This window comes from Dermochelys coriacea, chromosome 8, assembly GCF_009764565.3.
Source record: "Dermochelys coriacea isolate rDerCor1 chromosome 8, rDerCor1.pri.v4, whole genome shotgun sequence".
Taxonomy (NCBI): Eukaryota; Metazoa; Chordata; order Testudines; family Dermochelyidae; genus Dermochelys; species Dermochelys coriacea.
The window spans coordinates 70,272,772-70,849,487 of NC_050075.1; the positions used below are offsets into that span (position 1 = coordinate 70,272,772).

At 41.0% G+C, this 576,716-nt stretch overlaps 8 protein-coding genes and 3 long non-coding RNA genes across 26 annotated transcripts; 8 read left to right on the plus strand and 3 right to left on the minus strand.

The window, feature by feature from the left end:
* Positions 1-128,913: 128,913 nt before the first annotated feature.
* Positions 128,914-134,626, minus strand: S1PR1 (sphingosine-1-phosphate receptor 1). 2 transcript variants are annotated; one of them, XM_038414898.2, is made up of 2 exons: positions 133,439-134,626; positions 128,914-131,737 (listed from the first exon to the last, which is right to left on the minus strand). In XM_038414898.2, exon 2 carries the CDS (start codon positions 131,591-131,593, stop codon positions 130,451-130,453), a length of 1,143 nt encoding a protein of 380 aa, XP_038270826.1. In that variant the 5' UTR covers positions 131,594-131,737; positions 133,439-134,626; the 3' UTR covers positions 128,914-130,450. The 2 variants fall into 2 exon arrangements, with proteins under 2 accessions (XP_038270826.1, XP_043346607.1); XM_043490672.1 differs by having other exon boundaries at positions 128,914-131,801; positions 133,439-133,691.
* Positions 134,627-142,260: 7,634 nt separating this feature from the next.
* On the minus strand, positions 142,261-200,429 carry LOC119860414 (uncharacterized oxidoreductase YtbE-like). Its single transcript, XM_043490764.1, has 7 exons — positions 200,425-200,429; positions 197,626-197,874; positions 184,124-184,225; positions 166,965-167,056; positions 161,587-161,769; positions 160,729-160,788; positions 142,261-143,319 (listed from the first exon to the last, which is right to left on the minus strand). The coding sequence occupies exons 3-7, from the start codon at positions 184,143-184,145 to the stop codon at positions 143,179-143,181; spliced, it is 498 nt and encodes a 165-aa protein (XP_043346699.1). The 5' UTR covers positions 184,146-184,225; positions 197,626-197,874; positions 200,425-200,429; the 3' UTR covers positions 142,261-143,178.
* A 21,151-nt stretch (positions 200,430-221,580) lies between these two features.
* DPH5 (diphthamide biosynthesis 5) lies at positions 221,581-251,170 on the plus strand. 3 transcript variants are annotated; one of them, XM_038414104.2, is made up of 8 exons: positions 221,581-221,867; positions 222,250-222,427; positions 227,961-228,085; positions 232,409-232,517; positions 245,777-245,897; positions 248,292-248,331; positions 249,354-249,457; positions 250,927-251,170. In XM_038414104.2, exons 1-8 carry the CDS (start codon positions 221,596-221,598, stop codon positions 251,148-251,150), a joined length of 1,173 nt encoding a protein of 390 aa, XP_038270032.1. In that variant the 5' UTR covers positions 221,581-221,595; the 3' UTR covers positions 251,151-251,170. The 3 variants fall into 3 exon arrangements, with proteins under 3 accessions (XP_038270032.1, XP_038270031.2, XP_043346692.1); XM_038414103.2 differs by having other exon boundaries at positions 221,745-221,867; positions 232,409-232,526; XM_043490757.1 differs by having other exon boundaries at positions 221,858-221,965; positions 232,409-232,526.
* Positions 251,171-254,107: 2,937 nt separating this feature from the next.
* On the minus strand, positions 254,108-309,907 carry SLC30A7 (solute carrier family 30 member 7). Of its 3 annotated transcripts, none has more exons than XM_043490755.1 (11): positions 309,661-309,907; positions 309,301-309,402; positions 297,620-297,728; positions 291,241-291,328; positions 287,293-287,419; positions 286,196-286,351; positions 284,795-284,845; positions 282,100-282,235; positions 263,421-263,511; positions 262,116-262,265; positions 254,108-258,134 (listed from the first exon to the last, which is right to left on the minus strand). In XM_043490755.1, the coding sequence occupies exons 1-11, from the start codon at positions 309,890-309,892 to the stop codon at positions 258,087-258,089; spliced, it is 1,290 nt and encodes a 429-aa protein (XP_043346690.1). In that variant the 5' UTR covers positions 309,893-309,907; the 3' UTR covers positions 254,108-258,086. The 3 variants fall into 3 exon arrangements, with proteins under 3 accessions (XP_043346690.1, XP_038270029.1, XP_043346691.1); XM_038414101.2 differs by having other exon boundaries at positions 297,620-297,733; positions 309,661-309,875; XM_043490756.1 differs by lacking the exon at positions 309,661-309,907 and adding an exon at positions 301,380-301,467 and having other exon boundaries at positions 297,620-297,733.
* A 117-nt stretch (positions 309,908-310,024) lies between these two features.
* Positions 310,025-323,087, plus strand: EXTL2 (exostosin like glycosyltransferase 2). 7 transcript variants are annotated; one of them, XM_043490758.1, is made up of 6 exons: positions 311,244-311,516; positions 313,885-313,924; positions 314,280-314,363; positions 319,043-319,470; positions 321,584-321,654; positions 322,350-323,087. In XM_043490758.1, exons 3-6 carry the CDS (start codon positions 314,359-314,361, stop codon positions 322,839-322,841), a joined length of 996 nt encoding a protein of 331 aa, XP_043346693.1. In that variant the 5' UTR covers positions 311,244-311,516; positions 313,885-313,924; positions 314,280-314,358; the 3' UTR covers positions 322,842-323,087. The 7 variants fall into 7 exon arrangements, with proteins under 7 accessions (XP_043346694.1, XP_043346693.1, XP_043346697.1 ...); XM_043490762.1 differs by having other exon boundaries at positions 319,166-319,470; XM_043490760.1 differs by having other exon boundaries at positions 311,245-311,516; positions 319,138-319,470.
* A 5,396-nt stretch (positions 323,088-328,483) lies between these two features.
* CDC14A (cell division cycle 14A) lies at positions 328,484-449,693 on the plus strand. 3 transcript variants are annotated; one of them, XM_038412213.2, is made up of 16 exons: positions 328,484-328,618; positions 329,866-329,956; positions 345,739-345,814; positions 358,779-358,871; positions 374,028-374,107; positions 397,465-397,531; positions 400,572-400,634; positions 406,225-406,312; positions 413,076-413,306; positions 416,064-416,202; positions 428,051-428,210; positions 432,059-432,174; positions 434,462-434,509; positions 436,033-436,161; positions 436,834-437,164; positions 448,486-449,693. In XM_038412213.2, exons 3-16 carry the CDS (start codon positions 345,773-345,775, stop codon positions 448,513-448,515), a joined length of 1,617 nt encoding a protein of 538 aa, XP_038268141.1. In that variant the 5' UTR covers positions 328,484-328,618; positions 329,866-329,956; positions 345,739-345,772; the 3' UTR covers positions 448,516-449,693. The 3 variants fall into 3 exon arrangements, with proteins under 3 accessions (XP_038268141.1, XP_038268139.1, XP_038268142.1); XM_038412211.2 differs by lacking the exon at positions 328,484-328,618 and adding an exon at positions 328,974-329,272; XM_038412214.2 differs by lacking the exons at positions 328,484-328,618; positions 436,834-437,164 and adding an exon at positions 328,974-329,272.
* Positions 449,694-456,909: 7,216 nt separating this feature from the next.
* GPR88 (G protein-coupled receptor 88) lies at positions 456,910-460,299 on the plus strand. Its single transcript, XM_038412215.2, has one exon. The coding sequence runs from the start codon at positions 457,505-457,507 to the stop codon at positions 458,600-458,602; it is 1,098 nt and encodes a 365-aa protein (XP_038268143.1). The 5' UTR covers positions 456,910-457,504; the 3' UTR covers positions 458,603-460,299.
* A 15,885-nt stretch (positions 460,300-476,184) lies between these two features.
* On the plus strand, positions 476,185-486,450 carry LOC122455543. Its single transcript, XR_006273788.1, has 3 exons — positions 476,185-476,311; positions 485,532-485,535; positions 486,412-486,450. It is a non-coding gene; the product is annotated as an uncharacterized LOC122455543 (long non-coding RNA).
* Positions 486,451-506,643: 20,193 nt separating this feature from the next.
* LOC122461297 lies at positions 506,644-511,960 on the plus strand. Its single transcript, XR_006283198.1, has 3 exons — positions 506,644-506,860; positions 508,626-508,864; positions 511,896-511,960. It is a non-coding gene; the product is annotated as an uncharacterized LOC122461297 (long non-coding RNA).
* Positions 511,961-514,745: 2,785 nt separating this feature from the next.
* Positions 514,746-527,890, plus strand: VCAM1 (vascular cell adhesion molecule 1). Its single transcript, XM_038412210.2, is given in 10 exon segments — positions 514,746-514,945; positions 515,648-515,923; positions 517,114-517,434; positions 518,153-518,425; positions 520,344-520,610; positions 521,363-521,495; positions 521,497-521,627; positions 522,816-523,082; positions 523,816-524,079; positions 525,407-527,890. Coding segments are annotated over 10 exon segments (2,145 nt in total). The 5' UTR covers positions 514,746-514,893; the 3' UTR covers positions 525,568-527,890.
* Positions 527,891-549,700: 21,810 nt separating this feature from the next.
* On the plus strand, positions 549,701-574,751 carry LOC119860812. Of its 3 annotated transcripts, XR_005294638.2 has the most exons (3): positions 549,701-549,899; positions 574,139-574,250; positions 574,670-574,751. It is a non-coding gene; the product is annotated as an uncharacterized LOC119860812 (long non-coding RNA). The 3 variants fall into 3 exon arrangements; XR_006273693.1 differs by lacking the exon at positions 574,670-574,751 and having other exon boundaries at positions 574,139-574,589; XR_006273694.1 differs by lacking the exons at positions 549,701-549,899; positions 574,670-574,751 and adding an exon at positions 573,244-573,365 and having other exon boundaries at positions 574,139-574,589.
* The last annotated feature ends 1,965 nt before the right edge of the window (positions 574,752-576,716 follow it).

Below are 576,716 nucleotides of genomic sequence, written 5' to 3' on the forward strand. Positions count from 1 at the left end.
ATCATTCACAACTAGCAACAGTGGCTCTGCAGAATCAATAGCTCCCCTCCTTAGCACAAACTTATGGAAGAAATACATATACTGTTATTTTGGTTTTGAAATGCAGTCAGATTGGGCATGTATTTCATTTTCTTTGCACTACAGCTTCACCAGCTGCATTAATAGCATCAAGGCATATTTCCTACCCAAAACAGAGAAGAATTCTAATTGCATTGTCATTGTTTGAGCGTTCTACAATGTTTAGAGATAATGGTCACTGGATTAATTTCACTGGCTTTTAACCGCCTACCTCAAGTCCTATCTTTAACATACAATTAAATTCCAACTAAGTGAGTTAGAGGAGCAGGCTATCAGCACTGCTGGTGCTGTTCTGGCTAATGTCCCTTGGGGTATTAACCTGTTAGAGAATGACTTCTGAGAATGAAAGTGCTAAGAAAATCATCCCATAAAATTAAACATCACCAAAGGTCACACTGCCTGCCCATTTCTCTTTCTCCTCCACTAAAATAACTGTTAAAAGATGAAGGACACCTGCTGCAGGCATTGCCAGGTATTTGGAATGTGCAGTGCAATGTGTAAGTGTGAAAAATAGGGCTGGGGTGGAGAGTCATAGGTACCTATATAAGACAAAGCCCCAAATATCAGGGGCTGTCCCTATAAAATTGGAATATCTGGGCACCCTAAGTGTGTGCAATAATCTCACAAATACATGAGCCTGGTAGAGAGCTTGAGGAATGGGGGAGCAGAAACTAGAAGTAGAAATTATCTTGGGATCCTCTGAGGGGATTTAAGAAAATGTCTGAGAAGCACATAAAACCTTTGAGTTTGCACAGAGGGTGACTGTCAACCAGCCACGGAAATATTCCTTCTAGTATTGAGGAAGTGATGTGTAGACACAGTGCCTCCTTTAAGTCACCTTCCAGGTTCCCGGTAAAGCAGAGACAATCCGTGCCTGCCAATAGTGGTGGGGCACAGTGAGGGCAGTGGCTTCAGTAGATGTCACTGAACATGCTGAGTACAAAGCAAGCAGCAAATTAGTGGGGGCTCATGCCCCCGCATGCCCCCCATGCCTCGCCTCTGGCAGAGACATTAAATTAGGCCCTATGCATGGGTAGGAGGTGGTTTCATAGACTTTAAGGTCAGAAGAGACCATCAAGATTATTCAGTCTGCAGACTTCCATGACACAGAATCTGACTGAGCCACATAGCTCTGTCCTGCTTCAATCAGGCTTTGGTTCTCAGGATTTTCAATATCCATAGCATATGTTTTTCCTTTAGTTTCTGATTGCTTTTCTGTAATTTTGGACATTAAAACCAGCATACTGAAAATACACTAGAAGAGATAGAGGCACCATGTTTCTGCCACCTTCAAATGGTCTACCAAAGAATTTTAAGCTAGGGTTTATGGGCCTGATCCTAGAGTTGTTAGTCTAGACTCCCTCTGACGCCCCAAAGGAAACTTTGCCTGAATGACTACACAATCATACCCAGGGTGATTATTCTTCTCTAGCTCCTCCTCTTTCTCCTCCCCCCTTGCTCAATGGGAAAACATATTTCCTGCTTACACTCTCATTTTAAGTCCCCCCCCCTCTGTATTTCCTTCACCCATTTTTCAAGAAGTTCTTCATGTATCAGCTGAACTATCTGACCCATACATTTTTGGGTACCATTCAGGTCAGACTACCTGATCACTCCATGAGTGTTTTGCTGGCTATAGAAGAGCCCAGATATCTGGATATTTCAGTACAGAACGGCCATGAATCGCAAAAGTGAGCCCAAGTACTCCCACTGAAGCAGTGAGACCTTGAAAGGAAGTGCTCGCAAAAATCTAGCCCTTACCAGTCTCCATATATACGTGCATATTTCAACCAGCTAAGAAAGGCAAAACATATTTTAAAGATTATCTTCTACATCTTTGAAATATATGTATGGATCTTGGCAGCTAGCAGTAATGTATGAGTTTTTTTCTTAAACGTGAGCCCACAAATGATTTCACTCACACATCACTTATAAAAAGTTATGGGGCCTTTCATGCTTTTAAGAGCAACTTCTGCTATCTATGAAGAGTCTTCAGACTTTGTGGTCTTTCAAAAGCAAAAAAAGAACAGGGTGCTGCTATCAGAGTCAGTGGAAGTCATAGCTGCTCACTTGCAGAGCACGGAACGGTAGCCAGTTTCCGTTTTCCATTCTGTTCAGTAACGGTTGGCTAACAACAGAAATGTTGTCTTTCCAGTCACCCTTCTGCCACAGAATGCTAGTTTAAATAGAGAGTTTCACATGAGAGATGTTTGGAGGAAATATTAGTCATACAGCTCCACTGCAAATTTAGTCTGTATGTGTTTCCACAAAAATGATAAAGTCCTCTTGCAGCTTTGAATTCTATTCCCGAGTAACATTAAACGATTTATGAAGGCACTGCATAATTCAAAAGAAAAAAGTGAGTGTGCTAGAGAAGGAAAATTGTATACTGTTGTGGTTTAATGTATTAGAAGTCAGCATTATCTGGAACTTTCTAATCATAATTTCCGCCGTTAAAGCACCAGGGACTCCATCAGTATAGACACTATATTCTGATTCAATTACATTATGTATTAAAAAGTGGTGGTTTACAGCAGCTATTAGACTTGTTATTACCCTTGTGCCATACTCAATTGACCAAAGGGGGAAAAAAAAGCAGCTCTCTCTTAGGGGAGGGAAAACAAAAAAGCAAATTCAGTGAAATGCATTAATAGGTGCTCCCTGAGAGAAGACTGTAGGTTTCAGTTCATTTCTTCCCAAGATGAGTATTCCTACGAAATTCATCAAAGTAAACATCATGCCTCATTACCCCCTTTCTATTGTTCATATCACACATAGATAGATATAACACTGATTAATGGAAATAAATTACTACCTACTATGACTGAGAATAAGCAACTCCATAAGCTTAGCTGGACTAACTGCATGAAAAGAATCTCTAATAAAAAAAGCTTGGCAGGAAAATAGTCCAAGCCCTGTCCATACCAAGTGGAAAAATGTGGACTAGAATACCTGGAGCCTGAAAGGCCTGTTCAATACCTTGCATCTATAAGAAAACAGAAATGACAAAATGTATGGCTCAGATCTGGCTGAAAAGGTACAGTCTGTAGCCATTTCTCCCCATTGTGGGCAGCAAGCCACAAGCATTGCAGCTGTGCCAATTTGGCTAGTTATCCTAACTCCATCCATCCAGTGACGTGTTGGAAAATAACCACAAATCCCCTGCTCCCAACAATAATGCAGGATTTTATTGATTAGATGTTTCATGCACCCAGGATTCTCTAGTACAACCACCACTGACAAAGTAGGCTATACGTAAAGACTCCAAAACAGGTCCCATTACGAGAATAAGCAAGGCAATGACGCATTTCATGCAATCATTGTTCATAGAGTGGTCTCTATGTTGCATTCCTAAAGACATTTTGGCTAAATGTGTGGGAAGGAATAATCCAAATGCCACATGCCCCTGTCACGGGGGCTCTACTCACAACTGGAGTGCCTCCTTGTGGCCACAGCTGGGGATTAGCTCTGCCAGCTTGATGCCCCCTCCTGCAGGTGCATGTTCCTTGTGCATCTTTCTCTTGGCACTCAACTGCTCCCTCTTCGTGGCTTGGTCCTCCAGCCAGGTGACTGTTGTTTTCCCCTTCCAGAGGTGTGCATGTGTCAAAGTCTCCCAGGACCCACTGGCCCAAGCAAACTTCCCTTTCACTGCTCCTGAACAGTGCCACTTCCCCAGTGGCTGGTAGGGGAACCCAGGCTGCCCTCCACACTGGGTGCCAGCCCAGGGACCCTACAGCAAGCAGTCAAGGGTTGCACAGTCCTGATCCTTACTGCTATATTCCTGGGCTGTTTCCTACCTACTTCTCTCACCCTAAGAGTGACTGTAGTCTCTCTGTCTGTAGCCCACTTCTAATATCAGCTACTGGACTATATACAGGCCACTCCTGTTCCTGTCCAGCTGAGCTTCATCTTTAATTAGTCCTCATTGCTCCCTGACCCCTCCTCCAGGTGCAGCCTCAGTGCTTAATTGGCCCACCTCGCCACCTTAAACCCATCAGGCCTTGTGTGGGTTGGCCACCCCACGGCTTAAATATATAATAAAAGGAAATGGAAGTCAAGCAAAATGACTTTTCTGTTGTTTTTTTTATGAACAAGAAGGCTGATACTAACATGAATTAAAATCTGTACACCACATAAAGGAGCAATTCATGATACTTTCACTGTTTTCATCAAGTACTCATAGAACTTCCAAATACATTTTAAGAAAACAAACCATGAAACAAGTGGATGTGTCTTCTCATACAGCCTTTTGCAGTACTTTCCTAGACCTAGAGCACCTAATTTCTCATTGTCAGTCTCCCCATGTCGTGCTTAATCCTAAAAGCAATAACTGGATGTTAAAAAGAAGAAATCTAAATGATCATCCGCAGTTATCAACTGCTGCCATTTTGAAGTCCACATCACTTAACATTCAAAGAGCAACTGGACGCCAACTAGACTGCAGAGTCTTGAAATATTTTCAGAGTAAATCAGAGGCTAGGCTGAGTTTTAGTTCATGGCATCACTCAGTGAAAAGGTGGCATAAAGCATATTAGTATACTTTATAAATTGATGACTTATTTCACTAGGGCATAAAGTGGTATTCTATCCTTGCTTCTATCTTCTAAAGTTCACTGGCTGGTATTCTAACCATGACTACCACTTTAGAATACTCATCTACTGGAAATCCATGATAACCACATAGCACCATTCTGCCATTTCATGAAAGCTTGGTGAATAAATTCTGTTATCCACATTATGCCTATGTGTATGAGGCACTGTTTAATCCCTAGAAGTCCTGTAATATGTGAAAAATGTTATTCAGAAGAAAAGACAGTCTGGAATGGGCTCTCATTTAAAATACAGCCAAAGTTCCAAAATGCACAGACTGATTCTCAATGTAGGTTTTACCAGGTTTCTGCATGCACCACTGCACTTCTCACTGGAGTGTTTTTTTCCTTTCTGTTACACTGGCATAGACCACATTTTCATAGTATTGCTCACCTACCAGGTTCTGACCATCTGTTCCTCTGCTGTAATGTGTCCCTTTTGGAAGTGTATTATACATGATATAGGATTTCTTCCACCAGCTTGTTTCAGGGAAAAAAATGTTTGATAAATGCTCCCTGCCTCACAGTGAACACCATTTACAAACTGCAACTACCTCTAAAAGGCAGAAGTTTTATAATATATTGAGTTAATGTGAAAAGAAAAGGAGTACTTGTGGCACCTTAGAGACTAACAAATTTATTTGAGCATAAGCTATTTCGTGAGCTAAAATATTTTCCACCAAATGCATCCGATGAAGTGAGCTGTAGCTCACAAAAGCTTATGTTCAAATAAATTTGTTAGTCTCTAAGGTGCCACAAGTACTCCTTTTTCTTTTTGCGAATACAGACTAACACGGCTGCTACTCTGAAACCTGAGTTAATGTGAATACTGATCCATCAACACTCTTCTCCCTGGTTTTAATGCCAAATCTTGCTCCAGTTGAAATCGATGACAACATCCCCTCTGGCATTGGTGGATGCAAATACAGGCCTTTAGAATGTGTCTTCCCTGTAACGTTAGCCCTGGTGATCAGGACCTGAGTTTGGGCAGCCAGGTTACCCTAGCCCAGGTGTGAGCAGTCATGCTGCAAAACCATACCCTCATTACTATGTCCTCACTGTTTCTGCACTCATCCATATGTCTGGGGGCATTTCCCATAGTCCTTTCTGCTGAGATTGAGTGATTTAGCCTTTTTCTTCACTACAATGTGGACAGGTGCTAGCCCAAATTAAAGCAGAGCCTAGTCTCTAACCTACACCCACAGCTGAGTAAACTAACCCAGGCTTAACGCACCTCCAAACCCAGATAAAAGGCTTTTGTGAGTGGACGGTAGGTGAGTTTGGGCTAATACCCAGGAAAGAGCCCAGGATAACTCTGCCATGAAGACATGTGTAGGTTCAAATCCAACAATGAGCTCCACAGAGGTGGAGTCTGTGCCTACTAGAATTAATACGGCTTAACTCAGGCATTGGGATTCATCTGCATGGAGCTCATTGCACCATCCGAACCTTATTGAGCAATTCCTAAATATTGACATACACACATCCCATTCCCTGCCTGTCCCTCCTCTCAAGTCCTTGTCTCCCCAAAACACACACACACATTCCATGGACTAAATCCTCAACTGGTATAAATTGGCATAGCTCCACTGAAATTAATGGAGCTATACTGATTTACATAAGTTTCATTGTTGTGATATTCACCTTTTGTCATTTCCTGCCCTGCAACTCTGGATGCCTTAAATGCTATGCTGCTGTGGCCCACACAAACATGCAAGTCACATCCTAGGTTCCACCACCCGTTTTTTTTTTGCAGGGTAACACCAACATACCCTAATCCCAAATTTCCTCAAAACTTTCTCCCAGTAGTGGCCAGCCCTCTCCTGGAACACTCATAGAAGTTATTAAGTTTATTGCTCCTTTATATAGACAGTAAACAGCAGCTCATTAATTTAACTGGGGTTTTGCAAACCGCAGTACTGTGTTGGTTGTTACTGAAAGAAAAGCAAGTTTATTCATCAAAAAGGCACAGATTTAAGTGATATCAAGTATAGGGGAAAAAAGACAGAAAGCCTTGGTACAAGCAAACAATAGTAAAAATATGCTTCTAAAACAAACAATTTCAGCAAGTTACAACCTTTGCCTAAGCAGGTTTCTCACCTATATTTAATTCCCAGAGACTTCAACCCATTTGACTAAAGGATCCATCATTCTGTGATTTCAAGGGCTTTGGCCCCTCAAGTGATAGATGCCAAAATGGTTTTCTATCCTTGCTTCTATCTTCTAAAGTTCACTGATCTTGCTCCAGGAGGCAAGGAGCCTTCTTCCGGGAGGCTCAGCTTTCTGTGTCCACCAGGGAGCTGACATCACGTTAATTTTTGTAGTCTCCTTCCTGCCCGCAACCCATCATGATAGCCTCTTCACTATCTCCTCATTCACTAGGTTGATGGCTTTGTTTACTTTTTATGAAAATGTACCTTCATTGTCTCTGCCTGATGACCTAGGGCAGACTGGGCTGAGGCACTGCTTGCCAAACAAATTTTAAGAACATAATTCTAGCACATATTTATAACTTCTTGTCCACACCCCCAACATACACCACATAATGATTTTTGGAACCTTACATGACAACTTTTACATACAGATTATGACAACAGCGTATGAGGTGTAGTGAGTATGTCAGGCCTGACAAGAGTTGCTGACAGACTAGAGAACAACCAATGGGCCTCTGTGTCCCAACTGTGTAACTCCTCTATGAGGTGGGATGGGAAAGCACATTGTGCAGATGTTTATTTCAAAAAGGACATATGCATCTTTCCATCTATATTTTTTTATTTAAATTGTATATTTATCTATTTACTTTGCTTTGGCAAGGGCACATAGCCCAAAATGTTCAAAGTTCTGAAGTTAGGAAACTCAATACATATTTAGACATCTAAATAAATAGCCCTATTTTTTAGAGGTCCTGGGCAACCATAACCCCCACTGCAATTTCTTTGAAGCCAATGAGAACTACAAGTGCTCAGCATCTTTGAAAACCAGGCCATTTAGAAAGGTGCTAAATATGGATTCCAGTGTCTCACATCCAGCACCTGCATTTGAAAATTGTTCAATTTTCTCTGATTGTTTGGCATACACAAGCATTCCTGAGAACAACCAGGCCTGAAGAGTTTTACTGACTGGTATATACTGACGCAAGCTGGAGATAAAAAAGCAAAGTGAGAGAGGAAACAAAGTCCTGATCAGATTGCCATGTGGAAACCCAGACCTTACCAGAATATTACTATGCCTCTATTGGTAGTGGTGTGACCCTGAAATCTCAGGCTAATGATGCATGATGGAACTGTCTCTTTGCAGCCTTATGGAGAGAGGTAGAGTAATCCTTGAGATAGCAATTAGCACCATCATCTTCATTAAACACTTAATTGTGCTTTGAATAATATTTTGGAAGCACCTTAGGTACTTTGGGATAGTTTTGTTTATTTCTTTTAAAAAAATGTTGCCATCAACTCTGCCAATGCACTGCAGTCCTGAACTGAAAAAATCCTGCAATTTCAGCATCAGGCCTACTTTAAGCAGAGATTGATAATTGTGCTGTGGGAAAAGGCTAAAATTGACTGTGATGAAAGTGGGACTTAAACCCAAACATTCAGAGGTGATATAGCAGTGTATTAACTAGTTATGTAGCCCAAACTATGCATATTGTTATTGAAAACTAAGTAATTTATACAATAGCTTTGATGCACACATATATATTTTGACAGAGCCATGTTTGGGTATAACTTTGTAACCCTGGATCAGTCCTCTCCCTTCCAGTCACTGCTGCAGGCAGTGACTGTATTCATTCGGAATATTCTAGGAATAGCTAAAGACAAAACAGCTGATTTTTTTCCTTGATATTTAACAAGTTGTCTGTAATATAACAACACAATGATGCTAGGGGACACAAAGACTCAGTGGGCCTCATTCTGATCTTGCATGCACCAATTTTACACCCATGTAATTCTATGGACTTTGAATGAATTACTTCTGAACTATCCCTGTGTAAGTGAAAGCAGAGTCAGTATTTATAACGCAGTCCTCTAATAGATTTGCTGCCTAGTTTAAGTATTTCATTGTGCTTGTGTATACTGGCAACCTTGTTGAGATCATCAACAAATGTCAATGCCAGACGCCCACTAAACACTCTTCTGTATAAGTAGCTTGTCAGTAGAAGAAAAGTCTGCAACAAAATTAGAGGGAAAATGTGGCTTCCTTGTCAAAAGGAAAGCTCATGGTGAAAAATAAAACTGCATTTCATTTCATGCCTTCAGACACACCGATGCTATAACCTTTTAGGAATAAAGAAAGATTATTATTATTTATGGACCAGAAGGTGGCATTTAGGCAATGGCTCAAGTAAAGGGCAGTACAGAGCAGCACCACAGCATGACGAGCTGAGCCAGAAGCACAGTCCCTCCCTGAGTGGCTCAGTGCACAGGGTAACTGGCAGCTCTAGTTTGTCCTGCAGCACCAGCGATTTTCAAACACTACTGAGTGAATTGGTCCCTTCTGGCTTTAAAACTTATTCATCTGTTAAATCAAATGATGGCATGATAACCTGTTTTAGAAAACCAAAACCAACACAGTCTTACAGATACTAATGACGTTCCAGAACTCTGATGGACAAAACCATCCTATTGAACTAAAATATACAAACATGTAATACTTGAACTAACTCGCCTACACAAGTTCTGTCTTATGTCTTCTCAGAACTACATAAGCAGAAAAACACCAAAATAAAAAGGGGTACTCAATAGGAAAGTGCAGAAATATAACAGAGGCCAAAAGCACAACATTAGCTATGATACTACAGAGCAAAGCCAAAAAAAAGGCCCTGAAGTTAAGAAGAAATCAATTGCAATATCCAATACCTTTAAAATAACACAATGGGAACAGTGGTGCTCTGTTTTTTGCGGGGGTTTGACATTTTCTTGGATACTTTTACCTGGAAACACAACATTCTGGACAATTGTAGACATTGGCAGTTTGACAATGACTATACTGTACATTAAGTTGCTGTGGGGGAGTGTCCATTGTCGGGCTTGTTGGAGGAAGGTGTGTACCTCTTTAAGGGGTTAGAAAGGCAGGGGGTGACTTTTACTGCAGCTGCAAGGCAGGGCACAGTTGGAATGCTGACCATCCCCCCCAGGTGACCAGAAGAGAAGAGGTACTATATAGGTCCATACCAGGCAGGAAAAGCCCTCTTTTTACCTAGATCAGGTAGAGCAGCATGCACCCTCCCAGCCATGGAAGTGGTGAAATGGCCTCCCCAAATCTCATTCAAGGGGGTGATGGTGAGGTACCAGCAGCGGCTTGGCTGTGGTCCAGGATGGGTAATGGGGAGAGCTAATATGGAAGCCCCCTGGGTATATATGAAAATGTTCATGAAACTACCTGGACTGTACACTTTTATCTGCTCCCAGACAGTTAAGAATAAAGTTGTGGCCTAATTAAACCACATCCAGTGCCTCCCGTCCTCCTTCCGACGTAGCCAGACAATGTGAGGTGTATGAAGTGAGATAGGATCACTGGAGTGGAGAACATAAAAAGGTTACAATGCTTTTGCAAACAACATTCATATCTGTTTTCAACTGGCAAGCTGTAAATTAAACTTGGGTAATTTATATTTTATCGCACACTGGGGTTCTGATATGGCCATCAATTTATTTGTTATATACAGCTTCAGCTGTGCATTAGTGTTTTACAAGCAAAGAAGAAGACAAGAGGCCTGATTCTCCATGGACTGGCATTTTGTGTATTCACATACACCTGTGCGAAGGGGGTGAACAGCACTACCTGCTCTGAGGGAATAGCGTTGGGCACTCACTTTTGCAGTCATTTTTCTCACCTTTATTTATGTGACTGTGTCAAGGTTCCTTCTCCACTCTGAACTCTAGGATGCAGATGTGGGGACTTGCATGAAAACCTCTGAAGCTTACTTTTACCAGCTTAGGTTAAAACTTCCCCAAGGTACAAACTATTTTACCTTTTGCCCTTGGACTTTCGCTGCCACCACCTAACGTCTAACGGGTATTATTATTATTATTAGGAAAGAGTCTGTTTGGAAACGTCTTCACCTTCCCCCCCCCCATCCTCCCAAATGTTACCCCCCCCTTTCTGGGGAAGGTTTAATAAAAATCCTCACCAATTTGCATAGGTGACCACAGACCCAAACCCTTGGATTGTAAGAACAATGAAAAAGCATTCAGTTTCTTAAAAAGAATTTTAATAGAAGAAAAAGTAAAAAGAATCACCTCTGTAAAAATCAGGATGGTAAATACCTTACAGGGTAATTAGATTCAAAACATAGAGAATTCCTCTAGGCAAAACCTTAAGATACAAAAAAGACACAAAAACAGGAATATCCATTCCCTCCAGCACAGCTTATTCTCTCAGCCATTTAAAGAAATCAGAATCTAATGCATATCTAGCTAGATGATTTACTAAGTTCTAAGACTCCATTCCTGTTCTGTCCCCGGCAAAAGCATCACACAGACCGAGAGAGAGGCTTTGTTTCTCCCTCCCCCCAGCTTTTGAAAGAATCTTGTCTCCTCATTGGTCATTTTGGTCAGGTGCCAGCGAGGTTATTCTAGCTTCTTAACCCTTTTGAGGTGAAAGGGTTTTTCCTCTGGCCAGGAGGGATTTTAAAGGTGTTTACCCTTCCCTTTATATTTATGACAGACTGCATGAGGCACATGACAATGGGGAAGCAATTCCAAGGGAAGCACTTCCAAGCTCCCTGACCTGAGGAGCTTACAATCTAAGATGAGCATGTTCTCATACATGACCAAGGGGGACACACAGTGTGGCTGTGAATTAGAAGCCCTAAACAAATGAGGGGAGATGATAGAGTTAGGGAGATCACAGAAAAGTCCAGGGGAAGGGGAAAACCCAGCATTTTTTAAGACTTCTGGAATGCTGCTTATCTTTCACTTTCATTGTAGAGTTTGGTTTGTTAGGGAGAGACCAGCTAATGTCAATGTGGAGATTAGTAATGGAACTGCAGTGAAAGAGCTGAGTGTATGGAGAGAGTGGATTTTTAGAAGTATTTTCAGAGAAAAATGTCCTTATAACCAGTGGGCCTGATCCAAAGCCTATTGAAATCAATTGGAATTTTTCCTCTGACTTCACTGGCCTTTGGATCAGGACCAGTATGAACATGAAGGGGCTTAAATGATCAGACACTCCTCATCTCTTTTCTTCTGTTAATAGCATCTGTAAGAAATTATAGGCTATATAAATTTAATTCCAAAGGTTATTTTAAGAGCAAAAGATAAACATAAACAACTAAAGAGTAACACAGGTTGTGGTGCTGCTGTTCAGTGTATATGAAATGCTAGTCATCTCACATTGCTTGGTCTGCACAGTTTGACTTACGGAGGCTGATATGACTGTTCTTATAGAGGATGAGAAATCCTTAGCCTTGTCAAAATCAGTGAAATTGCATTAGACACATTAATTTCAACATGCTATGATATTTTGAAGTCCAGCAGAGCAGGGCAACCTTGACTTTTTGACTTAAGGTTTTAAAAATGAATGCATCCAATGAAGTGAGCTGCAGCTCATGAAAGCTTACGCTCAAATAAATTTGTTAGTCTCCAAGGTGCCACAAGTACTCCTTTTCTTTAATCTCTCTTGGTAATTTCTATTAGACTTGCTTCCCAAATCAGGCACCTGGATATTTTAATAATACACAAACTGTTCTCTCCAGTTCAACAACAAAGAGCATAATAATAGAAATGATACCACCTATTCGTTCTGCTCTGAGGGAATTATATTGATTTTAGTGCATTTATGAGTTAACATTCTCTCATGTAGAAAAAGAGAGCCCAGGCACACTTTCTGTTGTGAAAGTGATACTTCACAAAGGGAAAGCAAACACCACTTTGGAAGGAAGAACATCTTGTCAAACAGAGGTCTCCACATCAAACTAAATGTCAGATTATACCATGTGATTGTACTGAGCATGCTAATGTATGGAGCCAAGATTTGGCCAATGACAGTGGCTAACAAAGAGAGTGGAGGCCATCACAGATGACTGAGGAAGATATTACACTTTTCATGGAAAAACAAAATAACAAATGTGAGAATAAAGGAATCTGACAGACCAGGACATGTTAGAAAATATTATCAATATAATCCCACATGTTTCTGTGAACGAGGAGACCCTTCCCACTGCCTTCATTTCTGACATTTTATAACCAAATCTGTGAACTGCTCAGCACTTCCACTTCTGCAACAGAATTAGACTGAAAGTCTGATTGTTATTGAAGTGAAAAGCATGAATTGGCTCATGGAGAAACTGAGGAGGGGTTCAGGTGAAGGAAGGAAGAAAAAAGAGAGAGAACTTTGGAATCATTCTCATTATTCTTTCTCTTCTTATTTTCCCTTAGGAAAGAAGTGTTGCATAAAATCCTTTCCCACCTCCCGCGCCAAGTGCTTTCAATTATTTTTTTACATCTAATTTAAAATTGACAACCTATAGTAGCAATAAGCCCTATCAAGGTGCTCATTCCTACACCACGGATGCACTGCTTGGCCTTTGGCTTTGTGCCTCACAATGTATTTAAGGCATGCACCAATGGCCCAGGAATACAAGCCCTATTGTAGCTTATCACTTAATTGGCAATTATAATCCTATAATTAACTATAGAAAGAAGCCTCTTGCAAAAATGTGAGATATAAAATTGCTCCTAAAACCTGTCGACACAGACAGCTCATCTGAAAATAAATAAGCAAATCCTAGCAGAGAGTTAATGTTGTCAATTACAGCACCCACTCAGGTCTCTCAGATCAAGTGGTCCATATCAGTTCAAAAGTGACAGAGCAACCATCAAACTGATACTGGACCAAACAGGTCATTCGTGGTATCCTCAGAAATGAGAGAAAAGACTGAAAGTCACCTTGTCTCTGTAAACACCCTCATATAATCTCATAGTTGACAATCTCTTACAGGAGCAGTGGTCCAATAAATGAGCTCTTGACAATGTCACTTGCAACAACACATCAGTGGGCCAAAAGCCAACACTGATTGGCAACCATCCTGCTGAACTTGACTGAATCCTTCACTCCAAACTGCAATACTAATTATATGAAAACATACAGCTGCAACCCACTTATTCTTTTTAACTGAGTGGCAGACAGACCAAGACTGTGAACAACAGAAAATATATTCTAATAGGATTCACCTAATCTTTTGTTTTGGGATATTTATAACTTTTCCCTATTTTCTCGCACATAAAATGAACAATGAATCCTTATCAATCCATAGGTCTTCTCAGCCTATTTATTAATTACTATTCTAGCTAGATGATAACATACTGTATCTGACCATGTGTTACAAATTCCTTGTCACACAGCCTAACTGAGCCCAGGCAGAATGTATTAGTCCCTTTCCAAAAGCAGTTAATCTCAGGTTGCCTATAAAAATTAGATTATTTTCTTTTTTCAGTTTATACACACTCATCTACATTACCTCAATGTGTCAGGCATTCCAGTACCCACAGAAGACTGAATAAGAATGAAAGGTGTTGAAATACTGGGTTCCTATCTACTCAAAGACAAATAGATAGTCATCTCTCAGCCTCACAACCCCAAAACCTCTCTGATTCTGGGTCAGATCCAAAACCCAATGGAATCAATGAGGGCAGGTTTTTAAAAGTGTTTAGGCATCTAAACATTCAGATTTTCAAAATCCCACTTTTGAGAATCCCATTAGGCATCGATCCACATCTTTAGGCATCTAAATCTCTTTAAAATCTACCCCGAGCGTATTTTTGTTCACATTAATGTGTTTGGATCAGGCTCTTGGGGAAAAAAACCAAAATGATATAGACACAGTGAAGCCCACTTAGCATCAGTTTGTTTAATGGAAAATCCTGCTGAATAGGGAAAAAAGGTCCCTCACATCAAACCATTTTGGAATAATCCAGTACAATTTCCCATTTACAGATCATTGGCAGTGTACAAGATACAACTGCTGGAAGTGGAAACAAATGCAGACTATTAATAGGGCACACATTTTTTAACAGTGAGGGTAATTAATTATTGGAACAACTTAACAAAGGTTGTGGTGGATTCTCCATCACTGGAAAATGTTTAATCAAGATAGGATGTTTTTTCTAAAAGATATGCTCTAGTTCAAACAGGAATTAATTCAGGGAAGTCCTAATGCCTGTGTTATACAGGACTTCAGACTAGATGATCACAATGGTTCCTTCTGGCCTTAGAATCTATAAATCAATAACCTCTGGTTTCCTTCTACAAATAGCATTTAATGCCAATTATTATCTATGATAACAACTAGTGTGTTTTTTAATTTATTCAGTTTATGACCATATATAATGCTTTGTTTCCAGTTTTGTTGAATGGTTTGTGTGTACAGCTGTGAAACAGCTACAAGGACAACTAGAACAAAGATTTTGCTTGTTAGCGCTATAAGATATGGGAAAAACACTTCTGCTTTGATTTCAAAACCACCTTGAAGAGGGTCAGGACATTTTCTTGTCAGTACCTTGACAGCACATGCCTTCTAGGTACTGATTTATGCATTTTTACAATATGGGATTTTTTGTTCTAATGACTTGTGCATGTTGAAAATGCATATTTTAAAATACTGAGTAATACTCAACTGGTGCTGCTGCAATACACGTTTTTTAATTATTATTCCAGTGCCTTTACATACCTAACTGACCTAACTAAAAGGACGAGTCCCTCATTTCTGCCCAACTTCAATGGAGTTGGAAAGACAAATTGAAAATGGGGCTTTTGGTTTCTTTCTCCCTTCAAAGCAACAGGAGACAGAAGAACACACAAGCCAGTATTTTTCCAGGCAGACTGCTAAATCTCACGTTTGGAACACCACCACTATTTAGCTTATGTTTTATGGCAAGCAATTTGAATCTATCTCACAGATTGAAAATAGGCCCTATGTGGTTTCACAGAATATATGAAACTTTTATTTTTTAAAAAAAATATATTCATTTGTCCACTCTGTAGATAAAACACATTATTTTAAAACGTTTTATTTTAGGATATTCATGGTTAGTTGGGGGTATTTTTATTTCTCAAATTTGAGATTTTGCACCACATTGAAACTGTTTCATAATGTCAACGGCTATTTGAAAAAGTATTATCCATGTTAACATTAGACTAAATGACATGCTGGTACACCCTATTTAGTTATTCATTTTACTTTAGGAAATTAGAGTAGCATATCTCCTACAGTGAGGTGTGGATTATTGTTTGGTTTTCCATCCTGGTTATTTTCTCTTGGCTTCTACTTTTTCCAGTAGCAATCATCACCTTGCCAAAATGCAGAGCTTTTTCTCATGCCAACCCATCAATCAGCTCATGGGGTCTTCTAAAAGCAGTGGAGTCAGCAACTTTCTCAGAAATCCCACATCTCACCTGTAAAATCAACCCAACTTCCAAGAGGCCACAAAAATGGCAAACATGGGGCCTGAACCTCCTCCCAAAGAAATCAAGGGCAATATTCCTGCTGACTGCAGTGGGAGCAGAGACAGGCACCAATCCAACTCTCATATACCCTTTAAACATTGAAGAATTCAGATACTGGTTTTAATCTAAAGCACAGTATATAAGCCATGAAATGTTGAATTTTATATCTTCATCTTACAATTCAGTGATAAAGCTTGTCATCTCTCCTACTCACATCAAAAGACCTGGACCTCTTAACAAATTTCAACCCCCCCTGAGAATATCACAGCGAGATATTTGAAGTTTGAATTTCACATAAATCATTGTCCCTTATCTACGTAATGCGGGCCAAATTCTGCTCTCAGTTGCACTAATGTAAACATGGAGTAACTCCATTCACTTAACTGGTGTGTTTCCAGATTCACACTGGTGTAACTGAAAGGTAATTTGGCCCTGAGTGATTAAATTTTCTCTTTGTCCTTTGTATGCTATTCCAGTTTACTGAGAGAATATCAACACACTGAGAAGCCTAGTGCCATAAATCATCTGCTATCATTCAATTTCCCCTTTATATGCAGAATTTCCACTGTATTTTAAGACTCAAACTGATTTTCTTCATTTTGACAGAGGCAAGGTGGATGAGGTAACATCTTTTATTGGACCAGCTTCTGTTGGTGAAAGAAACAAGGTTTCAAGATACAAAGAGTTCTTCTTCAGATCTGGAAAAGGTACTCACAGTGTCACAGTTAAATTCAAGGTGGAACAGATTGTTTAAAATAAGGTAAACATTTTGCAGGAGACCATTTAAGATGAAGCAGATAATTAACACCTCTGGAGTCATTGGACCAAGAAGGGTTAGTGGGTTATAGATTGTAGTAATGAGTCATAAAACCAGTATCTTTGTTGATTTTTTTAAAAGTCTAGCAGCGTTATGAATTTAAGATCCGAAGCTCATCTTTTGAAGGTTATGCAGGTTTCCTTTGAGGACAAGGACTGAGCGGTCAAATACGGAGTGATCGCTTTGTGAAAAGTGTTCCCCCACAAGCGATAGGGTGTTTTTGTCTTTTATGATTTTCCTATGTGAGGTCATTGGAGAGTGTAGTGATTGTCTTGTTTCACCCACATAGTTGTTGTTGAGGCATTTAATGCACCGATTAAGGTACACCACATGTTGTGATCAGCATGTATAGGACCCATGGATCTTGAAAAGTTTGTTGTGGGGGGTACTGATCACCGTAGCAGAGACTATGTCTGCATGTTTTGCATCTGTTGTTCTGTCAGGGTCTGGTGCCGTTTTAAGTTGGTGTGTCCTGGTCTGTGGGGAGCTTGCCTCTAATGATGAGCTAGGTGAGGTTGCGGGGTTGTTTTGATATGTGAAGATGCAGCATGCACCTTTCAATCCATCACCCAGGAGTATGCCAACAGGAGACCTTGTTGAGATGACTGCTTTTCTGACAACAGAAGTGGCAGCATCTGGAGCATCTGATGAACAAACTAAGAAACTGTAGTTTTCCCATACTGTAAAATGAAACCAGATTCTATCAATTTACTGTTCCAATAGGTACATTTTCTATATTTCTAAATACTCGGTAAGATAATAATACATTTCTCAACAGTAAGTAAAGCAATAGATCCATGAGAAGACTTAGGTACTTACCCTATAAATAAGTGGCGTTTTTCTCTATCTACATTTGGTATACCCAATAAAGTACAATCAGACAAATCCCATCAAGATGGCAACATGCAGCTGCAAACCTCTTAATAGTTTGTCTGTTTGTTTTCATTAATGAACAACATAAAGTCGGTGCTTTCTTCTTGTACCACAGAGGGTAGAGAACCATAGTAATCTGAACCAGGAAAGGTATTTCTAGAGTAGTGAAAGTTATGTATGGCATGAAAGATGAGAATAGACCAGACCAAATTCAGAGATGATTTCTAAGGTAATGTAAATTAGACTAGCTTAGATTTCTTTACATTAATTAGACTTTCTTATATTGTTAGACTCCTTTAAAACTTCTTATACTCACTTACCAATGTTGAGAGCAAGGTCGTCTGAGTGGGTATAATCTAAATACTGAGGAGTCAGAAGAAGATGTATACTAAACTAAGACATGTTTCAGAGTAGCAGCCTTGTTGTCTGTATTCACAAAAAGAAAAGGAAGACTTGTGGCACCTTAGAGACTAACAAATTTATTTGAGTTTATTTATTATTAGCTTTCGTGAGCTACAGCTTACTTCATCGGATGCCACTGAATGCATCTGATGAAGTGAGCTGTAGCTCACGAAAGCTTATCCTCATACAAATTTGTTAATCTCTAAGGTGCCACAAGTACTCCTTTTCTTTTTACTCAACTAACAGGGGCAGATCCTCAATTTGTGTGAGCTGACCTAGCTGCACTGACTTTAATAGAATCATGCCAATTTACATCAGATGAGGATCAGGCCCACTTTAATGACCTACTTTAATTACACTTTGTTACAAGCCTCCTTTTAGTTACTTTTCTTGATGCACTTTCTCTTCTAACCCCCATCATGTGAATTAAACTAATGTAGACTCCCTAGACTACGTGGATCATATTCAGAGATGACACTGAGAAGAGTAATGTAAATTACATATTAGTAGGTGGGTGAGTTTAAATAAATCTGAGGGAGTCTAGGCTGATATAATTTACAAACTGAGTGGGATGGAAGAAGCTGTAAGTCATTCTAATTTAGATTCCCTCCACTTAGACTGGCTTAAACCCATCACTGAATTTTACAGTAATTTTCACATACAGCAAAACCAGAATCCCTATAAGTGCAAAATGTTCTAGTGGCTATGGAGTGTAATATTTAAGAGATGTTCAAATCAGCAAATTAATACCCTTGTCTTTTTCAAACCTTTGCCTCTATTCAGATCCTGACAAGACAGCAGGACAATTTCTTCTCTGGTATCAAGAAACAAATTTCCATTTCTTGACTTTTAGCACTTTGTGCTAAAGAAAAAGCAAATAGTAGGTTTTTGTGTGTTTGCTTTGTTCTGTTCTTTATTTTTTATACCATGAAGATTCTGTTTTACCATTTCCATCTGATAACTGAATGCAGCAGCTGAGTGCTCTGGACTTAATCCCCTTTTCCCAAAACAATACGCATCACTCTATTTTTAGAAAATTACAACCCTCAGTATCAGGGGACAAAGGAAGAATTCCACAACTTTGGTGTAAAAAAGTATTGTATCTATAGCATATATCTGTTCAGTTTTACATTAGTTAACTTCAGAGAAATACTTACTGGGAATGTCTGCTTCTCCTGAATTCATTCGTATCCCATTTATGAAACAAGGATGACCTTATGGTTAAGTCACTGGACTTGGGCTCAGGAGTTTGGTGTTCAGTTTCTGGCTCTGCTACAGACTTTCTGTGTGACCTTGATCAAGCCTTTTTCTACGTATAATAATAATAATAATAATAATAATAAATTCTTTTCCCCACCCTTTGCCTATCTTGTTTATTTAGATTGTAAACTCTTATGGGTTTACAGAAACTTTCTCTCCTTATGTGTTTCTGCTGCACTTCGCACAATGGGACGCATATCTCATTTGCAACCCCTAGGTCCAACTGTAATGAAGCTTATTGTGAAAATTGTTATTGGGTGTAATGTCATCACAGAATAAAGATTTGTATAAGTATTACACTTGATGCACACTTATTATGTGGTGTATGTTTTAGACATATTTAATTTAAACCATGTGTTCTGAAATGATTTTGCAATAAATTTTCACTGCTGTAAAATTTTCAGATTCCCAGAGAAGTTAGGGTTGGTTGCTGCCTCCAGGAACACACGGATACTGCTCCATGAAAGAAGCTCACCATGCCTGGATAAGAAAACAAATGTAAACTACAGTATTGGATGAAGGACTCAATCAATTGCCTTACCATAAAAAAAAAGGGCATGTGTGAAAAAATAACAAAGTTGTAAAAAAATAATCACCCTGCTTCTAACATATCTTGGAACTAACAAGTTGTCACAACTTATATAACCCAGCAGGCTAAACAAAGGAATAACAGTCCACACAGGGAAATAGCACAATAAATAAAAGTTTATTAGGCTTGACAGTGTTAGATGTCCATGAAAAACGTACATGATGACATCCCTAATGTAACCAATAGGTTAAATGTACAGCATGTGATCTGTTTGATCTGCATTCCAAATCCAAATACAAAATAGGTTTTGTTGTTACTTTAATGATTGTGCTGTCCATTCACTCTGATTCACTTTCATTGTTTCTCAATGAAGGATGTGCTCTAATCAAGTAAGCAATGTACCAGCTGTGTCCATTTCTACCCACATAAACACTACAATAAAATCATATTATAAAAAACAGTGCAAGGAAAATAGCAACATAGGATTAGCCATACCTGATCAGATCATCAGTCTGTATAGTTTGTTATTCTGTCTCCAGAACTGGCAATACCTGATGCTTCAGAAAAATATACCTGATCAGTTTTGCACAGCTGTACACAGAGAGCAAAAGGTCCTTCCTGACCTCTGGGGTAATCAGTTTATGCCCCGAAGCTTAAGATTTGTTTACCTTTATTTTAGTATAAAGCACATCAATAGCATATGCAAAGCTGTCCTATACCTACTCCTTCCTTGTGGCTAGTTAGCTACTATAGATCTTGGTTATGTGAAAAAGAAACATTAGTACACTATTAAGCAGATGAACATAATCTTACTTTAATAGAGTAGGTGAGGCTGTTTGGTTGCATATACCTTACTTTGTATAGGCCATTTATTCCCTTTCCCTGTTTTTTGGACTTTACATTCTTACTACAAAACCCTTTTTGTAATAAGATGTTGTATTCTAGTATCCTCCAACAGATGCAGGACTTTTCTGGTGATTCAGAGTAATGCCAGGATCTAGGATGCCACCTACGTTGTTTATGCCACATACTCAACACAAATGGCAGGATAAAGTCACCAATACAGAGGTTCTTCAAAGGGCAAATTTACCAAGTGTGACAGCCTTGCTCAAGCAAAGACAAATGAGCTGGCTGGGCCATCTGAGTAAGCTGGAAGATGAACGCATAACCAAGGACATGCTACGCAGGGAGATATCAAAGGGAACAAGAACAACAGGACATCCCAGGCTTTGCTGTAAAATCACATGGAAGCAAGATATGAAGGAATTTGGAATTGATCCTGACCAATGGGAAATCTTGGCAAGTGATCGTAACAAGTGGCACCATTGTCTGCATCAGGGTATCGAAGTCCATGACAGAAGCTGGCTCCTACAGTTTGAAGAGAAAAGAGCCTGCAGGAAGCAAGCAGCTCCCAACCAAGATACATACATTTGCAGTAACTGCCAAAGATCATGCAAACCTCGGATCTGATTATGCAGTCACATGAGACTTGCAAACCGTCTACAGCATAGGCTGCAATTCCCACCGTCTCTCGCAGACGAAAGGATGCCAACAAAAATCTGATGTCTGACAAGGTGGGTCTTATTAAGCACCAAACTACATGGATGCTTTAGATGGAGGGATGGATTTTACACAATATTTTATTAATGAATTGGCTCAGACTATTCAGTATAATTACTCAAAAAGCAGTTCACTTCTACTTTCATAGCAAAGACATACTGTACTGAGATGACAGTGAATGCATTCAGATTTGGATTTTACTGCTGATGTACTCTAATTAGACAAAGGAGTCAACCTTTGCATCAGTGCACTAGGGACTAGCTAGTATATAACTTTGCTCTTTCTTCCATCATATTATTCACATTATAGAAAACTAGCTCCTCTCCCACTCTACCCTGTAACCTTTCCTTTTATATGTTTTCAACACCTGGGTAGTTCACAAAATGAAGTGTAATGACTAGCACCTCCACACCAACCTGCAAGAGGCACAGAAACAAATAAAATGCAGTACTGCTTTCCGTTTGACAGCAGTAATGAATTAAAATTGCATACCCCACTTCAATTCATTACGTCCTCCAGGAAAGAAGAGTTATATGTAAAATGACCAATTTAAAAACACATTCTGCATTTTATTAATCTAACACAGTGAATTGTTTTCTATATTGTAACGCTAATAATCTGTGTTCTCACACCACTGCATCATGACATAAAGCTGTGGTGCCTGTCCAATGAAAAGATGCAAAGAGGCAATATAGGGATCAAGAAAATGTCACCTTCTAAGGCTGACTTTGAAGCCACCAGCCTGTGAAAAATGTGTTTCATTTGTTTAGATGCCTTCATGTACCTGCCACATCTGTGCCATTTAGTTCCTAAATGAATCCAGTATCCTTTTAGTTTCAGTGATAGAAATTATCTTTACTATGCAGCATTCAAATTTCTCGCTGTTACTTACTGCCATCTACTGCAATTTTAGAAACTTTCAAGCAAAAAATGTGTGGATTGTTTGGTTATTTCAGCACATGTTCTTCCTAGTGTGATCCTCTGCCACTGCGTTCTACTGCTCTTAAAAAGGTTTAACCGTTCTTTTTCATTTCTAGTTTTCTTTGCCGTGAGAGTTAAATTCTGCCCTCAGTTACCCTGTGACAGTGCCCATCGAAGCCACATGGGGTAACTGAGGGCAGAATTTGCCCAATTATTGTTTTGTCATATAGTTGTGACTATAGTTAATGTTTTAACAAACCCCTGTACATTCAGTTCCTTCAGAGGAAAGGTTATCCTTTAATATAAAGGCAATAATTATAATAATAAAATAATAATAATAATATAGGCTCCTTATTCTTCAGAAAGGGAGAAACTCTCACTTTGCTTTTAATGTTATCTTATATTTTTTACATTCGAAAACTGAAGGGAAATTGTGTTTTGTAATGGGGTTCATGTATGTACTCTAGGGTATGTTGTGCACTCAGCACTCCCTTCCATGAATGCTTGTCCCAGGCTTTGATTTACAGAGACCATATGTGATGATACTAAACAGCCCGGGCAGCGGTTAGAGCTAGACAGCCAGGGAAGTTACAAGATCTGTTTGTATCCAGCAGTTTGGTGTTAGTTGTTAAGGCATCAAACTGGGAGTTGTGAGATCTGGGTCCTACTCCTGACAGTACCAGAAACTTCTCATGTGACACTAGGCAAATCTGTGCCTCTGTTCCCCCATCTGTAAAATGGCATATATTATACTTTGTCCTACTTTACAAAGGTTTTGTGTGGCTAAATTTGCTAATGTTTGTACATCATTTTGAGATCCTTGAAGAAAAGATGCTATAGAATTCAAAAGTGGCGATGGTGGTATTATTTTCTTATTCCTAGAAATATAGGGCTGGAAGGGATCTTGAGAGGTAAACAAGTCCAGTTGCCTGTGCTAAGTCAGGATCAAGTAAACCTAGACCATCCCTGACAGGTGTTTGTCTAACCTGTCCTTAAAAACCTTCAGTGAGAAGGATTCCACAACCTCCCGTGGAAGCTTCTTTCAGAACTTAACCACCTTTGTAGTTAGAAAGCTTTTCCTAATATCTAACCTAAATCTCCCTTGTTGCAGATTAAGCCCATTACATTGATCACTGTCCTCTTTATAATAGCTCTAAACATATTTGAAGACTATTTTCAGGTCTCTCCCTCAATCTTCTTTTCTCAAGACAAAACATTCCCTTTTTTAACCTTTCCTTTTGGTAGGTTTTCTAAACCTTCTCTCATTTTTGTTGCTCTCATCTGGACTGTCTCCAATTTATCCACATCTTTGCTAACGTGTGGCACTAGAACTGGACACAGTACTCTAGCTGAGGCCTCACCAGTGCTGAGTAGAGTGGGTCAATTGCCTCTCATGCCTTATGTATGACATCCTGCTAATACATCCTAGAATGATATTAGACTTTTCACAACTGCATTACATTGTTGACTTGTATTCAATTTGTGATCCACTATGACCCCCAGATATTTTTCAGGGTACTACCACCTACCTGTTTATTCATCAATTTTGTAGTTGTGCATTTGACTTTTCCTTCCCAAGTGTAGTACTTTGCGCTTATCCTTGGTGAATTTCATCTTGCTGATTTCAGACCAGTTCTCTAATTTGTCAAGGTAGTCTAATTTGTCAAGAGCTCATGATGGAACCATATTGGCCTCTTACTATTCTTCCAATCTTTTCTTCTAACTGGCTAGTTGCAGTTGTGCTTTCAACATGGTCTTTGAGAAACTGCCAGCCCTCCTGAATTCCTTTGCCCTGCGATTTTCTTCCAATGGGACTTTACCTACCAGTTCTCTGAGTTTGTCTGCTTTTTTTTTTAAGTTCATTATCCTACTTTTGCTACTCTCCCTCATTCCTTTCCTTAGAATCATGAAATGTATCATTTTATGATCATTTTCACCCAAATTGCCTTCCACCTTCAAATTTGAAACCAATTCCTTCCCGTGGTCAAAATCAAGTCTACAATGGCTGTACCCCTGGTTACTTCTTTCACTTGCTGAAATAAAAAGTTCTTCCCAGTACATTCCAAGAAGTTATTGAACATTTTGGGTTTTGTCATATCACTTTTACAACAGATGTCTGAGTAATTAAAGTCCCCCATTACTATCAGGTCTTGTATATTGGATATTTCTGTTATTTGTTCTTGAAATGCATCATCCACCTCTTCTTCCTCATTAGGTGGTCTATAACAGATCCCTATCATGATATCACCCCTTTTTTCTCCTTTTATCTTTACACAATGACTTGCAACTGGTCTGCTGCTCACATCCTTCTGGATCTCAGAACAAGTGTATATATACTTGATGTATAATGCAATACCTCCTCATTTTTCCCTGTTTGTCCTTCCTGAACAAGATATACCCCTCTATACCAGTAAACAGGTCATGAGATTTATCCCACCAAGACTCTGATGCCACTTAAATAATAATTTAGCTTACGTACTAATACTTTCAATTCTTATTTATTTCCCATACTTCTTGCATTTATGTATAAAGATCTAAGATGTTGAGCAGATTCCCTCATTGATTTCCCTCTTGTTGCTCCAATGACTCCTTTGTAATTTTCCATGTTTCCGCCTGCCCTCCCACACATGTACACCCAACATCTAGCCCTCTCTTAAGGTTGCCTTTTTTGTGTGTTTACCTGTGGGCTTTTTTCATCTCTCCCCTTTAAACCTAATTTAAAGCCCTTCTTCCTAAATTGGCAAGTTAGTGCACAAAGACACTCTTTCTCTTCATGGTCAGATGGACCCTATCTTTTCTTGGCTGTCCTTCTTCCCAGAACATCATCCCAGGGTTGAGGAAGCTGAAGTCCACAGATTGACACCATCTGTACAGCCATGCATTCATCTCCAGGATGTGTGTGTCCCTGCCTGGGCCCTTACCCTCAATCAGGAGGATGAACAAGAACACAGACATAGTGAATGACAAGTGAATGGTGAGCACAACAGAATAGATGCAGAAATGAAGTGGGAGCATTTGCATTACCTGCGACGTCATGTTTGACTCAGCAGAAGTATGCTTACTGACACACAGGAAGCTTGAAAAAGACAAAGAGATGAAACTGGCACATGGGTAAGAACTGACTCAGACACTGGTGGACACTGAACACTGGTTTGCAAGCAAGGCCAATGCCTTGGCACTTCAAAGGGATCTGGGTGCATATGTGTGTTTATTTATTTATTTTGCAGACTTATCACAACATCAGGATGAAACAAATCCAATGAAAGACCGAAAGGGAGGATTACAAACTGGCAATCTGTCAAAAACCGAGCCAGAGCAGAATGTGTACAAATAAGATCAACTATTCAGTTCAAAATAATTTTAGTAGCGTAGCAGTAAACTGAATATTTATTTTTTAAAAACACCACAATGTAGCATTTGTTACCTATGGTGGTTGGGAGTCTATGCAAACAGCATTATTGGAGGCCATGCCTTTCTCTTCTCCATCTCTCTCATTTCCCTTCTTCTTTCCTCATCTTACTGCACAGCTGTCAACAGATGACTGATTTCTTATCTGGATGCTTGCCAAAACCAACAGCATCATAGGTGCAGCACTTGGCTTTCTGATGTTGTTGCTTTGTGTTTTTACTTCGAGTACCATGAACACAATTTCCCATTGCACAGAATGCACACTGAGTGTGAGAGCATGATGTCTGGGTGTTTCTACTGACTTAATAATACAAAGCTCTTACACATTTTCTCCTCTGTAGGCCTCAAAGGAAGGAAATATTTCTATTACAGATGGGGGACACAGGCACAGAAAGATGAAGTGACTCTTGCTTAAGGTGACACACAGCAGGACAGTAGCAGAACTGGGACTAGAATGCATTCCTTCCAACTCCCTCTCTAGTTCCTTATACATTGGAGAACACTGCCTCCCACAATGGTAATATTTATATTGAATAATATTTGTATTGCAGCAGTGCCCAGTAGCCCTGATCAGGATCAGGGCCCCGTTGTGATAAATGCTGTATGAACACAGAGAAAGATATGGTACCTGTCTCAGAGAGGTCAGTTTACCTTATCACACTTCCATTCATCAGCCCTAGACAATCTTACAACCTTTAAGGTGGCAGATAAATAAAAGTTTTTTACTCTTAAAAATCTACAGAGAATACAGAATATTCTCTCCCCAGGAGAGAGAGGTTCTGGCAGGGAGAAGGCAACAAGGGGAGGCTTTGCCAGCTCTCCCTTCCGGAGCCTTTCCCTGCTCCAGGGAAAGAGTCTGGCAGGGGGGAAAGGCTCGACCAGCTCCCTGCAGCTGGAGCATTGCCCCACCATGGGGAAAGGCTCTAGCAGGGGTGAAGTGTCAGGGAAAGGCTGTGGCAGCTCCCAGCTCCTGGAGCCATTCCCCACAGCAGGGAAAGATTCCGGAAGCAGGGAACTGCTGAAGCCTTTCCCTGCTGCTTCCCCTCTGCCAGAGCCTTTCACTGACGCATGTAGCTTGTGACAAAGTGGGTTTTTCCTCCTTATTATGCGAGTCTTACTGTTTTGCATGAACACTGTGTATACCTCAGTTTCCCTGTGTATTGCACCAATGCCTAGGTTGTGGGAATAAGGGTGTGTGATTTTTATTGAGGCCCTTAGGGGCAGGTGAGGCGGCTCCAATTGCCTGCACTTACACGATGGACAGTGCCCTTCGTAACCTGAGAACCAGGAGGGGGATGTCTACACTTTGCCCAGGAAGCAAAATAAAGAACAGGAGAAGGGGCAACAGGCATGTTGGAGGTCAGCTAGCTGTAAGCTGGACAGTCTGCTGTTGGGAACTCAAAGAGGGGAGAGTCCAGGATGTCTGGCCTAGGGTCCCCCCCCCAGGATGAACTTTGCTGAAAGTCACTGATTTCTGTGCTAACAAGCTCTGTTCTATGCTCTGTTCCTGTAGACTAGTAAATCTTCTGCATTACACACTGGCTGAGAGTCATGGCTAACTGCGGAGTTGCAGTGCAGGGCCCCTATGGGTTCCCCAGGGGACCCACTGCGGGAAGTGTACGGTGTGAACAGGGATGCTGAATGCTGAGGTCAGATCCAGGAAGGCCATAGCTGAAGAGACGCCTTGCCCTGGACAGCGTGCCCTGAGGGGAATCACGCTACCCAGAGTCCTGTCTGGCTTCATACAGAGCAGTTCCAGAGCATCGGACCTGTGACTCTGTCACATAGCTACACACTGCAGTGTGGACACAACCTGCTTTGCACTGCGGCAAATAAGTACATGTACACTATACGCTGCCGCTAGTGGTGTGCAGTATAGATGTAGCCATAGAGGGTTCAAATGAGTTACATAAAATGAGGACAGAAAACCCATTTCTGTTGACTGAATTTTATTTTTACCCATCACTGTTGCTTTCCTATTCAATTAATATTGTTGGCTTCAGGAGATGTTTTGGGTTTTTTCCCTCCCAAGTAAATAGTGATTCTAATTTATTCCATTTTAAGACGTAAATCAGGCATATTGTTGGTCATTTTAACATAGTCTTGTATCTTCAGTATCTATTCCCCCTCTTGATGCATAAGCATACTTCCATTAACACTAATGGAAGTTACACGTGCATCTCAAGCAGGGCATATACCCCTAAGTCTTTAAGGGATAAATGTTCTAGGCACTCTTTTGAAGCAGTGGTATTAGGCAGAATTTGTGTGACAGTTTAATGAATATAATGATGCAATGAGTGGTTTGTTTTCCATGTTATTCTTGCAGAGCATGTTATATTTATGAATGGTTACCGCATGCAATTCACCAAGACATTGTTTTCACGCAGTGCATGACTATTATACATTTGTATGGGTAAAAAGTTAATCAATACTGGGAACAGGTATTTAAATGTATGAAACCTGACACCTACTTCAATTTTAGTGAACTCTTATTGTCTACTTATTTTCTTTATTATAGATTTATTTTCTCATCCTGGAAACAACATCTCACTTTATTTTGAATGGTATCTTGTATTTTTTAGATAGGGAGACAGAAGGAAATTGTGTCTTGCTTGTCTGTGGCTAAAAGCCTCTCTCTCTCTTTCTCAGTTGCTTCGTCTCTTCGTTTTACGCAAACTGAAGCAAAGCTTTCTCAAGGCTCTAAGTCCTGTTCTCCTCAGAGTAGCAGCCGTGTTAGTCTGTATTCGCAAAAAGAAAAGCAGTACTTTGGCACCTTAGAGACTAACAAATTTATTAGAGCATAAGGTTTCGTGAGCTACAGCTCACTTCATCGGATGCATTCGATGAAGTGAGCTGTAGCTCACGAAACCTTATGCTCTAATAAATTTGTTAGTCTCTAAGGTGCCACAAGTACTGCTTTTCTTTTTCTGTTCTCCTCTGTAATACTCCAGGGCCAAACACCTCAACAGCCTGCAGCTTTTTCTCCTACAGTGTCCCAAGCCAGGCTTATAGCCTGCCATCAGTGCTGCTTTCTCTGCAGCATCCCAAGCCAGATTGGAGTTATTGACTATAGGTATTGATTGGAATACAAATGTCATGGTGCTAATACCACTGTAAATATATTGCAAGATGCACCCACTTTGGATACAGGTGACATTAACATTTAATGAAACCTTGAAACTAATCCTAAAATATAATACAGGATTTCTATTTTAGTTTATGACCAAGTAACAAAGGTCTGGTATACTCTCAAAGTACTGATTTATGAAAAATCCAGTGATCACAGCCTGTCAATAGTGTGCTTCAGTTGTTACCCACACTAAAATTAATGTAATATCATTTCAGATATTAGTATATCCGATTGTGTATGGGAATGTAAATACATGTTTAAAAGGCTAGCACCGCTTTCAGATTGAACATATTAATATAGGTGTAGCTATAAATGAATGTAGGGAGGGATAGAGAGAAAGAGACCTCTTGCACACAGACTAAAAGTACATGTAAATGAGTGCTTAAAATCGTTTACCAGGTCTTATTTATCTTTTTACAGCTCTTAGAATTGTAAAAAGCAGTCACTCATTCTTTACTGCTTGCAGTCTGAGCATTTGTGGTCTTGCCAAGGAGAATAGATTGGGTAGTGACTATGAGCATATGTCTAGTAAATGCCATCAAAAACCTACATTAAAGTAACATTAAGGTTTTGACTCTAAGTGACAAAAGTGCAAAAACTCAGACCTTGTCTTCACTGCTAAAAAAAAAAAAAAGTATTGTTTTTTACCTCAGGGTAACTAACATGCATGAGTTATGAGGTAAAAACACAGTGAACAGCAGGCACTTTGCTTTTACCATCTGTTTCTTTTACCAGGTAAACAGAACTATACTCCCTCCTGGATCTCACCCTGGCAAGTTTACCTTATGATAAACTAAAGTGACTGGTCTTACTGTGTTTTTACCTCAGGATAGCTCACATACATTAGTTACCTGGTGGTGAAAAAAATGAACCTTTTTAGCAGTGAAAACAAGACCTCAACTTTAACTCCCAAGACTTCAGCCATCTTTAAATGAAAGTAACTCTTAATAGTCCTGACCTTATAACCTTGGCTTACACTAATACTCCCTTCTCAGGCAAGCAGTCTCCCTAGGCCTAATCCTGAAGTCTTTACTAAGTCAAAATTCACATTGAAGCTGACAGAAATAAGGGCTGAATAAGGAATTTAGGATTTGACCAGGATTCATGGGATTTCTCATAAGGGTAAGGATTACTCATATGAGTGAGAAGTGTAGCAATTGAATTAACATTTGTTGCACTACTTAGGCAAGATGGTCTGAGTTAAGCATGGGATGGAAGAAACTACTTAGAATTCCTTTGTTTTGTATAGATCAGAGGTCACTAAACAGTGGGGCATGCCGAGGGATGTTCAGAGGGGGGTCTGGCTGGGGCCCCGGCCAGCCCCTCGGGGGCTGGGGAGGGAATGCCACCTAGGGTCCACTCCTGGCCCTGGCTGCTGGACCTGGGTACCACACCCAGTGCCCCTGCTGCTGGCCCTATGCCCAGGGCCCTGGCTGCTGGGGGATCCGAGGCTCCGTTCCTGCTCCTGGCCCCACCCCCAGCTGGGGCCCCAGCCTCTGCCCCCTTACCATGTCTGCATCCCCTGCTCTCAGAACCATGGTCCTGCTCCCAGCCCAGCTCCGCGGTCGGCACAGACAGGGGCAAGGAGAGGAGAAAGATAAAAAGTTTGGGGACCTCTGGCATAGATTATGCTCTATCCTTAATGTTTTAAAGTTGTTTGTTGTTATTATTAATTATTAGTATTAAATATGTGCCTACAGGCCCCATTTGAGATCAGGGCCTACTATGCTAGACACTGTACAAATAAATAGTAAGTAAAAGGGCCCACCCCAAAGAGCTTTCAATATAAATCAATGTGATAGGCAATATTATCTTTGTTTTACAGAAGAGGAAACACCCTAAGTTACACAGAGACTCTGTGCCAGAGCTGCGAACTACATAGATTTCCTGAGTGCCAGTTTTAACAAAGCCATCTGTGATGGGCGGGGAAGAGGGGGTCTTACACCATACAGAGCTGAACAAACAGGAATCCGCAAGCTCAGTTAGCCCACCTAGAGGGTGGAACAAACCTAATCAATGTGAAACCTGGCTGGGGAAGGGGTGTGGGCTAGGTGATGTTATAAACAGAAGAAGTTTGGAATGGGAGGTGGGTGACAGACAGACATTCTTTCTGCAGTCACTCTTCTGATAGTAGGAACAGAGGGACCTGTGAGAAACAGGAAACGTCTTACCGGATGAGGAGAAAGGCTTAGTAGGAAGAAGTCCAGGGAGGAGGCAGAAAAAAGTCTGGTGGAGTGAACTTTGACTGCCTGTCCCAAGGTCACTGGTCTTGAACCCATTGTAGAGGGTGGGCCTGACTTCCCCTACCAACCAGCAAGGTGGCATGAAGTCTCCCTGACATAAGGGGGATAAGGACAATTCAGAGCCTGGAGAGAGAGAGGGAGAGATGTAAGGACTACTGGGCCCAGACTCAGGGGCTGGAGACCTGACCGGATACCAGGTCTTGGAATTATTTATTGGACTTCTGTTTGTTGGATTGTCTGTTGACCCAGAAGGGGTGGGAGTAAAATATGACCTGCCTGAAAGACTGAGTCAAGAAATGAGGCAAAAGTAATATTGGTACCTAAGTGGCTGTCAGCAGGAGGTGCGACACGGGAAAGAACTACCACACCCAGCCATGAGAGGGCGGACTAGAGGTGAGTCCACTCCTACCTCCCTTCCTCTTTCCTTTGTTTTTGCTTTCTAAATTGTTTTACTAAATTATTGTAAAACTTGGTGAGTTTTGTGCTCAGGAAAGTGAAACTCTCACACCAGTGGTGTGAACCAGGCATTGGGTAGACAAGCTTTGCTAAGCCTTCCCATACAACTCTGTAACTGCATCTCAGTCCCACCCTATAACTCTCCCATGATGCTATTCCTAGGCATCTCTTCACAAGAGGCTTTAGCCAGGCTGACTTGTGATATGGAAAAAATGGGTGAGACTCTTCAAACTCATGTTTATTTCTAACCTAAACAGAATTTCAAACTAACTTTCAGGTTGTGAAAGAATATCAGTATACAGTGGTTGGTTGGGTTTTTTGTTTTTTGGCTTTGACTGTTTTGATTCTGGCTAATTTGTTTTTGTGTTTCATGGTATGAAATTCTATAAAATAAAAAAATTCTATTGGTACTGAAATGACATTACTACTGTGTTTTATACAGTTATTTTTTTTTGGAGGAGATGTAGGTTTTTAAACTATCAAATAAACCTGGTGTATAGGATAACTGCTTCTCTAGTTGTGTGTACATAAGCAAAAATAGTTATTATAATAGCTCAGAAGTTTATAGCACGAACAGAATATATGTTGGAACTTGAGTGCAGAATAGATAAGAAGTGGGTGGAGCAGGAGATATTACTGTGGGAGAAATCTGATGAGAGGGAAAGGAACAGGCAAAGATCCAGAAGATGAGTAATGGAAGACGGGTGGGGGAAGGTGGAGACAACAAGGCATTAAATAGTAAATATCTTATTGCAAAGGCAATGATACAATCAGTTACAGTAAGTGTTGGAAACTCTTGCAGTATTGAGTATTTTTCTAATAGCCTCAGCTCTTCAAACCAGATGGATATATGAGAATCTTGGCATTCAATTTTTTCTTTAAATTTCTTGTCCTCCTACTTATTGACAAATACTGGAAAACACGAAACTCTAAGGGCTCAAACTCAAAATCAAACAGTCCAGTATTCAGGAAAAATAAATTTCATTTGGGGTTTGACAAAGCCAATGATCTAAATGGTATCTAATGATTTTTAATCCTATTATATATCTTTTCAGTGATTTAAACTTTGCTGAGTTCTGGGATAATAAAGTTTCAGATTATAAAGACAAAAGAATGACTTCACGGTTTGGGGAGATGAACCCTCTAACTGACTCTAGGAGAGGATTATAATCCACATAGTGACATTAGGAACATATCCCAGTGCCATCTAGGTAACTTCCAAAGTGGGGAGACTGATTAGATAACCCAATAGGGTTTTTCTATATCTAAGTAATGAGCACTCCGAGCAAACAAAAGTTAGGCCTAAATGTATATGAATTCTGTTTTCAGTTTTTAACAACCTTTTTTCAAAATCCTTTTGGTACTTCAGGTTACTGTTATAAAATATTCGTATTTATTAAAGTAAATATGCAGACTCGTGCTTCTTCAAATCACTCCTTAAAATTTTCCTTTGCTGCAATTCCTACAAAAGACTTTCAGTGGTTAGCCAGCTGTAGTGCTGGAACAGCATCTTATTTTGATGACCAGTATTGTCTCATTGTTTTGTGTTGTGCTGGCTGCCGCTTCCCACAGCCCCCATTGGCCTGGAACGATGAACCATGGCCAGTGGGAGCTGCAATCGGCCGAACCTGTGGACCCGGCAGGTAAACAAACCAGCCCAGTCCATCGGGGGCTTACCCTGGTGGGCCGCCTGCCAAAGGTTGCCAATTCCTGATCTAGATTATAAGATCTTTGGGGGCAGGGACCATCTTTATGTGTGTATTGTATAGAGACTAGCATATAACTGGCTACAAATGGAATCACTCCTATTACAATTAAGACAAAGGCATAGAAACCAGAGCTTTGAATACAATTGGCAAGACCTGTGTATGGTTCTGTCCATCTTGAGAAGAGAAACACTTATTATGTTTTGTGACTGCATCAATGGTGCCCCAGCCATAAATGATCTCAAAAAAAATGTATGCCATTCAAGAATACATAAAAGACACTAGAACTGGTAAAACTGAGGCTCATTTTCCTATTTTTCCCCTCTTCCACAGCCAGAAGCACACTCTACAAACTACTTTTCAAACAGACTCAATAATTAATTGCTTCCCCCCTTGTAACAGGGTGGCTTGCCCATGGGCTGGAGAGCCTGGGGCTAAGCCAGTCCTAATTACAAGATGAGCTACACCTGGTGGGTTGAGCCAGGTAATCCCAAAGTAAAAGACTGTAGGGAGGGGGCTCCTGCATTAAGACAGCTGTAGTGGGAGAGAGGGTCTCTCTCAGTGTTCCAAGAGGAAAAAAGACAGTTCCTCAGGGACGAGACACTATACACAGCTTAAACCAGCTTAAACCAGGGTGGAAGAATGTTCTTTTTGTTTTCTTTGAGAACTTTGTTAATTTAATAATATTATAATAAAGACCTTAAGGAGGGCTCTCATTGAAAGAGACTGGAGTGTTTGTTGAAGGAGCCCTGGTGAAAGGTAAAAGAGGATCAGGGCATGCAGAAGCACCTTTGGCCACAAGGGGGTGCTCATGTGGCAAAAGGCCCTTGTACATACACACAACACCCTACCTAGGGAAACAGAAAAATATGATCTAATGTTGTTACTACACTCTCTAATTCTTAAAACTCAAAGGACTGCTTGTGCTAAAAATTATACCAGAGAATGTTATGTATTATTTAAGATTCCTACAGAAATAGTAGATGAATAGAAATGCATAATTTATCACAATACACAATACAAGAAAAAGGTAGAAAAGCCGATCTCTGCACAAAGCACTTTCTGAATATAAGGCACTTTTGAGAATCTTGGCCTTTGACTTATTCTCTTGTCCATGTTTACAGTGACGGATGGACAGAGCTATTTTTATTGACAGTGAATAATATCGCATACTATCTTATTTGAATAAGTGCCATCCAGAGACAGTGGGCCAAATCTGAAATCCTCGCTCAAAGTAGTTGAAAGCAATGCGTGTCTGCCTGTGCAAGGACTTCATTGATTTACAGATTCTGCTCTTCTGGCACTCTGTTCTTACTGGCACTGACAGGTTTTCCAAGGTATGTCATTAATTGGGTGATGAGGATAAAGAAACACAGGAAATGTCTATTTGTGTGTTTGAACATAAGAAGGGCCATACTGGGTCAGACCAATGGTCCATCTAACACAGAATCCAGTTACTTCTGAGAGTGGCAGCTGCCAAATGCTTCAGAGAGAATGAACCAAAGAAGGCACTTAGAGTGATCCAGGCCCAGCTTCTGGCAGTCAGAGGCTTACGGACACCCATAGCATGGGGTTGTGCACATGTGTATAATATCCCTTATGTATTTACTGTTAGAATGTTAGAATATGTGATGCACTCTGATACCAGGGTGACAAGTGCAATATAGTTGAGTAGCTCAAAGAATTTTATCCTACCTAATTCAACCTTTGGGCTGCACATCTTATATGAAAAAATCTACTTGATATGTATATTCTTATTGAAGAGTCTGCTGTTCTGGTTTAGCACCTTGGACATAACACTGACTGATGCTAGACAACTCTCCAATCTACCACTTTTCTACTCTGCTCGGCACTTCATAATCCTGTTGAGAATGTAGTCAATGAAGGACTGAGAACAACTCAGCAGCAGGGACATAAGACCATGAGGAGCCCTCTCACCCCCAAAATAGGTCTACTTCCCAGTGCTCCCCGCCCCACCCTTGTATAGTGCAGCTCCTCCTCCTCCTCTTGAGTGCTGAACTACTTCCTTGCCACTTTCCCCACTCCCCAGTCCTCTGGAGACAATACTTGGCATATCATTTGTGTTGACCGAGCAGATGGTTTTTCTGACAGCAAAGCAAGGGGCCTTTGGGCTGAGGAAGCATAGGAGGTGGAGGGTGCAGTTGTGGTTAACAACAGGGATAAGTTACAGCAGCATGCAGTGAGCAGAAACTGACTTGAGAATCATAGTGGCTTTCATCTAGTCATTACACTTGCTTTGTGTGGCATAGCTTCAGCTCTTTTACTTCACTTTCACATGCATCTAGGTTCTGGCCAGATTCTTTTCATCACCTCCTATGCAGCCTCCACACACACATTCAAAAACTGAACCTGAACATCAACCGATTCAACTATTGGCCACTCAGGGGTAGAGAACGTATTTCAAAAGAAAAAGACCATTGCAGATAATGCCCTGTGTCATAAAAATAAAGGGAAGGGTAAACACCTTTAAAATCCCTCCTGGCCAGAGGAAAAACCCTTTCACCTGTAAAAAGGTTAAGAAGCTAGGATAACCTCACTGACACCTCACCGAAATGACCAATGAGGAGACAAGATACTTTAAAAAGCTGGAGGGAGGGAGAAACAAAGGGTCTGTATCTGTCTGTGTGATGCTTTTGCCGAGGACAGAACAGGAATGGAGTCTTAGAATTTAGTAAGTAATCTAGCTAGATATGCGTTAGGTTATGATTTCTTTAAATGGCTGAGAAAATAGGCTGCACTGAATAGAATGGATATTCCTGTCTTTGTGTCTTTTTGTAACTTAAACTTTTGTAACTTTTGCCTAGAGGGATTCTCTGTGTTTTGAATCTAATTACCCTGTATGGTATTTACCATCCTGATTTTACAGAGGTGATTCTTTTTACCTTTTCTTCTATTAAAATTCTTCTTGTAAGAAACTGAATACTTTTTTTCATTGTTCTTAAGATCCAAGGGTTTGGGTCTGTGATCACCTATGCAAATTGATGAGGATTTTTATCAAGCCTTCCCCAGGCAGGGGGGTGCAAGGTTTTGGTGAGGATTTTGGGGGGGAAAGACGTTTCCAAACAAATCTTTCTCAAAAAATAAAGCCGGACGTTTGGTGGTGGCAGTGAAAGTCCAAGGGCAAAAGGTAAAATAGTTTGTACCTTGGGGAAGTTTTAACCTAAACTGGTAAAAGTAAGCTTCGGAGGTTTTCATGCAGGTCCCCACATCTGTGCCCTTGAATTCAGAGTGGGGAAGGAACCTTGACATGGTGGCAGAGCAGTGGGATGAACTTGAAATCATTTTGAGATCAATTTGAGATTTTTTGAACCAGAAACAGATTTTAAAAGGGAATTTTTTTTTCCTTTGGGCTTCTGGAAAGCAGGTTTCCAACTGGAAGTAGTTGGAGTCATTCTCTCTGCTTTGGGGCCAGAGCAGAGACAAAAGGGAATTGTCTTTTGTGAGCTCGAGTTTTCTCTACCTAAAGGCCGGATAGTTAACCTCCTGCAGGGCAATTCACCAGTCTTCACAGACGTGAAGGTATTTTTTTTTTTTTTTTTACTAAGAGCAACTGGAGGGGTTTTCTGCCTATTTGCCTGGAGCCAAAGGTGTTAAGTTTTTTTTTTTTATTATTATTTTTCTGTAGGCTGACAATCACTATCAGAGAATATAGGTATCATATTCAGTACAGCAAAATTTTACAAGCCAAGTTGTTGGGTTTTTTTGTTTGTTTTCTGTCTAACTCTCAGGTGTAAAGTTAATTAAAAACAGAGAGGTTAGGATGACAGACTCCAAGGTTCAACAAAAGCTGGAATTAGCCAGATTTGAGGCTGAGGAAAAACAAAAGGAACGTGAAAGACAGATAGAACTCATGCGGATGGGAATGGAGGCAAGGGCCAAAGAACTGGAGAAGAAGGAAAAAGAGAGGAAGCATGTGGAGGAGGAGAAGAAAAAGAGAGGAAGCAGGCACTGGAGATGGAGAAGGCAAAAGCTCAGCAGAATATACCAACAAACCCTAGCAATCCTTCTCGAGGTATCACTTCCCACCCCAGAAAGTTCCCCACCTACAAGGCAGGTGATGATACTGAGGCCTTCTTAGAAAACTTCGAAAGGGCCTACCTTGGGTTCAGCATCTCTACAGACCAATACATGGTAGAACTGAGGCCGCAGTTCAGTGGACCCTTAGCTGAGGAGGTGGCTGAAATGCCTAAGGAACACATGAACCAGTATGAACTGTTTAAAACCAAGGTGAGAGTCAGAATGGGGCTAACTCCCGAGCATTCCCGTCGGTGGTTCAGAGCCCTAAGGTGGAAACCAGACATGTCATTTACCCAACATGCCTACCACATTGTGAAACATTGGGATGCCTGGATATCAGGAGCAAGTGTTAAATCTCCAGCAGATTTGCCCTTCCTAATGCAAATGGAACAGTTCTTAGAGGGTGTTCCTGAGGAAATAGAAAGATACATCCTAGATGGGAAGCCCAAAACTGTAATCGAGGCGGGGGAGATTGGAGCCAAATGGGTGGAGGTGGCAGAGAAGAAAAAAAAACTGGTCGCAGTTGGAGTGGACACCAGAAGGAACAACCTCACACCCCACCCTACTACAAGGGGGGCCACCCAAGGCCCCACCTACCCCCCAAGGAATCCTCCAGCCACCTTATCATCCCACCACGCCGTTCTCCAGCAACCCACCTCACCCTAGTAACCCATCAGCTGGACGATTTTTAAATGTAACGAGCCGGGGCATGTAAAGGCCAACTGCCCCAAGAACCCCAACAGATTACAGTTCATTGCACCGGAATCACCCCAGAGGTCCTCAGGCCCAGATACCTCCCAGATACCCTTGGAGAGAAGGGAAACTGTGAGTGTGGGCGGGAAGAAGGTCACCGCATGGAGGGACACCGAAGCAAAAGTGTCAGCTATCCATGCTACCTTTAAGTAGACCCCAATTTAATCAACTCAGAGATCCAAGTGACGATTCAATCTTTCAAGTCCAACTCTTTCAATTTGCCAGAGCCAAATTGCCTGTTCAGTACAAGGACTGGTCAGGAACATGGACTTTTGTAGTCTATGATGATTATCTCATCCCCATGCTGTTGGGGGAAGACTTGGCTGACTTCACATGATTGGCCAAGAATCATAGAATATCAGGGTTGGAAGGGACCCCAGAAGGTCATCTAGTCCAACCCCCCAAGAGGGTGGGAATGGTCACCCGCAGCCAGACTAAACCAGCCGTCACGCCTAGCTTTGTTCTGGAAACTTCTACCAGGACACGGACAGAGGTGATGGACCTGGACCCCAGGCCAATGTCATAGATTAATAGATACTAAGGTCAGAAGGGACCATTCTGATCATCTAGTCCGACCTCCTGCACAGCGCAGGCCACAGAATGTCACCCACCCACTCCTATGAAAAACCTCACCCATGTCTGAGCTATTGAAGTCCTTGAATCATGGTTCAAAACTTCAAGGAGCAGAGAAGCCTCCCTCCAGTCAACCATGCCCCATGCTACAGAGGAAGGCAAAAAAACCTCCAGGGCCTCTCCAATCTGCCCTGGAGGAAAATTCCTTCCCGACCCCAAATATGGCAATCAGCTAAACCCTGAGCACATGGGCAAGATTCACCAGCCAGATACCCAGGAAAGAATTTTCTATAGTAAATCAGATCCCACCCATCTAATATCCCATCTCAGGGGATTTGGCCTATTTACCCTGAATATTTAAAGATCAATTACTTACCAAAATCCCATTATCCCATCATACCATCTCCTCCATAAACTTATCGAGTAGAATCTTAAAACCAGATAGATCTTTTGCCCCCACTGCTTCCCTTGGAAGGTTATTCCAAAACTTCACTCCTCTGATGGTTAAAAACCTTCGTCTGATTTCAAGTCTAAACTTCCTGGTGGCCAGTTTATACCCATTTGTTCTTGTGTCCACATTGGTGCTGAGCTGAAATAATTCCTCTCCCTCTCCTATATTTATCCCTCTGATATATTTATAGAGAGCAATCATATCTCCCCTCAACCTTCTTTTAGTTAGGCTAAACAAGCCAAGCTCCTTAAGTCTCCTTTCATAAGACAAGTTTTCCATTCCTCGGATCATCCTAGTAGCCCTTCTCTGTACCTGCTCCAGTTTGAATTCATCCTTTTTAAACATGGGAGACCAGAACTGCACACAGTATTCTAGGTGAGGTCTCACCAGTGCCTTGTATAACGGTACTAAAACCTCCTTATCCCTACTGGAAATGCCTCTCCTGATGCATCCCAAAACCGCATTAGCTTTTTTCACAGCCATATCACATTGGCAGCTCATAGTCATCCTATGATCAACCAATACTCCAAGGTCCTTCTCCTCTTCTGTTACTTCTAATTGATGCGTCCCCAATTTATAACTAAAATTCTTGTTATTAATCCCTAAATGCATAACCTTACACTTCTCACTATTAAATTTCATCCTATTACTATTACTCCAGTTTACAAGGTCATCCAGATCCTCCTGTATAAAATCCCGATCCTTCTCTGAATTGGCAATAACTCCCAGCTTGGTATCATCTGCAAACTTTATTAGCACACTCCCACTTTTTGTGCCAAGGTCAGTAATAAAAAGATTAAATAAGATTGGTCCCAAAACCGATCCCTGAGGAACTCCACTGGTAACCTCCCTCCAACCTGACAGTTCGCCTTTCAGTAGGACCCGTTGCAGTCTCCCCTTTAACCAATTCCTTATCCACCTTTTGATGTTCATATTGATCCCCATCTTCTCCAATTTAACTAATAATTCCCCATGTGGCACGGTATCAAATGCCTTACTGAAATCTAGGTAAAATTAGATCCACTGCATTTCCTTTATCTAAAAAATCTGTTACTTTTTCAAAAAAGGAGATTAGGTTGGTTTGGCACAATCTACCTTTTGTAAAACCATGTTGTATTTTGTCCCATTTACCATTGACTTCAATGTCCTTAACTAATTTCTCCTTCAAAATTTTTTCCAGGACCTTGCATACTACAGATGTCAAACTAACTGGCCTGTAGTTACCCGGATCACTTTTTTTTCCTTTCTTAAAAATAGGAACTATATTAGCAATTCTCCAATCATTCGGTACTATTCCTGAGTTTACAGATTCATTAAAAATTCTTGCTAATGGGCTTGCAATTTCAGGTGCCAATTCCTTTAATATTCTTGGATGAAGATTATCTGGGCCCCCCGATTTAGTCCCATTAAGCTGTTTCAGTTTCGCTTCTACCTCTGATATGGTAATATCTACCTCTATATCCTCCTTCCCATTTGTCTGCTACAGCAGTACTGGATCCAGTCCCAGAGACCCAGACAGAGCCAGTCCCAGAACCGGAACCGGCAGAACAACCAGCACCAGATCCATTGCCAGCACTGAATCCAGTACTTGCAACCCCAACACCAGAGGGCCCCACCGAACCTGAACCGGCAGCAGCCAATAATCCTACACAAGAGGCTCAGCCGAAGCCTGAAACCCACTATAGTGCACCAGCGGAGAACAGTTCACAATCAACGGAAACACTCCCATCCCCTACATCGCTTCCAGAGGGACCAAGTATAGGTCTACAATCCAATGAGGAACTGATGTCTCCAGGGAACAGTTCCAGACCTAACAGGAAGCAGATGAAAGCCTGCAGAGAGCTTGGACGGCAGCACGGAGCAACCCACCGCCTCTCAGCTCTTCTAATCGATCCAGATTTGTTGTAGAAAGAAGACTTTTATACAAGGAAACTCTTTCTGGTGGACACCAGGAAGACTGGCATCCTCAGAGAGAGTTGGTAGTTCCAACTAAGTACCGGGCCAAGCTCTTGAGCTTAGCCCATGATCATCCTAGTGGCCATGCTGGGGTGAACAGGACCCAAGACCGTTTGGGAGGGGTCATTCCACTGGGAGGGTATGGGCAAGGATGTTTCTACCTATGTCCAGTCTTGTGAAGTATGCCAAAGAGTGGGAAAACCCCAAGACCAGGTCAAAGCCCCTCTCCAGCCACTCCCCATTATTGAAGTTCCATTTCAGCGAGTAGCTGTGGATATTCTGGGTCCTTTTCCGAAAAAGACACCCAGAGAAAAGCAGTACATACTGACTTTCATGGATTTTGCCACCGGATAGCCAGAAGCAGTAGCTCTAAGCTACATCAGGGCTAGAAGAGTGTTCCAGACACTAGCAGACATTTTTGCCAGGGTAGGTTGGCCCTCCGACACCCTCACAGATGCAGGAACTAATTTTCTGGCAGGAACTATGGAAAGCCTTTGGGAAGCTCATGGGGTAAATTACTTGGTTGCCATTCCTTACCACCATCAAACAAATGGCATGGTGGAGAAGTTTAATGGAACTTTGGGGGCCATGATACATAAATTCATAAATGAGCACTCCAATGATTGAGACCTAGTGTTGCAGCAGTTGCTCTTTGTCTACAGAGCTGTACCACATCCCAGTTTAGGGTTTTCACCATTTGAACTTGTATATGGCCGTGAGGTTAAGGGGCCATTTCAGTTGGTGAAGCAGCAATGGGAGGGCTTAACACCTTCTCCAGGAACTAACATTCTGGAATTTGTAACCAACCTACAAAACACCCTCCGAACCTCTCTAGCCTTGCTAAAGAAAACCTACAGGATGCTCAAAAAGAACAAAAAGCCTGGTATGATAAACATGCCAGAGAGCGTTCCTTCAAAGTAGGAGACCAGGTCATGGTCTTAAAGGCGCTCCAGGCCCATAAAATGGAAGCATCATGGGAAGGGCCATTCACGGTCCAGGAGCGCCTGGGAGCTGTTAATTATCTCATAGCATTCCCCACCTCCAACCGAAAGCCTAAGGTATACCATATTAATTCTCTAAAGCCCTTGTATTCCAGAGAATTAAAAGTTTGTCAGTTTACAGCCAGGGAGGAGATGATGCTGAGTGGCCTGAAGGTGTCTACTACGAAGGGAAAGGTGAACCTCTCCATGACCCTCGGGCGTATGCAGTGTCAGCAGATCCAGGAGCTGTGCACTAGCTATGCGCCGACATTCTCAGCAACCCCAGGACTGACTGAATGGGCTTACCACTCCATTGACACAGGTAATGCTCACCCAATTAAAGTCCAACCTTATCTCAAGCTAAAACTGCTATAGAACAGGAGATCCAGGATATGTTACAGATGGGTGTAATCTGCCCCTCTGGCAGTGCATAGGTATCTCCAGTGATTCTAGTTCCCAAACCAGATAGGGAGATACGTTTTTGCATGGACTACCATAAGCTAAATGCTGTAACTCACCCAGACAACTATCCAATGCCACGCACAGATGAACTCTTAGAGAAACTGGGATGGGCCCAGTTCATCTCTACCTTGGACTTAACCAAGGGGTACTGGCAGGTACCACTAGATGAATCTGCCAAGGAAAGGTCAGCCTTCACCACATGTCGGGCTGTATGAATTTAATGTACTTCCTTTCAGGTTGCAGAATGCACCTGCCCACTTCCAAAGACTTGTAGATGGTCTCCTAGTGGGATTAGGAGAATATGCAGTCGCCTACCTTGACGATGTGGCCGTATTTTCGGATTCCTGGGCAGAACACCTGGAACATCTACAAACAGTCTTCAAGCGCATAAGGGAGGCAGAATTAACTGTTAAGGCTAAGAAGTGTCAAATAGGCCTAAACAGAGTGACTTACCTTGGACACCAGGTGGGTCAAGGAACTATCAACCCCCTACAGGCCAAAGTGGATGCTATCCAAAAGTGGGCTGTCCCAAAGTCAAAGAAACAGGTTCAATCCTTCTTAGGCTTGGCCGGTTATTACAGACGATTTGTACTGCAATACAGCCAAATCGCCACCCCACTGACAGACCTAACCAAAAAGAAACAGCCATATGCCGTTCAGTGGACCCAAGAGTGTCAGAAGGCCTTTAACCAGCTTAAAGCGACACTCATACTGACCCTGTACAAAGGGCCCCAAACTTTGACAAACCGTTCCTAGTAACCACAGATGCGTCCGAGCGTGGTGTGGGAGCAGTTTTAATGCAGGAAGGACCAGATCAAGAATTCCGCTCTGTTGTGTTTCTCAGCAAAAAACTGTCTGAGAGGGAAAGCAACTGGTCAGTCAGTGAGAAAGAATGTTACGCCATTGTCTATGCTCTGGAAAAGCTACGCCCATATGTTTGGGGACGGCGTTTCCACCTGCAAGCCAACCATGCTGCACTACGGTGGCTTCATACCACCATGTGAAATAACAAAAAAAAAACGTATTCGGTGAAGTTCAGCTCTCCAAGATTTTGAATTCGATATCCAACACATCTCAGGAGCTTCTAACAAAGTGGCTGATGCACTCTCCCATGAAAGTTTCCCCGAATCAACTGGTTAAAATCATCCTTCAGAAGTGGAAAATATTGTTAGTCTTTATATACTTGGTAGTATATTTAGAGATGCATGTGTCTTATTAACTCTGTTTTTTCCTAGAGCTCCAGGAGGAAATCCCAGCCAGTGTTTCACCCTAGCTGTGATCTGGGGGCATGTCATAAAAATAAAGGGAAGGGTAAACACCTTTAAAATCCCTCCTGGCCAGAGGAAAAACCCTTTCACCTGTAAAGGGTTAAGAAGCTAGGATAACCTCGCTGGCACCTTACTAAAATGACCAATGAGGAGACAAGATACTTTAAAAAGCTGGAGGGAGGGAGGGAGAAACAAAGGATCTGTCTGTCTGTGTGATGCTTTTGCCGAGGACAGAACAGGAATGGAGTCTTAGAATTTAGTAAGTAATCTAGCTAGATATGCATTAGGTTATGATTTCTTTAAATGGCTGAGAAAATAGGCTGCACTGAATAGAATGGATATTCCTGTCTTTGTGTCTTTTTGTAACTTAAGGTTTTGCCTAGAGGGATTCTCTATGTTTTGAATCTAATTACCCTGTATGGTATTTACCATCCTGATTTTACAGAGGTGATTCTTTTTACCTTTTCTTATATTAAAATTCTTCTTGTAAGAAATTGAATGCTTTTTTTCATTGTTCTTAAGATCCAAGGGTTTGGGTCTGTGATCACCAATGCAAATTGATGAGGATTTTTTATCAAGCCTTCCCCAGGCAGGGGGGTGCAAGGTTTTGGTGAGGATTTTGGGGGGGGGAACGACGTTTCCAAACAACTCTTTCTCAAAAAATAAAGCCGGATGTTTGGTGGTGGCAGGGGAAGTCCAAGGGCAAAAGGTAAAATAGTTTGTACCTTGGGGAAGTTTTAACCTAAACTGGTAAAAGTAAGCTTCGGAGGTTTTCATGCAGGTCCCCACATCTGTACCCTAGAGTTCAGAGTGGGGAAGGAACCTTGACATCCTGCCAATCACTCCCTCTCCTCTGTAATGAAGGGGGTCCAGCTCAAGCAAATCTGTTGATCTCAGCTGTGATAGTATGCCATAGGGAAAGTCTCCTGGTTAGGAAGGCTCTAAGCCATTTAGACTTTAGGGGCCACGGTTTAATAATGGGGCGGCTTTCACTATTATTGGTGATGTGATACTTTCTTTTAAGAAAAAAGAAAAGGAGTACTTGTGGCACCTTAGAGACGAACAAATTTATTAGAGCATAAGCTTTCGTGAGCTACAGCTCACTTCATCGGAGGCATCCGATGAAGTGAGCTGTAGCTCACGAAAGCTTATGCTCTAATAAATTTGTTAGTCTCTAAGGTGCCACAAGTACTCCTTTTCTTTTTGCGAATACAGACTAACACGGCTGCTACTCTGAAACCTTTCTTTTAAGGTAACTTTAAAAAGTAGCATGGATAAAAAGTGATCAGAACTAAACTGTGTTTTAACTAATCAAATTCTATTAGCTAATAACAAATCTTGCTTCTGTTGTGGGATGGAGGGAGGAGGGAAACAATGTTAAAAATGAAGTCTGATGGAATTCCCCCATTTTTGGATACTGCTAAACCAGCCCTGCCAAAAATGTCTTCTATCCCTGGCTCATAAGGATGCTTCTGAATAGCCAATATAATGCCTTTGGAATGCATGAGAATCATCAAACAGATAGAATTTTCCCAGAAAAGGACTCCCCACCCCCCAGCATCCTCCTGCACCGACTGGAGGAAAGCCCTCTATTTCTCTAGATAGGGATTTTTACTACCTGTCTATGGGGACACCTTTCTAACAAAAGACACTTATAAGCTAGTTCAAATTTCTTGTTGGAATAGAGACAAGTTCTAATGAGTTCCCTGGCCAGTGCAAATAGGGCAATATAGTATCATGAAGTGTGTTTTCTTGATTTGTTTTGTGTCCAAACTCATCTGAACACTGTAGTTAGATCCTGGCTGTGAAAGATTCTAGTATTTACCATCATGCAAGTTTGCCATGACCCTCCCCCAAAAAATAAAAATAAAAAATATTACCATTCCTCTAAAGGTTCAATGACAAGAAAATTTTCTGGAATATAATGGACAGCCTGGCAGCAGGTCTAATAATATAGTGGTAGGCTTTAAAATTCTGCAGTGATCAGTCAGTCACACAACAGAGCAGGTCATGCATAATAAACAGCTGCTTTATTAGCTTGATGGAGTATGTAGCAAATATGAAATGATAGAATGCTGCTACAAAGCAAAAGCCAAGGAGTTGTTGCAAAATATGCTGTTATGGACCAGATAATGTGTGCCATTTACAATAATGCTGGAGATCCATTCTGACCTGTGCATGTTAGTTATCTGTAAACACCTGAAAAATGACAGTGAAGAAGCTATCTGGACTGTACACAAGAGAGGATCCAAATCAAACTGGACTTCTTTTAGTAGTTCATTTTTTTTTCTGGGAGCTGCAAGGCATAATAAACAAACATGTAACATGAATAAAGATGAGCTTTTCAGCGGCAATTTTTCATGATAAAGTTAGTGAGGATAATTGGTGATTTGTTACCATGCTGCTCTCTTTCCTTGTCCTTTTCTAAAACAGATTGAAGTACTTCTTCTGACTTTACCAGCCAAGCAACAGTCATTTATATTGTCCATAGAAGATGTAAAACAGTTTTCAGGAAAATGAAAGGAATGAAGCCTATTTAATCATGTAATACAGACTGAGGAGAAGCAAGGGCTCTCTTCCTTTTCTGACAAGCAGTATGTCTGCAATTTTGCCATTGCTTGGTTTCTTTTAGTGAATCAGATAACTTATCAAACATGTTATTTATCAGTGAGATTTCCCTGACACAGTTTAGGAAGGCAGCAAGGCAGCACCTGGTAGCAAAAAGCTTGAGAAAAACTGTTATATCTGCCTCTGCAGGCAGCCAAAGAAGTGATGGTGTCTTCTTTTCCACACACATTCTGATTTAATGTTCTCATAAAAACTACAAAGGGGAACCTGAATGACTTGTCCTAGTGCTCTCTAGTTGGTCTCAATATGATCAAGACCAGCCTTTATGGGAACATGGAAGCACAAGAATTGAGCTCAAACCACCTAATCCAGTAGTCTCTCTGATAGTGACCAATGCTAGTTGATTTGAAAGATACAAGAACCCCTGAGATAGGCAATATTGGAATAATCAGTCCATAGGGGAACTCTACAAGTTGATTTTTGCACTAAAGCATATGTTGTTGGTTCTCTTTTAATCCTATTTAATCTATCTGTGGATGTTCACATTATCCATATAAATGCACGGAATCTTCAGTAAACTGAGTTAGTTATTGACTTGGAAATTCCTTTAAAAGCTTGAGGATCACGGCCACTTTGTGTAGACATTAGAGTTCAAGGACATTCACAGAATCAAATATTTAGGCAATATAGAAATTAGGATATTGGACCAGAGTGGTGCAGCTAGTCCAGTATTCTGTCTGCAACCACGGCTAATAGCCACTGCTTCAGAGGAAGATGCATGAAATGCTGCAGTGGACATCATTGGGTAATTACCTCCATGGAAAGTTTTCCTCCTGGACGCTTACATTTCATTTTAGTATGCCAGTATTCATGGTGATATATTGGGGTGGGAGGTGCGAACATATATACATAGACACACGTGTATGTATGTAAAGGTTTTTTTAAAAAGTACTTTTTTGTAAAACTAGAGATTGATCTATGTTCTCCTGTCCCAACCACTGTGCTGTGAAACCTTGGTGAATACCATCCACCCCAGAGGTCGCTGCATGTCATAGTACTCTGACTATGGTGATAATTGCAATATAAATGCAAAGATAAGAGCATTTATACAGCTGGATTCTCTTTTCACATGCATGCACAGGTGTAAAGCAGAGAACTCTGAAGTCAATGAAGTTATACTTGTGTTTGTGATGGGTTCAAATCCATATAGCTATAGTCCTGCAAGATCTGTGCAAGTGGACCTGCACCATGTGTGTAGCCCACTGATGTTAATGGGGTTCCACATGTGCAACGTTCTGCTTGTGTGGATTAGTTCCCAAGAGACGGGCAAGAGTTTGAAGTATGTGGGGATCCTTTAGGCTCCAGTGCTTTATCTGTTATGAAATATTCTTACATGCAGTGTTGTAGCTGTGTTGGTCCCAGGATACTAGAGAGACAAGGTGGGTGAGGTAATATCTCTTATTGGACCAACTTCTATTGTTGAGAGAGACAAGTTTTTGAGCTTACACAGACCTCTTCATATCCTGTGTGGTCAAAAGCTTGTCTCACCAACAGAAGATATTACCTCAGCCACTTGTCTCTTGAAATATTATTGATATTACTATTGAACAGGAATGTATTCAGGGCTTTTCAGTGGAGCGGGGCAGAGGTGCTCTGGAAAAAATTGGGGTATTTCCAAATAGATTCTTGGAAATTCATGCGTGTTGCAGGCCATACACACTATGTCAGGTAGTAATCTTAGTAGCATCTCCGCCCCTTCATAAAAATGTGCTATGGATTAGAATGGTCTAAAGTGCCTACATAAATCAGGAGCACATTTCCCATTAAAAAAAAATCAATGTGACTTGTGCACCTAACTAACTTGGGATGCTTTTAAAAATGCTATCCCTAAAGTCTACAGGAAGAGTTCAAAATGCCACAATAAGATGACTAAGCTGTAGTGGTATGGGATGTTACATACAGTGTATTTTCTCTATAACCTTAGCTATTTCTTTAACTATAAAAATGTCCATGAAAGAGGTATGCTAAATCCATACATGCAAGGACTAGGTGGTAGCAAAAATAGGGCTTTTCGGGGAAGATCTTAGCAGGCACATAACTCCCTTTGACTTTCAATGAATGAAAGTCAATGGCAGTTTGGCACCTAGTTGCCATTTGTGACCTTGAAAATTGAATAATAGTAGAACATAACACTTGAAGGAAACATGTAGAGACTCACAATGTTGCAACACTGAACTTTATTTTCGAGGAGGGTAATAAAACCTACACTGACAATGCATGAGAAGACACTCAAATAGATAATTCATTCACATTTCTCTCGCATATATAGGTATTTAATTACAAATTTTCATCTTTTTCTTTCCAATGGAGTTTTTTAAAAAAAAAGAGAAAAATAGATCATGCCAGTCGTGTCTTCTGCTGTAATACATGCACTGCCGGTCCTCTGCTCCCATCAGCACCTTGCTCACTTGAAACCCACACCCCTAGATTTTCTACCCCTAAGCCCCATCAGTCATGTTTGAGCAGCTCCTAAGTAGTTAAAAATAGAAATAATAACAACCTTTTTTCCCTCTCAAACGTGAAGGACAAATTACTTTAGTTTAAAGTTTGGGGATGAAGAGGAGTGCATATGAAGTTATTGAAGAAAAAGCTTTGCGTTTAGGAATGACCAGGGACTAACCACTTTCAGTACTGCCTACTGTTGGAGTGGTTTCCATAGCATAGACCCAGCTACTGTAGAAGTCTGCCTGTCTCCAGCATAGCAAGCCTTCCCCTACTAGTGGACAGATTAATTGTTTCTACCTTCCTAACCCAAACAGATTTATTGCTGATAAAGCACGGTACTAGTATCCCACAGACTCTACCAAACCATTAATAATGTATGCCTGTAACAATAGACCAGCTCCGTGAATGGCGGTTCCGTTCCTCCCTAGGCTAGACAAAGATACTCTCTCTGAGATGCATCTTTATACCTTGATACAAACAAATTAGTACTGCCCCTCTGATATATTTAGTTACTGCCCCCTGATATGGCTAGTTACTTATCACCTTGTACATGCTGGTCCAATCAAAATATCCGTATTATATACTGTCATCCTGACCTTATCTTTTAGGAGGGACCAGTATGTTCCTGTTATCCTTCGGGAATGTTTTTGTATCATCCTGGATATTGGAATGTTGTGGTACCACTTGATATCAGGATGTTTATGCGTGAGTATTCTGTGACTAGCACTTCTTAGGAATGTGTATTTCTGCAATATCAACCATGTTCTTGCCAAATTCTATTAGCAGGTCCTGCCCTATACCGGGCCTCTAATGCACGGGCTTATGTTTCAAGCTTTCTTCCTACTATAACCCAGAGCTCCCATATCTTCCACTGGCACCAATCTCCCAGATAACTAGGGCCAGTCCTTTTAAACATCAGGGTAGATCTCAAATATTCAAATCATGGCAATTATCTGTCTTGAAGATACTGTTTTTAAGCTTAAAGGTGTTGGTGTTAAGTCCATTTTTCCCTTTGTTATTAACAGAGTGTGATTTCAAGTTTTGATGTAGAATCATAGAAATGTAGGACTGGAAGGGACCTTGAGAGGGCAAGGCCAGTCCCCTCTGCTGAGGCAGAACCAAGTACAGTAAATCTAGATCAACTTTGTCAGGTGTCTGTCCAACCTATTCTTAAAAGCCTCCCAAAACTGGAATCCACAACCTCCTGTGGAAGCCTATTCCAGAACTTAACTGCCCTTTATAATCAGCTTTTTTCTAATATCTAACTTAAGGGTTTATCTACACTTCAGAGGTATAGCTGTGCCACAATAGTACTTCAGTGTAGACAATATCTATATTAACAGGAGGGGTTCTCCCATCAGCATAGGTAATCTATCCTGCTGAGAGGTGGTAGCTAGGTCGACAGAAGCTTCCATCAACTAGCACAGTCTACACCAGAAGTTAAGTCAGTTTACCTATGTTGCTTAGTGCTGTGGATTTTTCACATCTGTGAGCAATGTAACTGGGTCAACATGACTCATTAGTGTATACCTAAACTAAAGCTCCCTTGCTGTTGCTTAAGCCCATTACTACTTACCCTACCTACAGTGGACATGAGGAACAATTGAACATCACCCTCTTTATTACAGCTCTTAACATATTTGAAGACTGTTTTATCTGGAACTTTCTTCTTGTAGTATTGTTATGGACTATTTATTGTATTCTTCCCTTCTATACACCACCCCCTCTTTAGTCAACAGCTTCAGAATAGAAATGCAGATTGGCAGTACAGATATAGTGAGCAATTTCTAAACCAAACCTTGGTTCATAACAGAAGTGATGTTTACCAGTAGTTAGGAAATGCATCACCACTAAATAATAGGGCGACCTGATGTCCCAATTTTTTGGGACAGTCCCGATATTTTGGGCATTTTCTTATATAGGCTCCTATTACCCCTCCCCCCATCCCGATTTTTCACACTTGCTATCTGGTCATTCTACTAAATTCAGAACCATAGAACATTATCCACAGCATCTGATGGAACTTTTTTCTTCTCTAGGCAGACAAAATTAATTGAAATAATAGGTCTGATGCACTGTGGTTCTCTGTGCTTTATCAATTTATTTGGAGGAAAGGTACCACTTTTAATTGAGGAACTGCACAGGAACTACAATTTTCAATCCCTAAGTGCACCTCTGTAGATATAGCCAACATTATCCTGTGATGTTACTTCAAGGAATCAAACTAAAAGCGGATGTAAAAGAAATAGTTTTGAGTCACAACAACTTTGATGCCAAGAATGATACAAACGACTAGTGACAAATTGAAATTCTGATATTTCCCCCTGCAGATAAAGAACTGAAATTAGCTCTTGTAGTGTCTTAGCTGAGGATGTTTAAGTAACACATTGAGTTATATAAAGATATTAAGGGATGAGACAATGTATTAATCATAAAGTAGCTGTTCAGTAGTTCTCTATTCTTATTAAATTAAGATTATTTCACTTGATTAAAGGATTACATATATTCATGCAGGCCATTTTCTTTTTAATTTGATAATATTGTGGCAACATGTTATGTTTTTAAAACACACAGTTGCAAAGGCTAATGGTAAAGTAAATATCAGGGTTTGTAGAGGCACTTTAATTACTTCCAAGCAGTGTGTCGTTCAGCATGATAACCCATTGCCTTAAGTGCTCCTTTGACACTTTCGTTTGTTGGGTGACGGAGTGTTAACAGCACACAAATTTAATGTTGCTATGCAGTCAAACTTTGGAGTACAAATAATGTCAATATAATTTGTAAATGTGGAATTCAAAGGGATTTAGCTATACGAGTTGGCTACAAGCAGTGATGCTACTGAGTTGGGAGCCAAGTTTCCAAGCTTATTTTTTTCCAAAGTTATCTTTACAGCTTTTTTGTTTTCTTATATTTTTGTGAACTTGTCACTTGCTGTCAAGGCTGAATCCCCACTCTGAGTGCAGAAGGTGGGGGCCCGCAAGGATTCTAAAAATTAATACTTGCCATTCTAGGCTTGTATTACACTCCCAAGGTTACAGCTGTTCTCTGACCTTGGCTTGGTACATGCTGCCACCACCCAAATGCAAAAAAACCCTCTGAACCCAGGAAGGAGCACTTTGGAATTCCTCTCTGTGGGGTACCCTCAAGCCCTTCACCCCCCCCCCACTTCTGGGGAAGAGCTGAGAAAGAAAAGAAAGGAAATTAGCTGTGGCTACCAGCTAATCAAACAACATGCACAAACCTCTTAGGACACCAAAAATCCAATCCTGTTCTTAAAGATAAAAACAAAAAGAAAAAAAAATACATCTGGAACTTAGGCTTTTTGCTAGATCTTAAAAGAAACAATTACAAAAATTAAGCACCCAAAATAGCTTTCTTGGGGGGTTCAGCTTAAAGGTTACAAGCAAACAAAATTTGGGGTTAACATAGAGGTGAACCACAATCCAAAACAAAGAATAAACCTGATCACGTCTAGCTAAACATTCTTAATTTACTTACATATTTAGAAGGTTTCAAATAAGTAATTCTAGGTATGATCTGATGAATTGTCATACCTGGTTCAAGCCTTACAGCGCATTGCTGCTCCGTGTCTTCTCCTTCTGAGAACAACAGACAAAGGGAAAGTTTCTTTCCCATTTTAAAAAGTTTTAGCCTTCCTATTGGCTCTTGTGGTCAGGTGCCCACTGCTTTTATTTTATCTGTGGGCTTGTTAACCCTTTACAGGTAAAGCAAGCAGAGAATAGCTACCAAGAGGGATTTTACAGCTAACTGGCTGGCTGGGTGTCCATCAGAGGGAGCTACCCTACCACATTATTTATCACACTTGTTATCAAATCCTTGTGAAAAAACAATGTACAAAGAATGAGCCTGAGCCTGCTCCGCTGTAACCATTGGTAGCTTTGACTGCCATTGACTTCAGTGGGAACAGGACCAAACCCTGTATCTCGCCACTAGTAAAAGTGCACCATGGTTTGATAGGCAGGTGTTTAATTTCTTATGAATAGAGAAGTGATGGCTACTATTGAGTGAGGTGCGTCCAGACAGATAACTCTACTTGTTTTCTTCTTTGCCTTCAGATTTTAACTAGCGCTCAAAATAGCTCCAGTTTAACAGCTTCCTAACCCTTCATCCCCTCCCTGAGGCTTCATTAGCTTTCTTCACCTTCCCCTCAGCTCTCGTTATTGTTCCCTGGACTTTGTATCTGAATGGTTTCCTCACTCCACTGCCCTTCTCTCAATCTCCAGCTACAGACACTTGCTTCTGTAAACCCAGTTCAACTAGCCTTAATACTTTGCTCTTATATATTGCTTTTCATCCATAGCCCTCAAAGCACTTTACAGAGGAGGTCAGTGTCATAGGTTGGTATCACTAACCCCATTTTACAATTTAGGAAACTGAGGCACAAAGCGGTGATGTGATTTGCCCAGTCAACCATCAAGCCAATGGCTGAGCAGGAAATAGAGCACATGTCTCCTGAGTCACAGTTTTGTGCTCCATCCATTAGGCCATACAACCTCCCCTATTACCATTAAGTAATGTTCAAGAAGCCCCAGTTTAATCAGTAGGACTCTTCAAGGAGTAGTGTACTGCTCAGGAGGATTATAAATAACATCTGGAACTATCAATGAAGCCAGAAGTAAACAAACATACCTGAACTTGACTATTTAATGCCAGGTTCTAATACTTACTCTGATATAATAGCACCTCACTGAACATGTACTTCCATTGGCCTTGGTGGATCTGCTTGTGCAGTAAGGTCTGACTGAATGCAACTAAAGGCATAGTGATTGTTGTCGGGTGAATAGGAGTAGTTTTGTAGGCAATAATGGGTTGTTGGGGTTTTTGTTGCTGTTGTTGCTTTAATTAATTTACATTTCTTTATTCCACCTTTGCACCTCCCTGGTTCTGAGGTTTTTATTTAAAAAAAAAATCAGGTGCAAGACTTTGACTTTTTCCCCTTTACAAATTGTGAGCAACTAGAGCTAGATGTAATCCAGACAAGCACTGTACAAACTGCTTCATAGAGCTCTGGCAATGTACTTTTATCTTAACCCACTAAACTTATACTGATCTAATCCAGTGTCTGTCTTGAATGGAATCAGACATCTGTGAGGAGCTTCTGAGATACTTAAGAGACCACCAAATAGGATAGGCCACCAGATGTGCTTTCCTTTGTGCCCAGATTCATGCTATGATTGTTTATTTGTATTGAGATAGCACATAGGAGCCCTCCTGAACCAGGATCATGTACTAGGCATTGAACAAACAACAAGGGGAAAAAAAGACTTACACCAAATAGCTTACAATCAAAGATTCGAACTGATCTTTCTAGATGCCAAAGTCTAGTGGCTCCAACCCATAACCCTAGATAACCTCCATAGTCTAACTAAGATGCTATATTTGAAAAATATTGTCATGCTCTTTTGAAATCAATGTACTCTTTTATGGTGCATGTTATAGATAGGTCCATGTATTGGAAAGTATTTTAGCCAACCAGCTGAGGACTTCTCAGCATATGGGTATCCACAGGTGGCACAGAGTGCCATCCCCCATTGACCACTGGTGTTGCTGGATAGAGCCAGTGCTAGGCATAACTAAGTAATTGCTTAGGGCCCCAGGCAGCTCAAAGGACCCCTCTATTCATGAATTATTTTCATAACAAAATGCCTGGTTTAGTATTTTATTCATTTTTAAAACGGTTTTCAAAGAGATCTGAAAACAGCACTCCAGGCTCAGCTTAGTTTATTAGCATGTGTTATGGAGGGGAGGCAAAAAATATTCCTGTTTACCCCCTGTAACGGGTTGCCAACTCACCACTGCAGTGTCTCCTCCTGGTTGCTCCAGGAATTAGCTCTGTCCTAGCCCTGAAACACCCTCTGCAGGTGGTGTCCCACCCGTTGCCTGCTCTGCTGTGCTGTCTGGGACCCATGTTGGCTTGTGGCATCTCTTCTGTACACAGCCCTCCAGCTGTGCCCCTGCTCTATTACACACACACACACACACACACACACGGCCTTCCGGGGGTATCAGCAGTCCTCAGTCTGCACCTGCCTTCGGACCACCTGCCGCCCAAAGTCTAGTCCCTTGCCTCAGGGACAAGGCACAGTCTGTTTCGGCCACACTCCTCCACAGCCACATGCAATGCAAGGGGAAAGGGGGGGACCCAGGCCCACCCACTAGTTTGGGTCCGGACCCAGGGACCCTCTAGCAGCAGCCTCTCTCGGCTCTCCTTCTCTCCCCTTGTCCACCTATCTTCCCTGGGCCACTTCCCCTTTTGCCCCTTGCACCTTCTCGTCAGGGGCCACAGTCTGACAAGTCACAGGCGGGACCCCTCTCTCTGCTCCCCTGAGCCTGCCCAGCTCTGTTCTGTCCAAGGTGTTACCTCCCTACCTCAGGAGCCAGTCAGGAAGAGACTGCTCTCTCCTCTCTGCTGCAGCCTTTATATACGGCTCCCCACAGGCCCTTGCCAATTTGCTGCCTCTCTGGCCTGTTCCAGCCCTTTTTCTCATGGGGTGGAGCAGCTGCCCCATTATACACACACACACACATACACACACCCGCAAGGGCTAGCACTGCCACATGGCAGAACAGTACAGTATAATACTACCTGCAGTGACTCAAGAGTGAGAGTACCAACCGCAGGTCAGACTGTTAGGAAGCAGGCCACAAATCCCAAACTGGTTGCGAATTTTATATCTAGATTTCACCAATCAATCAAATGTAAACTCCTCGGACACTGTGACCCATGATTAGGTGGTTATAGACAATCCTCTGGGCTACTCAGATCTATCTAGCCATCCAGGTTATCATGCCTTTGTGATAGATAGTCCCTTACATGAAGAATCACAGTAATATTTGTTACTCCCAGTCACTTACCCAGGTCAATTGCACCTTAGGTCTCACACCAAAGATAACATTTGTAGGCAATCCTATAATAAAGATTTATTTAATAGGAAAAGGAAATTAGAACGTTATTTACAGGGTTACAGTTGATAAATATACACACACAAATGAGTTGCAACAGACTAATGGCTGAGCAGGGAATAGAATCCAATTCTCCTGGGCCCCAGTCAGTGTTCTAGCCACAAGACTGTTCCCTAAGTAGATAGCATCACTAAAAGGATATTTCCTCCTACAAAGCTGTTCTAGCTGACAGAGGTATTCTTCATTCAAATTCCTCCTACCTTCTGTCTGCACAAATTGATCATATACTAAGGCCCAGATCTACAAAGGTCTAACTCTCACTAATTTCAATAGAAGTTAAGCATCTAAATATCTCAGAGGATCTGGGGCTAACCCACACTGAGCCTGTTGATAGTGTGACTTGTAGATCACTGAGTCCTTTGGTGCTTACTAGAAATAAAAATCTAAGGCAACACACTCTCATTAACTTCAGTGGCATTGGGACTGCTTGTGATAGGGCAAGATTTGGCCCTCTGGTGAACCTGGAGGCAGGAATAGTAAGTACTCGGTTTTACATGAGAATAGTGACCACACCAAAACACATTATGTATTTATCAGAAGCAAGAAAATGGCCATTTTATGCTAAAATGACGGCACATCGTTGTGACAGATAAATTTATTAGGTGTCTGCTGCTTCCAAGTTTATTTCTCAGTGCTACTGGACTGTCTAATGATAGTGATATGGGTCTTCTCAAAAGGGGCAGTGAATAGACTTCTAGAATTCCTGAGTCAGTTCAATCCTTCATGGCTATACACAGTAATGCTGGCTGAGGCAGAACTCAGAATTCTTATTTTACCAGTCAAATATCCTACAAATGTGGAGCCAGAATGTATTGATGAATTTGTTTAGTGCTTGTTTGGAAAAAGAATGTTCACCTTTATAGCTTGTGACAGGATTCAAAAAGCTAATCAAAAATAAACTGAGATCAGCCACGGGGCAGGCCAAATTGAAAAAGCTGTCACTGTTGACTGAGATCTTGTCCCTGCAAGAGCACATCATGGAGCATGTCTGCTGTGCTCCAGTAGGGCTGCAAGTGAGGTTAAGCACTATACATACTACCCTTTAGCATTGGGGACTAAATCTGAAGCCCCTAGCATGTCTGCTTCTTGACTCTCAACAGCACAGGGTATGGGTGGCATAGCCATGTCTGGGGAAAAGGGGTTTAAGTAAATTTGATAATCTCCTTACAAATGAGGTTCCTGCTTTCAGTATGGCACGTGCTTCCTTCTTCGATCTCATTGCTGCATACCAAACAGCTACCCTGAGCCACATTTCTGAGAGTTAGCAGGCTTTTTCAACAGTGCTATCTTATCCCACATTTGCAGCAGAAGAACCAGACTAGATGCAATAGGCCAGTGGTCCCCAAACTGTGGGTGCACCCTCTTAGGGAAGTGCGGAAGAACGTTTGGAAAGATGTGGTGGGGCCCAGGCCAGACCCCACAGGAGGTGGGGAGAGAGCGCCACCCAGTCTCGCTTGGCCCCCGGCCACAGCTCCCGGAGGGCACAGACAGGGTAAGGGGAGGCGCCACCTAAAACTTTTGGCCCACTGCAATAGGCCCAGGGAATGAATCCCATTCCTCAGAATGTAATTATGTCTTAGTGCTAGTAGAACAATCTGATCTTGGCAGTAGCTAAAGATAATTGATATATTCTGCAAGTTGAATCCACAACTGCTAGCAAATTAAAAGCTGAATAATTGCTGAAACAGTGCTGCACAGGTACATTGTAATCCACCATGTGGTTTTTCGTATGTTCTGAAATTCAAACTATGTAGGGTGAGAGGATTTTTTTGTGCATACAGAAAGGGTCAAAGTCAGTTTCTTCTTGCTTTCAACATGTATTGTAAACTTAATGCGTTAATCTTTTAAGGACTTGCTATTTCATGTCAACATGTACTTGCTTAACAAACAATGCTTTCTACTGCAAATGAACCAGTATTCTCCAAAATAAAATCCTATCCAGCTGTTTACTGCCTTCCTTCTATATGCCCTTAAGGTGCCAAAATCACTCCATGCTTCCGTTCAAAAAATACAGATAAAGCTTCTCTTCATCTAAGACCTTCAGAACTGCCAATCCACTTGAATTCTGTATGGAAACTGCCAGGTTGTCATGCTGAGCAAGCATTAGTATTCAAAATAGCATTGTGCTGGATGGATGGTGTTAGTGGCTGCCAAGAAATATGTGTCTAATCTAGATTCATAGATACTAAGGTCAGAAGGAACCATTCTGATCATCTAGTCCGACCTCCTGCACAGCGCAGGCCACAGAATCTCACCCACCCACTCCTACGAAAAACCTCACCTATGTCTGAGCTATTGAAGTCCTTAAATCATGGTTTAAAGACTTCAAGGAGCAGAGAAGCCTCCCTCAAGTCAACCATGCCCCATGCTACAGAGGAAGGCGAAAAACCTCCAGGGCCTCTCCAATCTGCCCTGGAGGAAAATTCCTTCCTGACCCCAAATATGGCAATCAGCTAAACCCTGAGCATATGGGCAAGATTCACCAGCCAGATACTACAGAAAATTCTTTCCTGGGTAACTCAGATCCCATCCATCTAATATCCCATCTCAGGGGATTTGGCCTATTTACCCTGAATATTTAAAGATCAATTACTTACCAAAATCCCATTATCCCATCATACCATCTCCTCCATAAACTTATCGAGTAAAATCTTAAAGCCAGAAGATCTGTGCCCCACTGCTTCCCTTGGAAGGCTATTCCAAAACTTCACTCCTCTGATGGTTAGAATCCTTTGTCTAATTTCAAGTCTAAACTTCCTGGTGGCCAGTTTATACCCATTTGTTCTTGTGTCCACATTGGTGCTGAGCTGAAATAATTCCTCTCCCTCTCCTGTATTTATCCCTCTGATATATTTATAGAGAGCAATCATATCTCCCCTCAACCTTCTTTTAGTTAGGCTAAACAAGCCAAGCTCCTTAAGTCTCCTTTCATAAGACAAGTTTTCCATTCCTCGGATCATCCTAATAGCCCTTTTCTGTACCTGCTCCAGTTTGAATTCATCCTTTTTAAACATGGGAGACCAGAACTGCACACAGTATTCTAGGTGAGGTCTCACCAGTGCCTTGTATAATGGTACTAAAACCTCCTTATCCCTACTGGAAATGCCTCTCCTGATGCATCCCAAAACCGCATTAGCTTTTTTCACAGCCACATCACATTGGCAGCTCATAGTCATCCTATGATCAACCAATACTCCAAGGTCCTTCTCCTCTTCTGTTACTTCTAATTGATGCGTCCCCAATTTATAACTAAAATTCTTGTTATTAATCCCTAAATGCATAACCTTACACTTCTCACTATTAAATTTCATCCTATTACTATTACTCCAGTTTACAAGGTCATCCAGATCCTCCTGTATAAAATCCCGATCCTTCTCTGAATTGGCAATAACTCCCAGCTTGGTATCATCTGCAAACTTTATTAGCACACTCCCACTTTTTGTGCCAAGGTCAGTAATAAAAAGATTAAATAAGATTGGTCCCAAAACCGATCCCTGAGGAACTCCACTGGTAACCTCCCTCCAACCTGACAGTTCGCCTTTCAGTAGGACCCGTTGCAGTCTCCCCTTTAACCAATTCCTTATCCACCTTTTGATGTTCATATTGATCCCCATCTTCTCCAATTTAACTAATAATTCCCCATGTGGCACGGTATCAAATGCCTTACTGAAATCTAGGTAAATTAGATCCACTGCATTTCCTTTATCTAAAAAATCTGTTACTTTTTCAAAAAAGGAGATCAGGTTGGTTTGGCACGATCTACCTTTTGTAAAACCATGTTGTATTTTGTCCCATTTACCATTGACTTCAATGTCCTTAACTAATTTCTCCTTCAAAATTTTTTCCAGGACCTTGCATACTACAGATGTCAAACTAACTGGCCTGTAGTTACCCGGATCACTTTTTTTTCCTTTCTTAAAAATAGGAACTATATTAGCAATTCTCCAATCATTCGGTACTACTCCTGAGTTTACAGATTCATTAAAAAGTCTTGTTAATGGGCTTGCAATTTCAGGTGCCAATTCCTTTAATATTCTTGGATGAAGATTATCTGGGCCCCCCGATTTAGTCCCATTAAGCTGTTTGAGTTTCTCTTCTACCTCCGATATGGTAATATCTACCTCCATATCCTCATTCCCATTTGTCATGCTACCATTATCCCTAAGATCCTCTTTAGCCTTATGAAAGACTGAGGCAAAGTATTTGTTTAGATATTGGGCCATGCCTAGATTATCTTTAACCTCCACTCCATCCTCAGTGTTTAGCGGCCCCACTTCTTCTTTCTTAGTTTTCTTCTTATTTATATGGCTATAGAACCTTTTACTATTGGTTTTAATTCCCTTTGCAAGGTCCAACTCGACTCGACTTTTAGCCTGTCTCACTTTATCCCTACATGTTCTGACCTCAATTAGGTAGCTTTCCTTGCTGATCCTCCCATCTTCCACTCCCTGTATGCTTTCTGCTTCTTCTTAATCTCCTCTCTAAGATGCTTGCTCATCCAGATTGGTCTACAACTCCGTCCTATGAATTTTTTCCCCTTTCTTGGGATACAGGCTTCCGATAGCTTCTGCAGCTTTGATTTAAAGTAATCCCAGGCCTCCTCTACCTTTAGATCCATAAGTTCTTCAATCCAATCCACTTCCCTAACTAATTTCCTTAATTTTTGAAAGTCAGCCCTTTTGAAATCAAAAACCCTAGTTGCAGATTTATTTTTGTTAATCCTTCCATTTAGTTTGAACTGAATTAGCTCATGATCACTTGAGCCAAGATTGTCCCCTACAACCATTTCTTCTATGAGGGCCTCGCTACTCACCAAAATTAAATCTAAAATGGCATCCCCTCTAGTCGGTTCAGCAACTACTTGATGAAGGAATCCATCAGCTATCGCATCTAGGAAAATCTGAGCCCTATTATTATTACTAGCACTGGTCCTCCAGTCTATATCTGGGAAGTTAAAGTCATAGCTGCATCAGTGCAGCTGCACCACTGTAAACTCTCTCGTGTAGCTGTAGCCTTGGACTGATCTAGAGTGATTGTGAAAAGTGTTCATCCACAGGTGATGTGGTGGAGGGGGAGGTTTGTTTTTTCCTGTTAGGGTTCATTCAAGAGGATATTGATTGTCTGGCTTCACCCAAATGTTGTTGAGGCATTTAGTGCACTGGATGAGGTACCCCATGCGTTGTGATAGGTATGTGTGGGACCCATGGATCTCGAAAGGTGTGTTTTGTGGGGGCTGTTGATCTTTGAAGCAGTGGAGATATCTGCAGGTTTTGCATCTGTTAGTCTGGTGCTGCTTTGAGTTGGTGAGTTCTGGTCTGTGGTGAGCTTGCTTCTGATTATGAGGGAAGGGGGATATTGGAGGCCAGAAGAGGGGATTCAGTAAAGACTTTTACTTGATGGGGACCCCCATCATAAAGGGTTGTAGTTTTTTGATACCCCATATGGAGTATCATTTGAGACATGGCGACCTTGCCATGAGCTGGCCCCTGGTCTGCCAGTGTCAGAGTCAATGCAATGTTTTCCCATTGACTTCAATAGAGCCAGGATTTTGCCCAGTGAGTCAAGAAGCATGGTATAAGTGTGCATAATGTCCTCAATCATACATTGAGAATGGTTTGAAGTTTTATTTCAGGGTGGGGTTTTTTTAGATGCACAAGGTGTGCCTTTATTTTGTGGTGATGACAAACACTTACCCTTGGGATCATGAGACTTGTTTGCTGTAAGTCTTTAGAAGTTTGATTTTAACATGGATGGCAGCTTGTGAAGAATCCTGCAGTATATTAGTTTGCTACACATGATTGTATCACAGCTCCCTAGCATTGCCAACCCTCCAGGATTTTCCTGGAGTCTCCCGGAATTAAAGATTAATCTTTAATTAAAGATTGTCATGCAATGAAACCTCCAGCAATACATTCAACCAAAACTGGCAACCCTATCTCCATCCCTTGCAATCTTCATGCTCTTCCCTTTCATTGATTTTACCTAGGACCCAGTTCAGGAAGTTATTTGAGCAAGCAAGCATCTCACTTAAGCACATAAATGGTCTCATTGACTTTGGCGCTATCATTGGGCCTTGCTGAATATGGGCCTTAATCATGAAGATTTTTGTTGTTTTTTTTAAAAGTAGTGAAAGATATTTTATCCTAAAGATGGGGGGGGGGTTAGTTTGACCACCGATGATACTATCCCTCTTTGTCACCTTTTTCATTCCACAGATTCATGATCTGTTTTGATAGCAGTAACTTAAAAATACAGACAAAAAGTCAAGCTTCTCTAGCCTTACAGCAAGAGGGACCATAGTATGGAAAATACTTCACTTGTATTGTTGCTATGGCAAAGCTTAATAGAAGCTTACAGGCCTGGCATGTAGCTGGGGAGAGGGGTGAAAGGAAGGGTTGACACTTAGCATTCCTTTGTTTGCATTTCTTCTTTTCTTCCTTTAATAGTAGGTTTCTGCATTCTCTACTCAAGAACATAAATGCTGCAATTATCTCCTAAGGAGTTTTATTACTATACAAAAGTGACAGCAGCATCTATTGTGCCATAGATTTTTTTTTTTTAAATCTCAGGGCAATAAAGTGATCACAAACTTCTACAAAGACTTATCATGTGTGCTATTAGTTTCTGGTATATCAAAAGAAGTCAGATAGGAAGTTCAGGAACACAAAACCAATGGTTTTCTTTTAACTTTAGTTTCTCTTTGTAGAGGAAAAAAAAACACTTTCTGAAAAGTGGCTGAAGTTTTTTGTAAACAGTGGATTTCCATCCTGGACCTGAGACACCTTTCCTGACAAGTTTCCATCAAACCTGATATGTTCTCCCAAAATTTCAGTTTCAACTAATCAGCATTTTCTGATGAAAAACCATTTTGTCAAATTCCTAATCAGTGTCCCATCATCTTCAGCAAGTATTTGACAGTAGTTGTATTCTATAATTGCATCCAATTAACCCTGGAATTAACCTCCTCTGCTGCTGCCAAGTGGTGAGCCTCTTGCTAGTGGCAGAAATTCTTATTAGACCCTAAGTGCTCGACCTTGCACTTTGTACAATTGAATTTCATCCCATTTCTGTCATTCCAGTCTTCAAGGTCATCCCTTTCTGCCTGTATAATATTCTGATCCTCCTCTGCATTGATGATGCCTCCCAGATTTGTATCAGCATCAAATCATTAGCACATGCCTACTGCTTGTGCTGAGGTCAGTAATAAAAATATTAAATAAGATTGGTCCTAAAATCAATCTTTGAGGAATTGCACTACTAACCTCATCCCAGTCTGATAATTCACCTTTCAGCACAACCTCTTGCCTTCTCCTTTTTAGCCAGTTCCTTATTCACCTTACAAGTCTAGTACTGATCCCCATCTTCCCATGAGTTTCCAAATCTAACTAATTTCCCATGTGGTGTCATATGTGACCAAACGAACACCTGTAGTCACACCTGACACACTATTGTAATAATCTTTGTACAAAATATGCCTTGTGAGGTATCATTTGAAAACCTAACTCACTAGTCAATATCGTGGTGAAATGTATGTAAGCAACATTATATGTAAAGTTGTGAAATCCCCCTATATGATATTGGTAGCACATGTTCAAACCCATGTAGCCCTAATAAGGCAGGAGTGGTTAAGCAGGTCTATCTTAAAGGAATGTTTACTGTAATTTACATATAAGTGTTAAACAAGGTCCTTGAGACAGCAAGAGGGAGACAAGGCAAATCTGAATTTCAGCATACATAAGGGAGAAGAAAAAGAATGGGGGCACCTTCACCCCCAGACTCAACATTGCCTTCTTTACTGTTTGCATGAACTTTGCTATGAGGGGTAATCCGGTCTGTCTCTCTCTTGCTCTTTCAGTTAAGAAAAGAAAGGAACCAGTCCTTTGGACTTTGACGGCAGATCCTGACTTAAGAATTTGGTCAGCCCTGTTGCTGGAAACACATGGTAAGGATTTTACCTTGAACCAAGTCTAGTTTAAATCTTAGCTGCTAGGAAGCATTTTATCTTTATTTCTCTTGTAACCATTTCTGACTTTAATTCCTTGTACTCACTTAAAATCCTTGTAGTTTTATTCTTTAATCAAAACTAACTCAGCGTTGTAATTAAACTGAATTATTAGTTTAACTGGAGTTACCCAAACAAATTGTTGGAAAATGACTCCTTATGGGGCAATGGATCTATAATATCTGAACTGTTCAGAACAGGACTAGACAGTGAAAAACACACATTTCAGGAAAAAACTCAGGACTGAGAGTGTGTTGGGGTCATCCTGAAAGAGTAACCAAGGCTGGTGGAAGCCAGTGTGTGCTGGTGTGTTGCTGACTGGCTGCTGGAGTCAGAGTTCCTGGACTAAGACTGCAGCTATACACAGATACTCCAGGTGCATGCTGTTTGACTGTTCTGAGGGGCCCAGATTGGGAGCCATAGCAGCAAAGCACTGTGAGGAACCCATGCTCACAGGGCAGATGGTGACACCCCCTCACTGGTCTGGATTGCACCCGAGAAAGTGATGTTGTCTCAACTGCTTTACTGAAGTCCAAGTATCAAATTTACTGCATTTCCCTTATCTTAAAAAAAAATTCTCAAAGAAGAAAATTTAGATCGTGCCATATTATCTTTGGTAAATCCACGTTGCCTTACATTTCCTTTACCATTTACCTCCAGGAATTGAATAGTTCTGTCCGCCATAATATTTCTAATATCTAGCATACTACTGTGGTCAGACTGACGGGTCTGTGATAGCCCAGATCACTTTTGTCCCTTTCTTAAATATGTCTGACATTAGCTAAACGATCCTACCCCTATTGACGTTTTTATTAAAAATCCTTGTTACTGGACTAGCAATGTCATATGCCAATTCTTTCAGTATTTGGGGATGGAAAAGATTCAATCCCCACCCACCCCCAAGCCCGAGTTGAGCACATTAAGCTCTTATGTTTTTCTTCTTCCATTTCTAGACACATTTCCATCAGTGGCACTGCCTTCATGCACATGTTCCATATCATCCTTACTGAAAACTAAGACAAAGTATTAATCTCTTTTTTCAGGCCATACCTAGATTATCTTTAGTTTCTTTGGGCCTCTATGCAGTATGGATGGAAACCTCATCCATCTTTATTCTTTTTATTTATATAACTTAAAACTTTAATTTCCTTGGCAAGAGCTAATTCAGCGTGACTTTTTAGCAATTCTCTCTTTATTCCTACATTTTTCTAATCCCCCATTATATGGCTTTCTTTGCTGATCAACCCCTCCTGCCATTCCCTATAGGCTCTCTGCTTACACCTTTGAAGTGGTTATTCTTCCAGATAAGTATAAAGCCTATCCCTACAAGTTCTGCGCACCATTGCTTGGGATGCAAATTTCAGCTAGTTGACATGAAGAAATTCCAAACACACAATCCAAGATTTTCCTATGACTAGCTCTTGTGTGATGTCCTCACTACTTACCAAAAGCAAGTATAAAATTGCATCACCTCTTGTTGGTTTGGTGATAATTTGATGAAGAAAATTATCTATCACATCCAGGAATAACTGGGCCCTACCAGTATTAGTAGCATTTATTCTCTAATTTAGATCCAGGAAATTAGTTTCCCATTATGACTTAACTCCCCAAAGTATTTTTCTCTTCAATAATATTAAAGACCTCTACCCATATCTAAGTCTGACCCATGCGATCTATAGTAGAAACTCTGCACTATCCCAGTAGAATCTCTTGAAACACCTTCCCCAAAGTGATTTTGTCCCAAACAGATTTTGTCCATAATATTATTATGTTTAGTTGATTGTATATCAAGGCACAGTTACTCCACCAACTTTACCTTTATTAATTCTCTGTCTCCTAAACAGCGCATAGCACTCATAATTGGAATACAGTTATTGAAGGCTATTCCACAATGCTTTTGTACGCCCTATAGTATCCAGTTTGACCTCCCTGCACAGTATTTCCAATTCCTCCATTTTATTGCCCTGACTCCTTACATTCATGTACAAGAATTTCACTGCTTCCTTCAGACCTCACCCAGTTTTTAGCCAGATTAGATAGTCCTTTCACTAACTAACATCTACCTGCTTCTACTCCAATCAATATTTTCACTTTCTCCTGCTGTCCATACTCTTACCTTGTGGAGTTCCATTATCCCTTACGATATCGTCATTTGACTGATTGTTCTTCTCCTGTGTATTGGAGCCAGGCATGGAGACTTCATGAGTCTTTCTCCCCTCATTGACTAATTTAAAGCCCTTCTTATCAATCATGCCAGTCTCAATCTCAGAAGGTTAATGCCCCAGATACTTACTTAAGTGGAGTCCATCAGTCAAAGAATTATCTTTTTTGTGAATGTCACACCTTCATCCTTCTCTAGGGACCAGAATTATTGCCCTGAATCACCTGAGTTTCCATTTCTTTAAGCATCTTACCCAGAATAGTTGTCCTTGTTCCATTCCAGTGGGAATCTAGCAGCAGCATTTTCTCCTGACACGCAGCACAATTTGGACTCCCCCTCCCTACCCCCCATGAGAATCCTTTTCAGCCTCACATCCACATCTTGTATCTTTACTCCTGGCAAATAACATGTTCTTCTGTTCTCTGGTATGGTCACAGGTCTGGCGACTCTTCTGAGTATGGAGTCCCCAATCACACAGACCTGTCTCTCTTGCTGGTGCTGGTATGAACCTTTGTTTCTTCTTTTGCAGGCCTCTGTACATTGTCATTTTTCCTTAGACAGAAGCTCTGGTACATCTCTTCCTCTCTTTTGCAGGGACTTGCTTCCCTTCCCTTCTCTTCTCCCTTGTCATCCCATCTTTTTTCTCCTCCTCATTCCCCAATGCAGTAAACCTGTTACTCAACTCAACTCCACCACCATTAGCTGGTCTGTTCTTCTGCCTTGTCCTCAGTTGCATTCTTCCATGGATTACTGTCCTCTTCTGGCACTCCTTTTGTTCAGCAGGTGTCTGCAAATCTTGAGGTTTTTCTGTACCACCTTCTTTCTCCCTTCCTGCATTACACCTTCAGATCCCTGTTCAAATTCCATCTTCATATCCAGCTGCATCTCTAGTCCTTGGATCTTCTTTGCCATGAGCTTGCAGGCAACATTTCCATGAGGTACCCACTCAAGGCTGATTTCTATTCCATGGCTTCTGCATCTAACTACCTTCTCTCCTCTTGTCAGGTCACTTCTAGTTCTGCCTCAGTAGTCGCCATTGTTTTCTCTTCCTAGACCTTATTTTGAAGGGAGGACGGAGGGCAGCACCCCCCCTCAAAAAAGACACTCCCACAAACTCTACTGTGAGCTTCTAGCTGTTTGCTGCTCCCATGCTCACTAGTGACTAGCTTTTAAACCTAGCCAAACTAGGTAGGTGCTTCCCACTCATCAAGAGATATCCACAAATACTGAAACAAGCCACATACCTGGAAAAAATCACTGAATTCAGAACACAAAATTACCACTTTCCTCTCAGGCCAAACTCCCACAGAAATTTCACTGTTAGCTTTGTTGTTAGCATTAAAAATCATTCCCCAATATGTTTAAAACTGAACTTAATGGCCCAGGTCCTCCAGTCCAACTGAACTGTACTTTGTATAGAACAGGGGTTCTCAAACTGGGGGTCGGGTCCCCTCAGGGATTGCGAGGTTATTACATGGGGGGTCGTGAGCTGTCAGCATCCACCCCAAACCCCACTTTGCCCCCAGCATTTATAATGGTATTACATATATAAAAAAGTATTTTTAATTTATTAGGGGGGTCTCCCTCAGAGGCTTGCTATGTGATAGGGGTCACCAGTACAAAAATTTGAGAACCACTGGTATAGAACTAGAGATAGGCTTTAAATCACCATTGTAATGCCTTGATACTGGGCTGACTGAGAACCCTTTCAACTCCCAGCACAACTCAGAGCAGCCTTAGGGCTGCTCTAGGTTTTTGCCTGGCTACTTTGACATATGTGGGCTTGGTGGAAGTTGCACCAGCTTCAACACCAGAATCTGCTAGCAGCTGCATTGCATTGTTAGAAATTAAGTATCATTTAACAATATTCAGTAAATTAAATGCTCAAAAGCTGACTCATCTGCATTTCTTCTGTGTAAAAATATCTGAATTAGTAAGATATGCACAGTCCAAAACGGCAAGAGAAAGGAGGAAGAGGAATTCATTGTTACAGTAGCCATTGGATTCAGTGGCTATTGGCACCTCCATTAGGCTGTACGGACCTCTTGGAACCCTAACCATGTTAGGTTAGGGTTATGGAAATAAAGGCCAGCCTTTATTGTGTACCATGCTGTTATTACACAGCACCTGTTTGTGTGTGTCACACCAAGGCAGATTGTGCCCTTTGGACACATGCACATATTGAACCTTCAAGGCATGGATCTCCATACTCGGTTCAGAAGGAGGGAGAAGTCAACCACATAGCATCATAGGGGGTTTAGGGACTATGTGGAGGTAATGTTTCTTTATTGATAGGCCCATGTCCTCCAAGGATTTTCATGGATTTTGAGTTGAATCCCAATGTTCCTTGCCTCCAAAATGACTACAATTCCTGACTGGGTCAGGAGGTGGAGTGTGACCTTAAATTAAAGAGATTCTCTGTTTAAGGTGAATCCCAGAACTGGCCAAACATTTTCCATCAGAAAACCAAAACATTCCAAGGGTTTCATCTAAGCTTTCTACCAAAATCAGCCCAGCTGGCTGGTCAGCCTGGCTTCCTACCAGCCCACCTGGCTCCCTGGAATCCCCAGCATCCCACTCAGAGGGGATCCCTGAGCTATCCACTTCCCCAGCAGCCCACCTGGCAGGCTGCCAAGGAAGTGCAGCCCCCTGGGTTTCCAGGGTCTCTAAGCTTCCAGGGTCTCCAGGGTCACTGGCTGCCTGTGAGACTGCCTGGCTCCACAGCTTCCTGGGTGGCCAGCTCCCTAGACAACTGGCTCAGTTTCCTACCAGGCAGATTGCTGTAGAACCAGATATTTTGGTGAGCCATGCAGGCTGCTGGAGAGAGAGGTGGATTCTGACAGTGGTTCATTTTGGAAACATGAGCACCAGGAGTTTTTCCACTGCCTGGGCATTGGGAGCACTCTGTTTCTGAAACACAATATTTTGGAAATTCACTCCTATTAACAATGTAAATTCTTTGCTCTTTCATCTGGATTTGGAATGAGAATTATTTTCAAAACTCTAAACTTTTTTTTTTTACAGGCACAAACTCTCTCTCCTGGCCTGCTATAATGAACACATTACAAATAAAATGGCTGCACTGCCATAAGAAAATACCAAAGATATGCTGTCAACTGCCTTTTCACAGCAATAGGCTCTAAGCCTAGACTGCAAAACCCTTCCATTAAAAAAAAAAAGAATTATCTGAGGTCCATAGGAATAGCCCCACCTTGGACAGAGCCCTTAAAGAGCAGTGTTTCAATGGAAGGAGCAATAGGAAAACTATTTCCTACCATTATTTTGTGTAAGGAAAAAAATACCATCTTGGTTTTGCTGCATTTCAACATGCCTGATGGTGCAAAACAAGAAAAATACTTTTCAAATGCTCTAAAACTTTGATAAACTTTAAATGAACTCTGCTCCTGAACAAAATGTGATCAATAACAAGAACCAGCTACAGTTGAAAAGGGATCAATAGCCTAGTGCATGGTAAATCAGAAGAAACCTTCAAGCATGTCAGGTGAACACTTCCTAGGGAGAAAAGATTTATAGGCTATATTAATTTGGGGGAATGTGAAATGGAGACTTGAGCTACTGCTTATGAACTTTAGCTTGCACACAGACTACCATCCCTCACAAGCCTTAGTTATAACCAGAGCCATTTTGCTCTGTCACATGAAAATAACTAGCAGCTGGATGGCAAGAGGATCTGTAAGGATGCAATAAAGCAGGAGTGATTGACACATGAGAGAAGGACACTTTCTGATCAGATCAGTAACATGTCAGAATTTAATAATATTGTCATGGAAAGCTGTATTCGGTTTTGCTGAACTGGCTGAATGTGTATTGTTTTGAAAATAGCCCATATAATGTGATGGCTTGATGAATCTAATGAGAACACTATATAACAGTACTGAAAGGTTTGTGATTGCTGCAATCTGTGTAGCCATCTGAACAGCAAAAGGTCAACAAAATTAACAGTTTAGAGACGGGATGAAAAAGCAGAGACTGGAGTGTATAAGAAAAGCTATAAAACAGGCAAGTGAATGGTCGATGTCAGAGATAGTACTACTAAGATCTGCCTCCGAAGAGAAAATTTCTGTAATAGGGTTGTAACAGAAAAATTGTGTGATGACCCCTGATTTCATCCCAGAGGTCACAGCAAAACCTAAAAGCACTGAGGGTACAATATTTTTTTTAAGATATGGTTGCAAGGCATTAGTAAACATTAAGTTTTACAGTCAGGTTAAAGAAAAATAAACGTTATGTGATCAGCTACTAAAACCAGGTCAGGAAGTTAATCCTCCAAAGTAACTCCTTCTGATCCAAGATATTTTCCTGAGATGGCTATCTTAAAAATATGAATTGTGACTTAACTGTATTAATTGTAAAAAGATGTGTCTAAATTAGGGCTGTCAAGTGATTAAAAAGATTAATCATGCTATTCAAAAAATGTATCACGATTAATTGCACTGTTAAACAATAAAAGAATACCATTTTTTAAATGTTTTTGGATGTTTTCTACATTTTCAAATATATAGATTTCAATTACAACACAATATATATGGAAAATGTAGAAAATCATCCAAAATATTTAATAAATTTCAATTGGTATTCTATTGTTTAACAGTGATATTAAAACGGTGATTAATCACAATTAATTTTTTAGTTAATTGTGTGCGTTAACAGCGATTAATCGACAGCCCTAATCTAAATTCTATAGAGTTAGGTAAACACTGAAAGGGGATCACAGGAAATGTTGAAAAACACAAAATGGAAAAGGACTAGTTATGAATGAATGAGTAGGGTTCAAGAAAAGTGATATGGGTTTAGATTCTTATATGTAAACTGCAAGCTGCTATCATGCTCTAGTGTACAGGTTCCCAACAGTGGTCTGTGGGCCACTTGGTGGTGGTCTGTGGCAACCTGGCTGGCTTCTCTTTATTTCACCTTGCTAAACTGCATTAAAGACAGCTTTAAATGCACTGATGGCTGTTTTTCTTGGGAGCAGGAATCAGTCTGTGTTAAAATGAGGTCCACATTGTATAAGAATTGGGAATACCTAGCCTTGTGTTCAGTATTGCCAGGTATGCTTGCCAACTTTCTAATCGCACAAAACTGAACACCCCTGCCCCGCCCCTTCCCCAAAGCCTCACCCCCACTCGTTCCATCCCCCTTCCCTCCATTGCTCATGCTCCCCCCACCCTCACTCACTTTCATCAGGTTGGGTCAGGGATTTGGGGTGCAGGGTGTGGGAGAGGGCTCCAGGCTGGGGCAGAGGGTTAGGCTGCAATGGGGGGGCTGAGAGCTCAAGTTGGATGGGACCGGGGGAATGAGGGGTTTGGATACAGGAGGGGGTTGTGGAGTTGGGGGGGCAGTCTCTGGGAGGGAGTTTGGGTGCAGGAGAGGACTCCGGGCTGGAGCAGGGGGTTCGGGTGCAGTGTCCCAGTGGCACTTTCCGCAGCTCCCGGGAAGCAGCCACCAAGTCCCTGCAGCCCTTGGACATATGGGCAGCCAGGGAGGCTGTGTACGCTGCCCTCATGTCCACAAGTGCCTCCCCCCACAACTCCCATTGGTCATGGTTCCCAGCCAATGGGAGCTGCGGAGCCAGCCCTCAGGGCTGGGGGCAGCACGTGGAGCCTCCCTAGCTGCCCATGCGTCTAGAAGCTGTGGGGACCTGGCAGCTGCTTGTGGGAGCCGCAAGGAGCCTGCCTTAACCCCAGGCCCCCACTACGCTGCCGACTGGACCAGTCAGGGTCCCTTTTTGACTGGGCGTTCCTGTCAAAAACTAGACGGGTGGCAACCCTATTGCCAGGTGTCATTCAGTTTGATTTCAAATGCTAGCCTCTCATTTTGCTGGAATGTGCATAGTCTCTGGGTTGAAGAACACTTCTGATACAGGGCGTTTCTATCAAGCCAAGTAAGGAGTGACAATGAAGAGTGTTAAAGAGAACTCAGCCACCAACCTTCCAGAAGAGGAGTGGCTAATCATACAAGTATTTGAGTGGCAGTTAGAATGGGAATAATTGTGAGGTTTCAGATAAGCATGTTAGACTAAGTACTGCCCAGGATACAAAATGACAAACTACTGAATGAATATATGACCTAATATGTTAGCTTGCAGTAAGACTGCTTAAAGTCAAAAGATCATAATGTAAAAAAGAACAAATAGCCAAATTACGCCTGTTTAATGGCAAAGGAAAAGTCTCTTGCTTCCTAGGGGTGAGGAAAAAGGGTAATTGAGCCAGACTCTCAGCTGGTGAAAATCAGCATAGCTTCACTGAGGACAAAAGGAGCTATGCAGACTTGCACTAGCAGAGGATCTGGCCCGGTAACTTCAGCTTGAATCCCTAAGGATGAGTCCTGAAAATATATTAAGGAATTTAAACTAGTAGTGTTCTATGGACATGTAATGGGTTTCTATGGCAATTCATCTAAAAATCTATAGAATTTGATAGTGAAGAGATCCTTTATAGAAGCTTTTGATCCAGCCTCTGGCAGGAATATAACTTTCTTAAAAGTATAGAAGCTATGCATAAAAAGAATAAAAGGTTGCAAAGTGAGGGTCACTTCAACCCGTAAGTACCAGCATTACCAAGAGGGAATAGAGAATCAATAAATTCTATACAGGAAAGATCTATGTGAATATTAAACATAAATATATATTAGTGCCACCTACTCAGAGAAACAATATAGAGATGTAGTTAAATACAATAGGGTTGCTTTCACAAAATGTGCACTTGAACGCAACGGATGTGTGTACTTACTCTATGTGGTGACTGATTTAATGCTTTGTCTGAGTGTGGATCAGTATCCTGTCCATAGCCCTCAAAATTTTAATCAAAGTGTCAGAAAACTGCTATAAGCTTGTTCCAATAATAGCAGTTAGTAATACCATCATCTGATTCAGCTTCACCTCATTATTAATACATAAAGGCTTGAGGGCACAATCAAACACTTCACTTTCATTTGTAATGGAAAAATTCCCATTGACTTCAATGCCGGTGTATATCAAAAGTACCATTTTCAGACTAGCTTTTCTGCAAAGCATTGTGAAAAGCATCTGTGTGTCTGGATGTGTGGGCTGTTTATTAGAGGACATAGATAATGTGTTCAGGAACAAGCACAATTTCTAATACAGCTTAGGAAGGCTGGAGAAATCAATAAAGACTGCTTGGCTGCAAATTATGGAATCTAAAGATGGGACACATTTTCCAAGGTTTGTTGTTTTTCTTACTATAGCAACAGAACCTGGATAACATAGTAAATGCAGCCAGGCCCACCAGTGATATAGTTCTGAGAACTTTCTTACTTGTGTTTCTAGATTGACACCTAGTTTATTTACAGGTCCTAGTTCTACAATCCCCTCTCAGCTGGTAATCCTTACATGAGTTGTTTCACTGACTTTGTCAATTTTGCACAGGAGCTCCACACCCAAAGATTGGGCTCTGAGCTAAGCTCTAGGGCCCAATAAACTAAATTAATGCTCCTTCTCTGTGTCTCTTGGTATAAAGATGCAAATAGATGAGAACTTAAATTCTAGTGAAAACCTCCATAATTGGGGTGTGTCATACTTTAGGAATCACCTATAGCATTTTTCTATAAACTGTGAATTGTATCTCAGCCCCCGATTTAACCTGCCATTTCCATGGCTTTTTGGCTGACTTTAGAGATAGAGAAGATAAAATTGAGCTCATAATATACATAACAGCAACTCAGTTGCGACCTTAACAATGGAATTTCTGCCATCAGTCCATAATTGAGTAACATTACTCTGAGTTAATACAGTAAAATGACTGGCTATTAAAAACATTAATCTTGGGTTGACATCTCTGCAATTGATTTAAATGATATATCAATTTGAAAGCTAACCCTAAAATCATAACTGTCTCATTTGCGGGGATCTTCTGTTTAATATGCAGTCATTTTCTCATTAAATCACAAGCACTAAATATATGGTACTAGAACAAATAATTGCTGTGTTTAAACTATAATTGATCATTCCTTTGCTGATGCATTGTGCTGGTACTACCTAGAGAAAGTGGTGACATTCTTTTAAGTGACCTGCACCTTAAATTAACTTTAACCTAGAAACTTAGAAATTGATCCAGCAGCTGCAACAGCTGTAGAATATAGCTACCTTCTTATTCCTTGGGTAAAGGACTGGCAATGCCAGTTGTCTTGCAACTTAGATTACATATGAAATATCAAAGGACTTTGCAGTAATTCAGTTGTGTCTTTGGCTCAATATTTGAACCATCTCTTGTACGTCTCACCCAGGAAACTAGTCATCAAGAATACCTACCTTGGAATTAGTTAAAAATTTAACCAAGTTTCATCATAGGTTTGGTATGTTTTTACTCTTCATTTCCCAATTGTAGTGCTTCTGTGAAGGAGCAACCAACTCCGTCAGGCACATCCCTGGATAGCAGATAGGAGTACTGCTGCAGATGCAGGACAGCTGCAAACATCCAAGAACCAGTCATGGACTAACTGGTGGTATCTCAGGGGTGTAGTGGGGTGGCTACCTCTATAAAATGTCACAGACCCTATGATGAGAACACCAAGGTGAATACAGACACCTTAAAATGTCTTACTGGGGCAGGTAGGGTTCCAGAGTGTTGATAGACAGCTCATATAAGAGGAGGAAAACCCCAATTTCAAACCAAAAGGCGTCAGCCCTGGACAGTTGCCATCCCATAGATATGCTCATGTGAACTGTTGATGGTATAGCAGAGACTTTACAGTGAATGTTGGTGTGACCAGGTGCCTGGATGGGCCATGCTGAGAATGCCAACTCAGGGCAAACTGCAAGAATTAGGACAAACAATTCCCAGAGACAAGGAATTTATTCTATAATTAGATTCACCAAGCCAATAACAAAACAACTTCTGTAATACCATAGTGGTTAACCAGAAGTCAAATACAGTCCCCTTTAGGCAATCAAGCCTTTGGTTTACATCTAGACAGTCAAGTCTAATATAATGGGGGATGACTGAAAACCTTATTCACTATGCTTAAACTTCTACCAATCCCAAAAGACCTGACACATTGCCCTCCAGGTCAGGGAATATTTCAGATCTCCCCCAAATATATGCTTATCCTTATTAACTAAATCTAAGATTTATTAATAAAAGAAAAAAGAGATCAATATACATACAAATGTGTGAGACATTCTATACCTTGGGAGAGCACCCTCTTACCCCCTTATTCCTCATTTATATAGAATACCTTACATGGCATGCTTTATATGTATCAGGGGAAAGGTTATGTGATCTGGTGAAAGTCACTGTTCTAGCTAAATATGTATATCATTAATGCATATGAAGTTATGGGAATGTGCTGTATGGTTGTCACTAAAATATGCTGCAGGTTGGGAGGTGCCCAGATACCCGCTCTCCAATGACAAGGGAGGTAACCAACACCCAGGCGGATGCTGAACAGACATCACCAGCCATTGTCCAGCAGAGGAGTTACAATTCAATGACTCACTCACAGAAAACACACCAGGGTATTGCTTCACCTTGTGAGTCAGCAATGCCCACCATACATGCCTGGACTTGTGTTCTCCAAGCACATGGACTGAGGGTATAAAATAGAACACTGGGGCCCACTGCTTAGCCTTTCTCCTGCCCCCACCTATGCTGCAAGCAACGAAGACGCTCAGAAGACTGAAGACTCCAACAGAGGAGACTGTCCCTTAAACCTGAGCCAAACCTGTATATTAAAGACTGTGATATCCAGTGAAGTGAGAGAAACTGCTTAGTCTAGATGTTGCCAGTCTAATGAGGTTGTGAGTTTAGACTGCGTACTTATGTTTTATTTTATTTTGATAACTAACTCTGACTTTTTGCGTATCACTTAAAATCCCTTAAACTATCTTTTGTAGTCAAACTTCTTTTACTGTTTATCTTTACCAGTGAGTTTGCCTGAAGTGTGTGGCAAATCTTCTCAGGTTTGCAATGGCTGGTGCATCTACTTTCCACTGATGAAGTGGTGAACCAATTGATAAATTTCCACTGCTCATATTGAGCAGTGGAAGACGGTATATTCCTGAGGTACAAGGCTGGGAGCGGGGGGGGGGGGGGTGGAATTTGGCTGGTGCCTTTCTCTGTGCGATTCATGAGTGGCTCTGGGAGCATTCATGCAATCTAGCTGGGTGTGGGGCTCCACATGCAGTTGTGCTGAGTGATAACAGTGCCTGGAGGGGCTTGCTTCTTGTCACTGGCAAGACATTGAGAGAGACAGCCCAGGCTGGAGAAAGCTAAGGGGGCAGAGCAGTCCCATGGTCCGAGACGGAATCCCCAGGGATCCCGTCACAATGTGTATAAAGTCCTGAGGTCAGTTTCATAGCAGAAACAGTGAGGCTGCTGATTTGTGAAAGTCTTTCTGGAATTTAAAAGGTTATAGTCCAATAGACAGTCCAGGTGCAGAATATGTTCAAATTCTTACATGAGAATTCCAGAGTAAACCTGGAGACCTCAGTCTTGTGGCTTAGGCCTTCCCTGTCAAAGTTTAAACAGATCTGAAATAAAAGGATCAGGCTTGAACCTTCCTTTATAGCTGAAGCAAGTGGGGTGCTGACAGGTAATTCCACCACATGGGCTTTGATTAGGGTTGCCAACTTTCTAATTGAACAAAATCAATCACCCTTGCCCCACTCCTTCTCCGAGGCCCCACCCCACCACTAACTCCAGCCCTCCTCCCTCAGTCACTTGCTCTCTCCCACCCTCATTCACTTTCACTGGGCTGGAGATGGGGGTTGGCAGGTGGGAGGAGGTGAGGGCTCCAGCTGGGGATGCGGGTTCTGGGGTGGAGCCAGAAATGAGGGGTTAAGGATGCAGGAGGGGGCTCTGGGCTGAGGCAGAGAGTTGGGGTGCAGGAGGGGGTGAGGGCTCTGGCTCAGGGTGCAGACTCTAAGGTGGGGCTGGGGATGAGAAGTTTGGGATGAAGGAGGGGGCGCCAGGTAGGGGCCAAGGGGTTTGGAATGTAGGAGCAGGTTCAGTGTTGGGGCAGGGGGTTGGGGTGCAGGAGGGGGTGCAGACTGTGGCTGGGGGGTGCGGGCTCAGGGGTGGGTCCAGGGATGAGGGGTTTTTGGTACAGGAGGGGGCTCTGAGCTGGGGTTTGGAGAGCGGGAGGGGTGCCCAGGGCTTGGCCAGCAGATTGGGGTGTGGGAGGAGGTTTGGGGTGCCAGCTCCAGGAGGGAGTTTAAGAGCAGGAGAGGGCTCAGGGCAGGGGAAGGAGGTGTGGGCTCCAGGAGGGGGTTCAGGGCTGGGACAAGGAGTGTGCGGTGCAGGATGGGATGCATGCTCTGGGAGGGGGCCCAGGGTGCAGACAGAGGGGTGGGGTGCAGGGTCTGGGAGGGAATTAGGGTGCCAAAAGGGGTTCCAACCTAGGGCAGAGGGTTGGGGTACAGGAGGGGGTTTGGGGTGCAGGCTCCGGCCAGGTGGCACTTAGCCCCACTGCCCTGCTGACCGGGAGCCACCTGAGGTAAGACAGGCTCCCAACCTACCCTAGTTCCGCACGGATCCTGGAAGCAGCCAGCATGCCTGGCCCCTAGGTGGAGGTGCAGCCAGGCGGCTCTGCGCAGTGCAAGCTGCCCGTGCCCACAGGTGCCACCCCTGCAGCTCCCATTGGCCACGGTTCCCAGATAATGGAAGCTACAGAGCCGGTGCTGGGGGCGGGGGCAGCACACAGAGCTTCCCTGAGTGCCCCTGTGCCTAGGGGCCACTGGGACATGCTAACTACTTCCAGGAACTGCGTGGAGCCAGGGCAAGCAGGCAGCCTGACTTGTCCTGCCACTAGAAAAGAAATCTGTGTACTCGACCACAAAAATGAAGATGCTGAGATGGTCAAATGATTGGATGCTTTGTAATAGAAAAAGAAATGAGGTCATACAGGGGCTAATGTGGGTTGCCCCAGTTGAAGATAAATTGAGGGTGTCTAGGCTATATTGATAAGGATATATCCAGCAGACACCTGAGAGTTACATTGGTAGGATAGCACTTGCAATAATTGTGAATGGAAGATAACCAAAAAGGAGATTAAAGACTTGTACATGGACCTGGTATCAGTGGACCTTAGACCAATTTGCACAACTGCCAGGCATACAATCATGCTCTTTTGAAGAAGGCTATAAAAGTCACCAATCCCAAATAGAGAAGTGGCAAGTGAGGAGGAGGGGAAGAATGTCCCAGTAGAGATGGGAAACAAACTCAGACATGAGCACCCCTGAGCTTTTCATATGAAATCTGAAATTTGCAGACCCATCTCTAGTTGCATGGGAACCAAGTTTTGAGATGTCAGCTGTTTTAAGGAAAAACAAACAATCTTTGATCCCTTATCTATCAAATCAAAGTAAACAATGGCATGCTAAGAAAAAGACTATCTAGCAGTAGTTTAGTTCTTCATATTTCAGAAGGAGGTTTTGGCTGACTTGCTGCACTAAGACTCTTAATAAAATTCATAACATGAGACAGGTGTTAGTTGTTTAATCCGTTCTAATAGACAAAGTACTTTTGTAAGGAAAAGTAGTGAGTTTGTTTCATGACTTGTGATGCCATAAAATTACTCATATTTGTGAAAATATTCATAAATCTCAAAGTTTAATATTTAATCCAGTTCAGTAAATGCCCAGCTTTTGGGTACTCACGTTTTCATACCTTAAAGACCTGAGCATTTGTCCTCTGAAAATCAGGCCCCTCTAAGATATCGTGAGCTGAGCAACCAAAATTAGTAATCATGTTTGAAAACTTAAGTCTATGTTTCTGAGCTGACCCAATCTCATAAAAGTTGTTAATATTCAAACTGAACAGTTCATGGACCGCCAGCAGGATTTAAATTATTTGAAACTATTCAGCTGTGATTTGTGAGAAACAAAGGCATTTACAGAACTCAGGACTGGTTTGCAAATGACATGCTAACCAAAAAGACTTAATATCTAATTAATCCATAAAATAGTTCAAACAGCTCTATTTTCTACTAGCAATAATCCTTACAATGCAAGTTTTGTCTTCACTATTCACAGCATAATCAAAATGAGATATTGCAACACAGCTCCCAACATGCAAAAGTAGTCTTGTATTGAACAGAGTATACATTCTTTACATTTGGAGTCAGGTCCTCAGCTGATATAAATTGGCATAGCCCTATTGATTACAATAGGTCAATTTACACCAATTTAGGATCTGGCCACAGATTATTTTTGAACTAAGATGCGTTTCTAAGATTATAAACTGTTCCGTAAGAGTTTCCAAACTGTTCAGGATTGTAGAATTCTATTCTACTTGGAAAAAAAGAAAAGGAGTACTTGTGGCACCTTAGAGACTAACAAATTTATTTGAGCATAAGCTTTCGTGAGCTACAGCTCACTTCAGCTGTAGCTCACGAAAGCTTTTGCTCAAATAAATTTGTTAGTCTCTAAGGTGTCACAAGTATTCCTTTTCTTTTTTGCGAATACAGACTAACACAGATGTTATTCTACTTGGATTCCTGTGTCTTCTCTTAATGGTATGGCTTTGTAGAGCATGTAGAGTTTAGCTGGGGAAAAACGACTTATCTGGGGAACATGCTTGTTGGTTATGGAAGATGTCAGCACAAATTTCTGAGTGAGCATCATGAACAATATGTGATGGACTCTGTAAAAAGGAAAATGTTGTCAAATTATTTTAGTGACAATCTTTGAAAATGAACAGCTAAGAAGTCAATAGCTGTCTTGTAGTAGCAGAAATCCTCGGGCTTATATATTATACCATTGGAAATGGCTAACCCATGGTTGAGAAACTACCCACTTTGCAATAAATAAAAGGATAAGCTACTTGTTGTTTATCTGAAGTGGCCTGAGGCAGTGTTAATTTTTCTAGTTATAAAAACAGAAGGACTTGCTATATGAGTGAGTTGATGTTCACTCTATATAATTCTCCATGGAAACAGGCCTCCTACATTTTTAAGCTATTTTGCAGAGATGGACTGTCCCTAAAAACTGCCTCCAGCCCCCCTGTGTGTAATGCGGGGGGTGGAGAGAATGACATGCATCATGTCCTCCCTGTGTGAGAGAGAGAAATCATATTTGCCACTGTGCAGCTCTGCCTTTACAACAAATGCAAGTGCTAGTGTGCTCTCTTGAGGCAACTTCTATAATGCCACCCAATATCAGAGCTATGTCAAAAAGACAATGCATCAGAGCTTGGAGTTTACATAATGTGCACGTTCTTCTTGGTGTACAAGTGCACAAAAGAGCACCAGCATCACTTCACATCATCCTACAGTGGAATATTTCTAACCTAACACAGCATCACATCTAACAGGTTTCAGAGTAGCAGCCATGAAAGTCTGTATCCGCAAAAAGAACAGGAGTACTTGTGGCACCTTAGAGACTAACAAATTTATTTGAGCATAAGCTTTCATGGGTGTGCCACAAGTATGCCTGTTCTTTCATCAGATCTAAATGTTAACAGTGTCTTTTTAAAAAGCACATTTCTCTAAAACACTATGAATGTTACTTGTATACACATGTGTTATGTTCCCCCTTTTTGGAGCCCAGCAGCTAGTCAAAATTTTGGGCTTTGGGTAGGGTTTACCACCTCACTGATATTTGACCAGCCTGGCTGAGTTTTTTATGAATTTGCCAGTTGCCAGAAAAATAATTTAATCTGCTGGGGTTTTTTTACATGGGTCTAAACATTTGCATTATTATCTCAATACACTGGGATATCTAATATTAAAAGTTTCCATGTCCAGATAAAGATGCTTCAGTGTTCCCACTTAAGCAATAACTGATCAAAATTGCTGATTTTGCCCAGCTGTCTGTCCACCAACACACAAGCAAACTGAGCATGTGAGAGAGAGAGTTTGAGTCATGCAAGAGTGAAGAGGCATGCCATGTTATAGAACTTATCAGTGCATTACTATAAAATACTATAAGTGGTTGTTGAAGGGAGGGTGCTGCAAAATTGCCTTGTGATTGCGGTTGTGGCAGTCTTGCCTTGTGGGTGGGGCCAGGGGAGAGAAGTGCCAGGTTTTTGCATTTCAAATGTGGTAACCATAGCTCAGGGAGGGAGGGGGAATTGCAACTGGGAGTAAAAAGTGATGGAGTCTGGTATTTTCTTTATACAGCCGTCGTAAACAAGACTGCATCAAAGTCCTGCTTCTCTCAACAAAGGAGGAACCAAAAAAGCAGTTACTTTTCTTAAAGGCCCAAGTTTCTTTCAGCCAGCATCCCCATCCCAGAACCTCTTTGGGCTTCTCCCAGGGTCACACCTGGCTTACAGGCTGTTGCTTGGCTTTCTTGGTCTGAAAATATTTTTGGCTGATACTGTACTTCTGGGTTCTCTTTGTCACCCTCAGATGCTGCTGGCATCTCCAAGCCTGGATGCTAGCTGGATTTCACTGGCACCACTGCAGTAACTCATGGAGGGAGTGGCATGGAAAAGTGTCCTATCACAGTGGAAGAATCAAGGCTTCCATCTCTAGAAATGTTTGGGAGATAATTGCAGAATATCTCCGTGAGTTTCATCAAGATCTCTCAAGAGGATAAAAGGGACATCCCTGTTCAGATCAAGTGCTCCCCATATCCACCACACCTAGCCCGAGCCAAAGAAATGAAATAAGGACTCTGCCTCTGCCTATGGTTGTTCTGCCTCTGGCTGAGCACAGGACAGTGATCTGATGTGGACTGTGTAAGTGGACTGACATTAATTTTCTTGAATTTATTCCCTAACACTTTATTTTGTAACACTGCTTTCTTCTAGTCAGTGCCAGTGTTCTACAAACATACAGGTGGGAGGGACCCCATTTTTAAATTAAGGATGGCAGGGAGAGGGAGATGAGGTTTCAGGCAAGAAAAGCAAAACAAAATAAATGCATGAATACAGTTATGCAAGCTCCCTTCCCCTTCCTCAGCAGGCTCATTTGCACTCCTTGGCAGGACTGGCTTGACTTTGGCTCAAGGTGTGGCTTTAGTCCCCTGCCATGTCTTGCTCCTCCCCCTCCCCCATCCCCACCCTGTTCATGGAAAGGGTCTCCACCATGGGGTCCTGCAAAGTATCCATAGTTGTCTGCAGGCTGCTGGTGAGGCCATTAACCAGTACAGCATGTGGTTCATTGTGAAAGTAGCAGACCTGTGGGATAACTTTTCTTGTTGTCCGCCCTCACCTTCTAGAATCTTTGGCAAAGTTACATTGCTTCCAAGCAGCACTGCTGCTTATCCCTGTCATGCGCCTATTTCAGCATCCCCTGGGCACTCTGCACAAGATATCAATATTTCTATAGCTGTTCCTTCTTTGTGCTTGCACAGCCTCTTCTCCCTTCTGGTCAACTGGATCCAAGGTTTCTTGCCTGCTTCAGGTAGGATCACAGCTAGTAGCTCTGTGTGCATGGAGCCAGCATGGTCAGATGCATGCAACAAAGGTAAGCTGGTAGCCATGCTCACCAAGGTGGCAATCAGGAAAAGGTATTTAAAAAACATGTGCTGGGGAAGGAATAAGGTGGGTGAAAATGAGGTAGGATCAGAGTCTAAAATAGAGAAAGAACAAGTTAAAAATTACTCAGACAAGTTAGATGTCTTCAAATTACCAGAGCCTGAAGAAAGGCATCCTAGTATACTCAAGGAGCTGACTGAGGAGATATCTGAGTCATTACCAATTATCTTTGAAAAAAGTCATGGAAGTTGGAGACATTCCAGAAGACTGGAAAAGGGCAAATATAGTACCCATCTCTAAAAAGGGAAATAAGGACAACCCGGGGAATTATAGACCAGTCAGCTTAACTTCTGTACCCAGAAAGATAATGGAGCAAATAATTAAGCAATCAATTTGCAAACACCTAGAAGATAAGGAGATAAACAACAGTCAGCAAGGATTTGTGAAGAACAAATTGTGTCAAACCAACCTGATAGCTTTCTTTGACAGAGTAAGAAGCCTTGTGGATGGGGGGCGGGGAAGAGGTAGATGTGTTATATCTTGACTTTAGTAAGGTTTTTGATACGGTCTCACATGACCTCAAACAAATTTGGGAAATGCAACCTAGATAGAGCTACTATAAGGTGGCTGCATAACTGGTTGGAAAATTGTTCCCAGAGGGTAGTTATCAGTAGTTCACAGTCATGCTGGAAGAGTGGGGTCCTGCAGGGATCAGTTCTGGATCTGGGTCTGGTTCTGTTCAATATCTTCATCAATGAATTAGATAATGGCATAGAGAGTACACTTATGAAGTTTGTGGACGATACCAAGCTGGGAGGGGTTGCAAGTGCTTTGGAGGATAGGATTAAAACTCAAAATGATCTGGACAAACTGGAGAAATGGTCTGAAGTAAATAGGATGAAATTCCTATTTCCCAAGGACAAATGCCAAGTATTCCACTTAGGAAGGAACAATCAGTTGCACACATACAAAATGGGAAATGACTGTGTAGGAAGGTGTACTGCGGAAAGGGATCTGGGGGTCATAGTGGATCACAAGCTAAATATGAGTCAGTGTAATGCTGTTGCAAAAAAAAGCAAAACATAATTCTGGGATGTATGAGAAGGAGTGTTGTAAGCAAGACATGAGAAGTAATTCTTTCACTTTACTCTGTGCTGATTAGGCCTCAGCTGGAGTATCGTGTCCAGTTCTGGATGCCACATTTCAGGAAAGATGTGGACAAACTGGAGAAAGTCCAGAGAAGAGCAACAAAAATGATTAAACGTCTAGAAAACATGACCTATGAGGAAGATTGAAAAAATTGGGTTTGTTTAGTCTGGAAAAAAGAAGACTGAAAGGGGACATGATAACAGTTTTCAAGTACATAAAAGGTTGTTACAAGGAGGAGGGAGAAAAATTGTTCTTAACTTCTGAGAATAGGACAAGAAGCAATGGGCTTAAATTGCAGCAAGGGCGGTTTAGGTTGGACAGTAGGAAAAACTTCTTAACCGTCAGCGTGGTTAAGCACTGGAATAAATTGCCTAGGGAGGTTGTAGAATCTCCATCATTGGGGATTTTTAAGGGGAGGTTGGACAAACATCTGTCGGGGATGGTCTAGAATAGATAATACTTAGTCCTGCCTTGAGTGCGGGGGACTGGACTAGATGAAATCTTGAGGTCCCTTCCAGTTCTGTGATTCATGTTACCAAAACCCCAAACCACATGCAGTCTGTCTGGTTTCAGGCTCCTTTACAAATTCCAAACCCAGGAGTTTACTGAGATTTTCTAAGGAACACAAACTTTTCAAGGGAAAAGCAGCATGATTTCAATGGACTTCTTCCCCCACCCTTCCCTATGATGTTTGTGGTTTTGCATGTGACCTGAGTTAAGCACACCTTTTTTTTCCTCCCTTAATATTTGGATTGGGCTGTGAAAGAGGATGCTGTTAGAAGGTAACATCACTTCTGATCAAAGCCACTAAAAATGCTTGATGAAGACATTATGTTGTGTACCTTCCTATAGACTTACCAAAACCCAAAGTCTTCACATTATAGAAAAAAAGTACCTGTAGACAAATTTTCACATCGAAAACAGTGGCTAAAAATGTGCATGGAGCCAGCATATATCCAAAGTGACTATTTAATGGACAATCCAGATTATTCCAGTGTACAATGAAATGAAATGCAATGAAAATCTGGCCTACTGCACATAAGGATGGAGCATTGGGAATTTCAGGAGTTTACTATTCGCTGTCCATATTTCTAGAGTCAGTATACATTTGTAAAACTCCTTAGTACATCCATGCATAATTGCACATTTCTTAGGCCACATAGTAATGTGCAATGAGGCCCTACTTCCTTGCACGTTGTCTGGTGTGATTCCATCTTAAAAGACTTCATGTAACCATGAAAGCAAAAGCTTGTTATGCAGAAGATCTCACCTTACGAATGATGCATGCGGAAAGCTTTGTGCCTAATCAGAGAAACTGCAAAAGCCATGATGAGCTTTGAGTATATGAAGCTGTGGAGTTTTGAAAAAACACTTACCATATGCTGCAAAAGAATTAAGGAAACTGTAGTGTCAAGAGTAAAAGTTCAAAATATAAGAGAAGAGTTTTAAAATTCAGCCAATCATTTTTGTTTCTGAATGTGGGAGTAACATAATAGGAGTGAAATTCACCAAGAGGCACAAGGGCCTATAGAGAACCCCACCACAGTGGAATCATGGCACTTCTACTTGGCAGTGCGTGGTTGAAGATTAGGTATACAAGTGTCTAAAACCCTGGCCTGCAGTGGGCTGGGCTCTGCATAGGCTAAGGCAGAGGGGCTATTGGTGTGGACCAGGGCATGTTTATGTGGTCTGGATTTTGTGTTTATCCAATCACTACAAACTTGAGTCATAGCACCTGATCCAGCACAGGGGCTGGAATGGAGGAGGCCACAAAGATTGAGCAATGTAGTTCCCCTGGGCAAAGCCTGTTGACTTGTGGTGTGTGGAGTGTGCAAGAATCAATATACTGCAAAGGTACAGCTCAATGGTTCTCCATCTGACCCTGGCTCCGGCCTAGGGACTGCTTTAATCTGCCCCATCTTGCAATAGTCTCCAATGAACTGTCTGAACATAGCGAGACCACACCACCAAGCTTGAGCCACGGGTCTCACTGCCAGTTTTGATAGAAAATTTTCAACCCACCCATAGTAGTATCTTTTTAATACTCAATTTCATTTTCAGGTTCTTTCTGCTGTAAAGGTTGAATTTGAGTCATCCCAGAGGAAAATGTACCTGTTTTAAACAATTGCTTTGGAATTTTTTAATTGTGGAAATATTTTCTCTCTTATTTACAATTGTTTACAAAAATTTACATTTGGATTACATTTAATTTGACAGCCTCCTTATAATGTAGCAAAAAGTAAAGTAATATAACATTGCCAGCATAAGTCCTTTATTATGCTAGTTCCAGACCGTTGTTTTTATCAAGACCTAAACATGTCCTTCTGAACTTGGCAATTGACTTGAGTTGCTTAGTGAAAACTACAAAGAATGGATATTATGAGAAATAGCAAAAGTGGCTCTTTGCACCGAGTGTGACTTAAACCCTTCTGTGAAAAACTGCTCTGAGCACTTCATGTATACTGTGTCCCGGTACTTAGCCCATTCTCGTCGTATAAGAACTGTACTTCAGTAGGAATCCTACTTGGACCCTTCATCTTCCCCCTACCAGTTCCCCAACTTATCCATATAGCACAGAGTTCCCTCCCTCTTTCACTTTCTGATCTTCCTTTCCTTTTAAATCCTGGTATGACATTGCACTCCATATGATTTTATGAAAATATGCTAATGAGTGTGAATATAATGTAACTGGAATATGCCTCATGCAAAAGGTCTCTTGTAAGGTATCATTACAAATCTTATAATCTACTGAGTGTGGTCATCCAATTTGTATAAATGTATCATTCTTGGAACTGAAACTAGAAATATGAAATATAACTGAGGTCCTATTGTAATTATGCAAAGTGTGGACCATTAATGGTGGCTTGGAATCTTAATGGCTCCCATTAACCAGGACAATTGGCTGTAAATGGCTCTGTTTACTTGTAAGTCTTCCAGTATACATACGTACTGGCAATTGGGTAATGAAGACTTACAGTGGCATGTGATCATGTCACCTGAACTGGAATCCATCTTTAACCTTGTGCTTTTCCATTTATAAGGAGGGGTGGGAACCTAGAGAGGGACAAAGGATTCCCGCCTTGTGCAAAAGATATATAAGGGTGTCGAACAGATCAAAGGGGGTGCAGTCATGAGAAATCCCATATCTGCCACCTGAGCTGGAACAAGGACTATACCAGGGGAAAGGATTAGTTTCAGACTAGAAAGGAGTCTAGTCTGTGAAAGAAGCTTATTAGAACATCTCTGAGGGTGAGATTTTATCTGTAATCAGTTTCTTACTGTATTAGGCTTAGACTTGCATGTTTTTGTTTTATTTTGCTTGGTAACTTACTTTGTTCTGTCTGTTTATTACTTAAATCCTACTTTTTATATGCAATAAAAATCACTTTTTGCTTATTAATTAACCCAGAGCAAGTAATTCCTGGGGAGCAAACAGTTGTGCATCTCTCTCTCTATCAGTGTTATAGAGGGTGGATAATTTATAAGTTTGCCCTGTATAAGCTTTATACAGAGTAAAATGGATTTATTTGGGGTTTGGACCCCATTGAGAACTGAGTATCTGGGCGCTGGAGACAGAAGCACTTCTTAAGCGGTTTTCAATTTAGCCTGCAGCATTTGGGGGGACGTGGTTCAGACCTGGGTCTGTGTTTGTAGCAGGCTAGTGTGTCTGGCTCAACAAGACCGGGCACTGAAGTCCCAAGCTGCCAGGGAAAATGGGCTCAGAGGTAATCTCGGCAATCAGGTGGCAGTTCACAAGGGGGTTTCTGTGACCCAACTCATCATACTTGGGTCCAATCCAGTACTGCCCAAACACAAGTTAAAGTAGCTTGATGACTGTGCTAATAGGACCAACAATGACACACAGGCCACTCAGGCTTTCCCCAGGCCACTCAGCACTTGCACATAATCTATGCTGTGGGTGAGAGGAGGTGGCGGCATTGAGCTAGTTATAGTGGCTTTATGCTGCTCCAAAATAACCAGATAGGCATCCCTATCGTCCATGGACTTCACTGTGCATTGGATCACACGCTAAGTCACCAGTTCAAATCTGACCTTTGTCATTATTGTTTTAGAGCCATTTGATAACATGGATTATGTAAAATGTGTTAGTGGACATAATGCCGTAGATAATGTCTGCATAAAAAAAAACAGCCATAACACTTGGTGGTGGTGGTGTCAACAGAGGCACTGCCGGGAGTCTGGAACATCAGCTAAGTCATAGGTAGTCCCTGCTAATGAGACCTGAAACTAACTGATCTGCTTTGGTGATGCTTACCCTGCCAGTAAGCATGCCATATCTGACTTGTGGCTAAATTGAAGATTTCAGTGTCCAGGGCCATCAGTCTTTCACAAGCAGAAAATAAATAAAAGACAAGGGGAACTTGAGTTACTTTAGTATATGGGGAAGGGAGACAGTTTGTTGTTTAGTCCCTAATGATTTTGATTAGAAAAAGCCAACCTATGATTTTAGGGCTTGCCTTAATTACAGAATTAATGTAGTTGCTCTTCCTGTGGTTTAACTTGTTGTTTGTGGCTTTACTTTGTAACTCATTAAATTTTATGGCATTAGCAGGGATTTGAAGCACCAGCTTTAATCAATATTTCTTACATCAGCACTTTGGTTCACTTCACTGTATAGTAAGTAGCATTTTTAGTATGTTATGTGACCTTTCCTTCCTGAGCCTGCACTTCCTAATTATAACTTTCATTGTTTTTATAGGATCTATAAGCAAGGTCAAGTATTGTCACAGCACTTGTAAATTTTCTCAAGGGGGATCACAGAGATGGCTTTTCTACTTGCACAAAACATAATTGCAAATACATTTGGATTATTTGCATATTTTTGTATGCATGAGGTTTACAGTTCAAAGATGCAGTCAGGATTTCTTTGATTTCTTTTTTTGTTTGTTTCTTTTAAATCTATGTGCTTACTATCACACACTCTTTTTTTTAACTCTAACTACATTTTGCCTGACAATTCCCTTTCCATCAATCCCTCTGTCTGAGGATATCTTTTTGAAATTTGCTGACATGACAGCAAAAGATGTTTTCTGGGTGACATCTTTGAAGTTTTAATTGGATTAAAAGGTATTTTCCCTATTTAATGTCTTGAAATAATTTTCATTCCTGTGTCAGAGAAAGACAAATTAAATGAATTGATCTTTACCTTCAACACATTATTTTGAAACAGTGGACAGGTTTAACTCTACTGTGTAGAAGTGTGCCCTTGAAGCTCAAATCCTGGCTCAAGTAGTGACTAGCTCCCAAGTCTAATCAGAGGGGCAGTGGAACAGAAAGTACAAATAATTCCAAGCTAGAGAGAGTCTCTACTGGAACTTCTGGCTCAAAGCCTTTATAGAGCCAGCTGGACCCTGATTGGGGCATGGCCCCCAGCTGCTGCCACTTCCCCCAATCAGCCGGGATTTTACTTCCTTCCCCAGCCCTCTGCAGGGTTTTTCCAACCCCTTCAGGGCTGGAGCGGGTGCTCATCCCGCTGCACTAAGTATATGAATGGTGTAAGCACCAAGAAAGTAGTAGAATTATTTAGGATGATAAAAGGACCAAACAAGATTTCATGAAGTGAAATGCTAAAGGCAAACTTTAGGCTAAATATCAGGGGACAATTTTCATAACAAAGCGGTTCTAGGGTGGAATAAGCCCTGTCATTTGGGACCATTAAGTGTATATTTGACAAAGTGTGAAAATAACACATTTTCTAATACTAAGTTCTCTAAGTATGATTATATGAAATGGTTAATGATTCTTCAGATGAAGCCAATTTGTTATAGACTGTGACTGTTTTGACTTCTGGTGCCTGTATGGAAGTCATGAAAACTAGACAGCTGAAAAATTATTTTCACCTTCTTGGGAACTAGCAAAAATTGGCAACAATGGGGCAACTCTATTGAAATTCAATAATTGCCATAAGTATCAGGGGATAGACAGACTCTTGATCTGAAGAAGTAGGGTTTTTACCTATGAAAGCTTATGCTCAAATAAATCTGTTAGTCTTTAAGGTGCCACCAGACTCCTCGTTGTTAATAATTGCCATAATGGCTGAAATGAGAGTTTTAGAGTGGGATGTTCAAAACAGCTGCTGGGTTAGGCACCCAGCTGCCACTGAAAGTCAGTGATAGCCTCTGGCTGCAGGAGGATAATACTGTTTATATATATTTTTCTTAAATCTGATTTGAAATGTGGGAAATGTAGGCCATGCCTACAGTGGCCTGAAGCAAAGTCTGAACCTGAATGGTTGTTCAGAGCCTCAAGCTACCTAGAGGTTTTTAGTGAATGAGGAATGTTAAGCATTTTACCACAAAAGCACTGTTCCTACTAAGGGTGCCACTGTCAAGCCTAAGGGAGTTAGGTGCTCAAATCCTCTTGGAGCTGTGGAAGAATGTTGAGTGGGAAAGTATAAAAACTAAGCCTCTCTCTTTCCCTTCCTCTATCTCTGATTTCATCTTCAAATACCTGATCTAAATTTTAGTGACTGGCCAGAAGTGCCTTTTTGGCTCCCTTATGGGCAAGTGGGTATTTCAACTCTGTATCCCTATGCCTATGGAATACTAATTGGTTAGTTCTGTAAATTCTAGACCAATAACAATCCAGTTTTGTATTACACAAAGTACAGTACATAATGTAATACATTTAGCACATTTGTGATTAAGAATATACTCAAAAAGAAAAGGAGTACTTGTGGCACCTTAGAGACTAACACATTTATTAGAGCATAAGCTTTCGTGAGCTACAGCTCACTTCATCGGATGCATTTGGTGGAAAAAACAGAGGAGAGATTTATATACACACACACAGAGAACATGAAACAATGGGTTTATCATACACACTGTAAGGAGAGTGATCACTTAAGATAAGCCATCACCAACAGCAGGGGGGGGAAGGAGGAAAACCTTTCATGGTGACAAGCAGGTAGGCTAATTCCAGCAGTTAACAAGAATATCAGAGGAACAGTGGGGGGTGGGGTGGGAGGGAGAAATACCATGGGGAAATAGTTTTACTTTGTGTAATGACTCATCCATTCCCAGTCTCTATTCAAGCCTAAGTTAATTGTATCCAGTTTGCAAATTAATTCCAATTCAGCAGTCTCTCGTTGGAGTCTGTTTTTGAAGCTTTTTTGTTGAAGTATAGCCACTCTTAGGTCTGTGATCGAGTGACCAGAGAGATTGAAGTGTTCTCCAACTGGTTTTTGAATGTTATAATTCTTGACGTCTGATTTGTGTCCATTCATTCTTTTACGTAGAGACTGTTCAGTTTGGCCAATGTACATGGCAGAGGGGCATTGCTGGCACATGATGGCATATATCACATTGGTAGATGCACAGGTGAACGAGCCTCTGATAGTGTGGCTGATGTGATTAGGCCCTATGATGGTATCCCCTGAATAGATATGTGGACAGAGTTGGCAACGGGCTTTGTTGCAAGGATAGGTTCCTGGGTTAGTGGTTCTGTTGTGTGGTGTGTGGTTGCTGGTGAGTATTTGCTTCAGATTGGGGGGCTGTCTGTAAGCAAGGACTGGTCTGTCTCCCAAGATCTGAGAGAGCGATGGCTCGTCCTTCAGGATAGGTTGTAGATCCTTGATGATGCGTTGGAGGGGTTTTAGTTGGGGGCTGAAGGTGATGGCTAGTGGCGTTCTGTTGTTTTCTTTGTTGGGCCTGTCCTGTAGTAGGTGACTTCTGGGTACTCTTCTGGCTCTGTCAATCTGTTTCTTCACTTCAGCAGGTGGGTACTGTAGTTGTAGGAATGCATGATAGAGATCTTGTAGGTGTTTGTCTCTGTCTGAGGGGTTGGAGCAAATGCGGTTATATCGTAGCGCTTGGCTGTAGACAATGGATCGAGTGGTATGATCTGGATGAAAGCTAGAGGCATGTAGGTAGGAATAGCGGTCAGTAGGTTTCCGATATAGGGTGGTGTTTATGTGACCATCGCTTATTAGCACCGTAGTGTCCAGGAAGTGGATCTCTTGTGTGGACTGGTCCAGGCTGAGGTTGATGGTGGGATGGAAATTGTTGAAATCATGGTGGAATTCCTCAAGAGCTTCTTTTCCATGGGTCCAGATGATGAAGATGTCATCAATGTAGCGCAAGTAGAGTAGGGGCATTAGGGAACGAGAGCTGAGGAAGCGTTGTTCTAAGTCAGCCATAAAAATGTTGGCATACTGTGGGGCCATGCGGGTACCCATCGCAGTGCCGCTGATTTGAAGGTATACATTGTCAACAAATGTGAAATAGTTATGGGTCAGGACAAAGTCACAAAGTTCTGCCACCAGGTTAGCCGTGACAGTATCGGGGATACTGTTCCTGACGGCTTGTAGTCCATCTTTGTGTGGAATGTTGGTGTAGAGGGCTTCTACATCCATAGTGGCTAGGATGGTGTTTTTAGGAAGATCACCAATGGACTGTAGTTTCCTCAGGAAATCGGTGGTGTCTCGAAGATAGCTGGGAGTGCTGGTAACGAAGGGCCTGAGGAGGGAGTCTACATAGCCAGACAATCCTGCTGTCAGGGTGCCAATGCCTGAGATGATGGGGCGTCCAGGATTTCCAGGTTTATGGATCTTGGGTAGCAGATAGAATACCCCAGGTCCTGGCTCCAGGGGTGTGTCTGTGCGGATTTGTTCTTGTGCTTTTTCAGGGAGTTTCTTGAGCAAATGCTGTAGTTTCTTTTGGTAACTCTCAGTGGGAACAGAGGGTAATGGCTTGTAGAAAGTGGTGTTGGAGAGCTGCCTAGTAGCCTCTTGTTCATACTCTGACCTATTCATGATGACGACAGCACCTCCTTTGTCAGCCTTTTTGATTATGATGTCAGAGTTGTTTCTGAGGCTGTGGATGGCACTGTGTTCTGCATGGCTGAGGTTATGGGGTAAGCGATGCTGCTTTTCCACAATTTCAGCTCGTGCACGTCGGCGGAAGCAGTCTATGTAGAAATCCAGGCTGCTGTTTCGACCTTCAGGAGGAGTCCACCTAGAATCCTTCTTTTTGTAGTGTTGGCAGGAAGGTCTCTGTGGGTTAATATGTTGGTCAGAGGTGTGTTGGAAATATTCCTTGAGTCTGAGACGTCGAAAATAGGATTCTAGGTCACCACAGAACTGTATCATGTTCGTGGGGGTGGAGGGGCAAAAGGAGAGGCCCCGAGATAGGACAGATTCTTCCGCTGGGCTAAGAGTATAGTTGGATAGATTAACAATATTGCTGGGTGGGTTACGGGAACCATTGTTGTGGCCCCTTGTGGCATATAGTAGTTTAGATAGCTTAGTGTCCTTTTTCTTTTGTAGAGAATCAAAGTGTGTTTTGTAAATGGCTTGTCTAGTTTTTGTAAAGTCCAGCCACGAGGAAGTTTGTGTGGAAGGTTGGTTCTTTATGAGAGTATCCAGTTTTGAGAGCTCATTCTTAATCTTTCCCTGTTTGCTGTAGAGGATGTTGATCAGGTGGTTCCGCAGTTTCCTTGAGAGTGTGTGGCACAAGCTGTCAGCATAGTCTGTGTGGTATGTAGATTGTAATGGATTTTTTACCTTCAGTCCTTTCGGTATGATGTCCATCTGTTTGCATTTGGAGAGGAAGATGATGTCTGTCTGTATCTGTGCGAGTTTTTTCATGAAGTTGACAGATTTCCACTCTATACGGCTAAATTCAGTGCCTTGCATAATCACAGGTTTCAGAGTAGCAGCCGTGTTAGTCTGTATTCGCAAAAAGAAAAGGAGTACTTGTGGCACCTTAGAGACTAACAAATTTATTAGAGCATAAGCTTTCGTGAGCTACAGCTCACTTCATCGGATGCATTTGGTGGAAAAAACAGAGGAGAGATTTATATACACACACACAGAGAACATGAAACAATGGGTTTATCATACACACTGTAAGGAGAGTGATCACTTAAGATAAGCCATCACCAACAGCAGGGGGGGGAAGGAGGAAAACCTTTCATGGTGACAAGCAGGTAGGCTAATTCCAGCAGTTAACAAGAATATCAGAGGAACAGTGGGGGGTGGGGTGGGAGGGAGAAATACCATGGGGAAATAGTTTTACTTTGTGTAATGACTCATCCATTCCCAGTCTCTATTCAAGCCTAAGTTAATTGTATCCAGTTTGCAAATTAATTCCAATTCAGCAGTCTCTCGTTGGAGTCTGTTTTTGAAGCTTTTTTGTTGAAGTATAGCCACTCTTAGGTCTGTGATCGAGTGACCAGAGAGATTGAAGTGTTCTCCAACTGGTTTTTGAATGTTATAATTCTTGACGTCTGATTTGTGTCCATTCATTCTTTTACGTAGAGACTGTCCAGTTTGGCCAATGTACATGGCAGAGGGGCATTGCTGGCACATGATGGCATATATCACATTGGTAGATGCACAGGTGAACGAGCCTCTGAAAAACAGACTCCAACGAGAGACTGCTGAATTGGAATTAATTTGCAAATGAGCTGTAGCTCACGAAAGCTTATGCTCTAATAAATTTGTTAGTCTCTAAGGTGCCACAAGTACTCCTTTTCTTTCTCCTTACAGTGTGTATGATAAACCCATTGTTTCATGTTCTCTCTGTGTGTGTGTGTATATAAATCTCTCCTCTGTTTTTTCCACCAAATGCATCCGATGAAGTGAGCTGTAGCTCACGAAAGCTTATGCTCTAATAAATTTGTTAGTCTCTAAGGTGCCACAAGTACTCCTTTTCTTTTTGCGAATACAGACTAACACGGCTGCTACTCTGAAACCTAAGAATATACTATATATGTTTGGTCAAATTCAATCCTTACTATAATTCTGACTACATTTCCATGTACACTGATTTCAGAGCAGTTACACCAGATATGAATTTGAGCCTCTCACTTATGTTTGCACTATAACCATGTTTTAATAAAAGAAAGTACTTGCTTAAAGAAATCAAGGGAAAGCGGCTTTGATTTTAGTTTTCTATCTGGAAGACCTGCAATAAGTACAAGACACAGAGTGCTGAAGCTAAAAGGTAAAAAGGCTGCTTTCCGAAAAGCACAGGATTAAGTTCATAGCTGTGTACTAACAGCATGAGATGATGATTTGTTAAGGACAAATACTGTGTTCGGCACTGTAGCAGACACAGTCCTTGCCGCAACAGTTTAAAAGTGAAACTAACAATATGGAACACAAAAGGAGAGCTACAAATCAGTACTGCTCACTACATATTATTATTTGTTAATGGCTGGGGGGACAATATCTTTTATTATTTGGATTAGCATTTGTGGGGTCCACAGAAGTTAATTTAAAGAAGGGATTTGAAAAAGCAAAAAACTCAGAGCCTAATACTCTCAAATAGGGTGGGAGTTCCATGTATAGGGGGAAGCATGGAAGAAGGCAAAAAAATTTAGAGTAAGATAATATGAAGGAAGTGATAAGGTGAGCTCCAGGAGTGGAGAAAAATGGGTCAGGAAAATTGGATCAGGATGGAATTGTGCAGAGCCTTGAAGGTGAGGTGAGAATCCTAAACCTAACATGGTTTAGGTGAGTGAGCCAATGGAGGGATTCAAAGATGAAAGTAACATGTTCGGAATGATGGGCAAGGAAGACAAATGTAGCCAATGAATTTTGAAATGACTGGAGGTGAGCGGGATAGGAATTAGAAAGGAGGAGGATAACTAAGATATAGAGAAGTATACTAGCAGTAGGAACAGAGAGGAAGGAGTTTGATTTTTGAGACATTTGTTAGGAAACATTTCAGTAAATAACATATGGACAGAAAACAGACTGAGAAATTTGAAGTGTTTTAGTAGAGTGTAAACTTTCAAAAGCCCAAGGATTGCTATTGCTCCACTAATAATAAAGTGTGGTTTTAGGAAATGAAAAAGCTATCTGTTGTCATAGAAACAATGTCAATTGGTCCCAGTGTGTAAACTGATATTGGAGAGTATCACTGGCTGGCCATTTTCCAAGCATCCAAACTGAGAAATGCTGAATGGCTTAAAAATAGCCATTTAATTTCTGTCAAATAAGTCAATCTACCACTTCCTTCCCCATGCACTTTCAAATATTGCCAATTGTTGTGGGTCAATTTCAAAAGCCCTGGATGTGGGAATGGTCTGAAAAAATATTTTCTTGGCCCAAAAAATCTAAACATTCTATTAGGTAAGTGTTTCAGATAGCCTTACAGTCTATATTCTGTTGCAGAAAGGTTATTAAACCTAAGCACATTGTTTCCAGTGTTCATCAGTGAGGAGAAGCAATCGTTTTAAGGGGCCTATAATTAACCCTGTGATTAGCTTTTGAAAAGATGTCCCAAGGGTGAAGAAGCAATGGCAAGGACCACCACTATCTAAGTAAAAGGCAATGTGTTCATGACTTCTCCCTTGATTTATGACCATTTTGATGTCTCTAAATGGCTTCACCTGTAAATCATTAAGACAACATGTAATACTGGATCGAACCATATGAAGATAGATCTAAATAGCTACATTCTCCTGATGGCTTTAGGGATGCAGAAGGCTTATGCTGGGAATGTGTTGTGTAGGACACAGAAATTAAAGAACATCAGGAGACAAGATAAGTGAGGTAATATCTTCTATTGGATCAACTTTTGTTGGTGTAAACAAGTTTTTGAGCTTCACGGAGCTCTTCCTCAGTTTCTGAGCTAAATACACTGTGGAACAGATTAAGCCTAAAGGTTTCACACATGCTGTAGAAGACCATTTTAAAATGATGTAGGCTATTAAGGGTTAGCAGACAGTAGGGTGTATTGCAAATTGTTGTAATGAGCCACAAAAGCAGTGTCTGAGTCTATGGTTTTTAGTGTCCAGCAGCATTATAAATTTAAGTTCCCAGGCTTGTTTTGTGAAGGTGTTATCTATGAAATATGTGAGTGCTTTGAAAGGTCTTATTTTCTCCTTATTTGAAAGGAGAAGGACCTTGGAGTATTGGTTGATCATAAGATGATTATGAGCTGCCAATGTGATATGGCTGTGAAAAAAGCTAATGCGGTTTTGGGATGCATCAGGAGAGGTATTTCCAGTAGGGATAAGGAGGTTTTAGTATCATTATACAAGGCACTGGTGAGACCTCACCTGGAATACTTTGTGCAGTTCTGGTCTTCCATGTTTAAGAAGGATGAATTCAAACTGGAGCAGGTACAGAGAAGGGCTACTAGGATGATCCGAGGAATGGAAAACTTGTCTTATGAAAGGAGACTCAAGGAGCTTGGCTTGTTCAGCCTAACTAAAAGAAGGTTGCGGGGACATATGATTGCCCTCTATAAATATATCAGAGGGATAAATACTGGAGAGGGAGAGGAATTATTTAAGCTCAGCACCAATGTGAACACAAGAACAAATGGGTATAAACTGGCCACCAGGAAGTATAGACTTGAAATTAGACAAAGGATTCTAACCATCAGAGGAGTGACATTTTGGAATAGCCTTCCAAGGGAAGCAGTGGGGCACAGATCTTCTGGCTTTAAGATTTTACTCGATAAGTTTATGGAGGAGATGGTATGATGGGATAATGGGATTTTGGTAAGTAATTGATCTTTAAATATTCAGGGTAAATAGGCCTAATCCCCTGAGATGGAATATTAGATGGGTGGGATCCGAGTTACCCAGGAAAGAATTTTCTGTAGTATCTGGCTGGTGAATCTTGCCCATATGCTCAGGGTTTAGCTGATCGCCATATTTGGGGTCGGGAAGGAATTTTCCTGCAGGGCAGATTGGAAGAGGCCCTGGAGGTTTTTCGCCTTCCTCTGTAGCATGGGACACGGGTCACTTGAGGGAGGATTCTCTGCTCCTTGAAGTCTTTAAACCATGATTTGAGGACTTCAATAGCTCAGACATAGGTGAGGTTTTTCGTAGGAGTGGGTGGGTGAGATTCTGTGGCCTGCATTGTGCAGGAGGTCGGACTAGATGATCAGAATGGTCCCTTCTGATCTACTATCTATGAATCTATGAATCTATTTTCATTGAATAAATAGGAAGATCTCTTGTGCTGGAGTTTAAATATACTTTTGGTGTCTCTTTCCAACTCTTGGGTTCTTTCACCCCCACTTCCCAAGCAATGCCTCTTGCAGATGGTAAAGTGAAATATTTCTGCAGGTGTTACACAATACAACACTTTTTTTTAACATACTTTTCAGACAAATGTCTATGACTAGAATAGATTATACACAAGCAGCAATATCTTGGCTTCATGCAGGCTATGAAAATTAAAACTGATATTGATTAACAGGTTAGGGTTAGGGTTAGGAATAGGGTATGTGGAACTCTTCTTGGAGGAGAAACCAGCTCCCTCTTTGGAAGTGATCTTCTACTGGGATGGTGCTCTCCCCAACTCAGATATCATGGTATAAAACCATACCATGAAATATAGCCTAGACGAACCAACTATAAGATGGGTGCACTCCTCATTGGAAAGCCATTTCAGTAGTTATCAATGGTTAGCAGTCAAGCTGGACCAAAGGCTGAATGCAGGAGGATGCCAGAACTTCTTGTGTGTAGAATCTGCTGGGAGCTTGAAAGAATAGTTCTAGTAAGCTCTGGATAACTAAAACCAAAGCTCTAAAATCCTGAGGATCATCATTAATGATCACACATTCTTCTCTTACTAGAAGAAACCCAGTGGATGGTAGTGAAGAAAGAACATTTCTGTGCCTGAGTCACATGGTGAGTGCTGCAGTCACAGCTGGAGAATGACATCAGGCAAGTATATCATGGGTAACCCCACTGATGCTTCTGAGGGAAGGAGGTGAAATATCCAGCAGAATTGCTCTGCTTTCTCAATGTAAGATGTGCTTGTGAGAACATTGAGGCCTGGAGTTAACTTGTGATAATGCATCATTTATAAATGTTAAAGCATTATGAAACTAACCAAAAAGGAGCAACTGGAAAGAGAACAGTTGATGTCATGGCTTTCATATATCAAGAGTAATGGGCTACAGGGTTATTCTACATGCCAAGTGAATGGCTGATGCTGTGAGTTTTGGCTCCTCTTTAGCTATGCTTTTATACTAGAAGCTTTTTTACGGTTTTATAATTTATTGCAGCAGTACTTAAAACTTGCTACTACTGATGTTTTTATGGTGGAGTTTTGTTTTGCAACTACTTACAGAAGTTGTGAAAGACAAATAGATTTTCACCCTCTGCTGGCAATATGTATCACGGCAGAAGCTCTGCCAGATACTGTAGGTCTTTCTCAGCACAGAAACAGGTAGAAATCTGGTGAGGATGATAACTTTCCTGTTAGAACAGATTGGGGCAATTTAATCTCTAGAATAGTTACACCAGGAATGGATTTTCTCTGATATATTGAATGATGACAGATATATGTCAAAAATGTCCAGTATCATATTTATCTGATATGTAAATATTTAGTGTAATACTTAATTTAACATCCAATTTTTTTCTCACTTAAACCAAAGCAAATCAAGAGTAACTCATGGAAGTCAGTCAAATTACACTGCTATAAAGCTGGTTAAGTGAGAGCAGAATCAGACCTCTAGTGTTCTATAGGTATGTGTCCTATCAGATATATTTCTATGCCCTGAGTTATAATGCTTCTAAAAGGTTTATCTCCATGTGCATAGTAACAAAGTACTGATCAAAGTGCTTATAATACTTAATCACTGAAAATAAAAACTAAACTGAAATGTATGAACATGCTTTGGATATTCAACAGCCCAATCAGCATGCTCACAAAGGCTTCCCACAAACATGTGGATTGAGGATCATTAAGAATGGCTGATTGACATTGAGAAGTGGTGTTGGGAGATGCTGGTTCCAGGATATGAGAGACAAAATGGGTGAGGTAATGAAGATGGTCCAATAAAAAATATTATCTCACCCACCTTGTCTCTCTCATTAAAGAGAAGAGCATAGGAAAAAAATGTGACTCTGCCATAACTAGCATTTGGAAAGGAATTTATCCTCTTGGTCTGATATGGGGGCTGATGTAATGGGAATGCTGGTGGCAGTGGGGAAGCTCTGCCACAGCTGGTCTTCATCTTCTGTACATGTTCAACACTAATCATCTTCCTTTACACTACATTTTGTGTGGATGCCCCACTCCTGAGTCAATGTTATCAGAAGATGGTACATTTGCCTATGTATTTTTAAGTACGTGCTCCTAGATTTTACTTGCTTCTCTGTCACTATCCACAACTCTATGTTTATTTAGCGATCTGGGTGACTGAGTGCATGCACCTTATTTCCCAACAGACTTACAATATGACAGAATAACAGCATTGGTGGCAGAGATGAGACAGTACACTATCTCCAAATTTCTTTCAGGCCTGCTTTTTTCTTATCCCACTTTACCCCCTGACATCTGAGGGGGTTCCATTCTACCTTCATAAGTCTAGCCAAGACCTTTGGCTGAGCAGATTTTACTGAAACCACGAACTATCAATCCACTAATTAACATTTAGGATTTGTTCTACATTTACGGTGAGTCTTTAACCTACTCTGCATTCATCTTGTTTACCCCAGGCCAGGCAAGCCCCAGGGAGTCCTGATATTTTTTCTAAAAATGACCTTAGCTGTGGCAATGTTGCTTTAAGCTTTGCTTTCAGGAGTGTTAGAACAATGTGTATAATGGTAGTGCTGAGAGCCATTGAGCCAACCTGTAAACCCTGTATATGATGGAAACCACTTCAAGCCAGGGGGTATAGCAGCACCCCTAGTTCTAGCACCTATGTTTGGTGTGTACCCATGGTCCATTTGTTGTGAGTAATGGCACATCTTTGATTTGATTATTCTGAGTATATGCTATCATTAGGGCCTTACCAAATTCACAGCTGTGAAAAACGGTTCACGGACCATGAAATCTGGTCTCCTCATGAAATCTGGTCACTTATTTGCTTTCACTCTACAATATGGGGTAAAAGTATTCAAAAGTACAGTTTCTCAAGGGGGGTTCTGACCCAAAAGGAGGTCATAAAGCTATTGTGGGGCAGGGGTCACAGTATTGCCACCCTTACTTCTTTGCTGCTGCTGACGGCAGCGCTGTCTTCAGAGCGGGGCACCCAGCCAGCTGCTGCTGCTCTCCGGTCACACAGTTTTGAAGGCAGTGCAGAAGGAAGGGCAGCAATACCATGAACCCCCTACAATAGCCTTGTGACCCTCTTTTGGATCAGGACCCTTAGTTTGAGAAATGCTGAGTCTTAAGGGCTTTACATGTTTATATTTTGCTGTTTTTAAATACATATTAATGTTTTGTTACAACACCATGAAATTTAACATTTAAATATCTGAAACCATGACATTAAAGATTTTTAAAATGCTATGACCATGAAATTTACTAAAATGGACCATAAATTTGGTTACAGCCCTAGCTATCATCATCATAAATGCAAAAGTATTGTATTTGTCATCATGCCAACACATCGTTTCTGGGCTTGGTTTCATCCATTCCCAGCTTTCATGTTCTATTTTATTTACAGTTTAATTCTTCTCGTACTTCAGGAGAAAAAATAATTTAAAGGAGTAAAGTTTGTTTACTGATTGTTACTTCTATTTAAAGTTTTGATCATGCCATGTTTAAGACTGAAAAGGAAAATAGAGTTGCTTTCCTCAGGAAAACTTTGCTTGCTGCCATGAGAGTTCACACACTCTGATTGAATTGCATCTGGCAGCTTTCACTTTCACAACTAAACCCATATTACAGAAACACAGGACAGTGAATCCATTTTAAATAAAACATCAGTCTTCCTTGACCTCTCCTACCTTTCCTCCTCACCTTGATTACATTAATATTTAATCAAGCTCCTTCCTGAAGCTCAAACCCCAGATGCATTTTCTGCCTTAAATACACCCTTCTCCATGTACTCTGGGGTTTTCTAAAAGGGCAATTTAAACACAACGTTGTTTCTCAGATGTTTTCTCCTTCATATTTGTCTCTAGTCTCGGTTGCTAACCACCCTGCTCTTCCCTTTTACAGGCGTAGGGGTGTGCACTGGGTTACAATTCATTTCTGCTTCCTGGGCTGACTAACAAGGATTTGTGTGTTAAGCAGGAGATTTTTCAGAAGTACAAAGTCCAGTTAGGGGGGTCCAACTCCCATTTCTGCTTTAGAACATCTTCCCCTAACTTCTTATGTTTTAAAGACATACAAGTCTAACAAAGCAGACGACTATCTTTTGATATCCTGCTCCATATGACACAATTCCCTTTGACTTCAACTAGAAGATGATTGGGCCCATGCTGTACTGTATATAACTGTTAATCTCTTCTGAAAGCTGTATTATGGGCAGCGTAGGTAGGAAAACTTATAGTTAAGAATGCCTAATGCTTTCTATTATGAATCCCTATTTTCAGTTGTTTGTAACTTGGCCAAACTTTTACCATTTGGGCTTAAGTTTTCCATGCTGGGTATATGTCTCAAGCTAAACATTTTGGAAACGTTCAGCAACAACGTTCAAATATTTTTCAGAATGAGGCTTGAGGAAGATACAATTTCCCATAATTAAACATTTTTACAATTATTTCATTGAGACTGTCTAGTGCCTCTGTTCTAGAGTGTAGTCTTGGAAGCTGGTAGAGGGGTCAACCGTTGTCATGGATGTGCCTCTTGTCATCCCCATCACAGGCACCCAGATTTAGCAAAGCATTACATATATGCAAAATATAAACAAAGGTTGAAATAACAAGTGACTAGTTGATTATAACATTCTAACTCCTAGCCTTGGAATCCATTTTCAATATACTATACCATTAATTTATACTAAATCTCTGCACCGCATTAGGTCTACGTACACCCACTTCAACATGTAAGCTTATACCATCACAGAATTCAGAGTAGCAGCCGTGTTAGTCTGTATTCGCAAAAAGAAAAGGAGTACTTGTGGCACCTTAGAGACTAACAAATTTATTAGAGCATAAGCTTTCGTGAGCTACAGCTCACTTCATCGGATGCATTTGGTGGAAAAAACAGAGGAGAGATTTATATACACACACACAGAGAACATGAAACAATGGGTTTATCATACACACTGTAAGGAGAGTGATCACTTAAGATAAGCCATCACCAACAGCGGGGGGGGGAAGGAGGAAAACCTTTCATGGTGACAAGCAGGTAGGCTAATTCCAGCAGTTAACAAGAATATCAGAGGAACAGTGGGGGGTGGGGTGGGAGGGAGAAATACCATGGGGAAATAGTTTTACTTTGTGTAATGACTCATCCATTCCCAGTCTCTATTCAAGCCTAAGTTAATTGTATCCAGTTTGCAAATTAATTCCAATTCAGCAGTCTCTCGTTGGAGTCTGTTTTTGAAGCTTTTTTGTTGAAGTATAGCCACTCTTAGGTCTGTGATCGAGTGACCAGAGAGATTGAAGTGTTCTCCAACTGGTTTTTGAATGTTATAATTCTTGACGTCTGATTTGTGTCCATTCATTCTTTTACGTAGAGACTGTCCAGTTTGGCCAATGTACATGGCAGAGGGGCATTGCTGGCACATGATGGCATATATCACATTGGTAGATGCGCAGGTGAACGAGCCTCTGATAGTGTGGCTGATGTGATTAGGCCCTATGATGGTATCCCCTGAATAGATATGTGGACAGAGTTGGCAACGGGCTTTGTTGCAAGTATAGGTTCCTGGGTTAGTGGTTCTGTTGTGTGGTGTGTGGTTGCTGGTGAGTATTTGCTTCAGACTGGGGGGCTGTCTGTAAGCAAGGACTGGTCTGTCTCCCAAGATCTGTGAGAGTCAAAAACCAGTTGGAGAACACTTCAATCTCTCTGGTCACTCGATCACAGACCTAAGAGTGGCTATACTTCAACAAAAAAGCTTCAAAAACAGACTCCAACGAGAGACTGCTGAATTGGAATTAATTTGCAAACTGGATACAATTAACTTAGGCTTGAATAGAGACTGGGAATGGATGAGTCATTACACAAAGTAAAACTATTTCCCCATGGTATTTCTCCCTCCCATCCCACCCCCCACTGTTCCTCTGATATTCTTGTTAACTGCTGGAATCTTCCTTCACCTTCCGATGAAGTGAGCTGTAGCTCACGAAAGCTTATGCTCTAATAAATTTGTTAGTCTCTAAGGTGCCACAAGTACTCCTTTTCTTTTTGCGAATACAGACTAACACGGCTGCTACTCTGAAACCTACCTTCCTTGTCACCATGAAAGGTTTTCCTCCTTTTCCCCCCCCCTGCTGCTGGTGATGGCTTATCTTAAGTGATCACTCTCCTTACAGTGTGTATGATAAACCCATTGTTTCATGTTCTCTGTGTGTGTGTATATAAATCTCTCCTCTGTTTTTTCCACCAAATGCATCCGATGAAGTGAGCTGTAGCTCACGAAAGCTTATGCTCTAATAAATTTGTTAGTCTCTAAGGTGCCACAAGTACTCCTTTTCTTTTTGCGAATACAGACTAACACGGCTGCTACTCTGAAACCTGTGATTATGCAAGGCACTGAATTTAGCCGTATAGAGTGGAAATCTGTCAACTTCATGAAAAAACTCGCACAGATACAGACAGACATCATCTTCCTCTCCAAATGCAAACAGATGGACATCATACCGAAAGGACTGAAGGTAAAAAATCCATTACAATCTACATACCACACAGACTATGCTGACAGCTTGTGCCACACACTCTCAAGGAAACTGCGGAACCACCTGATCAACATCCTCTACAGCATACAGGGAAAGATTAAGAATGAGCTCTCAAAACTGGATACTCTCATAAAGAACCAACCTTCCACACAAACTTCCTCGTGGCTGGACTTTACAAAAACTAGACAAGCCATTTACAAAACACACTTTGATTCTCTACAAAAGAAAAAGGACACTAAGCTATCTAAACTACTATATGCCACAAGGGGCCACAACAATGGTTCCCGTAACCCACCCAGCAATATTGTTAATCTATCCAACTATACTCTTAGCCCAGCGGAAGAATCTGTCCTATCTCGGGGCCTCTCCTTTTGCCCCTCCACCCCCACGAACATGATACAGTTCTGTGGTGACCTAGAATCCTATTTTCGACGTCTCAGACTCAAGGAATATTTCCAACACACCTCTGACCAACATATTAACCCACAGAGACCTTCCTGCCAACACTACAAAAAGAAGGATTCTAGGTGGACTCCTCCTGAAGGTCGAAACAGCAGCCTGGATTTCTACATAGACTGCTTCCGCCGACGTGCACGAGCTGAAATTGTGGAAAAGCAGCATCGCTTACCCCATAACCTCAGCCATGCAGAACACAGTGCCATCCACAGCCTCAGAAACAACTCTGACATCATAATCAAAAAGGCTGACAAAGGAGGTGCTGTCGTCATCATGAATAGGTCAGAGTATGAACAAGAGGCTACTAGGCAGCTCTCCAACACCACTTTCTACAAGCCATTACCCTCTGTTCCCACTGAGAGTTACCAAAAGAAACTACAGCATTTGCTCAAGAAACTCCCTGAAAAAGCACAAGAACAAATCCGCACAGACACACCCCTGGAGCCAGGACCTGGGGTATTCTATCTGCTACCCAAGATCCATAAACCTGGAAATCCTGGACGCCCCATCATCTCAGGCATTGGCACCCTGACAGCAGGATTGTCTGGCTATGTAGACTCCCTCCTCAGGCCCTTCGTTACCAGCACTCCCAGCTATCTTCGAGACACCACCGATTTCCTGAGGAAACTACAGTCCATTGGTGATCTTCCTAAAAACACCATCCTAGCCACTATGGATGTAGAAGCCCTCTACACCAACATTCCACACAAAGATGGACTACAAGCCGTCAGGAACAGTATCCCCGATACTGTCACGGCTAACCTGGTGGCAGAACTTTGTGACTTTGTCCTGACCCATAACTATTTCACATTTGTTGACAATGTATACCTTCAAATCAGCGGCACTGCGATGGGTACCCGCATGGCCCCACAGTATGCCAACATTTTTATGGCTGACTTAGAACAACGCTTCCTCAGCTCTCGTTCCCTAATGCCCCTACTCTACTTGCGCTACATTGATGACATCTTCATCATCTGGACCCATGGAAAAGAAGCTCTTGAGGAATTCCACCATGATTTCAACAATTTCCATCCCACCATCAACCTCAGCCTGGACCAGTCCACACAAGAGATCCACTTCCTGGACACTACGGTGCTAATAAGCGATGGTCACATAAACACCACCCTATATCGGAAACCTACTGACCGCTATTCCTACCTACATGCCTCTAGCTTTCATCCAGATCATACCACTCGATCCATTGTCTACAGCCAAGCGCTACGATATAACCGCATTTGCTCCAACCCCTCAGACAGAGACAAACACCTACAAGATCTCTATCATGCATTCCTACAACTACAGTACCCACCTGCTGAAGTGAAGAAACAGATTGACAGAGCCAGAAGAGTACCCAGAAGTCACCTACTACAGGACAGGCCCAACAAAGAAAACAACAGAACGCCACTAGCCATCACCTTCAGCCCCCAACTAAAACCCCTCCAACGCATCATCAAGGATCTACAACCTATCCTGAAGGACGAGCCATCGCTCTCTCAGATCTTGGGAGACAGACCGGTCCTTGCTTACAGACAGCCCCCCAGTCTGAAGCAAATACTCACCAGCAACCACACACCACACAACAGAACCACTAACCCAGGAACCTATCCTTGCAACAAAGCCCATTGCCAACTCTGTCCACATATCTATTCAGGGGATACCATCATAGGGCCTAATCACATCAGCCACACTATCAGAGGCTCGTTCACCTGCGCATCTACCAATGTGATATATGCCATCATGTGCCAGCAATGCCCCTCTGCCATGTACATTGGCCAAACTGGACAGTCTCTACGTAAAAGAATGAATGGACACAAATCAGACGTCAAGAATTATAACATTCAAAAACCAGTTGGAGAACACTTCAATCTCTCTGGTCACTCGATCACAGACCTAAGAGTGGCTATACTTCAACAAAAAGCTTCAAAAACAGACTCCAACGAGAGACTGCTGAATTGGAATTAATTTGCAAACTGGATACAATTAACTTAGGCTTGAATAGAGACTGGGAATGGATGAGTCATTACACAAAGTAAAACTATTTCCCCATGGTATTTCTCCCTCCCACCCCACCCCCCACTGTTCCTCTGATATTCTTGTTAACTGCTGGAATTAGCCTACCTGCTTGTCACCATGAAAGGTTTTCCTCCTTCCCCCCCCTGCTGTTGGTGATGGCTTATCTTAAGTGATCACTCTCCTTACAGTGTGTATGATAAACCCATTGTTTCATGTTCTCTGTGTGTGTGTGTATATAAATCTCTCCTCTGTTTTTTCCACCAAATGCATCCGATGAAGTGAGCTGTAGCTCACGAAAGCTTATGCTCTAATAAATTTGTTAGTCTCTAAGGTGCCACAAGTACTCCTTTTCTTTTCACCACAGAATTGACATTCTTCGCACCAAATAGGTCAATGACTCATAAAATATCCTCTTGCTTCATCAGCACATTATTACTAAGACTATAATTTTGGTATGGCTCATCACGGAATTGAGGGGGAGTCAAAGAAAAAGGTGGGGAGTCTGAGATTGAGTCCATCTTGCATTCACCCTATCGTGGCAGCTCCTGTCTTATAGGGTTGGGCCTGGCTCCCCACTCCAGGCATTGCAGCCTAGAGCATGGGGTTGCAATGTCACTCAGATTTGGCCCATGTGTCCCTCTCCCTCCATGTAAAGAGGGAGGGATGGGCCAAATCTGCATGGCCTTGTGACCCCCATGCACTAGATTGCAACACCTGGAGTGAGGAGCTAGGCCCAGCCCCATGGGACAGGATCCTCCGCTGCAGGGTGAGGGTGCAGTGGGCTTCTCATGGACTTTATTGAAGTTCACGGTTACAATGAACACAGTCACCTCTTGCCAAAATCATAACCTTTAATTATCACACCACCGGAAATCATACAGACTTTGGCATACCTTCTTTTTATCCAGGAACTACATTTCTTTTGAAATCTTTACTACATGTTTAGTAAACAATATGCAGTACATCCAGCAGCTTATTTCCCCTATAGAAAAATGAAATGAGGGAAATTTAGGCTGGATTGGTGATGTAAATCAGTGGGAGATAGTGAATGATGGAGTATGTGGTAATGGGAGCTGTTAATTTCCAGACATTCCAATGGTTGGAAGATGCAAAATTTTTGCAAGCTGAACCTTAGAATATGAGATGGAAAATTCCTTTTCAACTTCCTAAGTTAAATTTAAAACACCTGGATCAGAGGTATAGTTGAAGCGTCATGACAAGTGCTGTACTCCAGCTAGTGTCACACACCTAGACATCTTACAATGTCCAACCACAAGAGAGTAAGAAGTTGAACTTATTAAGCCGTTCCTTCAGGTGGCAGTGGAAGAAAGGTTCAATGGGATTGTTGAATCACTTACATGAGTATCTTTCTACAGTAAAGTTCTTCCTGGAATTACTGGATTCTCTTAATATTATGTCTGTGTTTACCAGTCCCATTTTCTATAACACGCTGTGTCTGAAACTCAAACCATAGGGCCTCTTTCTCTTTCTACGCTTCTTGCTCTTCAAGACTTTCCATCATGAGAAATTCAAAAATTTTTCCTGTGACCATCCATTATTATTTAATTTCTGACTAGTTTCGTTGATCGTTTACCCAGGTTCTTTCTTTTGACTACTTCAGATTCTCTTTATATGCTGTTGACCTTTTATATACTAGCGGTCACATTCTTATGCTGCAAGATACAAGAAATGTTTACTGATCTCAGTGGGAGTTTTCCCTAGCCTGTCACAGAAGAATAGGGCTTTTGGGGTCATAGGCATTGTATGGCTTGACTGCTATTAGCTGCCAAATAAATGGATTCCTAGGTATTTGACTTGCTAAGGCTAGTACATAAAGCCTTGGTATCAGCTGTTTTTGTCTGATATGTAAGAATACTGGGCAATGCCATGATGAATTGCATATGTTGTAAGGCTTTTTAAAACTTTCTGCCTGTGCTCTTTATTGGTAATTAATCCAGACGGGGAGGACAGATACCTGGGAGTAGTTAACCAGTTCAATAACATACCAAAATGGAGACAGAAAGGGCAGTTCAATAAATAAATAAGGGCACATCCAATAAATAAATAAATAAATACATAAATAAGGTCACGTCCAATAAAACTGTTCAATAAAACTGTTCAATAAATAACTAAGGGCACATCCAATAAAACTGTTCTCATAATTCTGATGTACTTTGTTAAATATTCTCTGCAGCCATAAATATCTGCATTTCTGCAAAAAAAAATGAATTTAACTGGTCCCAGAAAAAAAATACAAGGGAACTTTAAAAAGCTGTTACTGATTTTTTTAATTTAAAAAAATCCTTTTTTCACTGAAATAATAACAATTGTAAGTTTTTTCTCCATAAAGAGATTACAGTGCTGTAACCATTTTTTCTTTTCTGGATTATTTTACATCTTGTGTAAGTAAATTACAACAAACCATAGATGTAAAGCTAAGAAGGCTTCCTAGTTTCAGGCTTTCCTCTCGTTTTAGCTACTTTGATATATAGTACCACATTTTTATTTCTATGAGAGAGAGGGGAGAGTGTGTGTATGATGGTAGGGTTCCCCAGGTACCACTGTTGCACATAGTCTTCCATGTCTCTTTCTTAATGTGTGAGCACATGTTGGGTCTTGGGAAGATTAATTAATTTTGATTATGCAAGATAGAGGGCACTATATAAGTATCAGAGTTTTCACTCTGCCGTCATCTCTAATTAGTCAATTCGGGGCAGAATTGCTTTCTGGGAACCAGACATTGGTGTTGAGCTGAGATTCCTGAAAGAAAAGATCGCCTGTATACAGTTTTACCACCTGTGTTCCAAGACTGCTACATATATATAAATAAAATGTTATAATTACAGTATACCAGATTCTGTGTCACTGGCATCTCCTCCACTGGGAAGACTTACCAGGCTCCAAATTTCTACTGCCCTTTTACCAGTTGTTCCCCATAAAAGAGCTTTTCAGATGTAGGGAAAGAAAGTAACGAGAATCCATTTGTTGTCTCAAACTTAATGCTGACTATAATAATAAATATGATACAACAGTAGAGTTCAGTATTGGCTCAAAACAATAGTACTCACCCTTATTTTACTACTAGGTCCTGTATATAATTTATATAGGAGCTATCAGCAGTGTTCTGGGTGACGACTATAAGACACTATCCTGTTTTCAAGAGAAGCCTAGAAATCTGCACTATCGCATTAATCTGCACAGTTCCAGGCATTTGGCACAAGAACTTGGGTTTGGACCTCAAAGTGGGTGTATAAACTCTTCCTAGCTGTTGGGAGAGAAGGAATAGAGTTTGGCAAGAAAGACCACAGCTGTGTGCCTGTCCTGAAGGCAGAGGAGCTGACCAACTATGGAAAATTAAAGAGGGATGTGCTGTGTGGAGTGGTGGCAGCAGAGTCTGACTGTGAGAGTCAGGGAGGAAGGATCTGTAGATAAAAAGCAAATGTTATAAGGAGAGCAAGGGAAAGCCTCTGGAACTAGACTGAAGGGGGTCCTGCCTTATACCTGTGCTTTGAGCTTTGGCGATGAGAAGCCCTAATGTAGTGACTGACCCTCAAAAGTGCAGGACATGTTTCAATGTACCATTCTGTTCTACCACCAAGGTGTGTATGCTCCAGCAAGGCCTAGCAGTATTGCCAACCACAAATGTTCAAAAATCATGAGTCAGGCTCACCAAAAATCAGGAGATTATGTAAATATAATAGATTTGGTGTTTTTTTCTTTGCCTTCTGCTTTTTGAGCCTTTAGGGTACACTGGGGTCACATTTTGAAGCTTTCTCCACAGCTATGAGAGCTAGAAACTTACCTTTGCTTTAAGCATGAAGGTTGAAATCATCTCATATCCACTTCACTCCAGGACTTGGGGCTTTAAAGAAATCAATAATGATCATGAGACTCATGGCAAAATCATGAGCGTTGGCAACACTGGGTAGCCTGTCTCTGTCTCACCCATTAGAGAAAGAGAAGCCCAAGATGTGTAATGTGCCTCTAGATCCAAGCTCTTCCATGGTTCAGTGAAGTTTGGATCTTGGATTCTGGTTTGGACCTACTTTCAATCATTAGTTATTGTGAAAAAGAGAAGGGGTTGAATGTATTTTCCATTTTGTAATACACTCCTCACTAACCTGGAAAAAAAAAGGAGTACTTGTGGCACCTTAGAGACTAACAAATTTATTTGAGCATAAGCTTTTGTGAGCTACAGCTCACTTCATCAAATGCATCCGATGAAGTGAGCTGTAGCTCACGAAAGCTTATGCTCAAATAAATTTGTTAGTCTCTAAGGTGCCACAAATACTCCTTTTCTTTTTGTGAATACAGACTAACATGGCTGCTACTCTGTACCCTGGAAAGTAATTCTCAAGAGTTAAAGACCAATTACACATTTTCTTAGAGTGGCACAGAATATAAAATGAAAGAGGGGAAGGAAAAGTGAGGATAATAGAAAAGACTGTGAAAATACTACTGTTCACTTTGTACTTCAGAGGGGCTGATAGAGAGGTTTTAGGGTAGCCTCCTATCACCATATGAACTAAAGTTACAGAGTTTGCTTAGATATGACATAGAAAAAGTCAGTAGGGTTAGCTACAGCCAGTTTTTAATCCTACAGTCCACACTGCCAGCTCCATCTTCAGAGATGAATGTTCTCCTGTGGGGTGGGTGGGTGTCATTGACTTTATACATAAGTTACTGTTGCCTTTGATTTGCTTAATGAAGGAGATAACTTGGGAAAATAAGGAGAATAAAAGGAAAAATGAGATCAAATAACATATGCAAATTTAGCTGCTTAAATGTGAATTTTTGTGAGTATCACATTAGTTTATACCTGAATGAATCAGGTGGTATTGTGGCCCCAACCCCCTCTTAAATAATTTCCTGTAGAATTTGCAGGCCAAGTAAAGGAGAAAGCACACAAGTCCTTTTTCACAGACTCTAAAAGGATTGATGCGTCTGATCTTCTCTGATGCAATGTCCTGGAAATATCCACTCTTCACAAGTAAAACGGAGACAGATCCAAAGAAAATCTCTCAAATTTAGCACATGCTGGGACAGAACACTCAGGATACGTCTATAAGCACTATAAGCAGTACAGCAGCACAGTTGCAGCACCATAGTGTAGACACTTGCTACAGCACCGGGAAGGGTTTTTCTCACTGTTGTAAATCCACCCCCTCAAGAGGTGGTAGTTAGGTCAATGGTAAAAGTCTTCCATAGACATAGTGAAAAGAAAAGGAGTACTTGTGGCACCTTAGAGACTAACAAATTTATTAGAGCATAAGCTTTCGTGAGCTACAGCTCACTTCATTGGATGCATTTGGTGGAAAAAACAGAGGAGAGATTTATATACACACACACAGAGAACATGAAACAATGGGTTTATCATCCACACTGTAAGGAGAGTGATCACTTAAAATAAGCCATCACCAGCAGCGGGGGGCGGGGGGGAAAGGAGGAAAACCTTTCATGGTGACAAGCAAGGTAGGCTAATTCCAGCAGTTAACAAGAATATCAGAGGAACAGTGGGGGGTGGGGTGGGAGGGAGAAATACCATGGGGAAATAGTTTTACTTTGTGTAATGACTCATCCATTCCCAGTCTCTATTCAAGCCTAAGTTAATTGTATCCAGTTTGCAAATTAATTCCAATTCAGCAGTCTCTCGTTGGAGTCTGTTTTTGAAGCTTATCACAGACCTAAGAGTGGCTATACTTCAACAAAAAAGCTTCAAAAACAGACTCCAACGAGAGACTGCTGAATTGGAATTAATTTGCAAACTGGATACAATTAACTTAGGCTTGAATAGAGACTGGGAATGGATGAGTCATTACACAAAGTAAAACTATTTCCCCATGGTATTTCTCCCTCCCACCCCACCCCCCACTGTTCCTCTGATATTCTTGTTAACTGCTGGAATTAGCCTACCTTGCTTGTCACCATGAAAGGTTTTCCTCCTTTCCCCCCCTGCTGCTGGTGATGGCTTATCTTAAGTGATCACTCTCCTTACAGTGTGGATGATAAACCCATTGTTTCATGTTCTCTGTGTGTGTGTATATAAATCTCTCCTCTGTTTTTTCCACCAAATGCATCCGATGAAGTGAGCTGTAGCTCACGAAAGCTTATGCTCTAATAAATTTTTTAGTCTCTAAGGTGCCACAAGTACTCCTTTTCTTTTTGCAAATACAGACTAACACGGCTGCTACTCTGAAACCTATAGACATAGTGGTGTGTATACCAGGGTTTAGATCAGCTTAATTACGCCTCCCAGGGATGTGAAAAATTCATATCCCTGAGCAATGTAGCTAAATTGACCTAAGCTCTAGGTATAGACCTGCCCTTAGGGTCTGAACCAAAACCCAGTGAAGTTAAGGGGAGTCATACCAAGGAGTTCAATGAGCATTAGATCAGGACCATAGGGAGTTCATTAGCCATGAACTAATTCTCTAACAGAGCTGCATGTAGTTCTTATAGCTGTTTCTTATTTTCTTTAATTCTGAATCTTCAGCAGGTTAAAGAGTACTAGTTACATGGAAAGCAGCAGCATTTTTCCCTTTTATATCCTATATTACACACACAACTACATTTAAAGAACATTATTAAGGTTGCAAAGTCAAGTACTCAAAAACTGGGAAATACCAGAATTAAGTTTGCCTGTGCAATATTACTTCAGTGCATGTGTATTATGTTACTTTTACTCAGTTGGAATTTGGTTGTCTAACTTACTTTCAAACCTAGGTAAACTTTCTTTACTAGGAAAGGTGCCTCGATAGCAAAACCTTTGAAAGTTGTTTTCCCATTGTAAGAATGTAAACTGGACTTCTTTTTTTTTTTTTTTTTTGATAAAATGCTTTTTTGAGGAAAAAGCCTACCTATAGTTTTAATTAAGATACATTTTAGCTCAAAGATATCTCACCATGGAATAGAGATTATAAATTCTAATTCTATAGTATGAGACAATATATTCATGTAATATTTAAGAAAAGTGTTGTAAATGAGTTCCAATAGTTCATAGGTTAGGGACCAATCTTATGGGCTTCCACAGGCTTCTGTCTAGATTATTTAGGTTAATCTTTTTCTACCTACCCAAAGGGACTCAGGGCTCAGTCTGGAAGATACCATCAGAGATGCTTAGTTTTGTAGTTCTCAAACTGTGGATTTGTGTCTCCAGAGGTAACATGCTTGTTAACAGCAAAAATGTTTTAAAATAAATAAATAATATATAGAGGTGAGAAATAACAGACCCTCAACTCTATTGTCCCTCTGCAAATTTGTGTACACAAAGTCAATCCCTTACCTCTCTTTAAAGGTGCAAAGTTTCAAAATGTCCAATAAATAGAATATTATTGGGGGCGGAATAGATCTGGACAAGGAGAAGAAGTCTGGAGATAAATGTGAGAAGTGAGAAACATACACTTGTTTTGTTAAAATATTATATGTTTTCTGTTGAAGAAAAAATGCAGAATACTTAACATTGTCGTCTTAGTTAAATTAAACAATTCAAATGTCTGTCTAGTGATGTTCTCCTCCTAATACAGGATGGCAATGCTCTGGCTTAGGGGGCTCTGAACAGGTTTAAAGCAAACAGCCACTAGGTGGCCACCACGTCTCATTAACAGTGAAATTTCCTGGTCCTGGAAACCTGATTAGGAATCACCCAGACACTTTGCAACAAGACCCAAATACCAATTACTTAATTATGCTAGGTTTCAGAGTAGCAGCCGTGTTAGTCCGATGAAGTGAGCTGTAGCTCACGAAAGCTTATGCTCTAATAAATTTGTTAGTCTCTAAGGTGCCACAAGTACTCCTTTTCTTTTTAATTATGCTAGAAGGCAGTTAAAAAGCAATACGTGTTTCTTATGTTATTGCTAGTCTGCCACCAATGTTCTGAGGTATTAAAGCTAATCTGCCTATCCATTTACTGGCTGAGGCCATGTGGAATATTTCTAGACACACTAATTCTAAAACACTGACTAGTTTCTCATGAAAGCTGTATTTCTTCAGCTGCATAAATTCCCCCATCAGGGTGCAGCATTCATAATAGGCTAGGGGGCGTAGGAATGGCTTTCTCCTTCTGAAGCAGGGTTGAGTTTGGGGAAGGGGCAGGAGAGGTGATGATACTAGTAGTAGTATTCTTCTCCTAAACTCTGTCCACAAACCATGCTTCACTTAAAATGCCAAAAGTACATTGTTTAGCTCCCCATAAAATTATTACCCCTCTACTTTCTTGTGTGCAGATCAGTTAACAGTAGAGACATGCAAACTATATCACTGGGATTCAAAGTTAACACACATTTGAATGATGAGACACAAGCACACAAATGTAAGTATCTATTGTATCAGACTGTGTGAAGACTAAGGCAGGCATCAGTGAATCAATTTAGACTCTGGTTCAAACTCTGAAGGTTGCATTCACAAAGAAAAGCTCTAGAGATTTCATAGTATTTTATTTTGGTTTTATTTTTTAAAAAATTATATTTAAATTCTGAAGCACCAGATAACAGCCCCCCAGAAAAAGTTCTCCAATTTGCCAAGCTGTCATAGGCTGGCCCAATGCAAACTTTTCTCTGAAGTCTCTGTAGGTGAGAGCCAGGGACAAACTGCCAAACTAGAGTGATCATTAGTGCTATTGTTACAGTTCTTAAGTCTCCATGCCTCTACTAGACAGGCAACCTCCTGACCCAAGAGATGACCCTAAAGCAACTCCCAATGTATTGAATAAAATTGGATTCTAACTTTATTAGAAGACAATCTCTATTGACTAATCATTTCTTGTCCATTCCTCCACATGGATAGTTATAACAGATTTCATTATGTATATGTAGAAGTCTGTGAAATTTGGAAAAATGTCCTGGCTTGCCATGCACTAAGTCTCTCTCTCTCTCTCGTGTCCACACACACATTCCACCTATCAAAACCCCAGCATTTAAAAACCCTTCAGTTATGTGTGATTCAGTTTCTACTGCGTGTTTCCATGTGTCTATGTTTTTGGGTACTAATGCCATTGTTTCAGCCACCCAATATTAATGGCTTCTTTACATTTATTGTGAATAGAAGGTGGTAGCCATGCCTGACCCATAACAGTGCTTACCTGAACCTCGCTGACCATCAGTTTCTTCTCATTACAACACTTTGTGAATTCAGGTATCCCTGATATTACAAACTTTGATTTTATGAAACTCCTGATATTTCAGATCCCACTTTGAGTTTACAGGGCTGACAGGAAGAAAAATCTCTATTTGTAAACTGATCACCTTTTGTATGGAAATCATTGGGGACAAAAAAGATGGAACCCCATAATACCATTTTTACAGAATAATTTGAGAAACTGGTTAGAGTTGAGAGAGAGCCATGAGAATGATTAAAAGATTGGAAAACATTCCTTACAATGATAGATTCAAGGAGCTTAATCTATTCAGCTATCAGATTGAGAAAGTCAGGACCAAACCGTGCCATGCTCTGGAAACCCCCAGTTCATGTACAATCTCTTGGGAACTGTTACAATCTGGGAGGAATTTAGAACAGTCCTCAGACTACTGACTTCCCTTGACCCACTCACTTTGCTCTCGGTGAAGGACACTATTTCACCCAAAGTCTGCAGACAACTTAAAGCACATCAGACTTTCACTGAACAAAGCAGTGGTTGCTTTTAGCTACAAATCCAGGTTTTCTCCTTAGTAGATCTAGGCAAATACTACAAACAATTTTCTCCAAACAGTTGGGAGAATATTAAAATCACTTCACTTTGGCCATGTTCATGCCCATTTTGTGTTCGTTTCTAAAACATTTGAAAGATCACTTTACTGGCACAATGGCCATGAGGAATGAATTTTTAAAAATGTGTGAGTGTGGGAGGAGGGATAGCTCAATGGTTTGAGCATTGGCCTGCTAAACCCAGGGTTGCAAATTCAGTCCTTAAGAGGGCTGTTTAGGGATCTGGGGCAAAAATTGGGGATTGGTCCTGCTTTGAGCAGGGGATTGGATTAGATGACTTCCTGAGGTCCCTTCCAACCCTGATATTCTATGATTTACAGAAACCCAATTTTAATATGCATAGGAAGTCTGGGTTCACTACCCAATCAAAAAAAAAGGAACAGTGCCATGTGACCTCTGACCAATCACAGGAAACAAAAGTAGCATTAAGTGCAAATACTGAATAATTGTAAAGAACTGTTCATGATCAATCTACTGAATTAAAAGCAGCCACACACAAAATGAATAATTCTGAATAATTCAGGGAAATCATGATCTGAAAGTGGCAGGAAAGGGCTTAATTATAGGTTAAAATTATTTATTCATTTCCAGTCCCTAACATACATGAAAGTGTTATTATGAGCAGGAAAAATCCATGTTTGATTTCTAGTTGATATTGGAAAACTAGGAAACAGATCTGAGATGCCTAGTAGACCTATGTTTGTCGTCTTAAGCATAAATACCCTGTGTCTAGGCTAAGAGTTTCTTTTGCTAAACAGGATACTGCTGAACAAATTAGCTGGAGCTATTCAACAATCTCTAATACCCGTTCATGTGCACATGTAACACCTAAAGTTGAATAATGCTAAGGAGTTACATAAATTGATGGAAGAAATGGGAATGGAATGCATGATTAAGGAGGAAACATGACACATATCCTTCAGCAATAAGGAGCACAATGAGAACTGAATTTGGCACATCATTGTGATTTACAATATGCTAGAAGAGAGACTCCGAGGAACAATTCAATATTGCCAGAGGGTTAGCAAATAGGAGCGGACCTAACAGAGCTTTTCCATTTCTAACCCATACAGGGAATATTTTCCAAGAAGAGCACATGACTCAGGAGCATGAGATATGGACTCTGTTCCTAGCTCAGTTTTCCCTTTTTGGGTGACTTAGGGTAGGTCACTTAGGGCCTGAGGCTGTGAGATGTTGAGTGCCTCGGCAAGGTTCTGAGCTCCTTCAAATCCTATGGATTTCAGGGGAAATAAGCATGCTCAGAACATTGCAGGATCAGGCCCTAGGACCTGACTTTTCAAAAGTGCCCACCAGTTTTGAGCACTTAACTTAGGACACTTGAGCATTGACTTCAGCTGGAGCTGTGGATGCTCGCTACCTCTGAAAATCAGACTCTAGATGTTTCAAATGTAGGCACCCTAAATTAGCAGAGCTGGGGGAGGCTTCAAGGAGTATGCTTTTCACTGGTGACATGATGTTGTGTCTTGAAGATAAAAATGAACCAAAAGGGCCTTAGAACTATGGAGAGCTGTATTAGAAAAAAATGGCTTATGAATCAGCTGACAAACAACTGAATACCTGTAATGATTTGTTAAAAGGGACAACTAGAAGCCAGTAAAACTAGATGGTAAAACCCAAAACACCTTCGTTCAGTGTTGAACCATGATGGGAAGGTGGGTGTGGATGTTAGAAGCCACATGAAGAACACTTTGTGTAATGAAGAGAGTTGACAGGAATTCTCTGTGATAAGAATATGCCAAGTAAACTAAAAAGCAAAGTACGATCATGATAGGGCCATCTTATGTATATGTAAGTGGGGAAATGGCCCTGCTATTGTGGGGAACTTTCCTGGCTTATATACTACCCCGGTGAAATGGGCTAGCGAAAGGATCTGAGTCCTTGCTCCCACTTCCTTTACCCGGAGGCCTACCTGACATCAACGGCTCCCCTTCCACTATGCTGCGTGCCAGAGTCCTCGTAACCCCACAAGGCTGGGCCCAGGATTCCTGGGGGGCTCAAACCCCAACCTTGTTGTGGTCATTTAGGGTGGGGCTTGGGTGTCCCCACTCCCGGGTGCTCTCTTTGCACTGGATGCTTCCCAGACCCACTGATCATTATATACAGTTCAAAGCAAATACAACTTAATGAACAGCAATCAATTTAAAAAAAATAAGGAAAAAATGGGAAAGGTTAAAGGAAAACACGTAACCCCACTCTATGGCACAGGGACACCACAACCAGCATCTCTGGAATGTAAGGGAAATTCAGTCTGTTCCTCACACGTCCCAGGTCCCTTCTCATGCCCTGGCTGTGCTGCAGGGATGCTGAGGGTCGGACACTTGCTCTGGTGGTGGCCATACATCCTCAGGCTCTAGGTGGCAGGACCCTTCTTCCAAGCATCACCCCCGTCCCATCGGGGTTACGATCCCCCTCCAAGTCTGGCCTGCAAAGCCTATTGGCTGGGGGTGTCTCCCTGCCCTGGGCCTGCTGCCCTGGGTCCCCCTTGCTCTTCCCAGCTGCTCGCCACACCCAGCTCCGGACTGCTCCAGCTCCACTCTGCCTCAGCACTGGGGCTGCTCTACCTCCAGTTCCCTGGGCTGATTCTCTGGCCCCTCTGGCTCTGGTTGCTGCAGCTCCCCTCCCACCACAGGTCTGCTCTGTGGGCTGCTTTTGTGACTCTGCTCCCAGCACTGACCTGCTTCCTAGGCTGCTTTTCCTGGATCTGGCCTGGCTCTGCTCCCCAGTTCAGCTTGGGCCCCTGCTTTCTCCTTAGCTCGGGCCCACTCTGTCTGACTCAGGCAATTCCAGCTCACATGGAGATGGGACCCCCTGGTCTCCTGACTCCCTGATTAGACCGCCTGCCCTGTCAATCAGGCTGACCTGGAGCATTGGCCTCTTCCCATTGCCCCGAGGACTGCAGGTCTCAGGGTCCTGATTTCCCATCGACCCTTCCCCTTTCTTTTGGTACTGGGAGCTAGCCAGCCAAAACACCCCCAGTGAGTTTAGTAAGGGGACAACAGTCCCCTTACGTATAGGTTAGATGGTGGAGAATGAGAATGCAAGGTGGAGGCTGGGTAAAATGAGAGCTGATAGGCTACTCAACGAAACAGTATGAGCCATGATGCAGGTAGGCCCCATCATGGAATAGCTGAGGGAGTATCAACTGAGATGGCTAGGTCACATGAGATGATATGGGGCATATGGTGGTCGGGGAGTACAAAAGCTAGTAGTCACTGGGAAAAGACCACAAGGAAGATCTAGAAAAAGGTGGTTTGTGATGCTGAAGCACGACACAAAGAAGGTTGGTGTCTGTTTACAAGATGCACTTGACAAGGGAGTTTGGAGGTGAAGAATAAGAGTTGCTGAACCTGATTGACAGGGCAAACCAAAGGTGATGAAGATATAAGCAGGAACTATAGAGAATACGGGCCTTAACCTTTGCATATCAGTTCCCTATCTGTGAATTGAGGGTGATAACCCTTCCCTGCCTCACCAGGGTGTTGTTAAACTTAACACACTAATGCCTATAAAGCAGCTTGAGATCCTCAAATAGAAGGCACTAGAGAAATTCCAACTATTATATTCTTGATTTATTACTTGGGGGGGGCGTTTCCTGTGTGCTAGAAACAAGAAATAGTTGCAACACTCCGATACTGAAGATATTGCTTTCTCTGACACAAGTGTCATTCATAATACATTTCAATATAACATGCAAGGGGATGCCCACTTCAGCTGTTAGTCTACCAGTCAGACAGCAGGCTAATCACTGCATTCTAGCTATATTCGTATGGCAGACAGAACCTTAAGAGAGTGGTTGTCAGCCAGGGGTCCAAGGCCTCTTGGGGAGCCATGAGCAAGTTTCAGGGAGTCCGCCAAAATAAACTAGAGAGCAGGGCTGCCGTTAGTCACTGTGGCCCAAGTTCAAGCCCCACTGCCCAGGGTGGAAGCTGAAGCCCGAACCTGCCATGTGGAGATGAAGCCAACTTAGCTTTGTGGAGCCCGCTGTGGCATGGGGCCTCCAGCAATTGCCCTGCTTGCTACCCCTTAACGATGGCCCTGGCTGCTAATCTACTGGCTATACAGAAAAATGGTTTTTTTTGTGGCACAGGTGTGCTACAGATCTTTTATAGCATGTTGTGCAGGGCCTCAGAAAGAAAAAGGTTAGGATAGTGCTGGAGCCAAGAACAGTACAAACCTTCTTGTACTTCTGTCACATGGTGGATCATTCAATAATTGCCCTGGTCTGTTCATTTCCTCTGGCGCACTTGGCATTGGCCACTGCTGGAAGACAGGATACTGGGCTAAGATAGACCATTGGTCTGACCCAGGATGGCTGTTCTTATGGAACCATATCACAATAGATTAGAAAATGCTGCATTTTTAAAACATTTAAATGTGAATACAGCTCTGAATACCGCTACTCTGTCTTGGTGGATGAAATAAGCTTTGTGGGCAGGGGGTCTTTGCTGTATAAATAAACTTTGAAGAGAGGAGTTTTTACTGAAAAGCAACTCATTTGAGTCTATTTTATTTTCTATTCTGCTTTCAGGAGAGCTTGCAGGACCACAACTATATTCTAATGAATTTTTTTAACCAGGTGACCTTTGAGGTAGCTATTACACTGGGAATACATCTGGGGTGGTTACCAAACTCAGGCTCCTTTTTTGCTGCTTTGTATTTCCACCACAACACCCCTTTTAGTGCTGATGTCATTACTGTATAAGATATCATTTGTAACTGATGCGTGGCTTCTTTCTCTGATCAGGGTAATTTGAGGACAGCACTTTTGGAAGAAATCCTTTTAAGCTATCACAGAGATGTTACTCAAATCTGTCCCATGAAGAGTTAAAAGCACTTTTATATTTCTCACTGGAGATTCCTCTAAACTTAAGATAAAGTTTGCAGTGCCCCTGTTTCCTGCCAAAGCACTTTTTTCTCAATAGTTAACTAACAGAGTGGAAGGGAGAGGAGCACAAAGATTATTTCCTTCTCCGTACAAATGAAATAATAAGGTAATATGGCATCTCTAGTTGGAAAGCAAACTAATCTGTCAGCAAAAGCAGGTCTCATTCAGATTCAATAATAATACAGTGCAGAGTTTTTTACTTTTCACTAAACTTGCTGCAAAATGCTGAGGCCTAGAAGAGGGTCCAAGGAAGACTAACAAAGCATAAGAGCTTTAATAGGATGAGATAACATAAAAGGCTTGCTGAGCACAGCCTTTTCCCACCAAAGACAAGGAAAGCATGATATTCAGGCCTACTGATACAATAGTTACAGTGGAATGGATAATACAGAGAGAAATAAAATTATTCAGATGAAATACACTCAAAATACAGACCAACGTCTCAGACTTGGGAAACCAGAGACCGTTACATCAAGAGTTTTTCAAATTAGACTTATCTGAACTTTTGAGGTATTTTTTTTAAATGACAATGTCTTTAAAATACTGTATTTAAATACCAAAGATTTTTTTTTTAAGTGTGAGTCTAGTTTTTCAACATGGGTCTCTCTATATTTGGGAACTCAAGCCAGCATTTGGATATATATAATAGGTATATACAAACCTAAGTGCTTAATTTGAGTTCCTAAATGGGGGTACGGGGTAGTATTGGAACATTTTAGTCTCACATGTGGATTTAGTGCTTGTTATAGGAGATGGATTGACAGCTATTCAGTCCTCCATCTCTGTCATGAGGCAGCCAGCAAGGTACAAATCATTGCCATTGTAAAGTATTCCTTGTTCACTAGGAACAGGATTTAAACCACTAAACAGCCTTCAGATGATAATAACTTTCAGCCATTACAAAGACATGGACTGGATTAGACCAGTGACTTGGAGATGAATGGCAGTCCTTCTGAGCACTCCAGTCCATTTTCAAGACTATTTAAGTAATTGCTTTCCCCTTCATCTCCTGCCCACTGCTATCCTTTTGTTCCCCTCTAATTTCTTTTATGATCCTCTCTATGCTGTTTTTGGCATCACCTGTATTTTGCTGCCTGTCTCCCTGCCCTCAACCTTTCTCTTCTGCATTTTCCTTTCCTTTCCCCTCCCTTCCTGTGTTGTTTTCTCCCAACTCTGCTCTATTCTGTGTTGGCAGAAATAAAACTTGCTAGAATCCTGATCCCTGAATCACTGAGCTACAAAGAGCAGGCTCCTTTGAAGTTTTGCTTTGCTGTGTTCACTGTAACCCAGTGGTATTCACTGATTTTACAATTGTGCCCTTGTACCATTTGGAGGTAGGAGGTGGGAATGCTGGTGTATCTCTTACATTGTGAGGCTTTTCATGGAGATAATGAGTCAGGAATTTACAAAACAGAAAGAGACTTTCACGGAAATGCATTTGTGCTTCTTTGGGGTGGGGAAGAGCGTTTTATGATGGGAAGATCAAGCTTACTTGAAGAATTTAAAGATCTTTAAAACAAAAAAACACTAAACTTGCTGATCATTTTAAATACTGATTTTTCCACGTCCATCTGAAATAGCAAAATCAGATCTTTTGTGTCATTTTAAATGGTGATCCTGAACTGCACAATTATTTTTGCCTCTTGATGTCAAATGAGGTGTACGTAGGAGAAAAGTTTTCTAAATGACTGACACATGCTAAAAAATTGTGCTAATTCAAATTTAGTCTGATGGCTGAACTCTGCAATGCAGTACAATATTGTTCAATTCCACCATAGTATGTCAAATAGTGCAGAATCTAAGCTTTTGGGTTTTTAAAAAATAGTTTCTAACTGGTTCTGAAGAAAACTAAAAAATGTGACAGGCACTTGCATCTGCAGAGAATTTAAAACACTCACTCAGAGAGACATGAATGGCCTCTTAAATTCAATGGGGTGTTAACTCTGAAACCTAAAGGTGACTGTGTAAGTGCAGTACTTTCAAGTATTTTACTGCTGATCATTTTAACAAAAACATCAGGCTAATGATCTGATATCTGAAAGATATTGACTATTTGGAGCAGTGTAAAATGGAAAATATCCATGTAAATATTGCAATGGATGCTTTAGTGGTCGGGTTATTTATAATCAGATTTAATTAATTTAGAACCTCTATTTTTGCATTTAGCTGAATCAACCACACAATTTCCAGTTTCTCATACCATGGAAACCTGACCACAGACATTAGTTCAGTTTGCTGCACAGCACAAATAGCTCAGCAGGTCTGTAACAGTAGAGGGGCTACTTGGGGAGTATGGAGAAACCAAAGAAAGCCCCATTCCTGTGCTCTGAAAGAGATCAACATGGAAAACTGTAAGGCTCAGCTCAACAAAGGTATTTAGGTTCCTAATTTCCATTGAATTCAGTGGAAGTTAGGAGCCTAAATACTTCTGTGGTTTTGGGCCTATATGTCCTTTAAGGTGGTATCAGTTAGTAATGGACAGAGATACAGGCAGTGAGTGGGACAGGGTTAAGTAGGACAGAGCTGCGTAAATCCAAGGTCCCTGTGATATCACTTAGGTTCATGTACCATACAGGAACCATTGCCTTGAATATGGCCTAATTTCTCCATTCAAGTAGCACTGAAAAAGGCTCTGCATATTGTGCCTTGTGCGTGCAGCAGCCTTCTCTGTTTTGTTTGTTCAGAGATGGTATCACTGTTCAGAATATGGTATGAAAAGTGCCAGAGGACCTAAAAATAAACTCTGTTTAAACACTTCAGAATGTTTATTCAGAATGTGCAACACCTTTACAGTAGAACCTCAGAGTTATGAACACCTCAGGAATGGAGGTTGTCTGTAGCTCTGAAATGTTCATAACTCTGAACAAAATGTTACTGTTGTTCTTTCAGCGTTTACAACTGAACATTTACTTAATACAGCTTTGAAACTTTACTGTGCAGAAGAAAAATATTGCTTTCCCTTTATTTTTTTAGCAGTTTACATTTAACACAGTACTGTACTGTATTTGCTTCTTTTTGTTTATTTGTTTTGTCTCTGGTGCTGCCTGATTGTGTACTTCTGGTTCCAAATGAGATGTGTGAGTGACTGATCAGTTCATAGCTCTGGTGTTTGTAACTTTGAGGTTCTGCTGTATTTCAAAATCACTACTAGCAAAAAAATAAATGTAATTGCCATAATACAGCTGTCAAAAGGGAAATAACATTAATCACAAAATAACATCATTCTAACTCCCAGCCTGAGTTTTACTAGGGTAAATAAGAAATTCTTTCACCTAACAATCATCTGCAATACCATTAATCCATGTTGCTTCTTTCCAGGCTCATATTGCAATGAAGCAGGAAGCAGAGGCATTGCCATTGAATCAGAGGTATGATTTTCAATGATATAGTTGCATGCACAAGTTCTTACATTCCAAATCAGGGAACTGAGAGGGAAATTTCGTTAGTTATTGTAATTCCTTACTTATATCAAGTAGCTTGAAGTCTGCCTGAGATCTAGGGGTTTAGTAAGTGGTATAGTATTGCTTTTTTAATGTATTCAAGGGTTTGATAAATCACTGTAGTAAGCCTATATTCTGTGTTTGACTATAACATAGCATCCCCAAATGTGAAGATCAGATGAATGATCTCCATAGATTTTTGTCTCTCAGAATAGCTTTATGGCTGTGACTGTAATATGAAAATGCTTGCCAGTCCTTGCTGCTGATTCATTTTGATCTACTCCAGACACTCAACCATAAGCAAACAAAACATTTTTTTATTTTTGCTGATAAAGACTTTTTGTTTCTAATAACAGTTAATTTTGGTGTGACAGTGAAGGGTGGAGCTGTGGTTCAAAACGCCAGAGTCTCATTCTGAAACTCACAGGCACAATCAACTTTGCTCCCAGCATGTCAAGGAAATCTTGTAGTGACTGACAGGAGTGCAAGCAGAAGTAAGAATTATTTTTTAAAAAGAGAGTGATATTCAAGCAACCCAATGGGTCTTTGTTTTTCACTATGGGCCTGATACTGTTCCCACTGAAGCCCATGCTAAAACTCCCATTAACTTCAATGGTGCAAGATCAAGATCTTTAAAGCCTCAACTAACATCAGTATGTCAGTGGTTAAACACTGAATATTTAGGGTATGTCTACACTGCAATTGAAAATCCATGGCTGGCTCGTGCCAGCTGACTTGGGCTTGGGGCTGTTTAATTGCGGTGTAGGAGTTTGGTTTCAGCCAGACAACCAGGCTCTAGGGTCCTGTGAGGCAGCCCCAGCAGGAATTGAAATTTACACACTTAAACAGCCCCTTAGACCAAGCCCTGTGAGCCAGAGGTAGCTGGCATGGGCCAGGTGCAGATGTCTAATTGCAGTGTACATTTAAAGATTCAGACTTCGCTCTGGTAAGTGTCATTCACAAGCTACAGCTTTCACTAGCTCTTCATCCATAGCCACATGGCTGTCAACTTTCACTTTTCATGTGTAAAAAGGCTAATTGAAGTGTGTTCTGTAGGGGTTTGTGGACAGGACCTTGTGGTAGAGTGCTTAATGAGAGTTAATATTAGTGGAGTTCCTAAGTGATTTACCTGCAGTGCAAAGAACTTTGGTGGGGGTGAAAAGGAAAAGTCTGATTACCAGATTCCTGCAGTGTTAATTTAATTTTCATGGCTGACAGGTAATTGCAGAACAACCAAATTTTGGGGAAACTGAAATTATACTTATAATAGCCACTCTGTTGACATAACCACAAGTAAAAACCACAGCTGGAACTGCAGTAAGACATCTGCAATGAAAAAAACTATATGAGAAGAAGAAAATTAGATCCATGCACCAGAACCTCATGTGAAACTATGGAGGAAATGTACAATGCATCCTGTTCTTGCCTTTCTTTCATCACATTTATTCCTTACGACACTTTAATTCTGTTACCTCTAAAATATATGCAAGAGTAACATATTGCGTACACAAAAGTGGCTAAACCACTAAGCATAGTCTCTTTCCTTGAGTTCATTTTGCACAATGGCTGCCTGTGGGACAGCTCATCCTGTTGTGAATTCTGGCACTGGGAAGAGAGCAGGTTCCATGGATAGCAATTCCAACTTCAGTAGAGGTGACTTTTAATGTGAACTACACTTGGACTGTCTGGACACTGGTTGGCAGACAAAATTAAATGCTGGAAAGACCTCGTGCTGTGAGATTCCAAAGACAACATATTTCTCTCTACATACTTGGAGAACTGTGAGCTCTGTAGTTAGTTACAGTGAGGGATGCCTTAGAGTGGATTGGAGCTGGTTTGGGGAAGATGGCTTGTCAAGGGGGTTGGATGATGTCAAGACCACAGCTACCTTTGTGCCTCCTCAATTTTGGCCCCCCATTCTCAGCATAATTTACAGCAGCTGCAGGGGTTGTTTTTCCTTAGAATAACTTTGAACATCCCACATCCCATTGACTGCTCTGTGGGCCCCAAACATCTGGAGTACAGAGCACTCTGACCACAACTCCTCCATTACAAAATATTCCCACTACCTTCCCCTTCAAACATTGGTCACTACTGGAGGATGGCACAGCAACTTTGTTCACCCTACCTCACCCAGGGAACTCTGCACCAGGAGAATACCCAGGTGCCAAGATGCAGCTGTTTTCAACCCCTTTATGGCCCAGAAACAAAATGTAAAGGGGCCAGATCACAGCCCTTGGTGACTCCTCTAAAACCCATTGGTTTTGCAGAGGTAACTAATTGGAATGGAATGTAAAATTCTGTTGATGTTGCACAAGGAGGAATACAATCCAGCTCCCTCTCTTGTTGCTGTGTTGGCTCAGCCGGGCTAACAGGAGTAAAAAGCAGTGAAAACGTATTTTTGCCATGAAAGTGAAAAGGATCTGACTCCCCGTGTACAGGGAGCAGCTCTGTGGAGTAGGAAGGTGCATGTTCTGCAGCATAGAATGCTCAGTAGCTGGCATAAACCTGTTGATTTATTGCAATAGATGTCAGTGGCCTAGAATAACTTTGAATAACTTAGTGGCCTAGAGAATCCACATAGAAAAGAGAGAAGGGGGTTAAGTAGGTCTGTACGTCTCACTTCCTGACATGAACCCCTAGTTTTTATTATATACGACATTACCTGTATTCCCAAAGTATGAATCTCTTTGAGAATGAGCTGGTATGTCCTAACTAGCCAGGAAGTGAGTTATCAGTCATCTGTATCCGGAGAGTTCCTTCATAAAGGCTGATATACGCCCATGTGCAGAGGGGGTTAGTATGAGGCTAACGCATCACTTTCTATTTATTGCATGAAATGTAGTATTGCCTAGAAGACCACAACCAAAACTGAGTCCCCACTGTACAAACACATCATGAGAGGCAGTCCCTGCCCCAAAGAGCTTACAGCTTAAATAAACAAGACAGACAAAGGCAGACAAAGGGTGGGAAGGGGGAACAAAGGGACAGTGAGAGGAAATTGGCATACAGCAGCTGGAAATAGAACCCAAATTTCCATAATTGCCCTGTCTATTGGACTACATCAGTTCTCATTCTGAGTGCTTAAGTGTAATTTAAGTAGTGCATAATCATCATTCCAGCCCTCTGCATGATGGGGAGGGGAATAAATCATACACAGAGCATTTAGCTTATGTTCCCTATTGCCTATCAGTGCCCTAAATCACTGCCAGAATGAAGGCCTAAGCCAAGAAAAGTTTTATCTTTTGCACAAATACAGATTTGACGTTTTTTCCAGCTTTGCTCAGGACAGTAATTAAAAAGCCTAGGAAGTGAGCATACATGAAATCATTCCTTCCGTACAGGCAGACAGATGGAGAGAAATTCCAGTCTGTTTCCACTCTTTTGTCTTCAGGGCATTTTTGGAATTTCCTTCAGGAAGTGAGAGGTTCTGACCTAAAGCCTTCCTCAGTTAGTAGGCTCCAGTTTCCCACAGTAAACCTTACACAGAAATGACGTAGTGCATAAGAAGGTGAGGTTTATCTTTACGCCCCAACTGTATCCTGTATAAGCTGAATGAAACTTTTAAAGTATTACCTAGAGAGAATGGCAGCAATAGGGGAAATGGAAGAGTCAAATCTTGGAAGAAATACAGTAGCTACTGAAAAACATTGGCCAGATCCTCAGTTGACGAAGTCAGTAGAGTGACATTGATTTATGCCAGTTGAGGCTCTGGCTTTATATTTTAAATATAAACCACCTTGATGTTTGTAATAAGCTAACACCAAAATTCACAACTATTTTTAAAGATTGTTCCCCCTATTTCCATATATAAATACAACAAAAATGGGACTGATTAATATATGACTTAATTTCTAATGCATGATCTCCTGAATTATATGGTATTTCACTTATTCCAGTCTGGACAGTAACTGCAGTAATCTCCATTATTTGCCATAGTGAAATTTCTTGCTCTGGAGCATAGATATATCCAAGTTCTTTTACTGTCACCCATCACCTTTCTATTGGAGCACCTAAACAATCATGTTCTTGTACCCTTTTATATTGCCTTGTAAATAAAGGTGTCATTATGGATCTATGTCCTTAATTGAACAGAAATGTCATGCAGAATCAGCTTAATCCAATGTCTATTGAAATCAATGAGAGTCTTTCCATTGACTTCTATGATCAATTAATCATGCTCCAGATCTTGATGATAGTACAAAAAAATTGTGATAGTAGCATCTTAAAAAAATCAGTTTATTAATGTTTAGAAATCAATAAAGCTATGTGCAAATTGAACAATAAAAGTCAAACATTTTAAATACTATTTTTTAAAAACAAAGAAAAAAATCAGTTTAATTGCACTGGAAATCATACTATAAAGACAATATTTTTATAGAAAAATCACTTCTAGGTTTCGACAATAACTGTACATTAATCAATTTTTCAGCTACCCTGATACACTTTTTTGTTATAGTAATGCTCTAGGTGTTTGAAGACTTCTGCATCTCGTTAATTATATCTATTGTATACATTCAACCCCCTTAATGCAGGTTAGAAAAATACCGAAATAGAAATGATGCCATAAAACAAATACATTCAATTTAAATTAAAGGTATTTCTTACGTGAATTGATAAAATACAGATATCTTTGCTGAAATTATGAACATTCTAATCAAAGAACACAAAGTAAGTGTCAAAAAATGTCTTGCATTTTGTTATGGAAGTACATTTATATGTCGTCAATAGCCATTTCACTTGGACAAAGGTTCTTTTTTGTTTCTCTGAATCTCATGGTATTCTATACAGATTTTCTAATCAATCTTTACCATGGAAACACTATGGGCCAAATCCTGAAGTTCTTTTTCAGTTTTTACTCTGTCCTTACTCAGGCAAAAACACTGATGCCAATAGTACTTGATACTATTATATTTATCTTGCCAAATATCACATGTTAATTTTCTCTTTAACTGTAGTTTTATCCTGTAACTATTATGGTCATGTAGTTTATTTCATACTCAATATAACAAATCAATAGATCTATCGGGCCAAATGCTATTCTGAGCTCCTCCCGTGCAATCCTGTTGACTTCTTTGGGGTTATATGAATGTAATTGAATGCAGAGTCTGGCTCATGATCATAAAAGTAATATGAATTTTCAGCACAACTTCACAGAACTGATCTTGCTAAAGAAAAGCTTTGGACTCCGCAGATGAAATCTTATTACATCTAAAAACTCAGGAAAGAGATGCCAGCCTATGGTTGTCAGTGATCTAGATTACATTGGTGTGATCTCTTTCCTGCTACGTGCCAAATGACAAACACTTGTGACCCAGGATAGTAGAGCCATCCCTAAACTTGGTACAGAAAGGTCTTTTGTATCAGGGCATTTTCTGCAAGTAAAGAAATAAAAACTTCACATTCTTCGTTCTCCCACCCTCCTTCTTCTGCCTCTCAGGCCTGCACATACTCGCACACACATACAGCACCGTTTCCCCAAGGCATCAGTCTTTCTGAGTTATGAATACTCCTGGCAATCCTGAGTCTGCCTCAGTGCAAAGACAAAACATGCTCCATAGGGAAATGTTTTCAAGCTAGAATAGTCTGTCCCATTTCCTGAACTCCACCCTTGCAAGTGCCCTGTTTGCCTCTTCAGAACTAATGCTACCTTGCTCACTTAGGCCATCTCTCTGGAGTTGCTACGGTGAGCAGGTAGCTTCTTGTCTGTCAGGTTTCAGAGGGAAGGCTTTTAAATATGCCCCGATGGATCCTTCTAAGAAGATGAGGGGACATTGCCTGAAGACATGATTGTCTCCGGGCAGTCACCCTCCTCCTTCTGTGGGTGGGAGGAATTGTCAGATTTGCTTCGGCTGAACTCCATCCCTCCTATGATTGGCCTCTTGGATTTGGCCCCAGAATCTGCAGAGGGGCATTTGCAGCAGCACAGGATCTTGATGAAGGCCCTCCGCATCTCTTTGTTGGTTAAGGTATAGATGATAGGGTTCGTGGCTGAATTGAGCACAGCCAGTACTAAGAAATATTCAGCTTTGAAGAGGATTGAACAGGCCTTCACTTTGCACCCCACATCCAGCAAGAGTAGGATGAACAAGGGACTCCAGCAGGCAATAAATGCGCTCAGGACAATGATGACTGTCTTGAGTAAGGCTAGAGATTTCTCTGAGCTCCTTGTGGCTTTGGTAGTGTTTTTTCGAAATGTCAGCCTGCGGCTCCTAGTCCTGACCATGGAATAGATCCTGCAGTAGAGGACAACGATGGATAATAAAAGACCCGTGAAAACTGTGGTGCAAAAGAGAATATAGTGCTTATGGTAGAGAGGCAGCACAGTGGAGCAACTCTGCAGGTGGTCGAGGCAGTTCCAGCCCATAATAGGGAGCCCCCCTAGGATCATGGATATTACCCAGCAGGCGCTGATCAGTAGGAAGGAGCGAAAGCTGTTGCTCCCATTGTGGAGTTTCATCTTCAGCATGGTGATATATCTCTCAATGGCAATGGCCAGCAGGCTGAACACAGAGGCTGACAGAGCTACAAACATACTGCCTTCCCTGACAAACCACTGGGCAGGGGTGAGACTATAGGTTTTGTGTCCAGATAACAAAAGATTGGCAGTATAAGCCACCCCAGCCAGCAAGTCTGAGAGAGCCAAATTCCCAATGAAATAGTACATGGGTCGATGAAACTTCTTGGTTTTCCAGATGGTCAGCAGGACAAAAATGTTCTCTAAGATGATAAAGCAGCAAATGATGATAAAAACCACTGAGGTCACTTTTATTCCACTGTCTGCCTTCTCGTTTAACTTCCCTGTGAAGTTGTAATGTTTCTTAATGATTTCAGAGTTGACATAATCGCTGACTGAGTCATTGAAAACTTTCTTCTGGCGGCTGGTGGTAGAGCCCATGGTTCCAGGCTGAGCGGCACTTTTCCAGCCACCCAGCAGAGGGTGAAGTCAAGTAGAAACCTCACCGGCCACCCTTGTGGCAGTATCTTCAAGGTGGAGGCTCCAGTGTCCGGTATTCCCTGGGTAATCTCAGACACCACAGCTCTTAAAGCAGGGGCATAAACAAAGCAAAGAGTCAGCGGAAGAGATGCAAACAATGTAAAACAATCTGTTCATTTCATTGTGTGTCAGATTTAGATATTAGATCACAAACGAATCACTAAGGTCCATTCACCCTCTCCCCCCACCCTGGGGGAAAAAATGGCTCAGCAAAGTAAATAGATAAAGCTCATCCAATAAAAAATTTTTCTTAATGCAGATTTGCACAAATAAGTAGGAGCAATGGGGCTTGCACTGAGTGTCTGAATCTCAACCAATGTGAGGGATCCCAAGGTAAGCCGGTGGAAAACACATGTTCCATCTCTCTCTCTCAATTTCTCAAACTTTTGACATAGGAAACACCTTTTAAAAGTTCAGGTTTAGAAAGAGAAAAGGCTTGATTTGTTTTAAATGCAACTGAAAATGCACAAAATAAGCCCGGCACTCACAAAATAAGTGAAAATCATTTGACTAGAGCAACCTCACTGTTTTTCCACTATTAACATTCTAAATGTGTTGTGAGGTAGGGCAGTTCTGCAATTTACTGATGCTATCTTGAGAAGTGGTAAAGGGGTTGGTGCTCACTGATGTGTGTAAAGAGACCCATCTTAAAGCTGTAAACAGAAAAGCTGCCCCTACTCACTTCTATTTGGCAAGATCATCCTTTGCAAAAGTTGTGCCAGTGTAAAATTCAGAAAAGCAAATAAAATAAGCTATCAAACACATTTTGTAAGTCTGTCTGAAACAAAGGAATGAGCAAATGTCAGTTTGGAATTTAGTTATTGCAAATACAAATATAACATGTATAAACACACAAAAAAGAAAATGTATAAGGCTTGTAAAATTATAGGTGCCACTTAAGGGTGGAAGTAAAACAAAAGCAAATTAATTAGCTGTGTTAAATAATGCAAGGAAAACAGAAAAGAAAAGATTATAGAACTAGAGAAACAGAAAGTGGAGTCCCAGGTGCCTAGCATGTTAAGGTGTGATATACAAGAGTGATCTATTGAGTGATCAGATCATTACTTCCCTATCAAATTCTCCCAGAGATCTCACTAACAAATTTGTGTAGTTTTACTGTGAAATATTCTTTTGCCTACTCCTGGCCAAACACAGTTGCTGATGCTGAGTAGTTGACAGCTGCTAAGGACACTGGCTATTCTACTTCACTTATCAAAATGAGAATCACAAAGCAGAAACTCTGGTTTTGTGTAATGACAGGTTTCAGAGTAGCAGCCGTGTTAGTCTGTATTCGCAAAAAGAAAAGGAGTACTTGTGGCACCTTAGAGACTAACAAATTTATTAGAGCATAAGCTTTCCTGAGCTACAGCTCAAATGCATCCTATGAAGTGAGCTGTAGCTCACGAAAGCTTATGCTCTAATAAATTTGTTAGTCTCTAAGGTGCCACAAGTACTCCTTTTCTTTCTGGTTTTGTATGGTGCTTTGGCACAATGGGTCTCCATTCCTGGATGTTTCTCAGGTACACTACTATAATAAACAGGAGTAATAATAATTAAAGCTAAACCCACATCTACTCCAGCGGAAAGTAAGGGGAGGCTCAGCTGCCGATGAAGGAAGCTCTTGAGTCAGTAATCCATCATTTATTCTGGGGAAGACTCACTCAGAGCATGGATTTTTAAATGGGGATTTATACCAAAAATCTGTTTTCTAGTGCCAGCGTCCCAAACTGTGCTCCCAATGCTTACCTTGCTCAGAAAGGGTTCAGTCTCTGAAGCCACTGCATTGCCTGCACTCCGCATCTCGGCTGCCCCAGAAGGAACTCCAACTTGGCTTTGTTATGCAAGTGGCTTTAAACGTTTCCTTTAGCTAGTGGTCTCCACCCCTTGGGTTTCCTATTTTTCTAAAGCGAAGATTTAAGCAGCTTTTTAACTCTTCAGTAACCACAGGCTGCTTTCGTTGCATCTGCCTTGCTGGGTTCCTTGACACACAAGCTGAATTAAAGATCTGAACCCTAGACAGGGTGCGGTGCCCTAACTGAAATCATTCAACCAGAGGCCAGGCTCAGCTCTCCTCCCACCCTTTTCTCTTGTGTCTGAGCTAGCGCTCCGCTGCCAGCTGGGAAGGGTTAATCCCATCTCCCTGCTGCTGCAGTGGCTGTAGCAGATCGGGGGCTGGTGTTTCACACAAAACACACAGGGAAAGAGGCGCTAAGGAACCAGCCTCAACGTTGGTGGAAGCCCCTCGAGGAGTCACTCTGCAGCTAGCTTGGTACAAAGCAGGGCTAGCCTCTTCCTCTCCCTTCTACCCCCAGATTTCATAGTCAAGTCAGCGACAGGATTCAGAGCTGGGGAGACCCGAGATTTCAGCCAGAGGAGGTGGGGGGAGACCTAGACGAAATGACTTCATTCTTTTAACCCTTGAGTGCCTGGAAGACATCCCAGCCTCCCACCTCCCAGAGACCTCCTGCTTCAGGCACTAAGCAAAGTCACCCTCTGTGGGATCTTTGCTCCCCCCGGGGCATCAGTGCCCCACAGGGGGAAAGGCTGTGTTTGAATCGCGTTGGCTCCCTCTAGTTGGCTTAGCATGCTTGAAATGCCTGTGGAGATGCCCGCTTTGCTAAGCAAACTGGATTGAGCTAACAGACCCTTCTGCCCAGCAAGGCGGGGCCAATGTGAGGTGAGTGGAAGCCTGTTCATCAGCTCCCCTGGGAAAGCAGCAGTTTGGCCAGGGGAACACCCTCCTTCAGTCCTTGGAGGCAAGTGATGGCATCGCAGGTCTTCTTCCTTTTCACTGCTGCCCCAGGAATACCACGCCAGCAGCCGGGCCCCCATCCGCCCTTCTGCCACCAACACTAGGATAGTGACGACTGAGGCCTGGGCTCCCCTCTTCCACCAGCAGACATTGGCAGGCTCCTGCAGCTCCAAATGTTAATGCCAGGCTCTGCCTGTCTCCTGAGAGCAGATGGCCTATGCTGTGCGCAGTGTGCTCCACTTGCACTCCTTGACCATGTGTGATGACAGCATATTCAGGGGTGGCAGGTTTGTATAATTTTTGGTGGTGCCCAGAATGGGTCAAAGTCCCACCCCCACCTGCATATTGGTGCACATAAAATTAATGGGGTGGGGCCGAGGGGTTTCGGGTGTGGGAGGGACTCAGGGCTGGGGCAGAGGGTTGGGGTGCAGGGGGTGAGGGCTCTGGCTGGGGCTGAGGGGTTTGGGGTGTGGGAGGGGCTCAGGGTTAGGGCAGAGGGTTGAGGTGCAGAGGGTGAGGGCTTTGGCTGGGGATGCGGGCTCTGGGGTGGGACGGGGCTGGGAATGAGGAGTTTGGGGTGCAGGCAGGCTGCCCCAGGGCTGGGGCCAGAAAGAAGGACTCCACAGTCCCCGCAGCCCTCTCCCTGCTGGCAACAGAAAGCTCTGAGGGAGGGCCTCCTCTACCCCCTGACAGCACACTCACCAGGCACTGGCACTGCATGTGCTCCTAGGGGCCTGGCCCCTCTCAGGTTCAGAAGCCTCCTCACCTCCCCTGTGGTCGGTGCCGGGGATGGGGTGGGGGCTGCCATCACACATGCGCCTTCTCCCTCCTCAGCTTGCTGCCCCCTTTTGTAGCCGGCAGTGGCCAGCGAGGGAGCGTAGTGCAGAGCAGCAGGGCAGCTGCCCAGCGCAGGCAGAGACGCTCCAGGGGAGGCGCACAAAGGCAGCAGGAGGGGCTGGGGGATGCTCCAGGGGAGGCGGCTGGCGGGACTTGGGGAAGAGACCTTGCTCCAAACATCGGTGGAGCCGGGTCCCCGGACTCTGAATTTTCTGGAGCACGGGCACCATGGGCCCATATAACTTGCCACCCCTGAGCATATTAACCCTAGAGCCAAGGGTCACAGGCATGGGCCTTTTATGTCAAATAACTAATCTGTCCCTGATTCTTCCCCCTCCTGCTCATTAATTCCAACATCTACCTTTCCTATGCCAGCCAACAATAGAGGACCACGGGTTCCAAACTAGGATTTGTCACAGATGAGAAGAAAACTCCAACATCTCTTCTGTTCTTTCCCCCCAAGAGATACTCTAGATGGGGTTAAGAGGTAAAGAAATCAGGATGACAATGATGGAGACCATACCAAAAAATTGTGTCACAGTGTGCCTTTGTATGTCATTGCATGTGCTTCTGTTCCAGCTGTGGATTTTAAAAATAACACTTGTGGAATGAGTTGAATAAAAGGTTTGTTGTTATTGCCTCTAAAAATGGACCATTTCTCATTGTTTTAATGCCACAATTTCTCATTGTTTTATGTTATACTTGATTCCTTTTTGTGGTAACGTTCTTACCTACAAAAGGCAGAGTGGGCTAGTGGAATGACCATATTTTGGGTAGCTAATAGCACTTGAGATCTGACACTAACTCCTTGTATAGCCATGAGTAATTCACCTAATTCACTGTGTAGAGGATTTCCCATCTGTATAAAGGAAAAAAAACCACTTTCCTTTTGAACTTCCCTCACTGGGTGTGTGTGTGTGTGTGTTGGGGGTGCGGGGGCATCCTGAGGATTGATTAATATTTGTAAATATCTGAAGATGTGAAGCACTTTCATTTTGAAAAATGCCAAATATTTTAAATTCATTATTTATTATTAGAACAAAAAAGGCAGTGACAGTGACTGGTGCTGAGTTGGCAGATACTCCATGGATAGAGAATTTTGTGTGTGTGAGTGAGTGAGTGAGTGAGAGAGAGTGTTACATGAGGTTTATTCACTCTCCTTTTAAACTTTTGAAATAAGTACTATTCTGTAGTGTTTGGAATATTAACCCTTACTTGGGTTGTCAATGTGGCTAACCGCGCAGAAACCTTCTTCCCCTCCCTTGCACTGTTCTCTTTACCCTCATCCAAGATCTCAATACAAAGGAACATCACAATACACAATAAGATTTTAATAAATTAGGTCTTTTATTTCATAATATTACATGCAATTCAGTTGGCAATAACATTGCCACACAGACCAGAGCATCTCATTTTATTTATGTTGATAGTCATGTTTCAGTTGCTCCACACCTCTCCCTGAATGACTCAGCTAAAATTGTACTTGAAAACAGACATTTACTCATCTACCACAAAACTAGAATCATGAAAGTTCTTGAGACTGGAGGAAAATAACAGCAGTTAAATTGCAACTGTCAGAAAAGTCATTCAAAAATAAATCATGCTTGAGGTTGACATATGCATCCCCTTGTAACTGCCTCACATACACAAGTTGCATATTTTAATAACACCCCTTGTTTAGCTTATTTATGAAGACAGCTACATGGAATTGAGTTAATAGATATCTTTTTAAATGTGTTTCTTTTCAGGAAATACATTCTCATGTAACCTTACTCTAAGGTAGTAGTACATGAAAGTAGTGTGCTGTACTTGGGGACTGGATGACTCAGGGTATCTCTGTATTGAATTTTAGGTGTCTGGTTAAAATCCAGCCTAAAATGGTACTGACTGAAAGTTGTTCTCATCTGACTATTCAGTGGCCTGTGTAAAATGGCTTGATAATCTCAATCCAGTTCTCAGGAATCAGGTGCCCACATCACAAAATCCAGCATCAATGTTGGTTGACCACCCCTACTTGACATCCATGTTGGCAGCTCGGCAAACAACAAATGGTACATGGAGGCTGAATTATCCTCTTACCCTTTCAGATATTCTCCCTAGAACAGGCATGAGGCATGTTATTTGTCACTATCTTTCCTCTACTTCTTTTGTGATCTTTTTGTCCTCCAGGTGCATCTCCTTTTCTTCTCTCCCAGCCTTTTCCTCTGCTTCTTCACTTTTTCCAAGGCTGATTTCTAATGAGTCCTTCTGGTGCATTTCACTGGGTTACAAACTACAGGAGCACAGGCAAAACTAAACTTTTCTGTTTCTGGCTATTGAACAGGCTGAATAACTCCGGTTCTTATCCTGATATCTGAGAATAAGCACTTTGTATCATGCAAGTGTTATTTCTCAGTCACAACAGCTGATACAGTACTGGAAAAGAAGCAAACTCCAGGGCTGCTTTTGGTTTGATTTTGCTACAGGCTGTCTACCTAGCCTGAATTGACTGTGAAAAGACAAGTGGAGCTTCAAAGAAGCCAGAGCTAGGCAAGAGGCAAAGACTTGTTAATTCTGCTGTGCACCCATTTGTCCAAGGATAGGTTCTCTCCATAATGAATCCATATGGAGAAGGAGAATTCCCCACCCTTCCTTCAGAGGTTCTACCCCATTCTACTCCCTTTAAACTGTACACTTTCCTCTCTTGAGACAATAAGGGTGCATAAAGAGCTAATGAGTGCCCATCTCCAAGGGGCACTGTTACTGCTCCAGGAATTGGCCCACAGGAAGTGACTTCATATCTAGTGGGTTCCCCATCTACTGAGTTTATTACCTTTGTGATATGAACAAGATATCCCAAACTGGTTCTCCACCTGGGTACTCCACATCACAACATGAAATGTTACTGTCCTGTCACTTTTTCAGTATAAATAGTTTTGTTTTGCGTGTATACCAAAATCACCCCGGGTAAAGCCAGGCACAATTGCACTGACTTGCTTGCTATTCCATTGCAAGTCACAGGAGAAGCACCCATGTACACCAGGGCTGAGTTAGGCCAACGTCTTTCTTTTAGCTGTGCTGTGACCTTCTTCTTTTCTTTCACTCTTATTGTACCAATCCAAAATGTAAATGATTTTAAATGAACATTTTGTGTCAAAGTAAAGCTGCAGGCCAATTAAGATGATTAAGTTCTTGTATAATTGATATCAGGTAAATTTCAGAAGATCTACTGAGACAACAGTTGCCCCAAATTTTTTTAAGAAATGAGACTGTGAAAACGATGACCCAAAGCTTATGTATTACTTAAGGAATGCCATCTCAAAAACAGTGTGAACAGAGATATTGTGAGTTTGTATATTGGAAAGGAAATGGCCAGAAATTTCTCTCCAGCTACTGATGAGTAGCTGGCTCTCAGAGGGATACAGTAGGTCACCTGAATATATATTTGCACTATTTACCATTGTTGTTGTCTATTAATGAACTAGTTTACACTAGCATTTCATTCCATCCTGGTTAATGACAGAAAAGGAACTTTTCTGTTAGATCTCTTAAGTTTCCTAAATTTAAAATGACTGCTGGCTGCACTGTGAAGGAATGCTGTATTGAATACATGCTAAATTATCCTGCTATAAAATCTAACATCTTTGAAATTCCATATATATGGCTTATTTGAACTTTCTGCTCTGGAATTACCTGTGTTCAAAATCAGGAGAAAGGTAATCTTTAGCCCAGAATTAGAGAACAAAGAGACACTGTCCTGAATCTCAAATATATCAGAAAGCAAATTTCAGTGGGATGGATGTAGTGTAGTTAAATGTCTAGCAGTGGACTGTTATAGAGCAGCCACTTCACCCGTATGTTTTCTAAAAAAGTTGTCAGGAAACCATGCGACTGGGAAAGTTTAACTACTGCTTCCAGTAGTTAGAGCAGTGGTTCTCAAATTTTTGCATCAGTGACTCCTTTCACATAGGAAGCCACAGCAACTCCCCCACTATCCACTCTGTACATTTTTTGTAGACTGCCCACAATTTTTTGCACACAACATTTGCAGTCAAACCTTTGAGACTTTGAATGCAAAAAGTGTGTGTTTCTTTAATAAGACAAAATGAAGACTGGAGATCAGGCACCATGAGAGCTATCAGGGCTGTTCCTTCAAGTCAGGACTGGATGGTCCTTGTAAGAGTGCCAACAACATAGCTTTGCCCAACTGAGGAAGAGTTCAGATAACGGTCTGCAGTGTCCTGGGAGAATTTACAAAATTAAATGAAAAGGGGAGAAATGTAAACTACAGAATGGAGACTCCAAGTCAGATTTTGATCTCTGTTGCACCACTGTAAACCAGGTGTAACTACACCCAACTTCAGTAGTTTCTCTGGATTTGTACTAATGTGACGAAGATCAGAATTTAGCACTCTGTTCACAGTCCAATTGCGGAATCCCAGATTGCAAATCAGAATATACTGGTTCTATTCCCAGCTCTGTGATTGACTTGCTATATGAGCTTGCACAAGTCACTTAACCTCTTAGTTTCCTCATCTGTAAAATAGACTAGGGCTACTTACTCCCTTATGAAAAGGAGTACTTGTGGCACCTTAGAGACTAACAAATTTATTAGAGCATAAGCTTTCGTGAGCTACAGCTCACTTCATCGGATGCATTTGGTGGAAAAAACAGAGGAGAGATTTATATACACACACACAGAGAACATGAAACAATGGGTTTATCATACACACTGTAAGGAGAGTGATCACTTAAGATAAGCCATCACCCACAGCAGGGGGGGGAAAGGAGGAAAACCTTCCATGGTGACAAGCAGGTAGGCTAATTCCAGCAGTTAACAAGAATATCAGAGGAACAGTGGGGGGTGGGGTGGGGGGGAGAAATACCATGGGGAAATAGGTTTCAGAGTAGCAGCCGTGTTAGTCTGTATTCTCAAAAAGAAAAGGAGTACTTGTGGCACCTTAGAGACTAACAAATTTATTAGAGCATAAGCTTTCGTGAGCTACAGCTCACTTCGTGAAGTGAGCTGTAGCTCACGAAAGCTTATGCTCTAATAAATTTGTTAGTCTCTAAGGTGCCACAAGTACTCCTTTTCTTCATGGGGAAATAGTTTTACTTTGTGTAATGACTCATCCATTACCAGTCTCTATTCAAGACTAAGTTAATTGTATCCAGTTTGCAAATTAATTCCAATTCAGCAGTCTCTCATTGGAGTCTGTTTTTGAAGCTTTTTTGTTGAAGTATAGCCACTCTTAGGTCTGTGATCGAGTGACCAGAGAGATAGGAACCGCATTTGCTCCAACCCCTCAGACAGAGACAAACACCTACAAGATCTCTATCATGCATTCCTACAACTACAATACCCACCTGCTGAAGTGAAGAAACAGATTGACAGAGCCAGAAGAGTACCCAGAAGTCACCTACTACAGGACAGGCCCAACAAAGAAAACAACAGAACGCCACTAGCCATCACCTTCAGCCCCCAACTAAAACCTCTCCAACGCATCATCAAGGATCTACAACCTATCCTGAAGGACGAGCCATCGCTCTCTCAGATCTTGGGAGATAGACCAGTCCTTGCTTACAGACAGCCCCCCAATCTGAAGCAAATACTCACCAGCAACCACACACCACACAACAGAACCACTAACCCAGGAACCTATCCTTGCAACAAAGCCCGTTGCCAACTCTGTCCACATATCTATTCAGGGGATACCATCATAGGGCCTAATCACATCAGCCACACTATCAGAGGCTCGTTCACCTGCGCATCTACCAATGTGATATATGCCATCATGTGCCAGCAATGCCCCTCTGCCATGTACATTGGCCAAACTGGACAGTCTCTACGTAAAAGAATGAATGGACACAAATCAGACGTCAAGAATTATAACATTCAAAAACCAGTTGGAGAACACTTCAATCTCTCTGGTCACTCGATCACAGACCTAAGAGTGGCTATACTTCAACAAAAAAGCTTCAAAAACAGACTCCAACGAGAGACTGCTGAATTGGAATTAATTTGCAAACTGGATACAATTAACTTAGGCTTGAATAGAGACTGGGAATGGATGAGTCATTACACAAAGTAAAACTATTTCCCCATGGTATTTCTCCCCCCCACCCCACCCCCCACTGTTCCTCTGATATTCTTGTTAACTGCTAGAATTAGCCTACCTGCTTGTCACCATGGAAGGTTTTCCTCCTTTCCCCCCCCTGCTGTGGGTGATGGCTTATCTTAAGTGATCACTCTCCTTACAGTGTGTATGATAAACCCATTGTTTCATGTTCTCTGTGTGTGTGTATATAAATCTCTCCTCTGTTTTTTCCACCAAATGCATCCGATGAAGTGAGCTGTAGCTCACGAAAGCTTATGCTCTAATAAATTTGTTAGTCTCTAAGGTGCCACAAGTACTCCTTTTCTTTTTGCGAATACAGACTAACACGGCTGCTACTCTGAAACCTGTCATTACTCCCTTATGGAAAGCACACATGGATGTACTAAGTACTGTTTTATTTTTTTATTAAGAAACTCACTTTGAACACGTTATAACATGCTGAAGTGAAAAGGAGTTTTGCCCATAACTGAAAGCTGGATTGAGGAGACAATCCTGCTTCCACTGAAATTAAAGTCAGATTCCTAAAGGTATTTAGATTTTTAAAATGCAGCTTTCGAAAGCACGTAGGTGCTTAACTTATTGATTTCAACTAGAGTTAGGCACCTTAAATGCTTCTGAAAATCTCACCATCTTTTAGGTGCCCAAATACTTTGAAAATCTGGGCCAGAGTGCCAGAACTCCAATAGGTATAAATTGGTCCATGTCTTGACTGAAGCAGGGTCCCAAACAGTAGCAGCTGAATTCAAATATGGTGAGGTTGAGCTAAATAACTCAAACTATCAGAAGAAAATATTATAGAAAGACCTGGACATCAAAGAAACAGATTATTAAAAAACGTGTGTGTGTGTGTGTGAGAGAGAGAGAGAGAGAGAGAGAAGAAAGAAACTAAGCCACATTTAATTCACTTTGTGCATACAATAGTCAACATCATAAGCTACTGCCAGGAGCTTTAAAGGTAACAGAACAATGTAGATTTGAAACAGTTGTGTGCAGTTCAAAATGTATTAGTGTTTCAGTTGTTGCAGGTTAGAACAATCTGGTTTGAAGTTATCCTTTCCATAATGGATAGGTTAGGTTAATCAGTTTTTTGTTGATGTTCAAAGAATCTAAAAATTCCAGATCTTCTTTCTTCAGACTAAAATCAAAAACCTAGGTTTAAAGGAAATAATACAATGATTAGAGTAAAGCAGGTAAAGATTGTTTACTATAAATATGCTATCAAATAATAAAATCAGGTTTCATTCTATTGTTAAATAACATAATAATATGAATCATGGTTAACTTATTTAATGTGTATATGAGTGTCATAAGAGCCCTGGGGGTTTAGACTGTAATTTAGCATTAATTAAACTGACTTCTATTTCAAAGTGATATTGAAAAACATATTTCACTTATTTGTTGCAAAGCCTAAATTAGTGTTTTGTGTTTCCATATAATACAACTTATTTTTGTGAACTAGACCAGTAAAAAATGGGTGAAATCAGGAGCAGCTTAGTTCCAAAACAGTAAGAATTAATAAGCGTTAGCACATTAGTGTCTGAATTACAAGTACAGCACTGAGTTTATTAATGTCACTGCAATAGACAGAGAAAGGGGAAAAAAAAAAAAGAGAAAGTCAGCAGCAGGAAATGAAAATAGGATTGAAAGGAGTTCAGTAAGTGACTTGAAATACTTTTACCAGAAGTCATTGCATCCAAAGTCCTAAGAAACTTGACTATATCCCATCACTACGTACCTTTTTTTGCACTTATTAAAATAATAACAGAAGTGCCCTAGTGGTGCAACTGGATAACATAATACTAACAAAAATGTAGTGGAAAGATATGCTCAAACTCACTTTTACTCCAATGATGCAAATCAGTCCAGCAAAATTCTACTGTTAGCTTTCTCTGTCTCACCAGCAAACTTGCCATTACTGGACAGAGCATCAGAGCTAAACACTGAAGTCTAAGGAGCAAGAATATAGTCTTAATTGAAATATCTGCCACTAACTGGAACCTCGTTTATGTGTAATTCTGAAAGAAACTGAGCAAGAAGACAATTCCCTTGACAGAATGGATTGTGATAATCATCTTCCAGATAAATCAAAGGTGTGTATAGCTGTACACCAGTATTTTATGATAATCGTGCTACACTGGACATATCATATGATTAAACAAAAACATCTTCTGTGCCATTAATATAAGGCCTCTATTAAAATAGCCTACTCTTTCTATGCCAAGAAAGTCAATTTAAGCCACAGTACAGGACTTCCATCTCTATACTCCAGAGAGTGATCGTTTACCAACCTTGCCATGCACCCAGTTGAATGATTTACCACAAATTCCTCCAGCAGTGGTAGACTTAATTTATTTTTATGGGATGGGTCTATGCTGTGGAGAGCCATTGGGGAATAAAGAGCTCACAGAAAAGAACTCTCCCTTCTCTCTCACGATGAAACTGTAAAAAGTCAGATGAAAAAGGGAAAAAACTGTATTTCATGGCTAAGTTATGGATTTATTTAAGGTCGGTGCATCCTCGGTGGAATTTTGAAGCCTTAGCTATAAAAACCTAGAACTCCCTTTTATAAAAATTGGGTGGGAGAAGAGCTAACCATTTATGGAACTGTCATACAGCTGATATAAAGTCTTCTTTAGTAGTTCTGCATCTGAATTTCTCTCAGCCAGCCTTGACAAGTCCACTCTCAAAAAGTACATCAAAGATGCCCCTGCAGAGGGCTGGCTGTGCAGGCTGAGCAAGAGGGCCACTGATGGCAACATGTTAAAAGCAGCAAAATTTTGTGAAGTTCTTTGCATGGGTGACTGAGATCTGGTACAAGTGGCTTAGGGCAGTAGGTCTCCTAATGCTGGCTCTGTTCTGTCCACACTTAGCAGAGATCATTTGATGTTATCACTAGTGAATATGTTAAACAACCACTGGGTGGGGGATGCAGTAATATTAAAACTGAGCCAAATTAATCTGAGATTCTATGTTGGCTTTTATTTCAGTGGGTTCTGAAGGTACTCAGAATCCTGGAGGTTTGAGCTCTTAACCCTTAAGCCCTGGTCTCCTTGCAAGTCATGAGAGTTGTTCTTTAATCGTTTGGCAGTAGTTGTAATTATTCCTGTTTAGTGCTGAGGATGGATAAGTGGGTATTGAATAAAGATGGCGAGTAAAGTCATGTTTATGTCATAAATATCACATGAGCTCATTATAGGGAATACAGTTCAAATATCCCTTCAGAAGTATTGCATTCTCAAGGGAGGTTGAGAAATGTGTGCAAGGATTAAATTCAAGTCTACCAAACAGTATCATGAAGTCGCAAAAAGAAAAGGAGTACCGGTGGCACCTTAGAGACTAACAAATTTGTTAGTCTCTAAGGTGCCACTGGTACTCCTTTTCTTTTTGAGTATCATGAAGTATTACCACTAGGTTGACCCATCTTTAACTTCTAATGTGTACATTGAAGTCAGGGACCTATTTCTCAGATCTTCAAAGCACTAGGAGGAGATTTAACCATTTCGTCTCCAATTAACGTCAGCAAGAGCAGCGTCCTTCTAGTACAGTGCTTTGAAATAATGGTGTTAATGTTATCAGAAAGCAACTACCTTCAAAAGGAAAGGAGATGGTGTTTACCACAGTGCACAAGGGTGGCAATACATATTTCTAACTTCTTGACACTGAGGGCTTTTGAACTTATAATGATGACAGCCTGTTTATTACATGTTGTTCAGAAAAGCAATACAGCTACCTTTAAGTTTAGAGTGTGGGGAGAGATGTTATAGAAGCTCTGATTTTATGCAATCACTTCTGCAGCGTGGTCAGAAATGCTTTGTGTCTGTACTTTACATAATGATCACCGGTATTTCTCAACTAAAAGGTCTGAGATGCCTTTAAGCCACATAGTATAAAAGCTGCCAAGAAAACAGACAAGCATAAACAGAAAAGGTTAAAAAAAAACCACTCAAAAGATCAGACAGGAAGCTACTTGACTGGGCAGCTACCTCGCCCTTCCCCTTCAATTTTTGTTTATTTTTCTCTTTTCCTTATTTATTGTTTCAAATTAGTTTCCATTCCCTGAGTGATCAGCTTGTTCAAGCAAAGATGGTTGATTAGACTTACATATGCAGTACTTGATTCATCAGTATTTCAAATCAGGTGCTACTTAACCCCAATTAAAGGGGCTGCTCTAATAGCTTAGTGTGTTAATAATATACTGTGACAGGGTCAGGCCGGATGGCTACAGGAGAGTAATCTTATTGGGATCTGGGAAGTGGGCGGGCGAAGCCTAAAAAGGGGGATCCACAGGACCTAGATACCAAAAAATTCCAGGGAACAATTAATGAAATAACAGGGACAGGAGTGTGGTCAAAGGGTCAAATGAAGGGAACTGGATGGGGACACCGAGCAGAGAACCCTGGACAGTGCCCACTGCTCCTCAAAGGCGTCAAGGGAATCAGAGAACGCCGCCCAGAGGAACTCTGCCTGGATACGTGAACGGACCGAAGATCGGAAATAGGCCCCACAGTCACAGGAGACTCCATCAGCCAACCTCCTCACTCTGGTTTTAGATGGCCATTTTAGCTAGGGCCAGGAGGAGATTGACCAGGAGAGCCTGTGACTTTGTGGGGCCATGGATAGATAAGAAGGTGAGGGGGAAAGTGCAACCAAAAGCGTAATAAAATATTGGTGAGGAGCCGGAATAGGGGCTGCAGCCTGGCACACTCCAGGCATATATGTGCCAGGGTTTCCCTCACGCCGCAAAAGGGGCAGGTGTCTGGGATTGAGGTGAACTACGCCAAGTAAACGCCCGTGCTCACGGCTCCGTGAAGGAGCCGCCAGCTGACATCCCCGGCAGGTCTCAGGACTAAGGTGGAATATAGGCTGGCCCACCGGGACTCCTCACCCTCCAAAGGTGGCAGGAGGTCCCGCCATTTTGTATCCGGGCAGGACATGAGGGTGAGGGCGTGAAGGGTATGGAGCACGAGCGTGTATAGATGTTTTCTTGGCGCGGTTTGAAAGCAGACCTGCTGCATCTCGTGCAGCCAGCTTACAGTGGAGGGGTGAGGGGGTCCGTTGGGTCCACGGGGCAGGGGTCCAATTAAAAGGTCCGGCGGGCCTGGGGTAAGGGGTGGGCAGGGCGTGCCCTTGTTCAGGACCTGGTCGAGATAAACCCGAGCAGCGGGCAGCAAGGCGGCCTTCACTTCCTGAAGTATGCGCCAGGGAGTACAAGATCTGGAGAGCCCCATGCGCTGAGCGAGCATCAGGGGATCCAGCCAGTCTCCCCGGTTATAGTCCAGGAGGTCTCCGACTCTTGTGACTTCTGCCAGGACCAACCTCTGGTGCACCGAGTAGGACTCTGCCACCCGCACACGGAGCTGGGGGTTGAGTAGCAGGGGCTCCGCGAGGAGATCTGCCCCCTTGGTGGCCGCCACAGACCTGGTCGTTGAAAAGAGTTTCCAGGTCCGGAGAAGGTCCTGGTAGAAGACCGGCAGCCCGGAGAGGTCTTGCGGAAGACCCCTCGGACGGAGATAAAGGAGCTGCCGGTCGTATCGGAGCCCTCGGAAGCGGCGCAGGAAGGCATGCAGCAGTAAGCTCCACGCCGGACTACCTGCACCATAAAGGACCCTCTGCAGGGCCTGGAGGCAGAAGACAGACCTGAGAGTGTGTAGACACTTCAGACCCTGCCCTCCTCCTCCCGGGGTAGATGGAGAACCCCTGCAGGGACCCAGCGCAGTCCTGACCAAAAGAACTCCAGAATCGATGTCCGGAGGTTGGCCAAGAAACCCAGGGCCGGAACCAGGTGTTGAGCCAGTACCAGAGCATGGACAGGACTAGTTGATTAAGCACCAGCGCTCTCCCTCAAAGGGAGAGGCACTGGAGTAGTCCTGTCCATTTCCGGAGCCACTCTGTCACCCCGCCCTCTAAATTCTCCCAGTTCTCTGGTGGAGAGGGATGCATGGCAGAAAGGTAAACGCCGAGATAAAGCAGCGGACCCGTGCTCCACCGGATGGCCTGAAGCGCGGGTGGGAGGGAGCTCGCCTGCCGCCAGTCCCCTACCACCAAGCCAGAGCTCTTGACCCAGTTGACCCACGTGGAGGAGGCTGCCGAATAGATGGCCTGGCAAGCCTCCACCCGCGCAAAGTCGACCGGGTCCTGGACCACGAGGAGCACGTCATCAGAGTACGCCGACAGGACCAGCCGCAGCTCCAGCTCCCGCAGCACCAACCCTGTCAACCTCCTTCGGAGGAGACAGAGGAAGGGCTCGATCGCCAGAGCGTACAGCTGGCCCGAGAGGGGGCACCCCTGCTGTACTCCTCGCCCGAAGCTGACCGGTTCGGTCAGGATCCAGTTGAGCCTGACCAAACACTCTGTGGAGGCGTACAGCGCCAGGAGAAAACCCACAAACTGGGGTCTGAAGCCAAACGCTTGCAGAGTGCTCAGGAGATACCCGTGATCCACCCTGTCAAACGCCTTCTCCTGATCTAAGGACAGCAGGGCGAACGACAGACCATCCCTACACCCGAGTTCCAAAAGGTCCTGGACCAGATATAGGTTGTTGAAGATGCTGCGGCCCGGGACGGTGTAGGTCTGGTCTGGGTGGACCACGTCCGCCAGCACGGACCCTAGCCGCAGCGAGATTGCTTTTGCCACGACTTAGTAGTCCGTGCTGAGCAGTGAGGCGGGACGCCAATTTTGTAAATCGCGGAGGTCCCCCTTTTTCGGCAATAAGGCAAGCATGGCTTGCCTGCACGAAAGAGGGAGGACCCCGCTCTGCAAAGACTCGGCCCAGACAGTGACTAGGTGACTACCCAGAACACGCGGTAGAACTCCACGGTCAGCCCATCCATGCCTGGAGATTTATTGGTGGGCATGCGACGGAGGGCTTCCGAGAACTCGGCCAGAGTGAGAGGCAGCTCTAGCCGGTTTCGGTTGCCCGTGCTGACCGTCGGGAGCTCCTCCCAGAACACTCTGCAAGCGTTAGGATCGGTCGGATCCAGGGAGAAAAGGCTTGTGTAGAAGGCTCTCGCCCTCCCGCACATCTCCACCGGATCCGTGAGGGGGGCGCCATCTTCTGCCAGATGACGTGTTTCTTAGCCCCCCTCTTTTTCTCCAGGGTGTAGAAGAAGCAAGAGTCGCAATCCATCTCCCGAAGGAGATGGATGCGGGATCGAATAAAGGCTCCCCAAGCCCAATGGTCCTCAAGGGCCGGGAGCTCCTCCCACTTCTCCCGGCACACTCCGCAGAGGGGTAGATCCTCGGGGCTGGTGGCCAGACGCCTCTCCAGCTCTAAGACCTCCCCTTCCAACTGCTCTATCGCCGCATCCCTCCGTCGGCTGGCGCCCCGGGTGTAGTCACAGCAGAAGAGCTGGGTGCACGCCTTCCCTAGGTCCCACCACCGCCGTGCCGAGGGAAAGGCACGCCGCTGCCCTCGCCAGGCCAGCCAGAACTCCCAGAAGGACGCTGCGAAGCCCGCATCCTCCAGCAAGCTGTTGTTGAAATACCAATAGGCCGGCCCCGGCCTCTCCACGCAGAAGGAGGCCGTCACGGTGGCTAAATGGTCAGAAAATGGGGCCGGCCAGATGCTGGAGGAGTGGGCTTGTGAAAGATGAAAGCGTGATAAATAAATGCGGTCCAATCGGGAGTGGCTCGACTGATGGGCCTCCACCTGGACAAAGGTGAACGTGGAAATGTCATCCAGGTGGTGGTCGCGCCAGACATCCACCAGGGAGTGGTGTTCATCTATCTCCTGGAGGATGGCGGTGGCGGCCGGGCTCTGCTCGGTCCCCGAGTGGTCCCGCTCCTCGAGGGTGATGTTAAAGTCCCCTCCCAGGACCAGGCACTCATGAGGCTCCAAGGTGCCGAGGAAGGCAGATGCCTGCTGATAGAATTGCAACCGCTTTGGGCTCGCTGCCGGGGCATAGATGTTAACAAGGTTGACTACAAGCCCTTCCACGCGGACCCGGAGGTGCAGCAGGTGGCCCAGCACAGCCTCAGCAACCCCCAGCACCTCGGGCCGTAGGTCGGGAGAGAACATGGTCGCCACTCCAGCCGTACAAACTATGAGATGGCTAAAGTAGACCCTGTCCCCCCAGTCCAGCCGCCAGCTGTCTTCGGCGGTCGGATCCGTATGGGTCTCCTGCAGGAAAACCACAGAGTACCCCCCGCAAAGGAAGGAGAGCACCTGGGACCTGCGGAGACCCATCCTACAGCCGCGGGTGTTCAGTGTTGTGACGGTAAGAGGTGCCATGAGGAGGGCTGGGGGGGATCCTCGCCAGCAGGGACGCTCGCGGCTCCCGATGGGCCGCGCAGCAGTCCGTGACCTACCCCGTATGTGAGTAAGAAATCATGGAAGAGGCGGACCCGCTGGTAGGCTGCAGTGCCCTGCCTCCCGGTCCTTTTACCCTCCCCTATGAGGGCCCTTGCGGCCCGGAGTATTTGATGAAAGTCCCCCCATAGCTGGAGAGCAAACTGTACTTGTTGCGGGAGCCACGGATGTCTTCGAAAAACTCCTGCAACTCCTCTTGCAGCACATGGGGGACTGGGGTTATGGTCTCCTGGTTACTCCCTGACGGGGCCCTTGGTGCAGCCCCATGGCCCACCAAGACGGGCAGACAGGGTGCAGACCCCCGACGGGGCTCCTGATGGGTTGGCCTGAACGCTGGGGTGATAGGGGGTGGCGGAGGGAGGATAACAGCCCCTGGTGGGTCGGGACGGGTAAACACAAAGGCTGCTCCCTGGGATTCATTGACTGGAAAAGGGAAGGAGACAGCCCCAGGGGCGGCAATAACATCTCGGGAGGTGGACGGGATAGGCACAGGGGCGGGGCAGGGTTAGAGGCGAGATTCTGGGCGGGGAGAGGGCTCTCAGTGATGCCGAGTTCAGGCTCTATGGTGGATTTGGCAGCCAGGGCATCAGGAGGTGGACTCTCTTCTGTAGGGCCCTCTCCCGGGAAGGAGGTCGAATGCTCTTCACCAACGAGGGGTGCCCCTGGTGGCTCAGGTACCGGCCGCGTGGCACTGGCTGTCGCCTCAACAGGCTCGGCGGACCTCAGCGGGGTGCCATCTGCAGCTGGGTTGATGGAAGAGTCTAGGGGCTCCTCGGAGGTGGGAGCAGAAGCAACCATTAGGGGGAGGGAATGGGGAAAGGGGGGCTGGAGTGAAGTCGCCCAGATCGAGGCCCACTGGCATAGGATCGTCCTCCCCCTGGGTGACCGGGGTCAGAGCCAGGGCCTCGATCTCCTCATATATGGACGGGAGATCATTTTCCGCCACCCCGCGATTCCCTCCGCCGGCACCTGATGTGGTGGTTGCCTCAGGGCACACTGAGGTTTCAGATGGTGCCTCGGGGGCCTTGGAGGGGAGGGACTCCCGTGGAGGGGAGATACTGCCTTCCAGTGCTGCCACGTCTTCCCCAGCCGGCTCCGGTGGATTGAACACACCCGTGGGTAGAGTGGAAGGCTCGGCATCGGTGCCCCCCTTCCTGGTCTTCCAGGGGGCCTCCACATCAGATGGAAGGAGCGGAGCTCGAACCTTCTGCTTGCCCCGCTTCCCTTGGACTAGGACCCAGCCCTCCATGGCATCATCCGGGGGCTGGTTAGCAGGGGTCATGTCAGGGGGCAGAGGTGATGGCTCAGGGACTCGAGGGGATAACAGTGGGGCAGCACAGGGAGGGAAGATTCCCCTTGGGGCGGTCCCTCTCCCATGCCCGGCAGTGTCCCTGCTGCACCCTCCTTCACAGGCCTCGCCAGATTGCAAGCAGCAGGGGCGGGGCTCTCCCGCTCATCTGGGCATAGTTGGGGAGGTGCCCCTTGGGCCCAAGTGGGAGCAATGGTGGACTGGGAAGGAGGAGGAGGGGCGGGTAACAGGGCGGCACTGGGAAGAAAGGGAGGGATGGAGGTCAGGACCAGGCGGACACCCAGGTCCTCTAGCGACTCCAAGGGGACGAACACGCCCCCTACTGCCAGGCCCTTCTCCACCGCCTCCTGGGCAGCGGCCTCTGATGCTAAGAAGATGAGCTTGCCATACATTTTGGAGGCTGCCACAATGGCCGTGGGCCCCACCACCCTCGCCAACGCCCATACATAGATCTCCACGTGGGGCGAGGCGGGCACCAGGAGGCAACGGATGCTGTGCTTCCTGGTCATGGTTGGAAAAGGGCCCCGGCCGCTATAGATGGTAGCGGAGGCGGTGGGCGGGAGAGATGACGTAGCGGCAGGCGGGGGGGGTGCCGTCACCTGGGCGTACGCCCTGGGGGCCGAGGAGGGACACCTGCAGAGCTGGTGGAGGGAACAGTGGGGAGGGACGCCCCAGCTGGTGGTGGGGCCGGGGCATTGGGGGCAGCCCCTGCCATGGAGGGCCTGGTCTTTTTAGTGGGGCCCTTCCCTTTCTTCTTACCCTGGCCCTTCCCGCCGGCTGGGGGGGCTCCCCCAGAATCTGGGGCGGGGAAGGACGTGGCAACAGCGGAGGTCATCCTGGTGCCCGTCGCTGCTGGCGCCCCAGCGGGGGTGGTGGCAGATGGTTCGGCAGCGAGAAAGAGGCTTGGGGGGGTGACAGAGGGGCAGGTGGGGGAGGGGTAGCTGGGACTGCTGGAGGGGCTTGTCCCCCGCCATCGTGAGCGGGGAGGGAAGGGGAGATACCAGAAGGAGGAGTGGAAAGGGGAAGCAGGTCGACCACTCCTCCCTGCTAGGCTGTAGGCAGGGGAGGAGGGCGCCAAAAGGGGTGGGCTGGACGTGGGGGCAATCAAGGGTTAGGGGTCAGTCACCAACACGGGGTGGGATTTCGGCTCCTCTAGCTGCACTAGGGAAGGGGGGGGGATACAACAACATTGGGGGTGCAGTGAAGAGGGCTGAAACTAAAAAGGGGAGTGGCACAAGCACATGGGAGGGGGCATGGGCGCACGGAGCAAGGGGCTAAGCGGGCTGGAGTTCAGGCAGGGAAACCAAGGGGCTAGCTTCAGAGGCTGGGGTGGGGCAAAAAAACCCCAAAGACTTCAGAAGGAAATGGGCGGGGCAGGCAAACAAACTGAAGCTAGTAAGGGGGGGGCTGTGGCATGGGGGAGGCAAAAGCTGTAAAGGGCAAATGGGGCAGTTTGCAAGGGCAAAGCTGTGAGGTAGGCAGTCCGGGGTGGCGGGGGAACGTGCGCCCACGTGCGCTTGCACAAAGTTAATTTGGGCTGGCTGCTGCTTCTGGCCCAAAGGATGGAAATAGGGCATGGCAAGCCAAGCAAGCAGCTGAGTCCGGAGGCAGGAGCTGAGGCAGATGGTATACAGCCAGTGGGGGTGATGGAGGGGGCAGCGGTGGTGGTAGTAGTGGTGGGGGCTGGGGGACACACAGATGGATCAGGGGCAGCTCCACATCACACCCCCTGTGTCCCTGGAAACACGGTCAAGACCCCCCACCACAAGAGCACAGTTCGAAAATTACTCAGTCTTAGGGCCCCCTCCACAGTGGTCTGCAAAGTCTCTAGGTTCTCCCCCACTGGTAGATGGTCCTCTTCTTCTCCTCCTCCTCCTCAAGGCTTCAGCAGCTCCAGGCAGCAAGCTCCGCAGCAGCAGCTCCAGGAACTCCAGGCAGTGGTCCAGGCAGGCGGAAAAGACCCCTCTCAGGTGGTGGTGTCCACAGCAACAAAGGCTGGGGTCCCTCACTCCCCCCCCAGGGGGTAGGCCAGCAGGCCCCCCACAAGGGGCTGCAGTTGGAGCAATAGCAGCACCCAAGGGTGGGGAGTCCAGCAGCCATGTAGCAGAGAACAGGGAGGGTGGCGTCTGGCCTAGCCGGGGAGGGGCAGCAGCAGCAGCAGCAGCAGCGGCGGCGGCGGCAGCAGCAGCAGCAGCAGCAGCAGCAGGGAGAGCCCAGGGTCTAGCAGCAGCCCTCTCCCTCCAGACCAGATGACTACAGGAGAGTAATAGAAGGCAGATATATTAGCCCCAGGTTAAGTATGTCCCTTTTCCTGGGTAAGGTAACAGGGAAGGTTCTAGAACAATCAGGAACCTTCTGCAGACAATTAAGACAGACAGGCTGATTAGAACACCTGCAGCCAATCAAGAAGCTGCTAGAATCAATTAAGGCAGACTAATCAGGCCATCTGGGTTTAAAAAGGAGCTCACTTCAGTTTGTGGTGCGTGTGTGAGGAGCTGGGAGCAAGGGGCACTAGGAGCTGAGAGTGAGAAAGCGGACTGTTGGAGGACTGAGGAGTACAAGCATTATCAGATACTAGGAGGAAGGTTTTATGGGGAGGATAAAGAATGTGTTGGGAGGAGGCCATGGGGAAGTAGCCCAGGGAGTTGCAGCTGTTGCACAGCTGTTCCAGGAGGTACTCTAGACAGCTGCATTCCACAGGGTCCTGGGCTGGAACCCGGAGTAGAGGGCAGGCCTGGGTTCCTCCCAACTCCTGGTCAGACACAGGAGGAGTTGACCTGGAATGTGGGTTCATGAAAATGGCCAAACTAAGGGCTGCTGTGAAGCTCCAAGGTGAGTAAATCTGCCAATAAGTGCAAGACCCACCAAGGTAGAGGAGGAACTTTGTCACAATACATAATATTGGATAACAAGTGCTGCCCTCATCTTTATTTCAGGTCCTATTGCCACTACAGTGATCATGTGCAACAATTTTCTAAGCCTTAATGTATGTCTGTATGAAGGTAAAAGCGTTTACTCTTTGGAGACAGTTGGTCTTACTGCATCCCATCCATTCTTTTTGTGTATTTCAGCCATTTTATCAAAGAGGTACACCATAATTCTGCATGTGTGTGTGCATATACATGAATTTTGAGAAAATCTGCAAAAGCATCCTCTGCCACTGCCCTCTTGGGCATTGTAATAAGAGGAAACAAGAAGTGGAGTTGGCTTTCAGTTTTCATACCTTTAGTGCTGCTTGTTTTCTTGGTTGGAATTGAGTCGGAGTACCTCTGCTTCTAGCACAAAACACAGTTACTCATATCTTGAAAGCAATGCCAAGTGATGCCTTTAAACTAACAGATAGCTCATTTTTCCTCTTTTCTTTCCCCACCATTTCTGATTAGTTGGACAATACTTTTAAAGAAATAAGAACACTGTAAGAATATTAGGATATTGGTGTAAATACATCTATATGGAGTTCTGATTCAAGAAAGACTAAAAGAAGCACAGAAAATGACAAGAGTTCCCTTTTTAAACAGCATAGTTAGTTGTAAAGTCAAAAATGTAAAATATGAAACCAATAAGCCCAATTCTTTCATGGTCCAACATGACTGAAGCCAAAAGAGACAAAGAGAATTTGCCCCAATGCTCTTAAATTAAACTAAATATTTTAGTGTTAAGCTTGAGAAAACAATTCACAAGGGAAAGAAAGCTACAGTGGTAACATGCATTATATTCCCAGCAGCTAGGAGATAACAGGATTCCATTCTTATGATACTGGGGGAATTAGTGCTTCCGAAAGGAAACAATGGGTGGTGATTAGTGATGGCACAATGTGCAAAACTACATATCACATCATGCCTGCAAGGAAGATAACATGTCAACTTTGTAACGGCATTATGAAACCTACATTAGCTCAAAGTACTGTGCACTTGACTTTAAAATAATCAGGCAAAAACTAAAAAAATCCTTACACCCAGGACAACCAGGTGTAAGGGTAGTTAGAGAAATAAGAATTACGAAGTCAAATAGTTACTTTCAGTAACTATTCCTTAAAAGGAAGCGAGCTAGCAATGAGCCTTTCCCATACATACTATTTCTATCTGATAATTGACACCCAAGACTTGTGAACATGTTCCTTGCTAGCAAAAAGAGATTTCATTTTGTACATAAACCAGCCTTTAAATTTAGAAGTCATGATTTTATCATTAGTATTAGCTGATATTAAATACTATTCAAGCCACTCAGTAGAAATAAAATGTCTAGTGACTAGTTCAGCTGATTAAATGGGCATACCCTTGATATCTAGTTCATTTAAAAAAATCAATTAAAAGCAGTTTCAAGTACTACACCTGAGATCAACCCTCCTCACCCTCTTCAATGTTTGGGGGTGTAAAAAACCTTTCTGTTCCTTTCAGCTGTGATAAAACCCACTCAACTAGAAGTAAACTGACTATTTGTATCCCTACAGGGAAAACAGTGAGACTGTCACAAAATGTATTTAGATTCACAAAGAAATCCCCCCCTCTAACTCTTTCAGGGATAGTAATCTTAATTTTAACTGTTACTTGCCTTGTCCTATGATGTGTCCCCATGTCCTGGGGAACTTCTTTCCACTATCCATCTAACCATTTGGGTATCGCTATTGGAGGCAGGGAGAGAGCTGATGGTGGACTCTCTTGCTTGACCCCAGATTTGAGCAGAAGTAGATGCTATGTCAGGTGTACAGTAGCCTCAGAAGAGTGAATAGTGAGCTACAGCAAGGAAGCAAGAAGAAAGCTTGTCTCTGAAGTGATCACTGCAGCTTGTAATGGGCCTGGAGGGGACACTACAATGAAATCGTGGCTTAGTTCTAGCTGCTCAGAACAGTGAGACAAACCACTGGGAATGAGAGCAAAAAATCGGTCCTGTTCTGGCCTAACTAGAACTGTTGACCAGTAAGTTCCCTCAGTCCTTACTCTGACAAACTCCATCAATGGGAGTTTTGCTCAAGTAATATAACTAAGCAAAGACTTCTATATCTGGCACATTTTTTTTTCCTATGCATCACTATGCTTGAAAAAAGAGGCAATATTTTGGCATGATGGTTGTTTTTTCAAAGTAACTACTAGTAAAACTCCAAACTATTTCCTGTAGTTTCTGAAATATTCCCCAGTGACGATAAGCAAAGCCTTGCAATAGGAGGTATTGGTTCACTTGGGTGGTTCTCTTATGTCTCTCAATGCATATGAGGCCCAATAAATGCATTAACAGCTTATTAGGGCACAATATGTTTTGTTTTATTGCTTAATTTGAATACTGTTTAATGAATTCCATTATATTAACTTATTGATCTATAAAATGACTTTTCAGAGGTGCATTAGCACCTCACTGGCAGAAATATTTATTTGTGCTTTCTTTCAGAGAACTCTCCCATGCTTACTTTGCCATTCCTGTCCTCCTTAGAAGATGACTAATAGGCCCAAATTAAAAAAAAATGGCTTCTCATTTTGGATGTCTAAATTTTATGTGCATAGAGCCTACTTTACAGATCTCAGTAACTCTGAAAATCAGGCTCTTAGGCATCTAAAGTTGGGCATCTAGTAACTGAGGCAGCCAAAATTCGAGGCTACTTTTGAAAAGTTGGCCTTTAATCGTTGTTAGGAAGGTTCAAAATCTTTCTTAGAACACAAAGCTGTACGGGTGTAAGTGAGGGCAGCATTTGGCCCAGTAAGTCTTTACTTTAAAATTTTGGCAAATGATATTGTACTTTAGGAGATAAGCCTAGGTATATTTTTCTCTTGAATGTTTGCAAAAGTAGCCAATAGTTCTGAAGGAGCTATAACCAAGAAGAAAACTGTGTCTGTATTTTAATTAGCTGTGTAGAAACTAAACTTTAAGGACAAACAACAATGCATGGCCAGAACACATGCTTTGCTATAAATTGGTTCTTGATAAAAACCAAGGAGCTTTGTTTCATGATATAACTAAAACTGAATGGGAGTGGGAAAACTACCTCAGGAAGTCTAAACACAATGTAAATCATAGTCAGATTTTCCATACCTTTCTAGACACAGGAACTCCTAAAATATCAGACCAACATGATTATATGCTGAATGCTCTGTTTATAAGAGCTTGCAAATATATTTCCCAAAATATATCTGTAAACGGTATGTACACATTTTTAGCAAAAAAATCAAAAACTGTATGTGCTGTGAATGAGATTTCCTGAATGACTGCACCAAAGAGAAAATTAAACTAATTCTTGCTGCACAAAACACTCATGACTGCAATATGAATAAGAAAAGAGAAATTAGGCAGATATTAGATCTGTCCTGTTTCTGCTAAGTGGATTAGCTGGTTACAAACAAACAAAACAAACTCCTGTGTCAAATTTCAGTTACTAAAAAAAGCAAAGGAAAGAAAAAGACATAAGCATTTTTGCTGTTCATTGATAATGATTGGGACCGTGCTTTAAATATTATGGGCCAAATCTGGACCCTGTGTTATGAGGTATCCTGATCTCTTGATCCCACACATATAGCTGTGCACCAACCTGATTGATCCTAAGGATGTTCAAGCCAGTGTAGAAGTGAGCCATAGAGAATTGGCTCAAGGGGTGTGAAAATAAGGTGATGTGATGAACCTTTTGTGTAATGGCTGGAGAGTGTATATGTACGTTTTTTATTTAATTTCATTATGAGTTGAATCTTTCTTGCTATATGCACACAGATAAAACTACTGAATGGACACTCACATGAATGAGGACAGCAGGATCAAACTCTATAATTGTAATGGTGTCAATATGTATATGCCTATTTCCTATAGAAGTCTATGCTTGGCATTGGTGATTCCTTCATTGCTCTCCCTCACACGACTAAGATTCCCACAGTAGATCTGCCTCAGGAGAAGTTTAACTTGTACAACTTGTTTAACTTTTTGTTCTGTTTTCTAATTCTGTTTCCACATTACTTCTTAGATTGTAAATTCTCCGGGGCTGGGACTGTCTCTTTTATTCGTGTTAGCACAGTGAGGCCCTGGTCCATGACTGGAGCTCCTAGGAACTACTGTAATAATAAATAATAATACAGCTTGTTTTTTTAACTCTCACCCAGCATTCTCTCCTTCACACTTCTAACCATCTGCCTAACAAGTCACCTGACAAGTCATTTTGCACTGAATCATGTGTTTCTATTAATGCCACTTTCCTTTCATTTCTAAAGAAGAGGTGTAACCTAATATTTTCTGTATAAATGGTCCAGCTCAAAGCCTAATGAAATCAGTGGGAGACTTTCCATGAACTTCAGATCAGGCCCAAAGAACACAAAACACTCAGTACAATATAAATCATATGCAATTTACCAATAGAGCAATATTTTAGACTGAAATTTTTCACATCTGTTTGAGAAAATTATCATAAGAAAATGTTCCTTTTGTATGTTACAGATTTTAAATCAGTTATAACTACTGATAGCCATCAAGCTAACAATTACGTTCTACTATGAGACTACAAATTTAAATTGAAGTGTGTGGATGGCTGATCACTGACAAGAAAAAAAGCTCAAACCTTGCAATTTACACAATAGAGTTTGGGTCCCAGGAAACATGCCGCCCATCATGCATTCCATTTATAATTGCAACATCATCTTCTGCTAGTATAAAATCAAACACCTATGGGAATGCATATGTGGTTAATGTAATGGATACAGACACAAAGCTGGACATTATTTAAACCCAGATTTAATTTTGTAGCAGGCTTTTATATTTCCTCTGCCCTCAAAATGACTCCTTTTCTGTTTCACAGGAATAGAACTCTAGTAAAGCGTGGCTGAGAAGCTTTATTAGGCCCTTTCTTGTAACTGCTATTTACATTTAAACTTAGCTACGCTATTCCCCAGAAGGGGCAGGAAGATAACAAAAAGGTAACATGAAAGCTGCTTGTGACAGCACTCCATATGGCCATCAGGAAAGATATGTGAATAACCTGATTGCTATCCCTCTGCAAGCCTAAGCTCATCACTTCTCTGTCACATACAGACACTAGGTCCAGGGACTCGCAGCACCTCACCACAGAGAGTCCCTAAAAAGTATTGGTGCTTTAGTCCAGCCAGCAAACCAAAAGCTTTACATGGATTCCAAAGTACGTATATCCTGTCAGTACTCTTGGGGAGGAGGACATACATTGTGATCTACTAGCAAAGTGTGTCATCGCTTCAGAGCTGGACTTCCCCTATGGCCCACTCAGTGCTCACCAGAGCTCCGTCTCACTCCACACAAAGACAGAGTGGAATGAACTACTGCCAGACAAACTCCTCCCTCATCCTGCAATCTCTGGCTGCTGGAATGATCCCTTGTAGCCATAAACTCAATCCTCAGCCTACTTAAACTTAAATAGGGGACCCACCCTAGGACTGAAAATATGTACTGCTGGCTTAAGGCTGTCTTTGCTTCTTTCTCATTCCACTGTGCAGAACGTGGATCAGTCATGGTTAGTGGGGCCTAGGCCAAAATGTGGAGTGAATGAAGAGACAAAAAAATAAGAAAAACAAAAGCAAGACAGTTGTAGTAAATTACATTTAAAAATTACTTAATAGAAAGTTAAATGTCAAAATGTGACAAAGTGGTGCATGTGACTAATTTATATGTAACATACCTAGTGTTCGCAAAAAGAAAAGGAGTACTTGTGGCACCTTAGAGACTAACAAATTTATTAGAGCATAAGCTTTCGTGAGCTACAGCTCACTTCATCGGATGCTGTAGCTCACGAAAGCTTATGCTCTAATAAATTTGTTAGTCTCTAAGGTGCCACAAGTACTCCTTTTCTTTTTGCGAATACAGACTAACACGGCTGCTACTCTGAAACATACCTAGTGTTGTGACTGAAGGGCAATTGATTCCCTTGCTCTGGTAAAGTTCATCCTCTTTTCTGCTAACCAGTCTCTGCCAGAGAGATCTTTAGGAGCAAGGCTAAAATTTATTTCTGAAAACTTCTAGCTTTTGTAAAGCACCAGCTGACACACATTATTAAAAATGGTTCCTGGGAGAGGACAGATGGAAGGACTTCAGCCCACAATTTATGTGCTGAAACACTGACATGAAGAAAAAGGAAGAATCAATTACAAGACATAATTCTGTATAAAACAAACACTGGATGTCACAAGCTGAGATGATGTCAGTCCCCCTTTGGTTCCAACACCACCTGCTCTGTGCTGGGACCTCCTGCAGAGAGATTGGGAGGGCGGGTGTGGGAGGGAGGCAGCTATGCCAGCTCTGCAGCTTCCACACACACGGTTTCCTGAACCTGGGATATCCCTAAGACAGCCTTTGCAGCCCCCTTTGCACTGGTCAAAGGTGGGTCTCAGTACTACAGTAAAATCCTCCCACTGTCTTCCTATGTGCCTAGCACAATGGGGCACTGATCCTGGTTGGAGCCTTTGGGTGCTACCATAAACCTAATAATAAATACAAATAAATAATAATGAAAACAAAACTCAAAACTTTGTTAATCCTTGATCAAATTGTTTAGATGCAGTGGGTCATCAGACTGTGTTTTATACATAATTATGACTTCCAATTGATTTCTTACATTTGTGCACATCAGAGAGCTGATTTTTCCACTGTCTTACAACAATTTTATGTTGCAGTAGTTGAACTGATTTTAATGGAATTGCACTAGTATAAGATTGGTATAGCACAGTAGAGAGTCAGACCCAAAACATTTTATCTAAAATAATTTGGACATTAGTCATATGAAGCCAGTAAACCAGAACTTACCTCACAGTTTTCCCGTATCCTTTCTATTTTTGTAGATTTTGGAATAGTGACAATCCCATTCTGAAAAATGTAATCATTTTCATAATTAAGAATAAAAGTTATTTAAAACACAAACAGAATCAATTTTCAAAACATCTCTTGGAGCAATAGTTGAACCTAAATTTCCTTCTCAGGTTTTGATTCTACTATTCAACTTCACTGGAATTTCTGTGCAGCACTATTTATAATCACAGTTACATACACTATATACAATTCTAACACACTTCACACCGTTTTCTGTTCAGTATCAAACATTTATTCATATTCACTGGTTAGTGCTATATGTTGAGAGAAAGGAAGAGAATGATTAAACTCACTGACTGTTGCATTTATATTGGAAAAATAACTCTTTTCATTTGTATTTCCTTTTACTTTGCTGAAACCAAAGATTATTTCCATGGTAAAGATACTGTCATGGACAGCCTAGTGTATTCCCACTACCCAGTATAAGCATTTCGTTCATGGGATGACAGCAGCAGAAGATCAGAGGTAAAAATCACAATTTTCTGTATATTTTTTGGTTTGATGCACAACAAATATATTATCTGAACAGAACTATTCCTTTACAAAAAGAAAAGGAGCACTTGTGGCATCTTAGAAACTAACAAATGTAATGAAGTTGATAGATTTCCACTCCATACGGCTAAATTCAGTGCCTTGCATAATGACAGGTTTCAGAGTAGCAGCCGTGTTAGTCTGTATTCGCAAAAAGAAAAGTACTCCTTTTCTTTTTGCAAATACAGACTAACATGGCTGCTACTCTATTCCTTTACAGTTACCTCTCTAAGTAGGCACCATTATCTTGCTGCCCTCTCTTACCTGTATGCTCCAACGTATACAGATCTGTGCAGGGGTTTTGCCATATTTCTTTGCCAGCTGAATTATATTAGGATGAGTAAGAGCTTCGCCTTTGGCTAATGGGCAGTAGCCTTCAAAAACAATGTTTCTACTTCTACAATAATCCACCAGCTCTTGGGGCCTTTGGAAAGGGTGATATTCAACCTTTGATAAGTAAGCAGAAAATAAAAACTTTGATTAGAATGTATTTAAAAGACAGTTTTCTCTTTGATAGTAAAAATATGATTGACCTTTCTTTTTTTTTTAAAATATAATAGAATGACCATAAGTGGAACCACAGTACTGCTGTAAGATGTATATATAGCCTTCCATCATCTTTAGAAGACAGTAAGAGGGCATTAATGCACAAACCCACTACATTAACTTACACAGCAATTTTCTTGAATATATTAAGACCCTTTCTCTGGTGACCATGCCATGTAAAGCAGCTGCTTCCCCATGCTGCAACTGGAGTTGCACTCCTGTTCACATGGAACTGATATTGCACAGTATTCCTGTGGAGGCGTACAAATGGTAACACAGAAGGGAAGAGCCCCAGATCTAGGCATATGTAGTGGTGACTTAAAGCCCCTTTTGCTTTCCCCCATTCCACCTCCTTGCCTCATTTCCACACTTTTAATCCTCTTTTTAATGACACACAACTGAGGGGAGCATAAAAGTCTCTGACCAAAAGTGAATACCTAGTACCATGGCTTGGAATGTCAGAGTAAATGCAATGAGCAATGAAATTGCTGGTGCATAGGAAAACCCTATATTATACGTTAATGGGGTGTCAGAGAGAGAAGGTGGTGGATAACAAGGAGAAGTGCTGAGACTAGGTTTTCAGGGTGCCCAGCCCGGGGATAAAGATTGCCAATAACCCGTAAGTGGCTGGTGAAGAGAGGAAGTAGCTGAGAGACAGTGGTATAAAGGAAGGGGAGGATGAAGGGTTAAGGAAAGAGAAGAAACACTTGGATAAACAATCAAACATTTTGCTGCCCACCTAGCCAAACTGAACGTTTGAAGGTTCATCCCTATAAAGTTCATCTTTGAAAAGTCATGGAAGACAGGAGAGATTCCAGAGGACTGGAAAAGGGCAATATAGTGCCCATCTCTAAAAAGGGAAATAAGGACAAACCAAGGAATTACAGACCAATCAGCTTAACTTCACTACCTGGAAAGATAATGGAGCAAATAATTAAGCAATCAATTTGCAAACCTTCTATTACCTATTACCTAGAAGGTAATAAGGTGATAAATAACAGTCAGCATGGATTTGTCAAGAACAAATCGTGTCAAACCAACCTAATAGCTTTCTTTGACAAGGTAACAAGTCTTGTGGATAGGGGGCACCACTAGATGTGGTATATCTTGACTTTAGTAAGGCTTTTGATACTGTCTTGCTTGACCTTCTCATAAACAAACTAGGGAAATATATCCTAGATGAGATGGAGCTACTGAAAGGTGGGTGGGTAACTGGTTGGAAAACCGTTCCCACAGAGTAGTTATCAGTGGTTCACAATCAAGCTGAAAGGGCATATTGAGTGGGGTCCTGTAGCAATTGGTCCTGGGTTCAGTTCTGATCAATATCTTCATAAATGATTTGGATAATGGCATACAGAATACACTTATAAACCTTGCAGATGATACCAAGGTATGTGGGGTTGCAAGTGCTTTGGAGGATAGGATTAAAATTCAAAATGATCTGGAAAACTGGAGAAATGGTCTAAAGTAAATAGGATGAAATTCAATAAGGACAAATGCCAAGTATTCCACTTAGGAAGGAACAATCAGCTGCACACATACAAAATGGGAAATGATTCACTGGGAAGGAGGACTGCAGAAAGGAATCTGGGGGTTCTGGTGGATCGCAAGCTTAATATGAGTCAACATTGTAACACTGTTGCAAAAAAAGCAAACATCATTCTGGGATGCATTAGCAGGACTGTTGTAATCAAGACAAAATGTAATTCTTCCGCTCTACTCTGTGGTGATTAGGCCTCAAATGGAGTATTGTGTCCAGTTCAGGGTGCCATATTTCAGGAAAGATGTGGACAATTCTGGAGAAAATCCAAAGAGCAAGAAAAATGATTAAAGGTCTAGAAATCATGATCTATGAGGGAAGATTTTTAAAAAATGGGTTTATTTAGTCTGGAGAAGGGAAGACTGTATGTTTCAAATACATAAAAGATTGTTACAAAGAGGAGGGAGAAAAATTGTTGTCCTTAACGTCTGAGGATAACATCATAAGAAGCAATGGGCTTAAATTGCAGCAAGGGTGGTTTAGGTTTGACATTAGGAAAAACTTCCTAACTGTCAGGGTGGTTAAGCACTGGAATAAATTGCCATAGGAGGTAGTGAAATCTCCATTGTTGGCGATTTTTAAGAGTAGGGTTAAACAAATGCATGTCAGGGATGGTCTAGATAATACTTAGTCCTGCCATGAGTACAGGGGAACAAGATGACTTCTCGAGGTCCCTTCCAGTCCTATGATTCTATAACAAATGTTATTTTGAAAAACAATTCACAACTAATGAATTGTAAAAAAAATCAAACCAAACTAAAAATACCTCCCTGTGCATTCATATCAAATTGAGTATAGTTTTCCCTTACACAGCCACTATATAATCATGTGTCATGACTTCAAATCAAACAGCCGTCACTGTTGTTCCAATGATCTAGCTCTTCCGTATTTTGAGAAAAAATATTGTTTAGAACAATTACATCAACATGTGGAATCTGGAAAAATTCTTCCACCATAAGAAGGACAAATTAACATTTCCTGTTTCTCATCTTTAGTACATATTGTCTTTTCAGACAACAATAGGCTGGCATTTGTTCAATACATGCTAAGAAAAACCCTGCCCCTTGAAGGCTGGGCTGAGACAGCCTAAAAATGCTATGATCTAAATTACAGTGCGGACTGTGGACAAGGTTCAAACAACAGACACATCCATTTCTTCAATCTTTGATGTTTCTTAACCTTTGAGTGGCTTTTGTATTTAATGTTTATATTTATATGGCCAGTGTTTTATACGTTGGCTTACACCTGAACAGACTAGAAAAATATTTCCATTGTTTGTTACACAGAATGTGACAAGAAAAAGAATGAGCCAGCAGTTCCTTGCAAAATACTGTTTAACACAATCCACAGCAAATCTACCATTTTTGTTATTTATCAGACAGCACTACACTAAAAACATTTAGAGAGGCAATAAATGCTCACTTGAGGGGTAGGAATGATTTTATACTAATTATTAAACACTTATTAACTCTACTGCAGTGTCTCACAAAAAGTACTCCTAGTCGGTGAAATGATAAAACCTTCAGATGCAGTATTCTAAGGATGCATTATTTAATTACAGGAAAGAATTTTCTGTAGTATCTGGTTGGTGAATCTTGCCCATATGCTCAGAGTTTAGCTGATCGCCATATTTGGGGTCGGGAAGGAATTTTCCTGCAGGGCAGATTGGAAGAGGCCCTGGAGGTTTTTCGCCTTCCTCTGTAGCATGGGGCACGGGTCACTTGAGGGAGGATTCTCTGCTCCTTGAAGTCTTTAAACTATGATTTGAGGACTTCAATAGCTTAGACATAGGTGAGGTTTTTCGTAGGAGTGGGTGGGTGAGATTCTGTGGCCTGCGTTGTGCAGGAGGTCGGACTAGATGATCAGAATGGTCCCTTCTGACCTTGGTATCTATGAATCTATGAATTAATAACACTGTAGTAAAATTAAATGAAAGTAGGAATTGGATATTTAAGTTAGATTCCTACTCGGTAAGTGTAATCAATATAATATGTTACAAGAAATTAAATAAAAAAGTGACTAATTTTCTAATTCAGGACCAAATTCTACTCCCAGTTACACTAGAATAAATCTGGAATAACTCTTGGCTTCAGATGATGTAGTCCATATTTAAATCAATAAAATTGCAAGCAGAATCAGTCCCTTAGTCTTTTAAGGCTTCAGAGTTACACAGTTCAAGGTTATTTCACAATTATTTAGAACAAGTATGGCATGCTGATATGTCACCCACCAACTTGAAGAACTGGATACAGAGCTAATGTTGCCTTTCTTCTGGAGACAATGAACACCGTATCATCCATTGATTAGAGAATCCCAGACGTCATGAGCTGAGTTCTGGGAATTTGTGATATTCAGCTGCATGGCTGGCTAGAGCAGGTAATTTCTTTACAATTTTTTTTTAATATTCAGCCCTAAGCATTTTTTTCTTTTCAAACATTTATGGATGATTTTTTTGGTGCTACTGACACCAAAAAAAGTGAGGGACAAATAAGCTTTGGCTAGAGGAGGCACAGGGAGAGTGACCACTGTGTAAGCTTCTCCTCTACTAATAACTCCTATTTCCTGACCTGCAATACCCCTGCTACTCTAGTCCTAGAGCTTTCTCAGGCGAAGAGTACCAATCATATGTTGATGGAGCCAGTCCTGCTGTTCTTTGGCACTGCTCTTTACTGAGACCTTGGATTTGTGTGTGGCAGGGATTTAATAAAGGAGCTTGCAACTGAATGAAATCCTCCACCGTTGCTATTAGTTAAATCACCAGGGAACCCAAAGTCAGCATGGTTTTTGTATAAGCCATACTGTCACGGGGAGGGGATCCTGGAGCTTCATAGATAGCTCCTGTCTCTATGGATCCAGAGAGTCGATTCCCCATATATATCTCAGACTGCAAGATGCAGAGAGGCTTTGCCTCCTTCTCAACTCTATTCTACCTGTGTGGGGCAGCTGCCCCACCACAACTGGTTTTACATATTTCTTAGTTGTCAAGGACCAAATTCTGCCACCCTTATTCACCTTTGTAGTCCATTGAAATGAATGCGAGTACAACTTGCACAACATGAGGAAGGATAGCAGAATCTAGCCCATCCTGGGGAATACCAGTGGAAAGAGTAAAGAGTTTCAAACCAAAAGAATCTTTAAAATGTGACAACTGTATACTGTCGTCAGGATTTTCAGTGTTGCCTAAGGGAGTTAGGTCTCTATTTTTTAAAAAGCAGTACATAAATGTGCCAGTACATCCTCAAGTATCTTGTTGCTATGATGGTGATTTGATACTCAGTATCTAGTTGAAGGTTGTTTATTTGCAAACTATCATCATCTAAAATCGAGCCATTGGCCACAACATCAGTCACAAACAGGTCTGGTAAGAAGACAACTGACCATGTGGGGAAATTATTTTAAAGTTGTGTTTTTTTCTTTTTAGTTTGTTTTGTTTTTTTCTGGTATAACATTAATTTTGACATTTGGATTTGTTGAAAGGGACTGGAGAAATCATGTTTTTTGGGTGATGGGGTTTACTCTAAAACAGATGTCTTAAATATATTGCATACACACTCACCTGATTAACATGTGGGGTTATCTTACAATCTTCCTCAAGTTGCTCCAAATGATTAATGAGAAAATTGCTGACACCAATAGACCGACATATACCTAACAAAAGGAAAACGAAATAAAGTAAGGCATTGTACAGTACTCTAGAAGAGGAAAAAGTGCTCTAAGTTTGGGGAGGTGGGGAACAACTTGAGAATATAGCTTCTGAGGGGACAAAATGATTATATACTAACATCTGCATAACAGAATACTGCAGAGAGTGACGGACAAACCAATATTGAAATCCAGTTTGACAGCATTATCTGAAAGCATGGTACTATCATAGTTCTATTACAAAAGTGTTTTATAATCTAAACACACAGGAGGCTCCCCAGTGTATAAAAACTCCAGGCTAAATTCTGGGAAACGCTAATGTAGTATAAGCAAACAACAATTGGACTTCACCAGAATGAAAGGAAGGAAATGGTGTTCTTAGCAGCTTGCCAAAACTAAAGAAAAGCGGAACATTTGTAGAAGACTAAAAGGTAATGAGTAATAAAACACAAGGACACACAGTCTAAACGAACTGCCCACTACTTATATTTAAGGTAGGTTGATACTGTGACAAACGTTTATATGAAATTCTGTATAAAAAAACTACACTTAAAAATGAAATGTATGAAAAAGTGAGGAAACTCAGAGGATCGAGAGAGTATCTGCATTAACACTGGATTTCTTGGCTTCTGTTAGTGTACATTTAAAATATATTAACAGAATTTAAAACGAGTGTGTGTGTGTGCAAATTCAGTGCTGACTTACAACCCTGGGGAGTCAAATGTCCTCTTTTACCAAGGAAATGGCATAGCACACTTCCTAACACTACCATGCAACAACCCTGACCAGTCTTGGGGGGGCCTGACCGGTCCTGGGGAGGAAGGGGTCAGTCCTTGGTGTCTCTGTTGAGACTGTTAATATAGGATGTCAATTGCGGTGATGGTTTTTGTGATGTAGACTGGGCTAAAACCACCAGACGCCTTTCAAACAGGTCACTGATTAGCATGGTGGATTTAATTTAAATCAAATTGACTTAAATAATTCTTTAAATCACTAGTCAGAAAGACAATTTAATCATGGATTTCTACATAAAAGTGCATTCTTGTTGGTTGTTATAACATTAATACATATTCTTCAAAATTCAGAGATAGATGTAGGTTTCATTTTTAGAAGGTACACACTATACATTTTTAAAGTGATTTATTTTGAAAACTTGTCAGATTAGTTTTACAACTATATCAGAAAATGAATGATTGTTTGGTTATTTCATTTACCAAAGGTAATTGAAGCAGATATTTATGAATTTATAATCCCTATTCCATGATGAGATATCTTTGAGTTATAATGTATCTTAATTAAACTATCTTTAGATAAAATTATTTTTGAGGAAAAACCCTATAAAAATATGATTTAAATAAAAAAATCCAATTTTCATAAAAAAGTCCAATTTTTAAAAAATTAAAAAAAAACATTGATTTTTATCCACCCTGCTGGTTCGCCATCAGGTGTTAACACTTTCACTCTTTACTGACCCTAGCGGATTAGAGTTGGCAACCTTAGAGCTGAAAGTTTCTATGAACCTGTTACCAATCTCCTGAGCCTTCCAGTTCTTCTAATGTTTGCCTTTCTCTTTTCACATTCGTGTGAATTTGGAATTTATGAAATGAACTTCTTTAACCCTTTAGGGCTAGGTCAGTAATGACTAAAAGTAATTACTATCTGTCAGCTCTTTAATGGGGTTGCTGAAGTGAACTGCATTCAGTTCTTTATAGACTGGGATTTATATAACAAAATACATCACCACAACTAGCTTCTTCACTGGTAGTTGGAGAGACCAAGTACTGAATGTGTGGAGAGTGTTTTCCTTTCACCTCCAAGTTTGTGTGATGGCTGTTGAAATCTCCGACGTAGATAGCTGGGTGTGGCAGGCTTGGTAGAACCTTTTGGTTCCAGCTGACTCTTAGAGGCTTGTAAACATTTGCTAGCCAGAAACAACCAAACTGGATGGTGTCACAGAATTCAGCAGACATCAGCTGAATGGCATCTGCAATATCGGATTGAATGTAGGTGGCTCGGCTGTACTTCTGATACTGTAACGTCTGGCTTCGGCAGTTGCTAGGTGTGTCTCTCACAAGCAAATGGTGTTGATAATATGTTGATGAGCAAGAATGCCAAGTAAATCACGCTTGGCAACCAACAAACCCTCCACATTAAGTTGTAACACACGTAGAGCTGGACCAACGACACAGAAGTCACCGGGCTGCACGTTGGATTTCTCGGTGACGATAGTGCTGGGATTCGTTGAGCTGGTGCTCGCAGAATTCGGCTCACTGGTTGGATCATTAACTTCCCCGACTGCTGTCAGGTACTGGTGGGTGGTGTGACGAGGACGCTGATCCACTGCCTGTTCGTGAAAGTATCACGGGTCCTGCTACCTTGGGTCACAGGCATTGTTGAACTGTTCCTCCACGATAGGCAGTTCAGAATCCATATGGGGGAGAAGACAAGTGCTTGGAGATGACAGAGCAATGGGTTACCCCAGGGCTTTGTGCTTTCTCCAGCCCTGTTCAACTTTTACATCAATGACTGGCCAACAACGGAGTCACGAAAGTTCATTTATGCAGATGGCATCTGTTGCAGTACCCTGATCCAGATATTTCACAAGCTTGATGTCACCTTAAACCGAGACAAGACAAAGTTAGCTGACTACTGTAAGACTTGGCACCTCTAGCCAAGCATCATAAAAACAGTCTCCAGTTTGTTCCATCTTCATCGCACCAGTACAGCCCGAGAACTGTTTATCTGAATGGTCAGAAGGTGAAGCATAAAGTAGAACTGGTCTATCTAGGTGTGACCTTAGACCGCACACTGAGTTACCATGCTCACCTGAAGAAGACAGCAGCTAAAGTTAAGACATGTAATAATCTTCTTAGCAAACTGGCTGGTTTGTCATGGTGTGTTCGTGCTCCAACTTTGCAGACCTCAGCTCTTGCCACCTCATATTTGGTTACGTAGTACTGTGCACCAGTTTGGAGTCAATCGTCACACACCAAACTGGTGGATACGCAGTTACATGTTGCCATGCATATCATCTCTGGCACCCTGCGTCCGACTCCACTCCCATGGCTTCCAGTTCTGAGCAATACTGTTCCTCCTCATACCAGACGAGAGTTACTGGAGAAAATATGTGCCAGCTCAAGCCTGCTGCTGCACAGTGACCCTTTTAAACCACCAGCAGCATGTTTGCTGTCACGTTGCCCATTATGGTCTCATCTGCCACGCCAGGATGTTAGGGTGGAAACACTCTGGTGAGAGGAATGGATATCTGCTATAATCCCCAACCAGTCCCTAATTGCCGACCCCACAATTTGTCCGCCTAGTTTTGACCTGCCCCATCATCAGTGGTCCCTGTTGAACAGGTTCTGGACCGGGCATGGTCTCTGTGCAGCCAACCAGTACCGCTGGAGCCTTCATGACAGCCCTTTGTGCAGCTGCAGCACAACACCGACTATGACGCACATTGTTGATGAATGCCTACTAGGTTCAGTGGTGGCCTAGAAGAACTGCATCATGCCACTGAAGATGCCATCGCTTGAGTAGACGACTATGCACACACTAAATAAATAATCTCCGAGTCAGGCACATTACTGGGATCACACTGCCATTACCCGGATGGGCCTGCCCTGTGAATAAACAAAGGACTCCAATCACTACTTCTGTTAAACCAGCATCTCTTCTGAGCACTATCTTCATTTCAAAAGAAGAAAGAAAAGAAAACAAAAGCTATTCTGGTCTCTCCAGAAAATACTTCATCAGGCAATTTCACACAACTGAAATTAAGGTAATTACTGACGAATGGCCTGATTTTCAGCCACTCCTTGCTTGGAGCTGCCATTGTCTTGACTTCAGTGGGAGTTGTGCATGTGGAACAGCCATGGAATTGAGCCCCACAGAGGTATACTTGCCACTCAGTACACATATATAGCTGTCATTAATACTAATGGGATTCAGGAATACATTAAGGGAAGAATTTACCTTGATTTAGAATTTAAAATAAAGTTAATGGAAATGTGTGAGGAAATTTTGCTACGTAGCTATCTCATTTTACACACACACACACACACACACACACACACACACACACACACACACACACACACACACACACACACACACACACACACACACACACACACACACACACCATTTTAAATACCAAAAAATCATAATCCACTAGCAGAGTAAAAGTCTGACTGATTTTGAATTACATGACTACAATAAATTATCCAGAATTAGTATATCCATTACTTAATTATGTTAAAGCAAATCCAATTACATACTACTATGCTGAAATTTTGTAAATCAAGTTACATTATGATGCTAATTTGTATATCCCTGTAAACCCCTGTAAAATGGGCTATGTAGTGGAAATGCTGATCCTTCTTTAACCATACACAAACTCTGCCATTATGTAGCTTTTACATATTCAAGTAGGACAAGTGGATACACTGTAAAGCAGTAAAACCTTGTACCATCATTTTTTCTAACATGGCTTTTGTTTTCAACTAGACTGCTAGATAGCTCTCATTTAGAGAAATGATCATCTTCTCAAGATGTGTAACATTAATTAGGTTATGACCCACACCACAGCAGTTTGCATAATTTGTATTTAATCTGCCAGAAGGGGTCAATCCCTAGCTTTAGTCCTCTGGTGACAAACAATCCTGCAGCATCAATACCAATAAATCATTATGCCAAAGAAGTCTGAAAAATTTTTTCAGTTTAAACACAAAGGGAACACCAAAATATTATACGCTATTGTTGTCTGTGAAGGATTTAAAAACCTTTCTTTTGTGGTTTCTCTTTTGCAAATGAAAGCATTTATTTGAAGCTATAGTACAATGAAACTTAGTATCATAGAAACCAAATATGAAAAAGACTTGTGAGATCCTCTAGTCCACCCCAAGAACAAGCTCCCAGGATGTCCTGGTGTATATTTCCAAGTGTTTTGTCCACTCTGGTTTCAAATATCTCAAGCAATAAGAATTCTACAACTTCCCTTGGAAGGTTGTCCCAGTCTCATCAACTTCACTGCTAGAGAGATTTTTCTAGATCTTCTCAGTTTGATTAAGCTTTGCCCTTAGTTACACTTGACTAGCCCCACTGAAGTCAACAGGGTTGCACAAGTATATTTAAGAGGCAGAATTTAACCTTTTCAGTGAAATGTCTCAAGGTGGGCAACAGAGCTGGTCAAAACGTTTCTGATGGAAACCTCTGATTAAATCAAAAAGCTTGGTGGAAACATATCACTTTCATGAGAATTGTTGACAGGAAATTATTGAAATGCTTCATTTCAATAAGAGCAAAATGTATTGTTTCACTATACTCAGAATGTTTTGTTTTAACTTTTATGTTTTATATATATAATGAAAGTCAAAATATTTACATTATTATATTATAAATCATAACAAAAATCAAAACAATGAGGTGAAAAACAATCTGATATCAAACAAAGTTCTATTATAAAAATTAAACATCTGAAAAAGGTATTTCAATGTTTCTGAAACAAAATATTTCAGAATTTGTGCTTAGTGGTTAATTTCTAAATGGTGACTTTTTGTTCCGATTCAAAATGAAAAAAAATCTCAAAATATTGGAATTTCCCATGGAATAGAAATTCCAAGTTTTGACTAGCTTGAGTAGGCAATCAGCATGGGAATCTGGCTCAGAGAAGACAGCAGTTGTACCAGCCCATCAATGGCTCAAATCCTGCAAAGACTTACGCAATATCTTATATAAAGTTACTCACATGCTTTAGTCTTTGTAGGATCAGGTCCTAACCATGAAGGATCAGGTGGAAAATGATGGACTGAAAATCAAGGGGTGGTCAATTCATGGTCTGAGAGATCACTGGTTGGGGCTACGTGTACCCGGAAGAGATGGGAAGGTACCACCTCAATGCAAGAAACACAAAAGAAACTAGTGAGAAGCTAAGGTGTTTGACGTACATTAATTCTTTCAGTTCCTCAAAATGTACAGAGCCAGATCATAGGCCTTTCTTCCAGCTGGTATACATTGCTAGGGGATGTCCTGCAGGTGGAGCTGGGGATTCTGTTGGAATAGAGGAATATCCAGATAATTTTGCTGGCTCTATAGCACCTGTCCCTATATTGGCATAATGGAAACGTCACAGTAGAGTATGCGGAAGAGGAGTAGGGGAATGGGCAGAGCCAGAGTCCATTTGGTTCCAGCCACCCTTTGCTAGTAGAGACAGGAAGGTGGCTTAGGACTTGTCTATGCTTAACAAACTACAACAGCACAGCTGCACCGCTGCTGCAGAGCTTAAGTGTAGACACTACCCATGCCAATGGGAGGGATTCTCCCATTGGTCAAGTAATCCAGGTCCCCAAGTGGTGGTAACTAAGTTGATGGAAATATTCTTTGGTCGACCTAGCACTGTCTATACAGGGACTTAAGTCTGCTTAACCATACTGCTCAGGATTGTGGACTTTTTCACACCCCTGAGTGATGTAGTTCTAGTGTTGACCAGGCCTTCGATAAATGTAGCTGAGAACGGAGGCCATATTAAAAAAACAGACAAAATCCCACTTCAAATAAATGTATTTTCCAATAATTATACATCACTAAGGTTCAAACATTATGTATCTATGTTTAATCTCAACCCATTTAAAAGTGCATGGTAAAGCTTTTCATTGTTTAAAATGAACATATGCTTCCATCTCTACAAAACAGAATCAATGTCAGCAGTCCAGCATTCATGAACAACACCTACAGTAAAAGAGCAATCTGTGCATGCAGTGGAGAGGGGGAAATATTGTCAAGGACACAGCTTGTAGCTGCAAGTTTCCAAAGGGCTGCTCTACAATAACAGTGAATTACACAGGAAAAGAGGCTTTTCATATAATGGGGCCAAATCCTATGGTCTTTACTCAGGCAAAATGCCCACTGATTTCAAAGGGAGTTTTGTGTGAGTAAGGACCAAGGAAAAAACTAAGTAAAAAATGTGTGTAAATCATGTTCCTACATGAATATATCTGCACTGGGACCAGTGATCTACTCTCAGGCCTTATTTAGATTGGGGAAAAGATGCTTTTTTCAGTCTAGTTACCATCTTAACTTGATTGAAAATCCCACTTGAAACCAATTTAGCACCATGTTAGTAGTTGGAGTTAAAACCTAGGTTTCCCTGTAGCCTTCAGCTTTACCAGTTTAGCATGTCCTAAAGTACAATTGCTTTGTTCTGAGTAGAGTTTTAGAAAATGCTACGTAGGTCCAGTTATATAGCACAATCTAAACACAAACCTTTACACTGTGTTGACAAAGCCACAGAATTTACGCTCCAGTAGGGGAAGGACTAGCTCACATGTTAAGCAGATTTTGGGAATCCACCAGGGACCCTGGTTCATCTGCATAGAAGCTCTATGATTCCCCATTAGTTTTGGGCTCACCGGAGTCGTTCCCCCTTCTTTGGCAACATGGCTTCAATGGCCTAAAGGAAAATGTAACAGTAATGCCTCTTGTACACATATTTAAAAGTGACTAATAAATGTACAATGGAGAAATGAAAATATTTATCCCGCCTTGAAAAGTGGTCAAGAAATGTTATAAAAGCAGTTACAAAACATACTGGCCTTCATAATGATGACTGATGATAATGAAAAATTAATGCTAATGAATACTTTACTCACCCATCAGGAAAAAAATTCCTTACCCCAAGCAAATGTGCGGAGTAATCTTGCTGGATTGTATTAGTCCCATCTGCCATGAGGTAATACATCAAGCTAACAGACTGGCTACATAATGTTAATATTAAGCTTAACACACTTTACCTGACAGCCTAAAAAGCTGATAAAGTGTTTTCCTTTACTTAGCAGAAAACCGTTTGAGGAAAAACGTCTTACAAGATCAAAACTTTACAGAGCAAGATGGACACTGTTAATCTTACCACAATAATCTATAAATACGCTGTTTTGGCACAATAGCATTGTTTTAGTACAATAGAGTGCCTTATCTTTCTTAAACACTGCTATAGGTTTTTATCAGACTCTTGAAACCTTTTGTTATATTAACTGTACAAGGTTTGATCAAAATGTTTTTGAAAGCACATATTCAATATATTGTGACAGAACTAGATGCTACTTTTGTGGTGCCAAGTCCCCTATGTGCTTTAGCCTGTCAGAAAAGGTCAGGAGTCCACTCCATGTGGAATGGTACCCATTCCATTATGTTGCCTCTGGCTAATGCCACAGAATAAAAACACAAATGGATTCACTTTTCACATGAGACCAACTGCAGTAAGTGTGCTTTTATTAAAGAAGGATACACAGGCTGGAAGGCTCAAATTCTGTGTTCCTTACTCACATGAAGAGCCTATTGAAGTCAATGAGACTACTCACAGAAAGCATTCTGAGTTTGGACCAAAGGGGCAACAAAACTCTAGGGTATGTTTAGGGGAAGCCTCTGTTGAGTAACTCTCCCCACAGAGACAACTTCCCTTCTGCTCCTACTTGTAGTTGTCATTCCCTCCTCCATGAAATACACTGATCACCCTATGAAAGAGAAACAGACATAAACACACCGCCATGAGAGACATGTTCCCTCCACATGCTTCCCTGAATCTGTGAAACACCCAACAGCTCATGTGAAATGCCCAGGCCCCCAACTCAGACTCAATGAGACAACTTCTCATGAATAAAGTTCCTTGTCTTACACCCATCTTCTCATGCATGCTCCTCTCCCTGTGAATCATAAGGAAAAACCCTTTTAACCTGAGACCCCAGTGAAGAAATAGAAACTGAGGAGAAACTCCCATGTCCTGACTTTTCCTTGACACCAGTGAAATGGGACATCTCCCAGTCTGATCAAGTTCCACCCAATCCTCATGGAAAAGCAGAAGTTATGGGGAGGTGGGGTGGAGCCTCTTCCAGTATGATCCTGCTTGTCCTCTGATAAGTAGCAACAAATCCTTTTGCAGCTATTAGATCAGGGCTACACAAAACAGACATTAAAGCTACCAGATCTCATCTCATATCCATGTGGCTTCCCCAGCCCCACTTAGACAAGGATATTACTGATTCTTGGGGTATTTGGTAAAGAGCTTGAACTGGATAGTGCACATCTTGATGGGGTCATCCAGCTGCTGCTCAGCCACCAGAAGGTCACAGAGTTCCTTCTCCAGCACCTGGTACTTACTGGTGTTCCCCAAACCCTGACTGGCTGCCCAGCCACTGGAGAAATCTAGGGGATTAGGGGTGAGATCTGTACAAAAGCAGATTTAAGTGGTTCCAAGTAATAAAAGACAAAACCAAGTAAGTCACAAAACAAAATAAAGCAAAAACACTCAAGTCTAAGCCTAATACATTAAGGAATTGATTACAATAAAATATCACCATCAGAGATGTTTCAATAAGCTTCTTTCACAGACTTGACTCCTTCCTAGTCTGGGCCCAATTCTTTCCCCCGGTACAGTCCTTGTTAGTTCCAGCAGACATTTTAGTGGAAACTAGGGGTCTTCTCATGACTGGCAGCCCCCTTTGTTCTGTTCCACCCCTTTTTATAGCTTTGGCACAAGGCGGGAATCTTTTGTCTCTCTGGGTCCCCATCCCTCCTTCTAAATGGAAAAGTACCAGCTTTAAGATGGATTCCAGTGTCCGGTGACATGTTCATATGTCCTGTGAGACCCTAGCCTCCATTCTTCCAGAGCTGGCCCGCACCTACCCAGGAAGGTTTGCAAGTAAACAGAGCCATTTACAGGTCATTGATTCTGAAGCATCCTTAATGGCTTCCACTTAATATGGTTTACATTAGTAATACAAGTTTAAATCTTATTCTCCTAACTCCAGACATAGAAATAATACATGCAAACAAATGGGATGAACACACTCAGTAGATCTTAAGCTTTGCAATGAGATCTTACAAGAGATCTTTTGCATGAAGCATATTCCAGTTACATCATATTCACACTCATAAGCATATTTCCATAAAACATTATGGAGTGCAACGTCACAGAGAGGAAGGATAATCTTTTGGTTAAAGTACAGTAACTTCTTGCTTAATGTTGTAGTTATGTTCCTGAAAAATGCTACTTTAAGCAAAATGATGTTAAGCGAATCCAACTTCCCCATAAGAATTAATGAAAATGGGTGGGGGGGTTGGGTTACAGGGAATTTTTTTTTTTACCCGACAAAAGACTATTTATATATATACATACATACACAGTGTAAGTTTTAAACAAATAATTTAATACTGTATGCAGCAATGATAATGATTGTGAAGCTTGGTTGAGGTGGTAAAGTTAGAGGGTGGAAGAGGGTGGTATATTTGCCAGGGAATGCCTTACTGCTAAATGATGAACTAGCACTCGGCTGAGCCCTCAAGGGTTATCACACTGTTGTTAATGTAGCCTCACACTCTGCAAGGCAGCACAAATGGAGGGAGGGGAGATAGCATGGAAGAGGGAGACAGAGTGTGGTGTGAGAGAGAGAGAGATGTGCATTGCCCCTTTAAGTATGCTGACCCCGCTCTAAGTACACTGCCTTTTTAAGTAGATCAGCAAGTTGAGACAGCAGCTGCTGCCAGCATGCTCCTTTCGTCCTGAGCCCTGTCCTGTCTCCCCCCGCACTGCTCTGTGGAAATGGGGTAAAAGAGTGGGGGGGGCAGGAACAAGGAGACACCCTGACATTAGCACCCCTCTTCCCCTCCCCTTCCACATCATGCAGGAGGCGCCTGGTAGCAGCTCCAAGGCAGAGGGCAGGAGCAGCACATGGCAGTGGGGGGAGGGACACCTGAACTGCCCTGCACTTGATAGCCTGCTGGGCGGCTGCCGCACAGGGAACTTAGGGGAGCTGATGGGGGGCTGCCGGTCCACCCTGGTTCCAATCCCCCACCAGCTCGCTCCAACGGGCTGCTCTTTCTGCAAGCAGTGGACAAAGCAGGTGGCTGCCAAAGAACATTATAAGAGAGCATTGCGCAACTTTAAATGAGCATGTTCTCTAATTGATCAGCAACATAACAACGAAACAACATTAACTGGGACAATGTTAAGTGAGCAGTTACTGTACTGTGTTGGCACTCAGATTCAAGGTAAACTCTTGGCTCTGCCATATACTTCCTAGGATGACCTAGGCACGTTACTTCATCTCTCTGGGTCAGCACCTCAGCTGGTATAAGTTGGTGTAACTCAAGCGATGTGAATGGAACTGTACTGAGTTACATCAACTGAGGATTTGGCCCTCTGTGCCCCATCTGTAAAATGCAGATGATAATACTTCCTTTCTCGCAACTTTTGTTTGTTTTGTTTAGTTAGATAAAGTTCTTCAGAGCAGGGACTTTCTCTTTCAATGTGTTTGTTCGGTGATTAGAACTATGGGGCTCCAATCTTGGGTGGGAACGTCTAGATACTACTATAATACAAATGATAAATTAAAATAATCCTTCATGTAGGTTTACTGTAAGTGAGCTCAATAAAAAAAATCATTCAATATTTGTCAGAAAGGGGATTCACATGAAGTTGTACACGAACAGGATGTTGCAATAAATCATTAAACAGAGAGGGCTGAGGGCTCATTTTTGCATTAAGAATTCACTGTAAAACACTTTACAAAAAACAATTGCTGCAAAACATGGCATAAGAGGGTTGATATTTCTGTTGGTTTAGATTAGTTCTCTGAACCATACCACAGTTCTAGATTCATAGATTCATACCACAATGAACCATACGTTATGTCAGTTGCTTATTTTGAAAATAATGCCTAGGGTTTTGTTCATATTGCAGTTTAATAAAGGCTAATTTCCAATAATTAACTGTAAAAAAAATGTAGTTGTTATATTTTTTTTCCTGCATATCACCATCCTGTTGTCTTATCTGATCAACAGGGTGTGGTGCAGTCGACATCCTCCCAAACCACATACCTTTGAAGGCCATGTGAAAATCTGTTTGATCGTGTTTGACTGGGTTGGTGTTACAAAAAAAGGAGGACCATATTCTTTATCTGCCTGTGCAAAGAAAGCACTGCTAATCTTAATGTGAAAGAGCCCCTGTGCTGTCACCAGTTAGTCATTTGCTTTTAATGACTAAAGCTGCAAGGTGAACGCACATACACACTTTATACACACACACACACATGTTATATGGGGGTGTATGCATGTATATCAACATCCATCCATTTTTAGGACAGAAATCATTTAGCATTTGGGAATGGTCAGAGTTCTTTAGGCTCTGGCAATAAAAATGTAGATATAGGATTAGAGGAGATGCACTATCCTCACTAACTACATTTTGTGTTGCCTACACTACACAAAACAGCTGTAATATATTTACTCAGCTTGTTGCTGTACTTTTGAAAACTGATAGACATAGGAAGGAAAGGTGCCGGCTGTACTGATCTACGCACACAGAAATAAAAGGCAAGTTATTCAGTAAGGGTTAAAGACTTCCACCCTCAATTAGGCAAAACATTATCATTGTCTCCAAAGATACAGAGACCCTGACCTCCACTATAGGCAGCGAGGTCTAAATAACCTCTGCTAGTCTATGAGGTTGTCTTAGAGATAAAGTATGGGGAGAAGATAAGAATTTAAAAAATAAAATTCCAAGGTCCTACTCCTTTTTAAAAAAGCACTTCTCTTTTGTTCATATTGCAGTTTACTAAAGGCTAATTTCAAATCATTGTAATAAACATACCTATGAAGCTGAAATTGACCAAAATGGACCGTGAATTTGGTAGGGCCCTACACATGAGCTATTCATGAAGTAAGAGTAGTTAGATACAACATCCCCATCTGCCACCAAACAGATCCTCCAATAGCAACTCTGCCAACACTCAAGGGAATGTTTGACTCAATAAATGTTTCTTTGAGTGTGCTCTAAAGTCAGCCAAACCAACATTCTGTTGAATCAGAGAAGATAATTCCACAACTCAGAATGCTCAGACACCAGCCCACAAAAATTCAAATCATAGGACTGACGCTAAGAGAACTCTAGTTTAAATCAGCTGTTGCAACAGGGAACTGGGAAATCCAGTCTCTCTAAACAGAGGCCTCACTGTTGAATAATTATGATTTTTTTAAAATGCTGTTCTTTTGGAATGCAGTGTCACTGATCCCTTGAATAAGCAGAGAGTCTGCACCAGACTGGGGGTCAGAAGATCTGGGATCTATTCCCAACTCTTCCATGTATTTCTTATGTGACCACTGGCAAGTCACTTAATATTTTGTGCCTCAGTTTTCCCATATATAAAATGGGGATAATACTACTGTCACCTCAGAATGAAAAGTGCTACATAAAATCCTAAGTATTATGATAATTACCATTTAGCTTAAAATTTTACTTCAAAGTGTAAGGCCATATTTTCAAATGCAATACCTGAGATACACTCCCAAATTTTGTGCCTGGAGCCACTTTTTCCTAACAAATTATCTGATTGCACAAATTTCAGGAATTTACAGATGCAATTTAGCCATCTGCCTTTAGGACTGTTACCTCAATATAATGCTCTATTCAAATTAAGAATAGTGTATCAAAAAGTACTCTCCCTGCATCTCTGAAATAGCTGCAAACAACTTAAAATGCTATGTTCTCAGTTCTCAGAATACCACATAAAGAAATTACTTTTTTAAAAAGATGTCTTGAATTAAAAATATTGGACCAGATTCTCCTTTAGTGTAAATCTGCATAGCAACATGACCTGTTGTGATGGCATGTATGAACCCCACACTGGAACTGAAGGAGTTAAGGGGCAGTTCTGGGCCCAGGAGAGCTTTATCTTGGGAGATCCTGAGTAAGGATATAGAGTCTTGGCTGTAGAGGAAAAGGTTCTGCAAGCAGCAGCTACCCTAGGCACTAGAAAAGGAACTATCCTTTTTCTAGGACTAGGGAACCCTTCACTCTAATTTCTGGTGGATCATCTGAGAGGTTTTTGACTTCACCCTGGTTTGGGAAAGTAAGTGGGAGGAAGTGGCTGAGGGAGGAACCCCTAAAGCAATATGGGCTGTTTGCTACCGCTGCGTCTCGTGGTGCCCTGGGTCAGAGCCCAATAGAGAGGGAGGGCTTGGGCTCTCCTACCAACCACCATCTCATGAAGGGGGAACAAACCCCTTCTTCCACCCTCCCGGAAGAGAAGGTGGTGATAGAGACATTGTAAGTCCTAAGGCAAGAGCATGCAATCCACAGGAACCTGGAGGTGGGCTGAAGATGCTTTATTTTGTTGGACTCTGTTACCCCGGTAAGGGGGCAGACTTGACTGGTGATCTGGCCAGAGGGCCGAGTTGCTACCTACCAAATGCCACAGAGAAGGAGTGATTGCTGGTAGGGGACACTGAAGATGGGGGAGAGCTGGGAGCCAGTGACTAACCATTAGGTGGCATCACCGATAAGCCCAGCCTCCTCACACCTGTTCTATTATGAATTAACTAGCGATCAGTTTAGTTCTATAGAATTAGCTTATTATCAGATACTATCTCACATTTTAAAACAGTAAATATAGTTATAAGGCAGGGAGGATGGGGTTAGGTTGCATTTACCTGATATTGTTGGAGACTTCAGATATAAAAAGCTGGGGTACAAAATCCATAGAGGAACTATAATGGGGCACTCAAGCCTCCACGCAAGGCAGGAAAAGATTAATCAGTTACTGAAAGCCCAATTAGTCTAAATTGAGAAACCTGGAGCAGGAGCTATGCTTCCATGGAGGAGTGAAACAAAAAAACAAAACAAAAAAGGAGGGCCCAGCTCAGGAACAGGCTGAGAGAGAGAGAGAGTGTGCGCACGCACGCAGATATGGGACTCTCATGATGGGAGAGAAGGCTAGCTACGGCCAGGGACTCTGGGAGACTGGTGCTTAGCAAATCTCCAGGAGGAATGGGAAGAACTGAAGACACAAAGCTAGCAGGGGGTTGCCAATACTTGGGAGGACAGAGCTAAAATTCAGAGGGATCTTGACAAATTAGAGAACTGGGCTAAACAATGAAATTAAATTCAACAAAGACAAAAGTAATGTGCTACACTTAGTGAAGAAAAATCAAATGCACAAATAAAGAATGGGGGAAAGTGGCTTAGCAGCAGTACAGCTGAGAAGGATCTGGGAATTATGAGGTAGCAACATGAGTTAGCAGCACGATACTGTTGCAAAAAAAGCAAATGCATTTTTGGGTTGCATTAACAGAGATATAGCATGCAAGTCTATAGGAGGAGATAGTACCGCTCTACTCGGTACTGGTTACGCCTCAGCTGGAGTACTGTCTCCAATTTTGGTCACTGCCGTATAGAAAGGATGTAGAGAAACTGGAAAGGATCCAGAGGCAAGCGACAAAGATGATCAAAGGGATGGAATGCAAGCCATATGAGCAAAGGCTGAAGGAACTGGGTATGCTTTAGTTTGGAAAAGAGGAGATTAAGGGGGAATATGATAGCAGTCTTCAGATGCTTGAAAGGCTGCCATAAAAAAGATGGAGAAAAGTTGTTCTCTTTTGCCACAGAGGGCAGGACAAGAGGCAATGGGTTCAAACTACAGTATAGCAGCTTTAGATTAAATCTCAGGAAAAAAGTCCTAACTGTAAGAACAGTAGGACAATGGAACAAACTGAGTAGGGAAGTCATAGAATCTCATTCACTGGAGGTTTTTTGGAAAGAGGCTGGATGGCCATCTGTCTTGGATGGTTTAGACACAACAAATCCTGTATCTTGGGAGAGGGTTAGACTAGTTGAACCTTTCCGTCCCTTCTAATCCTATGGACTATAGTTTTATGATTCTATGAAGTCAAAGCACCTCTGCACAGGCTCAGTCAGGGGTCTGCCTGCATGGATCCAAATGCAGGACTGGGGTCTAATGAACTAGATACAAACATAAATAATCAAAAGTGTCAAATGTGTGATTACATTTAAATTTAGCATATGTCTTCAGCACAAATCTGCATTCCAACAACATTCCACCCACGTAGAGTTCTTTAAGAATATGTTAGGACAGTATTATCAACCTTTGCAGGCTGGCAACCCCTTTTTCACAATCTCCTTACATTTGCTATAAAAGTAAAAGAATGTATCAGTGGTAATAATGATAAGCCTGCAAAATTATGTGTCTGTATTTCAAGAGGCTGACAGAAAATACTTGACACTGAAAGACATGATTGTATGAGGAATGGGTGAGCGAGAATTTCTTTGTTTTACATTGTAATACATTTTTCAATGCTTCAAAATCCCGGATTGCCTTTCGCAGCCCATCTGGGGGTCGTGACCCATTGGTTGAGAAACACTGGGTTAGGAGTTGGAGGTCTTTTTCAGCCCTGTTATCCAGCTTTGATACTTAGGAACTTTCCATGGAATTGTAAATGAGGTCTACTACTATTGCTTGAAAATATCATTACTGGAGAACCTCATAATAATACTGCATACATTAGGGGCAAAATCCTCCTCTTAAATTCATGACAAATCTTGATGCAAATCTTCCTGAATCTGGAAAAACTCCCATTAAATGTCAATGGGGGATTGGTGCATGCAGAATAATACAGTTGAGAGTCATAAGGATCTGAGAGAAGAATTTTCTCCTTAGCTTTGTAACTCCTTCAAGGGGATGCTTTCAAGGTTAATTAACAAAAAACCCGCAGCTCAATTTCTGTTCCTCATTTAATCAGCTTGCTTGAGTTGACCTTTTCTAAACCACAGACAACAAAGATCCACTAACTACTGCTCTATGTAAAGGCGAAATGGCACCTTACAGTTAAAAAAACAAACAAAGGGAAGTTAAATTAGATGGCATGGCTTTGAATTTATACCATTTGCAGCCCAGCATAAAATGTACTGTAATCTACAGAATATAGACAATTTCAAAAAAATCATACATAACAGCATTTACTTCTTCAGGACCACAACATGGCAATATGTTATTTACCAGCAGAAGCTAACTCTTTTTGGATAATATTGAGTAAGGCTGGGATTTTTAAGGGTGCACAAGTGATTTGCATACCCAAGTGGCATAGAAAGACAATGGGATTTGGGCACCTAACTCTCTCAGGCTCCTTTGAAAAATCCCACCCGATCACAATGTTATTGGATCCCTGAATGTTTAAATCGGTTACAGTCCCTCCTGCAAACAGTGATTTTTTTTACAGTCCTCCCACCTTTCTCATATAGGTCCTCCATGGCTCTCCAGGTTTCAGCTCGGACCTCACGATTACTTTTACCAGGAACTTGTGCATCAGGCCAGTGTACCAAATAAAGATCTAAAAGGGAAACACAATCAATTTGTGTTTATTTATATAAAAATAAAACCCTCCAGTAATGCAGCAGAGTACAGTAATTGAATGGCATTTTTCACCCCTTAGCAGTACCAAACCACTCCTAATCTATCTCTATCAAAAAGTTTATGACTATTACCAAGTGACCAGTAAATATATTTCCTTTCTTGATTTCATAAACAAAACCCTTTAATACTTTAGGCCCCAACCCTGCAAACATTTAATTAATTAATATTATTTATATTGCAGTAGCATCTAGGAGCCCCAGTCATGGATCAGGGCTCTTACATATACATATGCATGGTGCTAAACTTTGAACACGAGTAGCCCCACTGAAATCAAAGGGCAGTACTGTAATAAATATGATTAATAATAATAATGCTAAACCCACACCAACTCCAGTAGAAAATAACAAGAGGCTAGAACAGTAGATCAGATGGTTGCCTGAATATCTCAGAAGTGCCCAGCACCTCAAATCTGTGGGAGGTGAGGACGCTCAACATCACTGGTGGTGCACAGAACTTTCACAGGAATGGGCCTTTGTTGCCCACTGAAAAGAATACTACTGTTTATACATTTCTACGGGAAATTACAGTACAATCATTCCTTCATGCCATTGTGTACTAGAATTGGCAGTGCTTACATGTTTCTAATGCTCTTTTACCTTAACAGCGGGTTACAATTTTTTCTGCAACGAAATTATAGATAGATAGACAGATGTTTTGTTAACCTTTTTATGAAATGACAACACATTTTTCCAAAACAACTAACATTTATTGCAGAAGAAATTACCCAAATTGGTACCATAGCCATGGGCACTGAAAAAATTAAACTAAGAATGGGCATCTCAGATAGATTTTTTGCACTAGATCGGATACATAGAACCTATAGCACAGCTCTTTCACCAAAAATGACACATTTCCAATATAGTTTAAAAAAAGGAATAATTTATACATACTGGCCAACATTTTCAAGTCTGGTTGCCTAAAGTCTGGCTGGTGAATCTGTATTTAAAAACCTAACTAGAAATGCCCTCAATTTCAAAGGTGATGAGCAAACTTAGTTCCCTCTGAAATAAATGAGCACTTGCATCTTTAGCGCTTTTGAAAATGGAATTTGGAGTTGCTCAGTACCTTTGAAAATCAAGGCGTTTTTATTTAGATTCTCAAATATGGATTCAGGAACCTAATTTCAGGCACCCAAATTTGAAAATGATAGCCACTGCCTTGTACTTTTAGTTCACTGATACCCAGACAGCAGCTTGTGAGCTGCACATGGCTCATTAATGTGTCTCCTGCGGCTCTTTGCAGCACATAATATTAAAACACAGTGTGATTTAATTATTAAATTATTAACCAATCCGGATGCTTTTCTATGTTAACCAATTAATTTATCAACTTGCATTAAGTTAACTTATTTGCTATAGTAATTATATATATATAAATTAAATATTCCCCTGTCAAACAGTTTAAATATGAATATTATAGTAAATTAAACAATGAATTCACAGTACTGTGGCTCTTTTGGGTAATGTTGATCTCTAATTTGGCTCCTGAACCACTGAGTATCACTATTCTAGTCTAAGACACAAACAGGAAAAGGAAACAAGTGATTGGCTTAAGTGTGTGGCATTCACAACCACAGATATTCTTTGTGTTTAAAATAGATGTCTCTTACTGCCAGTTGCTATCTAGCCTAGGTGAAGGAATAGAAATTGTAATTCTTCACAGTGAAAGTATTTTTCAGAATACACCACAACTATCACTTACAGTAACTGTTTGTGGAAACAGGACTCCTCTGGCCTATTTTTTTTTTTAATCTCTTAAAACTTCAGCCAAAGTACTGAGGATAGATGGCACACTGAGTTGGTACATTAGTCTTTCATTTCTAGGCAAGATAATTCAAAGCTTGATTTAAGGGGACAAATAAAAATAAGTTTGATGTTTTCATCCTGGTCTTCATTTGTTCACAACCTAGCAAAATTATCAAAATATGTGTCTGCTCCTGGTAGGTATATGACTAGAATAACATAGGGTTTTGCAAATTAGGACTAAGATGCAAAATGTGACATAGTTGCTAAGGTCATGAGGGCATGTTTTTATTTGGCAGAGTACTAAACATTGGCAAACTGTAAATTGTTGCTTCATTTAATCTGCATTATTTACTCTTATGGCTGTTTTGGGCACCATTTCGTCAGAAGAAGCTTTTTCACATTCAGAAGATTTTACTTTCTTAATCAGAATGACTGGAACCTTCCCCCTACCCCCTTTAAGCAGGTGCTTAGAGTGTGTATAATTATGGATTTTTCAGTAGCTCTAATTGTGATGCAAAATATTGTATTGTAATAAGTTTGGCAATAGGATACATTCAACTAGGGAAGTTTTCTCAAAGAAGTACCACACAGTATAAATAAAGAACTTTATTTCTTCGTTAGCTGCTTCTTCATTAGCAGATCACGTCTAACTGTGCATGCACCACCGAGCGTCTGATTTGTGTGCATGTATTACTTTCCTAATCCTAGCTAGTAACCTTTGGGTGGGCTAGAGTTCGCTTTCTCACCCTTCGCCGACGCCTGAAACCCCCAACTCCCACAAAAAAGTAGCTGGAGACCCAGAGTTCAGTCTCTTAAGGATTTTCAGCAAGGATTGCACAGGGTCAGTCTCCCCACATTCAAGACCCAAAAGGAACTAAAGAAATGAATTCAATTAAATAACTTTATAAAGTCTTATGATAAACAAATTAATAACCTAATTTTCACATCATAACATAGCTATTTTATAATCCACACACATTATCTTCACAGCTATACATAAACATAAATAAAAAAAATAAATTAAAATCTGAACAGTTCAGTCCCCACAGAAACACAGTGAGAAGAAATGGAGAGTTCCCAAAAGCTTAGGGTTAGTTCATCTAAGTCTCAGTTAGAGTCTTTGGCCACCAGATCTGTACAGTCTGCTGAGTCTAAAACATCTTCCCTCCACTTGCTTGTAGGAATCTTCACGGAATCCAGGCATACTCTTCCTCTGCTGAAATCACTGCTAGCCAGTCAGCCGACGGATTAACCAACCGCTCAGTTAAGTATATAGATTTAAAGAAAACCCTGCTGCAAAATGCTTCAGGGTTAGGGACAACAGCCTGCTTCCTGCTCCTAGGCTCAGCTTCTTCCAGCTCACACAGGACACATGGCCTTCTGCAAAGTAGCTGCCCTGACTGTTTGCTCTCACAGAGTCTGACCCTAGCAACAGTGAACCTATTGGAGCAGACCCAAAACTACCACACCCAAATCCAGAAGCTTCTGGATGTGGAGTGCTAAATCTGCCTAGCAACAATGACCCAGATGCAATTCACTACTACCTCCCCACAATGGATCTCTTAGAGACAGTTCTCCCTATTAGGCACATGGGTTACAGGTGCCTGTGCAAAGCCCAGCTTGAGCACGAGAAGCTGGCTATAAGTCAACAGTGTGCCCTTGTTGCCAACAAGGCCAATGGCATTTCGGGATGTATAAGTAGGGGCACTGCCAGCAGATTGAGGGATGTGATCGTTCCCCTCTATTCAACATTGGTGAGGCCTCATCTGGAGTACTGTGTCCAGTTTTGGGCCCCACACTACAAAAAGGATGTGGAAAAATTGGAAAAGGTCCAGCGGAGGGCAACAAAAATGATTAGGGGATTGGAACACATGATTTATGAGGAGAGGCTGAGGGAACTGGGATTGTTTAGTCTGTGGAAGAGAAGAATGAGGGGGGATTTGATAGCTGCTTTCAACTACCTGAAAGGGGTTCCAAAGAGGATGGAGCTAGACTGTTCTCAGTGGTAGCAGATGACAGAACAAGGAGTAATGGTCTCAAGTTGCAGTGGGGAAGGTTTAGTTTGGATATTAGGAAAAACTTTTTCACTAGGAGGATGGTGAAACACTGGAATGCGTTACCTAGGAAGGTGCTGGAATCTCCTTACTTCCAAGTTTTTAAGATCAGGCTTGACAAAGCCTTGACTGGGATGATTTAGTTCGGGATTGGTCCTGCTTTGAGCAGGATGACCTTCTGAGGTCCCTTCCAACCCTGATATTCTATGATTCTATGATGCATTGGCAGATGTATGTAGTGAAAGCTGCATACAAAACCATGAGCCAATACTTCAAATTCCTACTGAGGTGAGTAGTCCCAATAGGCTTTCAAATAAGACTGTGCATATGAGTAAGGACTATATGTAAGTATTTGAACAACTTGGCTCTATCCCTCATTCAGGGATAATGCTATTAGTTCTTTGCTCTTTTTATGCATTTATTCCCAAAGTTAGAAAAGGAATTTAAGAACTGTAAATAAAATCTTTAATTTAAACATACAATACAATTGCCACAACTGAACAGGGACAAGTTATTAGTACAGTTAGAGGCTGACCTCATCAGAAAGAAGGAAATTACACATCTTTAATTGCTATGTTCTCCAATACAGAATAATCAGGACTGCTTAGCAATGCCAAAAAAAGTATGCAGGGAAAGCTCAGTATAACTACTAACTGCAACAGTATTCTTGCAAAAGCCTAAATATCCAGCTATGCACCACAGTCTGTAAATGTTCATGAAAATAGCTGCTCTGCAGATTTTCACATACAAAGATGCTTTGTATTCAGCCCGAGAAATTGCAACACCCAGAGAAGAATGACTTTTAATAGCTTTGAGAACTGTAAGACCTCTGGCCTTGTAGATCTCAGAAATGCAGCTCATTTCCTTCCTTGTGTTAGTGTCTCAAAGACTTCTTCTGATACAAATGGGATTAGCTGTCTTTCAGGAATCTTTTGTTCTAGAAGGGTGATGTTTCCACACCTGTGATGCCTATATCTTATCATGATTTCATTTAAATAAAGATATTTCAGAAAGCCATAGGTGAACTTAAAATGAGTTTAGTGTTGGCATGATAAAGCAATACCACTTACAGATTTTCTCAGTTTGCGAATTCTTGGTGAAATTTACTTCAATTCAGAGATGATCAAGGCAATATTCATCAATTAAACCCTCTGCACTTAAGTGAATTTCAGCCTCTATTATTAAGTAAATGCAATCACAGCAAGCTTATTTTAAAAAGCAAAATATCAAAAAGTACTTAGATGTTGAGAAAAAAATATATGAAAGACTGTACCATACTGAAATGTTTGAAATATACTTCAAAAGGCAGATTGTGGCTACTTACATGATGGTGTACAAAGGGTGATGAAGCAAATAAGTAGTCTTCTGAACTCTCCTTCTGTCCTTGTACAGGAACCGGCCCTTGAAGCCCTTTCTCTCCTAGGGTAAAATTCATCCCAAAGCAGAGCACTCATACAAAAGCTTATGCTCTATTTAAGGGGCAATTCTGATCCTAAGGAAGGCAATGGCAAAAATCAATAGGCCCTGGATCTGGCCACAAGAGATTAACTGGTACCCTGTGCTCTGGGATGAATATCACCACCAAAAGTGCAAGAACCCTTCCAGACTGGTAACTTTGACAATGCTTGATATCTCAAAGGTGTGTGGATTACACTCGCTATACCAGAGAACAGAACTGAGCTGGAGGGAGGGAAGTGCATACCATACCCTTTCAAAGAGTGGTGGTGCTGCCACTCCAGTTTCATTTTTTACAGTTTATTCAGTGGTTATATTTCTTTATTAGTCATTGAAATGGAGATTTGATTATGGTTTATGGCATAATCATTGTGAATGCTGAGCACTTGAAAAGAGATCAAGTCCTGAAATTTCATTTACTATGTGTACCTATTAGGGCTGTCAAGCGATTAAAAAAATTAATCTCGATTAATCGAGAGTTTAAAAACATAAAGGTCAATTAATCGCATTGTTAAACAATAACAGAATACCCTTTATTTAAATATTTTTGGATGTTTTCTACATTTGCAAATATATTGATTTCAATTACAACAGAATACAAAGTATATACAGTGCTCACTTTATATTTGTTTGATTACAAATATTTGCACTGTAAAAAACAAAAGAAATAGTATTTTTCAATTCACCTAACACAAGTACTGTAGTGCAATCTCTTTATCATGAAAGTTGAATTTACAAATGTAGAATTAGGTACAAAAACTAACTGCACTTAAAAATAAAACAATGTAAAACTTTAAAGCCTACAAATCCACTCAGTCCTACTTCAGCCAATCACTTAGACAAACAAGTTTGGTTACAATTTGCAGGAGATAATGCTGCCCACTTCTTGTTTACAATGTCATCTGAAAGTGAGAACAGGTATTCGCATGGCACTGTTGTAACCAGAGCTGCAAGACATTTATGTGCCAGATGCACTAAAGATTCATATGTTCCTTCATGCTTCAACCACTATTCCAGAGGACATGCGTCCAAGCTGATGAGTTCTGCTCAATAACGATCCAAAGCGGAGCGGACGAATGCATGTTCATTTTCATCATCTGAGTCAGATGCCACCAGCAGAAGGTTAATTTTCTTTTTTGGTGGTTCGGGTTCTGTAGTTTATGCATTGGAGTGTTGCTCTTTTAAGATTTCTGAAAATATGCTCCACACCTTGTCCCTCTCAGATTTTGGAAGGCACTTCAGATTCTTAAACCTTGGGTGGAGTGATGTAGCTGTCTTTTGAAATCTCACATTGGTATCTTCTTTGCGTTTTGCAAATCCGCTGTGAAAGTATTCTTAAACCAAGAGGCGCTGCGTCATCATCTGAGACTGTTAAAACATGAAATATATGGCAGAATGCAGGTAAAACAGAACGGGAGACAAGGAGTTCAGTCACAAATTTAATTAACAATTTATTTTTTTAACAAGCATCATCAGCATGGAAGCATGTCCTCTGGAACAGTGGCCAAAGCATGCAGGGGCATACGAATGTTTAGCATATCTGGCATGTAAACACCTTGCAATGCTGGCTACAAAAGTGCCATGTGAACGCCTGTTCTCACTTTCAGGTGACGTTGTAAATAAGAAGCAGGCAGCATTATCTCCTGTAAATGTAAACAAACTTGTTTGTCTTAGCGATTGGCTGAACAAGAAGTAGGACTGAGTGGACTTTAGGCTCTAAAGTTTTACATTATTTTGTTTTTGATTGCATTTTTGTAACAAAAAAATCTACATTTGTAAGTTACACTTTCATGATAAAGAGATTGCACTACAGTACCTGTATAAGGTAAATTAAAAAATACTATTTCTTTTATCATTTTTACAGTGCAAATATTTGTAATCAAATATTATATAAATTGAGCACTGTACACTTGGTATTCTGTGTTGTAATAGATATCAATATACTTGAAAATATAGAAAAACATCCAAAAATATTTAATAAATTTCAGTTGGTATTCTATTGTTTAACAGTGCGATTCATCACGGTTAATTTTTTTAATCGCAATTAATTTTTTTGAGTTAATCACGTGAGTTAAGTGTGATTAATTGACAGCTCTAGTATGTACATGTGTTTGCGTGTGTGTATATATATGATGTTGTCTCCTGCTTTTTCTATATAATGTATATATGATTTTGTCATAATATATATACACATACTACCAAGTGTATATACTGTGACAGGGCAAAGCCAGATGACTATAGTAAAGTAATGGGAGACAGATACATTAGCCACAGGCTAAACAAATCCCTGTTACCAGGATAAGCAAATGGCAGCTACTCCAGGTCAATTAAGAAACCTGGGACCAATTAAGATCTTTCCAGAAGGCAGGGAGGACACCTAGGTTGATTGGGACGCCTGAAGCCAATCGGGGTTGGCTGAAACTAGTTAAAAGCCTCCCAGTTAGTCAGGTGGGTGTGCATGTCAGGAGCTGTAGCAGGAAGTCACACTATTGGAGAGACTGAGCTGTACAAACCATATCAGGCACAAGGAAGGAGGCCCTGAGGTAAGTGTGAAGTGGATCTTGAGGCAGTGGGGCCTGCTGTGGGGAAGTGACCCAGGGAATTGTATGCATCCTGTTTCTAAAAAGTCTGCTACCATAGTTGATACTATTAGGTTCCCTGGGCTGGAGCCCGGACTAGAGGATGGGCCTGGGCTCCCCTGCTTGCACCCCAATTAATCACCGAGACTGGGAGACAACAGAGACTGTGCAAGGGAGGGTATCGTCTCCTCACCTCCCTTGCTGGCTTATGATGAAAATGGCTCAGTAGGCTGTGACCCTTGCCTCTAGAGAGAGAAGGGCTATGTGGAGGGTCATAGTGAGCCTCTGAGGCTAGCGCAATCCACCAGGAAACGCAGGACCCATGGAGACAAGAACGGAGCTTTGTCACAATATACATAACACACACACTTTGATTTACCCAAATGTTTTTCTCCTTTGAGGATTATATGAACACAATCATTATTAATTTAAAAAATTTATGTTAGGAAATTAGTATTAAATAATACAACAAAATACTCTTGGTCCACTGGACTGGCACATTTTGAGAAGAGCTCCCATGACCAAAATGTTTTGTAAATTGTGAGTGGCCATTTACTAGTTAGCTGTAAATTAGGTAATAGTATAAATAGCAATGTTAAAACACAGACTGTTAAAAAAGCAGGAGACAACATCATTTCTAATATTCCTGAATAAAGCAACAGTGTTGAAGACTGAATTCTGCTTCCCGGCCAATAGTGCGAATGGAATCACTAGCTAATTCATTTTCAAAAACGCTTGCTTAGAAAATCCAAATTAATGTACTAATGTATGTCACTTAAATGCAGAATTAAGTAATAGTTGCTATGATTCCTAGTTGTATATAAAAGAAATAACTTTTTGCATCAAGGAAGAAATCAAAGTCATTAACCACCATTTAACTACTGTTAAACACAAGATGCTTTGGCTATGAAATTTGTTTCAAGCACCCTTTAAAGGCAATCAAACTGGAATAATGCAGTAGTAAATATGGTCCTGAGGCTGGAATATCAAAATATGGCACTGTAGGTAACCCTAATAAAAATCAGTGTATGGAGTATTTTTAGATTGTGATACTTAAGTCACTTGGTGGGTCATTATTTCTTAGTTATAGTCGTGTCCAGAGACAACAAAACCCAGAAAAAGCTCATCTTCATTCAAAATGCAGGCCTAGTTTTACACAGTTAAAAGTCAGTAGCATGCTTGTTAGTGGAACTAAAGTTTGTGATTCCATTTGAATTCTCAACCCAATAAAAAGCATACAGCTAACTAGAATCTGAGGTTCAACAGACATGAGGAAAACAAAATAGTTTATGAATTCAGTAACACACAAACCATACTCAAAAATAAATTATTTGGGGGGCTGTGTCCAAATCCAAAGGAATGTGTTCTTGTATTGCCAAACCTATAAGATTTGCTGCTATTCCATACTGGTTTATCATGGATGCCAGACACTAATCTTAAATGGAAAGAGCAAGGACCACATTTAGAAAACGCAAGTAATGGAATATTTGTTTTAACCACTGCCCATAAATAATACACATTTCCAGCTTCTCATGGATATATAATCCACTAATTAAAATAAAATCTATGAACAGTGAAATCAATGGGGCTTTGCATGGAATCAGGAGTTCCAAGTGGTTAAAGTTTCTGGGGCTTTAGTGTCTTTTCAATTTTCAGTCATATTAAATAGTCAGATTTGCGCTATAATATAAAAATATAAATTGTAAAAACAAAGGCATTGTTTAAGTATCTTCCATCTTTTTGCATCATCCATGTATCTTTTATAGAAACTATTAGAAGAAAAGAATTCTTGTTATTATATTCTAATACAATCAAGAAAATTTCATTTAGTATTTTACCCTGCTCCTTATTCCATATACTCACAGAAGAATTGCTGGTTTCAGCAACTGTATCAGAGATGCTCATAACAAAAACAATTTGCTTTCCTAAATAAGCTTGGACACACATTGCCTTACCATCACCAGAACTTTTTTCATCATATATTTTCATACCCTGCCTGTTCATAAGAATGGAGAAGACTGGTCTGTGGAAGGCTGACATAAAATAAGGTGCATGCTCATGAATGAAAATACAGCTGATATATCTAATTTTAGGTCTACTAGCCTTTAACTAGATCCCTTTATGTAGGTCTCTGCATTGTTGTTACATTCATAGGATTTGTGAGAAGTTTCAAGTTTGGGGGAGAAAATGAATTCTCAGAAGATTTCATACTTTTGCACTGTCAAAAAACTTGTAATTTTATGCCAGAAGATGCTCCTGATTGCATTTTTTACCTCAAACTCCATCAAAGCACCCTAGAAATAAAAGTAAATTGGAATAATGGGAATTCAATCCAAATTTATTCCAGCTAATAAATATGAAATAATCACAGATTTGCCATGACAAAAACACAGTAGCTCATAATTTTAGCTGAGTCTGCCCACCCTCAAAAGTCATGGCATACATTTTGTCAAACGTATTAAGTGCTTTAATTTAAAAATTTACTAAAGGTATAATAAACCATTCAAATAAGAAAGAACACTTAGATTATTGATACAATTCTCATAAAAAAAGTTAACAGGTCTTGTTTTCCTAAGGAATGTTACACATTCCTACATTACATGGTGTTACAGAATTATTGTAATTTCTAAATGCATCTTATTAAAAAAGGAACATTCTGCAGAAGCATTATTTGTTGATAAGACAGAGAGAGATAGTGCAGCATCCCTTTTTACTAGGTTAGTGTTTAGAAGGCTATCTTCACAACCGTAAGGACTATAATCATATGGCCTGATTTTCAACTCCTATTAACTCTAATAGGATTTGTGAATATTCAACTCTTCTAAAAGTCAGGTCCCTTTTCAAATGAAAGTTAAAATGTCTCTGAAGGAATAGCCATAATTTTTTTAATTTAAACTGCAAAAAACTGTGGAATCTATTAACAAAATGACCAGCCTGAGTTATGACTATGTAATCACAGCAAATTGAAAAGAGAGAACTTATATCAGCTAGATTCTGCTTGGCTTTTAGGGTACACAACACACTTAAGGGATGGGCCGAACTGCAGTCCCTGTTCTTTCCAGTTAGTCTCCTGGGGTACACTGCACCCCAAAGGTGGCAGGGAGAGGTGGAACTATGGCTGGAGCTATGGCTAGTCAGCTGTCAGCAAAGATGGCTCACCATGCAAAGGGAGTATGCTTCACCCCTTAAAATAGTGCAGCAGTGTGTGTGCTCCTGTGCATAGTCGGGGACTCTTGAGAGACAGTTGCCTCTCTGAGGTAGAATACTTCCTGTGCAGCACAAGGAAGGTCTGGCTTTCTCCTGCCCTCAAAGGAAGGCTGTAGCTAAATGTCACAATCTTAAAAATGGGTTTCAGAGTAGCAGCCGTGTTAGTCTGTATTTGCAAAAAGAAAAGGAGTACTTGTGGCACCTTAGAGACTAACCAACTTATTAGAGCATAAGCTTTCGTGAGCTGAGCTGTAGCTCACGAAAGCTTATGCTCTAATAAATTTGTTAGTCTCTAAGGTGCCACAAGTGCTCCTTTTCTTTTAATCTTAAAAATAAAAGACCTGCTCCGTACCTCATTTACACAAGTGCAAATTAATATCTCATGAGATGTCAATGAAATTACACTAGTATAAACATGATGTTAACAAGAGGAGACTCAGCCATGAGGCTCCCGAATGAAAAGATTTGAACATACCTAGCAAACACAAGCAATCTCACTCGCTCTCTTTCTCTCATGCCATTCCAGGAACTAGAGGGTAACAGCAACTAAAATACTTCTGCCACCTGAAAATAAGCTTTTTTTCAATGCAACCATTCCTGGATCAGCAAACCAAAAAATAATGTATATGCTGATTATTTGTACAACTTCTCAGTCTTATTAATTTAGTACCCAAAAAGGATACAAAAGTTTGCAGTATTCAAATAAATGATCTAAAAATGATTTTCTGGAGTTGGATCAAGTTTTCTCTCATCAGCATTCAGCACCAGTGCCACAGCAAGCAGAATAACAAGAGAGGAAATACAAAACATGAAGAGCTACTAAAGGGAGAGCAGTGATGAAGAAAATATGTTCCTTCTTAATTTAGATAGAAAGTACAAAGTCATGGACTGCAGTTCCTTATTTATGAGAGCATCCTTCCAGTGATCAGTATCTGTACTGCATGGAAGTATGGAAGTGGCTTTAGAACATTTCACATTAGTCTGTATGAAACCACTGATGGATACATTTGCACAGTTAACAGAACTAGAACACACCATGTTTGCATAGACATATGCCACAATCTTATAATGCATACATTATGGTAGCTCTGATAAATTATTTGGATTTTCTTTTTGTTCACCTTACAACACACTCATTGGCAAAACCCTAAGCCCAGCACTAAGTAGGATATTCCACAAAACCTTTGTGTGTATTTTTTTTTTTTTTTTTTTTTTACAAAAGCTGTTTGTTTCTGCCTTACAGTTTATTTATTGGTGCTGGTGCAGGAAGCGGAAGAGGAGCAAAGGGAAGGTTTTCAGTGCCACCACTGATAAGTTTGACCATTACATTTATTTTCCTTGGCAGTCAACACTGACATTTTGGTCTAAGCTTCTACAATAAGATAATCTTGGATTGTTATTTTTCATTTCCTCTCCCCTTTCTTTTCCTCCTTTCAGCTAGGAAAGAGAAAGTGCCCCCCCAAAAGCTTTTAAAATACTCTCCATTTGTATTTCTATGACATCCCCCTATTGCTATCAAAAGATAACGGGCAACTAACTAGTGTCCCCTCTACAGCTTCTTCTTGCCTCAGATAATATTCTATGTTCTATGACACGAACTCTGGTTGCAGCCATATCAGTTTCCCTGATTATGACATACTATACTGTAGGTACATCACTAGGATAAAATTTTCAAAAGTGCCTAAATCTCATTGATTTTCAATGGGACTTAGATATCTAAGTCACTTGAGCGCTTTTGAAAATTGTACCCAAAGTTTATGGCATCAGATAGCAAGCAAGCTAGTCAAATCTTTTAAAACATATTCATAATTTTAGAGAAAGTTTAAAGGGTGACATTTTCAAAGGTGACCCCATATTTTCAAATTGGACATTTCAGAAATTATAATACACCATGCAAGCAACCAGGACTTTAAGAGTGACCTTATTTTAAAGTTTTATACAGAAATCTTTGTTTCCTTAACCAAAACACCTGAATTGTTGTATAGCTGATCCCCAACTTGATTTAATGATTAAATGTAATTTTACAAAATTCATTCTAGACAATTTAAAAGAGATCTTGCAACAGCTACAATTCTAGGGCCATATTCTGTGCCCTCAGTTACATACATGCAACCCTCATGAAGATCAGTTGGGACAAGAGGTTTGCAGACATATAACGAAGGGAAGAATTTGGCACCTGTGGTCTCTCTCTGTTATGAAGTCCATCCTAGAATTTATTTATCTTCCCTAACTCTCACATGGGAGGCACAGTAAATCAACAACATAAAAATGTCATACCGAGGTACTGAACACCAAGTCTTCTGCATGATTCCAGGCAGGCTTGTTTTGTGTTTTCATAGCCATAGTCGGTATGCCAGAGTTTGGTAGTTATCCAGAGGTCCTCTCGTTTCACATCACTTTCTTTGATAGCTTTCTGAAGGAGAGATTCACAGCCGTATCTTTTTGCTGTATCAATATGACGAATGCCACATTTTTGTAGTGCATACACCACAGCATCATGGGAATATCCACCTTGATGGGACGTACCTAAGCAAAAGTTAATAGGCGTGAATTGTTATTACTTAGTGATAAACAGAATTCTGTCCGATTTTTCAGTTTGCAATTTTTGCTGTTGAGACAACTAACATATTGAGTCCTCAAATAATTATACAAGAGAAATGGGAATTGAACGAGAGAGTATACTAAAAAAAATACAGACCTTAGGAGAACACAGGGTCTAATTCTGATCTCATCAACATTGATGTAAGTTAGGAGCAACTCTGCTGAAAATATTGGCCTTTCAGCAGTGTACAACTGTAAAAAAGTGAGATCAGAATCAGGCCTATAGGATTGCATGACCTATGAGCATGCACTACTATCATTAGTTACTTCTGAAACCAGTATCCTTAGAGAAGGACAGAGACCACATTCATTTGCCATGTGGGGTGTAATATAAATATTTATATGATGAAAATATTAATTAAATATTAAAGTAAAAAATGAAAGTATCAATATGTCACTTCTTAAAAAGAAGTTAGATTCAGCAATTTGCTGTGTAAGAGAAAAATCCTGACGTCTTTACTCCATCAAATTCCGTGGAGCCGGAAAAGCCAGGTAAATATTACACTATAATACTACATAAAGGGCCATATTAATCTCCAGTGTAAACAGTGTAATTCCCATATAAATTTCCCAGCCAATTCATTGAACCAAAACAGTAGTGTAAGTTACAGATGGGATAGCACAGTGGTTCTCAATTGGTAGTCCAGGGCCCCCTGGGGGTCTGCAAGCCCTTTCAGGGGGGCCGTGGAGCTCCACGGCTGAAACCCAGTGCCCTGAGTCCCAGCGCTGAAGCCAGGAGCAGCACGGGGCTGAAGCCAGTGCCTCCCCTACCCCAACTCCTGAAGCTGGGAACGACATGGGGCTGAAGCCGGGAGCCCCAACGCCCTCTCTCCTCCCCACCGCTGAAGCTCGGGGCTGCACTGGGAGGCCACCCCGCCCATACACAGCCCCTAGCTCCTGCTTGCACCCTGAGCTACCCCCCTGCCCACACACACCCACCCCTACCTACCCTTTGCCTGCACTCTGAGCTACCCCCCTCCCTGCACCCTGAGCTACTCCCCTCTCTTCACACAACCCCTAGTTACCCCCTGCACTCTGAGCAGTTTTCAAACTTTTTGAACTGAGTCCCCCTCTTGGAGTTATATATTTTGGTTGCGTTCCCCCACAGCCCAGACAGGCTGGGTGGCCTCCTGAGTGAGTCAGGGGGTGGAGGTGGCGCTTCCCCTGGACGATGCTGTGCGGAGCTGGCTCAAGTCCTGCCAGCCCTTGCCCCACCCCCCCAAATAGAAGTAAAACTATTCCTATGCCCAAGGGTGCCCTCCTGGCCTGATCCCTGCACCACCACCCCAATTCCCCCGCCAGGATGGCGTTTTTACAGCATGTTGAGTGGGGCCTCAGCAACAAAAAGGTTGAAAACCCCTGGTATAGAAAATGGACATAAATGGGGTTTAAATGATAAGACAGTGTAATTTGCACTGCCTAGGCATTCACTGGATGTACTAAATAAATGCATTTTACATGGCAAGGGGATGGAAGGATGAGAATACTTAGCAGGAAAAGCCGTTAGCAGAAGGTCTATTAGATAAAGAGTGTTTGTGAGTGTGAGGAGGGGGATGTTTTATCTTCTATCTTCCTATTAGTAGTTTTTCCTGCTAAGGGCCACCCACCCCTTTACAGTCTTTTCCCAACAGCAATATTTTCCACAATCTCTGTTTGGGGACATGCTCAGTCCACTCATAAAAGTAAGTTTCTAAGACTATGGCTGCTACCAAAGACCTAGTCCTGCAACTGACAGTGGGCAAGAAGATTGCTGCATCTGCATTAAGGCTCCTCATTGGGGCTCTCCAGGGGCACAGCAATCTGCCTTCAAAATACAAATTGCAGTATCAGGCCCTAAATGATAACCAGGTCACTGTTGAACCTAAAAGGGATAAAGGACTCCAGATTGCAGAAGAATATTATTCAAGTGACGTATTCCCTGCTGGTTTTCTCCATCCTCCAAACCTGTTTCATTCTACACTGAACACAAAGATCCACACCTTTAACAGCTGAGTACACTGTGTATATCAGGGATGGGCAAACGACAGCCCGCCAGCTGTTTTAAGCTGGCCCTCGAACCCCAGCTGAGAAGCAGGGTCTGGGGCTTGCCCCCCTCCGGTGCTCCAGTTGGGGAGCAGGGCCAGGGACAACTCCAGGAAGCAGCAGCATGGCCCCTCTCCGACGCTCCAATGGGAGCTGCAGGGGTGGTGCCTGCGGATGGGGCAGTGTGCAGAGCTGCCTGGCTGCGCCTCCGCGTAGGAGCCATAGCAGGGACAAGCCGCTGCTTCCAGGAGCCGCTTGAGGTAAGTGCTGCCCAGAGTCTGCATCCCTGATCCTCTCCCCATGCCCCAACCCCCTGCCCCAGCCCTGAACCCCTTCTCGCCCTCCAACCCCTCAATCCAAGTCTAGAGCACTCTCCTGCATCCCAAACACCTCATCCCCAGCCCCACCCCAAAGCCCACACCCCCAGCTGGAGCCTGCACCACTTCCCGCAACCCTGCCCCAGCCCTGATCCCCCTCCCACCCTCCGAACACCTCAGTCCCAGCCCAGAGCACTCTCCTACACCCCAAACTCCTCATCCCCAGCCCCACCTCAGAGCCTGCATCCCCAGCCGGAGCCCTCAACCCCCTCACCACCCACCCCTCTCCGGCACCCTGAACTCCTTATTTCTGGCCTGACCCTGGAGTCCGCATCCCCAACCAGAGCTCTCACCCCCTCCCGCACCCCAACCCCAATTTTCTGAGCATTCGTGGCTCGCCATACAATTTCCATATCCAGATGTGGTGCTCGGGCCAAAAAGTTTGCCCACCATGGTGTATATTGTTACTAGGGTTTTCACAAGGGAGAATTAAGGGAAATATATAAAATAATAGTGTTTTTTTCTACCCTCACCCTAGTGTCTACTGTTCCTGGATAGGAGCAAAAGTGGGAGTCACTGCCCACCCTGGTCCACGGGACTCTGCCTCTTCAAACTTTCTAAATCCCAGTGCTTGTCAAGCCCTGGCCCAAGGGCTGCTTGAAGCCCAATCAGCACACAGATGCGGCCCATGTGACATCCTCAGAGTCGTACAGGTAGTATATATATTGTGAGGATGCGGTCCACATAACACACAGAGAACAGCATATGCAGCCCACAATGGTAAATACATTGGGAATCACTGTTTTAAACAATTGGTGTTGGAAGAGGGAGTTTAGGGAATTCCTATGTTGCATGAATAAAGCAAGCTAGATTCTCTAAATTCTTGTGACAGTATGTCCAAATACTATCTCAGAATGAAGGTCACGATACTGTAGCTGTATAATCTCTCCCATTACACCATGCCAATTTTAAACAAAACAGGTTTAACCTGATGTAACACCACTGACTTCAGTTCAAGTAAAATAATAATCAGGCCTAATGAATGGATAATACTGTATTGTTGCACAGCAAATCTTTTACTTCTTCAAATATGAAATAAAGTTTTAATATTTTAAAAGTGGGAAAAACATGATGGGGGAGTTAAACACTGGCAGTAAATATGAATAATATGAGAGACTGTTCACAGAAGATCAAGAAATGATTATGCATATATTTGTTTCACATTAAAATTCACAAAGCTAAAATAAATTATGTTCATATACTAGATGTTGCAAAAGCTTCATATTAACTGTTTAGAAATGTAAAATGAATATATATTACCACACTTTAACCATTTAAATAAAATATCCTTATATAATTACACCATAATATGTTAAAAGAATGTAAAATTATACAACTACCACAGAAAAGTTACTACACTTTTACATACTGATCTCTTCACTTTTAATAAGCTACTCCTGACACCAAAGAAATTAGGTTGTAACTATTGTGTCTGTGGTTGAACAGACGTTTCCAAGTACGGAATGAATGAAGTTCATTCAGAGGTCTTGAACATGGGCTCAGACCCTTTTCATGCATAATGGATTCCAGTAAGAACATTTAGGACACTAAACTTTTACTTTTTTTAATCCTTTTTTGATGGGGAATTTCGGAAATTTCAGTTTGTTATCGTTTCTCTTCTAATGATGGAGAGTGTAATATGTTCAGAGAAAATTAACAGACAATAGGGAGGAATTCTCAGAATATCTGTAAATTAAAATTAGCCATATCATATAGCTACAGTAAATTTAAAAAGTCCCTCAACAATTAGAGAGAGTAGTAAATACTATGAACAACTGAAATCATGAAAACCAGGAGTTATGGAACTAATAATGCTACTCACACTACAGATTCTAGGAATTGCAGGCTTCTCACATTGTTCATACTGTTGCAGTACCATATGTGCTTTAATTCAGAAGGGTACAATGATGAGTTAAGGATATAACCTTAACTCTGAACTTATTTTTTCTTTATTTTTGGTTGGTTGGGTTTTTTATTTATTTTTATTGTTAAGACCGACTTTTACCATTATTTGAATGTACTATCTGGGTCTGGTGTTGTTTAACACCTTTATTTACTACCCAGATATAGGAATAGAGAGCACACTGATCAAGTTTGCAGATGACACAAAGCTAGCAGGGGGTTGCCAATACTTTGGAGAATAGAGCAAAAATTCAGAGGGATCTTGATAAATTAGAGGTCTGGGCTAAACAATTAAATGAAATTCAAAAGTAAGATGCTACACTTAGGGAAGAAAAACCAAATGCACAAATATAGAAGGGGGGGGGGAAAGTGGCTTGGCAGCAGCACTGCTGAAAAGGATCTGAGAGTTGTGATGGATCACAACCTCAACATGAGTCAGCAATGCAACGCTGTTGCAAAAAATGCAAATACAATTTTAGGTTGCATTAACAGAGACATAGCATGCAAGTCACAGGAGGTGATAGTACTGCTCTACTTGGCACTGGTCAGGCCTCAGCTGACGTACTGTGTCCAATTTTGGTCACCAATGTATAGAAAGGATGTGGAGAAACTGGAAAGGATCCAGAAGCTAGCGACAAAGATGATTAAAGGGATGGAATGCAAGCCATATGAGCAAAGGCTGAAGGAACTGGGTATGCTTTAGTTTGGAAAAGAGGATATTAAGAGGGAATATCATCGCAGTCTTCAGATGCTTGAAAGGCTGCCATAAAAGAGATGGAGAAAAGTTGTTCTCTTTTTCCACAGAGGGCAAGACAGGAGGCAATGGGTTCAAACTACAGCATAGCAGCTTTAGATTAAATCTCAGGAAAAATGTCCTAACTGCAAGAACAGTAGGACAATGGAACAGACTGCCTTGGGAAGTTGTGGAAGCTTTTTTGCTGGAGGTTTTCAAAAGGAAGCTGGATGGTTTAGACACAACAAATCCTGCATCTTGGCAGGGGATTAGACTAATGACCCTTGTGGTCCCTTCTAGCCCTACAGTTCTATGGTTCTTTAAAGTAATTTCTTTTTGGAGCATTTGGGGCTAACTTTTGTTTCAGATTTATAACTAATTCCTACTGAGTTGCATGTATGTATTTCAAGAAAAAATGTGGCCCTTTGTTTTTAAAAAGAAAATTAATTGATGGAAAACAAGTTTAAAATAATAATCTGCAAGACTAGACAATCATTCTACCTCCTCTTCACCCAAGAACCTCTTTGCTGTCAATGCATTTTTGCTTTAGAGTCCTCTGATCAACCCAATATATAAATTAATTATATTTGATTAAGAGACACCACCAGACAAGTTTGCCTCAGTTAAGGAAACCACATGCATGGGTTTTCATGCAATTTGATATTAGCAATTCAATCATTAAAATCTGTTCAGTCGAGTCCTTGCTCTGCATTCCAGGAACAGTGCCACACAAGAATCCAACTACACCAAAGTTCAGGTGTTGTTGGTAAAGGCTGAAGAGCAATTACGAGAGGGATAACATGCTAAAGAGCAAAAAATAAGTAACCTCTGCCCCCTTCAGAGTTTGATGTCCAAACCTCAGCAGGTCGACCAAGCAGCTCCCTTACCCTTCTCTCTCATCCTTCACTGAAAGTTGTAGATATTTTGCTAGAGATGCTTTGGGTCAATAGTAATGTAAAAGAGTACCAAGCACTACTTTTTTTTCTTGGAGAACTAGATCCTAAAGCTGTGTGTGCTAATATGAAAAATGATCCCATTTCATATTAATTTATAACCTTATAATATCTAAAATAATAGGGTCTGATTCTCCACTGTACTCTTGTTTTACTAACTTTACGTATTTGAAGTCAATGGGTCTACGTACATGTGTAAGTCTTTACATGACACTGACCATGGGAAAGAAAAGCAAATGTAGAGCCCATAAGCATGCTAATTTGTCTGACGTTATCTGATCTGGTATTTGATTAATTACTCAACCAGAACATTCTTATTACATCAAACTGCATTAAAATTAAACAGTGATATGTCTATTTTTGCATTACTTTTAACATAGTGTAAAAAAGTTTAAAAAGTGTAACTAAAGATCCTATCACAGAGCCAAACAGCCTCATGTTAACTTTCTACACCTATTGCACTACAAACCACAAAGACTCTTATTGCTATATGATGGTTTATGTTTCAATAACAGGGTCACTTACTATGAAAGCTGTATTTAGCATCCCATCATAAGTAGTTCATTGTGTCTTATCTACTTTGGAACAGCACAGAGATTTCATATGTACCAGCTGGACTCAGAAAGTTTCATTTTGTTATGAAATTGTCACTCTGTATAATTTTCACACAATATTTATATATTAATCTCATTTTAGGGCTCAATATATGTTCCAAATAAATCTAGATTTTGCTCAAGTGAGGAATACATTGACAACTTGCCAGAAATCCAAGAGCAGCATCTAACATACATATAATGGAGAACTGAAGCTTTTCTCTTCTTTAATAGAGAAGTGCAACCCAGAGAAATGATAAGGCTGTAGTAGAACTGGTAGGGAAATTTCAACAAAAAAACAAACAAATTTTAGATCATTTTCATGTATTTCCCCCCTCATTTCCAAACCAGCTTTAGTGTACAGTCTCTACATGCCACAAACTCTCTATTATAAATGAGGGAAGACACTGGTCAGATTGTGTTATATGGACAATGCTTTGGCCAGCCCTGCACAAGTAAATCAATTAAAAGAAAAAAAGTGCACAGCCCACACGGATGTTAAGTTATCAGAGGTATACTCAGGCACAGCAGAACTACAGTCCATTTTTTTTCCTGAGCAGGGAGTTCCCTTTTGTGAGGATAGAGCACTAAGATACCAATGCATTGTTCAACCTGCAATAAAAGTGATGATTTGCTCTCATTCCCAAATCCCATTAATGGGGCTTGCCTCCTTTCCTTTCTCCTCTCTGTGTGACTGGTGGAGGAAAAAGGTAGTAAAGGAGTAAGGAGAGGAAAGCCAAGGGTTACAACAATAAGATCTTGAAGTTACTTTAAGTTAGGCAGGGACACATCTCAAATGGCCAATTACATCTTTTTTATTGTAATTATTATTATTGCTTACTCACTTCTTGTGGCCATTGTGAAAGATATTAATCTTAAGGAGGGTTCTGAATGAAGAGAATGCAGTGGCTTGGTAGATCCCAGTTGGTAGGGTATTCCACATGTAGAGAGCTGTGTGGATAACGGCACATGGTGACTTGTGGGAGAAATGGACAATCAGGGTATGTATGGGTGGTGTCATTAGCAGATTGGAAGGGGCAGTGCAGGAAGAAGATTGAGAAGTCAGAAACTAGGTAGGTGGGAGGAGAGAATCAGAAAAAGGAGAGACAAGAAGAAGAAAAAGAGAGCAGAGTAGGCAAACAGGACAGAAAATGGCAGAAAATAAAAAAAAAGGAGAGGTGCTGCAAACAGCAGCTTTTATCCATAGAGACAACAGGCACTGCCAATACCCAATCCATGCGTTTAAGCAAACAACATGGAAAATCTACATTGTTCCACTTAAGATAAGGTTAAAATCCACTGGGGAGAGGATTTTTGGCATTGAGGCTGCATCTTTTTCAATAATATTTCAGAGAAGGGCAGCTAGATCTCCCCCACTTGTTTTTCCTTCTCTTCCCACACACACATTTAATTTGAAAATCAGCACAGTATCAATGTTTATGTGAAGCTCCTCAAGTGGACCTTACCATATTAAGGGCCTGAGAACCTGCCAAACTCCTGCTGTGCTCGTTTAAAATAAATATTATTTTCAGTTGGTGGGCATAGATATTCCAAACTTCCCAACATAAAAAACTGCCATTACAGCCTGGCTGCTGTTTAAAGTCTTGTCTACACTATGGGGGAAATCCTGCCCTACTGAAGACGGAGTGGGATTTCACCCAAGGACACTAAGCCTTTGCTCACAATGGTTTTCAGCAATGATTCCCCCTGAAGCAATAATGAAAATGATTTAATAAAAATGGTTTTCAATACCATTTCCAAGGATAGTTGTGGTCTTGTTGGAAGCCAACCTTTTTTTAATCTAAAACTCTTGAGAGAAAAATATTTCTCCTAAGGAACAATGAAGAAATATGTAAAATGTAACGAGAGAGTCCAACTTGAACTTTCTTTCACCTCTGGGAGAACTTAAGGAGGAGGAATTTTACATGATATCTATTTTTTTTCCAGCTCTGTTTGCAGAATTTAATTTACTGTTGAGTGCATAGATGTATTCTAGAATGTTTTCCTCCTCTGAAGCCCAAGTTAAAATAAAATGGTAGACTTGCATATGAGGAGGAATAAAAGGAAGCAACAGGGTGTCTCTACAACTCCACTCAACCACTGAAAGGCAAAAAACAGTTTGATTCTAGCTGTGCTAATGCGGGAGAAGAAAAGAACCTTTTCCCACTTTTTGTGTATCCATGCTGGGGAAAGCCAGAAGGCTCCTGTTTATGCTTCCTGAGAGCAATGGGGCAAAGGGATGGGGGTGGGGGGAGCCATTGTTGACAGAGGCACTCTAGACCCCAGGGCATGGCTGGCAGGGTAGGATAAGGACTGAGGGCTGATCTACACTACTGCTTAAGATGTAACTTACATCATTCAGGGGTGTGGAAAAGACATCCATCTGAGTGACACAAGTTACATCGAGTTAAGCGCTGTCCCTACTGGCGCTATGTCAGCGGGAGATGCTCTCCCGCCAACATAGCTTCTGCCTCTTGTGGAGGTTAAGTAATTATGCTGACAGGAGAGCACTTTTCCATTGGCATAGAGTATCTTCACCAGATGTCCTACAACGGCCCAGCTGCATTGGTGCAGCTGTGCCAATGTAGCGCTGTAGTGAAGATTTGCCCTCAGATGTTCTTCTACAAGATTCAGCCCTTGCTCTGCACATCAGCTAGCATTTCTCTAATCAGGACTTTCAAAAAGAACATATAAAAGCCACTTCTGAGAGTACTCCCCATAGCAACCATAGAGGCCCTGCATGCCTCAGCATTCTTCAGGAAGAATGCCTTCACTCACTGTCACTGGACACTACTCAGCAACCACCAACCCACTAACGCAGTTCTGTTTTTAAAAGTCACAGTGTGACCCAGAGCAAGCAAAGACTTTTGCTGCAGGGTGACATGCGCTCTGATATGCTATTTGAAGTATCCAGCTTTCATATACAAATGTTTCTTCCTATTGCTCATAACCTCTTTGTAGAGTTTATCTATATAGAAGAACAGCTCTGAAATCAGACCTGGACATTTGAAAGGCAGGCTATGAATGTGTAATCCATGTAGAAATTTCATAAGATGAACTGCCGCACACATTTATTTAAATGCCTTTATGGACAGACTGCCAAATCTTGCAGCCTTTTCTTTCACTCAACACTTTCCCACCATCATGAGAACTATTTCTCATTAACAACCAAATTGTTTTCAGATGCTCTGCTATAAGATGTTTCCTTAGAAACCATTTGGTAAAAGACTGTGGCTTTCTTCCATAGAAATCTCAAGCAGTGAAAAGGCAGATTTTCTGGCATAAATCAAATCCAATTTCTAGGGTTCACTAAACCTTTTCTTCTCGGAATAATGTTTTGTGACTAGATCTTAGCAGTTAATAGTGCACGAAGAATTGCTGGTGTGAGCCAGTTTTAAATGATTTTCATTTTATCCCTTTTGTTAACTCAATTGAAATTACTTCCAGTGCTGCTTATATCTTTAAGAAATTTTAACTTCTTAACTGATAAGGATGATATGTGCAGCACACTGGCAAAAAGTATAAATTAACAGTAAGTAAACTGAACACAAATAACATTAATGTTTTTTTCCCTCTGATACCTTATTTTAGGCTTTTAGTAAATCAACCTGTATTACTCTGATGAAGATCTTGTATGCACTTATATAAGCTGTTACCAAGTAAATTAAAAAAGATTAACTGTTGATCAACAATATTAGATTTTGGAATCCTTCTCCTAGTAAATGAGGCTTGTGACTTTTTGGGGATGGGGGGGCATTTCACATAAACGTATGAGGCAAATGTGATCAATCAAAATGAGATAATTACCTTTGAGGACAAATGTTTCCAGCAGAAATAAACTTTGTATGAGACTAACCATATTAAAGTATAAACTATGGATTCATATTTGCATAAATGTTCAATGTATCATTTATTGTTATGCAGCCAGAGGAAAGAAAGCAATATTTTTAAAAATATTGAACAGGTGCAGGAAAAAGAGTTGATTTAATATGAGGTCAATAATTACAAAACTAATATTTAAAATACCTTCATACAAAGAGAGCTAAAATCTACAATGCTAATATATCTAGATACCTTAGGAGCTGAAAACATAGGTACAATAACGATCATCATAGTATCCTTGAGAGCTACTGCTGGTTTAGACCCCAGTTCAGCAAGATACTAAAGCTTGTGCCTAACTTTAACCACAACAGTAGTGCCCCTGAAGCCAATGAGACTACTCATGTGCTTAAAGTTAGGATGTGCTTAAATACTTTACTGAAACAAGGCAGAGACCCTAATCTGCAAATGATGCAGTGATGCAGGCTCTTAGACTCACGTGGAATCCTGCTGAGGTCCACTGGAGTTAGTGTGTTTGGGGCAAAGGTCTGCATCAGCACATCTGTTTGCAGCACTGGGGCCTAAAACTGAGCATTAAAGTTTGACAATAAGTTACCCTTCTGATTAAATATGTTTTGTTTTTAGTTTCAAATAGGAAAATGAAAAGATACATTCTCAATGTCTCCAAAATAAACTACATTTTTCATACTTCCTATTACATACAGACTTAGAATATAATTATGTACTAGAATGCAAAGGACTTCCTTTCATGCACTGAGTACAGGGAACTGAGCATATTGTATATGAAATTTCAGTAAATGTGAACAGCAAAAAAAAAAAAAAGTTTCTTCTCTGTTTCTTTAACGTATAAAGACTACCTCAAAGATGATTTGCAAATAACTCTTTTATGCTGTTGTTTTTCCTCTTGCCTGTGTTCTGTATAATCAGGTCTTCATATCACTCTCTTTGCTGGAGGTCCTTAGCAAGAATACTAGAGGACCCGAAGAAAGTCTATGAATCAGCACCCCTTCTCTCTCAGTTGTGGGGGTGGGGAAGGAAGATAGATGAGGGACTGCTGCAGCTTAGGTTACAGCCTCATGTGACATCACTATTCAGCTCTTCCAAAGAACTTGCCAAGGACCTCTGTCAAAGAAGTAAGTGGGGGCTCTATTCTCCAAACGTGATAGGTGAAAAAAGGGGGAGGGCAGTGTGATGTTCTGTACCTCAGAGGAACACCCTGCATCCCCATGTTCATCCTTATAATATGATTGTGTGTTATCCAATGCAAATATTGTCACGTCAGGTGTCTTTGGAAGGCTCATGATGCACTGAGCATTGTTGTTATAGGTTGTAATTTTGTGTATATAGTTATGAGACTGAAAATGTGTCCTCATTGCTTAAAAAAAGCCCAAGCAAAACTCTCCAGGAACAGAGGGGCAGTTCACACCTCATCAGGGCATGTATGGGACAAACCCAGCCCAGCCTCACAGGAACAAAGGACACTGGCCTAGGCAACAACAAAGGATCTGTGGACTCTCGAGTGTGTCACCACCCTTTCCTTGGTCAGTTTGGGACTATGATGAAGTAATGCTCACCTTACCCTAAGGGGGAGGGGGGCACAAAGCCAAGAGGGAAGAAAGAACATGCCAAAAGTCTCTCCCTTTTATCATGCTGACTCTCTTTTCCACCTCTATCTAGAGACACCACCATCAAGTGACTGAAGTGCTGATCAAAGGGGAGAGCCTGGCTGAAGGGCAACCAGCCAGCCTGTGGTGAGAAACATCTAAGTTTGTAAGGGCACTGAAAGTGTTAAGATCAGCTTAGAATGCATTTTGCTTTTATTTCATTTGACCAAATCCAACTTGTTGTGCTTTGATTTATAATCACTTAAAATATATCTTTTGTAGTTAATAAATTTGTTTGTTTATTCTACCTGAAGCAGTACATTTGGTTTGAAGTGTGTCAGAGACTCCCTTGGGATAACAAGCCTGGGACATATCAATTTCTTTGTTAAATTGATGAACTCATATAAGTGTGCAGCATCCACCGGGAATAAATGGACACTACAAGATGGAGGTTCCTAGGATTGTGTCCTGGACCAGAGATATTGGCTAGTGTCATTTGGTTGCACAATCCAAGCAGCGGCTGGCCAAAAGTGCTTACTCATATAACTGGGAGAGGCTTACATGCTAGAGGCTATGCGTGAACAGCCTGGGAGTGGGGGTTCTCACAGGAGAGCAGGGTAAGGTGGCTCCCAGAGTTGAGGATTGGAATGACCTAGCAGATCACCGGTCCAGATAATACCAGGGGAACATCACAAGCAGAAAAACACTTTTTTAAACAAGAAATTTTAAAACATCTTTCTATATCATAAAAGCACAGTGAACAACTAAAATTAAATATACTTGGTTTGTTTTACTATTCATTTCAAAGTTGTTATGTTTAACTCTTACCACTCCATTAACCATCTGGAGAGTGCTTTATATTTTTTCTTTTATGTAAGAAAGTTGTCAAAGAAAGAAAATACAAACTGGATTTTTATATATACAAAACCACTTTCAGTTAAAATTACCACTGTTAGGTTAAAAATCACATATTCAAAATGTCTTTATCTATATTAATAACATTTTTAATTATTAAAAGTGATTGTTTTAAAAATCTAAATTTACTTTTCATTATTAATGTTAATTGTTTACTTTTTAGACTTATCTAATCTTGGGCAATGGAAACTGACTATGTACTGGTGCTACGTTTCATTCAAGTGAGGATCACTTCACCACTGGGTGAGGGTGCAGAATTCTTACTGTCCTCTTACTGTATGGATGAGTACCAGTGACACAATTTGGTCCATGTCACATGAACAAGAAGTGCCAGAGAAGCCAGCATGAGAAGCTAGTTAACTTTCTGCTGTTAAATTACGGATAATTTGTGGAGCCGATCATGAATTTGGACAAATGGAGAGACTGTTCTTGTAGCTAGGAAAGCGTCCACGTGAGCCAGTCTTTCTAAAACAATGTCATGTGGGAACAGAACAAAAATGAGAGCAAAGGTACTTTTATACTATTTCCCCTTCCTCTTACTCCCCACTAGGTGACAGCACTCACACCACATATTCTAATCCAAATGGAAATGCAATTGAGGGTGGGATTTGGCATTGAGAGTTCCAGGAGGGCCTCATGGGTTTTCTTCATAAACCTCTTTCTTCAGAACATCGGTATGGGAATATGGCTGCAATCAATCAAGAGTCTGTAGAATTCACTTGGGGAGAGGGGCACACTTGCACAGAAATTCTTGGCACTAGAATGAACTTGGTACAAATATTTATGCCTCCATTTCATACATACTGTAAATTCCCCTGTATTTTTTTTTCTCTCATTAGATCCAGACGTTTACCACAAATCTCTGAAAAATCATAAACTCATGGCAAAACTCACAATGGCCTCACCCACTTTTTGATCCTTCTTGTGAAAGCAAATCTACAAAGAGAGGACAGTTGTCTTTAGCACAAAGTGATCATCCAACTTTTGTTATACCCACTTCAAAGTCATTTCCTATAGCCTCATTTTCAAAATCAAGTGGTTTATATTTATTCTCAAATTCTCTTCCCATCATGTCTAAAGGCGTTTCCCAACTCTGTGTTCAGTTTAGTTCAGGGGCGGGCAACCTGTGGCACGTGGGCCGCAGGTTGCCCACCACTAGTTTAGTTGGAATTAGAAATTCAAAAATTGAACTATTCTTTCCAATAAACTGATTAATCAAAGTTACTTAGCTACTGGATGTAAACGTTGCCCTTTTCAAGAACTAGGGGGCACTACAGTTTGGTCAGTGCTTTAAACTTCTGAAACATTAGCCAGATAAGAGTTGTTTGTGTCTGTTTTCTAAACTTTCTAATTCTAAAACCAGAGGGGGGTTAAACATGACCTGCAATGAGGGAAAAATTTTATTTGTGTCCTCTATTTGTCTGTATGATATAGAAACAAGACTTGATTAAAACTCCTTTTGTTTCTTTTTGATAACATCTATTTAACTCAAACATTTAATAAACATTTGGGTAGGAAAGATTTTTTTTGTGAAAGATTTAACAGTCCCCTGTCCTTTCAGACAAGGACTGAGAAAGCCTCTCGGTTCTGTTCTCTAATTCTCCAGTGACTCCAACAAAAGCAGGGAAGGATAGCTTTGAGAGTACTGAGGTGTTTCTAAGAGGCAAGGGAGAGGAAGAAACAACTTCTTCCCCCAAATACAAGACCCTTCAGGCCTTTTTTATTCAAAATGGTAGCAAAAAAATGAGCACATTTTTTTCCCATTTGCAGGTACCCTTTAAAATAATTAACTTGGTGTCTGGCAGGATTTTAAAGTAAAGTAAATAAGCACCAAGTTGGAACTGGGTGAAATCAGGGGAAGTAATGGAGGGACCAGGCCAACAGTTTAGTTAGGATATAACAACATGCTCATTCTGTTGCCCGAGTGCAAAAATACCGCTGCCTAGAGAGTGGCCATGTTTTGAATGTATGTAGCAAGTGAAGTATCTGGAGGGCCTCAAGGATCAAGTACAGCTTCTCTAGGTCAGAGCTAGTGAACTGATGGATGAATGGGAGAGAGAGAGATTTGTAGACATGGCATTTAATTCATCACAAGAGGCTATTAAGGAAACATGGTAACCAAGGGTGAGAAGTAAAATTCTGTCAAGATTACAACAAAAAACTGGTTGAGATAGAAAACAAAGAGCAGGAATAAACAGCTGATGCCATAAAGCTTGGTACCAGGAGCAATGTTCCATAAATTTCTTGATGTGAAAGAGCTGAAAAAAGCAACATCGCAAAATTGTGGATGACACAAAATTAGAGCCCAATCCTGCTGCCACTTCCATTGATTTCATTGGGAGCAGGAGGAGGACCTTTCTTATGTTGGTCAGATTAGAAAGGACTGAGCACCAAAACTAGAAAAATGAGTAACAAAACTGCAGGACAGAGTGTGGACACATGCAGGGTAATGCACATTGGAAGGTACAATTTAAAATAGTTGTATGCACCAGTAGATTCTGAATTATCTGTAACCTCTCACAAACAAGACTGAGATGTTATAGTGAAGAGCAGTGATTGCTCCAGAAATATTAAGCATTTCAATGAAGGGAACAGAGAATAATACAGGAAATATTATATTGCCATAATGCAAATTGATGGTACTGTATGCCCTAACTTTGAATGCTGAAATCAGTGCAAGTTAATAAAAAACATTTTTTTTTATTATCCAAGTCAGTGAATAAAACTAAATGAGTTACAGAGATCACTTCTGTAGAATAAGGTGCTGGTTTTTTTTTTTTACAGTCACTTGCCTGGTTATGGCTACAATTTAAGTTGCCAATTTAAATACTGAAGTCAGGACATAAACAAGTAAAGGTTTTTATAGCTGCTCACCTTGCAGTCAGAATAAGGTGCTGGTTTTTTTTTACAGTCACTTGCCTGGTTATGGCTACAATTTAAGTTGCTAATTTAAATACTGAAGTCAGGACATAAACAAGTAAACGTTTTTATAGCTGCTCACCTTGCAGTCAGTCTATACTAAGGTTCCACAGGCATTTTAAAATGTCCAGTCACTCAATGCCATGTGGCCTCCTGACCAAGAGCAGTTTTGGTAAAAGAAAGCATAGCAGCAGAAAAGCAATGATCAGTTGCAGAAAGTGCTCTCTCAACCCCTGTTCTGTCTCTCTCTTACTATTTGTTTTCTCTCTCCTTCTCCAGAAACATCATCAGACCTTGAGAACTTTACCAAGTTCCTAACTAGCCAGAGGCCAACACAAAAAAAACAGCATGGAGTGGAAACTAACAAGCTCCACAGACAGTGTGATAAAAAAAAAAACATAGCTCTTCTGCCACTTCTAGTTACTGTGAGTGGGAAAGGTGCTGGATTTCTGCCAGAATGGTGTTCTTGGACCCTGCTTATGGGCTCTGTCTTTTACATCAGCCTCTGGCTAAAAAGTGTCTTAAAAATGTGAAGCTCCCTCCCTCACCTGCTCTTCTACCCTTCCAGTCTCCTGGTTGTTGTGAGTAGTGAAGCACTGGTCTTTGATATCCAAAGTCCTCCTCAGCTTCCTGTTTTGGGGTCCTCCTCCCTCACGAATAACTCAAGTGCCTGTCTGTGCTGCTTGCCAATTAACATGACTTTGTACACTTACACACTGACCCATAGGCTATGTTCATTTCCCTATGCAGTTTAGGAAAGCTTAAGTAGAAGCAGACACATTGGAGCTGTGAAGACAGCACTGCACTGGTTAACATTCAGTTTCACAAGGGTTAGAATTTTTTTGTAATGAAATCTTAAATTCTGCAGAAATTGGCTTAATCACCCTTCCCCCACCAACTCACCAGGGAAAGTTCCTCACTCTCTACTACTGAGTGGATTTTTCAAGTCCTGAGCACCAGCACAGTTAAGGGGGTACCAACAACCCTTTACTATTATATTACGATTATTATTTATTTATTTGTATTGTGGCAGCATCTAGAGGCCCCTGGCATGCACCACTATGCTAGGCATGGTATTTTCAGGAAATAGCGCTTAACCACAAATATAAATATAATATAAATTGACTAAGTCTCATGCTTTTTTGCTTGAAGTGTTTTGAGACATACTTAAGCACTTTTTAATATTGTCTTATTGTTTCTATATATTATAGGTCTCCTCAAAATAGCTGGTGAGGTTATAAGCCATTTTCTATACAGTGCTCTACCTAGGTATTAAAGTTCTATCAGAGAACTAAATTCTGTTGTCAGTTAGAATGTTGAGAGACAAGGTGGGTGAGGTAATAACTTTTATTGGACCAGCTTCTGTTGGTGAGAGAGACACACTTTCGAGCTAACGCTTGTCTCTCTCACCAACAAAAGTTGATCCAATAAAAGATATTACCTCACCTACCTTGTCTCTCTAATATCGTGGGACCAACACAGGTACAACAACACAGTTATGTAAATCAAGAGTCACCCTTTGAAGTCATATCTGACAGAAGTTATTGGCCCAGAATGTTTCAAATTTAGCTGAATGTTCTTGCTTTTCTGTTTTGTTAGTCCCGATCTTCTGGTTTCACTTGGAAGTTCTATAAACAATTGTTTAGTACTTATTGAATGATAGAAGAAGCCAAACTATTTTGAAAAGAATACAAAGGAGTACTAGAGATACTATGAACTGATAGATTCTTCCCCCAATTACCAGCAGTTCCAAATAGTGATAAGCAATTTGTAGTTTTGCAATCTCCAGCGGGAGCTGGTGGGTGGAGGAAATAATTTCTGAGGCAGTCAGAAATCTACATATTCTAATTACATTGGTGTGATTGACAGCAAAAGAGGACTGTCTGCATTAGTGCACTATCAATGTAATCTCTAACTTAGTAATTAGGAACTTATTCTTCAATTCAACTATCACAGATCAAAGACAATGCTATGAATTAAATAAAAAAACCCTAAAGCACAGGGAATAAAACGAGCCATTTGAATTACATAGGCTACTTCATACACTCTCTGTGCCAAGGACAGCAGCATCAAGCCCTTATTATACTAAAGTTAAACAATAATAACACAAAGTGATTTTAATATGTAAAATATTTCAAAAAGATTGAAATACGTATTTTTAACTACCGAATAACACTGCAGTGATTTTAAAATAATTTTTAAATGCTACCGCGTGGCTACAATTTTATAGCTGTGTCAAAAGGTTTCTTGGCACTGTGTAGTAAACACTAAAAGTTTAAAAGAAAGATTCTAAGTGAAATCCTGACCCCATTAAAGTTAATGGCAAAACTCCCCTCGACTTCAGTGGAGCCAGGATTTCACGCACTGTCCCTGATAGCTCACTTCTGAAGCCATTGGGCCTGATTCTGCCCTCATTTATACTGGTGTAAACCTAGGATAACTTCATTGAAGTCAGAAGTGTGTAAAACCAGTGTAAAACTGGTGAAGGTGAATCAGCCTCACAGACTTGAAAAGAAACTGTGCTGGAATATTAATAACTTCTATTCTATATTAGAGAAGTGGAAACCCCTTTTATTTTACAGCTTAATTACTTGATGGTTTCTGTTTGGCTTGATTCCAGTAACCCAGACAAAGAACACAAGTGTTTTTGGTTTTGTGGTTTTTTTAAAATCACAGAGAAGCTGTGATATTTAACTAAAGTAGAATAAATAATGCTTCATGTGGAATGATTTGGAAAAGGTACTTGAGTTTTACAACATGCTGTCAAACGAAAGAGGCTTTTGGAAAGGTCACAAAGGAGAAGAGGGGAAAAAAGAAAAGCTCTTCAAATGATGCATGAAAGAGTATCTGACCTTAATCAAAAGGTCAAATTAACTAGTTTGCTTTACTACATACAAGAGCTCAGATTTAATTTGCCATAAAACGAGCACAAAAAATTAATAGTCATGAACAAAAATGTTTGAAAAATCAGGTCTGAGATTCCAGGCCTCCATGCTGGGCGGAGGAGAGAGAAATCCTGACTGAAGAGTAGCAGCAGAGCCATTAGACAGCATTTACTATAGCTTCAGGGCTGCAGTAACCCCTGTGACTGGTTTGCTCCCCCTTTGTGGGATCTATTGGCCATGCCTCTGTCCCAGCCCATCCTTGCCCATCCTCCCATCTGGGAAAGTTCATTCTTTTTGTATGTCAGGAAGATTGAAGTCCTTTATTTATCAACTTAATATGTACAGCATGGGCAGCTGCAGTGCAGGATTACTCATGCTCTCCTACCTACCTGCTGCTACGCTGACTTAATGGAGGGACAATCTTTATGAATAAGAGGGTAGTTCAGGCTGCATGTCAGTTTAATGCTTGGATTCTGCAGAACCATCAGCCAAGGTGCAAATTCTGATGGCTGTGAATGGGAGATACGTTATTGGGGCAGTGGAGGTGCCAAAAAGAATGTTCTAATCCAAGAGAAACTTATTTTTTCAGGATATTTCAACTGCGGTTCAATGAACAAGAAAATCCTTTTCTCTAATTCTCAAAGAACAGAGAGAAGGAATATCTGCTTTGCTCTGCTTCGCTGATAAGAAAGAGGGAAATCCTTTCTTTCAAACTTTATGGAAACTCTGATGCCTGAATAAGCATAGCAGGGGTATATTCCGGTTAGTTTGTATTCTCAGCTATGCTGATTTTTATGAAGCAGTTTCTCTGACCCATCGCTAGCTTTGATCAAAACAGCTATTATACAGCGTCCAGATAGGTTTCTACCCTTTTTCATCTTTAAGTAAACAAAGCTCTCTCAAGTGGTTTATTAACCCTAGTGTCGGATTGTTTTCTATGCTATCAATATTTTAGATTTTAATTTTGGTATTGACAAAAATATGTTTTCATTATCATTCTCCTATTTTCAGGCACAGAATGTGATTTTTTTTGAAGAAACATTTTCATTAATAACAATTATTATACAAAAACCTAACTTACTCACTTATCATAAAGAAAAGGAGTACTTGTGGCACCTTAGAGACTAACAAATTTATTAGAGCATAAGCTTTCGTGAACTACAGCTCACTTCATCAGATGCATTTGGTGGTTTTTCCACCAAATGCATCCGATGAAGTGAGCTGTAGCTCACGAAAGCTTATGCTCTAATAAATTTGTTAGTCTCTAAGGTGCCACAAGTACTCCTTTTCTTTTTGCGAATACAGACTAACACGGCTGCTACTCTGAAACCTGTCACTTATCATAATATGACTATTAATAAACTACTAGTATTTGGCCCACTGGGTGAATGAACAGTGTAGCCTCAATCCTGCAAAGTATTATATGTAATTCCAAAAGTCTCAGAATAAGACATTAACTTACGATAGCACAAAGACGGGTTTGATAGAGTAAAAAGCAAGGCTGTAAATATAGCAAATGACATCTAGTAGCCTTCAGCAAAAATATTTGTACAGAGAGCCCAATCCAAAATCCCACTGATTTCAGTGTGAGTTTTGCCTGTGACCACAATTTTGCATATGGATCCCCATGCATGAACCCTCATGCCTGGCAGTGGTATCTGTGTTAAGTTTGCAGTATCAGGCCAAGAACTCCCTTTACAATCACTGGTTGCAGTGTTGTCTTCTATTGTGATTTTCTGTACTCTTCTTAAAGCCCTAGCTCCTGGAGTTATTTGATTATATGAGAATCTCAGCTTTCAAAAATTTCTAGCCTTCATGGTTGCAGAGAAAAGCTAGAGAATGTGACTACTGAAGACTCAAAAACAGAAAGCAAATATAAAACCCCTCCATTCTTTTTTTAAATCTTGTGATTTTTAAGCCTCCCTCATGACTCTTGGGGGCCTGACTCATGATTTTTGAACACTTTTGGTTGATGATACCATGCTTGTATTAAAGAATATATTCGTCAGACTTTTATTATGCAACACCATCCCCATCAATGACACAATGTTTACCACAGGTTTCAGAATAGCAGCCGTGTTAGTCTGTATTCGCAAAAAGAAAAGGAGTACTTGTGACACCTTAGAGACTAACAAATTTATTTGAGCATAAGCTTTCGTGAGCTACAGCTCCTGGCCCTAGTATTCGTAAATTGGATTTGAACTATGTACTTTAAGCAGATAAACAAAAGTGAGTAACTTTTTTTTAATGTGGTGATCCACTTCATTGTTTTCATGAACTGACTAAATAACCACTGAAAAATTTAGCCTAACTTTAAACCAGCAAAGAATATTTGCTTCCACTTTCATGAACCCTCTTTACAATCCTGCAAATTTATGCATGTGCCTAATTTTACTCACATGCATAAACCCTGGATAAACAAAGGATTTGCAGGATTGTGTTCTTGATCCTTAGGCACCTGCGTTATGCCTCCTTGCCACACTTTATATGTTAGGAATAGTGAAGCATTACTCTCCCTCATCCAACTCTGCAAATTCATGCCTATTTTCCCTTAAGTTTCACAGAAGAATCAATCCTTCATGGATTTGTTGTTCAAACCACTATCTGAATAGCGTACAAAACTTTCATTCAAGAGAAGGGGAAAAATTTGGGCTCAAAAGTGGTAGCAGTGAGATGATGACTTAAACTAGGGTGGACTGATTATGTATATGACTTTTTTCCATTAACTAATTTTTGAACATCCAACTTTCTTATAGAAGGGATCCCTTAAATATTATGTCCACATAGTTTTTTTGGTGTTTTTAAATCTTAGAATTTTTGTAAGTGGCTTCTGTTTCTGAATTTCTGATTCCCCAGCTGAAGATTAGGAACATTATTTGGGATGATCTAAGAGCAACACTGAACATTAGGGCTGGCCGATATTTCTTCCACTAGAAATTTAGTCCATCTTTTAAAAAAATGAATTTTTGGAAATTTTGTTTCAAAATGGCAGGACAATTCTTTAGTTTCCCACCCTAATTTTTCTCCATTGGAAAAAAAGGGGAGAGATTATAAAAAAAACAGACGGTGTGTGAGGGGAAATAAAATAAGTAAAACTGAAAAAAATATCAAGAAGTGCTCTGTATATATATTTGTCTGCGATCTCTTCAGTTTCACTTTGGCTACTGCTCTTACTAGTAAATAAATACCCTTTTACAAAATCTGGGGCAGAAGGTGTATAAAGGGAAGGAAGAGTGAAGATCTCCCCAGAGCAGTGCATGAGAGTTATCATCTTGCTAGGGTCTGAGGCAGGAAGTGCAAGTGACCATCAACGAAACAGTGGAACTCACTGTATACAAAGTTCGGTCAAATATGCCAAGGCTCCCAAGTGAAAAAGAGTACGGAAATATTTTATAACTTCTTTCTATTACAGTAACCTTAGGTGTTATTTAAATCAACAGCATTCTTGTATCAAAACAGTGATAAGTTTATTGTATATCAATGGTCAACCCTCTACACATTTGTGATACCTTACAGTATTACCAACCCTAAGCACTGAAAATTCATCAGTCACTCGTCACTCCCCCCCCACAAAAAATCATGAGATTTAAAAAAAAGCAGATGAGTTATTTGCCTTCTGCTGGTTGAACCTTTAGGATACACAAAGGTCACATTTTTAAATATTTGCCTGCAGCCATGAGGGCTAGAAACTTACTATACTTTATGTAAAAAATGAAAGCTGAGATTCTTGGGGAGACTTTTGAATCCAGCAACTGGAGCGTTAAGAAAAACAGCTAATATTGAAAGACCTAAGGTAGTATCACAAGAGCTGGCAATGTTGCTTTAAACAAATTTTCTGAAACTGGAAAAAAATAGTAAAGAAAGATAAATCAATTGCAATTTTTTCCCCCTGATATCTAAGGAGAAGATACACCTGCTCCACATTTTCCCTCATTCTGCAAAGGGGGATGGGTTCTAGTTTTATTTAATGTGTTTATTGTCCTATACAGAATCTATAAGTACATAGGTACTCACAATAGTAATTCAAAACTTACAGATGCTGAAAAGCCATCTTGTTCTGGGGCCAGATGATTTCACTGTGTGTGTTTCATTGTGACATTTAGGGCCAATTTTTTGGAGAAGAAAGGCTAAAGTCTTAAAACTGCACCAGTAAATGCACACGCTTTTACAGCGACTGAATGTGCAAGTCACATAATCGCACATGCAAACAGATACACAACCAACTAGCCATTTATGCACACCATTACCTGATTTGCATGTGCAATTAAGGGTGCACACTTGCAAGTGAATATAGATGCTTTTTGAAAACTCACCCCAAAAATCTCCCTTCTTCCAACTTGCACAAACTCAGACTCAGTGAGGAATACAGTGGTTACCTATAGGCAGTGTTTACAGTCCTCACTTCTGGGGAAAGAAGGGTTTGGGCGGAAAGCAGGGGCATATTCATGCAGTGGCACGGTCTCCCTCTATGAGAAGAGGAGGGTGCATATTTCAATAAGGCCTGTGATACTCTACCGTGGTCTTTTTGGAAGCCTCGCTGCAACAGTGGGCTGGTGTGTCGTGTGACACGGGGTGGGGCAGGGCAGTGACACAGGCACTGGACAGTGGGGGTGGGGACTCTGTTGTTACAAGGAGCCTGCTGGTGCAGGGCAGTGACACAGGCAGTGGGTAGCCCAGGCTGAGCTAGGATGTGGGACTGCTGGTGCAGGGCACTGGGCAGTGACAGAAGCACTGGGCAGCAGGCTGAGGGCTGTGGTGTGGGTAGGGCAACGGCCTCGGCACCGAGGTGGGGCATGAGGAGGCGCAGGATAGGGCAGTGACACAGGCGCTGGGCTCAGCCCCCCCCACCAGCGCCGCCGGCTGGGGGAGAGATGCAGGGCACTTACCCAGCCCCAGCACGGGGATGTGTAAGCCATTGGCGAGGGGGAGTGTGGGGAGGCCCAGCGGCGCCCGCCCAGGCGCCCAGGAGGCCATGCTGAGCCGCGTCCCCATCAGACCGCCTCCTCCGTCCGCGCTAGGCAACTGTCTCCAAGCCCGCCCCTCCTCCTCCTCTCCTCCTCCCCCCCCCCGGCGTCGTAAAGCGCCGCAAAGCGAGGCGGGCTTTACGGCTGGCAGCCGGGGGGAGCAGCATGCTGGAAGGCGCCGCCGCCACCCGTGCGGGGAGGTCGTTGGCCCGTGAGTCAAGCGGGCCCCCCCGCTCCAGTGTCCCCTGTACGGAGCCAGCCAGGCCCAGCGCGCTCCGGGGCTGGCCTAGGCTGCTCCGCGTGCCGCTGGTAGAGCCTGGCGGCGGCCCGGCCCGGGGCGGGCGCGGAGGGAGGGGACGTTACAGGGGAAAGCTGCGGGGCGGGGGCTGCTTTGTGCCCGAGGACCACATGGTGGAGGGACATCCAACGGCCGGTGACCCCCTAGAGGAGACTGGGCCTGATGTCTGCCCGGCGCCCCCGCTGATCCGGAGCTCTGCAGGGGAAGAGTCTCCCCGCAGTGCTCCCCTGCGGAGCCACCCGGGGTATCCATCCATCCCTCCCTCCCGCTGACACCTGTTCCCTTCTTGTGGTAGGTCGCACTCAGGAACTGGCTTCTGTTCCACTCCTGGAATTAAAATGCTTTACCTGATTGGACTAGGGCTGGGAGATGCCAAAGATATTACCGTGAAAGGACTGGAGGTTGTAAAGCACTGCCGCAGAGTATACCTGGAGGCCTACACGTCGGTCCTAACTGTAGGGAAGGAAGCACTGGTAGGTTTACGTGCCACTGAATTGAAAGTCTTTACTCTGTTATTTCCAAAAAAGATATTAAGGGAGATGCAGGGAATTGTGGATCAGTAACCGTACCAGGAAAAATAATAATGCAACTCATCAGAAGAAAGAATAGTAAAGCATCTTTGTGAGTGTAAATATGATCCTGACAAACCAGCATGCACTTTATATGAGTAAACTTCTCTTCCTGGCTTGTTAATCGACAGGAAATTCCAATATTTCAACATTTGTTTTCATCCCAAATTGGGACAAAGTTCTATTATCAACATTTTTCATGGAACAGAAAGTTAGAAAAATATCAGTTTAGAAATGCTTCAACATTTCATTGTTTAACTGGAACTTTCAGGCTGGTGCTTTAGTCAGTACCAGAAAAGTGTAAATTTGAGTGCGCACTGGTGTGTCACACAATAACTGCCCTGTGTGGACTCTGCTGGTGCATACTGAAAGATCCCTAGTACAGTGGTTTTCAAACTTTTTTTTCTGGCGACCCAGTTGAAGCAAATTGTTGATGCCCATGACCCAATGGAGCTGGGGATGAGGAGTTTGGGGTGTGGGAGGGGCTTAGGGCAGAGGGTTGGGTGCAGGGGTGAGGGCTGTGAGGTGGGGCCAGGAATGAGTGGTTCAGGGTTTGGGAAGGGGCTCTGGGCTGGGGCCAGGAGTAGGGTTGTGGGAGGGGGTCTGGGGATGAGGGGTTTGGGGTGCAGGAAAGGGTTCCGGGTTGGGGGGGGCTCAGGGCTGCTGCAGGGGAATGGGGTTGGGGCACGGACTTACCTCAGGTGGCTCCTGGTCAGTGGCACAGAGGGGACGCTAAGGCAGGCTTCCTGCTTGTCCTGGCACCGTGGACCGCGCTGCGCCCTGGAAGCAGCCAGTAGCAGGTCCAGCTCCGAAAGCATGCAAGCAGCTCTGCGCAGTTATTGCTCACAGGCACCACTAGCCTGCGCACATTCTCCCCTGCCCCCCCCCCCCCGCATGTACACCCCCACCCACTGTATACACACACACTTTGGGCACCCCTCCCTCCCCCAGCTCCCATTGGCTGGTTCCTGGCCAACGGAGTATAGAGCCTATGCTCGGGGTGGGGGCAGATCGCTCTGGATCCCGGTAGCCCCCTCGCCTAGGAGCCGGAACTGCTGCTGGCCGCTTCCGGGGTGTAGCACGGTGTCAGAACAGGTAGGAACTAGCCTGCCTTAGCTGGGCACCGCCGCCGACAGGACCAGAGCCGCTTTGACCCGGTGCCTTCCATTCCACAACCCAGTACTGGGTCGCGACCTGCAATTTGAAAACCACTGCCCTAGTGCACATTATGTAGTGCTGTTTGAGATGGGATTACGTTAACATGTACCAAAAAAAACTTTTGGTGCCCATAAGCAGGGTCCACACAGGCCAGTTAGTACACGAAATGCTAGTGCACACTAAAATTCTTACCCCGTTGGTGTGGACTAATGCATTATGTGCACAAGACCTTAGTTTTGGTCTGTTGAATGTTAAATAGTACCTGCCTATGGTGCTGTCAGTGCATCATGGGAGATGTAATCCATAGGAGCTAATGATAGTGTAAAATACCCATGAGGCACCACGGCACTTAACACGGATGTCAATTCAACATTAAACTGCCTGAAATGAAATATTTCAGTTTGTTGATTCAGGTTTACTCTATCCCAGAAACAAAATATTTTGTTTAGATTTACCTTGGCAAAATTGAAATTTTTCTTTGGAAAATCTTGATTTTGCAGAAACTACATTTTCCATCAGAAAGAAAATTCCCAAGCAGCTCTACATGTTAAATATAAAACATTGAACAAAATAATATAGCTGTTATTTGTCTTTCAAAAAGCTTTTCATGAAGTGCCTGATATGATCTTGTTAGGAACGTTTAATATTCCTAGGGTGAGAGGCCTTCTTGAGGCTTTGAAACTGGTTGAGAGATGGGAAACAAAAAACAGGAATAAATGGCCAGTTCTTAAAATGAAAAAGGGTGACCCGTAGGACATTGCTGACCAGTTAAAAGTAGATGGAAACAGGCTGCTTAATGGTTTGGAGGGCAATCACATATGAGCCACAATACAGGGAATCAGAAGGATGTCTAGAGATGAGGACTCTGGCCTGCAATGGATTGCTAAAACCATCCCATATTCTTGACATGCAGGGCCTCACAGGATGTGGGGATCTGGGGTAAAGTCTGAAACTGACGCTTATCCCCCCTCCCCCCCCGATCCTGAAACTGGAGCTCTCGGTGGGGGTGTTGGAGAGTGAGCCCTCCCAACACACACACACTCTGCGGTGTTGGCACCTGTCCTGCAGGGCTGGGCCTAGCTCCCTGCTCTGGGTGTTGTGACCTGCCACATGGGGTTGCACCATGACGATTTTTTTTTTGTTAAGTACTTTAGTCACTTTGTCACTTTGATCAATCAGTCCATTAGCCTCCCAAGTAGCTGGGATTACAGGCGCATGCCACTGCACTCGACATAAATACTTGAGTATTGGTCCAAAAACACGACAGCTTACTGTAGTTCTATTACAATGTTTAGGATCAGCCATCACTATAAGGGAGTGTGGTCCTGAGGAATAATGCAGATGGAAGCCGGGTGCTGTGTTTTAATCCTGGTTATAACAGACTGTTCACCTTTCTGTCTATTTCCCTGCCTGGAAAATGGGAGTATGATTTAGTTGCCTACATCCCAAGGAAATTTGAGGGTTTGATATAAGCATTAAAATAATGCTAAGTATTATTACTAACGTAAGAGAAGGAGCTGCTATGTGTCACTTACTGTATGTCTCTACAATGCCTAGCATAGTCTTGTTGACTTTTAAGCACTACCACTAAACAATTGTTAAATAATATCTGTTTAGTTCCTCAGTCCAGTTATTCCCCTCTTTTCTGATAAATCTGAAATTCCAAACAGCGTGATGTGTTGATTAACCTTTATCATCAACCCAGCTTAAAATACAATGTGTTAAAGCTATTGCATATTGACTATTTAGGTTGACCTTCAATTTGTTGAAAGAACTACAGTAACTCCTCGCTTAATGTTGTAGTTATGTTCCTGAAAAATGCTAATTTAAGCAAAACGATGTTAAGTGAATACAATTTTCCCATAAGAATTAATGTAAATGTGGGGGTTAGGTTTCAGGGAAATTTTTTTTGCCAGACAAAAGACTTATCTATCTATCTACATACACACAGTATAAGTTTTAAACAAACAAGTTAATACTGTACACAGCAATGATGATTGTGAAGCTTGGTTGAGGGGGTGAAATCGGAGGGTGGAAGAGGGTGGGATATTTGCCAGGGAATGTCTTCCTGCTAAATGATGAACTAGCACTTGGCTGAGCCCTCAAGGGTTAACACGTTATTAATGTAGCCTCACACTGTACAAGGCAGCATGAATGGAGAGAGGGGAGCCAGCATGGCAGAGAGAGACAGAGATACACACAGTTTGGGAGAGAGAGAGACACGCATTGCTCCTGTAAGTACACTGACCCCACTCTAAGTACACTGCCTTTTTCAGTAGATCAGCAAGTTCAGACAGCAGCTACTGCCAGCAAGCTCCCTCCATCCTGAGCCCTGTGGTGTTCCCCCACCCCACCCCCGCTCTGTGAAGATAGGGTAAAGGAGCGGGGGGGCTGGGGACACTCTGACATTAGCACCCTTGTTCCCCCACACCCGTTGCACAGCAAGGAGGAGGCTCCCGGGAGCAGCTCCAAGGCAGAGGGAAGGAGTAGCACATGGCAGTGAGGGGAGAGACAGCTGAACTACCCTGCACTTGATAGCCTGCTGGGCGGCTGCCGCATGGGGAACTTAGGGGAGCTGCCGGCCCACCCTGGTTCCAAGCCCCCACCAGCTCGCTGCAACGGGCTGCTCTTTCTGCAAGTAGTGGACCAAGCAGGAGGCTGCCAAACAACATTATAAGGGAGCATTGCGCAACTTTAAATGAGAATGTTCTCTAATTGATCAGCAACGTAACAATGAAACAACATTAACCGGGGACAACTTTTAAGTGAGGAGTTACTGTATTTGAATCTTTTAGCCAACAGCCCAATTGTTAGGGCGTTCTCCTGAGGTGTGGGAGACCTGGCTGCTTAATGGTTTGAAGGGCAGTCACATATGAGCTACAATACAGGGAATCAGAAAGCTGTCTAGAAATGAGGACTCTGGCCTGCAATGGATTGCTAAAACCATCCCATATTCTTGACATGTAGGGCCTCACATGATGTGAGGATCTGGGGTAAAATCAAGCCCCTGCTCAAAATCAGGCAGAGCAGGGATTTGAAAACATCCCACATCCTGGGTCTCCCCCATCCCAAGTGAGTGCCCTTATAACTGAGCTATTGACTATTCTGGGAGCCACACACACACTCACCTGAAAAATACCCAGTCTTCACTTGTACAAGGCCCTGATCTGGTAGGTGTGCTGTCAGGCCCCACTGGAAAGATAGGAGCGGAATGCTAAGGTTGAGTTTCCTGCTGGGGTTTAGGCATGAGCTAGGGTTCCGAGCTGCTAATTAGCTATGTGGCAGCATAAAAATATAAGTGGCTCTGCAGAGGCCTGCCAGCAGGGACTTTCACAAAATTATTGCTCAGCTGGTATGTAATGTCAGTGGCACTTAAATATTAGTCTTGGGTGCCTAAGTACCTTTGTGGGTCTCACCCTAAGTGATTTGCCCAAGGTCGCGTCATAGGTCTGTAGCAGAGCAGGGTATTGCACCTAGGACTACCAGATCCTGGGCTACTGCCCTAACCACAGGACCATCCTTTGCTACTCCTTTATGCTGTGATCACTGTTATGCTGGTTCTCTTGTTTATACGCTATCCTTTGTAGGTGGAGAGCAGAGCTGGAATTGATGTCACATTTTCTGTAAAGTCAGACCTTCCAGACCTCAGTGGGCTAAACAACTATGATTTCTATAGCTCCCAAAAATGTGCTAGGTGGCTTACAGAACAGAAAGACGTGGCATGTCCCTGCCCTGAAGAAGCTTGCTATCTAATGTAACAATAGTACTTGCATAGCATGATGAAACTTGAGTTATAAGAATGTACAGATGTGCAAAATAGTCACTAAGCATTCTACAAAGGAACCAAGTCTCATGGTTCATATGTGAGGCCTTGATCCTGTAAATGCTTACACACATGCTTAATTTAAAGAACATGTGTAGTCCTATTGACTTCAGTGGGATTGCTCATCTGTTTAACGGTAAGTGTTTGAAGGATCAGAGGCTAAATGTGTTATCAGCATGCATGGAAAGGTATTCAGCATGCAGAACCAGAATTGGAGGATGAATCTGAAGTGCAAAGAAACCAAGCATCAGCTTTTGGAGTCTCATTTCTCTGGGGATACTAATAAAGAATGGTTTCAAGACTGATTAATTACAACATGATCTAAAAAAAACTAGGTCATAGCACAGTTTTAGCGAATGTCTAATCTATATCTGGTTGGATGCCGCAGAAGACAGACTAAGACAAATGGAAGTCATCATCAGCTGTCTCATTTTGATGTTTTCCTTCCATCTCTAGGAGGAGTTCTATGGGAGAGAATTGATTCTGGCTGACAGAGAAACAGTGGAACAAGAAGCGGATAATATTTTAAAAGATGCTGATCTCTGTGACGTTGCTTTTCTCGTAGTTGGTGATCCATTTGGGTAAGAAAAGACTATATTTTAATTATTCTTCTGGCTTTGTCATTTGGCTACTTCTAGCTCTTAACAAATGGAAGTTCTCTCATGTTACCATAATTTTCTTAGTGGGGAAAAAGAAACATTCCATTTTCATAATGGTAGGAGTGTCCCCCATTCTTTTTCTTGCACAACTGGCTACATTTGAATTTGATACAAATGTAAATAAGTAGCTCACATTTTATTCTCAGTCTTGTTTTGCAGTTCTCGCACCCAAACAGCTTGCAAAACATCCTTATCAGATAGGAACTCAGACCCACAGGCACTCACATAGATATTTAAAGCTTCCCTTCAAAAGTCAAGCGACAACTGTAAAATTAATTGCCATTATTCAAGCTACACTTCATAAAAAAAATTTGTTTTATATTTTATCAGCTTAAAAGAAGAAGTGCTAGGCTGTTACAAAGTATGGTGCATTTCTTGATTATGTATTATTCATGCTTTGTAGTTACAAACCATGCTTTGTATTTTCAGTTGCTTTTTAATTGAATGCTGGGTGTTTGTTGCACACGCTTATGGCATTATCTATTCTAATCTTTAAGGATGGCTGGGCCATTATAAATGTCTTCTCAGTTTGGTTTATTAAACTTCCTATTTCTATTACTTATTCCTGCTGGAAGCTATAGCCTTTTTCTGTCTCTAGAAGGATGTTCTTCTGCCTATGCAATCAAGCATCATCAATCTGTAATGTCAAGCCATACAGAAGAGTTCTTTGTCTCCAGCTAGTGATCCAAGACTATGTATCACAGCTTTAAGGGGCACAAGGAAAATTAAATCACAGGGGACAGTTTGGTGGGTGGGTGCATTGGGGGGAGGGGCAAGATGTTATAAAGGAGAGGAATAACTTATGTACTACAGACTCTGGGGAAACATTGAGACAATTTTTCTTATTAAACTGTAGCTGTAGGTGATGCTGGCTATTTAGAAATATTAAAGTAATTATACTTGCAGTGTGCATTGCCATTAGAATCCAGGTTTAAGTTAAGGTGCAGTCCCTATACCCTCTTGCTTTGATCCAGAAATAAAGTTAGGCATACAGGCCATATAACGACTGTGTCCATCAAAAAGTAGTTGGAGTTTGCGGGGGGGTCACCAGGCCTGCTTCTGCAAATGTGTATACCAATGTTTTTTAATGACTAGAAACATATGTTTTTATTATAACATAGTGCTCTGTCTTGAAAAGGTATAAAGAATTTTCTAAAACTTTTATTTATGTGGTTTAAATGTGTAGGCTTTTAGGCCCCAATTCTGAAGTCAGATCCATGCGGGCAGACTCTGATGTGTGGAGCCCCACTGACTTCAGTGGGTCTCCATAAGGGAGAATATAAGGGTCCCCCTGCAAGAATCATATTGGAGAACCAGGACCCTAAAATCTAACTCCAGGCAGCTTTGAAATTAATTGGTGATGTTGATGTTACACTGCACAATGCTCTAGATTATATGGCCACAATTTTCAAAGTTGGATCTCTAAAGCTAAGTGCTCCTCTCCCTCACCCAAAAGTGGCTTGCTGTTCAGAGAAGTTGAGCACCCAGAACTGCTACTATCAATGGGAGCTGCCAGTTCTAAGCATCTCTGAAAAACGGAACACTTAAGTGCCTCATAATAGATTTTATGGTTTAATTTAGGCATCCAAGTTCAAACATTTTTTCGTGTTCCTTATAAAAACTTTCCCTCTGGGGTGGTCATCTAAACTTGGCCAAATCAGTTGGAGGTGGGGGAAACGTTGCAAACAAGAAGTGAAACTAAGGATCTCACGCTAACTCTGTCTATTAATATGTCAATTTTGGTGCTTAATCTGAGGGAAGTATGGATTAATTTTTAGCAGTAGATATAAAATTCGTAAAGCCCATGACAGATATTAACCATTTATAAGCAGACTAAAAGAGTCCATGGTATGTATTTCAGTCAATTAGTGTTTGGACTCTCAGGAGTGTTGAAGGCAACTTACTGAAGAACAGTGTTCTGAAATTTAATGCACCCTGTTTCAGATGTCTTTTTCTTCCTAATTACTCCAAGCACGTGTGCTCCCTGGAGTCTGAGGTGACTGACTGGTTGCTCCTAGTAACAAAGGGCAGGATTGTCCTATCCTGTGGAAAACCCTGTGTGAGGGTGACCTAGGAGCCAGGACACTCCAAAAGTTGACCTCAGAGTTTTCAAGTAATCTCCTCAAGAAGGAGAGGTTTAGCTAGCGCAGAAAGGAGGTGGGTGGCCTTTCAGCCCCACAGGTAAGGGATATCCCATCCTGCTGATACAAAGGCACAACACAAGGTGCAGCTACCCTGGAATTTTTCAGTTCTTTTCCCGTCCATTTGCAATTGTGTCTGCAATATTGGTAGAATGTGTTAATGTAAACCAGGCAACTTTTAGCACCATGTCAAACAATGTGGTGACTGAAATAAATGCCCACCTGCATCCATTTTATGCAAGTGCTTCCATAATTGCTGCTGCCTGCGAAGATGCTACTGGTGCTAGACCAGTGGTGTGGAAAGTGGTAGCGTAGACAAGGGCACAGAGGGCTGACTCCCTCAGGCCCCCTGCTGCAATTGGCTGAGTCTCCATGTGTGAGCACACTGCCTGCAGCTGTGCTGCAACCCTTACAGAGGGGCCAAGTGGAAGCAGATGCTGATTGGAGCAGATTTCAGTAAATAAAGCCAGCTGTTCCCCTGATTCAACTATTAGCCTACCCACAAAGTCTCCAGAGCCCTTACGCCATGGATCTGGAGAGACAGGGATGAGGCTGAAGAGCCAGCCCTCTGCTCTCCGTCAGCAGATGTGCTTGGGTCTCCTTTGCTCATGGAAGGGGGGTATAGGAGAGAGTTTTGAAGTTAATGAGGGAGCTATTCTAAGTCTAGATTACCTTACTGCTGTTCTCCTAGGTGTTGCAGTCTATCTCTAGCAGTACTTCCTGACTTCCCAGAATTCAGACTCCACTATTTAATCTGCTGTAGATGAATGAGCCTTTATCATATTTTTAAAAAACTGATACTTCCTCCCACCCCCACCAGCTGCTTCCACATTTCTGTGTCTGTATCTATGCCCTTGAGCTGGCCAAGTAGTTGCATAACAGAAATGCACTAAGGTTGGGAAATGGTCAGGCCAGGGATTGAGGGAACTCCATGAGAATTCAGTTTTTAACGACAGAGGATGTCAGGGCGAAAACAACCCTCCTATGTAATTAGTCAGCTCAGCCAGATACTACTACTTTCCCTGTTTCCCTCTATGGAATGGCAGCATTGACTGAGGTATCTTAGGAGAAAAGGAGACAGCTGAAATAGTTGTTCAGATTTGACAGCTTTCTTATTTAAATGCATTGCCACATTTCACATGTAATGTGGAGAGTACAGTACTACTTTAACATCCTAACATACACATGTACCATTTGAAATAAAAATTAATTTATTTTAAATTGTTGCAATTTAAAAATAAGACTAACTTGAATCTATTTGTGCTTCTGATGCTGATCATATTTGGAACTCGAGCCTGCAATTCTTCCTCTGGGCGAAGCTCCCATTAACCTGACTGAGAGTTTTGTCCAAATGTGAAGATGCAGGGTGCATGTTGACTGATGGGTATGTTGAGCCAAATTCAGCTTGTAACTTTCAAAGGGGATTGCTCCTATTTACTTTTGGAATGAATTTGCATGTTGTTTACATATCCCAATGCATTTTCCCTGAGACTTGTGGATTTCAGTACTTAAATATATAAAAGACAATAGTTTTAAAAGCCAGGCTTGGCTTTTCCAAGGTCAATATATAGCTACTGTATACATGTGTATACAATATGTGTAAATCTTTAAAACGTTCTGTATACTGTGTAGTCCTGTCTTTTGAACATGTTTTCACAGGCTCTTAATGCAAATGTGAGATGGCCTGGTTGCACAGTAATTATAGGAATACTGGAGTTATGCCCAAATTCTCTGTGCTAAGCTTAGCTGACGTTTGCTATTCAGCAGACACCTGCAAAAGTCAAAGGACAATGGAACTGTCCTCTTTAAGTTGCTACCAAAAGTTACTTTAAACAGTAATAAATATGCTACTGTTGCAGTTTTAACTTTGAAAAAGCAACTGAGAGCTGTGAAATTGGTGTGGATCCTTGTGCTTTGTAGCTCTTTTTTTGCTACTTATTGTTATGATAAAGTCAGAGTAAAGTCCTTACTATCACTGCCCTCTTGGCATGCTGCATAACTTTACTCATGAAGCATTTTAATTTTACTTTCAAAACAAACTATATTGATGGTTATGCTCAGTCAGTGTATTTTGTCAATCTAACCCATTCCTTCCTTACCACAGGGCCACAACACACAGTGATCTTGTTCTGCGTGCAGTAAAGCTTGGGATTTCATACAGGGTTATTCATAATGCTTCCATAATGAATGCAGTGGGCTGCTGCGGTTTACAGGTAACTCTTGTACGTACTGTTCTATAATTGTTAATGTTTGAATCAGCAATCTCTACCGCTCTGACGTTATGGAAGGGCTGCATAAAGCAATCTAAACTTTTAAGGAAGACAGCTGTAGAAATTCTGGCCAGTTCTCAGAATATGTTAACATTTTCTTTTCAGAGTGTTCCATTTATCATTATGTAAATTAACATTTGAGAGGCAAAATGCCTATTTGTATTGATGTATGTGTGAGTAAATGGGTGACAATTCTGGTTTCTCTCCCCCACGAAAAAACTAGGCAGTATTTTCTATGTATTTCATATATAAAGCATTGTGTGTGTATGATGATTGTTTTGTCCTGTTAGCTTACTGTTCCTACTGGTGATCATCTGGTGAGAGAAGTTATCTCCTTGAGAAATATACTATCAATGGAAATAAAATGGGTACATACATGATTCTGTGTGTTATCCCAAACCCAGATGTAAAGTGATGTCAAAAATTTAGCATCAGACACATCCCTTCCCTCCTGAGTTGATTCTTACCTCTTTAATTTTCCTGCATGTCTGCCAACAGTTAAGGGATCTTTGATTTTTTGTTTTATCAGAGGAATGCAAGGATAAGAGCTACATGCCTTGAATTTTTTTCTTTTTTTAAAGATATTAGCCTATTGCATGTCCCATAGATTGGTTATTGATTGGGCCTTGGAAGCTCAGAAAAGTAGAGACCTATTTTCTTCAATATTTTTAAATTTCTGTCATAGTCTGCTCTGCCTATTTTGTAAAATCTTCCTTATGTTTCCCTCCTTGCTCCTGTCCCTGTCCCAGTTTCCCCAATCAGAGAATCAACTGCTGGCAGCTACATAGTTTCAAGGGAAGAAAAGAAAATAATTCTCCTCCTCAAGGCAGAAGCTGGAATATTTTTATTTTATGAATATAGGGAAAATGGTTGCTGGTTGGCTGGAAAACTCACAGGAACTCCCTGACTCAACTGTGGGATAATTTAGTGTGCAGTATAAACAGCTTTCAAGCCATGTAACTATTATAGGTCTGGTTTTTCTGCTTCTCACAAAGTTAAGGCAGTGATGATCTAATTGGTGTCCAGCAAGCTAATTCTAGGCCGCTTCCTTTCATACAGGGAAAATGCTAGACTAACATGCATCATCACTAATCATTCATATATTAGCTATCTGCAACTTTCCCCTCAGTTACTCTTGTTAATGATGAGCATTGGCACTGTGCTCAGCCCTTCCCCTACTCTGTCCGCAAGGAACTTGTCATTGAAGGCTTGCACGTGTGTAGGCCCCTGTGAAGAGTAAGTAAGGCTGTATGTGAACAAAGGGGTCTGCTTATGAGGAGCCAATTGGAGGATCAGGGCATAAATAAGCGATGAGATGCATGTCCAGGGCACTTCCATCTTAGAAGGAAGAAGTCCTTTCTAGCCCAAAGAAGGGAGAGCTGCCTGTTTTTAACAGAAATAACTGATACCTCCAAAGTTATACCAGAAATACTAGCAGCCTTATTTGAGTAGTTGCCAGCAACAGCATATCTACACTGGACCTGGAGGAGTAATTTCCAAGTCGGGTAGACATACCCATGATTGCTTTGGTTGAGCTAGTGTGCTAAAAATAGCAGTGTAGCTGTAGCTGCACAGGCAGTGGGACAGGCTTGCCAACCCAAATACAATCCCATCTGAAACCCTAGGTATGTACTGAAGGTGGCTAACCCATCCCTCTGCCACCACAGCCATGGCTACGCTGCTATTTTTAGTGCACTGGCTCAATCAAAGCATGGGTATGTCTACCTGACTTGGAAATTATACCTCCAGCTCTGTTGTACACATACTCACAGTGGTAGAAATGTCTGAGCCCCGTGTGCTCTCATACTTAACTGCTAGTTCAACAGCACCATTCTTAAAATGTGAATGTTAATTGTAGTGTACGCCTGCCCACAGGGAACGCAACCCGTGACCTTTGCAATGTGATAATTCTCCCCATGAGTACTTTCTCACAACACCTGTCTGTTGCTGAAAGGTGAGATCATATTATCTTTTAGGAAGGAAGTAGACTTTCGGTGTTAAAATCTACATAGGCAGTAGACTGTGGCAGGTGTCACATGGCTGCACTTTTATGGGTAGGGTAGCGCAGGGGTTGGCTCCTTACCCTGTCTGCTTTATTGTGGTGTACAGCCTGCTTCTATAGTCAAGAGCTGGCAATGGATTCCTACTACTCGTTAGCATGGGATGGTCTTGCTTTCTATGCCATTAGGAGAGAAACTGAAGGTCTCACCCTCCAATCCAAACTCTGACAGAACAAAAGGAAAATATAGACATCTGAAAGTGCAGGTGTCTATATTAAAAATCCGTAGTGTTTCTGAAAGTTTGTCCTACCTTGTAGCGGTTGTACAGGGAGAGGATCTAATGCTGCTACAGAGAGGCAGTTTTTAATCAGGACTGCCCTTAAAACAATCCATGCTGTGGACCACACATGCATGTCTCTAGAGTTGTCTTTACTTTCTTTATCCAATGCTGGGGGAACCTACCATGACAGAAACATGGGGTTATTCACCCTGGCAATAGTCTTTTTCCTTTCTAACCTGGGAGGTGCTTCTCTCTCGTAAATCAACATATTCCCATTCTTGTGAAAAGCACCCTGGGAAATCATGATCATGTTATATTACAGGATCATAACCAGCGGAATGTTTAAATCTTCAGTGTTCTTTGAGGGAGCAAACAAATAATGAAGGGAGATCAAAGCAGACAAGGCACCTCTCATTTATTAAAAGTTGTGGCTGTTACTTCCATCATTCCTTAAAACTCTCCACTTCTTTATTTTCATAATTGTCTCCTGTCATGAATTAATTTCATTTGTTTTAGGAGCAGTTGCTTTTTTTGAAGCATTTTGTTACTTTTTAGTATGGTGGGGATTCCTCTTATACATACATGACCTCAGAACGGGTTTGTTTTTTTTCCTTTTATTCTGATCTTGATACAAAACTTCTTACTCTACTAGTGAAAAACAGGAAACACCTTTTTAGATTGTACTTATGGTTTTCAGAACAATGAGCTGTAGCTGCTGATTAGACTCTGTCTGGATGAAATGCAGTTACTGCTCACAAAAGAAAGCGTCTCTTATATGATCAGACCAATGTTCAAGTCTTTCTGTGATGCATAACATGCAGTTAATTGCATATTCTTACTGCACAGAGTAAGTCAGTGGAGAAAGTCTGGTACTATATATCACTTTTTGTGTACTGATTTCTATAAAGATGCTGCCATAAGCTACAAACTACAGATCACAGCATGAGCTAGGGTTGGACTTGCTGTTTCTGGGACTGAAGGAGCAGAAATTTAGTTTTTGCTATTTTGCAAAAGCTCATTAAAAGTAAAATATTTTGGAAGGAAAAATATGGATCCACTCTGAAAACATCTTTTCCGTGCAGTCCAGATCTATGCTGCTGGTATGGAGAATCACTGTGGTAACAGATTAGAGACTGCATGTAATAAAAATGTTAAAGAAGTTATTGCATTGGTTCATATCACATTAAAGGGGCAAGATCTTCCCCTTTAAAAAATAAAATCCTTTAATGCTGAGCTTCTGAAAAGCTCTTTTGCTGCAGTTTTTGATGCAGTTGGCTGGAGCTTTTTTGAGAGCTGGGTCAGTTAGGCACATTGCAAGACAGCTACAAGCACTAATCACGTTGTGCCAAAGCCTCTAGATCCCTCCTGTGCCCATCTCTCCACCCTGTTTGTTTTCTGCCATACTGATTGTAGTATCAGGCTTTTGTTCAAGATTTGGAGAATGTTTCTTTTTATTTTTTTCCAAAATGAGACTAACAAGACAGGTGGGAAAGTGTCTTGATGTGAATTGTCATTTAAACCTGGTACCACTGGGTTCATATCTCCATTGCCCTCTGGACTCTGACTGGTTTCAGAGTAGCAGCTGTGTTAGTCTGTATTTGCAAAAAGGAAAGGAATACTTGTGGCACCTTAGAGACTAACAAATTTATTTGAGCATAAGCTTTCGTGAGCTACAGCTCACTTCATCGGATACATCCGATGAAGTGAGCTGTAGCTCACGAAAGCTTATGCTCAAATAAATTTGTTAGTCTCTAAGGTGCCACAAGTACTCCTTTCCTTTTTGGACTCTGACTGTAAATTTGGATGGTCTCGGTGGTATTTGTTAATGTAGTATCACAATTACTGGCACTAAGCACCATTCTAAAGGCCCTGCTGTTCTGTGTCTGTGCATGTGGAATGATCCTGCCAGGGAGACTGGGGAGGGGGTGTAGCCCCACAGGAGTGCAGTCTAAAGCCCTTACATAGCATTTCTATTAGTATCTGCTGGAGCACTGCAGCCTTTTGCCCGAGCAGCTGAGCTGTACTCCTGGTGGTATTGGGAACCTGTGCCTTCAGCTCTTCCCCTGTTCGCCTACTTGGGGAAAGAGGCATGGCCTCAGCCCCATTTCTTCCAATGAGTCTACACCACGGGTTTTCGACCTTTTTCTTTCTGAGGCCCCCCCCAACATGCTATAAAAACTCCACGGCCCACCTGTGCCTCAACACCTGGTTTTCTGCATATAAAAGCCAGAGCCAGCATTAGGGGGTAGCAAGCAGGGCAGTTGCCTGGGGCCCCAGACCGCAGGGGGCACCATGAAGCTAAGTTGCTCAGGCTTCGGCTTCAGCCCCGGGTGGCAGGGATCTGGGCTTCATCCCCATGCAGTGGGATTTCAGCTTTCTGCCCTGAGCCCCACTGAGTCTAACACTGGCCCTGCATGGTGGACCACCTGAAACCTGCTTGCGGCCCCTGGTGGAGAACCACTGCTCTAGTCCATGTAATCTGTAGGTAGACGGAAGGAAGGAAGGAGCCCTTTGCTGCCTTCTGCAGGTGTCAGTTTTTCACTCTTAGGCCAACTGCTGGGGCAAAAATGGCTTGTAATTTCCCCCTCCCATGAATGCCGTAATAAAAAGCTGCTGTAGTACTGAACTGTGAGGAAGGGGACAAGTTGTGGGGACAGATATAAAAACTGGGACCTACAAAGAGGGGGGACAGTAGGGAAGAGGTTGACTAACAAAAGCCAGAGAGTAGGGGAGAGAGGGAACAGAAGAAGGGAAGGAACCAACTAAGGTGAGAGGCTTGGAATAGATGGAGGAAAAAAAACATAAGCAAATTGCTCTAGTTTTATCAGTATTGCTTTTGGCAACCACATCCAATTACTGTTCCTATTAATTAGCTGAAAATTGCCTTTGTGTGCACACTTCATGCACCACCCTAAATTTATAATCCCCATACCACTTGAAAGGGAGATTCTTTCCCTGTTCATAGGACCAAAACTAAATGAATGCCCTGATGTGCCTCAAGAAACAGCCCTAAAGATCCAGTACCCGGGAAGTAGTCCAGACCTAGGCTGTCTGTAGTATGTTACTGTAGTTTTCCTTGCGTGCCCTTGCTACGCTACAAAGGCCTTTCTGTAAGTCATGGTTCAAACTGGTCCTTTTGCATAACCTCTCTTCCCTATTTTGGGAGCTGCAGTAGAGCTGCTTAAGCCCTCAGCTTTCATTCTTCCAATTAGTGCTATTCATCTCTCTCTCTCTCTCTCTCTCTCTCTCTCTCTTTTTTTTTTTTTTTTGGTGGGAGTGTACTGACTAACATGACTGACAACTAGAGTAAGAAGAGCCATTCAGTTCTGGGAAAACAGCATTGTCAAGTACATAAGCATTTTTTTTAAAAGGTAACTAGGAAAAATGCCTCATGTCCTGGCCCTTTTGCAAGGTAAATCCACTCAGCCTTCAGAACAGCCTCATGTAAATCTGAATAAACGTTTATCTCCTTTGATCCCTTAGTAACTCATTACACTGATAATTTTCAATTACTAGCTACCTAATTAATATTTACAAATGTAACTACACTATGAAGTAGGTTTACATTTTAACCAATCACTGGTATTTTGTAACTGAAAAACACAAATACAAAATGGTGATGTTCACTTCTGTAGTATCTAAGCACTTTGCGAGAAATGAATAAACCTCACAACATTCATGTCCTGTAGAGGAAGTATTATTTACAAATGGGAAACTGAGGCACACAATGGTTGTGAGATTTGCCCCAAAGTCGCACAGGAAGCCTGTGGGAAATAGAGCTCTTATTTACTGACTCTGTTCTGTGCCTTAACCACACGATCATCTGTCTTCCCTCAAATGGGAGAAATGTAATACAAACATTTTTGTATTCACGTAAAATAGTAACCAAATATATCTTACTGTCTCCAGTTGGTTTTCCTGTTAAATGCCCTGAGTCTTTATAGTATAAGTTAGCACTTGTTTTGCACACCCTTTAAATGCTAGCTCAGTGCAAGCGATCCTACTTTACTGCTTTTACGTGTGCTGTGTAATTTACAGCACCATTTGTCACCACTGAATCTGACCCAGAAACATCCACTTACCAGGGTGAATTTGGCAACTGTGTTTCAGGTTAATACAGGGGAGGTGGGGGAAAAGAGCTAATGTTTCTATATATGAAGAGCCTAAGAAGGGTTCCAGAGCCTCCAAGGTGACTTTACCCTTTTAGATTATGTCCTGTATCCTTCAAATGCTCTCAATGGAAGTAGGCTCTTAATGTTGAGTCCCATCTTACTAACGTGGAAGCCATTTCCTGAGCACCAACAGGAAAAGCATCTCAGCCTAGAGAGCAAGAGACTTCCCTTTGTTCTTTTGCCTAAAGTTATTAGGTTGAAAGCCATGGGTGCTGTGTAGCATCAGCCATACGCTGCAGAAACAATCCTGTTCAGTGCTCTTTCTCCAACTTGTCAGCCATCTCCCCACATCTCCATTCTCTGTAACTGACAGCTCCCAAGAATTCTAGCCCAATTGTGTGCGATGCAGAAACAGCATTTTAAGTAAAAGATTTAATTTTCCATGCTTACAATTTTATAAAACTGGGCAAGACAGTGAATGATAAGCCTAAGCCTCATTTTAAATGGCCAAAAGTCATAAGCAACTTCAGATTTAGTTTTTTGTTTTGTTTTAATACCTCTGCTGACAGGACTGTAGCTACAGTGGTTACCCTTGAACTTCCCAACCTTGCCCCTAGTTAGATATTAGCACAGTATGCCTCCTTTGGTATGAGAAATACCTGGGGAAATCGGGTATCAAGGGCAAAAAATTCCCTTTTCAAGGATGAACATTATGTAGTATCACAGCCAAAGTCCTGATACCAAAGATGAAGGAAAGGGAATCACTTTCTGCAGCAGTGTTTACCAGCAAGAAAGCACTAAGATCCTATGATGCAAGGTACTGAGTGTCTCTTAATGCCCATTGACCTGTTTCCACTTACATCATTGGGGCCAAGAGTAGTCCTTTTGACTTAAGTGTGAGTTGAGCTTCACGTACATCTCCCAGGAATAGACTCCATAATGGTATTAGTTGCAGTATATTCTTACCCTGTAAGAACATCACATCATATAACCCATGATTCTCAGCACAGCAAAGAAGATCAAAGGTAGCCCTTAGTTGCATATTTTTCAATTCCCTTTACAGTCTACTGGGGGTCTGTACATGCATAAGAGCTGCAGGTTTGGGTCTAAAATACTTAACAACAAGAATGCTTTTGTATTCACCTCCTGAAATGTTCCTGGTGAGTAACCCATTTTCTGAACAGCTTCTAAAGCTGTTTTGACATTTTAAGAAAGGAGACTGTACATAATTGACAAAATGCAGTGTCATGGTTACAATTGATGCAGCAATAATTCTGGGAAAAGATGCTGCAAAAATAAACCTTTGCATGTTGAAATATTTCTTTCTTCGTTTCCCTGCAGCTGGTGCACTAGTGACCTTGAATATTAAATTGCATCTTTTCTGCTGGCTGTTTTAGTACACTAATGTGTTTGAGGGGGAAAGAAACATGTTTTTTTCTTTTACTTTTCCCTACTTAGCCTCTGCTCCTTCCTTTTCATGCTTTGTGTTCATTAGCTATTTGGCCACAACACTAAGAAGGGTTTCTTATGGTCTGGACCACAGTAGGATAGATTCTGATCTAATTTAAACCAGTGTGCATAATGAGTAATTCCACTGAAGGTTGAAGTCTTCAGTGGGTTTACATTTCTATAACTGAGATTAGAATATAGCCCATTCTCTCTAATATGCTTCATTCCACCTTGTTTATATTTAGCCCAACAGCTGAACTGCACTGTTTAAAAATACTGGTACAAAATAACTGCAGGCTCCCTAGTCTTTGGTACAAAAAGTGGTTTGCTTTTCTTTCATTTTAAGTATCTAAATAAAATAGAAAACACTAAATATATTTGCAGTTTATGCTGGGACAAAACAAAGCAAAGCTTGAAGAATGGGGGAAACTGACTACCTTGTTTGCACTGCTTTATGATGCATTTTGTGGGAGGCATTCAGGTGTAGCGGATCAGGCACTGGATTGGGAGTCAGGAGACCTGGCTGCTCTTCCTGGCTTTTAGTAGTTGTACTGTAACAGATAATCATAGAAAAGTTTTGTTTCAAACATCTACAAGCACATGAAGTTTCTCACTTTTCTGAAGATGCCGCTTTTGGAAGCTTCTCATGAAGATTTTGATTGTTAGAGAAGAGGGAGACAGGTTTGTCTCTACTGCTGCTGATTTGAAAGGCCTGCCCATCCATCCACTAAGTCCAAATGTAGTGCCTTCCTCTGTTGAAATTCCAGCTGTGTGTGGGACCATAGGACAGGAATCCAATAAATCTGATGATCAGTGCAAGTGTGTGATACTTGAGATGTTTGAGCTCTCACATACAAGTCACCCCTCCTTCGCAAATGCCAGGCTGTGTTTAATGAAGGACACAGCACTATCAAGATTGTTCAGAAATTAATTTTTCTTCTTTAAGGGACTACTGTTGTGATAGCCATTTTATGTCTGATTAGTTCGTTGAAGATGTCATTCAGGCTATTATAAGTTTCTGCTTAAAAAAGCTCAGAACAGAGTGTCTGATCCTCACTTGTTTTGTTCTGTACAAAATACACATTGAATATGAAAACTGCAATGGTTTTACAGCTATGTGCCAACATCATCAAGTTTTACATTTTGATTTCTAGATCCTGATCCAAAAGTCCATTGAGGTCAATGGAAAGACTCTCAGTTTGATTTCTTTCTGGTTGAAATCGAATATCACAAAGCAGGATTCTTTTAAGATATTAGTGTTGTTTGTTTAATAATACATATTGTTCCCTCTGCATTAAGGCTTTTCTTGTGAGTCATTTGCTTTATGCTGGATTTCAAGAGGCCGAAATAATAGCATAACATAGTACGGCAGCCTCGTGTATCAGCCTCTTGAATCAAGCAAGTACCATATCTTTGCAGGTGTAGGAAAGAGAGTTAAAATACTAGTTTTATTAAATGTGCAAGTTTTGCTTACAAATGATCATGTTTCTTCAAACTTATGTAGGCTTGTTCTGCCACAGGAGTAGTGTCCAAGTATGTGCTGATGTATGATGTGGGAGGGAAATTTTTGCCTGTGCATATACAAATGTTTGCATGCACAACAGCTGTAATTTATTGAGGTCCTCAATTTAACACAACAGTAAACTCCATTAATTCTTCGATCCATAGCATTTTGAAAATGCTAGTATACCAGTGAATTGCCAAAGCCAAAAGTAATTTTCTCCTATTTATCCTGCTTCTCCTTCATTTCTAAGAAGGAATATTAAATGTTTGGGGACCACCAGAAAGGCACATGCAGTAAAAATGTGGAAACTTCTCTCAAAATCTAACTCGTACAGGGGTATAAATGACATGGATGGTTGTGCCCCCAATAATACAGTGGTGCCTCGTGTTGCTCTGAAAGCAATTTCCATGCTGGCCAGTGGTGCAGAAACAGGTGTTAAATGTTCGATGCTGGAAGAATTGCCTCCTTATTGAATCAGTACTTGAAAGTATGCTACAGTATTTTACATTCATTAACAGTATTTTACAGACTTTTTCCTTTCCTTTTCCAAGATACATATACATCTTTTGGACCTTCATTTTAAATGAAAGACCTGTTACTGATAGTGTATAAAAGAGAAGTCTAATGAGTTAGCACAGTTTTGACAACTGCTTACAAAATAAGGTACTCATTTAATGTCATCTTAGTGAAAGAGAGGTCTCTGCCACTGAGAAGCAGTGCTGTGAGAAATAACAGAATTGGGTTAATTGGTAATGGGAAGTGGGATGTTTTACCCCCTCGGTCTCTAGTTCACACATAGTTCAGGTCAGCAGTCATTGTGGAGAGTGGGGTAGTGGTTAAAGGAGTGATTAACCTCAGTACTGCCATCATATGGTAACGTGAAGTGAGTTGGTTGTTTCCGTTCAGTGTGTAGAGGGATGGTTGTCTGCATTGCAGATATCATCACCCAGTTATCGCCCAATCTCTAACCACCCTTTTCTTTGATCTGTGCTGCAAAGAAAAGCTATTCTGCTCCATGTGTACTTGGCCACCAGTGGCACCACAGGTCAGGCCTTCTTTTGGAGAGGAGACCACTCCTACCTGGGTAGTGAATGATCTCCTGATGGTTTCAGATGTCAGCCCGTAAGCAAGTCCATTCATGCTAGGCCCATGGCTGACCGTGGGTTGCTGCACCAATGACTTGAGGTTGCTGCTAGTTTGTCTGAAATGGCCCTTCAGTGATCCCAGTCATATTGGGAAGACTGCAAATTATTAGAGATAATTGATCTGATAGCCAAGATCTTTGGATGCTGCTCATCTCCCAGACTCATCTTCCATATGAGGCCTGGTGGCAAGGTATTTCTAATGTGGAGGTAGAATGTATCCAGTAGTGATAATGTACAATTGTGTAATCGCTTGTCCTGTTAACTTTGTTTGCCCATTTTCTGCCAGTGTTTTTTATAACCATAAAATGAAACTGAACATTTATTCATTTACCAAAGTATTTATAGTTCACACTTTAAGGCAAGTGGATCACTAATTAAGCTTTAATATTAAAGGCTAGTCTGTGTCCAGAGCATAAGCTTTAATTAAAAAAAAGGCGGGGAGGGAGGAGTTAAACCTTTCAACAGGTGTTTCAATAGCCTTTGGCCATGATTTGGTACCAAATGGAAAGGGTCCAGCTAATTGAAAAATACTTTGGGGGTTTTTTGTTGGATTTCTACAACATGGACCTTAAAAAGTTAAAAATTACATGAAGACCTTATCCTTCGGTGTGACTTTTTTTTAAGTTTACCAGCACGACCTCATGGTTGTGAAATATGGGTTCATGTCTTTGAGTTACTGAAGTGTAATATTTAAATGAGGAAATAGTTTGTGTAATATGCCAAGAATCATTGAACATACTGTCCTCCTATCAGAATGAATGGGTAACCCTTGGGCACCAGTTCCTTAGAAAACTAACTTGTTTCTGCTTTGAAGCATCACAAAAATCCAAGCTGAAATAGCAGACCTGATTCTCTGGTGCCCTCTGGCCACTTTGTGGTGCTCTGGCAGTGCAAAGGAGCTGTGCTCATGGCTAAAATGACCAGAGGGAAATCCCCAGATGACATAGAACCACCATAATGTCTTCTGTGTAAGATTTAAAGAAAGGGTAGCAGAGGACAGAGTGCAACTCCTCCTTCTCTGCTAAAAGAAGATGGGAATTCCTCCTCCTGTCCCAAGCTTGAAAAGACCTCTTTGTACGTACATGTACACACACACACACTCACTCACTCTCTCTCTATTTAACTGTTTCTTGTGTGCCACCTGTAGCTAGGAGCCTGGTAAGGGGAGGCAGAGAAGAAATAGTTGGGGAGTTAAGAGATGTTCTTCTCTCATCTGCTTTTAGCAGACAAGGGGGAATGCACTCCTTCCTTTGCTTTGGTGTAGGATTTAAAATAAGGGGAGCAGTTGGAGTGTGTAGCCATGGTGGAGAGGGAAAAAGGGACATGGCCAGGGCCAGAGCCAGGACCCACTAGGCCCTATATCAGGGAGCTGCAAATCCACCTTTGTTGTCCCACCCTAGACCTGCACTGACTACAACATGGCTAAGACAGGGTCTTGAAGATGTTTCTACCTTTTGAGGTGAGACAGTAAACAGATCAGGATTTGGTGTTTATTGCCTCTGCTGCCTTCCAGATCAAATTTAACATAGTGTAGATGCATAAATACATTTTCCAACTCCCAGCCCTGAAACTCAACCTGGGATCTTAAAGCCAGGCTGAGTTATTTCCTTTGTATGCATCAACACCAATAATAGATTTTCAGGCCAAATTCTGCCTTTAATTGCATCTCAGGAAAATATTTCTATTTTATGCTGCCCCTTACAATGCCCATCTGGAACTAATCTACAGAACTATATCAAATATCTTCCATGGCACACCTTTTCCATTACTGTGAGAAGACAGCCAATATATGACAGCAAGACTGAGGGACAAGTGAATGTAATTGCCACGGTGTCTGTCTACAAGTGAGGGTGCGTGTGCCCACACACAAAATATATCTATCTGTAGCCACTGTCCTCTAATCCTCATGGTATTGGTTGTCTCTCAAATTCTAACTTCATTTGCACAGGGACAGCATCTTCATATATAGCGCACACATCCTGTGAGCACTATTTTAATACAAATATTACAAGAATAATTTATCTCAAGGCTTGTAGAAACATTACACGGGCAATGCAGATGCTACAGCAGTATTGGAGGCTGCCTACCTGCTTCCTTATAGATTTAGGAAATAATCTACTAGATACCTACAGTTTTGCTTCAGTTTTTCAAAAGGGCCTAGTTCACCTTGACTTAACTGGGGAATTTTTCCTGAATAAGGACATGATTGTGTCTTTTTAAGTATAGAAGGAATATTGAAAGTTTAATGAAGAATGGTGACCAGAATAAAGAGCTGGATACAAGCTTTAGGAGGCAGCTTCACTACTCATTCTCTAACATGCATCGCTGCCTGGAGGGTGACAGAACAGTAGTTAACTTCCTATTCCGTAGCAGAGAGGGAACTTTGTTTTTTCTTTGTATCTAAGTATGGAACAAAGTGTTGTTAATGCACCATTCCAACGACTTGCAGTGCGGCAAGGGGAGAACAGGACACCTCTTTTAAAAGGAGGTATTAATTTATTCTTTCCTGTGTGTGCAACAAAATTGTTTAGAAAATACCCTTTTATATAAGTGTGCCTTAGTTCCAGTCTGATGCTCCCTCCTTAAACACATTCGCGACTTCCTTGCTTTTAATTTTTGTCAAACTTTAATTTCCTAATATTTAATGTATAGAAACTTTGTAATCCACGCTTAAGTAATTTCTTCTTTGCTTGTGTGGGTTTTTTTTTTTAGTTGTACAACTTTGGAGAAACAGTATCTGTAGTTTTCTGGACGGATACGTGGAAACCAGAAAGCTTTTTTGACAAGATTCAGAAGAACAAGCAGAATGGAATGCACACGCTGTGCTTACTAGGTAAGGGATATCTGTCTTTGTTCTGTAGTCACTTTTTTGTACAACATCCAGAGGCTATGGTGATAAATTTAATACAGTTAGAAGAAAAATGTTCTTAATTGTTTGAAGAAAATATACCAAAAATTGCATCCTTTGTGTATTGCTTATGTGAATTTAGAATAGCTTTACTGGCCCTATCTTGTTTCACTGTGGCCTGCAATTTCTAAAAAGGAGTCAAGAAACCAAAAAAAACCCCTGTGCTTCAATAGAATTCAACAAGGATCAGAAATCTGCATAGGCTATTAAAATGCAGCCTGAGTTTAAGGACAAGTGTATCTCCTGTTCAAGATCCAAATCAGGTTTCAGTAATTAGCAAGTGTCATTTTATTTTTTAATTGTTTGGCCCTTAATAGATCTTGGAAGAGGCATGTCATATTAGCCGATTTGTAGTATTTGATTAAATGATTTTCATCTTCTAATATAGCATTCATTAGTCTGAAGACATTTACAGTGTGACACGGTTACATTGTAAAATACAAAAACACTGTAAAGCAAGGATCTAAAACAGATGACTGATTTTAACTTAGCACCATCCTCAATAGCTCACATTTTGTCTGATCTTTTTATTTAGTCCTATCCTGTAATCCAAATCTTAAACTCCAATGCTGGAAACACATAAGCCTGTGTAACTCCACCATGATAAATAGTCCCATTGCGTAAAATTACACACATGCCTAAGAGCATGCAGGTTCGAGCCCTTGGTTTGTGACCACTGCAAGAATGAGAGCCTTTCCATAAGTCTCTTGGGCTGAAGAGGGAGCTTAGGGTTATAAATTATAAATTAATAGTTTAAGTAAAAACATGTATTCTGTGGGCGATTGGAAGAACCTTAGTCTGGAAACAATTTAAATGTACAAGTGTCATTGCACATTTAGCTGACTTTCCAAATGCACAGAAATGTTTTCAGAGGTGGTTAAAATCAGATTTTTGGTAACTTTTTAAAGAAACATGAACTTAAAGTTTTCAGACAGAAGTGTAAGTCCTATTATTACAAGTTAAACTTAAGAAGGGAAGCAGGAGGGAGATTTTTTTTTTTTTGGTTCACTTACTCTGCATCTGTTAGCATTTAATCCTTCGCACTGTTTCTCATTTTGTGTTTATTTTAACATTGTGGTTTTGCAAAACCACAAAGTTCGGGGTGGGGGGAGGGAGAATTCATGGCAGGTGTAGGACTTAAATCTAATTTTAATTTGATTTCAAATTAAGTGTTCCTTTAATACAACTTGGTTGTGGTCTATTTTAATTGATTGTTTAGTCAAATTACATTAAAGGATATTTCACAAATGAGTAAAAGTAAAATGCAGAAACAGTGCTATTAGAATATGGTTTTGATTTGGAAGTACCGTAACTTTAACTTACGATAAATTGTGTCTCTACTTCCCACAACTTAAAAAAATAAAAATAAAAGGCCAGTTTATGCACAGATCTTGTTATAAAAACCTTTTCCTCAGAATTTCCTTGGCAGAGGTTGATGCTAAAATCTGAACAGCTATTTTAAGACTGAAAACATACCCCAACTTTTACTTTTTGTACAGCTTTTTTACACATTGAATACAGATTTAAGATGTGATGCAAGTCTCCTGCCTATGTATTTGAGTGTAATGCACTATGATTTGAACACCAAGTCAAAAAATTGTGAGTCAATACAAGCTAAACATTCTACTGTTTAGTATATAATTTCCACTCCTACCTATTGTAGAACTTGAGTGCCTGTCAGAGATAATGCAGGTGCCTGAGACTCCATAAAATTGCAGAGTTGCTCTGTATTTAAAACACACACATCCAGAAATTGTAGCAGGAAGGAACTGCTAATGAGTTAGGTTCCTGTGTGGTGGTTAAAGTGAATACTGTTGTTCAGTTATGCTGCTTTTTCTGACTATCGAGGTGCAACTGAACCTAGAATATATGAATGAAGTGTGCAATACATCTGGCTTTCAGACAATTATATGATTAAATGTTTTAGAACAGTATCATTTTGAGATTTTTCAATCCTATGACAACTGTGCCCATTATTGTAGTACTTAAGCACTGTTTTAAGGGCTGTTTTACATTGTTCTTATTTGCACTAGAATCAATGCAATCCCAGGTAAAACTTCATCTTTATAAAAGGAAAGGAAAGTTTTTCTTCATACTAATATATGAAGCTCAGAATAGAGCTGATACTACTTTGCTAGAAATCCATGTTTGTAGTTCCCTCACTAGCTAAAATACTAGTGTATGAAAAGCAGAAAAGACCTGCTAATTTAAACTACTAACTAAGCCCTTACTCATTTAGACAATTAAGATGAGTGAGAAGATTACAGTACCTCAGATGAAGTCTTTATTTGTGCCTAATAAATAACTTTTATCCTGCAGACATAAAAGTAAAGGAGCAATCTCTGGAAAACCTGATGAAGTGAGTCACTATTTTGAAAATAAATATATTATCAGCATGTTCTAGTGAAAACTGGTTGAAGATCCTTCCTCCTACTTAGTAATGCTGCACTCACCTGTTCCTTAGATGCTCACTTGTAATGAAGTAAAGCACTTAGGCATGGTTCTGCATTCACTGCAATAAATGGGAGTTTTGCCATTGATTTCAGTGGGATCGAGCCCTTAGTTTGCAATAATTGCACACTAGTTTTTGGTATTGTGTTCAGTAAACAAAACATTTTGTCTTAACTAGGTCCTTCTATAAGAGGTTGTTCAGTGAATGAAGTCTTATAATTGTTCAATCTTGCACAGTATAGTCTCTCTCCCTGAAGCAGATGAACAGCTGAAAACAAGACAGTGCTCTGAATCATCTCAATGCACTGGCCAGAAATTGCATGTGGAGTACTGACAGTCCATTCTCATTCACCAAACAGAAGCATTTGTAATAGTGTTAGCTAAATGAACTGAGTTAAACTATCTCAAAGAAATTTGTCATTTCTAAACCATCTTTTTATAATTGGGTCTATAAACTTTTGCTTCAAGACATGCTGTAACTTTTGGCCTAGACTCACATTCATAAACTTTGTTTGAATGTAGCCAGAATTGGCAAACTAGCTGAAGAGTTTGAGAATTGAATGTATTTCTGCTTTGTAATTATCTGCTTACATGATGATTGTTGGGAAAAACGTATTGGATTATTTGAGTTTGTTTTTTGAAAATAAATGCAGATGCTGTAGTTTCCAGCAGTCTCACTTGAATCTTAAGATAGCAAAATATCAGCCAGCTCATGCCCTGCTGCTTTACAAGTGTGCAGAGAGCCCAGGGACTGCAATTGAGCTGAAATTCACCCCTAGCCCCAAGGCCTATGGATTACTTAAACCATATGGGTTATGTTAAAGCTGAAATGTGCCATAGAGATAATGGAATGAGAGAATTACAATAACCTAGTATTCTGTGGCTTAATAGTATTTGGCAAGGCAGTTATTACTTAGTTTTTTCCATCAGAGGAAAGAAGATTTATGAATCGCCACGGTACATGAATGTGAACCAAGCTGCAGAACAGCTTCTTGCCATTGTTCAAAATAGGAGGCTTCAAGGAGAAGAACCAGGTACATATATAATAGTTTCCAGGTGCTAGTACTCCAGGCTTCCCCTTTCTCTACCTTTACTGAGGAGTCTCTACTACTGCTCTGCTCCTATTCATTAGAGCAGCTCCTGATCTGAAGTGAAACTGGGCTACCCTCAACCGTAGTCAGCTGATCACAAGATGTGTTTGGCAAAGCCCACACTGTATGGCATGCAGTGAGCACTGGTGAAGGGGAGTTAGTGGTTCCTGGAGGTGTAGTCAAGGTCTTTAGTCTGGTTCAACTGGTATAGTTACCATAGTTTGAGAGCCAGTGTTACCATTCATCTTTCCATTTGGTCCATCAGATTAAACAAGGGGAGGCTGTTTGAATGGATCAATGGAGGGTTTATTTACATAGGTTTTTAGAAATGTTAGAATATTTTAACATTGACAGTTTCCCTTTAACTGTACTGTGAATGCCTTAGACAATTGTACCTCAAGATTTTCATGATAGACATCTAAGTCACTTCACTAGTTATTGGCCAAATTCTTATTTACCCCAGGGTAAATTCAGGTTAATCCCATTGATATAAGTAGGCTTGGAAGAATTAGATTTATTGGTAGATGTGTATATGATAAAATAGACAAGCTGACATTTACATTGTCAATTTACAGATGAAGAAATGCTGCTTGAACTTAGTTTGGTTTAAAAATATTTACTGTGTATATTTTGACAGTGTGAAGTTAAAGCTTTGTTTTTGAATCTCAGCATCAACTATCAGACACTCCCCCTAACAAATTTTAAATTGATAAATCAAAAAAATGTTTAAAACCCATAATTTTGTGGAACTGTAAAAATTGGAGAAAATGCATAAGCTACTATTGGTATGTCAGTTACAAAAAAAAATCAAATTCTACCAAGCCTTTATATTAGGTTGCTACTTTACATTTGTACTGTTACTGAGAGCAGAGCTAAAAACACACACCACCTTAATTCACTTGTATTTCTATTAAAATTTGGTTTAATTTTTAAATTTACCAAATATACATTTTAGAGCAAATTCCCTGCCCTTATTCCTTTAGTAGTTTACTTCTCTCTGCTGAGGTCTGAAAGTAGGAGTGCAAAGTAAGGTAGTCTTCTTACCTAAACCAATATCCTGCTACTGGCACTGACTGAAAGGAGGACTCACTTGGAAAAGGGAACTAGCACCCTTCTATTGTGTATTTGCTACATACCATTTTAAACTAAACTACTGTCAGTAAGTGGCTTATAGTACTGTATCTCCTCAAAGAACAGAGTTCCATCCCATTTTGCAAAAAAAAAAAAAAAACAACAACTCCTGGCTTTAAAGCGTTAGATTAAAATCAGACTGGAAACTTGAGATGCAATGCTTTTGTAAATGTAAAATACATTCATTACTTTCAGTGAAGCAAATATTGCTCAGTAAGAGTGAATTTTCTCTCTAGAAAATAAAGATGAATTATTTCCTGAAATTATTTTCTTTTTTGTAGAAGTTACGGAGAACACACTCTGTGTTGGCCTAGCAAGGGTGGGTGCCATGGATCAGAAAATTGCTTCAGGCACTTTACAACAGATGTCCACAGTAGAACTAGGTGGCCCACTACATTCCATGATCATAGCAGGCAATATGCATCCTCTGGAAATAGATATGCTTAAGCTCTTTGCTGTGGATGAATCTAGCTTTGAAGACAATGAATGTCAAAGGAACACTTGAATAAAGAGCCTTTACCTGTCCTCTGCTTTATGGCAATTTTTAAAATTTAGATTTTTTTTTCCCCCATCCTTACTTTAAACATACTGGACTTATACTAGTGGACTTACTCTGCTACCTACAACACTATGGGAGCATGAACATCCCCTCTAACATGAGTTCACATACTCTGCAGATGAAGACATGGAACTGCAAGGAAAGTGTCTTGCTGGTTTCAGGATTGCTTATCAGGAAGGTTTCACAGGTTTGAGCTCATCCTGGTGAGAAGCTTCCCCTTCCCAGGGGCATCATGAATGCTAGAAGACCTACCCCTGGGAGGGGAGGAATGGCCTTTGGCTGAGAAGTTCAGATGAACCTGAGCAAGATGAACTGGGTAAGTGGGTGGAAAAAATAGCTTCCCAGTTCTGTGCACCCTACACCACATGCACTGTCCCACTAGCATGAAGCAGACCTGCACCACATTCTTCAAACAGGAGCAGTGCTCTGGAAAACTTTGCTGTGCTTAGCTCCTGTCCTACTATGCCACCCAATCACCTATGCCAGGGCAATCCAGGTAGCTGTGTAAGGATTTGGGCTACCCTAGCACTCAAAGATGTAATTCATTTGGCCTATTTATTGTGTGCAATGGGGAAGTGAATGTGGAAAGAAATTAACTGGGGGTTTTGGGAAACAGCCAGGCCTGTCCATAAACACTGCTCTACCTTAGAAAAAGGAATAAAGGTGATAACGTTGCAGCCCAGGAATCTGTTGAAGTGGTGACTGTTAATCACCTGAAAGTGGCAGGGAATGGAAGAAACCATGTGGTCTGTCATTTCAGGGGGCTGCAGCCCACATGTTGGGAGGTTTGGATATGCCAGCAGGCATCAAAAACTATATTGTATTAGCACCCCTTATGTGACCATCTGTTCTGAACTGTTCTACAAAAGCTAGTTTAAGGGGAGTTTTCTATCCAGTAGATCTACAACTTGATATTGAAAAAATCAGGTCTACAACATGGACTTTAAAGATCCTTACTTGTCAGCTAGTCATTTCAGAAAATACACATGCAGGGTTTGTTTTTAAAACCAAGTTTTATTGAAGGGAAATTTGATCCCAAATCTTTTTCAAATACATCAGATGAAACGTTTTACTTAAACCATTCAAGTAGAAAAAAGGTTACATTAAATTTTTAAATATTGCACTTGGGGCGAGTCATAATGGCTTAACTTCAGCACTCCCAAACCAAGTTACAGTATAGCATCTCCACAATTTTATTTAGAATCAGCAGTTTACTACTCCAACATTTGTTTATAGATGTTCTGATACCACACTATTAAATTTAAGCACACCAATAAGAGTACTTCATGTATTTGAAAATTAACTGGAAAGGCGCAAACAGTACCATGTCGCTGCTAGGAATGGTTTTAGCAATTTTTTCATTCACATTCCTTGATGTGCTAGCCAGCCCCTTCAGTAGCTACTGATTTCAACTCTTGAACTAGATCCTGGCACATATTACCATCAAGGTTTTTTGTATATGTGGAAAGTGAAATATGCAAATTCCTTTACACAACAGTGCTTCTACCAAACATTCTGTGAAGAGTAAAATTAACCCACAGGCAGGAACTTACACTTGAAGTGTGGCTCACTCAACCTGAATGGTAGATAATTCTGCATTTGCACATATTGAGATGAATAAAAATTTCAGTTGCTAACAGATCCTGGGAGAATGACCTGCATCTTTTGACAGGGTACTATAACTGCCTGCCTGCCTGCGAAGGCCAGACATAGATGGTCACCAACACAAGGGCTTTAAGGAAAAGAGAAGTAAAATTAAAAAAAAAAAGGATAGATCGATCCCTGGTCTTGGGGCTGGGGGGAATTAACCACTGCAGGAGTGGGTAGTGCTATTGTATGCAATGCAGCATCCTATTAAGGTAGGGACTGAGACCACCATATTTTGATTTGGCAAAACCAGTATTAACAGCAAGAGAACTGGGTTGAAGAAAGCTCTTCTGTATCATATTATTCCTTTACCATCTAAAAATCACACAGTTTAAAAAATAATCGGCTGTCATACCAAATACAATTGTAAAAGCTAACTGAAGAAAATACGACAAGGTTGTTCATGAAAAAAGGTGCTGATCTGAACTGCTACTTAAAACAATCTTAGATGTATTCTCCAGCCTATTTAATAAAATTCAACATCTTTAAAATCCATTTTCCATTTCATACAATCCTCAAGGTCTCATGACATCTGAATTATGCAGTACCATGGGTATGAAGGTACACTGAGCAGTGCAGTGATTTTCCGTGTAAGTTCTATTAAGCAATTTAGTGTAATAGGTGAAAGATGTACAATATGGAGGAACAGTACTATTCTAGGTTTCAGAGTAGCAGCTGTTAGTCTGTATTCACAAAAAAAGAAAAGGAGTACTTGTGGCACCTTAGAGACTAACAAATTTATTTGAGCATAAGCTTTCATGAGCTACATCTCACTTCATCCGATGCATACAATTTGAATGCATCTGATGAAGTGAGCTATAGCTCATGAAAGCTTATGCTCAAACAAATTTGTTAGTCTCTAAGGTGCCACAAGTACTCTTTTTCCTTAGTGCTATTCTACAGCACCTTCTCCAGGTATCTCATTTGCATCCCTACAACACTGATAGTTACCATCTGTACTGAACTGGTGGGTATTTCCTTCCTCCCTTCTCTACCCAGATTTTTAATTCTTAAAATTTAAAAGAAAAACAAATCAATCTCAAACTATAGTTAAAATAGTGAATCTTAGGTAGAAGCTAGTGCTACTGAGTATGAGTTAGAGTTCTGGATTCTGATAATAGACAGGCAGCCTGTCTAAAACATTTTAGATTTTAAAATTTCACAGGTTAATGACTGGAAGATCAAATACAGATTACTGCAATAATGCATTACAAAAACGTACTAGGTTCAATTATTCTGACATGCTTATTTTTTGAACTAGTTTAACCCATAGTGTAGTGTAGCAAGGATACTAGATTTACTTAAGCTCCTCACTTGGGGCCCACTCACGCACAGTGTGTACCTTTATTCATGTTTAACTGTTTATAGGATTAGATTGTAAACTCCAATGGATGACCTATTTGCCTCCACGATATGTTCAATGCCAAGCAACTTTGTAGGTAGTAATCTTATACATATTTCTAGTAATGAGATTCCCTATAGCACCTTGCCGTTATGTCTTCATGGAGAATTAGATGAGGAGATTTTGACAGTTACCAGGTTTGTCAATTAGAAAAGTGAAATTTAGCAAGATTCTACTGTAATTTCTCCCCCCAATCGTTCTTAAAATAGACCATCTTCTGCAAGGATTCAGGATGAAGTCAAGAGATTACCAACGCCTCCATTAGTATATTAGAAGCAGAATCTAATGTCATGTGAAACAAAACAGTTGAAACTAGTCCTTGATTTTCAACATTCAGGGGGTTTATAGTAGTCACATGATCTACAGTCTTCAATAATTCCAGCTCACCCTATAGTTCGTTAGTAGGTGAAAAAAATTATGCTGTTTGGAAGCAGGGTGAAAGACTTCCCGGAAGACCTAAAACGATGGCTGGACAGCCTGACACTGTCCCTCATAGGCATCCTACCCCATAATGGACCGGAGTTAGTCCAGGACAGAGCATCCTGAAGGCACATAATACATTTGTTGGCCTCTATGCTGCCCAACCAATGCTGTTTGGACTTCATGCTACAGGAGTCAATTTACACCAACTTAAAATGCAGGGTATGCCATCTACCTTCTTTTGACCAATTTACTCGCACATTCTTTTACAATAAGTCTGCTCAGCCGAAAAGTCGTGTACTTGAAATGACAACACAATCCTGTTGCTGGACAGCAAACAACTGGCTTCCATACACTAGCACCACATTTAAATTACATTTTACAAAAACAAATGTGGAAGTTATGTGAATCTTGCTATAAAATGGCAAACCATCCCAAACGCGATTAAGATAGTCATCTTGATTGTAAAAATATGTGCATTTCTCATGAGCAAGACACCATGGGCCTGATTCCCTTCTCCCCCGAGTTTCAAAGAACTTCCTAGGGAAGAAAAATTTAATCTTTGTTACAAGTACTTTAAAGAGCAATTTTCACTAAAGCTCAGCGTGCAGAAAACAGATTATGTTCTCAGTCAAATACTGGTCTTGGCAAAGAAGATTAGCCATATAACAACCTTGAGTCCTTTTAAAATACACAAGAGAAAAAAACAGTAAGATCCAAGCAATTGCTCACTTGCAGTAAGACATTTAGGAAGTCACAGCAACTGAAAAAGCATCCCACTAACATGCAGCTAAACCATTCATAATAAGCGGCTTACCCCAATAATTTGGCTAGTGTTAAAAGTATTTTAAGATGATTAGGAAGCTTTGCTCATCAGCCCAGAAACAAATCGAAGCTGCAAGTCTGGAAGGCATAATCACCCCAAAAAAATCAGTTTGAGGTTATGGCTTGTACAATTTAGGTGAAAGAGGCTGGGTCTTCCTTTTAAAATGGTGGCTCAAAGTGACAGGTGAAAGAGACTGTGTTAAAGACCACCCAAACAAGAGACAGTACCCCACAGTATATGTATGTGCATGACATTTTGGAAGCAATGAAAGAGGTCTTACCTTGAGGTTTGAATCACAACTTTGTACAAATTAAAAATTATTAGTTCGTTCAGCACTCGTATATCTGCATCAATCTGGTGAGCTCAACTCAAGGCACAGACTAGCAATTGAGCAGCATTTATATATATAAAAATACAGACAGAGGGAGTCATACAGGAGAAATAAAACTGAATTTAAGAAGCTGCTTATCCCTGTAATATGAAAACTGCAACAATGCAGTAACATCTGCAGCAAAGCCATTGCACTATACAAACCATCCCTGCAATTCAATCTCAGGTATTTCTGTAGTCTCTATCATACTCAATGCTCATCAACTGTGACTAAAGTTGAACTGATTAGAACTACAATGCTCCTTGGTTTTACTACTACCCAGTACTAGGTATTTAATCAGTTACAAGGACAGTGATATTTGTATCAGAAAAATACCTAGAATTCGTACCATGTTTGATTTTTCAAGCAAGCATCCTTATCTTGTTTTACTCCACTAACCACTGTACATTAAGTGTAAATTTATTAATTCATGAGTTTCCCATCAAACAGAAAATTTATTTCCGATTAATAAAAAGGAGACTTCTTTTTTCTTGCTCTGTGTCTTAGTCAGACTAACCAACAGCTTCAAATGTGGAAATCAAAGATACATTTGAAGGATCTTTACTGGTCAGTCTCTGAATTCAAATGGAATGAGAGGCTACAGTAATTTTGCACTGATAACTGTAGTAATCTAATTTTAGTGGAAGCATTGCATCTACAGTACACGTGTTGTAGGATTTCTCAGGAATTTAACACTCGTTTTGAGTTCAAAATATAAATTAATGTAAGTGTCAGTAAAGATTGGTCTATGGGTATTTCTGGAAACGCTCTGTGTACAAATCTGTGTGTGTGTGTGTGGAAACATACACAAAACATCGGTAAGACAGATCATGCTCATGTCAGACTCAAACAGGTCAACTAAGAGAATGTGACCTTACATAGCACATCCAATAGTTCTCATTTCCACTGCAGATACATTTGCCAGGAAGAGCTCCTCTCCCCTCTTCAGTTAAACGTAGTAACTACTTCCAACCTCTAACATTCTATTAAAGCCTAGTAGACTAATTTTCACAGCAAAGCTTTGACATAAAAAGATTAAGTCCATATTTGAAAGATAAAAGCAAACCAGGTCTTCCATTACTATCATTATGCTGCAACCGCCTTTCTCTATTGCATGGAGACTTTAGGAACATGGTTACTGCAATACAATTTCCAATTACTATAACAGTAGAGAAAAACTTTCATTCATAGACTTAGACCCAGGGTTGAACATTTAATTTGGTTAAAACAACTCTTAGGACAATATATCATATAGACAGATGTTTTAAAAGCAAGTTTCCCCACAATAGCTTTAACTTGTAATGTAAATTAAACAAATTTAACTCCAGTTCATATAAGATGCAACAGTAAAAGGGAGTCTAAAATCTACAAGTACGCAAGTACACAGTCACATACATCACTAGCAAGAATAAGACTGTGAACAAGCTGTAGCCATAAAAGTAATAAAAACCCTTCATGTTCCATGTTGATGCTGGCAAATACTTCTTCTGATATAAAGGCACTTTGAAAACCCAATATGGTTTGGTTCATTAAGTTTGCAAAGTACAAACAATTTTACAAACATACGATTATAATGAAGAATGCCACCCATTGTGACATTATGTACAAGACCGCGCTCCAATTTTTGATAACACTGGTTTTGTGGGAACGAGCTGCTTTCAGGCTTGTTCATGTGAACTGGGGTGTGAATCTACTCAGTGCTAGCCTGCCAGAGACTAATGGTCGATGTGGACCCTGCTGACATGTGCTTAGATCTAGTCCTCTTTAGAGCAGGACTAGATCAAAGTGCACTAACAAACTGTTAATGCATATCAACAGGAGCCACATGGGCATTTAGTCTGCAGAAGACTAGCGCAGAGTAGATTCACACCCCAGCTTGCTATGAACTAATTTTGTGTTTATTAAAGACATGACCAGAAATTGCAGTCCCACAATCTTAGTTTCCTGTTGGAACAATTGTAGTAAGTAAAAAAAAAGAAAACCACCACCACAAAAATGAAAAAAGTTTGGGGGCCACAAAAGACAAGACCAGAAGTCCAGGACATATCCTTTCAGTTTTTACTCCTTAAACGTGAACTCCAGAAGTAGCCAAAAGGCAGCAGTCTATTTGGTCTTGGTTAACTGGGGTGGCGGTGGCTCTATCTTGAAGAGTACAATGTTTTATACCATTACAGTAACAGAAAACTTTGGTCCAAAGAACGCAATTTATGATGTTCACTACATGGCTGCAAAGTCAATCTGTACATAAAGCTGTCTGACTCCTGCCTGTAAACACAAGAAGGAGAATTAGAAAACTGAACAATTACGACCCACACAACCGTACCCCAGTTTCAAATGCTATTATTCTTGTACCTTTTTGTTTGTGAACAAACAAATCTACTTGGTAGCTTGTTCTATAGTAATGATTTTACGAAACGTAGTCAAACATCCATTAAAAATGGATGTATGTAAGTGCATGAGTTGATGTGTAGGGCTTCTACAATGTTATAAAAAGCTCATCTTAAAGCACAAGTTCTTCAACCACAATCTAAAGATCACGTGACATACATTTTTAAAAAGTCTAATGTGCGTTTTTAACCATTAGAACAGATGCCAGTTCAAGTGAGGCAAAGCATTAGGATGTGACGTAGTTTGAACTATGAAGCTGTTCTACAGCATAACAGGGATTTGTAGAGAAGACAGGCATGGCAATGGTGTATTTATGTGAAACACCAAAATAACTTTTGGTAATACTCTCTGAGCACAAATTACAAATCACCTCTCTGCTCAAAAACCTCAAGAGATTAAATTTAGGGAATGCCTTTAGCTCAGCCATCATTTTATAAAAATGAATGAGTAAATTATTTAAGAGACTTAACTCTTAAAGTCAGGCTGCTAGGCTGCAGAAGTGGTGTGCGTAGTTCATTATGCAGAATCATCTTCAGGAGAAAGATAATACAAATAGTCTGAATGAGAACACATTGCTGAGAATCAGATTGATGTCAACTAGCCTCTTAGATGGCTACGGTAGTGGAAGACAACTTTTAGTGAGCTCAAGATCTACACAAAAAATGCTAAGCTTCCATGCAAATAATCAAAACATCCACATCTGTCTCTCAGGACTTGTCTACATAGAAGTTATACCAGTATAGTTAAACTGCTATAGTCACCGTGTGGACACTTATGCTGGAATAAGAGTAGCTTTTTGCTGTTTAGCTTAAACTACTTCCAAAATGGCATATTTACTCTGGAATGAGAATGTCCACACAGGGTGTTATTGCAGTTTAAATTGATACCTTACCTTACACTGGTATGACTCATGTAGACAAGCCCTCAGTCAAGGATGTGCCATACTCTAGAATAAACCTGAGAACTGGAATCACTTGACTTGAGTCTTTAGGAACAGAACCACACTCGAGAAAATGTAATATGTCTGGGTCCCTGAAGTGTATAGAACTTTGTTTCAGCAGTAACGTATACAGACTGCTCCCCGGGTTATGCAAGACCCGACTTATGCAAATTTGCACTTACAGAAAAAGTTCCATAAGCTAGGAATAGGTAGTTTTTTTGTTTGGTTGGGGTTTTTTGGCATAACATTCGGGTATACGTTTCTGACTTATGCAAAATTCAAGTTACACGAGGCTTTCTGGAACAGAACGATTGCTTAAGTCGGGGAGCGTCTTTATTGAACATCCGAGCTCACTTTGACTAACCTGCCAATTACAACTTTAACTATGATTTCCGCTACTGCTCAAAAAATGCTTGCTCCACCTACTACCACATATCAAAGGGAAGGAAGAGGTAGCCTTTATCCTAAGTCCATTTGATCCCAACCCCTAGAGTGAACATATAGAATAGGTGACGTCTTGCTAGAAAAATGGGTTTTTTTCACTGGAGATTCAAGAGATTTGAGATGACAAAATAATTACAAGTCTGTCCATCCAAACAGACTGCCCCCACAGCCAAGCTAACCTTCCCAAGAACTGGCCCTCCCACATATGTAAGCTGTCTTCAGACTGAACTGTTCAACCCATTAGCTGTTTTAACTGACCCAGGCAATTCCTATTTTCCTCACTGACATTATAAATATTTGGGCTCGAATAAAACTCCCTTCCTTTGCCATCTTGTCTCTCTCTATTGATGATCTCATTGAAGTTAATCCTACGTCTATGGGACAATCAGTTCATTATCATGTAATTTTGTGTCACTTATTGAATATCACCACTTTAGTAACAATCTGACAATATTTTATTAAACCTCCAATAGTTAGAAAACAGGGCAAGAAAAAAGTATGCAACAACTGAAAGGTAAATTAAGTTTGAAGCCCATGTATAAAAGGTTTCATCCCTTACTATTTACCTAGGTATTTATATGCTGCTCTCTCCCTCTCCCCACTATCACGGTGCTTCTGAGTGCATCGCAAGGATTTAAGACTAGACATTACAACAATCCCTTACTTTCTTCAAGCCTTGTAACAGAAGTAATTTGGTTAGTTTACAGCTTTGTTTTCAAAGGTGCACGTGCGTTCACTGCGCACAACTTTTTTTGCAGAAAAGCTTAAGCCAAATAAATGATTTTTGCATTAAGTTTCACATCAGGATTGCATTTTCTGCCACCATGACTAGTTATGCATCTAAGTGCAAGTTGGTGAACCAAAAATCTGAGGGCAGATGCCCTTCACTGTGAGAGATGTTCAGAGAAAGCAAGTTCTTGGAAGCGTTCCCATCTTCCTGTCTGCATCACCTCAGTCTTGCATAGGGTCAACGTTTGGAATTAAAGCCTCCCTTTAATGCAGATGCACTGTGCATTCTTAAGGAAAACAGTGTGGAGACATGTAAGTTTCTATCTGAACTTTTCAAACAATGCTACTCGAATTTGATGAATTCTAGAATAGAGTTAATTCTGGGGAATACAGACAGGCAGAGGCCAATTCAGAGCTGAACTGATGCTACTCATCATCTACAACGTAAGAATTTCCTGTGTTGGTGAGACACAGGTATCTGAAGGAAGGTATTCTTCCAAGGGACCAAACAGGATGGCTCTTAGTCTGACAGTGATACATGGGATGTCTATCCAGAAACGTCATCAAGAAGTCAAAAAACAGGACACAAGCCTGGATTCTTTGGAAGCTACAGAACAGAGAGGGATAAGTGTCTTGGCTTTTATTCATAAAACATGCAAAAGATTTCTTTTTTTCTGGAGAAAACTTTCTATTTCATTAGAGTGAAATCAGGGAAGGGGAAACATTGGAACTCTATATTATTTCAACTGTCCAGATATTTACCATTTTTAAAACTGAATGGTATACAGCATCTTGTAACACTTGAGCGTCAGATCCTGGTCAAGGTAAGATATCTTGTGACTTAGCGGTTAGATACAACAAGGTGAAATGTAGCTTGTTAGAGTAAATGCAGCAGATATCGTTAATTTTTTTTAAAACTGTGGCATCACTTGTTACGGACTTCAGATATTAGCTATAGACATCCAATTGAATCTCATTGCCTTTCCTTTTAATGCGTCAGTTAGTGATAGATAACTGGCTTTGGTTGTTGATTTTTCTTCCTTTAACAAGAGAATATCAATTTCTAATGAAGTGCCCATGTGGTCTGTATTGATTTTGGTAGTCTAACCTCAGCTGGAACCACTTTTACCACACAGTTTAAGATACAGAAGTTATTTCTTAGCCTAAGAAAAGAGGAAATGCAATGATCTCAAACCAGCATATGATAATGGTTGGTAAATGTTGACTTTAGTGGCTACCACCACCTGGAAGTTGCTAAAAGGCAACAAAGCATGCAGAAAATGTGGCTTCTTAGAGCAATAGAAGTGAATGCCAATACAGAGGCATCACAGTGGATGCAGAAGTAGGGTTAGTCTCTGTGGTCAGACATCTTATCTTGAAAGCTTCATCTGTGTTCTTGGTCCCTGGTATGTCAACATAAAGCTTCAATGCACCTCTAAGACTACAGAATTCTGATGTCATGTCTCCCTTTAAGAGGCAGTAAAGAGACTGATGAAGAGGAATGAGCCACATATATTGAACAGGTTTCAGTTTAACCATTTTGCTTCTGGTAGCTGGAGTTAATCATAAAAGTTTAAACAACAACAGTATTTGGTTTGGTGTTAAAGACAGAACTCTTACTTTTATAAACATTTTGTTACTCCACTTTTATTTTTACATCCATGTTTTCTCTATCACACGCACATCACCATGGTATCCAAGCATGCTACTATATTCCAAGTTTCTAACAAGTAAGGCAGACATACCTGAGTAAAAATATTGTGAGTTTGGCTTAGAATCCACTTGGCGTCAGCATCAGGAGCTACAAATAGTTTCAAGGCCCCTATGTAAACATCACTACAAAGGGTCCAGAAGTGTGGATCATGTAAACTGTAAACTCCTTGCAACTGCTGAACCTAAAATACCAATGACAGACATTTCAAAAATGATTTCTGAAAAAAATACATTACTATACACTATGCTTTCCTTTATAGCAAATAAAAACGTCAGGCGTAAAGTACTCTCATCTTCACAAGAGCATTTAGTGAGGTCTCATTTGAATTAGTACTTTTTGTCTTCATAGGTATGAGAAGGAGGAGAGTTAAGTGGAAAGGTTCCATTACATATTCACACAACTGCTGCACTAGGCTATAGTTGTATTACACATTCCCTTCACTGGAACCTGGTGTTCTTCACTCCTTTTTTAAAAACATTTTTGTTTGAGGCAAGGAAGGTGGCACATGTACAGTTGTTTCACGGTGTGCAAGATGCACCCAATTCTCATCTCAACCAGGAATTCTTTTTGTGAGATGTTTAGTGCTACACAGCAATCCCATAAACCACTGGGGGGGAAAAAAAACAAGGACATTTCTTTGGTGCATGCATCATGCTAGCATTCCATAAGAGACATGAAATGTATGCAACACATACAATACTGTATAGCTATCAGGGACACAATTCCAAATACAAACTATGACCTTCCTTTTGTATTTACTTCCAATATTTTTAATATGCCTCACCACTTCTTACGAAAGGTTAAGGAACTGCTCTAGATGGGGAGAGAAAAATACTCCTTTTTCTATTCAAAGGATCTTTAGCAATGGCTGCTGACCATCAGTTCAGAACTGGAGAACAAGCAATTTCTACAGACAAAGATCCAACTGGTCTTCTTGTGACATTTCCATTATACTGCTCTCTAATATTCACATTCGGCTTACACCACTTTTTTTTTTTTTTTTTAAATATATTGTGTCACAAAGGTTTTGAGATCTATTCCAAGCCCAAAGTGTATACTGTGAAACAGCAAATCATTTCAAAATATAAAGTTTTGGTTAGGACTACAGAATATGTAGAATTTGGGACTTCAGATGGTCAAATCCAGGTTTTTTGTTATGCTTTTGAGCATTTCCAGCTAAGCATTCATTCATATGTATGTGTTTAGGATAGATTTAAGGAATCCTCTGTGGATTTACTGTTAGGAAAACATTCCAAAACACCCCCTAGAATGTACGTTGCTTATTCATTTAATAGTTAAGTCTTATGCAAAAATGTCCTGAACTGGAACAGCTCACCCTCTGATAGCACTGAGGCAGGGCACTTTCCAGGGAAGGCGGAGTTCGCTGCATTAAGATTCCAATGGACTCTCTTAAAAGTGGAACAACACTAGAAAGAAAGAAAGAAAGAAAGAAAGAAAGAAAGAAAGAAAGAAAGAAAGAAAGAAAGAAAGAAAGAAAGAAAGAAAGAAAGAAAGAAAGAAAGAAAGAAAGAAAGAAAGAAAGAAAGAAAGAAAGAAAGAAAGAAAGAAAGAAAGAAAGAAAGAAAGAAAGAAAGAAAGAAAGAAAGAAAGAAAGAAAGAAAGAAAGAAAGAAAGAAAGAAAGAAAGAAAGAAAGAAAGAAAGAAAGAAAGAAAGAAAGAAAGAAAGAAAGAAAGAAAGAAAGAAAGAAAGAAAGAAAGAAAGAAAGAAAGAAAGAAAGAAAGAAAGAAAGAAAGAAAGAAAGAAAGAAAGAAAGAAAGAAAGAAAGAAAGAAAGAAAGAAAGAAAGAAAGAAAGAAAGAAAGAAAGAAAGAAAGAAAGAAAGAAAGAAAGAAAGAAAGAAAGAAAGAAAGAAAGAAAGAAAGAAAGAAAGAAAGAAAGAAAGAAAGAAAGAAAGAAAGAAAGAAAGAAAGAAAGAAAGAAAGAAAGAAAGAAAGAAAGAAAGAAAGAAAGAAAGAAAGAAAGAAAGAAAGAAAGAAATGGAATAGGAAAAGAAAGAAAGAAAGAAAGAAATGAATAGAATAAGAAAGAAAGAAAGAAAGAAAGAAAGAAAGAAAGAAAGAAAGAAAGAAAGAAATGGAATAAGAAAAAGAAAGAAAGAAAGAAAGAAAGAAAGAAAGAACAGAATAAGAAAGAAAGAAAGAAAGAAAGAAAGAAAGAAATGAATGAACAGAATAAGAAAGAAAGAAAGAAAGAAAGAAAGAAAGAAAGAAAGAAAGAAAGAAAGAAAGAAAGAAAGAAAGAAAGAAAGAAAGAAAGAAAGAAAGAAAGAAAGAAAGAAAGAAAGAAAGAAAGAAAGAAAGAAAGAAAGAAAGAAAGAAAGAACAGTTAATTACAGCCACATCTTCAAAGGATACAGAATACAAAAGCATTATCACCACTTTCTGATAGAATAAGGTAAATCAGTCAGGATGTATGAGACAATACACTGGGGAGAAAGCATTATTACAGATTCACCAGAGTGGGGAAAAAAACGTTACAATGACATCACAGTAATAGAAAAGCATGAATCTTTATCACTCAGGCATTTTCTATAAAGACTGTCAAGCAAGGGTAACAGTTTCATTTTGCGGGATTTAGGATGGAATCTTGAAACTATGTTCTAAAACATAGGGAAGAAAAATCATATGGTAAAGTGTAGTTTAGAACCAAGATCAATTTCAACAGCAATTATAACCACCATAAAAATGTGCAAGAAAAGTTAAACCATTCTTGCTTTTGTCTCTGGCTTGAGACATATTTTTCTTATGAACTAAGATGGGGGCAGGGGAGGACATCATAAAACAAAATGAGCATGAACCAGTCCAACCAGAACAAAATTATTTGTCAAGAACAGCCAGCTTAGCAAATTCTTGATATTAACAAAATGTGGGGGCCTCGTCCAAGCCCAAGCAGTGAACATTTGGAAGCAATTTGAGGTTCCTTCCTGGCTGTCTACTCTAGAGCAAGGAGCAAAGAAGGAGCATTGTGCCAGCTAGGACAGAGAGGTTTCACACATAGAACAAGTTTTACAATTTACATGTTTTACAAATTCACTCCTCATGAGCTAATGCAATAAGTTCACAAGCTCTTAAAATACATCACCTTACTGCATACACCAAGAATAAAAGTACCCTGAACACCATATTAAAACTACTACACCCTTTTGGCTTAGTGTAGCATAATGAAACTTCACAGGATGAAAAGTAGTTTGAGTCTTGTACAATGTATATATATTTCAGCTTACATTTAAAACAGACTGCACTTGTAAACCACCTGACACCCTCTGACAGTAGGATCAGCAATGTCTGAAACTGGAAACCAGATACCAACACCAGTACAATAATTGGAATAAATGTATTGTTTCCAAGTGTCAAAATCAGAGGAGTGATTGGATGAATGTAATCAGAGGGAATTTAGAATGAACCAGGAAAGATTTTGTAAGAGTGAGATCAATTAGACCATTTGCCAAAAGAAATTGTGGAAGACTCATTTAAAGCCAAATGAAGCACTGGAGACACACTGTAGAGAAAATTCTGTATTGGCACAGGGGATGGACAAGATGATCTCATGGGTCTTTGCCATTGCTAATTTGTTAGCCTGTGGTAAGTTTAAACTGATGTGTCATGTCTTTCAGACAGTTTGACCTATAAGAGTACAGGAACTAAGCTGTTCCTGACAATGGACCCCTATATTGTGTGTGTCACAAACATCACTTTTCAAGTGAGAACAGGCATCCCTGAATGGATTTGAAGTTAACCTGAATTATAATTCATAAATTTAATTATTGCTATGCGACCTTTTACAGTACTATGCAGAATAGGGATACAACTTGAATACCAACTTATTGAGAACTCTACAGTTCACAGTGATGTGCTTGTCAGTATTTTAACATAAGGCTCTGACACCTAAAGCTTTTGATAAACCACAGGGACCAGGACTGCACATTCTTCCATAGAGGAGGGCAAGAGGACCTATTAAGCTGGTCTTCCTATTTAAACAGAAATGTCTTCCCTCAGCCAGAGAAGGAGGCAATACCACTCAGCAAAACATATGAAACTGAACTTTGCTGGAAATATTTATGAATTCCTGGAAAAATATAACTATTGATAACATAAAATAGTATTTAACTTGTATCACTTGAAATTGGGAGTGGAAGTGAAGTGTCTGTAGAAGGTCTGGGTGTATCTACCCTCTTGAGAGTCTGAAAATTCTTGTCATTTGGTGCAAATTAGTCCATTCTAAAGGCTGGGTTTGGCTAGTCAGTATGGCTGGATCAAACCAATTTTTAAACATGGTGCACACTGGACGAAGGAAACACCCTGTAGAAAGCAATTTAGCAGAAGCCATCTTTAAACCATGGTTGCTTGTCTACATTGGGGTCCCAGCAGAGTTAAGATTTAAGAGATTGGACATTCCTAAAGTTTTGTAATCATGAGTCCCCAAAGATAGTGTGTGAAGCATCCCCTTGACAGATAATAAATCCAGTTGTAGCAACACTTAACACAAACAGAACCATCTTCCCAACCTCAACTCTTACACAAGTAAGGGACTGAAAAATGAAGAGATTTTGAAAGGGTGAATGGGAAAAAGATGACCCCACTATCTTCCCAGCACATGCAGTATGACAGGAAAGTCTTACTGAAAAGCAAAAAGCCATCCCAGAAAAGAAACGGGAGGAAGAGTTTAAAGACAGAATCTCACTCCTGTGAGGAGATTTGGGTTTTCATTACTTGTATTTGTGAAATGGTCCTAACAAAGCTTTGAAACAGACATGTAACTAGATAGTTTTAGGCAATAATACATTTCACAGCTTCGCCTGCTGCATACCTAGACAGAATTTTCTGCAAAGCAGCACTGCATTTATTAAAAGCCCAACCACATAACCAATACAGCTGTGTCAAGGAACCTGGTTACTATGTTGTTTCAGTCTGTAGTGTACAATGGAGCTTAAAAATGTTCTATAATCAAGCTAACGTCTTACTCTCCGTGTCCCTCTAGTGTGGTCACTGAACTTAGCCTAAGAATATAGCTTAGTTATGGAACAGCGTTGAAACGGACGGGACAATATGAGCTCATCTATACTGCACTGCGGATTACGGGCTGTCAACTGTAGTGTACCCTACTGTGTTGTGCTCTAACTGCCCCACATAGATCCTGCTGACATGAACTAAAAACTATCCCGTTCGCACTAACATAGTACTGTTGGAAATGGGACTACATCAAGGTGAGCTAGGTACCTTTTAGTTCGATCCAGCAGGGTCTACACAGGAAATTTAAAGAGCACAATATGTTAGGACGCTCTACAGTTCACAACCCTTTAGTCCAGACCGTGGCGCCATGTAGATAAGCCTTATGTTGAGATTGGGTTCCCTGACTCAAGACATATCTGTAGTGCAGAAAGTTGCATTGTGAAAGTCATCTTTGCAGCAGAAAGGGACAGCTATTATTTCAGGTAAGTGAAAGTTCTGATTTGGCAGAAAGCCAGTTGTGATAAAGTGGGGGGGGTTTCAGAATATTTTGTATCCATATTGTGCATGCCTCCATTTCCCCTATATACTGCAAGATTAATTAGGGGAAGGGGAAAAAGGTGTTTTCTTTGCAGAAGAATCCAGAGATCCAGATAGGCCCTGGGTCCTGACAATTGCCTGGTGATTTGCTACCAAGTAACTGCCAACCCTAGCCCTCTGCAGGAAGCCAGCCATAGAACAAAGAGCAAGTCAGGAGGAGATCAGGTGACCTTGTTAGCCTGGAAAAAGGAACAAAAGACTAAGAAGGGGCCAAGGGGGTAGCTACGTGTGGGCCATGGTCTGCTGGAAGCAGGGATGCTGAGGGTCTGACAGCGCGCGCCCTGGGCTCCAGTCAGCCCCAGAGGGACTTGGCTGTTTCCCATTCTCCATGCTAACCTAAGGGTTCCCTATGCTGTATTCCAGACATTTAACAAATCCTTCTGTTTTACATCACTTTCTCAGAGTCACTAGTCTAAAGAGGTCAGGGTTCCATTGCTCCCTTGGGGTGTGCAAGTCTTCCCCTGGAGATCTAATTCGAGTGGACTCACTGAGGGGAGCTCACAGACTGAAGGCTCAGCCGTGCGGTCCCAGGAGCGTGGTGAAGCCAAGTGGCTTACCCCAGTGAGCGGGAGTAACCCTCAAGGAAGGTTGACACACTGAAGGGGTTCCACCAACCATGTGAAAGCACCACCTTACGTATGATACCAGTATTAGCCAGCCTCTAAAAGTGAGAGAATCCAGAGTTTAGGGCCAGTGATTTTCCATTCCACCCACCCACCGAGTAAGTTTTAAACAAACAATACTGTACACAGCAATGATTGTGAAGCTTGGTGGAGGTGGTGGAGTCAGAGGGTGGGATATTTCCCAGGGAATGCCTTACTGCTAAATGATGAACTAGCACTCGGCTGAGCCCTCAAGGGTTAACACATTGTTGTTAATGTCACCTCATACTCTACAAGGCAGCAGGAATGGAGGGAGGAGCGACAGCATGGCAGAGAGAGACAGAGACACACACCGCATGGGGGGGCGGCGGAGAGGGAGAGACAAAGACATGCGCATTGCCCCTTTAAGTATGCTAACCCTACTCTAAGTACACTGTCTTTTTTAAGTAGATCAGAAGATGAGACAGCAGCTACTGCCAGCATGCTCCCTCGGTCCTGAGCCCTATCATGTCCCCATCCCCACGCTCTGTGGAGATGGGGGGCAGGGGTGTGTGTGGGGGAAACACCACCCTGACATTAGCGCACACACACACCCCCTGCACAGCAAGCAGGAGGCTCCCAGGAGCAGCTCTAAGGCAGAGGGCAGGAGCAGCACATGGCAGTGGGGGGGGGGGGAGGGACAGCTGAACTGCCCAGCAATTGATAGCCTGCTGGGCAGCTGCTGCATAGGGAACTTAGAGGACCAGGGAGTTGATAGGGGGACTGCCAGTCCACCCTGGTTCCAACCACCCCCCAGCTAGCTGCAATGGGCTGCTCTTCCTGCAAGCAGTGGACAAAGCAGGCGGCTGCCAAACAACGTTATAAGGGAGCATTGCACAACTTTAAACTAGCATGTTCCCCAATTGATCAGCAACATAACAAAACAATGTTAACCGGGACAACGTTAAGTGAGGAGTTGCTGTACTAGAAAGCATTGAGATCATGTTGACTATATGCTTGTGTGAGTACAATTACTTTCTGGGCCAACCCATCAGGAATGAGGATAGAGAATACTAAGTGGGTAAAAAGTAGAGTTTGGCCAAACATCACTAATATTTTTATATTTCCAGTTTTTTTAATTAGTCATGGTGGGGCTTGAAATTCTTAGGCTTTTTTCTCATGAGGTAGCTCATGCACTAGAACTTCCGTTTGCTATTATTAGTTCTTGATGGCAACAGACTGAGAAGGAAAGCAAACAGCATGGAAGCCTCCTGAGGAACAAGCCACAGTGTAGTCTTAAGCATTCTTGCTTAAGCACACTCTGCAAACTATGCAACTAACAGAAGATGCAATTTCCATACTGATCGTGTCTGGGAATAGGGTTTCAGAGTAGCAGCCGTGTTAGTCTGTATTCGCAAAAAGAAAAGGAGTACTTGTGGCACCTTAGAGACTAACAAATTTATTAGAGCATAAGCTTTCATGCATCCGATGAAGTGAGCTGTAGCTCACGAAAGCTTATGCTCCAATAAATTTGTTAGTCTCTAAGGTGCCACAAGTACTCCTTTTCTGTCTGGGAATAGAAAGAGTTGAGGCAACCATGTCACACTACTGGATAGTGTAACGGAGCTGTAAAGCAGCACTAACTAAGCAAGAGATAGGGCCTGAACCTGCTGCCTGAAAAGAACAGTTACAGAAACGTCCAAATGTGTGTAGATCGAGCAGAAGCAGCAAGCAGTGAAGCACATCACACTCTCAGATACAGAGGAAGTGAAAAGGTGTTAAAAGGATCAAACAGAAAACAACGTATGAGATATTTACAAGATCAAAACACCGTTTGTGGCTAACAAGATTTGGTCAAACGTACCAAAGATTCGCCAGATTAAACAGTGATCTAGTTTCCTGCTTCACTGTAAAATATTGATTTAATTATTTGTAGAGTTTCATCACACATTTCTAAAAACACCTGAGCTCAGACTGCACTACTGTTTATGGCATTGTCAATGTTGGTGCAGCTGCATCATTCTCGGAAAATAAGTGAGGTTTTTTAGAGTAGACAGCCTTGGACAGCAAGAATGAAAAAAAAATATAGGCAGAACACTGCATAATCAAACACACTATTTACACCACAAACAGGAAGTTAGATTAAGGCTGTCAGCAATTTAAATACTAAAGGAAACTTGTGACAGTCTGCTGAAGGCAAAAAATCCCTGCTGAGTTTCAGGGACCAACTCTGGTCCTTTCTTCACATAAAACCTGGTCTTAAAAATCTAAATTCAGATTTCAAAATCATTTCCTTCCAGCGGCTAACCCTTTTCATTTGCAGTATCAACAAACTTACAACTGCACAAATATTTCTGTAATTTTTTTTTACTTTTAAAGATTTGAAAAAGAGGGTTGATAACTTTGTCTAGATGATGAGTTTTACTTATATCGCCAGGTACCACAATTAAGCTAATTAAATTGGTGAATAAGTTTTTCCTTTTTGTGCTTATTCCACTTATCTTACAGCACTGTTAATATCCATCCATCTTGGATTCCTTTTGTGGGGCAGGTTTTGGCTTTGTAGTGACAAAGCTTACCAAGGCACTGAAACGCCGGCACTGTACGGCTGCCACAGTTCTGACCCCTAAGTATAGACAAGATCAAGCCGGAGTTTGCACTGAGCTAATGAAGCTTTCCCCTGTACTTTTAAATGGGCCAATCTCAATAAGCTTAATCAATGCAACCCCCTGCTCGTCCTTTTTACACAATTCAGCGTGGCTCCAGTACAGCTATACCATTTGCTGGCTGGCCATCCCGATGGCCGAGTAGTTGGGGGCTTTTCAAGCTCTTTTGCCTTGTCTTCACTAGGAAAAATGAATTTTTAAACTTCAAGTTAGCAGAAGTAACGTGCTACTGCAGTAGAAATGATAAAATCCAAGTGTCAGATCCTATGTTTATCAAGGCAATGGATGCAATTTAACAATTGTGGCCCATAACAGTACTGCAAATAGTTTAGGACACTTGTTTCAGAATTTTCTTTCTGAACATCAATGAAAGCAGATCTTTGCAAGCACCGTTAAGGGCCATCTGATCAAAATTCCATACTAAACATAATCTTGGATTTAATAAAAAAAAATTTGGTAATTTTTTTTCTTGATTTTAATCGTACAGTTAAACAATGTGATTAAGTTTTGCCATTGTAATAACTGTTCAGTTATATGTGTAAATTGGTTATGTTTTTCCAAACCTGAAGAAGAGCTCTGTGAAGCTCGACAGCTCATCTCTTTCACCAACAGAAGCTGATCCAATAAAAGCTCTCTCACCTACCCTGTCTCTCTCACATATGTAATCTTTAATTTAATGAGGTTTCATAAGTCTACATTTATAACACTACTTCTTATAATACTACTTCTTCCTCTATAGCTGATTTGTACCATTTCATGACCAAGCAGTTTCAGTTCTTACCTAAAAAAGAGGGGCGTGGAAGGAAGGAGGGAAAAAAATGAAAACGTAATCCACTGGAAAGAACTGCTCTGGTAAATTAAATGTTCGTACCCATTCAGTCACTGCAATTAAATGCCTCATTTCTTTGACTGCTTAATATGCAGTCCATGTGCTTTCCCAGATCCAGTACCGTATTTAGTATATGGTATTTTGCTGTAATCGCTGTAGCTTTGAAAGTGGTTTCTAGGAGACCTCTTGCTTTCTGCTATTGTCATATTTTTCTGTTGATGATTAATTCTATACAGCTGCTTGACCACACTGTTTGGTATTAAAATTGCTTCAACATTTTGGAATATTTGTTGCCTGAGACTAGAAAATACACAGTTTTTATATTTCCATATTTAAAGCAGCTAAGGACCTGCACAATAATTTGTGGCTTCTGAAACCCATTAAATTTAAGTGGACCCACGCAGGAAGACCAGAAGATAGTCTGAATACCAGGAAACTTAAGAGGTACTATAATGTTCAAGCTTGAGAACGAATTCAGATAGGGTACTTGCTACATATTTTAAAAACAAGACCATTTTAATCTAGACATTTTCTGTTTAATCTTGTGAACAGATGCTGTCGGGGGTGGGGGAGTAGAAAAAAGTTAAATCTTTGTTTTCATTAAATAGTAAGACCAGCAGAATTAACCCTCAATTCCTGAGCAGCATGTACTGCAATGCTCACTGCATGGTCCCTTCGATCCGCCAGCATTGTTAGTGAGCAAACAATTCAGATTCATGAACATCTCACTCTCTTTTGAGGGAAAACCACTATCTTGGCAGCAAAATAAGTGTGCTCTAAGCTTCCAGACATACCTCGATATTATACTAATCATTAACTACATGTGAGAGGGAGTACAACAGTTTTGACAACACTATTTGACAACTTGGCAAATCTCATGAGATAGGCAAAAGATCCGAGTGGCCCAAGAGTGAGATGGATATGGATCTGTCCACCTTACAGAATGAGCTGTGTTTTTCATATTAAAGTTTAATATGATCTCCACAACCCCCATGAAATTGGCTTTGAACAGCTTGGCCACTCACATGGAAGGAGCTAAACCATGTAAAACAATTTTTAAAAACATGTAGGGAATCTATGCAATCAGGTAATACATGCACAAAAACAGTTTAGGGAGAATCTGTATTTCAGTATTCTAATGAGTTTTAGAACATTCCCAAAGCTGTGAACAGGGCTGAGGTGAGAGGATGTGCCAGAGGTCCCCATTATGATCAGGAATGTCTAAGGGTGAGAAGGGGTTCCTGATGTCAAATCAGATCAGCTACTTACAGCATCTTTACTCAAAACTGGTCTTCTGTGAAGCAGAGGATTGAGAAAAACTGCAGAATGTAGACAACTTTCCTGACTGAGAATGCACCCCCCAACACCCACCCATTTGGTAAGGCACCAAAAAAAAAAAAAAAAAAAAAAAAATCAATGGAGAATGTACTAATACTGTTCAGCAAAAGTTGCCCAATGAAGTTTACAGGGTCAGTTTTATCCCTGCAGCCAACAGTTGAACAACAAGAGTGAAAGAAGTCTCCCTCCTTCTACCTTTTTTCCCCAAGCCTCTGCTTCTCCATGTTTCAGTGCAAAAGGGAAAGTTGGGCTATGTCTTCACTCCCCAAAAATGCAAAATAAAAACTATCATTAGTTATCTCACAAAAAAATCCTAGTGGAGACAAGACACTGGTAGTTTTTATACCTATGTAGTTAGGTGAGGTCAACATTATTCCCCCCCTCTCCCCCCCACACACACTTGTGCGGGACCTCTCCTACCTACACAGGGTAAAAATTACCAGCATTTCAACTCCACTAGGATTCTAAAGTGAGATAACTAATTCTATAGTGAGGTAACTAATGAGATTAGTTATTAGTGATCTTGCTGTCAAAACATACCTTTTTTGGGGTGAAGATTCTTAGGCTGTGTCTTTAAGGCAGACAACTGTGCTTATTTCTACAATAAAATTAACCCCTCTTGAGTTAGCCTATCTCAAGTGAGAGCAACTACACAGAAACAACATTCAACCTGCACAGAGTGATTGTGTTGGCAGGTGCCTCACATCATAACCAACCAACTCGAGTTGAGAGTACTACCACATTTGAATTAAGAGCTTGTGCGTCTGACTCAAATTAGGGGCAACACTCAAGTTATAGAATGCTAGTTAACTCTGCAATGAAGACAAGCTTAATTTCTCTGCAGCTCATGATTATCTTGAATCTTTCACTGTGCCATTCTGGAAAGCTGTGAGCAGAGCAGAGGTATGTAGGTCATTAATAGAAAGGGAACAAGAGCCAAAAGCTACATCAATGAGAGCTGTTCACACTGGTCCCAGGATTCCCTAACGTTAAGTGAAAATTCTAAATTGAAGTGGACATTTAATCCAAATCAGTTGCTCACGCACAGAGGAAATGCATCAGCCAGTAGTAGGGAGATTAACATCTTGTTTGAAAAGGGCAGAGTCTTTGAGCATACTGTTTCTTTTCTGCCTACAATTTGTTTCAATTAACCCACTGCTATATTGTCTGAACAGATTAGCACATCTTCATAGGAACAGACTGTCCTCATTTTCAGAATTAATGGATATTGTACAGTATGTCTGGACTCCTTTCTGGTTTTGGGTGAACGTAGCTGCACTGAGGGGTAGGGCGGGTAAGATATAAACCAACACTTTACATAAGCCACAACAGCAAACCAAGACCACCAAATATTCCAGCAACAGATGCAACTTCTAACCCAAACCCTAAAACAGTTTCACTTTAGAGGTGAGAGTTAATTGCATATATACAGTTGAACTCTTACCCTATAGACATAAGAATGAAAGGGAAAAAAACATTAACTAAAACTGATTACCATCAAGAATCAAAATGTGATAATCATTTATTATGCTGTAGGTTCTTTACAAGATTTGAACTTTCATTTTTCACATCTGCCTTAACTTTCACTTTGATTCTTGAGCAGTTCCCTCCTAAAAAGCAGCATACTATAAAAAGACATTTCCCTATTCAAAGCCCCTCACTATATATTCTTAAAAAGCACCACATTGCTATCACTTTTTTCAACACCACCTCAAGCAGTTAACGAAGTCCTGCTTAAAGACAGGAAATCAAAAACAGTGCTTTAAACAGTGAAAGCGCACAAGATAGGCAAACTCTTCACTTTACAATTCACACCTTTTTCTGACACTTCCACCCTCTGCAAACTGTATATTCCTGTGCAAACTTTTTAGTTTAAACTCTATTTGTTATTCGAAGCCTTGTTATTCCTCTATTTTGAATGTCCTTCTAGAGTAAGCACTTTTATACATTACTTTAAAACCACATGAAAATGTGCAGCGCAATATATTGCCATGATGTGGAAGTTGTCAGGTTGTTACACAATAAAGCTCCATTATGTTGTTCAGATGTTCATGGCATTATACTGGCATCAAGCCAAGCAACATGACAGTGCAATTTGATGTCAACTGTGCTTCAAAATAAAATGATTTTGGGAACCAAAACTCCTTTAAAAAAAAGGAGTGCTTATGTTTCCCAATTTTCTTGTTCTTCCAATCTAAACATCCATAAGTTGTGTTGTCATCTACAACACTGCATCAAAACAGTTATAAAAAGTTTTATATGGTCAAGCAACAAGTTTTGTGGTCTCAATGGCTCTGTCTTGAGGGGCAAAAAGAGTGTATTTTTCAATTGTATTAGCTCAAGCTGATGGAAAACCCTCAATAAATATGCATGCTAACACATCTGAAGTCCTGTTCCAACCTAGGTTTGATTGTGGGCTCCCCAGTAGGCTACAACATGGTCTGATAATATAGTGGCAAAAACATCCATTTTATAGGGGTTTTTCAACAGTAACCTGCTTGACTGAGCGAACATGACTGAAATACATGCCCCTTTTGCCCACCAAGACGTACCTTATTGGCATACACATCCAAAAGATTTTAAATTTGTAATGCTGAAAAAAAAATAATATATTCCCACTATCATGGACAGTAGAAATCGAAGCTTGGGTAACATGATGAAGGGGATTTCAGGATCATACCTCATGTAGTAAATCAGTTTTATAAGTTATTGATGCATGTGCTGAGTTATTTGATTTACAAATCCCATTTCAAGTGTTTTGTCTTAAAATGTTAATTTGCATGAGCACAGTGACAGGGGGCCAGAGAATTCAGGACTCAAGTATAGGTGGTGCCTCATAATTCAGGCATTCCCCCCCACATTTCCTTGGAATTTGTCAGTTTATTCTAAAATAAAAAAATACATAAAAATAGGTAAAGACCAAAATAGAAGGGCAGTGTGGGTGGAGGAGAAGGCTGCTCAGCATTCATAACATACTGGTCAGGTGGTCTTGGCTGCCAGGGTCTTGCTCCCTGTCGCTCTTGCTCCCCACTGCTCAAAGAAAGCAGAAAGTGCCACACTGAAGAGCCAGGAGGGGTGCACAGCGGCAAACTGGAGCCGGTTTACTGGAACTAGTTGTTAAATTTAGAAGCCCTTTTAGAACCGGTTGTCCTGCGAGGGACAATTGGTTCTAAAAGGGCTTCTAAATTTAACCACTGGCCAAAAGTGGCGCCTTAGGCGCCGACTCCGTGGTTGCTCCAGGGCTGGAGCACCCATGGGGAAAATTTGGTGGGTGCAGAGCACCCACCAGCAGCTCCCCACCCCGCACCCGGCCCCAGCTCACCTCCGCTCCGCCTCCTCCCCTGAATGCGCCACTCCGCTCTGCTTCTCCTCCCTCCCCCCCAGTTTCCCATGAATCAGCTGTTCACGCGGGAAGCCCAGGGGGGGGCGGCTGAGAAGCAAGCGGCGGCTTCGCACTCAGGCCCAGGGAAGCGGAGCGGAGTGGAGGAGAGCTGGGGGCCGCGAGGAGGGCCGCCTGCACCGCAGCAGGTAACCCGGGGAGGACATAGGGGAACCACCTCCCACCCCAGCTCACCTCCGCCTCCCTGAGCCTGAGCGCGAATCTGCCGCCTGCTTCTCAGCCCTCCCAGGCTTCCCGCGCGAACAGCTGATTTGCGAGAAACCGGGGGAAAGGGGGGGGGGGTGGAGAAGCAGAGCAGAGTGGCGCATTCAGGGGAGGAGGCAGAGGCAGAGCTGCGGCCAGGCGCGGGACGGGGAGCTGCTGAGCACCCACCAAATTTTCCCCATGGGTGCTCCAGCCCTGGAGCACCCACAGAGTCGACACCTATGGCACCACTTTTGATGTGATCAGTGGGGGGAGTGGCTGCTCCCCCTGCTCCCCCCCAAGCTTCATTACCCCACCCTAGGAGCCAGAGGGACCTGCCAGATGCTTCTTGGGAGCTGCCCCAGATAAGCACCGCCAGGACTCCCCACCTTACCACCGGCAGGTCCCTCTGGCTCTTAGGGGCGGGGTGGGCACCCACTACAGTGGCCCACGAGACCCTCCTGCCCGGTTCAGTCAGGGGACAGGGGAGGGAGGTGGATGGGGCAGGAGTCCCGGGGGGCAGGGGTGAGCCACGACCCCCTCGTGGGGTGAGGAGGGAATGGTTGTTAAGATTCTGGCATTACTGGGTGCGCCCCACGAGTATGAACCAATCCCCACCGGAGAGAGCACTTCCTACCATGGTCCTGCAGAATAGAGCCATCCGGTTCCCGTGCCACTTTGAAGGGCCAGGAGCTAGTACTCATTGGGTGCAGCCTTCTGCTCCGCTTCAGCCCCATCTGCTTCCTCCACAAAGAATTCTCAAGTCCCCCAAAAAATGAAGCTCGGGGCAGGGGTGTTTGAAAGTTAGTAAAACCTGAATACCGGCTTTTAAAAATCCAGGAATTTTTTGGAGAAATATCAGTAAATACAGAAAACAAAGTGTTTACTCATAATACGACACTAAATTAGGAGGGTTTTTTTGGAAAACCAGATACTCACTGAGACTAGCAAGGATAGGTAAGGTAGAACTCCAACAGGAGTAAAGATAGGTAGATGCAGCTATTGGCTCAAACTATTAAAACTCACAGAGAAGTAGTTTCCCACTCAAATGACCTAAAAGTGATATAGATTAACCAGCACTAACACAAGCACTCTCATCCAGGTCTTCTTAACTGGAACAGAAATGTTTTCAAAGTGCTCATGTAATCCTGCAGCATTCGACTTTGTTTCTCTAGTGGAGGGGGAGAGAAATTGTTCTTAGCTAGTCCATGCATGTGTATAGAGCAGGTCAGGTGTAATTAAGTTGGAAAGACAGAACAGGATGTGGTAGCCACCAGCCATGCTAAGAAGCTTTTCTGAAGCTGTATAAAAAACGTTCATAGTGGCAACCCAACCGACTGGTCACACTCTAGTCCCTCTCTGAGCCAACCAGAGAGCAAGGGCGGGGGAAAGAGGTAAAAAAATAGAGTTAAAATCAGTCCTGTGGACTCAGCAGAAGATCGACATAGGATCAAATGATGTTTTACCTGTGTGGGCCATGTCCAATACCAGCACCACTGATACAGGCTGCAGACGTCTGCTCACCAGCAACTGAGAGGACCAATCAGCTATTAACCCCAGGGCTGTAATGCTGCTACCTGTGGCTTTGAAGAGCCAAGTGGTACACATTGCATACATACACACAGGCTATAACACTTGTTGGTGGCTATGCAAATACTGTAGCTGATTTCCATCTTGTCCCTTAAAACTTTTCATTTAAGTATTTAATTGGCCAGCTTCTTTTTTCTTCTCTATGTCTCAGTCTAGCCCAGTTAGGCCAACAAGCTACATCCACCTACTTAAAGTATGTCTACACAACTGAGACTATACTAGCATAACTATGGCATAGAATAGAATATCAGGGTTGGAAGGAACCTCAGGAGGTCATCTAGTCCAACCCTGTACTCAAAGCAGGACGAATCCCCAAAATTTGCCCCAGATCCCTAAATGGCCCCCTCAAGGATTGAACTCACAACTCTGGGTTTAGCAGGCCAATGCTCAAACCACTGAGCTATCCCTCCCCTCGCATAGCCCTGTAGCTTAGACACAGCCTACACTAACCAGTGTTTTTTCTCACCAACTGCCTAAAGGGCGTTAGCCCTCTTCTGTCAATACAGCAGTGTCTACACTGGAGTTCATATTGGCATACCTACACTGGTGAAAGGTGTGGTTTTCTCACACCCCTGACTGACACAGCTATGCCAACTCAGCTGCACCTACGTTGAGGGTTATGTTGATAGAAGAGGGCTTCATTTATTATAGCTAACTCTGTTCAGGGAGATGGCGTCTTATACAACCATCTGTCAGTGTATGCTATGTCCATGGCTATGTCTACATTGCAGATGATACAATGATGCTGCAATGTCTGTAGCATAGATGCAGCAATGGAAAGTGTATCCTGTCCTCTCCTCCCGTCCATCGCTGAAGTTAATTCATCTCTCCAAGAATTCTGCTGTCAACGTAGGTGCGTCTACACCTGGGGTTAGGTCATCTTAACTATGTCACTCAGGGGCATGAAAATTCATGCCCCTGGAGCAATGTAGCTATGTTGATTTAAATTTTAGGTATACACCAGGCCCACGCTATAGGGCTATGCCAGAATAGGTATGCAGGTATAGTGTCCATAGTGGAGACATAACACACTGTACTAGGTCAGAGGTGGCCAAACTTACTGACCCTCCAAGCCACATACGACAATCTTCAGAAGTTTGATAGCTGGGGCACACCTACCCAAGCCCCGGCTGGTGCACCCTGCAGGGCTGAAGCCCCAAGACCCTCCTCCTCGCTGGACAAAAGCCCCTACCTCACCACCCCCATTGCAAGGCAGAGGTCCTGAGCTCCCTCCCTAACCCCCCCCCCAATCCTCCAGTCTGGTAGGTGGAGAACAGGGTTGCTTGCAAGCCACACTTTAAACGGTAAAAGAGCTGCATGTGGCTTGCAAGCCACAGTTTGGCCACCCCATACTAGATGCTGAACACCTAGTTAGACATGGTTAAGGTTATGATTTAGTCATGGATTCCATGACTTTACTGGACCTCTATGGCTGAAGTCAGGATTGGAGGTGGAACTGTACACCCCTGCCCTCTGACGGTGGTTGAAGCTGTGGCTGTGCCCCCTCCCCCAAGCTGCAACTGTGATTGTGCACCTGTGGCTGGGGTTGGAACCAGGACTGCATGCCCCTGTCCTGCAGCTGTGGCCACTTCTGGAGCAGGGGCTGGGCGCCCCCACTGTGGCTGCGGCAGCTGGAGCCACCGCTGTCCCCCAACCCCCGCCATGTCAGGGGCTTGGCCTGTCAGTCCCGTCTCCCCCGCCCCCGCACCCCCAAATCATCACCATGGGACTCCAGCGTTCATTATTCCCACCCTACCTAACCCTGTTCCCCGGTTATTTTTACTAAAAGTCATAGACAGGTCACAAGCTCCCGTGAATTTTTGTTTATTGCCCATGACCTGTCAGTTATTTTTAGTAAAAGTAATGAAATCTTAACCTCAAACATGGTCCCTACCCCAAAAGGGCTTAAAGTCATTTGGAACCAGATGCAAAAGTGTGAAACAAAATGAAGCAAAAGATTATGCAGTTACATAGAAGGGAGAAACTGAAGCTGACCTTTCTCCTATAAAAAAAATAAATAAGATCAGTTATTCTTTACTGCACACAACCCAGCCATCTTTGAATGGCTGATTTCTTGTAGTCATGATTGCAGAATGAGTCTTGAGAAGAGAATGGCGTTACAGATTAATTCAGGAAGAGAGTATCACACACCTCACTGACCAGGTACCCAGCAAAAGCACCAGCGGCTTGGTTTCCAACTTCAGATTTATCATTATATGAAAAGGCATTTAATCTGTCCCTGCTGCAAAAGGCTAAGCTGGCCAAGACTGAAAAACAAGCTGCTTTATGCAGAGGATGTGGCCAATTAGTGGACAACCTAGGCAGTGCAAAGATCCTGGGCAAGCAAAGTAATATTTAAAGCAGCCTCTCATGAAGACCAACACAACCCTGCTCCATTTCTTTTTCTCTCTAAGCATTATGTCACCTTGAACAGGTCTCTAGCCCTTTCATCACATGCTACAACAGCCTGGAAATTCTCTTATCTAAATAGGACATGCTATTCCTATGCCCACAACATAAACTGATATAATCTCTACTAAAGTAGCAGCAAACAGCTTCCAATGTCCAAACAAGGTCATTTATTGTCCCTTCATTCCCACTCCGCTTAAATGGTATTTTTTGCTTTGCTTTGTGCACGGTGCTAAAGTTAAGCCCACACATTAGTTTCCACAGAATTGGTCCCTAAAAACCACAGAATTCTAGTCTACAAAAATCACAGCATTCCACTAAGATACCACTTTAGCTGCATCTTTTTCCTATTGGTCAACTTAAATTTTCTTAGTTATATTGTATTTTAGCAGTTTCATTTGTACATTTGCTTAGTTAAACTTATTAAACAATTTAGCTAGTGTTGATAAAAGGAGAAAGTATACTGTTATAATGCCTGTGTATTAATAAATGCAGTCAAAATAGATCAGTTTATTAAAATTTACTATTATAAATTGTTTTAGGCATCCCTGAAAAGTTAATGCTTAAAACATACTATCCGCAATTCTCAAAGATACCAAAGGAGAGTCACATCAGACTGCTGCCAAATACTGCCATATATGGTAATAGTACCCAAGTACAGCTGCAGCCATTCAAAGACTGGATAACATCTGCCTGTTAAACAGTAGAAATGCTCTGTTATAGTAGTTGTCTGAAGCTGAAATACTCTGCCCTCTACCATCATTGAAGAAATACCAGAAGAGTGCCACTGAAAACTCTGGTTTCAATTAACTTCTATTTACAATCATTTCAGTAAAACAGCAGTAATGGGGAACTATATGGCACTTCACCATCTTCTACTACTGCATGCCTCAACTTTTTAAATGGCCCAGCATGTGCTATTTAAAAGAGTATCCACAAAGCCTCAGAATATAAATACAAAGGATCAAGCAACATTCTCTGATGAGCATGAAAGTTTAATTCAGCAAGGACCAGGCCACATCTTGTACTAGCAAGCTGGACCCCACTACACTGAGCTATTCTGCTCCACTTCCTAGTACAGTACATCAGCTTATATTATCATGTACTGCACAAAGGGAGAGAAGCGTTTTACAACATGGATCAGAACAATATATCGGTAGCGCTAGGCTAATAAAACAAAGAGATGCAGATTTTATGTAGCAGCAATGGCAACTGATGAAAAAGATCAAGATGATTCAAGCGAGAAAAAGCAGAACAGGTACAAAGAACGGAAAAAAACCACCAAAGAGAGGAAACTGTTTATTTTAGAGCAAAAAATTCAACACTGTCAAGACACAATATTGTAATTTTGTTTTTAAAACAGACCTACCCCTGTTTTTAGGCTTGTGATTCAAACAACATAACAGGGATCACTGAATGTTTTATTATTTAGTCATTTGTATTAACACTTACCTTATTCCTATAAGTAGAGCTATGAGCATTGAACAGATAGGATCTGCTATCATTAGACCATAGTTCTGCATCAGTAGAGCTGATATGATTACACCAACACTTCCAAGAGTATCTGCGACAACATGTAAAAATACACCTACAAAAGAGCATTAAAAAAATCAAAACACTTAAGAACCAAAAGCCCTTAAAAAAGTTGGTGGAAACATGTTGACGAGAACTCTTAAAAGCAGACAACAACATGAACTGTGCTAGCAAATTTGATGTTGATTTAAAGGGCTTCCTGCAAGTCATCACAGAATTAGGTCCTATACCTTGAAGAGTAGCTAAGGCATTCAGAGAAACTTTTTTAATGTGGCCATGCCAATGGAATATTCTTGACTGCCACCATCAACTGAACTGGTGACTAAATGTCAGAATAGATTTAATCAGTTAGAAGTCCTTCATCCAATGGCTAGGCCATAATACAGCAGATGAGTCAAATCTCTACCCCCAGTGGTCCAGAAGCAACATTTCTACTAGTGGAGACAAAAAAAGTTTTGCTAGCAGGAGCTCTGCAAAGCTTTGCGAGATATTTTATATATAAGTTACATATTCACTGCCAATACAAATTAAAAATATTTCTTGCATTAATAAATTATGATTATATGTGGGCAAATATAGCTTTAAGTTAAAACAGTTGAGAGTCAACTCTTTGTAGCAAGCCAAAGATAAGCCTGTGGAGCTCTCTGCTGGCAATTATTGGTACAGTCACAGTTCATCAACTGCTTTTAAAATAAGTAATTGTTCACAGTTTGAAGTATTTCACCCATAAACATCTAGCCAGATTAAAAAGAAAAATGTTTTTCTTAATCAAATACAAACCTTTTTCAACAAAATTAAAATCTCAAGCTAGTTTTTAAATTGTTTGCATAAGGAAACACTAAAGCTATAAACAAAACACACAGCAACTTCAATATCTTTCCTGAGAGTTTCAATTAAGATTTTTCTGCCAAAATAAGAAACGTAAGATAATTGCATTAGTGTTCATTTCACGATGCATTGTTTGCGTAACAAGCAGGAAGATGGCTTCCGAGGTATGTAAAATATATTCTAAATAATCATCCAGTATCACTAAGTTTTATTCGTTAAGACAAAACACGTCAGAAAACCTTGAATAACCAGTCTTGTTAAATTCACATTTCATTCTAATTAAGACTATGTTAAGACCAACAGGCCAGAAATTTGCCTTAAAGAATTTTTTTTAAATTCTTGTTATATATTTGCTTCTGAAACATAGCATTCACAAACATTTTAATGCCGGGGGCTGGGGGGGGGGGGGAGAAGAGAGAGAGAAATTTAAAGTAATACATATGGTGGAAGAGATCAGATAAGACTATTGCCTTGCAACTACAGGATAATCCCAGAGCCACAGAAGTATCCGATAAGAGACACCACAAGTATACATTTCTTTATGTCAAGTATAACGCAAGGAAATAAAGTTACATGTCACATGCTGGTTTCAGCGTGATTTGGTTAGGCCAATTGTGATTAAATAATCAATTTTAAAGTAATTATTTCTCTTATTATTCTTGTTTAAGCTGCGCACATGCAATCAAATGTCCCCTTTGGAGCTCATGTATTGTTGTGTATCAGACAGACAAGACCGAGGAGGGTGGCAGATAAAGAGCCTTTGTGCATGCCCTCCATAGGGATCTGGCAGACCTTGGGGAAGAGTAAAAGCATCATTTTCTTATGGTGATAGAGCATAAGTGGAAAATTAGGTTAATTGGGGCCAAAGGCTGTGGGGCTGCAGAGAGGGGTCCACAGACAGTGAAGCTGCACAGCCACTGAGTTTCCTTTTACTCTCCCTGAACAGATTGTAGCAGCTGCCCGGAGGTAACCTTAACAGTCTTCCCCAAATCCCCTCAATTACTAGAGATCAGCCAAGTCCTTCATTCTGAGAGGAGGGGTAGAGGTCAAGAGGGGACTGTGATTCCTGCCCAGCAGCAGACAAAACCATAGAATGGACAGTATAGACAACCCAGCAGCTGCTGCAGAATAGCTCACAGAAAGCCAGAAAGAGCAAAGTACTAGGGCAGCTTTGTTGTCAGCCCCTACCTAGCCTCCCCAGCGGCTCCTAATTTCCCTCCTCACCCTTCCACTTATTTGGAGACGGAAGAATACAACGCTGTCTCGCACTGATGTTTAGACTGCAAGATGCCCACAGGGACATGGGTGTGGAGATGTTTTCTACCAGCCCCAGTCCCTATTCCCAATATTATGTTATAAGAAAGGAATTGATCCAGGTGTCCAGAATGAGCTAAGTTACTGGGGGTTTTGTTTTAGCTAGACAAGATGGTTATTCACTCACCATAGTCTCACTTTCCTGAAAGGTGAAGTTAAATACCGCAATCCTCAACCCTTTAAAATCCAAAATATTGGCCAAAGCTTTTCAAATTTGTTCCAGTATGATATTACTTACCATTTCATTACTTTCCAGAGCATGTACTGCCATAGGAGATAGGCACTTAAAATACAGAAATTAGGTCACTTGTATAAACTTCTCACATTGAATTTCCAAAGAAAATAAAGCAGACACCTAACACAACTTTCTGTTCATTATTAATACCTTAAACACCACCACTGAATTTAAAACCAGCATCTAAACGGGTCTATCATCTAAACTAACAACCCACTATGGTTATTCTTGTCGTACCTTCTAAAATCTGTCTGTTGGATCCTGCAGCCCCTTCAAGAGAGTGATCATCTGTAGAGACAATTATTGGCAAGTTAAGCCACATACAATGTATCCTTCTAAACTTATCAATTCTGTTAAGCTTCAGAAAGGAAAACTACTTTGAGTGCACCATAAGGTTATTCATGATGACTAGTCATAACTCTGGCTAGAAAATTTAGTATTTGCTGTACCAGAAAGAAGATAAAGAGCAAGCTGAAATTTCAAGATGGGGAGAGGGAGGAGAGAAGGGGAAGCTTGTGTATATGTATGCGTGTATAGGGGCGTGTGTGTATATATTATATTTTACACACACTCTACTCCTGTTTATCCAAAATCCTATTATCCAAATCTCTGCAGTATCCAAACTCTTTCATTGTCCCTCAGCATGAGACACGTGCTGCTGAAGATATGTATCTCATGTTGAGGGACAAGGAGGGAATTTGAATAATGATGAGATTCGGATAATGGAACACAGACCCTCCACAAGGATTGCAATGACGACGAGGAGCAGGAGCCATTGCTGCCCTCAGCTAAGGCGGAGACCACCTTGCTACTGCATGGCTCCTGTAGCAGTGCAGGGAGCCCTCTGCAGCCCAACTGTGGATTGAGTGAGTGGGTCTATGGCAACAAAGGGCTCCCTGTACAGCCTGGGGGGGAAGGGGTCTGGATAAAGCAGAGGTTGGGATAATAGGGTTTTGAATAAATGGGACTATACCGTGTAAATGCACATGTGCATAAAATGTACTATAGAACGCCGATCCCTGAAGGCACAAAGTGTTTGGGGATTGCAGAGTAGGCTGCAGTCCTGGCAAGAGAAAGCAGAAACTATACTTTGAACCTTTGCCTACACATGTGAATACTTAGGTGGACACATCTTTTTGAATGTAACCAAGCTGTATGCATAGCTAAACCAATATAACGGATATAATTTTTTATTAACGTAATATGAACTACATGACATAACTCGAGCTGGTTTTGTTAAGGGCTTTCTGAAAAGCTGATACCTTTAAGTTTTCCTCTACACAAACAAGTTTACAGTTACATTTAAAGTTGCATATTTACTACTACAAATATTAGTACAATTCATAAGTATTAGACTAGTTCTCATTATTGCAATGCTGAATTTACTACAAAGCTCACAATGAAACAACAATTATATGCTGCAAAAAGAAGCAGCACTGACTCAGATGTACCACGAGATGCATTAGGTGGATAAGAACATGCCACTAGCATTCTCCTTTTAGAAACATTTCTTCCATATGTGCTGGCTAAAGCAAGCTGCCAGCATCTTCTCATCTATCCACAAAAATCTATGCCAGTAAAACTTAATGGCACATACCATCTCTGGTGTATGGCCTTTGTTTTCAGACAGACACTTACCATGACAATAATCCTGATTGTGCGAGTGTCTCTTCCCATGACTGTGATCATGAGAATGCCCATGGCCATGTTTGGATTCATGGCTGTGACCGTGACCTCCGTGACTGTGTCCGTGGCTGAGAACACCATTAAATAGAGAATGACTGTGCTCATGCCCTATAAATAAATATCACTGTCAGAATACTGTGTACGTGAATATTAAAGAAAAGTATGCTTTCATTCATTTCCAAAGTACTTAATATCTACCTACTCCACACAGAAAAGAGAAGATTTTTTTTTCCCATGTAGGTCAGGTAGAGAAAAACTAATACACATTATTCAAAATCTAAATTAATCCAAGTTATGTTGTGGCATAAAATATTTACTGAACTTGAACAAGGAAGTCAAAATGCTTTATATGTTACTTCTTTTTGAGCCAAGCCATTTTAGACCACCACTGAAATATCCTGATACCTTTTTGCATGACTCTAACACACACTTCCAGTTCTGTGAGGTGAATGTGGCCATACTTTTCTTGTGTTTATACTATGATGTTTTTAAAATCAATTACATTAAAAAGTGTGTAAAATACTTACACTACTTCCATCTGTCAGGATGAGTCACAGTTCACAGACTACGTTAGAAAGTCTGATGTCAGCAAAAACTCAGAGCAACATTTAACAGGTATTTGTGTATATAAACCTTGAATTTAATTTGAAAAACCATGCCAAACAATTGCAAGAACTACTGAAAGTTTCTTCTTAGATTTAAGATTTTTGTTCAGCTATTCTCCTGTAAAATGCTCCACCTGAGGCCATTTCAGTCTCCTATTTAAAGAGAAAAATCTTTTGTAGAAATGAAAATTCTTGCAAGTCTCTTCCAATAAACTACAAATTCCAGACAGCAGATTAATGTCTTTTTGGGTTTCCAATTATTGGGAGTTCAATAAGGAGGAAAAATGAACACTATTTTAGTAATACTGAAAAAGCCAAGGCTGTACATGACTCAATAGGCTTGCTACTGAAAGACAAAACATGCAACATGCAGACCCTGGTTGGAGGGCTAACTGTAACTGAACACAAATGAGGAAAGGATAATGAGAATTACAATGGTCATACCAGAGCCATGTGAGTGTCCATGGCCTCCATGTTGAAAAACAAATATTCCTACAAGATTCACAAGGAATCCTAATATAGACACAGGAAGAAGTCTCTCATGATGCACATCAGGAGGCTCCAATGCTCTCTACAAAAAGAAGGAAGTATCATTTTTAATTCTACCTCACAATTAGAAGCAACTCCAGAAAACAGACATAGTATTACATATCTGATTTGATGCAGGAGTTTTCTGATTCATTATCATTAATCTCTTGATTTGGATATTGTATTAGGAATGCTAGCATTCTAGAAGAATTATGAAAACTTTAAAAACCTCAATATCTATATTTCTCCTTGTTTGGAAGTAAGTCACCAAATATTTTGTACGTCTCTTTTCAAATGGTATTAGAGCTACATTTCACTATCATCTTCTACATTATATTCTGTTATGGCATTATTCAGCTCAAAACAATACCAAGACATTTTAGTTCTCAGTTATACTGGGACTACGTAAAATAATTTCTCAGTCTGAAGAATACCTCTTTTCTCTGGAGAGGTGAGGTAAGAGGAGCAGCTGAGAGTCTATTTTCTTGGAGTTTTAAATTACCCCTAAATCCTATGTTAAAAATGGAAACAAGTTTACCAGAACCTATTATGGACAACACTCTGGAATTACTTTTTGTAGTTAGAGATGCTTCCTCTGACACTGTTTAATCCTGCAAGTCTCTCTAACAGAGTAGGAAAAGGGCTAAAAAGGGAAGAAGTGCCTGCTCATCTAGCATGTGAGTGGGTGGGAATGAACCAACGCTCCAAAACTGGACCGCCTATTACCAGAGGTCAGTATAAAAAGATGAGGAGTACTTGTGGCACCTTAGAGACGAACAAATTTATTAGAGCATAAGCTTTCGTGAGCTACAGCTCACTTCATCGGATGCATTTGGTGGAAAAAACAGAGGAGAGATTTATATACACACACAGAGAACATGAAACAATGGGTTTATCATACACACTGTAAGGAGAAAGAAAAGGAGTACTTGTGGCACCTTAGAGACTAACAAATTTATTAGAGCATAAGCTTTCGTGAGCTACAGCTCACTTCATCGGATGAGCTATAGCTCATGAAAGCTTATGCTCTAATAAATTTGTTAGTCTCTAAGGTGCCACAAGTACTCCTTTTCTTTTTGCGAATACAGACTAAGGTGCCACAAGTACTCCTTTTCTTTTTGCGAATACAGACTAACACGGCTGCTACTCTGAAAACTGTAAGGAGAGTGATCACTTAAGATAAGCCATCACTAGCAGCGGGGGGCGGGGGGGGAGGAGGAAAACCTTTCATGGTGACAAGCAAGGTAGGCTAATTCCAGCAATTAATAAGAATATCAGAGGAACAGTGGGGGGTGGGCTGGGGGGAGAAATACCATGGGGAAATAGTTTTACTTTGTGTAATGACTCATCCATTCCCAGTCTCTATTCAAGCCTAAGTTAATTGTATCCAGTTTGCAAATTCCAATTCAGTGCGTTGGAGAGGTTTTAGTTGGGGGCTGAAGGTGATGGCTAGTGGCGTTCTGTTATTTTCTTTGTTGGGCCTGTCCTGTAGTAGGTGACTTCTGGGTACTCTTCTGGCTCTGTCAATCTGTTTCTTCACTTCAGCAGGTGGGTATTGTAGTTGTAGGAATGCATGATAGACATCTTGTAGGTGTTTGTCTCTGTCTGAGGGGTTGGAGCAAATGTGGTTATATCGTAGCGCTTGGCTGTAGACAATGGATCGAGTGGTATGATCTGGATGAAAGCTAGAGGCATGTAGGTAGGAATAGCGGTCAGTAGGTTTCCGATATAGGGTGGTGTTTATGTGACCATCTCTTATTAGCACCGTAGTGTCCAGGAAGTAGATCTCTTGTGTGAACTGGTCCAGGCTGAGGTTGATGGTGGGATGGAAATTGTTGAAATCATGGTGGAATTCCTCAAGAGCTTCTTTTCCATGGGTCCCACAAAGAAAATAACAGAACGCCACTAGCCATCACCTTCAGCCCCCAACTAAAACCTCTCCAACGCATCATCAAGGATCTACAACCTATCCTGAAGGACGATCCATCACTCTCACAGATCTTGGGAGACAGGCCAGTCCTTGCTTACAGACAGCCCCCCAATCTGAAGCAAATACTCACCAGCAACCACACACCACACAACAGAACCACTAACCCAGGAACCTATCCTTGCAACAAAGCCCTTTGCCAACTCTGTCCACATATCTATTCAGGGGATACCATCATAGGGCCTAATCACATCAGCCACACTATCAGAGGCTCATTCACCTGCGCATCTACCAATGTGATATATGCCATCATGTGCCAGCAATGCCCCTCTGCCATGTACATTGGCCAAACTGGACAGTCTCTACGTAAAAGAATGAATGGACACAAATCAGACGTCAAGAATTATAACATTCAAAAGCCAGTCAGAGAACACTTCAATCTCTCTGGTCACTCGATTACAGACCTGAGAGTGGCTATCCTTCAACAAAAAAGCTTCAAAAACAGACTCCAACGAGAGACTGCTGAATTGGAATTAATTTGCAAACTGGATACAATTAACTTATGCTTGAATAGAGACTGGGAATGGATGAGTCATTACACAAAGTAAAACTATTTCCCCATGGTATTTCTCCCCCCCACCGTTCCTCTGATATTCTTGTTAACTGCTGGAATTAGCCTACCTTGCTTGTCACCATGAAAGGTTTTCCTCCTTTCCCCCCTGCTGCTGGTGATGGCTTATCTTAAGTGATCACTCTCCTTACAGTGTGTATGATAAACCCATTGTTTCATGTTCTGTGTGTGTGTATATATAAATCTCTCCTCTGTTTTTTCCACCAAATGCATCCGATGAAGTGAGCTGTAGCTCACGAAAGCTTATGCTCTAATAAATTTGTTAGTCTCTAAGGTGCCACAAGTACTCCTTTTCTTTTTGCGAATACAGACTAACACGGCTGCTACTCTGAAACCTATAAAAAGATGAGGTCCCCAGCATGGGCCAGAGGGAGCACTCTAACGAAAAACCCACTTGCACAGCAGAAAAGACAAGCTGCCATTTTACCAGGAGACTGCTTTGAGGCCTCCTGGTGGTCTCCATACTGCATATCAGGCTTTGGGTTAGTATTTTTTCTGGCTAGCTTTTGTAGTTTTAGAGTAAAGTTTTCCAAAGCATTTAAGTAACTTATGAGCCTAACTTTTGATTAACTAAGTCACTTGTGAAAATGGGACTTCCTGCTTTTGAAAATTTTATCTTTTGTTACTATCAAACAAATAAGCTGCCTGTCAATAGAAAAGAAGAAAACATACCTGCAAGTGTTCAGATTGTTACTGTGTGACATTTATTCAAGACTTCTTCCAGGCAAAAATTAACACTACCTCCTAATAGCATAAAAGCCAGTTTCTCTGCTCACTCATTTTTCTTCACAACACTAATCAACACGACCCTGGCTGTTTGACAATCTTATCTCTTTCTTTCCTTCTGACAAATGTCTAATCCTAACTTCTTACTTAGAATGTTCTGTCCACATAAAATGCCCAAATGGCTTCCTTTTGTTTTTCTAGCCTTATTTTTCCTTTAATAATGAAAGGGAAGAGCCATTCCATGAAATACTATACTGGCTGCTGAAGAAAAGGGTAGATCTGACAGAAGTTAGCATCATTCAAGCAATCAAAATACGTTATTTTGAAAGCTAACAGACACTCTGAAAAAAGAAGTATTTATACATGTACATCCAACACTGACTCCAGCTGATTTTCTCTATTCTGTTCAGATGACACAAGTTTAATTGGTTGCAAATATGACTACTCATCATCCATTACAGTAACACTTAGGTTGTCCTCTTTCCCTAAATATACACTCCTAAACAGAAATGCAGCTTCTGCAAAGGTAAACATTTTTTTCAGAGGAGATTTATTGACTGCAATTGACCTTAGAACATACCTCAACGCCTTCAGAGAAAATGAAGAATGCTGTGAAGATCAGAAACAGACCATTTACAAAACCAGCCAGTACCTCTGCTCGAACATACCTAGAATCAAATCAGCAATACCAGATGTTACCTTTCCTTTTTGTAAACTGAACGTCCAGAAGTGTTTAGAGTTTTTAATTTCAGTATACGAGAGGCAGGATGGTGCCATGGACTGGACTATGGTTTATTCCTTCTTCCCCCTACTATACCTATGTATAACCAAATTTTTGAAATGAAAGACTGATATATGAATTGACGGGGAGTTCTGAATGTCAACCAACCTGATTTTTATTGGCTTGGATATAAAATACACTAAATTATTTTCCACACTGCAGCACACTTTTCAGATGATCTCAAAGCATATTTCATAGAGAGAAGGGACCTGGACGCTCTCTCAGAAAGCCAGTAGTAGAGTGGGGAGTAGAACTGATGTCTCGACTCCGATCAGGGCTGAAAGTAACTGAAGACACTTACTGGGGCGGGGCGGCTCCGGCCCCGGAAGGGGCGGGACTGGGGGGTGTCATCATCCCCCAGCCAGCCCTTCCAGTCCGGCTGGCCCGCACTGCCCAGGGCTCCTGTGTTGATTTAAAGGGCCCAAGGCTCCGGATGCCGCTGTCGCTACGGCAGCAGCGGCATCTGGAGCCTCGAGCCCTCTTAAATCACCGGCCCCAGGGCAGCTGCTCCCTTTGCACCACACAGCCCCCTCGCCCAACGGCGGCCGGAATATTAAAGCGCTAAAGGGTCCTTTGCTATGGCCCCGCCGACGGGTGGGGGGGGAGGGGGCGCAGCAACATTAAAGTGCTGCGGTGGCAAAGAACCATCCTTAAAGCGCTCCTGTGGCAGCACTTTAATGTCCTTGCCCCTTTTGCCTCCCCGTCAGCGGCCCTGCTGGTACGGGCCCTACTGGCAGGGCTGCCGGCAGGGGCAGCGGCAGCGCCTTAACGTTGCTGCCCATTCCCCCCTGCTCCATCGGTGGCCCTGCCGGTACAGACCCTACCAGCAAGGCCGCCGACAGGGGAGGCAAAAGGGGTAGGGACATTAAAGTGCTGCCGCAGCAACACTTTAATGTGGGCTGGGTATGGACCGGTGCAGGTTCTTACCGGCACGCACTACCGGCCCGTACCGGCTCACTTTCATCCCTGAGTCCAGTCCCCTGATATAAAAACACTATAATAGGCTGCTTCCCCTTCACCAGTTGTTTTTGGTTTTTCAGATATCAGAGCTATATAAAAGAAATGGTTACTTACCTTGTGGTAAGTGTTTGAGAGATTCTGTGCATGTGGGAGATTCTGAGAGATTCTGTGCAGCAGCGCCCCTTGCACAGGTGTTCTGAAGTTCAAATAAGAGCATCCAGTAGGGATCATGCATATACCCTTCATGCCCATATGCACCTCCTCACAACTTGTTCTCCCTCAGTTCCTTCACTGCCCAGAGTCTCAAGAGGAGTCTCCAAGCAGCAAAGATGGAGAATGGGTCTTGGGAGTCATAGGCACAGAACCTCTTGAAGAACAACAGTTTACCACAAAGTAACAGTTTCTTCTTCATGTTCCTGCATATGTGGCTCCCAGTTACAGTGATTTAGGTAGTGGGAGCTAGAAGCTTATCTTCCAAGCTGAGCATATCTCAATCAGCATGCATTCCAGATGTTGATACTAGGGAGAGTAGTGGTTGGTCAGTGAGTAGAGAACCACGTCACAGCTCTATAAAATCTCAATGACTGCAACTCTGCTGAAGCATGCTGCAAAGGTAGCTTGAGTAGAACTAGCAGTAACTTAACTTGATATCTGTAATTTATGGATGACAAATTGATACAGCCCATCTAGAAAATCTCCAAGAGGAGGCTGCTCTGCCTTTAGAGGCTGCACTGCCACATGCTTTAAGAAGTCTAGGAGATTTTCTGAACAAACTTGTCTTACTAAGATAGAACTAATGTTACCATCTGACATCTGGGGATGAGTGAGGCCATGGAAAAAATACACCCAAGTGTATATATTGATTAACATGAAGGTCCAATACAATCTTATGGATAAACTTAGGGTGAAATTGCATGGTGATCCTGTCTGCATGGAATATTGCATATGGTGGATGAGACAGTGTGTGGACTGATCTTACTCTATACGCAGAAGTGCACAGGAGAGCTCCAATAAATTCTATGGATTGGGTTGGAATCAACTGAGATTTCTTTAAGTTGATTTTCAATCCTAACTCTGAGAACAGGCCCAGAATCCATTTTACTAAATTGGAGACCTGCTGGCTAATTTGCCTCGAATTAACCAACTGTGAAGGTGTAGGTACACAAATACCTTGACAATGTAAATGAGTGGTTACCACCACCAGACACTTCATGAAAATTCAAGGTACAGCTGAGAGACCAAATGAGACGACCCTTAACTGATAATGTTCCTTCAGTATTGCAATGAAGAGAAGCTTTGTGTGTAACAGAAATACAACCACATGAAAGTGTGTGTTGCAAGTTGAGAGTACTGAATTAGTGCATTGGATCTAATGTCATATGCCAGAGTCACCATGCAAAACTTTGGACTGGCCATATACATGTTGAGGAGCCTGAGAGCTACTAAAGACTGCCACTCCCCCTTTTCCTTTGGTATCAATAAGTAAAGGGAATAAAATTATTTTCCTCCGAGGTGAAGCACCACTCGCTCTACAGCATGCAGCTCTAATAGAAACTGTATCTTTTGGTGCATGAGACTCACATGAGATTGGTCCCTAAAAAGGGGTGGGGAGGAAGTATGGTGTACCATGGCAAAATTGTAGGGCATACCTTGTTGAATGACCTGCAAGACCCAAAGGTCCGAGGTTATTACCGTCTAGGCATCCTTGGGGGTGGGGAAGATACAGATACACAGATTGGGTTGGTATCCTTGACTAAAGCATTACATTTGTTGTTGGGATGGTTGAGAAGTAAATAAAGAAGTTGCTTTCTGCTTTAGGAATCTCTGTCCCTCTTTAAACGGATTTAGTTGTTTCTCATAGTGCAAGGATGTAAATGATTGAAATCTCTGTCAAGAAGTATTCTAATATACCGTAACCTTTCAGAGTTGGAAGTATAAAGGCCAAAAGATCTAAGCATGGCCCAAGAATCTTTCAAAGGGTGCAGCGTGTCATTAAACAGGTCTTTTCCATCAAACAGTAAATCCTGTGCCATAGTCTACACTTCTTTAGGTAGACCTCAGGCAAACAATCAGGAGTCTCTCATCATGGCAATTCCAGTGGCCACTGACCTTGCGTCTGTAAAGCTCTGCATGGAGAGAGACTCTAGAAATCTAATGTCCCTCTGATCAGATCAATTTAAACTCCTCCATTAAATCAAGAGGTAGTTCGTTGGAAAAATCTGCTGTCTTGTCCCACTGTATAGTTACTTCTAGCCAACAGAGCTAAATAGTTCACCATCCTGTCCTTAAGGGAAGTTGAAGGGTAAATCTTGCAGCCAAGGAGACCTTTTTCTCATACGACAGATATCTGAGCTTGTTTGGCTCTAACTTATTGTTGTGACTAACAATGATGACAGCAATGAACAAGAACAAAAATATTCAAACCCTTTAGGAAGGACTCGTTACTTTTGTTCAGCCCTTTTCAAAGTATGGGCTTGCCCATAATTATTAGGCAGCAGCGAGAATATCAATTGGAAGAGCTATTCTGCTCTGAGTAGGTGGTAGCAAGATATCAAATAACTTGCATGTCATCCTAGAAGTTCCTTTGGAGCTGTTTCAGGATATCTGCCATTCTTTTTAAAAGTTCTTGATAGGTCTTAAAATCATCCTGCAGATGAGGTTTCATCTGGTGTAAGTATAGCAAGAGGTGTATATGAAGGGTTATTGTGAATTTCTCCACACTCTTCCTCAAAGAATTTTGTGATTCCACATTTGGGTGAGGTATTGGCAGAGAGCAGGGTTTTGACAGCTTTCTCAAGGAGATTCTTGGGAGACTAAAAGACTTGGTAGCTATGAAAGATGAGGCTCAGGTGGCCAATAAGGCCTTAGTTGAAATCCATAGGCAACGGGCTTAAGGAGGCTGTCCCCAGGGAATGAAAGCTGATTCTTGTAATGGGGGTCTAAAGGTAGAGTCCTTAGGATAAACTATTTTATCCTAAAGCTTAGCTCAAGGAGGAGACAGTGAAGGTGGATGAGGTTCTGGTGAATGGTCTCTACTGGGTGCTTGGGATGAGTCACAGATGACAATGAAGAATCTTCAGAGTGGGGAATTGCATGAGAAGGCATTGCTAAAGTATGCAGAGTAGACAATTTACCATGACTATAGCTCCCAGAATGTAGTGATATCTTTATGATCGGTATCCTGGGCTGTCCCGATAGTCTTCATTCCAGCTGAAAGAGGGGAATAAGCCCATAAAGGGGAGCATAACTCTGAAGTTATTCTGATGCCATCCATGTCCCTAAAATGGAGAGCTAAAAGCAATCTCTGGCAACACTTATGAGAAAGGAGGAGGAGTCTGGTACCACTGCTAACAGGTTCTTCTTTCCTGAAAATTATAGCCTCAGCACTGCAGCAACCAATACAATCCTAGTGGCTCCCTGAGCTGGTACTGAGGAGTTAGCATGTGAGTGTCCTGGTACTGTAGCCTCTGCTTGTACCAGGGTATGCTATGACTGCTGTTGCTGCTGCAATGGCACTGAGAAAGCCAATGCTGAAAAGTCAGTCCTCAATCTCTCTGGCCTGCTGAGGGAAGCTGATTAGGCAGAGCTACTTTCTTCCTTGGAGATATCGGTGCTAATGCAGCCTTGAGCAGTTCCCTCAGTACCCATGACTCTGCTTTTTTTCTTTTGCAGTAGCAGGGAAGGGAACTTCAGCTTAACTACAGGTTTGTCTACATGATCCCCGAGCCTGTGGACAGCTGGAGCGTTTGCCTGTTCAACTGGACGCACTTTAGAGCGCTTAAAGGAAGAGTGATGCCTCTTAGGAGTCACAGAAGTTGGCATTACCTCTGTAGTCTCTGGGGCACAAACAGGGTCACTGCCATTAAGCCAGAGAGTCCTTGAAGCTCTAGCATGTCAGTTTGATTGAGGTCTCAGAGTTCTCCATTAGAAAGAGACTCAGTCTGTTTTCTCTAAATTTCTAGGTGCATTTTATAAAAACTGTGCAGATGTCCCCTCAAAATGTGCTATGAGGTCTCCCTGCCCCCCCCCCCCCCCCCAACAAAGACAATGGACTGTGTCCTTTCCTGTAGACGGGTACAACTTGAATCCTGGCATAAGCTGGGAATAAAGTCTGAAACTGACAAGGTAACTGGCTAATCTTACTGACTATATTAAACTTAAAAATAAGTTTATTGTTTAAACTAAGTAGCCAAGGACTAAATAACTAATACAAAGTTATAAGGCTAATAAATTGAAACAGTAAGAAACTATACTAACAGCGAAATCATAACAAAATGTCCCCATTTGCTGCCGAAAAGCGGTTAGAAGGAACTGAGGATGAACATGTAATGCTGCCTCTTTATGCCCATGGAGGAGGAGCAGGGTGAAGTGCACTGGTGGGCATGAAGGGCTCCTGCACAACCCCTACTGCAAAACTCCTACGTAAGGGATGTTGCTGCACTGTAAGTGGGATTTACACAGACAGGAACTAGAAAATCTTCCCCACTAAAAAATCTAAAATCTTCCCCACTAAGAGTATTTTCATGCTGCAGGTAGACGGTAAGAGCCACAAAAGCAATATTTTGCCCGCCGTTAACAGTTTTATATGGATAATTGTTCCCATTAAAACATGAGCAACAAGTTAATTTTCATTTAGGATCTCCACTACTGTTTTTAAAATACACAACCGGCATTTCAACCACTCCATTTTTCAAAAAGGCAAGCAGAATCAGTTTAGTGTGGTATGCAGTACTCCAATATAGGGAATATTCAAGTTAAGATTGGGGAAAAACAAAATCCAAAAAGAAAAGCTGTTTCAACTTTGGCTATCACCCATTAGGGTGGATGCTAGCAGCTGAACAATATGCAATGTGACATTTTGTTTTGCAACATGATTTGTGATTCCATTAATATCAATCAGCAAACAGTTCTTGGAAGGGTCTTAAACTTCACCCCAGAAACACAACTCTAATTTTATTTATAATTATGCTACACTTCTGTAGGAGACACACTTGGCTACTTATGTGCCAATTTCAAGAAGTTCAAGTTTAGTTCAATATTCTCCCCCCAGCCCTCGCCTTTTTTTTTTTTTTAAATGAAGTTGATTTCAATAGTTGCCCCAAAATTTTTCAACAAAAACTAGTAATGCTACACTTTCCTGAGGCATGGCAACAGGAAATGTTATCTATGCACTTATGAAAATGTATTTCCTATGCAATGAGAAGCTAAAATTTCTTACCCATATGAGAAAGCATCATTTGATCTCCATTTTGAAATGACTGAAGCTGCTAATCCAGCCAGTAGAGCAGTACAGTCAAAGAACATATGAAAGGAATCTGATATTAGACCTAAACTAGAAAGGAGCAGAAATATTTCAGTTAGTTCCATAAGGCCATACTAAATTTGAAATTCAAAGTGCTTTTAACATCTCCCTCCCCTGACCCTAGCAGTGTACACTCCTGTTCCTTTTGTGTCTGAGATTATAAATACTCATTGCGAATTACTAAGCAACCTTCAGGTGGTGGCGCTATCTGAATCTGGTTTACCTATTATAGAACTCCCATATAATGCCCTTAAGAATAGTTATGATGCTTTAGACTACACATGGAAAAATTCTACTACTAGAAAACAAGGTTAGACTTCCTAAGTCTGTATACATAACATTTAGAAGCCAAAGTTAAAAGAGTCATTATATGCTAAAAACCCAACAAGGTTCCACGTTTATTGTCTCAAGAACTTGATCATAGTCACTTAGTTACAGGCAAAAAGATGCCTGCTTTTTTAAACTGCCAACTCAATCTAAAATTTAAAAATATATAAAAGAAAATCTGATTATTCTAAATGATGCACAAAGATATGGCAACTGAAACTTAATTCTCTCAATATAAAAGAGTCAGAAAAGAAATCCGCTTCCTTCCCCCCCTCCAGTAATTCCATTGATCCTGTTGTGCTAGCAGGAGAAAAATGTGTCAAGCAAAGCAAACACATGAATCGTTACTATATTTAGTATTACTATTGTGGCAGTGCGTAAGGATTCAAACAAAGATTAGAGTACCACTATACTAGAGACTGTAGAAAAGCCACCACAAAGACAGTCCTTGCCACAGAAAGCTCACAATCTCTGATATGCAACCGATGATTGACCTTCCAAATAGTGGTAAGGAAGCAAGGGGAAGAAGATAACATGAAAGTAGAAACAGGTTCATTGGCACAGGCAGTATGAATAGACTAAAACCAATTTGATTAAAATTTCCAAATCAGCAAGCAGGAAATCTTGATTTAAATTATAATTTTATTTTTGTTTGTACTCTAGTTCTTTAGGAAAAGATTGATTCTCATTGGTTGAGAACCAGTAAAATATTGATTTGAACTAAATATAGCTTTTATATTATATTTGGTGTTTCTTTTTTGCTAACCAGGAGGATATACTATACATTTATTTAAGCAAATATAGCTTAATTTACATGTATTTAGATTCATAATATTTATACTTATTAAGTTGTAAAAATTAATCACTAAGAAATGCCTGTCACCATTTTCTTTCTTATTTGTGTCAAGCTCTATTTGGATGGAAGTTAAATTGATTTTAAAACGGTAGTTATTAGTTAAATAAAAATATCTTAAATGTACTTGATAGGTATGTCAAATATTTCAGAAAGTTTTTAGATAAAAAGGTTTTGCACTTGAAATTAACTGATTTATCAAGAAAAGGAAGTAGTATTTGTAGTTAGTGAATTGAACAGATCGTTTTGGGTCATCATGTCCCTCAAAATTTTAGAACTAAGACTCTCAGTTTTTATTAATAGGTTTATTCCATTTTCTCAGCTCCCACTTGGTTTCTTAACTTTGAATGAACAAGTAATTGAACTAAACTAGTCGAATAAACTGAAAAGAGAAAATATTCTCTCTGCACCTGTTGAAGAGACTACTGATGTCAAAAGATGGTTTAGTCACTTAGCCAGTGACTTCCACCAGTTTAGTGGTTTGTCTTTGCTTAATTTCTTTTATTTAAATTATTTAATATGTGATAGTTAGTTTAGGCCTTACCATAGGCTGCCATAATTTAAAAAATAAGCCTGTATTTAATTTAAATTAAAAAATCCCTTTCTTTTAGTCATCCATTTTTTTAATCCAATCTGTAAGGATCTGCAGGTCTACAACCCAGGTTTGCAGAGTCCTGGGCTACCAACACCTCCAGAGTGCCACTAGGGAGTCAGGCAAAGCACCATCCATTCATTACTGGAGGGGTAGTCACTGCAGAAAGTACCGCTCAAAGATGTCAGCGCAACTGAACCCAGTGGTTGCCTGATAGGTGCACATCAACTATTTAAACCTGGAGGCTGCTCCTTGGAACCATCTGACCAACAATGCAGACTCTGGCTTGCCACTGCTACAGACCTTGTCTTTTCTCCTCTATCTTACTCCTGACTTAGATCCAATCCTGGCTTGACCATGCTATCTGCTTTCCTGACTTGGCTTGGCAACTAGTCGCAGCTCTTGCCTTTTACTCCAACCCATCAGACGCCACTGGCACTGCCACCTACACCCTGCCCATTATACAACCTAGGACAAGTTAGCAGTTCTACGTGGTTGACAGCATAACCAATACATTGAGTAAGGTGACACTTGTTTGTAGTCATTTTTCAGAGTACAAATTTACTTTTAAGCTTGAATCAAAAGTGTGATATTGCTCCCAATACATTCAGACAGCACACAATCATTTCAGGCAATTAATTTTTTTAAATGTGCATACTGGGTACTGTGCATTATCAGGATTGCATGTAAGGTGTGCACCATAAAATGGCATTCAAATGCCCCTCTACAGTGCATACGAACATCAGAAGCCATTATGCATTACTGAACTGTGACAATACAGAGTCTCCAGTAACTCAAGCAGCCAGTGTTTACAGAAGTGCTGACATAGCAGGGAACAGGCACAATAGTAGGCTAGGTAGGGCATGTTCATGTTAAAGACTTTTTATAAAATCTAATAATTCAAAAATGTTGTTGTTTTAGGGGTGGGGAAGAGAGGAATCCCAAATGACAATTCAAGCAGCCTGCAACTTCTTTTAAGTCTTTGCTTGGTCCCGAGTTCATGAGCAGTAAATTGAGCCTAATGTACATCATGCTGCCAGAAGCTGCAATCGTGTGAAGCAGCAAGCTGGAAAGACTTGCAGCTCCTTTAGGAAGGAATATTGTATTTTTAACTCAATGGTAACAGATATTCTCTGAAGGGGACTTAAACCAATATCAGCATCTGCTTCAAATCATAATTAATCTTTCACAGCAGCACCTGAACTAGGGTGAAATGAAACAGCACCCACTTCTTAATGCCATTCAGTGAAAGCAATGGATTCCATTCAAATGTTGGGTTAGATTCATTTGTAACATTACATTTAGAATAAAAGAAAGTTTTCCTGCAAGGCAATCCATGTGCATACATCACAAACATAATTAAGCAAACAGCTTTCTTTGTAAAGGCCAAATAACAGAAGGTTACTTCTGTGGTTCTTTGAGGAAAAGTTACTTCTGCACTTTCACACATGTCTGATGTACCTTCCAGTGCTAATGCTTTCATAAAAGCAGTGAATGATGGGGGGTCACATTAGTACCATTTCACAGAACTGAAGATTAGGAACTAAGCCATTTCAAAGAATCACCAAAAACTTCCCCCACGCACAGTTACAAAATATTTAAGGGTCAGAAAATGTTTTTAAATGGACTTGTGTACTTTTGTTGATTTATGATGTATAACAGCCAGATTTATTTTAAAGTTTGCTTTTGTCTTTTTACCTATCAAGAATAGAAAAATCCATTCTTCTCTGATTGTGCTGCAAGACATCTGGGAGTTCCTAGAAATGTTTTCTGTTATATCTAACACTAATTTAAGGGGAAAGGGAATTTAATATTTGGGCAAAGAAACCTTCTATTATAGATTACTAATTAAGGTTAAATAGATGTTAACTAAAAAACAAATCCAGAATTTTAAGTAGCCTTACTTAAGACTTCTCCTGAAATTGCTCAACTTTATCTTGGCTCTTGTGCGGTCCTCCAGTTAATCTTTAAATACAAACAGGACCTGAATTTCTAATGTAAAAAAGGCAAACAAGCAATTTTATAAAGAGATCTTTCAGACCTTCTCTACTTAAAAAAAAAAAAAGTCAGCAACAAATGGCACAAACCACATTTTTTCCCTTTAGCAGGTTACCTCTACAAAAAAAATAACTGTTTTCAATTAACCTATTTCAGACTCTAGAATATATACTGTTTTGCTAGATATATATGTGAACACTGGAATTTTCAAAAGACCCTAAGTGAGGTAGGTACAGTACTCAATCCCCTTTGTATTTCAGTGGGGGCTAAACACCTAACTGGTTTAGGCTTCTTTGAAAATCCCAGCCATACATCAGATATAATTAAATTTAGATAATCTTGCAACATAGCAGCTTGTTTGACATCTTAGTAACACTTCAAATGAGGAGTACAACATGAAATCTACTTATGCAAGTTTTGTTTCCTATTGCGAAAAAGTCATTAATTCCTTATTTTTAAAAAAAAAATCCAATACAACGTATTGTAAAGCCAGTATTTCAGAGAGTAAAACAGTATTTTACAGTTCCTCCTCAGTGAATTGATTTTAAAATACTGCTTTTGATTATAGGGTACATACTGAATATATCTAGTTTGTCAAGAGAATTCTTAAATGTGTTTTGAACAAAGGGACTAGAACTGCTACATTGCTAGCACACTTGCTAGGTAAGAAACTTGTCTTTCATTTTTTTCAGAAGTATATTTTGTGATCAAGGGGACACTTTGGAAGAATTTATAAACACACAAGAACAGATATCAAATTATTGCATCTATCATATGCAGTTGGTTGACATAGCAGCAAAAAGATTCTGAAGTGTGAGAAGTTGCAAATCTTTTCTTTTCAAAGGACAGTACACCAGTTTAACATTTTGCATAGCCAATGTCTCTCCTAAACTGCCAAATTCAATTTATCCAAATATATTTAGATACAACTGTCATAAATATAAAGGGAAGGGTAACCACCTTTCTGTATACAGAATTATAAAATCCCTCCTGGCCAGAGGCAAAACCCTTTCACCTGTAAAGGGTTTAGAAGCTAGGATAATCTCGCTGGCACCTGACCAAAATGACCAATGAGGAGACAAGTTACTTTCAAAACTGGAGTTGGGAGGGACAGGATGGGAGAAAGGGTTAGGCTGTCTGTGTGATGCTTTTGCCAGGAACAGATCGGGAATGCTCTTCAGAACTCCTGTAAAAAGTTAGTAAGCAATCTAGCTAGAAATCCATTAGATTGTCTTTAGTTTAATGGCTGGTAAAATAGCTGTGCTGAATGGAATATATATTCCTGTTTTTGTGTCATTTTGTAACTTAACGTTTTGCCTAGAGGGATTCCTCTATGTTTTGAATCAGATTACCCTGTAAGGTATTTACCATCCTGATTTTACAGAGGCGATTCTTTTACTTTTTCTTTAATTAAAATTCTTCATTTAAGAACCTGATTGTTTTTTCATTGTTCTTAAGATCCAAGGGTTTGGGTCTCTATTCACCTATACAAATTGGTGAGGATTTTTATCAAGCCTTCCCCAGGAAAGAGGGTGTAGGACTTGGAAGGATAATGTCTCCAAGTAGGCTCTTTCCCTGTTCTTTAACACGCTTGGTGGTGGCAGCATAGGGTTCAAGGACAAGGCAAAGTTTGTACCTTGAGGAAGTTTTTAACTTAAGCAGGTAAGAATAAGCTAAGGGGGTCTTTCATGCCTGGCCCCAGATCTGTACTGTAGAGCTCAGAGTGGAGAAGGAACCTTGACAACAACCCACTACATTTAGAAACTAATCATAATTAGGAAGCTTTTGTAGTCATTACAAAGATTTTTTTAAAAAGAATGATGCTATCAAGACATGTTCTAAATGGCTAGGAGGCTGTATGTACATAGTCATTGCAAGAAGCATGGTGCCACTACTTCTTAAATCAAAGCACAAAGTAATTTGTCACAATGTATAAAGAAAACAGCAATAATGTATGGCCTGGGGGGGGGGGGGGGGGCAGAAAAATCCGTTCTTTTTCCATAGCTTGTCATAAAGAAACACCCTTTAAAGTCAGTGACATACCACAAGGAATATCATGCTTTTGGAATCATAATCCCAAATCCCACAGCAAATGTTTGAACCTGTCATATGTGAACATAGCAGTAAAGAAAAAAAATGCTAAGCCTTACATATATTTAGCTTTTCCCATCAGCCATCAATTGTATAGCGATATAATTTTATTTGATGCTGCTATACTTGCAATGACCACTGCCAAGTAGAAACTTTATCAGAACACTTAATTCATCAAGTACCTCTAATCTTGCACAATAACAGATGTGTGTGTGAGGATCAAGACCAATTTGCAAAAGAGAAGCAGAAATGGTAGTAATATTGTTCTCAAACTCACTGGCAAAGCTTTACAATTACTACTATTTACATCCATTATCCTTTGGCTGCTGTAAATAGTTGTGACCATAAGAAAACAAAACATCGGGGAGGGAAGATATTTCCCTATTTTAACATCCCACACATAGGTTAATGGCATAAAGAATTCTTGCATTTTTAGGGAACGTAAACTAGCAGGTAAAGCATGAAGATGTTTTAATTAAAAACATCTTCACAAAACTGGGTCATATACATGAAGACAGGCAAGGTAAGTGATCCAAAGAAGTGACAGTATAAGTATCAGGCACAAAATCATTTTCGATGTGTAAAATGAGATATTATTCAAAAATATGTTTTCCAGCACTTAACTTTATTTATTAACATCTCTCTGAATTCTGCCATTCATTACAGTATGTAAACTGAATTTTTCTCCCTTTATTTAAAAAAAATGGACAATGAACAAAAAGATAGGTAGCAACCAACTGCTTATTTTCACACTCAGTAAACCAAAGGTGTCCACATTCTCTATATTCCCTTTTCACACCTCAGACTGATATTGGGAAAACATGCATATCTGAAATACTGACTAAATAGTCCGAGTAAAATTCTTTGCCAGAATTCTTTTAGAAAAGGCATCGCCTTCATTCTAGGAGATTAAAAACAGACATTTAAGATATAAATAGGCATATGCCTATTTATTTGGACTGTGAAATGTAATTTGAATTTGGACCTATAAAAAGTTATCACAATAAGCATCGTGTTACTAGTGATTTAAAAACTGATGCATTATTTCCATTGTTCCATATTACAAGTCATTCATACACAATGTTCTGTGCAGTTAGTTATTGCTGTATTAGTGCTAGAGATTGAAAAAGTCAACTGAGAAACTGCCAAGCACACTATACAGTCATATAAATCCAGAAGTTGAAGATAGCATACCATGCAACCGCTTGTTAAGTGGCTCATCTCACCATGACCATGTAACCAGTACTTCATAGGCCACCTACTGGTTTCCAAATACAGTTTACAATGCTGGTTTTGATCTAGAAAGCCCTAAGTAGCCTGGGATTCACCTATTTGAAAACTGTCACTTGATCATTGTTATTTTTAAATTGTTCTCACTGCACTTTCCAGGTGAGATTTTTAACAACACTCAGCACTGGTCTAACTTTAATGTTTTGGCAAAACATTACAGTCTGGCACGAATATCTTATTTGTTAAGCTTACATAAAGATCAGACCTTCTAAGATAAAAATCTTGTAAATTCAAACGTGTCTGATCCTTAGCATCTACCATCCTAAACCAACACTTGGTTTTCTAATCCTTTTCAATCTAAAACTATAAAAGTAGTACAAATTTAGACACAGATATCCAATCACCACACACGTACTCATTTGTCAATTTACAGAAATTGTATTGTACATAAGATTTAGCTCTTACCCTTACTCTTACTGTAATCTTCTTCATTATAAGTTTTTTTTTTAAAAGATGTGATAAAGCTGTACTGATGAGCATTAAGATTAAAATGTTCATATAAATCAAGAATAATCTTCATAAGCAATATTTTAGCCACATTTAAAAATCTAGCAGACATTTACTTCTGAAGATACTACTAAAGGAAGCGGGATGTAAATTTTACAAGATTAGTAATGAAATATATAGCCTTTTATTACTGATTATCATTTCAAACTCAACCCAAATCAGAAGTAAATAAAGGCTGTTTCTATTTCTGACTCTTTGAAGGTCTACATGAAATGGGTTTGACTGTCTCAGTTATCAGTAAACGGATCACAGAAGACCACCTCTACAACTAGCACTCCTGTTGGCAGTTTCACTAAAGGAAGTCAATGAACAGATTATTCTCACATTTTAAGGTGAGTCTTCTAAGCCAGTATGGGCAAACTTGAATTGTTGCCATTTGTGTTATTCCTATTCCAAGCCTGTCACTTCAGCATCTTTTGTCAATATTAAATTCACAAATATTGTTAAAATAAATTAGGAAAGACACGCTACCCAAATTTAAATGAACAACATTAACTATTTTATAAATTAATCATTTGGTTATTTACCAAACAGGATACAAAAAGATCTAGATCAGCTGTTCTCAACGGAGGGTCGGGATCCCAAACTGGATCATGACCCCGTTTTCATTGATCAGGGCTGGCATTAGACTTGCTGGGACCCAGAGCCAGAGCCCCACCGCCCAGGGCCAATGCCTGAGAGCTTCAGCACTGGGTGGCAGTACTCAGATTATAGGCCCCAAGACTGGAGCTGAAGCCCTTGGGCTGTGGTCCCTGCCACCCTGGGCGGCAGGGCTTGGGTGTTGGCTCCCCCTTCTCCCATCTTGGGTGGTGGTGCTCGGGCAGACTCAGGCTTCAGTCCCCCCTCTTTGGGTCATATAGTAATTTTTGTCATCAAAAGGGGGTTGCAGCACAATGAAGTTTGAGAACCTCTGCTCTAGATTAAAAATAATCCCCAAAACACTTGGTCTGTAATTTAAAATTCAGAACAAAACAGGTTATAGTCATTAGGAGTGAATGGGTTATACACTTGAAAATTAGCTACCAGTGATTAAAATGACACTGAAGTATATTTTCAAATGTTGTTCTGATAGGTCCCTTTGTAGTCCCTGAAATACAAGTAGTACAGACTTTATAAACCAATCAAGTGTACTGGGTATTAGGATTACAGTTCCAAAAGTCTTTTTTGGTCCTACCAATTATCAGTTCTCATTCCTCTTACCCCAATGAAAAGCTGGAAAAGCAATCCCACTATAGCCATAAGACTTATTGCACACAGGTTCAACTACCTTAGATAGGAGGAAGATCACAGGAAGGGTAGTGTTAGGATTACTTTACTGAAGAGTCATCCTCCTTTGAAAACTAATCCCTCAAACAAGGATATTTCTGAAACTTTTTACATCCGAATTGAACATTTCTTTCTCTAACTAGTATCTAAGGAGTACTGTTCCAAGATGCCTAGAATAGGAAGGAAAAAAAAAGGCTTCTACCTTCCTCCTAGTTGTCAGGAAAAAGTTAGGATGTCAAATGAAGCTGGAGTGCAACATCCTGGAATCCCAAGGCAATATTTGTTATGACATAGGTATATCTGCTGCTCACAGTCTCCAATTATCAGGGATTTTACACTCAAATAAGGCTCTCTCCCCAAAGGAAAGATCATTTGGATTAAGGTAGGGTTCAAATTTAGGAATAGCTATTCCTGAAAAATTCCCTGTGGGGAATTATTCTAATTCTGAAATAAGATCATCTTCCAGAATAACTTCGTGTATATACAAGCTCTAAGTAAAGAGGTGAACATCTCTGGCGATCAAGTGTGCTTATGAAGAAGCAGCTTCCTAAATAGGATAGGATAAAATATATTCCTTTGGCAAACAGCAAGGGATTGCAGAATAAAGACATACAATACAATCACATATCTGATTACGATATACACTCAGACCTGGTCTACATTTAAAAGTTAGGACAGCAGAGCTTTGGTGCTTAGTGGTGTGAAAAATTCACATCCCGAAGCACTGTAGCTATGCTGACCTAACCCTCACCGTAGATGCACCTAGGTCAGCAGGTTCTTCCAGCGACCTAGCTACTGCTGCATAAGGAGGTGCATTACCTACAGCAATGAAAAAACCTCTTCCATCACTGTAGGAAACATCTACACTACAGTGCTAGAGCAGCATAGCTATAGCGCCATAGCTGTGCCACTGTAGTGCCCATAGCATAATCAGGGCCTTAGATAGTATACTAGGATAACGGGTGCTATAGAAAAGCCTCTGATAGATGCCAACCTTTCGGAGCTTAATTCTACAATGATAAAACAGTTCAAACACAACTCTCTCTGACCATATCTATTCTAGTGAACATTTCCAACATCTGAGACTTTGTTCTTAGCTTCTCCCAAGGCAACAATATCAAGTATCAGATTTGAAATCCTTTGATCTGGCCCTGTTATACATCCTTCAAAAGATCAGTTTTAGAAATCTCTAACATCAACCCTTCTCCTCCACACCAGAATAGTCTAATTATGCCCACAGCAAACTATTCACAATTCTCAAAATAACTACAAAGTCAAAGTCAGGCAAATCTAAAGGATTAATTGCCATTCTGTGCCATCTGAACAGTGCTGAAGCAGCAACTCTTTTGATGAGAGCAAAGGGTTTTACCATATGTTCAGTGAGACATTTAAAAGCAATCATAGGAGGGTAACAGAAAAAAAGAGCTTTTCACCTCTAGGTTAGTGCTTCAAGTAAGGCCCACAATAGAAAACAGTTAGTCTGATGGACCTTTTACAGTTTGTGAAGTCAGACCAAAATCTGAGTTCAGAAAGCAGGGATTCACTATTGGCACTCACAGACACCTTTGTGGTCAGTTTCTGTAGAATTCAAAAACGGAATGAATGCAAAGACTGAAATCTCTCATCTTAGGGACAGTCCTTCTGTCAACAAAGAGGCACATCCATGGTGCAAAGAAATCTGCCACTGTTTGTACTCTACCTTTTAAAGGGGATACATTATTTCTATTTTCACTGGTGTCAAATGATCACCTTAAACTAGCACCAAAATCACTTCAGTTTTTTTAATTTCAATTTTTACTACTGAAGTATTTCATTTTGATTCTTAAGCTTTTGTCCTATCTGTGTCTTGTCTAGCTTTGAGCCTATGAGTTAGTGGCATGTATTGTTTACCTATTCCAGGATGTTTCAATTCTACTTAGGGATACAAAGATAAGGGCACCCTATTCAGTGTTACTTCTGCCTCTTGGCTGTCAGTTTATCAACACTTTCACCTTCCAAGATAAAGGATCCATGTGGTAGGTGGGGGATGGGGAAGGGCAACTGCAGCAATCCCCAAATGGTGCAGTGCACCTCAGAGCCACCACTACTCCTCTGCCCTGAACCCAGCAGACACAGCAGAGGAGACAGGGTCAGAAGCCCTCTTCAGCAATATCCAGGATAGCACCTGAGAGATGGACCCAAGAGTTCAGAACTGGCTACCTGATTTTTATATCTAATTTCTAGGGTCTAAGCATGGCCATTATACACCTTTCAATTCACACCCTTCCTTAATCCGAGTTAACTCCCAGGTGTAGACAAGAGCTCAGACTAGCAGGGTGCAATGTCAGGGAAGGGGGAGTCACAACCCCGCCATCACAAAGCTAATGCTGTAGGAATCTTTCTTCAATCATTCAAAAGCCCCACTCAAGCCTGGTTATCAATCTGAGACATAGAGCCATTGCCCTGCCGGGGGCTTGAGAGACAAGCATAACCCTGAAGCTGACCGAAGCTGGGAGGGGGGCAAGCTCAGGGCCCCTGACCTCTCCCGACTCAAGCTCCCCCACTTCAGGGGCACCCCCGCCGGCCGGTGCTCGGACTCCAAGCCCAAAGCCGGAGGAGCCTCCGCCTGCGGCCCCAGCAGCTCAGTAGACGTGGCACCGGCTGCTGCGGGAGCCGCCCGCCCCGTGCCGGTACCTGTTACTCCAGATGCCGTAGAGCAGCTCCACGAAGGCGAAGGAGAGGTTGAGGCAGAGGAAGAAGAACAGGTTCCGCGAGGTCTTGTCGGACAGGATGGACCTAGACACACGGCACAGCGGTCACTCGCTGCCGCGGCCGAGCAACGGCGGCCCGGGGCATGGCCAGGGCCCGGCGGCTGACAGGCTGACACCCCCGGGGGGCGGCCCAGCGCGGAGCCGCCGCCGCCGCCGCCGCCGCCGCTTCCCTCCGCAGGTGGGTTAGGTCCCTAAGGCGCCGCTTCCCGGTCCCCTGCTCCCAGGCACAGAGTCCGGCTCCAGCGCAGCCCCGCCCCCCCCAGGCCCGGGCCCCGCCGCTCACCTGAACCAGCCCGAGACCTTGCTGAGCAGGTTGAACTTGGGCGGCTTGTACTCATCGTCCTTGATGGATAAAGGCAACATCGTCCCGGCGCCGGCGAGCCCGGAAAGGAGCAGGACAGGCTGGGAGCGGCGCGGCTGCCGGGCCGGGATTGGCCTCCGAGACTTCCGGCACCTGCTCTGCGCCTGCGCAGGCGCCACGGGGCGACTGGGCGGGGCCAGAAACCTAGTTCCATGTTTGGGGGCGGAGCTAGGCCGGGAGACGTGGGCGATTGGCAGGACAATGGCCCCAGACGCTATCCGGAAGGGGCGGGCATGAGCGCGGGCACGCTGGTGCCTGAAGCTGCCGGCGCGTTCCCTTCCTCCTTGCTTCCCGGCGGGCCTGGGTGGGCTCGCTGGGCTGGTTGTGGAGTGCTGCGGTCCTGTGTGCTGAGGCTCGCAGCTAAGCTTCTTTAGCCAGAGCTTGCGGAGGAGACGTGCCTCTGATCGTTCCTCCTTGCTGCAGCCGTTTACACCTTGCTTCTCCGTCCTGAATCCTTGCCTGGATGTTCAAAAATGACCTTTCCTTGAGTCTGCCCTCTCTCAGAATCCTCTGTGAGGTACGCCCATAACTACCTCCTTTCTAAATCAAAATGATCCCCTTTTTACTGCATAGCTTCGCTGCTTGACCCCAGTCCCCTGGACACCGCAGCTTGAAAGCGCAGTTCAGTAAAATCAAGCATTTGCTTGCAGATCACCTTCGTCTTTTGATAGGCGAGACAGCTGTGTGGATCCTTCCTCCGCCCACACAGACACCAGTTTGGGGACGCAATCTATACAGCAATTTCTTTAGCTGTTTCATTTCCATGCATTTTATACAGAGTTCTCAGAGGCAGCTAAATCCTAACGCTTTCTTGAAAGATTTATGCTGTTACCAAATAAAACCTACGGAAGGTGGCTGCAAAATCCTCACTGTACTATGACAGGTTTCAGAGTAGCAGCCGTGTCAGTCTGTATTCGCAAAAAGAAAAGGAGGACTTGTGGCACCTTAGAGACTAACAAATTTATTTGAGCATAAGCTTTCGTGAGCTACAGCTCACTTCATCGGATGCTGTAGCTCACGAAAGCTTATAATCAAATAAATTTGTTAGTCTCTAAGGTGCCACAAGTCCTCCTTTTCTTTTCACTGTACTATAATATCCTACATGGTAAAATAGTATTTGTATCAACGAAGGCGTGAATAGGTTAGATATGTACATTTCCTCTTTAATTTTCTATCCAAATGAACTTCACATAATTATATCTTGCTTTTCTGTGTGACCAGCAATCTATAGAGAAATATTTGTATTTGAACTGGAATGAGGAAGAGATTTAATAATAAAGACTATAAGGCAAATCAGGGAAATTTAATTTTATACATTCTCAGGTCCATTTCAAGGTGAACTTCTCCTCCCATAAAACAGATGGGTACCATCTGTGACATTGAAAACAAACACATGCAAAAAATATCTGATTCTCTGTAAGAATCAAAGCTTGCTTGAAAGTAGGGTTGACAAACAGTTATGGGCGGGATAAAGCATGAACTACAAATTCGAGCCTTCTGGGAAGAGGAGTGTTTTCATCCAGCAGGAAGTACTATACCACAGAAAGGGAAGGTAGTACGGGCTTGTTCCAGCCCTTCTGCTGAGTCTCTTACCTTGGGATGAGGAAGGAGGGGTTTTCTATCAGTGTTGTTGACTTAAAAATACAACCAGTGCAAGCTGACTGAGTTTACAAAAAAAGTGCAGGCTTCTTATGTTGGTTAAAAAATCTCTATTCTTCCTTATGCAAATCAAGGCTTAGACAAATAAGCTGTCTGGCTCACGGTCTCCAGCATTCTAGGTAAGGATACAATAAAATGCAGTAATATGGAAGGTATTTTTAATTGGGGGCAATGATGTGAAGTGGCTGTTCTTTGAATAATTTTTTTTTTTAATGAACTGTTTTCATAAAATGAATGCTGATTATTAGAATGGGTAGGGAGATATTGTCTAGGCAGAGAGACAGCAGCTTCAGAAGAATTCTTTCTTAAAAGGGGGTTAAAAATCGCATATCTTGACTTTCTCAGTATTTGTATTTTATTTTTGTTTAAAAGAGGTAAATATTCCTTACAAAGGAATGTTGAGACTTTCAATGTGGGAAGAAGCCCAATACAGTTGCAGTGGAATTTATATCCTACTTCGCTGCATCGTTCAACACATTCATACATGAAAGCACCAGAATATTAATTCTAATTTAATATCTTAAATTGAGATTCATCTGTGATATCCTTATTTATCATTTACAGCCTATTGTATGTCATTAAGTAAACACATATGTACAGAAACCCAACAGTTTTAAAATAACACATAGCACTTATGTTTGGATGTTCCATGTGCTTTAAAAATATTAACTAGTTAATCTTCACAACAATCTTGGCAAGTATCACAATGCCTGTTTTGTAAAAAGGGAATCTGAGATACAATTTAAGGTCCACATTTTTAAAAATGCACATTGATTGCAGCTGTATCAGTTTACGGGAGACAATCTTGAGACACCTCTGGGCCGATAAATTCTGATAAGCAGCAGCTACTATTGATTTCATTAGGAATTGCGCTTCCAAAAGTTAGGAACAATGGTGTCTCAAGTTGGACACCCACAAATTGAGGCAAACAAAATCAGAGGTCACTTTTGAAAATGGTGTAAGTGATTTCTCCAAGGCCACACAGAATCAGAACCAGAACCTAAACTCAGGAGGTCCTGACTGTCTGCCACATGTTCAGATCACTAGACTGTGCTGTAAATATACAGACTTTCCAATTTGCATTTCTATCAGTAAAGTTTATATAACGTAAAATAAGTTATTTTGTTGATATGGAAGCATAGGTTCAACAACTTAACGCTAGCTCTTCATCTTCTAAGTTCCCATATTTCTGTTGTCCAAACATAGAAGCTGGTATCTATCTACGTTCCTCACACAGACAGATTTAACAAAAAAAAAAACCCTCACTAATTTTCCTCTTAGTCTGGAGAAAAATAGATGGCGGGGGGTGGAGGGGGCATACTAGTTTTCAAGTACATAAAAGGTTGTTACAAGAAGGAGGGTGAAAAATTTTTCTCATTAACCTCAAAGGTTAGGACAAGAAGCAATGGGCTTGAATTGCACCAAAGGAGGTTTAGGTTGGACATTAGGAAAAACTTTCTGTCAGTGTAGTTCAGCACAAATTGCCTAGAGAGGTTGTGGAATCTCAGACATTGGAGGTTTTTAAGAACAGGTCGGACAAACACCTGTCAGGAACGGTCTAGTTATTACGTAGTCCTGCCCTGAGAGCAGGGGACTGGACTAGATGACCTACTGAAGTCCCTTCCAGTCCTACACTTCTATGATTGTCTTCCATCCAAAATGTATGAAATGCTCATTCTGATTTGCAGGCATGGAAAATGCCACCTCTTCAGTTCACAGATAGATACCCCATAAAGTGCTCACCCTTATTATTCACTATGAGTACCAGCTAGAGGCTCCAACAAAAATTGCTAGGCACAGTGCAAACACAGAGTATAAAAAAACCCTGCCCCAAAGAGCTTATTATTTAAATAGAGACAGAGAGAGGAAGTATTTCCCTTTCTATAAAACGAGGATGCCACTAGACAGAGAGATTAAGGCCCCAATCCTGCAGTGGCCTGCAGGCAGGGAGATCCGTAATTCCTTCACTGGCACAAGTGACCTGTCCAATGTCGTGTGGGAAGTCTGTGACAGAACTATGAACTAAACCTGGATCTCCTGGACTGCAATCTAGTGCCTTAACTACAAGACCACCCATCTTTTCTGCCATTTTACTTTTGCTACCAACCCACCTACCCTCTTGCCCCTGAACTTTTATTGCCATCCCCATCTCTCCTGCCTTCAGATGAGACAGGAAAAATCATTAAACCAACTGATCACCATACATTCTTCCCCTTTAACCTCTAAATCAACCAATAAACATGGGAGATGGAGAATATGAAAGATATGCACTGGAAAAATGGGAGACTATCACCTGAACCAGCTCTGATTATGGTAGCCCGCAATGTACTCTAATGTGGTCTAGTGGATATGGCATATTGGACTGAGATTGAGGACACCGGAGTTCTTTTCATAGCTCTGTGTCACCAACCTGATGTTTCATTTTGGGCAGGTCACTTCATCTTTCTGTGCCTTTGTTTCTCTTTCCACACTATCTTGTTTATTTAGATGGCAAACTCATCCAGACTACCTATCAAAATAGGGGCCTGTGTTTGGGGCCTGTAAGTATTACTGTAATACAAATAAATAATATTGCAATGAGCAGCTAAATATGCTTGAGCTAAGAACATTTTTCTTTCTAACATACTGGTTGAGCAATGCATTTTTATAGTGGTCATGAAATCCAATGAAAACTCTTCTGCTGAACAACAGGAAAAGATGGACAGTTGCCCAGAATGTGTACATTCATCAGTTGTTGAGATGAACACTTGCCTTATACATGTATGTGTGTATATATATATATATATATATATATATACACATATATAACTGTGACAGGATCTTGGGTGATTGGTGAGCAAATGCATGATCAAAAGTTACATAATTCTTTTCATCTCCAACAGGTCCATACAGAATTGATTTCACCTAATCAGCACCATCTTTTAAAACAAACCAAAATATACCCAGTCCAACTTGGCAAAAATGAGGTAAGTACATTTTTTTTAAAACTAAAAGTATGACCTTTGTTAAATTGTTTCATGCTAATATTGTCTAAACTGGTCTATTACTGTGTAATTAATTAATTAAGCTTGCATTTATTGTATCCAGAGGAAAGTAACATCCCTGTAAACTTTAATACTTTCTTTAGGGTTTTAAACATGAAAGATCATCACGTCTCACCAATTTTTAAACAGAACTCCCCACTGAAATCAATGGGGAGCGGGGGGTGCTTCTGCTTAAGCAAAACAAAAAGACACTCCCAGCATGATATGGCCCACTAGTTGTTTCTTAATAATCTTTATTGATCAGTAGCAAGCTTAGAAAGTTGCATCTGACTCGTATGTCTTGAGAATAAATGAGAGCAAAAGTACATAACCATTTAAAAAGCTTACCTAGGATACCCATCTCATAAGGCATACCTGCCCTATGAGAAAGAAACAATAGACTGTTACAGAAGTGGTGGTGGTGGTTCCTAAGAGATGAATCAGGATATCATTTAATCAAATCAGTTGTATTCAAAGTAAGAATACAGATAATTTTGCCAAGATCCTATAGCAACAACCAAAAATCTCAATGATGAAACTAAAGTTATATCAGCAAAGTCATTTTACATATTGGATGCTCTCAAGTTAGAGTTGATCAAGATATGTACTAATATAGTCTAAATACCCAAGGTATTTGGGGTTTTCTCCTCTTCTGTACACATCATGTTTGAAGAAAATATTAATGTAAAAGGTTATTTCAAAATAATATTTTTGCCTTTCAGTGCATACCATGCAATGATAATAAAATTAAAAGTACAAAGACAACATTAATAAAGGCATATTGGGATATTGCATATTTCAGTAAACAAATAATATGCAACTAAATCTCAGAGATGAGGTGTAGTGAGGTAATATTTTTTATTGGACCAACTTCTGTTGGTGAGAGAGACAAGAGACCAACACAACTAAAACAACATTGCATCTAACAATCTCAGGTCCATCAAGATATTTCAGAATTAACAAGACACAAAACTGATGAGTTTCTTTGGATTGATCTGCTTTAGCATATTCAATTAACAATAGTCAAGTAACTGGCATATGAATAATTCTTACGGAAAATATATTATTTCAAAATGGGAGTTGAAATGAATCATATGTGTCAGCAACCAAACTGAACACATTAAATAATAGCTACTTAATACTATTAAACAACACCCCCCACATACAGTGTTCTCCATGCTGGATGTAAGTTTTGAGACAAGGCCCTCTAGTTATTGTGGTGCGCCAACACCACTAGATTGTGACAAATTGATTGTGTGACTAAACTGTATGGTTGCCTTTCCATGGCAGCATAAAATAAACAGAAGAACATTGAAACACAGGGTGATTTTCTTTTTAAATTGAATTATATATTAAAATATAATACTGCACTGAATTGTAGAATACAGAGATGTGAAAGCTATCTGGGCATCTCAGCTATCTTCCTTCCAATTCATGCTCATTCCTTGTCACATTTTCTTTTGTTTTGTCCAAGTGTATTGATTCACTCACCCCACACTTTGCCTTTGAGTGCTTTTATCACATCACTGGTTGGTTCACGTACCCAGTGATGATGTGATTCCTATCCAGGCTTTATCTGCCTCCTTGTAGACATGCCCAAGAATGTGCTCAGTCTGTCTGTGGTATTGAAATTCACTGCCTAGTATCATAGTTGTGACCTTACCAACTCCAGCCCAATGTCTGCCACAGGAAGGAGAGGCTCTGCACCTCAAATAGTCAGAATAGTATAGAGAGGAAATTAACCCTGTCACTGCCTCTGGCTCTGGTTCCTTCCCCACACAATGCAAATATGGTTTAGTCTTTCCCATCTTAAAAGAAAAAAAAAAAACCCACAACTGACCATTGACACCACTTGCCTCTTCAGCTCCCGCCCCATCTCCCCTCTTCATTTACTCTCTAAACTCACTAAATGTAGTATTTGCAATAGCTATCTGGAATTCCTCTCCAGTACAATCCTAAACCCTCTCCAATCGAGCTTCCACCCCTTGCACTCAATTGAAACCACTCTCACTGAAGTTTCTAATGACCTCCTCTCAGAAGTAGTATTCCATCCTCATCCTCTTTGACCTGTCAGCTGCCTTCAGCACATGCTCTTCTTCTTGAAATCTTGTCCTCCCTTGGCTTCCCATAACTGTGTCCTCTCCTGGTTCTTTTCCTCTCTCTCTAATTGCTCCTCCTACCTCTCTGATTGCTCCATTAGCATGTACTTCAGAGGATCCTCATCTTCCCCCTCCAGATTTTTGTGGGGGTTTGCACAGGTTCTTGGTCTCCCTTCTCGTCTTCCCCTCTGCTTTATCTCTGTGTAATCTCACTCACAAACACAAATTCAACTACCATCTCTAAGCTGATGAATTACAGATCTATCTCTGCTCCAGATCTGTCTCCTTCTGACGAAACTAAAACCTCTGCCTTTCAATGTCAGTAGCTCAAATTCAACATGGCTAAGAGAGCTCTTACTCTTCTCACCAAAAACCCTCTATGCTATCTCCTTTCTCTTTCACAGTGGACAATACCACCATCCTGCCTTCACTTGGACCCATAACCTGAGCATTATCTTCAACTCAGACTTCTGTCTAGGTCCTCACATCCAGGCTATGTCTCATCTTGCAGATTCTTTCTGCATAAAATCTCTAAGATATGGCCTTTCCTATCTATCTACACAGTTAAAACTTTCGTCCAGGCTCTCATTATCTCACATACTGATTACTGCAACTTCCTTTTCTCTGGCCTTAACAAATGCAGTCTTGTCTACTCATATCCATTCAGAATGCTGCTGCAAAGATCATTTTCCGAGCTCATCGCTTGGACCATGTCACTTCTCTCTTTGCACCCCTTAGGCTACCCCTTTAATAAGTAATAAAATATTAGTTACCTGTTTTCACTTTCAAGGCCCATCACAACACATCTCCATCTTACCTATCATCTCTCATCCGGTACTGAGAGTTCAGCCCCTGCCTCCAATCAGCCCATGATGCAAGCTTCTATCACCCACTTGTTAAATTTTCAAACAAGCACCTTTGTGCTTTCTCCCATGCTGATCCTCACACTTGGGAGGAACTCCTCATATACATCCACAAAGGCACTTCATTGTTCTTCTTCAAATCTCCTAAAAACTATCCTTTGTTGTGATGCCTACAAATAGCTTGACAACGGTTAGACCATTACCTATTATGCTGACTAATACTGTCTCATTGTATCCTTGTACTCCCCGGTTTGTCTGTATCAGGTGTCTCTTATCTTACAATCTAAGTATAAGGTCTTTGCGGCAGGGACTGTCTTTTTGTTCTGTGTTTGTACCGTGCCTAGCACAACAGAGTTCAGGACTGTGATTAGAGCTTGTAGGCATTACAATAATTACAATAATATCAATAATAATAAACCAAACTTCTTGCTGCCTCCTGTCCTGGATGGCAGAATCTCTAATGATGGATTTTCCCTGCCATTCTCTTCCTACAAAAACTGTCAACTTTTTCATGATTTTGTAAGCAGAGTCAGGAAGCAGTGCAGTGGAAGAGGAGAAGGGAGTGGACAGAACTGAGCATTGAGGTCTCTGCAGAAAAGTCATACCTTGAAGAGGCATAGAGGCAGTCCTACCCTTTCATCCCTAGTGTTGATTCCTTTCAGTCAATTTGGGACAGTTTAGTGAAGCTTGCCTATAACTATGCTGTACCTGTTACATTAATAAACAAAGGACTCTGGAGCTATTAATCCAGCACTTTTCATAAGAATTAAAACTCACTTAAACCCAAATAATTATGTATAGGCTATAAGCTCTTTGGATCAGAGACTGTCATTTGCTATATGTTTGTAAAGCCCTAGCAAAATGGGTCCCAAACTGGTTGGACTCTAGGTACTTTCTTAATATAAATGTTTAGTGATGCAAGGAGGAAGTGGTGGGAATAGGCAATGGGCAGGAGAAGGCATTGGAGTGAGGGCTCAAGTGGGAAGGAGGAGGGGAAGATGCTCCTTGATTCTACTTTCTTTATCCTTGGCACAAGCCCCACCTAGTAGAGTTAACATGCATGAGTATCAAGGTAGACTTTGTATGGGATTTATGACACATCTTGAGTTTTGCTACCACTCGTGTCTATTGCCTCAGGCGGTCATCTTTACTGCTTCTCCCTGGTACCAGCCCTTTATCTTTCATTTTGGCCATTATTGTGCATCACACTTCTCTGGAAAAAAAACCCTTTTGATCCCTGTTCAATCATCTGCTTTTTTTCAGTGGGTGATCTCATAGGTAACAGCACGTGTAGATTTAACTCCCGGTGTACTTGCAAGACAAGAGTACATTCATGCGTAGTTTTAGAGAGGATACTAGAATATTATCTCATGTTTCACATAATGATTATACAAATAAAGTTTTTAAGGACCATCTCAGACTATTTGATGATAAAGGGTTTTTTAATACAAATAGTAATTATTCTTTCTATCACAGAAGCACATAGAGGCTCCAAAAAAGATTTATTCATTTACTTGGGCAAAACTCCAATTTACTTTAATTGGAATTTTGCTTGAGTATAAGCTGAGTGAGGTCTATGTTAATTTTACATTGAACTGACAAATATGTAGGTAGATGATTGATGAATTTTCTCTTCCCATTTCAATTTTTGTTAATAAAGATGTCATCACATATGTAAGCTACCAGGAAGAGTTATGGGAGTCCGACTACTTCGCTTCTCTTCTGTGGTGATCTTTGTCTTACTCCTTGTGGCAGGTGCTTTAATGGCTTTGCTTCCTAACATTAAAGATGACAAAATGCCCAATTCGCGAAGGGAACCAAAATCCCAGAGCCAATCTGCCTTGGATTCATTTACTCTTGTTATGCAGACATACAATAGAACTGACTTATTGCTGAAACTCTTAAATCATTATCAAGCCATCCCCCATCTACACAAAGTAATTATTGTGTGGAACAATGTTGGGGAGAAGATGCCAGAGGAAATGTGGAATTCTTTGGGACCACATCCTGTACCTGTTGTCTTCAAAGTGCAGAGAATGAATCACATGAGGAACAGACTCCAGATCTTCCCTGAATTGGAAACAAAAGGTAACGAATGCCTCACTCTTTTACAGGTAGCATTGTTGCTAACAATATTATTTCCACTTTTCAGGACACTTATTTTATCTATCACTCAGAACAACTGCATATTTGATCATTATGGGAAAAATCCCACTGACCAAGTGGATCCAGAAACCTCTGAATCCACCAGATGTTGAGCAATTCCACTTAGCAGAAAACAGCAGCAGGGAAGATGTAAGCAGCAGAACACATGAAGATCCTGTAGCATGGATGTTAGACACGCTCCACTCCTCGGAGGCTGTATTAGAAGCACTGGGTGGAGGAGAGAATGGGGGGAGGGCCCTTGCTGTACCCATGGAAATGTGGCTGCTATCTCAGTTTCTTCTTTCAGGCAAAGGTGACTAGATAGATTAGCTTTCCAGCCAAATCCAAAATTCCTCCCTAATCCAACAAAAGTAACATTTAAAAAAGTCCAAATCAGTACAGGGGTTCACATGCCTTTTTCTACAGCCCTTTGGTGGAAATCCAAAAGCATGTGCCGCTCTCTATATTCCCCCCTTAGCCCAGTCTGATTCTTTAGCCCAAATCACTGCTCCTTTTTTGGGTATTTTTCCCTGCCCTTTGGCTTTTCATTCAGGCCTCTTCCTCAACTCTTTGCAGGAGAGACCCCCCAACAAGTCCTGTTTCCTTCAAGTAAAAAGACACACCTCTTTTTGTGGGCTCTTCCTTGTTTGTAAAAAGGAAACTCTTTTATTTCACTACCCTCTATGCTAGCTTACATTGCTACTCAACCTAAAATTCCCAGAAAGCCTCTGAGCACTATAGCCCCCAGAATGCCTTGCTGCTTAATTAGGGTTGCACTGAGCCATAGCATTGCCGTAAAGGGGTCAGCACCCCATTATGTTTCCTCCCTGATGAACTGACCTACGCGCATCCTGCTTTCACCCCTACATGCAGCATGTTTTCAGGTTCTAGGATCTCATACAAGGCCAGAAGGGACCACAAAATCATCTAATCTGATCCCCTGTATATGACAGGCTACCCATCAAATCCACCCAGCACTCCCATACCACATGCAACAACTGAAATCCAACCATAGTATTACACATGAAACTAGACTATTACATGTGACAGGGAGATAACAAGAGGGACAGAGGTGCATGAATGCCTGAGACTTCTGCAATGTCAGGGAACTGATTTAAGTGAGATATACCCAGTTAATCCCTCCCATGCTGCAGAGGAAGGTGTCACCCAAGGTCACTGGGGATCTGAAGCAACAGGCCTTATCCTGCAGTTAATAAGAGGGAATTTTTGCCTATATAATATGCTACTTTTGCCTTTCTAGGTCCCAGAGAAGTGGTGTGGAAATACTTACGTCTTGGTGTTTCCTTGCTGTTAAGAAATAATTATTATGTGGAAAATCACATAATCCATCATACTGGACAATATGGGATCTGATTTTTTCCTTGATTTTTATAGTTGTCCTTTACACAGTATTAAAAAGCTATTAGGACTGCAACGTGACCTGCAATTAGTAAAATCTGTTGTATTCCTTTGCCAACCCCTCATCCCGCCTGCCTGTCCCACCACAGATTTTCCTCTGCACAGCTGTTCAGCTATGCTACACAACTTTTAATGCTACAGTGATCGTTTGTGATTGATAATAGCAATAATGTGCTAAAAATTATGTTTGCTTCAGGTCCATTAATCATCTGTTACAACTGCAAAGTTAAACATCCTTTTCACTTAACCTTAATATCTAAGTATACATTTTCAGCCTGGTGCATGGTGATTTAGCTATGCAGCTCATCCTAACGTTTATAGGAGTTGTCTGGCTAGCTTGTCATTGCATATAGCACAGGTAAATTCTCACATACAGGCAGTCCTCGGACTTACGACACAATTGGTTCCTGAAAATTGCATCATAAGTCGAAACGTCGTAATTCGGAACTGCAGGCGTGGTAAAGTCAAAACCAATGGTCGTAAGTCAAATCAGGTTGTCAACCTAGAAGCGTCGTATGTGCCATTTGTCTTAAGTCAAAGGTCATAAAGTTAAGGACTGCCTGTATTTATCACTGAATGATTTTAAATTTTTCTTTAGCTTAATCAAAAAATTTAAATGTCTTTTTCCTCTCTCCAGCTGTTTTAATGATGGATGACGACACACTGATTAGTGCCTATGACCTTGCTTTTGCCTTCTCTGTTTGGCAGGTAATATTTGTATATTGCATCCTGCATATTTATAATGGAGTTTATATCAGTTTTACTAAATGGAAAGATTAAATCAGTTCATTGTTGCTATTTCTAGGACATACTGTTATCATCTGTCATATAGATGATCAGCTAAATTCTAAAAGGCAAGAGACGCTGAAGAATAATATTCTAATGATACAAAATTACAGACTGCAGGTATAAGCGAGGTTTTTATCATTCCTCGGCTTAAAAGGCAAATTACAAAGTCACAGCTATCAGAAAATATAATTGGTTAAATGCAGCAGAGAAATTTTAATTTGATCTGGAAGCTGTGCACCAGAAATCAATAGTAATATTTCTCTTTACTGTGCGGAGATTATCTGTAGGCTTATTTTTGATCCCAAACATGTGAATGCAAATTAACTGTGGCCAGATGCTACTTGGCATTGTATGATGTGGAAGGAAGCACAGTCTATCAGTTTTTGTAGGTCATTTTGTATTAACTTGCAACAATCTCCATGTGGTGCAGGCCAGCAGACCACAGAGCTGATTATTTTATATTATCTGCATCTTTCATAGCAATTAATTTGCACCTCTATCAATAACAGTCTCATAAGGGATACTTATATTAAAAGGTTTTGTACTGCTGTATTGATTAACATTTTGATTGTATTGTAGAGCTTTAATTTTGCTATCTTTTGATTTTCTTACAGCAATTTCCAGATCAGATAGTGGGATTTGTTCCTAGAAAGCATGTTTCCACTCCTTCAGGTATATACAGTTATGGCAGCTTTGAATTGCAGACCCCTGGATTTGGAAATGGGGACCAGTACTCCATGGTTCTCATCGGAGCAGCATTCTTCCACAGTGGATACCTAGAACTCTTTCAAAAGCAGCCCGATGCTGTTCATGCTTTGATAGATGAAACTCAAAACTGTGATGATATTGTCATGAATTTTCTAGTGGCAAAGCATACCGGAAAGCCTTCAGGAGTGTTTGTGAAACCTGTTGACATAAGGAATTTAGAAAAAGAGACTAACAGTGGTTATTCCGGAATGTGGCACCGAGCAGAGCACTTGCTACAAAGATCTTACTGTCTAAACAAATTGGTTAATATTTATGACAGTATGCCCTTAAAATATTCTAACATTATAATTTCTCAGTTTGGGTTCCCTAATTATGCCAATCACAAGAATAAAATGTAAGCATGTATAATATATGGGGTATATGTTACCCATAAAACAGTGAATTCAAGTCAGTGTAAGTTAAATGCTGAGGGGCCAGAAGAAGACATACATTACTCCAGCTTGTCCTCTTTAACACATAGCCTCTGAATTTTGCCCACAGTATTTTCTTTCCCCAATGTAAGTTATTGAGAAACTTTAAAGAACAGCATATGTGTAATGTTCACTTATAATAAAATCACCTTTTATCTCTTAATATTTGAGAAACTGTTGTTGTCAAAATTACAGGGCTAGACCTTCAAAAGCATGTGCAGAAAAATGGACAGTCACTTGGTACACACATATGAAGAACTAAACTTCTATTTCTTTAGAATGCTATTTTGGCATATTTGTGTTGTTATATATATATATATATATTTCTATTTTTCTCAACAATTCTAGTGAAATCTTTTAAGGGATACACTGAACTGTTTGCAAGGGTATTAGACTTGGTTATAAAACTCTTCAGAGCTTGTATGTTAACTACTGTTCTTCAACGTGAAATGTTCCTGAGGTTCCAATCAAACCATAAACCTAACGAAGTCATGGAACAAAGCACGGTCTCTGTATCAAAAAACTCTGGATGCCTCACATATAACAATGGCCACTGAGGGGTTATGGAGCATAATGTTGCTGATACCGCCTCTTTTCCTATCATTACTTTGCCCACAGTCACTGGTAGGCTGCTCAGGAACTGAAAGGTAAACGTTCTAATTGTTAACTTGGGAAAGATAACGAACATGGAAAGCATATATCATAAAAAATGTAGCTTATGTTACAGTATACGCAGCCAAAAGAGACAGGTGCCATATTTGCTACTTACTACAGTCTTTAGAACTTACTCTTATTTCAGTATTTTGCATATACAGTAGAATCTCAGAGTTATAAATGCCTCAGGAATGGAGGTTGTTTATAACTCTGAAATGTTCCTAATTGAACAAAACATTATGGTTGTTTCAAAAGTTTACAACTTTGATTTAATACAGCTTTGAAATGTTGCTATGCAGAAGAAAAATGCAGCTTTCCCTTTATTTTTTTAAGTAGTTTACGTTTAACACTGTACTGTATTTGCTTTTTTTTCTTTGGTCTTTGGTGCTTCTGGTTCCAAATGAGGTATGTGGTTGACTGGTCAGTTCATAACTCCGGTGTGTGTAACTCTGAGGTTCTACTGTGCATTATATTGGAGAAGTGTGGCTGAAAAGCAACTCATACTTCTAAAAAAATGTTTTAAGTATAATTCATGGTAGTAACTACAGATATATTTTATGTCTGTCTAGCTATTTTTGCATCTGATCCAGAAGGTACGTTTTGTAAGCATACAGGTCTACTTTATTTTGTTTTACTGTTTGAATTGAATATATTCTATTTTTATTTCCTTGTTTTCAAATGGCAAAGCTAATAAACGTCTATGATAAAAATAAAATGTTGTGTAGTTAATGGAGACATTAGGAAATATGTTGTAGGCTACATTCCTGGCGAGGACTATACTAGATGACTTGTTGGGTCTTTTCAGTCTCTGAATTCTTTGGTTGTACCTATGTTAAATGGACTTGTTACCATCAGCTGATATCAGTTTTGGACTGCTGAACTAGTACTGGAAACGTTTTAAATATACATCCTAAATATAGGACAAAACCATTACAAAAAAATATTCTTGAGACGTGGAAGAAATAGTCTATGGCAATGTAATATAGACACTGACAGATCAGATCACGGAGCCTTGGTGGAATCAAGTCTCAGAACTAAAAAAGGAGTTAGTCCCATCTGCACTAGCAGTAAATATTGTTCTAAATGCTGGTTCAAGGGGATCTGTGGCAGACAACCATTGTCAGGAATGAGTCATTTTCCTAGTGTAGTCATGGTTTATGACTATCATTCTTGTAACAGGTTAGCTGAGAAAAAAGGACTCTTGAGTAATGTTAGAAGTTCTTTACAAGTAGGCTGATTATGACCATGCTTTTTACACTTGTTCTATTAGTTGTATTATAGGATTTGTTTTAGATAGTGTAATCTTGTTAGCCTTAGGAGTTGTCAAATTTTAGGTGGCAAAGTATGTTTTAATGTGAAGACTAAAACTCTGCCTACTGATCTTGTTGGAGTAATCAAAGTAGATTTTATGACAGTGATAACAGTGATAAATAGTATATACATATCTGTGGTCTTTCTACCAGTGCAGACCTCCTTGCAGTAACTCACTGTGCATCAGTTGTTTATTGTTGCTTCTGTGACTTTTTTTTCTTTTCTGTATCAGTTGTCAATTAATAAAGTAAGTGTTTCTCATATTGGTAAATTAATTTGTAGCATTGTTATACAAATTATATACTTATGTACTTTTTTGTCTTATAATAGTACTATTGGCAAATTTTCAAGTGTTAGGTACCTAAGCTGTGCCACAAAATTGGTGTACAAACCCACCCCACCTAACAAATCTTGCCTTTCTGCAGGCAGTCTGGGCAAATAGGTGCAATATGTACCCAAAGGGTTAGGTTAGGCCCCCCCATTTGAAAATTTTGGCATTAAGCATCTAGTTTAAACATAGAAATCAAAGAAAATTAAAATCTCATGCTGCAATTCTAGCCCTAAGTCATCCTCCTGTGCCAAGGAATTCAAAGTTTTACTACTGTATCTTCCTTCAATTGGTGTGGGTAGGAGCTCCATTTGCCATATACTGAAGTTCCAGAAGGAACAGGGTAGTATGACTCTTAGTATGCTGCAAGTCTTAAGCACAATGAGCAGTGTAAAATTTACATTTTAGCCTTAACTGTATTTTCTGATGTTTGTCAAACCCAAATCACCTACCTCTCCGAAGAAAAATAATAGAAGATAGGGAAAAGGGACCCTTCCTGGACAGATGATTAGGCAAGAGGCCTACCCTACAATTTTCCTCAAGATTTTTATTTTTTTTAAAAGGAAAGCAGTCCATATAAAGACCATCCATCCTATCTTCAAATCTGTTTGAAGCTTCCCCCACTAGGACTGGATGAACAAATTCTGAAAATCAGGAGTAGTACAACATGGGAGGTAGAGTTTTATTTACATGAGTTCTTGCCATCTGAAGTTTTTAAACAACTTACTCCCAAGGTACTGGGTTGGTGTGGAAGTAACCCACTTAGGCAACTTTTACTCATGCTGAAAAGTACGTACTTGTGCAAGTAGTCCCTTTAAGTCAGTAAGTGTGAAATTGATCCCTGTGCAAAGTGCTAGCACAAGGTGTATGCACCATATAGTCCCACTTAACCCTGTTTTAACTGGGACTTAAGCTATTACTATTCCAAGTTAATAAAAGGTTGCAGAAAGAGGTCCATAGTGAGGTCAGAACGAAACTGCTTTGCTCTCTTCCTACACCAACAAATCCTTCATGAAAATAAAATAACTAGACATATGCACGTGTAAAGAGTGGTATTTCTGAGCTGGAGGGGACTGAATTGGATGGAGTGGGAGTTGATGGGGAATGGGAAGTTCTAAAATGACAAGGGTTTGGGCTGGTGCACTGAACATGGTGGTCTTTAAAGGGAGGCATGGCCTACCATGGCTGTTGCAGGGCCTCAGACCCGTTAAGACCTCAGGATTGTGACAGCTTTGGTCTCCAGATAAGTTATGTGACTAATCATATGATGAAACTGAGAAAAGGGCCTGATAAGACGAGAGGTATGTCTTATGGCTAAGTCTGAAAAAGACCGAAGCAAGAGAATTGCTCTGACCTGCCAGTGAAGCAACAGCTGTAACGGTTTATCCTCCCCTGGTAAGGATTTGGGAAAGGAGCATGAGTAAGGTTTTGGCTAGCAAATGGGTCAGAGACCACTAGGAACTACTGTAGATGTCTGCAACCGGGGGGAGGGGGGAAGACTATACCCAGAAGGTGATGGAAGGGCTGGGGGAGTCCCTACCATCAAGGGTGAGGAAGACTGTTGTGGACCCTGATATGAGGGGAGAAGAACTACAAAGAAAACCTAAAGGCTTCACAGTCCTTTAATTAAGGACAAGGTGGATGACAGGAAGCTTCCTGTTCAAGTACTCGAATAGAACCAGTATATTCTTAAACAGAGCCCAGAAAGGGACATCCTATTTTGAAACTTTAGCCATGCAGTGTGGAAGGAGCCCAGATGTATGACTGGAGAGGAAACTCAGGCATAATGGTGTGCCTGAGAGAGACTAGGTAATCTGAACTGCCCATATTTGGGCTAGCAAGGGAACGGAATCAATCTGTGAATGGGGGGCGGGGGGAGAGGAGGGTGGTACGGTACAGCTATATTTGAAACTAGGATCACTCTGTGTGGGGGAAGACTGTTATCTAGAGTCCCTCTCCCCCTTACTCTGGGCATCCACTACTAATGCTTCTGCCAGACAGAGCAAAATAAGGGTATCCAACTCTATTTCACCTCCACTGACCTATGGCTACTTATGAAGAAACATCTTTTCTGAATTGACCAAGTGTCAGTCTCTCCTTGTTACCAGGTATAAACAAATTATGAATGCTTTCCCCATAGTCCAGCTACTTCCACAGTCTTAACAGTAGCAACCTCTAATAAATATTAGAACACCGGATAACTTCTTAGAGGCCCCAGAAGAATGGGTTCAGAGTGCCTGAGGCTCAGCCCAATGCACTGGGAATGTTTTATGATGCAGTGTGCAGAAGCTAGCTCTACAATACAGGACAGTAGTTCAAGTGTAATGAAGATGTGAGGCCCAGTTCTGCTCAGACTGACTCTAGCTTCCCAAGTTTTCTAGCCAGCTACCTGTCGGCATTCAGCATTACAGCAAAAAGAAAAGGAGGACTGGCGGCCCCTTAGAGACCAACAGATTTATTTGAGCATAAGCTTTCGTGAGCTACCGCTCACATCAGCGGATGCATCGGATGAAGTGAGCGGTAGCTCACGAAAGCTTATGCTCAAATCAATTTGTTCGTCTCTAAGGGGCCGCAAGTCCTCCTTTTCTTTTTGTGAATACAGGCTAACAGGGCTGCTACTCTGAAACCTAGCACTACAGCAGTTCCTATTATACCTGCGCCAAAGGCGAGGGGCTGTAACCGCTGCCCAGTAGTTACTTCCATAGGAGGGAGTGGAGCCCACACCAAGACCCGCCCTCGGCCCGTACCCCCATCCCAGCCCCCCCCCCCCCCCAAACAGCGAGGCGAGGCTAGCCCTGCCTGTGGAGAACCCTCCCTCCCAGACAGGACTGTGGGGAAACGAATTCAATGGGGGGATTTCCGGGGCACTGGGAAGAGCTTACACCGGAGAAGGGGCGATGTGCGGCGGCTGCGTGTATCCGAGAGTCCACCTGGAGACTTCAAACGTGCCCGCGGAAGTTTTCAGCCTTACTTCCCAGCCCGCCTTTTGCTGCCCCGCCGCAGGCAGCGCGGGCCTGAAGCCAGCCCGTTCAACCCCCCGAGCGAGGGGCGTGTTCTGGAGGGGGCGGCCTCGCAACCCTTCTCCGCCGCGGACTACGAACGCGGGAGGGCGCTCTTAATTGGTTGACCGCCCCGTCCATCAGACTGAAGGCTCCGTCCAGTAGATGGCGCTGAGGAGACCCAGGCCCCGCCCGCACGCTAGCCTCAGTAGAGGAGCGCGCTCTGATGGGAGGTGCTCGCCGCGTGTAACCGAGGCACTTCTGCTCCGCAGCTTCCCAGGCCGTCCTCGGCTCGGCTCGGCTCGGCTCTCCATGACGCTAGTGCAGAGCATGGGGGCTCTCCGGCATTACCGTGCAAGGGGGCCGCCGGGGGCCTGAGGAGGACGGAGCGGAGCGGAGCGGAGCTGGCTGGAGTAAGGAGTCTCCGAAGGGGCGGGGAGGGGGCGGCGCTGGCTGGGGTGTGTGTGTGTAAGGAGTTTCCAAAGGGGCGGGTGTAAGGAGTCTCCGAAGGGGCGGAGAAGAGGATCCCCTTGCAGGCTCTAAGGCAGCAGGCGGAGCAGCCCTGGGTGCGGGGCAGGGGGGGCTCTGAGGGAGGAGCGGAGGCGGGGAGGGACACTAGTCTCTGCTCTCTCCCCCCGGCGCTAGGTCCGGTGTAACAAAGCCTTGGTAACGGGGTTGCTAGCGCGCTGGTCGGCGCCTGGTAACCAGACGCTGCCCCTTTAAGCGGCGGGGGTGTTGCCTTGCCGGAGGGCGGGGAAGATCCGAAGTCCCCTTCGGCGCCCGCCCGCTCCGCGTTGGAGCTGGCAGCTCCCCCCGTCCCTGTCCTCCCTCCCATGCGGGCTGTGGGGACAACGATACTCTGGGCAGCGCGGCCGCAGGCAGGCGGCTCCTCTCGATATGTCCTGGGGGCTCCCTGTCTGCTGAGCCCGCGCAGGTCCCGCCGGAGTCGCCCCGGGGTCCCATGAGTTCAGAGCTGCCCCGCGCCTCGCCGCTCCGCGCGCTCTTTAAGATGGAGCCGGCTCCGTCCGCCTCCGAGTTGCTGGTGGGAGCTTCCGAGTTCCTGAAAGGTGAGAGCCTGAGGGACACGAGGAGCCCGGCTGCCCACGGCCGCGGGACCCTGCCCGGCTGGCCTGGCCCCGCCCCGGGGGACCGTGGCTCCTGCCTTCTCCTCCTCATCCCTGGAGTTCCGTGGCCCTCGCCGTTCTATCCCTGTCCCCGGGGCTCAGGGACCCAGCTCCCCTGGGCTGGGGCTGGTCGTGTTGAAGCCGCTTCCTTCCGTCTCCGTTCGGGTGAGGAGCCAGTCGGCACCTGTCGCCACGGGCTCTGCGCTGGGTAGAAGCCGCCCCCCGTGGCTGTCCCTGTAGCGAGCCCGTCCCGCCGAGCCCTCTCCGGGGGTACAGCAGTGTGCGGCTAAGCGGGGGGCAGCCCGACTTTCTCTTCTCCCTTCTACGCAGGAGAAATGTCGCGGTGCCCCGCCCGCTCGGAGGCCGAGGATTAGAGGGCGGGCGGAGATTGCTCTCTTACCCCCTAGCCTGGAGCTGCCCCTGCTGGCCGGGGAGGAAGGGCTGGGGGGGAATAGTAGGGACGGGTTGGGGGAGGTAGAGAAAGCGAACCGCGACATCTGTATAGCCTTTGTCAGTTGCCTTCAACTTTGTTTCAGATCGATTATATTTTGCTACTTTACGGAATAAACCCAAAAGCACGGTAAATACCCACTATTTCTGTACTGATGAGGAGCTGGTCTATGAAAAGTAAGTTGTCTTTTAGTTTCCGTTGTCCTGCAAGGCTCTTGTTAACTGCTTAACTCTTTTGTTAATTGATGCATTTCAGTCCTCTGTAATGAATGGAGTGTAGTAAAGAACCCAACGTTTATGGTGAACTATATTGCTTTCTCCCCTTAAAGAATAACAAGACTGCAGTGCAATTACTTAACTTGTAGTTGACCCAGAGGTGGGTGGGATGGACATGCTGCTCAGGATTTATTTATAAAGCGAGGCTCTCTTAAGACTAATTAAATCTTATTGGATAAAGTCTTGCATAGAAGTCTGTGTAGGGGAAAGTCAGGTGAAATAACAGTGGCTTCTCTGTTAATAATAATTAATTCCTTGTTTTTTCTATATGCAGAAAAATACCAAGTGATTATTCTTTGGATTTTTTTCTTATTTTTCATTCTATAATTTAAAGATAGTGAAGTTTTAGGTGGGCTCTTAAAAGGACACATGCAGCTTGAAATCTAGTCAGATTACGAAAAAAATAAGGGGTATCTTGTACTGATAGTTTTGTAGGCTTAATAAATAAGGATGTTTGTTTTTCTTTCCTGTGGGATGAAAGACCAACACCTGCAAGGGAAACTGACAATTCAAGGTCAGCAGTGAAATTGACTGTACACAAAGTGGTGTCAGCTGCACAAAATAAGCTGAAAAATAGAGATTAAAGAAAACTATTCATAAATGTTGAAAGTAAAAGCACTTTTAGATGTATGTGTTTTCTTAAATTGGCTGTGGCCCATCTCAATAACATTATTAAAACAAAAAGAAAAGGAGTACCCGTGGCACCTTAGAGACTAACAAATTGGCCAAATGCATCCGATGAAGTGAGCTGTAGCTCACGAAAGCTTATGCTCTAATAAATTTGTTAGTCTCTAAGGTGCCACGGGTACTCCTTTTCTTTTTGCGAATACAGACTAACACGGCTGCTACTCTGAAACCTGTCATTATTAAAACAAGGTGGTGCTGTTATCATGTTACCTATTTTATTTGTATGATCTGAACTCAAAGAGAATTATACTTCATGCAACAAAGTGAGGCTATGCCTCAAACTGTAGGATACAAAACACTATTAAAAACTCAAGAGAACCAGATTATATCTTGAATGGGTATGCTCCGTAGCTTAGTTATTATAGAATGGGCATCCAGAGTTGTGGCAGTAATACACAAATGTGGCATCCTGATACTGGGGCCAAGGAGAGAGGCATGAAGAATAGGGATCTGAGAAGAATAAGTTTAAACTTCATGTGCTCGTTCGCTCGTAATCTTGGTTATTTGGGGCATTCAGTACACAAATATATTTAGCAATATTTAACTGTCTGACCCTAAAGAATTTGGTTTTATTCTTTTTACATGCAAAGGTTCACTTAATACAGTGCAGCCATATAAAGATGTATAAATTGCTCTGTTGGGGGAAGTGAGAGAGAGTTGTTTATCTGTTATGGCTCTGAGGGAGTATTTTTGTTTGCATTTGGTATATCGCCCTCTGTAAAACTGTTTTGGGTTCCTGACAGCTTGATGAATCTGTATTTTCTGCTTGGATAAAAATAATTCTTGCTGCTTTTTTACCTGTTTGCAGATTAGTTGCTTTTGTGGGTGTGATTGTGTGTCAAGAGGGACAACATGATGAAAAATTTCATATTCAGGCAGGTTTAACCTTGTAGAGGCTCTGAGGATTCTTGGAAAAACTTCATACTGTGATTGAGACTTAGTGCATGTCTATACTTAAAACTCTGCAGCTGCTCCACTGTAATACTTCAGTGAAGATGCTGCTACACCAGGGGGAGAGCGTCTCCTGTCAGTGTAGTTTATCCACCTCTGTGAGAGGCAGTAGTTATGTTGACAGGAGAAGCCCTCCTATTGACATAGGACTGTTTACAGTGGAGTTAGGTTAGTATAACTGCATCACTCATGGTGGATTTTTCACACCCCTGAGCAACATAGTTATACCAATGTATGATTATAGTGTAGACCCTGGCCAAAGATGCATGTCCATGGCTGACTAAATTATGCAGCAGGGTTCTGGGTCTGTTAATGGTGCTATCCTATCTTAAACTTTTAGGCCGCGATTCAAGCAGTCTGCTCTTGACAGAATCTTGCTAATTATTGTGCTTTCTGGGGCTTGAATTAATCGCTTGTTCAGTGCTTGCAGTACTCAGTCTCCAGATTTTTCTTCAATCTTGGTTTAAGCCTAGATATGATGCAGAAATTGTATGGGTCTCATTATGGTTATTGATCTGGATCAAGTGGTCATGCTAATTCTTATTTCTGTCAGGTGACTTTGATATTGCTGATCACAAGATAATTGTGATGTGTGTGCAGTTTATGACCAGGCAAATACTGTTTTGGGCTTCAGTATTAATTATACACAGATAACATCAAGCTCTGTTTTCTTTTTATTGCATTTGGATGGGACTGTATATATCTGGATTAGGGCAAAGTGGCTGAGAAAACCTGGTAAGACCGAGATAATGTTTTTAGAGTAGGGGGAACAGCTGGCAGCAATAGTGACATTGGCGTCCCTTCTGAAGAGATTTGCCCTCTTGTTAGAAGCATTTGCAACTTGGAGATACCCTTTGATGCCCGGCTAATTTTAGTAAAGTAACACTACTTTACTAAAGTAGCAGCGAAAGCACTTTAGGCTGTACTTGTATGGTGAAAAAGCCTGACAACTTGTGGATATGGACCTTGCTACAGTTATCTTTGTCCATATTCAATCACTGCAATATGGTCTGCTTGAGGAGACCAGCAAAACACTTGGAAGTTTCACCTCGTGCACAATGCATTGGCCAGATTATTTAGGCAAGGGCTGTGTTAGAAACTTTCAGTCAAATAGCAGTCTTGGTTAAGTGTGACTTTTTTTTCCCCCCAGCAACAGTCCTAAGGTTGATGAAGTTATATTGGCATAAAGTGTTTTTGCTGGTATAGTGTATTTCACACACTGAACCAGTGTAAACTATACTGGAAAAAGCATTCTTTTGCTGGTATTAAGGGCTTAAGACTGCCAGATTCTTCTATAGTTATACCAACAAATCTTTTCAAGCGTAGACTAGACCTTGGTAGCATTTCTTGAGCTAGCACAATACCTGTGTTTCATGATCTTCATTAGCTTCCTATTTAACTTTTGGATGTAATTCAAAGTTCTGGGTTTATTTCTCCTATGGCACTTTTTATGTCTTGTGGCTTAGCTACCTCAGACCACCTGCCTCTCTTCCCAATTTGCACCCCACAATTGAGATTCCCCAGGTTAGGTGCTTCATATCTAAATGTCTGGGCTGGTGACAAGACGTTAACTACTGTAATTTTTGTATCGGTTTAATGGCAAGCAGAATTTGACCCACCATTTAAAAATATAAATTGACTTCCTTTATATGCAAGATGGCTTTAATTGGACATTTTTAATTCTAAACATTCTTCTAAAGGAAAAAACTATAAAGCTTCAGTATATACAGATTTTGAACTTGCTACTTAAAAATAATTGAAATCAAAACTTCACTCATTATTGTTATGGTCAGAAAGATTTATCTGTATTTTACTTCCTCACTGGAGGGACACCTTACTTCCGATATACAGTATCCAGGAAACATATACAGAAATTCAAGAGGGGGTGAAAAAACCAGTTGGAAAAACTCTACAGTCCAAATAGTGCATCCCTTCATTTTCAGACATGTCTGAAATGTCCTGGTAATCAGCCTACCTTTTGCGGAAACGTTGTAAAATTGCCCTTATATTTTTAGGGCATGTGTCTAAAGACATTTTGTATGCAATGCTTTGAGTGTCTCCTCCCTTCCCCCTCCCCCCCCCCCATTAAAATTCTAAAGCAATACTGACAGGTTTCAGAGTAGCAGCCGTGTTAGTCTGTGTTCGCAAAAAGAAAAGGAGTACTTGTGGCACCATAGAGACTAACAAATTTATTTGAGCATAAGCTTTCGTGAGCTACAGCATCTGATGAAGTGAGCTGAAGCTCAAAAGCTTATGCTCAAATAAATTTGTTAGTCTCTAAGGTGCCACAAGTACTCCTTTTCTTAAAGCAATACTCAAACTCTCCATCAGATTTGGTCCTGTAATGGTAGCCTTCTACTAACTCAGCCTGAATAACTCCTATAATGGGCTAATTATAGAATAAGTCCTGTTCAGTGTTAGATTATAGAGGTATTCTCAAAAATCAATCTTGCCAAATAGCAGAACTTTATAATGTTTTAAATGACTTTACAGGAATAGTGATGTGTATTTCCTTGTCCACCAACATCCATTGCCCGTTTTAACATAGCTTTAGCAGTACGCTTGTTAATTGATCTTTGAGTCACTAGGAAGAGCACAGAAATGTTGTTTCATAGATTAATGAAAAAATAGTTTAGTTTTTTTGTACACAGAATGACAATTAAAAAAACAAAAACCAACAACCTTTTTTCCAGGGGAAGGGATTAACTGTAGATATTAATAAACTAGGTGGCAATTAGCAGCCGGCATACAGATTTTAAGCAATATATACCTCCATTCAACTGGCTAATGCCAGATTTTGCCTTGACATTTGTTACCCCTCACATAAATTTTATACTGTATACCAGATATGGATGGCTTCAAAAGTACTTTTCCCCCTATGAAACTTGGGTCGTCTGCAGGGAAGCGTGCGGTGGCCTAGCAACAGTACACTCCACATGTTTTATTCATGTATTTCTCTGAAGATAGCAGGTTGTAGCAAAATTGGGAATAGAATATAAATCTCCTGATTGCTGGTTGGGTGTCATATCAGCTAGACCATCTACCTTCTAATAATACCTGTCTCTTTAGATTGTAGGCTGTCTGTGGCAATAACTGTCTTACTACATGTTTGTACAGTGCCTAGCACAATGAAACGCCAATCTCAGTTGGGACCTCTAGGTCTTACTGTAATTTAAAATAATTTTGTAACTACACTTATTTGACCCAAAAAAATGCAATCACACCAGTTTCAATAATGTTGGTAATTTATTTTAAAATACCTGTCAGCAACTATGTCTGTAACAACACAGACAACAAAAAAGATCCAGGAAATATTTTTGACAAATTGATTCATTACTAGGTATATGAATATAGAACTCCAAGTACTAATTCATTTAAACGACAATACAGAAACATATTTCTTGCACCCCCTCAGAAGCAGTGCAAAGGCCTGGGGGAGTCAGGAATAATGGAGGAGCTGAGGGAGAGGGAAGTAATTGCTGGGAAGGAGCCTGGGTGTGAACTTGAAGGGTTGTGTGGGAGAAGTATGGAATGGGGTTTTTTTTGGGTGGGGCAGGATTGTTAGGAATCCTCCACCTTGCAGACTCTGGCTGACCCAAGTCCCCCTCATTCAGTCAGCACATGTGTCCTGCACCACCCCCCATGCAGCTCCTGCCCCAAACTGTCCTCCCATGCTAGTCCTTCTGAACCCCAGTCTGTGCCCCCCCACAGGAGCCCCATGTGCCCCATGCTGGCTGTCCCCCCATATCCTGTGCCTCCTGGCCTGGACCCACGGGCAGAGCACTGTGAGGAAGTCAGATTAATTCCCTTCTCTATCCACAGCTGGTGCAGCTCCTGCCTGGGAAGGGCTGCTCTCTGTTCTGGTACCACAGCAGCCCCTGGTGGGTGAAAGGAGCATCTGCACAGTATTTTCTGTGGAGGAGGGGAATTCTGTGCTGCATGTGAATTCTGCACATGTGCAGTAGTGCAGAATTCCACCAGGAGTAAAAATTGTGTGCATCATTCAGAATGCCTTGCTACACAGGCCCTTTTTGTTTAAAATTGTTAGCATTTGAAATCAACTGAGGCGCTCAAGCTGCTATTGCAAAAGGGGAGAGGATCTTTAAGGTATCGATCCAGTACCCAAACTGTTTATGGGACACTATAGGTATAAAAAGAATGTCCCAAACTACTGCGGGATATGTGAGTAATCATGCAACTGATGAAATTACAAATGTATATAGAAGAAATTATAGCCTGCCTTTTATGGTGATACCACTATAAGAACCCAAAACTCATAAGGTGTGTTCAACAGGGTTGTAGAAACTCTGAGCTCTTTCTCTGAAGCCCATCGCTGTGCATTCATTGAAGCAGTGTATATATTTCCTAACTAGTAACTCCAGACACTCAGGCAGAAGATTGTCAGCCTACTAGTTATCAGGAACACATCCTCTGATCGCTCTCAATATTTAAGATCTGTCCCCCTACCACAGCTCTTGGTTCTTCAAAAAGTACCCTTGAAGAGTCCGTAAAAATGATTTGCTGTTAAACATTCCATTTATAAATAGGAATTTTGAGGCCCCATCGCTGTGGCTTTTGAGGTGTTTGGTCTCGAGTATTGGTCACTCCTATCATTAAAGATAACTCTTGTATACTGTAATTATTTTTATAGTCCAAAGTATATGCAAAGCATGACTGAATTATGATGAAAATTAAAGATGGGAATGAAATTGAGTCAGAATTGCATACTCGGTACTCTTGCTCAAACTTTCAAATCAAATGTCTCAATATTTTATCAATTGAAATACTTTTAAAAGCTATTTAAGCCCATCTCATCTGGTAGCTATCTTGAATTTCACTATTGTAATGATGACTGTTCTGGTTAAATATATTGTGTTATTTTTACACCATGGCATGATAGTTGAGAGCTTGTATTAAAACCACTTTCTTTCTCTTGCCAACCTTATATATCATCAAATTAAAGGGAAAAAGCTGAATGCAATTATCCAGCTGTGACTACATTACGTAAAATTGGTTCTGATCTAGTGAAGGTTATAAGTGAAACTTTCTAGTCTTAAGATGACTGGGCTCTCTCCAAGAGGTACATGCTTTCATCAGTAAAAGGTATGCCATTTTTTGATGCCTTCAAGGATGTAGAGCTGATAAGTAACCCAGCTCGCAGATGATCATTTGGCACACAGACATGGCCTGTCTTAGATAGACCTAATAGTTAATGAGTCAGGCCCTGGTAAATAGCTTTCTTCAAGAAGAATAGTGGCTCTTGTTCTTTGTTTTTCAGCAAACAGATCTGGGTTGGGCATCCTACACTTGACTGATTAACATACAGTAGGCTTTCACTTGTTACATCAACAAACTAGAGAGCTTGCTGGACATGTTTCAATTTTGGGTACTTTTTTATCAAAAAATTTTATTCCACTACTGCAGTAATGAAGCATAAGGATCCTTCACTGTCTTCCTAAATTATAGAGCCTTTAATCAACTATTTATTCTGGTTGGTAATTATATTTATTATCAAGACATCACAGATATTATGCCACCAGAGACACTTTGTGAACAGCTGCAGAAGTAATTAATGTGACAGTGGAACATTTTGTACAGCATTTACTTCATATCAGCAAGAGGATCTAGGTTAACTTACTCAAACTGTGATATATTGCTGTGGACCAAGCAAGCTTAATTCAGAGAATATATATCCTTGTTTTTGAGGTTAGGAAGTAGTAAAGTCAGTATCTTGAATGCTTACTATGCAATAAAGTTAATTGGTACTGTCTAGAGCTGTATTGGTATGAAATGTCGTCTTCACTGCCTTCATACGTTGAAAGAAGCAGTTTCTTTTTCCTGACAGAGCAATGATAAATTTTCACGTTCTTCACAAAGTTAAGTCTCTTTACTTAACTGTGGTGACCCAGTAATTGTAGCTGTGCAGAAAGCCCTGAATGCTCCCTGATTCAGTGGCTGTAGGACCAATAATGAATGTTTAGACTACCCTTGTCACGCCACCCATGAGCTATCACTTCACACATAAAACAGTGAGTTCTTTGTTCATTTCAACAGCATGTGATGATGTTAAATCGAACATCAGTTGGAACATCAGTTGACCAAGGTTGCAGAAAGAGGTCCATAGTGAGGTCAGAACGAAACTGTTTTGCTCTCTTCCTACACCAACAAATCCTTCATGAAAATAAAATAACTAGACATATGCACGTGAACTTGCATCCCAACTGATGTTCATCAGTTGACCAATCTTGTCAGGCAATAGAATACAAGAAAAGCCATTTTAGAAGGCTAACATGGAGTACAAGCAAGAGACCATACATCATGTGTATGGGAATACTTTGTGGCAAAACACGAGTTTCTTCAAATACTGATCCACCCTTGGGGAGTGGTGGGAAACAAAACAAAACAAAAAAACCCTCCCCTCAAAACATTTGTGCTGAACTTTGACCTAATTAACAATTTTCTGCACTTGTACTGTGCCTCTCCTCAACATCTCGAAGGGGCATCTGTACATGTGTTTCTCTCACTGAAGGATAAACAAATCACCAAAAACTGCACTGCGAGTTAGTACCAATCAAAAATAGAACTTGCCTTCTGATTCCCAGGCTCCAACTTTCACCACTGTACACCATGCTGCCTCCCTGCTTGGACAAACTTGCTGAGGAACTTCAAATTCCTTAAGGTGGTTTCTTTTCCCAAAGAGAAGGGGCTTCCAGCATGCTCTGAAAATGATCGTACTCTGATTTTAAAAAAATAAATAAATAAAAAATTGTTCTATAACTAAACCTTCTTGACTGAGAACTTTATATCCCGCTCATAAGCTTTTTCCTGGTTTCTGAGGCACCTTATCTCAGGACTGCTTCTCTATTGATAGTTTCACTAATGGAAGTTCAGTCATTGATGCCAATGGGTCTTGATTCATTGATGGTTTTGAAGATCAGGACTGAAGTCCTGAAGAGGAGTGGAAACTTGCTGAGGGAATGAAGCACATAGTGTTCTATTTATGTAGGCCGGAGTCCCTGAGTTGCATTCCCATTCGCTCCTAAGTATAGTGACCTACAGTAATTCAGCATGGAGACGGAGAGCACAGGGATCACTGTGGCCAGATTCTTGTATGGAAGGAAGAGTCATAGTTTTTTAGCAAATTGGAAGAAGTGATGAACTGAGAGCAGGACACCTTGGCTTTGAACCGCTCTGATAGGTGGACAGGAGGAAGCTTTCAGTGGAAAGGAGAATAAAGACCCTGCCAGTTCTCTAAAGCATTTCTACTTTCCGACTAATCTGTGATTTTTTGCTTGAGTTTACATATCTGGACATTAGAATTGCTGACACAAAGGATTTGCTGCTTGGTGGTTTAACTTGGGTATTCCCCCTAATCAACAATAACATTGCCTTTCATGAAAGGTAATAGTTACCTCGGAGGATATGCGCTAGAATCATGGAGAACAATGAAGAGCTGGATTGCTCTGGATTAGTAATGAGCTATGGCACAACACTGAATCAAGAATTCAGGAGATCCAATAGCTTCAGCCCTTCTTGACCATCACAGCAGTGTTAGGATTTGTCCTGGGACATACTCTTTGTTTTTGGACATCTTGAAATCTTGGGGGTCAGGTGTCTGGGCTTGTGTGAAAACATGCTTGGATTCAGTCACCACAAGTCTGACATGATAATATTATTTCTGCATCCCCTGCCATCAGCATATCATGCAGAGAAGATGCTAAAACTAGTCTGCCAAACCAGAATAAAATTGTGCCCTCTTTCTTTCAAATGAGCTACAATTATTGTCATTGGATTCATGAGAACTTGGGAAGCTGAATGGCAGGGCACAATAATTTTACAGACTAATATTCACATAAATACCTAGTCCTTTCTTCTCTGAGCAGGATTGTTAGGTACCAGATTGTTAAAGTCTGTGGGGGTCTTTCTGAAGGTTAATGTGTCTGCATCCAGGCTGAACTGAGGACTTCTAAGGAATAAAATTGACATCCCAAAGTATCCACTGATTTTAGAAAGTGCTTGTTCAATACATTATAATTTGATTTTTCTATTTTTAAATTTGTAGAAAATTATTTTAGAGTTCAAGAGTGCCAGATTCATAGCACTAAAGACTCAAGTCTTCTGTTAAAATACCACATAACTACAGCATGTGAAAACACCCCTGTTCCCATTGATTTTAAAATGTGCCTCAGTTCCGACTTGGAAGGACCATATCAAGAAGTCAAAGAACAAATTCTCTAAGCTTTAACCTTTTGGCCTGCCTGCTGAGGCAGCTTCCATAAGGTGCCATAAATAGGGATGAAATTGTTGTTGATGATCTTTTGATTTGGAGACCATTAGCTCATTTCACAAAGGCTACCAGATGATATTTTGTCACTGCCAACCTAAGACAGATTCATACCAGTGATTTAGGCTCTTAATCTCATTACCATTTCCCCTAGGTCAGGGGTTCTCCAAATTTTATTAATAATATGGCCCGTCTCTTAATCTCCTGCATTTATAATGTAACATCACTGTTGAAAGTATGGAATACTTGCATAGCAAAGCAGGCCTGGTCATATACTTTCAATTTTTTTGTTTGGCAGTTGGAAAATTGGGGTTTTGACCAAACAATTTTTCTTGGAAGAATTGAATGCCCCAAACTCAAAATATCCATATTTGGATATGCCACCATTGCTACATGGGCATTCTAGTTCAGTTGCCCCAAGTTGCTGATCTCCTCAGTGGGCCAGGCTTCCCAGCTGGACTGTGGCTGTGTCTACACTAGAGGGCTTACAGCAGTGCAGCTGTAAGATCTCTCGTGTAGCTGTTCTATGCAACCAGGAGAGAGCTTGTCTGTCAACCAAGTTCTGTGCACACTATCACCTATGTCAGTGTAATTGTCACTCGGGGGAGGTGTACAATATTCACACTCCTGAGTGACTGGCAAGTTTTGCCAACATAAGTGGTAATGTGGACAATGTCTCCCTTCATGATGAGAGGAAGTAATCCTGCATCATGAGAGATGTAGGCTATGGTACATGATGGGAGGTTAGTCTGTAGAAGAGAATGGACATATTAGGCACCTATGCTATAGCTTTCATGAGGAACCATGATGACATTTTCAAATAGAAATTTTCTGACATTGAGTCAACTTTTTTCTTTGTTACTGAAGATTCAAAATTTCTATGTGATGGAAAATCCCTGTTTTCCTAACACAACTATGAAAAAGAAATAGGCAATTACTTAGTATACTAACTGCTCTAATATAAGTGTGTTAATGACACTGGCCACTTTTGTTCTTCTGCCCCTTGCATCCTGTTCCTCTTTTTCTCTCTACGTATGTTTTTCTAATGCCTGGTTCACCCCTCCCCCCAACACACACGCACCCTGCCCCCATTTCTCTTGGTAAGTGGTTGGCTCTTGTAGTGAGTAATCCTGTTTTCTTTCTTCCTTTTAAGCATCAGAGGCAGGTAGGGAACTCCTTTGCTTCCAGATGTTTTTAGGTCACCTAGGTCCAGTTTGTAAGGAGAAAATGACACCTGTAGAAGTGTCTGGAAATGAGGAGAGCTAATGCTGATTGGTCAGTTTTCTAGGGGCCACCAGCAACTAGTATGTAGACCACAGTTTGGGAGTCATTGTCCTAAAGCATGAAGTCCCTAAGCAGTTGTTTGTCAAACTTCACTAAAGAATGTCCTGGGTGTGACGAGTTGAGTCACAGAAACCCCCTTTGGGAACTGCCACCTGATGTGCTGGGACTGCTTCTGAGCCCATTTTCCCTGGCAGCTTGGGACTTCAGTACCTTGCCTGGTTGTGCCAGACACACTAGCCTGCTACAAACACAGACTCAGGTCTGAACCACGTCTCCCAAAAGCTGCAGGCTTAACTGAAAACAGCTTAAGAAGTGCTCCTGTCTCCAACACCCAGATACCCAGTTCCCAATGGGATCCAAACCCCAAATTAATCCATTTTACTGTGTATAAAGCTTATACAGGGTAAACTCATAAATTGTTCGCCATCTATAACACTGATAGAGAGAGATGCACAGCTGTTTGCTCCCCCAGGAATGAATTAATTACTCTGGGTTAATAAGTAAAATGTGATTTTATTAAATATAAAAAGTAGGATTTAAGAGGTTCAAGTAATAACAGACAGAACAAAGTGAATTACCAAGCAAAATAAAATAACACACAAATCTAAGCTTAATACAGTAAGATACGAAATGCAGATAAATCTTACCCGAAGCGATGTTCCAATACGCTTCTTTCACAGACTGGACTTCCTCCTAGTCTGGGTCCAGCAATCACTCACATCCCTGTAGTTACTGTCCTTTGTTCCAGTTTCTTTCAGGCATCTCTTTTGGGGTGGAGAGGCTATGTCTTGAGCCAGCTGAAGACAAAATGGAGGGATTTCCAGGGGCTTATATAGTCTCTCTTGTGGCTGGAAACCCCTCTCTCCCCCAGTATAGAATCACAGCTAGAGATGGAGTTTGAGTCACCTGGGCAAGTCACATGTCCATGAACGGCTCAGTTCTCTACAGGCCGAGCCATTGACCAGACATTAGTCCGAATGTTCACAGGAAAGCTCAGATGTGGATTGGTGTCTATCAAGTTCCATTATTAACCAAGTACTTCCATTTACTTGAATAACCCCTGAAACCCTTCACGCTATGTTGATCAAATCTGCCTTACTGCTTTCTACAGCAAACACTTTAAATACAAGCATCGAGCCAACGCTCATAACTTCAGATATAAAAATTATACATGCATACAAATAGGATGAATACATTCAGTAGAATGAAAAGGAGTACTTGTGGCACCTTAGAGACTAACAAATTTATTAGAGCATAAGCTTTCGTGAGCTACAGCTCACTTCATCAGATGCATTTCTGTTTTTTCCACCAAATGCATCCGATGAAGTGAGCTGTAGCTCACGAAAGCTTATGCTCTAATAAATTTGTTAGTCTCTAAGGTGCCACAAGTACTCCTTTTCTTTTTGTGAAGACAGACTAACACGGCTGCTACTCTGATTCAGTAGAATGTATGCAAAGCTATGTTACATGGCATATCTAGCATAAGACCTATTCCAGTTAAGTAGTATTTACACTCATAAGCATATTTATATAAAGCATTATGGGGTGTATCACCCTGGGTTGTTGAGTTTTTGCAGGGAGGGAGGACTGGATTGGGGAAAGTTTCTTTCCCTGTCCCTGAGACACCTCCCCCATCCCTTTTCTGATTAGGAATAAAGAAATTTCCATACATTAGTAAGGGGGAACTTTTTAAACAAAAGAAGCAAAAATGTCAAATGAAGCAACAAAAAGTCTCAAAAGAACCTTCACAAAAAAGATGACCAGTCACCCTTTTATACCCCCCCCAACTTTTAAAAAAGCATAAACATATATAACAACTTAGTGTCACTGTACTAAACTCTTCTCCCTACTTCTTTTCCTTCCCCCTACCTCCCTGTGGGAAAGTCAACTTTAAACCCATCTCTTCTTTCTGTTTTCCCTCCCTCTCTCAGAATGTTGTCAGTAGAGGAATATGTTGAAATTTATTAATCAATAGAATGGCACATTTTCCCCCCTTCTAGAGAAGAGGTGGAGGCTGTCCTGGATAGAGAGAGCGGCGGCTGAGCTAGATGTTGGAGCGGACCCAATAATAGAGTAGGAGCAGTGACCTCTTTAAAAGTTTCACAGTGGCTTCCATTGTAATCTTATTTTCAGTCTCCTAAATTCTTGAAGGTGTATGGAGAGTTTTGTTTTAAAATGAGCAAAACTTTCATCGTTTTTTTTTTACCTTTTCTTCAATAGGAAAAGGTATGTGGTGTTAACTGTAGTATTTTAACTCATAGTAAAATCCCTAGTGAAAACAAGGCAGTTTGTAGTTTGCACGTAAGTTAACACAGAGGTGGGCAAACTACATGGCCCCTGGGACTATCCTGCCCAGCCCTTGAGCTCCCAGCTTGGGAGCCTAGCCCCTGGCCCCTCCCCCACAGCCATGCAGCTGCGTGGGCAGCGCTCTGGGCAGCGTGCCTGGCAACTATGGTAAGGGGACTGGGGGGTTGGATAAGGAGCAGGGGATCTTGGGGGGGGGGGGGTGGAGGTTCGGGGGAGGTGGTCAGGGGACAGGGAGCGGGTGGGGTTGGATACGTGTGGGAGTCCCGGGGGACCTGTCGGTGGCAGGGACGTGGATAGAGGTTGGGGCAGTCAGGGGACGGGGAAGTGGGTGGGGTTGGCTGGGGGTAGAGTTTTTTGGGGGGCGGGTAGGGACAGGGGATCCAGGAAGGGGCAGTCAGGTGACAAGAAGCTGAGGAGGTTGGATGGGTCGGGGGTTCTGACGGGGGGGGGGGAGTGGGAGGGGCGGAGACCAGGCTGTTTGGGGAGGCACAGCCTTCCCTACCTAGCCCTCCACACAGTTTTGCAACCCCAATGTGGCCCTCTGGCCAAAAAGTGTGCCCACCCCTGAGTTAACGGGTCAATTTAAAAGACTATATGCTTTCTAACTCAATCTAATTCATATACTTAGACTGTATCATAATATATACACACACAGGGAGGCATGAAAATGCTTTAATTTTGGCATTCTAAATTTTGAGTGCTTGACTTTACAGCCTTAAGGTCCTTTTTAAACATAGCTTTTTGTGTGTAATTATGGTACATTAAAGTAAAGTGTTATAAGAACGTTATTTTGCAAGAAAAATGACACAAGTTTTAGGAAATGCCATGTTGGGGATTGCCAGCGAAACCTTAACACTGCACACTTTGCATGTGCCTAATACAGTCTTTAATTATATTATCGCCTACTATTTTTTTCAGAGAGCTCCCATCACACACAGATAAGCAAGGGGGCCAAAATTAAGGTTGCCCAGGCAACTTCCTAACTTTCAAGTACATGATTTTGCAACCTGTATAATGTTCCTGAAATGTAGCATAGGGTTTTCATGAATATAATTTTCTAGGGTGTGTGGTGGTTTTGTTTTAAGCTAAAAGAGAAATTATACTTAACTGCTACAAGCTCCCACCATGAGTGGTGTTTACATCCTTAATGTTGAGCACTTCAGAACAGTGAGTGCCACTTGAAGACAGGACTAACTAAATTAGCTGATAGTGGGAAGGATGTTTTCCCTAAGGGAGGTCAGAATGCGTTGCTGGGGCCATGTGCTGGGTCTGGGAGGTGGGGTAAGAGAGGCTCATCTGGCCTGGATATGTCTTCTCTCTTCCCAGCTCAGGAGTTGGGGGAGTTCCTGTTTCCTGTGGTGTGCAGCCAGAGTGAGGGAGGACCTTTTGTGTCATGGTGTGGGTCTGGGAGGGCAGTCAGGAAGAATCTTTCCTGGCTCTTCTGTGACCCTGCACAGCTATTTTGGTGGTTCCTGATGTGGTCTCAGTAGCAATTGCTCCTTAGGTGGCAGCATGGGCCCAGTTTTATAATGTTTGTTCGTATTCTGCTGTTTTGACAGGCTGCCATAATTTCCTGAGGAATGAAGGTGAGGGAAGGGAAGTGGCTGTTTTCAACAGTGCATGTCTCAGTAAAAACTGAACAGAGTTTTATGAGACAAAGAGGGTTTCTCTGAGAGCTTGTGTGCTGCAAATAATGGAGATCTTGACATCTCAAAACAAAATTTTGGGAATATTTTATAACAGAAATTATTAGGCAACTGAAATATAGAGGCCCCCAATAATGGATAAACTATGTTTTTAATTACACAATATATACTGAAGAGACAAAATGGATGAGGTAATAGTTTTTATGGGAGCAACTTCTGTTGGTGAAAGAGACAAGCTTTAAAGCTTACAGAGCTCTCCTTTTGCTCTGTGTAAGCTTGAAAACTTCTCACCAACGGAAGTTGGTCCAATATTGTTTCACACACCTTGTTCTCTAATACCCTGGGACCGACATGGCTACAACAGCACTGAAAACTTTTCTGCCATGATTACATTGCATCTGAAATGAAGCATAGCAAAATTACTAACTGGCTTGCAGTTTAAAGAGCTGGAAGCAGATGTTCACTGAAATAGTTTAGTTCTTCTCTAAATGTATTTTTTTTTTTCATCTTTCCCCACTCCACAGTTTCTATGCAGATTTTGGACCTTTAAACTTGGCGATGTTATACAGATACTGCTGCAAACTAAATAAGAAGTTAAAGGTAAAATTTTAATCCTTTCTATTTAGATTTATGAACCAAATATTCAATCTCTATTGTTTTTAACAAATTGCAGTGCGCAGCAATGCTGTGCAAGTGTCATTTACATGGTTAACCTTGAGCTTTGGACACAAGTTGTGCTGTCTTGCCATGTGTGTATTCCCAATGAGGAACTAAAAGTTGAGCCTTTTTGTTCAGCAGTTGAACCACAAAGGACATGTACACCTTTCTCTTCAAGGTGAAATATAAGTCAAAGGAAGTTAGTGTAATAGTAAACAAAGGACTGAAAGCCAGAATCCTTTGAGTTGTGTTGATGTCTTTGAGTTCATTGCCAGCATACCTGCCTGTAATGTATAAGTACGTTAGCATGAACAGTATTAGATTGAAGGATCATGATAGCGTGGTAAGAGTGTATGATAAAGGATGAAAATGCATGTTTAAATGAATATTTTTTCAATGGAAGAGTTAGGACTTCTTTAGATGTATTGTTTTAAAGAAACTATATTAATGTAACAGTAATGCAGAAACATTCAGTTAAATTCATATACAAAAACACTTTTTTCGGATGTGGTGGCCCAGTTGCTGTTCCTAGCCACTCATCTGTGTACGTATTCTCTTCTCTTCCCCTGCATTAGGGCTTTCTAAATTTGGTCCTTGACTTTGACTTACCTTACATAAGACCTATGGACCTATCTGTTTTTTTTGGATGCCATGATGACTTTTATTTAAATTGTAAAATGCCTGTTCCGAATCATAGGCAGTACATAAAATATACAATTCAGAATTAAAAGGCACCAAATGACTTTCAAAAATGCATATAAAATGTGACCGTATTGACCTCTTCTAAGGACAATAATAGTCATGTAGCCTTCAGTCCAGCCCTGTCCCCAGATGCCCAAGGAAAACAAAGATGGCTTTCTGCACCTGGTGTAAATCCTAACAAATTTGGTTGCCTTATAAGAAAAGTAAATATCTTAACTAAACTTTGTTAGGAATCTTCTGACAAAAACAGACTCTGGTACAGACCTTCCTGTCAATTTTCACTGCTGTTTTTCAGAGATGGACAATATGAAACTGACAAGAATATGTTCATTTCAGTCAGCAGCTGCTGGATCCTAGGGCCCATGTTTTGTTTTGGAAATGCCATGTGTTGGTGCTTCCAAAACTAAAATTTTACACAATTTTAGGTTCACAGCAATCTTTGAAATGGGAAAATTTCCCATCTACTGAAACTTTCCAAGTTTTGATCAGTTCTAATTTTAACTTCAAGAAAACATTTTTCAAAGTACAGAAATATTCTCAAATTAATTTTTATAAAGTTTTTAATAAATTTGTACTGTTCCATTTAAATTCTTCACTGACTATGTAATATAATTAAAAAGTGATTTAAAGATAATGGAATAATAGAACATATTACTGCAACATGAAATACATTACTATTACCTAAGTAAACGTGTGGAGTTAAATTACTTTGTTTCATTAGCTGAACATTTTACTACTAAAATTTTCCTTCTAGAATAAGATAATACTACAGAAATAATTCTGGTACTGTGAATTCTCACAGTGATCTTACTCACATTGGTACCTTCTTTGAGTTTTGTCAAGTCTGCATTAAAAGTGTTCTTAAAATGAACAGCGTGTGTTGGGTCATCCTCTGAGTGACCTTAAATGTTATGCAGGTAATACAACATCTCACACTTCATCGTGTTCAGAATGGGATCTACTCTTGTACAATCCTTAGATTCTGTGACAGTTCATTACCTCCATAGGAGAGCTAATTTATAGGAACGTGGCTTAGTAGCAAAATTTAAATGCCTGGCATAAAGTTGCCAACAAGTATTTGATTGAAACAAACTTAAAAGCCCTAAAGGGAACTTCTGCAAGAAACTTTTGTTAATATATGTTATTCATAACCTCTTTGCAAAATAACCTCTCATGAAAATGACCATTTATTATGTTTTTGTAATACATTGGTACAAACAAAAGTTAAAAGAACATTATTAAAGTTGTGAAGTCAAGCACTCGGAAGTTAAGAAATTCCAAATTTTCAGTTGCCTAACTATGCAACCTAAATTTGGCCCCTCCTTGTGCATGTACATCTTGATACAGTCTGTAATTACACCATTGCATACCACTTTTTTCCTCGGAACCCGTGTCACGGGCCCTGGAAGCCCAACCCAGGACTTCTCAGCTCCACAGCAAGAAGCCTGAGAACCCTAGCTCTAGCCAGGGTGCTCAGGCTTTCTGTGCTCCTTCCTGTGGAGCCATGACCCTGGAAACCCTTGGGCTCCCAATTCCAAGGCAGTCTGCATGACAGGGCTGCCCTGGAGCCACAAACTCTGGAAGCCTGGGGTTTTCAGGAACAATTTTGGTTTAAATGAATCAGCATTTTCTGATTGAAAACCTGTTGGGAAAATTCCAACCAGTCCTTCCACAAACCCTACTTATAATATGTGTATGAAACAATCCTTAGTTTCAGGTTTTTGAATTATGTCCTGTGGGTCGAAGTTAAACGTTGGAATGCATAATCTGGAATTTCCTGTGCCAATATTGTTACTCAAATGTCGAATATTAGCATAATATTTTTTTGTTAGTGGACCTGTTGTGCTAGGAATTTTCCAAACAAAAACAAGACCCAGGCCTTGTCTTACGGAGTACTCAATGAGAAACAAACAGATTAAAGGGAAGGGATATAACGTATTAGCTGGGTGCCTAAGATGACCCTGGATCAGGTATTGGCAAAATAAAGTTGAAGCATTAATTCTCTTGTTGGTAGAAGTCAGTGAGTCTTTTCCATATGCAACACAACAGAAATGTGTCTTAGGAATGTACTTAAATGTGGAGTGGGTGGGGGTCTTTTAATTAAAAATCAGGAAGGACATTTCATGACAGAAGGCAGAATGGAATTAAGCAGTTGACAAATAGGTGACTGGATCTGTCATCCAAGAAGTGTAGGGCTGATTCAAAGCAAGACAATAGCAGGTAAATAGGGATGGAGAATTTATATAGGGCATTGACAACTGTGACAAGAAGCTTGAATTTGATATAGTGGCAGAGGGGGAAGCCAGTGGGGAGATTCATATGTGGGGAGCATGGCTAAAATGATAGGCCAGGAAGATTTTTAACTACAGCATTTTATACATGCTGAAGAGGGGTAGTATGGACGTCAGAGGAGAAAATTTTGCAGTAGGAGAGGCTGAAATTGAGGACCTACTAGGGAATGTTACATGTTGGAACTGTTAAGGTCTAGGCATTCGGTCGGTTGGCTAGTAAAAAATTTTCTTTAAAGATGCTCTAGTTAATTTACATAAGGGTTATATGATTTATCTTAGGAAAAAACTGAACTTGAAGTTACAGGAATTTCTAGCCATAGAAAAAGTAGGTAAGGACTACTGACTTTTTTTTTTTAAAAAACTGTTCCTTTTGTATACAGTATGTGGACTCCAAGTTGTCTGCTTGTGGTGTGTTTGTATGTGGGGTTTTTTGTTGTTTTGTTTAAAAATAATCCACTCTTTGTTATATGTTAAGTGTATTCTCTATTAAAGTCTCCCTTTTTGGAATTCTGACATTAACACCATTTTAAACTTGTTATATCTATTTCCCTCGTCTTGTCTAACTATTCATGACAGTAATTCTAAGAAGGAGAAAGCAGTCTAGTATGGTCTTCAAATGGTCATCAAAATACCTTAAATCTTAAAGGAATTGGGGAGGCAATCCTGGGCTCTGAGAATTTACATAAATAAAATAAGGATTATTTAGTGGAGCTCCCTTTAAATCTTCCCTCTTAATTGACAAAAAGTGGTGTGTGTGTGTGTGTGTGTGTGTGTGTGTGTGTGTGTGTTAAATCCTGTAAACTCAATTGAGTTAGCATAGCACACTGAAAGCATGATCAAGACACAGGCTAATACATCTGAAGCCATGTTAGCTGGCTGCATTTTTAGCCTTCAGATGTGTTAACCTACATCTTGATGGGGTTTTTCAATTGCATTAAGCTTGGAGAGGGTCAAGGCAAACGTTATCAGACCACACGCATCTGTCACATCGTTGAAAAATGCAGGGAGGGCATATAATCACCCATTGATTGTGTATTTCATTGACTACTCTAAAACATTCAGTACTATCTGACAGGATCACCTTTGGAGGATGCTGCGGACATGGAGATTTAAAAGCATTTCACTGAACTCATTGCAAGTCTAACATTGACAGACTACAGTATGAATAGTAGCAGGTGACAGCAAGTGTTTTTTGTTTTTGTTTTTTTTACTGGGCAGGGTGCCACACACATTTTTGTATATACTTTTCCCAAACCTTTTCAACATGTACACAGAATTTAGTGTGAGACAAGCCCTAGAACGTTTTGACAAAGTGGATGCAATTTGGATTTCCATTAATGGACACTTCTTAACCTACGTTAGACACACTGACAAAGTACTCTTTTTGCTACAACCACTGATATAATACAATTAATCATGGAGTCTGTTAAAACAGTGAGGGATATGAACCCTTCCTGAATGAGTGAAAACTAAATTCATGCATATTTACACAATTAATAAAATAAGATGCAAACAGGGATCAAGATTAATGCTCAGGTTTGAGAAGCAGTAGATAGAATCCAGTCATCTAGGATCGTACATATCCAACCAAGGAGGCAGTTCTGAAGAAGACTAGGAATGGCTTGGTCAGCCATGGCCTCTCTTATGGATGTTTGGAAAAACCATGGCATCTTAAAATGTATGAAGGTTTGACTAGTGAAAGCATAATTTTTTCCATAGCGTCCTATGGATTTGAATCATGGAAAATTAATGCTACTGACAAGAAGAAAAAGAAGCCTTTTAGATATGGTGCTGGCAAAGACTGTTGCATATCTCCTGGACGGAAAAGACGACAAATACTTGTTAGAAATATTATTGGACAGAAGCAGAATCTGCCGGAAATCAACAGGCACAAGCCTACATACTTTGGTCACATCAGGCATAGAGATAGAAGTAACCCTGATAAAGTCATCAGGGAAGGAGTGGTGGTGGGTCATTGTAGCAGGGGACAATCAGCAAGGAGTTCAGTAGAAAGTATGTGTGGCAGATCACTGGGAGTTTAGCTGCTGAGGGCTCAAAGCTGGCAATGGAATGAGAAAGCAGATTTTTTTCAGAAGCTGTGGTGTCACCAATATTCAGATATGAATAAATAATTTTCCTTATTTAATTCAGTTGAGCTAACAATTGAAAAATGCACTGTTTTTACTTGTCAAGACAAGGTCTAAAAGTAAAATCCAAGTTTCCTTGTTAGAGATTAGGTTTTGAGATTAGTGTGTGAACTAGTCCTTAGTAGCAGCTTTTGGAATAGTGACTTCCTTATGTGAATAACAAGTAGCTAATATGTTGGCTGTTTGTTGTTGTGAGCCTTTTGTTTTTACGTACTTTATTTAAAAAAGGCTTTGTTTGCTACAGCTATCTCTTCTTATGAAGGAAGTGCGGGATACAAATATTTAACTGGACAAACTGGAGTGTGGAAAATGTCATGATTGCCCTCTGCTCAAAAATGCTCCAAAGAGAAATGGAAAGCCTTCAGCTTCTTAAAATTGTTTTAGGTTTCTGTTAGGGGAAAATGCCAGAGGTGTTATCCACTTGAGCTAGTAGTCTGTCTTACTCAAATATTCTTCTGTTGTGGAAAAAAGCTCCAGACAGCTTTTTTTTTTTTTTTTTTTTTTTTTTTTTTAAACCATTGCACTTTACTTTAGGCATTCTGCATGTAACAGATAAGACTGTAATGGGTGGTTGAAAGGGAACAAGTGTATCCAATAAAATACACTGGTTTATATGGGTTTAAATAAATCCTACTCCAAGCAAAATTTTTGCCTCAAATAGAAAAGTTCCAGAGACTCCATTAGGGATCTCACCATTCCCAATCTTATTACATGGTGATGGTTACCAGTAATAAAACCCTAACACGGGGGGAATGTACATTATAAGAGACACTTTATGGCTTTCTTGTTTATTACATGTGTTCTGGAAGAGAAGTGGGTAAGGAGCTAGTGCAGTAAAAAGGAGGTATGTCAAGTGGGTGAAATCAAGAAGGTACAGTGTGGAATTCTGTTTTATCAGAGGTTCTAATCAGTCTGTACACATCTTCCAGTACAACATAATCTAAAGGGCACTAATCTTTAGTACACTAGCCAACTTAATTTTAGAGGATAGTTCTGTAAAAGCCCAATTGGTTTCCCATATGTGATCACTCTGCCTGCAGTGCATGCAGCTGTGGTTCATCCTGCTCAGCATTTTGTTTATTGCCCCTCTTGTCATCTCTTCCACACTCAGATATGGCAAAGGAGATGGCCTCAACCAGTTACCTTTAGCAATGCTTTAGTTTCAGGCTCTAGTAACCTCACTTCCTTAGTCTCCTTCTAGGAGCCTCACCTCAAGTCTCCAGTGATGAGGAAGCGGTGAAGAATAAAAGGCAGAAATGTTAAGGTTGTGTTTATATCTCCTCAAAGGCACAATATTCTACTTTACAGTTTACCTCTACTACATTTAGTTTATGAAATAGGAGACATTTGTTATACTGAATAACTTGCAGCTGTAATGGCTTGAAAGAAGAAGCAGGTGAACAAGTCTGAGAGAACTGCAGGTTCCAAGAGAAGAAGGCGGCTTCTGGCAGCAGGCTAGGAGCTGCTCTGGTGGAAAGAGCTAACTACTCTCTGGGCAGTCCTCTAGCAGTGGATCATCTGTCAGACTTGTGATTAAAATGTAGCATTTTTAGTAAAAGTCACGGACCGGTCACAGGCAGGAAACAAAAATTCATGGCCCGTGACCTGTCTATGGCTTTTACCAAAAATACCCGTGATTAAAACTTGAGGGGTGGGAAGGCTGCCTGGGGCCCCCGCAGGTGCTGGTGCTGGGGGGGTATGGGCTGCAGTGTGCAGCCTGGGACCTCTGCTGGTGCTCGGGGCGGGGGCATTGGTGGGGCCAGCAGGCTCCCCACCTGGCTCCACATCTCCCTTCCCCCTAGCAGCAGCAGAGTTTGAGTGTAGGAGGGGGAAGGGGGTTGGGTTTCTGGATGAGGTGAGGTGGGCTCTGGGCAGCACTTACCTGGGGGGGCTCTGTGGAAACTGCGACGTTCCCCTTGCTTAGCTGCTAGGTGGAGGCATGGCCAGGCAGCTCTATGCACTGCCTCTGCCCAGGGCACTGCCCCTGCAGCTCCCATTGGCTGGATGAGGGGGACGTTACAGCTTCTGGGGAGCCACCCAGGTAAGTGCCACCCAGAGCCTGCCTCGCCCCATCCCATGCCCCAACCCCCTCCCACACTCAAAGCTTTTCTGCTGCTGGGGAATATGGGGGGGGCACGTGGTTGCCCAAGACTGCCCCAGCAGCTCCTGTGCCAAGTGCACCAGCTGCTATCTGAGCTGCCCCTGAGCCAAATGCACCGGCCACTGCAAAGTTCACAGAAAATCATGGAATCAGTGACCTCCATGACAAACTTGCAGCCTTAAAAAGCTGTAGTCTGAAGCCTCACTGCGATGTTCTATGTCTTCTCCAAAATACCATGATTTCTTTCTGCCTGAAACAGGCAGAATCTTTGGGGAGTGGGGATCTGTAACGCCTTTGGGAGCAGAAACATGGAGACACGCTTGTTCCCACTGAGTCTCTAGGCTGAGAATCTCTCGTCAAGTGTCTGTCTGGTGTTGAAAGTCCTGCTCTATGTATAATAGGAACAAAGCCTCAGTCCTTATATCCAACCTAAAAGTGGAGGCAGATTATGGAAATGTCAGTTGGAAACTACTGCAAAAAAAATCAACATTTGATAAATCTCCCTTCATAAAACACACACAGTTCCCCTGACTGAAATACAAATTAAATATGCTTAGAAAGTTACTAAGTGACAGTTACGTTCCATCAAATACTGGTCTCCACTTAAATATTCCCTTATTCTTAGGGGTTTTTTAATTCCTTGATATACAGTCATGTATATTTAGTATAATGAACAATACTTGGGAGCATGTCTGTTTATAACCAACACTCAATTTTAAATGGCTTCTGAGAAGTTGTACTTCAGCTGTATTTGTGTGTGTACTTGTCACAGAGTCACCGGGCCAATGCTCTGGAACTACTCCATATGAAGCCAGTCAGTACTCTGGGGTAGCATGCCCTCCCCTCTCTGAGCATACTGTCGCCAGGGCAAGAAGCTTGCACAGCTTTGACCTTCCTGGGTCTGACCTCAGAGCATTCAGCCTCCCCGTGTGCTTCCCACAGCGAGTCCGCCCAGGCGGGGCTCTTGGGGAAGCCAGAGGACCCTGCACCCCAACTCCACAGTCAGATGTGACTCTCGGCCAGCCAGTAAAACAGAAGGTTTATTAGCTGACAGGAACACAGTATAGGATAGAACTCGTTAGCACAGAAATCAGTGACTTTTAACCAAGCCCTGGACTCCCTCTCTTCCAGTCCCCCCAAGCAGACAGCTCAGTTTCCGGTGACCCGACTTCCGACACCCCCGTTGCTCCTGCTCCTCCTTGTCTTTGTCCCTGGGCAAAGAGCCACCTGGTTGCATCCCCACTGGGTCTCAGGTTACAAAGGGCCATGCAGGTAGCTGGAGCAGCCTCACCTGCCCCAGAGGTCTCAGCCAAAGTAACAAACCCCTATTACCATCACTGAGGTATTGGTGCAGCACACAGGGAAACTGAGGCACACATTATTCATGCAAAACAGTAAAATTCATAGGCTCAACGGTAAGACTCGCATATAACAAAAGGAAAATCCCCACTTCGTCACAACTTGTGCAGGGGCAGGTATTTGTTTTTAACAATTGGCTACTTTTAGTCTTTAAACATGGTTGGGAGAAAAGTCTCTGCTTTTGCGCTTTTTTTTTTTAGATGTGGTTTGGCGAGTGTCAAAAGCAGATTAGCATTTTTAAAACACAAACAATTGTAATATTCTGGTGGTTGATTTTAAAAAATGAACTTTTTTGTATAGTCGGAACTTATTCAAGGATATCTTTTCTCAAAAAAAAGAAAAATTGTAGGTAAAGCACTGAGAGGTTATGCTTGATAAGAGAGCCTGTTGACCTTGTTTCATTCCTTGTGTTTTGATCACTGATTGCTATGGAGATGATGTGATGCTGTTCTAAGTAATCAACAGCAAGACAAGAATACTTGATCATAATATCCTGTTTGCTCTTTGAAATTGAGTTTTGGTGAAATGCTTAACCCACTTTAATATTACGATATTGTGGAGCTTGATTGTTCAGAGAAACTCAAGGGTGCACTCTTTTTTCAAACAAGTGAAGAACAAATAGAGTAACCATGCAGTGTTATACTACTGTTTGGTCTGCTAAATAAATCTGACTTCATAAAATTGCTATAACAAAAATTACTTGCGAACTTTCTTTTTAGCACGGCACAGCTTCATGCTCTAAACTGTGATAGTTTGCAAACTTCACCGAGATTTGTCTGAACTTGCAGTTCTTTCTTGTAGTAATCTAATTTTCTATTAAATGCAAAGCAATATCTTCATGCTGAACAATGCAAGGGCTATGCCATATTGATTGAGTAACATTTCATTAGGACGGTCACTGGTTGATGTCATCACAATATACTAATCTAGTCACAGCATAAATGAGAATTTCTGAAACTTCTGGCATTTTCTTTTGTCTTGGATCTCTCTAATTAAACGGTATGAACTTGTTTGGGAATCTGGATTTTGGGACTCTGTTGTGTAAATGAATGGGTTAGATTTTCTTTACTTAAAACTAGCACTAGCATAACTTTTCATATGTTTTTGTATCACAAAAGGACTTCCTGTTGTGTTTTTAATTTCAAAATAGTCTGAGCATATTCCAGAGTTTACCATGAAATGTATCGCACTGTTGTCATGTTGTGTTAAGTAGACTTTTGCATCCTCACTAATTGAGAAACTGATGGTTTGTGTAGAGTAAAAGCTCTAGTTAAATTACTAAAATAAGTAACTTTTCATTTATTATGATTTTGAATAAAGAAGCACTTTTGTAGCATTTGAAGAATATGGACTAAGGCTAGTTAACTGATTTTTTTTAAATGTATATCTTGATATTCATGAGTTTTACTACTGTAATATCCAAACTATAGTATTCTAGGAAAACGGAGGAAGAGCATTCTTAGTTCTTTGTATTATACATATTAAATCTTTCTTTACACATTTAAAAACAATTGGTATGTGGTACTATATAGACTTTTTAAAAACGAGCTGAAAGTAATGTGAACATTTATTTTAAAGAAAATTTTACACATGTAAAGAAAAAATTGTAGGTATTCTGTTGGCAAATACTATAAATTATTGCTAAGTGTTTTAGCATAACTAAAGGCCTAGCCCTGTAAGCTGATCTAAGCAGTGGACCTCTCTGAAAATCCACAGATCTCAGAGGGCTCCACATGCATTTTAAGTTTCTGCCCATATGGATCAGCTTGCAGAACTGTGGGGTCTAATGGCTTAATATGTTAAATATAATCTACTACATTTAATTCTCGTCTGTATAACTTTAGCAATTGTGGTGAAACTGGAATTGAGCTGAATATAGAAGTTTCAATTGTGTAAATGTTAAGTGCAGATACATAGTGTAGTGCAGTGGTTCTCAAACTTCTGTACTGGTGACCCCTTTCACATAGCAAGCCTCTGAGTGTGGACCCTCCCCCCCATAAATTAAAAACACTTTTTAATATATTTAACACCATTATAAATGCTGGAGGCAAAGCAGGGTTTGGGGTGGAGGCTAGCAGCTCGCGACCCCTGAGGTAATTCCTTCTGACCCCCAGTTTGAGAACCCCGGGTGTAGTGCTCTTGCAACAATGTCATTTTGGCCAGTACTACTTGTTGTTCCTAAATGAATGGGATTTTTACATAGCAAAGTAGTGATAGAGCATGGTAGTAGTGTTCCACATTTCTGAATCTACTGGAATCTTCAATTCAAATGCTTATCTTGTTAATCTCCCTCAGCATTTGCTGTATTGTAAATGAGTTTTTCATGCCAGTTATTCAAAACCAGTTTTCAATCTTATTTAAAGCTTTAAGCTTGTCAAAAATTGATTTAAATGTACAATATAGAAATCTGAGTCCATAGAGATTGAAGTGTAGCTCTCACTTCCATTTTTTTAAATGGCCTGGAAGCAATGAAAATTCTATATTCCAATAGTTTACCTTAAATGTCAGAGATGCTTCTGAGAATTTGAGGGTATGTTTTCTCTTTCCTCCTCCTTCCCCCCCCCCCCCACTCGGTACAACAATAATGCCATCAGTAGTAGTATATTACTGCAATCTACTATCACCCTGTGTTTTTTTTGTTTGTTTTTTTTTTGTTTTTGTTTTTAAATGCTGTCTAGGTAGAGGAGGTTTTTACATGACTACTAAACATTTTTTTAAATGATTTTTAAATAAAGCAAATTCCAAAGTGCTCTTGGCTATAGAAAGAATTGTATTTCAAAAGAACTGTAAATTATGTTGCTATGAATTATTTAAAATAAGAGATGTAGACAATTAAATACAATTGTTGTTTGTGTGGCACTATTACTGTAATTTTGTCTGATTTAGACCGTAATAGACTTAGTCAAAATCACAGAATGCTGGATGTCAATGTGATAAAGAGAGAACTTATTCCTATATTCTTGAGCTATTGGGTGTGACTTGTCAGATTTTAATATCCTTTTAATGCCATAGAAAATGGGGGCGTACACATATAATAAATATAAAGCAGGTCATGCTTGTCTGTCTCCAAACCTGACCTGTTATAATCTGTAAAGATGCCCCTCCCCCACTCTGGGGCATTATGGTCTCATTTAGATGTACTCCAGTCACATGAATTTAAATCACTGTTTATCCTCCTGTGGAAGCAGTGGTGAATAAGACCAGCTTATCATAACGTACAGACAGATCCACTGCTGGAGGAGCTATTCCTATGGAGGATAGGAGTAAAGAAACTGATGAATGTATTACAATACGTTTCTCTTAAATTTGCTGGCTATTTTTGGTTCTTTTAGAGAAATGCTTTTTTGTATTTAAGGCTTTCGTATGAACCCTTGTAGAAACTTCTGTATCTTAAGTTTTATTTTCACTATGTATGAAAAGTCAGTATGGCTAGCACCAATTAAATTGTTAATTGACAATGCTGCAAAAATCTGTAGTAGCATGCAGTACTCCTCAAAAGTTTTCAGTGCTGAATCTGTGGGAAGTTTCTGTCAAGAAACTTGCTCCCTCTAAATCAAGTCTCCACAAACACTGCTTAACACGTTTGCAGAAGTAGTGTAAAAATCCATGTTTTGTCTGGAAAATGCATTGTGATCTGAAGTTTACACAATTTAGTGGAATTATGGAATGACAAAGTATCAATATTATAAATTCAGTGATTGATTCAACACCTACTCACTTAGTAAACTAAATATCACCGCATCAGTGTGGTTCACATATGCTTTAACTAACCTGTTTCTGTTATGGCTTTCTGAGATTTACATTCTTGCTGAGATGATATAATCATTGGTCTTCCTTTATTTAATTATAAAGAGAATCCTTGTGAACTAAATATTGCTGTTTTTAAACACTTATTCACTATGACTTGTATCTCCTCATCTGTGCAATTATTTAACTGTTTCTTTTCAGATGGTTTTAGAAGGATTAGTAAAATCAATGCAGCAAATAAGATTAGGCCTAATACTAAGGGTATGTCTACACTGCAGTTAAAAACGCATGGCTGGCCCATGCCAACTGAGTCAGCCTGAGCGCAATGGGCTGTTTAGTTGTGGTGTAGACAGTCAGGCTCCGGCTAGAGCCTGGACTCCGGAACCGTCTCACCAACACAAGTTGGTCCAATGAAAGATATTATCTCACCCACCTCATAATATTTTTGATTATTTTTATCAAATTGAAAATGATTTTTCTAAAGCTCTAGCTTTTTGTAAGTCCTGTGTCTTATTGTAATTAATGTAACTGACACATCCCTCTCCTTTCTCTTTAAACAGTCTTTCAGTCTATCAAGAAAGAAAATAGTCCACTATACCAGTTTTGATCAACGGAAACGAGCAAATGCAGCATTTTTAATAGGGTCATATGCAGTAAGTATCACTTGTTTATATACACCTCTATTCTTCCCTGAGCAGATGCTTTTGCTGCCATGTAAAACTGAGGCTAAACATAGACTTCAGTGAAATAGTGAGACTGTCATTCAATAGTCTGTAATCTAGCTCTTTGTACTGTTTCTTCAAGGTGTAATTTAGAACTTTGATTGGAGTTGCTTTTTCTGTAGTAGCCTATTCTGGTCTTTTAAAGTTTAACTTCAGTATGAATTGTTTGTAATCAGTAATTTAAAATGGGTGTCCAAAAGTGTTTGTCCTATAGCTGAACTAACTGAATAACAAATATGATTAGATTTTAATTTATAATGCAAATACAGTTAAGTTAACTGACTTTTTTTCATTATCCTTGAGCTGTACAGACCCTGATTGAAGTAATATTCCATTTATGCAGTACATGAGCTATATGGGGAGAGATCTTAGTCCTTTTAGAGGATAAGTCATAGATTTTTCCAGCAATTGGTATTTCTTGCTCTAATGGTAAACTGCAATTGCTTATCTTTTGTAAGTGAATTATTTCTGTAGCAGTATCTATATTAATCTGTTCTGTATCCCACATCAGAAAAACTAATGTATCTATCAAGCTTATACATTTCTCAGACTGGTAATATATATATCAAAGGAAATCCGAACAGGTAATCAAATGGCATTATGCCAGAATTCTGAAGGAAGTCTTAAGAATAGAAAATTGAAACTTTAACCACCATTACTGCAGAGGTGTTTAATTTGGACCTTTTTCCCTTCCCTTAACTGCAAATAATAATTCTTTGACCTAGGAAATTGTCACACATTGAGTATTATGATCACACTGCGTGAGCAAGCAAAAGGATCTGACTTATGAATGAGGGGTGGGTTTGGTTTTTTTGTAGTTGTGGTAGTGGCGGATAACTGCAAACTCTTGTAAAATTTACCATGTCATTGTCTTTTTAATCAAATACTAATTTTAATTTTAAAAGCTTGGTTTTAAAACAGAGTATTAAAAAAGCATCTTGTGGTCTTTTAATGCCAAGCTTTACCCCAAAGTGGATTTGTGTATCTGAATGTTAAACCTCTGAGAAAGGGTTGTCATGAAAAATTTATCAAACTCTTTGGAAACACTGGAGATATTTGTGGGTTGGAAAGAATGTGATGTTCTTCAAGTAATGTCCCTATAGGTGCTCAGCTTCAGGTATACATGGGCCCTATGCCTACTATAATGAAGCACCATAGGAAGAAACATCTCAAAGAACTCCAGTTACTGTACAGGGTAAGTAACTTCTCCTTGCTTCCATGCTCAAGATTGGATCCACAATTCTAAGAAAGAAAGAAAAATTTATAATTATGATCTCTACCTGGAGGGAAACAGCTAAACTGAGGACAAAGTATTCTCCAAAAGAGATAGGAGGTAGCTTTCTGAAATAGATGCTATAAATTAAAGCTGTATCACCTTCACTGATGGGCAAACTTAAGCAAAGACAGAGCTGAGTACCAGAGAAGGATATGGGGTCCAAAGCACAGGTCACAACATGAAGCATTCCCAGCAGTTCTAGTACTCTTGATCTAGACTCAAATGGAAGGTATGGCTTTTGTTCCTGTTCTGTCGAGATATTACTCTGAATGCATAGAAGTAGTTTAGGGGAGTGGTCAGCCATATGAAGACAGCCATTAACCACATGGTGACCAGGAATAGAGCCCCATGTATTTCTGCATTTGTACAATACCACAAAATAAAATAAAACCTTAACAAAAACTACATAAAATTAAAAACTGTACCAGGAGTTATTTTGTAGTTTTTGTTAAAGTTTTATTTTATTTTGTGATATTGTACAAATGCAAAAATACATGGGGCTCTATTCCTGGTCACCATGTGGCTCCTAGCTCCCTGGTCTGGGTGTTACGATGTGGAGCATAGGGTTGCAGTGCCACTCAGTCAGATTTGGGCCAGTTGCCCCTTAGTCATCATGATGCCCTCCTACCCACCTCCCCAGGGCAGGACCAGTGTGGGAGGGGGAATAGGGAAGGGGTTTCTGGGATTTAGAGGGAGCTGAGGCTCAGTGGGAGAGGGGAAATATTTAAGGAAGGGAGGGTTTGCTGAGGCTCATTGGGGAGTTGGTAGGATGAGGTTCAGTGGGAGAGGAGGGACGTATAAAGGGAGATGAGGGCGCTTGAAGGAGGGCTCCCTGGCAATATAAAGGTGGGGACTGGGGTGGAGTCAGTGCTGGAGAAGGAAGCAGGAAGGATTAGGAAGATCTGTGGTGCCCATCAGTGGGGATGAAGAAGTTGGGGTTGTTTAGGGGGCTGCAGTACTAGGTAAATTCAAGGGGGACCTTAAGGAGTTCTCTGGGGTATTTTGGTGTAGCTAACTATGATAGTTGTTGGTGAGTATCTCAAGGCCTTGAATAATGTTTAATTAAATGATGTTGTATAGATAAAGTAGGATTTATATGCTGTTATTTATATATGGTGATTGACATTAAATACCTCAAAATGTAATAAAAAAATAAGAAATTCCTGAAATATAAAACAAACTAAACAGAACTTCACGGCGCTCTAGCCATGAACTACTGAGCTGTGTCATAAGAACTGTCATCAATATGGATTTTGGCATTCTAGCTTATCAGCCACCTCAGTGAGGAACTTCAACATCCCTGCATAATGTCTGAAGTGCTGTGGTGCTGACATCAGTCCTATCTTTATTCCAGGCTGGGTCTCACATGAAAGATGAAATTTTCTCTCCCCTATGGTCTGGATTAAGGATTCAAATCCTACCACAAACATTTGAAATCCTCGTGCAGTAGCATTGTTCTGTCATTTTCGTCTGCCTAATATGGCCACTGAATGGAAGCAGTGTCTGCAGCTGAGTTATTATATAAGGGCATACAGTGCAAGTCATAGTCAGTATAGGGTCCAGCTCAGCATCATCCCCCAAATGAAGGCAGCAGTTCCACCACAATTTTGAATATGACACTTAATAAGGGGACACACCACTTCACACTACCTCAGTTGCATCTCTGCCACTGAGATCTGACAATTCAGTCTGGCCCAAGTGTGAGAGAAACCCAGAGTTTCACACTAATGCCATAAGTCTTGCCCTGAGTTGCATAACAAAACAAACCACTTTCTCATGACTGACTGTCCCTCCACTAATCTCCAAATGTATCCCCTTATACATAAGACGGGCACTACCTTGCTCACTTGCAACCCCGTTGAGACTGGAAAGTGGGGTACACCACCACAAGGTTATGAAGAGGATATTAATCTGAATTTCTTACTGATCTCATGAGAGACTTTCCTGGAGGGGAAAGGGAGAGGGAGAAAATCCATGTTCACTCATATAGGGTCTTTTAACTCTAGCCCCAATTCTCTTCCCTTAAATGTCAGGAACATAAACCAAATTCTAATCTTCTCCACCCTCAAACTGTCTAAAGGTAGGAACCCAGGATCAGAGCATGTGGTGGTGGTGGTATTGGAGGAGGAAAAGACTTTCAAGGTATGCCTACAGCAGGGAGCATGCCTCCCAGTCTGGGTAGACAAATTCATGCTAGCGCTCAAAAAAAATTGCAGTGTAGGTATTGTGGCTCAGGCAGCTGCTCAAGCTAGTGACCCAAGCCCAGACAACCAGGTAGAAGCGGATTAAGGTTTTGGGGGTTCCAGGGCCAGAACAAGTGAGGGGGGCCCTCCCCACCTCCTCCGCCTGCAGCTCTGCCCCATCTGCCTGTGGCCATGCCCACGGCCCCATCCTGTTCTGCCCTTTCCCCTACCCTGTTCCACGCATGGTCTGCCCCATTCTTCCCCCCACACTGCGGTTCCGCAACCTTGTTCCTTTCTGTCCCCCTTCCCACTGCGGCCCCAGTACAAGAGAAGCTCTGTGTCCTACCCCCTTGCCGTGGCCCCGGGCCAAAGCAGGAAGTGAGAGCTCCCCCAGCCCTGAGTCTGCAGCAGGGAGTTAAAGCTCCTCCAATCCTGGGGCCATAGTAGGATTGCCAACCCTCCAGGATTGGCCTGGAGTCTCCAGAAATTAAAGACTAATATTTAATTAAAGATAATGTCGTGTGATGAAACTGCCAGGAATATGTCCAACCTAAATTGGCCACCCTAGGCCATAGGTGTAGTTTGACTGCTATATTTGGGAGTGAGCAAAGCATGCATGCACGCTGAAGTCAGTCCCCTTGGTTCCCTGGCTCTCTCCACCTGCTTACAGTGGTGCTTTGGGAGGCACAGGATGGTGTAACAGGGGAGCTCCATCTGCTGCTGGCGACCACTCCGGCACCAGCTGCTGCTGCGGTTGCCTCCCTACTGGGGCTGCTGCTGCCCAGGGAATATCACCTGCTGGGTTCCTGCTTCCCTACCCATTCCCATATCCCCTTCTCTTCCCGATTCCCTACTCCTTTTTCTCCCCTTCTTCTCCGCACCCTCTCTTGCTCTGCCCCCTCACTCCTACCCCACTCTGATGGTTGTAGAGGAAACAGGCAGTAAGACCCAGGAGGCAGTGTCCAGCTGCTGAGGCAGGACCTGGAGCACAGGGGGAAAAGACGCTCTGTGCTGCTACGTATGCTCCCTGAGATACTGAAGGTACCCATTTTTTCCACGGTCCCCCAATTGGTTGGGGCCCCTGGGCACGGACCTCATCGGCCCAGTGGCTAATCCGCCATGGCAGCCAAGCTGTTGGGTGGGCTTGCGAGCCCAAGGTGCAACGTCTGTGCTGCTATTTGTAGTCTGTTAGCTCGAGCCAATTTAGTGCAAGTCTGTCTACCCAGGCTGGAGGCTCACTCCTATCTGCAGTGTAGACATACCCCAAGAGCAGTCCTGACTGAAGACTCCAGTTTGGAGCCAGAGTAATTGTTAAATTGGTTTAGGTGGTTCCTTTTCTCTCTCTCCTCTTCTAAATAATCTCTGTGTTGTCTCTAAATCATGCGTTATGCCTTCATTTAGCATTGCTATCCTAGTCGCCATTATTATTTCAGTCTTGGTAACTAGCATTGACTTCTCAGTTCCTAAGATGCAACTGCTCATTCATCTCCTCAGAATTAACATAATACTGTGAAGAAAATTTCTGTATTTGAATCATTTAGCTAGCTTCCCACTTTAGGGAACCAGCAGTTTTACAGTGCATGGTCCGTAAAGAGACTCTGCTCTACTTTCACTTTCAAGGTCTGTTTATATTCCTTTGTAACCTCTCAGGCATGGCAAAAAGACCCCGCCATAATGTTGCAGAATTAAATGTTTGTGCTTAAATTCATTTAACTCACATTTTGAGTATCTTTCATTTTATTTCTTCACAGGATAGAGGGCAATCCATCCTTAACTTTTATATGCATTACTAAAACAGTGTGCACCATGGTGAGCTGCCAAAATCTTAACCGGTTCCCTCCTCACCCCACGAGGGGGGTTGTGGCCCGACCCCGGGACTCCTGCCCCATCCAAAACACTGTGTTCCTTGAGGGGACCCTTGCCCTATCCACCCCTGTCCCTGACTGTCCCAGAACTGGGCAGGAGGGTCTCATGGACCACCATAGTGGGTCCCTGCCCTGCCCCTAAGAGCCAGAAGGACCTGCTGGAGGGCGAGGTGGGGAGTCCCAGTGGTGCTTACCTAGGGCGGCTCCCGGGAAGCATCCAGCAGGTCCCTCTGGCTCCTAGGGGCAGGGTAGCATAGCTGGCGGGGAGCAGCCGCTCCGGGGCTGATTCGCGGGAAACCGTGGGGGGAGGATGGGGGGGGCAGGCGGAAGTGGGCTGGAGGGGGGGGGAAGCTGCTGGTGGGTGCTCTGTACCCACCAAATTTTTCCCGTGGGTGCTCCAGCCCCGGAGCACCCATGGCGTCGCCACCTAAGGCGCCACTTTTGGCTGGTTGTTAAATTTAGAAGCCCTTTTAGAACCAGTTGTCCCGCGAAGGACAACTGGTTCTAAAAGGGCTTCTAAATTGAACAACCGGTTCCATCTCACCACTGAGTATGCAAGAAGTGACCTCCTTTCAAGCTGTAACTAGCCTTTGGAGGAAAATGCTTCTGTCATCCTGTTCAAACTATTCTTTTTTTCTTTACACTTTAATAATTCTATCTCCAATTAAAACTAGAAAGTATAACTTTTATTATAAATATAGAATTACATAATCTGTGCTAATTGAATGCTTTCTATATGGGGACTTGTTTAGATTGTGTAGATAAGAGCCAGTCAGATGGTCTAGTAATTATATCCTAAAGTTAGGGACTACCTGTGACTTTAGCCAGACTTGAACATACCAGAAAGTAGTAGTAGGGGTCCCTGAATCCTCCTTGATACAGCTCAAAGATGAAGGCAGATGCCTGTTGCTAGACTTATTAAAGTAGTAGGGAATATGTTCTCATTTCATTGCCACTAGTGTTACCCTGATATTCTCTAAATGGGTTAATTTTGTGTAACTGTCAATCACTTTTTGCACTGTAAATATGTTTTGAGAAAAACAAAGATGGGAAGGGTTCTTGCCCTTGTTCATCCTCATGCCATTCCTTCCCACTTTTGATACCTTTACAAGTAATATTTCTAAACAATAGATTATAAGCTCTTCCAAGCAAGAGCCATTTGTTTTAAGTACTCCTGCACAGTTGAATGTTGTAAAAAATAATTTTAAAAATATAAAACTTTTATTGGTCCATATCTATTTATAAATAGACTTATTTGCAAAACAAGCCAATTAATAAACCTTATTACTGAAATTGATTTTTAGAGGAAGGGGTCATGAATACTACTGGGCATGAAACTGCTTAACCTAACAACAAAATGGAAAGAAATTGCACTGCAAAAATGTTAGCAGGTTTAACTCCACAATTTTGGAAATTCAGATCTGAGCCAGAAATCTCAAATTTGAAAACAAGGCTGCAAAGATGATTTTTTTTTTTTCCTCAATAGTGCTTCATAACATGGAAAGCTAAATATTCTAAACAGGAATAAACAAATATTCAAAATGTTAGCTCTATCCGTCACTGTATCAGTAGCTTTCCATTCAGTGCCATCTTGAGGATGGTACATTATGATTCCTAGTATAATATTGAGCCTGTAAAACAGATTAGACCTGTGGAAAACTTGGGTCTCCATAGAAACCATTGAAAATAAGTTAAAAGGTAAATATCATTTTAAGAATGAACTGTTCTAAGTTTAGTTACCTGATAACTTAATAGTTTATCTGGCTAGACCAACTATAAAAACTTTATTTTAATGGAGAAAATCCCCCCCGCCCCCAGTGGTTTTTAGTGGGACCTAGATTTTCAGAGGCTTAGTCTGCCCTGGAAACTTTAGACATGGTAGATTCCTACCAGCTTATATTTTTGTTACATTTCAGGCATTTTTTTAAAGGTTTGTTTTTCCCCAGATATAGTGATTAAAAATAGTTTTGTAAAGTTCCCTTTTAACTTACTTTAACCTGCTGTACTCTGGGTTTTAATTTTTTTTTGTAAGGGGGAGGGAGAGTTCTAGATTCCCTCCCTTCTGTATTGCACCTTGCCAAGCATTCTCTTCCCCCATCTTGGTCCCCTTCCCACAAGTTCCTGCAGTTCCAGCAGTGGGACAGGTTCTGGAAGGATTAAAGTGTTTTACTTTTTCTCCCTCCCCCCGCTTCTCCCTGGTACCTGATAAAGGATTGTTTGCTGCTCTAGCTGGCCTCTATGGAGCAGCTTTCCCTCTGTTACCATAATGATGTTAAAAGGAAATACTCAGTACTGGTACAGAGCAACATGGTAGAGGCCCAAATGTAGAGAGCAGCCTCTATTCTTGTTGGAATGAAGTACTCCTTGCAATTCTTAAGCATCCCCTATTACCAGAAGGCTGAATTAAAAGAGACGAAGAGTAAAACAGGGGACTCCCACCACAGAAACTCATGTAAAGGAATCTGGACTAGGCAGGGTATCAAGCGCCTCTGCAGAGCCCCTGGCAGAGAGCTTAAGACAGGGCCGGCAAACTTTCTGGCCTGAGGGCCACATCAGGTTTCCAAAATTGTATGGAGGGCCGGTTAGGGGAGGCTGTGTCTCCCCAAACAGCCAGGCATGGCCCGGCCCCCGCCTCCTATCCGATTTCACCCCCCCCCCCGTGCTTCTTACCCAGACAGCCCCCTCGCGACTCCTACCCCATCCACCACACCCTTTCTCCCTGTCCCTTGACCACTCCCAGACTCCCCACCCCTGACTTGCCCCCGGCATCCTTGCCCCATCCACCCACCCCTTTTCCCTGTCCCCTGACTACCCCTGGAACCCCTGCCCCTGACTGCCCCCCGGGGACCCCTGTTCCCATTCAACACCCTTGTTCCCCACCCTCTGACCGCCCCACCCCCTATCCACTCCCCCGCCCCCTGACGACTCCCCCAACTTCCCTGCCTTCTATCCAACCCCCCGTGCCCCCTTATTGCGTTGCCTTGAGTGCAGCCCACAGCACCGGGTCAGGCTGCAGCTCTGCAACTGTGCTGCCCAGCTGCCCAGAGCATTGTACTGGCGGCGTGGTGCGCTGAGGCTGCAGGGGAGGGGGAACAGCAGGGGAGGGCCGGGGGTGAGCCTCCCGGGCCAGGAGCTCAGGGGCTGGGCAGGAGGGTCCCGCAGGCTGGATGTGGCCTGCAGGCCATAGGGCAGTGTGTGCTCCTTGCTGAGCAAGCATGCAGGTGGCCCCTGGTCCAGACTGTGATTGTCTGATCTGGGACTTTCTAAAAATTGTTATTCCAATATTTAATGCTGAATTCAAATATACATAAGTGTTGCAGCAAGTGAAGTATTTTAAAATGTACTAGTGGGGAAAAACCCTGGAAAATTTCCATGCAACGTGGTACAATTGGCAGTCTCAGCTCATATGAGCGACTGTCCCAAGCTATCCTGTTTACCAGTCCTAACTAATACTTTCTGATTGCCACCATACGCTGCCGGGGCTTGCATGTGCACAGGATACAGTTATTCTCTTAGAAAAATAATTTGGTGGTTTAACATTCCTTTGGCTGGTTGATGCTGTAAATCTTTGATCGTTGATGTGCAGATAATAGCTTGGTCTATTACATCAGTGTGACTGTAAACCAAAAAATTGCCCCTTTTTATTATGGGATATTTTCATATGCACACTAGTTACTCTTCTGATTTAAAAACAAGCATGTAGCTTCTAAAACAGTGAAATACATAGGTTCTAATTATAGATTAGTTGAGTAACACATTCATGTTTTAAAAAAAAAATTTAGTTTTAAGGAGTATAAAAGTATCCTTTGACCTGCCTAGTTCATCCCAGAGTGAGTTTTTATAGCTGTGTATTAAACTTGTAAGTGTATTTATGGAAACACATGCACATTTTTCCTACTCTGAATTATTCTGACTCGCAACTAAGTGCTGATGGATAAATTTTTGGTGTAATGATTAATAAAGTGAGTAGTTTTGACCCACTCTATATAATATGATACTTTATTAAAAAAAAGGCTTCTATAACTTCCCTTGAATCCAAAAGTATTAATTTTTCTATTAAAACCAGCATTCTGTGATTGTTTTTTTTTTTGTATTAACTGTGGTGATTGGCACACATTTGACTATGGGAATGTACAGCATTAGCTTTCCATTGCAGCATAAGTGCTCTAGTTTTTTGACATTTTAGTACCTCTTCTTTTTCAGAAATGGATCTCTCTTCAGTAGTTGCTCTTATTCTTCTCCAGCATACAAGTATAGCATATCTGTTGGTAAATAAATTGAGTGTGCCAGATACGTTTTGCTGGGGGATCTATACCACTAGTCTAGTAGCATACCTCAGCCTAGCAATCTGTACACACACAAAATAATGGAAACTACACTAATCTAGGCAGGATGATATAGCAATATACTTTCAAATAAACAAGCTGTTCATTTTCTTCTGTTAACTCTTTTTGGTTGGTTGATGTATTCCAAGGGTTAAATCCTGGGTCCACCGGCAAGGCTGCATTGGCTTCAGTCAGGCCAGGATTTCACCCCGGTGTCTCTTATACTTGCAGAATTCTAATTCTTAATATGTTCATTGACAGTTGGGGAAAATGTAGCAATCAATCTAAGTTGGCAAGCAATGGAAAGTGATAGTCACGTACACTACCAATTCCAGGGAATGGAGCCAGTGATTAAGGTCAACAGTGAAACCACAGCTTGTGTTACCCTGCTGTCTGTTGACAGGATGTCTGGGGCTGCATTAACAGACAGGAGAACTTTCCTCTCTCCTGCTAGGTTTGATAGGTACCAACATGCACATCTAATCCAATATGTGGTAACAAATGTTATCTGAAAATAAGGGATTTATCCCCTTCCCATACCACCAATATACTATTTTCTGTTTCAGAAAGATTATTTTTTGAGGCAGAACTGCAACCCAATTCCTGACTTGCAGGAACCTGACTATCTGCTCCAGTAAGGTAATACAGTGTAGTTAGCAATGCCAGACTTGTTTGTAGGATTCTCTTATGATAACGCCTAAAATTGAATGTGCTGCTGTTTCAGAGGAAAACTCCTGCACATCCTTTCACTGATAAACTCATGTAGCCTAACACATGATTGATGTTCTGTACAGTTAATTGAGAGGCTTTGTTTTTATTTCCAGCCTGATGCTAGACTATTAAGTGTAAAATGAGACCTGACCAACACTGGATTAAATTCGAGGATGGTTATTTTATTGCCCTGGCTTGATGCAAAAAAAAAAAAAAAAAAAAATCTAATTTACATGAGTTGCCCTGAAAATCCTAAATTATTAAAAATGTTATAATTTAAATAAAAATAAAATAACCACCCTGATAGGTGGGGAGGAACTGCATAATGGTGACATGATTGGATAATAACTAACTGCTAAGCATAGTCAGACATGTCAGTACTAAAATTATGTTGAACTATAATGGTCTCATCCCCAACTTGAAAATATAAACAATTTCTTAGTCCTACTTTGTAGCCTTGAGAGAGAGCCTTGCTCTTAATCTTAGAAGTCAGATCAGCAACCTGACATGCTGTTTTACTTCCTAAGTGGGGGCCAACAAGCAGTCCCTCACTCCTCTCACAACTGTAGGTCTGGATTTTCCTGCTTCAAGCCAAATTGCACTAATCCTGCTTTTCAAAATTCTCAGGAAAACTTACCAGCCTCTGCAAAGATGTGTTCAGAAGCTACTAATAAAGTAGATACTGGGGGTCAGAGGAAAGAGGATATAATAGATTCTATCATACAAACCCTGGGAAAACAGAGTTTTGCAAGTCTACTGTACAGATTTCCTTTTCTTCTCTGAAAACCTTTTAGAACATGCAGCTGTGACTCTCCTTCACAGTTGGTTTGTGGCCAGCATGTCATTATCTGGCATATTCCTGTGCAAGGTCCGAGGCATGGAAAGCTTTATCCATCAACAAATAATTATTCGGGAAGCTGGAGAGTGAAAACTGAGGTCAAAGCCAAACTGTTTTTGCAATAATAAACATAGCATTCACTCAGTATCTATTATCTTCTAACCTTTCTGAAGCAGCAGCAATATGCATTTCTGTTCTGGTCAAGGAGGGGAAAAAAACCCTGTAAAACTCCTAAAAGTTGGTTTTCTTCAAATAGTGTCCCTATGGGTGCTCTACTTCAGATGCTCCTGCTTCTCTCATGTCTTGTATCAGAGATTTCTTGCTATCGGTGCCTGTTTGGTCCACACACGCACCCCATACCTCCCCATGGCAGACACCAAGGCTATATAGCAGGGGTGGGCAAACTTTTTGGCCTGAGGGCCACAACTGGGAATAGAAATTGTATGGCAGGCCATGAATGCTCACAAAATTGGGGTTGGGGTGCAGGACGGGGTGAGAGCTCTGGGGTGGGGCCAGAAATGAGGAGTTCAGGGTGGGGGAAGGGGCTCCAGGCAGGGGTTTGGGGTGGGGGAAGGGGTGCAGGCTCTGGGGTGGGGCTAGGGATAAGGGGTTTGGGGTGCGGGAGGGTGCTCTGGGCTAGGATCAAGGGGTTTGGAGGGCAGGAGGGGGATCAGTGCTGGGACAGGGGGTTGGGGCTTGGAGAGAGGCTCAGGGGTGCAGGCTCCGAGTAATGCTTCAAGTGGCTCCCGGAAGCAGCAGCATGTCCTTTCTCTGGCCTCCTAGGTGGAGGCAGCCAGGTGGCTCTGCACGCTGCCCTATCCACGGGCACCATCCCTGCAGCTCCCATTGGAGCGCGTAGGAGCCAGGGCAGGCCATGTCGCGGCTTCTGGGAGCCACATGGTGCAGCCCCCAACCCTGCACCCAGGCTGGAGCTCTGGAGCGGGGCAATCCCCAGACTCCACTCCCTAGCAGATGCTCATGGGCCAGTTTAAAACAGTTCACAGGCTGAATCCGGCCTGTGGGCTGTAGTTTGCCCACCCCTGCTTTATAGGGATGTGTGAGCAAACCACCTTCAGTTTCTTCTCTGCTGTCTTGCCCCAAGACAGAATACAGGTGTATCTGCCTAGAGCATACTTGACTTTTCTCTTTTTCTGTCATACTAGTTGGCTTAGGGTTGTTGTTACAGTTCATATAGTTAGTTTTAGGTGAGAGGACTGTCTGCCCCCTCTTTTCCCTCGGGAGCTTCGTTCTCTTCTGGCAGGGTATTCCTGTTTCACCAGATTTCAGTGCTGCCTCTCTTGCCAGGAGGCTATACTGGTGAGTGACAGATGCTCCAAGAGTGTCCATTTTCTGGGGGAGTCTCACATCTCTCAGAAATGCTCATTTTTTTTCAAGTGCTTACTCATGTCCGTTCCATTGTAGGTGTGTATGCTTGCCATATGCAGCAGTGCCAGAAATTTTTCCCATAGTGGTATCTGTAGGGGACTGGCTGTGGAGCCTTCTGGAGTGGCATGCATATGCACTGGTATAAGGGGTGCCACTGGCTTCTCCCTCCCTCAGTTCCTTCTTACTGCCATTGAACGTGTTGGAACGTCTCCTGGCCTCGGTAGGCTCACTCTTCTCAACTGTGCCTGGTTTTGAACTTTTTTATATAGTCGTTAAAAACTTTGATAGTTTTATAGTCCCCTTAGTGTAGAGTTAGCGATAGTTTGTTAGTCCCGAACAGGATTTAGCCTAGGAACGGGACATACCCCGGTCCCCAGGCTTCAAACCTTGTGACTGTTGCAAGAAACCTCTGCCAGTCAGTGATCCCCTTAGAAGCTGCCTGAAGTGTTTAGGGGAAACCCACGTTAGCGACAAGTGTCACATCTGCAAGAGCTTCAGACTGCGGACCTAAAAGGAGCAGGACATTCGTCTCCGAGCGCTCTTTATGGAGTTGGCCTTTGCACCGGCCTCAGAGACGACCAGATTGAACTCTGCTTCTAGCACCACAGCCTCAGTACTGGCTAAAAAGCAAGCAAGCAAGAAAGAAAGGCCAGGAGGGGACATTCTCCTACGTCCCATAAAGGGAAGGAGAGAGCTAGAAAAGAGCAAAGACCCACGTAGGGTAGCTCTTCCCCTCCAAGGCCCGCCGGCATGCCACCCTGTGGAGTGGCAGAGACACTTGGCACCTTGCAGTGCCGTCCATTCTCCCTGCCAGTGCTGCCCACGCTGGCCATGGTGGTGCCCTGTTCAAGGGGTAAATCTGCCTTGGGACCCTTTCAATGGTCCCCATCAATGTGGCACCACTCCTCGCCATAGGGAGTGCCCTGTGGGTGCTCACCTGAACAGCATCACCAGTTCCCGGACGTGGGTCAGCTTGCCTGCAGAGTTCCTGGCGTCAGTCCCCAAACTCCAGGCAGCATTCCTCGAGCTCTAGGTGTCAATTGCCAGTGGTCTGGCACAGACCCACAGCGGCGTGGCACCAGTACCCACAGCCCGGGTGCTGGGAGCACCCGAGCCTCTCTCCCAGCTCACAGCATAGCTCTGGAGGGTCCAGACTCCAGTCCCTGAAGCCCCATTGCCGGTATGGTTCACCGAAGGTGCATCGATGGTCTCCACCACATTGGTCTTCTCACTCCTGTTTCCGCTTCCGCTCTACAGAACAGCACCGTCCATAAGGTGTAGATCACCGGTGTCTCTGATATGCAGAACGTCACCGGGATCGTGGCACTGAGAGCCATCGCACTGTACAGCTCCTCAATGGAGGCCCACAGCCAGAGCCGATGGGATTAGGGTAGACAGGCAGCCTCAGCACCATCCTGGTCCCCCAGACAAGTCTCCTGCTCCTCGGGCTCCGACAGCAAGGAGGAGACCTTGCCTGTGGGCCAGGACCACCCATCAGGGGCATCATGGGGCCAGTGGCCAGCCCCCTAGCAACTCTGGAACTGCTGGGAATTTCCCCACCTGTTGCAGGGGCATAGGTTGGCCTTGGGGGCATCCAACAGACAATCGGCAACAGTATCCTGTCCGCCTTCCGACTATGGACATGGAGTCGGAGCAGGTTCCTCAGGACTAGTCAGCCTTGGCTGAGGCTCTCACAGCAGAATTGGTAGAGTTTGCAGATCCGCCTGTAGCAGTCTCCTAATCATCTATCCATCTACCAGTATTTTTTTCCAAAAACTAATAGTTCCAGCAGGAATCCTATTTCTCTTTGCTGGGTGTTAGAAAGGTCTTAGCTGTCTACCTGGATAGCAATAAGCAGTTTAGGAGATCTCCTAGAAGATTCATGTCCTTCGTGGATAGATCTGACAGGGTTCCCATTTTTACCAGTCCATTTAGACAGTCTTTATTGGGTTGTATCTGTACCTGTTATGAGTCTGCACTTTCTCAGCCCTCACAGGGTGCAAGTGCATTCACCAGATCATGAGCGACATCTACTGCGTTTTTGAATAGTGTCCCAGTATCTGAGAGAGCTTCTGTGAGGCACTGCTGGAGGTGGGAGCATCCTGTTCAATAACCTATGCTAGTGAAGGCATTGGAAAGAAATGGGCCAATCACTGAATGGAGATCTGTTCATGGATATTGTCCTAATCGGAGGTTAAAATCATAGGAATAGTTTACTCATTGATTTTAGTTTTTGTATTGTCTTCCTTGGTGTGCCTCTAGATTGCAATAATCTATAAACAATATTTCTATTTACTTGTAACTTCTGTTGAAGATGATTTCTGTGTAGATAGACCCTATTAGGTCTACATAATAATGGGGGAAGGAATAAATTACATGCTAATTAAGATGACAAATACATATGACTATATTACAATGTTAGAAGAAATACATCGTACAATTTGATTTATTTTTTTCTTGACTACTTTGGCTGTTTTCTAATGACTGGTTGCATTTTTTCCAGGTAATTTACTTAAAGAAAACACCAGAAGAAGCATACAGAGCACTTTTATCTGGATCTAATCCACCATATCTTCCATTTAGGTATGTTTGCAAATTAAATATTACTTGTTGAAATTTTTACTTTAGGACTTGATTTTTCTGAGGCATTTTTAAAGTCCTGAATGTGTGATGTAAAAATTTTATGGTTATAAAATGATTACTTCCCAAGAAATTCTTCTTTGACTTTTGGAGAAAACATTTGCTCCCGGATAGAATAATAAATCCATGTGGATTGAGAGCCATGTTTAAGACACATTTCCATCTGAGAAAATCACTGCTGATCACTCACTAATTAAGGCTGACAACAGTGTAGTTCAAAATTAATTTTATTAGAAAGATAACTTGCTGATAATTTTCCATGTCATACACTGAAATTTACAAATAACAGAAGCCATTTCAATCAGTTTTTCAGTGGGGCCTGTGTAGCTAGACTTATGAACTAAGTTAATTTTATACAAGTGTATATTGTCCCCATTTTAAAGGGGACATTTGAAGCTCAGAGTTAATGACTGGGTGTTTTTTCCATTTTTTATGGATAAATTGGATTGAGACATTTTAGGTAAATTTGCATTGAAATGTGCATTTAAAGAGATTTAATCTCTTCTTCAGGTATATATAACACAGAGCAAGGATTCTCAAACATTTTGTATAGTGTGGACACGCTTCAATAGTATTGCATGGACCACCTTCCCTCCCATTTCTGGTCACAACCATCCATAGCAGCTCTGGTAGGCTTACATGCCAGCTGGCTCGAAGAGGCCATTGGGCAGCCTTAGACCTCCTTCCATAAGGAATAGCCCTGGTGCAAGGGGACCTCTCTGCCTCTTCCATGGCAGTGTAGGAGGCATTCTCAGGGTAAACATATGTGCCTGCAAAAACCAATAAAGTCTGCTGAAAGAGCAGAGGATGAATTTAGGGCAGCCCAGAGGACTGCCTAGTGTGGGCCGTGTTACTCCTTCACGGAGCAGTTTCAGGAGCTATCAAACTGCCAACCCTCGGCTGGTTTCTGCTTGACTCAGGCTTTGGACGAACAGTTGTGTGAAAGCTAGAACAGCTGGATGTAATAGGCTTTTCTGAGGACCATTGTGGCTACAAAAACCTCTTGCTGATGACTTCGTTGCTAAAAATACTTGGCATCAGTTCAGTGATCAAAGCTTTATGTAGAGAGCTGTTTTGTTCACATCTTGTATTTAGACATCTACCAAAAATATACAAAGTTTGCTGAGTTGCTGGCATCAAAATCCTGCTAAGCTGCCATTGTTTATAAAATAATAAAAAGGCACTGGGTGGCCTTAATTAAGAAACATACCTTTTACATTGAAATGTGAGTGCTCGGTTATAAAAGGTCCACAGGATTGAAAGTGTAAAATGTGTGGATGGTAGTGTGAGGTTTTTGAAAAAGCAGTTGAACTAGTTTGTAGTTAGTCTTAGTAACTATGTTTCAACTAGTGCATTTTTTTGGCTCCTGGTTTTTTCCCTTCTAGTCTGTGTTTGGTTGTGCCTCTCATCTCTTGATGCAGATACCGTTTCTGAGGCTTTAAGGTGTGGTCACATTCCTGTCCTTGCAATACATTCTCTACTTCTGGTAGTATAAAAAAGGCAGCATTCAGCTCTTCTGCATTTAAAACTAACTGAATCATTAAACAAAGAAAATATCTGTAAATATTTGCTTTTCACCTGCAGGAGAGGCTGATTCTGTGAAAAGATGGTTTAGCACTTCAGCAACGTCTGAAGCCAAGTCTTAGCCAGTGATTTCCACCAATTCAGTGGTTGAATTTTCTTTTAAACTTGAGCAGCAGCAAATTATTTCAATAGTTTATGCCTTAACGTAAGTTGTTCTGATTTCAAATTTTATTATAAATTTGTTTATTTTTAAAAAGTAAACTATTTTAAAAGTCTGATTTTTAAATTAAAATATCCAATTTCTTATTTTTTTTTTTTTTAAATTCTCTGGTTGTGTGTGTGGTATGTGGATTTGGTTTGAATCCATATGGAGGACGTTGGTGGCTACCACTGATATCCAACCTGAGAGAGAGAATGAGCAAGCTAAATCTAAGGATAAATATCTCCTTTGCAAAACTACAAAATAAGTTGCAATTCCCTTGCATTCCTCCTTTTGAAGAAGTCATTAGGGAGTAGTGGGAAACCCCTGACAAAGGAAAGAGGTTTAATTGTCAAGTGCTGAAATTCTAGAGCAACCCTGAACCTAGACTGTCATCGTAGTCCCCAAGTTTATGCAGTAGTGGTAGAGATATGGTAACCTCTTCAAAAACAAACCCCTTGTGACCCATCCATTCAGACCAAAAACTCTGCAGACAGAAACATTCTAAAAACTGATGATCCTCAAGACCCATGATGAATTTAACTTACAGAAGCTAGGGATTTTTAGTAATGTTTGTAACAGATGGCTTCTGTGAGGCTGGCAGTAAGAACCAGGGTAGCAATTCAGTGGATCAGAAGCTAACTCTTTCTTAAACTCTGGACAGCAGATAATTATCCAAAGCTAATCCTCTGATTTCAGGTTCACAGAATTCTGCTCCATGAGAAATCTAATAAGTCAGTGGCTGAGACACAAATGAAAGTGCTCACTCAGGAAAATACAAGAAACGATAAGACCCTGTTCTAAAGATAGAAGTTCATTTCATTCCTAACTACAGGAAAAAAATACTACTCTTAACCAGTGGGTAAGACCTTGACTCAAAATACTAAGGGGAAGTCCACATTCAGGAATGGGATCAACACTTTTTTCCAGTCCAGATAATCAGAATGAGTTCAGTAGTGTCTGTCTATGTCCAGAAATAGGCTGTTGGGGAGGTTATCCCATTTCTAAAATGTATCTGGTTGCAATCAACTTCAGACAATTGGGTCTGGGAGCTAATGTATGGTGCAGTTTTTTTTCATAAAACCTCCTAGATTCGTAGATACTAAGGTCAGAAGGGACCATTCTGATCATCTAGTCTGACCTCCTGCACAGCGCAGGCCACAGAATCTCACCCACCCACTCCTATGAAAAACCTCACCCATGTCTGAGCTATTGAAGTCCTTAAATCATGGTTTAAAGACTTCAAGGAGCAGAGAAGCCTCCCTCAAGTCAACCATGCCCCATGCTACAGAGGAAGGCGAAAAACCTCCAGGGCCTCTCCAATCTGCCCTGGAGGAAAATTCCTTCCCGACCCCAAATATGGCAATCAGCTAAACCCTGAGCATATGGGCAAGATTCACCAGCCAGATACTACAGAAAATTCTTTCCTGGGTAACTCAGATCCCATCCATCTAATATCCCATCTTAGGGGATTAGGCCTATTTACCCTGAATATTTAAAGATCAATTACTTACCAAAATCCCATTATCCCATCATACCATCTCCTCCATAAACTTATCCAGTAGAATCTTAAAACCAGATAGATCTTTTGCCCCCACTGCTTCCCTTGGAAGGCTATTCCAAAACTTCACTCCTCTGATGGTTAAAAACCTTCGTCTGATTTCAAGTCTAAACTTCCTGGTGGCCAGTTTATACCCATTTGTTCTTGTGTCCACATTGGTGCTGAGCTGAAATAATTCCTCTCCCTCTCCTGTATTTATCCTTCTGATATATTTATAGAGAGCAATCATATCTCCCCTCAACCTTCTTTTAGTTAGGCTAAACAAGCCAAGCTCCTTAAGTCTCCTTTCATAAGACAAGTTTTCCATTCCTCGGATCATCCTAGTAGCCCTTCTCTGTACCTGCTCCAGTTTGAATTCATCCTTCTTAAACATGGAAGACCAGAACTGCACACAGTATTCTAGGTGAGGTCTCACCAGTGCCTTGTATAACGGTACTAAAACCTCCTTATCCCTACTGGAAATGCCTCTCCTGATGCATCCCAAAACCGCATTAGCTTTTTTCACAGCCATATCACATTGGCAGCTCATAGTCATCCTATGATCAACCAATACTCCAAGGTCCTTCTCCTCTTCCGTTACTTCTAATTGATGCGTCCCCAACTTATAACTAAAATTCTTGTTATTAATCCCTAAATGCATAACCTTACACTTCTCACTATTAAATTTCATCCTATTACTATTACTCCAGTTTACAAGGTCATCCAGATCCTTCTGTATAATATCCCGATCCTTCTCCGAATTGGCAATACCTCCCAGCTTTGTATCATCTGCAAACTTTATTAGCACACTCCCACTTTTTGTGCCAAGGTCAGTAATAAAAAGATTAAATAAGATTGGTCCCAAAACCGATCCCTGAGGAACTCCACTGGTAACCTCCCTCCAACCTGACAGTTCGCCTTTCAGTAGGACCCGTTGCAGTCTCCCCTTTAACCAATTCCTTATCCACCTTTTGATGTTCATATTGATCCCCATCTTCTCCAATTTAACTAATAATTCCCCATGTGGCACGGTATCAAATGCCTTACTGAAATCTAGGTAAATTAGATCCACTGCATTTCCTTTATCTAAAAAATCTGTTACCTTTTCAAAAAAGGAGATTAGGTTGGTTTGGCACAATCTACTCCTGCTCTTCTACATCTCTTCCAAACTTCAGTCTCTAGTTGATCAAGATTCCTTGGGGTAGCTCATCGTATCCAAACCAAAAGGCATATTTTCCTATTGAGGTCTGTCCACAATGCTACGAGCTCTTGTAACCCATCCATTTGAACTAATGGCATTTAATTCTCAAAAATCTCTGCTCTTAGAAGACACAAGCCTTAGAATACATCTATGAGGACAAAGTAGGTCTTTGATCACAAAGTCATGTGTAACCAAGAATAAACTCACAAGAAATCATTCTTTCTTCTCCAAAACTTCAGCACCAAAGGAAAATGCATGACACATGGCAGCTTTGAGAGAGTCAGTAAAAAAAATACTGTTGTAGAACCAATCAATTCAAGAAAACATCTCTCTGTATTCATTTCCTTCCCGCTGGTCCTGAAAGCATCCACAGCTAGTATACCTAGGTAAATCAAATTAATCTATCATTGAAATGTATCCAGTTATACATAAACTGATTTCAGAAGGGATCAGAGGTAACTCAATACATTAGTGACCTTCTGTGCAGGCAGACGGTCGGTTACCCCCAGAGAAAATCTGTGCATCTACCACCTGGTCGTCAACTGACAATATGATAAAAGCAATACAGACTTGAATTCAATTCCTCTGCCATATCTTTGGTATGAAGTTTCTCCAAGCAGTGATCCTAGAATACAAGTATTACTGAATTTAGGGCTGTGGAATAGTCTTTTCAGTTCATACTTTCTTGTGCCTTAATAAGTTTCCTTATGCTTACTACATCCCAGATGTCTGAGTGGACAAGAGATATGATCCAGAATGGAAACTGTAGTAACTTTATAGTTTTCCCTTAAGGGACAAACAGCTTCTCTAGTTCACGCCATTCAAGATGCTTCTGGGTATCTATATGATGATCTCCTTAGTAGATCAGATATAATTGCTTTACACATTATTTCAAATGTGGGGTGCCTAATGTGTGCTATAGGCAGGGCTGGTAGCACTTCCTATTATAAAGTGTGAAGTGCGGGGTAAACATAAGACCCTGTTTTCAGTTACTTATAACTTTGAAGTTTAGCCATGTGAGCTAAAATTTTCCATGCTGAGTGTCAGCCTCCAACATGATTGAGGTGTTTCAAATATAAGGGCTTTGGGGGAAAGCACATTGCTTTGCCCATTTTAAAAAGTTCTGGTGATCTTTTAAAGCATGGAGGTATTAGAGCTTTATATCGGTGATGTGCTTTCTGTTGTTACTGTGAAAAGCCACCCATATTTGGCTAAGTTATAAGCCTTTGAAAAATCGCAGGCACATTCTCTCTAAAGACTTGCTAGAGCTTCACAGCTTATTTCCCTGAAGATGCCACCTTGCTGAGCAGGATTTTCACTTCAGTTGCTGCCTTGAGCTATGTGGACTGGCAGTGCTGGGTCAGATGCAGAAGAGATGAGAGACCTGCCTAAGGGTTGTGGGGGGAGAGGAAAGGGGCTGATTAGAGGCTAAGAGGGAGGGGAGGGAAATTCTAACTGCGAGTTGGGGTCATGGCAAATGGACTGGCAGCTGGAGATGGGGATGGATTGAGAAGCCTGGGGAGTGGGAGAAGGCAGGGAATGGACACTAAGTTCGGACTATCAACAGAGTGGGAGAAACCGGGACTGAATATATATTTTGTGTGTATGTGTATATATATATATGTATGTATGTGTATATATATGTGTGTGTGTGTGTGTGTGTGTGTGTGTGTGTACATATGTATGTGTGTGTATATATATTGGGATGGGCAATATGTATACATTTAAAAAAAAAAATAGATCCTGAAGAGGTCATCCTATAGATACTGAGAACACTTCTCTCAGGTGGGGTAGGGTGGGCGGGGAAAGAAGTCAGTCCCAGAAAGGTTGTCACCAACTTGTCAGTCTTTGATTTATTTATTTATTTATTTATTTTTTATTATTTTTGGCTCATGTTTTTCCCATTCACATTTAGTCTCATGGATCAAACTGAACTGCCTTGGGTATGTGCAGAAAGAGATGCAATAGAACTTCAAAGATATGAATATCAGAGTTATGGATTTACCAGTCAACTCAGACACCATGTGGAACCTGAAGTAATCAATCAGGCACCATCGGAGATCACACCAAAAAAACCAAAACCGCAGCAAATACTGTACTGCTTACTGGTATAAGTGACTTCATATTCAGAATTTCTCAGTGTAATGATCTAAGGAATCACTGTTGAATCGTGTCTGCAGATAGTTTCTTTAGTTAGGGAAGCTGGTAATATGACCTTTCAAATGTCTTTTGTGTATAGAAGACTATATTCTTTTTTTAAATAGTTTGGAGGTAGCAGGATAGACAGATTCCTTTAGGGGACACTAAATATGTTTACTCAGAAACTGATTTAGTTTCATTTAGCAAATGTCCTGAAAAGGCCTTAATGAGCTTAGAACTTCAGCAGTCATTTCATTTAAAGGGTGCTTCAGCAAAATATTGTGGAAAAGTATCACTGTACCCTTTACCAGACATATAAAAACACTTTTATAGTTGCAAACTTGCAGACAAAGCAGTAGTTCAGAGAGGCTTACAGACATTACTGCTGCATTTGAGATATGTGTTTTATTCTTTGCTGACTCATTTTCATCGTATCCAAACCCTCTAATTTCTGAAGGTGCCTATACTCTTATTAAAAAGAAAAGGAGTACTTGTGGCACCTTAGAGACTAACAAATTTATTAGAGCATAAGCTTTCGTGAGCTACAGCTCACTTGACCGGATGCATTTGGTGGAAAAAACAGAGGAGAGATTGATATATTGTCTTCCCCCTCCCCCCCCCCCCCCGAAAGGAACATCATTGTATTATCCAGACATCCTTTTTCCTACTGTAACCTTGAAGTTTAAGATTTTCTTTACAACAGCATGGAAATCATTTTTGCAAAATTACTTAAATGGAAATGTGCATGTTTATATTCAAGAAAAAAGCCAAATATGTTTGTATTACAGTAATTGCATCTGAAAATCTTTTGATTTTTTTCTTAAACACTGAGGAAAATTGAAATGCAAAAAGCAAAACTAAACTCTTCAAAAGCAATTAGGTAGGAGACAATATGCAAAAGGCCATGGGGTTTGGGTTTTTTTTTTTGTTTTTTTTTTTAGGAAAGATGACTTGTATTCAGTTGACTGTGCTACAAGAGCAAAGCATACTGAATAAATATCTGTAAGGTCTGATGTTCGTATTACTAGGTTTGCAAGTCCCATGCAGATTCCATTAATAGTTTGTCACATATAGATGAATATTTTTCATATTTCAAAACCTGTTACTATAGATCTGCATCAAATAGCAATTAGTAATGACTTTTTTTTTTTAAAGTCAGTGTACACAATAATGCAGCGAGTTGGCCACTTGAGATTGGAAGAGTTCTCTCAGGCTACCAGCAATAAATTACCTGACAAGTAACAGAAATACAGACTATAGTATAAATTCATAGAATTAAGTAGTAAATATCTGTCTGTTACCATTTCATTATTTTATTGATCTGATATCCAGTTACAACAATATCTCTTCATTCCTAACACAGAATTTAATGAATTGGACTATAGGAAATTCAAGAAGAACTAGAATTCAAACAGCTGCTGTACATTTCAAACACTGAGGCTCTACACCTGCAAATAGTTATGCATGCTCTTACTAATTAAGTAAATAGACCATTGAAGCCAGTGGGACTACTCACTTGTTTACAGCTAAGCATATGCATAAACTTGAATGATTGGGGCCTCGTTGTGGTAGGCAGAAGGCTTACTTTTTAAGAGTAGATAGTTTAAAGAACTGTTTTCCCCACAGATTCCTGAATTTCCTCTCGTTTCCACTACCTAGCATTATTGGGGTCTACCCTGCACCCAAGGTCTGACTGCATTTCAGTGATGCTCTGTGTATTATATGTGAAGTACTTCGGGATGCCTAGGAATGAAAGGCCCAATAAAAATGTAAATCATTTACGCAAATAATTGCAGCTTTGCTCTAAACCACTAGACTGCAATCACTGAAAAAACCAAACCCTTCTCTCCTGCAAAAATAAATGAAGGAAATTCCAGATTTAAAGGGCTGTTCTATTTTTTAAATATGACTGACTAAAAATGGAAGAGTGAATATTTATGGCCCGCCAATGAATTCATGTTCAAATTTGCACATCTTCCAAGTAAAAACATTTTTGTAGATGTGAGCCCTGCAAACTCGTGCAGCAGCTAAAGCTCAAATTGTGTTGTCTGGTTTGCATGTTGTAACTAGGGGCAGCCCTAGACTAGCTGCCAGCAACTGGCGCCCAAAGCAAACCATGCAGTCAGTGTCCCAAACCCCAAGGGCAGATCTAGGCTGAGTTTTTTGGTAAACTGAGAAACATTTTACCCCTTTTTTTTTCCTTTTTAATGTTTTTTAAGCATTTTTTTTAAAAAAACAGAGGCTTAATTATTCAGTTTGTCTGTCTGTCCAACCAATGTTTCTGAGATCAGATAAAAGAGATGAAATTTTCAGACTAGATTTGTACACGATAGCTAGATGATATTTCAGTCCAGTTTCAAATAAAAATGCATTAAATGTTAATTTTAATTTTTATTACAAATCCAAAATCCTCCATTACGCTATCCTGCTTTAACTGCCATTACCACCACATCCAATATAGAAAGAAATAAGAAAACTCTTCAATGAACTTTAACCTGTATTTATAAAACACTCTGAATAAAAAAACTCTGTGCTCTTAAAACATGACTTTTCTTGCTTTAAGTTTTGAAAATGCAATCACTAGTTCTTTTAGATCCAGTTTTCCAGCTATTTTATGCTCTGTTGACATTGTGGCAAGTCCAACAAGTCTCTCTTGCACCATTGTTGAATGCAGATATGTTTTTATCAAATTTTAATTTTGAGGAGCTACATTCCCTATTAGCTATGGAAACTGGCAAAGTTAAAAGAATGCATAGAGCTATAAAAATATTTGGAAAACTGTCTGAGAGTTTATTTTCACAAACAAACTTCAGTACTTCTTCAGGAGTGGAATGTTTAAGTCATCTTGAAAAACCTGAAGCTCACTATACACTTGTAGCATCAATGTCTTTTGAATTTTCATGAGTCAATGCCGACTCCAGTTTTATACAAAATTCTCAGATAGGTTCTACTGTTTTCTTTTGCAAGCTGTGGATATCATGTAGAAAGCCAAATACTGACTAGTTGCTGCATCTGTGGAAATATTTCGTCAACAGAGTGAATAGCTGTATCAAGGACTGCGAAGAGAATTCACTTTGAACCTTTGTTTTGGGTTCTGAATGGGTGTGTCTTGTCTTTCATACGAAAATTGCTGTTTCTTTTGCCGAATGCGAACTGGCTCTGGTTCAAATTCTGTCGGAAAGTCTATTTCTTCAGCAAGCTTGAGAGAATCTACCAGTGTTCTTTTGAACCCTTGATCACTTCTGAATTCCTCCAGAATATTTTTAGTTTGCTGCAGTTTTTGAATAGAAGAATGTATGTTCAAGTTCTTTTCCTGAAGCTGCTTACTAGTGAGGTTAATCTCGAAAAGGATATTATACCACAAAATGAGTGAAGTCACAAATTTGAACGTGGAAAGGCCACTTGCAAGAGCTTCTGCATCTGAATGTGCCTTATTGCCAGATGATCCAGTAAAGGTAGTATCAGACATTTCAATTAGGGCATCATAAATGTTTCCAAGCTCATAGCAAAGGGGCTTCAAAGCATCAATGCAACTCTCCCATCTTGTCTAAGTGGCTTTACAGTAAGAGACTTCACATGGCGAGTCAGAATCTCCCAACGGCATGTTGAGCCTGAGAAAAACACACAAACACATTGCACCAGATTGAAGAAACTGCTTGCCTCCAAACAGCATCTAGTAGCATCATTGAAAACCAAATTCAGAGAATGTGCACTGCAAGGAACGAAAAAGGCCCTAAGATTGATTTCTATCATTCTCCTTTGCACACCGTTGTCTTTACCCTTCATATTACTCCCATTATCATAGCCTTGGCCACATAAGTTTTCAACAGATAATGACATTGATTCAAGCTCTTGTAGAATAATTTGTCATAAATGCTCCAGTCGTCTCCTTCAGTGGTACAAAACCCCAAAAACGTTTTTATGAGCACTTCAATATTATCTTCATCTGTAGACTTTTTCATATCCACAAAACGAATGATCATAATTTGTTCAACATGATTCACATCTGGAGGACAGTTCATTATTATTGAAAAGTATTTTGCAGAATGGGCAGCTTCTACAATTTTTCTTTTTTAATGGCATTTGCTAGGATTTGAATCAGTTCATTCTGCATATTTTTTTCCTAAGTAATGAACCTGTGTTTCATGATCAGTTATTTTATGTAGATGCTCATTTATGACTGGATCAAACAAAGCTAGGTATTCAACAAATTTTTAAAAAGTTTCCATTACCTGAAGTGTATAATTTTTTCATTTTTACCACGGCCACAGAATGCTAAATTTTTGCCCACCAAGAACTCTCACTAAAGCAATCAGACGCGCTAATATTTGTTGCCAATATTCTTTTTTCTTGATCACACATAAATTTTCTTCATCAATAGTTTTTCCTTTTTTCAATCGTAATTCAAGTTCTTTCCAATTTTGAAAACATTCCAAATGTTCTGTTGTACTTCCATGTGAAGAGAGAATTGAAGATGGTTTTTCCAGTCCTTTGAACCATTTTCAGTAAGTGATGTACCAGTTGCTTGATTTCTACACAACTTGCAGCAAAAGCAAAACAAAGAGTCCTTCAACACTGAATATTGTAACCAGTTTTGATGAATTTCTTCCCCATTAATGAGTTTCCTTTTGTAATGATGAGCAGTGAGTTTTCTTTTATTTCCATCCTCAGGGAATGGAAATTCATGAACTTGTTCAGGTCCATGTTCCACAAGAATTTGCTGCACACTGTCATCACATCTGGGCCATGAAGCTGGGTCCCCATTCTGTAACTTGTTTGTTTGTAACTTCCTCATCCTTCCTTTCTTCCTTCTACTTCATTTATTTCAATTTCTGCGTGTCTCTCTGAAGGTGAATAAATTTTCTCCACTTCCATATCAGTCTGATGCTGTGAGCTGCCTTCATCTAGAAGTAAGTTTCCATCATCTTGAGTTTCCAAACTGCTTTTTTGCAGCTGAGAGCTACCCTCATCTCCAAGTAATATACCTTCATCTTGATGATCCAAACCACTTCCATGCGGATATGAGCTAACCTCCTCTCCAAGTAAAATTCCTTCATCTGGATGCTGGGAACTGCTTCCATCTTTATTTGGATTAAAGAGAAGATATTTCAAGAAGGATCCCTGCTGTTTTGCTTGGTCCTTTTCCTTCTCAGCCTTTCATTTGATACTCAGCTCCTAAGGGTTTTGTTTTTCCTCTTTCTGCCATGGAGCATTTGAATATTGTCATGTACTGCACTCCCAACCGTAAGCATTATAGCGTTAAGGATGGCTGACACACCCATCACATGGATGGCTATCTAAACAACATTGCAGCCATCCCACATGTCTTTTCACTGCTTAAAGGTTCAATGATTAGTAACATACACTCACTTACCTATTAAAACAGTTAGTTACAGCGTTTACACAGAAACAAAATGACCTTTTTCAACGTTATAACCAACACCGGTTGTTTAGAAAGTAGTCCCCTTCCTCACGGTTACCCACTTGGAGTGTGGTGTCATCACTTTCATAGTCTGTTAAGCGTTAACACTGTTACTGTTCTTTTATGGACCTTATTTATTATATGTGAATCAGTTATAACAAAGAAAAGTTGATAATTACGCAGCCCACTAATAACATTAAGGTTTAATAATACTTACTCACATTTTGGATTTATAATGCTGAAAGGCGTTATTCTTTGTTCTTTGGCACCAAGAAACACAATTTACCACTGTCATAAATATAAAGAAAAGGGTAAATGCCTTTAAATCCCAACTGGCCAGAGAAAAAAACCCTTTCACCTGTAAAGGTTAAGAACCTAGGATAACCTTGCTGGCACCTGACCAAAATGACCAGTGAGGAAACGAGATACTTTCAAAGCTGGGGGGGGGAGAGAAACAAAGGTCCTCTCTCTCTCTCTCTCTGTGTGATGCTTTTGTCGGGAACAGAAAAGGAATGGAACCTTAGAATGTCGTAAGTAATCTAAGTAGGTGTGTGTTCTGTTTTGTTTAAATGGTTGTTAAATTAAGCTGTGCTGAAGGGAATGTATATTCCTGTTTTTGTGTCTTTTTGTAACTTAACGTTTTGCCTAGAGGGATTCTCTATGTTTTGAATCTGATAACCCTGTAAGATATTTACCATCCTGATTTTACAGAAGTGATTCTTTTACTTTTTTTGTTCAATTAAAATTCTTCTTTTAAGAACCTGATTGCTTTTTCATTGTTCTTAAGATCCAAGGGTTTGGGTCTGGGTCTGGTGTTCACCTATGCAAATTGGTAAGGATTTTTATCAAGCCTTCCCCTGGAAAGGGGGTTTGGGTTTGGGGAGGATTTTTGGAGAAAAGACACTTCCAAGCGGGCTCTTTCCCGGTTATATATTTGAGAGACGCTTGGTGGTGGCAGCAGTAAAAGTCCAAGGGCAAAAAGTAAAATAGCTTGTACCTTGGAAGTTTTAACCTAAGCTGGTAAAAATAAGCTTAGGAGGTTTTCATGCAGTTCCCCCCCATCTGTACCCTAGAGTTCAGATTGGGGAAGGAACCTTGACAACCACAGTATTCGCTCGATTCTTAACCATCTACCGGCGAAGTGTGTTAAAATGACCATTTGACATGTATCAACTTGCGATATCTCAGCTCTACGTGAATTTCCGGCTATGTGACCTTGATATATATATTCGAGTTAGATGTCACTAGCATTGCAGCTCTTGCCACTGGCAGATGTTTCACTGTGGCTGAGTTATTGCTTATCAGAATTGCGGAGTGGGTCATCTTGACCCTATGTCACAAACTGAATTTTTTTTGCTAAAATCCTTATTTTTGCAGTAAATAAAATATTTGACATTAATAAATTCTCAGAAATATAGAGAAATATAATTCATATTTCTTCTGTACATGCACGGGAATTGAAATTACATCTTATTTTATTTGTGAGTTTTTTTCATTTTTCATTTTTTTTCCATTTTTTTTTTAATTTTGGTTTTTTCCTCAAATTTGGCACCCCATTTAACTTGGCACCCTAGGCAACTGCCTAGTTCGCCTATATGGACGGGCTGTCCCTGATTATGAATAAGCCAGAAAAGAATTGAGCTCAAGTGCCTGACAGGTGATTGAGACTGCCAGGATTTATAAAAACATAAATGGTAAAATCTGTTTTTGTTTCAATGTGCACAGAGAGCAGAAATATCAAGTAAGGCAATGCCAGGTATTTCTGACCAGAACCTCCTTTTTAAGATGTGTCCATGTATTTTCTTGTAATCCTCTCAGCTCAACTTCAGGTTCATCCTAATGATGTGCTAACATCACAGCCAATGTGTGACCATTAATGTTCCAATTCTGATTTCAGATATTCTGGTATTAGACCTATGTGGTAAGAGAATCTTTGGAAAGATGGGTCCCTCAGTACACAAAGGGAGAGGGGGGAAGGTCATTTAAACAAATTGAATTGCTGTTTGAAACTTTACTTGACATTATCCTGACCTCTCAAAGGAATGCATTTTACAAAACGTGGAATTGTTTTTGTTGTGCAGAAAACAGGAATTTTTCAGGCTCTTTTAGGGAAACTGTGCTCTACCACTAAAATTAGCTTCATAAACTCAAAAACCTTCATGGGCTGAAGTTCCCTAATTTTTGAAATTCTTATCTCTTTCAAAATGATTGATCACTTTTTCTCTTTGTACAACAAGCCAGCAAGTTCTGGCAAGCCTAAGAGATTTAGAATAACAGTCTCTGAGATTTACTATTAACCAAGCCACAGCACCACTGTGTATCCCTTTCACAGCAACAAAGTGCCAGTAAAACCAGTCTTGAAACTAAGTATGATCTACTATACCAAGGAAGACAAGAGTCATGCAACCTGAAAAGATCCATAATATTATAGCAGACCCCTACACTTCTCTGTAATCAAGTGTCAGGGCAACAAAAAGGAAGCCGCATGTACAACCTAAATTCCACTGTCTAATTATTAGGATAAAATCTCATTTTCCCCCACTCTTCCCCCCCCCCCCCAAGTCAGTCAATAAAACCAATATTGCCAGTTTTCATGGCCAGTGGCCTAGGTGTCAGCAAGGATGGGGCACACGAGAGAGCAGCTCCCAGTTCTCAGTTCCAGTGTTCAACCCCACTTTGCCCTGGAACAGCCATTAAATGGAAAGTCCAGCTTAGGCCCTGTAGGCCTGAGGTACAATATGCTCAGTTACTCTGAGGATAGTGCATGTGCAGTCTGCTCAGCACTAGAAGTAGTGAGAGGCTTGAGCATGCTTACTTAGGGCAGAATCTTCTAACATTTTAGCTGCTAAAATTGAAATAAGTCTACTGAGCATGTGTGAACAGCAATTTTTCAAAGGCTTATAGCTTGGCCAAATTTGGACAGATTCTCAATGGCACAGCAAAAGGCACATCCCCGATACAAAGGTTACCCGTTCCAAATCTCAAGTCTTTGTTCCAAACCACAGGGAGAGGTAGAGCTTTCCAAAGAAGACACTCCAAACATATATTTTCTTTAATACTGAAAAACAACAGCCTTGTTCTTAAAAAATGGCTGACTCACTTTGACTTAAGTTTAAAAAAAAAAAAAAATTAGTCTGATGCAGACTCCTAGCAAGGAAAGATTCTCACCAAACAGTTAAAGTTTGGCAAAGTTATAAGCAACTGAAAACAGGGTCTTATAATGGGACATATCAGACAACCTTAATAATAAACAGGGCTGGTAGCACCAACTGTACATTGTACTAACTAGTCCCAATCTTTACTGGGTCCACCAGAATAAAAATAAGGCCTTAAGTCTGAAAACGTTTGTGTGTGTTTTAGTTTTATGATAAGCATGAAACTAAGTGTTTGCAAGATCAGGGCCTAAAACAAACCCAAGAGAAGTAACAGATGCTTGAAAGCTTGCATTTTTTAAAGTTGACTTATTTTTGAATAATTAAATTGTGATAAAACATCTTTAAAATATTTTAAAAGAATTTTTTTAAAGAAGTTTCAGGGCATGTGTTTTTCTACTTTCTTGCTGATATTTAGAATGGGCCCAGGAGTAATTCCACTACACCTACTTGAGATATACTCTTATCCTTCTCATTTGTCCACTTGCCTGCCCGCTCTTTTTCTATATGCTTTCTATACGTACGCCTTCCCCTCTGTTTAGTTTTCATCTCTGCTGCTATTGTTACTGGTGAATGTCTGCTTGCAGAACCAGGGAAAAGCATACAAGTTAGCTCCCCCCCGATCATTACGTACCAGCAATTGCATTATGTTAGTGTATGAGACAGGAAGTGAAATGGGACATCAACAAAACAGTAAAACCGACTACACAGAAATCAACAAACATGCACAGTCTACTAAGGACCACTGAACCGGCCAGAGTGACCAGACTTGGGCACTGCACCAGGTGTCATGCAGTGTAGTTCCCAGATCTGGCTCAATCATGTGCATCCAGAAATCTGTGGGGTGGTCCCATAGGCGATGCTAGCTAGGGTCACAGGGCATGCACTTCATGTATCAATGGATTGTTTCAGAGCACTGTGTGCAGAGGTGTTTTTGTTCTTCTAGGCAATGTGACCAAAGAGCATACAGTGCTGCTTTTGAATACGAGTGACTGAAATCTTTGTGAGATTATGAAACTAAACACAAAGTCAAATGACTTTATGCTCAGCATTTGGTGCTGACAGTGCATATGGAATGCCTCAAGTCGCTCCAAATTTGCCTGTAAGAAGGTCCAGGTTTCTGACCCGTATAGCAATACGGGTACACAGAAATGCCGTCAAATTATACAAGGTAAACTAACTGAAACAATAGAGAAAATATCTTTTTTCTGTAATCTCTCCACAAGTCATCTTGTTACTTGTAACAATAGAACATTTTTAGATAGAAATACAATACTCAAGTTGCACTGTCCAGTTTCATTTTTCATGAAAACTGCTTCAGAATCTTTAAAGTCCATGAGAGCATTCATGATCTCTGTCTTTTTAAGATTATGTCTGGAAGATCCCCACAGAGTTGCTTGGTACTCGGCTTATGTAAATTTTCTCAAGAGGAGAAGACTGGGTTGACCCTGTTGGGATCTGAAATTCATGTTCCAGGGAAGCTTCCATGGTCAGTTTCATCCTGTTATTTAGACCATCAGGCCATTCCTTTCATTTGTCCATTTGTCTAAATAAATTGTATTATGTTTAAATAGGGTTAAAATAAGTTTTCCAAGTTCCAAATGGACAGGTTTTTTTATTTCTATAAAAATTGAAACAGACACAAAAGTTATCCCTGTACAGAGCTATACTCATTATTTATATTAAAATGCATCTTCTAATAGCAGTTAATAGAAATAATTGACAATGTGTGGTTATTTAGTTAATAGGATGGTAGCTTCATGTTTGTTTTTTTTTGTTTTGTTTTTTGTTTTGTTTTGTTTTGTTTTGTTTTTAAATCTATCTAAAGAGCAGGTAGCTCTCCAGAGTTGATACTTTTCACAGCTGCCGCTGCTTGTCTGAGTTGTTAAGAAAGCAGATAATTTATATCTCCCCTTATCATGTGTATGAAAAACAGGAAACATTCCAATTCCTGTTTTCTGACCGGATTGTTTGGTGTTTTTCCACTGTCACAGGTATGAGATGCATGGTGGCTAATAGTTTTGCTCTCTCCATTTTGATCTTTGATCCTAGCTTTCTCCTGTTCTCTTACCATTTCATTGTCAAGGTAAAGAAATGCTGTGAGTAATTAAACATTTTATTCCAGTGAACACTTTCTTATGACTTTAGGAATTGAATCTTTAGATTGAGTGTGGTGCTCTAGTTGTAGTTAATGAAAATCTACCCTCATGCAACTATTGTTTGAAAATGTTTTACCTTATGGTGATAGGATAATAGGTTTTGTAAAATGAAATGAAGAAAAGTAACTTTGTTAAACTTGCTCAGTTGCCACATTTCATTACTACATGCATTTCATCTACAAATATACAAGAGCTGTTGACTTTTATGTGAACTGACATAAGTAAAGAGATAAAGCAAATTTGTATATTCATCTAGGCATTAAAATGTAACAGGCAAATTTTTGGGGTTTCTATAGTTAGCTAAATCAGCTGTCATGACACTTCCTTGATGCACAATGGATTCTTAATTCAGTGCCTCTGCCACAGTATCTGAGGGCTCATCAGCTGGAGGAGTAGTTGGTTATTGCGTACATACTAATATAGCCAGAATTATATGCTATTTGCAATGGAATGTTTTGGAATAAAAGTAAAAAAAATAAGTTTTGTGCACAATTTGTAGTATAATAACTCATACAAAACAAGTCTAATCACCATCACTCATTACATATTTCTGTAAACACTTTACAAAAACACTTCATGTCCTTTTCTCCTAGCTTTGCCACTTAATTACCTTCTCCATGTATAATAAATTTTCTGTTACCGCTGTTCTATTCAGGGATTTTTTTTCTTGATATATCCATATGTATGTTCCTATTCATTCTGTCTCTCAACAGACATAATACTAAAATGCACTTGTTCATCTTCTCCAAACTGCTTTTTTATGCATTTTAGCCCCATCAGAATTGCATCTCTTTTTCTATAATAGAGTTCATTATTTTCTATGTATTTTGAAGCTTATCAAGAGGATATTTTGATTTTTATCAAGAACTTGAAAGCTTAGTTTTTAAATGAATTTGTTATAATTAAATATTTTAATGTAACAATGAAATTATTCAAATTCAGTTTTTTCCATGCTAAAACTTATTTCAAATAAACATGCTTTTTATAATCTAGTGATAAATATGAAGTTAGTTTTTATGTTTAACTCATTTGTAATGCATCACAAAGCAGTCTCTCATTTTTACTTCTCTTGAGTAAACTTTTCCCCAAATACAACACATGCCATTATAATTGCAACTAAATATATTTTCTTCTGTTGAGACTACATAGTCTTCTCTTAAAACATATGAAAATGTGTACATAGAAAATAGTAGCCAGCTAAAAAGGGAAGCTACACTGTATTGCGATGTGCAGTCAAGGCTTGCTTTAAATGTTTTTGTTCTGTATTTTCTGACAATCTTGCTTAATTAGGACCAAAGGAATTGCCTTACCAGATAAGACAGACCAGAGGTCTTTCTAGTCAGTTATTCTGTCTCAAGCAGAGACTAGTACACAAACTAGAGAAGTGCAACCTAGATGGTGCTACTATACGGTGCGTGCATAACTGGTTGGAAAACTGTTCCCAGAGAGTAGTTATCAGTGGTTCACAGTCATGCTGGAATAGGGTGACCAGATGCCCTGATTTAATAGGGACAGTCCCGATTATGGGCTGTTTTTTTTTTGTTTTGTTTTTGTGTTTTTTTTTTTTTTTTTTTTATGTAGGCACCTATGACTGCCCACCCCGTCCCGATTTTTCACACTTGCCCTCTGGTCACCCTATGCTGGAAGGGCATAACGAGGGTGGGCTCACAGGGATCAGTTCTGTTCAATATTTTCATCACTGATTTAGATAATGCCATGGAGAGTACACTTATAAAATGTGCAGGCGATAGATACCAAGCTGGGAGGGGTAACAAGTGCTTTGGAGGATAGGATTATAATTCAAAATGATCTGGACAAACTGGAGAAATGGTCTGAAGTAAATAGGATGAAATTCAATAAGAACAAATGCAAATATCAGAGGGGTAGCAGTATTAATCTGTATCCACAAAAACAACAAGGAGTCCACTGGCACCTTAAAGATTTAACAGATTTATTTGGGCATAAGCTTTCATAAGTAAAAAAACTCACTTCTTCAGATGCAGGGAGTGAAAATTACAGATACAGGCATGAATATATATTGGTATTTACCTTACAAGTGGAGAACCAATGTTGAAAGCTAATTTAGTCAGGGTGGATGTTGTCCACTCCCAATAATTAATGAGGAGGTATCAATACCAAGAGAGGGGAAAATTGCTTTTGTAGTGAGCCAGCCATTCCCAGTCCCCATTCAAGCCCAAATTGATAAGTTTCCAAATGAATTGTAGCTTAGCAGTTTCTCTTTGAAGTCTGTTTTTGAAGTTTCTTTAGTTGAAGTATGGCTACTTTTAAATCTGTTGTAGAATGGCCAAGGAGATTGAAGTGTTCTCCTACTGGCTTTTGTATTTTACCATTCCAGATTTCAGATATGTGTCCATTTACCCTTTTACGTAGAGACTGTCCATTTTGGCCAATGTACGTGGCAGAGGGGCTGTCATAAATATAAAGGGAAGGGTAACCACCCTTCTGTATACAGCACTGTAAAATCCCTTCTGGCCAAAGGCAAAACCCTTTCACCTGTAAAGGGTTAAGAAGCTACTGTAACCTAGCTGGCACCTGACTCAAAATGACCAATGAGACGACCAGATACTTTCAAATCTGGAGGTGGGGGGGAACAAAGGGTTAGGCTGTCTGTGTGATGCTTTTTCCAGGAACAGATCAGGAATGCAGCCTTACAACTCCGGTAAAGTTAGCAAGTAATCTAGCTAGAAATGCATTAGATTTCCTTTTGTTTAATGGCTGGTAAAATAAGCTGTGTTGGATGGAATGTATTCCTGTTTTTGTGTCTTTTTGTAACTTAAGGTTTTGCCTAGAAGGATTCTCTATGTTCTGAATCTGATTACCCTGTAAGGTATTTACCATGCTGATTTTACAGCGTGATTCTTTTACCTTTTATTTAATATTCTTCTTCTAAGAACCTGATTGCTTTTTCATTGTTCTTAAGATCCAAGGGTTTGGGTCTGTGTTCACCTGTACAGATTTGTGAGGATTCTTATCAAGCCTTCCCCAGGAAAAGGGATGTAGGGCTTGGGGTGGGGGGAGGATATTTTGGGGGAAGACATCTACAAGTGGGCTCTTTCCCTGTTCTTTGTTTAAAACGCTTCGTGGACGCAGCGTACAGTTCAAGGACAAGGCAAAGTTTTTACCTTGTTGAAGTTTTTAACCTAAGTTGGTAAGAATAAGCGTAGGGGGTCTTTCATGCAGGTCCCCACATCTGTACTCTGGATTAGTGTTTCTGTGGTGTGGTGTGTAGTTGCTGGTGAGTATTTGCTTCAGGTTGGGGGGCTGTCTGTAAATGAGGACTGGCCTGCCTCCCAAGGCCTGAGACAGTGTGGGATTGTTTTCCAGGATAGGCTGTAGATGATTGATGATGCATTGGAGAGGTTTTAGCTGGGGGCTGTATGTGATGGCCAGTGGTGTTCTGTTGTCTTCCTTGTTGGGCCTGTCCTGTAGTAGGTGACTTCTGGGTACCCGTCTTGCTCTGTCCAGATAATACTTAGTCTTCCCATGAGTGCAGGGCACACTAGATGACCTCTCAAGGTCCCTTCCAGCCCTATGAGTCTGAGTCAGAAAAGGGTGCAAAAGACCTCTTCGGTGAACAGTTAGGGAACAACCTGTCTATAGGGCAGATCATCTAACGTCAGGCAGTTAATGCTGTCCTGAAGTATCAGAACGTCTCTTCTAAATTTTTCATCTTACCTAACTATGGGTGTTCTGATTTGAGACATTTTTATATTGATCAATAATATTGACCTGGTGCAAGTATGGCTGAGGTAAATGGTTACTTCCTTTATAATCCCTTTTGAGAATGAGCTTAGGAGAATGTGCTTACCAAAGCTGTGTGCAGTGGGAACCTTGTTTCGCAGGTTGGAAGAAAAGGGGTTGTTACCCCTTCAAGGGCTCTCTGTGCAACTGATACCAGTGAGGGAGGAAGGGAGAAAGTTTACCCAGAAGGAGCAGGAAACGGCTGACCCAGGTGGTCATTGTGGGATGGGGAAAGTCCACTGTCCTTCCAGCTGACTGGAAGTCTGTTTATACCTTGGGCAATCCCAGAGAAGCTGTCTTTTGCCTGGATCAGCTGGCAGCACCCACAGAGCCCACCCATGAAATCTGGGGGCAGGGGGAAACCCTGGGTTTGTTCATGACCCACCATGGGCATTATACTAGTCACCCTTTTTCCTCAGGGGCTGAAGGAAAAAAAAATCCCCTCACTGCCAGATTGGCCAAGGGGTGAGTTTTTCACTTTGCCCACTGCAGGTTTGGGGTAGGGGAAGGGGGTTTAGAGTGTAGCGTCATTATGGAAGGAACATGGTAATTGGATAAAATAGATTGGAAAAGGATTTAAAGGAAAACATCCCTAAGGAAGATAGGGAAGCAGAGTTCAGGGGGTCCTAAGTCGGGTACAGGGGAGCCAGCCCCCCTCTTTTTCTAGCCCCCTTACAAGGGTCCCAGCAATGCAGTACCTGGACTTGATTGAGGATTATGTGGAAATGATTAAGGAAGCGATGATGACTTGCACTGTACAATAGATATTTTAAGGAAATAAAGTTGCCCCTGAGTTAAACCACATCCATTGCCTCCTGTCTGTCTTCACTGTAGCTGGACAATGAGGATTCTACTGTGGGAAAGAGATGGGTTTAGCTCTGAATGTAGCAAGGTTATTTGTAGTTCCTTTTTTTTTTCTCTGACAGTTGGTTGCCCTGAGTGCTCTAAGTCAAGCAGCATTACAAAATTGCAAATAACAGCTAAACAGAAACATTAATTTAGTAAAATAAGCAGTGGACCAAATTCCCTCCTTACCGCTGCCTTCATGTATTACTGTCAACTATAAGATAAAAATAAATACATCAAATTGACCATTACATATGCAAATTATGTGCTCATAATGCAAAAATCATGTACTATATGTCTATACTTTTATAATGGTCTCTCGGTTCTACAGGATGAATAGTGAGAAAATTCCCAAGTTAGAACATGTTGTTGTATTAATGTTTTGGCAGTATGTCTGTGGGAAAAAAAGTTTGCTAAACTACGGCATCATTTTGAAAAGCCTTTTATTTCTTCCTACTTATGAATTCATTATGGAAAAGTAAGTTGTCTCAAAATATTAAGATAGTAAACCATTTATGAAGTGTATGTTCCATGAAACTGTTGAACAGTTTAAAAAAAACATATTTTCACTTCTGCTTGGCAATTTTTCTGAGTGTGTTCAGTGTAACTTTTGAATGATACTCCTTTTGTGTTTGTGGTTTTGGGGGTTTTTGTTTTATTTTTTTAAATATCTGGCTTGGTGTTGAATATAATTTCATGTCACTAAGGGGAGCTACATTTTTGCCATACTTGTAAAGTTGTTAAGGATGTCAGAGTAATTTTCAGTTACTTTGTGTGTCAGGATAATTAATTATATCTGCAATGACACATTTAAGTGAAATAGTTTTCAGAAGAAATGCTAATTGGTGGTCATCTTCATCCCTCTTCCTTGGGGTATCTCGGTTGATAAAAATCAGAAACAAGTGTTAATTTCTATATTTAGTTATGTATTCGTTTGTTGCTGTCTCTTGTCAAGACTGCTACTGTTCTTGCACATGCTGTGGTAAAGATTTTTTTTTTTTTTTTTTTGAAGCGGTTGCTAAGCAATGCTGCATGTGTAACTAAGAGAATAAATCTATCACAAAGCAGTACTGTGTGCTTCCTGAAAATGTATTACTGCTGAGATGAAAGAATTTTGGTTTATTTTTTGAAAGATAATTTAAACATTAGTTACTAGAAATTGAGTTAATGTGTGGGGGAAAGATATTTGGCATATTCATATTTGTAAGTGATGTTTTCTGCCAACTAGATTGAGCTTTCACATGAGAATTGAATAAGTATGAAATAAATGAATGTAATAATGCTGCTGTGATTATGCCTTTTCTTGACTGACTTTTGTCCGGTACATGTTAATGTTAATTTGTATTAAATTTTTAGGGATGCCTCATTTGGGAGCTGCACATACGATCTCACAATCCTGGATTGCTTGCAGGGAATAAAAAAGGTAATATCACTTCTCCTTACTGTAAAAGGCAATGATTCTTTTTAAAAAAAAAAAAAAAAAACCCTAGAAATCTGGTGGGTGGGAGTTGTTTTTTTTTTTTTTTTATTTCCTGGGAAAGAGTCATACCCTGCCACAAAACTTGAAAGAGTGGGGACTTCCTTTAAATGCTGAGAGTAGGAGAAAGTATTAAACTACTAATTTACTAGTTGGCCACCATCTGAGTTTTACGGACTTCTGAAGATCAGCTGATGTGTAGGAACTTCTATGTATACCAAACCTCATCTGTGTGGAAATGTTTCTGTAACAATTTGTTGGCTCAAATTAAAAATTGGTACAAAGGAATAATTTAGGTCAGTTTCCTTACTTATTGAGAAAATAGACTAAGATTTCATTTAAATTATTTAATCTAACTGGTATTTCAAAAATACTATCTTTAACACAGTATTTGTAAACGATGGTGAGAAAATTAACAATGCTTAATCCAGTTTTATTACAAGTATTATATTTATGATCTGTACTAAATAAAATTCTTGGCATAGTAACTTTTATGATTTGATATAGCTTTCCAGCCTTTCCAAAACGGTTGAAAAAGAAAAATGGAAAGCAATTTTAATAACTTGCTTAGTTTTTGTTGTATCATTCACTTTACGCAGCAATTTGGCTAGTCCTGAGTATTTGTCTTTTTCAATTTACGGCTTTCAAATTGGATTTTCACTTTATAATTTTTGTGTCAAACTTGTCAAGGAAACTAGTTTTTTAAAAAAATCAAATGTGTAGGTAACTGTTTGTAATATTTATATTAGGGGTTCAGTGTACAGTGATGATGCATGGGACTGAAGAAATAAGTGTTTTCTAGAAAACACATGACAGGATTGCCAGCACCAAAAATTTAAAAAATCATGAGTTAGGCCCCCTAAAATCAGGAGATTGTTCTAAAAATTAGATTATTACAAATAATAATTATTTGGGGGGGGTTATTTACCTTCTGATTTTTGGACTGGTAAGGTACACTTGGATCATGTTTTAAGCTTTTCTTCACAACCCTGAGGGATAGAGAGTTTTGTTGTTGTTGTTAAATGCAAACTGAGATTCTCATCTATTCACAACTCTGATAGGTAGGGTTTTAAGATACACAACAGATATTATGTGACTTTAATTAGTCACTTTATACCACAAGATAGGACCAAATTCTGCTCCTCTCTCATATTGCTGACTTCAGTGGAATACTTGCTTCAGGGAGGAGAGCAGGATTTATCTTTGATTTTCTATTGGTCACCAATAGAAATGTACAATCTTAATTGTTCTGCAAGGGTATTGAAGCAAATTTGTTTCTTAAAAATAAACCAAAAGGCAACTTTAGCTGAATATTTTTTCAACTCTTCACATTGGTTGGAGAAGTCCAGCCAGTTAACAGGGCACTAACACTGGGAAATCTTATTGAGAGCTCTGGGAGATGACTAAAACCAGATGTTGTAGGAAATTACAGTAGTGCATGTGAAATGAACGTGTGTTTATCAGCAAGGATATAGAGATCACATTTCTTTTTTGTTCCATTATAGGGATCAGCACTGAATTTCTAACCAATTGACCTGCAAAGCCAAAAGTATTTCAAGCTGAAATCTCCTCTTTTAGTTTAAAGCAAAATTCTTTGCCTGCTTTATTAATTTGCAAGAAACTATTTTGTTCTGCCTTTAAAAGATTACACTCTGTATAGTAGAATTCCAGAATGGATTTTTCATCTAGTGCATAAACTAGTTTAAACATTCCTTAATCCCAAAGCACACTTTCTATAACCTATATTTTTCAGAACATGATGGATATATCTGGTTCATTGGTATAAATACTTATAGTAACATGCTGCAGAACTATACACCATTTATGCCCCACAGACAGTCAGTGCCATGTATTTCTCATTCACAAGACATTATAGACTTGAGTATTATCAACCGGGGGGAAAAAACAGTTAGTGCAAAGATGGAAGAATCCCACAGTGCTTCAGGGACTATATATGCTGCCAAACAAAAAAACAAAATAAAAAAAAAAACACCTTGGAAAACATTATAGTTGCATACTTAACAATCAGAGTTAGGGAATGCCAAAATACAGGTTGCACACGCTACCATAACCCTTTGTATGCCATTTGCATAAACATTATAATATTTAAATATGTACTCGTATACTATTTCTCAAATATAATGTACATTTTTCTAGGTTTCAGAGTAGCAGCCGTGTTAGTCTGTATTCGCAAAAAGAAAAGGAGTACTTGTGGCACCTTAGAGACTAACAAATTTATTAGAGCATAAGCTTTCGTGAGCTACAGCTCACTTCATCGGATGTGAGCTGTAGCTCACGAAAGCTTATGCTCTAATAAATTTGTTAGTCTCTAAGGTGCCACAAGTACTCCTTTTCTTTTTGTAAATTTTTCTATAACCTTGTACTACATTTTTCTACTCTGTATGTCAGACAGACTCCATAAGTCATTTATTCCCAAAAAGTGGTGGGTGCGGGAAGCCTGTTCTCATTCATTGTGCAGCTTACACAATACACTATATAGAGTAATAAGTAAGTCGTTAGAAATAGTCAATTTTATTATTGGGAAAAGTAGTGTCTGTTAATGTAATTAAAGACTACCTTGAGGGAGGAGGACTCCCCAGACAGCAAACCAGAATATATAGTCAGCTTCTTTGAATATTAACCTAATCCTGAATGAATAATGTACGATGTAGTGTATTTATTAATATTTTATTGTAACTTTGCCTTAGTAAAAAGTTTAAAAAAAAAAACTGTACCATAATTGTGTGTAAGGGGGTAGAATTAAGGTGGCAGGTGGTACCTTAATGTTACTTAAAGTTCCGAGTTTTCTGATTTGCTCAAATGTGCAAGCTTCAATGTTCTTAGTGTAAACTTTTGGATTTTTAAACATTTTAAACTCGTGCAGTTTTATTTTGTGGAGTCTCAAATATGCTACAAAATACCAAGACCTGACAATACATTATGATGATCAATCTCCTATGTAAGAAATTTTATTTTATTTTTTTAGGCTTTTCAGCATGGATTTTTTGATTTTAAGACATTTGACGTGGATGAGTATGAACACTATGAGGTTTGTATATCTTAATATTTAATTCTTAATTCTAGCTTTGCTCAAAGTATGTTAGACTTGCATGTGCAGCGGCATATGCTATGAATTAGAATGTGTGCATAAATAGCAATCTATTTTAGCGTTGGACCTTAAATTTTATTTTTGTATGTCTATCATGATATGCTGACCAATGTAAATGAGTAGCAGAAGTTAAAACTGTGATTATATGTACCAGTGGTGTATTTGATATTAAATTGAATACACATCATAATCTCTTCAGGAGATTGCTTATTAAAAAATGTATCCAGTGCTTTGATGTACTACTGTATGTATTTCTAGAAAACTCTGTATTTTCAAAAATCATTCATGTAGCTAGCACAGAGGCATTGGTGTCCATTTTTAAGTATATTGCTGCAGTTGAGCGTGCTTAAATAAAATAAGTCTAAAGATTTGTAGACATGTTTAACTTAAACAGGTCTTTGTGACTCCATTAAAAAGCTGTGTAATTTATTTGAGATAAGATGACAGTTGGCAGTTTTTCAGAGACATTATTAACGGCACAAGAGCAAACTATCCCACTGCGTAGGAAAGATAGGAAGTATGGCAAGAGACCACCCTGGCTTAACCAGGAGAGCTTCAATGATCTAAACTCAAGAGTCCTACGAAATATGGAAACTCTGTCAAATTACAAAGGATGAATATAAACAAATAACACAAGTATGTAGGGAGAAAATTAGAAAGGCCATGGCACAAAATGAGGTCAAACTAGCTAGAGACATAATCTACAACTACATTGGAAGCAAGAGGAAGATCAAAGACAGGGTAGGCCTGTTACTCAATGCGGGAGGGGACGACAGTATCAGAAAATGTGGAAATGACAGAGGTGCTTCATGACTTTTTTGTTTTGGTTTTCACCAAGAAGGTTAGTGGTGGTTGGACGTCTAACATAGTGAATGCCAGTGAAAATGAGGTAGGATCAGAAGCTAAAATAGGGAAAGAACAAGTTAAAAATTGAGACAAGTTAGATGTCTTCAAGTCACCAGGGCCTGATGAAATGCATCCTAGAATACTCAAGGAGCTGACTGAGGAGATATCTGAGCCATTAGCGATTATCTTTGGAAAATTATTTATAAAAAGTGCCCATCTATAAAAAGTGAAATAAGGACAACCTGGGGAATTACAGACCAGTCAGCTTAGCTTAACTTCTGTACCCGGAAAGATAATGCAGCAAATAATAAAGCAATCTATTTGAAAATATCTAGAAGATAATAAGGTGATAAGTAACATTCAACATGGATATGGATATAAGAACAAATCGTGTCAAACCAACCTGATAGCTTTCTTTGACAGGGTGACAAGTCTTGTGGTTAAGGATAAGTGGTAGACATGGTATATCTTGACTTTAGTAAAGCTTTTGTCTCGCATGACCTTCTCATAAACTAGGGAAATGCAACCTAGATGGAACTACTGTAAGGTGGGTGCATAACTGGTTGGAAAACAATTCCCAGAGAGTAGTTATCGGTGGTTCACAGTCAGGCTGGAAGGGCATAATGAGTAGGGTCCCGCAGGGATCAGCTCTGGATCCAGTTCTGTTCAATATCTTCATCAGTTATTTAGATAATGGTATAGACAGTACACTTATATTGTTTGTGGACAATAACAAGCTGGGAGGGGTTGCAAATGCTTTGGAGGATAAGATTATAATTCAAAATGATCTGAACAAACTGGAGAAATGGTCTGAAGTAAACAGGATGGAATTCAATAAGGACAAATACAAAGTACTCCATTTCAGAAGGAACAATGAGTTGCACACATACAAAATGGGAAATGACTGCGTAGGAAGGAGTACTGCAGAAAGGGATATGGGGGTCATAGTGGATGACAAGCTAAATATGAGTCAACAGTGTAACACTGTTGCAAAAAAGCGAGCATCATTCTGGGATGTATTAACAGGAGTGTTGTAAGCAAGACACAAGAAGTAATTCTTCCGCTCTACTCTGCACTGATTAGGCTTCAACTTGAGTATTGTGTCCGGTTTGGGGCACCACATTTCAGGAAAGATGTGGATAAACTGGAGAAAGACCAGAGAAAAGCAACAAAAATGATTAAAGGTCTAGAAACATGACCTATGAGGGAAGATTGAAAAAACTGTGTTTTGTTTAGTCTGGAAAAGAGAAGACTGAGAGGTGACATAAGAATTTTAAAGTACATAAAAGGTTGTTACAAGAAGGAGGGAGGAAAATTGTTGTTAACTTCTGAGGATAGGACAAGAAGCAATGGGCTTAAATTGTAGCAAGGGAGGTTTAGGTTGGACATTAGGAAAAACTTCCTAACTGTCAAGGTGGTTAAGCACTGGAATACATTGCCTAGGGAGATTGTTTCCGTCACTGGAGATTTTTAAGAGCAGGTTAGATGGACATCTGTCAGGGATGGTCTAGATCAGGGATGGGCAAATGTTTTGGCCCGAGGGCCACATTGGGGTTGCGCACAATATGGAGGGCGAGGTAGGGAAGGCTGTGCATCTGCAAACAGCCTGGCCTCGGCCCCCTTCCACTTCCTGCCCCCTGACTGCCACCCTCAGACCCCCCAACCCATCCAACCCCCCTGCTCCTTGTCCCCTGACCACCCCCTCCTGGGACCTCCTGCCACTAACCATCCCGCCGGGACCCCACCCCCTATCCAACCCCCCCTGTCCCCTGACTGCCCCAAACCCTATCCAACCCCCCCTGCCCCCTGACAGGCCCCCCGGGAACCCCGACCCATCCACCCGCCCCGCCCCCGCACTCCTTGTCCCCTGACCACCATCTCCTGGGACACCCATCCCTAACTGACCTCTCCTCCAGGACCCCACTCCCTTTCCAAACACCCCCCTCCGGAGTCCCCGGGACCCCACCCCCTACCAACCCCCCCACTCCCTGTCTCCTGACTGCCCCCTTACTGTGCTGCTCAGAGCGGCAGGACAGGCTTCTTGGAAAGCCTGGGAGGTTGGCAGGCACAAGCCGTACAGCTAGTGTGGCTGCGGGGGTGGGGGGACAGCGGGGGGGTGGCCAGGGCTAGCCTCCCTGGCCGGGAGCTCAGGGGCCAGGCAGGACTGTCCCACGGGCCATAGTTTGCCCACCTCTGGTCTAGATAATACTTAGTCCTGCTAGGGGATTGGTCTAGATGACCTCTCAAAGTCCCTTCCAGTCCTGTGATTCTATGATATGAGTTAAGATCCCTCTGAAGTACAAGATGCAGTAGGAAATGGGCAAGAAGAATGGCCATTGAGAAGTTAGCTGAGATTTTAGTTTGCAGGGAGTGAAATGACAGACAAACCTTGAACTCCGTATTGAACATTCAGCATTCACCAAATTAAGTTCTCCCATACCTCCTACCGTCTAGCTGTTCCCACAATTTTAAAAACCTTTGAAAGAGGTTTTTCTAAGTACAGTAGTGTGCTATTGTGTATAGACTGGTAAACCAATTTTGTTCTCCACAACAGCAGCCTTTGTTACGTTGCTTAGCGTATTTTGTTATAGTTACTATATTTTATGTTGAACAAGTAATCTTTATTCTGTTTACTCTTTGTATAGTATAGTAAAATGCTTGTTCTAAAAACAAAAGATAGTTGATAGAAAAAAGAAGATTCTTTGGAATATGTACGTGCCCGTTCAAGTTTCTCTAGTAGGTTTCTCAAGTTTCTTATAATAGTATAAACTATTGATCTGTGTACAAAGTGTTCCATTATTTGTTAAATTTTTACATTTGAGATTATTCACTTTTGAAGAATGAGCATGTGGAATATGTTTAAAGGAACACTGCTGCCTAATTTTGACCTACTTAAAGAAATGAGAATCTGGGAGCCTCTTCAATTTCCTCCTCTTGCATTCTTTCAGGTTTGCCCATTTAAAAAGTGTCTGTGTTCTCCCTTATCCAGTGCTCCCCAACTTTCTCATAACCAAATGCCACTTACCTTTATACTTGCACTTTTCCAGTTTAAACTCTGAGCATGCACACAAACTAACCTGCTGTGTGTATTTATTCAGTCCAGATGCTCCCAGTATGTGAAGCTAAAAATGTAAACACTTATGTATTTTTTTGGCATCATCACAAATGTGACGACTTGTAGTGTAGATGTGGGAGTTGTTTTAAGAGTAATTTTAAACGGACAAATATGCAAGAATAATCGATGTAGAAACCAGTTCTCCTTCATTGTTCTACACAGGTCCAGGCTTATAAATTGTTCCCTTTTCATTGAACTAGACAGAAAATACTGAATTTATAATGGTATCTTAGGTTCTTATCGGCTATCTCCAGTTATCTGTCAGCTGTATATTTCTTCAGGTAGGTTAAAAATTGAGGTGTGGATGATGTCCCTTTTTTAAGTACAAAGAATTCAGTGTTCATGAATACAGCTGACAACATTGAGTAATCAAGTGAAAAATGTTCTTATATAAAATTCTGCTCAGTCTACTGAGGTTACAGCCATTGGTATAAATTTATTTGTTTCTGCTGTTTGCCAGGTAAGGAATCAGGCCACCAGTCCTTACGCTCCCATTTATTTCAGCATGAGTTTTACTTGTGGGAGGACCCTGGAGTCGATTGTAATGAGGTAGCCAGGCAAATAGTTTACGAATTACTTACAGTGATGGACATAATCAGAGCTTTTTACTTGGCAAGATTTTATGTGGGGTGGCGAGCTGGTCTACTGAATATATCATCTTCTCATAAATTTCACAAAAATCTTCATACAACATGAAAACAGTGCGTCATTGCAAAAAATGTCGTGTGTAGAGCAGCTACACTGTCAAACTGGGAATGAACCCATCTGTAATTTTTTTTTTTTTTTTTTTAAGAAACCTTAGAGATTAGAGAAGTCTTTGGTTATGTAGCTCAGAGATGCTTTCAGATTTGGCCAGCTGAGTGAGCAATGAAAGAATTCCAGGTTTACAGATTAGTTGTGAAGCCTGAGTTTAAAAATAAAACATTTTTTTGTTTCTCATGTTAGAGGAACGTGCACTCTTTTTAGTTTCTTTTAAAGAAAACCCTCTTTCAAACTTTAATATCCTCTTATTGATGTATAGTTTGGTTTGTTTACTGACCCATCAGAGCCATGCCAGTACATGGATTACAACTTTTGAAAGGAAAAAAGGAAATTATTATTTTGAGAGCTAATTTGTCTTAATTTGTTGACTATTAATTCCTTTTTTGCAATTGTTAATGATGTGGCAGATTTCCATAGCCTTTGATAATGCATAAAATAAAATTGGTTTTTGCCAGCATCTATTGTATTTCATAAGTAGAGCTGCATTGTAAAACCTGAGCCTTTTAAGCAGAAATGTCTTGGGTCAGGTGTAGAAAGGTTTGCCTATTTGAAGATCTCTCCAAAGCAGGCTTTTCTAAGATTACCTTTACTATTGTGTAAATTTCTGGCAAGTAGCTTCATACATTGCTGGTTTCTCCTATTTTCTGAGCCAAATAGTTACGTCTGAAATGCTTTGCTCATATGATTTCTATAGAGAGGATACAGTTATTTTTTAAAAAAAAAGTATTATTCAGAAATAGATTTTTAACAGTTGTGTGTTGAATTTTAAAATGTTTTTCCTTTCTTCTCTCCTAAAATGCTCACTAGCGGGTAGAAAATGGTGACTTCAACTGGATTGTTCCAGGAAAATTTTTAGCATTTAGTGGACCTCATCCAAAAACCAAAATTGAAAATGGTATGTTTTTCTTGTCAATCATGCGTCAAAACGTTGTTTTTTTATAACCCTGCTATTCCTTAATATGACTAGTCTTTATTTCCAATCTCTGGCATATTTGTGAAGACAGTAGTTAAGGTTTAGAGTATGTGGTTGTTTTTTTTTTTTTTTTTTTTTAAAAAAAAAAGTTACATTAATTCTAGTTGGTGGATTGGTAGGTTGATGGGTTTTGGGGTTTTTTGGTCAGTTTGGATAGAATTTTGTATCGAGTTTTCACATCATAGGACTCAATTTCATTCAGTGACAAACAGAAGAGATCTGTGGAATTCACTCAGTAAGTGACTCCGAAATTTGAGGTGGCTCCCTGCTTTTCTTCCTGAAACTGACAACTGAACTCACTTCTATGCAGAATTAAAGGTGAACGACAAAGGGGGGAAATGAAGAAAAAAGGGTGCAAGTCCAGATTCTTTATATTGTATAAAAAAGCCCTGAAGGGTTTAAAAATGCTGCTTGTTACATTAGAAATTCAGGTGTTGCCTATTGTAGATGATGGAGAAACTAGTAGGTTTTATAACATTTAGAGAGAGCAAGGAAGCGAAACCTGATTGAGAGGGGAACGGATTTGTATTCATACTACTTAAAGGGGAAGAGTCAACTAGAAATCAAGTTAGTTTTTAAAAAAAATTGGTTACAGGTAGTTGTTTTGCTACACCTTACCTTTCAGTTTCCCTGCCAATCTTTGTGGTCTTAAAGTCGCACTTTCTAATTTTTAATGGTCTCTTTCTAGCTGCTGTATTTAATATAAATACGCATACATATTAAAATGGAAACTGACTAGCTATACAGGGAAATGGAAACTGCAAAGTACTGTCAAATGTATTGAGTACATGAACTGAGAAAAAACATTTTTTTCTTTTCAGTTACAAGCATTACCTGCAGTAGGCAAAACACTTTAACAGATGTGATTTATAAGTTACTCCTTTAAAGCACATGTTCAACTAAAATACTGGAGTGCAGGGTTGAGGGGTGGTCCAACTGGCAGCCAGTGGACAGGATCCATTCCTCAGGACAATTGTCTGTCCCCGAAAAGCGTCCAGCCCTGCACCATTTTTCTCTACAAAATTGGCATCCTCCACACAGCATGACCTCACACATATGTTGCATGCAAGGTCATGCCTCATGGAAGATACTATTTTGTTAATGTACATTGCCTGCGGAGGTGCTACACGGCTATGAATGAGGCCCACAGTGCTGAAAAGGTTGGACCATCCCATATGAAGTCTGAATACTTCAGAGTTGCAATGCCATCCACAAGTTACTGTGTCCTTGCTGGTGCTGCAGCCACCAGGACTTTTGGGCATATATCTCATGATTCTTTGTGTTGGAGTAAGCTGAGCCATTCTTGAATTCTTTCCCAGTGAATTTGAATTCTCTCCCAGTAGGAGAACTTGTCTGTCTTCTGGGCATACAGAGGGCATTGTGGCAAGGCAATGAAGGACTGTAATTGCTTGAGTGATTTAACCTGCATTCTCCTTAATCTCCTTAATCTGCATTAACCTTGCAAAGTGGGTGAGTTCTTCGAGTGATTACACATGTCTGTTCTACTGTAGGTATGTACGCACCTCATGCACAGTTGTCAGGGAACTTTATCCCTCAGCAATATCCATTGGGATGGCACAAGCGCTCTCCACCATCTCACACATTGCATGCAGGTATAAGAATATGGACTTGCAGCCAACCGCCCTTCAGTTCCTTCTTACCACAGTGATGGTTGTTGGAGAACTTCTGGTCTTGCTGTCACAGGCTTTTCCCTCATTTTCTGTATAAAATTTATTTGTTCTCTTAGCAGTCAGTTAGGTATAGAGTATAGTTAGTGCTGGTGATAGGCTTCAGTTTTAGGTCCTTTTTGGGCCAGATTTGAATCTCAGTACTGGTACCAGAGCTATGCCTCGCACTCTGTGGTTTAAATCTTGTAAGTCGGGTGCCGGGCTGATGACCTAATAGGCAGTACAATCCAGGGGCAAACAACCATTAATATCCCCAATACTGCCATTCTCTAGCTCAGATTATCTATTTCTTAACCACATGGGTTCTGCTTCACTGTTATCAAAGGACTTGGAGTCATTTTCTTCAGACTCAGAAGTGGGGTCTTTTTGTGTCCCATGCAAAACAGGATGCATACCCTCCATCAGAGCTTTGGAGTTCATGGGTCTCACAGCAATTTGAGCAGTGGCACACCTCGGAGACAGTGGCCTATGCAAGTATGGGCCCGGACACCACCATGTTATAAGTCTTTCTGGACACCATCAGGTGTCCCTCCCCCAAGTAGGACCTCCCTTCACCCACCTGAGTTGACTTCTGAGGGGTGGTCAGCACCTCGGGGAACATTCTCTTGAGATGTGGTACAAAGCATCTGGAAATTGCTCAGACAGCTTTTCCACTACAGAAGACCGACCAGATGTTGCCTCAGTATCCTGGTACATCATCTTCCTTGTCACCAAGTGAGGTTATAGAGATGGTGAGTGGAGGATTGCAGGGTTCACCAAGAACTGCTTAAAAGGGTGGCTTTGGTATTAGACATTCAGGAGAAGAGGTCCGCAAGAAATGCCACAAACTAGTGGATAAATTAGCTTTGATGGCAGCCTCCTGAGTTGCACTCCCAATTAATGAAGCAATTGGTAGACCCCTTCTTCCTTTCCTTCCCTTCCCTTCTTCCAACAGTGAAACAGGCAGAGATGTCCCTTTTAAGGGTTTTGAACACTGCTACTGTCACCCAGCCCCAGGGTCTTTGGTGGTGGCAGTAGCTAACGAACAGGAGGGATAGGGGCATCAAGTGTTCACACCAAAGGGGAAGGCGTCGAAGAGACTGGACTTGTTTGGCCATAAATTTTATTCAGCAGGAGGGCTGCAACTTACAGTTGCTAACCAGCAAACTCCTCTGAGTTGTCATGACTACCCTCTGGGAAAACATCCTGAAGTTTAAAGACAGGCTAAAGGAAGATTCCAGGCAGGAGTGATGGTGGAAGAGAGCAAGCTGATGGCCAGGATCACTTGGATTCAGCGGACTCAGCAGTTCAATTCATGGTGTCTGCCATATCTGTGAATCAAACTGCATATGCATATGACTGCAGTCTTCTGTTCTTCTCATGAAGTATAACAGGTCATTCAAGATCTGCCCTTTAGAGGTCCTTTTTGGAAAAGATAGACAATAGGTGACATAGTTTAAAAGGTTTCAGGGCAGCTCTAAAGTCGCTTGGAATCTATACACCAGCTACAAAGAGGAAGCTTTTTGCCTCAGCTACAAGACCTGCTGAGAAAAAGGGGCAGTAATTATTGGAAACAATCACCTCCTCACTCCTCCTTTGCGGCAGCAGATTCCTCTTGTCCAGCTGTCCATTCTAAAACCGTATTTTTGACAGGTTTGTCAAGGGCAATATACCAGTTCATACAGCCCCATATGTTTTCCCAATCCTCTATACCACTTTCTTCATGCTCTTCAGGGACACTCTCACAAGACCATTCTTCAGCAGGAGGTTCAGTCTCTCCTTCTATCAGTAGCCCTAGAGGAAGTTCCTCTGTTTCTCAGGGGGAAGGGTTTTTGTTCTTGCTATTTCCTTATTCCCAAAGCAAAAGATGGTTTCAGGTCTATTTTAGATCTAAGAGAGTTAAATAAATACCTGAAGAAAATAAAGTTCCACATGGCTACCCTAACTTCCATTATTCCTTCCCTAGAACAAGGGAACTGATATGCTGCCCTCCACTTACAGGAGGCTTACTTTCATATAGTGACCTGTCCAGATCAGCAGAAGATTTTAAGGTTCATGGTGAATGGAACCCACTACCAATTCACAGTACTTCCATTCACCTATCAACAGCCTTCCCACCAGTGCTACAACTGGTTTAACTCCACTGGGTGGGATAAATGGCAGCAGGGGAATAAATGTGGGCTGTGTGAGATCCCTCCAAATGCCACAGTGACTAGCATTTGATGTCCACTGTGTTCCATGGAGTACCCTACCATCAATGACCTTTGTCTGCTTTGCTCCCCACACTGTTCATCCTCTGTGTCATCCAAGACTTCTCTCCTCACTGATCAGAGCCCCTCCAATCCTCAAGCTGCAGATAGTCAACAACTTTAAATTGCTTGTTTGAATTTGAGGAGGATCATCTCATCTCCCACCTGACTGCCAAAGCAACACTCTTAAGCACAAAGGACAGGACTCTTCTCCTTTTTTTTTCTGGGTTCACAGTCCTAGGGCAATTAACACTTTTCTAAAATAAGCAAACATAAAACAGCAAACGTCTCTTTTTTTAAAGATACCCCTTGGCATAACATTTTTCTCAGACCACAGCTGATGGAGGGAAACTTTCCTTCCACTCAGCACATTTTAATGAAGATGATTTGAGTTGCTTATTCGCTAATGAAGATGTGGAGGAATGCTTGATTTGAGCTATTTGCCTTTCAGATAGCCAACCAATAGCCCAGTCTCTCCAGGACCCTCTCAAAATGAGCTTTAGGAAAAGCGGATCAGTTTTTCTCATTCTGGAATCTCTTGAGAAGATTGTTGATTCAGGTGGTCCATTAATAAGAGCTCTTTGACATACCAAGTCTAACTGGATAAGGGCACCAGATTCTTTTCTGTTCCAAAGATTGATTCATTCTTTCTTAATCTTAATAGGACCTGATCTGATGAAAATAAATTCTAATCCCAGCTGATGAGCAGAAGATTTTATGGGCTGTGGAAAATCAAACATTCCCATAAAAGTGGTTTTAATCACCTTCTGTTGCTTTACATATTTTTATAGCATTCACAGTATCTGCATGAATGGCTCTGTCCATCATCCACTCCTTATTTCACTCCAGAAAAAGAGGCCCCATAGAAATAAAGGGCACTAAAAAAGCTGGATTTTGTCAAGATAACAATACCTGTCCTCTGCAATGACACCTCCTGTGATTGCCAGTTTCTCTGTTGGATCTCTTCTCTGCAACGCAGTAGGTCAAATAAGTATATGCCTTTGGAAACTAGACACAGGCACCCCTTCTAAATACATCCTGGTTCAGTCACTCTTCGATATGGCAAAGCTCTTTTAGTTTCTACAAAAAACCCTTAAGGTATCCTCTGACCTCAATAAAATGTCTCTCTATCGATCCCTGTGAACTCCTTGAGGGAACATCAGGACACTTTCCTGAAACCACGACTTCCATCCCTCTCAAAACCACCAATCTTTTAGTCAACTGAATTTCCTGGCCTGGTGAACTTTTATTTTCTAGCACCAGAGGGTTTGCCCCAGAGGTATAGTCTTCTCAAGACAGTGAAATTTTGCTGTCCCAGGCCCACCTTCCTCTGGAGGAAACCTGAAAAATTTCTTCTCAAGCTGAGCCAATACCACTTCTGACCTATGAACTCAAAAGGTTCTCAGACAGGGCCTTCTCAGGCTTGCAAGAGCCTCTCTGAAGACAACGTGAAAAGACAAGCTTCTAGTTTGTGTAGGGGATCACCTTTCTCTTGGAAGAATAACCATGGCCCTGTCTAATCCTGGCTTCTGATCCATTTTTTTTTTCTTGGGGTCATAGAGGTCTGGAGGTCCTCTTCAACTTCTCTGTGCAAAATTCACTTCAGAATGGAGACTCCAGCTCTCAGGTTCAAAGAAAAAGCTTCCTGTAACATGTTTTTATTTGCAGGATTTAAACTTAATTAACTGTTTCTTAACAATCCTAACATTAATATTAAGGTAAGTTACTGCTATAAAATTAGCCGTAAGGCAGTGGAGACTTATTACATAAATGGTGAAATCTTGTCCCTTTTGAAGTCAATGGGAGTTTTGGCTTTGACTCCAATGGGACCAGGATTTCACTTAGTTGCTACGAGTATTTAGTTTTAAATGTTTATTTAAGTTTATTTTCTCCATTCCTCTATATGCCTATATAGTCATGAAAAAAAAATTTTCATAGGAGAAATTCTGACTAATCCTATCTCCACTTGGCACAGCCAAACTTATTGCTGGGAAGAAATTCAGGTTAATAACCCAAATCAAGAAAAAAGATCTGGCCTTTTCTTAACAAAAGCTGCTATTTTCTCCACATGAGTTACCCTCTCTTAACCAACAATAAACAATGGGAAGTTCAGTTTGGCTAGGTCTACTATCCACAGAAATAAAGGTTAAAAATAAAAAAGAAACAGAATACCAATTTAAAATTAAAGCGTCTTGTGATAAACCTAATGCACTAGCATAGTAGTAGCATTGCCAACATATTCTTTACATATTGTACTGTAGCTTCTTAGTTGCAGAAGGTGTCCACTTGTTCTAAGGCTCTTGGCCTGTGGCTCCATAACAAATACACATCTACACCATTATGGAATCCTACATTCATATACATGCCCCACTTTAAAGCAGATAATCCTTCATTATAAGAATAACTTTAGAGTGTGAGTGGGTGTCTGATGTATTAATTGTAAACCTAACTTATAACACACAGGACATTGCACAGTACCTAAGAGACATTATGCTTTAATGTCTTCCGATACTTTATTTGTAAGAATAATAGCTTTATAAACCTCACGCTAAAGCTTTATGTTAATTTTTAACACATCTTAGCATATTTTTTCATATAGATATATTTACCTTTTATTAAAATGTCAAATGTGATTGTTTACAGCATTAGTAAAAAGTTTTCATTCAAAAACATCTTCATTTGTTTTGGTTTTTTAATGGAGGTTTGGATTTGTGTGTCAGGTAGGTTTTAGTGATTTACTAATGGGTAATCTTTTTTTGTTTCTTTTAGGTTATCCTCTTCACGCACCTGAAGCCTACCTTCCCTATTTCAGGAAGCATAATGTCACATCAATCATAAGATTAAACAAAAAGATCTATGAGGCAAAACGTTTTACAGATGCTGGCTTTGAGCATTATGACCTGTTCTTCATAGATGGAAGCACACCAAGTGACCATATAGTGCGACGGTTCTTGAACATCTGCGAGAATGCTGAAGGTGCTATAGCTGTACACTGTAAAGGTATGTAAAAACCTAACACAGTGTACTCAGGAGTTTTTAGTTCAAAATAAGAAAAAGCATTTGCCAGTTCTGAAAATAATTTTGCTTAAGAGTTTTTGATCCTGTGCAGGTTATCTTCATTCTACAAAGAGTTCACATTAAATTTTTACTCCAGCATGAGAACTATACATTATATTATTTGCAACTCAGTGCTATTCATGGTTTATTTTTTTTATTCCATATAATGATGCTGCTGTTTGTTTTTGTTTATTTCGCTAAAGATCTCTCTAGCGTTTATAGAAAATGGGCTAGTAGATGTTAAGAGGCACACAGTCTTCTTCATGCTTCTGAACTGCTGCTATGAATTTTGTCTAAAGAACATTTTTTTTAATTGTAAAATACAATTTTGCAGTTACTGGTGTAGCCTGAGGAAGAGTAAAACATCAAGTACATTGTGCCATAACTTAATACTGGGTAACACGTAATAAAATCTTTATACTCTTCCTGGCATGACACTTTTTGTTAGCTATAGCATTGAGGGACTTAATGTATCTTTTTTTTTTAGTAATCAAATATGGATTATGTCTCCAATTAAAATGTTAGACAAAGGAGAACTGAATAGGTTGCACAGTAGATCAGTTCACTAGAACTTGATCTCTCATAACATATGAAAATAAGTGGTTGCAAATTAACTCCCATTCGTGATACTGGTGTCACAAAGCTTTTTATCTTGATGCATCAAGCACAGTTAGTGGTGGTTTTCTTCAAGATTATACAGAAAGGACTAGCAGGGTCATTGAAGATCAAGAATGAAGTGTATGAACGGAGTTGTATAGAGTGGCTAGCGAAATGTTTCTTTGCACTATGCCTCACTCGGAACTGTGGTATTCATTTGTCATTTCTATGAGCACTAAATTTTCCTACAAAATGTTTAGAAAAAAACTAAGTTCAGGTGTGTAACAATCCCCTACCAGAAGTTGTCAGCAGGCTTTTTGACAACAATAACACAGAGCTGTATGGCTTGAACTAAAGTTGTAACTTAAATTATTGATGATAATAGTAGATTGTTATCCTTTATGTGGATTAGTTACTAGAGGGACATGATAGACTTAACATTTGGGTTACAAGTATGTGACTCTAAATGCTCTAAATTCAGTGTCGTACATTTATATTGTTGAACTAGTTGTCAGTTAGTTCAATAACATACTGTCTGAAGATCAACTACTTGGCCTTTATTCCTTCCTTGGGCTCTACTAAATCTATAAGATACAAATTCAGTGTTCATTCATACTTAATATACTGCATAGTAGTTGTATTACTCTCTTGCTTTGCCAAGGATGTTTCTACAGCTTCCAGGTTAGAAATCACTTGTTACTGGAGCTGTTGTTAAAATCATTTAATCTGAAAGTTTGCTATTGCAGGTGTTTCACAGCCTTAGTTTTTTCACATAGCTTTTCTGCTGAAACCTTCAGTATCAAATATGATTTAATAAAAACTATTTTTGTAGATCAGAGAGTGTTTTCTTTTTCAGACAAATAATGTGAGTTGTTAAAGTTTGAGAAATCTATGTATAAATTGCCTTCCCGACACAAACTGCATGTCTGTCTCTAATGTAACACTGTTGTCTTTCACTTCAACTCATTCTACAGAGCTAGTGCTGTAATAAATAGAATCCGCTCATTATTTGTTCTTGTGACCCCATTCATCCCATTTCTTAAATTATTTTAGCATTCTGAGAAGTCAGACAGCAAGATTAGTATTCCTTGATTAAATGTAGAGTGGTGGTTGTTCTATATTAAATGGAAAAAAAATACTAGATAGAAATGTAAAAAGGGTTTCATCTCAACAGTTACTGTTAGTGCAGAAACCATAGTTAGGCAGCTAGTGGACATCTGCAGGTAGACCATACTGTAAATATTTTATTGGGGAGACAGTGTGGTCTAGTGGATAGAGCACAGGACTGGAACTGGGCAAATCCCTATACTATTGCTAACTTGCTATTAACTTTGATATGTCCCTTAGCTTCTGTTTCTTAATTTCCTTTGTGTAGAACAAGTTGTTCATTGCTTTAATCGGTTTAGATTAAAACAGTTATCGAAATACTAAGTAGTATTTATTTTTTTAGTTTCACCAACCTGCAAAAAAAAAATAAAAAATTAAGTTGAATGAGTGTTCATTTAATAACACGATATAGTGATTCCAGAAAGTTAATTTGGGTCCCAATCCTGCCAATATTTAAATGTGAATATCTTTTCACACCCATGCTTAAGTGTTTGCAGGATTTGAGCCCTAGCTTGTAAAGTGGTCAGTCTTAAAATTTTCTTTCTACTTTATCAGGAAACACATTTTGCTTTTTTAACATTTATTATAGGATATTAAATACATTTTTGTATTTTATAATCAGTTATAAAAATTAAAAGCTTCCTTTAAAAATTCTTTATTGAAATAAATTTCAATCTAAAGAGTTTTAGTGGTAAAATGATGCAAATTACAATGAAATCCACAATTCCATCTTTCTTCCATGTTTTCTTAAACATTTCTACTCAAACAAATTTCCAACAATTTGATACTTGTTTAGGTATCTGGCCAGCTTTATTTCTAAAACATAGCAAATTGAATAAGAAATTAAGCAAAAATCACAAATCCAACATCAGAGGCATGGATAAAATTTCAGTATAGAGATGTGGTATGGGGGGAACACTTTGGTTTCAAAATACTTAAGTGTTGTATGTGTATTTTGTATATCAATATTTATTTTGATACTCTTGTCTCTTGTAGCTGGTCTTGGGAGAACAGGAACATTGATAGCCTGTTACATAATGAAACACTATAGGTTCACGCATGCTGAAGTCATTGCTTGGATTAGAATATGTCGGCCAGGCTCTATTATAGGACCCCAGCAGCACTTTTTGGAAGAGTGAGTATAACGTCTTTTATTACTGTAGGTAGTCTACTGCTTCTAACCATCTCTATTTTTACCCATTTGTAGTATCTACCAAATCTTATCTATCTAATTTGATAGGGTTTTGTGTTGCCACCCATCATCACCTTAGTGTTTCACTATCTTCCACATAAAATCAGTAGCAATTGTGACATCTCCATGGAATCTCTGGCACTGTTCCTTTATTGGAGTTAAAACTCTCCTGGATTTTGGGTTTGATTATTTTTGGGGTGTGGGAAAAGGGGTCTGGGAGTTGAAAGGGGTGTCAGTGTTGGAGGCTAAGCCTGTGATTATCCAAGGAGGATGAATGTGGGGGGAAAAGTATGTGATAATGTATTTAAAGATGGTATCTTATTGCATATGCACAAGTATCCTTAATTCTGACATTTCCTGATTTTTGAGTGCTTGACTTCGGACTCTGAATGTTCTTTTAATGACTGAGTGTAATATCCTCAGCTTTTTAAAAAAGCAAACTGAAAAAACAAATTCCGTAATGTGTCATTTATATTGACACCTACGTGGGTCATCACCAGGATTGGAATCTTTAGGTCGACCTCACAGCCCTCTGCCAATTGAGCTAATGAAGTAACTGATAACAGTAGTAGGTTATCATCCTCTATGTAAGCTAGCATTGGAAGTGGGAATAGGACACTTTGCCATTGGATTTCACAGATATTTGCTGACAGCAGAGGCATGGTACATACAACTCGGGAATCTTCTGTTCCTTTCCAGGCTCTGAAGGGGAGTGTGGTTTGGTGAGCACAGACTCTTCTGCCCATTACCTCCCCTCCCACCCCAAGCTTAACTTCCTATCCAACACAAAATACATTTTAAGATGACCACTGTAAATGTGCATTATTATGGGAAAAATCTAACAGAGGATGTAGTGTCCTTAAGAAAAACTAAGAAATACACAACAGTCTTGCTCCATCCCAGGCCCTGCCCCTTCCTTCAAGGCCCTGTCCCTGCCTCTTTTCACCACCGTTCCGCCTCCGCTCCTGAGGGTGGCCATAAATAACTGGTGCCTCCTCATACCGGGGGGGCATGATCTAAATGGGGGTCCCATGACCAGGAACATGTCATCTCTCTTCTCCCCTTCCGCCTCCATGGTGTCCCCTGCACCCAGTCTGGGGCCACTGTGCTCTCCCCTACCCATGTTACCTGCAAGGTGGGGTGGGGTGCTCTATCCTCCCTCTGCACCTGCCCCCCTCCTTCCCCCAGCACATTCCTGGCAGGAGGGAGCTGCTTCTAATGCCAGCCCCTCCCAGTCGCTGCTCTGCAGCTTAGCAGCTGTCTGGGAGAGCCTGGCTGGGGAGGCAGCTTCCACTCCCTACCTGGGCTTAGCTGCTGGGGACCATGGCTGAGCGAGCTGGAAACATGCCAGGGGGTGGGGGACTCTGGCTCGCTCACCCCCAGTTCCTGGTGCCCGAGCAGGAGCTGTCTTCCCAGCCAGGCTGAGCAGGCTCTCTGACAGCCGCCAGCATCAGCCCACCACACTGCAGAGCAGCATCCCAGCGGCCGGAAAGGATTGGCTGGTCCCACCCCATCTGCTCCTGGACTTCCGCTCCCCAGTGTCTGGGGCATGCGTTGCCCAGGCCAGCCCCCTCTTGCACATGCCACCGCCAAACAGCTGATGGGGTAGGCAGGAGATGCTGGGGGGCGAGGGGGAGGAACTGATTGGTGGGAGACACTGGAGGGGGAGGAGGAGCCCGCCAGTGGGTGCTGAGCACCCACTATTAATTTTCTGTGGATGCTCCAGCCCCAGAGCACCCACGGAGTCAGCGCCTATGCATAGAGATTAAAAAATGACTAGTCCAAGGTCACACAAGAGAAACCTGTGCCAGAATTTGAATTGAGGATTCATACCTTTAATATCTATTGTTGCAGAATAATAGTACTGTTTGAGAAATACATTCTTCTGGTGTAGTGTAAATGTGGTGATTGAGAAATAATTTACTTCATCAAGATTGATTATAAAATGGAAATATGAAAACTTAAAACATATACACGTCTTGTTTCAGAAGCTTCTAAAGGACAGTAGAACAGTGATGGCCAAAGTGGTGGTTGTCTTTATTTTTAAAAAAATGCTTGAGTGTAGTGTTGCTTAGCAATACCCAAAGCATCTTTGATGTATTCAGGTTCAAATAAAGCCTAGAGCTGTGGCAGATTGAGATTTTGGCCTGAGAAAAAGAAATACGTTATTTTATTATCTTTACCTTAAGTTTGATACCAATGGTTAGATTTGGGTCACAAACCCATTTATTTAGTGTCTGATTTTTAATACCTTTTCTGTAAAATAAATAAATAAAATTATTATATCTAATAATTTAACACACATAGTCAATGAGTCCTGTGGCGGTGCCATTCTAGTCTGATGTCCCCGACTGTCAGCTTTCTCTTGGCAGTAGGGCAGAGGGTTGTCTGGAAAGATTAGTGAAAGCGCTGGATAGACTACCTCTTAGCCAGCTGGGTTCCCAGCACCAGCCACTCGCTCTGCCCTCCTCCACTCTGTACACCTCGCTCATGCCCTGATTTAGTTAGGGCTGAAGGTTCTCTCCTTACTCCCCCACCCCAAAGGGAGGAACATCCTAGCCTATATTCAGCAGCTCCCTCTGGGGAGGGGCCCTCTCCCTGGAATAGGAAGGGGGCTTTGCATGTGTGTCACAGATTGTGCTAAACTAACATTTATTTCAACAAATGTAAATACAACCGTCTCAAATTAGCCTATTACTCAGAGCGTTAGTATTCACTCAATTGGACTTGCATGCTGTGACATAACTCTTGTTCTGCAGCACTCCAATGTGGCAAATTCCTGATTTTAGTGTAAAATGCAGGGAAGTTTTAAAATGGGGTTATACATTTTTTTTAACCTTTCTCTTTTTTCAGGTTTTTGTGCTGTAGATTTTTGTATTGGCAACAGAAGACTTAATTTTAGAAGTTGTTACAACAGAGCTCGAGGTTTTATTACCTGGGGACAGTTAAGGCTTTTGGCACCTGAGAAAACATGGAAGGTGGTTTGGGGTTGTGCTTGTGTTAAAATGTGAAGCAGTGAAATAGGTAACAGATTTGCTATTTAAAATATCATTAGTATTCAGAGTGAACAACACATAGAGATAAATGGAGCAACTCATGCTTGTCTTAGAGTTGCTGTTCAGGCTGTAAGCAGCCCGAGAAAGCAATTCTGCATTGATTTGCACATTGTTCTCATCTGGAAAGTTATCTTCCCAAACATGAGAGCTAGAAGCACAATTTATATATATAAAATACACATAGCCCTCTTATAAATGATGTTAAACTTCATGAGCAACATGATTTCAGTTTTTCCTTGTTGGAGCGATGGCAGGATTCCTCTACAGCTCCATCTCCTATATTAGTTGTTTTCGTTTTAAAAATTCCCATCATGTTCTTCCGAGTTAACTTGGCTGACAGCAGCAGCTGTGTAATTTCAGATCATTCTTAAGAATACTGGATATTGACTTTCCTCACTCTGTATAGGAACACTTTTTCAACTATCTAATCCTGCTATATTTACTGATTATCTGACCTCCCAGTGAGAGCTTTTCTCTGAGGCAATGCATGCACATAATCCAATCTCTTTTTGGTTTATTGCTGTAGTGTCACACTTCCCCCCCCCCCCCCCCAACAGGAGCGATATTATCCTATACTTCTTATGGGAAAAGAAGGTGAATAGAGAAGATTCGAGAAATAGATTATTGTTCCTTTTTAAAAAATGTAAAAAAAAACTAAATTGGAGCTAAAAAGATTTATTCATAGTGAGATTTATGTGTTATGCTCCAACTTTTATGAATATTTGGAGCCAAAAGAGAGAAATCACCTCAGGTAATTAGTTCACACATGCTGCAAAATATGCATATATTTGCTATGTGTGGTAATAAAGTATGTATTCAGTGCATCTATCGGGAGGTACAAATTCATCATCCTAAACCAGTCAACCAGACTTTCTTTCTCTTCTGCCACAATCATGTAAAAACATATTATTTGAAATTATTTTAAATTATATTGATATAGGCCTGTCTTTACCACTGACTTTATTGCTACACTATATTCATCTTTTAAGCTTATACAAAGGAATATACGTTTTATGAGGAATGAAAGGTTTCCAGTTCACTTCTGCATATGCTTTTGTGATGGTCACTCATCTTTGGGATTTAGGCAATGGTTTTCATATTTAACATAAAAAGCTGTTCATTTTCATTGAGGAAAATGGAGTAGGTAGGAGTAAATGCATTGCTTCAGTTTCCTACTGCTTTTCTGAGGAGCAAAGTGTCAAGAAAATCAACTTGATAGTAATTTTGTGAAAACTGTTTACCATGCTCTGTGCCGCAGTGTACTGTACTGGTGAGAGGAGTGAACTTTCAAATGATCTGTACTGCCACTTTTATTAGGCTATGTAAGTTTGCTTTCAAAATTTAGAGTTAATGGACAGCACTAAAAACAGTGTGTTCCAACCTCTGCTTTACATGTAACATACTTTGAATGAAGAGAGTAAAGACTATCACTGTAACAAGGCACATGCTTGCATCCCAATAAGCTTGTTACAGTCCTTGGGCCCTGTAAGTGGAGACCTGGGGCTGGAAAGGAACTGGAAAAGGGCTCTCTGCATCTGCCAGGCAGAAGGCTTGACGCAGGGGAAACCTGCAGGGAGCAGGAGCTGGCTAGGGAAGGCTATGAAGAAGGGCTGTAAGGACTTTGAAGCCCTAGAGACAAGGGCTAAGACAAGATTCTGATGGGTGGTGAGACAGGTTGCTTTTTTGTTTTTCAGAGTAGCAGCCGTGTTAGTCTGTATTCGCAAAAAGAAAAGGAGTACTTGTGGCACCTTAGAGACTAACAAATTTATTAGAGCATAAGCTTTCGTGAGCTACAGCTCACTTCATCGGATGCATTTGGTGGAAAAACAGAGGAGAGATTTATATACACACACACACAGAGAGAACATGAAACAATGGGTTTATCATCCACACTGTAAGGAGAGTGATCACTTAAGATAAGCCATCACCAGCAGCGGGGGGGGGGGGGGAAGGAGGGAAACCTTTCATGGTGACAAGCAAGGTAGGCTAATTCCAGCAGTTAACAAGAATATCAGAGGAACAGTGGGGGGTGGGGTGGAGGGGAGAAATAGCATGGGGAAATAGTTTTACTTTGTGTAATGACTCATCCATTCCCAGTCTCTATTCAAGCCTAAGTTAATTGTATCCAGTTTGCAAATTAATTCCAATTCAGCAGTCTCTCGTTGGAGTCTGGTTTTGAAGCTTTTTTGTTGAAGGATAGCCACTCTTAGGTCTGTGATCGAGTGACCAGAGAGATTGAAGTGTTCTCCAACTGGTTTTTGAATGTTATAATTCTTGACGTCTGATTTGTGTCCATTCATTCTTTTATGTAGAGACTGTCCAGTTTGGCCAATGTACATGGCAGAGGGGCATTGCTGGCACATGATGGCATATATCACATTGGTAGATGCGCAGGTGAACGAGCCTCTGATAGTGTGGCTGATGTGATTAGGCCCTATGATGGTATCCCCTGAATAGATATGTGGACAGAGTTGGCAACGGGCTTTGTTGCAAGGATAGGTTCCTGGGTTAGTGGTTCTGTTGTGTGGTGTGTGGTTGCTGGTGAGTATTTGCTTCAGATTGGGGGGCTGTCTGTAAGCAAGGACTGGTCTGTCTCCCAAAATCTGTCATGCATTCCTACAACTACAATACCCACCTGCTGAAGTGAAGAAACAGATTGACAGAGCCAGAAGAGTACCCAGAAGTCACCTACTACAGGACAGGCCCAACAAAGAAAACAACAGAACGCCACTAGCCATCACCTTCAGCCCCCAGCTAAAACCTCTCCAACGCATCATCAAGGATCTACAACCTATCCTGAAGGACGACCCATCACTCTTACAGATTTTGGGAGACAGACCAGTCCTTGCTTACAGACAGCCCCCCAATCTGAAGCAAATACTCACCAGCAACCACACACCACACAACAGAACCACTAACCCAGGAACCTATCCTTGCAACAAAGCCCGTTGCCAACTCTGTCCACATATCTATTCAGGGGATACCATCATAGGGCCTAATCACATCAGCCACACTATCAGAGGCTCGTTCACCTGCGCATCTACCAATGTGATATATGCCATCATGTGCCAGCAATGCCCCTCTGCCATGTACATTGGCCAAACTGGACAGTCTCTACGTAAAAGAATGAATGGACACAAATCAGACGTCAAGAATTATAACGTTCAAAAACCAGTTGGAGAACACTTCAATCTCTCTGGTCACTCGATCACAGACCTAAGAGTGGCTATCCTTCAACAAAAAAGCTTCAAAAACAGACTCCAACGAGAGACTGCTGAATTGGAATTAATTTGCAAACTGGATACAATTAACTTAGGCTTGAATAGAGACTGGGAATGGATGAGTCATTACACAAAGTGAAACTATTTCCCCATAGTATTTCTCCCTCCCACCCCACCCCCCACTGTTCCTCTGATATTCTTGTTAACTGCTGGAATTAGCCTACCTTGCTTGTCACCATGAAAGGTTTTCCTCCTTCCCCCCCCCCCCGCTGCTGGTGATGGCTTATCTTAAGTGATCACTCTCCTTACAGTGTGTATGATAAACCCATTGTTTCATGTTCTCTGTGTGTGTGTGTGTGTATGTATATAAATCTCTCCTCTGTTTTTTCCACCAAATGCATCCGATGAAGTGAGCTGTAGCTCACGAAAGCTTATGCTCTAATAAATTTGTTAGTCTCTAAGGTGCCACAAGTACTCCTTTTCTTTTTTGTTTTTGTTTTGCATTTTATTATTTATAAAGACCTAGGAAGAGAACAGATGCTGAACTGTTTGAAGCATGATTTTCCTCCCTAGCTAGCAGAACAGTCCTTCCACTTACAACCACACTTTATAATAGATTTCCAGATCTTGTCAAGAAAAAGATAAATTAAATTGCTGCTGCACAGCTTTTGTCCTCATTCATCACTAATAGGTAATCCCTCTGACCTGAACAGTTTAGAAGCAATTCAGTGTTGTTGCTGGAACTTCCAGCAACTAAGCCCCACCGTTCAACTCAGGCCACCAAAATTTTCTCTGGCAGCAGAACAAGTTGGCAGTTCAATTTTGTTTCATAACTTTAATTTTTATTCATTTTCATGCAGTAGCAACTTCATTTCAGCTTCTAGCTCCTCCCACTCTCTCTGCTGAGCTCAAGGATCACTGGAGCATTGATGCTCTACCCCTCTGTTTCCTCCAATGCAGCAGCACCTCTTAGCAAGCTCCCTCTGCCCCCATCACAGTAGCAAAGAAACCCTGCACTCATTGAGCCAAGTCTAAGATGCTATATTTATAAGGTGATTTTTCAGGAACTTCACAGGATGAACTGGGCATGGTGCTTTGAATCAGATTGGCATGCCCTCTCCTCTCTCCCTCCTTCTACCACCCCCAAACCACAACTCTGCTGTGGGAAGGCTCATTGAGGAGCACGAGGGTTTCCAAGGAGAGGAGAACCCTCCCAGCCTGCTCCAGGAATACATCTCGCAAACCCCAGAGGCTTCAGATCCAAAAATAGAGAAGCAAGCGTAGTCTTTGTAAGGCATCATTTCATTTTGTTAATGAGCAAGTGGAATAAATATCAGGGTTTAAACCCATTCTTCTTTGCCTTTACACCCAGATGTAGTGTTTGCTGGGACTTTGTTCTCTGTAAAGTTCCTTCACTGTGCTTGGTATTAGTCCCATTTTCACCCTGCAGTATATGTAGGCATGCAGAGAAGCCTGTTACTCCTGTGAAGCCCTACCTCAGGCTGCAACATAATCGATATTGTGCCTTTCTAGCTTTTAGCCTATGAACCCTGGCTCTCTCAAGGAAAGGGTCTCAGATTTCAGACAGCAGTGTAATAAAAATTTTGCCTGTTTCTTTCTGTAGACCCTCACTTTGACAGGGAAAGGGAATCAGAATTTGAAGAGTAGCAAGAGGTCTCTCTCTGTCCCTCCCCATCTTCATGAGCTGACTCCACATTAGATTAGAAGGAGCACTTTAGGTAGTTTGTATCTACAACAGAAGTACATTCCATATGCAACTACATCATCATAGGATTACAGGGATGTAAGAGAGAAATCCCTTCCCATGTTCAAACTGGCTCCTGATTTTCTGAGTAAAGCCTTGATTGGTACTAGGTTTCTTCTGAAGTATTCAGATATCTGCTGGCCACCCTGGGGAAGCAAACACGTGTCCCTTCAGGCTCCTTGGTCTTTCTAACAGATTATTCTCACAATCAAGTTATTTGTCCAAAAAAAACCTGTGCATGACTATCACAGGACAGGAAACCACTAGCTCGCAAGGAGTTCATCAGTATTAATTATAATAAAATATCTATTTTCTCCTTCAGTCATAATTCGGTAGAGGGTTTTCCATATGTTCCATCTTTGAGGACGTTGTAATACCCAAATGGGGACTTTTGGTTTTAGCCAAAATGTTTTATTACAAAAAAATAGAAATTGCATAAGTTTCATGAGCCTAACATTGGCAGAGCCGTAGCCCCACCAATGAAAAGATGTTACACTCTCAGAAAGAGGATTTCCATCCAAAAAATCCCATTAACCGTAAGGGTGAGGAAGACTGCATAGAAATTTCAAAGCCTAAATTGTAGCCATTAAGACCAAAAATATTCCCTGTACTTAGTAAGGAACATCTCTTTGGTGGCAAGCAAGTGGTTGGTTGGTTTGTTTGTTTAGGGGTAGGATCCTCGCTTTCAGTTTGAAAGTTTTCTAGTTCACATTCTGATCAGACCTTTATAACAGCATGCAGACTGTTCTTTTTTTGGTATTTTTTTTCTGAGTTTTGAAATCATGTATGGCAAGATCAGTGGCTCCAAAATCAGTAGTTACAAAGAATAATTTTACCACCATTGTAAAGATTTGCAAAAATCTACAACTTCATTGCATCAGTCACTTCCTGACAGTGGTCATCCTTATCCGTTATCTCTAGCAGCTAGGATTGTTGGCACTATGCATTGATATCATTCCCTGAGATGGACTTCACAGAATGTTCCTCCAAAAAGTCTTTCTGAGAGCATGGACCCACTTGTTGTATGCAATACAAAAATAAGCATCATTCATGGTACATATCTGAATGTCCCCTTTTAGGCAGGTAAATACAGACAATATGCCGAAAGCCAACCCAGTTTTCACTCTGCATCCTTGCATGCTCATTGTGGAAGCAAGCCACACAAAGTGAGTAGTGTACGTGGAAGATTAGATGGTCCTGGGGTTATGATCCCTCACTGGGGGGGGGGGAAGAGCATCTAGCTCTCTTTCCAGTTCTGACCCTCTGCTATACAAATTTCCAAAATCTCAGGCTATTGCATCCTTTTACTTCAGCTCTATCAACTGCATGTCTGAGCAAAAAATATAAGAATACCCATACAAGATTTACCACTGTGGTCCATTGAGTCCAGTGTTCTGTCTCACAGTAGCCAGAGTAGCAGCAGCTTCAGAAGAAGGTGCATCAAACCCTGTAGTGGGTTTTATGGGATAAATTTCCTACAGGGGAAGTTTTGTCTACCCTCCTGTAGGTTAGAGATTAGCTTGCGCCCTGAAGCCTGAATCCCTTTTGAAATCAGTGAATAACCAGAGGTCAGACCTTCAGAAATAATGCCCAAGGCAGAGAAGAATTTGCTGTCTTTAATCATAGAGAGATGAAGTCTCCTCCTCCTAGACCACCACTTGCCTAAATGCAGTTGTTTGGACTTGCTAGGTAGCCAAAGAAGCTCCATGGCATGTGCAACAAAAAGACCAGACCTCTTAAAGCAAGGATATCTTCTTTGTCCAGACCTGGACCACTCACAATTAACAGCCTGGTGTTGAAGGAAAAGCGTAGTTCAGGAGTTCCCCATTAACCTCATTGATACATTTTGGACTCAAGACAGAACTCAATTAGGAAAAGGCATTGGTCTTGTCAAATTTAGTTTCTGGTTTGAGGACAAACCATTTCTTTGGGGCAGGGATGGTCTCTGTTATATTTTTACACTGCCCAGAACAACTGGAACCAGCCTGTAGATGTTTGTTACACAGATTTAATAATCACAAAGCTTACCACAGCAGAGACACTAGAGTTTCCCCAGGATAGTAGGTCTCACCAGAGAAAAGTAGGTAACAGCCCTACTAGCATTCTTTATTTAGGTATATTACACTCTCCAACTGATGTTGAGATTTAAACAAGAACAGATTAGACAAGCCTGTTGCCATCACAAGAACCCACACTCCTTTTGTCATAAAGAAAGGTTTCTGGAGCCGTAAGAATAATCTTTTCTGCCCAAGGTAAGTTCCTCTTACCACAATTCCTGGGAAATGGTTCTCCTACGACTTTTTTCCAGTCCTCAGCACTTCTTTGGCACAAATAGGCATTCCTGGAGCTCTAAAGATACCTCTCAAGCATTCTGATGGGAAGAAAGTGTCTGAGCCTTACCTGAGGAAGAAAGTCCAAGGTTTCCATCCTCTGCAGGAGGCATCCTTTGGTAGGAAGTTGCTACTGTGTTCCAGATAGTTCCTTAAATTATAGAGCTTTTGCTTTATATTGGGAGGCACAGTTTAATTTTTGCTTATTCTACTATAATGAATAACACTCTGCTTATCTACTCCCCACCTGCCCTCCATACTTCTGTGAATCATTGTTCACTATTTCCCATTTCTTATGAATGAGGAGAGAACCTATACAGCAGTATGAGAAATTTCTTACCTGATCATTTTCTTTGATAATAGATTCCATCTTCATTCAACTACCTTGGAAGTCTGATAAATGACTAAAACACAATTTGTAACAAAGTGAATATTTTCTGTAAAGGGAGACTTAAAAATGAAATTGCCTGTTAATATAATTTCAAGTTGTCGTCTTAATGCTAATATTCAGATCCTGGAGTGTTTCTAAAGCTTTGGAAAAACTCTTCTGTAGCCTGAGTTGAACCATGGGGCTTAGTCTTCGCGCCTTGTTGGATTATCTGCAAATTCCACAAGCAAGAAGCATTACTCATTTGTTATGAATGAGGAGAGATGTTCCTAAAGAAACATGTTACTAAAAATTCTTTCATTTCTCTCTGTACTCTCCATTATTACTACTAATATGAAACACAGTAGTGTCTGTGACTGCAGACTGTGATAGCATTTGTGCATACACAGCAAAAACAGTTTTTGTCCTAAAGAACTTCCAGCTTAATCTATCTCCAGTTTGCAAACTTACCCATCCCATAAATGGGTGGCACAGTGGATAAATGCTACTATTTTTTTTTTCTCCCGTGCACCTAAAAATCATCTACCCATTCCTGCAGCTGATACTCTTGTCTTGGTTCTCTTTACCTTACTTGTATACTTCCCCCAATCTCCTGCATAACTCAGCCGTGGTTTTGCTACTTATGATTAATCCACACCTCCCAAACTCATGCCAGTAATATAATACCCAATTGTCACGCATTGTGTGTGGGGCTTTAACATATTGTTCCAAAATGACTGAGTTCTGCAGTATGTTTGTTTTTCCGATTCAGATAAGCTTATTTTAAATAAAATCCTAAAGTATTTTAGAGCAAGGGACAGCTGGAAAATATATATCTGATGCACAAAACCATACAGGGATTCATATCTGATCTATGACTTTTTAAATTTTACCACTTAAGAAGAGATGTATCCATTTATTATATGATGTATTTATGAGGCAATATAAAAGAGAATATTTTCAGTTGATGGTTTGGCATGTTTCTCTCTCTGGTTTTGTCTGCGTGAAAATTTGTGGTTGATGCTAATTGGTTTTGGTTTAATATTAAACAGGAAGCAAGCAGTATTGTGGATCCAAGGAGACTTCTGCCGATCCAAACAAAAACAACAATCAGCTGATGATGGAACTGTGAATAAAATTCTTTCTAGCTTGGATGACCTTTCTGTCAGTGGGAGTTTTAGTAAAGTACAAAACTTGGATCCACGTGGGGAGGTAAGCATTCACTGGAAGAGCCAGACACCAGCGGGGAGAGCTCATAACTTTTAATAATGAACTATACCTAATTTAGTGCTTTTTTCCATAATATAGTGCCTGTTACAAAAATCACATGTGAATGCAAGAAGAAAATACATCCTTTTAAATTTATACATATTAAATGAAGACAGTAAAAATAAAAAGAACGAAGAATGTCTCGGTGTATACTAATAATAATGAAAAAGAAGAGCAGAAAACAGCCAAAATGATAAAACAGCCATCAGTGAGGGAAAATGTAGAATTCAAAATGAATGTAAATTCTAAGGAAAAAAATGTTTGGGCAACATGAATATTTATGATAAACAACACAAAAGTGAAACTTAAAGCTTATTTGTTATCCATTTCAAAACGTAAATTCAAGATTAGCATCTTGATCAGACAGGATGAGAATAGCTATATTGGTAAATATGTTGGCTGAAAGAATATGGCAGCTACCTGATATTTAGTATTTTGAGGAAAGAAAGCAGCTAAACAAACCCTGGCCACTACCCACTGAAATGGAAGATGGCATGCCTTGTGTGACTCTTTGGCAGCTCCATTGATTCAGTCATCCTGGTTTTCCAGTCAGTTCTACTGAAACCTAGATTTTTGTTCCAGTTTCAATACAAGTCTGGATTTATCCCATTACCTAGGCTGTCCCAATAGTGCTTTTTGCTGCAAGGCACTTCGTTGCCTCCCCCAATCACTTGGGTAGCTGCAGTTCTCATCTCCACTGGCTGATTTTCAAGTACTTAGCAAGGAGTGTAAGTGAATCTCCTCTGTGATGAGAATCACAAAAAGTACACAGAGGTGTGGAGACATTTTCCTGTTTGGTCAGCTGTCCTTAGTATAGCAAAATAAGCATTAAACATCTCTGTCTTCTGGATGTCATCAGTTCTTAGAAAGAAAAGGAGTACTTGTGGCACCTTAGAGACTAACAAATTTATTTGAGCATAAGCTTTCGTGAGCTACAGCTCACTTCATCGGATGTTAGCTCTGCTTCCAGCTAAGCAGAAGACCTACACTTTTCCTCATATTTCTCTTGCTCTTAGTGTATTTATAGAGCCTCTTTTCCTTGCCTTTTATGTCCCTTACTAGGTTTAAATCATTTTGTATTCTGGCATGAAGCCAGAATCCCAACCCATTTCCCTCATCCATACTGGAGGTCAGAACGATGAGAGATGGGGAGCCCCAGGCTGCATGAGACATGGAGGCATACCACCTTGTACAATGTGATGCTTGAGGCCTGTACCCAAGTAGCCCATTGGGTTACTGGGACCTTGCACTGGGTCCTTTTCTTAACCCAGTCACTGTACTGGAATCCACCAGAATTGCAACAAGTGTAATGTAAACCAGACTCTGGGATGTTAGATGGAAGATGAAATGGTCTCCATAGCCATTTGCCAATTTTTGCTATGTGGGAAACATCCCTTCCAGACCTCAAATAAAATTTGATGATCAGCATAGCCCTCAGCATCATAAGAGGTATACCATGTCATATAAGATGGGAAGGGGTGGCGTTAAAACAAAGCAAAAATGGCTACCAGCCAGCAAGTGGGCAGAAATAAATCCCTCTGTTTTTTCTTCCCAGTCTTTGCAGGTAGTAACCAATGAATGATCCCAGTCATCTATGCCAGCTGGAGCATGCGGGACAGGCTTAGAGCCCAGACTCGCTTAGAAATCAGGTGGATTGGGATCTTAGACACCAAAGCATTAACCCTATCACCTGCGTTATTCACAAAATAGTTAACGTTCTTCAGTATTTCCTTTATGTAAATATTTCTTTATTGAAATGATAAAAGGAGTATCGATTAGTGCTTTGCTTAGCCAGATTTCTGTTTTACAGTGTTCCATTTTCAACCTTTTTTTTTTTTTTTTTAGATTTTTAATTTGGATGTAAAACAAAATAAAATTCTCAATCAAATTATGTAGGTTGTGTTTTGGGTGGAAGGAATTGTTTTAACTTCTATATTAAATTTGAAAAACTATTTGGATATTTTTGAGTTGTAAAAGTTATTTTTGAACAATAAAGAGAATGTATTTTTGGGATGCTGTTTGTTCTTTCTGTAATGTAAATTGGTTTAGGCTTTCTATAAAAACTTGGTTATGATAGTACATAATTAAGTTGCTTTTTTTAGTGTATTTTCAAGGAGTTAAATTACTGAAGTTTAAAATCGGGTAATTTAGATTTTCCCCCACCCATAAATATTTCTAAGAATTCTTGCAATGTTAAATGCATGGCTTTTGAAGCAATTTTAATCTAATCTGGCTAAGGACCATTAAAAATAGAAACTGTGTCTAAGTAGCCATTCAGCGTAACGTAGTCAGTCCAATTTAAATGGAAGATCCCATGGTACATCTGGTATTCTTCATGATAGCTGTATTCAGAGCTTGTATCGGAGAACAATGAGAAGTGGCATTAATCTGTGGTGAAGCTGGACACATGCTGTTTGTTACCAAGTTCTTTTGAAAATCATAATTATTGATTATATCTGCCACAACTTTAGAAAAGAGCAAACTCTCTAGGAACTTGGAACCATCCACACTTTTTCTTCTCTTGTTTAGTTTAATGTCTCCTAATTATTATAGTGTAAAATTTCCATCTTTTTTTCTATTAAAATTGTAGGTTAAGGCACTTGAATCTTTACTTCCCTTGCTTTTCCTATTATGCTATTTACCAAAAGTTTTTTGGTATCATACTTTTTATTTTGTGGAAAATACATAACCCGAGCTATACAGAGGATCTTGCGTCTGAAATACCCTAACTTGTACTACTTTTTTTTATTAAATTCAAAGTCCATGGAAGATAATCTATAACTTCTTAGATTCCTCAGTATGGATCTGATCCTGCTCCCACTGAAGTCCTTTGAGAAAGAGAGAGAGAGATGCATGCTATGAAGTTGACTATTGTACACTGTCAAGGTTTTATGTACTTGAAAACTGTTATGTCCCCTTCCAGTCTTCTCTTCTCCAGAGTAAACATACCCAATTTTTTCAATCTTCCCTTATAGGTCATGTTTTCTAGACCTTTAATCATTTGTATTGCTATTCTCTGGATTTTCTTCAGTTTATCTGCATCTTTCTTGAAATGTATCACCCAGAACTGGACACAATACTCCAGTTGAGGTCTAATCTGTACGGAGTAGAGCGAAGAATTACTTTTTGTCTTGCTTATAACACTCTTGCTAATACATCCCAGAATGATTGCTTTTTTTATAATGATGTTACACTATTGACTCGTATTTAACTTGTGATCCACTCAGACCCCCAGATCCCTTTCTGCAGTACTCCTTCCTAGGCTGTCATTTTCCATTTGTATTGTGTGCAACTGATTTGTTCCTTACTAAGTGGAGTACTTTGCATTTGTCCTTATTGAATTTCATCCTGTTTATTTCACACCGTTTCTCCAGTTTGTTCAGATAATTTTTAATTTTAATCCTATCCTCCAAAGCACTTGCAACCCCTCCCATCTTGGTATCATCTACCAACTTTATAAATGTACTCTCCATGCCATTATCTAAATCATTTATGGAGATATTGAAGAGAACTTGGACCCAGAACTGATAACTGCAGCACCCCACTCGATGGGCCCTTGCAGCTTGACTCTGAACCACTGATAACTCTCTGGGAATGATTTTCCAACCAGTTATGCGCCCACCTTACAGTAGCTCAGTCTAGGTAGTATTTCCCTAGTTTGTTTATAATTGCACTATCTTTCCCTTAAATTGTGGTCTCTGCAAAGCAGAAGTAATCTTTGAGGCACTGAAATTAGATCATTGTTCTAAAGATTTTGTGTTTTTACTAGAGTGCATCTTCCTTTGTTTTAGAATGACTTTGAAGACAATGCAGAGTTGGAATCTAAGAACGGCATGACACAGGGAGACAAACTTCGTGCCTTAAAAAGTCGGAGACAGCCGCGATCTGCTACAACTGGAGCTCTTAGGTAATCCTCTTCCAACTTTTTGTATTATTAAATTCAGTGTGTACTAATTCTTTATGGCAAGCATATGCTCGTGTGTTTTATAATTCTGACATTTACAAATTATGGTATGTAGACCTTTTAATTTTTAGATCTCTTTACAAACATTAATACTACCAACTTTTCAGTGAGTTAGGTAGGCGCTCAAATGGGGAATCAGGAACTGAGAGTTTAAGTGATTCGCCTAAGACTACAGAAGTGGTTAGTCTTTAGAGCTGGTATTAGGGGACCCTAGGTGCTATGGTAATACACGAAACAACAAACAAATACTAATAATTAGAACTCAAATTTCTAGCTCCTAGTCCTGTGCTTAGTCCACCATACTACCACACCACTTTCTACCCGCTATAAACGTTAAATTTATACATGTTTGTTGTTAGTTTAAAGTTCACTGCTTTCCACCAGAAATAGTTTGCACAATCTTAAGCTGCTTTCTTCAAAGGTTCTTCAGACTTAGGTCTTCGCCAAGTTTGTTCACACCACCCTTCAAAATCTGAAGAGGCAGCATGTGCTAATACTAAACAAAACCTTCAAGACTGGTTAATGTTAGCCGTTGATATTGTTGCCATTTGTCTGGACTGCATTTGTGGTAGCCAGATACTGCTTTGTAGTGTAAAAGCTTTCATAACTGTAACAACTTACTGATGCAATTTAATATGTGCATACAGCATTGTAATTAGCCAAGTAAAAGGCCAGTGCCCACATTTCAAGAAGGGGGAACTCATTTTAGCTAAAGGGGAGTAGTCTAATGGAAGTTTTCTTTGCAGACACATAGGAGAAAATGGATTTCAGTTTCCTGTCTCCTGTTACGAACTGGGAGGTAGTACCCTTTCACCCTTGGAAAAATGTTTTGTATTTCTCAACAGTGACACCTAGGGAGCTGTGGCAAGCACCATACCAAGTGCCACGTATTGTCCCTCAGGAAGTGTGTAGAGTTGCTTCCTGATGTGTGGACAGTTAAAGTGGATAAAAATGGTGGTAGTCCTAAAAGCTAAGAGAGATTCAGAAATGGAGAAACTCTAGAGTAGTATTCTCAAACAAGGATATTTTAATTTAAAATAAAACTTGTATTCCAAAGGAGAGAATTGTTCTCTCTGCCACTGCAGCAGTAAAGAGATTTTTATTGTGTCTGAGCCTTAATTAGTTATGCTAGAAGTATTCTAAGACAGAACTGAATATAATATGGACATATATATTGTTCTATTCCTTTCCATGTCTGTATTTTTTTTTCTTTGCTGCTGTTTACTAAAATAACCCTGTACCATCAGGCACCAAATGAAAATTTGAAAAATGCAACTCAAAATCCAAAGTATCAATTGTTATATTATAAATGTACACTTAAGATCACCATATAAAAGTTTACATTCCTATGAAAATAATCAACAATATATTTGGTTCCAATTTTAAATTATCTTTATTTCTCATGAGTTTTGAGTTCCATCTTGTAAAGCAATAACTATATGAAAGTTTTTAAGGATAACGTTAAATGAAATGCCATTTCAAATGTAATCTTAATTAAAACCGTTCAAGTCAAAATGCTTTGCTATTGCTTAGTAACTGCACATAAAAAGAATATTTAATATTTGGGTTCTTTTTTCATACTTTTGATTTCTTTATATTTTTTCCCCTTCTGCTCAAAAATGTCTTCTTTTTAGATATAATTGTAAAACATTGTCTATGCAAAAAATGTGATGCCAAAGTCTGTATTTAAACATATTGTGCAGTTCAAATGGAAGGCTTTTAAAGCTGAAGACATCATGAATAGTACTCTCCACATTCAGAAGTAAATGCAAACTTCATTTTTCATGTCACTTTTCCACAGTAAGCTGACCAGAGACTTGGTCTTCTAACCAATTTTCAAGCTACCCTTAAAGTGAAGAAGGAACAGAAGTTGTATTTCTATCCTTTAGTTCATATACTATGAGGAGGAGGACCACATAAATACTTAGATAGTTGACTTTTTATAACAGAATTTCCGTATGCACATATGAAGCTGGTACTGTGTGACAGGAGATGGCAGCTGATTATAGGTGTGATGGTTGTAGTTGAAAAACAATGTTTCAGGAGTACAATTTAAAAAATTATATATTTGTATGATGCATCTCACAATTTATATGAAGCATTTTCTACTTTATGTATGCAGCACATAAATAAAACATTGCCCAAGTCAGAGTCTTTGTTCTTAAATTTACTAAAAGATTGAAACTATACTTGCATAATTTTTTGTGACAAGCTGTTTTAATTACTTTAGGCTGGAAGATATGAAATTGCACACCAGATCAGTATCACAACCTTTCAGGTATCTATTTACTTAGTTAAACTTGTGAGAAAATGTTTAGTGCATTTACATTTCATTTTTTTTAAAATGTCTGTTGTTCTACTCTTTAACCTTTTAGTGCTTTGTCTTATCAGTTTGATTAATAGCAATTTGTTAGACTTCTGCTAATGATATTAAAATCTATTTTAAGTACCCATTCAAGGGACAGACAACAGTTGGTTAATTAGCACAGCTAGTCTTCTAGTAATGGTGGAATAAAAATTTTTTAGTCTTATAACTGGGCCTTTCCTAATTAAAGTCTGCCGGTTCTGTAAAATGTATAGTAATTTTATGAAGCTGATAAATGTCCTTTAGAGACTAGAAGGACGCTACTTCACTTGTGACTTGGATCAGAGTTAAACATTTCTGCAAACCTTGTGCCACATTAAAGATAATACAATTTAGTATGAAAAGTGGTGTTAATATTAAGAACCATATTAGAAATGGTACTACATATAAAAAGATAAATTTGAATCATTATCTCCAGCAGTTATTTCCATTGTGCCTGTCACCTGGTATCTAAGGTAGATAAATAGTACTATTTAGGGGAATGTATTTAGTAAACAAAAAAATATATTGGCTACAGTTGTCCCCAATGTGATTTTAAGAGACATGATTTTTAAGAGGGCTGATCTCCATTTTCCCCTTGTTTACTTTTGTCTACCTCAGAGACTCCATGGCACAGAGTTACAAGAGCTCCCACCCAAGACCATTATTACCATGTTATTTCAGTTGGAACCTTTTAAGAACACAAAGCCCTTTCTTTCCCCAAGAGCTGAACATACTGAGTGGCCAGCTACGGGAATGAGAGGATATCACAGTGTCACTAGACTTTAGGACTTGACCAAAAATATTTCTGAGAAACCTACAGCACCATATTTCTGTTGAATCATATTACTTAGTTATTAAAAGCCCAATTCTAGAAAAGAATAGGTGCTGAGTACTTTTTTACATCATTTAGAAGACAGGATGCTCAGCATCTCATAGGACCAACCCCTAAAACACAAGAATAAAGAGCAGAATTTAGGAACAAAAATGAGCTTTATCAGCAGCAGATTTTCAATCTAAAATTGGCAGTTACAACTTAAAAATTTTAGCATGCTCACAGAGTCTTTAACCAAGTAAGTGACTTGATACATTGAGGGAAAACTCGGTGGCTGTGAATAACAAATTGATGTGAACTTTTAATATCTAAAATTATCTTTATTCTGGTTCTTTAAACATACCCAGGGTTTATTAGCAAAAATGCATAAATAGGAGCAAATCAGAGCAAAGATTTTTATTTTATTTTTTTTATTTGGGATTTTTCAAAACTGATGTGAATGGGAGTTGTTGAGTGCTTACACTTTTGAAAAATCTGGCCACCTACTTAGTGCCTAAATCTGGATTTAGAAGCTTAACCCACTTCTGAAAATCTTGGCTCAGATGTTTAAAACAATTTATTTCTGAAGTTCACATTTGAGTAATATAATCTCGCTCCCCATTAAAGCTTTGTACTTTTTCAGATTGAATAGTTCAAGTAGTACACAAGTGTCCATGTCTCCGTCAAAGTCCTCCAAGATGGCTGCAGCTGTTTCACCCTCTGCAAAGAGAATAAGCAGAAGCCCTACATCCTTAGGATCCAATTTAAAAAGGTACATTTTCTTTCTAAGGGAGGATTAGATTACTTTTTGTAAAGTCACATGACAAATTATGAAAGAGGCCATGTGTTTGCTTTATACATTTGTCACTTATGTCTGAGATTGGATATAAATTATTGGAAACACTCCCAAAACTTTAATATCTATAAAATTCTGTTTATCTCAAGAAAATACTAAGTGGGAGATCATATGCCCTTCTTATGAACTTTTCATTTGTTACCATTAGGCAACAGCTTAGATATTTCTGCTATTCTGAATAATTTAGGACATTTAAATGAAACTCACGATGGTTGATGGATTTTGACATAACCTCTGGACATAATGAATATTCATTCCTTAAGATGAAATGAGATGTTATGTTAGCCAAAGTAAGTGCTTTAGTGAACTAAAGGCATCCTATTTTTTACTCTCAGGATATTTATGAAATAGCTTTTTGGCTACTTTATCTTGTCTTGCATTATCTTGTCTTATATTACTACTTTTGATGTGCAATTTGTACAGAACTTGGATTTTCATTATTTGAGAGAAAATGAAGCTGTGTGCTACCACTGTTTGTGTGTCAGAATGGTCCTTGTCATTTTCCCCTAATGTCTTTAAATGTCTTGTGTGTAAAATCTTCACGTGTATATACATTGCATGTATTTTTCCCACATGTTTTCCACTCAGCATTTCCGTAAACTCCAGGCTAGCCAATTCTCTAGGGAACCTGTATGCTGCTTCAGATGATACAGAGAGCAAAATGATGTCATCATCCTCTAGGACAGGTTTTTCTGTAAACCATATCTCCAGTCATTTGAATGGCAGCTTGCAGCTGCCTACCAGAAATTACCATGAGCTGAACAACAACCTGTACAACAGAAGCAGCAATAATGGCACCAACCTCAACAATCCTGCCAGTTCTCACAGCACCGGGACAGATGACGACAACAGCAGCTACCAGCCCTCCTTTATGGGGTTAACTGCTTCTCCAGCACGATACCTGAGTCGTTCAATTCCTGTAAGTTCACAGCCACAAAAGCCCTCTCAGGGACATGACAGAAGCTTATCTACCTTGCTTCTTCAGCCAAAACTATCACAAGAAAACTTTTAACAATCTCAGAGCAACTTTCTAATCCCTTCTCTTTTAAAATTTCCTGAATGCATATAGCACCTTTGTCTGTTTCTATTGTTCTTTCAGCTGCTTCCTTTTTGCTTCTCCAGAATTTGGATCAGAGAAAGGTGTTATGAAAGTAGACAATTTATAAAAAATACCTTTCATGATTACAGTTTCTGATTTGGAGTTTTTTTCATTTAGATTTTCCATTTCAAATCATTTGTGTTGTATTGAAATTCTCAAACTAAAATTTATATGTAGTATAGGATCTTCCTGGATCATTAGATATCATAGGTGTCTTTATACAGTAAAATTAGAGGAACTGCTTTGTGTATATACCAGACTAAATTGAAAATAAATATGCATAAAATGAATCAACTTACTTCTTTAAGTGGGCACTGTTGAAATCTCATATTTTCAAACACTGAGTTAGATAGTTCAAGGTAGTATGCCAGCCCACAGAGTCCACCTTCTATTTTTCATGGTTTTATAACCCTGTTTTCCTTTTGAGGGGGAGGGGGTGAGAGTGGGAGGAAAGGTAAATGCTTTTTCTCCCTTGTTGCTGTGTAAAAAACCCACACAGAGGTACACTGATACAGTAATGAACTCACTATACATTGTTAAATGTACAGAGTAAAGAAACGGGGAAAAAATAGAGAAACTTTTTCTCATCTTTCAGTTATAATATTTGTAATATAATATAATATATATTGCAAATATAATATTTGCAAAAATAGGAGGTTTTAAAACAAAAAAAAAGAGAGAAATCAGAAGTGTAATTTTTTTAAGTTGAAAAGTGTCCCTTTAAGACCCTATGAAAACTTCCAGAATAAATCATTCCAGTATGTGAAGTTTTATTAAATATTAAAGAAGTACAATTTTAATATCTTATGCCTGTGCCTTAAACACATAAATGTTTTCATGTACGTGTAGGGGGATGGCTTACTGAATCACGGCCTGGTCTCTCTAAAACTTGTTCACATCTTGTTATATCAAAAAAGTTTCCTGGTATTACTTCGGTTTTAGCCACTTTGTAGTCATCACTGTTGTGTTTTGACCATCATATTCTGTGGTTCTTTCTCCTAGGAAAAAAAATTGCTATTTCTAAGTAGAATGCATTAAAAGTAAATCTAGAATTATTTCAAATGCTAAAGAATATCAATCTTCAATAAAATATGTAGTCTGAACAAGAAGTAGGACTGAGTGGATTTGTAGGCTCTAAAGTTTTACATTGTTTTGTTCTTGAGTGCAGTTATGTAGCAAAAAAAAAAAAAAATCTACATTTGTAAATTGCACTTCCATGATAGAGATTTCACTACAGTACTTGTATGAGGTGAATTGAAAACTAAAGAAATTGTGTTTTATCTTTTTACAGTGAAAATGTTTGTAATAAAAAATAATAAAGTGAGCACTATACACTTGCATTCTATGTTGTAATTGAAATCAATATATTTGAAAATGTAGAAAAAAATCCAAAAATATTTATAATAAATTTCAATTGGTATTCTATTATTGTTTAACAATGCAATTAAAACTGGGATTAATCGCGATTAATTTTTAATGGAGTTAATTTGTTTTGAGTTAATCACTTGAGTTAACTGCAATTAATTGACAGCCCTACTAGGGACATTTTTAATTCCATGGCATCCATGAATGTAACTTCCTTACAGAGGATCCTTTTAAAGGAAGCTGTACCTAGATCTTGTTCTCAGATTAAATATAAATGTATGGTGTCTAATGACTAGCCATGATAATTGTCTAGAGTACAGCTTTTAGGACAGGATAATCTAGTAACACAGTACCACTTGCTCGGATTCATTCTTGCAGGCATGGACATTTTAAAACAATGGAATAAGCCATGCAGCAAAATAAGGATCTTGAACTTCATGGAGAGCCGTGAATGTTCTTGGTTTTTTTGTTTAAATCATCCTTGATGAATGTTCCCAGATATCTATATGTTATACAACTGAATGCACAGACAGGAAAGTGCAGGGAAGAGGATAGGAGTATAGGTAGAGAGAATCAGGGCTCATATGACAGAAGGCTCCACTGACTGTCTGACTGATTGCATTTGAGCATTTCAGGCAGGTACCTTGGAAGCAAATTAAAATATTATTAAAAATAGCAATATTCATTCATCAGAATAATTAGTGTTAAAGACTCAGTTTCTTGTAAATTTCTCACTGTTAGGTAGTCTCATCATTTGGATGTTATGAATGTTTTTCCTCTTCTTTATAATCTTGATGGTTAGAAGTGTTCCTTAATATGTTTGTGACAGTTTTCCCTTCATGGACCTGGCCTCAATAACACTCCTTCATGATCTTAGAAATTCATCATGCTATACATGGGTTTAACTCTGAAGGACATTTGGAAGCTACAGATGATGCAGAATGCAGTGATTTATTTTAGTCAGATTGGCTTTGAACAATTTTGCCAGTATGCCAAAGACCCCAATGGCTTCCTGTTTGTTTCCAACTGTATTTCAAGGTGTTGATATTGATGATAGTCTTGTTTGATTTTGGTCCTAGCATGTCTCTCTTTCCATGCACAACTGTAATTGTTGAGATCAGCTCACACAATAGTATCAACATCTGCTAGATTTGGAAATCTTGGAGCTGAAATGCTGGCATTTTCAGTGGAGAGCTTGCAATACTCTTCAATCTGACAGAGCCCAAGGTACAGTGTAAAAGACTGTAACTCTGGCTTTTCCATGAAGTACATTTGGATGGGACCATTTTTCTTATTTTTAGCATCTTAGTTATGGGCTACAGTCCATTAATTTTTTTATTCATCAGTTCTTCTTATTGTAAATAAAATGTACAAGCAATTGTGGTAGATACATGCTTCCATTTGAAAAAATTGAAAGTAGTGATTCTGTTAGGTTTCAACTTGGTCATGGGGGAATTACTCAACTTCCACAAGGGTCTTTTCTGTATGAAGTCCCACTGGGTCAGTTTTGTCCCCATTGTTGTTAAAGGTGTATGTATTTAGCAATTTAGAAATTGACCATGTAATGTGGTGTCATTGAGCTAGACAGTATTACTGTCACTGCAGATCTCTGCAGTTCTCTCTCTTTTCCGTTTGGCTCAAGATTGCAGAGTAGATATAAAATAGCTTTTGATGCTCAACACTGAAGTATTCCCGGTGGAATGGTGAAAATGTCAAGAGGATTTCATTTATTTAGTGATAGCCTTATCCATTTAGAAAGAATGTTATAGGCAGGTTGATCTGCTTTGAATTCTGGTGTCCTTTTATTAGGATTTGAACATGGAAGATCAATTTTTAGTAGTGGTCAAAAATGGCTTTTTTCATTATCAAACTATTCTGCAATGGCAGCCTGTCTTCTGACCGTAGATACACCACAGTGATCCAAGTCTCTTTGACCTCTAGGCTGAGTTACTGTAATTCACTTAGTTGGAGGTTTTCTTTGAAATTACTCATTGATTGCAGCATCTGTAGAGCATGGCAGCATGACTTTTTAAGGAACTTGACCATAAAAGTTGATGGTGCACTGTTCTATGATCTGCAGAAATAACAAGGAGTCCTTGTGGCATCTTAGAGACTAACAAATTTATTTGGGCATAAGCTTTCGTGGGCTAAAACTCACTTCATCAGATGCATGGAGTGAAAAATACGGTAATCAGTGTGTGTATATATATGACAAAACATGAAAAGATGGGAGTTGCCTTACCAAGTGGGGGATCAGTGCTAATGAGGCCAGTTCAATCAAGGTGGAAGTTCTATGATCTGTTACCCAATGAATGGTACTCATCAAGGTCTTAATATTTAAATTTCAAATATAGTACTACTCAGCTTAAGGGACAGCATACAGTTAGGATTGAAGTAGTTGAAAAGGAAGGATGCAGGGCTTTGAAGGCCCTGTCATGAGTTCACTAATCCTGAAATGCTCTCCCCTGGATGTTTGTTTGCACTAGTATCCTTCCAAGTAAGAATCAGTGTGGCTTTTCCTTTCCATTTATATATTATAAGGTGGTGGTATTTTTATATTGAAGGTGGATTATTGGTCTTATTGCATCATATCTTACATACAGCTATGTAACATCATACATAGTACTATTCTGGAATCTTATGCATTACCTAGACACAAATAAGAAGGGAGCCCCAGCCATAATTTGATTTCTTCACCTATTTTGATTGTCATATTCCTGTTGTTAATGTCTAGCTTTTAGTCTTATTACTGGGGTTCAAAAGTGACTTTAATAGAAGAAGACTTTTACCTCAGAAAGAAAATTTAGGCACAGGTAACTAAAATAGCTGAGAAAGGAGAGGTAATTGAATAACTAAACCAAAAATGGTAGCAGGTGCTCTCAGCCAGTCTGCTGTTTTTCATTTTCTGGGAGTGTGAGAACCCAAAAGAGAAAGGTGAACTGCCATAATGGAGCAGAGTTGCCTTGGCTTAAATCAGAGGTCTTCAATCTGTGAGGCATGCCCACTTAGCAGGGCACGTGGTAACGTTTGTGGGGTGCAGCTGGGGCCCAGCCCCCACAGAGAGTGGGGAGAGAGCGCCACCCAGATCCACTCCATGGCTGCAGGCCGCAGCCCCCAGCCAAGGGTCAGTTCCCACCCCCACCTATGGCCCTAGTCTCAGCCCCCTTAACCTTGGCCATGTTCCCCCCGGAGCCAGGGCCCTGCTCCCAGCTCCATGGGAGGGGGCAGACGGGTGAGAGGGGGTGTGAGGTAAAAAGTTTGGGGACCACTGGGTTAGATAAAGGAGGAGATGCTGTTTTTCCACATGCAGGTAATGAGAGATCAGAGGGGAGAGAGGAGAAATGTTTACTTTAATTTGCATGTGATCATGAGAACCAGATGACTGAGCACTGGTCTAAATAGAATTTTATTTAGGTAGTCTAGGAAGTTGCTTGGTGAGACAGAGAGCCTTTGAGGAAAAAGGAGTCGTGTTGTCTAGGATATGTCATTGAGTGTTTTAAAACAGGACAATCTTTTCTCTCCCTATCAGACACCTATATGACTCAGTAATGTCCTCTCACCAAGAATGATGTAATGTTCTATCATCCACTGGTTAGGAACAGAGATTGTACACCGCCAAATATGATGTGTACTTCTTAAGTGCAAAAGCTATAATCTTCTCAATAATGTCTAGTTGGCTGTAAATAAAGTTTTTTCATAGTTCCTGTAAATCGGAAGCAATGAAGGAAAATATTTAAACTAATATAGGTAGAAACATGCGTACAGCTTTTGCATTGTAACAAAACATCAGTTGCTTATGATTTTTTTTAACCTGTGAAATAGCAGTAATTTCTGATTTTAGTGCAATGGCCTAATAGGTTTAAGTATGGTTAGTGTCAAAAAAGTGATTGTGAAAATGTCACAACAGATACGTTTGCTGCCTGTATTCAGAGTCACATTGGCATACTTTTCTGACTAAAATAAGGGTTGTTTTTTTTTCTATTTGTACTCCTGTCAGCCCTGCATAACTGTCACAAACACAGGGGAGAGAACTGAATTCTCTTCTGGCTTATGCATAGTCAGATGGATTGTTATCTGAATTAGAGTTGCAGAAAGAGGCCAGAAGGGACCATTAGATCAGTGGTTTTCAAACTTCTTTTCTGGGGACCCAGTTGAAGAAAATTGATGCCTGTGACCCAGTGGATCTGGGGATGAGGGGTTTGGGGTGTGGGAGGAGCTCAGGGCTGGGGCAAAGGGTTGGAGTGCAGGAGGGGGTCAGGGCTGGGGTTGCAGGCTCGGGGATGAGGGATTTGGGGTGCACGAGGGGCTCTGGGTTTGGGTGTGGAGCAGAGGGTTGGGGTGTGGGAGGTGGGTCAGGGCTCTGGGCTGGGGGTACAGGCTCTGGGGTGGGGCAGGGGATGAGGGTTTTGGAGTGCAGAAAGGGTTTTTGGGTTGGGGAGTGGGGCTCAGGGCTGGGGTAGGGGGTTGCGGCATGGACTTACCTCTGGCAGTTTCCGGTTAGCAGTGTAGCCAGGGTGCAGAGGCAGGCTTCCCACCCATTCTGGCACCGTGGCCCGCGCTGCACCCCGGAAGCTGCCAGCAGCAGGTCCAGCTCGTAGGTGGAGGCACACAAGCAGCTCTGCACGGCTTTTGCTTGCAGGCGGCACCCCTTGAGTTCCCATTATCCAGAAAGCAGCCAGTGGGAGGGTGGAGCCAGTGCTCAGGGCAGGGGTAGCGTGTGGAGCCCCATGGCCCCCCTGCCTAGAAGCCAGACCCACCACTGGCCACTTCCGGGGCGCAGCGCGGTGTTGGAACAGGTAGGAACTAACCTGCCTTAGCTGGGTAGCACTGCTGATGGGACTTTTAAGTCCCAGTCAGCAGTGCTCACCAGAGCTGCTAGGGTCCCTGGGTGTTAACCAAGGTGACCCAGTGTCTTGCATGCTGAGACCCAATACTGGGTCGCAACCCAAACTTTGAAAAACACTGCATTAGATCGTCTGATTTGACCTTCTGCATATCCCTGTAACCCCTGTATTGAGCTCAATAACTTGTGTTTGACTGAGGAATGTGTTCCAGAAAGGCATCCAGTTTTGATTTGAAGATATTGAGAGATGGAGAATCCACCACTTCCTTTGGTAGTTTGTTTAATCGGTTAATCACCCTCACTATTAAAAATTTGTGCCAAATTCAAATTAGAAATCTGCCTGCCTACAGCTTCCAGCCACTGTTTTTTGTTATGTTTTTTCTCCACTAAATTAAAGTGCCTTTTAGTACCCAATATTTTTGACCTGGAGAGGTACTTGCGTGCCTGCTAATTTTTAAAATGTTCACTCCTATTAGATGTGATTTTAAAATCCTCCTTGGTTACTGATGGACTAGAAAGTACTTCATCATCCTCTTCTGATACCAATACATCATTTTGCTTCTTTCCAAATACAGAACAGAAATATTTATTGAACGCTTCTGCCTCTTTCTGCATCTTTAATAAGTTTTATTACCTCCATCTACTAAAGATACTTACTAGTTATTGTACCTTGCTTGAATTTTTTTCCCCTAATATCTTAAAAAAAAGAAACTCACTCCTCCATCTTATTGTTCTTAGCCTTACAGCTATTGATTTTTCCCTGATGTCTTCAGAATTCCTTATCAATTTTTTACATTTCATAGCAATCTATATAAATGAGAGGTTATCTGTTTCCCTTTTTTCCATTTGTCATATGTTGCTATATGATACATTAACCACACCAGGATGCCATGAGAAAGCTCCCATGAGATCTTTAATTTTCAAATTGCAGAGAGAGTTTGCCACACTAGTAATTAAATAATTATCCTTTTACTTGTAAATGTACAACATACTGGATATGGATATTGTTTCCATGTTTTTCAAATTCTTTAAAATACCAAGAAAACTATGTTTGGTTCAGTGGCTCTCAGCACCCCCAGTATACAAATTGTTCCTGCAACCCTAGCTTGACTTGAAGCACATCAGTAATTCTATTGAAGTCAGCATGACTATTTACATCTTTAATGTTATTCTTTTAGGTGCTTTGCTGGATCAGGCCCTTTGTGAGTAATTAGCAGCTTGTCCACACAGTGCCTTAGTATGCACCAGTGGGGTATAAATTTTTAATGTGCACCAGCATGTCATGTATTAACTTGCCCATGTGGACCCTGCTGGTGCACACTAAAAGTTCTCTAGTGTGCATTAAAGTAGCAGTATTTGAAACAGGACTCTGTTAATGCATACTAGGGAACTTTTAGAGCTCACGAGCAGAATCTACATGGCCCAGTTAGTGCAGAACACACTGGTGTGCATTAGAATTTACACCCCTGCAAGTGTGCATGAAGGCCACGATAGGCAATATGTAGACAAGCCTTAGTCTGATGATTAGACATAAAATATCAAGTTGGATATTGTATCAGACCACACCAGGATGCCAAAAAAAAGCTCCAGTGAGATCTTATGGATATCCTTTTTAAAATTATCCCTTTTAACTTAGTTATTTTTATTACTCAGTTTACTTTTATTGCCTCATCATGTTCATTAGGAAAAACTAATTCTTTATTTTCACATTTTAAATTCTACTTGTCTTCAAAATAGATCATTTCTGAGTTTTGTCAAAGCCAGATAACTCCAATGTGGATTCAGGGACTTTAAAAAAAAAAAAATTAGTATTCAAATTTAATATGGTAGGTCATACTTAGAGTGCACATGTACACAGATCTAAAATGTTAACTGAAGTAGTGGAAAAAAGAAGCACAATCCACAGGCAGTAAAACAAGAATTATATTATTGGATCCAAAACAATAGGTAGACAATTTTTCAGGCACCCCCGGAAAAGAAGGTTTAAAAAAACCATTTTGCTACAACTGTGATTGCAATCACGGAGAAGAAGAGAGTGCTTTATTTTTGTACAAATAAAAAAATAAAAATTTCAAGTAAATAAAACTAAACAAGGCCATTGCACTTTTCAGCAATTTAGTTGTAATTATAGCTACCATTGTATCTTAACAAGCTTTTAATAGGAAATGTATTGGGGATAATAGCAACAAGGTTTAATCTGCAAAGAAATGAAGAGCTTCTTATCATGAAACTTATCATGGCCAAATGATGATGTATGTGAGGAAATTATCATTTTTTAAATTCAGTTTAGTTCTTCACTGTACTTAGAAAATGATCTAGAACAGTGGGAGGAGGATCTTTTATTGCTATTAAGTTGAGATGACGAGGAGGTGGAGGTGCTGAAAACAGCAGTGTATATCACAAGACAGAAACTCCTACCAATCTGTGACAAGCATTTAAAAGACAAACCAAAACAAGTGATCAGTGTTCGTTTGTTTGAATCACTCGGTACATGTGCTATATACATATTTTTTGTTCTTTTTGATATGTTGCTATGGATTTTTATCTTTCACATCCTGATGTTCCATGTTGTGATAAAGCACAGATCTTCTAATATCAAGAATTGCAGCTTGAATCCCAGAATTAAAATGTTACTTAAATTGTGATTCCAGAATCATGAGTTACAATTTACTATTAAGTAATGATGTGCTTTCCTAGTTCTTTGAGTCAACTAATGACCCATTCCTAATTGCTGTCTGGTCATTGTGCACCTATCAAAAGCTAAAGAATCATCCATTATTCTGAAACGCCCAATTATATAGAGTTAATTTTTAAGCTTTCAAGTTTGTGATGAAAGTTGTTAGTCAGCTCTACTTTGACTCTAGTTTTTAAGAGATCACTGCAAAAGTTTTACAATTCCACAGGGAGTACATTTCAGTCAATAAAATGTTCCTTTAATAAAATGGTCTTAAAATAGCTTTGAGACCAGCAGAAATCTTAAGTATTCCTGGATAAAAAGAAATATGGACCCTTCAACATCAATTACATATAGTAATGGATTGCCTCAGACTTTCTTAACAGTGCTAATAATCTGGCACAATTGCCAGTGGGTAGATCAGGATAAATAGCGTGGTGCAGGGTTTCAATTCCATTGCGGTCCTAACACCTGTAGTAAAGTAGTTTGCAATTTTAAAGACCTCTTTCTCTTTTCTTTCTTTTACAATGACCTGTCTTTATATATTTCCTCTCATATATAAAGACACAGTCCCTTCAATCTGAATATATTCATTACTAAAACCTTGCTACTCTAATAAAAGCTGTTCAAAAATTTATATAGAAAGTGGGGTGGGGTTTTTTTTGTGTGGGGGTTTTTTTTATTTTTTTATTTTAACATATGAAAGAAAGCACTCAGATGCTGTCAGAAACATCCACAGTTTGCCAAATACCTTGGAGTTGTATCTGTGATTATTGAACTCCATAAAAGCATGAGTGTTTGAACAGATGTATAGGCTTTCTGAAATTTTTTTAACTTAATTTTTTAGGGGATTTTTAAACTACTTTTTCACTTAGCTCTATTGCGGATGGTAATCTAGCCTCTGGATGAATTAATGGTGTTTTAATCATTTTTTAAAAAATCATCTTGAATCAGCCTTTGGATAAATCTCAGATTTCTAGCTTCCTTGGAGTTCACACTATGGAAAGCTTGGGTCTTTTCCCAACAGTCCTCTGTAATCCTATTGCATTGCTACTCTTTAAGTATATTTTGATATAGTTGTTTATAATTGTTTTTCAAATATATTTTAAGGCAACTGTGATGAACTTTCAAAGTAAAAGTAATTTTTATTCATCAATACAATTTTATTAGAATTGGTAAACATTAACCTATCTTCATTAATTACGAAGCTACTGCTCTAACAGAACTGACACAGATCACATCTGTATTAGAAGAAATACAGACAGAAATACAGTTAGACCATGTCATTCTGAATTTTACAATCCTTTTTAATATAAAGTCATATTAGTTTTTAACTGATACACTACCAATTGCAAGACTGAATAGTTGTAAAATATTGTGGATAACCAGATGCAGATAAACCAACCAGTAAAGGTCATCATGCCTTCCTCTTAGCTGTACTAATTTTCTGTCTGCTACTCCATATTAACTGCTTGCAAAAACTATTCACTGTCCTTTCTCTTCTGTTTTTTTCATTTTGCTAATTATCTCTAGAATGTTCCACTGTATTTAATTGTTTTGCTTTCTTGCTTCCTTTCACAGTAATTACCCGTACCTTACATGTTTCCTGTGTCATCTGAATCAAAATCAGTAGAGTGCATTGTATATTTTAGTAGCATTTTCATTCTCATTGTTTGAGAGAATGAAAACAATTAAATTACAATAACTACAATCACATTTTTTCTATTGAGGTCAGTTTTAAGGGTATTGTCTGTATTTTGGATTTGAATTTCATAAGGTTTTCATTAAAAAGAAAAAAAGCTTCTAGAATTTTCTGAATTAGAAGTATTTGAATTAAAATGTAATTAATTATATAAAAGGACAACGCCAGTTACATCTTTAAAGAATTTTGTATCCCAGTTACTCACGAACAATACATCTTGATACCTAAAAACATTTAAAAGTAATGCTGTTACCTAACACTTCAGCATAAACTGACAAGGGAAAGCTAGTAAATATAAATCTACATACAGAAAAGATGCATCTGTTTTATATAGCTCTTGCCCATTTTTGGTGCATTTGCTGTATTATAGTCCAAAATACATTCATTTTTTGGCCTATGTACAGCAGACCTTGGAATTGTCCTCTATGGCTTAATCTGTTTTTTTTTTCTCCTAGAAATACAATTTCTTGATTTGAAGGTACGGGTTGTGTGTGTTGTTTAAAGTGACTTCTCTTAAACTGAATGTTAACACCAGTTTCTATTTCTGCTCTGCACAGTCCCTTCAGTCTGAATATGTTCAATACTAAAGCCTTGCTGCTTCGATGAAAGCTTTTCAGCTCTTAAAATCCCATTTCTTCATGGAGGAGCAATGGTGAGGGAAAGAAACTGCTCACTGAGAGGAGAACTCTTCATCCCTAGATACATTAAAACATTAAATTTAAGACACCCAGCAGAGACTTTGAACAGCCACAGATTTCTGATTAATGACTACTGCAAATGCACTGAAGTTAAATTTATGAAAATTGCAACAATTTTGTATACAGCGGGAAAATTTTAAAGTTGACTCTGACTTGAGGGTATTTCTAATGGATTTCAATAATACATTTATAATTACATTTGTGTATACAGTGTTACAGTATGTATGTATTAAGAGAGTATTTTGGTAAACTATAAATGTATATAATGTAAAAATTAGAATATATTTTGATTTAGATTTCTTCACTTCTTTGCTACCAAAAATATATATTTTTAAATATATTTTAAGGTTTATCTACAGCATATGAAAACATTTTATGAACAAAACCATTTTTGGTTTTATTTATGGGTCCATTGTTACTGCTTCAAACTCAGTTTGTTTTTAGCAACTAATCTGCTTTAAGTAGCTTAGTTGGAAAACTAGTTAGTTGTATCATCTGATAGAGCTTGGTATAGCATCAAGTTTTCCTTTCAGCTGTCAGCTGCTAATGTTCCATATGGTCATCCTAAAAGGAACTTAAAATAGCTACTTGTGGATTAGGGAAAACCCAACATTCCTATCATCATATGTCCTCTTTTTGAAAGAAAAAATAATATAGCTAATAATTCTGCTATATTACCAACATTTTCCTTCTGATGATGTATTTTAAAGGGATGTTTTACTCTTCGCTTTTTACTTTCAGCATTGCTAAATGTGTGTACCATTTGATCTACCCTATAGTTACATTTGTGTTGTAGCAATTTTAAAGTCTAACATAAATCAGAATTAACCTTCTGCTGTGCATTTAAACTGTGCATGAAAAGAAACGCCAAATTCAGAATGGACATAAGCAGCGCAATTCCACTGAATTGGGTGGAGTTGCACGCCTGCTTATTATGATGGTCAGGTGTGCAAGTTGAATGGCAAAAGTTGCCACAGATTTGGACATGGAAGGAAAAAATTATTTGCATTACAGTTTGCAAGTGAATTAATATCTTTTATAGACATTTTCTCGACTAACTCTATTGTTAGCTAACCAGACATCCAATCAGGCTATTAATTATTGTTACACCACAAGCTAATTTCACCAGTGGTACAGACAACCTTGGACTTGTAGATCTATTTAGTTAATTAGGAATAAAACTTACTGAAAGCATTTCAAACAATGTTAGCAGATGAGGTTTGTAGTACTTGACTATAACAGAACTATTTCTCCTATATTTATAGGAGAAAGTGTTTTGGTGATATCATTACGTATATATATGTGCAAAAAAAGTGCTTTTGAAAAAAATGCACTAATTTGATTCTGAAATGAATGATCAGTATAATTCGGAATGCAGCAATAAAACCTAGAATTGTCAGCTACAAATCTTTTCAGAACTTGTTACAGAAAGATGAGGAAGAAATATTAGGCTAAATGTTGAGTCCTCATTGCTAAAGTACATTGAGTGGACTAAACTGAGTAAACATATAGGTAGGTGCTGGGAGAGGGAAGAGGGGCAGCAAATGAAGTTATGATGATTTAATGCTTTATTATGAAAAAAATCATGTTTAGATCACATTTTGAAGGGAAACAGTCATAATGAAAATCCCTATAGTTACATAAACCATGTTGAATGCAGCTATTTAAATCACTGAATAAAATTACATGCAATAGCTTTGTGTATATGTAACATATACACACACCAAGTAGCATATGTTTGTGTGTGCGCGCGCATGCACACACACATACATATGCACAGAATATATGTGTGTGTGTGTGTGTGTATATATATATATATATATATATATATATATATATATATATATACACACACACACACACACAATGATGTACTGTATATGAATGATTATTAGGTTAATTGTAAGGTAATTCTACCTCCTATAAAATTGTTTGTATTTTGTTATGAATAGTTTGCCTCATAAAAATGCATATTTTGTTCTATTTTGAAGTATAGACACTGCTAATCAACAATAAAAAAAAATGCAATGCTTATATAAGTCAGCTGCCTCCTTTGTTCTTTCATCTCTCTTACTCAGATTTTACTCTGGCTTTTGTCAGTTATTGTACAAGAATAGAGTTGACTCTTAACTACATAATATTAAACTGCTTTTTCAAAAGACCATAATTCTACTGTTGTAGATAATGTGTTTTTAAGAGAATTTGAATTTCACAAAAAGATCTGGGTACAGAAAGCCACTCTCTTTCGAAAAAGTGACAGCCAGAGAGTTCTTCACTTCGAGTGCCTGAGGCTGTGTTCAGTCAGTAATGTAAGAATACAGTGACTATAAAAAGAACAGTACTATAACGAAATTTGTCATATGGTTAAACAAATGACCTCTATACAAGGACAGTTATTAAAGGTACTACTCCTGTTCCTTCATGCATACGGAGTAGTGTACTCCGCTCCTATCGATATTTTTCCCAGTAGTAGACTGTGTCCACCAGAACCTCAAAACCATATAGTGATGGACTTAAGGAGCTCAATCTATTTAGCTTAATATACAGAAGGATTAAGGGGTGATTGATTACAGTCTATATGGGGAACAAATATTTGATAATGGAGTCTTCAGTGTAGCATAGAAAGGTATCACATGATTCAGTGTTGAAGCTGGACAAATTCAGACTGGAAATAAGGTGTAAATTTTTAACCATGAGGGTAATTAACCACTGGAACAGTTTACCAAGGGTTGTGGTGGATTCTCCATTGTTGGCAATTTTTAAAGAATGGGTGGTTTTCTAAAAAAAATCTGCTCTAGGAACTTCCTCAGGGCAAGTTCTATGGCCTGTGTTATACAGAAGGTCAGACTAGATGATCACAATGGTTCCCTCTGGCCTTGATATCTAAGAATGCGTCCTTCATTTTACCCCTTTTGATTTTCTGTTTTTCCTCAAACACAATAGGGTTCTGGTGATTGATGTCTAGAACATTCCCTGAAGTTTTGGAATTGAGCAGTTGCAGAATTCAAAAGTTATTGTGGAGAAATGCCATCCAATTGAATGTATGGTCTCACAAGCTCAGCCAATTACTCCATAACTATCCTGTTAGAGGTACATGTACATGTTCGTTGTCCAAATGGAAGGAACACATTAATTGATAGCTTGTTATGAAACTCAATATCTTTGGACTTTCTAAAATATGGGTATTAAAGTACACACACTGGGGACATGTTTCCTGTTACAATTTACAAAATATCCTTCAATCACAAAGTACTGGAGTTAAGATCCTCTCTTGTTTATGACTGGGGATGAACCTCGTGCAAAATTTATTATTATAACTTATGACCTCTAAATCATGGGAAGCTTAAACAAGATTTCACCTTGATTGTATCATAGGTGCAGTGGAAAGGAAAGATAAGAGAGAAGTAGTGATTAAGTTGCTGGTGGAGTAAATTTTAATCATGTGGGCAGTTCCAATAAATTCAGTAGGACTACTCATGTTCTTAAAGTTAAGGATATATTCAAGTGCTTTGCTGGATCAGGGCCTAAATGTAGTAGTTAGCACTTGCAAGCTGAGCTCAGACCTGGAACACACTTAATTGTCATATTATCAACCACAAAAGAGTGTTTCTGTCAGAGAAGATATGCTATTCTTCAGTGCAATAAACCAACGTTTACATGTATATGCATACGCATATTAATATCCAGACTTTTGTGAGCGTTGTAATCATTGCAACATATTTCTGTAATTGAACTGTTTGTGTTCTCCAAGCTTCCCATCCCTCCACATATAAGACAGTTGGGTCTTACTAACATAAGAGACAATCACCCACCACTGAGTAATGTGACATAGTATTTGGAAATACACTATAATGTTAAGAAAATGCACATTCTATAGTATTAACATGATAGAGAAGTTAAGTTATGCACCATTGGTGTTTAAAATACACATGTTCTTTAATTTTACATTGACATAAAATAGGATTTCGACAGTAGACTGGGGAAAGCAACTAGAACTGGCTGGAGGTTGTATCAGCCCCTCCACCATGTGGTGAGTGGCCGTTATTTTTAAATTGGGCTTGTGATTTAGATGGCATCAATAACGAAAAGTGTGTATTTCAAGCTTTACTCCATGCAGCTCATGCGACAGCTTTTCAGATGTGGACCTTGCTGTGCTGCTCCATACTTTCTGTCACCTTGAGACTGGTCACATCAGAGTAATCCAAGATGGAGCTGTACCTGTCAAGGATGTGGCAGCCGTCTCTGGGCTTCAGTGTGAAATCCAAGATGGTAGTTTTGACTTTTGAAGTCCTAAATGGTTACTTTAGTCCAGGGTCACCTTTTTCCATAATACCATCACTCTGATTAGTGGGGGTGCTAGAGCTGGAGATCCCTGGCTGTAGGGAAGGATGCTGCCAGGGTGCTCTCTGTGGTGGCTCCTGCTCTACAGTCTATAAAAAGTTTTTATAATGAGCACCATAGTAGCTGAACACCATCAAGTAGAGCATTAAGCATTGTGTAACTGCCATTTGTGCTTTGTTCTCTTATCCTCTCACCAGGGGGAGAATTGTGTGTGCAGTGAAATGTTTTATTCTCACAGGGCTTTTTGAGGGGAGGAGGGTTGTGTAATGTGGCAAATTGCTGGCACCATTATGATGGGTCCCACGCTTCCTCTTCTTATGGGGGCGAGGGGAGGATTAAGGGTGCAGTTTTCTGCCCCTGAGCTAGGGTATCCACTGTCCCACTAGTAACCCAGAGAAGGGTAGTGGAGAGGCAGGGACCCGGGCCTGCCCTCTACTCCGGGTCCCAGCCCAGGGCCTTAGGAATAGTGGCAAACCACTTGAACTAGTGCTTCTTCCCCCTGGGCTACTTCACTCTCCTGCTCTTCAGCTTGTGGGGCTTCCTGCTCTCTCTCTCTCTCTGAACAAGCTGGGTGTATCTTTACCTAAGGTCTTGGTCTTCTAGCCAGTCATGGCAATTCTTCAAACTCTCCTCTACTTCAACTCCTCCAAATTGCACTCTGCTCCAACTCCTTCCCCTGGCTGATTGAAGCAGGGGGTTTTTATCAGGTGACTGGCTTCAGGGGCTTTTAATTAATCTATAAAAGCCTTTCTTCCCTCTACAGGGAATAAGGCTTCTCATCCTGGGACTTGCATATTTCTCCTATCATTCTCCTGCTGCCTTCTGGCCATGCTGTATCACAGTAAGTATGGGCTGTTATGTGTTTATATTGAAGAAGGCAAGTCTGAAAAATGCTCTTTGCTCTTGGGCTGGAAGATGATGATGTTTGTGATGGTCTTTGGTTCCTATGGGAGTTTGTTCCATTGTGTTGGGCCAGCCTTCAATAAAGATCTGTCTTCTGCACAGATGAAATGTTGCCTACAGCCTTTGCCCTGGAGCTTTAGGGAATCTTTTAAATACCCTGGGCCTGGCTGTTGAGCACTTTGAAAATAAGAAATGTGGCCTTGAACTTGACTTGATATTCTATGGGAATCCAGTTCAGGGAGCAGAGGAGAAAATATTTGATGTGTTCAGAGTATCCAGTGTTGGTGAGATGTGCTGCAATGTTTTGTACCAGGTAGAGTTTCCTAAAGGCAGAAGGCTTCATGCCCAGATATGTCTCAATGCTGTTGTCCAGACAGGAGGTGGTGAAGGCATGAATAACTGAGATCAGGTCACCATCTGCCAGAAAGAGATGGAGTCTCCTAGCCATCTGGAGATGGTAGAAAGTATTAATTGTGGATGTTGCGATCGATGTCAGAGCTTAGCATCTGTGAGGAATCTAGGAGCACTCCTAAACTAGGGGCTGAATTGACCAATTGCAGGTCAACCAAAAGAGATTGTACTGTGGCCGCAAACTCATCACAATGCTTTCTGCTGTCCACTTGCTCCAGTTCAGCTTCAACCAGCTCTTCTTTGTCCATGAGTTGATCTCATCCAAGCACAGGGCCATCTTGGTGGCAGTGGTCTGATCATATGGATAGATCCACGGATTCCAAGGCCAGAAAGGACCTAAGTGATCATCTAGTCTGACTTCCTATAAAATGCGGGCCACAGTACTTCCACAAAATAATTCCTAGATCAGATCTTTTAGAAAAACATCCAACCTTGATTTAAAAATTGCCAGTGATGGAGAATTCACTGTGACCCTTGGTAAAATGTTCCAGTAGTTAGCTACTCACTCCATTAAAAATGTACACCTTATTTTTCCAGACTAAGTTTGAGTAGCTTCAGCTGGATCATCTTTCCCTGCCAGATTGAAGACCCCATTGTTAAATATTTGTTCCTCATTTCAATACTTATAATCAAGTCAGCCCTTAATCTTCTCTTTCCTAAACTAAATCGAGCTCACTATAAGGCATGTTTTCTAATCCTTTAATTATTTTCATGGCTCTTTTCTGAACCCTCTTCAATTGATCAACATCCTTCCTGAATTCTGGGCACCTTAACTGGACACAGTATTCCATAGCGGTCACACCAGTGCCAAATATAGAGGTAAAAAAACCTTTCTATTTCTAATCATGATTGTCCGGTTTATGCATCCCAGGATTACATTAGTTCTTTTGGCTATTAGCATCACAATGGAAGCTCAAGTGAAACTGGTTATTCACCATCACCCCAAAAGGATGAGTAGAGCTGAGTGTCATTTGCATATTGCTGGCAGTACATCATCTGACCAGTTAACATGGTGGTTGCATGTAGATATTGAATAGGTAGGGCAAAGGAGTTGATCCTTGTGGAACTCCACAAGTAAGAGAGTGTTTTGTATGTGTCTAGTAATGGAAGTGCTGTTTCTGGTCATTACTCACTGGGTGCCTCTCTCCAGGGAGAATTCAAATCATTTTAGCACATTTCCTTAGATTCATGCCATCTCTCTCAGGCAGGACAGCAGTATCGCATGGTTGACAGTGCTGAATGTTGCAGAAAGGTCCAGGAATATGATGAAGAATGTCTGCTCTCCATCCATTTATTGCAGATCATTCATTAGTGTCACTAAAGAGGTTTAAGACCCATATCTTGGCATGAAGCCAGGTGCCAGGTTTAGGATATTAGCTTCAGTTAAATAAGCTTATAGTAGCCTTTGACTAGCTTCTCTAGGAGATTGCTTGGGAACAGGGGTTTTGATACTGGGTGGTAGCTGGCTAGAACTTTTGTATCCAGTGTGGGTTTCTCAGTTTGCAAGTGCGAACTACTACTACATTTAGGCCCTGATCAAGCAAAGCACTTAAGTATGTTCTTAACTTTAAGAACATGAGTAGTCTCATTGAAGTTAGACTATTGTATGCTTGATGGAGAGGAATGGGCTTTCCCGATGAGGCATTGGCTGTTTTGGTCATGAATAGCACCAGTTACTTTTGACTCACTTTCACAGGAAAGTAAAGGTATAGGTTAGGTTCACAGGTCATGGCTTTTTGGATATCCTGTACTGGCTGATAAGCAAATGTACTGCACTCCAGAAACACAGGCATGCTGATGTTGCTGGGTACCACAAATCTGGAAGGTGCTCCCCACAACACTGTGTACCCTTTAAGACATATTACAAAGCAGCTGTGTTGTCTTCACATGCACATGGATCCCCCATGCCCAGGATAACCTCAGCTGCGGAGATACAGCCAGTCTTCATTCCCTTTGGGCCACTGTAGTGAAAAGACTGAATCTCTAGCTATCCCTTTTTCATCCCCATGCCACTCCTGATAACCCTCAGATAGACCATAGAAAGGGTTTGTGTGGCATTAACATGAGTTCATGATGTTGAGTATGGAACTTGCACTTGTTTGTATCAAGTTCCTGCCTCTGGAAACCTCATCATGTGCTTTCAGTAGGATTATTCGTGGGAGTAAAGGCTGCATGGTCAGAATCCATGTTTATAACACTAAACTGTTCACAGTAAAGAGTCATGATAGAGCCAGAGCAGAGGCTGTGTAATAGGTTTCCGTGTATTCCACAGTCACATTTCCTTCCCCCCCACCAAAATTATATGCATTTGGGGTTTAGCTCCCTAAAATGAAAAGTTTTCTTTTGATAAGGCATCCTATCTAATAAATGGGGGGGGGATTCATTCAAAGAGCATGTTGCTACTAGAAACCTGCTCTAAAATTATACTTTAAAAAAAATGTTTATAGATGCACAGAAACCTTCCTAACAAGGTGAATCAGAAGAAATCCATTAAAGTGAATAGTTAGCACGGGAGTTTCTACCCCAGATGGACTGTGTTTCAGAGGCCGGCGAATGAAGTCTATCCACGTCTGTAAAGCTCATTAAGGATGAAAGGTGCTGTGTAAATATAAGGTGGTATTAGAACCATGGAGCTTCTGAAGCAGGGGGGAAAATCAGTTGGTGTAACCGCAGGATTTGCAGAGCAAGCCGGGGGGGGGGGGGTCTCCTGTTTTTGCAAGTAGGAAATCTGCTGAATAATTCATGAAGAGCGAAAGGGCTGAATTTTCCAGGAGTGATGTACGGTGCACGTACTGTAGTGCAGAAAAAAGCTGTAAGGCTTCATAGCAGCTGCTGCCGCTCTTGTTGCTGTTGATTGCAGAGTTCTGCTTCTCTTAGTATTTTCACAGCTGGAGCGTCCTTGCTGCTGCCTGCCCTGAACCATCCTTGCTTGATGCATGCTCTGAGCCATCCCTGCTAGCTGCTGCTCTGGACCTGCTCTTGATCACCCATTGCTAGCTACCTGCTCTGCATGTTGCTAGCTGTCTGCTCTGAACCATCCTTGCTAGCTGCCTGCTTTGGATTTTGCATGCTCTGAAACATGCCTGCTACCTGCTGTGAATCCTCCTAGCTGAATGCTCTGTCTTCTCTCTGCTACATGTTCAGTGTCTCTGCTTCACAGCCTCCTGACCAGATAAGGATGGGATTTGCCCAGAGGAGTCAAAGCTGAGCTGCATTCAACAAGATGCCCAACTTTTCATCCTCTTCTGTGTGGAGTCCAAGCTCCTCTCTGCTGCTGCTGTGTGAAGAATCCGCGGGGACCAGAATCTCCTTGTCCCTCATCTATTCACTGTTAGCCCTTTTGGGGACCTTATCCAATGTGATGGTCATTTACCTGGTCTTCTCCTTCAAGAAGCTACAGACCACCAGCAATGCCTTCATCGTGAACGGCTGTGCAGCTGACCTGAGTGTCTGTGCCCTATGGATGCCGCAGGAAGCGGTGCTGGGGCTGTTGCCCCCTAGCTCCTCCTCTGCTCATTCAGCAGGATACAGGCTGCTGCGGGGTGGGCTCCTTGGCCTTGGCCTCACTGTCTCCCTGCTCTCCCACCTGCTGGTGGCCCTCAACCGGTATGTGCTGATCACCAAGGCACCCAGCACTTATCAGGCACTCTACCAGCAGAGGCGCACAGGGTGGATGATTGGACTTTCCTGGGGACTTGCCCTGCTCTTGGTGCTACTGCTGCCTGGGCTCTGGACACAATGGCTGTCACAGCAGTCATCTCAGCGGGAGATCAGCAGTGCTAGCAGCAGTTCACACTACACTGCTCTGCTGGTAGCACTGGCCGTGCTCAGCCAGACCGTACTGCTGCTCCATTGCTACCTGGGCATCATGAGACGGGTGCGGGTCAGCGTCAAACGGGTCAGTGTCCTCAACTTCCACCTCCTGCATCAGCTGCCCTTCCCTGCTGCCCCACTTCCTGCCCGCCGGGTTCAGCGGCGCCTCAGCAGCATCTCCGTGCTGCTCCTGTGCTTTGTCTTCCTCCTGGACACCCAGCCTGTGGTCTGGGTGAGCCTGCTAGGCTTCTTCCTGCAGTCCGTACCCCAGGCATTGCAGGTGACCAGCTGGCTGCTCTTCTGCTCCCTGTCTGCATTCAACCCGTTGCTCTATACCTGGAAGAATGAGGAATTCAGGCGCTCTGTGCGCTCAGTGCTGCCCAGAGGAGAGACCCCAGCTGTAACTATGGCAGCAGCTGCTGCCCTCCCCACGGTGTCACTGCCTTGCCAGGAGCAGTTGCAGCAGGGTACCAAAGTTGAGAGCCTGGGGAACCTAGTGCTCCAATGATCTGCTTGGGGATTGCATTCACTTCCAGAGGTAGCATCTGACACATTTGGGATGAGTGTGAGCGTAGATGACTCACAGAACTGCACAGCAGAATCCTTCACTCCCTACGGGAAAGACGTTGAACGCTGTCTTACAGACACAACCAGGTTAAAGTGGATATCAAACCAATTTCCTTCCCTGTGTAATCAACATCACCAGGGATTTACGTGAGATGAAAGCATTTTATAACTCTAAAGCCCGTGTCATGCTGTTAGTTTCTCTTTTGCATTTCTCTCAGCTTGGACAATGCCACTTAGACTTGTTTATGGTCGGTTTCACGTCACTCTCTGGGTCTTTTACTTTAGCAGGATGTTTCTGTGTTCGGGTTGCAAATGTGGCCTTGTAAAAATATTTCCAGGGAGACTCTTCTACAGGGTCTGGGGCTGCTCAAACCCCCCCACCAGAGCCTGGTGCTTGAATGCTGGTGCATCATAGGCAGATTTAAATGAGGGCCTCAGGGTTCTAGACAGGCACCCAGAAGTTGGGATACTGATGCAAACCTGGGGCAGCCCCATAACCCTCCATCCCACAAACCCTCGGCTCATCCGTTGGGTGGGTGTCTCAGAAATGCATTTGGAGAAGAGCAGCAGGTTCACTCCTCTGCTTGCAACTTAAAGGGAGGATGTTATGCCCATTTCCTCTCCTTCAGTTTCTCCCCTCTCCCTGAAGGCCTGTGGGGCTTCTCTATCTTTTCCTCCCTGCCCACCCCTTTGAGGTTCCTCTCTCCCTTCCTATTAAATCCTATTTCTCTCCTCTTTTTTTTAATCTCCCTTCTGTGAATTAGTTTCTCTTTTTTCTCCTTCCCTGCCCCATCAATGTAGCTTCTTTTTTGTGCCTCTCAATTTGCCCTCTCCCCCCAGTTTTACTCCCTGCCCCCTCTTTTTTACTGCAGCAATGGGGGGCTGAAAGTCTCTGGTCAGCACAACGAGGGGACTAGGAGATGGGGAGTTGGTGTTCGTCACACCTGCTGTGTAGCCTGGGACTTCTCCCCCCGCCTCAGCTTTTCTGCTGGTACCTTTAGTGCACAGAGGCAGACAAGCCCTCAGCCACAGGCTGCAGCCTGCCTTCTCTACACAGCATTATCTAATTGCTGCAATTTTTCTTTTAATTGCCTGTCTGGTGCAAAAGTTAGAGCCTGCAGGACTAGCTTTAGAAACAAGGACAGTCCTGGTCAAATTGTGATAATTGATAAATATACTTAGGCATGTAATTCCTTTCTTAAAAAAACCAAGGCGTTCCAGTGAAATAAAACACCCATCCGAAAACCTCTACCAAAGACCTCTAGTGAAGATCCGCTTTGCAAATGCTTGTTTCTTATAAAATGTAAAGAACCCTGACAGTATCTCTTTAAAGTGACCACAATGCTCACTCCATAATGCTCACTCAATCCAAATCCCATCATTCCCAATGCACTGGAGATGTTTATGCAGAAGTTAGTTGCTATCTCCCACAATCGAAGGAATCCAAGAACTGCTTCTGTTAGTTCCCACTTCTCTCATATGCTCTCCAAGAAACATCCTCTTTGTACTTCCCATTGGAGGTATCAGGGATGGAGAGGAATAAATTACATGCTGAAACTCTTATATTAATGGAGAAAACTGTTTTTTAACATTTTGCTTTGGATTTTTTAGGACAGCTCTTTAAATAAAATAAATTTTGACACCTATCTCTGCCTTGGGACATTCTCTTTGATCAAAATATCCTACAGGTTCTCTCTCTGTTTATAGTATTATAATCTGTCCAACTATTTATTTTCTTGTGTTAGTAGTTCTGGCATATAGCTCATGACAGCACAAATAATGAATTAGATGTTTGGTAAGTGATGTAGCTGCTCTAACACAGCAGCAGCATCCAGAGATGTTAAGGTAATCTGTCCACCATCCAGACAATGAAGAGAGCAGTCCATAAGCAGATGGCACACTGTTTGTTCTAGGGTGCCACGCCCAGAGAGGCGGGTCAGGGAGCTCAAGAAACCCCAACGGTAAAGATGTAAGTTTAAACTTCTCATGACCCAGGAAGGTCGTGTCTGATGTACTGTCCAAAAGACTTAGGAAAGAGGCACCTTGACTTTAATTAGCCTTTCTGATGTGGCTTTGAGATGATGAAATTGTGAAGTAAGCTGACTTGCTAGTTACCTGTGTGCAATAATGTGTCCAGGGCCCTGCCTTCAAACCTAATCACTGGGGAAGCAGTGACAGCCAGGACAGGGAGGTTGGAAACTGGAGTTGTCCAGGTCACACGAGTGATGATACGAAGGGCCGGAGTTGATAGCTGAGTCCAGCTTGCCACAGTGATGACTACAGCCCCATTCTACCACCAAGAGTTCAGCAGGTGCAATAATCAGGGCATTAGTTTAGTCAATTGGATACAAAACCACATTAGCATTACAAAGGGATTTTACAGTTTGGGCCAAGCTGGAGACCACAGACATAGTGGATGGATTCTCTAGTTTTTTGGGGGGGGAGGGCGGCAGTAAATCCTCCCACTCAGGATACAGAGTGGCAATGGAGCTTTCTGGTAGCCGCTACTGCAGCCTCTACACTTCTTCTGACAGTGGACGTAGAATCCTCTATTTTACCTCCTTTCAAAAAAGCAATTAAAAAGCTCCCTTTTCCCACAAGGACTGTCATTGTAATGCCGTCCTGTGGAGATGCTAGGTTATAATGTAACGTAACATTATCATCGCAAGTGCTGTCTTGCAATGATAGCCCCTTCCAAAGTCCATCAGTGCTGCTTATTCAGACTGCCAGAGTTGCTGCAGAGCAATACAATGCACTTCTTCCCACAACTCCATGTACCATTTGGTTTAGCAAGTTGTCTCCATTGATTGCCTAACTCTTGCTAGGTAAGAATACAGGACAGAGCTTACGTATGTGTGTGTGAACTTAACAAAGGTACAACTACATCGATTTTAATGTGGTGGGGACCAGCTGTGAAAGCTCACAAGTCATGCAGCTATGCGAGAGGAACAGCAGCAAGATGGTAAGACCTTGGGGAAGGGATGATAAGATAGCCTCCTCTTCATCTGCTGTGGCTACAGCAACTGAAAAGTTTGCAGTTTACAAAGCTCTGTGAACATTGCTTCCCTCAGCTCAGATGGTTTGCTTTGAAGTACGCTTGAATGGCCCTTCTGCTACAGCAAGCCCCATGGCATGTATCCTATGCTTAGCTGAAAGGTTAAACAGGCAGATAAGGGGCCTACTGAGCCTTTTGGGGAGGAATAAGAGGGAACGGGGAGGGAGATCCTTGGGTCTTCTCCTCCTACCCAAAATATGTCACTTGGCTTCTTCTAAAAGGAAGAGTGAGAATCGTGAAATGGGAGATCTGCTAACCACAGATCTGTCTGAGACTATTAACATTGTTATAGATGCCAGAGTACTCACCTGACAGACTCAGAGGGACTAAGAGGAGAGCAAGGTAACATGAGTATAGAATGTCTGCGCTTCACCACCACTATTCCCATCTTTTCAGCACCCTCTCTGGGGGAGCGGGAGATCCACTGGGTCTCTGCTGCACCCTCTCTGCCAAATCTGTCACCATCCTTCTTGCTAGCGAGGGCTGGGAGGAATCTCTCTCCAGTGGTCCCTCTTGAGCACTGCCAAGTACTCTGCCACCCAGGGCTGAGCACTCTGTCTAACCACTGCTAGATTCATTCCCACCACAGTAAAACAATCCTAGAGCCCAAACCCACAAGAGCTGAGCAGCTTAAATTCCCACTGAATCCATGGGAGCTGAAGGCACTCAGCACCTTGCAGGACTGGGCCCACAACTAGAAGAGCAAATGTTAAATGAATAAACAAATCAGCCAACCAAATCCAAGTACTGTATTCACAAGGGAAGAAAACTGTCTTGTGTTTAAAGAAGCACCATGTTTGGGCTCAAACATCCACCACAAGAAAAATTGGAGGCAGCTGGCTTTAGTCCCTTCTGGAATAATGCTGCTGATTAAATCTAAAATGCTTGTTTTTTTTCATAGGGCAATATTTGAAACCCAAGCTTATTTAATTTATATTTTAAATGACTATTGTCATTTACAGAATTCCTATCTCCTAAGAGTCGCACTTGGAATTTTTTTGAGATATATGTGCTATGTATTAAATTCCACAGAACAGTTGGAAAGCCTTTGGAAACTTCTGAGGCAATTACATTTGATTGCTAATCTTTGAGGATGCGTCTTTAGACATTCAGGTGACCAGAAAATAACATTAGATGACAATTTTGTTCTGTGCAAAGAAATTACCATAACATAATTTGTCTTAATTTCAGATCTCTTCCCCCTGTGAAATTACTGCTCAGAAAGATCATGTATTCCTTGACCCAGAGCTAAGCGCTTTGTCTTCCTACAGTATAAATAACCCATGGCCAGTGACACTGTGCACTTCCCAACATTGACTTAGTGTACTGGGCCAGCCTTAGGGGCAAGTGAGCAAGTGAGTTGTTTGGTTACCAACTTCTGGGGGCACCACCTCGCTCTGCCACTAAGCTGTGTTGGAATTTTTGCTTAGCTGGCCAGGGGTGGGAGGAGCACTGAAAATGTTTTCCATTCTGGGCAGCAAAAACACCGAAGGCCAGCCCTGCTAGTATTCTGGTGTGCTCTAGCACTCGCATCATCACCTCTGGGATGAGAAAGTAGATCAGACTCCCATTCATTCCTTGGCATCTCTGCTATGCTGTATACAACTTGATTGACTCCACCAATCAGCCGTTCGATTTTTGTTCGCTATTGACCTGTCTGTCACATTCAAATACTGACCTACACGTGAAAGGCTTTTCAGAGCTGATTACTATTCCAAATGCCTGAGCCATCCAGTCCTCCAAGTTGTGTAATTCAATGCAGTGGGAATCCCAGCAGATAAACAGGCAACATTCTCCATTGCTGTGATGCGTCATGACCCAAAAGCTGGTTTTGAGCATGGCCTAAAGAATCCTACTACTGATTCAGAAGCACCATTTTTGGTTTGGCCATTGAGGAATCCATCCTCTCCCTTAGGGCCCCTGCTCTTTGGAGATGGCTATAATTGTGAAGAGAGAGTATGATGCCAGAGGCTAGAGCCAGGGCTGCTCTGTGAATCAGCTTGAAGGGGATGTAGATGTGACCAGCCATCCCCAACCCCCTGGAGACTAAGTGCCACAAATCAACGTTCATAAGGAGCTAGAAAGAGACCCCGGTTCACCTCTTGACTCAGGTAGCTGTTAGCACAACGTGATCTTTGCTCCCAAGCTGCCAAACTGATGCTATTTTTAAAACATTCCTGTACAGGATAATTTCAAATAAAGTAGTTCAAGTGCAGCATCTTAAGGAAAAATTGCAAATAAAAATGACAACATATAATTTCCACATCCCTTTCATCCTAAAATGTGCAAATAGATTATTGCAGCTTCAGTTAAAGTCAAAAGTCCTGTCTCTAAGTGACAGAAACCAAAGGCTTTTCTCTTCACTGTTCTCTGTGTAAAAAACTGTTCTATTTTTGCTCTTTCACTCCATTCTTTCCCATGCATTCTGGCTATTTTACCACTCTCTCCCACGCCACCTCTTTATTTCTCTTTCAGATTGTTAAAGTCTTTACTGAAAGTTTCTACGCTTAGAAAAAAGCATTTGTTGTGTATGCTCAGGGGACTTGGATGAGGCTGTTTGTACAGAGTGGATGGTGGAAGACTGACATGGTTAATAATAAGATGATTATACATCCATGGATAAAGGATTTGTCCCTTAGTTTCTTATTTATCATGTTAAACAGGGTGAGAGAGGTGATTTTACCTCTGTGTGCAGCACTAGTGAGACCTACTAGAATACCACATCCAGTTCTGGGATCCACATTTTGAAAAGGATGTTGATAAATGGAAAAGGTGCAGAAAAGAGCCACAAAAATTATTCAAGAGCTGAAGAAAATTCCTTACAGTGAAAAACTTAAAGAGCACAATCTGTTTAGCTCACCAAAGGGAAAACTGAGAGGTGACTTGATTACTGTGTATCAGTGCCTTCACAGGGAGAAAATACGGGGTACTAAAGGGCTCCTTAAACTAACGGAGGAAGGCATAACAAAAACCAGTGACTGTAAGCTGAAGCCAGACCAATTCAAATGAAAAATACACAATTTTTTCAGAGTGATTAACCATTGGAACAGACCACAAAGGGAAAGGGGGGATTTGTGATCTTTGTGATTTGTGATCAGGACTAGAGGCATTTCTGGAAGACATTCTTTAGTTGAACATAAGTCACCAGGTTCAGTACAGGGGTAACTAGGTGAAATTCTACAGCCTGGGTTATACAAGAGGTTAGACTGGTTGATCTAATGCGTCCTTCTAGCCTTAAAATCTGTTTTTAAAGTCCTGCTTTGTGGATGTGGACAGCCCCTAGCAATGGAAATACAATTCTGCTATGCAAGGGTAGGCAGGAATGTGGGGGAACAGGGATTATGTACCCCTTGTCTAACCCACAGTTCATCTCAGTGGGCTTCCCTGAATGTCAGTGCACAGTGGTGTGGTAGGCAGAGGAATGGAGCAATGTAGGGTGGGGTGGGAGGATATGATAGTACATAGATTCTTTTTTTCACCTGCTCCCGACAAAGGAATACAGCAGAGCCATGGAGGCTACTGCAATATTGGGGCTGCTATTTTGGCTGCAGGGCAGGTCCATCATGCCCCAGGGGAGGACTCTTATCCAGGCATTGCACTACTGATGGAGATGCCCAGACAGGTGTTCAAGCCATGCATGGGGTGAGAAGATATGGAACTAGAGACACACTTTTTAATAAAAATTAAAAGGGCCTCAAGACTGATCCTAAAGTGAATCCTGGCTTTGCCCCTTGAGTTTCAGCACAGAGAATTTCCCCTCCAGAGCAGATAACTGCATACCCCATGCAACACACTATATGATTACAACCTGCAGCTCCATGAAAAAACTGCTAAAAATATGGCAATTAACCTTTGAGAATTGTGTTGCTGAGGGAGAGGGCCCGTGCTGGGAGATGGGCACGATCTGTACCTGGGGAGCTCAGGCAAAGCAAGAGAACCTAATGGAACAAAACTCTTTTCTTGGGCTTATTTTAATCACCTCATGACAGAAACCCCTTGGATACTCAAGTACAGCTGAAAGAGTTCCAAAAAATAAAACCAGAGTTCCTGGGATTCCTCAAAACTCTTTGGTCTGGCAGCTTTATGAGCCATTATCTTCAGCCTTGAGGCCTTTCCTGCCCTTTTCAGAGGGGCAGCTGAAGAAATCCAAGCTTATTTTTCACTACAAAGAAAGTATTCCGTTCTCCTCGCGTGGGATGAGAAATATGAACAGCTCTTGCAGCCGAAATACTAGGCGATAAGAAGCATGAATGGTGTTACTGTCAGTGTGAAAGGTTTAGACATGCGTTACCAAAACGGGAATGTTAATGGTACAAAGGAGCACCATCCGTAGATTACAGGGGTGAACCGATACAGCAGGAAAGTACAACCTTTGAATCCTCTCAAATGGAGGTATTGAGACCCCTTTGTTTAATGATTAGTCAGTGTAACTAGCAAGCAGTGTTTGCCTCAAACTCTTCCCATTGTTAGAAGGTGTTGATTATCCTAGGAAAAGGCTAAGTGGGTTCTCATGACTCAGTGAGGGAGATGACTTATTACCCCATCTGGATACAGAGGAGGTGGGAGTGGTTCTGTAGGGGAGGGAGAATCTGGTGTGTTGGCTGAGTGGTCCTGAGGGAAAAACTCTAAGAGCAGCCGAAGCTGGAAGAAAGGTCTGATCTTTATTATTTTATTGCGATTTTGTCAATGAAGCCAAACCCCAGATCCATGTTTGTGGAGTAGGAAGAGGAAGATCTTGCGGGAGCTGAAATATTGTTCAGGCTCCACTGAGACTCTCCCAAAGTTTTGTATATTTTAATTCTTTAGTGGGCATGTTTGAGGTGACTCCATGCTTTGAACAAGCTTCTCCCCTTATACTGTGGGAGGGACTCTCATAATCAACCAGTAGTAACTTGAGAAAATTATTATACATTCCCAGGGCCAGTAAACAGCTTCTATTTATGAACTTGGCTGTGCTGTGTATGATACCAGGCAGTGCAATGTACATCTACTAACTCCTCTCAGGAGCAAAACAGCCCCCTTTTTCCTCCGCTCTGACATCTCCCCTAGCTGTAAATTGGTATTTTCCAGTCTGTGTTATTGCACTCCCCCAGACAGCAGAGATTGGAAAAATCTGACAGGGAGTAAGCAGTAATACTGACATGTAATGGTACAGGCTCAGTACTGCTAAATGGGGCCTTATTTCATTGCGTTGACTCTTGCAGAAGACTAAAGGGCTATCTATAGCAATCTGTAGCACCCAGATTATTTGCACTGATTTTTAAGGCCAGATAGTGTAGTAGTTCCTGCGAAACATTGAGGATAACAGAGCTGATATAATACAAACATGGTCTGAACAGTCTCTCTTTTTTTTTTTTTTTAAAGTACAGTATATGGTGAGCTTTCCCTGCAGGATTCTCCAGTAGAAGATCTTTTTTTGGCTCTTTACAGTACATTACAACTGACATGTTATTAATAGAAACAGGAGATTGACATTAAAACACGACACTACAGTATAAATGAGAGCTGATTACAGAGGCACAAATGATTATCTTTTGTTTCTTGTGTCATCATATATGCTATTGTACACACTAATTTTCTTAAGTTATACCTGCTGCCCGGTAGCAACCGTCATAGTTACAGTAAAGTAATTGTTGCTATCTACCCAAGCCACACAAAAGAAGAATATTGACAGTAATGTCAGAACTTTCATTGTAACCATCTTTTGTCATGTGTTCATAACATACAACAAAATGCACAAAACTTTCTATACTTTGTCTCAGCCAAGAGGTGAATAATTTTTGGAAAGTTTGAGGAAAAAATTGTCGCTGCTGTTTCTGAGTTACTGGAAGCACAAAAAAAATGAAAAAATATCAGCCTTTTGAGACTACTTTTCCTCCCTGAACAACTGAAATGAACACAAACTCTCCAGACTGCATATGTGAATAGTCCCTTTTGAGGACTCCCAGCCCTCTGCTGGGTTTTGGAATTGAAGAATTAAAAAAATTAATTGAAAAAATTCACTTCTGAGCATGCTCAAGAAAATGTGCTCTGGCGCTAAATTAGCTGGATGAAGCCCTTTTGTGCACAATTGCCCAGATGTAACCATAGATATTGACAGGTTTCAGAGTGGTAGCCATGTTAGTCTGTGGGTAAGGACAAAGTCACAAAGTTCAGCCACCAGGTTTGCCATGACATTATCGGGGATACTGATACAGTATCCCTTGATACATTATCGGGGATACTGTTCCTGATGGCTTGTAGTCCATCTTCGTATGGAATGTTGGTGTAGAGGGCTTCTACATCCATAGTGGCCAGGATGGTGTTTTCTGGAAGATCACCACTGGATTGTAGTTTCCTCAGGAAGTTAGTGGTGTCTCAAAGATAGCTAGGAGTGTTGGTAGCGCAGGGCCTGAGGAGAGAGTCTACATAGCCAGACAATCCTGCTGTTAGAGTGCCAATGCCTGAGATAATGGGGTGTCCAGGATTTCCATGGATCTTGGGTAGCAGATAGAATACTTTGAGACTTTGTCCTCACCCACAACTGTTTCACATTTGGGGACAATATATACCTTCAAATCAGCAGCACTGCTAGGGTACCCGCATGGCCCCACGGTATGCCAACATTTTAATGGCTGACTTAGAACAACGCTTCCTCAGCTCTCGTCCCCTAATGCCTCTACTCCACTTGTGCTACATTGATGACATATTCAACACCTGGACCCATGGAAAAGAAGCTCTTGAGGAATTCCACCATGATTTCAACAATTTCCACCCCACAATCAACCTCAGCCTGGATCGCTCCACACAAGAAATCTACTTCCTGGACACTACAGTGCTAATAAGCAATGGTCACATAAACACAACCCTATACCGGAAACCTACTGACCACTATTCCTACCTACATGCTTCCAGCTTTCATTCAGACCACATCATACGATCCATTGTTTACAGCCAAGCTTTAAGATACAACCGCATTTGCTCCAATCCCTCAGATAAACACCTACAAGATCTCTATCAAGCATTCTTAAAACTAAAATACCCACCTGCAGAAGTGAAGAAACAGATTGACAGAGCCAGAAGAATACCCAGAAGTCACCTACTACAGGACAGGCCCAACAAAAAAAAGCAACAGAATGCCACTAGCCATCACCTTCAGCCCCCAACTAAAACCTCTCCAGTGCATCATCAATGATCTACAACCAATTCTGAAGGATGATCTCTCTCTCACAGATCTTGGGAGACAGGCCAGTCCTCCCCCAACCTGAAGCAAATACTCTCCAGCAACCACACACCACACAACGAAAACACTAACCCAGGAACCTATCCTTGCAACAAAGCCCAACTTTGTCCACATATCTATTCAAGGGACACCATCACAGGACATAATCACATCAGCCACACCATCAGGGGCTCTTTCACCAGCACATCTACCAATGTGATATATGGCATCGTGTGTCAGCAATGCCTCTCTGTCATGTACATTGGCCAAACTGGACAGTCTCTATGCAAAAGAATAAATGAACACAAATCAGATGTCAAGAATTATAACGTTCAAAAATGAGTTGGAGAACACTTCAACCTCCCTGGACTCTCAATTTCAGACCTAAAAGTTGCAATTCTTCAACAAAAAAAAACTTCAGAAACAGACTCCAATGAGAAACTGCAGAACTGGAATTAATTTGCAGATTGGACACCTTTTAAATTAGGCTTGAATAAAGACTGAGAATGGATGAGTCATTACACAAACTAAAAACTATTTCCCCTTGCTGATTTTTCCCCTACTGTTACTCACACCTTCTTGTCAACTGTTTGAAATGGGCCATCCTGATTATAACTACAAAAGTTTTTTTTCTCCTGCTGATAATAGCCCACCTTAATTGATTACTCTTGTTAGCATGGCAACCCCCATTTTTTCATGTTCTATGCGTGTGTGTGTGTGTGTGTGTGTGTGTGTGTGTAATCTTCCTACTGTATTTTCCACTGCATGCACCTGATGAGGTGGGTTTAGCCCATGAAAGCTTATGCCCAAATAAATGTGTTAGTCTCTAAGGTGTCACAAGTACTCCTCATTCTTTTAGTAGATATTGAGATTCCTGATGTGGCAGAGGATAGTGGCCTTTGTTCCCATGATCCAGAACAGGTGCCAGGAAATAAATTTCAGACAAAAGTTCTGTAAATTATGCTTGTATTAGACCATGGATTCCTGACAGAGCAATTTATAGGAAGGACATTTGCCACAGAATCTTTCAAAAGATATAAATTCAGGGCACGAGCCTATTCCTGTGGAAGGCAATAGCAGAACTCCCATGGACTTCAAGGACAGCAAGATGAAGATATTAAAATGTCTTTTTTTTTTCTGGTACTATTGCTATCGTCTGTTGCTTTATTATATATATGTTGCAGCCTGATTCGTCCAGCCCGGAAGAACAATCTTTCACATTGTTTTCTTACCAACCAACCAACCAGCAAACAAATAAACAAAAACTATAAGTTTCAGAGTAGCAGCCGTGTTAGTCTGTATTCGTGAAAAGGAGTACTTGTGGCACCTTAGAGACTAACAAATTTATTAGAGCATAAGCTTTCGTGAGCTACAGCTCACTTCATTGGATGCATTTGGTGGAAAAAACAAAAAAAAATTTTGGTTTTTTCCACCAAATGCAGCCGATGAAGTGAGCTGTAGCTCACGAAAGCTTATGCTCTAATAAATTTGTTAGTCTCTAAGGTGCCACAAGTACTCCTTTTCTTTTTGCGAAAAACTATAAGCAAATTTAAATGCAAAAACTTTTGTGAATGCAACATTGAGGGTATATATTTAAATACAGAAAGGTAGTGAAAGTAAAGTTATGGTTTTCAGAATAACAATTTTCCCACTTCGTGCACATATAATAAATTAGATTATTTGTTAGTGCATATATTCAGCTATTGCAGTTGTAGCCTATGTGCAATGTGAGGAAGTTAATTTTACTACGAGACCTTAAACTTCAACACATTTCAGATTACTAGCATAAGATTAGAATAGCACATTCAGATTTTGGAGTCCCAATGTGATAGCAGCCATGCTGGGCCATAGTTCTACTTCCTGCTCTTATCACCTGATTTGACCATTACTCCGTATTAATAGATTTTTGCAAACAGCTTCTACTCTGCTTCAAAATGTTGGCTATTTATCATTCTAATATGGTTGCTGATAATATTTTGACCATCAACAGTTGATTTCAAACATAAGCGTAGAAAGCAATTTAAGTGCCAATTATTTCCCGTTGTGATCATGGTTCGGTGACATAGACACCTGTCTACTAGGATCGGCACTGAGACTTCATTTCACACAGGCCTTAGATGAGCAGTCAGCACATATTTCTATTAAAAATCTTCATTTAATCATAGGGCCAGATGATCCTTAGCGATAGGGCAAGTGCTTAGTGGTGTGGACAATGCAAGCAATTTTCAGCGATGTGTCGCACACCCTGCATTTCCAGCATTGGGACAATTCCCTCTGCAAGCTTCATAGGGACAGGGAGGAAGCTGGCTGCAGCCCACCTCCTCACTCTGGCCTTCTAGCAAGGTACAGAAATGGAAGCACCTTGAGTTATCCACCTGCAGGCCAGTGGCTACATGCACAAGCTAGCCCATTATTTTAAAATCTGTGCATGTAAGGTAGCATCCTGCCACCCTTATCCTTATTGAGTTGTACCTTACTCTTCAAGTAGTTCCACGGATTTCAAGGGGATTATGTGAGGTGTAAGGTCTTTTCAACATGAGTAAGAGTGGTGGAATCTGGCTCACAGTTTCTTAATTGACCTGAGATTTTAAACACTTCCCCGCCCCCACAAAAGTTTTGCACTTCTCCTTTAAGATATTAAGTAGCTAGTAGAAACCAAGGGAAATCGGGCAGTTCCAAATTAAGTCTGTCAGCAGCTGAGGCCCGAAGCCTGGCTGGATAGTAGCACAGAGAGGCTAATTATATTCTCAGGGTGGTAATACTGTGTAGGGAATGGATCTTGTTCTGTGATGAGACACAGCAGGAAATTTCCCTCCATGGCCGAAAGAACACCCCAAGGAATGAAGAGAGCATGGTCAGGAGGTTAAAATGGATATTGTTTATTCTTGGCTCAAGGGAGCTGCTGGGGGGTGGGGAGAGTCAGGCAGGCCCAGACTTGTGGCGAATTCTATCTACTGTTGTACTATCATTCTTTGAAATGGAGAGCAGGCTTCATCAAGAAGGCTGGATTTGCTGTTGTGCATGTGAGAATAGGCAGGCCCTGGATATGTTGTAAAGACTAATGAGAGGCAAAGACAGTTTCTGTTCACCACCAGCAGTTCTGAATGTATTGCAGACTCTTGCTGAACACATAGAAACTCTTTGCACAAAAAGGGTTCCCATCTTGGCAGGCTTATTCCCAGGGGATATTATAGGTTCTCATGATGACAGTTGGTTTAGCTTCCATCTTACAGGTATCTGGACTACCAGGGGCAGAGAGAGGTCCCACAACAACCCAGTGGGTCACTGCAATGAGAGGTCTCGTCCTTTAGCTCATGCTGGTCCTCACACTCTTTCTTGCCTTGTAGGAAGATTTGTACAATCTCTTCGGTGAGGCCCCTTTGGGACAGGGAACATTTTTTAAAGAGGAGTTGCTGGGGCTAAGAATACCTGGTAGCCCTGCTCCAGTGTAGCCATGTTGCTGAGCAGTGGGGGTTGGGTAATACTGGGGGCCAGCACCATAGCAAAGGCACAGGGTCTCCCTGAGAATGTTCTAGAGGAGCTGTGTGGATCTCCAGTTCTTCACATTGTGGGGGACAGCTCCTGTGGCCTGTTCCTCAGGGGAATAAACCTTTGTCTCCATATCTCCGCCCTGAATGGAATGATGAAGGAGGAACTCCAAGATGGGATCACTGTGGAGTTTCCTTGTCCTTAGGCCCTTTCTGTAGTTTATTCATGATGTGAAGAAACCATCTTGCCCTTCATGTGTGGGCAAATATGTCAGACCTGTTGTGTGACCATAATCCATTTAAGACTGGCCACATGAAAATATTTCTTATGACATACAACTGTTCAATTTTGCTGAACAGCCATAAAGAGAGAAGCTAGATGGCACTGTGCTACAAGGAGATCACATACTTCATGGGAGTAAGTCCTAAGCAGTGCTAATGTTCTCTGGGCTCAGAAGCCTGTGGCCTTTCATAGATTTCAGCAAAAATAGGGACAGACTTATCAAAGGTGAATTGGGAAAGTATGGGTGCTTAGCTATACATTATCTTCTTTTGCTTTAAAAACTGTAAAGTATAGCTACATTATTCCAGAAACTGGCTAAGAGAGAGAAATCAAAGAGTAGGAAGAAGTGATCAGTTTTCATCATGGCAAAAAGTTAACCATCAGGTGTTCCAAGGTTGCATTAGAACCAGTGCTTAATGTATTTATTCCATTTTTCTTTTCTTTACTTTTTTTTAGAAAAAACCTATATATTTAGGAAGTTTTAACAAGTTTGCAAATTCTTGCCATGACAATATCAGAAACAAAACAAAAACAATGAGGAGTCCTGTAGCACCTTAAAGACTAACACATTTATTTGGGCATATACTTTTATGTAGGATAAATGGACACAGATGAGACATCAGGAATAGTAACATACCAAAGCAGTAAAAGAACACTTCAATCTCCCTGGACACTCAATAACAGATTTAAAAATAGCCATTCTTCAACAAAAAAAACCCTTCAAAAACAGACTTCAGAGAGAAACTGCTGAGCTACAATTCATTTGCAAACATAACACCATCAATTTGGGCTTGAATGGGGACTGGGAGTGGCTGACTCACTACAAAAGCAATTTTCCCTCTCTTGGTATTGACACCTCCTCATCAGTTATTGGGAGTAGACCACATCCACCCTGACTGCATTAGCCTTCAACATTGGTTCTCCACTTGTAAGGTAACTCCCTTTGCTTCATGTGCCAATATATATTCATGTCTGTATCTTTAATTTTCACTCCATGCATCTGAAGAAATGGGGTTTTTACCCACGAAAGGTTATGCCCAGTGGTGAGCTGGAGCCGGTTCGCACAAACCGGTTGTTAAATTTTGAAGCAGTTTTAGAATCAGTTGTTAACCCGCTTCCCTGCAGGGGGCGCTGAGGCTTTGATGGGCTCCGGCTGGTAAGTGATGTAATTCCTCCTCCGGCCACCGGGGGCGCTGCGCTGCGGGAGCCATGTGAGCTGCGGCCTGGCCCTGGGCACGAGCCCTTCTGCTGCTGCTACTGCTCCCCTGGCCCTGGGGCTCCCGATGCTGCCTGGTGGGTCCCCGGCTGCTCTGCTGGGCCTGGGCTGCATCCTGCTGCTCTCCCCGTGAGTACCCACCACCCTGCCCACAGCCAGCCCCTGCCTCCAGTCACCCCCGCACCCTCTGCCTGCAGCCAGCCTCTGCCACACCCCGTGCCCTGCCTGCACTAGCCCCTGTCTCCAGCCAGCCCTGCACCCCCTGCCCTGTCTCCAGTCAGCCCCTGCCCTGTCTCCAGCCATCCCCACACCCCCTTGCCTCTAGCCAACCGTGCACCCTCCTCTCTCCAGCCAGCTCCGCACCCCCTGCTCTACCCGCAGCCAGCCCTGCACCCCCTGCCTCCAGCTAGCCCTGCACCACGCCCCTGTCTGCAGCTGGCCCCACGTCCACTGACGCTCTGCAGTTCCCAGGGCAGTAACCCTGCACACCTGCTTCAATAAGGGGAGCAAAGAGCAGCTGGGACCCACACATGTGCACACCCTAGGGTGACCAGACAGTAAGTGTGAAAAATCAGGGTGGGGGGTAATAGGAACCGATATAAGAAAAAGACCCTAAAATTGGGACATCTGGTCACCCTAGCACACCCGCAGGGAGTGGCGGGGACCCACACATGTGAAACAGAGCTCATTTCTAGTTCAGGCCCATCTTTTTAAAAAAGAACTTTAGGCAGGGTTAACATACATCCGTATTTTCCCGGGCAGGTCAGGCTTTTTGGTTCTTAAATCGCTGTTTGGGAGGAATTTTTAAAATTTAAAAATTCCTCCCGGGGAAAATACAGATGTATGGTAACCCTGTTGGTACAAAACATACATACTGGGGCACATCCCTTAAATCAGAACTTTTTATAGGAAAAAGAAATAGGTTGTTAAGATTTTGGCAGCTCATCACTGCTTATGCCCAAATAAATCTTAGCCTTTAAGGTGCCACCGGATTCTTCGTTGATTTTGTGGATACAGACTAACACGGCTACCCCTCTGATACTTAGAAACAAAACAATCATTACAACAGTTAGCTTTTGTTTTAAAGGGACATTATACAAGAATATAGTCATCAGATCCTTCTATTTAACAGAGAATTACCATATTACGGATTGAACATCCTTGCAACATCTGTCATTTCTAGTGACTTTATTAAATTGAGTAAAATCTCTCTATACACATTTAACAGACCAAGTATGGCTATCAAATATTAATATTAAAAAAAATTGGACAGGTGTGCTGGTTGGTTTGTTTGTTTTTGCCAGGTAAATGTACTTTGAGTACTGAATGAAAGGTTACCCAATTTCTAAGTAACTGTCTGTAACCTGTCAATTTTTCTGAGTACATAGCTGGTCTGTTAATTTTTCCATATACAACCTCTCATATTTTTTTAACCATTCCTCGAGGGTTAGGCTATTTTTCTTTTTCCAGTGAGAGGCTACCAATAATCAACCAGCCCCTTGCAGATGAGAGATTAATTCCTCTTGTGTTGACAATGTATTGATTAGTGTTCTGGAATGGGGGTGAGCAGTGAGATGGCAATCTTTGCAGGTGATACAAAATTATTGAAGTTAGTCACACCTGGAGAAGAGTGTAAGGAACTTCAAAGCTGTGACAGGTTGGATCACAGAAACCCCCTTGGGGCTGCCAACTGATGTGCCAAGACGACTTCTGCCCCTGCTTTCCCTGCCAATTTGGGACTCCAGAGCCCTGCCTGGTTGTGCCAGACATAGTTGCCGGCTACAAACACAGACCCAGGTCTGAACCACGTCCCACAAACTGCAGGCTTAACTGAAAGCAGCGTAAGAAGTGTTCCTGTCTCTAACACTCAGATACCCAACTCCCAATGGGGTCCAATCCCCAAATAAATCCGTTTTACCCTGTATAAAGCTTATACAGGGTAAACTCATAAATTGTTTGCCCTCTATAACACTGACAGAGAGATATGCACAGCTGTTTCTCCCCCTCCCCGTCCCCCTCCGCAGGTATTAATACATACTTTGGGTTAATTAATAAGTAAAAAGTGATTTTATTAAATACAAAAAGTTGAATTTATGTGGTTCCAAGTGATAACAGACAGAATAAAGTGAATTACCAAGCAAAATAAAATAAAACATGCAAGCAAAATACACATAAAATCTCATCCTCAGAGATGTTCCAATAAGCCTCTTTTACACACTAGCCTCCTTCTAGTCTGGGTCCAGCAATCACTCACACCCCCTGTAGTTACTCTCCTTTGTTCCAACTTCTTTCAGGTATCCTTTGAGGTGGAGAGGCTATCCCTTGAGCCAGCTGCAGACAAAATGGAGGGGTCTCCCTGGGGTTTAAAAAGACTTTCTCTTGTAGGTGGACACTCCTCCCTCCCCCTGTGTAGAATCCCAGCTACATGATGGAGTTTTGGAGTCACATGGGCAAGCCAGATGTCCATGCATGACTCAGAACTTACAGGTAGCAGCCATGGTTCACATGCTACCTTGAATGTCCTCAAGTAGACTTCTTATGTGGATTGGAGCCTTCCAAGATCCATTGTCCGTTAAGTGTTTCCTGATTGGGCACTTAACTTGCAAATTCCTTTCTAAAGAAGCTGCCCAAATGTCTTACTAAGGCTACTTAAAAGCAAACAAGTATACAACCAATATTCATAACTTTGAATACAAAAATGACACAAATAGGATGAATACATTCAGTAGATCATAACCTTTGCAGAGATATGTTACATGTCCTATGTAGCATAAACCATATTCCAGTTATGTCATATATACATTCATAAGCATATTTCCATAAAGGATTATGGGATGAAATGTCACAAGAGGGACCTAGCAAAGCTGGGTAAATGGTCAACAGGACTCATCCTTTGTCTTTAGGCTCAGTCAAACTTTGATAGTACTGCAAATGGAAGAGTTGTGATATTGGAGGCACAGTTATATAACTTCTGCATTTAATGCCATCTCAGCGGGAAGAAGATGCGCTTACAGTAAACAGTGCTTAAAGGACTTAGAACAAACTTTTTGTTTTTATATGTGTTATATAAGCACTTTTTTTCTAAAATTGAGGAAGTCGAATTTTGTTTCTTTTAGACTGGGTAAGCAAGCTATTCTTAAGTAGCTTGAATGTTGGCTGAACTTCTTACAGATCCAAGCTATTAGTAGCTCAAATGAATGAAAGCTTATGGACACCAGAAGTCTAGGGTCAAGTTGTATATGGATCAAGGTAGACATATAGTGGCAGGCGACAGTAGGGCTTAAACAAACAATGCCTGGTGCCAATTTCTCAATTATTAAGGATGTGAGGGTTTTCTTGTTACATCTGATCTCTGTTTCCTATAATAATAACTGTGTACAGCATGTCCCCTTCACATTTGCCTCAACTCCTGGTGTCCTTAAAGTACATAGTCTAGAAATTTTTTCAAAATAACGTGTTTTTCTAGGAAGTGCTGATGCCAAATAAAATACTAATAGTTTGGGTCACAGCAACCCACACCAAAGTGAGCAACTCAGCAAGAATCCCAGTGTATTATTTTTTGCATTCACTGTTGTAGGTGATTCTAACTGAAGAGTTCAGAAGCAGGTAAATTCAGTACATTTTAGATGTGGATGAATTTTGAAAAAAAACAACCTGGAATATTCATTTAAATTTGTTAACAAATTTGCTTATCGTGTGTCAGAGGCTGTCTTGTATTCACTTTCCATGAATATTCTAGTTAGAGAAATTATCATGAAGACTGTTCACAACCCAATGAATTTTAAGTGAATCTTTGCTGCATATTTGTTAAATACAACATCTGAATGGGTAATTATAAGTAATGTGTGTTATAGTCTAGGCACATGGATCGTTCACAAAGGATCTGAACAAAGCCTAATAAACTCAATGGAAAGACTTGGCAAAGTTGGATCAGACCCAAAGGCCCAAATTCATAAAGATACTTAAACACCTAACTCCTGTTTGGAATCGAAGGGAACGAGGTGCCTAAGTACTATTGTGAATTTGGGACAAAATGTCCACAAACACACTGTAATTTTTCTTGAATGTGTTCGTTATACTGAATTAATGAAGGATAACTTCTTTCTAAAATGCCTGTTCAGAAGCTTGTTTGTGAGCCATCTTTTGCTAGCACTTGATTTTAGAAATTTGTGATTCATGCTGCTTTGAATAGATACCTAAGCCACATGGCATGCTTCTCTTCACGGATTGGATGAGAACAACTCACCATCAGGTTTCTGGTGTGAATATTCATCATTCTAGTCAACTATGCTGCAAGGTTCACTTAAAATTCACTGTTTTGGTTATTTTGCCTGTAATTTCAATGTTTGTGGATGTTTGTGAAAAGCAACTACAAGAGCATGCTCTCAACACAGGCTCAGTGAACATATTTAAAAAGTTCAGTGAATATCACGGCAATTTCTTGCAGTATTCCCCTAGCTCTATGCAAAGTACATAGAATTTTCCTATTTCTCCTCTTTCCAATTAGTGTCAACTACAGCAGTGAACCCAAAAATCACACTGGGACTCTTGCGGAGTTTGCTCATTTTGGGGGCATTTCTATCATCCAAAGTGTTCCATCCACACTACAAGGACAAACGGTGATAGAAAACAAACATCTCCAAAGTTTTGGACAGCCAAGTTAGGCGTGAAGTGGAGATGGGCCCTAAATTCTACCATGCTTGGAAGTTGTAAAGAGATGTTATAATCATACTGCAGACCCTGCTCATCTGTATCAGTACAAGGGTAGCTTGTTGTCTTTGTCTGAATTAAACCCATTATGCTGGATCTTTCTCCTTTCTTTTCCTAAAAAGAATAACCATTACCATGGGAACTGATAAAAGCCCTGGAAGATCAGCAGTGTTTCATCTTCAGCCTTCCCGGTTCCTTTGCCTAAATTAATACTTTACATTTAGGACCAGAAGGAGTGTCCATCCACAAAATGTATGTGAACCCATTGCAGTCACAAAACCTGTGTGGGAGATGCAAATATTGCAGGTGCGCCCAATATACGTTCCATTAAAAATCCTGTCCTATAGTGCTATGTATTAGAATTGGAAAAGGTACAGAAAAGAGCAACAAAAATGATTAGGGGTATGGAACAGCTTCCATCTGAGGAGAGATTAATAAAACTGGGACTTTTCAGCTTGGAAAAGAGACGACTAAGGAGGGATATGATAGAGGCCTATAAAATCACGACTGGCATGGAGAAAGTAAGTAAGGAAGTTTTATTTACTCCTTATCATAACACAAGAACTAGGGGTCACCGAATGAGATTAATAGGCAGCAGGTTTAAAACAAACAAAAGGAAGTATTTCTTCACACAACGCACAGTCAATCTATGGAACTCTTTGCCAGAGGATGTTGCGAAGGCCAAGACTATAACAGGGTTCAAAAAATAACTAGATCCGTTCATGGAGGATAGGTTCATCACTTGCCAGGATGGGCAGGGGATGGTGTCCTTAGCCTGTTTGCCAGAAGCTGGGAATGGGTGATGGGATGGATCACTTGATTCCCTCTGAGGCATCTGGCATTGGCCACTGTTGGAAGACAGGGTACTGGTCTAGATGGAGATTTGGTCTGACCTAGTATGACTGTTCTGATATTCTTTTGTATGTTGTCAACTCTGAGTGTTGCTTTCAGGGACAAAACATCACAGCAACAGAAAACCATAAAAGCATCTTGTTTGTGGGTGGCATGGATCCCAAATTACCTGATAGGTCTTAACTCCCTCTGCTTTCAGAGATACCTGAGCATAGCTGGACTGGCTCAGATAATGCAATCTTTCCTCAGCTATATCAGGGTCGAAGTAGGCAGAGGAGAGGAGGATCAGTGTGTATGAAACAAGGCTCTAGTTCCAGCTCCCCACTCCTATTTGCATAGGCGCCGACTTACCTAGTTGCTGGGGGGTGCTTGACCCTTGCTCCTCCCCAGGCCCCACCCCCACTCTGCCACTTCCTTCAAGCCCCCACCCCTGCCCTGCCCCCACCCCACCTCTTTTCTCCCCTCCCCCACATCTTCCTGCCCTCGCTCCTCCCGCCCCAGTGCCTCCTGCATGCTGCGGAACACCTGATCTGTGGTGGGCAGGAGGTGCTGGGAGGGAGAGGGAGGATCCGACCGGCAGGGCAGCCAGTGGACAGGAGATGCTGGGGGCGAGGGGAGGGGGACGCACTGACCCACAGGGGTTCCAGTGGGTGTGGAGCAACCCCTTTTTTTTCCATGGGTGCTCCAGCCCTTGCGCACTCTGAGTCAGCACCCATGCCTGCTTGCACACTAGAAACCTCCTGCTGCACTGTGGAAAGACAGCACATGGAAAGTTACCCATCTTTCCTTTCTGCTTCTGTTGAAGCTCTTAATATTGTTGGCTGCGGGAGCAGCTCACATTCACAGGGCTGCCTGCTTGCCTACCTATGCATCTTTTCTCTTTGTTCCTGGGACACCGATTGCAGCCTGAGTGACACCAATGTATGCTCCTCAGATGCAGCACCACATAGCCTTTCCATGACCAGCAGGAAGACTATAAGACACATCTAGGGTGTGAGGTTTAAGATTCTTGCTTTCGCCTCCCTTGTGTGTCACTTTGTATCAACTCTTCTCTATCTTCTACTTTCTTTTTTGCCTTCTGTCTGAGTCTGATTGTGCAGCCTTGGAATTAAATTTAACTACATAATATTCCCCTTGCTAGCATGGTAGGCTAAAGACAGCATGAGCAGCTTGTGCCCCAGCATGAAGGAGGACCAGTGGGAGAAGCCCAGAGTATGCCAGCCAGATGGCAGCCCAGCTCCGTGAAGCAAGCTGGAGTCCACAGGTTAAAGCAAACTGGTTTATGACTGGCCAGTCTGTGTCCTGTCTGAAGCATGGGAATAAGGCTGGTGCCACTGAGACACTATGCCCTTTTCCTCCTTTCTGTTTGTCTGTTTAAACAACAGGAATGATATCAAAAATCAACACCAAGCCAAAATCCAAGAGTGGATTGTCTCCTCCTTTTCCAACGAAAGAATCTTGGTACCAGCAGGAGACTTTTTAAACAACATTATTGCTGCTGAAGGGCTTAACTAAATATAAGAGATAAGAAAAACTTTCCCTACATGCATACTCATTTCACTTCTGAATACTCAGAATTCTAACTGCCATTGTGTTACAGTTATGGTTATTTTGCCTACTTCCTCCTTTTGCTAGGCATTCCCACAGCTTCAGAAGCCCACACCTGCTTTGTACGTTTTGCAAGTGTTCAGAAGAGCTATTATTTTATGGTTGCTATGTTAAAAGTAGGCCAGCTTTCTTTTACACAAAACCCACAAAACTGCAATGAATTGTTTAATGTTGTAACAGCATAGGGAAGATTCTGCTAGCTCCTTAACACCGTCACCTCATCACAATATTAAGGCCTCTTTGAGCAAAGCACTTAAGCAAATGCATAACTATACATACATAAGTAATTGGAACTATGCACATGCTGAACAGTATATGCATATCAACGCTCTGTTTCCATCAAAGCACCCTCTTTGGCTGTTACATGGAAAGTGCATTCACACAAGTCCACTCTTTCCATCAAAAGTATTCAATGTCTGTCTAAAGATAGCAGGTTCTCAGCCCTCCAGCCAAGGTCTTCTGACTATTTCTCCCCCTTTCAGAGTTCCCAGTGAAACAAACTATCCAAGATGAGCAAAAGAGATTGCAGTGAAAAAGAACTTGTCAGCTGCTCTAGCCAGGATATTTGGCCTCTCTTTGGACCACAATCCACTTCAAGGTTCACTGGTTCTCCAGCACAAGCTATAGAATACAGTTTCTTCCCCCTTTTTAGCCCAGGTGATCTGTGCTTTTTTCCACAAGGGCAGAAGCTTTGCTAGCTACAAGGCCTCTTCTTAGAAAGCTCAACAGCCTGCTCCCTTTCTAGGGCTGTCCGCTGCTGCATGGCACTTCCTCTTTTTAAACTCCTCCTCCATTCCTGGCATGACTTGCAGGTGTGTCAGACAATGCTGTTTCATCCCAAAGCAACTCCTTCACCCCTTCCATGTGGGCTTTATACACCTTGTCCCAGTGTGCTTAAGTCTTTTGCTAGATTGAGGCCTAAGACTGCCCCAGGGCAGGCTTGAAAAAGTATATAGTTCAAAACGTGGTAGCAGACCCATAAGGAACGGTGATCTGCTTTAAGGATTGTTTTCTCATTTTGGGAACCTTGAACATGTTGAGCTTAGTGTGTGACTAAAACTGTTTAAAAGGATTCAGAAAATAATTAATCACATGAGAAGCTTTTATTTCTTGTTTTATTTCAGATGTGATGGGCATTTTTATTTTTTAACAATTGTTTCAGTTTTTTCTTTTCTCTTACTTTCTTTTCTTTTTTTCTTTTGCGCTTTTCAGTTTTGGTAACTTTTAAACATTTTTCAGGATTCTATGTAGTTATGTGTGGGGCACTTCTAACAATGTGGTACAAAAGAAAAAGTAAGAATAGGGCTAATGGGCATGCAACAGCTTTACTGTAATGTCAAGGTACAGGACAGGTAGCTTAATCATTTTTAATTCTACTCTTGCTTTATTAATTGAACCAACTGAGTTGAAGGATCATGAATCAGGCAATAATTTATTATCAAAAGAACAATAGCATGGTTACAAAAGAACCTTCCCAATGATGCTGAGCTAGATATAAGGAGGACTTGGAACTGGGGGATTTGATACTACAGAATTACGCTAATTTGGAAAGGTATCAGAAATGTAACAAGGCAAAGCATCTGGTAGCCATCTGGGCTCTGTGGCAGCTAACAGTTTTTTATTGGTTTAAACTATCAGAAAAAATTGCAGACTGCTTACAGTACTGGATGGTCCCTTTGAGGTACACAGTCAATTGAACAGTGTTGTGGCCTCCTTACAGATAGAAATGAGGGAATGTATGCAAAAGAAGAGAGAGATGCATTGAAAAAGGCAAATGAGGGTTTAGTTGCAATTCTAAGAACAGAAACCTTGCTGTTCTAATAGATGTGTTAAAAAGGGGGAAAGAAAACTTTGCCTGTAAACCTGTGGTGGTGGAGGGAAAGGAACAAGGGTAGTGTGGTATGGTGTAAGAGAATGTGACCTGTTGCATAGAATGCCATTTTGTGAGGGATGAATAAAGAGTCTTTGAAGCTGACGTATGCAGAATTGGAAAGGGAGAATGAAATAAGTGCTGCAGGTAAAGATTTGGTAATAAAGGGGAGGAATTATTAACTGGTCTCCCATGTTTACGAAAGATGAATTCAAACTGGAACAGGTGCAAAGAAAGTATACTAGGATGATCAGAGGAATGGAAAATTTACCTTATGAGGACACTCAAAGAGCTTGGCTTGTTTAGCCTAACAAAACTAAAACTGAGGCAGATATGATTGCTCACTATAAATACATCAGAGGGATAAATACCAGGGAGGAAGAGTAGTTATTTAAGTTAAGCACCAATGTGGACACACAAACAATGGATATAAACTGGCCATCAAGAAGTTTAGGCTTGAAATTGGACAAAGATTTCTAACCATCAGAGGAGTGAAGTTCTGGAACAGCCTTTCAAGGGGAGCAGTGGGGGCAAAAAACCAAACTGACTTTGAGACTGAGCTCGATAAGTTTATGGAGAGGATGGTATGATGAGACTATGTATGATGGCATGTAGAAAATCTGTGACTGCTAGTAGCAAATATTTCCAGTGGCTGGTGATGGGACACTAGATGGGGAGGGCTCTGAGTTACTACAGAGAATTCTTTCCCAGGTGTCTGGCTGGTGGGTCTTGCCCATATGCTGAGGGTCTAACTGATGGCCATATTTGAGGTCTAGGAATTTTCCCCAAGGTCCAATTGGCAGAGACACTGAGGTTTTTTCACAGCCTGGGGCACAGGTCACTTGCAGAAGCATAAATGGCAGATTCTTTGTAATCTGAAGTCTTTAAATCATGGTTTGAGAACTTGAGTAACTCAGACAGAGGTTATGGGTCTATTACAAGAGTGGGTGGGCAAAGTTCTGCGGCCAGCAATGAGCAAGAGGTCAGATTAGATGATCATGATGGACTTTCCTGACCTTAGAGTCTATGGATCTATGAAGTGAAAGAATAGGAAGATGAGATGAGGAATTAATTATTAGCAGGGAAAAGCTACAAAAATCTCTGTCTGGTTGATGGAAGAAAGGGAAATTAGAGTGGATGGCTGGGCAGGCACTTCTGCAGGAACCAAGAAGGAATGTGACACAAAAGAATAGATTAGCATGGATCCCATCTCAAGGTACTAGAGGGTGAGATTGGGTTGATAGGGAGTATGATTTTGTTACCCGATTAATGAAGATAGGTTGCTGGAAATCTTGAACTGGTCGGTAAGAAGATTTGATAGCTAAGTGAGACTGTGGAAAAAGTTTAATGAAATCAGTGTGAATGTAAGTGCTGATACTTGCTTACCAGTTTCAGCAATCCTCCTAAGGAACTGGCTGGTAAAGGTTTAGTTCTAATGGAGGAGATCATATTGTTGGAACAGACTTCTAAAGATAGAATAGGTTACCTCCCTGTCAGCAGATTGCCAATGTATTTTAGGCTATTGGTGCTTGCTTTGAGAAAAGTGCTTAGCATTAATAAGGCACTAGTAACTGCTGTAAGTAAAAAGAAAAGGAGTACTTGTGGCACCTTAGAGACTAACAAATTTGTTAGAGCATAAGCTTCACTTAACCACGAAAGCTTATGCTCTAATAAATTTGTTAGTCTCTAAGGTGCCACAAGTACTCCTTTTCTTTTTGCGAATACAGACTAACACGGCTGCTACTCTGAAACCTGCTGTAAGTAAGTTGCTTATGATATTAAACAGGAAAATAATTTGAGTTTCTTTGAATTCTGTGAACAATTTTGCAGATCAGAGAACTGTGAGGACTTAAACTTCTAGGTACTTTTTATTAGCAGACTGAACACATGGGTTCAGGATCCATTACCTGGGCAGGTGAATGGAGAAGAAAATTCCATGAGTGAAATGTTGAGCTATGCTAAAGAAAGATGGGAAATCTAACAGTTTACTTTTGCAATTTAACATCTCTTTCCGATCTGTAAAAAAAAAAAATATATATATATATTGTTTAGCCCCACATGCATATAGGATAATTTCTCTGTTAAGGCTGCGATAGTGATCCAAATTATGGACATATAAGGGGAAGAGTAAATTGTGAACCGTATGAAGTGATTGCTCTCATAATGCAAAAGAGAAGGTGAACATAAATTCTGTAACATAAGTTGGAGGATGCTCCCTTTGGAGGGCACCCATGTGAAGAAGCCTATTACAGACTCCCCTGGGGTAGTAACTGAGTACAAATATTTACATGTGAAAAAATGGTCTTAGCAGGATCTGAAGACTAAAATGTCTGACTTAATGGGCCTGAGCTAATGGGAGTTCATATGGAGGGCTTGTGAGGCCTATATTGTGGCTCAGTTTGCTGTTTGGTGTCCCTAGTATAGCAGTTCCTTGATCTGTTTTATTCTGTGTCCTCTCACCATGCAGGAAAAAGACCTGTGAACTCAGTTCAGTCCCTGAACTGAGGCCTTGGTACATAGAAAAGCAGTTTAGTCACATCAATTCTCAGGTATGACTGGGAGATGAATAGGCTGCATGGCACAGGAGTCATGTAATGTTATTTTTTTAGCACACTGACTGTTAAAAGCGAATAACAGATGACTTTTCTTCATATCTTGTTCATCTGCTTCCAAGTCTGTAAATATATGAATATACGGCCTCCTTTTCCACCAGAGCTCTCATGCATTCAGACTTGGTACTGAACTCATGAGAGGGAAAATGGGGAACTATGGCACAGTTTAAAATGTTCCATGGACTTGCATAATGAAACATTCCCCAATTTTGAACTCCCAAGCACAGCTATGGGGCATTTACCATTTGTATCATTACAAAAGTATGTGCCAGACTTGCTGGGAGCTTTCCTTCCATGTGCCTGTTAAGATACTTCACAGCTATCTTTTCATAAGATAGTTGCATTCTTTAAATTTTTATACTCGTTGCTGATTGCCAGCTCTCACACTGCATTGAATCACTTGAAGCACTTGTCTCCAGCTGTAACTGCACACATGCTGACCAAAAGTAAAAGTGAAAAGAGGAAATCATGTTCTGATCCTGTGGGCAAAAGCTGGCAAAAACCTGGCAAAGGAAACTATCACTTTCTGTGACTAAACAAGAAAGGCTGTAAAGAAATACACATGATTGCAATGAAATCATTATGGTTTGAAAACATCTAGTGCAAGTGGTTACGATTTCTGTAGAAAAGGAGCCATATAAACTTAAATCCAATCTACTGACTGACAAGTCATGTGAAAGCTTGACATTGTGGGTTATTCTCATTATCCTAACTGAGGTTGTAGCATTTCCATTATTAAAAAAAAATTCATAAAGAAAACAATACACACAAACCCAAAACCCAGGGCTGAGGCAATTATTTAACACTTTAGCAATAAAAAATGCCCCAGCTCTGTGTTTGGTATTCGGAGACGAGACATTCATAGAATATCAGGGTTGGAAAGGACCTCAGGAGATCCTCTAGTCCAACCCCCTGCTCATTCTACAGTGCTCTGATAAAAGCAATCCTCAAACACAAGAAAATTGCAAGACTGATCCATTAAAAGAGGCAATATTAGACTTCTGTCCAATTTCCACAGAGTAGCAATGTTCCCAGGCAGAAAGGCCTAGTGAAAGCAGCCAGTAAAGTATGTGAGAGAATGTGTTAAAAGGAAAAAAAAATTAATAGAATGTAAAATGGGATGGAGTGGAGGGGACATAAGGCTGGGACTCGGGTCTGAATTCTACATCTAGCCTTGCTATGTGACTTGACTTGATTTTTCTCTGTGCCCCATTTTCCCCATCTGAAAATAAGGATTCATAGATTCCAAGGCCAGATCATGGTGATTATCTGGTCTGAACTCCTGCATAACACAGGCCATAGAACTTACCCAAAATAATTCCTAGCTCAGACCTTTTAGAAAAACATCCACTCTTGATTTAAAAATTGTTAGTGATGGAGAATCTGCCACAAGCATTGGTAAATTATTCCAGCAGTTATTTACTCTCCTCTCACTGTTAAAAATGTTAGTCTTTTGATGGTGGTGACTTTGTGAAGCTTTTGAGATCTAGCAATTGAAAGGGATATATAGGTTTCCAATAATCTTATTGAAGGTTATTATTAATAATAGGAAATAATCTAAATCCAAACTTTTTTACTGTAGCCTTTAGTGTCCAGTCAGTACAAAGGTTTTAACTATCTTTGAAACTCTCTTATAAGATCAATGTTTGTGGGCAATTTATTTCTTATGGGTGGGTTTTTCAGAAGCCCCTAATGGATTTAAGTGCCCTACTCTCGGAATGATTCATCATCAAACACACATAGTCTATAAGAACTTTTGTGTCAGTCAGAGTGACTACGGATGGCGGTGTCGCACCAGGCATCATGTAATGAACTTCCCAGATCTGATTCAATCCTGCAAATCCACAAATCTCTGGGTCAGCCTCATGGGTGATGCCAGGTAGGGTCAGGGCATGCACCCCTTTGCACATCTAAGGAAAGGTTGAGAGCAGCTATTCAATATTTCTTTGTCTCCTTATTATTCAATATGTGTCCCCATGCCTTATTTACTGAACACTATTCAAACCCTGCACAGAGGATAGATTTATTCATTTCCTCGTGGGCTTTTTTGTGGTGTTCATCACTTTCATATCTGAATGCTTCACAGACATTCATTAATCTTCACAACACCCCTGTGAGGTCAGGAGATATTATCTCCATTTTACAGATAGGAAATTGAGGCCCAAGAGAGATTAAGGTCAAAAGTATCCACTAATTTTGAGTGCCCAATTTGAGATGCCTACAACTTTATTTTTCAGAGTATTTACTTTATATATATATAGCACTTTATATATTCAAGAACAGATCCAATTGACTTCAATTGCAGCTATGAATGCTCAACACTTCTGCAAATCAGATCCCAGGGTCTGAAGTTGGCACCCAACATTAAAAATGTCAGCCAAAAGGATTGTGAATCATAGGGTTAGAAGGGACCACAAGGGTCATCTAGTCTAACCCCCGCCAAGATGCAGGATTTGTTGTGTCTAAACCAGTTCCCAAACTTGTTCCGCTGCTTGTGCAGGGAAAGCCTCTGCCGGGCCGGGCCGGTTTGTTTACCTGCTGCGTCCGCAGGTTTGGCTGATCATGGCTCCCAGTGGCCACGGTTTGCTGCTCCAGGCCAATGGGAGCTTTTGGAAGCGGCACGGGCCGAGGGATGTGCTGGCCGCCACTTCCAACAGCTCTCATTGGCCTGGAGCAGCAAACCGTGGCCAGTGGGAGCCGCAATCGGCCAAACCTATGGACACAGCAGGTAAACAAACCAGCCTGGCCCAGCAGGGGCTTTCCCTGCACAAGCAGCAGAACAAGTTTGGGAACCACTGGACTAAACCATCCAAGACAGATGGCCATCCAGCCTCCTTTTGAAAACCTCCAGTGAAGGAGCTTCTACAATCTCCTGAGGCAGTCTGTTCCATTGTTCTACTGTTCTTACAGTAAGGAAGTTTTTCCTGAGATTTAATCTAAAGCTGCTGTGCTGTAGTTTGAACCCATTGCCTCTTGTCCTGCCCTCTGTGGCAAGAGAGAACAACTTTTCTCCATCTTTTTTATGGCAGCCTTTCAAGTATTTGAAGACTGCTATCATGTTAAAAGTTTAGCAAAGTTATAAGCAACTAAAATCAGGGACTTATAATTGGAAGTGTCAGGCAACCTTGGTTATTGCTGATATTAATGTGTGTGTGTGCGCACATGTGAGAGAGAGAGAGAGAGAGAGAGAGAGAGATACAAAAAAGCCATGTCAAAAGAACTTTTTATATGAGTCAGATACATGAAATGTACTAGGGGCTTTATTATTGCCAATATATTTTACATGGAAGTCACTCAGATATTATGGTGATTGAAAGCAGTACAAAATCCTAATATATATTATATATAGATAAGGTATAAGATATATAAGAGGAAGAACACAAAATAATGTTTTCTACTCTGTGTATGTGTGTGAATGCAAATATGCTCATATCCATGTACATCTAATCCTTTAGATTTATATCATGGCAAAGTGCTTTACAGAAATAAACTTTATTTATAAAATATCAAACCTGAATTTTTGAATCCCTAGAGGGCAATGATTCCACAAATATAAAATAAAGCATATTGTTGTTACTAAGATTTTCCAATGTGATGAAATCCCACTGTTGTCAATGACAGCTACAAATGCTTTGAAAATTGGGCCATAGATTCCCAGATACTAAAAGGTTTAATTTGAAAATATGGTTATTCCCATAAAGTGCTTCATCTACTATAAATGAATATCCTGGAGAGGGTGGAGACTGGCAATGTCTCCCCTATTGTTCAAAATCCATACTAATCTTAAAACTGATTACTCTTTTAATTTTTTCTTGGAAGCTGGTGTTCAGGTCTGAGAATCTGAGGGTCATGCTTTAAAAAAAAAAAAAAAAAAGGATATACCTAATGAGAATTCATGCCGCTGCATCCTGTAAAGATTGAAAGATTGCTAGAAAATAAAGAAATATAGTGACAAGGCTGAGAAATGTCAGAGATTGACTGATACTTAAAGGGACTTCCTGTTCATCAATGTTCTAAGCCAACCTGGCTATGTTTCTGAGGTGGTTAAAAAACAACCAGGACTTTTATGCGTACTTTGTTATGACCCTGTATCTCTATAGTAGGAAGAGACCTGCATTACAATGGAATATGACCTTTGCATAAGACAGTAGGAAAATTTTTTTTGTATTGTAACATCATTGAATTACCCTAAAAAATTAGAAAATAACAGCGTTCAGAAGAGCTAAATGCAAAATAATTATCAAGAATTAGGATGAAATGAAAAAAAAAAGCCTGAGTTTTATTTCAATTAAATCGGGAATTTAATGCTGTAATATCAGCATTATGGAATTAAACAAAAGGATTAGAGGTAAATGATGTGGTTTTTTTCAGTTTTATTAGAACAAATATTAAAGAACCAAACCCTCCACCCCACCAAAAAACCCCAACTAAACAAAAACAAACAAAAACTTTCATTGCTTGCTTTTGTTACAGTAAGTGACTCAGCAACAAAATGGCAGATGAAATTCAACATTGGTAAGTGCAAAGTAATGCCCATTGGAAAAAATAATCCTGACTATACATATATAATGAGGTGTTCTAAATTAGCTGTTGCAACTCAAGGAGGAGATCTTAGAGTCATTGTGGATAGTTGTCTGAAAACTTCATCTCAGTGTTCAGCAGTGGTAAAAATGCTAGGAACTATTAGGAAAAGGATAGATAATAAGACAGGGAAATATCATAAAGAAGCTGGAATAGGAAGACAAGGGTGGATATCTCCAAAATTGCTCTATATGGTATACTACCTATGATGCTCTGGCATTGGCCCCAGTTGGAGACAGGATATTCTGTTAGATGGACCATTGGTATGACCCAATATGGCAGTTCTTATGTTCTTATTTTATGAACACCTCCTGTTAATAATTTAGTGGCTCTTTATGAACACTTACATTAATGGTTTAAATTTCAATAGCTATTTTTGGCATTTATTCTCTTTTTTCATTTTTTCTTCAATGATTTCATGCTTCTCCTGATGTGAGCAAGTAATTGCCTAGTGCCTTCTCCCAAATAGACCATTTCCCACTAAATAAATTGAAACCCAGAGAATTTTTGGATTGGAAGAGTATTTGAAAACAATGTGGCTATAACACGTGCATAAAATCCATCATACTCCCATTACAAAGTGGATTCTGTCAACAGTCAGCACAGGGGAAGATTAATTTAAGATAGGAAATCAGCAAAATAACCTTTAATCTTAAAAGAGGTATTGAAGCCAAGCATACAATAGATCTAGAACAGACTGCAATGTGTTTGTCCTCCAGTTATCATTTAGGGGATGATTTGGTCTCTCCTTTGGCTTTTGTCTTATTTTTGTTGAATGGACAACTGTTTCCTTTTGTGATAATCAGTAAGGCCAAGACAACAGTGCTTTCCTCTTTCCCCTTCTGATCTTTTTGTGTGCTGGCACAGGATGACATGTTACCTTTATGGGGAGATGGACTGAGCTTTGCTTGTGATTAATCTGAGGCTGTGGGACTAGGAATCAGCAGATAGCCTGAAGGCATGAGTGTAAGTAGGGCGGTACCCTCCAGTATGCAGTACTGGAAAGAAATTTTTAGTGGGTACGGGATACCAGAAGGACTTGGGGCTAGCCCCACCTCACCCCATCCCTCCACCTCCAGAGGGGGGTGGGGTTGTGCTTTGCTCCTTAAAGGAGGAAAACCTGGCTAGGGAGGGGCATTCATTGTTTATATGGCTTTAACAGCACAATACATATGCTAACAAACTTAAACAAAGGTTTAAGTATATGTATATGTATTGTGCTGTTACATTGTGTCAAACGGAGAGAGGCTGGGGGGATGGAAGGTGTTTAAACAGTGTTTTTGATTCTGTTTCTCCTCATTGGTCTGAATTATCCATGATATCCTTACTGTATCACATCAAGTCCAAATCATTATAGGAATGCCTCTGCTTGCAGTAATCAGAGGATGTTTGGATTCTGATGTCAGCTCAGTTCTGCAGGCTGATGTGAATCAGGAGTTGTCCCATACATAGAATTCTTCTTTGCAGCCAAACGAGTCTAACAGGCATTTTGTTACCTGGAACTGGAGCAGCAAAACAAAGAAAACAAATGCCTCATTTTCCAGCTTTGTGGGTGAGAGAACTACAAGTGAAGATTATAATGCTGGACATTGGCGGCCTTAAACCAGCTGGAATCTGCCAAGAACTTTGCTGAAAATATGTTCCTCATCTTAGCAATGGTGTTGAGACTTATCACATATCTACCCACCTTTATTCAAATGAAGCTACTTCTGATCTGACAGCTCAGGCATTGTCAGTTTCATCTAGAACAATTTACAAACTTGGAACCTAATCCTGTAAACCCTTAATCATTTTTTCAATCCCATTGAAGACAATGGGACTATTTGAATGACTATAGACCATTTTTGTGGACTGGTAAGAGTTTCAGGGGTCTGTTCCTATAAAAGAAGGTGAATCCCCCATTGAAATGCAATGTTTGGGTACAATACCATTAAGCAGTTTAGGATACAGTTGTACTTAAACTTTGTCTTTTAATAATTCATACATATGCAGAAATGGCTCCTTACGCAACTCCCATATTCCATATAAACAAACTGAATACTATATATGTTGGGGGAAAGTGAGTTCTTAAGTTGATGTTTGTATATAGAAAATGGGTTGTCAGAGGAAACAGGGAGAGCTTGGGGACTCCGGGCTGGGGGCGGGTCAGGGAGGAGTCACATGGAGGGTCATGTGGGGAGGTCACATGCCCCCTTGTGTCCCTCCCATGAGTGCAGTACTGAAAAGAAATGATTTCTACTTGCACCACTGCCTGAAGGGTTACCAAGAGCTCAGTTAAGGGAGTGAACTGCAAGGAGCAGGGGAAAGAACCCAGTTATTAGCTGCCTCCCAGATGGCCTGGTAAGTGAGAACTGCAGGGAGCAGGAAGGCTCCCACTGGAGTCCCTGGGTTAGTGCAATGACTCAGAGGAGCCAGGAAAAGCCTCTGGGAACTGTAGCATTGTTGGGCAGAGAAACTACTTTATTTTGATATGTTATCTAAGTTCGTGGTTAACCAATAAATTGTGCCCTGAGGCAAGGGCCTGAACCAGCTGCTGGCATGGCACTGATCCTTCCCTGACTGATGAGAGAGCCCACCAGCTTGCACATGTGTACAAAGGTTGAGCGTCTAGCACACTGCACTGAACTCTTGATTAGTTCGAGACAAATAGTTCTGGCCAAAATGTGGGCCAGCCCCAAGCCAGCCAGGTTGAGTTGGCAGGACATTGTGAACTGGAATCAGTAGACCTGCAGCGTTCCATGTTGCAGTACTGACATTGCAGTCAAGCCAAGCTTTCAACACAGAAGAGCATCTCCAGGAGCTGCCGCCACTTTGGAATGTGGCATGTCTCTGTGAACAATCAGAAGTCCATGGACCACAGAAAAGGGAATGCTGGTTTAGATCAATGTTCATTAACCTTTCATGATCTGTCATTTCTGTTTTACTTTAGGACTATTACTTGGAGGTTGCTACATCAACCCTTTTTTCAGAACTTGTTCAGACTGAAGTTTACATAGTTGGCGATGTCCAATGTATTTAGGAAAATGTTGCATTCCTTCATACGTTAGTAGGTAAACCTTCCAGGTTGAGATTGATGCAAGATTCCAGTACATTCTGATCTGTTTTCATATGGTAAAAGTGTATACTGAAAAAGGGGCTTCTTGAAACAACACACCTGAGTTTTTGTTTTTAGGTTACATTGAACTTTTTCAATGTAACCTGAAAACAAAAGCGCAAGTGTGTTGTTTCAAGAAGCCCTTGCTGACAAAGGCTTCCACAGTCAAGCTAAAAGATTATTCGAAGAGAGCAGCAGCCATTCATCTCTGTGCAGCCTTCTTGAAAGTTTTCACCATCAGAAGCATTTCTTAACATGTGCAAATTGCCAATTGCCTTTGAAAGGGAAGATTTTCATTAACATTGGCATTTTTGAGCCACCCGCTCACTAGTGTTGCCCAAAGTAACATGGTTTGGGAGTCACAATGCCAATTTAGCAGCCCATTGGTATACAGAGCTAACCAGTTTCAAGTCTTCTTAGCATTGATTTACCAATTTTTAAAAGATATTTAACATTAGCTGTTTCACTTAAGGTATTTCCCCAGTGACAGTTTCATTGAGTTTTTTTTTCATTATTACTTTCGGTAGGAAGCACAAACATAGAAAAGTCCCTGTATGAAATTCCTAAGAGGGAAAATTCCAGTGACCTAATGCATTGTTTTAACGCTATTTCTTCTGGCAAAGGCTACTTCTGTTAGCAGTCATTTGAGATTCTGAAGTCCGCCTACAGGAAGGCAAGTCTCCATCCTCTTTTAATTCATCTGTGTAATCCTTGGCCCAAAGGAATCCAAATTAAATGGTTACTTCAGAAAAAAAAACAACTCTGTAGCAATTCCTGACAAACAGTGGGATTTACAGGAACTACACAAAGAACATCTAATTCTGGTGTGTCCACCTCCTCCTTGGACTCAGGTCTCTGCACCCACATGTTCCCCCACACAGAGCACTTCTCCCTTGCCTTAGTGCTGCTATTTCCATTTGAAAAACATCCTGTTACAATATTAACAACACTGAACCTTTATTCTATAGCAATACTATTCCTTTAATTCTCCAAAAGAAGCTGACAGTCTAGTTTCCATTGCCATCTAACATCTGTATTAGGAAATAAATTAAAACCAACCAGAGATTTTGAAACTGTGAATATTTTGTCAAAGGCTGTTATTGAGGCAAATGGCTTAGTACTATACGTTTTTGTTTGTTTGCTTAAAGGATTGGGGATTTATAGAAATAAAAATAGCACCTACCTCCATACACTAGGTGGGATAAAATTACAAAGGGGACTACTAAAAGAAAAGGAGTACTTGTGGCACCTTAGAGACTAACAAATTTATTTGAGAATAAGCTTTCGTGAGCTACAGCTCCCTTCATCGGATGCATCCGATGAAGTGAGCTGTAGCTCACGAAAGCTTATTCTCAAATAAATTTGTTAGTCTCTAAGGTGCCACAAATACTCCTTTTCTTTTTTGCAAATACAGACTAACACGGCTGCTACTCGGAAACCTGTTATTAAAAGGGGAACTACTGTATACTTCACTGCATAAAGTATACTGCAGTATCAATTATTTATGAAAAGCTATTTGGGGTAATGATGCATGTGCCCCAGAGAGGTTTGGGATGCTTTATGTGGCCAGGAAGTGAGGAAAGAGGACAGTGAGTTATGTCAAAATCAGCACTACAGCTGGTGGGGTTTTGTTTTGTTTTTGCTAAAATATTAGACTGAAACCATGGATTTTCCAACAAATGAAAATGTTTATTTTGATAGAAATTTTGCAGTTTTTCAACAAAAGAACATAAATGGTTCCTTCCTTATTTTTATCTTTTGTAGTGGAATTCAGGGACACTGGAGGGCAGAAGATATCTCTGTACTTTGGCATAATTATGTCTCTTTGTACAGCCAAAGCATCTAACATGCACTCTCCAGATAAGTAAAGAGATCCATCTGAAAGACTTTTTTTTTCTACTTTCCTTTTGGGCCTGTATTTCAATTAGGTTTCTTAAAAGGTTTAGTGATGTAGTTTATTAATAATGAAAACTTTTTTTTTTATCCCAGCTTGAACAGTGTCCTGTACTTTTAGTGTTCTTGTTAAAAGAACTCAAATTAACAAATTCCATCAGATTAAGGAGTCCACAGTCTCCCTTTGGTGTGTGACACACACTAGATTCATTACTGTTAATGGCAGTTACCTCTGTAAATCAAAGGGAGAATAAAGCTTTAAAAGCCTAATTATTTATGGCATCAATAAATTACAGTAAAGTGGGGACAGCTTTAATTGTAGGTTTTCTAATCTCACGCGAGATCAGACTAATACCATGTTGAAGCTCATCAGGATTTTCCTACACATTTATTTATTATTGATTATATAGACCAGAGCCAACCCTAGACCAAATGGCACCACTGGTAAGGAGTGTCTTCAGCGCCCCTCCCCATTTGTTAAACTTTTGAATACCTTATTTTTTATTGCATTTGTAGTCCATATCACAACTTCGATGCACAAGTTGCATTAATGATTTGTCCCTGTCATATAAGATGGATTTCAGACCCTGGACTTCAGAAAAGCAGACTTTGACTCCCTCAGGGAACTAATGGGCAGGATCCCCTGGAAGGCTAATATGAGGGGCAAAGGATTCCAGGAGAGCTGGCTGTTTTTTAAAGAATGGATTGGATGAACGGACTATAAAGTGGATAGAAAGCTGGCTAGATTGTTGGGCTCAATGGGTAGTGATCAATGGTTCGATGTCCAGGTGGCAGCCGGTATCAAGCGGAGTGCCCTAGGATGTACAGCCAACCGTACCAATGTACGGTCCTGGGGCCGGTTTTGTTCATCTTCATTAATTATCTGGATGATGGAATGGATTGCACCCTCAGCAAGTTTGTGGATGACACTAAGATGCAGGGAGAGGTAGATATGCTGAAGAGTAAGGATAGTGTCCAGAGTGACCTAGAAAAATTGGAGGATTAGGCCAAAAGAAATCTGATGAAGTTCAACAAGGACAAGCGCAGAGTCCTGCACTTAGGATGGAAGAATTCCATGCACTGCTACAGGCTGGAGACCGACTGGCTAAGTGGCAGTTCTGCAGAAAAGGACCTGGGGATTACAGGGGACAAGAAGCTGAATATGAGTCAACAGTGTGCCCTTGTTGGCAAGAAGGCTAACGGCATATTGGGCTGCATTAATAGGAGCATTGCAAGCAGATTGAGGGAAGTGATTATTCCCCTCTATTTGGCACTAGTGAGGCCACATCTGGAGTACTGCATCCAGTTTTGGTCCTCCCACTACAGAAAGGATGTGGACAAATTGGAGAGAGTTCAGCTGAGGGCAACAAAAATGATTAGGGGGCTGGGGCACATGACTTTCAAGGAGAGGGTGAGGGAATTGTGCTTGTTTAGTCTGCAGAAGAGAAGAGTGAGGGGGGATTTGATAGCAATCTGCAACTACCTGAAGGGGGGTTCCAAAGAGGATGGAGCTAGGCTTTTTTCAGTGGTGGCAGATGACAGAACAAGAAGCAATAGTCTCAAGTTGCAGTGGGGGAGTGTGATGTTCTGTACCTCGTGGCAACATCCAGCATCCTCATGTTCATCCTTATAATATGATTGTTTGGTATCTAATGCAAAGTTTGTCATTTCGTGTGTCTTCAAAAGGCTCATGATGCACTGAGCATTGTTGTTATAGTAATGTTATAGGTTGTAATTTCATGTATATAGTTATGAGGCTGACAATATGTCCTCATGGCCTAAAGCAAGCCCAGGCAAAACTCTCCAAGAGCAGAAGGGCAGTTCACACCTCATCAGGGCATGTATGGGACAAACACAGCCCAGCTTCACAGTAACAAAGGAAACTAGTCTAGACAACAACAAAGAATCTGTTGGACTCTCGAGTAAGCCACCCCACTTCCTTTGGTCAGTTTGGGACTGCAATGAGGTAATGCTCACCTGACTCTGAAGGGTGGCGGGGGCAAAGCCAAGAGGGAAGAAAGAACATGATAAAAGGGAGAGACGTTTGCCATGCTCTTCCTCTCTCTTCCACCTCCATCTACAGACATCATCATCAAGCAAATGAAGTGCTGATCAAAGGGGAGAGCCTGGCTGAAGGGCAACCAGCCAGCCTGTGGTGAGAAGCATCTAAGTTTGTTAGGGCACTGAAAGTGTTAAGATCAGTTTAGAATGCATTTTGCTTTTGTTCCATTTGACCAAATCTGACTTGTTATGCTTTGACTTATAATCACTTAAAATCTATCTTTGTAGTTAATAAATTTGTTTGTTTATTCTACCTGAAGCAATGCGCTTGGTTTAAAGCATGTTAGAGACTCCCCTTGGTAAAACAAGCCTGGTGCATATCAATTTCTTTGTTAAATTGATGAACTCATATAAGCTTGCAGTGTCCAGTGGGCATAACTGGACACTGCAAGACAGAGGTTCCTAGGGTTGTGTTTGGGACCGGAGATACTGGCTGGTGTCATTTGGTTGCGCAATCCAAGGAGCAGCAGAGGCTGTGCATGAACAATCCAGGAGTAGGGGCTCTCACAGCAGAGCAGGTAAGGCTGGCTCCTAGAGTCAAGGATTGGAGTGGCTTAGCAGATCGCCGGTCCAGATAACACTGGGGAACGTCACAGTGGTGCAGTGAGCAGGCTGTATGCACATTCTAGAAGGTTAGTGAAAAATGAATCCACATACTGAATGAAAAACGAATCCACATACTGAATACCTGAAACATTTTACTTTGTATTTTCCCTTTTGTCTCTAATTACAAAAACAGCACCCGAAGCCCAGCACCCTTTGCGGATACATTTTTCTTACTAATGTCCCTTATGTTACAATGCAAATAGTTCAAGCAGAAATTTGCAATACATAAATTTAATACACTACCAAAAAGAAAATAAAAAAGATGATGCTGATGATAAATTATTTTATTATCTGCTTTTTATTATCTCTCCTGTTCTGCACATTGGTCCTACTTTGGTATGTATATGATGCAGACAATAATGATAGGGATATACAGGTATATATGTGTATCATGTAATACAGACAATTATTTTTTTAATTATGCAACCAGCTGGTGCAAGGAAACATTTTGGGCATTAGAAAGAGAGGCATAGACAAAAAGACGGGCTAGAATGGGTTTTACGAAACTGTAACTGGGAAATGAAAATCCTAGAAGAGTCTAACAGAGACTAATAATGTCTGATGACAAAAATGCTAATGGTAAAGAAAATATCTGTGGTAGTGATCCTAAACCTGTGAGTTTTCACATTCTGTGTGTTTTCTCTCCTGGGTTCTCAGAGAGGCTCTTTGTGAAATCTTAATAACAATGTGTTGATTGTCCTGGGGAAAAAATGTCAATTTAAAATAAAACAATCAATTCCATTTACTTGAGTAAAATCTGTTTGAACTTTTAGATTACTAAAGTGCCATCTTCTGCTTTGATGTTTTATGACGACTCATTCAAGCTTCAACTCTTTTGATGAGTATATTAACTATAATTTAGTAACGTTTTTTATATTTAATCTGCTATTGTTTTATGCCTCCATTTGATGACAGAGGCTCTTCTCTTGTTAAAGGTTCGGTAATACCTTTCTAGACTACAGAGGTAAACTGAGTCTATTTATAACATTCAAGAGGAGGACCATTAGTTTCTGCATGGCAGTTATTTCAACTTCTAGGCTAGTTCAAATCTCAACACTTTGTTTCTTTAGAGCTATGCTTTTTTAATTTATTGCCTTCATTCTTCTTGTAAATCACTGATTCAAAAAGTCAGATACTTAGCTCTATTCAAAGTACAGAATAATCCCACATAAACTAAATGCAGCCATAGATGCATTTTTGTTATCAGAAAAAGAAAAGCATACATTTTAATTTTGCAAAAGAAACCTCTCTCTCGCTCTCATTTCCTGTGAGTTCACATTCTATTCCTTAAATGAAATAGTTTCTGGGTTTTATATTGTTTTCAGTAATTGTTCCATGGTTACCGGTGCTTTTAGCAATGAATAGGTTTCATCCCACGCTGGGAGACTGCCATATCTAATTGGTTTGTTTTTTAAGAAGACACGGTGGAGCTTTATGCAGAATTAGTTACTCCTATATTTAATACACATTGTAATTGAGTCTTATTGTGCACATTTTTTACATAGTTGAGGAAAGAAAATGAATAACAAAATAAACTAAGAAATGAAAAGAAAATCAAAACTCATGCCCAGGGACATAAACCTGTCTCAATGAGGGAATAATTTGTAGCATTGCAAAGTAAGTTAAGTCCTTTATGTGTAGTCTTCACCTTCCTCTGAAGCACCAAGCCAGAAGCAGGATATAGGATGAATGGTCAGTGTGCTGATATGACAAATCATCTGTTCCTCAAGCAAACCCTGCCAGATAGCATTAGAGTATGACGGAACTGATTTGAGTGCAAATATATCTCTTTGGTCAGCTTTTGTCATGACAACAAATTGATGTTCTTTTTCACTGTCCTTGCGGAAGTATGTGTGGGGAAGGGGGTCTCTCTTCCAAAGGATATTCATCTTCTGGCATAAATACATAGTGATAGACAATGCTGAAGAATAAATCAACCAGGAAAACATAACAGGGGGTCAGAAATATGATGAGAAAGGAAAAAACAATGAGAATATTGTATATGTCAGGACTTTGATTGCTGTTTCATAAACAAACTTCTTCCCATTGTTGTATATTTTACTTGGATATCCTGTCTCTTTCATTGTGCCCTATGTGCCAGTAAGGTTTTGAAAAGAACAAAAGCCATGGAATGGTTTCACATATGATATATTTGGAAAAACAAAGACTTCTGCTGAAGTCTAGAAATGTTTAAAAGTGATAATGGTGAAATATTAACTGGCATCTTTTTGCCACATGTGCAGAACAAGAAGAAATATAGGGAAAGAAAAGTTTCTCCTTAGACATGCCTTAAAGAGTCAACATTCTATATATTCTATCTGAAAGTTTCCTGTATTCTGTGAGATTGTTTATAAAAACAGAAATTTCCTAGTTCTATTGTAATGCTGCCTTTCCCAATTTAGCTTAAGATTTAAGTCCCTTGTGTAACAGAGTATACAAACCCTTCTTTGCTTTGTGAGATACCTTCCTGGACTAAAAACATACCCATCCTAGAGCAAATCTCAAGTGTTGGGTGGCTAAATGTGTTGAGAGGCCATCAGTGATATTACTGGAACCAGTTCTTTGTCATGATCCTAATCTAGTCATATGGATCCCTGGGAGCACAGTTGCTGTAGATTGGATGAGCAGGTGTTCCAGTCTTTCCTGTTTGTCTGGAGGCAAATTAACTGAGATTCATCTGGAAATCCACTAACCAGGGTAGCTGACCTCTGCTACTTTAATGAGCCAGTTAAGGGAACCCATGAAAGGGTCTTATTTGTTATCAGAATTGGGGAAGCAAGGTGGAGACACCTGGAGGGAGAAAGATGGTTTCTGAGACAGGGACACAGTGACCTCTTTGAACCCTGAGATTCTTCTCGAGGTTCACCACCAGTCGGGAACTAGAGAGCTGAATGTGTTTGCTACCTTCTGAAATTTTAAAAAGGATTCCTAGTTCTCTGAAAATTAATCACAAAGTACAAACTCTAGGGCTGATCAAAAGTTATCTACCATGACTGTTTGTCAAGAGAAAAGTGGGTTTTCAACTGAACAATTATTTTTTTTACAGTATCTGCTTTCTGTGGAAAATATTGAGGTTTTTGTCAAACTTTTTGGTTGAAGACCAAAAACTTCTAGGTTTTATTAGAAAATCCTCCCCCACCCCCTTTTAAAAAAGAAATTTAATGAATTTTCCATAGAAAATTTTGACAAAAGTGATTTTTTTCCTCATTGTCATCAAAATATTTGATGGGGAAAACCCATTTTCTAACCTGTCCTGCAAACCTGATATTTTTTAGTTTTCCTCCACTGTATAGAAAAAATCAGAAATAAATTCCCATTGATACTAATCAATAATGACAGTTGCAATTTTAAGAAATAAAATATTTTTTTTAAATCTGACCATATGGAAGAGTTACACTGGGGTTAAAAGGACAAATCCAAAATCCAGTGAAGATTTCCCCTGGAGTTTCGCTCATGCTCACAGTGAAGGTACAAGACAGCAGGTGCATGCTGATCTCAGGGGCAGTTTAACAGTACAGAAGTGAGAGTCAATGGGCAGCTTTGAGAAGCACTGGACATGAAGGTAGCAGGTGGCTGAGGCTTCTGTATAGGAGAAGCAGAGGTGGGAGCAGGAGGCTGGCTGAGGTGGCATTGCAGAAGCACAGAAGCAAGAGGTGGCAGAAGCAGCAGTATGAAATTGGAAGCCTGAGACAGAGTCATCTGAGGTGGCTTAGCAATAGCATCATGGAGGCCAGATTCAGTGGGTGTCTGAGCTTGCTTTGCAACAGCATGAAAGTAGAAATTAGGGGGCAGCAGAAGTGGCTTTGCAGCAGTGGTCCAGAGACAGGTTCTGGGGGACAACTGAGGCAGATGGGTGATCTTTGAACTCTAGATGAATTGCTATAGTTGGGAGATTTCAAAAGCACCAAGGAGATATAGGAGCACAAATCTTGAACGTTGGTGATATTTGTGATCCTAAATCCCTGGGACGCTTTTGAAATTCTTCCTATTGGTGCCTGAAGATTTCTTCTTGTATTAAATTCTGCAACTGAAAAAACATTTCAGTCTAAAAAGAATCAACATCAAAGGGAAAATGTTGTAATGTCTTTAATAAGGATAAAAATCTGAATTAGGTACAAACAATAGAAGTCAATAGTATATATTAAAATCTAATCTAAAAAATGCCATGTACATTCAGAGCCAGCATGTACAGGGTACAACAAACCCATTCAATGTACAAAGTTATTGCATTATTTAATCATGGCACTCTAGTACTGAGTCCAGTTGCAGCCCTTCTGGAATCTCCACTCTATAAGAATAATAATCAGTTTGCATTAAAAATATCCAAAAGAAATAAAACTGAATTTTAGCCAGACCTAAAAACAATGCAATCCAGCCCAAGGAAATTCCCACTGATGTTTTCCCTTTTACTTTGCAGACTATGTCTCCTCTCAATCCTACAGTTTCTCATAGACTTCTCTGTAGTCCTGGGAAACTGGGCACAATGGCTCAAAAGCCACATCAACATACAGACAATAGTACTCAGAACTAATCCCCTTTAATACCATAGTGGGAGGTGAATTCCATTTCTGGGCATAAGGCATCCTTTGGTTCTTTCTCGATGTCTATTAAAGGTACACTTTTGCTTTAAATCAACACTACTATGTTTTTATTACAATACATCAATTATCATGCAGTGTATGATGTCATAAACAGATCATTTTAAATCCAGGGCAGAAATAGGCAGCCAACACCAGCAGAACTTGTAACGAGCAAAGATTCCTTTTTCATGCAAGTATCCCTAATCATAAGAAATAAGGGAAGAACTGCAACCCCAGAACTTATCTGACATATCAGAAGCAATGTTTTTATATATAATGTTTTCTATCATCAGGTCTTTAAATTTGAAGTGGCAGCAACATTTGATCTTCCAGAAGATTTAAAAGAAAAAATTCTGATTGGTTTCAGCCAGAGCGCTTGATTATTTCCTGCAATCTATCCCCTCTCTCTTCTCCTCCTCCCTTAGCATTATTTGTCATGGTATGTGGAGTATTTGTAAAGGATGTTCTTGAACACAGAGCTGAGATTTGTCTTGAAACATCTGGAGCAGTTGTGGATCAGAGGGACTCTGTTTGTATAAGAATACTTTGTATTTTGTTTCGTCAGAATTTTTTCCTTCCTTTCTTTCTCCATGCACCATGAACCATGCTACAAAGACTGAGCCAAATATCACACTCCTTATTCAAGCAAAATTTCTATTTACTTCAGTGGGAATGTTGCCTGAGTAAATGGCAATGAGCAGAATTGGCTCTATTACATGTATTGATATACGTCCTTTGGGCTAGATTTTGACTCAGGCAGAGCATCTATGCAGGGAAGTAAGAGGAAGTAAGAACCCCTATGCACTCTTACACAGGCTACTCTGACCTTTGCTCTGTACATGAAGGACTAAACAGAGCTATGTGCCACTTAGTCTGGAGCAAGTGGACATGGAAGGGTAGGAAATGGGCAGAGCCTTGGCTCCACCCTGACCTGTTGTTGGCCACAGTAACTGAGCATGCATAGGGTGAAGGATATAATTTGCTGCTGGAACATGCCAACAGTGAGTCACTAACCATGTCTTCTGGAGCTGGAGAGAGAAGGAAGGAAGCAGAAGAGGAATTATGACTCAGAGGTGTGTCTCTAAGGGCTTGTCTACACTTACAGTGCTGCAGAAGTGCCACTGTAGCGTTTAGCAAAGACACTACCTATACTGATGGGACAGCTTCTCCCATCGCCATAGTTATTCCATCTCCCCAAGAGGTGGTAGCTACATGGATGGCAGAAGCCCTCCCGTCAACAGAGCACTGTCTACACAGGGAGCTCGGTGGGTATAACTGCTTCACTCAGGGGCATGGATTTCCTACACGCCAGAGCGACAAAGTTATACTGATATAAGTATGCAGTGTAGATCAGGGCTGAGTCACAGTGCCTCTTGGGGTGGTGTAGCAGCTTACGGACTGATTACTGTGCAAGGCTGTCCCAAAAGTCATCATTTAGTCCTATGTTCTTTTTGTGATTTGCATTATAACTTGCTAACTATGAGCCCAATCCTGCAAGGTGTTGAGTGCCCTCAGCCCCCACTGAATGGAATGGGAATTGAAAGCACTTCAGGAGGTCCTTAGAGCCTCAGGAGATCAGTGTTTGTATCCAGGCTGCTATCTGCTGTAGTCCACAGCTCTGAGATCATTATGTGGCTTCTCATTCTGCCCATCCTAGGAACAGTACAAATAAACAAGGACCAGTTTCTGCCATCTATATTCATACTGAGGAGCACCTCGCTCTGCGAGGAGCCTGGTGAGCTCCCCGTAGAGTAAGGTGTCACTCAACATGAGCAGGATGGCAGACTTTGGCCCTTAATGTTGAGATTTTCACAGCCTATTAGGGGATTTGGATACCTATTTCCCATTAATTTAACAATTTCCGCTTTAGCCTCTAGCCACTTTTACTGAGCACTGCTATATGTTGTAAACCCAGATGTGACAGTAGCAGTTATATTCTGTTTCATTCCAGCCTCTTAAAATGCCATGGACTTTACAACATGACAGAGCTCTCTACATAACCTATATTTTTTTTTCCTTTGGAGGGAGGGAGCGCAGTTAAAACCAAGAGAAACATGGAAGAGTTCTATCACATAGTAAGGCAGCTTCCATTGTGATTCATTTTCAATGACCTTACCCAGCAACCAATGTCTATTGTTAAACTGTTAGAACTGATATAACTATAACCACCCAATTTCCTTAGCAATTGCAGATGACTTTTTGCCGATTATTCCTGCAGATTGGATCTTATTAGGGTTTCCAGTTATTCACAATCTTTTCCTCTGAGACTTTACACATAAAGTAAAGTGCTATTTACTGTCAGAATTGATCAAACAGTAAAAACAAATCTGATGAGGAAATATTTTATCAGCCAAAGTACTGAATTTGGTTCACTCTCATATAAGTATTCAGAAAGCCACTATGTAACATATGTAAAGGTTTGCAAATCTTCATAGCCAAAAAATTTGTATCAGAATTGCATTGCTCTTTATCCTCTTGTTCAAAAAGTTTCAGTAATCTAATTACTGAAAAAGGGAAAAAAGTATTATATGATCAGATGTCCAGTCATACACCGTGAATACTGAACAATCTATGCAAACAACCTATACCCTTTAGGCTGAAAATCATCTGTCAAAACTATTGTTTAATTTTTAAGAACAAAAAAAGTCCATGTAAAGAAATTCATAAATGATTCATTAATTAAAAATGAAGTACCCAAAATGAAAAATTCAATCAGCTTTATGTATAATGATAATCTCTAATTTTATTCCAAATTAATAACTCTTTCTACAATTAGAGGATACCCAAATACTATCTACTCATTCAGATACCATAACATAGAAATGCTGACACTGTATAACTCCCATAAAATACAAATATCAGGGTTCAACAGACGCTAGTAAATGGTCCAGATGAACTTAATAGCTGCTTCTCACTAATATATAACCAGTGGTGTCTGCTGTATGATTTTTTAAATGGAGGGTAATTAACCAGTGGAACAATTTACTAAGGGTTGTTTTGGATTTTTCATCACTGGAAATTTTTAAATCAAGATTGGATGTTTCCTAAAAGATCTGCTCTAGGAATTATTTTTGGGAAGTTCTGTGGCCTGTGTTATAAGGGAGGTCAGACTATATGATCACAATGGTCTCTTCTGACCTTGGAATCTGTGAATCTAGAGCTGGTGAAATTTTTTGACCGAAAGTATTTTTGAGTGAAAAATGTAGATTCAAGTTGACCAAAACATTTTGCCACATCGAATTAGCCAAATTTTTGGTTCATTGGATGAGAAAAAGAACAGAAAAAACACCTGAAAAAAATTAAACTTTTCATTTCACCGTTTTCAAAATAAAACATTTGATTTTCTGATTCAAAATAACTTTTTCTTTTGAATTTTACCTCAATTGTATTTTTAAAAGAGTTAAACTTGATAATGTAAATTAAACATTTGATCTGAGGTTGAACCACAATTTGGTTCAACCTGAAACAATTTCTTTTTCAATATTTCAACTGAGCGAACCAAAAAAATCAGCTACTCATACAGTGAGAGTTATGACTTATAATATAAAGAAAATGCTTGTTTTGTTTGTTAGTTGATATGTTTTTGCTTCCTGTTCCTCCAATTGTCCTGTATCATGTACTCAATGAGAGAAGATAGGGGAAGGCTGTACAGAGCACATTAATCTGTCCTCATTTATATTACATATAGCAATCTTCTCCTGGTATTATTCTTTAGCACTATTTTATAATGAGCAATTTCCAGTTTAAAGGGAAATTGAAATACTTTATAAAATAAAACAATTTTTTCAAAACTACCTGAGACCCACAAGCCTTAATCAGATATATTTGTAGATTTAAAAATTATACACAATATACTTTCCCCTCATTCAGAAGTGAACAGTAATAACCCTACACTGACCCTGAGATAAGGTTATTTCACAGAATACTATAATTACTTCATAAAATTTAGCACATTCATGGTACAGCTGCAGCTCGGAACAATGGACAGGAACTGTAGTTCCAATAGTGACAGAGGAAACAGCAGATCCAGTAGAGGCAAAGAGCTTACCAAAAAATCTAACTGTGTTGAAGCTCTCTGTAGGAATATGAAATCAAATGATAGCTATAAATGTTAATAAAAATAACTGAAGACTGACAAATGAAACTTGAAATGGCCACCTGGTTTGGTGGTCTTAGGGATATCAAGTCATCATACCATACGAGATCCTATATAATTAATAGGCTATATTTGCAAATTTAAAAATTACAAACAAATACATTTTCTCCTTCAAAAGTGGCCAGCAACCATACTGACCAGCAACCAAGATGACAAGCAAAAGTGACCGGAAACCAAGCTGAACTGCTCACCTCTTCACTTCTCTGAATTTCGCACATTCATGGAACAAGCCACTCCTGGAGTGCTGAAGGAAATCCAAATAATCAGCTGCAACCTGGAAATGTAGAACAGGAATTGAGATTCCCAGTAGTAATAGAGGGAACCGCAGATCAGGTAATGCTAAGACCTACCAAAAATCTAACTCTGTTAAGGGTTTCTTTAGAATCACAAAATTAAATGTTAGCTATAAATGTAATTACAAATAAGTGAAAAGATTTCATCTTCGATCTGATATATCTATGTTGTAATCATTGAAGTACAATAGGCATCTGAGGAGCCAGGATAATTTGGGTGAAATCTAAGTAGTGAACTAGATGAATTCTCCCATGAATATTAAAACAGGCTGCCAACTGGAACTTGAAATGGCCACCTGCTCTTAGGGATATTGAGTCATCATACCATATGAGATGTTAAAAGAACAAAGAACATTTAGAGAAGTGTGGTTGCAAGATCAGGTTAATAAGTGTTGCAACAAAGCTTAACTGTATTTGGAGGCTAAGTCTCAGCTGTTACCATTTAGCATGCCCCCCCTAAGGAACTGAACAAATCCTGTCGTCATTTAAACTGGTACACATCCAGAGCAGTCCTGCTGATGTCAGTAGAACTACGTGGGCTTTACCAGGGTGCCAATGGAAGCAGAATTTGTCCCACTAATTGGATCTTCAGACCAATTTGTTCTTTAAGAATTAATGTTACAAAAGCATTTTGAGAAACTTCCTTTGCTGAGAAATGTGGTGATTTTAAAAGTCAGACACTCTTTTTGAGTTAATTCAGTACAAAGCCTCATAGTGCCTGTCAGCAATTTCATACATGCATCACATTTCTCAAGTTACCTTTCTTATCGCTTAAAAAGTACCATGGCCTCTGATAGAGGGTGACATAGTCATGAAAGTCATTCTTGCTTGGCTGTCTATCTCTAGCAACAAGGACTCTTGGCTTTGAAGCCTGGCCAAATAATTCTCTTGAAAGGGAGAATAAATCCCAAGAATTCATGTCTCCATTAACTTGGCTTGTAAGACTCATTGCCTACAATTCTTATCAGGCTATTAGCTACTCATACTTTTGCATGTTCTTGCTACACAAGTGCTAACAGAGCAAGGTGCTGGGATGATGCTTCTTGCTGAAAAATGCATAGACATTTAGACTAGATTAAAATATGGTATTTTGTTGATTTTAAATCTACTATAATACCATGATAATCATGCAGAAAAAGTGCCACAATGGTCACAGACTAGCATCTTGCTTTTTAAATTGCTATATTTTTGTGATGCAGATAGTAACACAATGCCCTACCAGTTGCAATGGCGATATCTCTTTGGTGTTTGGTCCTTTGGAGTGGCTTGGCAGAGACAAAAACAAATCTGTTTTCTAGTTGGAGTGGGTTTTTCCTGGAACAGGGTTTCTAGCTCATTCTCTTGAGAGAAAAAAGTAAGTGCTCATCACGTCAAAGAATAGTCCTGTTCAGCTCATTGGGCTGGTGGGGGAAGAAAAAACCCCTCCGCTTTCATACTTAGGAGTTCCTGACGTTACATAGGGCTAAACAATTTTAAAGTTTCTGAACTTACACAGAGCTAATCATTCCATCTCCCTATGCTTATTGACATATATATGTGACTCCTCTGAAGGGGCATTATAAGAGAATGAAGAACATAGTATCTGGTACATAGCTGATGGGATACATGCATAGTCCGGTATTTTGTACGTTGTTTGATTTTCATAAATCCAAATGATATTCAGGTAGTAAACTTCCGTGAAGCTGGGAGGGCCAACACAGAAATTTTTTGCACCTATTTCTATTATATGATGTTTTACTTGTAGTATTACACCAATGTTTTATTACAATGGCTGATCTCAACAATTGCCTTTGTCATGTTTGTAGAGCCACGTTTCTTGGAAAGCATTGCCCTTGCACAGCCACAGGAGAGCGATAGCAGAAGTTGGTCACAAAGCTCCCCTGCACCTTCTCCTTAATTTACTCTAGTTCTGAAGACCAGGCTGAAATCCTGGCTATATTGAAATCAATGGCAAAAGTCCCATTGACATCCATTGAGCCAGCATTATACTCTAGGGATCTACTTCAGTGAGAACTGCCACATGTGGGTGCTGGCGCTCTAGGAGGTAAGCAGCTTGTTCATAATTCATTGTTAAATGTTTTCAGTTTGTATTATTTTTGTTCTTGCACATGTTCTGAGCCTGCAGTCCGCCCCAGGCCAAAGTCCAATGAACCCAGACCAAAATCCAACAGATATATGAACGAAAACAAAAAATGTAATTCAAAACAAGTGTTGTCTCTTAGTCTATAATTCCGGGGGGTTCAATTAGAGTTGTCTTCAATGAGGACAAGTGCCTTTGACATGTCTGAATACATTTGGCTCACAAACAAAAATGTAGATGTAGAGCTAGGCTCAAGCTGCAAAATTTGAAAGTTTAGCAGTGTTTGGATTTGGACCTTTATAAAGACAGGGACCACTTGCAAAATTCAAGTCTGAATCGGGGGTGTCAGATTTTACAGAATTTAGGGATTGTTTCGATTCAAAGCTTTGCTTCTAGCCCAGCCTTAACAGATCTAGTTTTTCTAAGAATTTATCTGGCAAATTTTGCAATATTTTCCATATCAATTTCTTCATACAACTTTTTATCTACTATGAAACCAGTTTTAATGATAAGCCATTGGAAATGATATAGTAGCATGTACAATACCACTACTGTTTTTTAACATGCCCTTGGTACAGAAATCAGGACAGAACTGTATGTGCACTGGGAACTTACACACACATGCTTGCTAAGTACATTTGCCCCCAGTTACCCCCATTTTTTGAATCCTTGAAACATTTGTGATTTAAAAAAACAAAACAAAGCCTTTGTATTCCACCATTAAAGAAAGTGGAATTTAAGCTGTCCAAATTGATTAAATTTCCCTTTTAAATTGTCTTTTAATTTCAATTGTATTTTTCCAGGCAATGTGGGTTTAAAAACAGGATATGCACCAGAAGTCCAATTTTAGATAAGGCTCTGTTCATGAACATCATTGCTTTCTCGCTTTGAAACATAAAACTTGGAATTTCCACAGCCTGCACTCTCTGCGAACAACATGTTAGGATGGCGATCAGGGAATATTTTTCGGGAGACAGGAGGGCTTATTTATTTTGTAGATAAACATCAGGATTTTTTTAACCCAATAAACAGGTTAAACTCTGAAGAAAACCTAATTAGAAATTATCTATTTTGTCATCGGTGTAAATGCCTAACATTTATTTTCATTTTGATAGTCCCTTTTCCTGAGTCTGGTTGCTGTCAGAGATTTTTCTGTTAAACTCATAGGAATGGAAAGTGAAACAACTATGTTGTGTGATGAGGACAATGTACGAGCCAGCTATGTCACTTCTACATATCTCGGCATTTCCATGGGGAGCAAAGGGAGTGAAAACCTGTCTCAGAATTTTTTAAATAGATGATAGTTTACAACCTGGAATACAATTCTGCAATAAGGAGTGGATTCCATATCCATGCACGGCCCTGCCCACGTACATAGGAACAGAGTTAAGGTTGCCCACGCCACCTAATTATCCTTAATTAGATCTATGTGTGGATCTCAGCAAAAATGGAGGTGAAAGAGGACTATTTGACTCAGCAGCAGTATGTATCACATACAGTATCACATTTGTATCACATTTCCCCTTCCTGGAACCATACAGAGGGCAGTATCAGGATCTGGGAGTGGAGCCAGGAGACAGCCCTGCATTGGGAGGCATCAGGACTGGGAAGGATGGTACATTATCCATACACCAGCCCATGGCAATGAGTCAGAGAAAATAGCACAGTGGAGGCTAGCAGTTGGTGGGATAGAAGCACCAAGGAATTCTGACATGGCAGGCAGAGTGTAATGAGATCATATGTGCTAAGTGTTACAGGTGTGCAGTATTAAAAAGATATCTGCATATATGTGATTTAATTAAGAGATAAAAGGGCCAGTAGATACTGCTCAAGTATATGCAGCATTGTTCCTGGGTAGGACCAATACAACTTGTTGTGCACTGCAGATGGCTTCTTTATGGCAAAAGACTAAAAGAGTTAAAAGAGTTAAAATCCAGGACTGATGTGTCTTTCCACTATTTCCAATAAATGAAATTCACTTTACTCGAGGTTTGGAGGGGGATCCCAGATGGTTGGTGTGACTGGGAAAGGGGTTCACTTACCAAGTACATAGTACAAGTGCCTAAGCAATTTATCTCTTATCTGAAAACAGGACATAAAGCTGCTTTTCAGGAAACTGGCATGAAATTTTTTGGCATATAAAGAGAAAAAAAGGGAAGCTGCTTCTGAAGTAAAGATTCAGCATTAGCAAGAGAATTGGGGGGCGGGGGGGAAACATCCAGCAAATTGATGTGAAAAACTGAAATCATGTGCCACGTTGATACTCCTCAGATTTGCAATAGGCTGTTGAAAATGTTTTCAGATGAAGTTGATTCTCCAGCTCTCTTTGTGGTGCCACAACCTTCCTGCATTTTCCTGGCCTTCTGCTACTGCCATAACTTTAATTCCAAAAGAGCTTGGAACTTTTAGATTTATCATATTTCTCAGCTGGCCCTCCTGCATGATATCTCTAGTTATGGGCCTAGATGCAAGGAGAACTCTGCTTTTTCGCACAGTGTTTAGAGCTGCACAAAAAAATGTAGAGTTGCACATAAAGAAGCCATCTGCAGTGCACAACAAGTTGTATTGGTCCTACCCAGGAACAATGCTGCATATACTTGAGCAGTATCTACTGGCCCTTTTATCTCTTAATTAAATCACATATATGCAGATATCTTTTTAATACTGCACTCCTGTAACACTTAGCACATATGATCTCATTACACTCTGCCTGCCATGTCAGAAATCCTGCCAGTGTTTTCTGTGGTGTTCATCCTCATTGTGATGCCCCTTCTCTTTTTTACTTTACCCCAGATTTTAATTCAAATGACATGTGGGATCCAAACCTTTGAAGTTAATGCCTAAAACCTGTCAGCTGTTCTCTATCAGCTTCCATACAGATCCAGTCCTGCACCAAGCAAAAGTGGTGCTCCCTTGACTTGGTGTGCCTGTGGCAGGCACAGTGCCGGGGGTGGCAGGGCAGCAATAAAAATAAATAAAAATCTTTTTAAAATAGGAACCAGAAAGGCTCATATGGAAGTCAGCTGAGTGTCAGGATCTTACTGTATTGAGGAACCACTGCCTTTGGTGAGTCTTGCACTTCCTCTAACAATATGTAAAATGGGTACTGCTCTGATACCAGAGACATATTTGTCCAGATATCAGTACAGTTACCTTTGCTGTCTCTGCTAAATATATTGCTGATGTCTAGTTGGCTCAGTGCCTGGCATTCAGCTCAGGGCCTGATCCAGCTCCCTTCAAAGTCAATCAAAAGTGTCCCACTGAGTTTAAAGGCAGTTGGATCAAGTTGATATTGCCCATTCCATGTTATTTGATAAAAGATCTCACAGCATTTGTAGCTTTTCTTTGCAATGCCTTCAGCGTGCCGACATGCCCTACCATTTTTATGCTGTTTCATTCCTGGGGACTGAGGACATACCCTTCATGGAAATCTACATTAGAAGTATCTGAAGAGTCCAGATTTTGGAATCGCCATATGTATGACCTCTCTCCTTTGTAGTGATGACAAAGCATGTATCAGCAATTTTACAAAGAAGGGGAATTTTACTTCCCCTTCAAAAATCTTTTTTTTTTTTTGGTTGAGTCAAAGCACCATTACCCAGTCTGTATACTGCACCCATTCTGTGCTCTGTGATTTGAGGGTTTTCAAACATGTAAGGACTCTACTCCATAACCTTTTCTCTTCCCATTTCCTGAGAGGATTTTTCTTTTTGTCTACCATGACAATGACAAACTCCATGGTCTTCACTTCAGGTTAGGGATTCTGAGCTCAGGTGTCTCCTTCTTCCAGGGTTCTCTTGGTAATTAGGTGGGTTGTCTCTTTTAACTCTGCTATATTTCTGGTTTCCTTCACCTTTCTGACCTAGATGTCCATGTTCTCTTTGGAGCTAATTTTTGCTTCCTACCAGTTATTACACTTCTTTCGTGTTGGTGTTTTTATTATCTGTGATGTTTATATACATAGTCTCTGTTGCCTCTTATTGGACATAATATTGAGATTCTTACTGGGATTTATGCATTTATTACAATGTACAGTCATTTTAGCGTTCCAGGGAGTGTATTAACTTGTGCTGTAAAATCTCCCTTTAGGGGGATTCCAGGGACAGCTGCAGTCAGGAGAGAACCTGAAAAAATGGCTCTTGCTAAAGCCATGGTCTCTAGGGGCCAGCAGGAGCACATTACATGAGAAGTATTCCTTGTATCTGCTGCTACTGCTTTCACCTGAATGGCGTAAAATGAAACTATTATTAACTGCAATGAATAATGTGTTAACCTCATGACCTACATCACTCAAAAAGTAGGACTTCAGTGTGAGACCTTCCTTTGCTCACTGTTGTTTATATTTGGGGCTTATGACTTTGTGTTTATTTTTTCGATATTTTCTCATTTATTTTATGCAGATTATTACTTGCTACCTGGATCAGGACCAGAGATGAAATAAGCAATACATAGCCACATTTTACAGCAATTAGCTTATCAGTTAAATGATCACATTTCAAATTTAATTAATTAATCATAGACATTTTTAACATATGTTTTACGTTTTTGTCCTGGATTTCTTGCCACTTGTACTTGGCAATTAAGGACATGCCCTCTAAATAAAAAACTGAACACTACAAAAATTAGTAAGCAACATCTGCTTTATATTCTGCAAATTCTGCTTCTCAATTTTTTGCATTAGTGGCATTTTCCCAGTTTTAACTGGACAAAGAAAATCTGCTTTTACTTTGTTTTTAATGACATCTTCCTACCAGCCAGCACTTGTCCCCAAAAATATCCTTTGCTCAAGACCAGCTTCATATCACCTCTGGAACAAAAACACTGAAAATAGAAACATTGTGTTCATTCCTTCACATAACATGTTTACTCTTTCCCTATTACTGAGTAAGGGCATGAAAGCTGGAAGATGTCAGTTTAAATTGCTTCTTTTAAAAGAAAAAAGACAACTTTTTTTTAAATCCACCTACAGTTTAACAACCTGAAAATTTTCAGCTGTTTTGATTCCATTATTTAAATAGGACAATGTATGATTGCAGAAATAGATCAACAATCTAGGGGAAAATCAATCAGTGGTGTCCCAGAAAAAAAGAACCATTTTAGGGGCAATTGCCCTTTATCTGCCATTAAAAATAATGTATCTGTTCGGTTGCCCTACTGGAACCAGCAGACTCAGTCCAACATTCATTCTATTCAGCTGTACGTGATTGGCCTGAGCCTCAAAGACTGGAGCTGGATCTGGGGTGTTAGGATCCAGGATTTTGATTTGAGCTCATCTCTAGTCCTTCATTACCTGACTTAGAGCCATGTTTCCTTATTTTTATGGCTCAATCCCCAAACCCACAGGCATTTGGGTAGCTTTATTCATGCAAGTTGTCCCACTGATTTCAAAGGAACAACTCATTTGAGTAAAATTACTCAAGTGTTTGTAGGATTGTCCCCATAAAACCCAATCGTGCAAAAAATAAGCATGTGAGTAACTTTAACTAGGTGAATAGTCCCATTGACTTCAGTGGAACTTCTCACATGAATAGCTTCTTTCACATGACTAACCATTTGCACGATATTTTGCTCCTTATACCTGTGATATGCAATAAAAATGCTAAAATAATTAATTTTATCCTGGGCTTAAAAAGATTTTTCTCATCTGAACTGTTCTTGATATTCTCCATCTCTGATATATTTATTTTGCTAGTTCAGTTTTAGATTTAGTTTGAAAAAGACACATTGTAATTCTGTATCTGAAAGCAGCAGAGGGCACTGAAACCATCTATGCAGCCTACAGGGGGATTTTTCCTAACAGTGCTGTGGATTTCCCCATCTAGGGATTTCCTACACTCTCCCCAAACCAGAATTGGTATAAAGAGCTGAGTAACTGTTACAACTGTCATTTTCAGAGCTGCAGACTCACGCTGTGTTTCTTCAGAGAGAACAGAGATCCAAGATTTGGAGCTTGCTTTCTTTTCATAATATAGCAATTGCAAAAATTTAGACAAATGGGAAGAATAATTCCATCAGTGACAGTGCTTTTACTGGTGTTTGTGACTTGTGAGTTTTTGTTTGATTACTTCATTAATTAATTGTTGTAATTAATTTGAATTTTCCTTTATTTTAGAATCATTTCTCTTTACAGAAAATGATTTTATATTTCAGCAAATAAAAATTTGTTAATCTCAGTTAAGATGTTCTGTTTAAATAGCAAGAAAAATTGTATTCAGCACTGACTATTCTGTAGTAATGCAGTCATTTTGTAATTTATAATTTATAATTTATACAAAATTTATAGCAATAGAATCATAGTATCAGAGATCTCTAGCACATCACTGTAGGTTTGATTTTATTATCCCTGAAGCATCCCTGATAGATATCAGTCAAGTATAGTATCAGTCCAGTATATCTGCAGTGAAGGTGATTCTCTAACCTCCCTTGGTAACTTATTTAGCTATTAATCTGCTGCAAAGTTTTAGAGACAGATACCAGCTGGTGTAAAGTCGTGTAGCTCCATTGACTTCAATGGATTTACATTGTTCATCAGTTGATTAGTTAATGTGTGTAGAGTATTTTGGAGATGGAAAGCACTATTTAAGTGCTAAGTATTATTAGTTTAACTTTCCCTATGCAACTATTAATTTAAAAATAATAAAATATCAGGCAGGCTTTAATAATCTCATATACCATACTAGATTGCTAGTGCAAAGGAGAACATGAGCAATGAATGTTGCTGAGTTTGCATTTTTGTCCCTTTTTCAGCTAAAGCTTTTGAAATTGAGATTACACCTGAATACAATGTAGCTGCTCAGATTGGAGATAAACTTGAGCTGACTTGTAGTACTATTGGCTGTGAATCCCCAAGTTTCTCTTGGAGAACCCAGATGGACAACCCCCTAGGTGGGTCAGTGTACAATAACGGGAGCAGTTCCACCTTGACTATGGATCCTGTTGGCTTTGGGAATGACCATGAGTATCTCTGCAGTGCATTTTGTGACAATATGAAAAAAGAAAAAAGCATCAAGGTTGATGTTTACTGTAAGTGATTTATTCCCTTTATATGTGACATTGGTGCAATGCTCATTCATAATAAATATGATTAATCATTCCTACAGTGAAGGGTCAATTATATCCCTCCACAACAGTTCTGGTATGGTTTAAACATATATTTCCTGGTAGGGGTCATAGATTGGTGCAGGGATTTCTTATTAGGCATCTTGAATTAGGCTACCTAGAGTGAATTTAGTCTTCCTGGTTTTATTTGTTCTTGGTGTTTTCCTCAAAGTATATGAAAGCCAGAAGATAATCCACTTGAAGTGTTCAAAAAGATGAAAAAAATATGCTCTGGGTGGAAATGTTTCGGGAAAATTTGAGTATAAAGGGCCTGATCCAAAGCCCATTGAAGTCAAAGGAAGTCTTTCTGTTGATATCAGTGGGTATTGAATCTAGCCCTTAGGACTAAATCCTGCCCACCCTACTGATGCAAATTGTTCCATTGACTCCAACAGGCCTTCTCTTGTGAAGTGAGCAGGAGTTGGCTCATATTAGAGGGATTTTGTAAATTCACTCTGCCTGCCACTATATTAGCTGCAGATACAAGGCATGCTTCTACACCACTGAAATCAATAGCAGTTTTGCCACTGAGTTCGTTGGGAACAAATCAGTCCCATATACCTTAATATTTTGGCTTGGTATGAGAAGGTCTTTATATTTAATGGTAGCTGCTGTTATTTGTGAGCCACATTCAATAGCTACTGGGGATAATAATTAAAATTAATAGAAGCTGGGCCTTCTAAATGAAGATACAGCACATGCTATGCCTTTTTATTCCAGTTATTTCTAAGAACAGTATTATTGTTGTCTATCACTAATTTAGAAATATATGTTAGCTGTTATTTTCTAATTCTATCAGTTAAAAAAGATCAGTATTTTTCTACCTTTTCATAAAATGCCATGATGTTTTTAACATGGACATGTATTAAAAGGAAAGATGGATCCAATCTATACCCCAGATACTAAAATCTCCAACTCTGAGTGTGTGTGGTGAAAGAGTCTGGAGTGTCAAAACCCCAAAATATGGACCCATATTTCATGACTGTACTGAACTAAATCAAAAGCCAAGTCGTGAACACATGTGAACTTGAGGGTGTTTGAATTCTGGCTCTAGTTTCAATGGTTGTCTCTTTGGCCTGTCTCTAGTAAAAAAGTAACTGGTATTGTTCTTTTAGCTTTTCCCAGTGATCCAGTCATTGAGATCAGCCCACCCCTGAATGTTGGGGAAAAAGCCAGTGTCACCTGTATGGTTCCCAAAGTGTATCCTTCTGAGCGTTTGATGATGCAACTGGAGAAAGATGGATCTGTTCTTGACATGAAAGAGTTTCATGAGGAAGTAAGCACCAAAACCACAGAGACAAAAAGTCTGACATTGACTTTTATCCCCACCTTTGAAGACATTGGGAAAGAGATTACTTGTGTGGCTGAATTAGAGATTGATGAAATGGAATTTGAACCCAAGAAAAGACAAACTTCACAGAGATTGAATGTAAACTGTAAGTATATTTATATTAGGGGTTTCAAACCAAATTAGGATTCATGGGCCAGGGCTACAAAGTTAGGGATATAAACAAAAGTACTCCTGATCCACACTGGATCTCACACTGATGTCAGTGACTGTACTGTACAAAGATCAAGGATAGGACATGGCCCTTAGGTCATATCATCTCTCTTGTAATCCCTTCATGTGAAGAATAACCATTGACTTCAATGAGCGTTCTCCACAGGGAGCACCCGGGGTTATTAAAGTTAACTGTTGCATTCAGTAACAGTGAAAAATAGCTATGCACGTCAACCTTCAGCACCACCATTGTGGCTCATTCCTCTCTCCTTTTCTTTGGTAGCTGGTGCAGAATTCAGTCAGAGGGCAAACACACACAGTCTGAATCAGAGAGAGCAATAACTGCCTAAGCAGAGGTGCTTTTTTGAAAAAATTCCTTTGAATGCCCATGTAATTCCCATTTTAGTCAATGGGATCCACGTGCATATATCAGGGAGCAGAATTTGGTTCTAAGCAGTTCCTCTTGGAAAACCTCTAGTGTTAATTCCTCACTGAGCTCTCTGGGAAAATTGTTCTATTGTCCTATTGACATCACAGCTTTTGAAATGTTTCCCAATATCTGAAGTGTTTCCTTGAGATCATTTAGCCTCAGACATGGATCACACGTGTCATTAACTTAGCTCATTGAGCTTTTCTTTTCTGTTTTCTTCTAGTTGGTCCACAAAATGCTAACATCACTGTGTCTCCAAGCAACACAACCACGCAGGGGGAAACTCTGATGCTCGTTTGCAGGACTACAAGTAATCCACCAGCAAGGATTGTTTGGGGAAAACAGCTAGAGGATTCAAGTGTGCAGCACATTATAGACAATGACACCCTAATCATTCCACATGCCCAGATGAGTGATTCTGGGCTGTTCATCTGTGAAGCCATGAATGACGCAACAAATAAAACAGAGAGAACAACAGTGGTCATTTCTGTACAAGGTATGAGCCTGCAAGAATTTGACTTGTCTGGTTCTATGAAGCATAGAATTTCAACTGATCTACAGATGACTCCTGAATGAACAAAAGAGTGAGGAACCTGAAATAATGGAACTGGGAAATTTCAGAGTCCTCACAACTGTATATTCAGGAGTCAACTGTAGATATACTACTGCTATTCAGGAGTCATGTTTGTCATTGTAAGGTCTGATGTTTCTCTCATTACAATGCCTGTTTCATTGCTTCTCTCTTTTTACTCTCAAGCTAAGATAAACATATACATAGCTCCCCCAGTCAATGGCCCAGTGTGGGTATGATTTCTCCCATGTCCTCTGGGTGACTTACCTAACCCACATTTAAGTGTCCCCTCCGAAGCAGGCATTTAACAGCCTCTCTAGTTCCATGTGAATATGGTAGTCACCCTAAACGTATAAGGGACAATAACCTCCTTTAAGACTGGAATGCCACTATACAAGTAGCTGTGTGCAGCACATTGCCCAGGAGCCCTGTGTTGCTCCCAAAATCTTCTGGCTAATTATGTTTCCAAGTGGTTTATGTATGCAACCAGGCTGCAAACATATGTGACTTTGTATTATGAAAGCTGCTGAGCCATCTGACATTTAAATAAATTGTGTGTCAAAAGTTATCTTTGAAATCTATGAATTTCTGAGCTCAGAATGGTCTTTTAGAGACTATTTCCTCCAGCAAAGTTTAAAATATGATGAATTATAGATGTCATCATTTCATTGACTATCTCTTTGAAATCTCACCTGAAAATCAATCTTTTCACCTATCCCTATGCCTTTTAATTAAATTCTCCTTTTCCTTATTTTAATTGTATTATATAATTCTGTTATGACAGGCCCAGTCCTGTAGGTTCTGCCTTTGGCAAAACTCAAATTCAGTCTCTGAAAAAGAACTGCAGGATCATTCCCTATAATATTTATTTGTTTACTTAAAATATAAGATTGTTGCCGAGAGACCTAGGTGCATTGCATCAATCAAAACAATCAGACATTGACAAGTCAGAGTCTCTTGCTTCACCATTATTTATTAATTCTTTTTTAACCCCGTACAGCACTATTAGGAAATTTCATAATGTGATTCACATGTCTGACTGGAGGTATATACAATAATGTTATCCCTATAATGAATCCAGTTTAACTACATTTGGACAGCAACATCACAAAAACAAATATACGGTAGAATTCATGGTCAAAATTCCAAAGGGGTGTCATTCTAGCCTCTAAGGCCCCAATCCTGTAATGAGCATCCTCTGGACAGATCCCTGCACGCCCAAAGAACTAATTGCAGGATCAGGGCCCAGTTTGGTACTTGCAATTGATTGCACGCAGAAATGTGACAATGTAAGGGGTCTGCCACCTCCTTGCAAGCAGAAATCAAATATAATATAATCTAACTTCTATTTGTATCCACAAATCCAGGGGTTTAAATATCCAAATTTAACATTTCTGCCCACAGTTAATTTTGGGTACAAAATTAGAGGTTTTCTTTTTCTTTTTCTTTTTTTTTAATAGCTATGCATGTTAAACTTCAGATGTTTGAAAAGGATATTAATCATAGATTCCAAATTAATAATTACAGACAGTCAATAAGGTGTAACTTGATCATTTCATTTTTCCTTTTCAATTCATTCAAGTCTTAGCGTACGCACAGACAGCAGTTACTCAGACTCTTTGGGTCTCTTTGTCTCGGTAGTGTTAGCCATTGTATACAATGGTGCAAATTTTTTTTATTAGCATTATTATTCCTACAGGTATTCCCCAAAGGCCTAAATCCAGATCTGGGAGCAAAAGGAATTCATGATGGTTCCTCAGGCCTCACTCACATTCTTAAAACCCAGTATTACTTTGGTAACTATTTCTCCTTTAATAGAAAGGCCTTCCCTCTTTTCATGCAGGGGCACCAAGAATTACAGAGTTCTCCATACAACCCTCCTCAACTGTTCAAGAAGGAGATAATGTTACCATCCTGTGTTCTGTTGAAAGCAACCCTGCTGCCAGGATTGTCTTAAGGAGAAAGTCAGCCAGTGAAGACACTGTGCTTTATAGCGAGGATGGAGTTGTCCATATCTCAAATGTGACGTTCCTAAATGCAGGAAACTATGAATGTGAAGCAGAGAATGCACTGGGGGGAAGCAAAATGGCAGCAGAACTTAGCGTGGAATGTAAGTGTAAATTATGCATTTCCTATGACCCAATAAAATAGTTCTTTCTGTGAACTGCTCATCATTTACTTCATTGCTGGATATAATCCTCAAAACTAAACCAAGTCTAAGAAGTGAACTGAGCCTGTTAGAAAGAGCCCATAGTAAGGAGAGACCTGGAGCAGCCCATTATCTCTTTAAGACAGAACGCCCCCTGGAACTCCACAGTTGACCTGGGAGGGGTACCATAATTTGGATGCAGTGTACTCCTCCCTCCCTGTGTGGCTGGCCAGAATGAAGAACAGAACCATGCTTCTGCCGATCTCTGGTCTACCCCACCCACTTTTTGTTGAGTTGCTCCCTGAGGGGAAGTAACACAGTCACATCCTCCACGGTCCCCTGAGCACAGGGGCTGTGAATGACTGGCCCATATAGGAGCTGAACAAAAGGAGAGGGGAGTCATCCCAATGTGCAGTGTGTAAGGGCTAGTCCCCATTTAGCCCTCAGAATGATGGCAGTCTCAGGTCAAGTACTGAGTGGGGATTGAGACAGTACTGCCCTCCCACCCATATAAACAGACCTTCTTGGTCAGGACTGAGGCACATTGACTAAGGAGGGCTTGCACTGAAGCTCCAAAGCTATCCCTGCTGTATTTGATTTGAGGATAAATAGGGGATTTCAGTGTCCAGGGCTGACAATCTAGCACCTAATAAAGAACCCTCTCATTACTCCTGTTATTAATAATAACAGGAGCAATGGATCCTTCATTTTAGATGGACCAAGAATTACAACAATCTCTGTCACCCCCTCCACCACAGTGAGAGAAGGGGAAGCTGTTACAGTGACATGTACTAGCTATGGTAATCCACCTCCAAAGATCTCCTGGACAAAGCATTTGATCAGTGGAGTTGCAGTTTCTTTCTGAAGATGCAGCTTTGACTGTAAATAACGTAAAGGCTGAACACTTGGGGCTTTATGAATGTGAAGGAGTTAACCAGTTTGGAACAGAGAAAAAAACTGTGGACTTAATTGTTCAAGGTGTGTACAACATGATACATTGTAAGCCTTGCTTCAAAATGTTAGGGTTAATCTTGCTTAGACTGAAATCTGTGAGAATTTTGCCTTTAACTTCTGTGAGGTCAAGAATGGCCCTTAATCATTAAAGGTAAAATTTACCTCATGCAAAGCTCTCTGAATCACTAGAGCCCCATCGGGTGCAACCACATAGCCACTCGCAGCCTGCAGAAAGCCTCGACGCCGGGGCGACAGACTCGGGCTCACAGGGCTTGAGATACAGCACTAAAAATAGCTGTGTAGGCAGCATGTTTAAATTGTGGCTTGGCCTGGAACTTGAGCTCTGACCCCTAGGGAGAGAGGTAGGCTTCAGAGCCGAAGCTCCAGCCCAAGCCACAGTATCCACACAGCGATTTTTAAGAGGTAGCACATCCCCCACGAGCCTGAGGCTCTCAGCCCAGGCTGAAAGGCTCACTGCCATGGGCTGTGTAGACATACCAATAGTGCCTCTGCCTCGGGGGTCGGGAGATGGTTGTGTTAAGCAGCCACACAGGGGAGCTTCTATATTCCTTGCACACAGCAGCTAGAGTTCTGGGCTGGCTTAAGGTGCCTGCATGTAAAAGGTGTCAAGAGGATGCTGGTTCTAAACGACCAGTCTGAAGGGAGTGCCTGTGGATTGGGGTTGTGAATCCTATTCTCCCATGCCCTGCTGCATTTCATACTGAAAACTTGGCTGCTTGGGCTTTTGTGCAGGGAGAGATTATTATTCTTTTGGTTGTCTCTTGGGGTGAGGGAACCCATTTGAGGAAAATATCATCCGACCCTGACCTTTGTCAGAGATGCAAAGCAAACTAAACCTGAATTTGTTTAAGGGTAAAACATTTTTTAACTATATGGCTCTACTTATCATATCTTGGTGATAGACAGCTAGGTAAATACACACACACTTTAACGAACTTAGTAAACCTGAAAGGTGCCAAATTGACAGCACTGCTATATAAGTGCATAGTATTGTTGCTTATTATTAATTGATAACATATAATTATTGTATTAAAGCAATTTACAAAAAAAATCACAAGTGGACTTTCAGTAATATTTTGGTTTCTCTGCCTCTTCTCTGCTACTTGTGTTTACTGTACAGTAACACTATATTGCCCATTGATCACTTCTGTAAACTAATCTGCCTTCCCCTCATTCTTTACTTTTTTGCAGTTCCACCAAAAGACACAATGCTTTCAGTTTTCCCTTCAGACACTGTAAAAGAAGGAGACAGTGTTACCTTCTCTTGCACATCTGAAGGTATTCCTGCTGTTCAGATCATCTTGAGGAAGAAAACAGGAGTTGCGGACACAGTGCTTATGTCCGAAAGCGGCAGATATACCATAGATGGAGCTCAGCTAGAGGATGCAGGAATGTATGAATGTGAATCCAGCAACAAGGTGGGACAGCAATTTAAAAACAGAATGCTTGATGTCAAAGGTTAGTTAAAATAATGTTCTCTATGTTAATAAAGTGTGTGTGTGGGGGGGTTCTGCTAAAGGCATAAAACATGGTCTAAAATATTAGCCAATTTCTTCAGACTCTAGATTTTGGGGTCATTTTTTGTCATTCCCTGGGATTTTAATGTCGTGTGTGTCATGTAGTGAGTTACCCATGGTCTTGTCATACATAATTAGTAGGAACAGATCAACAGTGAGGGCTGTTCTCCAGAAAGATCCAGACATCAGAAAACAATTGTTCTCCAAAATCTTTTAACAGTCCCTTACACTGGGGTGCCTCAAAACAGGGTTTGAAACAGTGGAATGCTAATGACTTTCTCACATGTCTGAAGGCTGGGCAAACATGCTCTTTTTTAGCCTCTGATCCTTTGTCTTTGCCTTTGCTGTGCCTATTCTGTAGAATGAGGACTTCAGAAGCCAGGCTTGTCTATTTTTCTTCTTTCATGAATGTACATAATCACTTTAAATTAAAAAAAAAAGAGAAAAAAAGTTCGGTATAGTGAAGAGTGCTATGTCCATCAATTAATAAAATATTTTTCCTGCCAGCAGCCTTGTGTGAAGACTAGAGAGTACCTTTAGCTAGTGATCAAGTAGATTTTAAAGAAAAGATTGTGGTGAATCATTCAACTGAATTAAAGCCCTGAGAACCCGCTGTAGATTGTCAGTCTCTACATGTGCATTTAAATCTTACCCTACATTTTCTTTCCTTTTAGTTCCTCCCCAGAATACTACAGAGTTAATATCTCCATCAGACAATGTTGATGAAGGGGAAAATATCACTATTATGAGTACAACCTATAGTAATTCACCTCCACAGACTGTCCCACAAAAGATCCATCCAAGCAACACAACCATCCTCTCATCACAGAATGAAACTTCTACACTCTGTAGAGTCATCAAAACTGATGCAGACACATACCTGGTTGCTTGCAATGAGACTGGAAATAACACTGATGTGTTTGAGATAGCTGTTGTAGGTAGGCATATGTGCTGCTTTGAACTTACTTGTATTGTTACCTTCCAATGATTGAAAGGTTGCTGTTAGCACAGCTAGTGTACTGTTCACCCACCCACAGATATACCATGGTCAGTGGTGAAAAACATAACAGAACAGTTCACTAGTGAATATCAGTAATGTAATAGCCTCCTATACAGCACTGATACTCTTGGCAATACTACCCCAAAGTGGCACAGTGGCTCAAGGGAGGTGGGGAGAAGGCAGGTATAGCCCCACTTCCTCTATGCATCAGTCTGCAGAGCAAGATTGGCACATAGGGAGAAGAAGCCTGCACCCCACAAAAGGAGATAGAGGGTGCCCTGTTGTGCGCTAGGGAGCTGCTGGATGCACTCTGTCTGGTTGAGGGAGAATGCCTCCTGGTCCCCCCTGGAGCAGTCAGCTTACAACACCCTTTATTGTGTACTATGCCAAACGGGCCTGAACTTATGTAAGACTAACAAACCCAAGGCCAAGACACTAAGCAACAATTAAGTTGATTAGGGAGGGTGTTTACTGAAGATGAGAATGTAAGACAGATTGGTTGAAGAAGTGGGTTTTAAGAAGGATTTGAAGGAGGATGGAGAGTGCGATGCAGATGAGAACCAGGAGAGTGTTCCAGTTGAAGGCAGCAGGGTTGTCCCGTTGCAATAGCTGGGGCACTACTCCACTCAGAAAAATGAGAAACTAAAACCATAAAGTCAATTCACCCCTTCGTAGCTGTTAACATGAGACGATAGCTCTTTCAGAGCAGGATCCATGTGGAACAGCTGCTCCAGTGCCCCAGACTATATCATGCACATGTTCACATTCATTTTGGAGCTCCAGGGGAGAACATTATGGAGCACTATACTAAGGGGCACTTGCTAAGATACCCTGAGCATAAGTGGAGCTCAAGAAAGCTAGAGTTCCCCTATGCAAATCTTTGTCCGATAGACACCACTGGGCATAGGGAACTGCATTATAAAAAGTGTGAACCCAGTGTGGGAGGAGTCAGGAGATGATGGCAGCAGAAAGATGAACAGATTGGAAAGGGGATAGGGAGGGGAAAGAGGGAGAAATGATGTAGATGTACCAAGATTACAGAGAGCCTTGTACATGTGGACTAAACCTTGAATTTGATGTCGTAAGAGATAGGAATCCAGTGAAAGAATTCAAAGGGGTCAGATAAGATGCTCAAAGCTGGAGGAGAGGAAGATGACATAACAGTAGCGTTGCCTTTACAGTGTTGTGCATACATCTACTTGTAACAGTTTTTAATCAACTTCTTCTGTCTCCTCTTTTTTTCCCCTCTCTCTCTCATTTTGCAGAAATAGTGAAAGAAACAGATTTAATGATTCCTGTGATTGTTGTTCTCTCTTGTTTATCAACAATGGCAATCCCTGCGCTTGCAATATTGGTTTACATGTTAAGGAAAGTAAAGATAAATGGATCCTACAGTCCTGTAAATGGGCCAAAACCAAATGTTTAAGCAAGTGACTAACCTTCTTCATTCCAAGACATAATATGACCGCAAGTGACTTTTTGTAACACTGTCATGTGAAAAACATGAAAAAATGGTCTGTATTGTGATAAATACAACACCCTTTACATTAGAGGGGAAAATAAGACACTACCTTAGAAATAGGTAAATCACTTCCCTACTGAAGCAAGCTCAACAAGAAGAGTTCTTTGAAGTGCTAAGTTTGTAGATAGTATCCCATTTCCTGTACATATGTATTATAAACACATTCAAGTGAACACGAGTTTGGAACTTCCAATATGCTATTGCATCTGTACATAGAAATATTGTTTCCTGAGATATAAATCAACACTATTTTAACTGATTAGACTGTTTTGGCATTATTTAATAGTGAGTGTTTTAAATATAATTTGTGTAAATGTTTGTTGGTGGTACTTTCCTACTGCATGTAATGTGTTCCAGGTCCTCCTCTTATTTATATCAACATAACTCCATTGGCTCCACTAAAACTGCACAGTATAAATGAGAAGAGAATTTGGCCTTTTGTTTCTAATTAATTGTCACAAATGTAAATCCTTTAGAGTCAATTAAAAACTTTTAAACTTTTTTTAATAAATGTGCCAAAACTTTTAATATGCATGTAACAGTTATAAATGTAATTCAGCAAGTATCTATTTGGGTTTAAGGTACAATCAACTGTAGCATGTGAGATATACATGTAACAATGGTATGGTATTTATTTGGGGTCTTGTCACTTTAAAGTATATAGCAAGATTTCCATTGACTTCACTGTAGGCAGGTCCATAATTTAGAAGTTAACTCTAAACAGACATGCTTTATAAACTTTCACACTAAATAAATCCACCTTGGGGTATTGCTCTTAATCATAAATGGTAGTAAGACTCCTATACACATATTCAACTCTTATTGAATAGACACAGAATTTATTAGACTCATCGTAAAAAAAATGGACCTAACATATTTAGATGAAATTTCTAAATATTTCACTGTGTCCTGTTCTTGGCACAGTATTTTTGTTCATAGAAATGTTTATTCAGTTGAAATTCCCAACCAATGACTGTGTAATAGTGAGATGCAACATGTATGTTTGCTATATTCCCACTTGTTAATCCTTATTTCTTTGAACAGCAAAGTGGTCAAAATGCTGAAACTAGGTGGTGTATTTATTCATTTTGTTTTCTATATTGTATGGTGTGTGTGGCAATAATGGGACCCAGGACACAGACTGGCCTGTATGAGGGAAAACCCAGGGAGTTAATGTGTACATTCTACAGATGGCACCAACACAAAAGCAGCAGCTGAAGTGGACTTAGTAAGTATTATGGGTTAGTTACCACAAAGCAGTCCTGGCTACTAGAAATTTCTGTCAGGAGAAGAAAAGAAGAGATGCCAGTCTGTTAATCTATGTAAAAGGCACCTAACATGCTGCTTCTGCCAATCCTGAAGAGGGAATGATCTTCCTTAGTTAAGGAAGCATGTGATAAAGCAGGACTCAGGCCTGAAGCACAAGTACAAGGGAGTAAAAAGTCTGCTAGGGTCATTTCTTCTTAACAATACTTTGGGCCTGGCTGGGCCTCTCAGAGTTGAATTTGCTCCCTAGAACTTCACACAGGTTCTCACCCTTCTGCTTGGAAAGGAGGACCACAGTCTCTTTGGCATCATTGTGATGCTGGCAGGCCAGGTGCCAGCTCGTGCCAAGGCTTTAGGCCTCAGCCAAGCCCTGAAAAATTAATTGCTGGGAACCTGTCTCTGTGTTAGTATGGTTAAGAGGGTATTGAACTTATAACAATGTGTTTAGACCTTCCTTATGAAATGCTTGTAAGTTGCTGTATGCCTTAACATCACAGATAATTTCTTTATTGCGTTATACCATAACATTTTTTTTTTTGCTTTGTAACTATACAAACTGTGAACCCAGGCAGGAGGGATCATCTACTGCCCCTCAAGAAGGCCTATCAAAAATAAGTGCATGATGGTGGAACATCACAATACAAAGACAGTGTTAATTATCCCCTTGCACCCATAAAGAGGCTACATGCAAAAGGGCTTGTCCCATAAGCTTGAATTCTGGAAGAAGGAAATAAAAACAGCTGACAAGAAATTTTTTCCGTCTCTTTTGCGGTTTGACTCTTACAGGGCCAGAGCTACGAAACAGAATCTGAGATCCACAGGGTCAACCTGGGTTAGCCCTAAAAGACATTTAGAGCTGACCAATCACTACAACATTATCACTTTGTAAAACCATAGACTAACTCATTTGTATGTATGTAATTCTTTTCTTAGTTAATAAATCCTTAGATAGTTTACTATAGGTTTGGCTACACTGTTGTCTTTGATCTGAGCTCTAAGATACCAATTGACTGCGGTAAGTGATTGATCTCCTGGGACAGGGAGTAACCTGAATGTTTTGTGATCTTTGGTGTGGAGCAGTGGTTCTCAAAGCCAGTCCGCCGCTTGTTCAGGAAAAGCCCCTGGCACGCCAGACCGGTTTGTTTACCTGCCGTGTCCGCAGGTTTGGCCAATTGCGGCTCCCAGTGGCCACAGTATGCTGTTCCAGGCCAATGGAGGCTGCGGGAATGGTGGCCAGCATGTCTCTTGGCCCGCACCGCTTCCTGCAGCCCCCATTGACCTGAAGTGTTGAACCGCAGACAGTGGGAGCTGCGATCGGCTGAACCTGAGGACGCGGCAGGTAAACAAACCAATCCGGCATGCCAGGGGGCTTTCCCTGAACAAGCGGCAGATTGGCTTTGAGAACCACTGGTGTAGAGCATTACGTCTAGCTTGCCTGGGTGGTGAGATGGACTGGAAGGCCCAAAGGGATGGTCTGTGACACCACAATAAGACTATTAGTGCTTTAGTAGTTCACATTTGTTACTGGGCTGCTGAAATCTAATTATAGCATATACAACCAGTTTGGGGCTTCTGCCCTGCTTCTTGACAGTCTGCCCTGAGGTTGGCACTCATGGATGTGAGCCACTCCAGACAGCATGACAATCATCATCCTTCCTTCCATTCTAGTAGAGGAGGTGGAGGCTGGCTACAAATCCTACCAATTCAGTCAATGTCTAGTATTAAAGAGAATAAGCACATGTGCTATTCCCGTTTTATCTATAGCTATCAGGAACACACTCTCTTATATTGTTGTTAAATCACATTTATTGAAAACCACTTCCTACTAACACTTTATGTTAATTACAGAAATAAGTATCTTAAAAATCACCTCCAGTTCTCAGCAAATTTCTTTCATATCTCGACTCATCACAGAAGGATTCAATTATTAACATTTCCTTTGTTTCCATTAACGTTATCTGTAAGTGTAAATATATGTCCACATATGTCACTGTTAATACAATTCCAACAATTTTAGAATTTTTCAAAACAATGCATATAGATAATCTCATTTGTAATTTCTCAGTAATACACAGGAGAAAGTAATTTTGTGAGTGCCTCTGTTAAAACACTACAGAGTACCTTGTTTAAATGTACATTATCAACGCAATAATAAATTCTTCAAACTAGCATTTTATTTCATAAAATGCATTTCACCTAATTCCAAACCTCACAACAAATTTTATTTTTTATTTGTATCTATTAGTCTGAGCCTGAGTGAGTGTCCGATTGGCTGCTAGCCTGCAGGGGGCGGGCATTAGGGTGTCTGTGTGTTTGCGTCAGGGAAGCCTGGCTGTTTAAAAATAGCCAGAGCCTCGCGAACCAGCTGAGCGGCAGCGAACCAGCGGAGCAGCGGGGACAGCAGAGCAGCTCACAGCAGGAGTTTGCCTGGGAGTTCGCCTGGAGTGAGCCCAGTGAGGCTTACATCTTGCCAACGTCTCTGAGGAAGCTCCGTAGTAGGTAGGTGATATGGAAGGGGGGGATTCAGCTGTTGTGACCTGCACTGGATGTGCCATGTTTGTCTTTCTTCCACAGGACAGAAGCGACTTTGTCTGTACAAAGTGCAAGCTGGTCTCCATATTGGAAGAGAAGATTGAAGGTCTGGAGCAACAGGTAACGACCCTGCGTTGTATACGAGAGACTGAGGATTTTCTGGACCAAACTCAGGATAGCCTTCTAGGGGCACAAAGCTCTAAAGATGTAGAGCAGGTTGCACAGAGGAGCCAAGAGGCCAGTGAAGAAGCTTGGCAACATGTGACCTCCAGAAGAGGTAAGCGGAATGTCCGGGTTCCAGTAACACAGACACAGGTAACTAACCGCTTTCATGTTCTCTCCACAGGTACCAATGCGGAGAGTGGACCAGATGATATGTCTGGGGGGAGAAAGCAGAAGGAGACTCCGCTGGTTGGGAGGCATGAGATGCGATGTCCTGAGGTTGGGGGTTCCACGACCACCACTCCCAAGAGGAGAAGGCGGGTGGTGGTGGTCGGGGACTCTCTCCTCCGGGGGACTGAGTCATCTATCTGCCGCCCTGACCGGGAAAACCGAGAAGTCTGCTGCTTGCCAGGGGCTAAGATTCGTGATGTGACGGAGAGACTGCCGAGACTCATCAAGCCCTCGGATCGCTACCCCTTCCTGCTTCTCCACGTGGGCACCAATGATACTGCCAAGAATGACCTTGAGCGGATCACTGCGGACTACGTGGCTCTGGGAAGAAGGATAAAGGAGTTGGAGGCGCAAGTGGTGTTCTCGTCCATCCTCCCCGTGGAAGGAAAAGGCCTGGGTAGGGACCGTCGAATCGTGGAGGTCAACGAATGGCTACGCAGGTGGTGTCGGAGAGAAGGCTTTGGATTCTTTGACCATGGGATGGTGTTCCATGAAGGAGGAGTGCTGGGCAGAGACGGGCTCCATCTTACGAAGAGAGGGAAGAACATCTTTGCCAGCAGGCTGGCTAACCTAGTGAGGAGGGCTTTAAACTAGGTTCACCGGGGGAAGGAGACCAAAGCCCTGAGGTAAGTGGGAAAGCGGGATACCGGGAGGAAGCACAGGCAGGAAGGTCTGTGAGGGGAGGGCTCCTGCCTCATACTGGGAATGAGGGGCGATCAACAGGTTATCTCAAGTGCTTATATACAAATGCACAAAGCCTTGGAAACAAGCAGGGAGAACTGGAGGTCCTGGTGATGTCAAGGAATTATGACGTGATTGGAATAACAGAGACTTGGTGGGATAACTCACATGACTGGAGTACAGTCATGGATGGTTATAAACTGTTCAGGAAGGACAGGCAGGGCAGAAAAGGTGGGGGAGTAGCACTGTATGTAAGGGAGCAGTATGACTGCTCAGAGCTCCGGTACGAAACTGTGGAAAAACCTGAGTGTCTCTGGATTAAGTTTAGAAGTGTGTGCAACAAGAGTGATGTCATGGTGGGAGTCTGCTATAGACCACCGGACCAGGGGGATGAGGTGGATGAGGCTTTCTTCCGGCAACTCACGGAAGCTACTAGATCGCATGCCCTGATTCTCATGGGTGACTTTAATTTTCCTGATATCTGCTGGGAGAGCAATACAGCGGTGCATAGACAATCCAGGAAGTTTTTGGAAAGCGTAGGGGACAATTTCCTGGTGCAAGTGCTAGGGGAGCCAACTAGGGGGAGCGCTTTTCTTGACCTGCTGCTCACAAACCGGGTAGAATTAGTGGGGGAAGCAAAAGTGGATGGGAATCTGGGAGGCAGTGACCATGAGTTGGTTGAGTTCAGGATCCTGACGCAGGGAAGAAAGGTAAGCAGCAGGATACGGACCCTGGACTTCAGGAAAGCAGACTTTGACTCCCTCAGGGAACAGATGGCCAGGATCCCCTGGGGGACTAACATGAAAGGGAAGGGAGTCCAGGAGAGCTGGCTGTATTTCAAGGAATCCCTGTTGAGGTTACAGGGACAAACCATCCCGATGAGTCGAAAGAATAGTAAATATGGCAGGCGACCAGCTTGGCTTAATGGTGAAATCCTAGCGGATCTTAAACATAAAAAAGAAGCTTACAAGAAGTGGAAGGTTGGACATATGACCAGGGAAGAGTATAAAAATATTGCTCGGGCATGTAGGAAAGATATCAGGAGGGCCAAATCGCACCTGGAGCTGCAGCTAGCAAGAGATGTCAAGAGTAACAAGAAGGGTTTCTTCAGGTATGTTGGCAACAAGAAGAAAGCCAAGGAAAGTGTGGGCCCCTTACTGAATGAGGGAGGCAAGCTAGTGACAGAGGATGTGGAAAAAGCTAATGTACTCAATGCTTTTTTTGCCTCTGTTTTCACTAACAAGGTCAGCTCCCAGACTGCTGTGCTGGGCAACACAAAATGGGGAAGAGATGGCCAGCCCTCTGTAGAGATAGAGGTGGTTAGGGACTATTTAGAAAAGCTGGACGTGCACAAGTCCATGGGGCCGGACGAATTGCATCCGAGAGTGCTGAGGGAATTGGCGGCTGTGATTGCAGAGCCCTTGGCCATTATCTTTGAAAACTCGTGGCGAACGGGGGAAGTCCCGGATGACTGGAAAAAGGCTAATGTAGTGCCCATCTTTAAAAAAGGGAAGAAGGAGGATCCTGGGAACTACAGGCCGGTCAGCCTCACCTCAGTCCCTGGAAAAATCATGGAGCAGGTCCTCAAAGAATCAATCCTGAAGCACTTAGAGGAGAGGAAAGTGATCAGGAACAGTCAGCATGGATTCACCAAGGGAAGGTCATGCCTGACTAATCTAATCGCCTTTTATGATGAGATTACTGGTTCTGTGGATGAAGGGAAAGCAGTGGATGTATTGTTTCTTGACTTTAGCAAAGCTTTTGACACGGTCTCCCACAGCATTCTTGTCAGCAAGTTAAGGAAGTATGGGCTGGATGAATGCACTATAAGGTGGGTAGAAAGCTGGCTAGATTGTCGGGCTCAACGGGTAGTGATCAATGGCTCCATGTCTAGTTGGCAGCCGGTGTCAAGTGGAGTGCCCCAGGGGTCGGTCCTGGGGCCCGTTTTGTTCAATATCTTCATAAATGATCTGGAGGATGGTGTGGATTGCACTCTCAGCAAATTTGCGGATGATACTAAACTGGGAGGAGTGGTAGATACGCTGGAGGGGAGGGATAGGATACAGAAGGACCTAGACAAATTGGAGGATTGGGCCAAAAGAAATCTAATGAGGTTCAATAAGGATAAATGCAGGGTCCTGCACTTAGGATGGAAGAATCCAATGCACCGCTACAGACTAGGGACCGAATGGCTCGGCAGCAGTTCTGCGGAAAAGGACCTAGGGGTGACAGTGGACGAGAAGCTGGATATGAGTCAGCAGTGTGCCCTTGTTGCCAAGAAGGCCAATGGCATTTTGGGTTGTATAAGTAGGGGCATAGCGAGCAGATCGAGGGACGTGATCGTTCCCCTCTATTCGACACTGGTGAGGCCTCATCTGGAGTACTGTGTCCAGTTTTGGGCCCCACACTACAGGAAGGATGTGGATAAATTGGAAAGAGTACAACGAAGGGCAACAAAAATGATTAGGGGTCTAGAGCACATGACTTATGAGGAGAGGCTGAGGGAGCTGGGATTGTTTAGTCTGCAGAAGAGAAGAATGAGGGGGGATTTGATAGCTGCTTTCAACTACCTGAAAGGGGGTTTCAAAGAGGATGGCTCTAGACTGTTCTCAATGGTAGCAGATGACAGAACGAGGAGTAATGGTCTCAAGTTGCAATGGGGGAGGTTTAGATTGGATATTAGGAAAAACTTTTTCACTAAGAGGGTGGTGAAACACTGGAATGCGTTACCTAGGGAGGTGGTAGAATCTCCTTCCTTAGAGGTTTTTAAGGTCAGGCTTGACAAAGCCCTGGCTGGGATGATTTAACTGGGACTTGGTCCTGCTTTGAGCAGGGGGTTGGACTAGATGACCTTCTGGGGTCCCTTCCAACCCTGATATTCTATGATTCTATGATTCTATGATTCTATGATTAAATTTATTGAAAACCCGCAATAATAACACAGGAAAAAACATCACAGCTACTAGCTGTATTTGAATGTAGTACTACATTAATTGAGACAATCCCAAAGAATAAGAATGGAAAACATTTTACCACAATAATCCAATGACCTAGTGCATTGTAAGAAAGTATATCATTTTGCATGAATTCATTTTTTTAAAAAAGAGAAAAAATCTACAGTTATATGGGTCAATTAAGCAAACTACGTGCTCGAGACTATACTTTATTTTCCAGTTTAAATAATTGCTTAAGTACCTGCTTACCGTTATTCATTCTCTTATATCATATTGTATTTACTGTTACTTAAGACTGTGCTTAGCTGACGGTGCTTTGCCCACAGGATGGGCATGAAAGATCATTAACATTTACTATCTCAAATTTCATTTCTCTGTCACCTTGACAAAATGCTAGTGGAAACTACTCCAGAGGTGGCATAGCTTATACCTGTTTACACATAAGCTTGTATTAAATGGATTAATCATTCTGGCACACAAAGAATACTATGTAGTTCATAAATACACACCTAGAAGAGATACTCACTGTTAAAAATGAATTGATATGGAACACAGATTACAAGCATTTCTTTATTTTTAACACCCATATGTTCTGTCATGCTTGCTTTAAAAACTGACTAACCAGTGCAGATACCAGTGTTAGAGTCATGGCCCCATTGAACTCTATAGTAAAACTAATGTTGCCTTCAACATGTCAAGTACTGTACCTCAGGTCTATAAATCAAAATACTATTCAATACATGTTTGGCAGCAGGAAATACAGCAAACTGCTGCAGCTGTTGGTTTATATTCACACTTCCATGCTATTTGGACTTGAATATTTTTTAAAACCATTATTTTGACCTTTTCATTATTGATAGAATATTTCCATGTAGCGACACAAGAAGTAGCCTACCTTTCTGCTTGCTTTCTCAACAACGCACTCAAATTCGCATTGATCACCTACACTAGACAATGAGGAAAAAGTTAACTTTTCAAAAACATTTGATGAATCAGTTGCCATCCATGTTCACTGTTATTTAAATTTACCTTATCACCCAACTAGCTTCTTGTCATCAGGTCATGAAATGAAGGATTGTGCAAACTAATTTTTCTCACTTTTGCCTCCAGTCTGGCTGTAATTTTGTGGTCTGCACAAATGTTACTGGACAAGAAATTTAACACATATTAGCACCTAATACAATCTCCTTTTTCTCTGTTTCACCATTGTGTATCTGTCATTTGTTTGCTGATATTTTTACCTCAAAACCTTTCACCTTACTTCATAAGTTGAAGTATATTATCAAAATGTTTAAAAATTACATCAACATGGTAAACAATTACCTTTGTGAAACCATTTTTTGTCTTCCATAAACATGTAATCAATACCACTTGCATTGTTGCTTTTAACTTCTACTGCTACTTGTTTCTGTTCTTCTGCTGCCACACATTCCTTTTCTTCTGTGTCTGTGACCTCCAAGTTTATCACATTCCTGTCATCAGGATTCTCTGCCATAATCACCACATATTTTTCCAATAATGGCTAAGGGAACTGTTTTTTCAATGTCATCCACATCTGTTTGGATGTTTTCCTTTGACAATCTCTTTTCAGTACCTAATGCTGGTGGCTTTTTAAGTGGGAGATACTGTACATATATCTGAAAGTCTTCCCTTATAGGTTTCCATTTTAAATTTATTACTACAGCAGTGGTAACTTTGTATGGTCTTCAATAAATATTACAGTATCCCTCCCTTTCTTGTTCTCCTTCTTGCATTCAGTAACATAATGCATTCCCCAACCTTGCATGTTATTTTCCCATATTTAGAAATTTCTTCTAGAATAGTATATTTCTTGGTTTTGTTATGCTTTAGAAATATTACTAACAACCAATGCAATGTCAGCATCCATTGCAGTTTTCAGACTAACACTGTACTCTTTGTAGTATTTTTCACTGAATTCCTTGAAAGCATGTTGTTTTGTAAATAAATGGAGAAGGTGTTGTTACATACACTTACAGTGTAATTCTCTGAAACTTGGTCTGGAAACCTTGTTTCATGACCATACAATAGTTTGAAAGGGTGACATTTTGGTTATCATGTGTGGTTTAGAACTCAAAGAAAAAAAAAACAAAGAAAGTCATTCCAATTACTCTTGGTGTCAACCAATTTCCGCAATGCTTTGTAAAAGGTAGTGATTGATTAGTTTGTGCAAAGAAAGAAAGAGTTAATATAACATCTTGACTGAGACAGACTATACATAGAATCAACAAGGTGTAAGCTGGAAGACATTGTAATGTATTGCTATGGTTATTTTTCATTTCATAAGAACATAAGAATGGCCATACTGGGTCAGACCAAAGGTCCATCCAGCTCAGTATCCTGTCTGCCGACAATGGCCAATGCCAGGTGCCCCAGAGGGAGTGAAACTAATAGGTAATGATCATGTGATCTCTCTCCTGCCATCCATCTCCACCCTCTGACATTTCACATGTGATACAGTAAAAAGACTTTAAAGATTTATTACCAATACACAGTTTACAGCATGGTCCTGTCTACTTACCTTTACTATTGGAAAAAAATTCCCTAAAATTACCTGTGGGCGGATTTGTTGGTGTTTGGGTTGAATAGGTAGAAGCTATATTCTATCCCCATTTTTTTCACAAAAGGCCAGGTTAAACTGAAAACAATTTATGCCTTAAACTTTCCTTTGGAAATGTGCACATTTATGATCCTTTCTCTATTTCCTATTGATGTTATATGATATTACTGTGGCTTCCTATCCCATCTTTTAGTATTACTACATGGAAAAAATAAATATGTTAGTAAATCAAGTTGCTATTAATTTTTTTTTAAGTTGTGTGAGGATACATAGAAAAAGTTGTCAGCAACAATTTTCCATAAAGAAAACAGTCATGAGAACAATGAAGCCAAGGTTCACTGTTGAATATCTATGACCTGATTGTATAGTTGAAGAAATACTGAAAAGAATCTCAAAAATAAGTCATTACCTCATTATTGAATTCAAAATCATGAACTGTCATTATCTGCTCTAGCCATCCAAATAGATTTATAATTTTACAGATTTTCTTTACCATCTCATGTGCTGTGTTATTTCTAAGTGGAAATGCTTCCACCCATTTTGTAAGGTGATCTGTAGCTGTCAATATGTACTGGTTTCTTTTGTTACTGGTAATGGCCCCATTAAATCCATTCCCACCAATTTCCAGGGCCTCTGGACCTGTATGCAGGGATACAGGTTACACTTTGGATCTCTCCTAATGTTTTCTTAATAAGCCCATATGTACTAAACAGATTAAACACTGTGATGGGATTTTCACAGTGGTTTAAACAACCACACAATCAGAATCCACTTCACTTAAGAAAGTAAAGAAATATAGGGATAGGTATAGGGATAGGAAAAGTCCTTCAAGAGTAAACCTGCATAAACATGATGTGCCAGCGCAAAGAGCAATAGAGGTTATTGTTGCACTATGTCATGCCATTCATATACATTGCACTTGTTGTTGCCAATTGGAAGCCTTATTGTGTAGCAATAACAAACACAAATAATAAATAATTTTATTGGACACTCCTTCAAAGCTTGCTTTCTGTTTTTTAAGGAAGTGATTAAGACTTTGTATCATGTATATGTAACCTGCACTGAGAACATTCCTAGTGCATTGACAATGGAAGGGATTAAAAAAAATTGGAAATATAGATAGTAGAAATATGAGAATCCAAAATTCACTTTAAAGTTTTTCAAGATGGTATCCAAATTTAATTCCATTCCTACTTTCTGGCAATGAAGACATCTCTCAGCCTGGTGTGGAGAGAATATGATATTAATATTCATTTATTAAAATATTATTACAATGGAATAAAGCTCACATTTTCAGACCAAATGGTTAAATATCTTTCTTTGCAATATAAAATTTCAAATTTGTATTTAAATTTAAATTAGAGGATTTTACTTCATTACTTTACATATCCAGTCCTTGATATCTTTTGCCATTCCTGGCCAATAGTATTTTGATGTCAGTGCAATTCTTGTTTTGACTATTCCTTGATGTCCACAGATTGGACTGTCATGATACCATGATACCATTCAAACAGTTGTAAGGCTTGTTTCATGATGTGCATAACGTCAACCTTTCTACCTTTTGCAGAATGGAAATGTGTTCAATGGAGATGTGTTGATGACATCATGTTGCAGTTAAGCAATTAGCTCATAGTTTTTAAAAGTATCTACATAAAAAGATGTCTGTATACAGTATGAATTGTGATGGCTTGAGTACGAGAGAGGGAAGAATTTTACTATAGAGTTGTAATTGGATGTTGAAAATTCTTAAAATTAGAAATCATTGCTCAGTGAAAAATGTATGGATTATTATTGCTGTTTGTGAATACAATGCTAGCCTGATTCAGAAATAAAATTGAATTATAGCATATTTTTGTAATATTTTTAATGTAATTTGTCATGCAACTGACACAAATACATTTCTTAGAGTAGCTAAATATGTAGCAAATGAGATTTTTGTGGGATTCATGCTACACTTTTTAATGTAATAATGTCATATACAATGAATACAATGAAATCTTTGGTACATAAATGATGGGCCTGATCCTGCACCACCGGGGTTGTTTGGAGCGTTACCATTAATTTCAATGGGACTAGGATTAGTTTTGCCGATTTTCTTTCAATATCCCACAATATTTCCTTTGCTACATAATATAAATAAAATCTGCCCATATGCAACCAATGGAGATCAATTTGAATTTCAACTAATTAGGTCACATATAACATTTTAAGCAAGTCATAGTTACTGGGGACAGGAAATATAACAGCACAAAAATAATATGAATTTTGAAAATATACAGGATATTGGATTATGTGTTAAAAACAGAATATTTACTGAAACCCCTCCTTTATCTTTCACATTGATGTTTATTACTGTGTGGGGTTTTCCCTTAGTACTGCTTTTTGGAAAAAACAGAGTATGCTGTAATTCAAACGAATCTGTGAGAAACAATAAACTCATGTGTACACATTTCAATATCAGGATAAGATCACAAGCATGAAATACATTTACAAAGCACAAAGTGACTTCAGAGATGTTTTGTTTAATGTCCTTGACCATTTGGAGCTTGATGTACTCAGCCAGGAAGAACCTAAATCTTTGGATACACAGGATTTCTTCTAATGGGCTCACAGAGGGTTGACAGATAAGTTGTCCTGGCAGGATAGTTATTTCACTGGAGAATGGTAAGTGGAGACACTTGAGGTAAGCAAGACAGGTAAGTAAGGATAGGAGTGTATCCTATCTGGGTTGACAAATCCCACCTTATATCACAGTAAAACTGAAGTACCTTATCTCCATTAAGTTTGTAGCTAAAAATCTTAAGTGGCACTTTAGTTTTAAACAAGCTGCCTAGGCAAGGTCATCACAATATCTTTGAGATATTCCTTGGTAAAAAAAAAAAAGAAACAACAACTTTTTTAAGCAGTAAGGACTAAACTCAGAGACTTCTGTCTTTTCAGGACTTTTTAGAAAGCATTCTATGGAGTTAAACACTTGGGCTATTGTATGTAAAATAAGCAGTGAAGGTTTTCGTATTCCTTTATTGGTTCCTTTCCAGTTCAGAGTAGGCTACACAGTTTCTTAGTAAAGAAACATTTAATGTACACAAAACACTGAAAATAGTGTAAACATTATAAATAGTATTCAGAATACTTATGAATTCCCTTTGAACACAAAATATTAGACAGAAAATCTTCTATAGTTCTTTATATAGAATTCCCCTCTTTTTTGTACACATGCTGAATGACAGTGTTCCAGTACAGAAATGTAAATTTAGTGCTTTGGTACACACATGTCAGCAGGTTGCCTTCTGATCTTACTTCAGACATTTTCTCAGGCCTTTTCCTCACTGCTAAAAGTCAAGTGCCTTGTCCACACTGCATTGTTACCTCAGAATAGCTCACAGACCTAAGCCCTGGTCTACACTAGGCATTGAGGTCGAATTTAGCGTTAAATCAATGTAACCCTGCACCCGTCCACATGACGAAGCCCTTTTTTCTGACTTAAAGGGCTCTTAAAATCGATTTCCTTACTCCACCCCCGACAAGGGGATTAGCGCTGAATTACCTGAATTCAGTTTTGCTGGGTCGAATTTGGGGTACTGTGGATGCAATTACATGGTATTGGCCTCTGGGAGCTATCCCAGAGTGCTCCATTGTGACCGCTCTGGACAGCACTCTCAACTCAGATGCACTGACCAGGTAGACAGGAAAAGGCCTGCGAACTTTTGAATTTCAATATCCTGTTTGGCTAGTGTGGCAAGCTGCAGGTGACCATGCAGAGCTCATCAGCAGTGGTGACCATGATGGAGTCCCAGAATCGCAAAAGAGCTCCAGCATGAACCGAACGGGAGGTATGGGATCTGATCGCTGTATGGGGAGAGGAATCTGTGCTATCAGAACTACGTTCCAGTTTTCGAAATCCCACAACATTTGTGAAAATCTCCCAGGGCATGAAGGACAGAGGCCATAACAGGAACCTGAAGCAGTGCCGCATGAAACTTAAGGAGCTGAGGCAAGCCTACCAGAAAACCAGAGAGGCGAACGGCCACTCCGGGTCAGAGCCCCAAACATGCCGCTTCTATGATGAGCTGCATGCCATTTTTGGGGGTTCAGCCACCACTATCCCAGCCGTGTTGTTTGACTCCTTCAATGGAGATTGAGGCAACACGGAAGCAGGTTTTGGGGATGAGGAAGACGATGATGATGCGGTTGTAGATAGCTCACAGCAAACAAGCGGAGAAGCTGGTTTTTCTGACAGCCAGGAACTGTTTTTCACCCTGGACCTGGAGCCAGTAACCCCTGAACCCATCCAAGGCTGCCTCCCGGACCCACCAGGTGGAGAAGGGACCTCTGGTGAGTGTACCTTTTAAAATACTATACAAGGTTTAAAAGCCAGCTTGTTTAATGATTAATTTGCCCTGGCATTCGTGGCTCTCCTGGATATACTCCCAAAGCCTTTGCAAAAGGTTTCTTGGGTGGGCAACCTTATTCCATCCACCATGGTAGGACACTTTACCACTCCAGGCCAGTAGCACATACTCGGGAATCATTGTAGAACAAAGCATTGCAGTGTATGTTTGCTGGCATTCAAACAACATCCGTTCTTTATCTCTCTGTATTATCCTCAGGAGAGTGATATCATTCATGGTCACCTGGTTGAAATAGGGTGCTTTTCTTAAGGGGACAGTCAGAGGTGCCCATTCCTGCTGGGCTGTTTAACTATGGCTGAACAGAAATGTTCCCCGCTGTTAGCCACGCGGTGGGGGGAGGCAAAATGTGACTATCTAACGAAAGTACATGTGCTATGTATGTAATATTAACAGCAAGGTTTACCGTGAAAGAGTGTACCCATTGTTCTATAAAATGTGTCTTTTCAAATACCACTGTCCTTTTTTTTCCTCCACCAGCTACATGTGTTTCAAGGATCACAGGATCTTCTCCTTCCCAGAGGCTAGCGAAGATTAGAAGGCGAAAAAACGCACTTGCGATGAAATGTTCTCTGAGCTCATGCTGTCCTCCCACACTGACAGAGCACAGATGAATGCATGGAGGCAGACAATGTCAGAGTGCAGGAAAGCACAAAATGACCGGGAGGAGAGGTAGCGGGCTGAAGAAAGTAAGTGGCGGGCTGAAGAGAGGGCTGAAGCTAAAAGGTGGTGGCAGCATGATGAGAGGAGGCAGGATGCAATGCTGAGGCTGCTGGAGGATCAAACTAATATGTTCCAGCATATGGTTGAGCTGCAGGAAAGGCAGCAGGAGCACAGACTGCCGCTACAGCTCCTGTGTAACCAACCACCCTCCTCCCCAAGTTCCATAGCCTCCTCACCCAGACGCCCAAGAACGCGGTGGAGGGGCCTCCGGCCACCCAGCCACTCCACCCCAGAGGATTGCCCAAGTAACAGAAGGCTGGCATTCAATAAGTTTTAAACTTTTAAAGCGCTGTGTGGCCTTGTCCTTCCTTCCTCCACCACCCCTCCTGGGCTACCTTGGTAATTATCCCCCTATTTGTGTGATGAGTTAATAAAGAATGCATGAATGTGAAGCAACAATGACTTTATTGCCTCTGCAAGCGGTGATCGAAGGGAGGTGGGAAGGGTGGTTAGCTTATAGGAAAGTAGAGTGAACCAAGGGGCGGGGGGTTTCATCAAGGAGAAACAAACAGAACTTTCACACCGTAGCCTGGCCAGTCATGAAACTGGTTTTCAAAACTTCTCTGATGCGCACCGCACCCTCCTGTGCTCTTCTAACCGTCCTGGTGTCTGGCAGTGCATAACCAGCCTCCAGGCGATTTGCCTCAACATCCTACCCCGCCATAAACGTCTTCCCCTTACTCTCACAGATATTGTGGAGCGCACAGCAAGCAGTAATAACAGTGGGAATATTGGTTTCGCTGAGGTCTAACCGAGTCAGTAAACTGCGCCAACGTGCTTTTAAACGTCCAAATGCACATTCTACCACCATTCTGCACTTGCTCAGCCTGTAGTTGAACAGCTCCTGACTACTCTCCAGGCTGCCTATGTATGGCTTCATGAGCCATGGCATTAAGGGGTAGGCTGGGTCCCCAAGGATAACTATAGGCATTTCAACATCCCCAACAGTTATTTTCTGGTCTGGGAAGAAAGTCCCTTCCTGCAGGTTTTGAAACAGACTAGAGTTCCTGAAGATGCGAGCGTCATGTACCTTTCCTGGCCATCCCACATTGATGTTGGTGAAACATTCCTTGTGATCCACCAGTGCTTGCAGCACTATTGAAAAATACCCCTTGCAGTTTATATACTCTCTGGCTTGGTGCTCCAGTGCCAAGATAGGGATATGGGTTCCGTCTATGGCCCCACCACAGTTAGGGAATCTCATTGAAGCAAAGCCATCCACTATGACCTGCATATTTCCCAGGGTCACTACCCTTGATATCAGCAGATCTTTGATTGCATTGGCTACTTGCATCACAGCAGCCCCCACAGTAGATTTGCCCACTCCAAATTGATTCCCAACTGACCGGTAGCTGTCTGGCGTTGCAAGCTTCTACAGGGCTATTGCCACTTGCTTCTCAACTGTGAGGGCTGCTCTCATCTTGGTATTTTTGCGCCTCAGGGCAGGGGAAAGCAAGTCACAAAGTTCCATGAAAGTGCCCTTACGCATGCGAAAGTTTCGCAGCCTCTGGGAATCATCCCAGACCTGCAACACTATGCGGTCCCACCAGTCTGTGCTTGTTTCCCAGGCCCAGAATCAGCGTTCCACTGCATGAGCCTGCCCCATTAGCACCATGATGCCCACATTGCCAGGGCACGTGCTTTGAGAGAAGTCTGTGTCCATGTCCTCATCACTCTGGTAACCGTGCTGACGTCGCCTACTCGCCCGGTTTCGCTTTACCAGGTTCTGGTACTGCATATACTGCTGGATAATGCGTGTGGTGTTTAATGTGCTCCTAATTGCCAAAGTGATCTGAGCGGGCTCCATGCTTGCCGTGGTACGGCGTCTGCACAGAAAAAAGGTGCGGAATGATTGTCTGCTGTTGCCCTGACAGAGGGAGGGGTGACTGACGACATGGCTTATAGGGTTGGCTTACAGGGAATTAAAATCAACAAAGGGGGTGGCTTTGCAAGAAACTGAATGGCTGCCTCAAGGATAGAACTCAAAACTGGGTTTAGCAGGCCATTGATTTCACAGAGGGAGGGAGGGAGGAGAAAATGAATACAAAACAAATCTGGTCTATTTCTTGTTTTGAGCCACTTCATCTATCTTTATACACCTTGCTGGCAGCAGACTGTGCAGTACAACTGCTAGCCATCGTCACCTCCTGGGTGCTCGGCAGAAGACGGTGCAGTATGACGGCTGGCCATCATCTTCTGCTGGCTGCAGATTAAAAGACAGTGCACTGCCGGTAGGACTCAATCACCATGAGATGAAACAAGGGAAATGACCTGGCTGAGTCACTCCCATGTTTGCCCAGGTGTCCAGTTAAAAGAGCACCCAGGACTACGTCAACGACAGCTACCAGTCATACTGCACTGTCTGTTGCCAAAAGGCAACAAACTGCTGCTGTGTAGCAATGCAGTACTACGTCTGCCAGCACCCAGGAGACATACAGTGACAGTTAGCTGAGCGGGCTCCATGCTTGCCGTGATATGGCGTCTGCACAGGTAACTCAAGAAAAAAGGTGCAAAACGATTCTCTGCCCTTGGTTTTACGGAGGGAGGGAGGGAACGGGGGCCTGACGTATGTACCCAGAACCACCCACGACAATGTTTTAGCCCCATCAGGCACTGGGATTTCTACCCAGAATTCAAATGGGCAGTGGTGACTGCGGGAACTGTGGGATAGCTATCCACAGTGCAAAGCTCCGGAAGTCGACGGTTGCCTCGGTACTGTGGACACAGTCCGCCAACTACATGCACTTAGATCATTTGTGTGGGGACACATGCACTCGACAGTATAAAAAAGCTTTCTACAAAACCGACTTCTATAAATTCAACCTAATTTCGTAGTGTAGACATACCCTAAGGCTTTATAATGTAGCCCTAATATCACAGTGTACACACCTGGTTTCTTCAAATCTTGATGACATCAGCTCCTTCTTTTCAAAATAATTCTGTGTTGTTGACAAACCCAGCCCTCACAGCAGACACATGCTTGATCTTCCAGTGATGAGCCATGATGTCAGAGTGCTGTCTTGAACTAATAGATGTATGACACTTTCCCTCTTGATAGATGATTGGCTTAGCTATCAGGTGAGTAACAGGGAGTGACCAGCCAGGTAGATTACCTACAATGAAAACTACCTATACAGCTTCAGAAAGAAATACAGAGCGTGTCTAGGAACTGCCACACCCTATTTGTGGATGTTTTGCAGCCAGATTATATCTCTGCATTCTGCAGGTGTGCAGAGACACAATATTGTAGTGCAGGGATGGGCAAACATTTTGGCCAAGGGCCACATCTGGGTATGGAAATTGTATGGCTGGCCATGAATGCTCACGAAATTGGGGTTTGGGAGGGGGTGAGGGCTCTGGGGTGCAGACGCTGGGGTGGGGGCCAGAAATTAGGAGTTCAGGGTGCAAGAGGGGGTTCTGGGCTGGGACAGGTGGTAGGGGTGTGAGTGTGGGCTCCAACTCAGGATGCAGGCTCTGGGATGGGGCTAGGGATGAGGGGTTGGGGGTGCAGGAGGGGTTTGGCGGGTGGGAAGGGGATCAGGGCTGGGGGTTGGGGCATGGGAGGGGGTCATAGGTGCAGGCTTCAGGCAGCGCTTACCTCAAGCAGCTCCCAGAAGCAGCGGCATGTCCCCCCTCTGGCTCCTACATGGAGGCACAACCAGGTGGCTCTATGTGCTGCCCTGTCCACAAGTGCCACCTCTGCAGCTCCCATTGGCTGCAGTTCCCAGCCAATGGGAGCTGTGGGGACAACGCTTGGGGTGGGGGCAGTGTGTGGAGCGCCCTGGCTTTCCCTATGTATAGGAGCCAGAGGTGGGATATGCTGTTGCTTCCGGGAGCCGTGAGGAGCCCTGGCACACATGGGGCAGGGCAAGACCCAGATCCTGCTCCCTAGCAGGAGCTCAAGGGCTGGATTAAAGCAGCTGAAGGGCCAGATGTGGCCCCCGGGCTGTAGTTTGCCCACCCCTGTTGTAGTGTTATAAGTGAGCTGAAAACATCTTTATTTCAGCCTATCAAAAATGTGTCCTCACATCTTTGTGGCTAGCACAGTCATGAACTCATAAATATTACTATTACAACATAAGAAAGGTAAAAGAGACAATACTATGTTTGTAAATTAAATTTTCCTAAGAGAACATTGTGAGTAAAAGGAAAGGTTTAAAAGTGGGACTAATAACAGCGTGTGTTTTTTTTACCATGGTGTAACTAACATGCATTAGCTACCCCACTATAAAAATGTAATGGGAGACAAGGCACTTTAGTTTTACCAAAAAGTAAACTAGATGAGGTCAGCACTATGCTCCTGCCCAACCAATTCAAAGGAGTAACAGAATAATTCATTTAAAAAAAATATTGATTTGGCAGTGCAAAACAGTAAATTAGTCAGTTTGAAGAACATCACTGAAATGTATCAGAGCAAAAATATGTATCATATGTAAAAAGCAATAACTGTAAAGTATGCACTCAGAAATGTAAACAATTCATAGAAAAATCAATATCTATGCAGCAAATGAAAAAATAGGCGAATAAAGCATATGCATCAGTGGTTGCGGATTGGGAATTACTTAGAGAAATACGGATGTTTTATAACTTTTCAGTTAAGGGCGGGGGGGGCAAAACAGTATTGAATGTTATAGGACTGTACAACTGTTTATGGATTCTTCGGGAGAGATAACAGCAAAAGTATGAGGCAAGGCCCAGAGCCACAAAGGTATTTCAGCTCTTAACTTCAGTAGAAGTTAGGAGCCTAAATACCTTGTGGATCTGATCCTAAAGGCTCAGGAAGGTCCAGTTCAGGAAATCAGAAAAGGAGAAAAAACAAATTTAACTGTTATTAGGCTTTACATGGGCATATAAACTGCTATGGGACTCTTTTAAACATGGAAAACATGTATGACACTTTTTGGAGGGGAGGGTGTGTAAAATATTTCACTGAATCAAGTCTCCTTCCTGGCTGCTGAGATGTACCATCCTGTGGGGGTGAGAGGAAGCCCTTCTGCTACCCAGCTTCTGTTTTTGCAACCACTGCAGATGGCTTACCTCATTTCTGGTAACCTTTACCCTCTCCCTATCTGAGGTTTTGCCCCTTTTCCACTGTCTGATGACACATCTGCCTGTTCTTAACTCCAGCTACTTTCCCGTGCCCCTGGTTTTGCCTCTGGAACACTCTTCTCCTTGCCTCCAACTGCTGACCCACCTGTGTATTCAGTTTGCCCCCTTGCACTAATTCTGCCCATCCCTCCCTTCTAATTTGCCCCTGTCCGCTTTTAAGCCCCCCATTAAACCCAAGAGAGGGCAGTGTAAGGGTAGTCACTTCAGCAGCTGTTACAGAGTTTGCTCAATAATAACAAAACCTTAGATTATATCAGGCAGTAAAATATGATGTTATACCAACTTTGGGATATATGATGTTACACCCACTCACTTCGCCAGCTTAGAGCCACATTTTATCCCATCTACAGTGTGGTGCCTGGCTTCGGGTGCCCAGAGACGTCAGTTATCTCTCTGTCTTTAGAACCACATTTCTCTGTGTGTTTTTACTGTAAGAACAGCCTCAGTGTGTGACTACTAATACACATTTCCCAGACCTGAAGAAGAGCTCTCTAAGTTTAAAAGCTTGTCACTCTTTCACCAAGAGGAATTGGTACAATAAAAGATATTACCTCACCCACCTTGTCTCTCTATTAATAAACAAGACTGTTTAAAAAACAAAACTGGGTTCAAAAGCATGTCCCAGCATCCTATTTATTGTCACTCCCCACTAGCTAGTCCAGAATAAACTCTCTCGGGGCAGGGAGAAAGAAAAGAAAAAAAAAAAGATGTGATGCTTTACAGCAATGTCTTTATGGATACATTCCTGTGAGTCATTGTGGACCTGAATGGCCTCTCACTTACACCTGTGCCAATCAGGAGTAACTTAATTGAAGCCAATAGAGCTATCATACACTGGAGAATCAAGCACTTCTGGAGAATCAGGCTCCATATGAATAAGAGGAACAAGCTCATTCAAGGCTTCTGTAGGTAACTGGTTGTACTGGAAGATAAAGATGTTTTTTTAAAAAAAGCTTTTATAAAGGTTGGAGAAATGAGAGGAATAGCTTAATCACAGAAAATGCCTTTGGTGGCATTGGTAATATGCACTGTTGTTTTAGATGCAACTTCTTTATTTCATTAAGCAATCTGTTACAATTTTTACTGGTTTATAACATCCCAGAGTACAGAAATGACAAATCATACAATCCTAAAGCAAACAATTACTTGAGGCTTAAAAAGTTCAGCTAAATAATTCATTCATTTAGATGTAAGGAATTATGCTCTCAGACATAGAATTTTCTGAAAAACCTCATTGTTTTCAATAGTGCCAAATAAACTCAGTGACACTAATTGCATAAGTAGAAATTACAGGTTTTATGTATTTTATAAAAAATCATAAATTAATCTACAGGGATGGGGAGGAGGTGTGGCCAAAATAAACTGCACTGTGGCTATTCTCTGTTCATCATGGCCCATAGAGGAGCATGGAAATCAGAATGTAAGTTAAAGAAGCCTTAATGCTGCTCTGAATTACTCTGGGGGCCCGTGCAGGCACACCTCCAAATATCAAGAGCACAGAGGTGGCTTTAAGCCTTCTGCTCCTTCCCATCCACCAGTGCTTCCTCAGTTTCTGTGCTCTGTACGGGGACAAGTGATCACAGAATCTGGGCCTGTGTCTTTTATTCACCAAAACAATGTTATCTGCCTTTACCTAGCAATAGCATTTGGAAATGTTTCTTGTTCCCTGTGTAACTGTTGAAATCAAGGATGAAGTCACCTGAGATGAAGTTGAGCCATTGTATTAAGAAAGAGAATGCTTCCATGTAAATATCATTATTCTAAGACAACTAGCTATTTGTAAGTGATCTCTTAAAATAATTATATTTACATGGAAGTGTTTTTCACTTCATATAATGGCTCACATTCATCTTCTGTGGACTTCAATAGAGTTACACTGAGAATGAGTTTGACCCAGCTTTATTTTATTTGCAGAAAAAATGGATAATTATATCCATAATGTTTTTATAATATAATAAGTATATTACTTCTGTAACTTTTATACTTTTTTGTATGTCATCACTGGCAATGTTCATTGTTTGGAATAATAGTTCTGCTAGAATGTAACAAATTTAATATAACAAGAAGAATAGTGAAAAGAAAAGGAGTACTTGATTTATTAGAGCATAAGCTTTCGTGAGCTACAGCTCACTTCATCGGATGCATTTGATGCATTTGCATTTTTTTTCCACCAAATGCATCCGATGAAGTGAGCTGTAGCTCACGAAAGCTTATGCTCTAATAAATTTGTTAGTCTCTAAGGTGCCACAAGTACTCCTTTTCTTTTTGCGAATACAGTCTAACACGGCTGCTACTCTAAAAGAAGAATAGTGGATATTCAGTGAAGGAGAAGGCTATTTTTCAGCAAGATATTACAGTATGTGGCTGTTCCTTAGACAGTACCACCTCATTTGCAGCTGGCTTCCCTTTCCAGCTGTTCATGGGTGGCCACCTTCACTTTAATCAGGGGCTAGCGTGGTAGATCAGCTCTTGTTCCAGATCTCAGGTGAGTGGGCAGCCACATTCAAAGAGGGTGCTGTGGGCCATTGCTGCAACTGCTATTGGTCATTTAATAATGTGGGGCTGAAACTCCACAGAGTGCACTGGACTAGTCTAAGCTCCCCAAGGCAGGAGGGACCAGGCCTGATGAAAGGAGCAAAGCTGTGTTTCAGGGAAGGTGATTCGGGGAATACAGAAAAGGATATGAGGCCACTTGACACAATGGGCAAACTGGTTAAGATAATTCAGATAAATGTCTGAACACGGAAATGCCCACCCAAGCAGACTCTAAATTCAGAACCTTTTGTGATTCACTCAGTATTTATCTTCTCTCCCAGCCAACTAACTAATGGAAAAAGCAATCTGAATATTTTTATACATAAAAGGAGTGAGTGCAGTTGCTCTTAGCTAGTGACATCATATTATTTGTAGTTCCTGAGTAACTGGACAGCCACCAAGTAACCACAGGGGTGAATCCATTGGCTATTCCTGCCTTTGATTCTCCAGTGTGTTGTTTCAGTAGTCCTTCTATGTTGCTGCAGAGCAGAGAACCAGAGCTCTGTTACACATGAGGTGTGAAGTTCACTTGTAAATCCCCTCTATGCATAGTGGAACTGGGGTGGTTCTACTGTGCCCAGGGCTTGCTATGCCTGAGGAGGCAGCAGTGGTGGCATTTGGCCCCTTGTGACAGGGTGCTATCACTAGCACTATGGTCACTGACAGTGCTGCAACCTGGAGGACGCTGCAAGCCCAGTTGAGGGCAATTATATGCTTTTTGGTGTGGGATTGTGAGCACCTGGGTGCCCATAATCACAGGGTTAATGAGGTAATTGGGGGAGACTATAAGGAGAGGAAACAGGGAAGCAATGTCAGGTTAGGAGGGAGCCCAAGAGGAGTTCAGAAGGAAGTTCAGAGGGTGAGTTTGGGCTGGGGAGTGAGGGCTGCAGGGAAGCTTACCCTTGCTATAAGCCTGTTGTAAGAGGAAAATAAATGCATATCTTGGTGAAGGATAAACAGTCTCGTGTGTGTTTGACTGCCAAACCACCTGAACTAATCAAGCAGTGAGGTTCATCAGGCAGTGATGGAGGCACCCTGTGTCATCCCTGTAAAAAGGTTAGTTAATGAAGCTATGGGCACTGTTCACTTTTTGCTAGTGCAAAGCAAGTATTTAGCCATCTAACTTAAGTCTACACTATACTGCAGCTTGCAGTGAGCCTCCTAGCCTAGGTACATCATGAACTCATGCTACCTTGGCTCACGATAATGTGCCAAAAATAACAGTATGGCTGTTGCTGCTTGGTGGTAACTTGGGGTCTCAAGCCCACCCAACACCCTAGGTCTGAGCTCAGGTGGCTGGCCTGAGTGTCCTGGAGTCCCAACATCCACACTACTATCTTTTTAGCACACTGGTTTGAGCCTTGCTAGAGGCTGATTCCCTGCTGCAGTGTAGACATACCTTAAGTGCTAGGATTTGTGAGCTCAAAAATGTGTGAATAACTTTTGTGGCATTGGTGTCAACAACAGAAAGAATGCTGGGCAGAGCCATTGGTCCCCTAGAACCATTTGAACTCCAGGGTTATGTGACCTGAAATGGATTCATTCATTGAGATACACACGAGATGTATCTGAATGATGACTTCTGAGAACACCACAAACTGCCAAATGCAGTTTAGCTAATTAGAGTTCCTGCACTGGAATAGTTAAAGTTCTATTAATGGCTTGTTGAAACAAAGAATCATATATAAACCATAGTGACCTAGGCGCTGGATTTAAAGTAAAATACTGTTAAATCACAGCTAGTGCTGTCTGCTTGAGTTAAGCTTTCACTTAAAGGGAAGATAATATCTAAGTATTTTGTAGAAATTATGCCTATGCTGAGATGAAGGAACCCTCATTCCCAATCCTGACATAAGATTCAGGGCACCTGCTAAAGCCAGGACCCATTAAATTCTTTCAGGGTATAGGCTCATGTAACAGATACCACACAGGAGCGGAGCCAGGGGATGTAAGGAAATTTTGTGGTAAAAGCCCCAGCACAGGATTAAGATCTGGCTTCAGTTCATGGTTCTACAATAGACTTTGTGTGACTCAGCTTCCCATCTGTAAAACGGGGATAGTAATATTTCAATACCCACGGGTGTCTTGCTCATTAATATTGGGAGGGGTCAGATACTGCACTGATGGAAGCTGTGTAACCCACGCAGAATCCTGCAAACTGGATCATGGAGTTTCTCCACAGAGTAATTCAGCCTACTAGATGAAGTAGTCCTCCATAGTCCAGTGCACCTTGGGCAAGGGAGGTGTAGGGGTGTGTGTGTGTGTGTGTGTGTAAAGGAGCTGACCTGTGCACAGCAGCGGGTACTGACCCTGTCCTGCCCTTATCTTCAGACACAGGGAAATCCCACAAAACTGGGATCTGTAATGCATAGGGGTGCAGTTGCCAGAGTGCCCTATCCTCCAGCTGATCCACTTAAGCAGCAAAACCATATCAGAACTGAAAGCAGGGTTTGCCTATTTTATTACTGGAGAGCTAAAGAAAAACCAATCCAAATACCTTCAGATTTGAGGGTCTGTGTATGTTTTGTAATCTGCACCCAGGCACAAATAGTGTAGCTTGAGCCCATTTCTGTTTAGCACTGCATGCTACTTCTGATGTAAGTCGGTATCATCAGCTAATGCAATAGCCTACTGGAACAAACAAAAGCTCGAGAGGCTCTTTTCAGGGGTGAGGATTCAAAATTTATATTGAAAAATAACTCAACAATTTAGCTGCTATCATTTTCTTATGGTTTGTACACAGTTTGGTTTTAATTAAGGACTTTTGCCATTCTCACTCGAGCAAAGTACTATAACAGGAAAATAAGGCAGCAAGTCATATTTCTCCCCCATGGATAAGATATTGAGGCTCTCGTATCTGAAAGGTGCACAAAAACAAACCCTATTTTACAGAGACAATGACATTTTTGTATATATGCTGTAGAATAAATTAAAGGAAAGCCTCATGCTCTACATACACACAAAGTACCAGCTCAGTCTCACATTATTGTTCGGTTTTTGTTTTCGTTTCTGCTCATAATGAAGGTCTTGGTGCTGATAAGGAAGCATGGGTGGGATAGGCAGTTAGAGTCTGTTTGTGGTTGCCAAACAAACTCCTAGCTTTTCTGAGAAAACAGAGTGACCTTGCCACAAATCACTTTTCCCAGGTTTTCTGTTTGAATTAAAAAATAAGAGCCCAAAGAATGTGGTGGAAGAACCCCTGCTCATACTGTGCACCAGACAAGCTTATGGATCTATTACAGCAACAGAGACAATGCACAAGATACTTGATTAATGTTGTGTGAAGTTTTATTTACAATAGATGTGATTTAGGTACATTCTGAACATAATATACATACACCATATAAAACATGCTGTAGACTCACCCTCTCTTAGATCTGAAAACTAATTTAGAGGACTTCTCCATTGCCTGCTCTTGCCCCTTGTATCACAAGGGGATGAGCATGGATGGGTTATAGACATAGGCAGGAGCTATATGCACTGTAAAAAGAATACACAGGGTGATTAATCCACATATGAGGGGAGGAATGAGCAGGATTGCTCCCTCTTCCTCCCCAACCTGTACTCGCTATTGGATGAATGCAACCTGAGGGCATTGGGCCTTGCCTCCAGATTGAAGGAGATAATTCCCTTCCCAGAACACTCTGTCATAGTTTTTGTGAGCAGAGCTCTCTTGCAACAGTGATGAGAGCTTGATAGACAGACTTGGCTAAACTTGCAGAGTGAGGAATCATCCCCTCTGTTTCTGATTCTTTAACCATTAATAATTTAGCCTGATTAATAGTTAGCCTGATGCTTTAACAGTTAATAATTGTATTCATTGCCAATACCAACTTAATAAGCTGGGGACAATAGGGTTCTAGTCCCAGAATCAGACACAACAGAATTAAAACTACCAAGTTCAATATCTTGGGAATGGTGGGGTGTATGCCAAAGATGCTCACAGTGAGGGCAAAGCAAAGCCTTAGCCGCTTTTATGCAATCAGTAAAGACTAGAAAACTCAAGACCACATAAACAAATAGAAGTAATATAGTATTGAGGATGTCTTTGGTATCATTCCTTGCATAAGCTCATATGTTTCTATACTCTCACTCTTCCTGGGAGATCTGGTGGTGAGAGACAAAGGATCAGCCCTGTCCTGGCATGCCAGATATGCTAACTTGCTTAAGCCAATGTAAGTTTCTTGAATTACTGCTAAGCAAAATAAAAGGCTAAGCTAGCTCTGTGAGCTACACCTACACTAGATCTTATGGAAGCCCCTCATGTGAACTTGGCACAGCTAGTGATCTAGTGGTGGGGGCATGACTGAGTGGAGAGGAAACAAGGCTGAGGGAGGGCCACTGTATGGATCTGGCAACACCACAGGGACATACTGGCAGAAATTAATGTTGACCCTGTATCCATTTATCTCCATGGGTTCCTGCTCCAGGGTGGTAAACCACCATGTGTGTGGGGGGGTGCGCACAGGAGTTGCACAAATACCATAGTGATGAAGCATTGGCTCCAGGATTTTTAGTGCCAGGAGGAATAAGCAAACAAGGGAATTTGTATAGAGATGGTAGTTCTATGTCCCAACACTCTGGATTTCCTCATGGATTTGAGGACATCTGCAGGGCTGGAATGCCACACTCCATGCTCATTCTGCAGAGAGGCAGTGCATAGTCCATGAGACTAGCACTCAGGGCTTTCGGAGGTTCTTTTCCTCCCTTGCAGATTTTTCTATCAGAGTTTGATCTGCCCCAAGGGACTGTAAGTACCTATCCACCAAGGTGTGTGGGGTGTTTTTTTGTATTTTTTCATTTTTGTATTTTGCCTATTAGTAAATAGAATGGTTGGTCCCAAAGTGAAGGAAACCAGAAGGCAGACATTTGAGTACCCTTTCACTGCTGAGCTGTCTCTAGATTTCTAGATAGTACATAGGGCTGAGAAAATGTGGTGTGAGGAAGTCTGAGTAACATTGCTGTGACCTGTCAGCAGTAGGAGGGAACCAATGATCACATAAAATTAAGATATTGGACTGAAAGTGCTAAATATAGTAAAGACAGTATTCAAAATACTGTATTCAAAAAATACTGTATTCAAAATACAGTAATGCAGCTTGGCAATGATAGTATTTCATACTGGATAGTTGAGCAAAACCTCACTTTCAAATCTGAAAAACTTTCTTAGGTATTTTTCTTTCTTATGCTTTTTTTAAACTATAAACATCAGCAGAACACCTCATTGTCCAGTAAAAGTGAAGGGGAAGTATTTTATGTAATACTAGTTGTAGAGGAAAGAAAACTTGATATTTTTTATTTTAAAGGAAGATATTCAGACTCCTAGGAGAACACTATTTCTGTTCAAGAGTTTTACTCTTGAAATATAACTGTTTTTAAAAGAAGAGTACTGGCATAGGTGGATGGCTAAAAATGTGGCCATTAGAAAGGAAGGAATTGAGATTATTCATTAAATCTCAAAAGATCACTATTGGAATAATAAAAATCCAGACTTTGACCAAAATTTAATAAAACAATATGCTCCTCAATGAGAACTGGCCTGTGCACCCTCACCTCCTATTAACATCAGTGAGAAATTGGGGTGCTCCTTGTTCTGTTTGTACCACACTTAGTACAATGGGACCCTGATTCCTCTGTGCTACTCTCAGTCCAAATAAATAAGAATTTTATTAACATCCTGTGATAGATTGGATTACAGAAACCCGCTTTGGGACTGCCACCTGATGTGCTTTGACCACCTCTGAGTCTGTTTTTCCTGCTAGCTTCGGACTTCAGTGCCCTGCCTGGTTTGAGCCAGACATGCTAGCCTGCTACAAACAGACCCAGGTCTGAACCACGTCCCCGAAAAGCTGCAGCTTTAACTGAAAACAGCTTAAGAAGTGTTTCTGTCTCCAACACCCAGATGCCCAGTTCCCAATGGGGTCCAAACCCCAAATAAATCTGTTTTACCCTGTATAAAGCTTAAGCAGGGTAAACTTATAAGTTGTTCGCCCTTTATAACACTGATAGAGAGATATGCACAGCTGCCCCACCCCGCAGGTATTAATACATACTCTGGATTCATTAATAAGTAAAAAGTGATTTTATTAAATACAAAAAGTAGAATTTAAGTGGTTTCAAGTTATGACAGAACAAAGTAAATTACCAAAAAAAAAATAAAAAAAACCATGCAAGTCTAAGCCTAATACAGTAAGAAAGTGATTACAGATGAAATCTCACCCTCAGAGATGTTCCAATAAGTCTCTTTTACAGACTAGCCTCCTTCTAGTTTGGGTCCAGCAATCACGCACACCCCCGTAGTTACTGTCCTTTGTTCCAGTTTCTTTTAGGTATCCTTTGGGGGTAGAGAGGCATTATGGGGTGCAACATCACATATCCCTTCTCAATAATATGGTCTATAAATGGGTCCATGCAAAATTGTGAAAATATTTGTTTGCAATTCCATCTCCAGTGATTTTGTGCCGGCTACATTTCTCTTTTTATTTTAATGTTACAAAGTGAGGTTTTCACATCGAAAGGAATGCGAAAGTCCAGATTTTCATATTTTCCTGACAATGATTTTCACCTGAATGGAAAATGGAATTTCAAAATTTGGAATTCAGCTTCTTGAGTGTTTATACAATGACTGAAATTATTTCAATTGTCAACCTACATAATTTCATTTTCTTGCTTTTCATAAAAATCATACGTTGTAAAATTGCAACACAACATGTGGACCTCATATTCCATTGCCAGCATTTTATACAGCCCCATTCAAAAATGTAATGGCAACCATGATAAATCTTGATAATGGTACTGTTGGGTACTGTTCTCCTATCTCTTGTAATCAGATCTGGCTCCTTCTAGATCTACCGATAGTAGCTCTATCTAGATTTATTGCTCAATGCTTTGTGCCAAACTCCTATTGATTTACAAGAAAACCAATAACTGTGAAAGGATTTGGATATTAAGCATCTAATCAACACTTTTGCAATGTAATTAGTTAAACTTGTTTTCTTAGTGCAGACTCAATACTTTGAACTTTGATTTTTTTAAAAGCAGGAAGCAGGCTTAAGTATGTGCTCAAAGTTATTTGTTTTTTCTGTCTCAGGGGCCTTAAAGCCTTGCTTTTACAACTTTGGCTTTGCAACATATTATCAGGCCAAGCAACAAGTTGAAAATGAAACTAAATTGAGAAGCGATCTAAGCTAAGAAAAAACATGAAAACAGGTGTCTCCTGTCTTTGTGGCATAATAATGGCAGCTTCCATGAACTTTATTTGGATGAATGTACTTAAAATACATTGAATAGGCTTCCTCTTCTGTTAACATATTTCTGTTTTCAGGAAGGATGAAATTCTCTCCTAGAAGGCATAAGTAAGCAGTTTTCCATGCAGCACTGTTGCTTTGTAATGTTAGGAACACAGGAAGTGCCATAGTGGATCAGATCCAAAGTCCTTCTAGACTACACAAGTATCCTGTCTCTGCTAGTGGCCAGTGTCAGATGCTTCAGGGGCTGGTGTAAGAAACCTGCAGCAGGACAGATGTGGGATAATCTGCTCCCCTCTATAGTTCTCATCCTGGTCTCTAATAGTTAGATAATGATTCCTACCCTGAAGCCCAAGGTTTAATATCTCCACCAAAATGTTTGTTGTCATTAATTATAAGTCTGTATAGTCTTAATATCCATATAAATATTCAGTCTCTTCATTACTCTTATTAAGTTATTGGCTTTAGTGTCTTGCTGTGGCAGTGAATTCCATATTTCATTGTGTGAAAAAGTATTTTATTTATTTTTATTACTATTAATTTCCCACCTTTTAAATTTCATTGAATGTCCCCTTGGTCTTGTTATGAGAGACGGAGAACAGACACTTCTAGACTACAATAATGAATGGCTGAGAGAAGATGAATACGTTTAGCAGTCTCCTTTTATTCATCTTCTTTCTAAAGTAAACAATCCCAATATTTTCAATCTCTCTACATCTGAGAGGTTTTCAAGACCCTCAATCATTCTCATTGCTCTTCTCTAAACCTTTTCTAGTTCTGCAATATTCTTTTTAGGGTGGGATGACCAGAACTGTACTCAGTGTTCCAGCTGTGGCAGTGCCACTGATTATATACAGGAAATTATAATACCCCTTGCATTATTCATCACCTATTCCTTTTGCAACATATTATTAGCATTTTTAGCCACAGCCATACATTGAGCAGAGGTCTTTATTGAGCTGTTTTACTTAACAGGCAATTAGCACCATTGCAAAACACACACTTGACTTAATAAAACATATTTCAGTAATTATTATACAGTATGTCTGTGATGCTGGCAGGCCAGGTGTCACCTCTTTCAAAGGCTGCAGGCATTAGCTAAGAACTGGCAAACTCATAGCTGGCGTCAAGTACAGTACATTTATGTGTTAGTGCTTGTCAAAATGGGTATCATAAGAATGTGTTTAGTGTTTTGACTCTATAGAATGTTTGTAAGTTGCTGCATGCAGTGATCTTGTTTGTAATGTCTTGCTATAAGGAAATATGTAAGTTTTGCTTTATAACTTTGAAAATGATTGCTGTAAACTTGTAAACTCAGATGGGAAGAGCGTTTTCCCCCTCCCCCCTAGAACTATCAAAATCAGATGGGCCATTAAGGAACATCGTAATACAAAGGATCGGTTAGTGGTCCTATCGCACCTTGGAAATACTATATGCAAGGAAGCTTGTCCTGTGGACTTGGAGGATGAATGAAGGAAATAAAGACACAGGAAAATTTTCCATCTCTTTGCTGTTTGAACTCTCACTGGGCCAGAGACTCCAAAACGAAGCCAGAGATCCCCAGGCTACCTCCTGGTTCTGCCCTGAAGGACACTTTGAATTGACATATCACTACAACTCTGTCACTCTTAGGATTTAGACTGCAACTCATTTGTGTGGGAGTGTTTGCAAATAACTCATTTCTTTTTCTTAGTTAATATACCCTTAGATAGTTTATTACAGGATTCATTACAGGCATTGTCTTTGGTGTAAGATCTAAATTACCAACTGATTTGGGGTAAGTGACAGATCTTTTGGGACTGGAAGCAATGTGAGTACAGTATGATTTTTTTGGTGTATGATGACCATTTATCACGAAATCCTGTTTGCCTGGGCAGCAAGATAGACTGGAGAGTCTAAGGGAACTTAAATTATAAATTCTGTGACGCTGTGGTGAGACTGTTATAATGATGTGGGAATTCACATTTGTCACTGGCGTGGTGAAATCTAATTTAGAACTTATCTTCAGGTTGCAGTGTCTGCCCTGTTTTTGAGTCTACCCTGAAGAGAGCACTCATGGATGTGAGCTGCTCCAGACGGCATGACATCACACAGTGAGCATTTCCTATAGGAAACTGAAGACAATTAACTTCTTTCAGCAAATGTTTTTAATTTAAAGACTTAACTTGACCTGGATTTTCCAAATTGCTGAGAGAATATTTTTCATTTCCCTTGAATGTTTGTTTTTTTTAATTGATTACCTTATTTATAACTTCCTGAGACTTAATGCTGTTTAGTGCACTATTCCAGCATGGGTATTAAGGACAATTAGTAATCCCAGAGAAAGCTTCAGAATTATGGGACTTGTCCATGTTTAGCACATCTGATAATTTAAAGCCTAGCTGTTTCAAACTAGACATGCAAAATCAGCAAACACTTGAAAAGTTTGGTTAGCAGTTCACAAATGGTATACTTGTTTGCTATGCTTCTTACATGTATGGTCCTCTTCCCCTCCCCCCCCCAGCCCAAGCAGGAAAACACTTAAGCATGCATGTAGACCATTGAAATCAATAGGACTATGCACATGCGTAAATGATTCTCTGGCTCAGAGCCATGGTGCCTTTCATGAGGTTCTCGAAGCACTTTACAAACATTAATCTCACAACACCCCAGTGAGGTAAGGAAATATTAGGGATGGTTGAAATTGATTCCTATGATCTGTATATTGTCAATATACAGAATAACATTAAATAAGTGAAAATCCCAGCCTGACCCAGCCAAACAATATACAAAAACATGCTGTAAACTAGTCATGGAGTAGGCACACTATATGAAACATCCAATTATAAATTAGAAAACTCCATATAAATCTAGCAATGGAAAAAGCTTCCAGAGTTCAGAGGTTTAGCTGAAATACCCAACCATACAGAAGACTCCAGCAGACAACAAAGCACTCAGTCCCCACGCAGTTCTCCTTCATTCCCATCTCATGCTGGCCTCTGGAGGCCTGATTCTGCACTAATGAAGTCAATGGGTACAGGTTTGAGCCAATGGTGAGGAAGGTCTGACCTGCTAATGCCCTCCAGCATCTTTGATGGATGTACTGCCCTTCTGTCTGGGGTAGTTTCAAACATCATTTAGTAATAGTTCTCCATAATTAACCAACATAATTTGAAGCCAATTTCAAAATAAGCTGTCTTCCTGGGCAAAACTATAAGGGCTTCTGTTTTCTTCCATATCTTTTATGTTTAGTGTAATAATATTGAGAAAGAGGAAAATGTTTTCCACCAGTGATGCTCACGGGAATGATCAATTCCATCATTGGTACTTATGGGAAATGAAAACTTCTCTTGCCTCTCGCTATAGATGGAGATTTCATTTCTCCAGTGTAATCAGTATTCCTTAAACGGTTAGTTTTACAATCACTTCTCAGGAGCTGTGGAAGCCATGAAGTCCATTATGTGGACTGCATCATTGAGATATCATCCATTGTTCCTATATCACTATAGCTGTGCAAGTCTCTCACTTGAATGATTTATAACCTAAATTGGTTGGGTCCGATAGGCAAAAATTCAAGCATGTCTTATAGGCACTGGCCTGCATTGGGGTTCAGAGCTGCATCACTCCTCAGGGGACCCCGAGGAGAAAAGCAGCATCATGGAATCAGAACTCCTCCTAGAGCAACCTGTCAAATAAGGAGAAGAACTTTCTAAAATTGCTGTTGGCTCGTTATTTACATCCTGCAATATACCTCTAAAAAATGAATCTACCTGGTGCGTTACCTCTAGAAGATGTTCCATAGAAGCAAAACATGCTGCATATTCATATGTCAGCAGCTTTCCAGCATTGTTTTGACAGAGAGCTGGCTAAGGACAGCTGATATTCCTGGCATTCTGTGTTATCTATCCCTCACTTGTTCAGCTAAATAATCAAAGAATAATCTTAGTGTCAAAATCTGTGACTCAGGAGTTTAAACCCCACAAATTGCTAAAGTTGTTACTCTTCCTATCATTTTCTCTCTTCACAGGGCAGAACATCTGTGGCTTAGGAGGACCTCAATATTCAGGGGTCTCTAAAGTAAATTTGAATAGACGGATGCCTGTGTATTATCATATTTATAATGGCAACTAGCAGATGTGCTTCTTCATAGAAGCACAACAGATTAGTGGAGAGTACAGACACTCCTGCTCCCAACAATTAATCCTCTGACCTAAATTTGGAAATTGTCATCATGCCTGACATTATTACCATTTGCTGTCAAAATAAATGGGGGAAATAATTTCTCTATTTGCATTCAGTTGTGATATCACCCCAAATAAGCTATTCAATGTATTAATCACTAGTATTTATAACCTATTTAAGCAAAGGCTTGTACTATTTAAAACTTTATCGCTAGTGACTGGAGTCTATTCAGTGAATTCGTTATGACACTGGTTTTTTTAACAAGACATTATCTTAATATAAACAATACTTATAAGTTTATTTTGAATGTTCAGTCTTTAATCTAGCTTTGTTGCCAAATTTTTCTCATAGGTGATGGCTGGATTGAACTGGTATTGATAATACAAGTGACCTAATTGAAACTCAACCCAAATTTTTAATGGGACACAAACCTAGATCTTTTTAAAGGTTTAAATCCATTTGAATCAGTCTGAATGCACCCTCTGTAGACAGTGTAGCTGGTTGGGAATTTTTCAATAAAACCTTCCACCAGCTGCCTTTCCCAGAAAGATTGACTCATCAAAATGGAAACTTTTTGTGGAAACATCCCAGTTGTGAATAAAGTTTAGCCAGAAAGGTTTCTACGGTTCAGGATGGAATTTCTAGTCAACACAAGAGAGACTCCCACCCCAGAACAGTGTGACAGGGCACTCATCTGAGATGTGGGAGAGCCTGGTTCACTTCCTTGCTCTGCCATTCTCCCACATCCCAGATGAGTGGCATAACCGTAGGGATATAGTCAGTTTCTCACTCCTGTTCAAAATTTGGACCTGTTCCATTGTCTCCTACGCACCTCTAGTAGTCGGGGACATTTATGGAAACCACTGCAATGTGAATGGGGGGAGGGAAGATCATTTATCCATTCCCATCAGAAAGTACCTTCCTCCATTTTACAGGAAACCTGAACTTTATGCAGTCACTTTTTGTAAAGTGAAGTGTATTAGCTTATTCAAAATCTTTCCATTTCATTATCCCTAACAAACAGGCACTCGGCCATTTCTGGATAGCAAAACTTTTTACATCAGATAGAGACAAAGGAAAGCAAACTAAGCAAGTTTATTGAAACAATAAGACAAGCACATTCGTGCAACAGAGGTAAAGCAGTAAGGCCCACATTTTACACTTGGGTGCCTACAGCTGGGCACTTTAGGCCTAATTTTCAGAGGTATGGAGCACCTGCACTGTCCACAGACTTCAATAGAAGCACCAAATGCTCAACACCTTGAAAAGTAGATCAGTTCAGATAGGCACATAAATATGGACCGGGGGGGGGTAGGATGTTCAAAAGTGACTTGGGAGTGCACTTAAGTGACTTGGGAGCATGTGTTCCAATGGAAGTCAATAAGACTTGTACTCCTAAATCACTTCACGTCTTTGAAAAGATGCCCAACTTAAGCATCCAAGTTGGAACATTTTGGCCCAGAATGACGACTTCAGATGGTAAGAGATGTCTTTCCTTAACCTTCCAGCACACACAATTTCACAAGCTGATCTTTCTCTTTCAAATGGCTCCTTGTCCAGCACTATGTATTGTTTTCAAAGGCCTTTGTAATTTTGGAATGGGGAGAAAGAAGCTTAATTTAATTTGAGGAAGGTTTATCAATTAAGCAATGGTAAAAATCGTCAAATTAAAATGAATTGTGAATAGCACATGAGCTGATTAAAGCTCAAAGTTAGGGTTGCCAACTTTCTAATCGCACAAAACCGAATCATAGAAAATCCGGGTTGGAAGGGACCTCAGGAGGTCATCTTGTCCAACCCACCGCTCAAAGAGGACCAATCCCCAACTAAATCATCCCAGCCAGGGCTTTGTCAGCCTGACCTTAAAAGCCTCTAAGGAAGGAGATTCCACCACCTCCCTAGGTAACACATTCCAGTGCTTCACCACCCTCCTAGTGAAAAAGTTTTTCCTAATATCCAACCTAAATCTCCCCCACTGCAACTTGAGACCATTACTTCTCGTTCTGTCATCTGCTACCACTGAGAACAGTCGAGATCCATCCTCTTTGGAACCCCCTTTCAGATAGTTGAAATCAGCTATCAAATCCCCTCTCATTCTTCTCTTCTGCAGACTAAATAATCCCAGTTCCCTCAGCCTCTCCTCATAAGTCATGTGCTCCAGCCCCTAATAATTTTTGTTGCACTTCACTGGACTCTTTCCAATTTTTCCACATCCTCCTTGTAGTGTAGTGACCAAAACTGGACACAGTACTCCAGATGAGGCCTCACCAATGCCGAATAGAGGGGGAATGATCACGTCCCTCAATCTGCCAGCAATGCTCCTATTTATACAGTATGAGGGGTTCAGGGTGCGAGAGGGGGCTCTGGGCTAGGGGAGGGAGTTGAGAGGGCGAGGGCTGTGGCTAGGAGTGCGGGCTCTGGGGTGGGATTGGGGATGATGGTTTGGGGTGCAGGAGGGGGCTCCAGGCTGGGAAGTGGGGCCAAGGGATTTGGAATGTGGGAGGGGGCTGTTGGTTAAGCAGGGGGTTGGGGTGAGGGAGGGGGTGAGGATGAGGGCTCTGGGCTGGGGTGTGGGCTTTGGGGTGGGGCTGGGGATGACGGGCTTGGGGTGCAGAAGGAGGCTCCAGGCTGGGGGGTGGGGCAGAAGGATTTGGAGTGCGGGAGGGGACTTCAGGTTTAGGCAAGGGTTTGGGGTGCAGGAGGGGGTATGGGCTGGGGGTGCAGACTCTAGAGTGGGCCTGGGGATGAGGGGTTTGGGGCCTGGGCGGGGGGGGCTCAGGGCAGGGGAAGGGGGTTGGGGCGTGGGCTTACCTTGGGTGGCTCCCGGTCAGTGGCAGAGCAGGGCTAAGGCAGGAACCCTGCCTGTTCTGGCACCACGCTGAGCCCCAGAAACGGCTGGCATGTCCAGCTCTTAGGCCAGGAGGCTCCGTGCACTGCTCTCACCTGTAGGCACCATCCCCTGGCTCCCATTGGCCCTGGTTCCTGGCCAATGGGAGTGCGGAGCCGGTTCTTAGGGCAAGGTCAGGGTGCGGAGCCCTATAACCCCCCCCCACTACCACCACCACCTAGGAGCCAGATCTGCTGGCCGCTTCCGGGGCACAGAGCAGTGCCAGGACACGTAGGGACTAGTCTGCCTTATCCCTGCAGCACCGCTGACCAGACTTTTAAAGGCCCAGTCAGTGGTGTTGACCAGACACCTGGCTACCCTAGGCCCAGTGTTGCACTCCCTACTTGGGCAAAAACTCCTGTTGAAGTCAATGGTAGTTTTGTCTCTATAAGGATGACATGGTCAGGCCCAATATCTGTTAATGAATATGCTTGGCTTTGTAAAACATAATTATATAACTCATATTCTAAGCTCTTACCATATATCCTCCTGTTACTGCTCTAGAATATACAGACTATTTGCTATTCAGCAACTCTGTGACATTGATCGCAAAAAATGAACCCACCAGCATAGAGGAGAATGCTAGCAATCTTGCTTCAGATAAGAGAGCTTTATACAGCATCACCAGATCACTTGAACACATAGAGGCCATGTGGTTATCCTCAGTTCTCCATAATGACTACCCCAACTTCTTTATCTAAAGTCTGTCAACACATGTCGATATTTCTTAATCACGAAGGGGCCAGAATCTTTCATTTATTTCCAGTGTAATTTCAGAGCAACTCCACAGAGTTACTCTGGATGTAAAGTGGGAATGTACGAAGTGAATGACATACCCAGGTTACAATCTGGACTCTGTGTCCTCCCTGACCTGGATACTGCTTTGCTGTTTTTACCTCCACTCCTGGACTGCTCACAAGGAGCCTCTAGCATATAAGTCACACCAGCTATGTCTGTGTGTACTTGCAAACTACCAGTCAGATTTAGGGTTTCACTAGCCTGAATTACACTTCAGGGTGACTCCAGCACACTCTCAGTCCCAGACTTTCCCCCAAGAAATGTATTTCTTGTTTTGCCCAGCCTTCTCCTGGACAATACAAGTGCATATGAAGTTCATAATTTTATTAAAAGATATGATATTCACAAATCCTGTTATCCCAAATGGAGTTTCCCAAACACTTCAAACATACTGGTTTAGATAAAACAATAAACAAGTTTATTAACTACAAGGAGGGAGATTTTAAGGGAATATAAGTAATGGAACATAAAAATCAGAAATGGTTACAAGAGCAATAAAGATAAAATGCAACTAATGCCTTACTTAACAAACTCTGTTAAAGTCAAACCAAAGTTTCTCATACCATATGCTCTTAATAGTTTTAGTGGCCAAACTTCTAGGTCAGGCTGCTTCCTTAGTTCCTTCTGGTGTAGTCAATCGATGGACAGAGTGAGAGTGGAAGAGGAGGGGTCCCTGGCAGTGTTTGTCCCTCATTTTTTTTATAGTGTCAGTCCCCCTCTTAGAAAACATTTCCAGCTGAGTTTTAGGAGACAAAAAGTCTATGGGAGAGGATATCTCCTACTAGTTTTCCCACCTGTTGGATCTCCCTTTGTGCTTGATGATTGTTTACTGATTAAATGCAAATTAAGCAGAGCATACATTCTTTTGTTTGTGACAGACCTGTTCGCCAACTTCTGTTTGGGCTGGGCTGTGGTTTGGAACATGTGTTAATAACACCATACAGCGAAATCTTATAACTCTATATACAATGTTCCATACACATTTTACCAGGACAATATTGACCAGCAAATTATGAGTTTTAAAATGATACCTCCCAAAGGCATACTTTATACAAAGATTATTACAATAGTGTGAAAGGGTGAATACAGGGGTATAGATTGTTACAGAGGGACCCCAATCTTAAAATGGCTACAAACTCATCCCTAGTTTATTTCTTGAAATTATAAAGGGGAGAAAAGCTAAACGTTTAACCTAATGCATCTTTGAGTGTTTTAGGGAATGCAGGGGAGGAGAATTGACATACATGAAGGGCTTCTAAAGAAAAGCTTTTCCTTGTGTATCATTCTGAAGTAAACTTTTTGTTAAAGACAAGCAAAACTCTAACCAGGGGTGTTTTGGCTCTGAGTCCATCCTATTGCAGTTGAACAAGGGTATGCTGTGATGAGTTTCAGACACATGGCTCTCCTTTGGGTCCCTCTACGCTTATTCCAGGTTGCTTCTTTGTCCCAACAGCAATAATAGCAGCCTTATCTCCATCCAAGACGGTATGTGACGTCTCACTCTACTACTAGCCTCACAGAATGACTTTTATTATTATTCTTGGTCTCCAGTAGTTTCATTATCTTGCTACACTAGGCAGACCAGTGACTCAGTAAAGTTTGAATTGTGTTCGCGACACAAGGATCTGGGGCTATGGTCAGCATTTTGCACCTGCCCTGGTTGATTTTGTGCATAACCTTGTTGAGGGCAGGAATTGGAGGGAATGCAGATAGAAACATCTTGGCATTATGGCAAACGGGTCCACATGAAGAATTCCCTACCTCAGGAACAATGTTGGCTGATGACTTTTTGAGAAACCATCACACTGGGAACTGTGCTTCCTGCTAAACCTGTTACTAGGCTGTTCTTTTGTAATGTAAGCGTTGTGTGATGGACACATCAGATCCAAAATTTCACAGCCTTGTTGCACAGAAACCTGAAGTGTAATTTTGCCAGTTAATATCATGTATGACATATATATTGGCATTGGCAGTTAAAATCTGAAGAGGTATGCTTTGTAGGCCAGTAGGAATGACTTGTAGGCCACTGAACTGCTCTCACTGCTGGGTTATTTATATGTAGATGGGTCTATTCAGACATGCCAAGGTCTTGGATTGTGAGCTGACCTATGTGAACTACCTTTTTTAGTCCTGAAACCTGTTCCTGCTGCTCAAACTATGTAAACAGGGCTATAAAGAGAAGGAACTAGCGAATCTTAAGTGAAGGCTTAAGAGAATTTCCCAGGTGAGGTAGAACTGCTGGAAAGATGGTACAGTGCTTCACTTTGCAGCTCCTGGCAAAGGTGGTATATTGAGGAAAGGAGAAGGTGTAGCTGAAACATTCTGTGCTCTATTCTTGGCTGTGGAATGTCCCTTAACAAGCCGTTCCAACCAGACCCTAAGGTTATTCTAACTTACACCAACTGAAAGCTGGAGTAGCTCCACTGAAGTCAATGTAATTATTCTGGCTTTACCATGGTATAAGCAAGAATAGAATCTGGCCCTGTGAATTTAAAATACTGTGTGGTAGGGTCTATCCATCCATGTTGTGCAGCCTTTATGTACAAAATCCTATGTTGAAATGGATGCTGTTAAAAAGAAATATGTTTCATTTACCCCATTTTCTTCATAAACTAAAAAGACAATGTAAGAAAGAACACAACAATCAGAATGAGCCTCCCCCTGCCCAAAATTATGATAAACACTAAGGGCTAGGAATGCATAACTATACTCAGCTTGCTCACTTTCAGATTACTGGAAGTCAACTAGAGTTGTATAAACAATACAATGCAGAATGAAAAGGAGTACTTGTGGCACCTTAGAGACTAACAAATTTATTAGAGCATAAGCTTTCGTGAGCTACAGCTCACTTCATCGGATGCATTCGATGCAATGCATCCGATGAAGTGAGCTGTAGCTCACGAAAGCTTATGCTCTAATAAATTTGTTAGTCTCTAAGGTGCCACAAGTACTCCTTTTCTTTTTGCGAATACAGACTAACACGGCTGCTACTCTGAAACAATGCAGAATGTGTATTAATCTTCCATTTGTAAAGAGTCTTTCACCCAGAAGAACCACAATGGACTTTACTGATTGCTTGTAGTAGGTATCACTCATCTGGTACTGAAATGCACGAAGATGCTCAATAAATTTATTTGGAAGGAGAGGGAGGGAAATATTCCTAGCTGTTTTCTGAGACGACAAAGTTTGCCTTTATGGAATCTCCCTCTCTCTTCTTCTTTTTTTTTTTTCCAGTAAATTGAGCCCTTGTGAGAGGTGACAGACTGAATTTGTCTGAGATCTCCATCTGTTACATGACTCAAGTACACATAGAGAGAGATCAAGCAGTTATTTAAAAGTGGTATTTTAAAAATCATAGTTCCTTGTTCCAGCAAAGTTCCTTTATCTTCTCCGGGCTCTGGTTTTGTGTCTGGAATGCACTGTGGACTGGACTCCTGGGCGGCTTACATAGCTTTTAGCTAGGATCACAACTCAAAGGTCACACTAGCACTACATCTAAACTGGGTCCACTTCTTGAATATACACATAGCTCCTTAGCTTTTGATTAGACTCACTGCTCTGCTTCTCAGGGACTGGTCTGGGGTCTGGAATGTGCCAGTGTCTCCTGGCCTAGAGAAAGAGCTCTTACAGCTCTGTATCCACTTGCACACAACTCAGCATTCAGCTGTGCCACTGCTAGTCTCAGCTGGAAAGCACCTAGTACAGAGGTTTTTTTTCAAACCTTTACAACGTGTTACAGAATGAAAAAGGGGAACAGCCCTTCTTTTTGACTGCTCTGAGCACCTTGCATGCTTTTCAAGTATTAGTTTTACTTCTCAGTTTTCTAGACCACATTCCTTTCAGTATCCAGTAGATCATCAGTTCTCAACTGCGGGTCCGTGATCCCCTGGTGGTCCACAAGCCCTTTCAGGAGGCGGATCCCCACTGCTGAACCCCGGTGCCCCGAGCGGGGCTGAAGTGGGGAGCAGCGCAGGACTGAAACCCCAAGCTCCCCCCCACCCCTCATTGAAGCCGGGAGTGGGGGCAGAGGACTGAAACCCCAATGTGGGTAGAAACCTTGAGTCCATAGGCAGAATTGGGAGAGCACAAGGGTGTTGCACCCCCCCTCCCCAAACTGCAGTGCCTTACCCAGAGTGGGACAGTCCTGGGGGCAACTCCACCCCCACATCCTCCTCCTTTCCCCCAGTCCCTGGATGGGAAGCCAGAGCCAGGCAGTGTGGGGCAGCTGCTCCTCTGGGTGGTGGTATGGTTGCCAGCCCTCCCAGATTGGCCTGGAGTCTCCAGGAATTAAAGATTAATCTTTAATAATTAAAGATTAAAGAGTGTGTCATGTGATGAAATCTTCAGGAATACATCCAACCCAAATTGGCAACCCTAGCTGGTGGTGCCATGGAGTGGGCAGCCATGGCATTCTCCCATCTGCTGCTGGTGCCCAGCCAGCATTGTGGCTGCTCCTCAGCTCCCAGCCCCCTTGGACAGCTCACACAGCTGGTCAGAGCTGCCCGGGCGGCTCCTCAGCCCAGCAGAGCCCTCGCGAAGCAGCCACCGGCACACAGCCCCAGACAGGTGAGTGGCCTGCTGAGTCAGGGGGTGGAGGTGGCGCTCCCTCGCTGGATCCCACTGTGCAGAGCTGGCCAGAGCCCCGCCAGCCCTCCCTCCGCACCCCACAAAATAGAAGTCAAACTACACCTATGCCCAAGGGTTCCACCCTTGGCCCGGAGCCCCAAGTACCCCACCCCCATCCCCTGCTGGGCCCTGTAGTTTTTCTAGCAAGTTGAGGGGGAAAGAAAGAAAAACATTGAGAATAAATTTAAAAGGTTGAGAACGCCTGCAGTTGATTATTTCTGTGCATTTACTTCCTAGTTCATTTTTAGTCAGAGAGGTAGTTCTGATTCTAAAATGTAACTAGGTTAGCTTTCCATGGTTAAAATTTCAAACCATATGATTTTATCTGAGTATTTTTATAGACATAGTGTTATCACTTATAATGTTTTATTTAATATATAGGTCATGTTAATAAATAAAACAAACAGTAGTTTTCCAAAAAAGCATAACTTCTTTGCTGGAGCATTTCTTTGGAATTCTTTGGTGCTTAGGCATGACATTTATAAAGTGATCTCGTTAATTTAAACTATCCCTAATACATTGATAATCTCTAACATATACAATGTTCAGTTCTGTTTTTATAGAACTTGCATTCCAGTTTCATACTGCAATAATAACATGAACATCTGTCTACTTGTTTTTCATAGTGCTGCCCCTCACTATGGTATCTGAGTGCCTAACGTGAACACTAGAATGAAATACCCAGAGTCAAGAGTGATACAAGTTACAAAAATACAAAAGGGAAAAATATTGTTTCATAAGGGCATTTTCCAATCTTAAAATCAAAGGGCCTGATTCATCCCTGCATTACTCCCGTTTAGAGTTACACCTTCATAAAACTGGAGTACCATAGAAGGGAATCATGCCCAGAAATAGGAGGGTGGGTTTTAGGCCTGGTTTACACACACAGTTGACCTGGTTTAATTAAAGGTCTGATATTTAAATGGTGCAATTTTGTGGACATACTGATAACTATCCACACAAGGGTTTGCACTTGTTTAACTAAATCAGATTTTTTCAGGTGATTTACTTTAAACCCAGACAACTCCTGTGTGTGGACACTCTTCAAAATTTTAACCTCTGGCTCTGAGGCAGAGACTTGTAAGGTAACCTGGTAGATATGCTGGAGCATAGGGATAGGATACAGAGAGACCTAGACAAATGAGAGGATTGGGCCAAAAGAAATCTGATGAAGTTCAAGTGCAGAGTCCTGCACTTAGGACGGAAGAAACCTATGCACTGCTATAGGCTGGGGACCGACTGGCTAAGCAGCAGTTCTGCAGAAAAGGACTGGGGCATTACAGTGGATAAGAAGCTGGATATGAGTCAGCAGTGTGCCTCATTGCCAAGAAGGCTAACTGCATATTAGGTTGCATTAGTAGAAGTATTGCCAGCAGATCGAAGGAAGTGATTATTCCCCTCTATTTGGCACTGGTGAGGCTACATCTGGAGTACTGCGTCCAGTTTTGGGGCCCCCACTACAGAAAGAATGTGAACAAATTAGAGAGAGTTCAGTGGAGGGCAACAAAAATTATTAGGGGGCTGGGGCATATGATTTACAAGGAGAGACTGAGGGTACTGGGCTTATTTAGTCTGCAGAAGAGAAGAGTGAGGGTGGCGCTTGGCTGTTCTCAGTGGTGGCAGATGACAGAACAAGGAGCAATGCTCTCAAGTTGCAGTGGGGAAGGTCTAGGTTGGATATTAGGAAACACTATTTCACTAGGAGGGTGGTGAAGCACTGGAATGCGTTACCTAGGGAGGTGGTGGAATCTCCGTCCTTAGAGGTTTTTAAGGCCTGGCTTGACAAACCCCTGGCTGGGATGATTTAGTTGGTATTGGTCCTGCTTTGAGTAGGGGGTTGGACTAGATGACCTCCTGAGGTCTCTTCCAACCCTAATATTCTATGATGATTCTATTCAGAGAACAAGATGAAAAAAAGGTTTAAAGATTTAAATTTCATTCCTCCCAAGAAGAAAAGTAATCAAAACTGGATTTCATTATTGTCTAATCTGGGGAAATTTTTTGTAACCGAGAGGCTACGTGTAATGAACTCATTTGGCTGAGGACTTCAGTTTCCAGATCTTTCAATCCAATACCTTTCTCTGACCACTCTTCTTCTTAGCATATGCACAATGTGACTTAGGTGGCATGTGACCGGATTCATCACTGAATTTGGTCTGCTGGTTGGATCATTAGCTTCCCCAGCTTGGGCCAGGTACAGCTGGGGAGTGTGACATGAATGCTGATCCATGCCACCCCCTGACCACTACATTCACTTAAAAATTTAATTCTTATCTAGTGGAAACATACTAGATAGGGTGCTTAAGACAATTTGAGATGACTAACCACATCTGATTCCATGGAACATATAGGACCGTATTTGTGAATATAACCATCTTAGCCTTAACTAAACACTCACAGTAATGTTTTTATGTGAGACACTGATTTGCCCTAAATAACATAAGAAAACTCGGCATACTTATATAGCAGGTGCAAGTGATCTTTCATCTTGTACTGAACAAAAGATTAATACATTCCTTACAAATAATTTAGTCTAGTCTTATCACAATAAGACAACTTACAATTTTAAGTTGGATATTCATGAAAGGTGAACACTCCAGCTAATGCATGATGGTTACAAGTTCTGATTCAGCAGTCAGGAAATTAGCTATATAACAACTAACTACTAACACCTAACTCATACCTGGAATTTTTTATGATTGTGCTGTGAAATGTAAATATAAATATGTGCAATGTAGGAATGTTATTTACTAAGAGAATTCAGAGTAGCAGCCGTGTTAGTCTGTATTCGCAAAAAGAAAAGGAGTACTTGTGGCACCTTAGAGACTAACAAATTTATGAGAGCATAAGCTTTCATGAGCTACAGCTCACTTCCGATGAATGCATCCAATGAAGTGAGCTGTAGCTCACGAAAGCTTATGCTCTAATAAATTTGTTAGTCTCTAAGGTGCCACAAGTACTCCTTTTCTTTTTACTAAGAGAATTGTAACCCATGTTTTTACTTGCGAGTTTAAATTAATATGCAAGCCGCAGGATCTAAGGATTTAGGGGATGGAGCTCTCTATTATTGAGAAGGGGAAAAAACAGCTCAGGTCAGCTTAATTTGCATATTGTTATCACTAATTCTACTATGTTTGGTTTCGTTGTTTTGATTAAACTGTTTTATATGCATGTGATATGAAATTATCTTTCTTGCCTAAAGAAAGGGTATAGGAGCTGTGCTAACCATGCTCTGGGTGAAGGAGTTACCATAACGATACAAGATGTGAATTAAGGATGGCTAACGAAGCTAGGGCACAACAGGGTAGGGAAAAGGTTTTGCTCTAGATGTGAGAGTTTTAGAGTATGGCTACACTTGCAGATGTAGAGCACTTTGAGTTAAACCAGCCTTTGGAGAGTGCAGTAGGGAAAGTGCTGCAGTCTGTCCACACACTGATAGCTTCAAGTGCACTGGCATGGCCACATTTGCGGCCCCTGGCAGCGGTATTGGGAGTGATGAATTGTGGGCAGCTATCCCAGCATGCAAGTGACTGTAACATGCTTTTCAAATGGGGGTGGGGTGGAGTGTGACAGGGAGTGATTTATTCCACTTTCCAAGGTGGAGTACCAGCAGCGCTGTAGCCGCGGAGTCAGAGCGCTCTACGTGCCTTGCCGCTGTGGACAGGTAGTGAGCTAGTGCGCCCGGGGCTCCTTTATTGCACTGTAACTTGCAAGTGTAGCCAAGCCCTTAGTCAAAGGAGTAGGGGCTTTATCTAAGAATACAGTTTGCTGTGGATTTCCATCATCTGGAGAGCTTTTAGATTGTGAGGAAGAGTTTGCAGACAAGGCTTGATCAGACCAGGGAGTAGAGCTGACAGCTGAAAAGTACTGCCTGGAACAGCAGCTGAGAGAGTGAGCTCACTTCTGGTGAGCCGTGGCTGGACTAGCAGCAGGGTGAAGCCGATTCTGGACCAGTGGAGTAGATTCCACAGCAGTGCTGGCAGAGGGGAGCTGAGCAGGTTTTACTGCACCCTGACTTATTCAGTGCTGAAGCAAGTAGAATCAAGAGCTGGACCAGAGGGCCATGCCTCAGGGTGGAACCAGGCTGAGCAGCTCTGATGGGACTAGAGCTGGGTCAGCAGAGGACTGGCCATACCATATGCCCTGACTCAAATTGTTAGTAGGGTTTCAGCTGGGTGGAACTGTGGGTAGTCAGGGCGTTGGACTTCCAGCCCTGGACACTTATTGGGCTGGTGGCAGTGGTGGTGATGGGCTCTGGATAAACTCCTAGCAGTTTTGGTGTTGTCTGAACTTTCTTCCTATGTTTTTTCCAAAAACAAAATTCCAGTGAAATTGACCTCATTTTGCAAACCATTTTTTATATTTTTAATGTCCAATATGATTCCATCAAAGTTTCTCCAACTCTATTCTTTTGTATGTTCCCTTTCCCCTTATTAAAATATTCCTTTGTTTTATATTCCAAACAAACTCAAGAGTCCTCCCGAGCAGGAAGGAACCACTTATCTGGAGAATTTATTTTATTTTTCTCAGCGCTGAAACCAAAGATCCTGAGTGGGCACTCAAGTTGTTGTTAGTGTTATTTTCCAAGAAGAACCCTGATATGTTTTAGAATACAGCTTTTGTAGCTGCCATTGATGCTGGTAGAAGGGATACACATAGAATCAATTCCATGTCAATGTAGGTGCATTGGAACTTCCTTATTTTGTTTTTAGTAACAAAATGTCTGTATTTAATGTTAACATTTCAATGGCCCATGATGACTCTAAACAAACCTCACAGCAATGAATGGAGTAAAGAAAAGGGGTGAGTTTCACATTTTGCTAAATTAATTTTTGTAAATGTTTTTGTGAAAACCGTTTGGTGCTAGAATTACCATACTACACAGAACACCTTGTACCCACGGTCTCTTTAAATAGTAATACTTTTAAAGTTAACAGTTTATTACTCTTCCGTATGGAGCAGGTATATACCATTACAAGAGTTAGCTCTGTTAGTTCATTTAATCTTTAAAATGTCTAAGAATTCATATATCCTAAGTATGATTGTTGCCAAATGGATTCTTTGTGGTTGGAAAGTAAGATATTCCTCTTTATTGTTAAAATGCAGCAGTGATTATAGGGCAAGAAAAACAGTATTTAAAAGAATTTCTATTGGATGTTTTTTTTAATCTGAAGGGAAGGCATTAGTTGCCAAACTGCAGTATGTGGGGAGGTAGGCACTCCTGGTCTTTTCAACTGAATGTGGACATCTTGTAAAAAGAATGTCAATGTAAATATCCCTTGTGAAGTACATTATACAAAGGTTTAAAGTGCTTAGCACTGAACTCTAAATTGGATTATTTGCATGCTAGGAGTGCTCCAGCTATGACTGATTAAGTCTTTGATAGGGTACTCTTATAAAACTATTAATCCATTTATAATCTAGAAATTATACTGCCATAAAATCCTGCCTTTAAATACGTAGGTGACTGCATTAGAGGATTTCTGTTTTGTTTCAAGATTTTGAAACAATAACATATGACAGCATCTAGAATTAAAACATGTCATAATGATCATAATTCTTGTTTTGGATTTTAGAGCAATTTAAATCTTGGGCTCCAATATGGCTGGTTGGTACCAGTCTTCCAGAGCAAAGCAGCCCCAAAAGCCAGCTACCTGAGGATTCTCCAGGCACAGAGGACTTTCCTAGGTAATGTAGAAGTGGATAGCTGATTCTTTGCCACCTTCTCTTGGCTTCCCCAAATTGAGCAGCTGTTAAAATGATGCCTTGGAGGTTACTATAGCTGAGCATAATTTATGGAAACTCTGACACTGCTCTGACTTGCATTTGGGACCAAACTGGCCCTGATATCAGGAAAAACATAGTCACTTTTGCTTCTTCTTGCTTTCATGTCCTGCACTGGCACTGGGTGGAACATGGCCACATCCGAGGAACTGACCCAATTTTGGTTGTGTGGTGGTTTTGGTTTTTTTGTTTGTTGTTGTTTAAACTGGAGGAAGATTCTTCGCCCCGCACCCTACTCCAAGATACACACCAGCTAGTATCTTCACAGATGTCAAAATTAAAATGTCATAATCAGTTCTCTCTCTCTCTCTTCACTATCCTAGGTTCTTCTACAGCATCTACAACTCTGGAAAATAAGGAATATATGCTAATTTCCTGTGAAGTACAAATAAAAAAAAATCCCAGTGAAAACTTATTTAACATGTGTTTTAGAGCAGTGTGTTTTGATGAAAGGAGATGTTAGTTGCATGTATGCTTCCCTTCAAGCTTCTCCACTTCTGGATAAGTATTTTCTGGGTCTTTCATCTCCGTATACTAGCATTGAAAATCAAGAGCCTGGAATGGTGATTTAAGAGAGAGGTGCTCCTGATATCAACTTTAAAACTAAATTTCAATTCATACAACACTGGTTTATTAGGTTGCCTGCTGCCACCACCAGGCCATTCCTAATATTAGAAATACAAACTTCTTAAGGGCTATTTCTATTGGTTACAAAATTAATCCTGCCCAATTTCTGTGCATGACAGGTTTCTGAGGGGAAAGGAGTTGTAAGGAGAGACTGATATTGTTAACCAGATACATATGGAGCGATTTCTTAGCTTCAGTGGGCATTCTTCAGTCCTAAATTCAATGCTTTAATCCCAATTAAAATGCACAGTGAAGCAACTGCAGCCAATGATCTGAATGAACATAAGAGAAATGGGAGTACTGCACTTGAGCTGCAGCTTTGAAAATCAAATACCATGGACACAATCTAGTAGGAAGAAGGTCTTGTGGTTCAGGCTCTTGTTTAAGCTGCTGGAGATCTAGGTTCAGTTCCTGCTTCTGCTGCAGTTAGTTTCATGTGTGACCTTGTGTAAGTCACTTCAGGCTAGATCCACAAAGGGACTTAGGTGTTTAAAGGCCGCTTTAGGTACCTAAATGCAACATTTAGGCCTGGAGTCGGCAAACTATGGGCTGCATCCAGCCTGCCAGCTGTTCTAATCTGGCCCTCGAGCTCCTGCCAGGGAGCAGGGTCGGGGCCGCTCTATGCGGCTCCTGGAAAAAATGGCATTACCTCGCTCCGGCGCTCTAGCCGAGGAGCAGGGTCAGGGGCCACTCCCCACGGCTCCCGGAAGCAGTGGCATGACCACCCTCTGGCTCCTGTGCATAGGGGCAACCAGGGGGCTGCACTCTGCGCACCACCCCCATGCCCATTGGGAGCTACAGGGGTGGTTCCTGTGGATGGGGCAGTGTACAGAGCTGCCTGGCCAGGCCTCGGTGTAGGGGCCGGAGAAGGGACATGCTGCTACTTCCGGGAGCCGCGTGAGGTAAGCGTCACCCAGAGCTTGCACCCCTGAGCCTGTCCTGATCCCCCTCCTGGCCTCCGAACCCTTTGATCCCAGCCCAAAGCATCCTCCTACACCCCAAGCTCCTCATCTCCAGACCCACCTCTGAGCCCACACCCCCCAGCCAGAGCCCTCGCTTCTCCCCCTCCCCACTCCACCCCACCCCACTCACCTGCCCCAACCCAGAGTGCCCTCCTGCACCCTAAACTCCTCATTTCTGCCAGAGCCCTCACCCCCCCCCCACACACCCAACCCCAATTTTGTGAGCATTCATGGCCCACCATACAATTTCTATTCCCAGATGTGGACCTTGGGCCAAAAAGTTTGTTCATCCCTGATTTAGGCACCATTGAGATCCTCAAAAATCCTTGCTCAACTACTGCCTAACACTGTGGGTACCCAAAGTCCATAGCTGCCTGCATTTCTGTTGGTGCTGAAGCTAGTCCACTTATACAAATAATTATTAAGTGTGCCAGAGAGATTATCCTCACCACTGGGCTAGAGTGTCACTCACCTGGGCTGTATGAGAGGCAAGTTCAAGTTCTTGATCAGGGATTTAAAAGCCAATCTTCTACATTGTAGTGGACTGCCTTGGCTATTGGCTACAATTCGGGGGGGGGGGTTTGCTTTTGTGGTTTTCTTGAGAAAGGACTGACCTGGCTTAGGCACCTAACTCCAGGAGAGGGTTCATGGCTGAGAATCCTTAATAGAGACAGGGTATCTGCCTCTAGCATGGAGTTAGGCACATAAGTATTTTTGAGGGATGAAGTGTAGGCCTCACCCCTCTCCTCAGCATTTCCTATTGGCTAGCTTAGGTGGCTCC

Excerpts from the sequence above, each read along its gene's own strand:
- SLC30A7 (XM_043490755.1), bottom strand. The coding sequence starts at position 309,892 with ATGGAACTAGGTTTCTGGCCCCGCCCAGTCGCCCCGTGGCGCCTGCGC. Across the intron at positions 291,329-297,619 it reads AATGATGCTTTCTCATATGG|GTATGTTCGAGCAGAGGTAC; the intron begins GTAAGAAATTTT and ends ATTTGATTCTAG. Across the intron at positions 263,512-282,099 it reads GCTCTACTTATAGGAATAAG|TGTTGTTCCACTTTTAAGAG; the intron begins GTAAGTGTTAAT and ends CTTTCTTTCTAG.
- LOC119860414 (XM_043490764.1), bottom strand. The coding sequence starts at position 184,145 with ATGGAGGACCTATATGAGAAAG. Across the intron at positions 167,057-184,123 it reads GGAGGACCTATATGAGAAAG|GTATATGTCGGTCTATTGGT; the intron begins GTGGGAGGACTG and ends TCCTTTTGTTAG. Across the intron at positions 160,789-161,586 it reads GTATACGTTGGAGCATACAG|AATGGGATTGTCACTATTCC; the intron begins GTAAGAGAGGGC and ends TACATTTTTCAG.
- EXTL2 (XM_043490758.1), top strand. Across the intron at positions 319,471-321,583 it reads CCCTGAATTGGAAACAAAAG|CTGTTTTAATGATGGATGAC; the intron begins GTAACGAATGCC and ends TCCTCTCTCCAG. Across the intron at positions 321,655-322,349 it reads TTGCCTTCTCTGTTTGGCAG|CAATTTCCAGATCAGATAGT; the intron begins GTAATATTTGTA and ends ATTTTCTTACAG.
- CDC14A (XM_038412211.2), top strand. The coding sequence starts at position 329,167 with ATGAGTTCAGAGCTGCCCCGCGCCTCGCCGCTCCGCGCGCTCTTTAAG. Across the intron at positions 416,203-428,050 it reads CAGCAGCACTTTTTGGAAGA|GAAGCAAGCAGTATTGTGGA; the intron begins GTGAGTATAACG and ends AATATTAAACAG. Across the intron at positions 437,165-448,485 it reads ACCTGAGTCGTTCAATTCCT|TCCCTTCAGTCTGAATATGT; the intron begins GTAAGTTCACAG and ends TGCTCTGCACAG.
- S1PR1 (XM_038414898.2), bottom strand. The coding sequence starts at position 131,593 with ATGGGCTCTACCACCAGCCGCCAGAAGAAAGTTTTCAATGACTCAGTC.
- DPH5 (XM_038414104.2), top strand. The coding sequence starts at position 221,596 with ATGTGTAAGCCATTGGCGAGGGGGAGTGTGGGGAGGCCCAGCGGCGCC. Across the intron at positions 228,086-232,408 it reads GTAGTTGGTGATCCATTTGG|GGCCACAACACACAGTGATC; the intron begins GTAAGAAAAGAC and ends TCCTTACCACAG. Across the intron at positions 232,518-245,776 it reads TGGGCTGCTGCGGTTTACAG|TTGTACAACTTTGGAGAAAC; the intron begins GTAACTCTTGTA and ends TTTTTTTTTTAG.
- GPR88 (XM_038412215.2), top strand. The coding sequence starts at position 457,505 with ATGCCCAACTTTTCATCCTCTTCTGTGTGGAGTCCAAGCTCCTCTCTG.